Below are 576,716 nucleotides of genomic sequence, written 5' to 3'. Positions count from 1 at the left end.
CGCCACGTGGAATCAACAGAGGTTTCAACCAATCAATCAATCAAACATTTGTAGAGCGCACTACATACCCGTGAGGGTCTCAAGGCGCTGGGAGGGGGGGGGGGGCGCTACTGATCGAAAAAGCCAGTAGCCTCCTGAAGGTCAGCAGGTCTTGGGTCTGTCGTAGGCTCAGTGGGAGGGTGTTCCAGGTCTTGGCGGGGAGGTGGGAGAAGGATCTCCCACCGGTGGTTGTTCTTCTGATTTGCGGGTACGGTGGAGAGTGTGAGGTCAGCAGAGCAGAGCTGGCGGTTGGGGATGTAGAAGGAAAGTCATCTGTTGAGGGAAGCAGGGCCGGTCTTGTGGAGTGCCTTGGGTGCGTGGATGAGGAGCTTGAAGGATATCCTCTTGTTGACGGGCATCCAGTGCAGGTTTCTCAGGTGGGGGGTGATGTGACCGTGGCGTGGTACGTAGAGGATCAGTCGTGTCGAGGCGTTTTGGATGCGTTGCAGTCGTTTGATGAGCTTGGTCGGGGCTCCCGCATAGAGGGCGTTTCCATAGTCAAGTCTGTTGCTGACGAGGGCCTGGGTGACTGTTCTTCTTGTATCTGTCAGGATCCACCTGTAGATCTTGTGGAGCATGCAGAGGGTGTTGAAGCAGGAGGAGGAGACGGCGATGGCTTGCTTGGTCATGGAGAGCATTGAGTCAAGGATGATTCCCAGGTTGCGTGCATGGTCGGTGGGTGTCGGGGCTGCCCCCAGTGCCGTCGGCCACCAGGAGTTGGAGCCGAGGATGAGGACCTCCGTTTTGTCCGTGTTCAGCATCAGTCGGCTGATCTTCATCCAGTCGGCGACGGCCTTCATTCCTTCGTTGAGGTTGGCTTTGGCGGTGGGTCCTTGGTGAGGGAGAGGATCAGTTGAGTGTCATCGGCATAGGAGATTATGTTGAGGTCATGCTGTCGGGCGACATGTACGCCGCAGATGATCTCGGAGGCTTCGGTTCAGAATGGGGGAGGTGGACGCTCTGGGTTCTGCCGGAGAGGAAGGAGGTGGTCCATTCCAGGGCTTTGTCTCGGATCCCTACGGCATGGAGGCGTGTGCGTAGTGTGTGGTGGCAGACGGTGACGAAGGCGGCGGAGAGGTCCAGGAGGATGAGGGCTGCGGTATCACAGTTGTCCAGCAGGGTCCTGATGTCGTCGGTGACGGCGAGGAGGGGGGTCTCGTTGCTGTGGTTGCTGCGGAACCCTGACTGGGAAGGGTCCAGAAATCTGTTTTCTTCGACGTATCAGGTTAACTGTCTGTTGACGATCTTCTCGATGACCTTGGCCGGGAACGGGAGCAGAGAGATGGGCCGGAAGTTCTTGAGGTCTCTAGGTTCTGCCTTGGATTTTTTGAGTAGGGCTTTGATATTGGCGTGTTTCCAGGTCTCTGGGAAGGTCACGGTCTCAAGGGAGAGATTGATGACGTTGTGCAGGTGGGGTGCGATGGAGCTGCTGGCTTTGTTGAAGATGTGGTGCGGGAATGGGTCTGACTGGGAGCCGGAGTGGATTGTGCTCATGGTGTATAAGTTGTGGGTATCCATCTGGGTGGGGTCTCCATCCTTTAGCTGCAGTCGGGTTTGAAGCACCACTCAGTTCCGATGGTGGCTCGCCAAAATATTTCTTGAACATAATATACCTTGAAAAACAAGGGACAAGAGGCATTTTGTCAAAACAGGGCCCATTGGTCTAATTGAACATTTAGGCCGGCAGAACAGTCACCTACATGGGGCCTGAAGACTGTCTTAATTTGTGATTATCTATAGCAGTTTATATACAATTCATTGCTTGCCATAAACGGTTTTAGCAATCCTTGTTTGGAAAGGAATGTGACTCACTGTCTTGGGGGTTGTAATTTAACCTATTCAAATGAAAGTCCAGGAGGACCTCGACCTTGCATGGACACAGTGTGGCCAGTGGGTAACGTGCCCAGATATCCGGCATGGGGAGAATATGTTTCCTGCGAGTGCTATGTGTGCTGAATTCTGATTGGCTAAGTGTTCCCAACTTAACATGGCATCTAACTTGATGGTGTTTTGGTAGCCCTGTATACCACTTCGTCCACCTGTTCTTTATTGGGGACCATTCACCCTGGACCACTGTAGTGTTGCTGCATCTATCTGTGAGTTTGATCTTTGATTTCCTGCCTGGGTCTGTCTGCCAGCTATGTGCTGTCCCACCTGTGGTCTGCCACTCTGTGACTTCAGGCCTGGGCTTCAGTGCCTCTCTGATTATGTGTATTGGAATCGGTGTTGACCAGGCGTTCGAAATTAGTGAATTTGTTAATAAAGAAGCGATCTTGTTGTTGTACATAAATGTATAGTTCTTAATCCTAAAATTAACTATCCCCATAATAACTAAACAAATGCAGTTAAGAAAGAAAAGCACATCAAGGACCATTGGAGTCTATGCATAGAGGGTGCCAAAGTCTCAGCTGTACCTCCAGATTGTGTGCTGAGGCAACCAGGAAGATGTAGCAGCATTCCAACCATGATAATGGGGTAAGTGTCATGAGGCAAAAGGAGATGAAACAATGTGGGACTCAGCGGAAGAAGCTCTAACACCTGTCACTGGGCACATGCAGCACAGTCTGGCAGGAGGGTTCCAGTGGGAGTCTCCAGAAGAGGTGCCCTGTACAGCTCATCATCGTCCATGACTGTGTCAGTCATAGCTACTCATCACGTTGGAAGGGCTTTCCAAAAGACAAGCATTGCCTTAGGGTTGGTGAATATCTTCTGTTGTGGTTGTGGTAGTTGGCTCGCAGATCTGCCAGGTATAGCACAGAATTTTTATCCTTGCTTTTTGTAGTTAATAATTGACAGGCAGAAATTCTCTTCTGCCTAACTGAACTGCCACTGTAAAGTACTGCATCTCGATCTCTATAAATCAATAGACATGTATTAATAGGATGCGGTGGAGCGCCGGGGGGGTGAGGGCAATGTGGGAGCGGTGAGCGTTCTTCACTACCAGTAGGCTGTAGAGGTGCTGGAGTCAGCATTGTTTCCACATATTGCTCTAGTCTTCCAGTGTTGATAGATTTGGGAATTCCTTTAATTATCAGATTATTGCAACCGGATCATGACTCCAAATCTTTGTTTTTCACCTGGATCACCACCAGCACTTTTTCGCAATTCAAGCACTTGTCAGATATATGTTTTAGGTACTCTGCTGCACTGGTGATGCTCTGCTCTGTCGCCATGATGTGCACTGTTCAGTTTTCAAGTTTGCCCAACATGTGGTCCATATGTAAATTTAAGATGTCTATCTTCTCATTGATAGATGCTAGGCTTTGCTGCATGGCTGGGAGCATTAAAGCAAAGGTGGTTTCTCCCAGAGGTGCAGGCTCAGGTTCCCAGGCTGCAGAGTCAGCATCTGGGGCTCTTACTGCAACTCAAATTGGATATGAGTTTTGGTATGGCCAGCTTTCCCCATGATTTTTGGTATGGTGACCCAAATCAGTCAGACAGTGTAGCACCGCTGTGGGGGTCAAGCCGAGGCACCTCATTATAGTATATGCAGGTGAATCATATCTTCCAGCACTCACAGACAGGGGGTCAGAAGTGTAAAATAGGAGAGGGATTCGCAATCACACCTTAAGGCGCCAGACCCTCACTGATCATGCTGTCCCAGTTAGTGTTTGAGCAGCCCTGTAGTGTACAATTTAGGGCTGACGGCCAACGCCTCAATGTCCTCCTGAGGAGTCGCCACACTAGGGTCCCATGCATACCAACCCCGGCTCCTCCAAGCTCTGTCTATGCCCTCTCACAGTCCATGTGGCAGGCCTGCATCAGGGATTCAATGTCAAACTGCTACCATTACAAAAATAGGCAGGTGTGCCGGCTACCACCAACGGCTGCAGGCTATAGCTCCCCAAATTAGGGGGTCTCGATGCCAGACTGCCAGATTATTGTCAGATAATTATTCCTTGCAGGCAAAACTGCACTAAGTTGCGACCATCTTTCAGTGGGCTCTCTACCCTCTCCCTGTTTCACAACTACTTACCACATCGCCTTTTAAGTTAAGCCTGCATGTTCTGTGCCAAGCTACCAGAGGGTGAGCACAGGTTGATTTATGGTGTGTTTCTAACTTACCATGAGTAGGATAGTGTTCTTGCAGCGGTGCAACACTTTTCATAAATGAGGCCCATAGTGTACAATGAGGCACGTTGCTTTGTTGACTTGATCCCTTAGGCCAGAGGAGATTTGTTAGGGGATGCTGCCATCTAAAAAGATAATATAGTGTGAGTATAAAAGCATTAAACAGGAATATGCGTGGGGAACCCCTGGATGATAAGTATGTATGATTATCCTTACAGAAACTGGATGCTGCCAGAAAACCTGAATGTGCACTTCTTCATTTAATGGCCATGGAACCAGCAGCAGAACTACTGGGTCACACATGGAAATCTTCGGACAAACATTGTTCATGCTAATATAAATCTTCAATAACTTTTGAGCACCCACAAAATATGGCAACTCGTCAATGTAAAGAGAAAAAAATAAACACACTTGTCCGCCTTCAAACTCTCATGGAATTTAAAGTGAATTCAAAACATCAGTGTAACATTACTTAAATGAGTGGATCCTATTGGCTTTGTTTTTTTACACATGCTGCTATGTCTTCTTCCATCTGCTGTCGTCACTCTAGCTGCATTCTCTTATACAGAACACATCATGATATGAACAGCTTGGAGGCGTCCCCAGAAATTCAGCAATGCAGCTAAAGCTAATTGTCAAGGATCACACAATTTGTCTGTTTGGGTAGCTTGGGTTCATGCGCAGGATTTTTGTTACTAATTTCATCAACTTCGTACCTTTTCCCCTCTCACCTCACATTACTTTCCCTGGTGATGTCAAAATATAAACAATTAAGGGTGTGGGTGTGTGTCTGTGTGCATGTGTGTGTGCGTGCGTGCAGCAGAGTGGAAGTGGCAAGGTGATTCACAAAGGTAAACTTAGACAAAAAGTCTAATTTAGACCAAAAGTCTAACTTTTCTACTAGACATCAGGGGTCGTATTACAAAAGGTGCCCCAGAGCCTTTCTGTAATACTGAAAGTGTTGACACTCAAACAGCGCCAGTGCTTTCTCAAGAGGACATTTCCTCATTTGCCTGGGGGCAAGACCTCATGTAAATAAGGGATTCCCTTTGCTTCAGACAAGGGCAGAGGGTCAAAGAAGCTCTCAGAGGGAGTACTGCCAGTGCGCCCCCTGATTGCAGCCCTCTGTCGGGGGAAAAATGGGGAGCCCATGGACATAGCGCTGTCAAACATACTCTTGCTGGCGGGTGCAGTCACTCACTTTACCCACCTGCAAGGGGATCTATAATCCACTTTAAAAGTGAAGGCGGGTTGCTGCCTGCACTGTGAAAATATGGAGTGACTTCAAAGCATTTGCTCCATTTTTCACCTGAATGCGCTGTCCACAGGGCAGTGTGATTTTGCGGCTGCCCTGGGGCAGCTAATTCATGATAATGCAGTAAATTTTTTAAAGGTGCACCCAGCGCAATCCAGGAAAATGTGCTACATACTTAATATGGCCTGAGGTCTAAACTCAGACTTTTGGTCTACGTTTACCTGAGTGAATTGAGCTCAATCTTTTATGTTTGTATATAGTCTATAAAGAAAAGTATTCTTTTTCTTTTACGTGTTCTCGGGAATGTTTCTTTGAGTATCTTAATGTTCAACCTAATGAACATCTCTTAGAGCTCTGGAGTGCAGACAAAAACAGTGAGATATTTCAGAAGAACTGTTAAACCATCCCTATTATAACTCGAATATGCCCAGGGATACCACTCTCAGATTGACTCCTAGAGGTCTGGAACATGAGAGAAAACTGCAGGAGCACTTTGTGTGCTTATTTGTACTATTACACCTATTGCGGGTTGACTGTGAACTTCTGTAAATTATTTTTAGTAATGACATTTATTGCAGCTTCAAAGTGGGTTTAAAATGGACCACAATACGGGGAGGGAACAAAGATTGAAAACTTTGTGCTAAGGAGTGGGCAGGGTGAGTCACTGCTGTAAGAGGCAGAGGAGAAGAGGGAAGACTCTGAAGACAGTGTAACAGGGTAAACAGGTTCTGACTGTAAGAGGTGAAAGTATAAAATGGCCCATCACTGACTGTCCGGTGGGACCGGAAGCAAGCAGTTTAGTGGACAGGAGAGAGACAGAGAGAGAATGATCTGCAGACAATATAATGATATAGGGAAGCAGGAAGGCTGTGATTTGTGATGTGTGATACAGGGTGAAGGTGAATAGACAGGCTGGATTGGTAGGACTAGGAGAAGGGGAGTAGACAGGCTCAATTGGTGTGACTGGGAGAAGGGGAGTAGACAGGCTCAATTGGTGTGACTGGGAGAAGGGGAGTAGACAGGCTGGGTTGGTATGACTGGGAGAAGGGGACTAGACAGGCTCAATTGGTGTGACTGGGAGAAGGGGAGTAGACAGGCTGGGTTGGTATGACTGGGATAAGGGGAGTAGACAGGCTTGATTGGTAGGACTGGGATAATTGGTCCATCATATTTGATCGGGCCCGCTTTATAGGGCTTCTTTTCAAACTTCTGACTGGTGGAGTGGATAGACTTGTGATTTTTCTCAGTCAATTGGAAAGCTACAGGATTGGGTACGCACAAATGCCATTTCAACTGCATGTTCTAGAGTCAACCCAGCATGCTGTCTTAGCCATTTATGAGTACTAAAAGGTAGAGCTTCTAAATAATTTTCCAAGTATAATTTCTCCATGATTTCTTCCTGCATGGATTCTAATGGTTTTAGCCACTTGTCTGCAGTATCCTTCATTTTATAAAACAATATCTTTAGGATATCCCCGGATGACCCCCTTTCTCTCTAGAATTTCAACCTATGGATCAATAATGTATTTCTTTACATCTGCAATTTGATATGCTGCTTGTGCTTTGCCAGTCAGCAAGGGGGCAAGGTAGACGGGCCACCGATCTTGAGACTATGTCCTTAAAATGTTTGCTCTTTTATTGAACCAAAAAGAAATCTGATAGGTTATGTGGTAAGTTGTTCGCCTTTTCTTTTTTATGTTATTGGAACGTCAGGACTGCCACAGAGGAAGGGCCCCTTTGACGTATAGAAAACCACTGGTAAGTGCTCACAACGGCTGGATTATACAGAGTTAAGGTAAGGGGTTTGTGAGGCCACCATATAAGAAAACAAAACTCCTGTCGCCTCACCAAGTGCCCATCATTATGAAGAACAGCAGCTTATATGCTAAAACCCAGTTAAACTCCACCAGGTTGAATTGTCAAATGCCAATATTTTGAATTTCTTCATGCAGCCTCAAATAATGAAAGGAAAAGGGGAAATAAACAAAGTGAATTTCCCTTAAGTTAGGGGAATCTCTCTCATTTGTGTTTTCAAGACCTGCATTAGAGAGCAGTATTTTACAAATCTGGGTAGGGCCACTTTAAATGGGTTAACCCTCTATTTGTATCGCTCCTGCGTCTTCCTTTTTTACTTCCTCCCTGCTCTTCCTCAGCACACGGCCATGTATCTGAGTCAGCCACACTCCACCTGGAATGCTGCAAGGCGGCTATTAGGATCAGCGGCCTCCTGGTACTTCTCCAAAGTCAGTGCCGGATTCCCTCCTCGTTAGGTACTGCAGAGACTGCAGCCATCCCGATGTCTCGTCTCCCTTCAATGTGCTCGGTCGGAGTCTCCCTCTTAGCAGATTGGATTCCTGCTGATCAACATCTCTCCTCCTTCTCTGATAGGGTATTGACCACCCACTCTTCTGAGGATTATTTAAAGGTGCTGTCCATCCAGGGCCAGAGAGACCATAGCGTCCACCGGGCGTTTCCCCGGTAGGCCGCTAGGATGGGGGCTGGTTTTGGGCCCCTGGGGGCCGTTTTTTTGTGACCGGGTGTCGGCAATATCGGCTCCCTGTAACAAAACCGGCAAAACCACCCCTCGCAAACTGCTCAGCTGCCCCCCAGGGGGGGGGCAGCTGAGCAGTTTGTTAGGGCCGGTTTCTGTTCCCTGTGTCCATCTTCCAAGGCCAAGGATTGCCTCCAGCCCTGTGCGACTGGATTCTTAAAGGTACAGTGTCCCTTACAGGGCCTGTGAAGGGAGGGACCATGCCCCTTGCATATGCAGAAGTTAAGGGCCATGAAGCAGACACCTGTGCCCTCCTCCCCATCACAGGAAGTTACTGCTAAAAGAAAAACATCATTAAGTCTAGCACTACACATGACCAACCACTGGTACTGCAACCCCCTCCCATAGATAATAAAAATTATGGAGGATGGGAATTAAATTTAAACTCCTGAAGAAATAATTTTCAATTTAATTACATAATTTATTTAAAATAATATAAATAGATGTAATGTAATATAAAAAAGGCCATACTTTTTATGTAATGATAAAATATATCAATGCCTTATTTTGAATAAAAAATAAAGTCACAGCATTTTTTAATAAAATGTAACTAAATGAATTTTAATGAATTACATATTTCATTTTGAATAATTATTAATACATAATACAAATATGTATTTCCTTAGGTGGGAGAATATTATCAAATGCCCAAGAAAGAATTTTCATTTAACATATTTTCAGAGATGCATTTCAAAATTATGTTTTACATTATTACTTAAAATAAAATATTTATTTTCTCTATATGATACTGTAGGAGGACTCCTTTGTCAGGGCAGAGATCTCTGCATTGGGGAAAATATTAACATAAAAGTTAAAATTGTTAAATTACATATTAACTGGGGATTGAGTGGCCCTGAGCAACTATTCCATCAAGCACTACATGCTCCACACAATCAGTAGAGAGAGTATGTTGTTTCCACTGCATGGGCTTTTACACAGCATGCCATTACCTGAGAGCAGGCTGACATTTACAATGAGTTATAAATGCCATGCAGGGCTTTACAACACATGCCTTTACCCAGACTTGTAAATATATAAAAAGAAAATTACTGAAAAAAAACAAAGGTTAAGGTAACGCTATAGTTAGGTGAAATGTTCAGAAAACAGCATAACTCTAAAAATCAAAAACATTCACTAGTAATAGTTATAGTTGTCTCTAGTAACTGTAGCTCTCCCATGGGCAGCCAACTCCAGCCTCACATGTGGCATGGAGCTGGCTGCCTGTGGGGGTTGGATGCAGCACCTGGGTGCCCCATTGTCTGCGACCCAAAAAATATATTATATGGTGAGGGGTAATATAGAATATTGTCATGCGGAACGGCATTTCTGGGTTTCAAATGTGCTACGATAAAGGCAGTTTGAACGAGGGCCCAAAAGTAAATGTTAAACTTATACCAGATGTTTGGAAGGCCATTCGGATATGAAGCCTCATCAAATCATGATGATTCAATAGTACTTTTGTTTGGCTTATTTCAAGGTCAAATATTACATTGGCAGGAACAAAAAGGGCTTGCCTCTCCTTTGAATTATCCACACAAATCATTTAGAGCTCTTTTCAGTACTGGAATTGGTTCAGAAAGAGAGTCAAGGATATTTATAGCTTTCCATTTTTTTAATATCCTGCAGTTTTCCGTAATTAAACCACACATCTTCTGTGTGGATCCACTCAGCTTCTCAGACTTGGAGCCTGATTACGAGTTTGGGGGTCCATGGGACAGCCTGACCCTTGGTTGCATTCTGAGCACCGCCACACGCCACACTCTGACTGTGGCAATCAGACCGCCACAGGGCCACCGAAAATGCAGGAATTTGTGATCCTTCGGTTGTGGCACAGTGGTCAGAGGCAGCAATATGCTGGTGGTGCTGCTGCAAAGTTCCCAACACACATGCCAATACTGATGCTTAATCATACATCATTCCATAAGATCACACATGACACTCAATGTGACCTAAGAAGGTTTCTTTGTTTTTTATTTCATTCATTAAGTTTTCATCTTCAAGATGAGAACTCAATTTATAAGGATTATCAATGGTTTACACAAAACATTGCAAACATTTTACAAAAAACACACCAGTTTTGACACATACATCACATATATTACACATAATATACTTTAAACTTATTGGACAACACAAAACATGACATAGACAACAAACCCAACATTTTTAAAAAACATGAACAAGCTCAAGTTCCAAATTTTTGAAAAAAGTGAACAACAAAGGAAAAACATGGGAAAGGGAACACAGGAAAGGAAGCCCAAGTCTGTTGCAAATTTCTTCCATTAAAACAATTTCTCAACAACCTTGGTCTGGGCAGGGGCCAAACAGTGTACTATTCAGGGTACCCAAATAACCGTTGTGGCACCACTGAGCATATTATGAGTTGCCTCAAGGCCATCGTTTCCATGGCGGTGAGCCCGCCATGGAAGGGGTGGTAGTGAGAAGGCTCAGGGGGTTCTTACAGGGCCACCTGTAACCCCTGTGCATGGGGGTGCATGCAGGGGGCATATGTTGTGCCCCCCTGTATTTTTGCATCCCTAGTTGGTGCATTCCAGGTTCCTGCATGGTACATTTCTTCCCATGCAGGAAGCATGCTGTGGTGGTCCAATGGTGAAGTCTCTTTTGAGCCTTAGAAATGCACTGCTGTGGGACTGCCACAGCACCGTCCATCCGACATGGATTCCAGTAGGAATCCAGCAGACAGTCTCACTACGGGTTGGATGGTCCTCCTGAAGAGCCGTGGCATGGCGCTCTGTGGGAGTACTCCCAAACACGTAATCGGGCCCAAAGTGTTTGTTTTCTCCTTTCAGGTGCCTTAATTCTTCCAACAGCATTTGATTAATTGGTCGGTATCCTACAGTTCTTTGTTTCCAATTGATGACTTTTTTCTGCAGTCTAAGGTTATACTTGTACCAGCTGTTACGAGCAGCTTGTGATGGAGCAGAGTGCAAAAGATTTGATTACATGAAATTCTCTGCATTAACAGGTTTGATTAACATATTAATTAATGGTGTAAAACGCACGTTTAATCTATTTTGCGCATTTAAATAGTGTAATAGTGCATGTCTATGTTGTAGTGTACATTGTGCATTGCATGCTGCTTTTTGCTTCATTTTAATGGCTTGCAGAGTGATGCTTTTCCGCTAGGTAACAGTTTTTAGGGGATAAATATTAGCCCTGGTGGGTGGGGGGACAGAAAACACTTATTTTCTGTGTATTCACATTTTCTTTGTGTGTGTTTATCGTAGTTTGGCTGGTGGCCAGTTTCAAGATGGCTTCGTTTTTCCCTGGTCTGCGCAGTAGAGAATGCTTGCATCATCTGGCTGGAGGAACCTCGTGCATGCACTGTGCTGCACTGAACTTTGCAACTCCAGCTGACTATGTTGAGGCCATGCCGGTAGTGGCTGAGAGCCAGAATGATAGCACGAGAACAGCTGAATGCCTGCCAAAGAGAAACAGTCGAATGCCTGCCAAAGAATGACCATGTGGAAACAGCTGAATCCCTGACACTGAACAGTTGAATCCCTGCCAATTAACCTTTGAATGATTGTTAATGAACTGTGGACAGTCGAATTTGTATCTATCAGCTTGTCTGACATAAAGTTATTCACGGACATCCTGGGAGCTGAGAACTACATTGTTAGGAACAGACATCCTGAGAGGTGAGAACTGCATAGTCATGAACAATCAGAGCAAGGGAAACGACAAGAGTTGAAACATTTGAGGGTAGAGAGCCAGCAAACACAGTATAAATATCAGACCAAAATTGGGGTTTGGTGCAAAAGAAGGCGGAGGAGAAAAGCTGCTTTGGAGAGATGCTGGGAGCTTGGAATTATGCCAGACTGTGCACTGATGACCCCTGTAGGTTCAAGATTGTTGCGGGACACTAGCCTGGGTGAGAGAAGTCGTTGAGGAGGTCAAGGGTTAATTAAGTAAGTTGGGGTTTAAGTGCTGAGTAGGAAGGTTTTAGTGTAGGAAATCTTAAGAATTAAATGCATGTTTTTAACTATGGTCCTTCATTTTGGAACCCTCTGTCAGTTACATGACCAAGGATTGATTTTTAACCATTTTGAGAATAATGAAATGAATGCAAACCTACATTTTCTCTTCTTGACTTTTATTTAACAGTTTCTTGATTTATGTCCTGAATAAATGGCAATGCTCAAGTGAAAATTAATGGTGAGAGAATAAATGATAATTTCCTTTATGCAAATTAATTACATAAAATCTTTAAAATGATTTCAGGTGTTCGTGATTCTTTTAGAGTCAATTAATTATGCAATTCAATATATTGTTGTAGTGAGGTTAAGCTGGTCTTGACAATCACCATCAACCAATCCAACTAATTGGTCCGTCGACCAAGTGGGTGGAGTGCCTTGATGTTAAAGCTAGGATTCTACAGATGCAGATGTACATAACGTATTTAATGTAAATATTTTCCTATAGGTAATAAGGTATTCCCCCACATGTCCAGCACTTTAATTACTCATCCCTCCTGAGTGTGCAGACTCAGTGAGAGAGACGTGTGAGTGTTGGTGTTATGGGCCCCACCAATGACTGCGTGTGTGAATTAGCTAGTGTGACGTCGGGTCTGTGACGCAGGGAGGGTATCGGTAAATGTTATTCCCCATTCTTCCCGGCTTCGCACTGGATCACTCGCACAGCACTAATAAAGAATTTGATTTCTGGGCACTTTGTGCCTAACTTTAGTAAAGAGTTTGTAATCTTCTCCTATATAGAACATTGTTGTAATTGCGTTGTAATTGCAGATTTACACAACCTTCTGTAATCAATCGGAGTTTACATACTGTTCATATGCCTTTTGACATCTATGTTACCAGGCAATGACAGTTTTATTAGGTTGGGTATGGTATATTGAGATGACATTGCCGGAACTTTTCAATGCCTATATAGAGATAAAATATAATTAGAAAATAATGCATCGCACAGTGCATGCTAGACTGTCATTTGTCAATCAAAATAATCTTCAAAATCTATACCCAAAGTTAAGATTATTGTATTGCGGTTTAGCAATATTTCATTTTCTACTGTCAAATCTGAATGTGCTTTTAGCAAATTGTGAAGTTTAAAGAATTATTAGTGCCCCACAAAGGAATAGCAGCATCTTTCTACCTTAACCTTCTTAGCAAGGAACGTAACATTTCAGAATCAATTCACTTTTAGGCTGTCATTGAAACATGGTACTTGGATGATGGCTGCAAATGAACAAACACATTCTAAGAAAACACCATTACTTCAATGAACTTAGTTCTACTCAGTTTCCAGGCGACATTTCTGTTATGTGGGCATAATCTCATGTAAGTTTGCCAATTTTAAGTTACATGTATCACGTAAAATAGCCAAACTTAGGGTGTTATTCACCAATGAGTTGCATTGCCCTCACACCACACAATGGAGCACAAGAGCAACACAACTCATAAGTAAGATAAGTTAGATTTATCAAGCCAAGCAATGCCTCCATGCTTGGCCCTGAGTGGCTTCATAAATCTATAGTAATGCAACGCAGCACAAAGTTTGGAGTTGCGTTACTCTGCCCCAGGGAGGCAGTGCATTGGTGATGAGTCTGCATTCCCACTCAACACCCGTGGATGTTGACACATTTCCAGATTTACCATTACTTGTAGATCTGGGAATGTGTAAAAATGCTATGCATCTGAGGGGGAAGCGTAACGAGGTAAAATAGATTTATTTCTCCTCATTTTTTACTCTTTCTGTTTGTGCAGCATTCTGCAGCACAAAAAGAAAGAAGAAAATACCTTAGGGGATTGTTTTTGTGCAGGAAGGTGTCTCTCACTGCACAAAAACAGTTCTGCTTACAAAACAGGCATCCTTGCTGCATTGGCATTAGCCTGCATTCTGTAATATGTAAAATGTGACACATTCCTACCGTTTACATGTCTTGCATTGCAGTGCAGCAAGGTGACTTTCTAATAAATGTTCTCCTTATACTTTTACAACACATCTCACAATTACATGCTGTTTGTGGCAAAAAAAGTATGGCCATATTTACCAATGAGTTGCATCGTACTTGCGCCACGCATGAGTGGCCCTGAGTGGCTTGATAAATCTACAGTAACGCAGAGCAAATGACTGCATTCTGTTACTCTTCCCCAGGGAGGTGCTTCATGGGTGGTGCATGGGTGTTCGCAACACCCATGGATTTTGTCACATTCCCAGATTTACCATTACTGGTAGGCCTGGGAGTGCATCAAAATGCTGTGCATTCCAAGAGGAGACATAACCGGGAGACATATCTATTTCTCCTATTGGATACTGGTAAAAATGCATATCACATCTGGACATTGTTTACCGGAACGGTTCACATAAGCAGACAAAATATATCAATAGCAGATGAGGACAGAATGTGAGAGGTTAAAGCCACAGTGAGATATAATGACGAACATAATGTTGAATGGTGATTTAGGAGGACATAGAGACATAAACATTAGATTTCATACAGCCAATAGTGCTTTTCGAGGTCCTTATTAAGGCCATTTGCTGCTGTATGAAATCTAATATTGAGTTTGCTTTCCCTTCTGTGAAGTCAGAGTTCACGATTCCCACCACATGGGGATTTGTTGTAGATTTCAATTCTTGCAACGGTGAAGGTGGTATTATGAAGGTGTGAGTTGTGAAAATGTTCTGCTCATTGTGTTTTGCCACCATGTTATCCTTGAATCATACATGCATGTTAATTGGACTACAGTTGCAAAGTCATGTTTGTATATTAACTTATAACAATGCCAGTACTTTGTTATTGATACACTATTATATTTTGGAATTCTCCACCATTAGAACTGGACTAATATTTGGCACTGGTTGAAATACATGCATAATTCATAGGATCTCCTTGCTGTCCACACTATACCTTACCCCATTACTATTCTGCTTTTGAAAAATTCTGTTGTTCTCCTTGGGGTGGGTCTGCTAGTGTGCATACCTGATTGGTGTGAATTCTCACAAGGCAGTTCGGCCTTCGACATGGCTGACTGTACACATAAGTTGGTGTATCTTGCTTACCCTATGTTTTCAACACTATTTTTATGCTGTGTGTTATATCAGCCTTGACAAAACCCCAGGCTTGCGCACCGGGATGATATCAAACACGAGTCGGTTGTTTCTAAACATCTTGTTCACTTCTTTCAACCTTGTTTATATAGAAAGAATACAAATCATCCTGTACAAATCCAAGACAACTGAATTTGTGAACTTATTTGAACTACAAGACAACACACGAAACAGCTACACAGTTTTTCCCTTTATTTCTATCTGGACTCTGGTTAATGATTAAGAGGTTTCCCATTCCAAAGGACAACTGAACACCCTGATTGTACCCAATCACCAGGGATGGGGAAACCTCTGGTACACTCAACCCTCTTCATCCCTTATATCACTGAAAACGTTACCTTTCAAAGTCCAGCATGAAGACTTCCGTTGGCAGTGGAAGAGGGCACAAGGAGCAGAGTGTTTTTTTTTAGCTTTATATAGCTGTAGCTTGACCTGAAGGTATAAGAACAATTTACATGAGCATGAGGTGCGCTACCGATGGACATTTTCATTCATTGTTGCATATTGTCATCGCTGTAGCACAAGAGTACTGTCAGTCATCGTAGACAGTTGCTGTTGGAGCTTCGCTTCGGCGGTCCCTGTGGGTTGTCAATGCTGTAGCAAAAAGTGGAAACCTTTTATTAATGGTTGTCACTGGTGTTCACTGTAGTTTGAAGAGTCTGGTTCACCAGAGCTTTGTGATTGCAGTTGACACAGGCTGCAACATTGTGGCAAGAACTGGCCTGTTCGTTGTTGCAAAGAGCCCAAAACTTCATGAATTCTCATTCTCTCCCAGCAGGAGTGCAACTGCCACCTAAGGGTCCAGGACCTGGGAGGCATGTCTTGGAGATCAAGAACTCACTCAAGCGGATGCCAGCAGGGAACAGGCAGGTCAGGTTGTAGGTCCAGGCAGGTTCAATGGAGCAGGTCAGCTGGGCAGTTGCAGGGTGACCTCTGGAGCTTGAAGTGTCTATTTAGCTCAGAACAGCAGGCCATTTAACTAGCCCTTGGAGTCACTTAGGTAGCCTGGGATGAAGAAGGTAGGTCCAACCTGCCTTCTTAGACAGCTGGGCAGCCCTCACCCAGCAGTGCAATCCTCTGGCAGTGGGGCGGTCCTCCGTCTGTAGTATCCACAGGTCCAGGAATATACTGTAGAGTAAATCTGAGAGACCAACTTTTGTACCTGATGCAAGCTTTTAAATGGAAGTTTTCCTCACACAGATGTGCCTAAAATTTCCTGCCTTCCGGCCCTGCTCCCAGCCTGTCTGCAGTCACAGTAGGCTAGTAGACTACTGTGAATTTCTTTGTGTGTGAGCTGAGATAGTGTCTTTGAAGAGTAAGTAGGGCTGTACACAGTTCTGCCCCCACATCCTGCCTTTGATGGCCCATCCTCCCTACACCCAGTCCCTCTATTGTGTGAATGTCTTGGAGAAATACACAATGGACAACTGATAATAACTCTTAGTAATGTGGGCCAAAAATCAGGCTGCATGCACCAAATGGTCAGGGCAAGAAAATGTCAGCTAGCATTTTCACAATTGTGACTTAAAATCAGTCTTTACCATTCAAGAGGGTTTTATATTACAATTCCCTCACACATCAAGCATGACATTTCTACCTGCTCCCAAACACAAGTTATCCCTTGTATAATTTAATAAGTTAGCCCACAGTCATCCTATGCAAGAGGTAGGTCTCAAAGAAGTGAAAAACACATTTGTGAGTATTTTGCTTCCAGGACCTGTAAAAGTTAAACATACATGTACAACTTTTTTAACATATTGCAGCCTGCTCTATGGGCTGTCTGTTTAGGGCCTTCCCTAGGGGTGTTCTATATACATTATAGATTTTTTTGCTTGCCAGAAGGTTATTTTGACAGCCCAATTTGTCCATTTAGAACTGCACATACAGGCTCAATGGTTTTAAAGGGCTACTTAAGTGGGTGGCACAGTAAGTGCTGCAGGCCCACTAGTAGCATTTACTTTAGCAGCCCTGGGTATATGGTATACCACTTTACTAAGAACCTTCAAGTAAATAAATATGCAGATAAGGTGTAAGCCAACTGTACCAGGTTAATAATAATGGGCACAAGCACTTTAGCACCGTTTAGCATTGGTAAAGTGCACAGAGTCCTAAAAGCCAGCAAGCTCATTGGCGCCTGCCTCCTGCTCCCTGCCTCTAGCCTCCAGCACCAGGTGACCCTAAGCAGTCCAAGTGGAACTCAGACCAACCTGCAACAAGTGCAACGCCCTCCACTGTCTTGAGGACATTTCAGCAATATGCAGTAGTATTATAACGAATGACAAAGCTTATAGCTCTATCTTTTAACTGAACATGCAAGTCAAACACATTGCCTTTGCAAATGCTTGATTTAGCAGTAATGGGAATATTGCATACGCTTAATATGCTTAATAGTGCTCCTATTTGTTGTACTGCAGTAATTCTATGTTAAGGGGTTTATTACACATGAAGATGGTATGCTCATTATCTTCCGTATAAACATTAAACATACTTATTTCTGTAATTGTGACATAGTGAGTGGCGTTGGACAACAACCGATATTTCAGATACCAGACACATGCTGCATTATATTCCAATACCTAATTGGTTTTAAACCACATCTTGTCTATCATTTCCCATATTCTTTGTGTGTCTGTTATTCAACTACATTGATTACTATTATTGACACTTAAAAAGTAGGGCTTTTCCATTAATTCATGCTTATATTAAAACACAAAGCTCTTGCAAACAGAGATGGCAAGATTTGTTGATGAAAATGACACTGTGGCTTTGTGAGGCAGGAGGGTAAAATTGCTTTCAGGTAAGGGCAGTGATGCTGCAACTAAGGGGCAAGAAACTGCTGCAGCGCTCCCATAATACTTGAAAGAATTTTCATGGGGAGTGAACAATCAAGGGGTCTCTCAAATATGTGTAGTGTTTCAAAAACTGACTTTCACATATCCCTAGTGCCTTTATGAGGGTGACCCTATTGGGATTATTTTTGTACAGAAAGGTTTCCCTTCCTGTACAAAAATATTAATCTCCGCAACGCAGGCACCCTTGCACCATGGTGCAGAGGTGCCTGCGTTGGCGCAGGCAGCCCATTGTGCGCCGGCGCAGGGGAAAAGGACAGGAATGCGCCGCATTTTATAGATATGGGGCATCCCTGCCCTTTTCTTTTGCCGTAGGGAAGCGCAGCAGGAAGGCCTGCTGCGCTTCCCTACGGCAAAACCTCATAAATCTGCCCCTAAGTACATAGTTGAGAGAACTCTTGTGGGAAGTTGACCCAGTCGCTCCATCTCCTAGTAGCAATAGAGGAATGTGTCAACTCGAGCATTCCTTTCGATACCTTAGCTATCAGTGCTACTCTAAAATGCCTCAGCAATGCTATTTTCATTATTTGACCATGGTGCTGGTGTGAGTAGGTGGAAACATCTTACAAGCAAAGTTTGACAATGCTGACCCTCAATTCCGCACTTAAGTACTGAATACACATTTCAAACAGTGGCGGTTGGAGACCCACGAAAATGGTGAGTCAACTTAGATAAAAGTAAACAAACTAAATACACATTTACATTTAAAAATAGCAAAAAAATTTTTACTTACCTTTTCAGCCTGCAGCATGTCCTGTCCTCAGTGTTCTCCATCCAGCTACTGACTCCTCCAGCGCGAGGTCACGCAGCTTCTAAATCCAATCCAGAAACTGCTCTCATGCTGCATGGGAGAAGTGTCTGGAGCAGGCTGCTTAGCTCTCCAAAGAGGACTGAAGGCCTGCGCCTGCTCTCCAACCTGGCTGTCTATGATAGCCTGATTGGAGATGTTGAATTGCGCATGTCTGTTTGGCCGTAATAATGTAGCTGGCCAAATCAACATGCCCAATTCACACTGAAAGGGCCACGGGCCATTGCTGCCAATCAGCAGCAATGACGCACTGACCCCGCCCTGCCCTCTCAGTTCGGCAGAAAGCTGGAAAACTAAAATAGTAATAAAATCCTTTCATTACTATTTTATTTTTCCAGCTTTTTGCAGCTGTGTGAGGAAGGGGGGGGGGGGGCGCTCCAGTGCTCCCATGGAGGAACTGCTTCTGATTTCAAAGTTCATCTATAGGAGCAAAAAAAAAGCTGCTTGTTACAACATCTCCTTCATTGCACCCATTCTTGATAATCCCAAAAAAGCCATTTGTTTTGGTTCTCTCTGGGTTGCACCAAGGGGTGGGCAATTGTTTTTTATTGTCAGCAGAATTGGCAGTATTTTGGCAACTACAAAGGGTCCATGTCAAATTACACCAATTTCTGGATGCCAGAATTATTTCTATAAGTGACTCCATGATGGTAAATTGGCATGTGTGAGTGAGATTTGGAGTCCTCTAGAGAGGTTTCTGTATGCTAGGAGGACATCCAGGCAGATTTTTCTGAAGGGGGTGGTCACTGTGGGTCACAGTTAGGTTCCATCTATCATAGTCAGAAGGCTGCCTCTTGAGTAGAAAATCCATTTGAGCGGTAGCAAAATCAGCTCGAGCAGTTGCCCCCTCATGCATGCTGGTTGGGGGTGTTCGCTCACAACGTGCTTATTTGCGCTTCTTTACGGAACTGTGCAGTAGTTGGCTGAGTTTTCATTTAACTTTGCAGATTTTTGCTCAGTCAAATTCCACGAGTTCCATCCACCCACCCATTTTAGCCTTACTTTAATTTACATTTACTTTTTGTACAAAAAATTGTTAAAGACCATGAAAGAATGACACTAACACCAGGTGCACCAAAGGTAATCAGAATCAGGCTTCCCTCCATATTTGTTTGAATTTTCATGCTCATTATTGCTAAAGAAAGACAGACAGCGTTCATGTATATTGACCTTCATCACATTGAGCTCAAAGGGATCTGTTTCATTTGCAAAATGTGTGTATTTTACCATGTGGTCTAGTTTGCTAATGACCACCCAGGCAGTAGGCCTAGAACTAGTTGTTGGTGCATGAAACTACTGTTTCTGTGGTGTCTGTTGATTTAAAAAATCATTTAGGCCAGGGCTGGCATTGGATTAAATAAAAAAAATAAAAAATCCTGCAAAAGAGTAATATTTATATTTGATGCCTTTGGAGGATGCGTGTTGTTGTAAAATTTTACAGCTCAGTTATTTTTTTTGGTTTTGGCATTGCTGAATTAATGCTGTTTTCTCCTGTGTTACCATGCCTCCTTTGTCTAGCCAGTGTGTGTGTTTGCCACAGACCACCATTTGTCTCTGATCCCTATGTGTGCAGCCAGAGGCCAATTTGTATATTAGTGTCCATAGGCCTGCTTGTGTCCTTGCTTGTTGTTTGACCATGTGGCTGGCAGCCATTTTGTGTACCCAGCCAGTGTGCTTTTGCCATAGGCCTGCATGTATTATTTATTGTAGGCCATGCCTCCTTGCTGGTTATTGTTGTTTGACCATGTGGTCAACAGCTATTTTGTGTGGCCAGCCAGTGTGCTTTTGCCAAAGGCCTGTATGTGTTCTTTGTTGTTGCCGTGCCCCCTTGCTGGTTGTTGTTGTTTCACCCCGTAATGGGTAGGCATTGTGTGTAGCCATCCATTGTGCTCTTGCCATAGGCTTGCATGTGTCTTTTGTTGTGGGCCATGCCTCCTTGCTGGTTGCTGTTGTTTGACCATGTGGTAAGCGGACATTTTGTATAGGCAGCAAGTGTGATTTGGCTAAAGGCCTGCATGAGTTCTCTGTTGTGGCCATGCCTCCTTGCTGGTTGCTGTTGTTTTACCATATGGCTGACAGCCATTTTGTGTAGCCAGCCAGTGTGCTTTAGCAATAGACATGCATGGTTTTTTGTTATGGGTCATACCTCCTTGTTGGTTGTTGTTATTTGACCGTGTGGTCAGCAGCCAATTCGTAAATCCACACTTTTTTCAAAGAGATTGATAAAAGAAGGCTATGCCTTTTTGTATTTGTTCATATTTTACTTTTTCCTGATATCAGTTTATCATTTTTCTTGAGGATCATTGTGTAGTATTATATGTTTGTATATTTGTAAGGAATTATATAATACATGTTTTTCACAATTTCCTTGCACACCATTGCCTCCCAATGGGTTTCTCATAGTCCCCTAGTACACCAGCAATTAGTGATTGTTATTTTTTTAATTGTGTTTGAATTTTTATTTTAAAAATCTTTCTTCACATTTTTTAAATATTTGTATATATTTTTTTTAGGTTGTACCACCATGCAAACACCACATACCCACCATAGGCACACAGCTTCACAAAAGCATTCATTTTTTAAGGATTATTTTTTATTTTCTCCTGGATAACTTGTCTGTCACAGATGCACAATGCAAAACAGCCCTCATATTTTAAGGCATATTCAATTTTAACCTGTCTGCTATAGGTACCCAGCCAACAACAGCATTCATTTTTGAGGATTATTCAATTTTCACTGGACACCCTGCCTGCCATAGGTCCACAACATACACCATCATTAATGTTTGAAGGATTATTCAATTTTCGCCTGTACTTCCCTGACTGCCACAGGTTTCTCCTTTAGATGCATGCATTGCACACAAAGCAAACAGTTCAATTGTTATCCTGATTGGAAAATAAATATTATGTTCTGATGGTGTTGTTTGACTTTGAAATGCACTGTTGTTGTTAATTATTTAGGATAATAATGATAACTTGTGTAACCACACTAAATGATACTGTCTGTACTAATTAAAACTGCAACAATGCCATGTTTCACTATACGTTTTTCTTGCTTGTTTGCTTTTATGTGCACAAGAGACATTACCCACAGTACTATCTGAATGTGAGATGAGTTTTTCAGTCTCTTCTGCTTGTGCAGCTAAGTGCCACTGACAACTGACAGCTTCAATATCGCCCCAAAGAAAGTTGCGGTCAAGAGAGTGGCTAGTGAGGAGGGGAAGAAGAAGATTTCCACCAGCGTCTTGCCAACCACAAACTTTTTGGGAGATGTTTGCCTGCCGGAGGAACCTGGGAGCAGCACTGCTGAATCAATGACATCACCCCACCCTATGCTCATGTTTCTCAGTGAGGCAGGCACTGCAATCATGTTGATGCCAATGAGCAGTGACTTTGAATTGGGTTTGTCTCTTTCCCAAAGTAGTTTCTAATTGTTTCTGGAAATTTTACAACAGCAGCAGTCAGCAATGAATCTTACTCAAGTAGGAGCAGAACAGGAGGTCGACCATCCGGATGAGCAAGAACCTCCTCTGTTACAACCATTGGCTTCCAGATGTCAGGCAAGAAAAAGGAAGGGTAATCCACCATCTTCTCCAAGCTCCCTTCTGATGATCTAAACATGGATTGGACCCCGGTTGAGTCTAAAACAAGCCAGGATAGGCTCAAGAAAAGGAAAGTACCCGAAAGCCGTACAATTAGGGAAGAGGGTGAGGATAACAATGAGCCACTTATTGTGGAAGCTGGCACAGAGGAGACTTTCATTACCCCTTCTATTCAACCTGCTTCAAAGTATGTGACACCACCACCCTCACCTGCGCCAGGTCCCATATTTGCAATATCCATGCTGAGTCCTGCATCTACCACTAACTTTGTAGAAGTGCACACTGCTGTGTACAAATCGTCGATACACCTGTCTACCTTCAGTTCTTCAGGAATTGGTAGTGGCACCAGTGTCTCACGGAAAAGCTAATCTTCCCCAGTTCAAATCTTCTTTACTGTAAGCAAGCAGGAGGACAATTTTGCATTATGCTCCATTTCCAATGCTAGTGTTCATTGAGGTAAACTTGGTAGAAACTATGGTACTGGATGCCAAATGAGTCATTTGAAAAAGCATCACACACTTACTATAGAGTGGGAGTTGTAGGTGTTAATGAGGAAGACTAGAGAGACATCTTTATGCAAAACAGCCCTGTCTTCAGCAGAGAATCTGTATTGCCTGCCTCATCATCAGCAACCTTTTAATGGCACAAGTGTCGAATGGAGAAAACACAGCATACAGTAGTGACTGCCCCCAGGCACGCATTGAGTCTGCCACTTCCTGGTCGTCTCCATAAGTTGCCTGTATCAGTGGCATCACCAACCTAAACAATCCAGGCTACAATTACAAGCAGAAAGACCCAACTGCAAGTCAAACTAGCCTGGCTGATGAGGGATATTACCCCGAAACCGGTCCCAAGATGCTTGTTTCAGGTCCAGGGAAGATCTAGCTTGGCAATTTGAGCTGGACTATTCACATGAAAATCAGGCTCAAGACTGATTTGCATATGGTTGGGTCTGAACTGGGGTGGTGATGTGAGCTAAAGAACGATGATGGATTCAACTCATATCTGTGACTGAGGGTGAGTATCTGAAAAGATTAAGCGCTCTGTCCATTATCTCTTTGTGTTTGCTTTGTTCACCCTAAGCTGACAGGGTATGCCCAGACATGGGTCCCGTGCTCACTTTGCCACTTGAGTCAAGCTAGACTGGCTGATGAGGAGTGTTCCACCAAAACCCATCCCAGGATGCTTGTTTCAAGTCCAGGGAAGACCTGGCTCGCCAGTTTGGGCTGGACTGTTCCCATGAGGAACAGGATCAAAATTAATTTGCATATGGCTGGGTCTGAACTGGGGTGGCGATGTGAGCTAAAGAACGATGATGGATTCAACCCGAGTCTGTGACTGGGGGTGATTGTATGAAAAGTTTTGGCGCTCCTCTCATCATCTCCTTGTATTTGCTTTCTTCTCCCTAAGTTGGCAAGGTATGCCCAGACATGATACCCTTGCTCACTTCGCCACTGGAGTCAAGCTAGCCTGGCCGATGAGGGATGGTACCCCGAAACGGGTCCCATGCTGCTTGTTTCTGATCCAGGGAAGTCCTGGCTTCGCCGTTTGGACTGGACTATTCCCATAAGGAACAGGGTCACGACTGGTTTGCATATAGCTGGGTTTGAACTGGAGTGGTGAAGTGAGATAAAGAACAATGCTGGATTCAACCCAGACCTGTGACTTGGGGGTGAGTGTCTGAACAATTTCAGCGTTCCGTCCATCTTTTCCATGTCTTTGCTTGGTAATATAGTTAAAGCCATGGACGATATTTTTGGCGCCTTTCATCAAAATAATGTTGCAGTACTTACTCAAAAAGAAGACCTAGTCAGCAGCTTACTGACCATCTGCAGAAGGATCTGCACTCCTTTCAGCCATTCTGTTAAATCCCAGAAGTAGTTGATGATCATTCAGTGTGCTAATAGAGTACTAGCTAAAGCTCTCATACAGGAGGTACCCACATGTTGGAACACAACTTATTACATATCACAACATATGTTTGAGCAATGCAAACTGATCAGTGAGTATGTCATGTAAACAGGAGGGGATATAACCAAAAGAATGACCATTGGGATGGGCAAATGAAAACTAGTTAAATGTCTGACAGAGATGCTACCTCGTTTTGAGGTTTTCACACAGGAAGTCAGCAAGGAGGACAGTACGATGGTTCAAGCTATCCTCTTGTTGTGTCTGCTAAAGGAGCAGATAAATTATGTAGCTGACAGTTTCACAGCTGTGGGTGATAAATATGAAGAAGTGCATACCTTGATGCAGTTATGAATCCTTCACTTGACTGACAATACAAAGCTGTAAAGAGACATGGTGTCATCCAAAGAGTACATCAGTGCCACAATACTGGATTCACATTACAGAATAGTACTGGTCACTTTCATTCCTTTTTCTATTCCTTTTTATTGAGCGAGCCTGAATCCTGTAAGAATAGTGGCTGGAACATAGAGTCCCACTCACTGAAAGAGGTTCTGGGCCGAGGGCTTCAATTTCCAGATAGGGTAGTCCTGTTATCTCACAGCAGTCAACACCAGCAACAAGAACACTGGCGGCAACAAAAACCAACAGGAACATAAATATTGTCCACAAATTCTGCATTGACTTGGTATCAAAAGGCAGTGCTTAAGTCCACTGCAGATGACAAGGCAAAATAAGTTGAGAAAGTGGCAGCACCAATGACCATTGAGTGGATGTTCAATGAGTATCTGGATGACCCAACAGAGGTCTAATTGGATCAAAACCCATTGGCGTATTGGTATGCGGAGATGAACCGATGGCCACAGATCAACAGGTTGGCAATAAAGTATCTGGCCTGTCCATTAGCCAGTGTGCCAGGTGAGCATGTGTTCAGTGCAGCTGGTGCAGTTGTTACCAGTCTCTCGCTTCAAAATGTGGCGATATTGACCATAATTAAACTGAACCGACATTTTATATCACCAAATGACAATATTCCTGAAACACCACAGGAGGGGGATGAGGGTGATTGGTCAGACTCAGATCAGAGTTAACCAACTTCTGGACCAACCACCTGAGTTTAGGGAAAAACTCTACTTCCTTGACTGAGTAGGCCACCATAAAACGTTTATCGCCAAATTGCTTTACAAAAAAAATTGATATAGCTAGGGCAACATTATATAATTTATTTTATCTGTTTGACTGACTTAAGCATACCCAATGTTTTATACACATATGTGGCTGGATTGAGGTTGGACTAGTGTTCAGTGAAGTAGCCTCCCCGATTCCCTTTAAAGATATTAGGCAATGCTTACCTCTGTCACCTGCCTATCCTTCTTTCTAGCATGGCTGGTCCAGAATATTTGAGTTACAAAGACTGCCCCAACCTGTGTTGCACTACATGCATCAACAACGATCGACAATTATGTACCAACATGCTGGATTGTAACAGGTAACTAAATATATATTGCACCAATGAGTGATATGAATGATTGTGAGTGATGATTCATGTGGTGGCAGACAGTGAGGGGAGTTGACCAACTATAATTTGTAAGCGTGATTGTGATGATTATCAATATTTGTGGCATAATTAGTGATCATTTTTCCTGGATGATATTGGCCATTGCCCCTTCGCACTTAGCGATATTTGCTTGTTGTGTCCACTGTTTTTTATGTTCTGGTAACTGGTTTACAAATTATTCTTGAAAGACCTTTCTAGACTGTTTAATAACAAACACAAATGTAAAAAAAAAAACGCAATGTTTCTCTTCTTCTTCATCAACAGCAGTGCACTACAGGTGGATTTCTCTCATTTGAGTTGAGAGTCGGAACAGAGTTGGACAGATTTGTACCCGTAGTCAGGAGGATAATGGAAGGACTCAGGACGGGACTCCCTCAACAATAGCCAGAAGAAGGAAGTTATCAACTTCAGGGAAACCAACGTGATGATGACTCTAAGAGGCCTGCTCAGTTCTGTGGACTGGTGAGAGATGTGTTAATTTGAGAAATACAATGCTGCTGAGTGTGTATGCTGGGACAAATTTGAAACTCCGCTATTAAGTGGTCAGGTCCAGTGGGGGGCCTGTTGTTATAAATAACTGGAGACAGACATTTAATGTCATCACATTATGCATGCACTTGGCTAAAGTTTAAGATGGCAGTTGTGAGACTTATCAGCCCGGTACACGCAGCCACTTGTCTGTGATTTGATGTAATTTGCTCTCACTTCCTTGTTAACGGATCACACATAAGTCATAAAATGATTGATTGCAGCAGGCTATTCTCTCGCTCTACCTTTCTGAGTCTTCTTGATAAACTCCTCATGAAGCTCACTTTCTGTTCTGTCCTTCTCCTTGACTCTACTATATTGCTTCTGTGTTATGACCCACATGCCTTCTCTTCTCCTGTACAAAAGAATGCTCCATAACATTCTTACTTACCTTACTGGACCGCTTCAGCCTGGCAACCAACATTGATGGACAATCTGAGAAGAATGCAGATGCACCACCCAATTTGACAATACAGTATAATTTTTCTTTTAAGAATTTTTTTTAGAACTTTGCCAGTTCACCTCACTCCTCATTGATGTGTATACTATTTTTCAAACCGAGATGGTGGAACTACTAGATATGTAAATAATTTGGGTCTCTTGGGAAGAAGGACTCTTTCTGTTTGCAAGTGCATTTATTTGAACTGTTTCATGCTCATTCCCTCATTTCCTTCCACAACAGATTGATGATGTGCTGCTCATCGCCCTGATGAATATTGTGTTGTTCTGTAGTGTTTGTCTTTTCAAACCTCTCCACAGATCCCCTTTCCCTTGCATTTATCAATTCCCTAACCCTCTTCCCCCAGGTGTGTGATTTATTGAGACATTACTTAATTTACACAATGAACAGATCACACACTAGGTGGAGCAGATGTGGTGAAAGTGACACCAACTCACTATGGGACCTTCTAATACACAAGCAATAGCCCTCTCTGGCCCCATTTGATTTTTCCCACCCACGTATAAATGTGATCCATATATTAGATATAAAAGACATAATTCGTCAACATCATCATTCAGGCCTTGTGTTGTGTTGCGTAAATGCTTAACCTGACTCCACTCCTTACTCTGACTCAATTTGTCATGGCTCAAGTATTTTGGAATCTTAGTATATTAGTTTTAAGATCTTGCTCCCCATTGCTCAGAAGAAGTTACTTTTGCAAGTTGTTGTTATATCAGGGTTCTTTGTTGTGTGAGGGTGGTAGTCTGGTCTCAGTCTTTCTGAAGTTATGATGCTGGTATAATAATATAATAGCCCACTACTGGTTTAATAATATATTAACCCACTAGCTCTGTGTTTTCTTTCAATCTATTTGCCTGTGATGGATATTACTTTGATTCATCCTTTGGAGTTCACATGGGTGGAAATGGGACCACACTTGTGATTTTTCCATGTTAGTGTGCTAGCTTGCTGCTACTACAGCCACCAGACAATGGCACCTTGGGAAACACTGCAGTAAGGTAGCAGCCCTTGCTTCTTCTATTAAGGCAAGAGAACTATGGAACATTGTGGTAATATAGGCAATGTCAATTCCCCCAGGGATCAATATAGTTACAGATGGTAGTAGGACAAGGGTACCGTATGGTATATACTTTTAGAAACAGGTTTCAAAAACAGACTGGAATTAAAGGCAGCAGTACAAAGTAAACTACCCAAAAAAAGATGTGAGGCATAAATAAAGTAAAATCAACATTTATTGCCCTTTTTAGCAACATCATCCACCCCTTTCATTTGCAACGGGCCCACCCCTCTCCCCAGACAAATCTCCTCATCCCCAACCAATATCCAAAATGTCCAAAGAGAAATTCCAACACACAGCCCTGGCCCTAATGCCCATCATTCCCTCCCTTGCCACACACAACAAGTACCTCCCACCAAAACAAATGTTAAAAAAGGGGCTAAAGAAGAGAGCACTATACTACACACAGGCCAGAAGCTAACTGAGGTACCCCTCCATTTGTTTGTGTCAGGTTTTGATGTGTGTCAGCCTCTGCACGATGTGGCACTGGAAAGCACAGTCTGAGTTCAATGGGGGAACAGCAGTGGTGGTGCATTGGGCAGCTACCTGCTGCCAGCAGCGATGGCGTTGTTGTTGCTGGGAGGCCGTGGTGCTGGTGGCTGGGTGCGGCCCTGGGCAGCAGCAACTGCTGCCACCACCTCATCAAGGGCCACAAGCCACTGAAATTCTGCCTATATGGCCTCCAGCCTCTGCTGCCGCACTTGGGCTGCTATCTCCTGCCTAGTAGGTTGTCGACTAGCAGGAGTAGCTCTGTCAAGAAAGAAAAAGGGCAATTAATAAACAATGCTCTGAGCAAAGCACTTTTTCAAAACTGTAGAGTAGCACAATAGCAGTACATTGCTGGTCCCCTAGGGCCATTCAAAATTGATGTGATTAGAGTCACAGCCATTTTTGCTCATATGCCGCACATAAGGCTGAAAGTGTTTGAAAGCAATTAAGGCAGAATAACAGCACACTTGATAAAAAAAGTAAATTACCTCTCATTAATGATTAAGACAATATACCCTATTGAGTACAAGTATTCTTATTGTGCTAAATTGATGGAGGCATACTAGCTAGCATGTCAGTAGTCGCTACTCTGCAGTGTGCAGCTGGGGCAGGTTTAATGGACAATTATTTTATCTCAAAGGCCCTGCTTTTTTCCAAAACGCCTTTAAATTTCACTCTGACTCCAAGGCAGACAAAAAATAATCATACAGCATCATACACATCTGGTATAAAATGTGGATATCCTGTCTGCCGTAAGTAGACCGAGGGTAACATGATGCACTACAGTTCACCACTGGCCTCACCCTCCACCACAATTTATAATTATTTCCAACAAATACATTTACTTGGCAGTAAGGTGGTGGTGCTGTTCATACACAGTTTAGAGTATAAGAATGCACTTGTGTTACCAAGCATCAAAAATGTAGAGCAAACAGGTGCATTGAGCAGTACTGCCTGCGAGACCTGCTCGCAGAATTCTATCGAGCTTCGTAGAGATTTTGGCCCAATCCGTGGAATTCTGCATAGCAGAACTCTGTGACCTTCACCCAGGCCTACACAAAGCTCCTTAATATGAGTCGGATTATACTTTGGATCCAATTAGAGGTTGGCAATGTTGGGAAGGACTGTCAGGAATGAAGCTCCATGCCTGCTTTTTTGTGTGAACCTGCTGTGATTAACAATGAATTGTTCAAGCTTGGTCTTTACCCTATAACAAAGCCCAACTACATGATGGTGTTAAAACAGAGCACATAAAAATCACACTAAGAAGAACACAAATGATATTCTACTATTATTTCCAATTCAGCACCAAATGATCAATGAAAGATCAGGCGTTGAAACAATTGCGAAAAGGAGAGAGTAGATATGCAGAAAAGCAGAGGGGTGAGCCTCTACATTCAGTGTAACAGTATGGAGTGACTGTGACTATGGGGGAGGGAAAAACAGAGCGGGAAGGGAAACAAGAAAAGATTAACCCTGGGCGTTAAAATCTGCTCCACTTGAGTTTGCGGATTTTTGTCAACTCCGTGTTCCGCGTAGAACGCAGAGTTACCAAAAACTCTGGGATCCGCGGCATAGCAGAGTTGTTTCATTGTTTGCGCTTTCAAAATGCGTTTTGGTGCACGCTGTAGCGACTTACCGGGATCTCTGCATTCGCCGACAAGATTTTCTAGCCGTTCGCATGCACCACGAGATTTTGGTAGCCGGTTGCGCAATCCCACGAGAGTGTGCAATCGAGAACACGTCATTCTGCGTGCCATTGGACATCCGGCGGAAGTTCAGTGAAGCTTGCGATGCCGAACATGCAGAAACTGCAATCTGAAGAAGAATATCTCTCAAGCAGCATAAAACCTTTTTGAAAATGAGGATTTGGATGAAAAAAACTCCTCAGATTGAAATTTGGCTGTACTTTTTTGTGCAAGTAGTCCTTTTACTATCTTTTTTTTTTCATGAGGAAGGAAGTGCCCCAGAGTCTCCAACTTCCTGTTCCTGTCCAGCAGGATACTCCCAGTGCTTTGTCCATGTCCTGTTCACTTTTCATTTAGTTTTGGAGCTGGAAGGATCACTCATTGTGTCTGCGACATCATATATCAATAGATTTGAGGCATTTGGATTTGAGATCTTACAAGTAAGTTGGAGAATTGGTGTTGTTTGATTGGGGTATTGCAAGTTACAACTACAATTTTTTGTACTTTTCATCAGTTTTTACAAATTTATAGTGGGTAGCCAGTAGGCCCAGAGCTACTCATGGGTACATGAAACAACTGTCTCTGTGGTGTCTGTTGAATTTAAACATCATTTAGGGGATGGATGGCATTGGATTGAAATGCAAAATGTGTGTTTTTGGGGTATTTCACTTTTTTGGTGTGTGCTAAATAAATAACTTTGTTGGATGTGTGTGTGTGTGTGGTGTGGTTGTTGTGTAACTTGCATACCTTGTTTAGCCCAGTGGATTTTCGTTTTTGCATTTTTGCATTAAACCTGTGTTGTTTAGCATGCCTCCTTTGAATGGCCATTATAGGCCTGCTTGAATTCATTGTTTTCCAGGCCTCCTGCTTATTGTGACTGTGAGTGACCATGTGGCTGGAGGCCATTTTGTGATGGTAGTTTAGTAGTGTGCTGCTTTTGCCATATAGGCCTGCATGTCTTTCCATTGTTCTTCTTGGCTTATGCTTCTTGTTGTTGTGGCTGGGCTATGTGGCTGGTGGCCATTTTGTGAAGCCAGGCAGTGTGCTTTTGCCATAAGCCTGCATTGTCTGTATTCCCTTTCTTGTTGTTGTCGGTGAATTGGCCATGTGGCTTGCGGCCATTTTGTGGAGCCAGCCAGTGTGCTTTTGCCATAGGCCTGCAAGCTTGTGGCCTAGTCTGCCAATATATCTTGTTTAGCATGCCTCCTTTACTTAGTCATTATAGGCCTACTTGGATTCATTGAGTTCCAGGCCTCCTTCTTGTTGTGACTGTGAGTGACCATGTGGCTGGTGGCCATTTTGTGGCAGTAATTTAGTAGTGTGCTGCTTTTGCAACATTTCACTTTGTTCTTCTGGCTTCTTTGCTTGTAGGTGCACAAAAGAGTGAGGAGGAGGTGTCATCATCACCCGTTATACTGCCAGACAGAAGTCCTGCTGCGCACAACATCACATGACGTGTGACCACAGACATCTCTGCAACTTGTGCAACTGCGTCCTACTGACATCTGAAGAAGATGGCCCCAAAGAAAGGTACCAGGTCCTCCAGTACTAAGAAAGTTGCCAGTGAGAAAAAGGAACAGAAGAAGGAAGTGGCACTTACCAAGACTGGTGTGCCGCCCAAGATGTTTTTTGAGAAACAAAAAATTACACCTGCAGCAGTGGTGTCCGGGGACCAAGCTGGCAGCAGCACCTCGCATCAGTGGGCCCATCCCACCAACCTAGGGCCAAGTCCATGAGTGTCGCAGAGGCAGCCAGTCTAATTGCACAAACGCAAACGAGCAGTGATGTTGAAATTGACTTATCGTTATCACAAAGTTGTACCCAATCAACACTGGAGGAAACTCAGCAGATAAGTGGGCAACAACAGCCGCAACAACAGCCGCAACGACAGCCACAACAACAGCGGCAACCAACGCCCACAATTGTAGTTGTTCTTCCAGAAGTAGGGGCAGTTCAGGAAATCGAGCTTCCTGCAGAGGAAGAAGAAGAGCAAGCAACTTTTTCAGAAGATCCATTGTCTTCCAGATCCCCAGCAAGGAAAAGGAGGGTTAGTCCATCAACCTCTTCTTCAAGCCCCCCTTCTGATTCCACTTGGAAGCCACCACCTCAGTCTGAGAGTGAGGAACACCACGTGACAAGGCTAGGGAAAAGGAAGGTTACAGAAAGCCTTAGAGTTATGGAGGTAGATGTAGAAGAGGAGGATGATCACAAGCCATTCATCATGAACATCACTCCAACCCCAGTGTAAATAGAGACCGACATTATTACCCCATCCCAAGTTGCTATTAGGGATGTGGCACGGATACCACCAACACAGGTAACAACAACACGATCTCCAGCTTCCATATTTGCATTTGCAAAGATCCGGCAGGGACCTACATCCAGCACAACCACCACCTCAGTAGGTAGTGATACTGGCACTAAGGGCTGGCGTCAAATTCCATTCCGCTCGCGGAATTGCGATATTTTTACATTTTCGCGTTCCGCGGAGAGCACGAAAATGCCAACATTTTCGCTATTTGCCTCGTTGCGAAGATTTATCTCATATTCGCGCTTTGAAAATGCGTTCTCGCGTACGTGATCGCCTTACCGGGATCCCTGCGCTCGCCGACGAGTTTTCCAATCCGTTCGCGTGCGCCACGAGATGTTGATAACCAGTCGCTCTATCCCGTGAGAGTTCGCGATCACGATCACATCATTCTCCTCGCCATCAGACACTGCGAGAGTCTGCGATCGCGAACACGTCATTTTCCAGAGAGAGCGTGAGGTCGCAAACACGTCAATCTCTACCGCGACAAAGACCATGAGATTGCGAACACGTCATTTTGGACGCGCCATCGACATCCGGCGGAAGTGTGGTGAAGGTTGCGATCGTGAACATGCCAAATTTTCGATTTGGAGAAGAATATTAACTCTAGCTGCATAAAACCTTCTCTAAATGATGATTTGGATGGAAAAACTCCCCTGATTGACATTTGGCTGTCCTTTTTTGTGCAAGGAGTCCTTTTAAAAAAAAAACCTTTTGGGGGTGGGAGAGGGAGGAAGTGCCACAGAGTCTCCAACTTCCTGTTTCTGTCCATTAGGCTCCTCCCAGTGCTTTGTCCATCTCCTGTTCATTCTGCCTTTGGATTTCAGCTGGAAGGATCACTCTTTGTGTCTGCTGCTGCATCATTATCATTGGATTTGAGGACTTTTGAATTTGATATTTTACAAGTAAGTTGGTTTTGTGTCTGTTTGATTGGGGGCATTGCAGTTGCTGCAACTACAATTTTGGTATGTATCATTCTTTTTTTTTAATTGTTGGGGGACGCCAGTAGGCCCTGAGCTAGTCATAGGTGGGTGCATGATGAAGCAACTGTTCCTTTGGTGTGTGTTGAATGTTTTTCAAATATCATTTAGGGCATGGATGACATTAGATTGAGTTGGAAAATGTGTTTTTTGGGGGGGATTTCTGTTTTTGGGGGTGTGTTAAAGAAATGCCTTTGTTGTGTGCACCTGGTGTGTTGGTGTGCAGTGCACCCTGCAGACCTTGTTTTGCCCTGTGGATTTTCGTTTTTGCATTTTATTGCATTAAAAAGGCACAGCAGTGTGGTTTAGCATGCATCTTTTGCCTGGCTTCTTTATAGGCCTTTTGACAGTTCATTGATTACCAGGCCTCCAGCTTCAGCTTGTTGGTTGTGATTTGCGAGTGTCCATGTGGCTGTGGACCTTTTCTGGTGGGAGTTATTAGTTTACTGCTTTTGCCATATATAGGCCTGCATTGTATTCCTTTGTGGCCTAGGCTTCTTGTTGTGGGCCTGGCCATGGGACTGGTGGCCATTTTGAAGGCAGGCAGTGTTTTTTTTTGCAACAGGCCTGCATTGTCTGTCTTCTGTTTCTTGTAGTTGGGTGGGCCTTGCCATCTGGCTGGCGGCCATTTTGAAGCCTAGGCCTGCAAGCTTGTGTGGCCTTGTCTGCCCACGGGCCTACCTTCATCCAGTAGGCTCAGAGCAGGTAGCCACAAGTGCATTAAACAAATGTTTATCTGTGTGTCCTGTTGAATTTAAACATCATTTAGGGCATGGATGGCATTGGATTGAGTTGGATAATGTGTTTTTTGGGAGGGATTTCTGTTTTTGGGTTTGTGTTAAAGAAATGCCTTTGTTGTGTGTGCCTGGTGTGTTGGGGTGCACCCTGCAGACCTTGTTTTGCCCTGTGGATTTTCATATTTGCATTCTATTGCATTAAAAAGGCACAGCAGAGTGGTGTAGCATGCATCTTTTGCCATCTTTTATAGGCCTTTTAGCAGTTCATTGTTTCCCAGGCCTCCTGCTTATTGCTTGTGAGTGTCCATGTGGCTTGTGGCCTTTTCTGGTGGGAGTTAATATCGGCGTGCATGGTTTTCCTATTGGCTTACTGCTTCCATCCATCCCCTTTGCCAGCAGCAGCTCCCTTCCATAACATTTGTATTTTTGTGGTTGTTCTTATTCTTTCCTATCCTTCCTGAGAGTGTAGTGTGTGTATACTGTAAGAAGTAAGTAGTATACAATTGCCCTTGTTGCCAAAGTCTCACAAACGGCTACACTATATCTTCTATTTTTTTGTTTGTACTAGTAGTAATTGAACCACAACATGTTCTTCTCCTGGCTTATTTGCTTTTAGGTGTACAAAAAGACACAGGGGGAGGTAACTATCAACATCATCCATTGTACTGCCAGACAGAAATCCTGCTGCGCACCACATCACGTCCAACTGTGACCACAGACATCTCTGCAACTTGTACACCTGCGTCCTGTCTGACCTCTGAAGAAAATGGGCCCAAAGAAAGGTACCAGGTCCTCCAGTACCAAGAAAGTTGCCTGTGAGAAGAAGGAACAGAAAAAGCAAGAGGCACTAACCACGACTGGTGTGCCTGCAAATGTGTTTTTTGGGACCAAAAAACACACACCTGCAGCATCGTTGTCCAGCGCGAACCAAGCTGGGAGCAGAACATCTGCACCAGCGGGCCAACCCCACCAACCTAGGCCCAAGCCCATGAGTGTCGCAGAGGTAGCCAGTCTACTAACAAACAGCGATGTTGAAATGTCAGTATCGTAAAGTAGTACACAATCAACACATGCCGAAACTAAGCAGATAAGTCTGCAGCAGCATGCGCAGCCGCAAGAACAGCAGCAGCAGGCGCAGCTGCAAGAACAGCAGCAGCAGGCGCAGCAGCAAGAACAGCAGCAGCAGGCGCAGCCGCAAGAACAGCAGCAGCCGCAAGTACAGCAGCAGCTGCAAGAACAGCAGCAGCCGCAAGAACAGCAGCAGCCGCAAGAACAGCAGCAGCTGCAAGAACAGCAGCAGCTGCAAGAACAGCCACAACAACAGCCCACAATAGTAGTTGTTCCTCCTGAAGTAGGGGCATTTCAGGAAATCGAACTTCCTGCAGACAAAGAGGGGCAAGCCACTGTTTCAGAAGATCCATTGTCTTCCAGACCCCCAGCAAGGAAAAGGAGGGTTATTCCATCATCTTCTTCTTCAAGCCCTGCTTCTGATGATCTTGATGCCACTTGGAAGCCACCAGCTCATTCTGAGAGTGATGCACGCCACAAGACAAGGCTAGTGAAAAGGAAGGTTCCAGAAAGCCTTAGAGTTATGGAGGTAGATGTACAAGAGGGTGATGATGATGATGACGAGCCAATCATCACGGATATCACTCCCGGCCCAAAGGATATGGAGATCAACATTATTACTATATCCAAAATGGTTGCAAGGGATGTAGCACGGATACCACCAACACAGGTAACACCACCACGACATCCAGCTTCCATATTTTCATTTGCAAAGGAAAGGCAGGGACCTACATCCAGCTCATGTTAGCGCTGGACCTTCTCCCTTTTTCATTTGTGGAAGGGGTGGGTTTCCTGGAATTTGTGTCAACCATCTGCCCTAAATGGAAGGTTCCCAGCCGGTCCTATTTTGCAAGAGTTGCTGTTCCAGCACTACATCATGATGTGCTGGAATTGGTTGGACAAGCTTTGCAGCAGAGTGCTGTTCACAATATCCACCTAACAACAGACATGTGGACCAGTTGCCAAGCCACTGATTACATGTGCATCACTGCACACTGGGTCTCATTTCTGGGGGTTAGAGATAAGCTATCTGAAGGTGCTGTTTACGCAGCTAAGATTTTTAAAGCTACTCGGAAACATGCAACTGTACCCATGTTCGCCATGGAGAAATCTCATACTGCTGTAAACATATTGGAAGAGTTTCAGAGCAAGGTTTTTGAATGGCTGTGCCCAAGAGGGCTTAAGATTGGTTTTGTTTCCACGGATAATGGCAGTAATGTACTTAAGGCCAAGAAGCTTGGTTCCTATTTCAGGGTTCCGTGTTTGGCGCACTGCATTAACATTATTGTTCAAGACTTTCTGAAAAAAGAAGCCATAGTCAGCAACTTATTGACCATCTGCCGAAGAATATTCACTCCTTTCAGCCATTCTTTTAAAGCTCGGAAGCAGCTGAGGATCATTCAACGTGACTATAGAATGCCAGTCAAAGCACTCTTCCAGGAGGTGGCAACACGTTGGAACTCAACTTATTACATGCTTGACCATCTGTTTGAGCAGTACAGGCCAATCAGTGAATATGTCATGCGAAGAGGGGATGCTACTGTGAAAGGCATGAGCCTTCAGATGGACCAATGGTGCCTAGTTCAATGCCTGACTGAGATGCTTTTTCCTTTCGAGGTCTTCACACGTGAAGTCAGCAAGGGGGACTGTACTATGGGCCAAGCTATCCCATTGTTACAAATGCTAGAACATCAGCTGAAGGAGGTGTGTGAAGCATACAAAGATGTAGAGGAAAAAAAAGAAGCATATGAGTTGGTGGAGAGCTTAGCTCGTCGCTTAGCTGACAATACAAGGGTGCAAAATAAGATTTTGTCACAAAAACATTACATTTGTGCCACAATTCTGAATCCACAGACAAAAAGTTCAACTTGGGAGCCTGAGCGCAGTGCGTTTGGCTCAGAACACTCACCAACACTATCTACAACAGCAAGAGCTGTATCTTCAGGCCCAGTAAAATTGTTACAGGATTGGTATTTTCAGCAAGGCATTGGTAAGTCCAGTGCTGATGCAACAAGAAAAGAGCCCGAAAAAAGTTTTGAACCCCTGAACATTGAGCGGATGGTCCAGGCCTATCTGGACGACCCAACAGAGGTGTACATTGATCAAAACCCATTGAGGTATTGGTATGGGAAAAGGGCCCAATGGCCAGTGCTCAGCAGGCTGGCGATAAACTATCTGGCTTGCCCTGTCGCAAGTGTCTCTTCGGAACGTGTTTTCAGTGCTGCTGGTTCCATTGTAACAGTGAGAAGGACCAGTCTCTCACCCAAAAACGTGGAGAGGTTAACAATGATCAAAATGAATCAGCACTTTATACCACCGAATTACACAATACATGAATCAAGGGAGGAAGATGAGGACAGCGGCTCAGGTGACGGAACTGGTGTGTTAGATGATGATTACCTACTTCTGGTTGAAGCCTCAGAGTTTGAGGACGAGCTATACTTCCCTGACAATTAGGCTTGCACTTCCAGTTCTTACTGTCTTCCTCACTTATTTTCTTTTATTGGTGTATCTGTCTTTCTGGTTAGAAACTTTGAATCACAACAAATCCATCACCACCATCTTCTAATTGTTTTATTGGCATATACAAGTTTCGGCTGGCTGCATGTCACAGTACACTCCTCAAAATCCTGCTCCTCCATCCTCCTCAATCTCCCTAAATCCATTGCCCTCAAGAAGTCAGATGATGATTGGATGATGCAAAATAGAAGAAAAAGGAAAACATATTTCCAAGTCCCTCCAAAATAAGTGGAACATGATTGATGATGACTACTATAGCTATCCTCCTTTGTGATCAGAGAGAGACTGCCCATTACTTGAAGATGAGAAGGAACAGGTAATGAATGATGCCATGCATTGGACGCTGACTGAGTGATGTTGTTGTTTGTTGTGCATGAAGTTACTTCATTGTGTACTTTATGTAATATTCTACACACTAAAAGTAACTCAAGTCCCTTTTCTCTTCTTGTTTTTTAAATACCAAATTTGTACTTCTACTGCAGACCGATATATTGCATTTTGAATATAGGAAGGGGACTCACCTTGTACACCCAGACTGAGTTGAACAACACCATCATGATGACCACAGTGACATAGTATCTTCACAGTCACTCAGTACACGGATCGGAGATGATTGATGGAATAAGTCATGAGTGGCATATAAGGTAAACAACAACCACAGCAGACCTAAATGTCTGTGTAGCGGTGGAGTCAAGTGTAGCGGTGGTATGACTGCGGTAAATTGTAAAATGCTATGTTGCTGGATATGTGCTTTGTCCAACTCTTTTGAAAAATGTACGCTAAATGGAGGATGTGCAAAGGGTGCCGTCACCGTGGGCCTGCTCTGTCCTGTTGGTGTTGTAGGTTAATGCTGAAAACAGACTAGAGTGGAGATGATGCATCCATGCCTCCTCGGAAAGTGTTCTTGTTGCACTACGACATTCACTTCTCAATTTTTTTCAACTTGGTTTCAATCTCAATATCCCTTTTGTTTTTGCATTTACAATTACAGGCCGGGCCTTACCCTGTGCTATACTTGGGAAAACAACAATGCACACTTACCTTACCAATGAATTTACATCTGCCAGGCAGGCAGTGGCGTCACCTAAGATTGATGGACGGAGCATCCATGGAAGGGAGGACCAATAGGAATGCCGAGATTCAACTCACCATCTGACCAGGATAACACACTAACAGTATCAACTTTCATCATCTTTTAAATAATTTGATTCATTTTTTTGTCTACAATCATTACAACAGTGTGTTCTTGTTGTTATTACTATTATTATCATTAGGTTTGCTCTCTGTCTATAATTCATCCCTACAGATATTTTAAAATTTGCTGTCTGTAAAAGTAAACCCGGTAACACTGAACACAAACTGTATGTAATCCGGGTCTCTCCTTATCATCAATCATCATGCATGCATTATTTCCTTTTTCTCCCTTAACATATTGATATGGATATGGTAGTCTACAAAGATTCTGTTGTTTGATGTTTGTCCATGCATACTGTTTTTCTTTCTCAAACCTTTCCCTAAAACCCCCTTCCCATCCATTCAACAAACTCTAACCCTCTTCCCCCGGGCTGTGTGACTTATTGAGGTATGACTACATTAAATGTACATCAATAATTTAAGACATGCTTGCTGGGGCGGATGTGGCAAAAGCAACAGTACTTCAATATCAAGGCAGGGCGGGGATCTTCTTCTGCTTGCCCACCCATGAGCAGTATATTTGTGTGGTAATTTTTTCCCAAAGGAACCGGCTAATACATCAGCATTATTTCCCGGCATCGATTGGATTAATGGATTTCATTTGTTGTCATCCTCCTACACAGCACTAACAGTTACGCTTGTGTCAGTGTGCTGTAGGCCTAGTCAAGTGACTCGACACAACTAGATTTTATAACTGTGTGTACTACTAGGCTATCTCCACCACCTTTCTGTTTTGTTGTATTTGGGCATATTATTGTTTGGCAGTAAGTTCTGTACTGTACTTCATTCTACTATTCCTCGAAGAGTCTCTCTCAGGCTACTGACTGTCTCATTTTATTTTGGCAAATGCTGCTGCCAGTGTCTGCTACTACTACCACCACCACAACCATGGCATGTTAGGAAAGAAAACCATCATCACCATGCAGCCATCGCTGTGCCTAAGTTAAACATCAAGCAAAGGTAAGAGAAGTTAGGAGGAGGCATAATTAATAATGGACATGTTTTCATTAATTCAATTTCACACACCCCTTTGAGTCCAGTTGCAGAGTGCCTAGAGTAGAAGACATTGACAGTACTAGTAGTAGGACAAGTCACTCAGTGAGGGGTGCCGCATTCATCTGTTTCTGTCTTACAAAGTCATCCAATTATTAAAATCAAACGCTGGCTGTGGGCGGCCCTGCACCATCAGGGAAAGAAGGATACAGTGTGATGTAAAACAGTAACCCCACTCAGAAAACATTAACAACATTGTATGTAAACTTAAGTAGAAATATATTATTTAATACCCTAACAAAAATATACTATGTAAAAAAATCCCACACCTGACCCACCCCTTTCCCTAACCCCAACCAATGTCCGTAAAGAAAATGTCCAATTGTCCAAAAGAGAAAACCCAACGCTCGGATCCCACCCACCCCAAGAATAATTAAAAAAGGGGCAATAAGAACAGGGTCTAAGTTCGGCTGGCTTTTTTCAGGAGGACACAAACTTGCTCCTCCATCGGGCAACACGGCGCTTCAATGCACTGCAGTTGCATCCACAGGGGGGGCAGCACTGATGGAGGGGCGGTGACGGGCGGCTGCCAGATGGTGGTGCCGTACCACTGGAGGGCGGTTGCTGGGGCCCGGGCAATTGGAGGAGGCTGCAGCTCCTGCCGTCTCCTCCTCTTCCTCTTCCAGGACCACCAGCCGACGATATTCGGTCTGTATGGCCTCCAGTTTCCAGCGCCGGGCCTTGGCTGCCAACTCCTTCCAGTCAGGTTTCCCCTTGGAAGGAGTAGCTATATATGAAGAAGAAAAAACAAGACTATTGTAAAATATACTCTTAGCAAAGCAGTAAGACACATATTTCTGCACATAGTGTCACGGTAGCACTAGCAAGCACATAACATTTGTGGTATGTACTATCTATCATCCCACTTTCTTAGACTTTAACATCTGTGGGAGTTTCAGGCATTCAACCAACCATGCATCTGATTCCTATCAGCCACCAGTATGCATGCTGCATGCATCCCACAAATCCTTCTCTGCCAGTCAAAAATCTTAAATCTCGCCCGTCCTTCTTCCTTCCACTCTTGTTTCCCTTTTCGTTCAAACCATCCATCAAGGTCATCTGATCTGACTTTTAGTCTTCTCCATAAAACTTTCACAGCTGAGTTGAAATCATCAGAAAGAAGAGGCCATTGGTTACTCAACAACACTCCCGCCACTAATGCATTTACTAATGCTAAGTAAAGGGTGTCTTCAACCGTTCACAACAACCTCTTACTTAGTAAGTCAACTCTACAGTATTATGCAGTGCACCCTTGCAGTGAGTGTAATGTCAATAAGTAAAGATTAGGTATCTAACTTACCACCACCCGCCACTGCTGCTGGCTCACCCCCTGCAGCTCCTCCTGCAACTGCTACCTCCTCCTCTCCTCCGTCAGCAGCCGCGTCGTCGCTGGCCCCGGCACTGGTGGTTGGTAGTGCGCCTTGAAAAAACATTATACATTTTTTAGGTGTCATATCCACCTCCCCCTATTTTTCACCAGCAAGATTGAAAAATGAGTAAATATTAATACATACATATACAACATACATGACTAGTACAAATCAGGTAGTAGTAGAGTAGACACTAGTAGTTATATGGTCCCTAGAGTCATTCTAGTCTTTGCTTAGTTTGCCCGAGCCATGCTACCATTTTACCTTTGTGTCTTTTATTTTAGCACACGCGTCGTTACCTCGCAGCTTGTTGTATAAAGAGTGACGCCTTTGAGCCCACATGAGCTCATACTGCTACTGTCTAAGCGCTGCGTACAAGGTCAATCAAAACAAGCCACTTTGTTATGGAGTTCTGGTGTTAGTCCATATTGCTTATCCAAAATGCTACACTTTTTGCCACGACTGAGAAATGCTTGCAATATACTAACGCAGACCATTTTTCTCCTAACAGACGGAAGATTCCATTCTACGAACCAGAACTTTGCAGAGCTTATGATGTAACCAGTAATAGCTTCTTCTAAGGTGAGGGGTCCACAGAATTCGCTCAGATCTTCATTCATAATTTTATATAAACTATATTCATATTCCTACAAAGGGGATGGTGGTGCTTCCACCACTGTTCACTTATTTATTAATCATGATTTTGCTTTTTTTTTCTTTGTTTTATGGACTTGTAGTTGTTGTAAGTGTAACTAAGTGCAACAATGTTTACAGTTTTAATCTTATGCATTTTGCTGTTGATTATAGAACAACGTACATAGCTTGTCAGTTGCAAATAACATTTTTGAACTTACATAGACTCAGTGGTATTTGATGTGGATGGACTTACACGAGTAAGCGAACGAAAGGAAGGGTGTGCAAACTGTGCTTGTGCATTGCTTCCACGACTGAGAGGTCGGGAGTGTTATGTTCTGGGTTGCCTACTCATTGGGTATCTTAGGGGGGGTTCGGAGAGCTAATAGTAATAAAACACTATTATAACTAGTCGGGCAGGGGATTGTGGTGGGTTCTGTTCTGACTGAGGTGTGAGTGTGAGGAAGGTCCAACCTCCCATCACCAACATCCTATTTTATTGTGCAACTACAATGTTCTGTATGTGGAAAATCCCTACAACAGTAGTAATATGTCCTATCCTATCAAAATAGTAAAATCTGGTTGGGCATTTTGTTGGTGTGAATTGTCGAGAAACATCAAGATTAATAAAGCCTCAAAGATTAAGAAGAATAGAAGGAGTACAAGAGGACAACGCAAAGGACTGGACTCATCAATGGCTAGAGCTACTGGTGAATCTGAGTTTTATTTAAAACCTTTTAAATAAAGAGTGGCCAACTGGGGATGCTTAGCTACAGACAGACTGACAGTAGTAGTACAGAGAGTCATAGCAGAGGCAGTTAGAGGCAGGAATAATAAGAATCTAGAAACAGATAGTCTAGATCGAAGGGTAATTGTTGGTAAAAAATAGCATTAGGAAACGGAAATAATAGTTCGGGAAAAAAATACGGTGCAGTAAAGGTTAGTGAATAAGAATTAATATTAAAAACAGGAAGACTTACTGGGGCCAGCAGAAGAGCCCTCGTTCTGGTCCTCCTGTCCGACTGGAACTGCTCCCGCCGACTCTGCCCCCATCTTCTTGCCCCAGGTGCTGATCATGAAAGATATAAGAAAGGAAGAGAAAAACATTGATGATTGGTGTGAAACAAATAAAATATTTTTATAAGACTGTCAAAAATACATTTGTGTAAACAACAATTGCAATAAAATTGACCTATCTAATCTGGTCGACAAGTAGTATCTGGGTATTCGCGGACCGACTAGTTATTATTTATCTACACTAATCCAGTGTTCCATTCTGATTCCAGAATACTAACTAAGCCTAAGTAGGAAGTACCACCTGACCGAGCCCACCTAATCCAGGCATGCCAATCGTACATTAAGAAAGGATTTCCACTTCTTTTAGTCCTCAAAAATGCATAAATGGAGGACATATGCCTGTTGCATACACAAAATTGTTGGTTCGTTGATGCAGATGTTCTGCTAGTGCTAAGCCTATTAGCACTCACTGAACAAACTACAAAAGGGTTTTACTAAGGACTGGGGTAAGCAGTAGCAGCACTCAGCAGCACGTGACATAATACAGGGGGCGTCGCAGACCACTAAAAAATTACAAACTTATAATAAGTAACTAAACCTAAGTATCAATCCACCCCTATCTCTTAGTGACAGGACAAAGGAAGGAAAAGAGTCACTCTAGCATTACCTAACTTAAGTTTTCTAAAATAAACTCTTACATAATCACGCAAAACGAGCTCAACCGCTAAGTTGCAAATAACAAGATTAGTAGCGCAGAGCACCAGTGTCTTAACAATCACAGAATACTTTTAAATGTAAATTACCTGTAATGTATGTAAGCAGCAGCATTCTAGCTGATCGAAAAAAAAATATATTTGCAATATATAACACAGAGCAGAAGAAGAGACACAAAGTAGTAATAATTAAATAGCTACTCACCAAGACCCGGGACCTCCGCTCCTAGCAGGTCCAGCAGGTCCTGCTCCCGGTCCAGGATATCGGACCACTGGTGCGTCAGCTTGTTCTGGCTGCGGCGGACACCTGAGCAGCGAAACACTGCCCGGCGTACGTTCCCACACTGCTGCCGACGCTCCCGGAGCCCGTACACGGACCCAGGCCTGCCGCCTACTGCAAGGGTTAAGGGGAGGTGGCGCTGCACAAAAAAAAACAGTGCAGCTAGGATTGAAAAGCAAGCCCCAGAACCCTAGCATAGAGTGAAAAACAACCGCATGGACAAGTTTGCAAGATATTTTCCCCCCGAGCACGCACAAAGCATCGAGAACACACAATCCGCGTTCCCGAACAGGAAATACCTAATGTGAACAAGCGCGAGCATGCATTGCTCGACCCGGAACAGGAAATAGCATCGCGAGCGGGCGGGAGAAGTGAAAACAAGATGGCTGCACCCATTAGTGACTGCATGGGAAAGTTGACGACACATTTCCAACGCAATCACGCAAAAAAGATCGTGAACGGGCAGGACAAAAACTTCCGTGTCTTCACGATATTTCCGCGCGTTCGCGATAATTTTTTACGTTTTCGCGAAGATTTGCGTAACATGATTACACAATTTCCACCCACCCTTACCTCTAACCACCTACACACTTGTCTTTCACACCTTCAATTCCCCAGTCAGTATTCCTACACATCCAGCAAACACCCTGTCACTCTCCTTGCACTCCTCTAGTGACCCATTCAGCATAATGTACTAATCCATTCACTGCGCCAAAACCCAAACACTTATAAATTCACCCAGGCACTCTCCTTGCAGTACTCTAATCATTCAGTCAGTACCCAAGTACTCATGCACTGAGCCAGACCTTATCACATGGACTGCTTCAAACACCCAGCCACTATGCATGCAGTCCTCTAACCATCTACACGCTTGTCTTTCACACCTTCAATTCCCCAGTCAGTATCCATACACTTCCAGCAAACAACCTGTCACTCCCCTTGTACTCCTCTAGTGACCCCTTCAGCGCCATGTACTAATCCATTCACTGCGCCAAAACCCACACTCTTATAAATTCACCCAGGCACTCTCCTTGCAGTACTCTAATCATTCAGTAAGTACCCAAGTACTCATCCAGCGAGCCAGGTTTTAGCACATGGACTGCTTCAAATCCCTTTCCACTATGCATGCAGTCTTCTAACCACCTACACACTTGTCTTTCACAAATTCAATTCTCCAGTCAGCATCCATACACTTCCAGCAAACACCCTGTCACTCCCCTTACACTCCTGTAGTTAGCCATTCAGCACCATATACTAATCCATTTACTGTGCGAAAAACCCAAACACTTATACATTCACCCAAGCACTCTCCTTACAGTACTCTAATCATTCAGTCAGTACCCAAGTACTCATGCACTCATCCAGACCTTAGCACACGGACTGCTTCAAAAACCTATCCACTATGCATGCAGTCCTCTAACCACTTACACACTTGTCTTTCACACCTTCAATTCCCCAGTTCAATATCCATACACTTCCAGCAAACTCCATGTCAATCCCCTTGCACTTCTCTAGTGACCCATTCAGCACCATGTACTGATCCATTCACTGCGCCAAAGTCCAAAACACTTATAAATTCACCCAGGCACTCTCCTTGCAGTACTCTAACCATTCAGTCAGTACCCAAGTACTCATGCAGTGAGAGAGGCCTTATCACATGGACTGCTTCAAACGCCTATCCACTATGCATGCAGTCCTGTAACAACCTACACACTTGTCTTTCACACCTTCAATTCCCCAGTCAGTATCCATACACTTCCAGCAAACAACCTGTCACTCCCCTTGTACTCCTCTAGTGACCCCTTCAGCGCCATGTACTAATCCATTCACTGCGCCAAAACCCACACTCTTATAAATTCACCCAGGCACTCTCCTTGCAGTACTCTAATCATTCAGTAAGTACCCAAGTACTCATCCAGCGAGCCAGGTTTTAGCACATGGACTGCTTCAAATCCCTTTCCACTATGCATGCAGTCTTCTAACCACCTACACACTTGTCTTTCACAAATTCAATTCTCCAGTCAGCATCCATACACTTCCAGCAAACACCCTGTCACTCCCCTTACACTCCTGTAGTTAGCCATTCAGCACCATATACTAATCCATTTACTGTGCGAAAAACCCAAACACTTATACATTCACCCAAGCACTCTCCTTACAGTACTCTAATCATTCAGTCAGTACCCAAGTACTCATGCACTCATCCAGACCTTAGCACACGGACTGCTTCAAAAACCTATCCACTATGCATGCAGTCCTCTAACCACTTACACACTTGTCTTTCACACCTTCAATTCCCCAGTTCAATATCCATACACTTCCAGCAAACTCCATGTCAATCCCCTTGCACTTCTCTAGTGACCCATTCAGCACCATGTACTGATCCATTCACTGCGCCAAAGTCCAAAACACTTATAAATTCACCCAGGCACTCTCCTTGCAGTACTCTAACCATTCAATCAGTACCCAAGTACTCATGCAGTGAGAGAGGCCTTATCACATGGACTGCTTCAAACGCCTATCCACTATGCATGCAGTCCTCTAACCACTTACACACTTGTCTTTCACACCTTCAATTCCCCAGTTCAATATCCATACACTTCCAGCAAACACCATGTCACTCCCCTTGCACTCCTCTAGTGACCCATTTAGCACCATGTACTAATCTGTTCACTACGCGAAAACCCAACGACTTATAAATTCACCCAGGCACTATCCTTGCAGTACTCTAATCATTCAGTCAGTACCCAAGTACTCATGCAGTGAGCCAGGCCTTAGGACATGGACTGCTTCAAACTCCTAGCCGCTATGCATGCAGTCCTCTAACCACTTACACACTTGTCTTTCACACCTTCAATTTCCCAGTCATTATCCATACACTTTAAGCAAACACCATGTCACTCCCCTTGCACTCCTCTAGTGACCCATTCAGCCCCATGTACTAATCCATTCAGTGCGCGAAAACCCAACCACGTATAAATTCACCCAGGCACTCTCCTTGCAGTACTCTAATCATTCAGTCAGTACCCAAGTACTCATGCAGTGAGCCAGGCCTTAGGACATGGACTGCTTCAAACTCCTAGCCGCTATGCATGCAGTCCTCTAACCACCTACACACTTGTCATTCACACCTTCAATTCCCCAGTCAGTATCTATACTCTTCCAGCAAACCCTCCATCACTCCCCTTGCACTCCTCTACTAACCCATTCAGCACCATGTACTAATCCATTCACTGCGCAAAAACCCAAACACTTATAAATTCACCCAGGCACTCTCCTTGCAGTAGTCTAATCATTCAGTCAGTACCCAGGTATTCATGCAGTGAGTCAGGCCTTAGCACATGGACTGGTTCAAACCCCTATCCACTATGCATGCAGTCCTCTAACCACCTACACACTTGTCATTCACACCTTCAATTCCCCAGTCAGTATCTATACTCTTCCAGCAAACCCCCCGTCACTCCCCTTGCACTCCTCTACTAACCCATTCAGCACCATGTACTAATCCATTCACTGCGCAACACCCAACCACTTATAAATTTACCCAAGCACTCTCTTTGCAGTACTCTAATCATTCAGTCACTACCCAATTACTCATGCAGTGATCCAGGCATTAGCACATGGACTGCTTCAAACGCCAATCCACTATGTATGCAGTGCTCTAACCACCTACACACTTGTCTTTCACACCTTCAAATCCTCAGTCAGTATCCATACACTTCCAGCAAATACCTTATCACTCCCCTTGCACTCCTTTAGGGACCCACTCAGCACCATGTACTAATCCATTCACTGCGCCAAAACCCAATCACTTATAAATTTACCCAGGCACTCTCCTTGCGGTACTCTAATCATTCAGTCAGTACCCAAATATTTATACACTGAGCCAGGCCTTAGCACATGCACTGCTTCAAACGCCTATCCACTATGCATGCAGTCCTCTAAACACCTACACACTTGTCTTTCACACCTTCAATTCCTCAGTCTGTATCTATACACTCCAGCAAACACCCTGTCACTCCCCTTGCACTCCTCTACTGATCCAATCAGCACCATGTAGTAATCCATTTACTACGCCAAAACCCAACCAGTTATAAATTCACCCAGGCACTCTCCTTGCAGTACTCTAATCATTCAGTCAGTACCCAAGTACTCACGCAGGAGCCAAGCCTTAGCACATGGACTGCTTCAAACCCCTATCCACTATGAATGCAGCCCTCTAACTTCCTACACACTTTTCGTTCACACCTTCAACTCCCCGGTCAGTATTCATACACTTGCAACAAACACACTGTCACTCCCCTTGCACTCCTCTAATGACCCATTCAGCACCATGTACTAATCCATTCACTACGCGAAAACCCAACCACTTACAAATTCACCCAGGCACTCTCTTTGCAGTACTCTAATCATTCAGTCAGAACCCAAGTACTCATACACTGAGCCAGGCCTTAGCACATAGACTGCTTCAAACAGCCTATCCACTATGGCTGCAGTCCTCTAACCACCTACACACTTGTCTTTCACACCTTCAATTCCCCAGTCTATATATATATACACTCGAGCAAACACCCTGTCACTTCCCTTGCACTCCTCCAGTGACCCATTCAGTACCATGTACTAATCCATTCACTGCGCCAAAACTCAAACGCTTATAAATTCACCCAGGTACTCTCCTTTCAGTACTCTAATCATTCAGTCAGTACCCAAGTACTCATGCAGTGAGAGAGGCCTTATCACATGGACTGCTTCAAATGCCTATCCACTATGCATGCAGTCCTGTAACAACCTACACACTTGTCTTTCACACCTTCAATTCCCCAGTCATTATCCATACACTTCCATCAAACACCCTGTCACTTCCGTTGCACTCCTCCAGTGACCATTCAGCACCATGTACTAATCCATTCACTGCGCCAAAACCCAAACACTTATAAATTCACCGAGGCACCTTCCTTGCAGTACACTAATCATTCAGTCAGTACTCAAGTACTCATTCACACAGCCAGGTCTTAGCACATGGACTGCTTCAAAAACCTATCCACTTTGCATGCAGCCCTCTAATCACTTCCACACTTGTCTTTCACACATTCAATTCTCCAGTCATTATACATACACTTCCAGCAAACACCATGTCACTCCCCTTGCACTCCTCTAGTGACCCATTCAGCACCATGTACTAATCCATTCACTGCGAAAAACCCAAACACTTATAAATTTACACAGGCACTCTCCTTGCAGTACTTTAATCATTCAGTAAGTATCCAAGTACTCATGCAGTGAGCGCAGGCCTTATCACATGGACTGCTTCAAACGCCTATCCACTATGCATGCAGTCCTCTAACCACTTACACACTTGTCTTTCACACCTTCAATTCCCCAGTTCAATATCCATACACTTCCAGCAAACACCATGTCACTCCCCTTGCACTCCTCTAGTGACCCATTTAGCACCATGTACTAATCTGTTCACTACGCGAAAACCCAACGACTTATAAATTCACCCAGGCACTATCCTTGCAGTACTCTAATCATTCAGTCAGTACCCAAGTACTCATGCAGTGAGCCAGGCCTTAGGACATGGACTGCTTCAAACTCCTAGCCGCTATGCATGCAGTCCTCTAACCACTTACACACTTGTCTTTCACACCTTCAATTTCCCAGTCATTATCCATACACTTTAAGCAAACACCATGTCACTCCCCTTGCACTCCTCTAGTGACCCATTCAGCCCCATGTACTAATCCATTCAGTGCGCGAAAACCCAACCACGTATAAATTCACCCAGGCACTCTCCTTGCAGTACTCTAATCATTCAGTCAGTACCCAAGTACTCATGCATTGAGCCAGGCCTTAGGACATGGACTGCTTCAAACTCCTAGCCGCTATGCATGCAGTCCTCTAACCACCTACACACTTGTCATTCACACCTTCAATTCCCCAGTCAGTATCTATACTCTTCCAGCAAACCCTCCATCACTCCCCTTGCACTCCTCTACTAACCCATTCAGCACCATGTACTAATCCATTCACTGCGCAAAAACCCCAACACTTATAAATTCACCCAGGCACTCTCCTTGCAGTAGTCTAATCATTCAGTCAGTACCCAGGTATTCATGCAGTGAGTCAGGCCTTAGCACATGGACTGGTTCAAACCCCTATCCACTATGCATGCAGTCCTCTAACCACCTACACACTTGTCATTCACACCTTCAATTCCCCAGTCAGTATCTATACTCTTCCAGCAAACCCCCCGTCACTCCCCTTGCACTCCTCTACTAACCCATTCAGCACCATGTACTAATCCATTCACTGCGCAACACCCAACCACTTATAAATTTACCCAAGCACTCTCTTTGCAGTACTCTAATCATTCAGTCAGTACCCAATTACTCATGCAGTGATCCAGGCATTAGCACATGGACTGCTTCAAACGCCAATCCACTATGTATGCAGTGCTCTAACCACCTACACACTTGTCTTTCACACCTTCAAATCCTCAGTCAGTATCCATACACTTCCAGCAAATACCTTATCACTCCCCTTGCACTCCTTTAGGGACCCACTCAGCACCATGTACTAATCCATTCACTGCGCCAAAACCCAATCACTTATAAATTTACCCAGGCACTCTCCTTGCGGAACTCTAATCATTCAGTCAGTACCCAAATATTTATACACTGAGCCAGGCCTTAGCACATGCACTGCTTCAAACGCCTATCCACTATGCATGCAGTCCTCTAAACACCTACACACTTGTCTTTCACACCTTCAATTCCTCAGTCTGTATCTATACACTCCAGCAAACACCCTGTCACTCCCCTTGCACTCCTCTACTGATCCAATCAGCACCATGTAGTAATCCATTTACTACGCCAAAACCCAACCAGTTATAAATTCACCCAGGCACTCTCCTTGCAGTACTCTAATCATTCAGTCAGTACCCAAGTACTCACGCAGGAGCCAGGCCTTAGCACATGGACTGCTTCAAACCCCTATCCACTATGAATGCAGCCCTCTAACTTCCTACACACTTTTCGTTCACACCTTCAACTCCCCGGTCAGTATTCATACACTTGCAACAAACACACTGTCACTCCCCTTGCACTCCTCTAATGACCCATTCAGCACCATGTACTAATCCATTCACTACGCGAAAACCCAACCACTTACAAATTCACCCAGGCACTCTCTTTGCAGTACTCTAATCATTCAGTCAGAACCCAAGTACTCATACACTGAGCCAGGCCTTAGCACATAGACTGCTTCAAACAGCCTATCCACTATGGCTGCAGTCCTCTAACCACCTACACACTTGTCTTTCACACCTTCAATTCCCCAGTCTATATATATATACACTCGAGCAAACACCCTGTCACTTCCCTTGCACTCCTCCAGTGACCCATTCAGTACCATGTACTAATCCATTCACTGCGCCAAAACTCAAACGCTTATAAATTCACCCAGGTACTCTCCTTTCAGTACTCTAATCATTCAGTCAGTACCCAAGTACTCATGCAGTGAGAGAGGCCTTATCACATGGACTGCTTCAAATGCCTATCCACTATGCATGCAGTCCTGTAACAACCTACACACTTGTCTTTCACACCTTCAATTCCCCAGTCATTATCCATACACTTCCATCAAACACCCTGTCACTTCCGTTGCACTCCTCCAGTGACCATTCAGCACCATGTACTAATCCATTCACTGCGCCAAAACCCAAACACTTATAAATTCACCGAGGCACCTTCCTTGCAGTACACTAATCATTCAGTCAGTACTCAAGTACTCATTCACACAGCCAGGTCTTAGCACATGGACTGCTTCAAAAACCTATCCACTTTGCATGCAGCCCTCTAATCACTTCCACACTTGTCTTTCACACATTCAATTCTCCAGTCATTATACATACACTTCCAGCAAACACCATGTCACTCCCCTTGCACTCCTCTAGTGACCCATTCAGCACCATGTACTAATCCATTCACTGCGAAAAACCCAAACACTTATAAATTTACACAGGCACTCTCCTTGCAGTACTTTAATCATTCAGTAAGTATCCAAGTACTCATGCAGTGAGCGCAGGCCTTATCACATGGACTGCTTCAAACGCCTATCCACTATGCATGCAGTCCTCTAACCACTTACACACTTGTCTTTCACACCTTCAATTCCCCAGTTCAATATCCATACACTTCCAGCAAACACCATGTCACTCCCCTTGCACTCCTCTAGTGACCCATTTAGCACCATGTACTAATCTGTTCACTACGCGAAAACCCAACGACTTATAAATTCACCCAGGCACTATCCTTGCAGTACTCTAATCATTCAGTCAGTACCCAAGTACTCATGCAGTGAGCCAGGCCTTAGGACATGGACTGCTTCAAACTCCTAGCCGCTATGCATGCAGTCCTCTAACCACTTACACACTTGTCTTTCACACCTTCAATTTCCCAGTCATTATCCATACACTTTAAGCAAACACCATGTCACTCCCCTTGCACTCCTCTAGTGACCCATTCAGCCCCATGTACTAATCCATTCAGTGCGCGAAAACCCAACCACGTATAAATTCACCCAGGCACTCTCCTTGCAGTACTCTAATCATTCAGTCAGTACCCAAGTACTCATGCATTGAGCCAGGCCTTAGGACATGGACTGCTTCAAACTCCTAGCCGCTATGCATGCAGTCCTCTAACCACCTACACACTTGTCATTCACACCTTCAATTCCCCAGTCAGTATCTATACTCTTCCAGCAAACCCTCCATCACTCCCCTTGCACTCCTCTACTAACCCATTCAGCACCATGTACTAATCCATTCACTGCGCAAAAACCCCAACACTTATAAATTCACCCAGGCACTCTCCTTGCAGTAGTCTAATCATTCAGTCAGTACCCAGGTATTCATGCAGTGAGTCAGGCCTTAGCACATGGACTGGTTCAAACCCCTATCCACTATGCATGCAGTCCTCTAACCACCTACACACTTGTCATTCACACCTTCAATTCCCCAGTCAGTATCTATACTCTTCCAGCAAACCCCCCGTCACTCCCCTTGCACTCCTCTACTAACCCATTCAGCACCATGTACTAATCCATTCACTGCGCAACACCCAACCACTTATAAATTTACCCAAGCACTCTCTTTGCAGTACTCTAATCATTCAGTCAGTACCCAATTACTCATGCAGTGATCCAGGCATTAGCACATGGACTGCTTCAAACGCCAATCCACTATGTATGCAGTGCTCTAACCACCTACACACTTGTCTTTCACACCTTCAAATCCTCAGTCAGTATCCATACACTTCCAGCAAATACCTTATCACTCCCCTTGCACTCCTTTAGGGACCCACTCAGCACCATGTACTAATCCATTCACTGCGCCAAAACCCAATCACTTATAAATTTACCCAGGCACTCTCCTTGCGGAACTCTAATCATTCAGTCAGTACCCAAATATTTATACACTGAGCCAGGCCTTAGCACATGCACTGCTTCAAACGCCTATCCACTATGCATGCAGTCCTCTAAACACCTACACACTTGTCTTTCACACCTTCAATTCCTCAGTCTGTATCTATACACTCCAGCAAACACCCTGTCACTCCCCTTGCACTCCTCTACTGATCCAATCAGCACCATGTAGTAATCCATTTACTACGCCAAAACCCAACCAGTTATAAATTCACCCAGGCACTCTCCTTGCAGTACTCTAATCATTCAGTCAGTACCCAAGTACTCACGCAGGAGCCAGGCCTTAGCACATGGACTGCTTCAAACCCCTATCCACTATGAATGCAGCCCTCTAACTTCCTACACACTTTTCGTTCACACCTTCAACTCCCCGGTCAGTATTCATACACTTGCAACAAACACACTGTCACTCCCCTTGCACTCCTCTAATGACCCATTCAGCACCATGTACTAATCCATTCACTACGCGAAAACCCAACCACTTACAAATTCACCCAGGCACTCTCTTTGCAGTACTCTAATCATTCAGTCAGAACCCAAGTACTCATACACTGAGCCAGGCCTTAGCACATAGACTGCTTCAAACGGCCTATCCACTATGGCTGCAGTCCTCTAACCACCTACACACTTGTCTTTCACACCTTCAATTCCCCAGTCTATATATATATACACTCGAGCAAACACCCTGTCACTTCCCTTGCACTCCTCCAGTGACCCATTCAGCACCATGTACTAATCCATTCACTGCGCCAAAACTCAAACGCTTATAAATTCACCCAGGTACTCTCCTTTCAGTACTCTAATCATTCAGTCAGTACCCAAGTACTCATGCAGTGAGAGAGGCCTTATCACATGGACTGCTTCAAATGCCTATCCACTATGCATGCAGTCCTGTAACAACCTACACACTTGTCTTTCACACCTTCAATTCCCCAGTCATTATCCATACACTTCCATCAAACACCCTGTCACTTCCCTTGCACTCCTCCAGTGACCATTCAGCACCATGTACTAATCCATTCACTGCGCCAAAACCCAAACACTTATAAATTCACCGAGGCACCTTCCTTGCAGTACACTAATCATTCAGTCAGTACTCAAGTACTCATTCACACAGCCAGGTCTTAGCACATGGACTGCTTCAAAAACCTATCCACTTTGCATGCAGCCCTCTAATCACTTCCACACTTGTCTTTCACACATTCAATTCTCCAGTCATTATACATACACTTCCAGCAAACACCATGTCACTCCCCTTGCACTCCTCTAGTGACCCATTCAGCACCATGTACTAATCCATTCACTGCGAAAAACCCAAACACTTATAAATTTACACAGGCACTCTCCTTGCAGTACTTTAATCATTCAGTAAGTATCCAAGTACTCATGCAGTGAGCGCAGGCCTTATCACATGAACCGCTTCAAACACCTATCCACTATGCATGCAGTCCTCTAACCACCTACACACTTGTCTTTCCCACCTTCAATTCCCCAGTCTGTATCTATACACTCCAGCAAACACCCTGTCACTCCCCTTGCACTCCTCTACTGATCCATTCAGCTCAGCACCATGTAGTAATCCATTTACTACGCCAAAACCCAACCAGTTATAAATTCACCCAGGCACTCTCCTTGCAGTACTCTAATCATTCAGTCAGTACCCAAGTACTCACGCAGGAGCCAGGCCTTAGCACATCGACTGCTTCAAACCCCTATCCACTATGAATGCAGCCCTCTAACTTCCTACACACTTTTCGTTCACACCTTCAATTCCCCGGTCAGTATTCATACACTTGCAACAAACACACTGTCACTCCCCTTGCACTCCTCTAATGACCCATTCAGCACCATGTACTAATCCATTCACTTCGCGAAAACCCAACCACTTATAAATTCACCCAGGCACTCTCCTTGCAGTACTCTAATCATTCAGTCAGTACCAAAGTACTCATGTAGTGAGCCAGGCCTTAGGACATGGACTGCTTCAAACGCCTATCCACTATGCATGCATTCCTCTAACCACCTACACACTTGTCTTTAACACCTTCAATTCCTCAGTCAGTATCCATACACTTCCAGCAAACACCCTGCCACTCCTCTTTCACTCCTCTAGTGACACATTCAGCACCATGTACTCATCCATTCACTGTGCCAAAACCCAAACAGTTATAAATTCAACCAAGCACTCTCCTTGCAGTACTCTAATCATTCAGTCAGTAACCAAGTACTCACGCACGGAGCCAGGCCTTAGCACATAGACAGCTTCAAATGCCTATTCACTATGCATGCAGTCATCTAAGCACCTACACATGTGTCTTTCACACCTTCAATTCCTTAGTCAGTATCTATACACTCCAGCCAACACCATGTCACTCCCCTTGAACTCCTAAAGGGACCCATTTAGCACCATGTACTAATCCAATCACTGCGTCAAAACCCAAACACTTATAAATTCACCCAGGAACTCTCCTTGCAGTACACTAATCATTCAGTCAGTACTCAAGTACTCATGCACACAGCCAGGTCTTAGCACATGGACTGCTTCAAAAACCGATCCACTTTGCATGCAGCCCTCTAACCACTTCCACACTTGTCTTTCACACATTCAATTCTCCAGTCATTATACATACACTTCCAGCAAACACCATGTCACCCCCCTTGCACTCCTCCAGTGACCCATTCAGCACCATGTACTAATCCATTCACTGCGCCAAAACCAAAACACTTATAAATTCACCCAGGTACTCTCCATTCAGTACTCTAATCATTCAGTCAGTACCCAAGTACTCATGCAGTGAGAAAGGCCTTATCACATGGACTGCTTTAAAAGCATATACATTATGCATGCAGTCCTGTAACCACCTACACACTTGTCTTTCACACCTTCAATTCCCCAGTCAGTATCCATACACTTCCAGCAAACACCCTGTCACACCCCTTGCACTCCTCAAGTGACCCATTCAGCACCATGTACTAATCCATTCACTGTGCCAAAACCCAAACACTTATAAATTCACTGATTCACTCTCCTTGCAGTACACTAATCATTCAGTCAGTACTCAAGTACTCATGCACTCAGCCAGGTCTTAGCACATGGACTGCTTCAAAAACCTATCCACTATGCATGCAGCCCTTTAACCACTTACACACATATCTTTCACACATTCAATTCTCCAGTCACTATACATACACTTTCAGCAAACACCATGTCACTCCCCTTTCACTCCTCTAGTGACCAATTCAGCACCATGTACTAATCTATTCACTGTGCGAAAAACCCAAACACTTATAAATTCACACAGGCACTCTCCTTGCAGTACTCTAATCATTCAGTAAGTATCCAAGTACTCATGCAGTGAGCGCAGGCCTTATCACATGAACTGCTTCAAACGCCTATCCACTATGCATGCAGTCCTCTAACCACCTACACACTTGTCTTTCCCACCTTCAATTCCCCAGTCTGTATCTATACACTCCAGCAAACACCATGTCACTCCCCTTGCACTCCTCTACTGATCCATTCAGCACCATGTACTAATCCATTTACTGTGCCAAAACCCAACCAGTTATAAATTCACCCAGGCACTCTCCTTGCGGGTACTCTAATCATTCAGTCAGTACCCAATTACTCATGCAGGAGCCAGGCCTTAGCACATGGACTGCTTCAAACGGCCTATCCACTATGCATGCAGTCCTCTAACCACCTACACACTTGTCTTTAACACCTTCAATTCCCCAGTCAGTATCCATACACTTCCAGCAAACAACCTGTCACTCCCCTTTCACACCTCTAGTGGCCCATTCAGCACCATGTACTAATCCATTCACTGTGCCAAAACCCAAACACTTATAAATTCACCCAAGCACTCTCCTTGCAGTACTCTAATCATTCAATCAGTAACCAAGTACTCACGCACTGAGCCAGGCCTTAGCACATAGACAGCTTCAAATGCCTATCCACTATGCATGCAGCTGTCTAACCACCTACACACGTGTCTTTCACACCTTCAATTCCCCAGTCAGTATCTATACACTCCAGCCAACACCATGTCACTCCCCTTGAACTCCTAAAGGGACCCATTTAGCACCATGTACTAATCCAATCACTGCGTCAAAACCCAAACACTTATAAATTCACCCAGGAACTCTCCTTGCAGTACTCTAATCATTCAGTCAGTTCCCAAGTACTCATGCACTCATCCAGACCTTAGCACATGGACTGCTTCAAAAGCCTATCCACTATGCATGCAGTCCTCTAACCACTTACACACTTGTCTTTCACACCTTCAATTCGCCAGTTCAATATCCATACACTTCCAGCAAACACCATGTCACTCCCCTTGCACTCCTCTAGTGACCCATTCAGCACCATGTACTAATCCATTCACTGCGCCCAAACCCAAACACTTATAAATTCACCCATGCACTCTCCTTTCAGTACTCTAATCATTCAGTCAGTACCCAAGTACTCATGCAGTGAGAGAGGCCTTATCACATGGACTGCTTCAAACGCCTATCCACTATACATGCAGACCTGTAACCACCTACACACTTGTCTTTCACACCTTCAATTCCCCAGTTCAATATCCATACACTTCCAGCAAACATCCTGTCACTCCCCTTGCATTCCTCTAGTGACCCATTTAGCACCATGTACTAATCCGTTCACCACGCGAAAACCCAACCACTTATAAATTCACCCAGGCACTCTCCTTGCAGTACTCTAATCATTCAGTCAGTACCCAAGTACTCATGCACTCAGCCAGACCTTAGCACATTGATTGCTTTAAAAGCCTATCCACTATGCATGCAGTCCTCTAACCACTTCCACACTTGTCCTTCACACCTTCAATTCCCCAGTCATTATCCATACACTTCCAGCAAACACCATGTCACTCCCCTTGCACTCCTCTAGTGACCCATTCAGCACCATTTACTAATCCATTCACTGCACGAAAATTCAAACACTTATAAATTCACCCAAGCACTCTCCTTGCAGTACTCTAATCATTCAGTCAGTACCCAAGTACTCATGCAGTGATCCAAGCATTAGCACATGGACTGCTTCAAACGCCTATCCACTATGCATGCAGTCCTCTAATCACCTTCACACTTGTCTTTCACACTTTCAATTCCCCAGTCAGTATCCATACACTTCCAGCAAATACCCGGTCACTCCCCTTGCACTCCTCTAGTAACCCATTCAGCACCATGTACTAATCAATTCACTGCGCCAAAACCCAAACACTTATAAAGTTACCCAGGCACTCTCCTTGCAGTACTCTAATCATTCAGTCAGTACCCAAGTACTCATGCACTCAGCCAGACCTTAACACATTGATTGCTTTAAAAGCATATCCACTATGCATGCAGTCCTCTAACCACTTCCACACTTGTCCTTCACACCTTCAATTCCCCAGTCATTATCCATACACTTCCAGCAAACACCATGTCACTCCCCTTGCACTCCTCTAGCGACCCATTCAGCACCATTTACTAATCCATTCACTGCACGAAAACCCAAACACGTATAAATTCACCCAAGCACTCTCCTTGCAGTACTCTAATCATTCAGTCAGTACCCAAGTACTCATGCAGTGATCCAAGCATTAGCACATGGACTGCTTCAAACGCCTATCCACTATGCATGCAGTCCTCTAATCACCTACACACTTGTCTTTCACACTTTCAATTCCCCAGTCAGTATCCATACACTTCCAGCAAATACCCTGTCACTCCCCTTGCACTCCTCTAGTAACCCATTCAGCACCATGTACTAATCAATTCACTGCGCCAAAACCCAAACACTTATAAAGTTACCCAGGCACTCTCCTTGCAGTACTCTAATCATTCAGTCAGTACCCAAGTACTCATACACTGAGCCAGGCCTTAGCACATGGACTGCTTCAAACGCCTATCCACTATGCATGCAGTCCTCTAACCACCTACACACTTGTCTTTCACACCTTCAATTCCCCAGTCAGTATCTATACACTCCAGCAAACACCCTGTCACTCCCCTTGCACTCCTCTAGTGACCCATTCAGCCCCATATACTAATCCATTCACTGCGCCAAATCCCAAACACATACAATTCCATCCAGGCACTGTCCTTATTGTACTCTAATCATTCAGTCAGTACCCAAGTACTCATGCAGTAAGCCAGGCCTTAGCACATGGACTGAATCAGACAACTATCCACTATGCATGCAGTCGTCTAACCACCTACACATTTGTCTTTCACACCTTCAATTCCCCAGTCAGTATCTATTCACTCGAGCCATCACCCTGTCACTCCCCTTGTACTCCTCTACTGATCCATTCAGCACGATGTACTAATCCACTTACTGCGCCAAAACCCAACCACTTATAAATTCACCCGGGTACTCTCCTTGCAGTACTCCAATCATTTAGTCAGTACCCAAGTACTCATGCAGTGAGCCAGGACTTAGCACATGGACTGCTTCAAACCCCTTTCCACTATGCATGCGGTCCTCTAACAACCTAAACACTTGTCTTTCACACCTTCAATTACACAATCAGTATCCATACACTTCCAGCAAACACCTTGTCACTCCCCTTGCCCTCCTCTAGTGACGCATTCAGCACCATGTACTAATCCATTCTCTGCGCGAAAACCCAACCACTTATAAATTCACCCAAGCACTCTCTTTGCAGTACTCTAATCATACAGTCAGTACCCAAGTGCTCATGCAGTGATCCAGGCATTAGCACATGGACTGCTTCAAACGCCTATCCACTATGTATGCAGTGCTCTAACCACCTACCACACTTGTCTTTCACAACTTCAAATCCTCAGTCAGTATCCATACATTTCCAGCAAACACCTTGTCACTCCCCTTGCACTCCTTTAGTTACCCACTCAACACCATGTACTAATCCATTCACTACGCCAAAACCCAATCACTTATAAATTTACCCAGGCACTCTCCTTGCGGAACTCTAATCATTCAGTCAGTACCCAAATGCTTATACACTGAGCCAGGCCTTAGCACATGGACTGCTTCAAACGCCTATCCACTATGCATGCAGTCCTCTAACCACCTACACACTTGTCTTTAACACCTTCAATTCTCCTGCCATTATACATACACTTCCAGCAAACACCATGTCACTCCCCTTGCACTCCTCTAGTTACCCATTCAGCACCATGTACTAATCCATTCACTGTGCGAAAACCCCAAACACTTATAAATTCACACAGACACTCTCCTTGCAGTACTCTAATCATTTAGTCAGTATCCAAGTACTCATGCAGTGAGCACAGGCCTTATCACATGAACTGCTTCAAACGCCTATCCACTATGCATGCAGTCCTGTAACCACCAACACACTTGTCTTTCACAGCTTCAATTAGCAAATCAGTCAGTTTCCATACACTTCCAGCAAACACCCTGTCACTCCCCTTGCACTCCTCTAGTGACCCATTCAGCACTATCTACTAATACATTCACTGCGCGAAAACCCGACCACTTATAAATTCACCCAGGCACTCTCCTTGCAGTACTCTAATCATTCAGTCAGTATCCAAGTACTCATGCAGTGAGCCAGGCCTTAGCACATGGACTTCTTCAAACCCCTATCCACTATGCATGCAGTCCTCTAATAGGGGTGGGCGGAATTTGCGGAATTAACCTTCGCAAATTATCGCGAGAATGTTTAAAATTATCGCAAACAAGCAGAAATATCGCGAAGATGCGGAAGTTTTTTTCCGGCATGTTCGCGAGATTTTCTGCATGGTTGCGGGTCGCCAACTTACCCATGTGGTTGCTTGCGGGCGCGGCCATCTTGTTTTGAGTTGTTCTCGCGGTGCATGATCGCGAGAAGAAAGACGTGATCGCGCGACGCATGACGTCACTGCGGGCGCGAACTGTCGCGAGACAGCGCAAATGGCTAAAAACAATACAACATCTCATGGAGAACGCGACCGGATCAAGAAAACTTGTCGGCGAACGCAGGGATTCAGGTAAGGCGATCGCGCGCGCGCGAGAATGTATCATTTTACAGCGCGAGCAAGAAACAAATTATCGCCAAGCTGCGGAAACCGGAATTTTTGACATTTTCGCGCTCTCCGCGGAACGCAAAAATGTCAAATTATCGCAATTTCCGCGAACGGAACGAAATTTTTGCCCAGGCCTATCCTCTAACCACTTCCACACTTGTCTTTCACACATTCAATTCTCCAGTCATTATACATACACTTCCAGCAAACACCATGTCACTCCCCTTGCATTCCTCCAGTGACCCATTCAGCACCATGTACTAATCCATTCACTGCGCGAAAACCCAAACACTTATAAATTCACCAAGGCACTCTCCTTGCAGTACTGTAATCATTCAGTCAGTATCCAAGTACTCATTCACTGAGCCAGGCCTTAGCACATGGACTGCTTGAATTGCCTATCCACTATGGATGCAGTCCTCTAACCACCTACACACTTGTCTTTCACACCTTCAATTCCCCAGTCAGTATCTATACACTTCCAGCAAACAACCTGTGACTCCCCTTGCACTCCTGAAGTGACCCATTCAGCACCATGTACTAATTCATTCACTGCGCCAAAACGCAAACATTTATAAATTCACCAAGGCACTCTACTTGCAGTACTCTAATCATTCAGTCAGTACCTAAGTACTCATGCAGTGAGCAAGGCCTTTGCACATAGACTGATTCAACACCAATATACTATGCATGCAGTCATGTTACCACCTACACACTTGTCTTTCACACCTTCAAGTCCACAGTCAGTATCCATACACTTCCAGCAAACACCCTGTCACTCCACTTGTACTCCTCTAGTGACCCATTCATCACCATGTACAAACTCCGTTCACTGTGCGAAAACCCAACCACTTATAAATTCACAGAGACACTCTCCTTGCAGTAATCTAATCATTCAGTCAGTACCCAAGTACTCATGCAGTAAGCCAGACCTTAGCACATGGACTGCAACAAACCCCATCCACCATGCATTCAGTCCTCTAACCACCTACACACTAGTCTTTCAAACCTTCAATTCCCCAGTCAGTATCCACACACTTCCACCAAACACCCTGTCACTCCCCTTGCACTCCTCTAGTGACGAATTCAGCACCATGTACTAATCCATTCTCTGCGCGAAAAACCAACCACTTATAAATTCACCCAGGCACTCTCCTTACAGTACTCTAATCATTCAGTCAGCACCCAAGTACTCATGCAGTGAGCCAGTCCTTAGCACTTGGACTGCTTCAAACACCTATCCACTATGCATGCAATGCTCTAACCACCTTCAAACTTGTCTTTCCGACCTTCAATTCCCCAGTCAGTATCCATACACTTCCAGCAAACACCCTGTCACTCCCCTTGCACTCCTCTAGAGAACCAATCAGCACCATGTACTAATCCATTCACTGCGTCAAAACCCAAACATTTATAAATTTACCCAGGCACTCTCCTTGCTGTACTCTAATCATTCAGTCAGTACCCAAGTACTCATGCACTAAGCCAGGCCTTAGCACATGGACTGCTTCAAACGCCTATCCACTACGCATGCAGTCCTCTAACCACCTACACACTTGTCTTTCACAATTCAATTCCCCAGTCAGTATCTATACACTCCAGCAAACACCCTGTCACTCCCCTTGTACTCCTCCAGTGACCCATTCAGCACCATGTACTAATCCATTCACTGCGCCAAAACCAAACCTCTTATAAATTCACACAGGCACTCTCCTTGCAGTACTCTAATCATTCAGTCAGTACCCAAGTACTCATCATATACTGAGCCAGGCCTTAGCACATGGACTGCTTCAAACCCCTATCCACTATGCATGCAGTCCTCTAACCACCTACACACTTGTCTTTCACGCCTTCAATTCTACAATCACTATCCATACACTTCCAGCAAACACCCTGTCACTCCCCTTGCACTTCTCTAGTGACCCATTCAGCCCCATATACTAATCCATTCACTGCGCCAAATCCCAAACACATACAATTCCATCCAGGCACTGTCCTTATTGTACTCTAATCATTCAGTCAGTACCCAAGTACTCATGCAGTAAGCCAGGCCTTAGCACATGGACTGAATCAGACAACTATCCACTATGCATGCAGTCGTCTAACCACCTACACATTTGTCTTTCACACCTTCAATTCCCCAGTCAGTATCTATTCACTCGAGCAAACACCCTGTCACTCCCCTTGTACTCCTCTACTGATCCATTCAGCACGATGTACTAATCCACTTACTGCGCCAAAACCCAACCACTTATAAATTCACCCAGGTACTCTCTTTGCAGTACTCTAATCATTTAGTCAGTACCCAAGTACTCATGCAGTGAGCCAGGACTTAGCACATGGACTGCTTCAAACCCCTATCCACTATGCATGCAGTCCTCTAACCACCTAAACACTTGTCTTTCACACCTTCAATTACCCAGTCAGTATCTATACTCTTCCAGCAAACACCCTGTCACTTCCCTTGCTCTCCTCTAGTGACCCATTCAGCACCATGTACTTATCCATTCACTGCGCCAAAAACCCAAACACTTATAAATTCACCCAAGCACTCTCCTTGCTGTACTCTAATCATTCAGTCAGTACCCAATTACTCATGCAGTGAGCCAGGCATTAGCACATGGACTGCTTTAAACCCCCTATCCACTATGCATGCAGTCCTCTAACCACCTACACACTTGTCTTTCACACCTTCAATTCCCCAGTTAGTATCCATACACTTCCAGCAAACATCCTGTCACACCCCTTGCACTCCTCTAGGGACCCCTTCAGCACCATGTACTAATCCATTCACTGTGTAAAAACCCAAACACTTATAAATTTACCCAGGAACTCTCATTGCAGGACTCTAATCATTCAGTCAGAACCCAAGTACTCATACACTGAGCCAGGCCTTAGCACATGGACTGCTTCAAACGCATATCCACTATGGCTGTAGTCCTCTAACCACCTACACACTTGTCTTTCACACCTTCAATTCCCCAGTCTATATATATATACACTCGAGCAAACACCCTGTCACTTCCCTTGCACTCCTCCAGTGACCCATTCTGCACCATGTACTAATCCATTCATTGCGCCAAAACCCAAACACTTATAAATTCACCCAGGTACTCTCCTTTCAGTACTCTAATCATTCAGTCAGTACCCAAGTACTCATGCAGTGAGAGAGGCCTTATCACATGGACTGCTTCAAATGCCTATCCACTATGCATGCAGTCCTGTAACAACCTACACACTTGTCTTTCACACCTTCAATTCCCCAGTCATTATCCATTCACTTCCATCAAACACCCTGTCACTTCTCTTGCACTCCTCCAGTGACCCATTCAGCACCATGTACTAATCAATTCACTGCGCCAAAACCCAAACACTTATAAATTCACCGAGGCACCTTCCTTGCAGTACACTAATCATTCAGTCAGTACTCAAGTACTCATGCACTCAGCCAGGTCTTAGCACATGGACTGCTTCAAAAACCTATCCACTATGCATGCAGCCCTCTAACCACTTTCCGACCTTCAATTCCCCAGTCAGTATCCATACACTTCCAGCAAACACCCTCTCACTCCCCTTGCACTCCTCTAGAGAACCAATCAGCACCATGTACTAATCCATTCACTGCTTCAAAACCCAAACATTTATAAATTTACCCAGGCACTCTCCTTGCTGTACTCTAATCATTCAGTCAGTACCCAAGTACTCATGCCCTAAGCCAGGCCTTAGCACATGGACTGCTTCAAACGCCTATCCACTACGCATGCAGTCCTCTAACCACTTCCACACTTGTCTTTCACACATTCAATTCTCCAGTCATTATACATACACTTCTAGCAAACACCATGTCACTCCCCTTGCACTCCTCTAGTGACCCATTCAGCACCATGTACTAATCCATTCACTGTGCGAAAAACCCAAACACTTATAAATTTACACAGGCACTCTCCTTGCAGTACTTTAATCATTCAGTAAGTATCCAAGTACTCATGCAGTGAGCGCAGGCCTGATCACATGAACAGCTTCAAAAACCTCTCCACTATGCATGCAGTCCTCTAACCACCTACACACTTGTCTTTCCCACCTTCAATTCCCCAGTCTGTATCTATACACTCGAGCAAACACCCTGTCACTCCCCTTGCACTCCTCTACTGATCCATTCAGCACCATGTAGTAATCCATTTACTACGCCAAAACCCAAACACTTATAAATTCACCCAGACACTCTCCTTGCAGTATTCTAATCATTCAGTCAGTACCCAAGTACTCATGCAGTGATCCAAGCATTAGCACATGGACTGCTTCAAACGCCTATCCACTATGCATGCAGTCCTCTAATCACCTACACACTTGTCTTTCACACCTTCAATTCCCCAGTCAGTATCCATACACTTCCAGCAAACACCCTGTCACTCCCCTTGCACTCCTCTAGTAACCCATTAAGCACCATGTACTAATCAATTCACTGCGCCAAAACCCAAACACTTATAAAGTTACCCAGGCACTCTCCTTGCAGTACTCTAATCATTCAGTCAGTACCCAAGTACTCATACACTGAGCCAGGCCTTAGCACATGGACTGCTTCAAACGCCTATCCACTTTGCATGCAGTCCTCTAACCATCTACACACTTGTCTTTCACACCTTCAATTGTCCTGTCATTATGCTTACACTTGCAGAAAACACCATGTCACTCCCCTTGCACTCCTCTGGTTACCCATTCAGCACCATGTACTATTCCATTCACTGTGTGAAAAACCCAAACACTTATAAATTAACACAGGCACTCTCCTTGCAGTACTCTAATCATTTAGTCAGTATCCAAGTACTCATGCAGTGAACACAGGCCTTATCACATGAACTGCTTCAAACGCCTATTCACTATGCATGCAGTCCTGTAACCACCAACACACTTGTCTTTCACAACTTCAATTCCCCAGTCAGTTTCCATACACTTCCAGCAAACACCCTGTCACTCCCCTTGCACTCCTCTAGTGACACATTCAGCACCATGTACTAATCCATTCCTTGCGCGAAAACCCAACCACTTATAAATTCACCCAGGCACTCTCCTTGCAGTACTCTAATCATTCAGTCAGTACCCAAGTATTCATGCAGTGAGCCAGGCCTTAGGACGTGGACTGCTTCAAACGCCTATCCACTATGCATGCAGTCCTCTAACCACCTACACACATGTATTTCACACCTGCAATTCCCCAGTCAGTATCTACACACTCCAGCAAACACCCTGTCACTCCCCTTGCACTCCTCTAGTGATCCATTCAGCACCATGTACTAATCCATTTACTGCGCCAAACCCAACCAGTTATAAATTCACCCAGGCACTCTCCTTGCAGTACTCTAATCATTCAGTCAGTACCCAAGTACTCATGCAGGAGCCAGGCCTTAGCACATGGACTGCTTCAAACGGCCTATCCACTATGCATGCAGTCCTCTAACCACTTCCACACTTGTCCTTCACACTTTCAATTCCCCAGTCATTATCCATACACTTCCAGCAAACACCATGTCACTCCCCTTGCACTCCTCTAGTGACCCATTCAGCACCATTTACTAATCCATTCACTGCACGAAAACCCAAACACTTATAAATTCACCCAGGCACTCTCCTTGCAGTACTCTAATCATTCAGTCAGTACCAAAGTACTCATGCAGTGATCCAAGCATTAGCACATGGACTGCTTCAAACGCCTATCCACTATGCATGCAGTCCTCTAACCACCTACACACTTGTCTTTCACACCTTCAATTCCCCAGTCAGTATCCATACACTTCCAGCAAACACCCTGTCACTCCCCTTGCACTCCTCTAGTAACCCATTCAGCACCATGTACTAATCAATTCACTGCGCCAAAACCCAAACACTTATAAAGTTACCCAGGCACTCTCCTTGCAGTACTCTAATCATTCAGTCAGTACCCAAGTACTCATACACTGAGCCAGGCCTTAGCACATAGACAGCTTCAAATGCCTATCCACTATGCATTCAGCCGTCTATCCACCTACACACGTGTCTTTCACACCTTCAATTCCCCAGTCAGTATCTATATACTCCAGCCAACACCATATCACTCCCCTTGAACTCCTAAAGGGACCCATTTAGCACCATGTACTAATCCAATCACTGCGTCAAAACCCAAACACTTATAAATTCACCCAGGAACTCTCCTTGCAGTACTCTAATCATTCAGTCAGTACCCAAGTACTCATGCACTCATCCAGACCTTAGCACATGGACTGTTTCAAAAGCCTATCCACTATGCATGCAGTCCTCTAACCACTTCCACACTTGTCCTTCACACCTTCAATTCCCCAGTCATTATCCATACACTTCCAGCAAACACCATGTCACTCCCCTTGCACTCCTCTAGTGACCCATTCAGCACCATTTACTAATCCATTCATTGCACGAAAACCCAAACACTTATAAATTCACCCAGGCACTCTCCTTGCAGTACTCTAATCATTCAGTCAGTACCCAAGTACTCATGCAGTGATCCAAGCATTAGCACATGGACTGCTTCAAACGCCTATCCACTATGCATGCAGTCCTCTAACCACCTACACACTTGTCTTTCACACCTTCAATTCCCCAGTCAGTATCCATACACTTCCAGCAAACACCTTGTCACTCCCCTTGCACTCCTCTAGTAACCCATTCAGCACAATGTACTAATCAATTCACTGCGCCAAAACCCAAACACTTATAAATTTACCCAGGCACTCTCCTTGCAGTACTCTAAACATTCATTCAGTACCCAAGTACTCATGCACTCAGCCAGGCCTTAGCACATGGACTGCTTCAAACACCTATCCACTATGCATGCAGTCCTCTAACCATCTACACACTTGTCTTTCAAACCTTCAATTGTCCTGTCATTATGCTTACACTTCCAGCAAACACCATGTCACTCCCCTTGCACTCCTCTGGTTACCCATTCAGCACCATGTACTAATCCATTCACTGTGTGAAAAACCCAAACACTTATAAATTCACACAGGCACTCTCCTTGCAGTACTCTAATCATTTAGTCAGTATCCAAGTACTCATGCAGTGAGCACAGGCCTTATCACATGGACCGCTTCAAACGCCTATTCGCTATGCATGCAGTCCTGTAACCACCAACACACTTGTCTTTCACAACTTCAATTACCCAGTCAGTTTCCATACAGTTCCAGCAAACACCCTGTCACTCCCCTTGCACTCCTCTAGTGATCCATTCAGCACCATGTACTAATCCATTCACTGCGTGAAAACCCAACCACTTATAAATTCACGCAGGCACTCTCCTTGCAGTACTATAATCATTCAGTCAGTACCCAAGTATTCATGCAGTGAGCCAGGCCTTAGGACGTGGACTGCTTCAAACACCTATCCACTATGCATGCAGTCCTCTAACCACCTACACACGTGTATTTCACACCTTCAATTCCCCAGTCAGTATCTACACATTCCAGCAAACACCCTGTCACTCCCCTTGCACTCCTCTAGTGATCCATTCAGCACCATGTACTAATCCATTTACTGCGCCAAAACCCAACCAGTTATAAATTCACCCAGGCACTCTCCTTGCAGTACTCTAATCATTCAGTCAGTACCCAAGTACTCATGCAGGAGCCAGGCCTTAGCACATGGACTGCTTCAAACGGCCTATCCACTATGCATGCAGTCCTCTAACCACCTACACACTTGTCTTTAACACCTTCAATTCCCCAGTCAGTATCCATACACTTCCAGCAAACACCCTGTCACTCCCCTTTCACTCCTCTAGTGGCCCATTCAGCACCATGTACTAATCCATTCAATGTGCCAAAACCCAAATACTTATAAATTCACCCAAGCACTCTCCTTGCAGTACTCTAATCATTCAATCAGTAACCAAGTACTCACGCACTGAGCCAGGCCTTAGCACATAGACAGCTTCAAATGCCTATCCACTATGCATGCAGCCGTCTAACCACCTACACACGTGTCTTTCACACCTTCAATTCCCCAGTCAGTATCTATACACTCCAGCCAACACCATGTCACTCCCCTTGAACTCCTAAAGGGACCCATTTAGCACCATGTACTAATCCAATCACTGCGTCAAAACCCAAACACTTATAAATTCACCCAGGAACTCTCCTTGCAGTACTCTAATCATTCAGTCAGTACCCAAGTACTCATGCACTCATCCAGACCGTAGCACATGGACTGTTTCAAAAGCCTATCCACTATGCATGCAGTCCTCTAACCACTTACACACTTGTCTTTCACACCTTCAGTTCAATATACATACTCTTCCAGCAAACACCATGTCACTCCCCTTGCACTCCTCTAGTGACCCATTCAGCACCATGTACTAATCCATTCACTGCGCCCAAACCCAAACACTTATAAATTCACCCATGCACTCTCCTTTCAGTACTCTAATCATTCAGTCAGTACCCAAGTACTCATGCAGTGACAGAGGCGTTATCACATGGACTGCTTCAAACGCCTATCCACTATGCATGCAGTCCTGTAACCACCTACACACTTGTCTTTCACACCTTCAATTCCCCAGTTCAATATCCATACACTTCCAGCAAACATCCTGTCACTCCCCTTGCATTCCTCTAGTGACCCATTTAGCAACATGTACTAATCTGTTCACCACGCGAAAACCCAACCACTTATAAATTCCCCCAGGCACTCTCCTTGCAGTACTCTAATCATTCAGTCAGTACCCAAGTAATCAGTGAGCCAGGCCTTAGCACATGGACTGCTTCAAATCCCTATCCACTATGCATGCAGCCCTCTAATCACTTACACACTTGTCTTTCACACCTTCAATTCCCCAGTTCAATATCCATACACTTCCAGCAAACACCATGTCTCTCCCCTTGCACTCCTCTAGTGACCCATTCAGCACCATGTACTAATCCATTCACTGTGCTAAAAACCCAAACACTTATAAATTCACCCAGGCACTCTCCTTGCAGTACTCTAATCATTCAGTCAGTACCCAAGTACTCACGCACTGAGCCAGGCCTTAGCACATAGACAGCTTCAAATGCCTATCCACTATGCATGCAGCCGTCTAACCACCTACACAAGTGTCTTTCACACCTTCAATTCCCCAATCAGTATCTATACACTCCAGCCAACACCATGTCAATCCCCTTGAACTCCTAAAGGGACCCATTTAGCACCATGTACTAATCCAATCACTGCGTCAAAACCCAAACACTTATAAATTCACCCAGGAACTCTCCTTGCAGTACTCTAATCATTCAGTCAGTACCCAAGTACTCATGCAGTGAGAGAGGCCTTATCACATGGACTGCTTCAAACGCCTATCCACTATGCATGCAGTCCTGTAACCACCTACACACTTGTCTTTCACACCTTCAATTCCCCAGTTCAATATCCATACACTTCCAGCAAACATCCTGTCACTCCCCTTGCATTCCTCTAGTGACCCATTTAGCACCATGTACTAATCCGTTCACCACGCGAAAACCCAACCACTTATAAATTCACCCAGGCACTCTCATTGCAGTACTCTAATCATTCAGTCAGTACCCAAGTACTCATGCACTCAGCCAGACCTTAGCACATTGATTGCTTTAAAAGCCTATCCACTATGCATGTTGTCCTCTAACCACTTCCACACTTGTCCTTCACACTTTCAATTCCCCAGTCATTATCCATACACTTCCAGCAAACACCATGTCACTCCCCTTGCACTCCTCTAGTGACCCATTCAGCACCATTTACTAATCCATTCACTGCACGAAAACCCAAACACTTATAAATTCACCCAGGCACTCTCCTTGCAGTACTCTAATCATTCAGTCAGTACCCAAGTACTCATGCAGTGATCCAAGCATTAGCACATGGACTGCTTCAAACACCTATCCACTATGCATGCAGTCCTCTAACCACCTACACACTTGTCTTTCACACCTTCAATTCCCCAGTCAGTATCCATACACTTCCAGCAAACACCCTGTCACTCCCCTTGCACTCCTCTAGTAACCCATTCAGCACCAAGTACTAATCAATTCACTGCGCCAAAACCCAAACACTTATAAAGTTACCCAGGCACTCTCCTTGCAGTACTCTAATCATTCAGTCAGTACCCAAGTACTCATACACTGAGCCAGGCCTTAGCACATGGACTGCTTCAAACGCCTATCCACTATGCATGCAGTCCTCTAACCATCTACACACTTGTCTTTCACACCTTCAATTGTCCTGTCATTATGCTTACACTTCCCGCAAACACCATGTCACTCCCCTTGCACTCCTCTGGTTACCCATTCAGCACCATGTATTAATCCATTCACTGTGTGAAAAACCCAAACATTTATAAATTCACACAGGCACTCTCCTTGCAGTACTCTAATCATTTAGTCAGTATCCAAGTACTCATGCAGTGAGCACAGGCCTTATCACATGAACTGCTTCAAACGCCTATTCGCAATGTATGTAGTCCTGTAACCACAAACACACTTGCCTTTCACAACTTCAATTCCCCAGTCAGTTTCCATACACTTCCAGCAAACACCCTGTCACGCCCCTTGCACTCCTCTAGTGACCCATTCAGCACCATGTACTAATCCATTCACTGCGCGAAAACCCAACCACTTATAAATTCACCCAGGCACTCTCCTTGCAGTACTCTAATCATTCAGTCAGTACCCAAGTACTCATACACTGAGCCGGGCCTTAGCACATGGACTGCTTCAAACACCTATCCACTATGCATGCAGTCCTCTAACCACCTACACACTTGTCTTTCACACCTTCAATTCCCCAGTCAGTATCTATACACTCCAGCAAACACCCTGTCACTCCCCTTGCACTCATCCAGTGACCCATTCAGCACCATGTACTAATCCATTCACTGCGCCAAAACCAAAACACTTATACATTTACCCAGGCACTCTCCTTGCAGTACTCTAAACATTCATCCAGTACCCAAGTACTCATGCACTTAGCCAGGCCTTAGCACATGGACTGCTTCAAACACCTATCCACTATGCATGCAGTCCTCTAACCATCTACACACTTGTCTTTCACACCTTCAATTGTCCTGTCATTATGCTTACACTTCCAGCAAACACCATGTCACTCCCCTTGCACTCCTCTGGTTACCCATTCAGCACCATGTACTAATCCATTCACTGTGTGAAAAACCCAAACACTTATAAATTCACACAGGCACTCTCCTTGCAGTACTCTAATCATTTAGTCAGTATCCAAGTACTCATGCAGTGAGCACAGGCCTAATTACATGAACTGCTTCAAACGCCTATTCGCTATGCATGCAGTCCTGTAACCACCAACACACTTGTCTTTCACAACTTCAATTCCCCAGTCAGTTTCCATACACTTCCAGCAAACACCCTGTCACTCCCCTTGCACTCCTCTAGTGACCCATTCAGCACCATGTACTAATCCATTCACTGCGCCAAAACCCAAACACTTATACATTTACCCAGGCACTCTCCTTGCACTACTCTAAACATTCATCCAGTACCCAAGTACTCATGCACTCAGCCAGGCCTTAGCACATGGACTGCTTCAAACACCTATCCACTATGCATGCAGTCCTCTAACCATCTACACACTTGTCTTTCACACCTTCAATTGTCCTGTCATTATGCTTACACTTCCAGCAAACACCATGTCACTCCCCTTGCACTCCTCTGGTTACCCATTCAGCACCATGTACTAATCCATTCACTGTGTGAAAAACCCAAACACTTATAAATTCACCCAGGCACTCTCCTTGCAGTACTCTAATCATTCAGTCAGTACCCAAGTATTCATGCAGTGAGCCAGGCCTTAGGACGTGGACTGCTTCAAAGGCCTATCCACTATGCATGCAGTCCTCTAACCACCTACACACATGTATTTCACACCTTCAATTCCCCAGTCAGTATCTACACACTCCAGCAAACACCCTGTCACTCCCCTTGCACTCCTCTAGTGACCCATTCAGCACCATGTACTCATCCATTTACTGAGTCAAAACCCAACCACTTATAATTTCACCAATGCACTCTCCTTGCATCACTCTAATCATTCAGTCAGTACCCAAGTACTCATGCAGGAGCCAGGCCTTAGCACATGGACTGCTTCAAATGCCTATCCACTATGCATGCAGTCCTCTAACCACCTACACACTTGTCTTTAACACCTTCAATTCCCCAGTCAGTATCCATACACTTCCAGCAAACACCCTGTCACTCCCCTTTCACTCCTCTAGTGGCCCATTCAGCACCATGTACTAATCCTTTCACTGTGCCAAAACCCAAACACTTATAAATTCACCCAAGCACTCTCCTTGCAGTACTCTAATCATTCAATCAGTAACCAAGTACTCACGCACTGAGCCAGGCCTTAGCACATAGACAGCTTCAAATGCCTATCCACTATGCATGCAGCCGTCTAACCACCTACACACGTGTCTTTCACACCTTCAATTCCCCACTCAGTATCTATACACTCCAGCCAACACCATGTCACTCCCCTTGAACTCCTAAAGGGACCCATTTAGCACCATGTACTAATCCAATCACTGCGTCAAAACCCAAACACTTATAAATTCACCCAGGAATTCTCCTTGCAGTACTCTAATCATTCAGTCAGTACCCAAGTGCTCATGCACTCATCCAGACCTTAGCACATGGACTGCTTCAAAAGCCTATCCACTATGCATGCAGTCCTCTAACCATCTACACACTTGTCTTTCACACCTTCAATTGTCCTGTCATTATACTTACACTTCCAGCAAACACCATGTCACTCCCCTTGCACTCCTCTGGTTACCCATTCAGCACCATGTACTAATCCATTCACTGTGTGAAAAACCCAAACATTTATAAATTCACACAGGCACTCTCCTTGCAGTACTCTAATCATTTAGTCAGTATCCAAGTACTCATGCAGTGAGCACAGGCCTTATCACATGAACTGCTTCAAACGCCTATTCGCAATGTATGCAGTCCTGTAACCACCAACACACTTGCCTTTCACAACTTCAATTCCCCAGTCAGTTTCCATACACTTCCAGCAAACACCCTGTCACTTCCCTTGCACTCCTCTAGTGACCCATTCAGCACCATGTACTAATCCATTCACTGCGCGAAAACCCAACCACTTCTAAATTCACCCAGGCACTCTCCTTGCAGTACTCTAATCATTCAGTCAGTACCCAAGTACTCATACACTGAGCCGGGCCTTAGCACATGGACTGCTTCAAACGCCTATCCACTATGCATGCAGTCCTCTAACGACCTATACACTTGTCTTTCACACCTTCAATTCCCCAGTCAGTATCGATACACTCCAGCAAACACCCTGTCACTCCCCTTGCACTCCTCCAGTGACCCATTCAGCACCATGTACTAATCCATTCACTGCGCCAAAACCCAAACACTTATACATTTACCCAGGCACTCTCCTTGCACTACTCTAAACATTCATCCAGTACCCAAGTACTCATGCACTCAGCCAGGCCTTAGCACATGGACTGCTTCAAACACCTATCCACTATGCATGCAGTCCTCTAACCATCTACACACTTGTCTTTCACACCTTCAATTGTCCTGTCATTATGCTTACACTTCCAGCAAACACCATGTCACTCCCCTTGCACTCCTCTGGTTACCCATTCAGCACCATGTACTAATCCATTCACTGTGTGAAAAACCCAAACACTTATAAATTCACCCAGGCACTCTCCTTGCAGTACTCTAATCATTCAGTCAGTACCCAAGTATTCATGCAGTGAGCCAGGCCTTAGGACGTGGACTGCTTCAAAGGCCTATCCACTATGCATGCAGTCCTCTAACCACCTACACACATGTATTTCACACCTTCAATTCCCCAGTCAGTATCTACACACTCCAGCAAACACCCTGTCACTCCCCTTGCACTCCTCTAGTGACCCATTCAGCACCATGTACTCATCCATTTACTGAGTCAAAACCCAACCACTTATAATTTCACCAATGCACTCTCCTTGCATCACTCTAATCATTCAGTCAGTACCCAAGTACTCATGCAGGAGCCAGGCCTTAGCACATGGACTGCTTCAAATGCCTATCCACTATGCATGCAGTCCTCTAACCACCTACACACTTGTCTTTAACACCTTCAATTCCCCAGTCAGTATCCATACACTTCCAGCAAACACCCTGTCACTCCCCTTTCACTCCTCTAGTGGCCCATTCAGCACCATGTACTAATCCTTTCACTGTGCCAAAACCCAAACACTTATAAATTCACCCAAGCACTCTCCTTGCAGTACTCTAATCATTCAATCAGTAACCAAGTACTCACGCACTGAGCCAGGCCTTAGCACATAGACAGCTTCAAATGCCTATCCACTATGCATGCAGCCGTCTAACCACCTACACACGTGTCTTTCACACCTTCAATTCCCCACTCAGTATCTATACACTCCAGCCAACACCATGTCACTCCCCTTGAACTCCTAAAGGGACCCATTTAGCACCATGTACTAATCCAATCACTGCGTCAAAACCCAAACACTTATAAATTCACCCAGGAATTCTCCTTGCAGTACTCTAATCATTCAGTCAGTACCCAAGTGCTCATGCAGGAGCCAGGCCTTAGCACATGGACTGCTTCAAACGGCCTATCCACTATGCATGCAGTCCTCTAACCACCTACACACTTGTCTTTAACACCTTCAATTGTCCTGTCATTATACTTACACTTCCAGCAAACACCATGTCACTCCCCTTGCACTCCTCTAGTGGCCCATTCAGCACCATGTACTAATCCATTCACTGTGCCAAAACCCAAACACTTATAAATTCACCCAAGCACTCTCCTTGCAGTACTCTAATCATTCAATCAGTAACCAAGTACTCACGCACTGAGCCAGGCCTTAGCACATAGACAGCTTCAAATGCCTATCCACTATGCATGCAGCCGTCTAACCACCTACACACGTGTCTTTCACACCTTCAATTCCCCAGTCAGTATCTATACACTCCAGCCAACACCATGTCACTCCCCTTGAACTCCTAAAGGGACCCATTTAGCACCATGTACTAATCCAATCACTGCGTCAAAACCCAAACACTTATAAATTCACCCAGGAACTCTCCTTGCAGTACTCTAATCATTCAGTCAGTACCCAAGTACTCATGCACTCATCCAGACCTTAGCAAATGGACTGTTTCAAAAGCCTATCCACTATGCATGCAGTCCTCTAACCACTTACACACTGGTCTTTCACACCTTCAGTTCAATATCCATACTCTTCCAGCAAACACCATGTCACTCCCCTTGCACTCCTCTAGTGACCCATTCAGCACCATGTACTAATCCATTCACTGCGCCCAAACCAAAACACTTATAAATTCATCCATGCACTCTCCTTTCAGTACTCTAATTATTCAGTCAGTACCCAAGTACTCATGTAGTGAGAGAGGCCTTATCACATGGACTGCTTCAAACGCCTATCCACTATGCATGCAGTCCTGTAACCACCTACACACTTGTCTTTCACACCTTCAATTCCCCAGTTCAATATCCATACACTTCCAGCAAACATCCTGTCACTCCCCTTGCATTCCTCTAGTGACCCATTTAGCAACATGTACTAATCTGTTCACCACGCGAAAACCCAACCACTTATAAATTCCCCCAGGCACTCTCCTTGCAGTACTCTAATCATTCAGTCAGTACCCAAGTACTCATGCACTCAGCCAGACCTTAGCACATTGATTGCTTTAAAACCCTATCCACTATGCATGCAGTCCTCTAACCACTTCCACACTTGTCCTTCACACCTTCAATTCCCCAGTCAGTATCCATACACTTCCAGCAAACACCCTGTCACTCCCCTTGCACTCCTCTAGTAACCCATTCAGAACAATGTACTAATCAATTCACTGCGCCAAATCCCAAACACTTATAAATTTACCCAGGCACTCTCCTTGCAGTTCTCTAAACATTCATTCAGTACCCAAGTACTCATGCACTCAGCCAGGCCTTAGCACATGGACTGCTTCAAACACCTATCCAGTATGCATGCAGTCCTCTAACCATCTACACACTTGTCTTTCACACCTTCAATTGTCCTGTCATTATACTTACACTTCCAGCAAACACCATGTCACTCCCCTTGCACTCCTCTGGTTACCCATTCAGCACCATGTACTAATCCATTCACTCTGTGAAAAACCCAAACATTTATAAATTCACACAGGCACTCTCCTTGCAGTACTCTCATCATTTAGTCAGTACCCAAGTACTCATGCAGTGAGAGAGACCTTATCACATGGACTGCTTCAAACGCCTATCCACTATGCATGCAGTCCTGTAACCACCTACACACTTGTCTTTCACACCTTCAATTCCCCAGTTCAATATCCATACACTTCCAGCAAACATCCTGTCACTCCCCTTGCATTCCTCTAGTGACCCATTTAGCAACATGTACTAATCTGTTCACCACGCGAAAACCCAACCACTTATAAATTCCCCCAGGCACTCTCCTTGCAGTACTCTAATCATTCAGTCAGTACCCAAGTACTCATGCACTCAGCCAGACCTTAGCACATTGATTGCTTTAAAACCCTATCCACTATGCATGCAGTCCTATAACCACTTCCACACTTGTCCTTCACACCTTCAATTCCCCAGTCAGTATCCATACACTTCCAGCAAACACCCTGTCACTCCTCTTGCACTCCTCTAGTAACCCATTCAGCACAATGTACTAATCAATTCACTGCGCCAAAACCCAAACACTTATAAATTTACCCAGGCACTCTCCTTGCAGTTCTCTAAACATTCATTCAGTACCCAAGTACTCATGCACTCAGCCAGGCCTTAGCACATGGACTGCTTCGAACACATATCCAGTATGCATGCAGTCCTCTAACCATCTACACACTTGTCTTTCACACCTTCAATTGTCCTGTCATTATGCTTACACTTCCAGCAAACACCATGTCACTCCCCTTGCACTCCTCTGGTTACCCATTCAGCACCATGTACTAATCCATTCACTGTGTGAAAAACCCAAACACTGATAAATTCACACAGGCACTCTCCTTGCAGTACTCTCATCATTTAGTCAGTATCCAAGTAATCATGCAGTGAGCACAGGCCTTATCACATGAACTGCTTCAAACGGCTATTTGCTATGCATGCAGTCCTGTAACCACCAACACACTTGTCTTTCACAACTTCAATTCCCCAGTCAGTTTCCATACACTTCCAGCAAACACCCTGTCACTCCCCTTGCAGTCCTCTAGTGACCCATTCAGCACCATGTACTAATCCATTTACTGCGCCAAAACCCAACCAGTTATTATAAATTCACCCAGGCACTCTCCTTGCAGTACTCTAATCATTCAGTCAGTACCCAAGTACTCATGCAGGAGCCAGGCCTTAGCACATGGACTGCTTCAAACGGCCTATCCACTATGCATGCAGTCCTCTAACCACCTACACACTTGTCTTTAACACCTTCAATTTCCCAGTCAGTATCCATGCACTTCCAGCAAACACCCTGTCACTCCCCTTTCACTCCTCTAGTGGCCCATTCAGCACCATGTACTAATCCATTCACTGTGCCAAAACCCAAACACTTATGAATTCACCCAAGCACTCTCCTTGCAGTACTCTAATCATTCAATCAGTAACCAAGTACTCACGCACTGAGCCAGGCCTTAGCACATAGACAGCTTCAAATGCCTATCCACTATGCATGCAGCCGTCTAACCACCTTCAATTCCCCAATCAGTATCTATACACTCCAGCCAACACCATGTCAATCCCCTTGAACTCCTAAAGGGACCCATTTAGCACCATGTACTAATCCAATCACTGCGTCAAAACCCAAACACTTATAAATTCACGCAGGAACTCTCCTTGCAGTACTCTAATCATTCAGTCACTACTCAAGTACTCATGCACTCATCCAGACCTTAGCACATGGACTGCTTCAAAAGCCTATCCACTATGCATGCAGTTATCTAACCACTTACACACTTGTCTTTCACACCTTCAATTCCCCAGTTCAATATCCATACACTTCCAGCAAACTCCATGGCACTCCCCTTGCACTCCTCTATTGACCCATTCAGCACCATGTACTAATCCATTCACTGCGCCCAAACCCAAACACTTATAAATTCACCCATGCACTCTCCTTTCAGTACTCTAATCATTCAGTCAGTACCCAAGTACTCATGCAGTGAGAGAGGCCTTATCACATGGACTGCTTCAAACGCCTATCCACTATGCATGCAGTCCTGTAACCACCTACACACTTGTCTTTCACACCTTCAATTCCCCAGTTCAATATCCATACACTTCCAGCAAACATCCTGTCACTCCCCTTGCACTCCTCTAGTGACCCATTCAGCACCATGTACTAATCCATTCACTGCGCCCAAACCCAATCACTTATAAATTCACTCAGGCACTCTCCTTGCAGTACTCTAATCATTCAGTCAGTACGCAAGTACTCATGCACTCAGCCAGACCTTAGCACATTGATTGCTTTAAAAGCCTATCCACTATGCATGCAGTCCTCTAACCACTTCCACACTTGTCCTTCACACTTTCAATTCCCCAGTCATTATCCATACACTTCCAGCAAACACCATGTCACTCCCCTTACACTCCTCTAGTGACCCATTCAGCACCATTTACTAATCCATTCACTGCACGAAAACCCAAACACTTATAAATTCACCCAGGCACTCTCCTTGCAGTACTCTAATCATTCAGTCAGTACCCAAGTACTCATGCAGTGATCCAAGCATTAGCACATGGACTGCTTCAAACGCCTTTCCACTATGCATGCAGTCCTCTAACCACCTACACACTTGTCTTTCACACCTTCAATTCCCCAGTCAGTATCCATACACTTCCAGCAAACACCCTGTCACTCCCCTTGCACTCTTCTAGTAACCCATTCAGCACCATGTACTAATCAATTCACTGCGCCAAAACCCAAACACTTATAAAGTTACCCAGGCACTCTCCTTGCAGTACTCTAATCATTCAGTCAGTACCCAAGTACTCATACACTGAGCCAGGCCTTAGCACATGGACTGCTTCAAATGCCTATCCACTATGCATGCAGTCCTCTAACCACCTACATACTTGTCTTTCACACCTTCAATTCCCCAGTCAGTATCTATACACTCCAGCAATCACCCTGTCACTCCCCTTGCACTCCTCCAGTGACCCATTTAGCACCATGTACTAATCCATTCACTGCGCCAAAACCCAAACACTTATAAATTTACCCAGGCACTCTCCTTGCAGTACTCTAAACATTCATTCAGTACCCAAGTACTCATGCACTCAGCCAGGCCTTAGCACATGGACTGCTTCAAACACCTATCCACTATGCATGCAGTCCTCTAACCATCTACACACTTGTCTTTCACACCTTCAATTGTCCTGTCATTATGCTTACACTTCCAGCAAACACCATGTCACTCCCCTTGCACTCCTCTGGTTACCCATTCAGCACCATGTACTAATCCATTCACTGTGTGAAAAACCCAAACATTTATAAATTCACACAGGCACTCTCCTTGCAGTACTCTCATCATTTAGTCAGTACCCAAGTACTCATGCAGTGAGAGAGGCCTTATCACATGGACTGCTTCAAACGCCTATCCACTATGCATGCAGTCCTGTAACCACCTACACACTTGTATTTCACACCTTCAATTCCCCAGTTCAATATCCATACACTTCCAGCAAACATCCTGTCACTCCCCTTGCATTCCTCTAGTGACCCATTTAGCAACATGTACTAATCTGTTCACCACGCGAAAACCCAACCACTTATAAATTCCCCCAGGCACTCTCCTTGCAGTACTCTAATCATTCAGTCAGTACCCAAGTACTCATGCACTCAGCCAGACCTTAGCACATTGATTGCTTTAAAACCCTATCCACTATGCATGCAGTCCTCTAACCACTTCCACACTTGTCCTTCACACCTCCAATTCCCCAGTCAGTATCCATACACTTCCAGCAAACACCCTGTCACTCCCCTTGCACTCCTCTAGTAACCCATTCAGCACAATGTACTAATCAATTCACTGCGCCAAAACCCAAACACTTATAAATTTACCCAGGCACTCTCCTTGCAGTTCTCTAAACATTCATTCAGTACCCAAGTACTCATGCACTCAGCCAGGCCTTAGCACATGGACTGCTTCAAACACCTATCCAGTATGCATGCAGTCCTCTAACCATCTACACACTTGTCTTTCACACCTTCAATTGTCCTGTCATTATGCTTACACTTCCAGCAAACACCATGTCACCCCCCTTGCACTCCTCTGGTTACCCATTCAGCACCATGTACTAATCCATTCACTGTGTGAAAAACCCAAACACTTATAAATTCACCCAGGAACTCTCCTTGCAGTACTCTAATCATTCAGTCAGTACCCAAGTACTCATGCACTCATCCAGACCTTAGCACATGGACTGTTTCAAAAGCCTATCCACTATGCATGCAGTCCTCCAACCACTTACACACTTGTCTTTCACACCTTCAGTTCAATATCCATACTCTTCCAGCAAACACCATGTCACTCCCCTTGCACTCCTCTAGTGACCCATTCAGCACCATGTACTAATCCATTCACTGCGCCCAAACCCAAACACTTATAAATTCACCCATGCACTCTCCTTTCAGTACTCTAATTATTCAGTCAGTACCCAAGTACTCATGCAGTGAGAGAGGCCTTATCACATGGACTGCTTTAAACGCCTATCCACTATGCATGCAGTCCTGTAACCACCTACACACTTGTCTTTCACACCTTCAATTCCCCAGTTCAATATCCATACACTTCCAGCAAACATCCTGTCACTCCCCTTGCATTCCTCTAGTGACCCATTTAGCAACATGTACTAATCTGTTCACCACGCGAAAACCCAACCACTTATAAATTCCCCCAGGCACTCTCCTTGCAGTACTCTAATCATTCAGTCAGTACCCAAGTACTCATGCACTCAGCCAGACCTTAGCACATTGATTGCTTTAAAACCCTATCCACTATACATGCAGTCCTATAACCACTTCCACACTTGTCCTTCACACCTTCAATTCCCCAGTCAGTATCCATACACTTCCAGCAAACACCCTGTCACTCCCCTTGCACTCCTCTAGTAACCCATTCAGCACAATGTACTAATCAATTCACTGCGCCAAAACCCAAACACTTATAAATTTACCCAGGAACTCTCCTTGCAGTTCTCTAAACATTCATTCAGTACCCAAGTACTCATGCACTCAGCCAGGCCTTAGCACATGGACTGCTTCAAACACCTATCCAGTATGCATGCAGTCCTCTAACCATCTACACACTTGTCTTTCACACCTTCAATTGTCCTGTCATTATGCTTACACTTCCAGCAAACACCATGTCACTCCCCTTGCACTCCTCTGGTTACCCATTCAGCACCATGTACTAATCCATTCACTGTGTGAAAAACCCAAACACTTATAAATTCACACAGGCACTCTCCTTGCAGTACTCTCATCATTTAGTCAGTATCCAAGTACTCATGCAGTGAGCACAGGCCTTATCACATGAACTGCTTCAAACGGCTATTTGCTATGCATGCAGTCCTGTAACCACCAACACACTTGTCTTTCACAACTTCAATTCCCCAGTCAGTTTCCATACACTTCCAGCAAACACCCTGTCACTCCCCTTGCACTCCTCTAGTGACCCATTCAGCACCATGTACTAATCCATTCACTGCGTGAAAACCCAACCACTTATAAATTCACCCAGGCACTCTCCTTGCAGTACTCTAATCATTCAGTCAGTACCCAAGTATTCATGCAGTGAGCCAGGCCTTAGGACGTGGACTGCTTCAAACACCTATCCACTATGCATGCAGTCCTCTAACCACCTACACACGTGTATTTCACACCTTCAGTTCCCCAGTCAGTATCTACACATTCCAGCAAACACCCTGACACTCCCCTTGCACTCCTCTAGTGATCCATTCAGCACCATGTACTAATCCATTTACTGCGCCAAAACCCAACCAGTTATTATAAATTCACCCAGGCACTCTCCTTGCAGTACTCTAATCATTCAGTCAGTACCCAAGTACTCATGCAGGAGCCAGGCCTTAGCACATGGACTGCTTCAAACGGCCTATCCACTATGCATGCAGTCCTCTAACCACCTACACACTTGTCTTTAACACCTTCAATTCCCCAGTCAGTATCCATGCACTTCCAGCAAACACCCTGTCACTCCCCTTTCACTCCTCTAGTGGCCCATTCAGCACCATGTACTAATCCATTCACTGTGCCAAAACCCAAACACTTATAAATTCACCCAAGCACTCTCCTTGCAGTACTCTAATCATTCAATCAGTAAACAAGTACTCACGCACTGAGCCAGGCCTTAGCACATAGACAGCTTCAAATGCCTATACACTATGCATGCAGCCGTCTAACCACCTTCAATTCCCCAATCAGTATCTATACACTCCAGCCAACACCATGTCAATCCCCTTCAACTCCTAAAGGGACCCATTTAGCACCATGTACTAATCCAATCACTGCGTCAAAACCCAAACACTTATAAATTCACGCAGGAACTCTCCTTGCAGTACTCTAATCATTCAGTCACTACTCAAGTACTCATGCACTCATCCAGACCTTAGCACATGGACTGCTTCAAAAGCCTATCCACTATGCATGCAGTTATCTAACCACTTACACACTTGTCTTTCACACCTTCAATTCCCCAGTTCAATATCCATACACTTCCAGCAAACTCCATGGCACTCCCCTTGCACTCCTCTATTGACCCATTCAGCACCATGTACTAATCCATTCACTGTGCCCAAACCCAAACACTTATAAATTCACCCATGCACTCTCCTTTCAGTACTCTAATCATTCAGTCAGTACCCAAGTACTCATGCAGTGAGAGAGGCCTTATCACATGGACTGCTTCAAACGCCTATCCACTATGCATGCAGTCCTGTAACCACCTACACACTTGTCTTTCACACCTTCAATTCCCCAGTTCAATATCCATACACTTCCAGCAAACATCCTGTCACTCCCCTTGCACTCCTCTAGTGACCCATTCAGCACCATGTACTAATCCATCCACTGCGCCCAAACCCAAACACTTATAAATTCACTCAGGCACTCTCCTTGCAGTACTCTAATCATTCAGTCAATACGCAAGTACTCATGCACTCAGCCAGACCTTAGCACATTGATTGCTTTAAAAGCCTATCCACTATGCATGCAGTCCTCTAACCACTTCCACACTTGTCCTTCACACTTTCAATTCCCCAGTCATTATCCATACACTTCCAGCAAACACCATGTCACTCCCCTTACACTCCTCTAGTGACCCATTTAGCACCATTTACTAATCCATTCACTGCACGAAAACCCAAACACTTATAAATTCACCCAGGCACTCTCCTTGCAGTACTCTAATCATTCAGTCAGTACCCAAGTACTCATGCAGTGATCCAAGCATTAGCACATGGACTGCTTCAAACGCCTTTCCACTATGCATGCAGTCCTCTAACCACCTACACACTTGTCTTTCACACCTTCAATTCCCCAGTCAGTATCCATACACTTCCAGCAAACACCCTGTCACTCCCCTTGCACTCCTCTAGTAACCCATTCAGCACCATGTACTAATCCATTCACTGCACGAAAACCCAAACACTTATAAATTCACCCAGGCACTCCCCTTGCAGTACTCTAATCATTCAGTCAGTACCCAAGTACTCATGCAGTGATCCAAGCATTAGCACATGGACTGCTTCAAACGCCTTTCCACTATGCATGCAGTCCTCTAACCACCTACACACTTGTCTTTCACACCTTCAATTCCCCAGTCAGTATCCATACACTTCCAGCAAACACCCTGTCACTCCCCTTGCACTCCTCTAGTAACCCATTCAGCACCATGTACTAATCAATTCACTGCGCCAAAACCCAAACACTTATAAAGTTACCCAGGCACTCTCCTTGCAGTACTCTAATCATTCAGTCAGTACCCAAGTACTCATACACTGAGCCAGGCCTTAGCACATGGACTGCTTCAAATGCCTATCCACTATGCATGCAGTCCTCTAACCACCTACATACTTGTCTTTCACACCTTCAATTCCCCAGTCAGTATCTATACACTCCAGCAATCACCCTGTCACTCCCCTTGCACTCCTCCAGTGACCCATTTAGCACCATGTACTAATCCATTCACTGCGCCAAAACCCAAACACTTATAAATTTACCCAGGCACTCTCCTTGCAGTACTCTAAACATTCATTCAGTACCCAAGTACTCATGCACTCAGCCAGGCCTTAGCACATGGACTGCTTCAAACACCTATCCACTATGCATGCAGTCCTCTAACCATCTACACACTTGTCTTTCACACCTTCAATTGTCCTGTCATTATGCTTACACTTCCAGCAAACACCATGTCACTCCCCTTGCACTCCTCTGGTTACCCATTCAGCACCATGTACTAATCCATTCACTGTGTGAAAAACCCAAACATTTATAAATTCACACAGGCACTCTCCTTGCAGTACTCTAATCATTTAGTCAGTATCCAAGTACTCATGCAGTGAGCACAGGCCTTATCACATGAACTGCTTCAAACGCCTATTCGCAATGTATGCAGTCCTGTAACCACCAACACACTTGCCTTTCACAACTTCAATTCCCCAGTCAGTTTCCATACACTTCCAGCAAACACCCTGTCACTCCCATTGCACTCCTCTAGTGACCCATTCAGCACCATGTACTAATCCATTCACTGCGCGAAAACCCAACCACTTATAAATTCACCCAGGCACTCTCCTTGCAGTACTCTAATCATTCAGTCAGTACCCAAGTACTCATACACTAAGCCGGGCCTTAGCACATGGACTGCTTCAAACGCCTATCCACTATGCATGCAGTCTTCTAACCACCTACACACTTGTCTTTCACACCTTCAATTCCCCAGTCAGTATCTATACACTCCAGCAAACACCCTGTCACTCCCCTTGCACTCCTCTAGTGACCCATTCAGCACCATGTACTAATCCATTCACTGCACGAAAACCCAACCACTTATAAATTCACCCAGGCACTCTCCTTGCAGTGCTCTAATCATTCAGTCAGTACCCAAGTATTCATGCAGTGAGCCAGGCCTTAGGACGTGGACTGCTTCAAACGCCTATCCACTATGCATGCAGTCCTCTAACCACCTACACACATGTATTTCACACCTTCAATTCCCCAGTCAGTATCTACACACTCCAGCAAACACCCTGTCACTCCCCTTGCACTCCTCTAGTGACCCATTCAGCACCATGTACTAATCCATTTACTGAGTCAAAACCCAACCACTTATAATTTCACCAATGCACTCTCCTTGCATCACTCTAATCATTCAGTCAGTACCCAAGTAATCATGCAGTGAGCCAGGCCTTAGCACATGGACTGCTTCAAATCCCTATCCACTATGCATGCAGTCCTCTAACCACCTACACACTTGTCTTTCACACCTTTTATTCCCCTGTCAGTATCCATACACTTCCAGCAAACACCCGGTCACACCCTTTGCACTCCTATAGTGACCCATTCAGCACAATGTACTAATCCATCCACTGCCCAAAACCCAAACACTTATAAATTCACCCAGGCACTCTCCTTGCAGTACACTAATCATTCAGTCAGTACCCAAGTACTCATGCACTGAGGCAGGCCTTAGCACATGGACTGCTTCAAAAGCATATCCACTGTACATGCAGTCCTCTAACAACCTACACACTTGTCTTTCACACCTTCAATTCCCCAGTCAGGATCTATACACTACAGCAAACACCCTGTCACTCCCCTTGCACTCCTCTTCTGATCAATTCAGCACCATGTACTAATTCATTTACTGCGCCAAAACCCAACCACTAATAAATTCACCCAGGCACTCTCCTTGCAGTACTCTAATCATTCAGCCAGGCCTTAGCACATGGACTGCTTCAAATCCCTATCCACTATGCATGCAGCCCTCTAACCACTTACACACTTGTCTTTCACACCTTCAATTCCCCAGTTCAATATCCATACACTTCCAGCAAACACTATGTCTCTCCCCTTGCACTCCTCTAGTGACCCATTCAGCACCATGTACTAATCCATTCACTGCACCAAAACCCAAACACTTACAAATTCACCCAGGCACTCTCCTTGCAGTACTCTAATCATTCAGTCAGTACACAAGTACTCATGCAGTGAGCCAGGCCTTAGGATATGGACTGCTTCAAACGCCTATCCACTATGCATGCAGTCCTCTAACCACCTACACACTTGTCTTTAACACCTTCAATTCCCCAGTCAGTATCCATACACTTCCAGCAAACACCCTGTCACTCCACTTGCACTCCTATAGTGACCCATTCAGCACCATGTACTAATCCATTCACTGCACCAAAACCCAAACACTTATAAATTCACCCAGGCACTCTCCTTGCAGTACTCGAATCACTCAGTCAGTACCCAAGTAGTCATGCACTGAGCCAGGCCTTAGCACATGGACTGCTTCAAACGCCTATCCACTATGCATACAGTCCTCTAACCACCTTCACACTTGTCTTTCACACCTACAATTCCCCAGTCAGTATCCATACACTTCCAGCAAACACCCTGTCACTCCACTTGCACTCCTATAGTGACCCATTCAGCACCATGTACTAATCCATTCACTGCACCAAAACCCAAACACTTATAAATTCACCCAGGCACTCTCCTTGCAGTACTCGAATCACTCAGTCAGTACCCAAGTATTCATGCAGTGAGCCAGGCCTTAGGACGTGGACTGCTTCAAACGCCTATCCACTATGCATGCAGTCCTCTAACCACCTACACACATGTATTTCACACCTTCAATTCCCCAGTCAGTATCTACACACTCCAGCAAACACCCTGTCACTCCCCTTGCACTCCTCTAGTGATCCATTCTGCACCATGTACTAATCCATTTACTGCGCCAAAACCCAACCAGTTATAAATTCACCCAGGCACTCTCCTTGCAGTACTCTAATCATTCAGTCAGTACCCAAGTACTCATGCAGGAGCCAGGCCTTAGCACATGGACTGCTTCAAACGGCCTATCCACTATGCATGCAGTCCTCTAACCACCTACACACTTGTCTTTAACACCTTCAATTCCCCAGTCAGTATCCATACACTTCCAGCAAACACCCTGTCACTCCCCTTTCACTCCTCTAGTGGCCCATTCAGCACCATGTACTAATCCATTCACTGTGCCAAAACCCAAACACTTATAAATTCACCCAAGCACTCTCCTTGCAGTACTCTAATCATTCAATCAGTAACCAAGTACTCACGCACTGAGCCAGGCCTTAGCACATAGACAGCTTCAAATGCCTATCCACTATGCATGCAGCCGTCTAACCACCTACACACGTGTCTTTCACACCTTCAATTCCCCAGTCAGTATCTATACACTCCAGCCAACACCATGTCACTCCCCTTGAACTCCTAAAGGGACCCATTTAGCACCATGTACTAATCCAATCACTGCGTCAAAACCCAAACACTTATAAATTCACCCAGGAACTCTCCTTGCAGTACTCTAATCATTCAGTCAGTACCCAAGTACTCATGCATTCATCCAGACCTTAGCACATGGACTGTTTCAAAAGCCTATCCACTATGCATGCAGTCCTCTAACCACTTACACACTTGTCTTTCACACCTTCAATTCCCCAGTTCAATATCCATACACTTCCAGCAAACTCCATGGCACTCCCCTTGCACTCCTCTAGTGACCCATTCAGCACCATGTACTAATCCATTCACTGCGCCCAAACCCAAACACTTATAAATTCACCCATGCACTCTCCTTTCAGTACTCTAATCATTCAGTCAGTACCCAAGTACTCATGCAGTGAGAGAGGCCTTATCACATGGACTGCTTCAAACGCCTATCCACTATGCATGCAGTCCTGTAACCACCTACACACTTGTCTTTCACACCTTCAATTCCCCAGTTCAATATCCATACACTTCCAGCAAACATCCTGTCACTCCCCTTGCATTCCTCTAGTGACCCATTCAGCACCATGTACTAATCTGTTCACTGCGCCCAAACCCAAACACTTATAAATTCACTCAGGCACTCTCCTTGCAGTACTCTAATCATTCAGTCAGTACGCAAGTACTCATGCACTCAGCCAGACCTTAGCACATTGATTGCTTTAAAAGCCTATCCACTATGCATGCAGTCCTCTAACCAATTCCACACTTGTCCTTCACACTTTCAATTCCCCAGTCATTATCCATACACTTCCAGCAAACACCATGTCACTCCCCTTACACTCCTCTAGTGACCCATTCAGCACCATTTACTAATCCATTCACTGCACGAAAACCCAAACACTTATAAATTCACCCAGGCACTCTCCTTGCAGTACTCTAATCATTCAGTCAGTACCCAAGTACTCATGCAGTGATCCAAGCATTAGCACATGGACTGCTTCAAACGCCTTTCCACTATGCATGCAGTCCTCTAACCACCTACACACTTGTCTTTCACACCTTCAATTCCCCAGTCAGTATCCATACACTTCCAGCAAACAACCTGTCACTCCCCTTGCACTCCTCTAGTAACCCATTCAGCACCATGTACTAATCAATTCACTGCGCCAAAACCCAAACACTTATAAAGTTACCCAGGCACTCTCCTTGCAGTACTCTAATCATTCAGTCAGTACCCAAGTACTCATACACTGAGCCAGGCCTTAGCACATGGACTGCTTCAAATGCCTATCCACTATGCATGCAGTCCTCTAACCACCTACATACTTGTCTTTCACACCTTCAATTCCCGAGTCAGTATCTATACACTCCAGCAATCACCCTGTCACTCCCCTTGCACTCCTCCAGTGACCCATTTAGCACCATGTACTAATCCATTCACTGTGCCAAAACCCAAACACTTATAAATTTACCCAGGCACTCTCCTTGCAGTACTCTAAACATTCATTCAGTACCCAAGTACTCATGCACTCAGCCAGGCCTTAGCACATGGACTGCTTCAAACACCTATCCACTATGCATGCAGTCCTCTAACCATCTACACACTTGTCTTTCACACCTTCAATTGTCCTGTCATTATGCTTACACTTCCAGCAAACACCATGTCACTCCCCTTGCACTCCTCTGGTTACCCATTCAGCACCATGTACTAATCCATTCACTGTGTGAAAAACCCAAACATTTATAAATTCACACAGGCACTCTCCTTGCAGTACTCTAATCATTTAGTCAGTATCCAAGTACTCATGCAGTGAGCACAGGCCTTATCACATGAACTGCTTCAAACGCCTATTCGCAATGTATGCAGTCCTGTAACCACTAACACACTTGCCTTTCACAACTTCAATTCCCCAGTCAGTTTCCATACACTTCCAGCAAACACCCTGTCACTCCCCTTGCACTCCTCCAGTGACCCATTCAGCACCATGTACTAATCCATTCACAGCGCCAAAACCCAAACACTTATACATTTACCCAGGCACTCTCCTTGCAGTACTCTAAACATTCATCCAGTACCCAAGTACTCATGCACTCAGCCAGGCCTTAGCACATGGACTGCTTCAAACACCTATCCACTATGCATGCAGTCCTCTAACCATCTACACACTTGTCTTTCACACCTTCAATTGTCCTGTCATTATGCTTACACTTCCAGCAAACAACATGCCACTCCCCTTGCACTCCTCTGGTTACCCATTCAGCACCATGTACTAATCCATTCACAGTGTGAAAAACCCAAACACTTATAAATTCACACAGGCACTCTCCTTGCAGTACTCTAATCATTTAGTCAGTATCCAAGTACTCATGCAGTGAGCACAGGCCTTATCACATGAACTGCTTCAAACGCCTATTCGCTATGCATGCAGTCCTGTAACCACCAACACACTTGTCTTTCACAACTTCAATTCCCCAGTCAGTTTCCATACACTTCCAGCAAACACCCTGTCACTCCCCTTGCACTCCTCTAGTGACCCATTCAGCACCATGTACTAATCCATTCACTGCACGAAAACCCAACCACTTATAAATTCACCCAGGCACTCTCCTTGCAGTGCTCTAATCATTCAGTCAGTACCCAAGTATTCATGCAGTGAGCCAGGCCTTAGGACGTGGACTGCTTCAAACGCCTATCCACTATGCATGCAGTCCTCTAACCACCTACACACATGTATTTCACACCTTCAATTCCCCAGTCAGTATCTACACACTCCAGCAAACACCCTGTCACTCCCCTTGCACTCCTCTAGTGACCCATTCAGCACCATGTACTAATCCATTTACTGAGTCAAAACCCAACCACTTATAATTTCACCAATGCACTCTCCTTGCATCACTCTAATCATTCAGTCAGTACCCAAGTAATCATGCAGTGAGCCAGGCCTTAGCACATGGACTGCTTCAAATCCCTATCCACTATGCATGCAGTCCTCTAACCACCTACACACTTGTCTTTCAAACCTTTTATTCCCCTGTCAGTATCCATACACTTCCAGCAAACACCCGGTCACACCCTTTGCACTCCTATAGTGACCCATTCAGCACAATGTACTAATCCATTCACTGCCCAAAACCCAAACACTTATAAATTCACCCAGGCACTCTCCTTGCAGTACACTAATCATTCAGTCAGTACCCAAGTACTCATGCACTGAGGCAGGCCTTAGCACATGGACTGCTTCAAAAGCATATCCACTGTACATGCAGTCCTCTAACAACCTACACACTTGTCTTTCACACCTTCAATTCCCCAGTCAGGATCTATACACTACAGCAAACACCCTGTCACTCCCCTTGCACTCCTCTTCTGATCAATTCAGCACCATGTACTAATTCATTTACTGCGCCAAAACCCAACCACTAATAAATTCACCCAGGCACTCTCCTTGCAGTACTCTAATCATTCAGTCAGTACCCAAGTAATCATGCAGTGAGCCAGGCCTTAGCACATGGACTGCTTCAAATCCCTATCCACTATGCATGCAGCCCTCTAACCACTTACACACTTGTCTTTCACACCTTCAATTCCCCAGTTCAATATCCATACACTTCCAGCAAACACCATGTCTCTCCCCTTGCACTCCTCTAGTGACCCATTCAGCACCATGTACTAATCCATTCACTGCACCAAAACCCAAACACTTACAAATTCACCCAGGCGCTCTCCTTGCAGTACTCTAATCATTCAGTCAGTACACAAGTACTCATGCAGTGAGCCAGGCCTTAGGATATGGACTGCTTCAAACGCCTATCCACTATGCATGCAGTCCTCTAACCACCTACACACTTGTCTTTAACACCTTCAATTCCCCAGTCAGTATCCATACACTTCCAGCAAACACCCTGTCACTCCACTTGCACTCCTATAGTGACCCATTCAGCACCATGTACTAATCCATTCACTGCACCAAAACCCAAACACTTATAAATTCACCCAGGCACTCTCCTTGCAGTACTCGAATCACTCAGTCAGTACCCAAGTATTCATGCAGTGAGCCAGGCCTTAGGACGTGGACTGCTTCAAACGCCTATCCACTATGCATGCAGTCCTCTAACCACCTACACACATGTATTTCACACCTTCAATTCCCCAGTCAGTATCTACACACTCCAGCAAACACCCTGTCACTCCCCTTGCACTCCTCTAGTGATCCATTCTGCACCATGTACTAATCCATTTACTGCGCCAAAACCCAACCAGTTATAAATTCACCCAGGCACTCTCCTTGCAGTACTCTAATCATTCAGTCAGTACCCAAGTACTCATGCAGGAGCCAGGCCTTAGCACATGGACTGCTTCAAACGGCCTATCCACTATGCATGCAGTCCTCTAACCACCTACACACTTGTCTTTAACACCTTCAATTCCCCAGTCAGTATCCATACACTTCCAGCAAACACCCTGTCACTCCCCTTTCACTCCTCTAGTGGCCCATTCAGCACCATGTACTAATCCATTCACTGTGCCAAAACCCAAACACTTATAAATTCACCCAAGCACTCTCCTTGCAGTACTCTAATCATTCAATCAGTAACCAAGTACTCACGCACTGAGCCAGGCCTTAGCACATAGACAGCTTCAAATGCCTATCCACTATGCATGCAGCCGTCTAACCACCTACACACGTGTCTTTCACACCTTCAATTCCCCAGTCAGTATCTATACACTCCAGCCAACACCATGTCACTCCCCTTGAACTCCTAAAGGGACCCATTTAGCACCATGTACTAATCCAATCACTGCGTCAAAACCCAAACACTTATAAATTCACCCAGGAACTCTCCTTGCAGTACTCTAATCATTCAGTCAGTACCCAAGTACTCATGCATTCATCCAGACCTTAGCACATGGACTGTTTCAAAAGCCTATCCACTATGCATGCAGTCCTCTAACCACTTACACACTTGTCTTTCACTCCTTCAGTTCAACATCCATACTCTTCCAGCAAACACCATGTCACTCCCCTTGCACTCCTCTAGTGACCCATTCAGCACCATGTACTAATCCATTCACTGCGCCCAAACCCAAACACTTATAAATTCACCCATGCACTCTCCTTTCAGTACTCTAATCATTCAGTCAGTACCCAAGTACTCATGCAGTGAGAGAGGCCTTATCACATGGACTGCTTCAAACGCCTATCCACTATGCATGCAGTCCTGTAACCACCTACACACTTGTCTTTCACACCTTCAATTCCCCAGTTCAATATCCATACACTTCCAGCAAACATCCTGTCACTCCCCTTGCACTCCTCTAGTGACCCATTCAGCACCATGTACTAATCCATTCACTGCGCCCAAACCCAAACACTTATAAATTCACTCAGGCACTCTCCTTGCAGTACTCTAATCATTCAGTCAGTACGCAAGTACTCATGCACTCAGCCAGACCTTAGCACATTGATTGCTTTAAAAGCCTATCCACTATGCATGCAGTCCTCTAACCACTTCCACACTTGTCCTTCACACTTTCAATTCCCCAGTCATTATCCATACACTTCCAGCAAACACCATGTCACTCCCCTTACACTCCTCTAGTGACCCATTTAGCACCATTTACTAATCCATTCACTGCACGAAAACCCAAACACTTATAAATTCACCCAGGCACTCTCCTTGCAGTACTCTAATCATTCAGTCAGTACCCAAGTACTCATGCAGTGATCCAAGCATTAGCACATGGACTGCTTCAAACGCCTTTCCACTATGCATGCAGTCCTCTAACCACCTACACACTTGTCTTTCACACCTTCAATTCCCCAGTCAGTATCCATACACTTCCAGCAAACACCCTGTCACTCCCCTTGCACTCCTCTAGTAACCCATTCAGCACCATGTACTAATCAATTCACTGCGCCAAAACCCAAACACTTATAAAGTTACCCAGGCACTCTCCTTGCAGTACTCTAATCATTCAGTCAGTACCCAAGTACTCATACACTGAGCCAGGCCTTAGCACATGGACTGCTTCAAATGCCTATCCACTATGCATGCAGTCCTCTAACCACCTACATACTTGTCTTTCACACCTTCAATTCCCGAGTCAGTATCTATACACTCCAGCAATCACCCTGTCACTCCCCTTGCACTCCTCCAGTGACCCATTTAGCACCATGTACTAATCCATTCACTGCGCCAAAACCCAAACACTTATAAATTTACCCAGGCACTCTCCTTGCAGTACTCTAAACATTCATTCAGTACCCAAGTACTCATGCACTCAGCCAGGCCTTAGCACATGGACTGCTTCAAACACCTATCCACTATGCATGCAGTCCTCTAACCATCTACACACTTGTCTTTCACACCTTCAATTGTCCTGTCATTATGCTTACACTTCCAGCAAACACCATGTCACTCCCCTTGCACTCCTCTGGTTACCCATTCAGCACCATGTACTAATCCATTCACTGTGTGAAAAACCCAAACATTTATAAATTCACACAGGCACTCTCCTTGCAGTACTCTAATCATTTAGTCAGTATCCAAGTACTCATGCAGTGAGCACAGGCCTTATCACATGAACTGCTTCAAACGCCTATTCGCAATGTATGCAGTCCTGTAACCACCAACACACTTGCCTTTCACAACTTCAATTCCCCAGTCAGTTTCCATACACTTCCAGCAAATACCCTGTCACTCCCCTTGCACTCCTCCAGTGACCCATTCAGCACCATGTACTAATCCATTCACAGCGCCAAAACCCAAACACTTATACATTTACCCAGGCACTCTCCTTGCAGTACTCTAAACATTCATCCAGTACCCAAGTACTCATGCACTCAGCCAGGCCTTAGCACATGGACTGCTTCAAACACCTATCCACTATGCATGCAGTCCTCTAACCATCTACACACTTGTCTTTCACACCTTCAATTGTCCTGTCATTATGCTTACACTTCCAGCAAACAACATGCCACTCCCCTTGCACTCCTCTGGTTACCCATTCAGCACCATGTACTAATCCATTCACAGTGTGAAAAACCCAAACACTTATAAATTCACACAGGCACTCTCCTTGCAGTACTCTAATCATTTAGTCAGTATCCAAGTACTCATGCAGTGAGCACAGGCCTTATCACATGAACTGCTTCAAACGCCTATTCGCTATGCATGCAGTCCTGTAACCACCAACACACTTGTCTTTCACAACTTCAATTCCCCAGTCAGTTTCCATACACTTCCAGCAAACACCCTGTCACTCCCCTTGCACTCCTCTAGTGACCCATTCAGCACCATGTACTAATCCATTCACTGCACGAAAACCCAACCACTTATAAATTCACCCAGGCACTCTCCTTGCAGTGCTCTAATCATTCAGTCAGTACCCAAGTATTCATGCAGTGAGCCAGGCCTTAGGACGTGGACTGCTTCAAACGCCTATCCACTATGCATGCAGTCCTCTAACCACCTACACACATGTATTTCACACCTTCAATTCCCCAGTCAGTATCTACACACTCCAGCAAACACCCTGTCACTCCCCTTGCACTCCTCTAGTGACCCATTCAGCACCATGTACTAATCCATTTACTGAGTCAAAACCCAACCACTTATAATTTCACCAATGCACTCTCCTTGCATCACTCTAATCATTCAGTCAGTACCCAAGTAATCATGCAGTGAGCCAGGCCTTAGCACATGGACTGCTTCAAATCCCTATCCACTATGCATGCAGTCCTCTAACCACCTACACACTTGTCTTTCAAACCTTTTATTCCCCTGTCAGTATCCATACACTTCCAGCAAACACCCGGTCACACCCTTTGCACTCCTATAGTGACCCATTCAGCACAATGTACTAATCCATTCACTGCCCAAAACCCAAACACTTATAAATTCACCCAGGCACTCTCCTTGCAGTACACTAATCATTCAGTCAGTACCCAAGTACTCATGCACTGAGGCAGGCCTTAGCACATGGACTGCTTCAAAAGCATATCCACTGTACATGCAGTCCTCTAACAACCTACACACTTGTCTTTCACACCTTGAATTCCCCAGTCAGGATCTATACACTACAGCAAACACCCTGTCACTCCCCTTGCACTCCTCTTCTGATCAATTCAGCACCATGTACTAATTCATTTACTGCGCCAACACCCAACCACTAATAAATTCACCCAGGCACTCTCCTTGCAGTACTCTAATCATTCAGTCAGTACCCAAGTAATCATGCAGTGAGCCAGGCCTTAGCACATGGACTGCTTCAAATCCCTATCCACTATGCATGCAGCCCTCTAACCACTTACACACTTGTCTTTCACACCTTCAATTCCCCAGTTCAATATCCATACACTTCCAGCAAACACCATGTCTCTCCCCTTGCACTCCTCTAGTGACCCATTCAGCACCATGTACTAATCCATTCACTGCACCAAAACCCAAACACTTACAAATTCACCCAGGCGCTCTCCTTGCAGTACTCTAATCATTCAGTCAGTACACAAGTACTCATGCAGTGAGCCAGGCCTTAGGATATGGACTGCTTCAAACGCCTATCCACTATGCATGCAGTCCTCTAACCACCTACACACTTGTCTTTAACACCTTCAATTCCCCAGTCAGTATCCATACACTTCCAGCAAACACCCTGTCACTCCCCTTGCACTCCTCTAGTGATCCATTCTGCACCATGTACTAATCCATTTACTGCGCCAAAACCCAACCAGTTATAAATTCACCCAGGCACTCTCCTTGCAGTACTCTAATCATTCAGTCAGTACCCAAGTACTCATGCAGGAGCCAGGCCTTAGCACATGGACTGCTTCAAACGGCCTATCCACTATGCATGCAGTCCTCTAACCACCTACACACTTGTCTTTAACACCTTCAATTCCCCAGTCAGTATCCATACACTTCCAGCAAACACCCTGTCACTCCCCTTTCACTCCTCTAGTGGCCCATTCAGCACCATGTACTAATCCATTCACTGTGCCAAAACCCAAACACTTATAAATTCACCCAAGCACTCTCCTTGCAGTACTCTAATCATTCAATCAGTAACCAAGTACTCACGCACTGAGCCAGGCCTTAGCACATAGACAGCTTCAAATGCCTATCCACTATGCATGCAGCCGTCTAACCACCTACACACGTGTCTTTCACACCTTCAATTCCCCAGTCAGTATCTATACACTCCAGCCAACACCATGTCACTCCCCTTGAACTCCTAAAGGGACCCATTTAGCACCATGTACTAATCCAATCACTGCGTCAAAACCCAAACACTTATAAATTCACCCAGGAACTCTCCTTGCAGTACTCTAATCATTCAGTCAGTACCCAAGTACTCATGCATTCATCCAGACCTTAGCACATGGACTGTTTCAAAAGCCTATCCACTATGCATGCAGTCCTCTAACCACTTACACACTTGTCTTTCACACCTTCAGTTCAACATCCATACTCTTCCAGCAAACACCATGTCACTCCCCTTGCACTCCTCTAGTGACCCATTCAGCACCATGTACTAATCCATTCTCTGCGCCCAAACCCAAACACTTATAAATTCACCCATGCACTCTCCTTTCAGTACTCTAATCATTCAGTCAGTACCCAAGTACTCATGCAGTGAGAGAGGCCTTATCACATGGACTGCTTCAAACGCCTATCCACTATGCATGCAGTCCTGTAACCACCTACACACTTGTCTTTCACACCTTCAATTCCCCAGTTCAATATCCATACACTTCCAGCAAACATCCTGTCACTCCCCTTGCATTCCTCTAGTGACCCATTTAGCAACATGTACTAATCTGTTCACCACGCGAAAACCCAACCACTTATAAATTTACCCAGGCACTCTCCTTGCAGTACTCTAATCATTCAGTCAGTACCCAAGTAATCATGCAGTGAGCCAGGCCTTAGCACATGGACTGCTTCAAATCCCTATCCACTATGCATGCAGCCCTCTAATCACTTACACACTTGTCTTTCACACCTTCAATTCCCCAGTTCAATATCCATACACTTCCAGCAAACACCATGTCTCTCCCCTTGCACTCCTCTAGTGACCCATTCAGCACCATGTACTAATCCATTCACAGTGCTAAAAACCCAAACACTTATAAATTCACCCAGGCACTCTCCTTGCAGTACTCTAATCATTCAGTCAGTACACAAGTACTCATGCAGTGAGCCAGGCCTTAGGATATGGACTGCTTCAAACGCCTATCCACTATGCATGCAGTCCTCTAACCACCTACACACTTGTCTTTAACACCTTCAATTCCCCAGTCAGTATCCATACACTTCCAGCAAACACCCTGTCACTCCACTTGCACTCCTATAGTGACCCATTCAGCACCATGTACTAATCCATTCACTGCACCAAAACCCAAACACTTATAAATTCACCCAGGCACTCTCCTTGCAGTACTCGAATCACTCAGTCAGTACCCAAGTAGTCATGCACTGAGCCAGGCCTTAGCACATGGACTGCTTCAAACGCCTATCCACTATGCATACAGTCCTCTAACCATCTACACACTTGTCTTTCACACCTACAATTCCCCAGTCAGTATCCATACACTTCCAGCAAACACCCTGTCACTCCCCTTTCACTCCTCTAGTGGCCCATTCAGCACCATGTACTAATCCATTCACTGTGCCAAAACCCAAACACTTATAAATTCACCCAAGCACTCTCCTTGCAGTACTCTAATCATTCAATCAGTAACCAAGTACTCACGCACTGAGCCAGGCCTTAGCACATAGACAGCTTCAAATGCCTATCCACTATGCATGCAGCCGTCTAACCACCTTCAATTCCCCAATCAGTATCTATACACTCCAGCCAACACCATGTCAATCCCCTTGAACTCCTAAAGGGACCCATTTAGCACCATGTACTAATCCAATCACTGCGTCAAAACCCAAACACTTATAAATTCACCCAGGCACTCTCCTTGCAGTACTCTAATCATTCAGTCAGTACCCAAGTATTCATGCAGTGAGCCAGGCCTTAGGACGTGGACTGCTTCAAACACCTATCCACTATGCATGCAGTCCTCTAACCACCTACACACGTGTATTTCACACCTTCAATTCCCCAGTCAGTATCTACACATTCCAGCAAACACCCTGACACTCCCCTTGCACTCCTCTAGTGATCCATTCAGCACCATGTACTAATCCATTTACTGCGCCAAAACCCAACCAGTTATTATAAATTCACCCTGGCACTCTCCTTGCAGTACTCTAATCATTCAGTCAGTACCCAAGTACTCATGCAGGAGCCAGGCCTTAGCACATGGACTGCTTCAAACGGCCTATCCACTATGCATGCAGTCCTCTAACCACCTACACACTTGTCTTTAACACCTTCAAATCCCCAGTCAGTATCCATGCACTTCCAGCAAACACCCTGTCACTCCCCTTTCACTCCTCTAGTGGCCCATTCAGCACCATGTACTAATCCATTCACTGTGCCAAAACCCAAACACTTATAAATTCACCCAAGCACTCTCCTTGCAGTACTCTAATCATTCAATCAGTAACCAAGTACTCACGCACTGAGCCAGGCCTTAGCACATAGACAGCTTCAAATGCCTATCCACTATGCATGCAGCCGTCTAACCACCTTCAATTCCCCAATCAGTATCTATACACTCCAGCCAACACCATGTCAATCCCCTTGAACTCCTAAAGGGACCCATTTAGCACCATGTACTAATCCAATCACTGCGTCAAAACCCAAACACTTATAAATTCACGCAGGAACTCTCCTTGCAGTACTCTAATCATTCAGTCACTACTCAAGTACTCATGCACTCATCCAGACCTTAGCACATGGACTGCTTCTAAAGCCTATCCACTATGCATGCAGTTATCTAACCACTTACACACTTGTCTTTCACACCTTCAATTCCCCAGTTCAATATCCATACACTTCCAGCAAACTCCATGGCACTCCCCTTGCACTCCTCTATTGACCCATTCAGCACCATGTACTAATCCATTCACTGTGCCCAAACCCAAACACTTATAAATTCACCCATGCACTCTCCTTTCAGTACTCTAATCATTCAGTCAGTACCCAAGTACTCATGCAGTGAGAGAGGCCTTATCACATGGACTGCTTCAAACGCCTATCCACTATGCATGCAGTCCTGTAACCACCTACACACTTGTCTTTCACACCTTCAATTCCCCAGTTCAATATCCATACACTTCCAGCAAACATCCTGTCACTCCCCTTGCACTCCTCTAGTGACCCATTCAGCACCATGTACTAATCCATTCACTGCGCCCAACCCCAAACACTTATAAATTCACTCAGGCACTCTCCTTGCAGTACTCTAATCATTCAGTCAGTACGCAAGTACTCATGCACTCAGCCAGACCTTAGCACGTTGATTGCTTTAAAAGCCTATCCACTATGCATGCAGTCCTCTAACCACTTCCACACTTGTCCTTCACACTTTCAATTCCCCAGTCATTATCCATACACTTCCAGCAAACACCATGTCACTCCCCTTACACTCCTCTAGTGACCCATTCAGCACCATTTACTAATCCATTCACTGCACGAAAACCCAAACACTTATAAATTCACCCAGGCACTCTCCTTGCAGTACTCTAATCATTCAGTCAGTACCCAAGTACTCATGCAGTAATCCAAGCATTAGCACATGGACTGCTTCAAACGCCTTTCCACTATGCATGCAGTCCTCTAACCACCTACACACTTGTCTTTCACACCTTCAATTCCCCAGTCAGTATCCATACACTTCCAGCAAACACCCTGTCACTCCCCTTGCACTCCTCTAGTAACCCATTCAGCACCATGTACTAATCAATTCACTGCGCCAAAACCCAAACACTTATAAAGTTACCCAGGCACTCTCCTTGCAGTACTCTAATCATTCAGTCAGTACCCAAGTACTCATACACTGAGCCAGGCCTTAGCACATGGACTGCTTCAAATGCCTATCCACTATGCATGCAGTCCTCTAACCACCTACATACTTGTCTTTCACACCTTCAATTCCCCAGTCAGTATCTATACACTCCAGCAATCACCCTGTCACTCCCCTTGCACTCCTCCAGTGACCCATTTAGCACCATGTACTAATCCATTCACTGCGCCAAAACCCAAACACTTATAAATTTACCCAGGCACTCTCCTTGCAGTACTCTAAACATTCATTCAGTACCCAAGTACTCATGCACTCAGCCAGGCCTTAGCACATGGACTTCTTCAAACACCTATCCACTATGCATGCAGTCCTCTAACCATCTACACACTTGTCTTTCACACCTTCAATTGTCCTGTCATTATGCTTACACTTCCAGCAAACACCATGTCACTCCCCTTGCACTCCTCCAGTGACCCATTCAGCACCATGTACTAATCCATTCACAGCGCCAAAACCCAAACACTTATACATTTACCCAGGCACTCTCCTTGCAGTACTCTAAACATTCATCCAGTACCCAAGTACTCATGCACTCAGCCAGGCCTTAGCACATGGACTGCTTCAAACACCTATCCACTATGCATGCAGTCCTCTAACCATCTACACACTTGTCTTTCACACCTTCAATTGTCCTGTCATTATGCTTACACTTCCAGCAAACAACATGTCACTCCCCTTGCACTCCTCTGGTTACCCATTCAGCACCATGTACTAATCCATTCACAGTGTGAAAAACCCAAACACTTATAAATTCACACAGGCACTCTCCTTGCAGTACTCTAATCATTTAGTCAGTATCCAAGTACTCATGCAGTGAGCACAGGCCTTATCACATGAACTGCTTCAAACGCCTATTCGCTATGCATGCAGTCCTGTAACCACCAACACACTTGTCTTTCACAACTTCAATTCCCCAGTCAGTTTCCATACACTTCCAGCAAACACCCTGTCACTCCCCTTGCACTCCTCTAGTGACCCATTCAGCACCATGTACTAATCCATTCACTGCACGAAAACCCAACCACTTATAAATTCACCCAGGCACTCTCCTTGCAGTGCTCTAATCATTCAGTCAGTACCCAAGTATTCATGCAGTGAGCCAGGCCTTAGGACGTGGACTGCTTCAAACGCCTATCCACTATGCATGCAGTCCTCTAACCACCTACACACATGTATTTCACACCTTCAATTCCCCAGTCAGTATCTACACACTCCAGCAAACACCCTGTCACTCCCCTTTCACTCCTCTAGTGACCCATTCAGCACCATGTACTAATCCATTTACTGAGTCAAAACCCAACCACTTATAATTTCACCAATGCACTCTCCTTGCATCACTCTAATCATTCAGTCAGTACCCAAGTAATCATGCAGTGAGCCAGGCCTTAGCACATGGACTGCTTCAAATCCCTATCCACTATGCATGCAGTCCTCTAACCACCTACACACTTGTCTTTCAAACCTTTTATTCCCCTGTCAGTATCCATACACTTCCAGCAAACACCCGGTCACACCCTTTGCACTCCTATAGTGACCCATTCAGCACAATGTACTAATCCATTCACTGCCCAAAACCCAAACACTTATAAATTCACCCAGGCACTCTCCTTGCAGTACACTAATCATTCAGTCAGTACCCAAGTACTCATGCACTGAGGCAGGCCTTAGCACATGGACTGCTTCAAAAGCATATCCACTGTACATGCAGTCCTCTAACAACCTACACACTTGTCTTTCACACCTTCAATTCCCCAGTCAGGATCTATACACTACAGCAAACACCCTGTCACTCCCCTTGCACTCCTCTTCTGATCAATTCAGCACCATGTACTAATTCATTTACTGCGCCAAAACCCAACCACTAATAAATTCACCCAGGCACTCTCCTTGCAGTACTCTAATCATTCAGTCAGTACCCAAGTAATCATGCAGTGAGCCAGGCCTTAGCACATGGACTGCTTCAAATCCCTATCCACTATGCATGCAGCCCTCTAACCACTTACACACTTGTCTTTCACACCTTCAATTCCCCAGTTCAATATCCATACACTTCCAGCAAACACCATGTCTCTCCCCTTGCACTCCTCTAGTGACCCATTCAGCACCATGTACTAATCCATTCACTGCACCAAAACCCAAACACTTACAAATTCACCCAGGCACTCTCCTTGCAGTACTCTAAACATTCATTCAGTACCCAAGTACTCATGCACTCAGCCAGGCCTTAGCACATGGACTGCTTCAAACACCTATCCACTATGCATGCAGTCCTCTAACCATCTACACACTTGTCTTTCACACCTTCAATTGTCCTGTCATTATGCTTACACTTCCAGCAAACACCATGTCACTCCCCTTGCACTCCTCTGGTTACCCATTCAGCACCATGTACTAATCCATTCACTGTGTGAAAAACCCAAACATTTATAAATTCACACAGGCACTCTCCTTGCAGTACTCTAATCATTTAGTCAGTATCCAAGTACTCATGCAGTGAGCACAGGCCTTATCACATGAACTGCTTCAAACGCCTATTCGCAATGTATGCAGTCCTGTAACCACCAACACACTTGCCTTTCACAACTTCAATTCCCCAGTCAGTTTCCATACACTTCCAGCAAACACCCTGTCACTCCCCTTGCACTCCTCCAGTGACCCATTCAGCACCATGTACTAATCCATTCACAGCGCCAAAACCCAAACACTTATACATTTACCCAGGCACTCTCCTTGCAGTACTCTAAACATTCATCCAGTACCCAAGTACTCATGCACTCAGCCAGGCCTTAGCACATGGACTGCTTCAAACACCTATCCACTATGCATGCAGTCCTCTAACCATCTACACACTTGTCTTTCACACCTTCAATTGTCCTGTCATTATGCTTACACTTCCAGCAAACAACATGTCACTCCCCTTGCACTCCTCTGGTTACCCATTCAGCACCATGTACTAATCCATTCACAGTGTGAAAAACCCAAACACTTATAAATTCACACAGGCACTCTCCTTGCAGTACTCTAATCATTTAGTCAGTATCCAAGTACTCATGCAGTGAGCACAGGCCTTATCACATGAACTGCTTCAAACGCCTATTCGCCATGCATGCAGTCCTGTAACCACCAACACACTTGTCTTTCACAACTTCAATTCCCCAGTCAGTTTCCATACACTTCCAGCAAACACCCTGTCACTCCCCTTGCACTCCTCTAGTGACCCATTCAGCACCATGTACTAATCCATTCACTGCACGAAAACCCAACCACTTATAAATTCACCCAGGCACTCTCCTTGCAGTGCTCTAATCATTCAGTCAGTACCCAAGTATTCATGCAGTGAGCCAGGCCTTAGGACGTGGACTGCTTCAAACGCCTATCCACTATGCATGCAGTCCTCTAACCACCTACACACATGTATTTCACACCTTCAATTCCCCAGTCAGTATCTACACACTCCAGCAAACACCCTGTCACTCCCCTTGCACTCCTCTAGTGACCCATTCAGCACCATGTACTAATCCATTTACTGAGTCAAAACCCAACCACTTATAATTTCACCAATGCACTCTCCTTGCATCACTCTAATCATTCAGTCAGTACCCAAGTAATCATGCAGTGAGCCAGGCCTTAGCACATGGACTGCTTCAAATCCCTATCCACTATGCATGCAGTCCTCTAACCACCTACACACTTGTCTTTCACACCTTTTATTCCCCTGTCAGTATCCATACACTTCCAGCAAACACCCGGTCACACCCTTTGCACTCCTATAGTGACCCATTCAGCACAATGTACTAATCCATTCACTGCCCAAAACCCAAACACTTATAAATTCACCCAGGCACTCTCCTTGCAGTACACTAATCATTCAGTCAGTACCCAAGAACTCATGCACTGAGGCAGGCCTTAGCACATGGACTGCTTCAAAAGCATATCCACTGTACATGCAGTCCTCTAACAACCTACACACTTGTCTTTCACACCTTCAATTCCCCAGTCAGGATCTATACACTACAGCAAACACCCTGTCACTCCCCTTGCACTCCTCTTCTGATCAATTCAGCACCATGTACTAATTCATTTACTGCGCCAAAACCCAACCACTAATAAATTCACCCAGGCACTCTCCTTGCAGTACTCTAATCATTCAGTCAGTACCCAAGTAATCATGCAGTGAGCCAGGCCTTAGCACATGGACTGCTTCAAATCCCTATCCACTATGCATGCAGCCCTCTAACCACTTACACACTTGTCTTTCACACCTTCAATTCCCCAGTTCAATATCCATACACTTCCAGCAAACACCATGTCTCTCCCCTTGCACTCCTCTAGTGACCCATTCAGCACCATGTACTAATCCATTCACTGCACCAAAACCCAAACACTTACAAATTCACCCAGGCACTCTCCTTGCAGTACTCTAATCATTCAGTCAGTACACAAGTACTCATGCAGTGAGCCAGGCCTTAGGATATGGACTGCTTCAAACGCCTATCCACTATGCATGCAGTCCTCTAACCACCTACACACTTGTCTTTAACACCTTCAATTCCCCAGTCAGTATCCATACACTTCCAGCAAACACCCTGTCACTCCACTTGCACTCCTATAGTGACCCATTCAGCACCATGTACTAATCCATTCACTGCACCAAAACCCAAACACTTATAAATTCACCCAGGCACTCTCCTTGCAGTACTCGAATCACTCAGTCAGTACCCAAGTAGTCATGCACTGAGCCAGGCCTTAGCACATGGACTGCTTCAAACGCCTATCCACTATGCATACAGTCCTCTAACCACCTACACACTTGTCTTTCACACCTACAATTCCCCAGTCAGTATCCATACACTTCCAGCAAACACCCTGTCACTCCACTTGCACTCCTATAGTGACCCATTCAGCACCATGTACTAATCCATTCACTGCACCAAAACCCAAACACTTATAAATTCACCCAGGCACTCTCCTTGCAGTACTCGAATCACTCAGTCAGTACCCAAGTATTCATGCAGTGAGCCAGGCCTTAGGACGTGGACTGCTTCAAACGCCTATCCACTATGCATGCAGTCCTCTAACCACCTACACACATGTATTTCACACCTTCAATTCCCCAGTCAGTATCTACACACTCCAGCAAACACCCTGTCACTCCCCTTGCACTCCTCTAGTGATCCATTCTGCACCATGTACTAATCCATTTACTGCGCCAAAACCCAACCAGTTATAAATTCACCCAGGCACTCTCCTTGCAGTACTCTAATCATTCAGTCAGTACCCAAGTACTCATGCAGGAGCCAGGCCTTAGCACATGGACTGCTTCAAACGGCCTATCCACTATGCATGCAGTCCTCTAACCACCTACACACTTGTCTTTAACACCTTCAATTCCCCAGTCAGTATCCATACACTTCCAGCAAACACCCTGTCACTCCCCTTTCACTCCTCTAGTGGCCCATTCAGCACCATGTACTAATCCATTCACTGTGCCAAAACCCAAACACTTATAAATTCACCCAAGCACTCTCCTTGCAGTACTCTAATCATTCAATCAGTAACCAAGTACTCACGCACTGAGCCAGGCCTTAGCACATAGACAGCTTCAAAGGCCTATCCACTATGCATTCAGCCGTCTAACCACCTACACACGTGTCTTTCACACCTTCAATTCCCCAGTCAGTATCTATACACTCCAGCCAACACCATGTCACTCCCCTTGAACTCCTAAAGGGACCCATTTAGCACCATGTACTAATCCAATCACTGCGTCAAAACCCAAACACTTATAAATTCACCCAGGAACTCTCCTTGCAGTACTCTAATCATTCAGTCAGTACCCAAGTACTCATGCATTCATCCAGACCTTAGCACATGGACTGTTTCAAAAGCCTATCCACTATGCATGCAGTCCTCTAACCACTTACACACTTGTCTTTCACACCTTCAGTTCAACATCCATACTCTTCCAGCAAACACCATGTCACTCCCCTTGCACTCCTCTAGTGACCCATTCAGCACCATGTACTAATCCATTCATTGCGCCCAAACCCAAACACTTATAAATTCACCCATGCACTCTCCTTTCAGTACTCTAATCATTTAGTCAGTACCCAAGTACTCATGCAGTGAGAGAGGCCTTATCACATGGACTGCTTCAAACGCCTATCCACTATGCATGCAGTCCTGTAACCACCTACACACTTGTCTTTCACACCTTCAATTCCCCAGTTCAATATCCATACACTTCCAGCAAACATCCTGTCACTCCCCTTGCATTCCTCTAGTGACCCATTTAGCAACATGTACTAATCTGTTCACCACGCGAAAACCCAACCACTTATAAATTTACCCAGGCACTCTCCTTGCAGTACTCTAATCATTCAGTCAGTACCCAAGTAATCATGCAGTGAGCCAGGCCTTAGCACATGGACTGCTTCAAATCCCTATCCACTATGCATGCAGCCCTCTAATCACTTACACACTTGTCTTTCACACCTTCAATTCCCCAGTTCAATATCCATACACTTCCAGCAAACACCATGTCTCTCCCCTTGCACTCCTCTAGTGACCCATTCAGCACCATGTACTAATCCATTCACTGTGCTAAAAACCCAAACACTTATAAATTCACCCAGGCACTCTCCTTGCAGTACTCTAATCATTCAGTCAGTACACAAGTACTCATGCAGTGAGCCAGGCCTTAGGATATGGACTGCTTCAAACGCCTATCCACTATGCATACAGTCCTCTAACCACCTACACACTTGTCTTTAACACCTTCAATTCCCCAGTCAGTATCCATACACTTCCTGCAAACACCCTGTCACTCCCCTTTCACTCCTCTAGTGGCCCATTCAGCACCATGTACTAATCCATTCACTGTGCCAAAACCCAAACACTTATAAATTCACCCAAGCACTCTCCTTGCAGTACTCTAATCATTCAATCAGTAACCAAGTACTCACACACTGAGCCAGGCCTTAGCACATAGACAGCTTCAAATGCCTATCCACTATGCATACAGTCCTCTAACCACCTACACACTTGTCTTTAACACCTTCAATTCCCCAGTCAGTATCCATACACTTCCTGCAAACACCCTGTCACTCCACTTGCACTCCTATAGTGACCCATTCAGCACCATGTACTAATCCATTCACTGCACCAAAACCCAAACACTTATAAATTCACCCAGGCACTCTCCTTGCAGTACTCGAATCACTCAGTCAGTACCCAAGTAGTCATGCACTGAGCCAGGCCTTAGCACATGGACTGCTTCAAACGCCTATCCACTATGCATACAGTCCTCTAACCATCTACACACTTGTCTTTCACACCTACAATTCCCCAGTCAGTATCCATACACTTCCAGCAAACACCCTGTCACTCCCCTTTCACTCCTCTAGTGGCCCATTCAGCACCATGTACTAATCCATTCACTGTGCCAAAACCCAAACACTTATAAATTCACCCAAGCACTCTCCTTGCAGTACTCTAATCATTCAATCAGTAACCAAGTACTCACACACTGAGCCAGGCCTTAGCACATAGACAGCTTCAAATGCCTATCCACTATGCATGCAGCCGTCTAACCACCTACACACGTGTCTTTCACACCTTCAATTCCCCAGTCAGTATCTAGACACTCCAGCCAACACCATGTCACTCCCCTTGAACTCCTAAAGGGACCAATTTAGCACCATGTACTAATCCAATCACTGCGTCAAAACGCAAACACTTATAAATTCACCCAGGAACTCTCCTTGCAGTACTCTAATCATTCAGTCAGTACCCAAGTACTCATGCACTCATCCAGACCTTAGCACATGGACTGTTTCTAAAGCCTATCCACTATGCATGCAGTCCTCTAACCACTTACACACTTGTCTTTCACACCTTCAATTCCCCAGTTCAATATCCATACTCTTCCAGCAAACACCATGTCACTCCCCTTGCACTCCTCTAGTGATCCATTCAGCACCATGTACTAATCCATTTACTGCGCCAAAACCCAACCAGTTATTATAAATTCACCCAGGCACTCTCCTTGCAGTACTCTAATCATTCAGTCAGTACACAAGTACTCATGCAGGAGCCAGGCCTTAGCACATGGACTGCTTCAAACGGCCTATCCACTATGCATGCAGTCCTCTAACCACCTACACACTTGTCTTTAACACCTTCAATTCCCCAGTCAGTAGCTATACACTTCCAGCAAACACCCTGTCACTCCCCTTTCACTCTTTTAGTGGCCCATTCAGCACCATGTACTAATCCATTCACTGTGCCAAAACCCAAACACTTATAAATTCACCCAAGCACTCTCCTTGCAGTACTCTAATCATTCAATCAGTAACCAAGTACTCACGCACTGAGCCAGGCCTTAGCACATAGACAGCTTCAAATGCCTATCCACTATGCATGCAGCCGTCTAACCACCTACACACGTGTCTTTCACACCTTCAATTCCCCAATCAGTATCTATACACTCCAGCCAACACCATGTCAATCCCCTTGAACTCCTAAAGGGACCCATTTAGCACCATGTACTAATCCAATCACTGCATCAAAACCAAAACACTTATAAATTCACCCAGGAACTCTCCTTGCAGTACTCTAATCATTCAGTCAGTACCCAAGTACTCATGCACTCATCCAGACCTTAGCACATGGACTGCTTCAAAAGCCTATCCACTATGCATGCAGTTCTCTAACCACTTACACACTTGTCTTTCACACCTTCAATTCCCCAGTTCAATATCCATACACTTCCAGCAAACTCCATGTCTCTCCCCTTGCACTCCTCTAGTGACCCATTCAGCACCATGTACTAATCCATTCACTGCGCCCAAACCCAAACACTTATAAATTCACCCATGCACTCTCCTTTCCGTACTCTAATCATTCAGTCAGTACTAAAGTACTCATGCAGTGAGAGAGGCCTTATCACATGGACTGCTTCAAACGCCTATCCACTATGCATGCAGTCCTGTAACCACCTACACACTTGTCTTTCACACCTTCGATTCCCCAGTTCAATATCCATACACTTCCAGCAAACATCCTGTCACTCCCCTTGCATTCCTCTAGTGACCCATTTAGCACCATGTACTAATCCGTTCACCACGCGAAAACCCAACCACTTATAAATTCACCCAGGCACTCTCCTTGCAGTACTCTAATCATTCAGTCAGTACCCAAGTACTCATGCACTCAGCCAGACCTTAGCACATTGATTGCTTTAAAAGCCTATCCACTATGCATGCAGTCCTCTAACCACTTCCACACTTGTCCTTCACACTTTCAATTCCCCAGTCATTATCCATACACTTCCAGCAAACACCATGTCACTCCCCTTGCACTCCTCTAGTGACCCATTCAGCACCATTTACTAATCCATTCACAGTGCTAAAAACCCAAACACTTATAAATTCACCCAGGCACTCTCCTTGCAGTACTCTAATCATTCAGTCAGTACCCAAGTACTCATGCAGTGATCCAAGCATTAGCACATGGACTACTTCAAACGCCTATCCACTATGCATGCAGTCCTCTAACCAACTACACACTTGTCTTTCACACCTTCAATTCCCCAGTCAGTATCTATACACTCCAGCAAACACCCTGTCACTCCCCTTGCACTCCTCCAGTGACCCATTTAGCACCATGTACTAATCCATTCACTGCGCCAAAACCCAAACACTTATAAATTTACCCAGGCACTCTCCTTGCATTACTCTAAACATTCATTCAGTACCCAAGTACTCATGCACTCAGCCAGGCCTTCGCACACGGACTGCTTCAAACACCTATCCACTATGCATGCAGTCCTCTAACCATCTACACACTTGTCTTTCACACCTTCAATTGTCCTGTCATTATGCTTACACTTCCAGCAAACACCATGTCACTCCCCTTGCACTCCTCTGGTTACCCATTCAGCACCATGTACTAATCCATTCACTGTGTGAAAAACCCAAACATTTATAAATTCACACAGGCACTCTCCTTGCAGTACTCTAATCATTTAGTCAGTATCCAAGTACTCATGCAGTGAGCACAGGCCTTATCACATGAACTGCTTCAAACGCCTATTCGCTATGCATGCAGTCCTGTAACCACCAACACACTTGTCTTTCACAACTTCAATTCCCCAGTCAGTTTCCATACACTTCCAGCAAACACCCTGTCACTCCCCTTGCACTCCTCTAGTGACCCATTCAGCACCATGTACTAATCCATTCACTGCACGAAAACCCAACCACTTATAAATTCACCCAGGCACTCTCCTTGCAGTGCTCTAATCATTCAGTCAGTACCCAAGTATTCATGCAGTGAGCCAGGCCTTAGGACGTGGACTGCTTCAAACGCCTATCCACTATGCATGCAGTCCTCTAACCACCTACACACATGTATTTCACACCTTCAATTCCCCAGTCAGTATCTACACACTCCAGCAAACACCCTGTCACTCCCCTTGCACTCCTCTAGTGACCCATTCAGCACCATTGACTAATCCATTTACTGAGTCAAAACCCAACCACTTATAATTTCACCAATGCACTCTCCTTGCATCACTCTAATCATTCAGTCAGTACCCAAGTAATCATGCAGTGAGCCAGGCCTTAGCACATGGACTGCTTCAAATCCCTATCCACTATGCATGCAGTCCTCTAACCACCTACACACTTGTCTTTCAAACCTTTTATTCCCCTGTCAGTATCCATACACTTCCAGCAAACACCCGGTCACACCCTTTGCACTCCTATAGTGACCCATTCAGCACAATGTACTAATCCATTCACTGCCCAAAACCCAAACACTTATAAATTCACCCAGGCACTCTCCTTGCAGTACACTAATCATTCAGTCAGTACCCAAGTACTCATGCACTGAGGCAGGCCTTAGCACATGGACTGCTTCAAAAGCATATCCACTGTACATGCAGTCCTCTAACAACCTACACACTTGTCTTTCACACCTTCAATTCCCCAGTCAGGATCTATACACTACAGCAAACACCCTGTCACTCCCCTTGCACTCCTCTTCTGATCAATTCAGCACCATGTACTAATTCATTTACTGCGCCAAAACCCAACCACTAATAAATTCACCCAGGCACTCTCCTTGCAGTACTCTAATCATTCAGTCAGTACCCAAGTAATCAGGCAGTGAGCCAGGCCTTAGCACATGGACTGCTTCAAATCCCTATCCACTATGCATGCAGCCCTCTAACCACTTACACACTTGTCTTTCACACCTTCAATTCCCCAGTTCAATATCCATACACTTCCAGCAAACACCATGTGTCTCCCCTTGCACTCCTCTAGTGACCCATTCAGCACCATGTACTAATCCATTCACTGCACCAAAACCCAAACACTTACAAATTCACCCAGGCGCTCTCCTTGCAGTACTCTAATCATTCAGTCAGTACACAAGTACTCATGCAGTGAGCCAGGCCTTAGGATATGGACTGCTTCAAACGCCTATCCACTATGCATGCAGTCCTCTAACCACCTACACACTTGTCTTTAACACCTTCAATTCCCCAGTCAGTATCCATACACTTCCAGCAAACACCCTGTCACTCCCCTTGCACTCCTCTAGTGATCCATTCTGCACCATGTACTAATCCATTTACTGCGCCAAAACCCAACCAGTTATAAATTCACCCAGGCACTCTCCTTGCAGTACTCTAATCATTCAGTCAGTACCCAAGTACTCATGCAGGAGCCAGGCCTTAGCACATGGACTGCTTCAAACGGCCTATCCACTATGCATGCAGTCCTCTAACCACCTACACACTTGTCTTTAACACCTTCAATTCCCCAGTCAGTATCCATACACTTCCAGCAAACACCCTGTCACTCCCCTTTCACTCCTCTAGTGGCCCATTCAGCACCATGTACTAATCCATTCACTGTGCCAAAACCCAAACACTTATAAATTCACCCAAGCACTCTCCTTGCAGTACTCTAATCATTCAATCAGTAACCAAGTACTCACGCACTGAGCCAGGCCTTAGCACATAGACAGCTTCAAATGCCTATCCACTATGCATGCAGCCGTCTAACCACCTACACACGTGTCTTTCACACCTTCAATTCCCCAGTCAGTATCTATACACTCCAGCCAACACCATGTCACTCCCCTTGAACTCCTAAAGGGACCCATTTAGCACCATGTACTAATCCAATCACTGCGTCAAAACCCAAACACTTATAAATTCACCCAGGAACTCTCCTTGCAGTACTCTAATCATTCAGTCAGTACCCAAGTACTCATGCATTCATCCAGACCTTAGCACATGGACTGTTTCAAAAGCCTATCCACTATGCATGCAGTCCTCTAACCACTTACACACTTGTCTTTCACACCTTCAGTTCAACATCCATACTCTTCCAGCAAACACCATGTCACTCCCCTTGCACTCCTCTAGTGACCCATTCAGCACCATGTACTAATCCATTCACTGCGCCCAAACCCAAACACTTATAAATTCACCCATGCACTCTCCTTTCAGTACTCTAATCATTTAGTCAGTACCCAAGTACTCATGCAGTGAGAGAGGCCTTATCACATGGACTGCTTCAAACGCCTATCCACTATGCATGCAGTCCTGTAACCACCTACACACTTGTCTTTCACACCTTCAATTCCCCAGTTCAATATCCATACACTTCCAGCAAACATCCTGTCACTCCCCTTGCATTCCTCTAGTGACCCATTTAGCAACATGTACTAATCTGTTCACCACGCGAAAACCCAACCACTTATAAATTTACCCAGGCACTCTCCTTGCAGTACTCTAATCATTCAGTCAGTACCCAAGTAATCATGCAGTGAGCCAGGCCTTAGCACATGGACTGCTTCAAATCCCTATCCACTATGCATGCAGCCCTCTAATCACTTACACACTTGTCTTTCACACCTTCAATTCCCCAGTTCAATATCCATACACTTCCAGCAAACACCATGTCTCTCCCCTTGCACTCCTCTAGTGACCAATTCAGCACCATGTACTAATCCATTCACTGTGCTAAAAACCCAAACACTTATAAATTCACCCAGGCACTCTCCTTGCAGTACTCTAATCATTCAGTCAGTACACAAGTACTCATGCAGTGAGCCAGGCCTTAGGATATGGACTGCTTCAAACGCCTATCCACTATGCATGCAGTCCTCTAACCACCTACACACTTGTCTTTAACACCTTCAATTCCCCAGTCAGTATCCATACACTTCCAGCAAACACCCTGTCACTCCACTTGCACTCCTATAGTGACCCATTCAGCACCATGTACTAATCCATTCACTGCACCAAAACCCAAATACTTATAAATTCACCCAGGCACTCTCCTTGCAGTACTCGAATCACTCAGTCAGTACCCAAGTAGTCATGCACTGAGCCAGGCCTTAGCACATGGACTGCTTCAAACGCCTATCCACTATGCATACAGTCCTCTAACCATCTACACACTTGTCTTTCACACCTACAATTCCCCAGTCAGTATCCATACACTTCCAGCAAACACCCTGTCACTCCCCTTTCACTCCTCTAGTGGCCCATTCAGCACCATGTACTAATCCATTCACTGTGCCAAAACCCAAACACTTATAAATTCACCCAAGCACTCTCCTTGCAGTACTCTAATCATTCAATCAGTAACCAAGTACTCACGCACTGAGCCAGGCCTTAGCACATAGACAGCTTCAAATGCCTATCCACTATGCATGCAGCCGTCTAACCACCTTCAATTCCCCAATCAGTATCTATACACTCCAGCCAACACCATGTCAATCCCCTTGAACTCCTAAAGGGACCCATTCAGCACCATGTACTAATCCAATCACTGCGTCAAAACCCAAACACTTATAAATTCACCCAGGCACTCTCCTTGCAGTACTCTAATCATTCAGTCAGTACCCAAGTATTCATGCAGTGAGCCAGGCCTTAGGACGTGGACTGCTTCAAACACCTATCCACTATGCATGCAGTCCTCTAACCACCTACACACGTGTATTTCACACCTTCAATTCCCCAGTCAGTATCTACACATTCCAGCAAACACCCTGACACTCCCCTTGCACTCCTCTAGTGATCCATTCAGCACCATGTACTAATCCATTTACTGCGCCAAAACCCAACCAGTTATTATAAATTCACCCTGGCACTCTCCTTGCAGTACTCTAATCATTCAGTCAGTACCCAAGTACTCATGCAGGAGCCAGGCCTTAGCACATGGACTGCTTCAAACGGCCTATCCACTATGCATGCAGTCCTCTAACCACCTACACACTTGTCTTTAACACCTTCAATTCCCCAGTCAGTATCCATGCACTTCCAGCAAACACCCTGTCACTCCCCTTTCACTCCTCTAGTGGCCCATTCAGCACCATGTACTAATCCATTCACTGTGCCAAAACCCAAACACTTATAAATTCACCCAAGCACTCTCCTTGCAGTACTCTAATCATTCAATCAGTAACCAAGTACTCACGCACTGAGCCAGGCCTTAGCACATAGACAGCTTCAAATGCCTATCCACTATGCATGCAGCCGTCTAACCACCTTCAATTCCCCAATCAGTATCTATACACTCCAGCCAACACCATGTCAATCCCCTTGAACTCCTAAAGGGACCCATTTAGCACCATGTACTAATCCAATCACTGCGTCAAAACCCAAACACTTATAAATTCACGCAGGAACTCTCCTTGCAGTACTCTAATCATTCAGTCACTACTCAAGTACTCATGCACTCATCCAGACCTTAGCACATGGACTGCTTCAAAAGCCTATCCACTATGCATGCAGTTATCTAACCACTTACACACTTGTCTTTCACACCTTCAATTCCCCAGTTCAATATCCATACACTTCCAGCAAACATCCTGTCACTCCCCTTGCACTCCTCTAGTGACCCATTCAGCACCATGTACTAATCCATTCACTGCGCCCAAACCCAAACACTTATAAATTCACTCAGGCACTCTCCTTGCAGTACTCTAATCATTCAGTCAGTACGCAAGTACTCATGCACTCAGCCAGACCTTAGCACATTGATTGCTTTAAAAGCCTATCCACTATGCATGCAGTCCTCTAACCACTTCCACACTTGTCCTTCACACTTTCAATTCCCCAGTCATTATCCATACACTTCCAGCAAACACCATGTCACTCCCCTTACACTCCTCTAGTGACCCATTCAGCACCATTTACTAATCCATTCACTGCACGAAAACCCAAACACTTATAAATTCACCCAGGCACTCTCCTTGCAGTACTCTAATCATTCAGTCAGTACCCAAGTACTCATGCAGTGATCCAAGCATTAGCACATGGACTGCTTCAAACGCCTTTCCACTATGCATGCAGTCCTCTAACCACCTACACACTTGTCTTTCACACCTTCAATTCCCCAGTCAGTATCCATACACTTCCAGCAAACACCCTGTCACTCCCCTTGCACTCCTCTAGTAACCCATTCAGCACCATGTACTAATCAATTCACTGCGCCAAAACCCAAACACTTATAAAGTTACCCAGGCACTCTCCTTGCAGTACTCTAATCATTCAGTCAGTACCCAAGTACTCATACACTGAGCCAGGCCTTAGCACATGGACTGCTTCAAATGCCTATCCACTATGCATGCAGTCCTCTAACCACCTACATACTTGTCTTTCACACCTTCAATTCCCCAGTCAGTATCTATACACTCCAGCAATCACCCTGTCACTCCCCTTGCACTCCTCCAGTGACCCATTTAGCACCATGTACTAATCCATTCACTGCGCCAAAACCCAAACACTTATAAATTTACCCAGGCACTCTCCTTGCAGTACTCTAAACATTCATTCAGTACCCAAGTACTCATGCACTCAGCCAGGCCTTAGCACATGGACTGCTTCAAACACCTATCCACTATGCATGCAGTCCTCTAACCATCTACACACTTGTCTTTCACACCTACAATTCCCCAGTCAGTATCCATACACTTCCAGCAAACACCCTGTCACTCCCCTTTCACTCCTCTAGTGGCCCATTCAGCACCATGTACTAATCCATTCACTGTGCCAAAACCCAAACACTTATAAATTCACCCAAGCACTCTCCTTGCAGTACTCTAATCATTCAATCAGTAACCAAGTACTCACGCACTGAGCCAGGCCTTAGCACATAGACAGCTTCAAATGCCTATCCACTATGCATGCAGCCGTCTAACCACCTTCAATTCCCCAATCAGTATCTATACACTCCAGCCAACACCATGTCAATCCCCTTGAACTCCTAAAGGGACCCATTTAGCACCATGTACTAATCCAATCACTGCGTCAAAACCCAAACACTTATAAATTCACCCAGGCACTCTCCTTGCAGTACTCTAATCATTCAGTCAGTACCCAAGTATTCATGCAGTGAGCCAGGCCTTAGGACGTGGACTGCTTCAAACACCTATCCACTATGCATGCAGTCCTCTAACCACCTACACACGTGTATTTCACACCTTCAATTCCCCAGTCAGTATCTACACATTCCAGCAAACACCCTGACACTCCCCTTGCACTCCTCTAGTGATCCATTCAGCACCATGTACTAATCCATTTACTGCGCCAAAACCCAACCAGTTATTATAAATTCACCCTGGCACTCTCCTTGCAGTACTCTAATCATTCAGTCAGTACCCAAGTACTCATGCAGGAGCCAGGCCTTAGCACATGGACTGCTTCAAACGGCCTATCCACTATGCATGCAGTCCTCTAACCACCTACACACTTGTCTTTAACACCTTCAATTCCCCAGTCAGTATCCATGCACTTCCAGCAAACACCCTGTCACTCCCCTTTCACTCCTCTAGTGGCCCATTCAGCACCATGTACTAATCCATTCACTGTGCCAAAACCCAAACACTTATAAATTCACCCAAGCACTCTCCTTGCAGTACTCTAATCATTCAATCAGTAACCAAGTACTCACGCACTGAGCCAGGCCTTAGCACATAGACAGCTTCAAATGCCTATCCACTATGCATGCAGCCGTCTAACCACCTTCAATTCCCCAATCAGTATCTATACACTCCAGCCAACACCATGTCAATCCCCTTGAACTCCTAAAGGGACCCATTTAGCACCATGTACTAATCCAATCACTGCGTCAAAACCCAAACACTTATAAATTCACGCAGGAACTCTCCTTGCAGTACTCTAATCATTCAGTCACTACTCAAGTACTCATGCACTCATCCAGACCTTAGCACATGGACTGCTTCAAAAGCCTATCCACTATGCATGCAGTTATCTAACCACTTACACACTTGTCTTTCACACCTTCAATTCCCCAGTTCAATATCCATACACTTCCAGCAAACTCCATGGCACTCCCCTTGCACTCCTCTATTGACCCATTCAGCACCATGTACTAATCCATTCACTGTGCCCAAACCCAAACACTTATAAATTCACCCATGCACTCTCCTTTCAGTACTCTAATCATTCAGTCAGTACCCAAGTACTCATGCAGTGAGAGAGGCCTTATCACATGGACTGCTTCAAACGCCTATCCACTATGCATGCAGTCCTGTAACCACCTACACACTTGTCTTTCACACCTTCAATTCCCCAGTTCAATATCCATACACTTCCAGCAAACATCCTGTCACTCCCCTTGCACTCCTCTAGTGACCCATTCAGCACCATGTACTAATCCATTCACTGCGCCCAAACCCAAACACTTATAAATTCACTCAGGCACTCTCCTTGCAGTACTCTAATCATTCAGTCAGTACGCAAGTACTCATGCACTCAGCCAGACCTTAGCACATTGATTGCTTTAAAAGCCTATCCACTATGCATGCAGTCCTCTAACCACTTCCACACTTGTCCTTCACACTTTCAATTCCCCAGTCATTATCCATACACTTCCAGCAAACACCATGTCACTCCCCTTACACTCCTCTAGTGACCCATTCAGCACCATTTACTAATCCATTCACTGCACGAAAACCCAAACACTTATAAATTCACCCAGGCACTCTCCTTGCAGTACTCTAATCATTCAGTCAGTACCCAAGTACTCATGCAGTGATCCAAGCATTAGCACATGGACTGCTTCAAACGCCTTTCCACTATGCATGCAGTCCTCTAACCACCTACACACTTGTCTTTCACACCTTCAATTCCCCAGTCAGTATCCATACACTTCCAGCAAACACCCTGTCACTCCCCTTGCACTCCTCTAGTAACCCATTCAGCACCATGTACTAATCAATTCACTGCGCCAAAACCCAAACACTTATAAAGTTACCCAGGCACTCTCCTTGCAGTACTCTAATCATTCAGTCAGTACCCAAGTACTCATACACTGAGCCAGGCCTTAGCACATGGACTGCTTCAAATGCCTATCCACTATGCATGCAGTCCTCTAACCACCTACATATTTGTCTTTCACACCTTCAATTCCCCAGTCAGTATCTATACACTCCAGCAATCACCCTGTCACTCCCCTTGCACTCCTCCAGTGACCCATTTAGCACCATGTACTAATCCATTCACTGCGCCAAAACCCAAACACTTATAAATTTACCCAGGCACTCTCCTTGCAGTACTCTAAACATTCATTCAGTACCCAAGTACTCATGCACTCAGCCAGGCCTTAGCACATGGACTGCTTCAAACACCTATCCACTATGCATGCAGTCCTCTAACCATCTACACACTTGTCTTTCACACCTTCAATTGTCCTGTCATTATGCTTACACTTCCAGCAAACACCATGTCACTCCCCTTGCACTCCTCTGGTTACCCATTCAGCACCATGTACTAATCCATTCACTGTGTGAAAAATCCAAACATTTATAAATTCACACAGGCACTCTCCTTGCAGTACTCTAATCATTTAGTCAGTATCCAAGTACTCATGCAGTGAGCACAGGCCTTATCACATGAACTGCTTCAAACGCCTATACGCAATGTATGCAGTCCTGTAACCACCAACACACTTGCCTTTCACAACTTCAATTCCCCAGTCAGTTTCCATACACTTCCAGCAAACACCCTGTCACTCCCCTTGCACTCCTCCAGTGACCCATTCAGCACCATGTACTAATCCATTCACAGCGCCAAAACCCAAACACTTAAACATTTACCCAGGCACTCTCCTTGCAGTACTCTAAACATTCATCCAGTACCCAAGTACTCATGCACTCAGCCAGGCCTTAGCACATGGACTGCTTCAAACACCTATCCACTATGCATGCAGTCCTCTAACCATCTACACACTTGTCTTTCACACCTTCAATTGTCCTGTCATTATGCTTACACTTCCAGCAAACAACATGTCACTCCCCTTGCACTCCTCTGGTTACCCATTCAGCACCATGTACTAATCCATTCACAGTGTGAAAAACCCAAACACTTATAAATTCACACAGGCACTCTCCTTGCAGTACTCTAATCATTTAGTCAGTATCCAAGTACTCATGCAGTGAGCACAGGCCTTATCACATGAACTGCTTCAAACGCCTATTCGCTATGCATGCAGTCCTGTAACCACCAACACACTTGTCTTTCACAACTTCAATTCCCCAGTCAGTTTCCATACACTTCCAGCAAACACCCTGTCACTCCCCTTGCACTCCTCTAGTGACCCATTCAGCACCATGTACTAATCCATTCACTGCACGAAAACCCAACCACTTATAAATTCACCCAGGCACTCTCCTTGCAGTGCTCTAATCATTCAGTCAGTACCCAAGTATTCATGCAGTGAGCCAGGCCTTAGGACGTGGACTGCTTCAAACGCCTATCCACTATGCATGCAGTCCTCTAACCACCTACACACATGTATTTCACACCTTCAATTCCCCAGTCAGTATCTACACACTCCAGCAAACACCCTGTCACTCCCCTTGCACTCCTCTAGTGACCCATTCAGCACCATGTACTAATCCATTTACTGAGTCAAAACCCAACCACTTATAATTTCACCAATGCACTCTCCTTGCATCACTCTAATCATTCAGTCAGTACCCAAGTAATCATGCAGTGAGCCAGGCCTTAGCACATGGACTGCTTCAAATCCCTATCCACTATGCATGCAGTCCTCTAACCACCTACACACTTGTCTTTCAAACCTTTTATTCCCCTGTCAGTATCCATACACTTCCAGCAAACACCCGGTCACACCCTTTGCACTCCTATAGTGACCCATTCAGCACAATGTACTAATCCATTCACTGCCCAAAACCCAAACACTTATAAATTCACCCAGGCACTCTCCTTGCAGTACACTAATCATTCAGTCAGTACCCAAGTACTCATGCACTGAGGCAGGCCTTAGCACATGGACTGCTTCAAAAGCATATCCACTGTACATGCAGTCCTCTAACAACCTACACACTTGTCTTTCACACCTTCAATTCCCCAGTCAGGATCTATACACTACAGCAAACACCCTGTCACTCCCCTTGCACTCCTCTTCTGATCAATTCAGCACCATGTACTAATTCCTTTACTGCGCCAAAACCCAACCACTAATAAATTCACCCAGGCACTCTCCTTGCAGTACTCTAATCATTCAGTCAGTACCCAAGTAATCATGCAGTGAGCCAGGCCTTAGCACATGGACTGCTTCAAATCCCTATCCACTATGCATGCAGCCCTCTAACCACTTACACACTTGTCTTTCACACCTTCAATTCCCCAGTTCAATATCCATACACTTCCAGCAAACACCATGTCTCTCCCCTTGCACTCCTCTAGTGACCCATTCAGCACCATGTACTAATCCATTCACTGCACCAAAACCCAAACACTTACAAATTCACCCAGGCACTCTCCTTGCAGTACTCTAAACATTCATTCAGTACCCAAGTACTCATGCACTCAGCCAGGCCTTAGCACATGGACTGCTTCAAACACCTATCCACTATGCATGCAGTCCTCTAACCATCTACACACTTGTCTTTCACACCTTCAATTGTCCTGTCATTATGCTTACACTTCCAGCAAACACCATGTCACTCCCCTTGCACTCCTCTGGTTACCCATTCAGCACCATGTACTAATCCATTCACTGTGTGAAAAACCCAAACATTTATAAATTCACACAGGCACTCTTCTTGCAGTACTCTAATCATTTAGTCAGTATCCAAGTACTCATGCAGTGAGCACAGGCCTTATCACATGAACTGCTTCAAACGCCTATTCGCAATGTATGCAGTCCTGTAACCACCAACACACTTGCCTTTCACAACTTCAATTCCCCAGTCAGTTTACATACACTTCCAGCAAACACCCTGTCACTCCCCTTGCACTCCTCCAGTGACCCATTCAGCACCATGTACTAATCCATTCACAGCGCCAAAACCCAAACACTTATACATTTACCCAGGCACTCTCCTTGCAGTACTCTAAACATTCATCCAGTACCCAAGTACTCATGCACTCAGCCAGGCCTTAGCACATGGACTGCTTCAAACACCTATCCACTATGCATGCAGTCCTCTAACCATCTACACACTTGTCTTTCACACCTTCAATTGTCCTGTCATTATGCTTACACTTCCAGCAAACAACATGTCACTCCCCTTGCACTCCTCTGGTTACCCATTCAGCACCATGTACTAATCCATTCACAGTGTGAAAAACCCAAACACTTATAAATTCACACAGGCACTCTCCTTGCAGTACTCTAATCATTTAGTCAGTATCCAAGTACTCATGCAGTGAGCACAGGCCTTATCACATGAACTGCTTCAAACGCCTATTCGCTATGCATGCAGTCCTGTAACCACCAACACACTTGTCTTTCACAACTTCAATTCCCCAGTCAGTTTCCATACACTTCCAGCAAACACCCTGTCACTCCCCTTGCACTCCTCTAGTGACCCATTCAGCACCATGTACTAATCCATTCACTTCACGAAAACCCAACCACTTATAAATTCACCCAGGCACTCTCCTTGCAGTGCTCTAATCATTCAGTCAGTACCCAAGTATTCATGCAGTGAGCCAGGCCTTAGGACGTGGACTGCTTCAAACGCCTATCCACTATGCATGCAGTCCTCTAACCACCTACACACATGTATTTCACACCTTCAATTCCCCAGTCAGTATCTACACACTCCAGCAAACACCCTGTCACTCCCCTTGCACTCCTCTAGTGACCCATTCAGCACCATGTACTAATCCATTTACTGAGTCAAAACCCAACCACTTATAATTTCACCAATGCACTCTCCTTGCATCACTCTAATCATTCAGTCAGTACCCAAGTAATCATGCAGTGAGCCAGGCCTTAGCACATGGACTGCTTCAAATCCCTATCCACTATGCATGCAGTCCTCTAACCACCTACACACTTGTCTTTCACACCTTTTATTCCCCTGTCAGTATCCATACACTTCCAGCAAACACCCGGTCACACCCTTTGCACTCCTATAGTGACCCATTCAGCACAATGTACTAATCCATTCACTGCCCAAAACCCAAACACTTATAAATTCACCCAGGCACTCTCCTTGCAGTACACTAATCATTCAGTCAGTACCCAAGTACTCATGCACTGAGGCAGGCCTTAGCACATGGACTGCTTCAAAAGCATATCCACTGTACATGCAGTCCTCTAACAACCTACACACTTGTCTTTCACACCTTCAATTCCCCAGTCAGGATCTATACACTACAGCAAACACCCTGTCACTCCCCTTGCACTCCTCTTCTGATCAATTCAGCACCATGTACTAATTCATTTACTGCGCCAAAACCCAACCACTAATAAATTCACCCAGGCACTCTCCTTGCAGTACTCTAATCATTCAGTCAGTACCCAAGTAATCATGCAGTGAGCCAGGCCTTAGCACATGGACTGCTTCAAATCCCTATCCACTATGCATGCAGCCCTCTAACCACTTACACACTTGTCTTTCACACCTTAAATTCCCCAGTTCAATATCCATACACTTCCAGCAAACACCATGTCTCTCCCCTTGCACTCCTCTAGTGACCCATTCAGCACCATGTACTAATCCATTCACTGCACCAAAACCCAAACACTTACAAATTCACCCAGGCACTCTCCTTGCAGTACTCTAATCATTCAGTCAGTACACAAGTACTCATGCAGTGAGCCAGGCCTTAGGATATGGACTGCTTCAAACGCCTATCCACTATGCATGCAGTCCTCTAACCACCTACACACTTGTCTTTAACACCTTCAATTCCCCAGTCAGTATCCATACACTTCCAGCAAACACCCTGTCACTCCACTTGCACTCCTATAGTGACCCATTCAGCACCATGTACTAATCCATTCACTGCACCAAAACCCAAACACTTATAAATTCACCCAGGCACTCTCCTTGCAGTACTCGAATCACTCAGTCAGTACCCAAGTAGTCATGCACTGAGCCAGGCCTTAGCACATGGACTGCTTCAAACGCCTATCCACTATGCATACAGTCCTCTAACCACCTACACACTTATCTTTCACACCTACAATTCCCCAGTCAGTATCCATACACTTCCAGCAAACACCCTGTCACTCCACTTGCACTCCTATAGTGACCCATTCAGCACCATGTACTAATCCATTCACTGCACCAAAACCCAAACACTTATAAATTCACCCAGGCACTCTCCTTGCAGTACTCGAATCACTCAGTCAGTACCCAAGTATTCATGCAGTGAGCCAGGCCTTAGGACGTGGACTGCTTCAAACGCCTATCCACTATGCATGCAGTCCTCTAACCACCTACACACATGTATTTCACACCTTCAATTCCCCAGTCAGTATCTACACACTCCAGCAAACACCCTGTCACTCCCCTTGCACTCCTCTAGTGATCCATTCTGCACCATGTACTAATCCATTTACTGCGCCAAAACCCAACCAGTTATAAATTCACCCAGGCACTCTCCTTGCAGTACTCTAATCATTCAGTCAGTACCCAAGTACTCATGCAGGAGCCAGGCCTTAGCACATGGACTGCTTCAAACGGCCTATCCACTATGCATGCAGTCCTCTAACCACCTACACACTTGTCTTTAACACCTTCAATTCCCCAGTCAGTATCCATACACTTCCAGCAAACACCCTGTCACTCCCCTTTCACTCCTCTAGTGGCCCATTCAGCACCATGTACTAATCCATTCACTGTGCCAAAACCCAAACACTTATAAATTCACCCAAGCACTCTCCTTGCAGTACTCTAATCATTCAATCAGTAACCAAGTACTCACGCACTGAGGCAGGCCTTAGCACATAGACAGCTTCAAAGGCCTATCCACTATGCATTCAGCCGTCTAACCACCTACACACGTGTCTTTCACACCTTCAATTCCCCAGTCAGTATCTATACACTCCAGCCAACACCATGTCACTCCCCTTGAACTCCTAAAGGGACCCATTTAGCACCATGTACTAATCCAATCACTGCGTCAAAACCCAAACACTTATAAATTCACCCAGGAACTCTCCTTGCAGTACTCTAATCATTCAGTCAGTACCCAAGTACTCATGCATTCATCCAGACCTTAGCACATGGACTGTTTCAAAAGCCTATCCACTATGCATGCAGTCCTCTAACCACTTACACACTTGTCTTTCACACCTTCAGTTCAACATCCATACTCTTCCAGCAAACACCATGTCACTCCCCTTGCACTCCTCTAGTGACCCATTCAGCACCATGTACTAATCCATTCACTGCGCCCAAACCCAAACACTTATAAATTCACCCATGCACTCTCCTTTCAGTACTCTAATCATTCAGTCAGTACCCAAGTACTCATGCAGTGAGAGAGGCCGTATCACATGGACTGCTTCAAACGCCTATCCACTATGCATGCAGTCCTGTAACCACCTACACACTTGTCTTTCACACCTTCAATTCCCCAGTTCAATATCCATACACTTCCAGCAAACATCCTGTCACTCCCCTTGCATTCCTCTAGTGACCCATTTAGCAACATGTACTAATCTGTTCACCACGCGAAAACCCAACCACTTATAAATTTACCCAGGCACTCTCCTTGCAGTACTCTAATCATTCAGTCAGTACCCAAGTAATCATGCAGTGAGCCAGGCCTTAGCACATGGACTGCTTCAAATCCCTATCCACTATGCATGCAGCCCTCTAATCACTTACACACTTGTCTTTCACACCTTCAATTCCCCAGTTCAATATCCATACACTTCCAGCAAACACCATGTCTCTCCCCTTGCACTCCTCTAGTGACCCATTCAGCACCATGTACTAATCCATTCACTGTGCTAAAAACCCAAACACTTATAAATTCACCCAGGCACTCTCCTTGCAGTACTCTAATCATTCAGTCAGTACACAAGTACTCATGCAGTGAGCCAGGCCTTAGGATATGGACTGCTTCAAACGCCTATCCACTATGCATGCAGTCCTCTAACCACCTACACACTTGTCTTTAACACCTTCAATTCCCCAGTCAGTATCCATACACTTCCAGCAAACACCCTGTCACTCCACTTGCACTCCTATAGTGACCCATTCAGCACCATGTACTAATCCATTCACTGCACCAAAACCCAAACACTTATAAATTCACCCAGGCACTCTCCTTGCAGTACTCGAATCACTCAGTCAGTACCCAAGTAGTCATGCACTGAGCCAGGCCTTAGCACATGGACTGCTTCAAACGCCTATCCACTATGCATACAGTCCTCTAACCATCTACACACTTGTCTTTCACACCTACAATTCCCCAGTCAGTATCCATACACTTCCAGCAAACACCCTGTCACTCCCCTTTCACTCCTCTAGTGGCCCATTCAGCACCATGTACTAATCCATTCACTGTGCCAAAACCCAAACACTTATAAATTCACCCAAGCACTCTCCTTGCAGTACTCTAATCATTCAATCAGTAACCAAGTACTCACACACTGAGCCAGGCCTTAGCACATAGACAGCTTCAAATGCCTATCCACTATGCATGCAGCCGTCTAACCACCTACACACGTGTCTTTCACACCTTCAATTCCCCAGTCAGTATCTAGACACTCCAGCCAACACCATGTCACTCCCCTTGAACTCCTAAAGGGACCCATTTAGCACCATGTACTAATCCAATCACTGCGTCAAAACGCAAACACTTATAAATTCACCCAGGAACTCTCCTTGCAGTACTCTAATCATTCAGTCAGTACCCAAGTACTCATGCACTCATCCAGACCTTAGCACATGGACTGTTTCTAAAGCCTATCCACTATGCATGCAGTCCTCTAACCACTTACACACTTGTCTTTCACACCTTCAATTCCCCAGTTCAATATCCATACTCTTCCAGCAAACACCATGTCACTCCCCTTGCACTCCTCTAGTGATCCATTCAGCACCATGTACTAATCCATTTACTGCGCCAAAACCCAACCAGTTATTATAAATTCACCCAGGCACTCTCCTTGCAGTACTCTAATCATTCAGTCAGTACACAAGTACTCATGCAGGAGCCAGGCCTTAGCACATGGACTGCTTCAAACGGCCTATCCACTATGCATGCAGTCCTCTAACCACCTACACACTTGTCTTTAACACCTTCAATTCCCCAGTCAGTAGCTATACACTTCCAGCAAACACCCTGTCACTCCCCTTTCACTCCTCTAGTGGCCCATTCAGCACCATGTACTAATCCATTCACTGTGCCAAAACCCAAACACTTATAAATTCACCCAAGCACTCTCCTTGCAGTACTCTAATCATTCAATCAGTAACCAAGTACTCACGCACTGAGCCAGGCCTTAGCACATAGACTGCTTCAAATGCCTATCCACTATGCATGCAGCCGTCTAACCACCTACACACGTGTCTTTCACACCTTCAATTCCCCAATCAGTATCTATACACTCCAGCCAACACCATGTCAATCCCCTTGAACTCCTAAAGGGACCCATTTAGCACCATGTACTAATCCAATCACTGCGTCAAAACCAAAACACTTATAAATTCACCCAGGAACTCTCCTTGCAGTACTCTAATCATTCAGTCAGTACCCAAGTACTCATGCACTCATCCAGACCTTAGCACATGGACTGCTTCAAAAGCCTATCCACTATGCATGCAGTTCTCTAACCACTTACACACTTGTCTTTCACACCTTCAATTCCCCAGTTCAATATCCATACACTTCCAGCAAACTCCATGTCTCTCCCCTTGCACTCCTCTAGTGACCCATTCAGCACCATGTACTAATCCATTCACTGCGCCCAAACCCAAACACTTATAAATTCACCCATGCACTCTCCTTTCCGTACTCTAATCATTCAGTCAGTACTAAAGTACTCATGCAGTGAGAGAGGCCTTAAACATGGACTGCTTCAAACGCCTATCCACTATGCATGCAGTCCTGTAACCACCTACACACTTGTCTTTCACACCTTCGATTCCCCAGTTCAATATCCATACACTTCCAGCAAACATCCTGTCACTCCCCTTGCATTCCTCTAGTGACCCATTTAGCACCATGTACTAATCCGTTCACCACGCGAAAACCCAACCACTTATAAATTCACCCAGGCACTCTCCTTGCAGTACTCTAATCATTCAGTCAGTACCCAAGTACTCATGCACTCAGCCAGACCTTAGCACATTGATTGCTTTAAAAGCCTATCCACTATGCATGCAGTCCTCTAACCACTTCCACACTTGTCCTTCACACTTTCAATTCCCCAGTCATTATCCATACACTTCCAGCAAACACCATGTCACTCCCCTTGCACTCCTCTAGTGACCCATTCAGCACCATTTACTAATCCATTCACTGCACGAAAACCCAAACACTTATAAATTCACCCAGGCACTCTCCTTGCAGTACTCTAATCATTCAGTCAGTACCCAAGTACTCATGCAGTGATCCAAGCATTAGCACATGGACTACTTCAAACGCCTATCCACTATGCATGCAGTCCTCTAACCAACTACACACTTGTCTTTCACACCTTCAATTCCCCAGTCAGTATCTATACACTCCAGCAAACACCCTGTCACTCCCCTTGCACTCCTCCAGTGACCCATTTAGCACCATGTACTAATCCATTCACTGCGCCAAAACCCAAACACTTATAAATTTACCCAGGCACTCTCCTTGCATTACTCTAAACATTCATTCAGTACCCAAGTACTCATGCACTCAGCCAGGCCTTCGCACACGGACTGCTTCAAACACCTATCCACTATGCATGCAGTCCTCTAACCATCTACACACTTGTCTTTCACACCTTCAATTGTCCTGTCATTATGCTTACACTTCCAGCAAACACCATGTCACTCCCCTTGCACTCCTCTGGTTACCCATTCAGCACCATGTACTAATCCATTCACTGTGTGAAAAACCCAAACATTTATAAATTCACACAGGCACTCTCCTTGCAGTACTCTAATCATTTAGTCAGTATCCAAGTACTCATGCAGTGAGCACAGGCCTTATCACATGAACTGCTTCAAACGCCTATTCGCAATGTATGCAGTCCTGTAACCACCAACACACTTGTCTTTCACAACTTCAATTCCCCAGTCAGTTTCCATACACTTCCAGCAAACACCCTGTCACTCCTCTTGCACTCCTCTAGTGACCCATTCAGCACCATGTACTAATCCATTCACTGCGCGAAAACCCAACCACTTATAAATTCACCCAGGCACTCTCCTTGCAGTACTCTAATCATTCAGTCAGTACCCAAGTACTCATACACTGAGCCGGGCCTTAGCACATGGACTGCTTCAAACGCCTATCCACTATGCATGCAGTCCTCTAACCACCTACACACTTGTCTTTCACACCTTGAATTCCCCAGTCAGTATCTATACACTCCAGCAAACACCCTGTCACTCCCCTTGCACTCCTCCAGTGACCCATTCAGCACCATGTACTAATCCATTCACTGCACCAAAACCCAAACACTTATACATTTACCCAGGCACTCTCCTTGCAGTACTCTGAACATTCATCCAGTACCCAAGTACTCATGCACTCAGCCAGGCCTTAGCACATGGACTGCTTCAAACACCTATCCACTATGCATGCAGTCCTCTAACCATCTGCACACTTGTCTTTCACACCTTCAATTGTCCTGTCATTATGCTTACACTTCCAGCAAACACCATGTCACTCCCCTTGCACTCCTCTGGTTACCCATTCAGCACCATGTACTAATCCATTCACTGTGTGAAAAACCCAAACACTTAGAAATTCACACAGGCACTCTCCTTGCAGTACTCTAATCATTTAGTCAGTATCCAAGTACTCATGCAGTGAGCACAGGCCTTATCACATGAACTGCTTCAAACGCCTATTCGCTATGAATGCAGTCCTGTAACCACCAACACACTTGTCTTTCACAACTTCAATTCCCCAGTCAGTTTCCATACACTTCCAGCAAACACCCTGTCACTCCCCTTGCACTCCTCTAGTGACCCATTCAGCACCATGTACTAATCCATTCACTGCGCGAAAACCCAACCATTTATAAATTCACCCAGGCACTCTCCTTGCAGTACTCTAATCATTCAGTCAGTACCCAAGTATTCATGCAGTGAGCCAGGCCTTAGGACGTGGACTGCTTCAAACGCCTATCCACTATGCATGCAGTCCTCTAACCACCTACACACATGTATTTCACACCTTCAATTCCCCAGTCAGTATCTACACACTCCTGCAAACACCCTGTCACTCCCCTTGCACTCTTCTAGTGACCCATTCAGCACCATGTACTAATCCATTTACTGAGTCAAAACCCAACCACTTATAATTTCACCAATGCACTCTCCTTGCATCACTCTAATCATTCAGTCAGTACCCAAGTACTCATGCAGTGAGCCAGGCCTTAGCACATGGAGTGCTACAAACCCCTATCCACTGTGCATGCAGTCCTCTAACCACCTACACACTTGTCTTTCACACCTTCAATTCGCCAGTCAGTATCCATATACTTCCAGCAAACACCCTGTCACTCCCCTTGCACTCCTCTATTGACCCATTCATCACCATGTACTAATCCATTCACTGCGCGAAAACCAAACCACTTATAAATTCACCCAGGCACTCTCCTTGCAGTAGTCTAATCATTCAGTCAGTACCCAAGTACTCATGCAGTGAGCCAGGAATTAGCACATGGACTGGTTCAAATCCCTATCCACTATGCATGCAGTCCTCTAACCACCTACACACTTGTCTTTCACACCTTTTATTCCCCAGTCAGTATCCATACACTTCCAGCAGACACCCGGTCACTCCCTTTGCACTCCTATAGTGACCCATTCAGCACAATGTACTAATCCATTCACTGCCCAAAACCCAAACACTTATAAATTCACCCAGGCACTCTCATGGCAGTACACTAATCATTCAGTCAGTACCCAAGTACTCATGCACTGAGGCAGGCCTTAGCACATGGACTGCTTCAAAAGCATATCCACTGTGCATGCAGTCCTCTAACAACCTACACACTTGTCTTTCACACCTTCAATTCCCCAGTCAGGATCTATACACTACAGCAAACACCCTCTCACTCCCCTTGCACTCCTGTTCTGATCAATTCAGCCCCATGTACTAATTCATTTACTGTGCCAAAACCCAACCTCTAATAAATTCACCCAGGCACTCTCCTTGCAGTACTCTAATCATTCAGTCAGTACCCAAGTAATCATGCAGTGAGCCAGGCCTTAGCACATGGACTGCTTCAAATCCCTATCCACTATGCATGCAGCCCTCTAACCACTTACACACTTATCTTCCACACCTTCAATTCCCCAGTTCAATATCCATACACTTCCAGCAAACACCATGTCTCTCCCCTTGCACTCCTCTAGTGACCCATTCAGCACGATGTACTAATCCATTCACTGTACGAAAAACCCAAACACTTATAAATTCACCCAGGCATTCTCCTGGCAGTACTCTAATCATTCAGTCAGTACACAAGTACTCATGCAGTGAGCCAGAACTTAGGATATGGACTGCTTCAAACGCCTATCCATTATGCATACAGTCCTCTAACCACCTACACACTTGTCTTTCACACCTACAATTCCCCAGTCAGTTTCCATAAACTTCCAGCAAACACCCTGTCACTCTCCTTGCACTCCTCTAGTGACCCATTCAGCACCATGTACTAATTCGTTCACTGCACCAAACTCCAACCACTTATAAATTCACCCAGGCACTCTCCTTGTAGTACTCTAATCATTCAGTCAGTACCCAAGTACTCATGCAGCGAGCCAGGCCTTAGCACATGGACTGCTTTAAACGCCTATCCACCATGCATGCAGTCCTCTAACCAGCTACACACTTTTCGTTAACACCTTCAATTCCCCAGTCAGTATCCATACACTTCCAGCAAACATCCTGTCACTCCCCTTGCACTGCTCTAGTGACCCATTCAACACCATGTACTAATCAATTCACTGCACGAAAAACCAACCACTTATAAATGTACCCAGGCATTCTCCTTGCAGTACTCTAATCATTCAGTCAGCACCCATGTACTCATGCAGTGAGCCAGGCCTTAGGACATGGACTGCTACAAATGCCTATCCACTATGCATGCAGTCCTCTAACCACCTACACACTTGTCTTTCACACCTTCAATGCCCCAGTCAGTATCCATACACTTCCAGCAAACACTCTGTCACTCCACTTGCACTCCTATAGTGACCCATTCACCACCATGTACTAATCCATTCACTGCACCAAAGCCCAAACACTGATAAATTCACCCAAGCACTCTCCTTGCAGTACTCTAATCATTCAGTCAGTAACCAAGTACTCATGCACTGAGCCAGGCCTTAGCACATGGACTGCTTCAAACTCCGAACCACTATGTATGCAGTCCTCTAACCACCTACACACTTGTCTTTCACCCCTTCAATTCCCCAGTCAGTATCCATACAGTTCCAGCAATCACCCTGTCACTCCCCTTGCACTAATCTACTGATCCATTCAGCACCATGTACTAATCCATTTACTGCACCAAAACCCAACCACTTATAAATTCACCCAGGCAGTCCCCTAGCACTACTCTTCTGATCCATTCAGCACCATGTACTAATCCATTCACTACGCGAAAACCCAACCACTTATAAATTCACCCAGGCACTCTCCTTGCAGACCTCTAATCATTCAATCAGTACCCAAGTTCTCATGCAGTGAGCCAGGCCTTAGCACATGGACTACTTAAAACCACTTTCCACTATTCATGCTGTCCTCTAACCACCTACACACTTGTCTTTCACACCTTCAATTCCCCAGTCAGTATCCATACACTTCCAGCAAACATCCTGTCACTCCTCTTGCAGTCCTCTAGTGACCCATTCAACACCATGTACTAATCCATTCAGTGCACCAAAACCCAACCACTTATGAATTCACCCAGGCACTCTCCTTGCAGTACTCAAATCATTCAGTCAGTACCCAAGTAGTCATGCACTGAGACAGGCCTTAGCACATGGACTGCTTCAAACGCCTATCCACTATGCATACAGTCCTCTAACCACCTACACACTTGTCTTTCACACCTACAATTCCCCAGTCAGTATCCATACACTTCCAGCAAACACCCTGTCACTCTCCTTGCACTCCTCTAGTGACCCATTCAGCACCATGTACTAATTCATTCACTGCACCAAACTCCAACCACTTATAAATTCACCCAGGCACTCTCCTTGTAGTACTCTAATCATTCAGTCAGTACCCAAGTACTCATGCAGCGAGCCAGGCCTTAGCACATGGACTGCTTTAAACGCCTATCCACTATGCATGCAGTCCTCTAACCAGCTACACACTTTTCGTTCACACCTTCAATTCCCCAGTCAGTATCCATACACTTCCAGCAAACATCCTGTCACTCCCCTTGCACTCCTTTAGTGACCCATTCAACACCATGTACAAATCCATTCACTGCGCGAAAACCCAACCACTTATAAATTTACCCAGGCACTCTCCTTGCAGTACTCTAATCATTCAGTCAGTACCCATGTACTCATGCAGTGAGCCAGGCCTTAGGACATGGACTGCTACAAACGCCTTTCAACTATGCATGCAGTCCTCTAACCACCTACACACTTGTATTTCACACCTTCAATTCCCCAGTCAGTATCCATACACTTCCAGCAAACACCCTGTCACTCCTCTTGCACTCCTCTAGTGACCCATTCAGCATCAGATACTAATCCTTTCACTGCGCGAAAACCCAACCACTTATAAATTCACCCATGCACTCTCCTTGCAGTACTCTAATCATTCACTCAGTACCCAAGTACTCATGCGTTTTGCCAGGCCTTAGCACATGGACTGCTTCAAACGCCTATCCACTATGCATGCAGTCCTCTAACCACCTACACACTTGTCTTTCACACCTTCAATTCCCCAGTCAGTATCTATACACTCCAGCAAGCACAGTGCCACTCCCCTTGCACTCCTCCAGTGACCCTTTCAGCACCATGTACTAATCCATTCACTGCGCCAAAACCCAACCACTTGTAAATTCACCCAGGCATTCTCCTTGCAGTACTCTAATCATTCAGTCAGTACCCAAGTACTCATCCAGTGAGCCAAGCCTTAGCACATAGACTGCTTCAACTCCCTATACACTATGCATGCAGTTCCCTAACTAACCAACACACTTATAGTTCTGCACTTATACATTCAACAAAAAAAACAATATTTCAGTTTCAATATTTTAAAAAGCATTTTTATTTCCATTTATATTAAAAATATATAATGTAATTTAAAAAATAAAATATGTTAAAATAAACAGTTAAAAAACTGTAGAAAATCAGTATAAAAAAATACATATAACTATAATTACATTTAAAAATTATCATTTAAAAAACCTTCCAAATTCACTGAAAAAACCATAGGTTTCAGACATGTTATAGTTAGGAATTAGCATTTAAAAAACCTTAGATATACAATGAAAAAACAATAGGTTTCAGGGCTGTTATAGTTAGCTGGACATTTCACTCGTTCAAATACATTGAAATTCCTCCGTTATAGTTAGTTCTGCTAACTATAACTCACGCGCCCGCAATCCCCTGCTGATGATGTCACATATTACATCTTTCATTACATGGTCAGTGACATCACTGATGACATCACTGATGACATCTCAAGTAACATCACTGATGACATCACTGATGACATCATCCACTTGACAATCAGATACACCTCATCATACACTAGTATAACCTTTCATCACTCACTGTAAAATACAGAGTACCATATTTGAATCCATTGACACACCAATACAACTTTCTAAAAACCCACTCAGTAATTCCTAGATCTACACACACATCTAATCACTTACCTGTAGATTTACTAATATATGCTGTCAATGATCAATAGAACACTATCTAATATATGTATACACCTATATCGACATTACACACCAGCACACTGTCAGGAATCAGATAAACACAATCGGTGGGAGAGTCAGAAATGGATGCAGAGTCATTGTGAAACTGTCCAAGTTCATTCTGTGGTTGAACATAAATTATGTGGCGCATGTTTCAAGATGGCTGCCCCCTTGCCATCAGCAATACATAAGGTTTCCAAGGGACGTTAAATCTCTCGGGACTCGAGATTTTGATTTGCGCGAATGCTCATTGATCTGCGCACTTCAATTTATCCGTGGAGTAGAGAAGTTCATTTCTTGAACTCTCTGCGATGTAATTCAATTCGGGAGAGTTTTCCTGCGCATTATTAACATAACGCGGGGCTAGCTATTAGTCTCTGGTGTTGGGAGGCTTCCTCGCGGCTCCGGTGATTACCGCGTAGAAGCCCGTGTGAGAAGTGAATTAGCGATTGTATGGCAAAGGTTGTTGTAGCCATTTCCAAGTACTCTGGGTGACAATTCCATTCCCCTGAGTAAAGCAGTGACCTTCAATCTCTGCGGCACATCAGGGAAGTACGAAGAATCGCTGACTGAGTCAGAGCACTAAATGAAAGTTTGTTCCTGTGTGCACATCTCTTCAGCAGCTTACAAGTAAGACCCAACCAATTACTTTCTGTACGGAGACTGGTGACGAGCCTTCAGTGTATTAGTTTTCTTGTGGAACTCCTCCTCTCCTCATCTTCCACATTGCTTCTTTCCTATACTTTCCTTCCTGCCTTTCCTCCCCAGTTCCTTTTTGCGCGTTCTTCCTTTGAGAAAGCAAAAAAGCCAGAACTGACACGAATTTCACCCTCTTCTGAGAGAAAACTTGTCAATAGAACTGCGACTGGATTGCGCTGCAAATAAATGATCAACTAACTCAAATCAACCTTACTTATTTCTTCTAAGAGCAGAATTTTCACCAATATGTGGGAACTGTTAGATGAACACTAATCTTAGTTGGGTGGTGAGGGGAAAGAAATACTTAATCTGAGATTTATTTCCTTGTGTGCATTAGGTATCTTCAGCAAAAAGAACTACTGAAACTGAAGTTACTTACTCAATAGAAGAGAGGCTAGACTCTTGTGGTACCTGGTAGGGGGGAACGTTATGGTTAAAGAATTTAGTTCAATGGGTAAAGCATAAGAGAGTGTTGTCTTAAGTTATTTCTCCTTGTGTGCACTAGGAACTCTCCTTCCCCAAACAAGTAGAGTATAGCAGAAGACTCTGTCGAAGAACTGAGAGGGAGTCCGAGATCAGTCGGAGTGTCTCTTCTCTTCTCTGTCCCAATCCCCTTTTCCCCCTTCCTGGAGCAGCTGCGCTATAGGCGGAGTGTTCCGTGGAGTGGGCATTGGGAACTTGCAGCATTCTGCCTCCGTGGGGAATCTGGCGCTTGACACACACATCCTATTCACTTATGCAGTCATCCTACTCACTTATGCAAACAATGGATCAGACTTACATTTAGTCAGCTACACACTTATACAACCACCACTTCATTTATTCATATAGATAGCAACTGATACTTAGTGTGTTATTAAATCACTATTACATGTATACAGTTATCAATACAGACACTCATACAATCACTGAGTTTTATGTATACTTACTTATATACAACAACTGTCACATACACTGCTTTTTATTTTTCTAGTTTGTTGGACATGTATCCTTGAGAGATATATTTGCTCATCACCGCACCCATAAAGATATTCACTCATCCAAACAACTGTTATAACATGTAGTTTTAACCTCATATACCTACTGAATCAAGTATTCACACATCGTTGGGCAGTCACACACCCCCCACAGAACCACACACACATTCACTCTCCCATACAAATACTCAGTTAACTAATCTATAACTAATATAGACTTTCACGTAGCTAATAACCAACTGGTGCAGCAGTTTACACAACAACTGTTAAAGTGATACAGATATTCACACAGTTTAGTCACTATCCAATATATTTATGGAGACACTATATATTAGTCAAGTAAACAGTCAATCACACTGCTACTAAATCCTCAATCCTGATATTTATATTTATATATGCACTCATTCTTCAATGCAGATTGCTATATAAATACTACATATTTAAATAACAAACCAAACCACATTCACTGGGTGATGTAATCAGTGATGTCATCTGTGATGTCACTGACCATGTCATGAATGATGTAATATGTGACATTATCAGCAGTGGATTGCGGGCGCGCGAGTTATAGTCAGCGGAACTAACTATAACGGAGGAATTTCAATGGTTTTGTACGAGTGAAATGTCCAGCTAACTATAACAGCCCTGAAACCTATGTTTTTTTCTGTGAATTTCTAAGGTTTTTTAAATGGTAATTCCTAACTATAACATGTCTGAAACCTATGGTTTTTTCAGTGAATGTATGTGTATATATATATATATATATATATATATATATATATATACATATATATTTCACAAAAACTCCAAACAGTGTTCGTACGCTCTCAGTAGTAACGGCACAGCAACAACGTGATTCAGGTCAGAGAGTTTATTATATATATATATATTATCTACTGGCGCTGGCGGTCGCCAGTAGATAGTTATAGTTAGGACCGTGTTTCCATAGGAAATCTGAAAATTCTATTTTGAATAACTTTGGCGCCGGTTGACGAATCCTCGCGAACTTTTCAAACTAATGGGGCGCTCCGCTTAGCTCCTACCCTGAAAGTCTCGGGGCGATTCGACAACTGGGTGCCGAGAAAAAAGGGGGGTCCCAAAACGCGTTTTCCCCATGCATTTTCCCATAGGACCTTTAGTCAAAGGTACAGCCCGAACGGCTGAACAGAATTACTTGAAATTTGGCAGAGAGGTAGTCCTCAGGTCAGGGAAGTGCCTTTTGCAGGTCTGGTGTCAATCTGTTCAGAAGTTCCTGAGAAAATAGCATTTAAAAGCATATAAATATCTATAAGCTCGTACCATGCGAGCACCGTGCGCGCACCGTGCGAGCACCCTAACGTGCGCAAGCGTAATTCTGATTGGTGGTTACATGTTAGTCAACGTTTGAATCGGTCGAAATCAGGAAGTGTCGGCCGCCATTTTGTTTGTTTTCAGTGCGAGAGTGAAAAAGGAAGGTGGTGAATGTGAAAAGGGGGCAGGGTAGAGAGTTCCTGACCCCCTAGCCTTTGTCAGGGGGTCCCTGAAGGACCCCGAAAGGCAGAAAAAAAAATGTCATTTTTTTTTAAAAAAATCGCGGGGGTGCGGGCACCGTGCGCGCACGGTGAAAAACCCCCAAAAAATAATACATACATAACTTAGCATTTAAAAAAAGTACAAAATCACTGAAAAAACCATAGGTTTCATACACGTTATAGTTAGGAATTAGCATTTAAAAAACCTTGCAAATTCACTTAAAAAACCAAAGGTTTCACACATGTTATAGTTAGGTGGATATTTCACTCGTAAAAAACCAATGAAATTCCCCCGTTATAAATGAACCCTTGAACCCCAAAACCAAACTCACCCTGAACCCTAAAATTTCCTATGGCACCTCAAAACCCAAACCTACCCTGAACCATAAAACTTTCCAACCACACCACAAAACCCATACCCACCCTGAACCACAAAATTAACCCTTGCACCCTAAAACCCAAACACACCCAAAACCCTAAAAGTATCCCTTGCACCCCCAAACCCAAACGCACGCTGAACCCTAAAATTACCCCTGACACCCCAAAACCCATACCCACCTTCAACTCCAAAATGTACCCTTGCATCCCAAAACCCAAACACACTCTGAACCCTAAAATATCTCCTGGGACCCCAAAAACCCAAACCCACCCTGAACCCTAAAACTAGCCCTGACACTCCAAAACCCATACCCACCCTGAACCCCAAAATTAACACTTGAACCCAAAACTCACCCTGAACCCTAAAATTACCTATGGCACCCCAAATCCCAAACCCACCCTGAGCCCTAAAATTACCCCTGACACCCCAAAACTCATACACACCTTGAACCCCAAAATGTACACTTGCATTCCAAAACCCAAACACACTCTGAACCCTAAAATTTCCCCTGGGACCCCAAAAACCCAAACCCACCCAGAACCCTAAAACTCCTCCTGATACCCCAAAACCCATACCCACCCTGAACCCCAAAATTAACACGTGAACCCCAAAACCCAAAGTCACCCTGAACCCTAAAATTACCTATGGCACCCCAAAAACCAAACCTACTGTGAACTGTAAATTTTCTCCCTGACAGCCCAAAACCCATACCCACCCTGAACCCCAAAATTAACCCTTGAACCCCAAACCCAAACTCACTCTGAACCCTAAAATTACCTTTGCTACCCCAAAACCCATACCCACCCTAAAACTTAAAATTACCCTTGGCACCCCAAAACCAAAATCCACCCTGAACCCTAAAATTAACAATGGCACCCAAAAATCTATACCCCTACACCCCAAAACCCAAACCCACCCTAAACCCTATACTTACCTTATACTACATGTAAAACACATATGCCTTTACCATTCATGCCTTTACAGAGAAATATGTTGTAAAGGCATGCATGGTAAAAACCTATGCATTGTAATGCCATGCATTGTAAGGGGATTGCGATGTAATGGTAGTTGTGTTGTTAAAAACGCGTTGTAAATGCTGTTTCCCATATAGTCTAACAAATATAAATAGGCACAAGCATTATCAAAATAAAAACCTTCTACTCCTGAAGATTTGCCACCGGGTGAGAACCAGCACCAAATCCTCTGTATACCATGGTGATTTGTGTATATTCCCTTTAACAAAATACCTGTCAACAAGCTTTAACACAGTGTAATGACAATACACCCTTGAAGGCCTATTGACTTTAATATGTGTCCCCTTCCTTTGTTGTTAATTTTCCTAATAAACAATTAAAGTAACAGCATTGGTCAAGGGCTGTTACCACAACTAACTCGGTCCCGTTTTATTCAGAATAAGCTTCCACACTTCGAAAAAAGTGCAACACAAGCACTCTTTTTTCAGTGGAACTACACAGCTTCTAACCAATAAAAATCTGTACTCAAGTTAAACAACATTAGAGGGGAGCATCTGCAGGGCTTCTTAAAGCTCTTCTTATGTTGATCGCAGAAGGTTATGTGACAGCTGAACTGTCAGGTTAAACCTAAAAATGCATAGTAAGTAAATAACTTTTGTGATATGTTGACTCAGTGCACCATCTCCCAGTAGTAATAGAGTAATGTGTGACTTAGAACATTCCTTTCTATACCTTAGCTATGGGTGATACTCCAAAATGTCTCAGCAATGCTATTTTCACTATTTGACCCCAGTGCTGGTCTGAGAAGTTGTGGCTGGAAACGGCTTACAAGCAATGTTTGACAATGCTGACCCTCAATTTCATACTTAAGTACTGAATACACATTCCAAAGTTTCACTTCAGCAGCTAACAAAAAGCTGTTTGTTTGTTTGTTAAAACATCTCTTTTATTTCACATATTCTTTATAATCCACAAAAAGATTTGTTTTGGTGTTTTCTGGGTAGCTTCTAGGGGTGGGCAAAATATTCTGCTCCGAAGAGTTCCTGCCAAATTCTGTCACTTGCCCCATGGTGGAGTATTTTCTCACACGTTCTCCATGATGAGATGTTGGCAAGTGCAAGTGAAATTTGGATTCTCCTAGTGCGATTTCTGGTTGCTAAGAGGACATCAGGTGAGATTTTTCTAAAGCGGGCAGTGAAGGCAGTTGCAATTGTTTGCAGTCAGAAGGCTGCCGCTTGAGTAGAAAATCTACTAGAGGGACAGCAAAATTAACTTGCATAGCTGTGCCCTCTGGTGTGCCAGATAGTGGTGTTTGGCTCTGATTTTTCAGCAGGGAAAGAGCTCCCGGTGGTACATAACAGCATGAGCAGCACAGTGTGCCTATTTCTGCTTGTAGACGGAACTCTGCAGTATCTTGCTGAGTCCAAGGAATTCTGCTGAGTCAAATTCCACGAATGCCACCTACCCCTAGTAGCACCCTTACTTTACTTTAGCCTTACCTTATTTCACATTTTGTCCAATTCTTTTTTTAAAGCTCATGTAAGGACAACACTAATGGCAGATGCACCAAAGGTAATCATGATCAGCTTTCCTTCTATACTGTTTACCAGTTTTAGGCTCATTATTGCTAAAGAAAGTAAGATAGTGTTCATGTACATTTCCATTCATTAAATTTAACTCAAAGGAATCAGTGATGCTGGAATTGGTTTTCATGGACTGTCTAGCACGCTTCTGCTTTATCTGCCCCCTACTGGACTTCACAACTACACAGTTGCTGAATCCAACCAAGGGAGGGAAAACATCAGGTCTTCTCAAGGAATATTTAAGTTATGATGATTAAACTAAAAGTGTGAGCTGAGGAGTCCTATATAATCAACAAAGAAGCTCTGTTCTTTGCAACCCAGGTGAGTTTATTAGCCATTCTTTAATCAGTTTCAATTTCCTACCTCTTTGAATAATCAGTATGCACGGTATTTGTGTTTGCTCCAAATGTGTTGTGTTGGACTACTATTTGTGTAAGTGGGACTACTCCAGTTTAGACCTTCGGTTTGTTGTTTGTTATAGTCATCATTTTGATATCCTGATCAGTAGGAAAGTTGGCCATAACATGACGTCTTCTGTTACCTGCAATGCATACTAAATTGTATTGTCCTTTATTTTAATTTGCTATGAAAACCAGACATACTGATCCTTTGCCCAGAAGTGCTTCCATGTTTGAAACTCCATCTGCATATAAGGTTAGCATGAGTTTAGCTTATCTGTGGCTCTCTGTATTTTTGATTTGACTGCAAGGGGTGTGGATCTGAAAACCACTAAAGGAACAAGGGGTCAAATTTAATAATATTTGGAACAATGCCAAGCAGCAAGATAACTTGCTGTACTGTGTGAAATGGAGAGGTAAGGAATGCATCATATCTACTAAGATATGGCTCAATCCTGCTCTTCCTCTGTGCTAGCACACTTGTGGTTGCCAAGTGCCACTGCCGGCACCCTTTCCCCCGGTTGCAAGTCTACCTGCGCTACAACCAGAATTTAATCTGTGTTGGGATACCATCCTGCTCAAAAACAACCCTCTGTGGCTTCTTCCTTTTTTTGTATGTGTGTTGTAGAATGCAGCACACATAGAAAGAAAAAAAAAGGATAAATAAACATATTTCTTTCATTATACCGTCCTTGGGAAGGCGTAGCATTTTGATGCAGTCCCAGGTTTACTAGTGTTTGTAAATCTGAGAATGCATCAAAATTCATGGGTGGATGAGTGGGAACATCCATGCTCCACCCATGGAACGCCATCCAAGGGCAGAGTAACGCAAGACACTGCCTTGTGTTACTCCATATATAGCATGCCATGCAGAACGGTGCAAGGTGGCTCTGGATGGCATAGTAATTCTCGCTTAAGTGTTTGCTTTGACCTTGTGTCACCTTGTGTGACGCATGGGCAATGCAAGCTCTTGATTATTATGGCTCTAAGTTGTAATGCAACCAGTATTATCCCAGTAAAACCAGGGGTCCCCATCACATAAATCAGAAAATTGACTATGGGGACTGGACAAGAATCCTCTTGCAAGGTCCACATAAGTGAAGAATGGAGGTTAGACATATTTAAAAATATTTATTTAAATGCTTATGGTGATGTGTTGATGTTAATATGACAACTTATCTAATTCTGTGCTGGAGATGGGAAGAGATTGGGAGCATGTTAAGAGGAGACTGGTTTTAGTGGCAGCAGGTTGAGGACTTGAGAAAGCACACTGCACATGACCAGAGAGGATCTTCCTGTCTAGACCCTGTGAAAGACGAAGGCAACCACAGGCTCTAGCTTTTTCAATTAGGAACAATCTCCCAATTTATTCTGCCATGTTTTGCTTGTTATGCTAAATTGAAATCTTTGTGCTGGTCTCCAAAGGGTGGCTGCTTGTAGGCCTCCTATTGTATCTCTAAAGGCTTTCAAAGTATATTTTGCAGCTGCGGACAAATACAAAGGGTGCAATTTAATCTTAGAAAGCAGCTCTCAAAAAGTCATTATAAGTACTCCCTCAATTCCGTCTTCAGTGTGACTTGTTTAAGAAAGTGTTACAAAAGTTTGCTCAGCAATGTAGTATGCTAGAGTGTGTGCAGCAGTTGCACAAAGTGTCAAACGTATGTATAAATTTGGGCAAAGCTGGCTATTTGGAAAAAAGTCTGTTTTTGTGACAGAAATGTCTTGCTGAAATATGTTTGTGAGATATTGTTCTTTGGGAAATTTCATTTTAAGGAGTTCTTCTAACACAAACTAGTTTTAGCAATTTTCCCTAGCTATTTGTTTTTATCAAAGTTCACAGACTGTAAAGTTTACAATATACAACATTCCAGACAGGAAAATCTGGCAATTTTTCACCCACCTACATTTGCAGGAATGGGAGGATCTGAGACGAAACACTTAGGGCCCGATTATGACTTTGGAGCTACTGTGCCGGCTCTCCTGCAGTGTGGCAGCGCCATAGCTGCGCAAAGCTCACCAGCCTGATTAGGAGTTGAACTCGTGCAGGCAGACGGTCCTTTTGTTGTTCCCATGGCAGTGCCTTGAAAAAGGGCACCACAACGGGAACAGCAAAAATGTTCCAGCATGGCATGGACTTTGCTGGAACTGGCGGTGCAAGCAGACAGGGGGGCACATGCGGTGGCCCCCCCCAGAATGCATCCCCATGGTGGGGGCAATGGGGGCCCTGTAGGGTTCCCTTTGTTTCCCCAATGCCAGCCTTTTTGTGGCAGGCTGAATGTCATGAAAAGACTGGCAGTGGAGGAACTGCAAATATGCTCAGCGGGACTGTGCCAGTCCCGCTCAGCATATTGTATTGCCCCTCTGCCGCGCTACCGGCAGGGAACGGCAGTTTCTTGGCACAGCTGGCAGTCCAACGCCGGAATGACCCATTGTCTATGACCTTTCAGCTAGTTAGTATATGGCACTACAGTGGAAATGCAGTGACGTGTAGCTTTCTGTGTACACTGACTCTTTTGGTATTTCCATTTCAGCAGTTAACTTCAGTGCTGGAAAACTTTGAAACATCTCCAAAGCGGGAAATGATGAGCATTTGGATATCATTTTTATGTTATCGTGCATACAATATGTACTATTATGATATAATATGATGCAGGTAATCTACACATAGAAAGACTTACCGGAGATTTTTAGAAGAAATATATACAAGAGTGAAAGCAACGTGCATCAGAAGTCTGCAGCCACAGAAGTGCAAAAATCTCTAGAAATGTGCATGGTTTTAAATATGGACTCTGGAGATATGGTACTGTGTGCCATGTCTGCATTCAAAAACAGGAGATTAACAATCCTGTTTACAGATTTACTAAATGACACTAAAGGATACCTAATGACAGTGAATTTGACCCCACTGTGCCAAAATAGAGTAAGCTAATGTACTGCTTTAATATTTTCACATGCTATCAGGAGTGCTATGTCTTTGGATCAACATACAGCACACATTTCATGGTCTTTGGTTAACTTCAGCTGAATATGTGGCATTGACTTGTCTTCAATGCTTATATTCCCAGAGTCTTGCAATGTGCTTGCTGTCTTCCTCTCATGTGGACGTCTTAGGCAACAATGTTCAATGGAATCACTTCCTTACTGTAGAGCTTTATATTTAGTATTAGGTGTATGGTTTTTTCAATGGGAGGCCCTGGCCCACTATCATACAAAAAAGCATTCACATTAAGTTTTTTGAGATATCCATAAGAACCTTTCTCTCACTTCTTTGGTTCTCAACCCATAGACTAATGGGTTTACAACCGGTGGAATGAGGCAATAGAGAATGGCCATCAGAGTATTTACATCAGTTGGGATACTGTCTCCCTTTGCACTTGCAGTCACTAAAAGTATCAGTGAGGAATAGTAATAGGAAATGACTATGAGATGTGAGCCACAGGTGCTAAAAGCCTTGGACATCTCTCCACTGGACCTGAGTTTGAGTACAGCATGGAGGATCATGGAGTAGGAAAAGAAGATGAAACCTATGTCAAATCCAGTGGCAAACCAGGTTATTACATAAACATAAATGTTGAGTACTAGGTTTTGATCACATGCAAGACTTGCAACAGACAAAGGCACACAGTAGCAATGATGAAGTACATTGTCATCACAGTAATTGAGCTGTGCAGCCAGAACAGTGTCTGGCACACATGACAAAATGCACTTTAGAAAAGAAAAAAATACTGCTTTCAGCAGGTACTGGTTGTTAATGATTATGGGGTACTGCAGTGGTTTGCAAATGGCAACATAGCGGTCATGCGCCATCACCATGAATACAAATGATTGAGTCGAAACAATTGCAGGAATGAAGAAGGTTTGCAAGAAGCAGTTGGCAAAACTAACAGACTTTGTACCAAACCAAATGCTGTCTAGGACAGGAGGGAGTACGTAAATGCTCAAAACAAAGTCCAGAACGGCGAGAGCGACAAGTAAATAATACATAGGAGTATGGAGTCGCTGTTCAATCCAGATTATCAATATTAAAATCAAGTTGGCAGATAAAGCAACAAGAAGCAGGGTTAGAAGAATGGCAGAGAGAAGAGCTTTCCACCAGCTCCAGTCTCCTGGGAAGCAGAGGAGAACAAATTCTGTAACCTGAACGGTGGTGTTGGAAGACGACATTGTCAATGGAGGAGATTGATTTTCTGCTTAAATTAGAACCTGAAATGGAAAAAAAGAAAGTTTTTAAAAAAGGATTGCTTCAAAAGTTGTTGTAGTGTAAGAGTAGTTTGCTTCTGACACTATTTTTGCCTCATTCCAAGTATTGCACCACAATTGTGTGAAAACTGTATTCATAACCAATTTAAAAATTTGGGTTTCAAATAAACTGTATGTTTTCTGCCTTTTTTGCACATTCTGGGACATATGTACATGGACTTAACACAGCCGTAGCGTCAATTTTTTGATATTACAGCAGCTTTTTTTATTTATTTCCGTTGTCGCTAACCACAGTTGGCAGCAGGTTTCCGGCGTAAACATGAATTTTTAGGATCGCCACTTCTGTTAGCGGGACTTAACGAAAATGAGATGCAAGGTAAGCGTTCCCGTGCAAAAACTGCCGCTAACCCCACTTTTGCGATATTTACCAGGAATTCCTTGTATGGTGCTAAACTAAAAAAAGCTGCCTCTAACTCAAGTTAGAGGCAGTTTTTTGAAGACCAGAAAATAGCTGGTCTTAAAAATGGTGCAAACACTTGGGGCCTCATTTGAGAAGGTTTTGGTGCTGGACAGTACTGCAAGGAACGATGCTGGACTGCGACAAAACTACAGGGCAGGAATGGGCACCATCAATAAGATAGGCCGCATTCTTGGACCTCATTCATGGAAATTGTTGCACGTTGCAACACTTTGCACTATGCCCTTCTTTCGATACTATGGATACGCTGTATTCACTGTACGGTGCTCCATGTCTCAATTAATGACAGATGCGTCTGGAATCCTGATGTATCTGTCAGTGCTAAAGTCACACATAGCTGCAGTTGTGTCACACGTATGACGCAACTCCAGCAATGCATAGGGCCAATCTATCCCTGTGGCACTGTGTCATCCATATGCCTGCCATGAGGCAGGTGTGAGGTACTCATGCAGTGGCGTCCTACAATTGTTGCAGTAAAATCTCATTGATTTCACTGCGCCACTCATATGAGGCTTTGTTGCATGGGAAAGGCCACCCTGCATATACATCATACCTGATGCAGGTATAATGTGGTACAGGGCTTCACAAGGTCACGCAGATGCCTAGATGTGTCACTTTGCAAATACAGCGCAATGTAGTGCAAGAATCATGCTGCAAGTACATCAAGAAAATGATGCACCGGCGAGGTGAAAGTGTCAGAAGGGGCTCCTGAATAAGCCCCCCTCTCTTTTTGCCCTAAGTTGGCACACAATGGCTGCCATGTGCCAATGCATGCACCCTTGCGCCATGGTGCAAGGGTGACTGTGTTGTGGAGCTAATTGATGTTGCGGCCCCATCTCTTCTCGAGACGTCCGCAGATGGGGATGGACTAGTGGAGGGTGGAAGTGAACGAGTTGGCCTTCTTGGAGAGTTGTTTGCCTGGTCTTGCTTTGAGTGGTGCGAGGGTGTCAGCACAGTTTGAGATCCATAGGTGGAGGTTGCGCACTGTGGCGTTGGCGTCTGTAATCATTGGCGGAGTGGTGGTGCTGAGTGAGTTGGCGGGAAGTTCTTCGGTCGCCTTGATCCAGCTGTGGCAGGGAGGCCAATGATGGAGATTGTGTATGGTGGGCTTGGTGAAGACGTGATGTAAACAATTATGGTTCGTACAAAAGAGTCCTGTGGCGTGGCTGTAGTTGAAGTTCCCACTGATGGAGACAATGGGTTTGAGCGTGTGTCAGAATATGTGGGTTGGTGTGGTGACTAGCTGCTTGAGTCTGATGTTGGTGAGGTTCCCCAGGAGGGGGGTAGTGTTCTGGTCACTGGGGTTGTCCAGGTGGAACTTCAAACGCACTTTCTGTGGAACTTGAGGTCTCCAAGTAGGATGTAGTCGCTGGATGGGAGAGGCTGGGGTGCTATGAAGTCTATAATGGCATTGGTAAATGGGGGTTCATGGCCCGGGGGGCCTGTAGATGAGGGTGCTGTGGAGGGTGGTGTTGGGGTTGTGTCCAGATCTGGAGGTGGAGGTGTTCCATGGTCACCATTGGGTCATTAGAGTGTGTGGTGAGTTGGAGTGTGCTTTTTTAGACAATGGCAATGCCTCCTCCTGGCCGCTCGGGTGGTCTGTGTGGGTGAATTTGTAGCTGTCGTAGATGGTGATGGCGATGTCCTGTCCGGAGTCGTGGATGGTGAAGGCGATGTCTGAAGTGGCGGCATTGAGGAGGTCTCAAATTTCTGTTGCATGTTTGTTCAGGGACAGCACGTTGTGGAGGATGCAGTTGAGCCAGTTGGCTGCGCTGTTGGGCATCTGGGCAGCGGGAGGCGCTGGTGTGCTGAACTGGGGTGGCAGAGTGGGCTAAAGAACGGTGATGGATCAAACCCAGATCTGTTGACTGGGTGTGAGTGTTTGATTGGTTCTGATGCTCCGTCCATCACCACTCCCTTTTTTACCGCTTTGTTCGCCATAAGTTGGCAGGGTATGCTCAGACGTGAGTCCCTTGCTCACTTTGCCACTGGATTCAAGCAAGCCTGGCTGAAGACGGCTGAAATGCCAGAAACTGGTCCTAGGAAGCTTGTTTCCGGTCCAGGGAAGGCATGGCTTGGCAGTTCGGGCTGGACTGTTCCCATGAGGCACAGGGTCAGACTGATTTGCATATGGCCATGTCTGAACTGGGGTGGCAGAGTGGGCTAAAGAACGGTGATGGATCAAACCCAGATCTGTTGACTGGGTGTGAGTGTTTGATTGGTTCTGATGCTCCGTCCATCACCACTCCCTTTTGTACCGCTTTGTTCGCCATAAGTTGGCAGGGTATGCTCAGACGTGAGTCCCTTGCTCACTTTGCCACTGGATTCAAGCAAGCCTGGCTGAAGACAGCTGAAATGCCAGAAACTGGTCCTAGGAAGCTTGTTTCCGGTCCAGGGAAGGCATGGCTTGGCAGTTCGGGCTGGACTGTTCCCATGAGGCACAGGGTCAGACTGATTTGCATATGGCCATGTCTGAACTGGGGTGGCAGAGTGGGCTAAAGAACGGTGATGGATCAAACCCAGATCTGTTGACTGGGTGTGAGTGTTTGATTGGTTCTGATGCTCCGTCCATCACCACTCCCTTTTGTACCGCGGTGTGCTGATGTGGCAGAAAGTGCGTTTGAAGTTTCGACAGACACAGGGTGCAAGAAAATTCTGTAGTGTTGCTAGATGGCAGGCGATGTGGCATCCAGGATTGATGATGAGGAGGGTGCAGGCGTTGTAGTGGTGGAGTGTCCAAGAGGAAGGGTCCTTGCTGCTGGACGCGGTCAAGGGGCGGACTGACGCAGACATGCTTGCCTTTGGCTCACCAGTGGTACACCCGCTGCGCACCATTAATTATTGCTGCAGGGGGAATGGACAGCTGGGAGGTGAGAAACGTGAGAAAGGACACTGGAGGGGCCAGGGTCAGGGTGGGACTTGGAGTTGTAAATTTATATTTTTTTAATTCTTGCTTAGAGGCTGGGTCCCGCGTCTTTTGTGCTCCTGCTCTCCTGAATCTACTTCCAGGAACAGGCAGCCAGGCTCCCTCCCCAAAGCCAATAACAACGCTGCAATGTGGCGTTGTGATTACTCTTGAGCGCCATGACAAGGCATTCAGCCAGGGGCTGTAGGGGTGGGCATGTACTCCATGCAGGCTGTAATGCAGCCTGCATTGCAAACAAGGAAGTGCGCATGACTGCTTTGGGCGGCCTGAGAGGGCCGACCAAACAGTCATTGCACACTTGAGTGGGCACATCACTCCACTCCATCCCTGCCCTGCTCCGTGAGTATAGCAGCCCTACCCACCCACAAAGGAAACATAGCATGAGCACATCAGAAAATTATCATCATGGTATGGTTCCTTTTCTTGCACTGCTTGAAAGCAGTGGGACAACTCTTGTTTGCCATAGGGGATAAACCACCCTTGGAAGTGCGTCACTCACAGGTGCTAGGCCTAGGCCCGACTTGACCACCAGGCCTCATCCGCTACGTGTCCAACCTTCTCCTCACCTGGACATTGACACCATCGCGCAATCTGTTGCACTCTCTCCAAATCCATGACTCAGCCTGCAGTAGCCTCAGCTAGGCGGGATTTCACAAGCCCAGTTACAGCAGTCGCCACCAAGTCAGCTGGGAACCTCCAGATGCAGGTGATTCAACAGGGCTCCCTTAGACATAAAGTTGCAGCACTCTCACCACACAAGTTCAGTGCAGCTTAGTGGCCTCACCCTCCACAGCATCTGGCCAGCACAACAACCTCGGGCATGTGATGCAGAGAGGTGCAGCCCTCCATTGGTAATCATTGGTGGGGCGTGGTATGCGATGCAGACCTCCCTACATTGGTGCACAGGAGCGCCTCTATTGTTCACTGCTCCAAGGGGTCCCAGGTGGTCTTCTCTCAGCAACGTGTCTCCATGAAACCTGGCAGAATTCACCACCAGGTAAGGGCGATCGCAGATGCCTCAATGTCTACCGCCACAGCCCAGCAACTCCACAGCACCTCCGCATCCCCCTCTGTGTTCCAGACACAGGCCCAGTGAGGCTTCCGGGGCCCAGGGACTGTCTGCGCTTTCAAGGTTTTGGATGCCATGGTGTTGCACTGGAATCAAGCTATCCTGGCTGAAGACGGGTGGAACCCCGAAACTGGTCCTAGGATGCTTGTTTCCGGTCCAGGGAGGACCTGGCTTGGCAGTTCGGTTGGACTGCTCCCATGAGGCACAGGGTCAAGACTGATTTGCATATGGCCAGGACTAAACTGGGGTGGCATGGTGAGCAAAAGAATGATGGATTTAACCCAGATCTCTTGACTGGGGGTGAATGTTTTGATTTGTTCTGCATTCCGTTTACCAATTGTGTGTCTTTTGCTTTCTCGCACTAAGTGCACCAGGTATCTCCAGACGTGGGTCCTGGGCTCACTGTGCCACTGGAATCAAGCTATCCTGGCTGAAGAGGGGTGAAACCCCCAAACCGGTCCTAGGATGCTTGTCTCCGGTCCAGGGAGGACCTGGCTTGGCAGTTCAGGCTGGACTGTTCCCATGAGGCACAGGGTCAAGACTGATTTGCATATGGCCAGGTCTAAACTGGGGTGTCATGGTGAGCAAAAGAATGATGGATTTAACCCAGATCTCTTGACTGGGGGTGAATGTTTTGATTTGTTCTGCATTCCGTCCATCAATTGTGTGTTTGTTGCAAGGAATGCGCCATGAGAAGTGATGCATCACTGGGTTTTGCTGAGCGATGCACCTCTTTTCATAATTGTAGCCCTGAATTTCCTCTTCTCCTAGGACTCTTGATGAATACAGGCCCCAGCTAGGCCCGCAGGACACAAGGGTTCGCTCTCCTGTAATGGAATCTATAAGGAAGTTGGCACGGAAACTGCAAAGTACAAAGACAGCATTTATTAACCCTTAAGGGTGGTCCTACAATCCACACAACACTCTTCAGTATTGCATAGAGTAGCACAAAGAACCTTCGTACATGGTCCCCTTTTATACACAGTAGAGGGGCTCATAAGTGGGTGGATACAACATGAAGACGAAGAACATTACCATTTATGGTCATTTTCGATACTGAATCAATATGTGGGGGGAGCTAACACACTCCTTGAGCCCGCGAAAACATGGTCAAGCAAGGCTAACTGATAACAGATGTGGTCAAGTCTGGGCATGTGCCAGATAGACAAAGGAGCTATTTATAGACTGTTACTAGGCAGATTACAAGAGCAACTAACACAGAGGTTGGACTCTTCTCGTGGGGAACACGTGGAAGCATGACAATACAAAATGGAGTCCAAGCTTCGGCCAACATAACAGAGAAAACACGATCTATAATAGAGGAATTAATGTCTTTAGTAAATGCTTAATCACATCGCTGTTTCAATTTACAACAGACGACCCTTTCAGCATTTACTGAAGACATCCGGTTTGTTAGGATAATCATAATATATGTCAATTGTCATCATTTCTTCAACTTCTTTAGCTAAACGTTTTTGGTGGGCAACATCAGCAATAGCTTTCTTATCAGGGATACAGAATGATACACATAATGAGCAGAGCAAGGGACCACACTGAACGCAGATACAGCACGAAAACAGAACCGCCACAATAATGCAGAGACCAGTTAGAACCTTCCATCCCCAGGCGGTAATTAACGCCCAAAACCATCCAGAAAAGGACCAAGTGCCGTTTTCTGTATGGATCTCAGCTGCAATTTTATGCAGTTTATTGATGGCATTATAAACTGATGGCGTATGATCAGGGATAAACACACAACAGCTACTTCCAATAATTTTACATGCTCCTCCTCTGTCAGCTAGCATAACGTCTAATACCATACGATTCTGCAATGCAACAATTCTAGTAATCTGCAATTCTTCCGTAAGATTCCCAAGAGCAGCAGCAGTCTGATTTGTCACAGCTTCTACCACTCTTGTTAATCTTCGGATCTTTCTACTGTTCAGGGCGGCTCCAACAAAGTAAAACAGGCCTAAGTTAAAATCAATATACTGTTGCAGACTGGTGTCAGTCTGATCTACATCGTCAATTGATAAAGTACGTTTATACCTATTTACAGTCACATTATTTAACAATTTCAAATCCTTATGATAAGATGCGGGAGCTAGGAATACAGGAGGTAATAGAAATGATACATAGCATACCCCAGACCACCCAGCCGGCAGACGGTAATAACCTTTATTTCCACACACAAAGTACGTATTATGGGAGGCTAAGAAGGTACTATTGTTCAACCCATCAATATTCAAAACAGTAATGCAATCACTGACACCAACAGGGATAAAACCCACACTCTGGACACACAGGTCCGCTTGAGCTTGGGCTACTTGGATCACAAATTTGTCTTTTCCCACAGTGTCTCTTGTGTTCGTGAAGATGTAGGGAATGGATTCATTGTCTGGTCGGTACTCTTCCCACTCCCAAATTGTCCCATTCGCTTGTGGATACCCATTTTTGTCTTGATGGCATTCTTTATTGAGTCTGAAGAGCAATCGTCCCACTGTCGGTTTCCGAGTGGCAAAAAGCAAAGTATACCATGCTCTACAAGAGCCATTATGAGAGAAAGGAAGTGGTATAAATGGCGTTCCTCCTTTCTTCTGATGAGCTGGCATCATCCCACATATCCAACAGTTCGTAGCATTCGTAGCAACGTGGGTATGATGCAGCATCTGGATGAAAGTGTTATTCAAGTAAGATTGTCGATGCTTCAACTCTTGATACGGTAATGTATAAAAGTAGTGCTCCGCAGGCGCCGGAGTTGTCAACACAAGAATCTTCCGAGCGGGAGTTACATCCTCCACGAACCATGTGGTTATCCCAACAATGGCTACTGTCAACATGAACCCTAATGCACAAAGAATTTTCTTTTTCTCCATATCAAAGCAAAAGTAAAACCCAATATCTTCCTGAAACTAAAAGTCTGTCAGAACTCTTCCCCTTGGGCAGCGGTTGATTTCTTCACCAGCGGGCCAAGACGGGTGTCGCTACACTAATGCAGGGCTGATCCCCCCCCTTGCCTCATCGGCTCTCCGTTTCACTAACCCAAGGGCCGTTCTGACAGTATGTCCCGGTACTGGAAAACTCACTTCCTTGGTCGAAGATGATATCGCCTTCCTCCAGGAGTCGCGTGGTCCGGAAAGAGCTCCTCAGTGGCGTTTGGCTCCGCAGCACGGCCTGACTCTGCAGCCAAAATGTCTCGTTGATCGGTCAGCACGGCAGGTTCCACCAATCCGGGCGGCACCTTCCTACAGTGCAGAGAGTGGATCCAATTCTTTCGGTTGGAGACTCGCACAGCCGTCCTCGTTGCGAGGAGGACCTGCTCAGGGCCCACCCATCTCGGCTCCAAACTGTTCGTTCTGTCGAAGACTTTCACCATGACATGGTCACCAGGCCGGAGACCATGTCCTTCGCCGGTAGACCGATCAGGGAGCGCCTCTCGGACCTGTTGATGGATAGAAACCAAGTTATCCGTTAACTGTGCCAGATAATCGCTCATCATTACACAAGGTACATCATACACAGCCTTAGGTCTTGGTGGACCCCAAATATTCATTGGGCGTCCAAAAACGATCTCGTATGGCGTAAGGCCAGTTCGAGAGTGCGGTACTGATCTAATTGACAATAACGCCAGTGGCAGAGCGTCTGGCCAAGTCAAGGACGTCGAAGCTTGAATTTTGGCGATCTTAAGCTTCAGTGTGCCATTATACTTCTCAACTAGGCCTGCAGACTGAGGGTGAAACACGGCGTGGAACTTCTGAGTGATGCCTAGGCCCTTCAAGACATACTTTATAACATCCGCTACAAAGTGAGGGCCGTTATCACTCCACAGAAGTCTACAGACGCCATATCGAGGGAAGAACTCTTTCAGCAGCAACTTCGCAGTAGTCATTGCAGTATTGTCTTTCGTAGGGTACGCTTCAACCCATTTGCTGAAAGCGCAGACCACTACTAGAACATACTTCAGATTATTACAGCGCTCCAGCTGGATGTAATCCATCTGCAGAACCTCAAAGGGTGCAGTGGGTGTCACAAATCCTCCTGCTGGAGTTCGAGTACCCTTTCCCGGGTTATACCTCAGGCAGATCATACAGGTCTGCACCACCCTCTTTGCTGTGCTAGCAATCTCTGGATGCTCCCAGACTTGGGTAAGCAATTTCACAATTGCGGAAGCTCCAACATGTGCTAGCCCATGTGCCATCTGAACCATAGGTTGTACAAAGGCCGTGGGTAATTTCCATCTATCCATCTGCTTATTTCTCCAGCAACCCTCGTCATCCAGTTCTCCCTCGCTAGCCCATTGTTCCCGCTCTTTGTCAGAAGCGGTCCTTTGCATTTCTCGCACTTCCTCCTTCGCATCATGCCATCTCTCCACCTGTGACTTCACTACATACATGGCAGTAGTACCGGGCTGCATCGCAGTCTCCCGTGCTACTCGATCCGCTAACGCATTCCCTTCTCCAACTTTATCAACCACTTTCCTATGGGCGCTACACTTAACGATGGCAATTTTCTTTGGGTATGTCAATGCAGTTAAAAGATTATGAACTAACTCTCCATGCATTATCTGTACTCCATGTGACGTTAAAAACCCTCTCTCCTTCCAGAGTAGGCCAAAGTCATGCGCTACTCCGAAGGCATAGCGGCTATCTGTATAAACATTCACACATAATCCTGTACTGAGCTCACATGCTCGTGTTAATGCTATCAGTTCCGCTGCTTGAGCTGATTTCTGTGGTATGCGTGCTGTCTCCACTATCGTTTGTAATGTGGTAATTGCATATGCTGCTGAAGTCGTACCATCTGGTAGCTTCAGACATGATCCATCCACCCACAGTTCTCCATCTACATCTGGAAAGGGCGTATCCTGGAGATCAATACGACCCTTTGTTTGTTCCTCAGTCACGAGAATACAATCATGCGCTTTCCGCGCCTCAGGCTGGGTTTCGGGGTATGGCAACAATGTTGCCGGGTTTAACGTTACGCACCTTTTCAACGTAATATGAGGAGCCAAAAGCGTCAACTCATATCCCGTTAAACGGGCACTGGTCAAATGCTGCGTCTTTGTTTGATTAAGCAGGGCATCGACAGCATGGGGGACTAATACCAACAGCTTATGAGATAACACAATTCCCTCGCTTTGGCGTATTGACACAGCTGTCGCCGCAACCGAGCGAAAACACCCTGGTAATGCTCGGGCGACAGGATCAAGTACAGCCGAAAAATATGCACATGGGCGCTGCTTATCGCCGTGCATCTGCACTAAAACTGACAATGCACATCCATCTTTCTCATGCACATACAACGAAAAGGGTTTTGCATAATCAGGGGTCCCTAACACTGGTGCTGAACAAAGGGCCTGCCGTAGTTGCTGAAAAGCAGTATCACACTCATCTGACCAAGGGATTGGGTTAGGCGTGTCCTTTGTCAAAAGGGCTAACAATGGCTTAGCTATGTGCGAAAACCCCAATATCCACTGTCTACAAAAAGAAACAAGGCCCAAAAATGCACGCACATCCTTCTGTGTGGATGGTCTCGGTGTATCCAAAATTACTTGGATACGATCCGGTGTGAGTGCACGTCCCTCCTTAGACAAAAGGTGACCCAGATAAGTCACCTTTGGTCTACAGAATTGCAATTTCTTCCTAGATACTTTATGATTTCGGGACGCTAGAAAGGAAAGTAAGGATAACGTACTTTTTTCACACAACTCCAGGGTGTCAGCCGCCAGCAAGATGTCATCAACATATTGAATGAGGGCAACCCCCTCGAGCAGAACAAAGGAATCCAATTGTCTTTTCAAAGCCTGACTGTAAATGCTAGGGCTTTCTGTATAGCCCTGGGGAATCCTACAGAAACGATAAGATCTATTATTCAATGTAAACCCAAAAAGGTATCGGCTATCAGGGTGAATGGGAATGGAAAAGAAGGCATTTTTCAAATCAATCACTGAGAACATGGTCGCCGTAGGCGGGACCAAGGTAAGCAACGTCGTGATATCGGAAACCACTGGGTATTGAGGTATCACGATCTTGTTCACTTCTCTCAAATCAATTATAAACCGATAAACTCTGGCATCCGTATCCTTTTTCAGTATGGGAAGAATCGGACTGTTACAAATGTTGTAGGGGACTTCCTCGACTACCCCAACCGTTATCAAATCCTGCACTATCTGTATGAGAGCCTCCTCACCCTCCTGGGAAATACGGTACTGTGGGAGGCGTGGTAACACCGCCCCCTCCTGGACGCTAATGTGGACCGGCGGAATCACCATTTGTCCCACATCAGTATCCGAAGTTGCCCACAAAGCATGAGGGAGGGTAGCTAACAGCGCATCCTCTGACATCGTACACATCCGTTCAGATCGGGGGTAATTGTCATTCAATATTACCCGCACACCAGCAGGGGAGCAGCGGATAGTAGCCCTAAAGTGCTTTAACATATCAAGACCCATAATATTGTCCGGTGTGTACGGGGCAAGCAGAAACGGACAGGGTGCAGAAAAAGAATCAACCTTAAACATGAGGGGCTGTGAAAGAGGGCTTCGGGAGAGTGTACCATCAAACCCTACCGATGTGACCATTAAGCCGGATGGGGGAGCCCCCGGAACCAATTGCTTAGATAGCGCACTACGTGTCGCTCCTGTATCCACTAGGAACTGATCAGTAGAGCCCAAAACCTCAGCCGATACATAAGGGCCCTTCTGATCGACCGGCACCTCAACTGATTCTAACCCCCATCCAACGCTTTCCTATGCATGCTGAGAGTCATGGTACCCCGACCGGTCAATCCCTGACGCTTGATACTGATGCTGGCGATCGAAAACATTTGATCTATCTCGCTGCTGCCCAGCAGAATCAAAACGAACCTGTTCGTTAGAATTCCCTCGAAAGTTCGAGAAACCCCCTCTACCTCGCGGGCCACCGTGGGTATGCCCCTGGCGCGATGCATGCAACACCGGGCAGTCCCTAGCCCAATGACCCGATTGCTTACAATACGCGCATTGATTCCTATTCAAATCAGACCGGCCCGAGGGAGGACCATAAGATCCTCCCCTACCTCTACTACTACCCCGTCGAGGCGGGCCATAGACTTGCGCCAACATCACCTTTGTTTTCAAATCTTTCGATTTCTTTTCCTCCTGGCCCTTTGCTTCTTGCTCCTGACGCTCATAATACTGGGCGATAGTCAGGAGGGCCGTCGGTGTAGCGGAGGACCAAGAACTTTCACTCGCTTTTAGCCGGGCCGCAACTGCCGGCAGCAGATTAGCTACATATTTATCCGCAAAGAGGTGGCGTCCCGTATCGTCGGTAAGCGACTGCCCACTAAAATCATGAAACGTCTCCTCAAAGCGCGTAAAGAAGTCCGCAACTGACTCATCTACTTTCTGTTTACATGCAGCTAACATATTCCAGTCAATCTTTTTAGGGGGGATAATTGTCTTCAACTTAGTCACAATAGCAGCAGGGAGATCTAAAATATTCTGGGGCGGTTTCTGCGCGGGCTTCCTCTCCCTATCCTCATCCTCCAATTCAGACCATCGAGCCTTAAAAGTGGCAACATCATCTACCTTTCGCACAGATCGCCACATATCTGGTGGTAGAATAAGCCCAAAGAACAGATCTATATCTGCTAAAGTCATGACGCAAGAATTCAAGGCCCCCTCGACTTCTTCATAGAAGGCCGCTGGATTCTTGCGGGGGTCGGGCAGCGCATTCTTTAATGCCATAACATCAGCCCTATGCCACGGAGTGTAAACCCAATTATACACAAAATATCCCTTAGCATCGGCGGAGGTAATGTCCGAGCTAGTCCCCGCTCCTTTAGGAGGAACATACAAAGGCGCCGCCTCTCGCATTGGTTTAACATGCACTATGTCATCCTTATCTGACTGGGAGGTGGATGAGTGGCCCTCTGTTGTGCACGAATCCGACTGCTTCTCCTCCCCTGCTCGCTGGCGCGCTTTCTCTTTATAGACCAGCACCTCGTCCCGCAAGGCGAACAGCCGCCGAGCCATATCTGGAGCCTTAGAAAAAGAGAAAACACCATTACGCAATGCTTTAGCATCCGATGATACTTCGTCGGGCTCAAAAACACCAGAACGTTTCCGGAAAGCATCAATCACTTCCTCCGCGAAATGACCCAGAAAATACAATTTATCTCTCTCCTGCCACGCCCCCCAAGTATGAAATAAGTCCTCTATGGATATCTTGCCGTTAAGTGCACGGAAGGAAATTTGCCGAAGCGCAGCCATTTGTTCGGCCGATAACATGGACCGCGTATCTACCTTACCCAGACCCGGGCCAGAATCTTGCGGCCTTGGAGCAGATGCGCCGACATAAGGGGGCGGAGAGCGATCTAGTAAATAAAAATCATCATCAGGATTATTAAGGACAGGATAAAGTGGCTGCCGAACAACGTATTGACCCGAAACTTGTAGCCTACGCTCCTTCTCTTGCCTGTCCGTCTGCTCTCTGTCCTCCCGTCGCTTCGCTTCCTGTGCTCGCACATGATCATTCTTCCGTTGTTCTTTATCAAACAGCGCTTTCTCACGCTTCTCTCGCTCACGTACCTCCTTCACCCACAACCGCACACACTCAAACCTTACCTGACGAGCACGCCGCTTACACATACACTGTTCCACATACTCAATCTTACGTATATCAAACGATCCATACAAAGGCCATCGCAACTCAGGATCCTTTTTTGTATATTTCCTCCATACTGTGCTGTACATTATGGAAGAAAGACCATGCTTCACATACATATCCCTATTAGGAGTCCCCTCTGGGGGAGCTGGAGCAGATTCCTCGAGGTTCAACCGGTTCCCAAAACAGCCACACCACTTACGGAGTGCGCTGAAAGCAGGCATGCTCAGAAATAATGCAGAATATGCAATATTATAGAAAAATGGCACTTAATCGTTGCGCCGTTCAAAGTTACACAGCTCCGGAGAAATCTCTCCACATTACCTGCCTATATGTGTTGCAACGCATATATATTCACAAAGACAAATTCAAAATATGACTAGTCATCACAAATCAAACTCAAATAGCCAGATCAGGCTTCAAAAACTCGGAGCAAGTACCGTACACCGGTTCTTACCAATCAAGAGTCCAGATTCCAACTGTCAAGCTCCACAATCGCCCAAACGGCTTTCACGGCAAGACCGACAGAAGAGGTCTCAGTCGAGGACCGGCGCCACCCAGACGGTCAGCTCGGAAGGGAAGGAAGAAAACCTCGGGATGCCAGGGCTAAGACGCCGCTGGCAGTGATCACGTCCCCGGCCCAATTCCTCACCTTCGTCGCGACCAGTCCTTCGAGCATCCGAGTCGCCGATGAGCCCCACGTGACGGGCGCCAATTGATGAATACAGGCCCCAGCTAGGCCCGCAGGACACAAGGGTTCGCTCTCCTATAATGGAATCTATAAGGAAGTTGGCACGGAAACTGCAAAGTACAAAGACAGCATTTATTAACCCTTAAGGGTGGTCCTACAATCCACACAACACTCTTCAGTATTGCATAGAGTAGCACAAAGAACCTTCGTACATGGTCCCCTTTTATACACAGTAGAGGGGCTCATAATTGGGTGGATACAACATGAAGACGAAGAACATTACCATTTATGGTCATTTTCGATACTGAATCAATATGTGGGCGGAGCTAACGCACTCCTTGAGCCCGCGAAAACATGGTCAAGCAAGGCTAACTGATAACAGATGTGGTCAAGTCTGGGCATGTGCCAGATAGACAAAGGAGCTATTTATAGACTGTTACTAGGCAGATTACAAGAGCAACTAACACAGAGGTTGGACTCTTCTCGTGGGGAACACGTGGAAGCATGACAATACAAAATGGAGTCCAAGCTTCGGCCAACATAACAGAGAAAACACGATCTATAATAGAGGAATTAATGTCTTTAGTAAATGCTTAATCACATCGCTGTTTCAATTTACAACACTCTGGCGGGTCATTCTGGCTCTTGGGGGACTGGGGGGCTGTGCTGCACTTGGCCCTGGCTGCTCCATGCTGCATTCCATTGGTTTTGTTTCCTATTTTTCATTGGAGGTGGATTTATAGGCTATTTGTGCCTCTAGAGGACTGACTAACATACGTTTTTTTGCCGCTAATGGACCTTTTGTCAGTTTTTGCCATTAACATCAGAATTTATATAGCATACACGCTAGTGTTAGCGACAGTTTTCACCGCGTGTACCTGAAACCATCGCTATGTAGCGATGCATAGTAAATACATGCTAACAGGACAATAGTTTTTTGGTGATAGGCCGCGTTAAACAAACTGCCACTAACTAGCGTTAGTTAGCGGCAGTTCTTGTACATATACCCCTTTGTCTCTTGCTGGTAACACCTGGAGGAAATTTTAGGAGTACAAACTGTGTTAAGAGGTACTCTGAGCATGGAACCCCTTCAAAAAGACTTTTTCAGCACAATACAACCCATTGCACTTGGGAAAAATTGCTGTTTGTGTGCAAAACTTGACCCGATATCATGGACAAATTGTATTTTCAGTGGGTTTTTATATTCCCAGTTTTTGCATACAAGAGTTATCTTCTATGGTTTTTGTATAGTGCCTGGCTACCAGAAGGCCTACCAGCGCTAGAACAGACATCACATATCAACAGTCCACCACAGAGAAGAGACTGGAGGCAACATGTCCGACCATTTTAAGCAGTCGTAAATGGGAAATCGGTCCGTTTTCGACTGCTAAATAGCTCTGTGACATGTACAAACCCTAGTTTGCAAATCGGTAACCTAGTACTGACTCGCAAAATAGGGTTTGCGACTCACTATTAGGAAGGGGAGTGCCAAGTGCTTCCCTTCCTAACAGTGATTTGCAGTGCTATGTACGAATCTTTGGCAACCAAAACGCGGTTGTAAAACATTCACGATTTACTGCTAAAGGAAAGTTGCTCATAAACCTGTCGTAAATAGGAAGGGGTCCCCAAGGGACCTCTTCCCCTCTGCCAATTTGGGCACAAATATTTTTTAAGAACAGGAAGTAGTCCCACTGACCACTGACTGCTCTTAAGAAATGAAACTGAAATGTTTCATTTTTCTTTTTGAAATGCATCCTATTTTCTTTTGCGGAAAATGGGCTGCATTTAAAAAAAAATGCTTTTATTGAAAAAGTAGTATCAGGCATGGTTGTATGCTGACTCCAGCAGGTCACCATCCCTGTGAGTGATGGCCATTCCCAATGGGTCACAAATTGTGACCTGCCTCAGCATAAGGGAAGGCTTCAGATCTTATTAATGGTTGACCATGTGCAACATTCATAATGCCTTGAACTGCACTCGCTGCTCCTATGCGAGGCAGTATAATTCTGCCAAAGCTTTTTTGGCAGACTGGTGTCTCGGTATGTTTGTGAGGAGGGTAGCAGCGGCATTTTGGACCACCTGCAGCCTTTTTACCACATATTGAGGAAAACCAAGATATAATGCATTGCCATAGTCGAGAGGCAATATTATAGGTACCCGGACAATCAGTCTTTTTCCTGGGCAGGAGAGAAGGTTGCATACTTCTGAAAAAGCTATTATGATATACATAATTCATTCAAACAAATGAGATTGTATTCAGTGCTAATTCAAAGTTAATATAAGCAATATAAATAAAATATTGCAAAATGTCTTTGGCATAATGAGTGCGTAGAATAGGATAACAGACAATTCTAATACCATGGCATCAATTCTGATTGATTAAATATTTATCAGTGTTCTAAATGGTTGCCTGTACAAGATTAGAAATGGATATATGTACATCTTCTGCTTGTTTTGTACCCCTTGTCAGTGATTCAGCCATCATATGATCTTTTAAAATGCACAAACTGAATGAAATGTCATTACACCTGAACGCCTTGTTTTTTTTGTTCTTTGTTCTATTTATATAACCTTGTCAGTTTTTAAAAACGAATTGCTTCATATGTTGTTGTATTGTAGGAGTAGTTTGCTTCTGACATTGTTTTGGACTATTCCAAGTACTGCACTAAATTTAAAGTTGAATGCAATCTGTATTTTTAACCATTTTAAATTATGTGCTTTAAGTAAGCTGTACCATCTCTGCCTTTTTAGCACATTTAGGGCCATATGTAGGTAAATTACATTTACCGATTCTTAAATACCGAATTTTACCGATTCGGTATTTATGAATCGGTAAATGTAATGTAGGTAAAATATTACCGAATCAGTAAATGTCGGTATTTTAGAAACGGTATTTACCGATTCGGTAATGGCAACTGGCTTCCCATTCATTCCTATGGGCCTGGAGGCCCATAGGAATGAATGGGAAGCCAGTTGCTATTACCGAATCGGTAAATACCGAATCGGTAATGGGGGAGGCATCATCATGGGTGGCAGGGTGTCACATTGACACCCTGTTGCACCCTTGATTCGTCCATGTGTGCACATGTGGCGCACATACATGCCCTAAGGGCATGTATGTCTGCCACATTGCACACTTCAAAGTGCACAAAAATGCTTTTTTGCAGCTATTCGTCATTTACCATCAACTTTTAGTTGGTGGTAAAAAACGAATCCCCACACCAACGACACACTCCCCCTACATCTCATTTCAGGATTTGGTATTTACCGAATCTGTAAAATTACTGAATCGGTAATTTTACCGATTCGGTAAATTACCGAATCCTGAAATGTGCCCCCTACATAACAAAAGCCTAAATACCGGTCGGTAACGGGATATTTACAGAAAATCGGCCGTTACCAACCGGTATTAGGCTTCCTACATATGGCCCTTAGTCTTTTGCAGGTAACACCTGAAGGAATTTGTGGGAGTACAAGCTGTGTAAAGAAGTACTCTGATTATGGAACCCTTTGCACTTGGAAAACCTGCTGTATGTGTGCAAGTCCTGACCAGATATCATCGACTAATCATATTTTCAGTAGGTTTTTATGTGTCCAATTTTTGCATACAAGAGTTATCAGACTGGCAATGTATTAATCTCAAATATTTACACTATCACTAATCAAAAGCTATTATGATATGTGATAAAGTCATCCTTTCTGCCCTGATCTCCCCCATTGTTTTGCTTGGCACTGGTGGTAACTGACTCAGACTGGGCCCAGGGCTCTGCCTTACAGGCCCAGTGCCAGTGCTTTGCTGTAAAGCTATATGGTGGTTAGATATCATTACAATTAGCAATGACAGACCCCTGTAAGTCCCTATTATATAATAAGGCAAGGAGATTCAAACTACCTATAAGTCTCTAGTATATAATAGGGCAGGGAGGTTTAGAGGCCCCAGTAGATTTCTTGCACTGGAGTAGGTACTGCTGAGTGGCCTGCTGTCATTTTAAAGGCAGCCCAGCTTTGCAGACTGTCAGTAAAATTAAATTATTTGCAAATTACGAATTTGGAATTAAAGGTACTTCCAGCATAGTAATCTACTTTATTTTTACATATAATTCACCCCTAAGATCCCTCCGGGCAGGGGAGAGTGGGTTGTAAAGAATTATGAAAAAAACGGACCTGTTCGATGCATCTCTCCTCCGTCGTCACCGTGTCTCTTCCAGCCAGGAACAGGAAGCACACCCAGGCTCCCCTGACCAATCACAATGTAGTGTTGTGATAGTTCTGAATGCTGTGCCAATCATTCATTGCACACTTACAGTGTGCCCACCACTCCTACCCCCTGCTCTGAGAGCAGGCAGCCCTTCCCCATCAAGACACCACAGCAGGAACAAATACAATGATAATAACAAAGAGTTACTATCATTTTGCCTAAAAGCAGTGAGGCGACACTCCTCTTCATTAGCGGAGGAGCCGCCACTGAACAGGCAGGATGGTGGTGGAGTAGCTAGACTGGTCTTCAAAGGAGAATGACACTATAGGGCAGCACAGGCTCACCCCCATATCCTGCCACCCCAGCCACACAGGAGCCCCTTCAATTAGATTAGGGAAGGGGATGGAAGGGTAATGTTAGGGAATCTTAGCCACGCAAGTGGGTTGGCTTAGTCTGATCTAACCTCCAAGGAGAGACTTTCTCCACTTTGGATTATGGAAGAATAGTGCTTTCAGGGACAAGGATAAGCCACTTTTTGAAGGAAGTGGTCACATACCTAGGTAGCATCCCTGAATCCTATTGGTCAGGGGTGCCCTCCTGCTTGATGCCCAGGAACACTGCCTAAATGTGGAAGAGCTTCAGGGCAACTCAGATCTGCTTCCTAAAAGTACTAGGAGAAGAAGGACTTCTCTGCTGGAAACCTGATATACACCCCCAAAGGTCTGCGTTTGAAGAAAATCACCTGTGGCACATTCTGGTACTACAGCTCTAAGGACTTTGCCTTGCTTCAAGAAGGATTAAGGAGTGGACTCCCTGCGAGCTACATGCCAACAGAGCCCACCTGCATCATCTCCAAGAAGAAGTCCTTGAGTGCATCCAGTGGACCCTTAATGCCCCAGAGTCTGACTTTAAGTCACCATAAAGCCAGGGGTATTATAAGGGGCACTGCACACTATTTACAAACAGGTTATATCACATCCGGGAGCAAGGGCAAGAGGTGGAAACTGAAAATAGTAACAGGCACTGGTAAACCAAAGAGATCTTGTTATATAAAAAAACTCTCTTTTCCATTGAGAAAACATTGGGGCATATTAGCAAGGGCCAGATCACCGCTTTATCTGCACTTTTTGCCAATAAAGCAGTGAATGTTTTATTGCCCAATTACCAAGCTGCCGCTAACAGCAGTTAGCGACAGCTTCCAGGCGATAGCGACCGGTTTGGGGCCCGCTTTGCATGTCAGCGATATTTATCGCTAATGACATGCAAAGTGAGCATACCCAAACTGGTAGCGGCTGAAAGCAGTCACTAACACAGCTATCGCCTATTAGCAATACCCGGAGCATGTTAATAAAATGCGGGCTAACCACGATTAGCGCCAGGATTTTACACCTGCTAAAAACATGACTTACCTGTTTCTTCAATGGGAGGTGGATTGTCAGGCTAAGCCCACCATGGCGCTAATGTGTGAATATCGCTGGATTTCCAGTGATATTCAGGCATTTCGCCACTATCGCTGGATATTTTATCACAGTGGAGATAAACGTTGCTAATAGCGTGTTATCTCCACGAAAATATCCAGCAATAGGCGGCGATAAAAACAAACGCGCTTAGCGCGTTTTGAGATAATAATCCCAAGTTGTTGCTCATATCCCCCATTGTGTGTGCATATGTGCTTAACTTAGTTGCTGAATCTGAGAATGAGTCAACAATTGCATGGAGTTACTGAGTACCTTGGAACCTTGGAGTTCCATAACCTTATAAGAATCTTGCCTTTCGGACTCGTTCCTCTATGTGGCCATAGAACAAATCAGTGGCTTGAAATATCCTTGCAGGGGGTACTTTATCTTATATATCATTCTTTTGGTCATTCCTTCATTTCTGGATTTTCATGAATGGAGCATCACCTGAAACCTAATATTAAAACTTTGCAATTTATAAAATAATACAGATGGCACCAAAAAACACATGCATCATCTGCATAGTTTATTTTGCTATTATTTAAATGTTGTACTTACTGTTTTTATTGCTGCACTCCCCGGCCATGTGCATGGCTTGGGTGGGGAGTCCTAGTGTACTGTCATGATTTTCAACAGTGCTCCGCTCGAGGCCCAACTCCCAGTCCATGTGCAAGGCTGGAATGTTGGAATGCGATCTGCGAGTGGGCCATTTAGGAACCAAATGGCCACTGTTTTTTTGGTCCAGTGAGAAGCACGTTGAGATATGTTTTGTTTCCAGAAAAGGCTGCACACCAGATTTATAAGCAGAAGGATCTCGTGTGACACAAGAATTTGTTGCTATGAAACTGGTATAAATAGGAAGCAGCTGTTAGCACTGTGTACTTCATGGTGTTTGTGTACATCTGCTGCATTTCAATGGGGGCATCCCTGGAATCCTTTTTTGTAGAAGGAAGAAAGGCTACATAAAAGAAAAAAAATGTTGAGGTTTTGGAGGAAGATGTTTCACAAATATCTTGATCTGGCCTTCAACATATGATTGATCAGGTTGTGGATGATGCTCTGAATGATCCTCAAGCCAAGCACCAAAAATGAGACCCTGAGGATGACCAGGACGGTTCCCCTAAATGGTAATATGTACGGGGAAGATATTTCAGGACATGTTAATCCATATATGGATATGCTGGGATTTGCGCCAAAAGCTGCTGTTGAGCAAGAGTTTTATGCTCAGTACAGTACATCCTTGGTGGTTTATCTTCCTTTACATGATGTTATAAAGAATATTCTTTTTAAAGGGTGGAAAGACATTGCCACACAAAGTGTCATCAGGATTCTGAACCAGAGATACCGTATAGAACAAATTGATGATCAGTTTCTGCAGATCCCAAAGATTAACTTTATTTTTGTACTCCATGGCATATTTTTCCTCTTTGTCATATGAAGGATTTCTATGGGCATCTCATTTTGTTCTATGGGCTAGTACTTATGGTGTGAATGCATCACAGGTTTTGTTGACTGACTTTGAAAAGAAATTCTACTTTCTCCATGAGAAGGATAATCCCACATCAAACCTGGCATAGATGGGAATTCTATCTTAGTCCCTTTCTTGATAATTTGTGGGCATCAGCATCAGCAACATGTACAACATTGGTGGGAGGTAGAGCCGTATGGATGAAGCCATGGAAACTAAATGAGATGTTGAAGAGATCAGTGGATGAAAAGAAAATGTTAAAGCTCTTCAATTTCTTCCAAGATAATTTTTTTTTCAGAATCAGAGTTTACAAGCTCAGCAGGATGCCAGTCATCGCTTCCATGGCTGGGCTTTAGGTTGAGGAGTCACATTTGGCAACAGAACCCAACCACAAGACAATCTATTCGAGAATCAGGTCAGAATTGACTCCATGGAGGAGGGAGAGAGACTTCAATTCTTCAAGTACCATTGGTCACTGCATGTCACAGACCAGTGGGTTCTGTCGGTAATCCATCTGGACTATCAGAGTGCTTTTTTCATGCTCCTCCTGGGATGTGGACAGTTATACACTGTTATCAAGGGAAAGGGTTAAGGAAGATGCTATGTTGGCAGGACTAAAGAAATTACTCTAAAAGAAGCCAGTGGTTCTGGTGTCTCCTCACCAAGAGAAGAAAGATTTGTAGTCAATTTATTTTGCAGTTTGAAAGCTCAGGTGGACTTTTTTTAGTCCAGTTCTGAAACTAAAATCCATAAACAAATATGTCAAGGCAACACCTTTTTTACATGATCACTCTTCAGTCTATCATCCTGCTGATCAAGAAAGACAGCTTCTTGGAGGGAATGAATTTGGAGGATGCATACTTCTATACTCTACTTCACATAATATGTCAATTCCTGAGGCTTAAGTTTAGGGAAACACTTAATCAGTTCCAAATGTCCTACCCTTCGGTTTGTAAACAGCTCCAAGAATCTTTACCAAGGTATTGGCCCCAGTCGTGGCTTTTTTGCTTATCTCCATCAGGCTCAAACAGTGGCATTAACAACCACCAGTCGCCTCCAACAGATGGTTTCCAAGATAAATGTGCAAAGTCTCATCTGAGGCCAGTTTAATGGATTCAATTTATAGGAACAATCTTCAATACCAGGAAAGGGGCTGCTTTTCTTCAACTGCTTTTCTTCAACAGGACTAATACAAAGCATTACAGTTGACTCTGTAATCTCTGTTGTCTCAGCCCCTGCCAGGATTCAGTTGAAAGTATAGGACATGGTGTCAGAAACAACTGCAGTAGTCCTGTGGGCTCGTCTAGAACTCAAGCCATTAATAAATTACATTTTGAGTCATTTGGAATCCAGACTCAGCCAATATCAACGCCTTGCCCCTGTGTCTTCTGCAGGTGTCCAAGAAATGCAATGATGGCTAGAGGAGTTAAAATACAAAGGACAATGGGCCCAGGAGGACAGGTTTCACTCCCCCAACAGGAGAGAACTGACAGCAGTGTGGAAAGCAGTGCAATTGTTTCATGTCCAGGTGAAAGGCAATAACATGGTAGTTAGAACAGAGAATCAGGTAGCAAGGTGTTATCTGAATCGACAAGGAGGTACAAGAATCCTCATTTCAATGACTTGGTGGCTCAGATTCGAGAAAAATCTGATTTCACTGAAGGCAGTATATATTTAGGGGGTGTTGAATTTTCATGCAGATAGTCTGAGACGCAACATTCCTTCATCAGTGCGTCCCATCTTTTTTAGTCACTTCCACATATTGCCAAATAATCGGGAACCCCTGGATAGAATTGTGTCAACATTGCATTGTGCCTCCCATCACAATGCAATGTCACCAGTCGTTCAAATGGGAGTAAATTGTCAACATGCGTGGGCAGTGGATTCCCTGTCAGTTTCTTGGCCCCAGGGGCTATTGTATGCCTTCCATCTGATTCCCCTCCTCCGAAAGGTGCTTCAGAAAAGGAGAGGATATTAGTGATTTTGATTTCTCCTTTCTGGCCCTGCTGCCAATGGATTCCACTTCTGTTCAGTCTATCCAAAGACGAGTTTCTCAGGCTTTCAACCTCTCCCCCTCCTCTTCACTTCCCTCTTTTACCATTAGCACAAGTTCAGAAACTAAACCTCATGGTCTGGAACTTGAGAGATTAGTCTTAAAGGATATGGGGTGCTCTTCCCAGGTGACAGAAGATATTCAGCTGTCTATGTGAAAATCTACACATTAGTCATACAAAAAGAGCTTGGGTTTATTTGCTACATGGTGTACTTTGTGAGGTTTTGACCCAGTGTTCGTGGATCCTTTTCAAGTTCTTGAATTTTCAAGAGTGGGTTTCCTTAAGAATCTGTCTACATCAACACTGGCTTGTCAAGGTTCTAATAGTGAATTGGACAAGATTACTCCATTATTAGCTCTTTGATTGTTGAAGAATTTTCGTTTGCATAAGCCAGTCACACGATTCATACTTTTTCACACAGGATTTGGATATTTAGACAAAATATCAAGTTGAGAATATCGAGTTGCAGAAATATCGAAAAAAAACTATATTTTGATCCCAAAAGATTGTGATGAAGAAATATCATTGTCTAGAATATTGATTTATTTGGTAAGCAATATCGTTTTCAAGAATATCTTTGTTGTTAATATCGTTTTCAATAACATAGTTGGAAAAAATATCGTTTTTGAATTATCTTTATGTGTTTAAGTTCATATATAAATTTTATGTATTATTATTGTTTGTATAATTGACAATAATATTTTTAAACATAGGTTGTAATTTTAAGTGACTTATTTTTCCTTTAATTGCTGATAGGAATTCATTGTGGTGTGGCGGGTTGCGGGGTTTTTAAGTGTATAGGGTGGAAAGTTAAGTATAATTCATTAATAATTAATTTGTAATTCATTATTAATTATTTAATTGATTAATAATTATTCAAATTGTGCAATAATTATATTTAAAACATATATATTAGTTGTGGATTGCGGGTTGCTGGGTTTGTAGGGTTATAGGGTGGAAAGTTAATTAAGTAATTATGAATGAACAATTTTGTTTAAATTATTTCATTAGTTAATAATTATATATATTGTGGATTCAATAGATATTAGATTTGGACTGCTGGATTTGTAGGGGTGTTGCATGGGAAGTCATTTAAGTAATAAATAATTTTCTATGAATGTATTTTTATTTATTCAATTGAATATTAATTATGTATATTGTGTTATAATTATATTTTTTACTTATATATTAGGTGTGGGTTGCTGGTTTTTTAGGGGTATAGGGTAGGAAGTTAATCATACCGGATTGAATACATTTGTTTTCCAACTAATCTCGGTATTTTGAGTTTTTCCACATAAACCCCCCCACTCCTATGTCTCTCTTCATCCTTTATAGTGTACATTAAAAACTTATCCCACGTAACCTGTCAGTTGTAGCACACCCCATTCTGCAGCAGAACGGGAAGAACCCAATGATGAAGCATTGCATAAAGGGCAAACCTGGGTGGGTGAGGGTTATTTGAAGAAAACTGTCCGTTTTCTATCCAACACCTGAAGTTGAAAGGTAGTCCTGTAAGATGGATGGGCTAATTTTGAACACTAGATTGTGAATTGGAGGATGAATTCTCTGTTTCTGTCCCCCTTGGACCTCTACCTCCCCCCTTTTTTTTCAAGTAGAATGTGCCTAGATGTTTAACCAACCAGGCAGCACTTACTAAATATCCAGGAGATAGTACTCTAGTTGAGTAGACATTTTGTGCAAAACTATGACCTCTTCTTGGATAAATAGACATGTGCAGTCCCATCCTGGCTCTGATTCTCATTTCACAAAAATAAAACCTCACTGGAAAACACATACAAATATAAACATAGCAAGTGCCCCAGTTAAAGCCCCACTTCTCTCAAGGACAAATTATACTAGCTTCTTGGGCTTGGCGAAGGCAAAGCAAGTGTGTTTTTTCTGCAATTCCACTTTGAAAAACCATCTAGGGGGCAGCAAGATGGCGGTCGCTTAGGAGGCCAGTAGCAGCACCAGTGACAATTGGGCTGAATCAGAAAGTAAAAACCCTATGGACGATGGAAACGAACAGATATTGCCAATGAAGAGATCCCACAAGTGTCCTTGCAGTGCCCGGATTGAATGGATTAAACTCGGCTTGCGTATAATAAAACAAGCCACAGCGGGGCATGTACCTTGTTTGGATCGCAACGAGTTGACGCGTTGCCTCAAGGAGGAGCGGCGGAGCTCCAAATGCTGGGGCTAACCACCAGACGCGTGGAGGAACCACAGCGGAGCATGATTCTTTGAGCCAAGCAGATGAGAAGTTGGCCTGGTATATGCTGTCCACTAGTTATAGTGGGCACCTTGCACCAGTCCAAACAACCCCTTATTGATGATAGGTTAAAGACAACCGTTATTGAAAGCTATCCTAGTGGTAGCTATGGAGAGCAGCCTTCAGGCTAAGTCTTGAAGGAATGTAAAGCAGCTTGTTTTACCAGTCTATAATCTCTTGAATGGCTACATAAAAGGCAACCAGACCAGGTATATATATAAAATATATGTATTTATTTCTAAACACACCCTACTAGTCTCTGTATGAGGCTAGAGGTCAAAACACATAAGTTACACTTCAAATACTACAGTAAAATAGCACAAATACACGTCAGGCCCTAGGGGCGAGCCAAGTCATATGCTAAAATAGGGGTACAAGAACCACGACTTAAATAGACACAATGCCTAGAGCCTGTAGAATCGCTTGGACCCCCAGGAACCACCCAAGGTAGTGACAGAGGGGACCCACAGGGGCCGTGTGCAGTGTGAGAACACAGCCACGAGCTCCCGTTATCTTCAATTGGGAACGTCGCGGTTAGATTTTTAAAGATTAGGGACACTTAGAAAGGGACTAGGACCAAACCCTTTTGGACTTAGGAAGTACTCGGGTCTACACCCACGGGAGCACCAGAGTACTCGAGTTACCTCACCCAGGAAAAGTCAGCTGCATAGGTGTCAAATGGTGTTGGGTCGCGTCATCGTTTTCAATGGGAGCTGGCAAAGAAGTGCTGCTGCCGGGAAGATGCGAAATGTCCGAAGAGATCCAAGCCTGGAAAGAAGTCAAGAAGAACCTGAAAGCAGAGGAGACAGAGTCTGGGTCACTAGCCAGTGACCGGAAGCATGATAGGCGAATGCCCACCAATGTCGGGTGATTTCAGGTGAAGAAGGTAAAACTTGACTCTTCAGCCACGAGGACCAGGAGGCATCGAGGATGACCAGGAGCTGGATTCGAGCTGTCCCACAAAGGATGTCGAGTGCTGCAGCATTGGTGCCCAGATTGGACACAACAAGCCTTGGCAACAGCAACCCACACAGAAAGGAGAAAGATGCTTTGGTGCCGACCAGCAAGGTCTGAGGGACTCACCACTTGGTGGGGAGTCAGGGCAAGTCTGGAGCAACCAGGGAAGCCCAAGGAAAATCAAAGTTGCCTTCACGGGGACCCACCAGGTGACAGACCAGGGATCACGAAGGGACCTCGAGAGGAATCACAAAATGGCGGCCCACGGGTCACTCGAGGTGACTAGGCCGACAATCTTTTGTGGATTCTCTGCTCGAGGTGGGGGCTACAAGTACACCAAGCACAACTTCAAGAGATGTCGAGAAATCAATGCACTTGCAAATGTGCACGTGTCCAGGAGTTCCAGTTCCATGTTACTCACGAGGGCTGTGGGTCTCAGCTTTGCTGGGGACTCGGGTCGGCCTCTGAGAAGTCCTCTTCCTGTGTTGCAAAGTCTTCGGCGTCTGGCGGGAGCTTGGGAGATGCAGACCGGCAATTGCCTCGTTGGTGTCTGCCAAGCAGGGGAGTCACTCCTTGACCCCAAGGGAGATTTCTTCCATCCTCTAGTCTTGAGTAGAGAGTCGAAGTTACAGAATTCAGTTGCAGAGTTTCATCCAGGGATATCTAAAGTCCTGTTGCCAGGGGTTCCTTACTTATACCTAAGGAAGGGGTTGGACTAACTCAGGGGACCTACCTATGGGAGGGTTTGGAAAGAGGGGTGGCTACACCCATTTCCTTTGTCCAGTGTCACGCCAGAGCAGGAGCTGTAAGCTCCTGAACCAGTTTTAGCTGGATTATGCACAGGGACACCAAATGTGCCCCCAGTGCAGGACTTCAAAGCACTCTGAGAGTGCTCCCACCCAGCCCGAATACACATAAGCCTATCTGGGAGGTGGTTACACCTCCCTGTGACAGGAAACCTATTGTCCAGGCATCCCCTGCCAGAGTTGTGGTCAGCAGCAAGAGGCCAGACCCGTGTCTGTGGCTGCAACATCCGTTTTGTGATGCCAGGACTCTTTTAAGTTGGTGCCGGGTATACCGGTGCTGTCATGTCTCTCCCTCTAGAAGGGTGGGAACATATTCTCACATCAGGAATTGATGTGGGGGTATGATTCCAAGGTGTTTGACACCAAACACGACATGTTTCCGTGCAGCCAGTTCAAAGTTAGCATTAACCGTTTTAGTTATAATGCACTTAAGAGTATATTGTCAGGCTGCACCACTGACAACCCCACAGGATAGATTCTGAAGGCTGCAGAGGGGCTCAGCTCATGCCTGGGCACCCTCTCACATATAACCAAGCACCCTGCCTTCAGGGTTGTTAAGGCCTGCCATAGGGTTGACTGATAGGTTTCTATGTGCAGTGGTTGGAGAGATATAGTGAGCCTATATCTCAGTAAGGGGTGCATGCACCACCTTACCCAGGCTGAAGTAGCAGACCTGTGGTGTCATTTTGGAGGGCATTCCAGGGGTGGCATAATGCATGCTTCAGCCTCTGGTAGGACTCTGGGGTACCTATGCCCTAGGTACATATTATACCATACACTAGGGACTTATAAGGGCACCTTAGAATCCAATCTGTGATGTACCTAAGGTACATGGAATCAATTTAGAGAGGAAGCAGCTAGGCTGGGTCCTGAATAGCAGGGCCCCAGCCAGACAAAAGTCGAAAAACTGTGTTGCAGCAGCAAACAGTGGGGGTAACCATGTGAAGCAGATCCTACTCTCATACAAACTGCCTGCAGAGAAGAAAGGAAGAGACGGGGGAGCGGGGAAACTAAGTTCTGCCGGCCCCTCGGTGGCTGAACTGTTCCAGTGAACCAGGGAAGCCCAGCCACGATCAGTCAGTGGAGAAACACGAAATCAACGTCTGGAACAGAATCAAAGCAAGATTCTGGATGCTCCCCCGATACAACTTGCGGGAGTGGAATTGCCTATGTCGCATAACGAAGGTAGGCAATTACAGGCAGCAGCCACGTGTATTTCTGTGCTAGTAGGGGTCTGCAGTGAGGAAGATAAATCAGTGGACTTACCAGAGGACTGTAAGGAATCTGTAAATAAAAGAGAACTATCAGAGTTCCAGGATAAATCTAAATCCAACCCAGATCAAATATATTCACAACTTAAGGAAACAAGGCTTATTAATGAGGTACAAGAATGTGCAAAGGATGCGGGTCGCAAGAGGGATATTTCTGTACTCGAACCCCGGCATTACCTGGTAGTGACTGGTATGGCAGAGATTGATGAAAGTAATAAGGGGGTGCCGGATGGAGAACTAAGTGACTGCTTCTTTTCAGTATCGGAAGGGGCCGAATGGTCAGAGGATGGCTTTAGCTCCTCATCTGAGGCAAGAAATAAAGAGACAGACCCAGAAGAAGGTGAAAAGACACAGATCCTAAATGCCAAAAAGTTAAGTCATTGAACAAATGCACAATGTCGGGATGGAAAACGCCTCAAATGGGATTACACATCTGCAACTCAGCTGGTAGGCTCCTCAACCAGGGCGATCTCCACCGAGGCCAGCTCGATCCCTGCAACGCAAGAAGCTATATACCAAGCAATATTGATGAACAGGGACGAGACTCGTCAGGACAGCCGGATAGCCCAATCTGCAATGTGCAAGATGCAAGTGGTAGTTAGGGAACTATCTAAATCATGTATCAATATAGGGGAATGAATGACAGATCTTGAGGCAAGAATTGTTACCGCAGAGGCAGATCTGTCAGGAGCGACAACCCAGACCGAAGCGCATGAATCTCAAATAAAAGATATTCAGTGGAAGCTGGAGGACCACGAAAATCCACAGAGGAGATACAATTTAAGGGTGCTAGGGATTCTGGAAGGAGTGGAAGGGTCCAATCCCCGGGCATACATACTCGAGTTGCTAAAGTCTCTTTCCCAGAACTTTTGAAGTTGAACTGGGCATTTGAAATACAGAGAGCTCATTGCACTCCCTTTAAGCCTAGTTATCAGATGAAAGAAGGAGCTAAACCCTGAGCCATTCTAGTATATTTTGGCAACTTTTTGCTTCGCCAAGCAATATCGGAGAAGGCCAGACCTGAATCCAAAAGATCAAGTGGCGAGGTCTCGTTCTTCGCACGCCCAGACTTCTGTCACACCACGGTTGAGAGACGGTGGAGATTAAGACAGAAGATAAAGCCCTTCCAGGATAAAAATATCTAAATTTATCTGATTAACCCAGCACAGTTGAAGGTGATTCATGAGGGTCAGATGCGTTATTTCACATCTGAAATTAAAGCAAAAGAATTTCTTGATGGTCTGGACAAATAAAGCTAAATAAGTATGATATATGTTTATGTAAAGAATTAGGGTTCAAAAAAAAAAACTAAAGGCACAGTTACCAAATATAAGATTTAAGATATAAGATATGCTTAGTCTTACGAATTAAATGGATTTCACAGGGAAAGCATTTTAAAACACAGTTACAGGATCAGCCCTGTCACGCATGCTGCACTCATCCTGTGCACAGACCTAGGTCTTAGCGCTACACTTGGGTGGTGGTGGAACAGGGTAGCAGGGAGGGGGAAGGTTGGTCTCGGGGATGAGGGCGGAGAGGGGGCAGGGCCAGGGAGGGAGAAGGTGGGGGAAGGGGGGACAAAGGGGGAAAAATAAATACCCGGAACCAATCATATATGCACGAGAAGATTTTGAAAAGCAGACTGATAAAACATAATAGTGGGCTTGGATGGCACAAGGAAACAAATATGAATGGGGAATCTTAATATATGTACAATAAATGTAGGAGGATTAAACGATTGTAATAAGAGACAACGGTTTGATGAATTTGGTAGGATGAACCTTTTTGATGTTGTATGTATACAAGAGACACATATTCCCTGGGGGGAAAAGAAATTTGTTGAATATAATAGGGTATAATCTGCTGGCCTGTACAACCCAAACCTCCAGCATTCAGGGTGCTGCGATTTTTGCAAAAACTGCTTTAGGCGGTTCTAAACGTAAAGCAATAGATGCATTAGGCCTCTGATCCTGAGATTTTTGAGCATCTGGAAGTTGCGCTTGCAACATGGCCCTGCCCTTTAATTATATGCAGTGATTTTAATATATCTGCCGATCTGAGTAACAAGAACAGCTATATGGGGCGAAAGCCCAAAGTATATAGAGCACTGACCTCTCTTATTACTAGCCACGGTTTGGTAGACATCTGGGGAAATGAGGAACCAAATAAAGCAGGTTATACGTATTATTCTTGCCCACACAAAACATATACTAAACTTGATTATTTCCTTGCTTCATCAACCTTGATCAGTAAAGTGGGGATTAAAAAACTTCTGAAAGTGGTCTCTGATCACAATCCACTATACTGAATATTGATGCTGATATCCCCAAAAAGATATATTAGAATTGGGCACTTGATAGAAAGCTTTTGGTTAATAAGGTATATATAGAACATTTGACGAAATGGGTGCAGGATTTTTTTAGATGACAACCAGTGTAGCGCCAGCTGAAATTCAGTATGGGATGCATTTAAAGACACCCTTAGGGGGGGAACGAACAGCTTTGTTGCAAGGCAAAGAAAAGAGGCCCGGATCGAGAACGACAGGCTATTAGGTGAGTTAATAAGGGCAGAAGAACTGCACACAGCAGCAATTTCCCAGGGGGAGGAGGCGATAGATCCACAGCACAGGATTTTGTCCATAAAAACCGAGCTAAATAAATGGTTAGCACAGAAAGCAGCAGAAGAACACCAAGCGCAGAGTGGTAAATCATATGAAACGGGAGAGCAAGCTGGGAAACTATTAGCGCTCCGAATTTGGCAAAAAAGTATTAGAACCCAAGTAACAGCCATACGAAAGGATGACCGAACATACACAGAGTATAAAGATATACTCTGGGTATTTCGGGAGTATTACCAGCTACTTTTTAAAGAAGAGGAGCACGTAAATCTGCCCAGGCTAGAGGAAGCAGAATTAGGCCCCTAGCTAGATAGCCAGGCAAAGTAGGAACTAGATAGGGACTTCTCATTAGAGGAAGTAATAGCAGCTCCACAGGAGCTACCATCAGGAAAGGCAGCTGGCCCCAATAGTATCCCATTGAAAGTTTATAAATGAATACAAACTGTAATCACTTCTATGTTATTAGACTTATTTGTTGGAATACAACAGAATGGCAAAGTTCCTGAATCTTGGAAAGAGACGAACATTATAGTATTCCACAAAAAAGGTAAACCAACAGATAACCCATCATCATACAGACCTATTTCCCTGATCAACGCAGATACAAAATTATATTCAAAATTATTAGCTAAGAGGTTGGGGAGGTTCATAGACTGTTTGGTCTCACAGTGCCCGCATGGGTTTCTCCCCGGACGGGGGACGACAGAACATATTAGGCGGACCATCACGCTATTTGATATACAGGCTGCCACGGGGGGCCGGATGGCCATGATGCTCCTCAACACTGAAAAAGCGTTTGATCGGGTGGCCTGGAGCTATCTATGGGGAATATTAGAGCAGAAAGGGTTTGGGCCTAGAATTATCAGAGCAATAATGGCAATGTATTAGGATCCAAAGGCATGAATACAACTAACGGGTGGTAGTTCGGACAACATCCATATAGCAAGAGGGACGAGACAGTGATGTTCCTGCTCACCAATACTGTTTGCGCTATACATAAACCCTCTGATAGAAGGATTGCTGGGGTGTCAAGATATCAAGCCCATCATCACTAATGGTTTTGAGACTAAAATAGTAGCCTATGCAGACGATCTAGCTATTTCAACTACGGACCCGGTCAGCTCAATCAGAGAAGCTACCGTTACTGCTAAGGAATTTGGGCTGAGATCAGGATATCTGTTGAATGAAAGCAAGACCCTTATAGTTTGCACAGATAACATCAACATGAGTGATCCTAGCTGTACAGAGAGCGCTGTCTATTTTGGGGTGCGTATCAGTCCAGCAGTTAATGCAATAGCCAAGATCAATTTTGATCCAGTAGTGAAGACAATCTTTTCAAATCCTAAAAGGATTGATGGCTTGCATTTATCTATTATTGGAAGGGGAAATGTTCTAAAAATGACGAGTATATTATGAAATCAATGGAGGCCACATTCACAAACTTCACCTGGCAGTACCGGATAGTTAGACGATCCTTAAAATATTTGACACTCCCACAGGCAAGGTGAGGGTTGGTATTCCCAAACATTTGATTCTATCAGTGGGCATGCTTATTGTGTCAGATGTTGGTATTACTTCTCCCGGTTAGTAGGGAAGATGTTGAGGAAGCATGCTATGTTACCCTCCCTTCGATATACAAGCTTATTTTGGGATGGGAGGCTCGAGGGTTGTTGCTGCGCAAAATAGATGGGAGTTATTTTAAGAAGGTGCGTTTTAATGTTATGCATAGTGCATTGGAGGTTTGGAAGAAGGCACAAAAAGCCATGTTAATCCCGAAAATAAATTATTATACACCATTATGGCGATCACATGCATTCCCACACTCATTTTATGATATGATGGGAAGGTAATGGGAACATCTTGGTTTACAAACGATAGGAGATATATTCGAAGCAGATCAGCTATTATCTTTTGGTGCTATACTACAGAAGTACGGGATCCCAACTAGACAATATTTTAAATATGTTCAAGTTCAGAAAAGTCTAGCTGGGTGCAGGCCATTGATAGCTCCTGGGGAAAAATCCCTCTAATGGAGCTAATAGCAGGGAGTGGTAGAAGAATCAAGAACATTTTGCTACAAAGCACACAGGATGATTTGGAGAAAATTGAAACCATGTGGGCATTAAAAGTAAATGATCCAGATGTTGATTTGTATAAGGCTCTGCTATTAGCGTATAAAACCTTCTGTTCAACTAACCTAAAGGAACAACATTATAAAACTTTATTTCATGTTTATTTTACTCACGCTAAACTCTTCAAGTGGGGTAAAAGAGAGGATGATAAGTGTCCAAAATGCAGGGAAGGACCAGCTACCCTGGTCCATATGTTTTATGATTGTGATAGGTTACTATCAGTTAAAAATGAGACAGTAAGGTTTTTGAAGGGGCTGCAAGGGCAAAAGATTAACCTATTCCCTACTCTGATGATATTGGTTCACGACAATAGTTTGGGCACAGATACGGAGGATGAATATTTCTTATTTATTTGTGTAGCGGTCCTCAGGATACTTTTAGCCTCAAGTTGGAAGGATGTGGACCCCCCACCTTTCAAATGTGGTTAGCACGCCTCTTAGGGGTTTATAACCAGGAGTCAGCACTTTATTCAGTCAAGAAAGTTGGGGCTGGCAATTTGGGCACCCTTAGCTAGGTGGAGAGAGAACATTCAGTGCCCTGACACTAGCAGGAGAGAGGGATTGGGGTAGGAATATAGGCAGGATTGTAACCTTTCTTGAACTAATAGACGTAAGTGGTTTTCAGGCTGTGGCGGCTACTGAGATTTTATCACTCTATGTATATACCGTCCTCTGTATGGTTCTGTCTATCTAATATGATTTTTAACGCATCCTATGATTATGAAATGCTACACAATCTAACGGATACTAATGGTTCCTTTTATATGTGAGATACGGCATGTATTTGTATGACATATATTTGTATGAAATGTTAAATATTAATGTAACTGGTTCTAAGGGTATTTAAAAAAAAAGAAAAACCCTCTAAAATCTTGGCTGTCTGTGAATGCTTTGCTAATGTAGTGCAATCTCTTCTATAGTGACTGTGATTAGTGGGTTCTTTCTTGTTGTCTCTAACAACCACACTACCATTCAAAAATCCATGCACACACACATACCAGTCCTTACACAGCCACTCACCGATTCATAGATCAATACACACATACACTCACTCACCTACACAGCCACTTATATACCCACTCACTAATACAGCCACTGACATATTCACTTATATACCAATACAGCCACTCACACTGAGTCACTGACCCGTAGAGCCATTTGAGATGTCATCAGTGATGTCATGAGTGATGTCAGTGACCATGTCATGAGTGATGTTATATGTGACGTCATCAGCAGTGGATTGCGGGTGCGCGCGATTATAGTTAGCTTAACTAACTATAACGGGGGAATTTCATTGGTTTTTTACCAGTGAAATGTCCAGCTAACTATAACGTCTGTGAAACCTATGGTTTTTTCAGTGAATTTGCAAGGTTTTTAAAATGAAAATTCCTAACTATAACGTGTGTGAAACCCATGGTTTTTTCAGTGAATTTGTATAGTTTTTTAAATGCTAACTCTTATATTTAACGTGTGTGAAATTATTTTTTTTTTTTCTTTTTGTAAGGTTTTTTTCTTCTTTTTGTTTTACTTTATATTCTCTTTAAACACTATAGTAACAATTTTAAAATTCTGCAATATAACATTTTTCCCATTTTTTTTAACCAAACAGGTAAGATATAGTAGTATAACATAGTGAATCTTTTTTTTTTTACGTGCGCGTACGGTAAGCTTATCGTGAGCGCACGTGTTACTTTACTAACGTAATATTTCTACTCTGTTTGCGTATAGTTACGCAATTTACTTAGATGTCCGTACTGCGTACGCGGCGCGTAAGCGCATACGTTACACGCGCACGTTACGCGGAAGTGTTGGAGCGTGCCTGTTATGCGCATGCGCGCATGCGCGTGTCTTTTATACGCGCATGCGTACTTTTACCGTAAGCGCTTCGTAAGCGCTCCGTAAGCGTAACGTACGCGCACGGTTGGTCATGTGATCAAGAAACAGCACTTTTGATTGGTTTAAAGTACTTTCAGTTCTAGAACTCTCCTACACCACACCCATTCCCCTCATTTCTGCTTGTGATCACTTAGGAGAAGGAGCTGAGTTGTCTTTGTGATACGATGGCAGAACAGCAGTCCTCTTCTGAGAGTGAGCCAGGTAGCAGCATCATCATTGAGAGAAGGAGGAAACAAAAGACTTCTTTTGTATGGGAATATTTCACCTATCCAGAGGGGCAGAAAAAGGTAAATGCTCCTTTAGTCACCTGCTCACTTTGTGAGCGTGTCTTATCTAGAGGGAATCCTAGGAAGAAGTATTCCTTTGGAAATCACTCTATGGTTAGACACATTAAGGATAAACATCCCAGGACTTATGCTAGACATACTGGAGAAACATCTCCAGTAAGTCACCCTAGCACACCTGCAGATGCTCAGCCGAGTACTTCTTCGGCAGCTCAGCCGAGCACTTCCTCTGCGGTGGGAGCATCACCCTTTTCTGGTCCTCTGGATATAAACCCTCGTTTTGGGAGGGTTACAATGAGGTGCACAAGATGTCATGGCCTAATTGTTCATGCGGAGACCAGTGTTTCCCTCATAAACAATAGGATAGACCAGCACATCTGTGGTCCTTGTTAGTATTCCCATTCTTTCTTTCCTCTTTCCCTTTATGAACACAACGGTTCTTTTAAGAGCCAACCTTACTTCTTAATTTTTTTTACGCGCATTTTTTTTTTTTTTTTTTTTTAAACCCCAAAAATTTAATCACCCTACAAGGTCCATGAGGGACTACTACAGAAATGAAAAAAAAACATAGACAAGAGTAGTGAAAAAAGTGAGCATTAAAGTAAATGTGTGATAATTCCTGAAATTTTACACTTACCTAACAAAGAAAATAACTAAAAGAAAATTAAGTGATTTATTTTACTTTGTGAAAAGAAGTTTATTTTTATATTTTTCCTTTCTCAATCTGTAAAAAAAGAAAAATGTATTAATTTTTAACAATACTTTTTAGAATACAGTGCACATATTTTCATTTTTCATTAAACATATTTTTGCCTTTTTTTTGCTGTTTTCAGAATATATTGCATTTTACTGTAAATCGTAAAAGCAATTGCATTCATCACTTAACAGCGGGCAAAAAAAAATAACAATCACAAAGATTGTTTAAAAAAAGCCCATAATCTCTTCTCATTAAAACATACCGTAATATAATCCTCACGTAAAAACAATCACTAATTTCAGTAAATATTGTCTGAAAATTCTGTTGCATAAGCATATTCACCAAAATAATTTTTGTCAAAGAAGTCCACAATACAAATTGTTACCTTTCCTTTAGGCCAAATGGTAATTTTTAAATTCTTTTTTGATGAAATTTCCAATGGTAATCCAATAAAATAGCAAAAATGATTTGTACAGAAGTTGCAATTTCTGTCTAAAATTTTGGTTGCAGAAAAATGAAATAGGAATTTGCTAAATCAAAAGGCAAACGTTGCTTGAAAACCAACTGAGAATCATTACACAATGTCCAGCCTTTTTCACATTTAAGAAAAACAGTGTAATGACCAGAAGTTACAATAGGCCCATCATGGAAAATTATTGCAACTGTGACAAAAGTTTTTCCAGAAATTGATAATTGCTGTCCTGTAAATTTCTTTATTAAAGTGTCCAATTTTGTTCCATCAGCTCTACAACGTTGCATCATTAAAATTACATACTGTCCATATTTCTTTAGAAATAACGTGGAAAACATGTCTGATTTACATTTAGAACATTCCATATTGTGATTGGCATCTTTAACTAATTTACTAAAAGTCACTGATTTAGTCTCTGGCAATGTTAAATAGATAAACCTTTCTGAATCAACATTAGAGCTGCATGTGTAGAAACAGTTTTCACAACTATGTTCCCATTTGTAAGACAGACCAAACATATTTTCTATTTCTACCCCTTCATCTTCAAGTACCAAAAGGATGTACATGAAGAATTCCTGTGCATCTTGCTGGATATTTTTTGAAAACTGTGTTCATCCTGAACAAACATCTAATAGATTTCTAATTTCATTTGTACTTTCTATTTTTGCTTTATCAACACTCAGCTTCTCATAAAGAAGACTTAGCACAGAACAGAATCTTTTTTCATGATTTTCTGTTATCTGCTCAAGCAAACTTTCAAGATAAAAAACAACATTTAGCACTACATTAGCATAGCAGTTGACACCAGAGCAATTTTCAAAATGGAAACCAACAACCTGTTCAACATTATCCTTTTTCTTTTTGCTTGCAATCACATGACTCTCTTTTTGTTTTCTCTTCTCTACATCCTCATTACAGATATTCTCAAATCTCCTTTTCCGATAAACAACACGTTTCTCCAACACAGGATACTGACCTAAATGAGGAGCATAGGTTCTTCTTAATCTATCATACTCCTTAACACAATTTGCATCAGCACTAACTTTTGAGTCATCAAAGTCTATCATGAATAAACCAGATAATGTTTTCACTCGTGACAAAGCAACATATGCCATACCTTCTTTGAACACAGTAGATCCAATGTTTACAAATGCACTATCAACAGTTAATCCTTGACACTTGTGAATAGTTACAGCATATGCTAGAGAAAATGGAAACTGCTTCCTACGTACATATAAGTCTTTCACAAGCAAAAAACGGACTGAAGAACGACAAATGTTTATTACCTCTTCAATCTGATCAAATTTTATTTTTAAATACTCAATGCCTTCTTTTTTCTGGTAGTTAACAAAACCCACAACTTTACCCATAGCTCCATTTACTAATCCTTTTTCTACATCCAAATTTCTCCTTAAAAATACTAGACAGTTCATGCAAAGATATACATTTTTTTCTAATCCAGCTGTTTTCGAAATGTTCTTCTCTAGAGAATCCAGTTTATTTTTCAGTTCGCCTGTTAATGTAATTGTAATTCTTTCATGTTGGATTTTGTCCACTGCTTCCATTTTCTTAATCTCTTCCTTTTCCAATTTCAAAAGTTCCTCATTGAATATTGAGCATTCACGTAGTGTTGGCATTAAGCAGATTACAGTATTTTTTTCTGCAATGTTCTTGTATATTTTCTCTGCAACTATTTCTTCACTTGGAAATAAATTATGTAGCAACCGACTCTGAAAAGCTTTTCTGCCAACTTCTGTGAGTAGTCCAATTCTGATATCTTTCAGAATACTTCCATATTCTTCATCGTTTGCTTGCCTCATATTGGTAGTGAGTTCTTTGTACTCAAAGAATGACCAAATATTCGCATTACCAATGCTTCCTCATGACTTCTTTGTGTCTTCATGTGTCACAGTATTAAACACTGGTTGTCCTTTAACTGGAGTGAGCTGCAGTAGATCCCCAAAAACTATAACATGTTTTCCTCCAAATAGCACGTCATAGTCTCTTTTTAGAATTTGCTGCATTCTTAAATGCACAAAGGCAAGCATTAAGTTTGATACCATGCTTACCTCATCAATAATGAGAACTTGCTTCTTCTTCAACACTCTTGAAACTTCGAAACATGCTTCGCCAGTTAGCTTGTGATATTCTATTTTGTTCTCATGCTCCACTGGTAACATTAGCAAGCGATGGAGAGTAATTCCTTTTATATTAAATGCTGCTAATCCAGTTGGAGCAGTAACAACACAAGACAAAGTTGAATCTGTTTTTTGCTGTAGGTAGCTTCTGATGACTTTAATTAAGAAACTTTTCCCAGTTCCAGATTGTCCACTGACATATAACCTAATTGGTTCAAATGCTGTGCATGTGCACTCTTTATTTTAATGTAGTAATCCGTGATCAATTTTTTTTCTGACTTCTTCATAAATTTGTCGTTGTTCTTCATTCAGTTGTTTTTCCAAATCTGGTAATTCTATTAAATCTTCCTTTGCTTGATTCATAGCCGTTTCCACTTCAGTCATGGCTATTGCAGCTTCATTTTCTACAATTGGTTGTCCTAGGGGATCTTGACTGAGTGTTCCAGAACTTTGGCTGTCTTGAGAACTATCTCTAGCTACTTCAGCTGCAATTGTAGCTTCCTGTTCAATTTCTTCGTTTAACATTTGGACATTATTCCTGAAAATACTGCATTCAATGGTATCTTTACATGCATTAAATGAATCCTCATAGCTTTGAAATTCTCCAAGTAGTTCGTCCTCTGAACGCCATGGTTTAAACAACTGTAAAAGTGCCAAGTAGTAAAATTCCTTTTTGTCAGTAGTGTCACAACTCAGCTTCCTGTGATTAATCAAACTTCCTTTTCTTTGCTTCACTAAACATCCTTACTCACCAATGACTTTATATTTTCCATTGTTGATGTCTTCTGTGGCTTTCCGTGAAAAAATGTAGTTCTGCAGCACTTCATAGAGACACATGTTCTCAAGATGATGACTTCTTTTTGGGTAATATGTGTCCAACATGTTTGTCTTCAAAATATCTGTACTTTCTGGGTCGTTTTCGGCCAAATATTCAATTTCTCCAACAGATTTCAGTACCCGATTTCGCATTCCTGCATGGCCTAAACTGACCCAAATTATTCTTCTGGATTTCGAGTAAAGACTTGCAGATGATAACCTATCTGAACATTCGTAGGATCCAATTTCTCGATGCGTTAACATCTTCAAACTGAAACTGTACAGCTTCTTACTGACACTCTTCTCGTGAGAAATCTCTTCCCACATTTCCTTCAATTCCGTTTTCTCTGATTTAGTAATGTACGATGTGACATACCGAGCAACAGCAATAGAATTGTCTGCCACATACTGAATATCCATGTTTGCATTCCACATGGATAAAATGACTGGGTTGTAGTCATTTATATATTTTGACTCTTCTTTTCTTCTTAGGTTGTACGTATTTTTTGGAGATTTTCTTGTAATAGTATGTCGCACAGCTGACATAAAACTGTTGACTCTTCCTTTTGAAAGAACAGGTCTAGGAAATCCAAATCGACATTTTGTGTAGAATTTATCTTTGGTCTTGTACTTTCGTCGACAGTATTTTCCACACCGATGACTTTGGAAACGTAAAACTTGCTGTTTTAACTTTTTCTCCTCTGTGCTTTTAGGTATAGCACATGTTGCATATTGTTCAATGAAAGATAACACTGCTTCATCAGGATCTGTTCCAAATTTTGGAGCATCCTTGATCCACAACAGCATATGAATGTGCTTGGTACTCTTTTCTCCAAAAGAAATCCAAAACTTCTCCAAGTGGTGGATTTTTTTTGTTGCAGATAAAGGACATCATAGCCTCAAATCTATGATTGAAATATCTGCAAACATTAACCAGATCCAATGAGCACAGTTCTCCTGCTGTCTTGTATTCAATGTTTTTAATGTTTGAATTTGCCTCTCGTAGAAAATCCAGTAAATTATCCCAAGCATATTCGGCACAGCTTAGGGTGAGAAACCATGTAGGAGTTCCTAAATTCCGTAACATACACTTCAATTCTCCATGGCGTCTGTACCAATATTCATTCGTCCCACGCTGACAAGCCATCAGATTGATTAATTGTGATTCCAAATGATCATCTCGCTGCTGCACTTTGTTCATAAAATCCATAGCAGACACATTATGTAGATGTGTTCCACTTTTTAAAATGTGGTTTACTGCATAAGATAGTGCAGACAAGTCACTTTCAAATAACAGATGGAACAAATAAAGGAATACTTTGACGAAATCTGGGATCTTCTGCATATAATCTTGTAGTCCGATACTCAGAAGCAGGAATCTGAACTGGACGTTCATCATATCGTCCACCTTCTCCTGTAGGAAACAGCTGGGGAAAACATCGAGCTTCCAAACTCTCCTCCCATACACTCACAGGAGTTCCTTGTGCTTTTTTCATTTGAAATAGATCAATGGTGTTTGCCATTACTTCTTTTGAATGAAGAGGATGTATGCTGAAATGTTCATAAATTTCTTCTTCTTTTGACTTGTCAACTTTTTCAATTTGCCCAGTTGGTGTGTCTGTGTCTCCTACTAATTCTTCTTCATCTTCATCCATATAAATGGCTTCATACCATTTATTATTCCTTTTCAAATATAAATTTGCTCTTTGTACTTTCCGAACATCTACCAATTCCTGCCAAATTTTCTTATTCTTTGTAGGTACACCATTAACCAGAATAACTAATGGTTCAGTTTCCAAAGTATCTGTGTCAATAGTTTCCATATTTTTTTTCAAATCCAACGGCAAATAGACAACTCTTCCTTTTAAACCTCTCTGTAAATCTGAAGGAGGTAATTTTTTGCCTGTTTTTGGCTCCATACGTACTATGGTCTGGAACGGATGAACACATTGAATGAGTATAGACTCATACGTATTTAAATCAGAAAGTTCAGCAGGAACTTCAACCAATTCTAAATTATTATGTACAGCTCTAGCTGGCATTTTATTTTCTTCCAACTTGTTGTAACAGTATTTACAAATACGATGATCTTCACCCAAATCAAAACAATTTTCAAGAAATATATATGTTGCAAAATCCTTCCACTTATAATTATCTTCTTCTTCACTTTTTTTGTAGAGATCAACATTCCTTGTTTGGATTTTGTAATGGCTTCTCCGGCAACAAATACAACTAATATTTGGTCTTTGATTAGAGATGATAGCAAATTTTGTAATTTGATCTTCAAATTTCTTACTTACGGAGGGTTCTACATTCTCTTCCACATTTTCCTCAATAACTGTGTCATTCCCTGCACTTTCTTGTTCTGGCCCAAAGTAACACAACTGAATCTCATCAGTAACCTTCTCAACAACTGATACAGATCCACGAAACAGAGCCTTATTCAACTCATTTAACTTTAGTGCTGGACTTTTAGCAAAATACAATCTTCTTACAAATTTCCTAATTTCAGTGTGATGAACTGCCAGCATCCTAAAATGGTGAAAAACACTTTGACAAACTTTCCTAGATAAACAAGCCAGAAAGTGACCTTGCAAACCAGTATTCTCTCTCACTCTGCATGGATCTATTCCTTGAAGCACCTTAATCTTCTGTTTTACACTCTTTTTACTATATTCTCTTAAAAACTCACGTAATTTATTAATAGATTCCTGACGCACAGTGCAAATACTACTACAATTCCAAGTGTACACTGGGACTTTTGGACGTCTCCCCATAGCCTCAGCAGCCATCACTTCTTCCTCATTTCTTGGAACCATTTTCTCCTTTTCCATTATACAACCATCATTAACTTCATATGCTCGACCACTGGTGTCAACTGCATGCAGCAAACTATTACTTTGAAGATAACTCTCTTCATTAAAAAATGGTTCAGTACTTGAACTATGCATCCATTCTCCTAAAAACACTTTACACAAGTTATTTCTTTTTACTACTCTTTTCTTTTTGCTTTGTGACTTCATTACATTAACTATTTTTTCTAATTTACGCATCCTGTTCAAAATTAAAATGAATAGTTTCCTTTTTAAATTTAAAGCCTTTTCTACAATGGCTTCAATATCTTTTTTTCTCTTTAAAAATTTTGCTCTTTTCTTATATTTTTTCACATCCTTGAGCAAATTGGACATCACTCTTCTCTGAAACATTTTCCTACGGATCTCTTTAAATGCTGATTTTCTTTTCAAGTTAATTATTTTAGCTTCTGCTTGTACATTAGCATTTTGTAAATTTTCACTATTCTCCTGTTGTTTTCTACTTGAAACAGTTTTTTCAATGGGGGCATTTTTTAAATTTTTCCTTTTTTTGAATATATTTTTTATAAATTGCTTTCTCTGCTTACCAGAAGACTTTTTCTTTTTCCCAACATGAGCATCTTCAACTAAATTGGGTCCTCCAGTTGTCTTCAAATAAAACTTTTTTTTCTGTTGTTTTCTTTGTCTTGATTTTATAGGCATCTTTAATTTTCTTCACTGCTCTGCAGCAATACCTGAAAGAAACTAAAAAAAAATACATTTTTTGTAATTTAAATATATTACTATTTTTGTTATGATCATTTCTTTTCAAATAACACTATCTATCCCTTTCCTACAAGTGAAAAACACAAGAAAACCAACATGAATGTAATCTTTAAGATCAATTCCTGTTTGCACACAGACTCTTGGTGAAATTTTAGACTGAACACGATATTTCTTTTGCAATTCAAAAGCACACTTTTTTTTTGTTGCAATTATTAATTACTTTAACAGTCTGACACATTTTCTTTATAGTTTACAGAGGCAAAAAACCGCACATGTGCAATCTGCTTTTTCCGAGCATATATATGTGTAACCTGGCATACTGATGGCACTCCTGCAAAGATAATGAACCTTGGTGATGTTAAATGCATTAGCATTTGTCACGGGGTCCAAAAATGCCATAAAAGATTCATGCTGTGACTTTACGCAGAAAATGAAATTTGCTTGCCAATTTCAAAGCACAGTTACTACTGATTTTTTCCTCCAAGCGTTAATTACTCTAACAGTCGCATACATTTTCATTACAGTTTTCAGACACAGAAAAGAGCAAATGTGCAAACAGCTTTTTGAGACCATGTACATGTGTGACCTTGGTGACTGACTACACTCCAGCAAAATAAATCAGCCTTAGTGATGTTGAATGTATTAGCGTGACTCACTTCTTCCATGAAACACCAGTCTCTTGTGAATACTCAGCCAGATTCTACAGGATAAACTGCTGGGTGTGTGCAAACAGTCCGCTTATGCAGACTGTGTATTTTCAGTAGCAAGAGACATACGCATGGTTACTTCCCAAAAGGACCAGAGAGACTCCAAATACCTCTGTGACAGCAATTCCACTATGCTCACAGCCTCATGCTGTGATTTTACGCGTAAAATGAAATTTGCTTGCCATTTTCAAAGCACACTTACTAGAGTTTTCTGTGTTTTTAGGCAGAAAACGAAATTGCATTCCAATTTCAAAGCACACTTAGTACTGTTTTTTCCTCCTAGCGTTAATTACTCTAACAGTCGCATACATTTTCATTACAGTTTTCAGACACAGAAAACAGCACATGTGCAAACAGCTTTTTGAGACCATGTACATGTGTGACCTTGGTGACTGACTACACTCCAGCAAAATAAATCAGCCTTAGTGATGTTGAATGTATTAGCGTGACTCACTGCTTCCATGAAACACCAGTCTCTTGTGAATACTCAGGCAGATTCTACAGGATAAACTGCTGGGTGTGTGCTAACAGTCTGCTTATGCAGACTGTGTATTTTCAGTAGCAAGAGACATACGCATGGTTCCTTCCCAAAAGAACCAGAGAGACTCCAAATACCTCTGTGACAGCAATTCCACTATGCTCACAGCCTCATGCTGTGATTTTACGCGTAAAATGAAATTTGCTTGCCATTTTCAAAGCACACTTACTACAGTTTTCTGTTTTTTTAGGCAGAAAACGAAATTTGCTTGCCAATTTCAAAGCACACTTAGTACTGTTTTTTTCCTCCTAGCGTTAATTACTCTAACAAGCGCATACATTTTCATTAATGTTTTCAGACACAGAAAACAGCACATGTGCAAACAGCTTTTTGAGACCATGTACATGTGTGACCTTGGTGACTGACTACACTCCAGCAAAATAAATCAGCCTTAGTGATGTTGAATGTATTAGCGTGACTCACTGCTTCCATGAAACACCAGTCTCTTGTGAATACTCAGCCAGATTCTACAGGATAAACTGCTGGGTGTGTGCTAACGGTCTGCTTATGCAGACTGTGTATTTTCAGTTGCAAGAGACATATGCATGGTTACTTCCCAAAAGAACCAGAGAAACACAAAATACCTCTCTGACAGAAATTCCTCTTTGCTCACAGACTCATGCAAAAATCACCACATACATCCCCTCTCAAACTCATAACTCACCTTTTAAAATATTTAGTTGAGAAAGAAATGTTGCACTCAAACTGCAGACTATCAGACTCAGAATATCAGAGCTGTACACCTCTCTCCTCTGAGCAGAACCAATTAATGGCAATGTTTCCCTCTCTTTTTTCACACATATACATGTTAATTACAAATCTCAGTGCTTCCCCCTTTTTTTCAAATGAAATCACACATTTCTATTGGTTGAAAACTTCAACCCTTTTCCAAAAGTACCCTTCCCCCAACTTGACTTCTGCCTGCTACCATAGCAACAGCTCATGGAACACTGCTGTGAGGAGTCAGGTCAGAAGTTCACCACACTATGTTTCATTTCCAAAGAGCAAGAGTGCTTGACCTTTCAAACCTAACAGCAAATCCATAGCAATGTTCTTTGGTAACACATTTTTCTGTACCAATACAAAACATGCTTCTATAAATTTACACATACAGCCTAGTTTTTAGTGTAGAATGGTGTGAAACAGCCAATGAGTTCTTTTTATTTAAAAAAATATGTATGCCTCCATTTTCAAACTGTCTTTCATTTCATTTTGCCATTCTACTGAAAGACAGCTTCAGAGTGCATCCAGATCTCCTTAAAAGATGTTCACAGTTTGGATTGTAGGTCACAGCTATGTCTTCTGGAGTGAAAAATTTGCAGAAAAAAGAGGTATGGTGAGAGACCTTGCTTTGCCAAATGTAGACATTAAATGGATTGGTCAGAGAGGGTTAAAGTGGCACCAATTAATGCCTTTGGTGAAAACCTTTCTACATCTCCCACAGCCTAACCTTATTATTGTGCACTGTGGTGGAAATGACCTAGGCACTTTAACTGGTGTAGGTCTGGAAATGCTTATTAAGGACACCGTTGTGCAATTGATGTCTCTTTTTCCTTATTCTGCCTTTGTATATTCTAACATATGCCAAAGGCAAAAGTGGAACTGGTCCTACCAATTTTGTCCGCAGATTGACAAAGCAAGGAAGCACGTCAACAAATCTGTTTCTGCTTTCCTCAGAGACTATGGTATGGGTTCTATATACCACAACAACTTGCGTTACAACATGCAAGACATTTATAGAGGAGACGGTGTACATTTCAATGATGAAGGGAACAGAGTCTTCCTCTTGAACTTTAGACTCTGCATCGGTACTTACTTGTAGGTACCAAAAAACACTCAATGAACACACAGGTTCTTTTTAGAGCCCCCTAATATCTTAACACTTAAATTTGTTTTTTTCTTCTTTTTTTGTTATTTCCTACCGTACGCGTACGGTAAGCTTACCGTACGCGCACCCCGTGAATTTAAAAAAAAAAAATTATATGTATTTTTCATACTTTTATGGCCTTCTTGGACCCCCTGACAAACGCTAGGGGGTCTGCAACTCAATTCGTTACCCCCTTTCCACGTTCTCCTCCTTTTTTTTATCAGTGTGAGGCACACAAAATGAAGGCCGACACTTCCTCATTTCGGCCGATTCGAATGTTTACAGTCATGTAACCACCAATCAGAATTGAGCTCGCGCATGGCAGCGTGCGCGTACGCTAAGCTTTCCGTAAGCGCTCGGAGCGCGCCTATAGATATATATATTGATTCAAATGCTATTTTCTCAGCAAATACTGAACACATTTACACCAGACCTACAAAAGGCACATCCCTGACCTGAGGACTACCTCTTTGCCAAATTTCAAGTAATTCTGTTCAGCCATTTGGGCTGCAGCTTGGACTAAAGGTCCTATGGAAAAATGCATGGGGAAAACGCGTTTTGGGACCCCCCTTTTTCTCAGCCCCCACTTGACGAATCCCCCCGAGACTTTCAGGGAAGGAGCGGAGCGGAGCGCCCCACCTATTTTGAAAATTTCGTGAGGATTCGTCAATCGGCGCCAAAGTTATTCAAAATAGAATGTTGCGGATTTCCTATGGAAACACGGTCCTAACTATAACTACCTACTGGCGACCGCCAGTAGGTAATATATATATATCTATATATATATATATATATATATATATATATATATATATATATAGCTCCACAAAACGCTCCTTCCGACAGCTCGGACCCAAGAAAGGTGGCGCACACTCCGGCGGAGCACGCCGGTAATCCAATCCAGATGAAAAACAACAATGACGAGCGCTCTCAGTCAAAAGGGAATCACACAGCAATCCAGGAAATAATGGGTGTTTTAATCACAACGCGTTTCAGCTTACATCGAAGCCTTGTTCACGTGATAAACAGTGCACAAAAAACCTTGACTGATAAATCTTTTACATAATAGGCATGAAAAGGGATAGTTTTTGATGAAAGGAGTTCTTGGGTTCCCCAGCAAAAAACGAAAAAAATGCAGTTATTAGATCAACTTCTGCTTTATTAGGGTTTGCTCAGCGTCTGGGGGCAATGGAGGCTATTATTAAGATATATAAATCCAAGTGTCTGGCCATAGCGACCTATGGCTCCTCCATATGGGGTTTTAAACCCCAGCCAGAGCTACAGATAGCTGAAAACAGATTCCTTCGTAATCTCCTTTCAGTTCCGCAATCTACCACCAGTTTCTCCATACATCAGGAATTGGGTCTGGGTTTTCTATCGGATACTCTGAGCCTGGCTCCGTTACTTTGCTGGCTCAGAGTATGGCTTAACCCAGAACTATCCTTGAACCAACAGATATTGCGGGATTGTGTTAAACTGGATAAAGCCTGTAACATTAATTGGTTAGTTTATTTTGACTCAATGCTTTTTAAACTAGGACGGCAGGAATTATATGATCATCCTGAGAAAATTAGGAAGGAGGACCTGAATTGGGTTAAAAATAATTTTGTAAAAATGAGGATGGTGGAACGGGAAGGAAATGAGTTGCAGAAGCCTTTAGTTAGGGCCCATTTCTTGGAAAAAACAACACTGTTGATAGAACCTTATCTGTTAATTGTTACCAAACCGTTCCATCGATGGCTACTGACCAGATTCCGCTTTAATTTGATCCATCTGACCCTGGGAGACTATGTGGGCTGGTCTAAGCCTGAGGAAGTAGGATTATGTATCTGGGTAACCACTCCACCCAAGACACTTTACATTTCCTATTATTTTGCAAGTATTACACTGTTATTCGGAAGAAGTTTTTGGTTCCTCTACTTTATAAGAAGGGTTTCCAACAGGCCAAACCTGCTTTACTTTATTTGCAAATGTTAACTGACATGTGGGAAATTTTTAATATTGCCTCCTTTTTAGTTGCCTCTGTCAGGATTAGGGGAAAAATCACAAATATATGATATCCAGGTAAAATTGATTGTTCTATTAGAAAAGTATTCTTTAAAATATGTCAGTGTATGGTCTGCCGAAACAAAATAAGTAATCATGTATTTTTAGGTACTTTTGGTCCTATGGCTATGAAATAACTTTTTAATGACACATTTAGGATTGGTTATAATACTGTTATTTATTTCGGGTAAAATTGATTGTTGTATTGGTAAAGTGGCTATAAAATAACCTTTTAATGACATATTTAGGATTGACTATAATATTGTTATTTATTTCTGTATTTGTTTATGATTGTAGATGTTGTCTTGTACTTTTATGTTTTTAATTAATCGAATAAAGTGGATTGATTGATTGACATGAATGAAGGACATAAGCATGAAATGCAAAGCTCTAATGCGTGAGAGCAGCAGACATGTTGGAACGATAAATGCTTTGTGTGTATTGCAGTTTGTACGATTGAAATAAACAAAGCGACCTTGTATCTTAAGTAAACACAATTGTTTTTGGCCAAATATGTAACACGTTGAGCATGAATAATGCCTGACAGTTATATATAAATTGCAGTGATCATTAAAAATATTTGAAACCATGTTATGCAATTGCCGCTGAGGACTAACCAATTAGGCTGTCAATCCACTACAGTGTAAGCAAATATACGATAGAAAAATACAGACAAATGACCTAGTCAGAACTTGATGTAAGACTATCTGATTCTTGTAAATTAATATCAGCGTATTGCGTTGTAGTCACATGGGGGGGCAAATGCCCTGATAATTGTCCACATTGCTCATCACCAAAGCGACAGATGTGTAGGAACCAATGGTATTGCCCAACTAATACATTGCATGTAAACATTGCAACATTACTGTCTGTTGGCATGGAATATAGGGAGTATCAACCTAAAACGTGTATTGAAATCACACAAAGTAGCAGATTGTAACTGCATGTGTGTGTGGTTACAGGTATTATAGAATGTCTTGCACATAAATCACAATATTACCTATAATAGTCAAATAAATAAACTGTCCCTAGTGACATGATCACAAAATAAATGGCATCGTACCCAACGTACAAGTCAAAAATCTCAGCCTTGAGAAAGGATATACTAATACCCAATCGTCGCCATAACAAAATGTCATATTGTCCATATATATACATTCATTGGGCAAATGCCCATAATAACACTGCCAAAATCTCTCACAAAATAGATCAACAATTATCAAATCATACGTGCTTGTACAGTCAAGGTGCTCAGGGATGGTCAGGGATAAAGGGTAGGTGGCCCGTGTAAAGTGAGTGCCTGTGTCTGGGCACCTTCCTTTCCTCCTGCAAATAAAATAAAAAAACAAAAGAAATATGAACCACATGCATTTTACTACATTTGAAAATATTAAAAGCTATCCTGTGCATAGATCTAAAATATGGAAATAAGAGGAATCGCCTTCGTAATATCATATTAAATAACGGAGACTCCAAAAAAAGAAAGAGAGAAGGAGAAACATAAGAAATTAGCATTCTCTAAGATGTATCGCCAGTTCCTCTTCCTGATTAAGACCACCTGGATCCTTGGTCTGAAAGTCCACTATGTATTTGGACTCCCTTTGTCTCAATTTAAGTACTCTATTCCCACCCCTAGGATTGTTCATTATTTGTTCAAGGATGAAGAATCTTAGAAGTGCCGGGTTAGAGAAATGTTCATCCCTGAAATGACGGGCTACTGGATATTTTTCATCATTGTGAGTGATCGCTCTGTAGTGCTCCAGTACACGTTTTTTGGCCAAAAGCGTAGTACTGCCTATGTACCAGAGTTTACGTGGGCACTCAATCACATATATGACAAAGGTGGTACTGCAAGTGAGGAATTGACTAATTTCCTTGCTAATGCCATTGTATGTGATGTTTTTGATGAAGGTACTGTTCCTGCAGGCTTTGCAATGGCCGCAGGGAAAAAATCCCTTAAGGCCATGTTCATGTCTGGCAGGATATATAGTGACATCACTGTGAACCAACATGTCCCTGATATTCCTGCCTTTTCTGTACTTGATGTTGGGTATGTTGGAAATCATTTCCCCAATTATGTTATCACACTTCAGAATGTCCCAGTTTTTTGCAAGGATTTTCTGGATGTTATTGGAATCAGCATTGTAGGTCAAACTTATGCGAGTATTATCCTCGCTGTCTTGTGAGGAATTTGTTGGTTTGTCAGTTATGGTGGAAAGTCTAGGAACCACATCTGCTCTCTCTTTGGCTCTGCGTAATACCCAATTAGGATACCCTCTGCACTTGAAGCGAGCTAGCATTTCAGTGCTCTCCAGTTGGTAGGCATCATCCGTGTTGCAGTTCCTCCTTGCCCTCAGCAACTCCCCATATGGAATGTTCCATTTCAGTGTCTCTGGGTGGCTGCTGAGGGCATGCAGGACACTGTTGCCTGCTGTACTTTTCCTAAAAAGAGTGGTCTGGATACTATTGCTCCCAATTTCTAGTCTGACATCCAGGTATTCTGCATAGTCTCTGCTGATCTGACTGGTGAGGATAATGTTGTGATTGTTGATATTAAGTTTCTCGATGAATAGGATCGCCTCTTGTTCACTGCCCCTCCAAACAATGAACAGATCATCGATATACCGCATCCAGGTAGTGACCCGTTCAAGGTCACCAGCTAGGTCAGGACTAGTAAATATCCCTTCCTCCCAGTGTCCCATAAAGAGATTCGCAAAACTGGGAGCGAAGCAAGAACCCATCACAGTATCCACTGTTTGTCTGTATATGACACCATTAAATAAGAAAATGTTATTTGCAAGGCAATAGTCAATCATCTCTAGACCTAGCCCGGTTTCGGGAGCATAATAAAATGATCCTAGAGATGATTGACTATTGCCATTTATCATATTGTAAAATTAAATCTAGACACTCTCATGATTCAAACAAGGTGGCGCTAACTGAAACAATATCAAGCCGTGTATCGGCATTAACACGCAAGCACCACCTAGAAAGCCACAATTATGGCGTACTTGGGATCTTCAATCATTCCTTTTTCTTCGTTGTTTAAATCCTGTGGTGCCTACATTTTACCACACTCCGAAGATACATAAAAATAGTGAAAAACCTCCGGGGAGACCTATTGTCTCCTCACAAGGGGGACTTACAGAACACTTATCTATTTTTGTTGACTTTTTCCTCTTTCCTTTTGTAAAAGATTTACCAGCATATATTGAAGACTCGCGAGATTTTCTGAACCGAATTGAAAAACAGTCATTGGACCCGGAGTATAAATTAATTTTCCTGGACATCACAAGTCTTTATACCCGGAAAAATCATGAGCATGGTCTTGAAGCGGTGGCACATTTTTTGATCAAAAAATCCTTGAAGTTTGCAGAACATAACAAAATGATTTTACAATTCACGGAATTCTGTTTGACAAATAACATCTTTGTATTTGGTGATGATTATTACCGACAGATTTCCGGTACTGCGATGGGCACCTGCTTTGCCCCCAGCTATGCGAACTTGTTCGTAGGCTGGTGGGAAGTGCAGGTGTCCAAAGCACAGGGGAGCATTGACATGAGCAGGGTGGTCTCCTGGTACCGTTATATTGACGATCTGTGTATTGTTTGGAATGGTCCAATGGAATCAGCCAATGAGCTCATTGCTAGTCTGAATAATAATATGGTCAATCTAGAGATTAGTGGTGAGGTTAGCTCCAATAAGGTAAACTTCTTAGATTTAAAAATAATTATAATAGACAACAAGCCTAATGTGTCACTATACCGTAAACCTACAGCGGGTAATTCATTACTACATGCGGCTAGCAACCATCCATCGAGGTTGGTTAGAAGTATCCCCTATGGGGAATTCTTAAGATTAAAACGCAACAGCACAAGGAATTCGGATTTTGAATGAGCAGCCAAGGCCAGTCTGAAAAGATTTGTCAATAAGGGTTACAATAGGGATTTCTTAGAAGTAACCCTCGATAGGGTTAACAACATACCAAGAGAAACACTTCTTGTGAATGAGAAGAAGAAGAATAAGATAAAGACAGGAGATAACAAGTTCAGGATGATAACAACTTTCTCCAATGAAGCCAATAAATTGAGAAAAATCACGAAGAAGAACTGGCACATTCTAAAAACAGACAATGTGATAGGGTCAGATATTCCAGCTGCCCCTTTGATAACATATAGGAAGGCCCTGAAGGATAATCTAGTACAAAGCCATTTCTACACCAGACCAAGTACAAGCGGGACACTAAGGGAGCTTAGGGGCTTCTATCCACGTGGCAGATGTAAGGCCTGCACAGGGACTAGAAGAACATTGACATATGAGGTTACGGGCCTGAAGATACCTAGAACCATAAAGAAGGTCATCACATGCAATACTACTTATGTAGTATACTGCTTAGAATGTCCTTGCGGACTGAAATATATTGGCAGCACCATTCATCCCATAAAGATACGGGTATTAGAACATACAAGGGCGATAGCCAAAAAAGATGAGACTTATCCAGTCGCAAGGCACTATGCAGAGAAACATGACAGTAACAGGGAGCTGCTATGATATTATGGTCTAGACATGATTCCCGCTAGTATTAGAGGTGGAGATAGGATCAGAAAGCTGCATAGACTAGAATCCAGATATATTATCGACCTAGAGACTAAGACCCCTAAGAGAATGAATATAGGGGAAGAGTTAGCTGTACACCTGGGCAATTAAAATCTGTAATTGATGTGTTATCATGACTTTTAAGGTTCTCCATGTGGATTCTGAGAGATATATACATATATTGTGACTTTGTAACATGCCATGTGATTTATTGATGTACTGGTCTTTGATGCATGTAATCAAGTAATTATAGAATGGACTTACCCGATACACGGCATGATTGAAGATCACAAGTACGCCATAATTGTGGCTTTCTAGGTGGTGCTTGCGTATTAATGCCGATACACGGCTTGATAATGTTTCTGTTAGCGCCACCTTGTTTGAATCATGAGAGTGTCTAGATTTCATTTTACAATATGATCAATGAAATTACTGAATGTATTATATTTTATTTACATCAGAAGGCTGATATGGCATTAGACATTTGGATTTAGCCACTTTATACATGTTCTAAAATGGCGCCTGTGATAGAACAGGAAAAGTATTGTCCTATGTCGTTTTCGATATTGCTTTGATTTGCATCATGTGACCGGATGTTGATGATTTTAAATGCCGATGTTTGGCGCGCTAATTTGTAACATTGGAAAAAGGCAGTAGCCAAAACGCATCATGTTAATTGTTGGCTGCATGAATTAAAACTTGGATAAAGATAAAGACCCCTGTGAGTGCTTTTCCAGAACGATATAAGGAGAAGGAATGAGCGCGTATATTATACACGGTTGCACCTCCGCGTTATAGCACCCGTCCGAGAGTGCTTTGGCACAAGGTGCAGTGGAGCAGGATACATATATATATATATATATATATATATATATTATAGCTCCACACTGCCACTCGGTAGTCATACCGGAACACAGACGACAGCACTCACGGGGGGAGAGTTCCAAAGTTGATTTATTAGGAACCCTTGGCGTTCAAAACAGACGCGTTTCGGCAACTCGCCTTTCTCGATGTTAAGCTCGGAACGCCACCATTGCCACTGTTTTTAAATTCATGTTTTCGCGCTCACGTATACAATCAACATGGTAGAAGGACTAACACACATCTGAAATCAGGGTGTAAATATTCCGCCATCTTGGAACGTACCATCTAAAATCACAATAGATACAATTCATCAACAGTAATAAAGCCCTGGATGGGCATACGTTCTCGCAACGTGATAACAGGCATAGTATCTCAGTGTTCCGCTAGGACGTATCAGATAGTGACTCCAAGCATCCTAATCGATGCATTTCATCGACAATCGTAGTAATCAAGCCCTGGATGGGCATACAGCCTAAGCGGAAACAGGTCTTATTTTTCAAAGAAATACATTGCAATAAAATAAAACAGTGGTCAGCGACTTTCAATCTTCAACACGTTATGGTTAAAACTTACACACATCGGTGTGATTGGGAACCATACAACCTGTGGGACGAGCTGTCGGATTGGTGACGGCGTACTGACGAATTGAAGTACCAGGTCTCCGGTAAGGTGCCGATGGCACAACGGATCCCTTTGTTGACACTCCTTTATCGCAAGGATCAGGGGGGAATAGTGGCGAAGAATTATCTTTTGTGACCGCGTTATTACATTGAGGTCATACAAAATATGTTTTGTGAAACGGAGCGCCGTGAAGCGGCACAGAATATGTTTCGGAAACGTAATGGCAACAGTGCACGTGACAGTAGTGAAGAGGCGGTTCCGATGAGCGTGAACACCAAACTGAATGCCTTGGAGAGATTGTATGAGCGGGAGGTCAGGAAATGGTGGGAGGCTACCTCACTACAAAGCTATATTGAGGTTAACCGAGTACCACGCGGCCTGCGTATCTACACTGTCCCCGCGTATGAAAATCCGGATCCCCGTTTGCTCGATGAGTGGGCAGAACACACGGCCCAATCGTGCAAGGGAATGTTGGCCATACTCGTGAGATTTGCATGGAGTGACCGCGAGGCAGCTTTGCTCAAAATCAAGGAACTGGAGGAAGAACTACTCAAAGAACCAGACCAAAGTAAACTGGAAGAAAAGAGAGAAGCAATGAAAAAACGTTTGAAATCTTATGAGCAAAAAATAAAAAAACGCAAGGAGGAGAAGTTTGAACGCGATGAACGCGATTATAATCTTGGACGCATACTAACTTTCGCCCAAAAATATGACAATCCAAGAAAGGAGTTGAAGAAGAAACCAACTCAGACACCGGTGGACAACCAGGACACCACCGAATCAGATGTCACAGGTGGGGAAACATCAGGTGAAGACACGGATAGAAGTCATGGGGCCGATGCCACCCCTTTTCACGAAGAATTCAAACTAATTCGGAAACAACAGCAACAGGGAGGCAAGGGCAAACCCCCGGAATCCTCGGGAAGAGGAAGAGGAAGACGAGGCGGGGCGGCGGGGGCCGCAAGAAACGATCACTCACCACCAGTCACCCGCAGCAGGAAGGGTTTCAACAAACGGAGGTAGACGATAAAAATTTAACTATCATCAACTTGACACCTAAAATCCTCACCGATACGGAAATATCGGTATTGAAACTTGGACTTTCATTCTGTCCACAACGAAAAATGGAATTCGCACAAACACGGATAGACTTATTTAAGTTTACTCGAAAGTTGAAATTATTCAAATATTTCAAACTGAAACCCATGACAAAGAAGAATCAACCGATGGGTACAAGCGAATCTGAGAAACCTTTGAGAAATCTAACGGGTACTGATCTTGGAACACTACGTACTTTGGACAGCCTACTGGAAGTCAATGTGGAGGCAGGCGAGACAACCATTGGTCAAACTCAACTTTTGGCTGAGTTGGATGTTCCGCAGCAAGGTGGCAAAAGTTCATTCAAACCGAAATCTGTGTTCCTCCCACAAATGCCCACAGATGCGGTAGACACTTTCTCGGATTCAGTCATAAAAGATTTACTTCGTTTTCGTAGCGAAGGAAAATATCGGAAAAATTCCAACAACTTCTCAAGGCAACAACAATTGGCACTAGAAAACCTGTGCAATGATGTCACTCTTGTCTGTAAACCTTCAGACAAAGGAGGAAATATTGTCCTACTAACTCAAGAACAATACCATCAGGAAGTATATCGGCAACTTAATGATCCTCTACACTATGAAAAGACCACCATGCTATTGTACAATCAGGGCATCACGGACTTTCATCTCATGCTGTCTTCCTGGTACAAGAAAAACCTACTGGAGGCAGATGAACATTTGTTCCTGAGATGTCTGAACCCCATCATTCCCACCTTTTATTATCTACCTAAAGTTCACAAGGATATAATAAATCCCCCGGGCAGGCCCATCGTGGCCTCCTTGGGAAGTCTGACTGAACATCTGTCAGTGTATATTGATCATTTTTTGTTCCAACAGGTGATACTTTTGAAATCGTATCTCAGAGATACTAAAGATTTTTTGGTTCGAATGGAACAAGTGAAATGGGAACAGGGCTTTTGCTTAATGGTGTTAGACATTGCTAGTCTTTACACATGCATAGCACATAGTGATGGACTGAGAGCAGTCAAGCATTTTCTTGCTAATCGCCCATTATGTTTGATGGATCACAGTGTTATGATCATGGAGTTTATTGAATTTTGCCTCACTCATAATGTTTTCATCTATCAGAAACAGCTATACAGACAAGTCTCGGGGACGGCCATGGGCACCTGCTTTGCCCCCAGCTATGCGAATCTCTTCGTAGGCTGGTGGGAGGAGCAGGTGGCATGGGCCGAAACCAACAAAATTTGGACAGAGAGAGTTGTGGTCTGGCATCGTTATATCGATGACCTTTTCATAATCTTCAGGGGATCCCCAGCATTGGCATTAGAGTATATAACAATCTTAAACAACAACAATGTCAATTTAAAATTCACAGGGGAGGTGAGCACAGAGGCTGTCAATTACCTGGATCTCAGTGTATTTATTTCGGAAGGCAAAATACACACTAAATTGTACCGTAAACCTACGGCAGGGAATGCTATCTTACATTCTTCTAGCAGTCACCCCAAGAAACTGATTGACAGTATCCCCTATGGGGAACTGTTACGTTTAAGGAGAAACAATACCAGGGAGACAGATTTCGATTCTTCGGCTAAAGAAAGCCTTGCACGTTTCAGACAGAGAGGGTACAGTGAAAGTATTCTTAATAAAGCCCTCAATAAGGTCAGATGTGCAAATAGAACGGACCTCTTGAGTGACCAACACAAACAAAGGGAGGAAGAGAGCACAGGTACATTCAGACTGGTCACCACATTTTCTAAGGATGCAGGTCATCTGAGACGCATCCTAAAAAAGAATTGGGCCATTCTTTTATCAGATACCACCATTGGTAGCGACCTACCCTCCAATCCCTTGATAACATTCAAAAAGGCCAGATCCCTCAGGGATTCCCTGGTACACAGCTATCAACCTACTATGGATCAGAAATCTCCATTTGGGGCTCTTAATGGTTTTTTCCCATGTGGCAAATGTAAAGCTTGTAAGAAAAGTAAAAGGACCTTATCTTATACTGTCCCAGGTTTAGCAACACCGAAGAAAATTACTAAATTCCTTACATGCACCACTCCCTACACCATATACTGTCTGACCTGTCCTTGTGGACTCCGTTATATTGGCAGTACTATCCACCCTGCCAAGATACGGATCCTGGAGCACATGAGGGCTATTGTCAATTTTGACGAGTCCTACCCCGTTGCTCGGCATTTTAATCAATGCCATAAGAGAGATCGTGATTTACTTACATACTTTTGCTTGGATCAAGTACCCATTAACCCTAGGGGGGGTGATAGGATACAAAGACTTAGACGTCTTGAATCACGTTACATCATTGATCTGCAAAGCAAAAATCCGTCCGGTTTGAACAGTAGTGAGGAGTTGGCGGTGCATTTGGGAGATTGATACATCTAATTATTTTACTGTATATCTATCGTCTGTTACTGCATAGGACGTTTATATTCGTTGGGTCCTCTCTTTCCATGTATCTTCCTCTTTTCTATGTTGTCACTACAGGCACTGGTTTTAACCATAACGTGTTGAAGATTGAAAGTCGCTGACCACTGTTTTATTTTATTGCAATGTATTTCTTTGAAAAATAAGACCTGTTTCCGCTTAGGCTGTATGCCCATCCAGGGCTTGATTACTACGATTGTCGATGAAATGCATCGATTAGGATGCTTGGAGTCACTATCTGATACGTCCTAGCGGAACACTGAGATACTATGCCTGTTATCACGTTGCGAGAACGTATGCCCATCCAGGGCTTTATTACTGTTGATGAATTGTATCTATTGTGATTTTAGATGGTACGTTCCAAGATGGCGGAATATTTACACCCTGATTTCAGATGTGTGTTAGTCCTTCTACCATGTTGATTGTATACGTGAGCGCGAAAACATGAATTTAAAAACAGTGGCAATGGTGGCGTTCCGAGCTTAACATCGAGAAAGGCGAGTTGCCGAAACGCGTCTGTTTTGAACGCCAAGGGTTCCTAATAAATCAACTTTGGAACTCTCCCCCCGTGAGTGCTGTCGTCTGTGTTCCGGTATGACTACCGAGTGGCAGTGTGGAGCTATAATTTGATGGCGGGAGCACCCCCGCCGTGACAAGCACCGTCTATGTGTGCGCTGGGCTGGTGCCTAACTCAGGAGCGATATATATATATATATATATATATATATATATATATATATATTTACCTACTGGCAGTCGCCAGTAGGTAGTTATAGTTAGGACCTATTTTCTATAGGAAATCCACAACATTCTATTTGGAATAACTTTGGCGCCGATTGACGAACCTTCGCAAAATTTTCCAAACTTTCGGCTAGCTCCGGTCTGCTCCTATCCTGAATTTCACGGTGATTCGTCAAGTGGGGGCCGAGAAAAAAGGGGGGTCCCAAAACACGTTTTCCCTATGCATTTTCCCATAGGACCTGTTGATGCAGCTACAGCCTGAACTGCTGAACGGAATTACACCAAATTTGGCAAAGAGTTAGTCCTTAGTTCAGACTCGTGCCTTTTCCTTAAATGGTGTAAATCCATTCAGTAGTTCCTGAGAAAATTAGAGTTAAATAGATAGATATATCTGGGCGGAGCGTAACCACACATCTCATCGTGAGATCTGGTTGGATGTCAGTACTTCATCCAAGAAGTGTTGGCAGCCATTCTGGGACCAATATACATGATAGCACCTCATTAAAAAGCATTGCAGTTAATGGAAGGTTTTAAGAATTTAGTTACATTATAAATCATTTGTTGATGGTACCATATTAATTTTAGGAATTGTGGTCTGTTCTAAGGTGATTTTACCATGTGAAAAAGCATTCTGCTGTGATATCATGAATCATGTTTGAGAGAAAAACTATTTTCTCATGCTTTTCCCACAGAGGTTTGGAAGGTGATCTATAAGCTAAACTGAGAGCATATTTTCTGTAAATTCACATTATCTTTCTCAGTCATGTGAGAATGAAGTCTGACATTCTCAGTAAAACATGTACATCCAACAAGGGCAGAGACTGTCAGTTGATTCCTTTGTGTTCCACTGCAGCTTCCCAGAGTATTCTAAAGAACAACTAGAGCGCTAACAGTCCTACTTATGACAAACGTATTGCACACCTGAAGCCATCTTGATTGGAATAAAGTGGTAACACTTAAAACATTTAATTTACAAAGAAACAAAATGAGGGGGTTCATTTTGCCATAGAAAGTATGATTAGAAAGAAAAATTAGAGCATATTTTGATTTCTTAAATCCTCTTCTATTTCCTAAAAAAATTCTGACATGCAGACTGAAACATGCACTTTGAATACCAGCAGCAGACTTCCCTGGTGAGAAGTAGCTTTACTAAAGTGATCTAATGAGCAACTAGAGTGCTAAAATTCTGAATTTATGGCAAATGTGTGACACATCTGAATGCCTACTTGATGGAACCAAAGTAAAAAACTGAAAGTATTTCCTACTGAGGAGACTGCAGTAAATGTGGAAATTAGGAAACTTCATAACAAATAAATCTCCCAAGATGGCCAAAAGAGATAAAAGAGCCCAAATGTAGCCCAAATATTACCCAGATGTAGCCCAGGTATAGCCCAATGACAGAATGTCCCAGAGTGTTCTTAAGAGCAAAAGGAGTGCTTACTGTCTTACTTATGACAAAAGTATGGCACACCTGAAGCCATCTTGATTGGAATAAACTGGTAAAACTTAAAACATTTAATTTAAAAAGGAACACAATGAGGGGGTTCATTTTGCCATAGAAATTATGATTAGTGCTGAAGAAAGAAAAATTAGCGCACATTTTGAGTGACTTCTCAAATCCTCTTCTATTTCATTAAAAAATTCTGATATGCAGACTGAAACATACACTTTTAATACCAGCAGCAGACTTCTGTGGTGAGCAGTAGCTTTACTACAGTGATCTAATGAGCAACTAGAGTGCTAATATTCAGAATTAATGGCAAATGTGTGACATATCTGAATACCTTCTTGATGGAATCAAAGTAAAAAACTGAAAGCATTTCCTACTGAGGAGACTGCAGTAACTGAGTAAATTAGGAAACTTCATAACAAATAAATCTCCCAAGATGGCCACCAGAGACAAAAGAGCCCAAATGCAGCACAAATATCACCCAGATGTAGCCCACATGTAGCCCAATGACAGAAGTGTGCAAAACACTTATTTTTTGTGTATTTGCAGTTTTATATAGTGCAGACTTGTCAGGTATTGGAGTGCTTTACATGAGCATTGGTTACATCACACAAGATCAAATTCATTTTGGTTGTAGACATGGGGAGATTAAGTGATTTGACCAGAATCACATAATGTTGAGCTGAAGCAGAAACTCCAACCTGGTTCCCCAGTTGCAAAGTCTGCAGCTCTGGAAGTAACACCACATCCTCTCTCCTAAGTGCAACATTTAATCAAGTGGTCAACTGGATAAAAAAACATAAAGATTACAAATAATTTAAAAGTTCTTTGTCGCTATTTGAAAACTCAGAAAATATGTCCTCATAGAGCACTAACCATAATTTTGATGCAAATAAGACCCTCTCATATATGTAATTACTAAAGGAAATGCTCTGGGTATTACAGTTTTGATTACATCAAGATGACATCAGGCGTTCCACACTTTTGTAATAAATATAGAATGTTAGCAATCTAGTTGTTCATTGGGATACTGTTGAGAGCCAGAGGCCAGGGGCATGGACTCTGAAAATTGAAGGCAGGTAGGAGAGTGCAGAGGCAACAATTTGACCACACTGGGCCGGCAGGAAGGGCAGTGGTAGCACAACAGACTATGGAGGGCAGTGGAAAGGGGGGCAGGGGCAAAAAACCAACAATACAGGACTGGCAATAGAGGCTGTGGCAATATTATAGACCATTGTGGGCAGAAGGAAGAGGCAGTGGTAGTACAACCATACATGCCAACAGACCCGTTTCAGCCAGGAAACGTCCAATGTTTTTAAGCTCAAATGGGCTTTATTTGATCTGTCTCCTGTCTAAAATCTCTTCTTTTTCAATGTAACTCAACGGGGAAAATCAATAACCCAGTTTTTTTTCAATATCTCCCTCTTACCAAGTTCAAAATGTTTGCAAGTATGGTAGATTGGATCGTGGTAGGCAAGAGGAATTGGGGTCGGGACATGGACTCGGATAAGGACAGGTGGGACATGGAGAGGTGCACCAAACTGACCCTACAGGGCAGGCATCAGGGTTTGCAGCAGCACAATACACCACACAGGGCATGCGGGACGGGAGTGCAGTACAACAATCCATAGAAAGCAATAGGGAGAGGACAGGACCATGCACATGGACAACAGAGAACAGAGGGGAAAGAGGCAATGGTAGCTAGCTGACCATAATGGACAGACAAGAGAGACAGCTGCAGCATAACAGACCATAAAGGGCAGGCGGGATGGATCAAGGGCATTACAATGAAACAGACAAGCAAGGAGGGAGGGAATAGGGGTCTGCACATGGAAACAGAGGGCTGGGGGCAAGGGGGCAGGGCAGGAGCAGCAAGATGACCATGGAGGTCAGGCAGGATGGGCACTAGAAACAAGACACACCATGCAGAGCAACAGTGAGACTATGATGGCATACATACAGACCATGGATGGAAGGTGGGAGGGGGTCAAGGGAAGCTAGCTGACCACACAGGGAAGGTAGGAGGGGCCATGGCAGCACAGAAGACCATGAATGGCAAGTGGGAGGGTTAGGGGCAGCACAATGGCTATGATGGGCAAGAAGGAGGGTGCAGGGGCATGCACAAATGACCATGGAGGATAGAAGGGAGGGTCAGGACCTGGGCACAGACAAGAGAGTTCAGGGGAAGGGGCCTCACAACAGACCGTGTGGGACAGGCAGGAGGAGCAGTTGCAGCACAACAGACCAGGGAGGGCAGAAGGATGTGGCAGTAAAATGGACCATGGAGGACAAGAGGAAGGGGATAGGGGCATGGCATGTGGACAGGCAGGGTGGACGTGGCAGGGACAGGTTACAGTCATCTGACAATGCTAGGCAGGTGGGAGGTGAGTGGCAGCTCAACAGAACACTCAGAGAAGATAGGAGTGGCAGGTTCATGGAACATGGTGGGCAAAAAGGATGGAGCAGGGGCATGCACAAAGACATCCAAGGGCGGGGGAAGGAGAATAGGGGCAGCAAGCTAAGCACAGAGGCTAAGCAGGAGGTCAATGATGGGCCATATAATTGAGCAATAGAGGGCAGGAGGAGTGGACTGGTACATCATGCTAAATGGAGGGCAGTGGCAGCACATCAGACCATGCATGGCAGGAGGGAGGAGGCTAGTCCATGGATTTAGACAACAGAGGATAGGGAGGAGGTGGGTGGGGCAGCAAGCTAACTGTTCAGAGAAGGTGGGTATTAGAAACTTTATTGTTTTTAAAATGTGCGAACTACTTAAAATATGAACATGTATGCAGCATAATCTCACTTTTATTCAGGAAGAAGAGGACGTTTGTGACTGTGACTCCGGGCTCACTTGGCAGAAACTCCCCCTGACCCTCCACCCCCATAACAAAATGTAATGCCCGTGAATAGGGTAGGTGGAGGCAGTGTTATATAGATCATAGTCCTGAGAGCACGATTGAAAATGAAAACTAGATATAGTATATGGTATAAACTATGCACCAAAAAGTGTGATATAAGATGAACCGGGTTGTGAAATATAATATGCAATACATTGTGCACAATGACAGATTCATTGGAGAGCACGAGATAGCACATGCACTAGCGCGTGCTATGCGATATGCGCCTTGGAGTGTAATATGCACAGGGCAGTGTTGTGTAACCTAACTAGTCACTAAAGTTGTAATATAACGCGCATATCCTTTGCCCACTACTACTCACTCGAGGCTGTTGGTCCTGTCCTGCCGTGAGGGGAACGGCGCTTTGGAATTGAACCTTGCCTGGAGGGCTGCTCCTGTCTCGCAAAGCCGTGAGGGAAACGGTCGACAAAAACACCATTTCCCAGAAACCCCTGCCCCGGGCGCCTGTCAATCACATCATCAGGCTGCGCCGGGGGGATTTAAGGCCGTCAGTAATCCCGCAGCGCGGGACGCGCATATCCTTTGCCCACTACTACTCACTCGAGGTTGTTGGTCCTGTCCTGCCGTGAGGGGAACGGCGCTTTGGAATTGAACCTTGCCTGGAGGGCTGCTCCTGTCTCGCAAAGCCGTGAGGGAAACGGCCGACAAAAACACCATTTCCCAGAAACCCCTGCCCCGGGCGCCTGTCAATCACATCATCAGGCTGCGCCGGGGGGGATTTAAGGCCGTCAGTAATCCCGCAGCGCGGAACGTGCGGGCCGCGCCCGGGCGAAGCCCGGGCCAAGGGCGGGCCCGTCCTTGCCCGTCACTGACCGGAGCTGACGGGACGGGGCAACCCCTCTAAAACCTGCTACACCATCATTCGTCATCCCAAGGTACTGTGGTCTTTGCTTTCTAACGGGCTGTTTGCATTATTCCTGGTTGTTAACCCAGTTTCCCCTACTGACTATTTGCTGAGTACTGCGGCGTTTGGACTTCCTTTGCTAAACTGCTTTCCTGATTCTTGCTATGCCACCTAAAGATCGTAATAGCAGAGCGGCCAATGAACATTTCTCGGGAACGATGGACCAATTTGTCACCAAGGTCAACTGTGTCATCGATAAAGAAATTATGCTCCTGGAACGCCGCGTCTCACAGGACCTCGCAGCGGCTAGGAGGTCCTCTTTGGGCTATCTTGCTAATGTCCGCTCCCCTGTCCAGCATAATCCTGACTTTGCTTCCACTACTCGATCCGATGTGGATTCCATCACCCAGGGTTTGCCACCTAGCGGATTAGTTGCTACCGCCTCTATGGAGGATCAATCCTCGCCCCTTGACTCTATGTTGGCTTCTCCTCGACTGCTACCGTCTCCTGCCAGTATTGTCCCAGAGCCCGGTGTTAGGCAGTTGCGTACACGAAATCCTGGGGCAATTTCCAAAACTAAACCTGGGTGTACATCCTCCAAGGGTGGGAATTGCAAGATTACAAAGAATGCCCATAAAACAATAAATCATCATGGGCCTTCAAAAAAGACTTTATTCGTCCCTGACCCGCCCCCACAGCTGGCTTCGCTGGACAAGTCTGCTCCCCAACCATACTCCTTTCCTATTATACCATCGTGTCAGGATGTTATGGGGGGGCCAAGCGAAGCAGACAAGAGAGGGACCTCAGGTTTACCAAATATACATGAAATTGTTGAGGCCATCAGGCTCTCGCTTCATCCTGTGGAGAACAGAATACTTAAAATTGAGCAGCAGCTCTCCAGGATTGAATGCAGCCTTGGGTCTCTGTCCAATACTCAAAATATTAGTCTCAGACTAGGGGCATTGAATGTTCCGGTCAATGCTAGAGTCGATAAAGATATGGTGGCTCCCCAAAATTATCCACAAGTCTCTGAACAATGTCAATTAGTACTTCCAACTATAGAGTCTACTTCGGTCATGGCCCATATCCTAGTACTCCCCAGCAAAAAAAGGCTCCTAGGACCTCAAAACCTATGTCTCCAAGCAGGGCAAATATCCCCAACCTACCACCTGAAACTGCCCCATATGTTGTCATTTTGGCAGGGGTTCCAGAACAGGACGAAAATGAATCCGAGTCTCCCATAACCCTCAGGAACAGGGTGATACACTGGCTTAACAAAAATAGACCCTTGCCAATGTACAAAAGTAGTAGAATACTTACAGTAAGAAGGGTTCCATGGGTGGGCCATCTGGCTAAGAATATAAAGGGGGACTGCATTCTAATTAATTTCAATGACCCCCATACTGTTGACCACATTTGTAACTGGAGAAACCCTAGCACAGGATCACTCATTAAAGCTTTACCTTTGGCTTATTTTTATCCCCCTGGTCACTTCATGGACGCTTGGACACTCATCCATCGGAACAGGAGAGTTATCTCACAGATGAGTAGGCCTTTATGTCTACCGATGTTAGATACTGTCCCCACGGAAAATCGTTATGGCTGTTTGGAGGCCGTTGACTGACTACAGGGCAATGGAGATATTTTATCTACTCTCCTGCCTTGCCCAGGGTCTCCCACACTAGGCCCCTCCATCCCATCAGCACTGCAAGGTACGGACCCATCTATCCCAATGGATTTACCGAGGAGGCCCATCCCCAGTCTTGAAGACCACCTGCCAAGCACCCCTATCCATCAGGAAAAATCCCTTGGATTTATCAAGCTTCTTTCTTGGAACGTGGCAGGTTTACGCAATAAGCTTACTCTTCCTGATTGGTGTGAACTAATTGAGGAACATGACATATGCATGTTTCAGGAAACCTGGTGTGTAGAGCCATTGTACAAGACAGGGTACTGTTGTTTTTTTGAGCCAGCAACTACAATTGGGCGTGGTCGTCCCTCCGGCGGACTCATGGTTTGGGTCAGGGCACACCTCAATCTCAGGATCATACACAACAGTTGTTCCACGCCAGACATAATGAGACTCTCCATAAAGGGTCCGAAGAATGGCTATTCTTGGGAAGTTTTCAATGTCTATGCTCGTGGAACTCCTGGGGGCGTTAAGTCTCCCACCATTACATCTCTGTTAGGTATGCTTTCTACCTGCCCTCCTGATTCCCTTCTATTAGTGGCTGGCGATCTCAACTGCTCTTTTGAACCACTTGCTATAGATGATATCTTGGGAACTCACGACGAGGACACTAGATGGGGCATTCCTTTATTATCGCTTAACCCTGTAAAGAGATGGTCCCCGGTCGTGATCCAACTAAACGCATTAGCCTTAGAATTTGGTCTAAGAGCTGCAAACGGGCGCACAGCCTCTGATCTGGGGGGTGCTAACACCTTCAATAGAGTTGCCTGTCAAAGCAGAATTGATTATATTCTGATTGACAGAAGAGGCTGGAAATTTGTTGCTGATATGCTAATAACCCCCTCAACCAGCAGCGACCATAACCCGTTATCACTTAGCATGAGAGAGCTTTGCCTTAGCCATGATCAAACTTCTTCTCATGGATTGCAGATGCTTACTAAGATACTCCACCCATCAAACTGTAACAGATTCCTCAGGTGGTCTAAATTTGTCCTGTCCAACACAAAACTTGCATACCTGGAAAATATCCTTGTTGAATATACTGCCAGACTCTCCATGGCATCGAATGATTTGCCTGGCTGCACCAAAACCTTCGAGGATACCATGGCCTCGATTGGCACCTTGTTTCTTGACCATAGGAAAAAAACAACTCCAAAACTCAAGTCAGAAAACAAATGGTTTAACAAGGATTGTAGACTAAAAAAAAATACCCTGATCCTTGCAATCAAAACTAATATTCCAGGTGTGGTCAGAGAAGCAAGGCAGCTTTATAGACAGGCACTTGCTACTGCAAGGAAAGACTGGGACGAGCAGCGTTGGGATGCTTTAAAAACTGCAAGCCATTCTAAAAATGGCGAGCTCTTCTGGTCTATCTTGAGAAAATCCTCCATGTATGAACAGGACAAAATCCCCAACCACATCACGGACAGGGAATGGTTTGACCACTTTAGGAATCTCTATGCGGGGATGGGGCCTGAAGAGGATCATGGCACCTTTTTGAGACCCATAGCCATTCCCACTGAACAATCCTCATTTGATAAGATCGAGAAGAAAGAGGTAGAGACTGCCATCAATAAAATCATTCCTGGGAAGGCCCCGGGGCCAGATGGCATCCCGGGTGACCTTTATAAAGCAAATGCTGACGGATGGGCAACGTACTTTGCAATTTTCATTAATAACCTCCTGGATGGCTCCCCGGTGCCTGATTCTTGGAGGGGAGCAGAAGTAATTCCCATCTTTAAAAAGGGCTTAAGGGGTGACCCAGCGAACTATCGCCCGATTAGTCTAATAGACGCTGGTCAGAAATTGGTCGGTAGGGTCCTCCTGGAGAGAATTCACTCCTGGGTAGACGAAAATGGCATCATGAAAAAGTTCCAGGCAGGCTTCAGGGCCTGCACTAGCACAATTGATCAAGCGTTTAGGCTGGTGCTACTTTATTGGAAGGTGGTCATTATTGGCAAGGGCGCCTTATATCTGGCGTTCATAGATCTTAAGACCGCCTTTGACCTGGTTCCTCGTGATCGCCTGTGGTTGATTTTGGAGGAGCTGGGGATCCCCCCTTATATCCTGAATCTCCTCATCCGGATGCATACTAACAACTTTGCCCTCATCAGATGGGGAACTCAGGACCAAAAAAACAATAAAATCCCGGTTAATAGAGGGGTCCGCCAAGGTTGTGTGTTGGCACCTACGCTCTTCACCCTTTTTGTGAATGGTGTAGTATCCTATCTGCTCGAAATTGAAGCTGACGTCCCCACATTGGCGGGTGACAAAGTCCCTGCCCTTCTTTTTGCGGACGACACTCTTCTAATCTCAAAAACCCCAGCAGGACTACAGAAGCTTTTAGATCGCTTCTTTTTGTTCTGTGAGCTGAGAGGCCTTGTCATCAACACCTCCAAAACTAAACTACTTTACTTCAACCCTACTAGATCCTTTCGGTCCACTCTGACCCTAGATGGAAAACCACTTGAGCGTGTTAAGGAGTTCGACTATTTGGGGATTAGACTCACTGATAGGCTCAAGTGGCAGTCCCATATTGACAAAATGACACTTAACTATAGGCGGGCCATAGGTAGCCTGGGCAAGGAATTTCGCGCCTCTATTACTAAACCCATCGCCCCAGCCTTGGATATCTATGCTGCAAAGGCGGTAGGCAGCGCCCTATATGGCGCAGAATTATGGGGCTTCTGCTGTGTCGATACCCTAGTTACCAACGAGAACAAGTTTTTTAGAGACCTTCTATCACTCCCGAGGGGCACACCGACCAGTCCTCTATTGAGCGACCTTGGTAGGCGCTCTATTAGAGACCTAGTCACTCTTCGTCCCTTGTTACACTGGGCACGGTTGTGGCGTACCCCTGAGCTCTCTAATTATGCTGATGGCCTCAGGAAGGTCATGAATTTACCTGGAGCTCACAAGATCGAGTGGTTGACAAAAATTAAAAAACTCTTGGCCGCAATAGGTCTCGCATTTGACCGGGATCTGGGGACACCGATGTCTAAGGATGCAATCAAAAGAGCATATTGGGCATGGGTCGATGCCCGGACCCATAGTGACCCCAATCATGGCAGGCTTACAGAGGCATTTTACCAACACAAGCTCGTCCCTTTCTTAGAACCTTACCTGGACTTCATTTCTAAGCCTAGAGACAGAACGCTTTTTATCCAGTTCAGGTTTGGGACTCTTCCTCTTCGCGATAGCACCTGCAAGTGGAATCCCCCGCATAAGACCCTTCCTGACTGTCCTACTTGTTCAGGTGTTGCTGAAAATATTTCTCACTTCCTCTTTGTCTGCCCAGCCTATGCGTTCCCAAGAACGAAATGGCTCAGGCCTGCTTGCCTACAGCTTGGGACAAGGGACAGTCTTACTGCCCTGAGAATCCTTAATTCAACAACAAACGCTACTACAATATGTGGAGGGGCCAAATTCTTAGGATGGGCATGGCTGATCAGGCAGAGGTCGATTTGCTCTAGTTAATCTTTTTATATTCAAAGCTGTCAAGTTTAATTCCTTTTTAATTATTTATTGTGTATTATATATTTAGACCCTTCTTACGACACGTTTTTAAATGTATTGTTCTTATGTAATTGTGTTTTTTGTAGTATTGTGCTTTTATGACATCACATGTCGAAATAAAGCTTGATTGATTGATTGATTGATATAAAATATGTGCTGGGGAGTGTAACGTTGCATATGCACTGTGACAAAGATATGGATCCCAGATTGTAATATGTATAGCATAGCGTTGTGTGTTATAATATAGGCATCGAGGAAGGCACGTTAGATGGGGCAATATAACTCATGCGAAGGCAAGTGTAGCATGACATATTCATGTGGTGGTGTTACAGTGCACATGGGCTAGAGAGTGTCATAGCATACGAACTAGCTGGTGGAATACAACACAGAGGTGTGTGGCATTCGGCGGGCACTGGTGGGTGTAACACAGCATTGGGCTCAGCCAGGAGCACACTGTGACTCTCAAGTGAGGTTTGTCTGCTTTACAGAGAGTAAAATAAAAAGTATTACACATCCGGCTGTGGATGTGTGTTTATTAACCGTGATGGGGGTTTCTTGCATAGATTGGTCGAATTTTTGTTGAATCCTCTTTGAATGGCTTGGTGTGCGTGTGTATTAAATGTGCCCGTCAATAGCTACCTGTTGTAATCTAGTCAGGAATGCTGCTGAATGGAACCATGAGATGTCATGGAATGTTGGGGTGATGAGTGGTCATTACTCTAGGAGCTGAGCTGCAGGCTTGACCGTTGATGCTGGATCTGTACAACTGATAATAAATCTCCACTATCATCAATCTTCTTGAAGGAGTATCATTACTACACTGGCGACGATAGACGTTTTGGCTTAATTGGGGACAAGCACCTCCAGCATGAACTCCCCAACGTATTTTTTTTTGGACTTCAATGGTTGAATTTTCGTTTGAACCCACGAAAAAGGAACGCTATCTGGACTGTGTGTCTACCTTGGGAATTGTTCGATTTAAAATTGTGAAGAATCGACATAAGCGCGGTGGTTGAGGTTATATATTTTCAAGGAAATCTTGATTTTGTAAGGAAGTTTAACGTCGTGAGTAATCGGCTGCAACTGGAAGCTTGTTTATTTATTCAAATTCAAATTTCATTTTTACGTATTTCCTACGGCTAAAGACTTGTTTTCAAAGGTTGGATGTTCTCTTTTCTTACCTGTGGGGAACGGTCACTAGCTGTTTCCTTTTGATTCGGAGGAGCGTTCGTACACGAGGACGCCGCGAGTTCTTCCACGTGAATCCATTCTGCTTTGCTGAGTTCGGCATCCATGAGCGGAACGCTTCCATCTGCTGGAGTCTCTTCTCGGACAAGTTGCTTGTGACGTCTTCTCTCGCGTCATCACGCTAAGGTTAAGCAGCGTGACCTCGCGCAAGAGCCATATTGCGGAACCAGCGAGACGGAACATCGCGTTTTTTTTGGGTCTTTGAGATGCCATCGTGATTAATGGGATTTTCTGGCTGATAACGTGACTAAGCAGCATATTAAGCGGCATATACTAGACTACGTTAATTCCTTCGAATCTTTTGGACATTCTTGACCAGTTGGACAACGGTGACTACTTTGGTTATTTTAGTTTATTTTTTTTATTGTTGAAGAATGATTATATTGTGTTGACATTTCTCTCAACTTAAAAAAAAAAAAGGTGGGTTTTATTTTGGATAAGAGTACACAGTATGTAATTTTTCCCACACTGATTTTACACAAGTTGAATTAGTTAGTTTATACATAATTTAATTTGGGATGGCCTCTTCAACAAGTATGTCTCAACCCCCGGCTTTTCTCTCAGAAAAAGCTGACCCCATACTTCCATGGAAAAGGTGGAGAAATTTATTTGACTCTTATATTGTAGCTATAGGAAGGGAAAAGTTTTCGGCCACTAGGAAACAAGCCATATTATTGCATAATTTGGGGGTTGAGGGACGAAACATATATGACAGTATGGATCTTATTCCGGTGGGAACTGGTGAAGGTGACTCCAATGATGTTTATGAGATGTCTATGACAATGTTAGAAAGATATTTTGGACCCAGGATAAATGTGGTTCTTGAGAGACATAAGTTTTTCACTAGGATACAAGGGAGCAATGAAAGAGTAAAGAGTTATGTTGCATCGCTTAAAACTCTTGCACGGACATGTGAGTTTGGGGATCTTTCTGATTTTTTGGTCAGAGATCAATTAGTGCGATGCACTAATAGTACCCATGTGCAAGAAAAGCTTCTATCTAAAAACCCTACATTGGTGGAAGCAGTAGCAATTGTGGAGGGTATGGAGAATACCTCTTCCTGGGTGAAAGAAATGAGGAAAAACCATGAAGAGAAAAAGGAAACTAGTGAAGTTCATGTAGTTCATGAGGCAGAGAATTTAGAGTGTGTGGAAAATGTGGTGAGAATTTCTCCTCATGAGAAGTCTAAAACGACCGAAAAAGACTCACGCACGCAAGTCTCAAAAAACCAACATTCTAGATCTGACAAGGAAGCTTGTGCTAACCCGAGTGAGAGTGATAAGAAATCCAAAGATTTATCCAAAATGAAATGTTTTAGGTGTGGCAGTTCTTCTCATTTTTCAAACTATCCTCATTGTTATGCCAAAGAGTCTATTTGTATGAAGTGTGGGGTCAAGGGACATTATGCTAGGGTCTGTAAGTCAACTCGTAACCCAGACAAGAAGATGGAGGTTGTGCGCACACTAATTTTGAATGTTGATGATGGCAATGGTGAGATTGATGGAGGGAAATTAACCATGCCTGAATGTAGAATTTTGGTTGATGATTTTGACTTTATGGTTCTGGTAGACTCATGTTCCCCTTTCACAATGATCGGGAACAAACAATGGGATGAAGTGGTTGGTTTTGACAATGTGGTGCTTCTTCCACCTGACATCAGTCCTGTCAGTTATGGAGGTGCAAAAATAAATGTTTTAGGGTATATTCAAGCATGTATCAGATTCAAGGATAGAAGCACGGTGGGGAAGGTCTATGTGGCGGAAAGAGGAGACAATTTATTGGGCTGGAGGCATCAACGTGATTTGGGCATCATGCTCAATCCGAATGCTAAAAATCCTAATGAGCAAGTCATGTTGGTAGATCAAGAGGTTGAAAGTGGTACATTGGGTGATCAGAATTGTGTGTATTTAAGCAAGTTTCCTGAAGTCTTTACTGAAGATTTAGGGTGTTTGAAGGGCTTTGAACACCAAATTATTTTAAAAGACCTAGCCGTACCTTGTGTACATAAAGTAAGGAAAGTACCCAACATGATGATGGAGCCACTGAAATCTGAGCTTGATAGGTTGTTGAAGTTGGGAGTCATTGAGGAGATAGAGTCCTCAGAGTGGTTGGCCCCGATTGTTTTGGCCCCAAAGGATGGTGGTACAGCGGCCAGGATGTGTGTGGACTTGAGGAGTTTGAATGAGTGGATTTGGGTAGATCGGCAACCCCTACCTAATATATCAGAGTCTCTCAGCACACTAAAAGGGGCTCACATTTTTAGTGTACTAGATCTATCATCTGCTTACCATCAAGTTCCTTTGCACAAAGAATCAAGACATCTTACGTCATTTGTAACACCTCTGGGAGCATTCCGCTTCTTGAGGATGCCGTTTGGGTTGGCATCGGCAGCGGCATGTTTCCAGAGGGTCATGAAGAAAGTTTTAGAAGGCATAAGTAACATCATGTTTTTTCAAGATGATATCTTGATTTATGGTAAAGGAAAGGTGGAACATGGCCGAACATTGTTGGAGGTTCTAGAGAGATTGAAGGCAAAGGGACTAACTGTAAAAAAAGAAAACTGTCGTATTGGGGTAGAGACAGTTTCGTACTTGGGTCATGTGATATCAGGTGATGGTATCCAACCAAAACTGGAACTAGCACAAAGTGTTGTGAATGCTCCAACTCCAAAGGATAAGGAGGAGGTAAGGTCATTTTTGCTGAGTTTTATGTGAAATTTGTTAGGGGTTTTGCTTGTGTGACTGAGCCTATTAGAGCATTGTTGAAGAAAGGGACACATTTTGTGTGGTCTAGTGATTGTCAGAAGGCTTTCGATATGATCAAGATTGAGATTGGGAAAATGCCTACGTTGGGGCATTTTTATGTCAACAAAAAGATGGTGTTGACTACGGATGCTAGTCTCAAGGGATTGGGTGCGGTGCTTTCTCAGGAGGTCAATGACCTCCAATGACAAGACTGTTGCGTTTGCTTCCAGGGCTCTTAGGGGAGCGGAGAAAAATTATTCTTGTATTGAGAGGGAGGCTCTAAGTATTTTTTGGGCTGCTCAACATTTTAAATTTTATTTGTGGGGAATTCCTTTTCTAGTTAGGACGGATCATCGTCCTCTTGTTCAGATATTTTCTTGCAGACGTAGTGAACATATCACACCTAGGATTAAACGCTGGAGTGAAGGTCTGCAAGAGTTTAATTTTCTGGTACAGTACATACCAGGGTCCAATAACAAGTCTGCAGATTGTCTTTCTCGGTTACCTTTAGAGGAAATAGGTGATGATGATGAGGTTGAGAATGTGTGTTGGGTTACGGAATCTTCCTTGACACAAGAAACATGGACTGATGGTGTGGACAGAGATAAGAAGTTGGGTCTGTTAAAGTTGTGGGTCAATCAGGGTTGGCCAGATTACAAAATGTTGAAACCCGAGATGCGAGCATATTGGTCGGTCAGGGATGAACTCTCATACATTGGTGGGAATCTTATGAGAGGTGAAAGAATAGTTCCGCCTGTAGAATTCAGAAACAAGATTGTCAATACAGCCCATGAGGGACATTTAGGGAGAAGTCTCACCAAGGCTCGGGTGAGAGAAAGGTACTGGTGGCCTGGCATGGATCGTATGGTTGAAGGCGTTGTCAGAGATTGTGTGTCTTGTGCATCTAGTGATAAGTCTCATGTGGTTAGCCGAGCGCCATTATCTCCTGTGGAGGTTCCAGATAGAGTTTGGTCTAAGTTAGGACTGGATATTATGGGTCCATTTGAGTTGTTGCCGTCGTATGAGCGATTTGTCATCTTGCTTGTGGATTACACTTCCAAATGGGTAGTCACGAAGTGTGTTTCCTCGGTGAATACGAGGACGGTGATTGATTTCTTGAAGGATGTTTTTGTCTCGGAAGGCGTGCCTAAAATTTTAATTACTGATAATGGGGTGCAATTTTTATCTCATGAGATGCAAGAGTTTCTCAAAGATCACAACATTGTACATCAGAAAACTGCACTGTATGCACCCCAAGCTAATGGATTGTCAGAAAGAATGAATCGTGTGGTGAAGGATTGTGCACAGCACTCTTTTAATTCTAGGGTTTCGTTCAGTAGCGTGTTGAGGGACACATGGTGGGCGCACCGCACGACACCAAATGCGGTCACTCAGTTGTTGCCTTTTGAGGCCTTGAGGGGAAGGAAGGCTATCTCTAAGTTGAATCCATCTTGGCTGCCGGTGAGTTCTGGTGTTGCGGTTCCTATGGAAGTGAGACATAGAAGAATTTTGGATTATCAAAACAAATATAAAGTGGATTATGATTCTAGAATGCGAGTGAAGAGTAAGAAGTGGAACATTGGTGACAAAGTCATGGTTAAAAACCCTAAACACACATTGAAGGGGAGATCTTCTTTTATTGGTCCTTTCACGATAATTTCAAATCAGAAAAATGTTGTGAGGGTGAACACTGGTGGTGTGTGGATCATGTCCAGGTTGGTGAAGTGTTTGAGGAGTTCCACGGATGTGTGCCATCCAGTTGGGAATGAGAGGAGTGTTGGAGAAAATGTGGATGAGAGTACTCCTTCTTGTGAAGAAGGACAAGCTACGAGTAGAGATTCTGTTTTCAGTAGAACTGCTCGAAGAAGGGGGAATCTTCCTGTTAGATTCAAGGACTATGTTATGAAATGAACTGGCATTGCTATTGGGTGAAATTTTTTATACTGTTGTTATCATTTATTTATTTTATTGTTATTGTTTTTGGTTATTTCATGGGGAGGGAAATGTGTTGTAATCTAGTCAGGAATGCTGCTGAACGGAACCATGAGATGTCATGGAATGTTGGGGTGATGAGTGGTCATTACTCTAGGAGCTGAGCTGCAGGCTTGACCGTTGATGCTGGATCTGTACAACTGATAATAAATCTCCACTATCATCAATCTTCTTGAAGGAGTATCATTATTACACTACCCATGTTTGTATAAATAAACGACAAGGGTGTCTACTTGGAGAGTACCCACCGGCATGGGGCGCCGGGATTAGGCACGGTAGGGTGTCAGACACGTCAGAGCTTCACTAGCGGTTTAAATACATTCCACGTGGATTCATTGTATGCATAGTTGCCTTTTAATGAATATCACGCAAATTGTCATGGTGATAGGTATATACGGTTTGTCCAGCATGTCCTAGGTGTTTCTATAAATATATATATTTTTTAAAATAATAAAAAACAAAGCCCGGCCCGGGGGATGGGGTGCCCGGGGTCATAAGTGGCCTGAGGAGGGGGGCAACGCAGCCCCCCTCGTACAGAATTAAAAAAAAAAAATGCCATGACCCGGGGGTTGGGGTCCCTAGGCCGATTAAGGCCTTGGGAGAGGGGGCCACGCGGCCCCCTTCCAAATTTATTTTTTTCAACAAAAGAAATTAGGGTTCAGGCCCTGGGGGATGGGGTCCCCAGGGCCAATGAATTAGAAAAAGAAGGGGTGCCACACAGCCCACCTTCTTAAAAAACATAAAATAAATAAAAAGACCGGCATCGCTCCGGAGGCCACTCTCCCTCCTTGCAGGACTCTGCAAACTTGCCCCCTGGCCAGTTGTAAGTTGGGGAATTAATTCCCCTTCAATACTGAGGGTCGCTGAGGGCCAACTAGCCCAACAGGTATCTCCAGTATGCGCCAGGGAGCTGCGTTGCAGACAGGTGTTCTGAGGCCACACCCCTTTTTACACCTCTATGCAACACAGCTCTGTGGCGCTTACTGGAGGTACCTAGTGGGCTAGTTTGACCATAGGGACCGTTAGGATTCAAGGGGACTTAATCTCTCAAGAACGGCCACAGGGCGCGTTTACACAGTGGTGAAGGGAGGGGACGGGGCCTGAGATGACGTGTGCAAACACGCCCTGTGGCGCGTTTTAAGTTGGGGAAATAATTCCCTTTCAATCCTGAGGGACCCTGGGGGCCAACGAGCTCACCAGGTGCTTCCAGTAAGCGCCACTGCTCTGCGTTGCAGAGAGGTGGTGCAGGCCGTGCCCCTTTTTACACCTCTCTGCAATGGCTCTTACTGGACATACCTAGTGGGCTATTTTGCCCCTAGGGACCCTCAGGATTCAAGGGGACTTAATCTCCCAACTTAAAACGACCACAGGGCGTGTTTACACAGTGGGGAAGGGAGGGGACGGGTCTGAGGTGACGTGTGCAATCAGCCCTATGGCGCGTTTTAAGTTGGGGAAATAATTCCCCTTCAATCCTGAGGGTGCCTGGGGGCTAACTAGCCCACCAGGTGCTTCCAGTAAGCGCCACTGAGCTGCGCTGTAGAGAGGTGGTCAAGGCCATGCCACTTTTTACACCTCTCTGCAACGCAGCTCTGTGGTGCTTACAGGAGGTACCTAGTGGGCTAGTTGGACCCTAGGGACCTTCAGGATTCAAATGAACTTAATCTCCCAACTAAAAACGGCCACAGGGCGTGTTTAGACAGTGGTGAAGGGAGGGGAAGGGGCCTGAGTTAACATGTGCAAACACACCCTGTGGCGCGTTTTAAGTTGGGGAATTAATTCCCCTTCAATACTGAGGGTCCCTGAGGGCCAACTAGCCCAACAGGTATCTCCAGTATGCACCAGGGAGCTGTGTTGCAGACAGGTGTTCTGAGGCCATGCCCCTTTTTACACCTCTATGCAACGCAGCTCTGTGGCGCTTACTGGAGGTACCTAGTGGGCTCTTTGGACTCTAGGGACCTTCAGGATTCAAATGAACTTAATCTCCCAACTAAAAATGGCCACAGGGCGTGTTTAGACAATGGTGAAGGGAGGGGACGGGGCCAGAGTTAACGTGTGCAAACACGCCCTGTGGCGCGTTTATAGTTGGGGAAATAATTCCCCTTCAATCCTGAGGGACCCTGGCGGCCAACTAGCCCACCAGGTGCTTCCAGTAAGCGCCACTGCACTGCGTTGCAGAGAGGTGGTCTAGGCCGTGCCCCTTTTTACATCTCTCTGCAACGCAGCTCTGTGGCGCTTACTGGAGGTACCTAGTGGTCTAGTTGGACCCTAGGGACCCTCAGGATTCAAGGGGACTTAATCTTCCAACTTAAAACAGCCACAGGGCGTGTTTACACAGTGGGGAAGGGAGGGGACGGGGCCTGAGGTGACGTGTGCAAACACGCCCTGTGGCACGTTTTAAGAGGTAGTTTTAAACCCCTGCCCTATTATATACTAGGGGCTTACAGAGGAAGTCATGCTAATCACAGGGGGACCCCAACGCATAGTGTTCCCTAGTGTATGCAGGTGTTTTCACTGTATTCTGAGTGTCTTTTAACATAGCACTGGCTCAAGGACTGGTTAGTCAGACTCAGTTACCACCAATATCCGTCTGAAAAAGTTGAGGGTACAGGATGATTTTGCAACAAGACTTCTTTCTGCTCTTCTGTTTGTACTTTCTGCACGTTATCGTTCTTCCTGCACTTTTCTTCGTCTTTGAGGACTTCTGTTGCTTCTTTCTGCATTTCTGTTTTTTTCTGTCTATGCGTTTTTTCTTCTTTCTTCACATGTCCTATCTCTGTAGGCACAGTTAGAAATTAGCATTTAAAAAACCTTTGAAATTCACTGTAAAGCCATAGGTTTCAGGCACGTTATAGTTAGGAATTAGCATTTAAAAACTTAGAAATTCACTGAAAAAACCATAGGTTTCAGGGGCGTTATAGTTAACTGGACTTTTCACTCGTACAAAACCATTGAAATTCCCCTTTTATAGTTAGTTCAGCTAACTATAACTTGCACGCCCGCAATGCACTGCTGATGCCGTCACATATTACATCACTCATGACATGGTCAGTGACATCACTCATGACATCACTGATGATATCTCAAATGACATCACTGATGACATCACGGATGACATCATCCTTGTGATAGAGTGGCAGACCTCCTCTCCCCCTAATATAACTTTTGATACACACATTCAAAAATAGAAACTAAAATTTTCAAAACAATGGACATACCAATACCAGTTACAACAACCTATTCAGTAATTCTAAGATCCACATACACATCCACTCATTCACCAACAGTCCTATACAGTCACTCATACATGTACTCACTCATCATATGTACTCATACACCTATACATCCTGTTATACAATGCCACTCATCCATAGAATAACTCACACACATAGTCACTCATGCTAATAAAAAATAAAATATCCATTTACTTGCATATAGAGTTATACACATACCACCACACTTACTTCTACAGAAACTTACACATGCTTAGTCTTTTAAACAATCACTTATAGAAACACATACTTATTCATACAGGAACTCTTCCAATCTCTCACTCTCACATATACTCACTTATATACACCAATAGTCACATATACTAGTTTAAAACATATGTAGTTACTCATAAAGACACTATTGAGACAGTCACTCACTAACACACCCATGCACACACTCATCCACCCATACAGTCCTGCACTCATGCTGTCTTCAACACATACAAACAGTGAGTCACTTATTCATGCACCTATGCAGTACGTAATACCCCCACCGAACCATACAGACACTCAGACACTCATACTGATACTCAAAAAACCAACTAATAACCTATATAGACACTCATGTAGCTACTCCCCAACCCATGCTGCCAATTATACACATAGTGAGAGACTGATACAGATATTTACATATTTAAACATTACTCACTAAGCCATGTATTCACTAAGATACACTTAAACAGTTATACAATACATTTTTCAAAAACAAATCATCCATTTAGACACTTATATACCCATTTATTCTTCCATCGATCTTGAGATATATAAAACATATGTAATTTTCAGAAAAAACACATTCACTTGATGTCATCAGTGATGTCATCATTTATGTCATTTGAGATGTCATGAGTGATGTCATGAGTGATGTCACTGACCATGTAATGAGTGATGTCATATGTGACGTCATCAGCAGTGCATTGCGGGCGCGCGAGATATAGTTAGCTGAACTAACTATAACAGGGGAATTTCAATGGTTTTGTACGAGTGAAAAGTCCAGCTAACTATAACGCCCCTGAAACCTATGGTTTTTTCAGTGAATTTCTAAGGTTTTTTAAATGCTAATTCTTAACTATAACGTGCCTGAAACCTATGGTTTTTTCAGTGAATATAATATATATATATATTACTTACTGGCGGTTGCCAGTAGGTAGTTATAGTTACAACCTAGTTTCCATAATTTTTTGATTTGCTATTAACTGTTGTGTCATTTAACGAATCTTTATGAAATTTTCCAAAACGTTGTACTTTTTAGGTCAGCTCCTATCTTGAATGTTTGGGGGTGATTTGTCAAGCAGGGGCTGAGAAAAAAGGAGGGTCCCAAAACGCGTTTTCCCCATGTTAATTTCTATAGGAAATTTTGCGATGAGCTGCAGCCTGAACTGCTGAACGGAATTACCCCAAATTTGGCACACAGGTAGTGCGTGGGTCAAAAAGTAACTTTTTTTTCAAATGGTGTAAATCTGTTCAGTAGTTGCTGAGAAATTAGAAAAATAAACGTTTTGATATCTGGGCTGAGCCTAAGTCCCATGCATGAGCTTCACTGTGATTGGCTGACAACACTCCAAACCAGGAAGTGTTGGCAACCATCTTTGGGCTAGAAAACAGAGAAACAGAGGCAGAAAAAAAGAGAAGGGGGCAGAGTAGAAACATCCTGACCCCCTAAGCCTGGTCAGGGTTTCCAAAAGGACCCCCGGGGCGAAACATTTTTTTTTTTTTAAATCGGCATAATTCACGCTGTGGTTTTAATGAGACTCCGGGTGGGTAGGTCCCGGGGGCATTTCTTAAAAAATAATAGCGGGGGCTCACTGGGGCTGCGGATGTCCGCTTGGGTCCCCGTAGTCTCAGAGCTTCACTCATGTTGGGAGGGAGTTGCGTGGCCCTCTTCCTGGAGCTCTCCATCTGCTTATAACTTTGGCGTTGTTTGACGATTCATTACAACATTTTCCAAAAAGTTTCTCTTTTTCGATCAGCTCCTATCTTGAAAGTATAGGGGTGATTGGTCAAGGGGGGGCTAAGAAAAAAGGGGGGGTGAAAACGTGTTTTCTCAATGGATTTTCCATAGGAAACTTTAGACAAGGCTACGGGTCAAACTGCTTAACGGAATTACGCCAAATTTGGCAGCGAGAAAGGTCTTGGTCCAGAAACCGCGGATTTGTTGAAATGGTGTAAATCCGTTCAGTAGTTTTTGAGATATTGATGGGAATATTTCTATATATATATCTGGTCGATGCCTTACTCCCGAGCACAAGCTTGCCTCTGATTGGCTGCTAACTCTTCAAAGCAGAAAGTGTCCTCTGATTGGCTGCTAACACTTGAAACCAGGAAGTGTTGTGTAAGGAGGAGGAAGGTGCACTCGAAACAAAGTCAATGAGCTTAAAATGTATCCAAAAAGTTAATATTCTTTATTGTAGTTGTTGTTAGAATTGGACCTCAGCCAACGCGTTTTGTTCTGAATGGAACTTCCTCAGGGCACTAATTGAAGCAGTGTTCAGTTTGTTCAAGAATTTACTCATCCACACTAGGTGGCCCAAAATATTAGCCCAAGTTGCAATTCTTAAACAGTCCCACGATTATCCAAAATGCAAAGCTCCAGATGTGGGTAAAATCTCCACATTCCCAAGAGCATAGTCACGTGCAAATTGATAAGTCTTAGTGTCCTGTATTTTCCAAGGTCAATGTAGTGGCCAATAGTCCCAGTCCGTTACGACGTCCAGCACAAGGAATCCCTCGTCCAGATATTTGAAACCAGGAAGTGTTAGCAGCCTTGTGCTTCTCATCGAGTGAAAATATAAAAGAATGGTTCCGGGGGCAATTTAATATAGCGGAGCTCTGTGTAATGATGATTTGGACGCAATGAAGGTTTAAGATTTATTAACAATAAAGGAGAAACAGGTGAGCGCCAGGCAGCACGACTTCCACTCCAGGACACTAGTAGGAAGATAACCCTTTCATGCTCCCTCTGCCCAACATCACCACTTCAGAGGTATGCCTTTAGACAGTCCGTCTGCTTGCATCTGTCTACCTTGGCGAGCTAGTACGCTGCTGTGCCTGTACCTCTGCAAGCTACTACCCTGCTGTTCATTTGGTAGCGGGCGGCTCGTAGTTCTGCCTCTGTGAGTTGAGCAGATGGGCCGCAGTTGTCCCTCTGCAAGCCTGGGTACGAACTGATCATAAGTCTTACTGTGTGAGCATTGAAAAGCCATTTTGTGATTCAGTCCATCAGCTGGCATCTGTCCGAGGTATTTCTGAAAACATACCGGAGCTCTGTTTGTGAGAGATACCCCTTTCACCCTCTCCCCACATCAGCAGGTAATGCACCCTCTTCCCACATCACTAGCATACCGTCAACAACCTTCTTGGGCCCGCAAGACTCCCTCTGCGAACCACTGGTGGGCTCGCAGCTCTTCCGGTGCAACTTCTCCAGCCCGCACTTTTACGAGCCAGGCTGCCGGTTTGCAGGTCTCTGAGAAGAGATGCAATGGAGGCAACGATGATGCAGGTCAGACACCCAACAGTACTCTGACATCCCCCAGCATCAGCTGCTTGTCTGCCATCCCCGTTCACCCCCCACAAACCAATGTGACAGGAACGTTTTTAAATGATGAGCCTAAAAAATCGGCTGGTCTTTCAGTTTTAATAAAAAAGATGCTTGTGAGGTTGGACAAATAAGAATCTTTGTCATGTATGGATTTACATATAAAACATTTTATTAAAACAAAACAACAACAAATAAAACTATGTGTGTAAAATATTTTATTAAAAGAAAACAACAACAAATAAATCTATGTACAGCCATGGTGTGTCATCCCTCGACAATTTGTGAATCACAGCCTTCAAGACAAAAAGAAAAATATGATGGTGCGTTATGCGTCCAGCAAAGGAGAGAGAAAGAGAGGAAGAGTGAGATACAAGGAAGATAGAAAGAGAGAAACAGTGTGAGAGAGATGAAGAGAGAGAAAGAGAGAGGAAGAGAGAGAGCAAAAGAGAGGGGAAGACAGAAAGATAGAGGAAGACAGAGAGGAAGACAGAGAAAGATAGAAAGAGTGAGAGAGGGAAAGAGAGAGATACAAGGAAGAGAAAAAGAGGGAAACAGTGTGAGAGAGAAGAGAGAGAGAAAGAGAGAGGAAGAAAGAGAGAGAAAGAGAGGAGAGAGAGAGAAAGAGTGTGAGAGTGAGGAAGAGAGAGAGAGAGAGAGGAAATGTGAGAAAGAAAGAATGAGAGAGAGAGGAAGAGACAGAGAAAGAAAGAAAGTGTGAGAGAGAGAGAAAGGAAGAAATAGAGAGGGAGTGTTGACACTGGAAAAAATCTTCGCAGCTCACCGGTGTGTCAACGGTGTGTCTCCAACCACGTGCCAGAACATAATGCACCCTTAAGTTAAGTTATCTGAAAGATAGTATAGAGTTAGTAATTGCAGACTATATAAAAACTGCACACGCGTAATTCTCTGTTACGGCTCTGCGCACCCAGGCTGCTGCATCCCATCCACTTCCACTGCCCAGAGGTGTCTAACAGCCGCTGCGCACCCAGGGCCATATTATCAAGAACGGTGATAATTAACAGCGATAACATTATCACCGCTTTAGCGGCATGAAACTGCCACAAAAGCAGCGACAAGGGGCTTGATAATATGCCCTTGTGAATTCCCATAGAAGCCCAGGTTTGATGTCCTTCACACCAGAACCTGGGCTTCTGTGGGAATTCTCAAGGGCATATTATCAAGCCACTTATCGTCGCTTTAGTGGCAGTTTCCTGCAGCTAAAGCGGTGATAATGTTATCGCCGTTCTTGATATTATGGTCCCCAGTCTGCTGTAGCCCAAACACTTGCACTGCCCAGAGGTGTATAACAGTCGCTGCGTACCCAGGCCGCTGCACCCCATGCACTCCCACTATCCGAAGCTGACTGCCTGCCGCTGCGCATCCAGGCTGCTACACCCCATCCATTCCCACTGGCTAGAGGTGACTGCCCGCTGCTGCACAAACAAGCCTCTCTGCTCACCTTTCGCCACTGGCATGTGTCGAACAGAGTTGACCACGTGCCAAAGGAACCTCCACAGCCTCAGTACACTCGGTCAACAGAGCTCACAATTGAAAATGGGTGTTGATTGCCAGGATGGCCACGCATCATCGCAGGTTCTACACGTGTTCAGCTCTGGTGGTGTTGGGGGGGACGTCAATTTGTGAATCAGAGTCTGTTAGATAAAAAGCAAGATAAGATTGTGCATCATGTGTCCATCAAAGGAGAGAGGAGGGGAGAGAGAGAAAGAGTGAGAGAGTGACACTGGAGATAATATTCATAGCTCACCTTCGTGTCACTAGTGTGTCTCCAATCACGTGCTGGGACATAGTGCATCGTCAAGCTCCCACATCTGAAAGATAGTACAGAATTAGTAATTGTAGGAAAGACCAGTATGCAGGAATGAAAAGACAGAGACGGTAATTCTCTTGATGTGGTTTAATCCTCAGAACATGTTTTGTAAGCATAAAGCATGAATGACTGAACCCTGTTAACTTCTACCTCCCAAGAGGAATGTCATGCTCGTGTCAGCATGCTTCAATGCTCCCAACACACCTTACTTCTTTAAAAAAAGAAACAGAGAAAGGAAAGTTTGTCAATATTTGATGGTAAATTTAAGGGTACAAGTTATGAAAAAAGAATTACTCAATTACTTTGCTACAGATATGGGAGCGACGGACGTTTGGCCGACTGTAAAAACTGTCCTGCTATTAGAAAACTTGTTGAAAATGCAATAAGAAAGGGTAATAGCAGGGTATATATGACTGTGTACGCCTAAATCGCTGTGCAGCCTTTCAGCATCAAGGCTGCTGCACCTTATCCAGTCCCGCCGCCCAAAGGTATATGCCCGCCGCTGCGCACCCAGGCCTCACTGCTCACCTTTTCGCGGTCACTGAACTCTCCACGTCATGCAGTTCCATTCTGGAAGGTAATAGGTCTCACATTGGGTACTGAGTCTTGAGCCAGGAGACTCCGTTAGGAGTGACAGTTGCACTATATAAGCTACACTTTTCATTTCATTTCATTTCATATGGCCATGGCAGAGGACATATTAGTGCACCTATCATAATAGCCGGTTGTACACCAGCTCAGTGCTTGCGGTGCTACTTACTCAGTGAGAATTGAGGCCACGTACTCTAAACTCTAAAATGGCGTAGTGCACATGCGCCCGGTCTTTTATATTAGCAGGGTCACATGTCCTGTGATGCCTGTGCTGGATGAGTGTGGTGTGGGTGTATACCAGCCATGAGGGAGTGGCTGTGGCAGGTGTCTGTGTTGGAGTGATACCATCACCCAGGTTTCAAAAGCCAAAGTGTCACTCTGTGAGCCAAGTCCCACAATATGGCCAACATGGAAGGTACGGGGAATTACTGACCCTATATTCATCCATAGATCCACACAAGAAAGATAGTAGACATGAGATATCTGTGGAGATATGAATTTTTATTGCACATTCAGTGGAGTGTTGCAGCTGTAGCAATACAGGGCCATGGAAAGTTGAAGTTTCAGTTTTTGGCACATGGAGGGCAGCCAATTAGAGAGAAGGTTGTTGTCAGACTTAGGCTGCGCCAACATATGTACTTATACAATCACTCCGATGATCCTCAGGCACTTATTAATTCAGTATACACTCTCCTTGCAGTACTCTAATGATTCTGTCTCTACGTACGTACTTGTACAATGACCAAGACAAAGTTACATAACTAAAGTTTTCCCCCACTGTCAAAGGTAATATGGTTGCATACGCTGTCCAGAACACTATGTAATGTGGTAGGGCTTAGGGGCAGCATGTTGCATAAATAATGAACACACAGACACACATAGATAGTGGAACTGGGTACAGGCACATGCGCTTGACTCCTTTTTATTAACAGGGTCACATGTCCAGTGACGTCTGTGGTGGATGCGTGTGGGGTGATTGTAAGCCAGCCCTCAGTGAATGGTTGGTGGTGGCAACAAGTACAACAGTAATCATTGGATCAGACCCAAAGATTCAATCATAAAAGGTCAATGATTTGTGCTGCAGTAAGGTATGGGTACCAGATATGAAATCATACAGAAAATATTCTTTCGTAAAGGGTTCATGACTTGTGATACACTGAGGTAGGACAGCAGATGTGAAATTATACACAAAATATTGTATCAGAAAGGGTGCATGAGTTGTGCTGCACTGAGGTAGGGGCATCACCATCATTCAGCATGTGCGCAGTCAGCGATGATGCGTGGTCTGGGGGGGGGCACACTGGGATCAATGTCTCTGGCCTATTGGACTGCGTCATCTGCTATTGCGACTCGATGTGAATTGTGAGCCCTGCTGTTCGAGGTGTAGGTGGATGGAACAAAAGTTGAAACATTTATGAAATACACCGTTGAAATATGTAGGTTTCAGGGACATTATAGTTCAAATTGTGAGCTCTGCTATCCGCAGTGTAGACTGCCATTCAGTGTTCGTTTGGACTTGGAAGATGAATTTGGTCATTATAGTAAAGTTATAACTGACATAAAACAAGTTCTTGAGGCAAGGATGCTAAAAGGATATTGTGTAGATTTTAGGGACGTTATACTTAGTTGGTATTTTCACAAGAAACTACTATAAACTTTGTTATTTCTTTTTGAAACTTCACATCACTATTATCTTCCATCTCTTCTTCAACACGTACACTTCTCAAACTGTTATTTTCTGTACTCTTCTCCTGACTACCAAAGAAACGTAACTCTATATCATCACAAACTTGTTTTATATCATTTATATTAAAACTCGATCTCGTGCCGCAGCAAGACCTAGACTTATCCAGATGATTCCTCTTGACTTTGAATATAAACTTGCAGATGTCTATTGATCCAAATATTCATAGGATCTAATTTCTCGATGAGAAATCATCTTCAATCTGAAGCTGTACAATTTTTTGCTAAGTGTCTTCTCCTGTGAAATTTCTTCCCACATTTCTTTCAATTCTGTCTTCTCAGACTTGGTAATATATGACGTGACATAGCAAGAAACAGCAATTCAGTTATCTGCAACATATTGTATGTCCATATTTGCATTCCACATCTTCAAAATCACCGGATTGTAATCATTAATGTACTTCAATTGTTTTGTTCTTTTTAGATCATAAGTATTTTTGGGTGATTTTCGAGTGATAGTATGCCTCACTGCTGACATAAAACTGTTCACTCTTCCTTGCGATGACTTATGGTGCACTGAGTTAGTAGTACCTTTGGCACTGAGTGTGTACGTATCCTGCGATGATGCGTGGTTCGGAGGGGCTGCACTCGGAGCTATGTTTTGTCTTTTGAATTCTGCTTCAATACTGCCACGTGGCGATGACTTATGGTGCAGTTAGTTAGTAGTACCTTTGGTACTGAAATTGTATGTAACCTGCGATGATGCGTGGTCCGGGGGGGGCGCATTCGGAGCAATGTCTTTTGTCTATTGAATTCTGCCTTAATAAGGCCACGTGGCGATGAGTTATGGTGCACTGAGTTAGTAGTAGCTTTGGCGCTCAGCGTGTACGTATCCTGCGATGATGCGTGGTCCAGGGGGGCCGCACTCGGACCAATGTCTTTCGAATTATACCTTAATAAGGCCACATGGTGATGACTTGTGGAGCACTGAGTTAGTGGCATCTGAAGTACTCAGCGTGTGCGCACCCTGCGATGATGCGTGGTCCGAGAGGGCCGCTCTAGGAGCAATGTATCTTGCGTACTGCACTGTGTCATCTGCAATTGCTACTCCATCTGAATTGTGAGGCCTGCTGTCCACAGTGTAGATCGAAGGCAGTAGTCTGTACAGACATAAGTCTGCGGTGCTGTGCCGTTGGGTTCGCAGGGGGCCTGTGGCAAGGAGGCCCGAGGTCATGGCAGCAGCCACGTGGCAGGGTGAGGCCCGCCGCTCTGGCAGATGCGTTGGCCTTTGCGGTAAATAATTTAATTACCGGTACTTAATTTGATGCGGAAAATTAATAATAATAGCTCAGTAAAATAAGAGGCAGAATCCGTGGTATTAGAGGTTCGGAAATCAATTCGAATTGTGGACTCCATATTCCATCACCACGAAGGTTCAGGAAGTGAAGGACCATACTTTATTGACAGGTAATCATTTTTATAGAAGAGGCATTATAGTGAAACAGATGCAGGAGGCGTAACAGTTGATAACAGAGATAAAAACAATTATGCGTAACTAAAATGGGTGTAACTAGGCGTAACTAAAGAACGTCATTAGGTATGATGTCACAAATGGGTGGTTCCATGAAAGAATTTCGCAATGTCAGCAGAAATACTTGGCAGAGATGCGCGCGCAGCAGCATGACGTGTGATTGACGTGCAACTAGGGGGTGAAGGGGACTTGACATTTAGCTCTACATGTGGAGACAGAAGTCTGGGGGGTCAAGTCAACCTAATCCCAAATCATATCTAACATCCTATGTTTAAAGAACTATGTTATCCAAAAGGAAAGGTCTCTCGAATAAAATCTATTCTATACTGACTGTGAGTGCGTGTACAAGCGTCTAAGTGTCTACATGAGATGCAAGGGCAGAAATCTTCCATAGTAACAGGGCTATGAATTACTTGCATAAAGACAGAGAAGCCGGGCCCTTTGCTCGGTAGCTGGAAGAATGTTTACTTAAACTACTAGACAGGAATGCATTGGATGGGGAGTGGAGCAGATAATCTCGAAGGTGAAATACAGTTCTTGGCAAGCAGACAGGTTGAGTCAGGCACCGTTAGCCGCGCAGGGAGTAGGACAAAGTTCATGGATACAGATGCGAGCTCAGACTGGAGCTTTCAGAGGCAGAAGGCAGGAAAAGGCTTAATGGCAGAATCAGGGCCTACTCGCCTGGACTGTAAAATGGGATAAATGAACCATATAAAGCCGGTGGCCTTTCATACTTAGGAATAGAATATCCAGCCCATTCATGGCGGATCTGAAAGAGGACATGTTGACGGTGGACGCACATGTGTTTGCGTCTTCATAACTGGAACTGGAGGGAACATACATGTACTTGTGATTTATACATGAAACCGTTGGGGTCCAAGATAGGGGACATAACTGATCATAAAAATCCATATTTCCACATTCCCTCCTTGTCCCCTACTTGCCCTTAGGAGATATCAATCTTCATCAATCCGTCGATCTGTTCTTCTTTCTTCTTCCGGGATGAATGAAATCTTGGTGGTGGAATACACGATGTGGCACACAGACCACAAATCGCTGGTCCACATTGTAGGCATAAGCAGCAACTGAATAGTATGAGAAAGCCAATACCTAGGAAGGATAGGACCCTCCATCCCCAGGCTGACAATACACTCCAAAACCAACCGGACCAAGTCCAGGTGCCTGGATTCTGGTGTATCTGGCTTACAATCTTATGAAGACGAGTTATGGCTTTGTATACAGATGGCGAATTTTCTGGTATGAAAATGCAACAACTTGATCCGATGACCCTACAAGCTCCGCCCCTATCGGCCAGGATGACGTCAAGGACAAGACAATTTTGAAGCACAACAATCCGCATAGCAGACTGCTCTTCTGTTAAATTGCCTAAGGCGGAAATAGTTTCGTTCACTACTGCTTCAAGGGTTCTGGTTAATCTACGTATCAGCTTACTATTGGTAACTGTACCTATATAGGGAAAGAGACCTTTATTGAAATCTGTGTATTTTTCCCATGCTGTTTCAGTGTAATCGACTATTGGGAGATCTCTCCGTTCTCTATTGTGTACTAAATGAGTATTTCTATGATAATCAGGAGGAGCTAGGAAAACAGGTGGCAAAAGGAATCCGATGTAGCAGGTACCATCCCAATCTAGAGGCAAACGTATATATGCAGTCTGACCACATACGAAGTAGGAATGGCGAGAAGCTCTAAATGTAGACTTGCCTTGATCACTGAATTCTATTACAGTGGTGCATCTACTATGGCCCATATGTATGGAACCATTCTTTCTTACACATAATTCACCTTTAACTGGAAATACTGACATAGCGGGCAAAATTGGTGCAGCTTCGGATTCAACATTCAGGATCATGAGATTAAGCGTGAAATTCCCTAATCCATATACTTCATTTTCTAGATCAGTTCCTGTTCTTTTGGGAAGTCCCTCCTTGTTAGGGTAGCAGACTTTGAGTAAAACTAGGTTCAGGTTTCCCCATACCCAATTATCTTGATAAGTTACTGAGTTTGAATCTAAGGAATTAATTAAACTAAACCATGCTCCACAGGAGCCATTGTGTGTGAACGGATATGGAAAGAGAGGCAGAATTCCCTTATAGTTCTGATAGGGAGGGAGTCGGCCACATATCCAACAATTTGTAGCATTGCTAGCCTGATGGGAATGATGTAACATACTAATAAAAGTGTTATTGCGCAGCGCAAATCTATAGGACAACTCATGCGGGGGTAATTCACTAAAAGAATGTTCAGCAGTAACATTGTAAACATGTTTAGAAATAGGATAATATATGTGCAACAATATACTTGCAGCGATTATTAAAAGACTTAAGAAAAACAAAATTAATAACGTCACTGTGCAATGACTACGCAGTGATTTACAGTACGCATGTTGTTTCAACTGCATCTTTCGGTTTCTTTCTCTATTCAGGTCTAGGGGATACATGTCAGAGACAAATTCGACCGATTCACCTTGGAGAGGACTTAAACAATCAAATTGTCTGACTTTTTAGACCGTAATTTTAGTTTGTATAGTTCCTTATCACTCTGTTCAACCAAAGGAAGCTTTGAGTCAATCGGTGAAGACACGCGAGGTGTATCGTTTACATCAGACGGTAGTCCATGAAATTTCTTGATATGACTTGAATGTATCCAACCTTTGCGACCTTCGATCTTCACGGCTGTCCTCGTGGTGAGCAGTACAAGTTGAGGCGATTTCCACCTAGGATCCAGCTGAGTCTTCCGGTCAAAATTTCGCACTAACACCAGGTCCCCGGGAACTACGTCATGGGGTTTCACCTCGGTGTTGTCGGGAAAGGCTGCAGCTACCTGTGAACGACAAGATTGTAGTGCAGACACCAAGGAAGCCAAGTAATCTGTCAGCATATTACAGTCAACATCAGTTATTTTGCGTGGTATAGGCGTCCCCCACATATTTGGTGGTCTGCCAAAGATCACCTCATAAGGGGATAGCCCTGTTCGAGAGTGCGCTACCATTCTCATGTAAAAGAGTGCAACTGGTAAGGCTACTACCCAGTCGACACCTTTCTCTCTACATATTTTGGACAATCTAATTTTCAGAGTTTGATTATGTCGTTCCACGAGACCTGCTGCCTCGGGGTGTCGGACACAGTGAAATTTCCACTGATAGCCTAACAAAAGTGAAACGTGTTTCATTAGTTCGGATGAGAACGGCTGGCCGTTATCTGAGTAGACAACACGTGGTAAACCGTACCGTGGGAAGAATTCTCGAACCAACTGTTTGGCAGTAGTCGGGGCAGTGTAATCTGAAACCGGGTATGCCTCTGTCCAACGGGAAAGAGCACAGACAACTACAAGAACATATTTGAATCCTCGACATCGTTCCATCTGGATATAATCCATCTGGAGGACTTCAAAAGGGTGATCAGGAGGCTGAAATCCACCCTGTTCTACGGGAATGCTTTTACCTGGGTTAAACTGACAACAGATCATACAGGTACGAACTTTTTGTTTAGCTGCTGCTCGTAAATGTTTGTTGAACCAAATGTGTTGAATGCTGTCTAGCATAGCTTTTTCTCCTAGGTGCGCTGGACTATGTATTGTATTAATGATGACTTGGACCATTGAGTCGGGAAGGAACCAGACAGATTTTTCCTTCGTCATCCATCCTTGATCCGTTTGGATCCCTCCTAATTCAGTCCATTTCTTTATTTCATCTGGTGTAGCATGTGTCTGTATGTCAATTACGTCAAGAGCGGGATCCTTAACCGTCATGCAATGTGTTGGTGTCGGAACTATTGTCTTTGTCATGTCAGATGTGTGAGTTTGAGCAGTCTGTTTAGCTGTTCTGTCAGCTAGATCATTGCCTTGGGAAATGATATCAGTAACTTTCGTATGAGCTTTACATTTCATAATTGATATTGCAGTGGGTAGATGTATTGCATCTAATAAGGCATGAATGAGGGGTCCGTGCTGAATGTGGGCACCGTGAGAAGTTAAATAACCTCTCTCTCGCCACAGCACGCCGAAGTCATGTACAACTCCGAATGCATAACGTGAATCAGTGTATATGTTGACTTTTTTATTTGTGGCTTGAATACAGGCTTGTGTCAGAGCGATGAGCTCTGCTGCTTGAGCTGACAAGGTATTTATGCAATTTGTTTCAATGACTTCAGTGTCTGTTGTGACTGCATACGCGGCCACTAACTCTCCTGTACTTGTTCTCATACATGACCCATCTACATACAATGTCAAGTCTGGATCTGACAATGGGACGTCTGTCAAGTCTTGTCTGGGTTTCGTCGTGATAGTGATAACTTCAATACAATCATGTGCTAGTGGGTCTGTTCCGTTTACTGGTAACAGTGTGGCAGGATTCAATGTACTACAACGTCTGATTTCTATGTGTGGCTGAAACAATGTTAATTCGTAACCGGTGAGTCTTGCTATAGTCAAGTGTTGTGTTTGTGTGCGGTTCAAGATAACCTCTACTGCATGTGGTACTTGTACTGTCAATTGGTGTCCTAACACTATGGCATCGCTTTGTCGGATTGCTAAAGCTGTTGCTGCCACTGATTTCAGGCACGCAGGCAGAGCCTGAGCTACGGGATCTAATGTACTAGAAAAATAAGCACATGGTTTGTGTGATCCTGCTTGTTCCTGTGTGAGTACTGACAAGGCAGTACCTTCGCGTTCTGTAACAAAGAGTGTAAAATGTTTATTGTAACATGGTGTTGCTAAAACAGGTGCTTGACATAAAGCTTTCTTTAGGCTTTCAAAAGCTTGTGTATGTTCCTGAGTCCAAGGGAGGACAGTCGATGTGGCCGCCTCCTGTGTTGTCAACTGAATGAGTGGTTTTGCTAGAAATGCATACTGAGGGATCCACTGCCTACAGTATGAAGTGAGGCCTATGAAAGCCCGTACCTCCTTTTGTGTCTTGGGTATTGGCATGTTAGCAATTAACTGGATGCGATCTGGTGTAAGCTGCCTTCCCTCCTTGGACAGCGAGTGCCCAAGGTAAACAACTCGCTGGACACAGAATTGCAGCTTAGAAGGGGACACCTTGTGCCCCTTTTCGGCCAGAAATTGTAAAACCGTCAGTGAGGCTTTTTCACATTCGAGTTCGCTTCTAGCGGTGATCAGCAGATCATCGACATATTGAAGCAGGGCAGTGTTGACTGGCATGTGGATACTGTCAAGTTCTCGTTTCAGTGCTTGGCTATAGATGCTGGGGCTTTCTGTGAATCCTTGAGGTGCGCGTGTGAATTTAAAGCTTCGTCCATTTAGACTAAATCCGAACAAGTATTGGCTTTCCGGATCTATTGGGACGCTGAAAAAGGCATTCTTGAGATCAATTACAGTAAAGAATGTTGCTTCGGAATCAATGGCTGTCAGTAATGAAGAAATGTCTGGGACTACGGGGTATTGTGGTACAATGCATTTATTTAATTCGCGCAGATCAATAACCAATCGATATACTGGCGGGGCTTTTGGATCAGTTCGTTTAAGAATCGGAATTATCGGGGAATTACATACATTGGAGTCGGTTTCCACAACCACTCCTTGGGTAATAAGCTCGTCAATGATTTGCAGTAAAGCCACTACAGCATCTGGGGGTAACTTGTATTGTCGCATTCGTGGTAGTACCACTCCTGTCTTTAGTGTGACTCGATATGGTGTAATGTTCATGCAACCAACATCTGTAGGGCCTTGTGCCCATAAATGTGTGGGTAAAGTCTGCAGTCGGTGATCCATGTCTCGGGACACATAGTGCCCTTTGAAATCACGTAAAAACAATCTTACTCCTTCCAGAGAACAACATATTATAGCTCCTAGAGCTTTCAATGTTTTTATACCTAACAGGTTTTCTGGACATGATTTAGTAAGCAATAAATCTGTAGTTCGTGTCAAGGGACCAATCGTAAGTGGAAGAGGCTGTGATACTTCGTTAATGATAGGTTTTCCTGAAAAGCCAAGGGAAATATTCTGTGAGCCTGAGAGGGGTGCCCCTGGAACTTCACTATGTTTTATGGTTGTTCGGCTTGCCCCTGTATCAAGTAAAAATTTTCTATCTTGGCCTAATAGTTCACTGTGTACATAAGGTCCTTCTTGATCTACAGGGACCTCGATAAGGGGTAAGCCAACTTCCCTCTCTAGGCTGTTTCATGAGTATCGTTGATAATCAGGATAGTCATACTGTGCGGTCTGGTACATCTGTTGTGTCGTTGTTTGTGTGGCAGCAATAGGCTGCGGTGGTGGAGCTGGCATAGACTGTTGCGGAGCTGGCATGGACTGTGCATGCTGCGGGGCTCCTTGTTGGTTCTGATCTTGTCTAAGTGGCCGTGGTCTTTCTTTTGTATTACCTATGGCGATATTATGTTTTAAAACTGGACAATCGTGTACATAATGACCTGGCTGTTTACAATAGTTGCATGTCCCTTTTACAGAACCTACTGAAACACTGGACTGTGTCATACCCTTTTTATGACCGTCAGCTGGAACTGTCTGGGAAACTAGCATTTTCATTTTCGTGTCTTTCATGCGTCTTTGTTCATGTTCTTGTTCCTCTCTAATTCTATTGTGATGGTACTGTAGCATTTGTAACATTTGTGACGGAGTGTTACCTTGCCAGGTACTCTCGAATTTCAATACTCTATTCTTAACTTGGGGCAAGGAATTTTCAACTAATTTTGTCACAAACAGATGTGGATACGATTCGCTACTTGCTTTTATTCCACTATTTATACCAAAACATTTTTCGAATCGGGCATAGAAATCACTAGTGTCCTCATCTTGCTTTTGTTTACAGGCTGAGATTGCACCCCAATCTTCCTTTTTCGTAGTTAATAAACGTGGCAGTACCTGTACTAGTAAACCTGGTAGTGTTTTGGTCTTTTCCCCAAGCCCTGAACCTGGACCTCGAGCTGTTTCTTCGTTTTCTAATGCTGTCCAATCTATCTTTTGGTCTCCCACCTCCCAATCCTTTTCCTTGAGTTTTTCGTAAATGCCCGCAGGCATTAATACCTTCAATATTTTCATAATGTCGGGATAGGTATACTCTCCCATGAGCAACATGTCTTTAATTTCACGGTGGAAACCCGCTGGGTCTTTGTCATGACTGGGTACCACTTTCTTCATTTCTAATAGTTCTATTTTAGATATGGGTGTGTATACAAACACACGTTTAAACTGATTGTCATCACCTTTTATCGGGTGCACTTCGCGTAAGGGATTCTGTCTATCCATATAATACGTCATTCTTTCCTTGATGGGCAGTGAGACATGTTCGGGGCATACAAAAAGAATGTACTGCTTTCTGGATTCTAGTATTTCTCTAATTAACTCAGTGCCTGAACCTCTCCATTTATTCGTGAGTAATTCAGTCAATATATCAGGTAAGGGACCAGGATCGGAGTGTTGGCTTTTATATAATATAAGGAGTTGTTGAATCATATAGATACCAGCTAGACGCTGTTCATCTGGGGTGAGGTTCAAAAACGTGTGCACTAGCGTATCATCACTATATTTTCCGGGACTGTCAACCCAGTGAACGGCTGACCTGGCTAATTCTTGTTCGTCCATAGAATCGAGTATATGATAACCCCTTCGTTCTCGGAGTAATTTGTCAGCGGCTTGGAACGAATGTTCAGGGGACCTTATATTTATTATAGGGGTTTGGAAATTTCTGCTATTATCTGGACGTATCGAACGTATCGGATCAGTAAAGCATCTAGTATTATTGCAAGATCTTCCTCTACCTACATAGGCCATGGTTTCTAACTGTCCTGTGGGCAGTTCTAATTCTTCCTCCTCCTCAGTTTGTTCAGGCTGGTCTACTGCTAATCTTTCTTCGTGTATTCGTTCTACTTCTTTGCGGATCTTTCGGCACATAGCTACTATACTTAATCGTTTATCATGTCTCCCCTCTGATATATTCCGACTCCATGTGGTAAGAATTCGCATTTCTTCCGGATTTACCCCTGGTCGGTCTTGATTTCTGATCACACAATTTATGAGGAAACGTAACAGTTCCCCCTGTATCTCCACTTTCTGGTACTCCATGGCTCGATTAATACTTTCAGAATCTCGCCCTGACTGGACAAAGTGATATATATTTTCTAAATGTGTAGTCATTCCTGGTAGCCTCCCTAAATATATTGCAGCTCGTCGGATACGTAATGATGCCAGCAGCATTTCGTCCTCTTTGCCGGGCACAGGGTCGTATCTACAATCTACTAGAAGTTCCTTAAGCATGTCGGGAGTTACTAGTTTGGGCGTACGTTGGTGGGCTAATTCTTGAAAGGAAAGTTTATTTACTCTGGGTGGCGTGGAAAAAATGTTTGATGTACCTCCTGTAGCACCACCTGGGGTGCTGGATGTGAAAGGATTCGTTGAACGTGATATAGCAACCATAGGTGTGGATACAGCCGTAGAAACAGATGTGCTTGCCGGAACTTGTGTCGGAGTTTGTTGTTGCGGAGGTACAGACGGAGGAGGGTCTTGGCGTTGAACCCCCTCGGCAGGCGGTCTATGTGGTGCAGTATTAGCATACTCGGGAGCTGCGTCGTCTAAATAAGAGGAAAGGAAAACATCTTCTGCGGTTCTGGGATGCCCTTTGGGATGTGCTTTTATCGGAAACAATGGGGGTGGCAAGTCTTTTGGTATCTCCGGAGTAGCCTTAGGTAACCCTTCGGCCAGAAGAGGATACATACCATTCATAAGGGCATTTCTTTGTCTGTCTACTTGTTCTGATTTTACTCGAGTACCTTCTTCAATTAATAGATTTTCTCGGACTTTATTTGAATTCTCCTTACTTTTCTCTTCCTGTCTGAGTGCTTTTTCTGTACGTCTATATGATTCTTTACGCCATAATTCAATGGCATCTTTCTGTGACTGTCTAGCTTTCTTTTTCCATAATTCTTCCTCTACTTTCATGATGCAATCTGCATCCCAGGTCCCAGCTGCGGGCCACCTCTGACTTTCTGGTAATTCCTTGGTGTAGTCTACCCATAAATCAAGAAATAATATGGCGTCTAAGCCATGTTTATGATACATGAAGTACCCTGGAGTGTCCCTAGGAGGAATGGGGACAGCTTCTTCGAGTACCCCTTTTCTAGTTTTGATCTGTCTTAATTTCGAAAAGAGCGGCATATTGAAAACTGATCTGATACCTAATTTTGAACACGTTTAATACAACAAAACACAATAATGAACAGTCATTCACACCACAATATGCAGAACGTATTTAAAACATTTAACATTTAACATTTAATGAACAACAATGATGGCCATTTAGGGAACTAGTCACTAAGCACAATACTCGGCACTAACTAGGTAATTCTGAATTATATACTAGACATACTTGATATACTGCTAAACAGTACAGATACACTGCTGAAACAGTGCAGACCGGATTTGTGTACCCAAACCCGTCTTGACCGGCACAACCTATGTGCACGTCAGAACGCCTCCCCGACAATGGTACTCACCGGGTAGCTCGAAACGGAAGGCCTCGGAACTGAACTGAACTGGACTTGAACCGGACTGGACTCGACTCGAAACTTCGGAACCTCGGAAACTGGTGGGCCTCTGTATACCTCGGATCTTGCTCTCTCAGCTAGGCTCTGGTCGGGATACTTCGCACTTCTCACCGCCTCGTCTGGGTGTTGATCGCAGCCTCAGTTACCCCCGCTCGGCAGGAGGGAGATACAGGAAATCCTGTGGGTACGCGTTGTTGTCCGTCCAGCTGTGACAGGAGACCGGGCCTGCAACGCACCTCCGGCGCGTGAGATGAGAAAGTGTCCCTGTTCGGGCGCCATATATGTGGTAAATAATTTAATTACCGGTACTTAATTTGATGCGGAAAATTAATAATAATAGCTCAGTAAAATAAGAGGCAGAATCCGTGGTATTAGAGGTTCGGAACGGGCTTTATTCCAAAATCAATTCGAATTGTGGACTCCATATTCCATCACCACGAAGGTTCAGGAAGTGAAGGACCATACTTTATTGACAGGTAATCATTTTTATAGAAGAGGCATTATAGTGAAACAGATGCAGGAGGCGTAACAGTTGATAACAGAGATAAAAACATACATGCGTAACTAAAATGGGTGTAACTAGGCGTAACTAAAGAACGTCATTAGGTATGATGTCACAAATGGGTGGTTCCATGAAAGAATTTCGCAATGTCAGCAGAAATACTTGGCAGAGATGCGCGCGCAGCAGCATGACGTGTGATTGACGTGCAACTAGGGGGTGAAGGGGACTTGACATTTAGCTCTACATGTGGAGACAGAAGTCTGGGGGGTCAAGTCAACCTAATCCCAAATCATATCTAACATCCTATGTTTAAAGAACTATGTTATCCAAAAGGAAAGGTCTCTCGAATAAAATCTATTCTATACTGACTGTGAGTGCGTGTACAAGCGTCTAAGTGTCTACATGAGATGCAAGGGCAGAAATCTTCCATAGTAACAGGGCTATGAATTACTTGCATAAAGACAGAGAAGCCGGGCCCTTTGCTCGGTAGCTGGAAGAATGTTTACTTAAACTACTAGACAGGAATGCATTGGATGGGGAGCGGAGCAGATAATCTCGAAGGTGAAATACAGTTCTTGGCAAGCAGACAGGTCGAGTCAGGCACCGTTAGCCGCGCAGGGAGTAGGACAAAGTTCATGGATACAGATGCGAGCTCAGACTGGAGCTTTCAGAGGCAGAAGGCAGGAAAAGGCTTAATGGCAGAATCAGGGCCTACTCGCCTGGACTGTAAAATGGGATAAATGAACCATATAAAGCCGGTGGCCTTTCATACTTAGGAATAGAATATCCGGCCCATTCATGGCGGATCTGAAAGAGGACATGTTGACGGTGGACGCACATGTGTTTGCGTCTTCATAACTGGAACTGGAGGGAACATACATGTACTTGTGATTTATACATGAAACCGTTGGGGTCCAAGATAGGGGACATAACTGATCATAAAAATCCATATTTCCACACCTTCACAGTTCACAAGTGAACAACGCCCAGAGCGTTCATTTAAACTCCTACGCTGGAGTGGCGTACTTTGGATGAGCCCACTGCACTTCCGCTTCCAGGGGAGGACAACACAGCTACATGTCCGAGATCCTCCCCACTGTCTAAGGTAACATGGTTGCATCTATTGTGCACAACACTACAAGCACCAGCAGTATATATACAGATGGAGAGGTTTATCATCTGTATAGTGAGGTCTGTCCAGCACATCACCGCTACACTTGGTATTGTGTGCATTATTATTATTGATGGGTGAGTTGCGTCCTTCACACATACTTGGTTGCCATATCTGGCAACATTCAAGTATTGTATGGCTGAGTGACCATGCTGTTTTTGGAAGCTCCGCTGTCCTGTTCTGCGCTGCCTCTGTGGTACTAGGGAGGGGGGTGATGCGAGGGGGACATCCTGAGGCTGATGGCAGTGAGTGTTGTGGCCTTCATAAGTGTTTGAGCTGCGTGATCAGTAACTCTATGACATATGATGCGCTTCACATGTGATTCTGGGCTACGATCCCTTTCACAGGTTGGGGAGGTTCATAGGCTGTTTGGTCTCACCGTGCCAGCATGGGTTTATCCCCGGACGGGGGACGACAGAACATATTAGGCGGACCATCACGCTATTTGATATACAGGCTGCCACGGGGGGCCGGATGGCCATGATCCTCCTCGACGCTGAAAAAGCATTTGATCGGGTGGCCTGGAGCTATCTATGGGGAATATTAGAGCAGAAAGGGTTTGGGCCTAGAATTATCAGAGCAATAATGGCAAAGTATTCGGATCCAAAGGCACGAATACAACTAATGGGTGGTAGTTCATGCAACATCCATATAGCAAGAGGGACGAGACAGGGATGTCTCTGCTCGCCAATACTGTTTACCCTATACATAAACCCTCTGATAGAAGGATTGCTGGGGTGTCAAGATATCAAGCCCATCATCACTAATGGTTTTGAGAAAAAAATAGTAGCCTATGCAGATGATCTAGCTATTTCAACTACGGACCCGTTCAGCTCAATCAGAGGAGCTACCGTTATTGCTAAGGAATTTGGGCTGAGATCAGAATATCTGTTGAATGAAAGCAAGACCCTTATAGTTTGCACAGATAACATCAACATGAGTGATCCTAGCTGTACAGAGAGTGCTGTCTATCTTGGGCTACGTATCAGTCCAGCAGTTAATACAATAGCCAAGATCAATTTTGATCCAGTAGTGAAGACAATCTCCTAAGATCTTAAAAGGATCAATATCTTGCATTTATCTATTATTGGAAGAGGAAATGTTCTAAAAATGACTATGCTCCCAAAAATTATGTATCAATTTCGGTCTATTCCCCTTATGATTGACGAGTATATTATGAAATCGATGGAGGCCACATTCACAAACTTCACCTGGCAGTACGGCAAAGTTAGACGATCCTTAAAATATTTGACACTCCCACAGGCAAGGTGAGGGTTGGCATTCCCAAACATTTGATTCTATCAGTGGGCATGCTTATTGTGTCAGATGTCGGTATTACTTCTCCCGGTTAGTAGGGAAGATGTTGAGAAAGCATGCTATGTTACCCTCCCTTCGATATACAAGCTTATTTTAGGAAAGGAGGCTCGAGGGTTGTTGCTGCGCAAAATAGATGGGAGATATTATAAGAAGGTGCGTTTTAAGGTTATGCATAGTGCATGAGAGGTATGGAAGAAGGCACAAAAAGCCATGTTAATCCCGAAAATAAATTATTATACACCATTATGGCGATCACATGCATTACCACACTCATTTTATGATATGATGGGAAGGTAATGGGAACAACTTGGTTTACAAACGATAGGAGATATATTCGAAGCAGATCAGCTATTCTCTTTTGGTGCTATACCACAGAAGTACAGGATCCCAACTAGACAATATTTTAAATATGTTCAAATTCAGAAAAGTCTAGCTGGGTGCAGGCCATTGATATCTCCTGGGGGAATAATCCCTCTAATGGAGCTAATAGCAGGGAGTGGTAGAAGAATCAAGAACATTTTGCTGCAAAGCACACAGGATGATTTGGAGAAAATTGAAACCATGTGGGCATTAAAATTAAATGATCCAGATGTTGATTTGAATAAGGCTCTGCTATTAGCGGATAAAACCTTCTGTTCAACTAACCTAAAGGCACAACATTATAAAACTTTATTTCATGTTTATTTTACTCCCGCTAAACTCTTCAAGTGGGGTAAAAGAGAGGATGATAAGTGTCTAAGATGCAGGGAAGGACCAGCTACCTTGATCCATATGTTTAATGATTGTGATAGGTTACTATCAGTTAAAAATGAAACAGTAAGGTTTTTGGAGTGGCTGCTAGGGCAAAAGATTAACCTATCCCCTACCCTGATGATATTGGGTCACTTTTACATTAACTCACTCACCCATACAGTCCCTCATATATCCCATCACTCACCCATATACCTGTGACACGCACTCATTCACTGACACAGCCGCACATACTCACTCAGCCATACAGCCCCACACACATGCACTCACTAACCCATACAGCCACTGACTCAAGCATTCAATCATCACCCACCACACAGTCACTCAGACACTCAAAGAGGTACTCAGACACCCATACTGAAAATCACATCCCCTCTCACACACCCATACAGCTACTTAAACACCTACTGACAGACAGATACAGACATTCACACAGCTAGTCACTAACCCATACATTCACTGAGACACCTAATCACTTACTTATACAGTTAGTCATGCACCCATTGAATCATCCAATCAGGCACTCATACACCCACTGATTCACTAACACACCTTGGTATATAATTTAACACTCAAACTTAATAAAAACACTTACATTCACCGGATGATGTCATTAGTGATGTCACTGACCATGTCATAAGTGCTGTAATATGTGAAGTCATAAGCAGTGCATTCCGGGGGCATGAGTTATAGTTAGGTCTCTAACTATAACAGCGGAATATCTCTGGTTTTGTACGAGTGACACCTGAGCCTAACTAAAAAGTCTATGTATCCTTTGGTCTAGCTTGTATATATATATATATATATATTGTAACACAATCCCGATAGTGACAGAGGCTGTCTATCCAGGCGGTCCGTGCTGGGGCAATCGGCAGCCCCAAATATGTAACGCCAGCCAATTTCAGATTCGAAATCAAAGCACGGACACCAAGGAGAATTGCAATGTAGTCGGTTTAATCGCTGCAACCAAAACAACGCGTTTCAGCTTTCGCCTTGTTCACGTCAAGCGTTTAGTGATTCGAATAAAGTTTAAGTATCTTTCAAAATAATTGACACAGAGGAAGGGCTCCTCACAACACAAAGGTCAGGGTTAGAAACAGTGGCAGCCATCTTAACACTGTAAAGTTTGAATAAACATAAATAAACAATGCTGCTTCACAAACCATGTCAGAAGATTCGGACAAAAATTAAAGTCAAAATCCAAACCAGACAAACGTACAAATCAGCGCCCAAGTGGGCGTAATGTTTCAATCAGTAATGGATTAAATATATCACATAATATCCTAAATCCGTAATGTCCGCTAACAAATCAAGTTGCAAATATAGCCCAAGTGGGCCAGAGCAGCACCTAATTGTCCATGGAAATAAAGTATATACACAACAACATAATTACTTGAACTCCACAATGACCTGTTCTGTGCTTCGTGGCCATTTCCTAAAAAAATACAATAAAATGTGTCAAAATCTAAAATTACAATTAACAGCAATCACAAACAATTACTAAATGCAGTGCTTTGATTTCGAATCTGAAATTGGCTGGCGTTACATATATATATATATATATATATATATATATATATATATATATATATATATATATTATCTACTGGCGGTCGCCAGTAGATAGTTATAGTTAGGACCGTGTTCTATAGGAAATCCGCAACATTCTATTTTGCATAACTTTGGCGCCGATTGACGAATCCTCGCGAAATTTTCAAAATAGGTGTGGCGCTCCTCTCAGCTCCTATCCTGAAAGTCTCGGGTGGATTCGTCAAGCGGGGGCTGAGAAAAAGGGGGGGTCCCAAAACGCATTTTCCCCATGCATTTTTCCATAGGACCTTTAGTCCAAGCTACAGCCCGAACGGCTGAACAGAATTGCTTGAAATTTGGCAGAGAGGTAGTCCTCAGGTCAGGGATGTGCCTTTTGCAGGTCTGGTGAAATCTGTTCAGTATTTCCGGAGAAAATAGCATTTAAATCAATATATATATCTATAACCGCGCTCCGAGCGCGCACGTTAAGCTTACCGTACGCGCACGCTGCCTTGCGCGAGCCTAATTCTGATTGGTGGTTACATGACTGTAAACATTCGAATCGGTCGAAATCAGGAAGTGTCGGACGCCATTTTGTGTGTCTTACACTGATAAACAAAGGTGGAGAACGTGAAAAGGGGGCAACGAAGAGAGTTGCAGACCCCCTAGCGTTTGTCAGGAGGTCCAAGAAGGTCCCAAAAGTATGAAAAATAAATTTTACATTTTATTAAAAAAATCACGGGGTGTGCGTACGGTAAGCTTACCGTACGCGCACGGCAGAAAAAAATAAAAATAAAAATAGAAGTAAAAATCAAATTTAAGTGTTTAGATATTAGGGGGCTCTAAAAAGAGCTTTTTTTGTGGTACCTACAAGTAAGTACCGATGCAGAGTCTAAAGTTCAAGAGGAAGACTCTGTTGCCTTCATCAGTGAAATGTACACCGTCTCCTCTATAAATGCCTTGCATGTTGTAACGCAAGTTGTTGTGGTATATATAACCCATACCATAGTCTCTGAGGAAAGCAGAAATAGATTTGTTGACGTGCTTTCTTGCTTTGTCAATCTGTGGACAAAATTGGTTGGACCAGTTCCACTTTTGCCTTTGGCATATATTAGAATATACAAAGGCAGATTGAGGAAAAAGCGACATTAATGGCACAAAGGTGTCCTTAACAAGCATTTCCAGACCTACCCCAGTTAAAGTGCCTAGGTCATTTCCACCACAGTGCACAATAATAAGGTTAGGCTGTTGGAGGTGTAGAAAAGATTTCACCAAAGGCATTAATTGGTGCCACTTTAACCCTCTCTGACCAATCCATTTAATGTCTACATTTGGCAAAGCAAGGTCTCTCACCATACCTCTTTTTTCAGCATACTTTTCACTCCAGAAGACATAGCTGTGACCTACAATCCACACTGTGAACATCTTTCAAGGAGATCTGGATGCACTCAGGAGGTGTCTTTCAGTAGAATGGCAATATGAAATGAAAGACAGTTGTAAAATGGAGGCATACATATTTTTTTTTAATAAAAAGAACTCATTGGCTGATTCAAACCATTTTACAGTTAAAACTAGGCTGTATGTGTACATTTTTAGAAGCATGTTTTGTATTGGTTCAGAAAATTGTGTTCCCGCAGAAGATTAATTTGGATTTGCTGTTAGGTTTGACAGGTAAAGCACTCTTACTCTTTGGAATAGAAACATTGTGTGCTGAACTTCTGACCTCTCTGCTCACACCAGTGTTCCACGAGCTGTTGCTATGGTAGCAGGCAGAAGTCAAGTTGGGGGAAGGGTTCATTTGGAAAAGGGTTGAAGTTTTCAACCAATAGAAATGTGTGATTTCATTTGAAAAAATGTGAGAAGCACTGAGATTTGTAATTAACATGTATATGTGTGAAAAAAGAGAGGGAAACATTGCCATTTACTGATTCTGGTGAGAGGAAAGAGGTGTACAGCTCTGAGATTCTGACTCTGATAATCAGCTGTGTTCTCCTCTCTCTGCTTTTCTCATTTCCGTTGTACTCCCTCAAGGACCTTGTAGGGTGAAAAAAAAAAAAAAAATGCGCGTACGTTAAAAAAAAAAATTTAAAAAAGTTGTGAGGTAAGGTTGGCTCTTAAAAGAGCCGTTGTGTTAATACAGGGACAGAGGAAAGAAAGAATGGGAATATTAACAAGGACCACAGATGTGCTGGTCTATCTCATTGTTTATTAGGGAAATACTGGTCTCCCCATGAACAATTAGACCAGTGCTTTCCAAAGTGTGTGTCCCGACACAGTGCTGTGTCGCCTCTAGTGTGTGGGTGTGTCGCGCTACGATGACGTCGGCCGGCATATTCAGGCTAATCCAGCTTGCATGCAGTGACGCAGTACAGTACAGCGACGACGTAGGGAGAGGAAGGGGAAGCGTTAGGTGAGCGTGAGGCCTTGTTCCCTTTTTCACAGAGACACCTGTTCCCCAGGCACTCGGTAAGTGAAATCTTTGTTATTTTGAAGCTCCATTTAGGCCTCCCGGGATTGCAAGTGGGTCGGATCTCAGAACACCCTGTAATTATAGTGTTGATTTAAAGACCGAACGACCCCCACCCCCTCCAGCGTAGATTTATGCAGGTCAAAGCTGCTTGGCTCCTGGGTATTTTATCATTCTCGAGCTAACGATGCAAATCCAGCTTTTTTAGCCTTTGAAATGTAATTGTAAAGCCACAAATAAAATACATAACGAGTCTCCGGGAATTTTCTACATTCTTCCAATTTTAACTTGAAGTGTGGAAAGGGAGTTACCAGGCCTCACATAAATGTCAAGGAAACTCGTGATTAATTATCTTCCTGGAGAGAAATCAGCATTTTGTATAGTTGAGGTTTTGACCTATGTTAAGTTAGTGCAGAGGGTTAATATGCCTGCTGCAAAGAACGTGTACCAAGTAGATTACAGAGTGCGTATGATGTAAACAGATCAGCAGGTTACTGCTTTCAAAAGAGGCATCCTTTTGTTACTTGAAATTTATAACATAAAGTCCTAATATAGAATAGTGAGCTATTAACTTTCATCCTAGAACTGCATACACACTGCAAAGTATACATTATTAGAACATTGATTAATGTAGCAAAAAGGGTTAATTTGGCGAGAAATCGATTTCATATTATTAAACAAAAACTCCTAACTATGCTGTTTCTTTTTCGACTGTGCGTTTGTGCTTCTCCACACCAAGCACTCTTAAACTATACTGCCTACCAGTATGGATGACATGTGACTCCTACACTTTTAGTCCTTTGGCTTATGTAACATTTCCTATGCACTGATTTACACACGTTTGATTGAGTGTCTCTGTGTTATGTGTGTGTGATGCAAAGTGCTCGGACACCCTACACTGGTATGAGTGGCGCTATATAACTAATTCAATGCATCTGAGAGAGTGTGGTTATGGAGGCTTGATCACTGTTAAAGGGTGCTAGTGAGAGAATCCGTGGTCATTGGGGGGCGCCAACAAACATTGTTGCACAGGGCGCCACCAGCACTAAAGCCGGCCCTGGAGCCCAGAAGACTTGACATAAAATATTTATAAGCGCCATAATCTGGTCTGTCCAGAAAGTTACATTTTGTGCATGGTCGACGTTTTTCACCAGAAAAGTTTTTCAACCCTCTCTCCGTAATCAAAGGATGGAGCCTGTCAGGGTGTTCTGATAAAGTCAACGAGAGAGACTAATCACGGCGGTAATTGTGCAGGGATGTAAAGTTACTTGCCATTGGAGTTTAGGGCTGTGAGATGAATGAGATCATTGTTTTTGAATTGGAGCATTTATATTTGATTTGATAAACAAAACCAAGGCTCTTACTATGCAAAGTGGCAATATCACTTTTAACAACAGAACCTTGCATATTACAGTAACGTGTTCTTTCTTCACATTCGTGCTGGCAGCACCTTAGTACAGGTCAAATTTAAAGAAATGGACCATGAGTTTGACTCAGAGTAGCTAATGCTTAGTATACCTAACAGCCCCCCTCCATGAGCACAAATGAATATGGGTCAGTGGAGCCTCTGGTCTAAAACCATGACTGCCCTGAAGCCACTGTAACCCAGCAGTAAGTAATTAGCCACCTTTCAGAAAATAAAGTCCTTGCGTCGCGCAGTGGGAGACATGCCCCACTGCCAAGAAATACACTCTTCTGCGTGGCACTTTGCTGTAGCGAAATCACTTTTGCGTGTGCTTCCTGGAGCCCAGAATAGAAAACGAGGAGCATTTCGAATTTAATTCAGTGGATAAGTTTAATTTAATTTTCTGTGCTACTGAAGTAAACTTCATGCAACTGCAACAGGGGAAATAGAGTTTATTCACAACCATCCACATACATGAAGCTCCCTTGCCTGGAGAGCTGCCACCATAGTTGAATGCAGGATTGCAATCACTAATCAAAATCCTGGGCACAATGGCAACAATCACTGAGCAGCCTGCCAGCTCACATAACTTTTCTTCTCTCTTTACACAATAAACCGTAGAAAATTAATATTAAAACTAACAAAACCCACCACATTAAATATCCCCCCATAACACCTTCCTCCTACATAATAAACAAAACACATCATTTAATTACACAATCTTGAAACCTGGCAGGCGCATGATGTTGGCTGCATCCGTTATCCCACGAATCACCAGCTTAATGTTTCACCCTTTCCACACTTCTCATCATGCCCTCCATCACTCTGCCATCCACTCCATTCTTACAAAACCCCGCTTTTGCCATTTCCGTATCATCCATCAACATAAATCTGCTGCATCTCTGTTCCCCTCATCCCTACCGTCCCATTTTTTCCTCACTACATCATTTCTTTCACAGTACAGTGCCACCCTTCTTATATTCCTTCATAGCGGTGCAGTTCCATCCACACACAACAGCCGGGTCGGACTGGGCCCGAAAATAGTCCTGGCATCAAATAAAAGTGGCCCCTCATCAGGCCCGGCCCCAGGACTTTTTATTTGGGTGGGCCAAGGGTGCATTCGGGTGGGCCACTTCGGGCCCGATTTGTCACATATATGTCTAGCCAGGCCTACTCAGGGCCCTCCTTTATCTCTCCTTAGTCTTACAAGGGCCAGGAAAACGCATTATTTTCTTTCCAAATCTCTTTTTATATGTTATCACTTTATAAAAGTGTTTTTTTCTATGTAATGCCCCTTTGATGGGAAGAGGAGGTTTCTGAGGTGGGAGTATAAGGCAAGTGACACTTCTCAGGCTCTCCCTCATGACCTCTTCCTCGGATTCCCTCACTGCTGCCCTCCTCTGGTGCCCCTCATCTCTTCATAGCCCCTCCCCCTCATGGCCTCATCCTTGAATTCCCTCACTGCCACCCTCCTCAAGTGCCCTTCATCTCTCTGTGGCCCCTTCCCCAATGACCTCCTCCTCGGATTCCCTCACTGCTACCCTCCACCAGTGCCCCTCATCTCTCCATAGCCCCTCCCACTCATGACCTCTTCCTCGCATTCCCTTACTACCACCCTCCACCAGTGCTCCTCATTTCTCCATTGCCCCTTTCCCAATGAACTCCTTCTCAGATTCCCTCACTTGCTGGGCCTGCCTTGATTTGTAAAAAGAACAAATAGCCACACATTCTCTTACCTGCTGGTTCCTCCTCACAGCCATCTAATAAGCAGCTGTCAGGCCAGGAAAGGTGAATCAGGATGAACAAACTTTTTTCTCCAGCGTGGAATCGAAAAGGAAATACCCAGGCCGCAGAACGGGTAAAGTTACAGTTAAGGTTGCCCGGTGCCAAAGAAAGGATGTGTCCCCTTCCAGTGACCCATTTGTACGTGCACGAGTGGACGTACTTTCTAAAAGGCGATGCGTGATTGGGGGTGCCTGTGGGAGAGCCCAGGCCCAATCACGCAACTCCTAGGAATAAAATCAACCTTCGGAAGAACGTTTTAAATTGAAGTGGCCTTTTTACTATTGGCCTTCAAGACTTCACTGCCAGGGCCAGTCTCATGTTTGGGTGGGCCTGCCCCACCCGGCCCACCCACTAGAACCGGGCCTGCCCCCCATTACTTAATTATACAGCTAGTAAAGTGGCCAATGTTTGAAAATGAGGGCAGTTGCGACATACCGAATGAGTGATTTGTAAGGTATTCACTTCTTTGGGGCATATCTGTGTGTGTGAGTGTGTCTATGTGAGAGAGTGTGTGCTCAAGTCTGGAAATGTCACATATTTGTATGCACATTTATGCCTAGCAAACCCTAACAGACCTGGGGCTGACCAGGCTTCTTCAAATTTCAGAAGATACTTTACCATTAGTGTGGATCATGTAGTCACAGAAGCAAGCTGCCTCAGTTCAGCTTCTCTAATTCTAATCTAGATATGCATTTTTAAAGCTGCGCACGTGAAAAACCATGTTCAAATAATCTGTGTTACATGCTTACCATCCTATGACTGCTCTGTTACTTGTGCACTAAAGTGAGCCTTACTATATGCTGGATTGTGATGTTTGTGTATAGAACTGTAAAACTAGAGTTGGTCAGTTAGCTATCAAGGTAGTGTTGCACTCTGGTTGTTTGTACATTCCGAAAGTCACGTTTCAAGCAAGCTGTTTTTGTTTTTTTTGCTGTTAAGTAAATGCTTTGTTTATATTTCTGACTTTCAAAATTGGTTGAGATTCCAGCTTTGTGTTTACTGCTTGCTCTTCCAGTGTAAATTCATTGTCATATAGCTGGGTCTGAACTGAGGTGGCACAGTGAGCTAAAGAATGATTATGGATTAAACCCAGATCTGTGACTGGGGGTCAGTGTCTGTAAAGTTTCAGCGCTCCGTCCATCATCTCCTTGTGTTTGCTTCGTTGTTTTCTAGACCAATCTTAAGTCCTTTGATATTATTGACTAGATTAGAACTAGATTATTGAAAGATGACAACACAGCTCGGGCAACAGTTTGATTTCCTAACCATTTTTGAGGTTTCAGAAACATGGTTCTCCAACTTAATTACAATTTCCCGTGGGCAATGTTGGCGTGGCTCTTCCACCTTCAATGTCATGTTTTCCGCGTGCCGCACTGCTACCTCATTTAGTTTGCCTGTCTCTGATCCAGTCAAAAAGGCTTCAGGATGATAGCGGAAGAATATGTGGTTGTTTATGTGATTATCTCTTGATTGCTTCCTGTTCAAATAGGTAGATTAAAAATGAGACAAATTGTTTTTTAGGAAAGTAAGCAATCTAGTTTGGCGGGGAAGACCATGGCATGGAAATGTAAGGGCCTTCTGATAAAGGATGGAATATAATTGTGGGTTCGGGACAGCTCACTTGGCATCCTGAGTCTCTCAAAGCCAGCGTCAATGCAGTTATTACTTCTGTCACCCCTATGCTGTGAGCTCTGATTTCACATGATTGTCTACTACTCAAGGATACTAGAGAGAATGAGGACTGTAAGCAAGGCGTAAGAGTGTTAAACTCCGTGTCTCATGTTCTTCCTATCTCTAGATTTCCACATTTCTTCATATTCCCGGAAGGCAAACAAACTCCAAATGGATAAGTTTATAATTAGGAAGCGAAAAGCTGGTGAAGATGGCGTTTGCGAAGAACAACATGTAGCAGCTATTGAACAAAGTACCCAAGAATCAACTAAGCGGTCTGTCTCAGCACGTAAGAAGTGTAAGGGGAAAATCTCCAATCCTCGTTTATATAACAAAGCTTATATGAAACTGGGGTTCACATTTTCTGGTAATGAAAACCATCCTTGCCCCCAGTGTTTAGTTTGTGGGGAAATACTTGCAAATGAAAGTATGGTACCAAATAAGTTAAAACGACATTTTACCACAAAACACAGCCATTTGTCAGAAAAACCAGAAGAATACTTTATTGAGCTTTCTAAATCTACAAGGAAGCAGTCTGCATCATTCACAAAGAGAATGAAGACATCAGAGAAAGCTCAAAAGGCAAGTTACTTGGTTGCTCAAATAATTGCCAAAAACAAGGAACCACACACTGTTGCCGAAACCACCATAAGGCAATCTTGCTGTGCTATTGTTCGAACAATGTTTGGGCCAGAATTTGAGATAGAAGTTAATAAAATCCCTTTGGCAGATAACACAATTGGAAGACGTATTCAAGATATGTCTGCTAACGTTAAGTTACAAATGAAGGATATTTTCCAAGACGATCATATGATCTTTACATTGCAATTAGACGAATCTATGGATGTCAGTGGGTTAGCTCAATTACTGGTTTTTATACGTTTCATTCATAGTGACAGAATTATTGAGCAATTCCTGTGTTGCCTAGAACTTCCCTTGAGAACTAGAGGTGAGGATATATTTACATCTTTAGATTGCTTCATGAAGGAAAATAATTTGCGCTGGTTAAATTGTGTCGGGATATGCACGGATGGTGCACCCTCAATGGTCGGCTCAACAAAAGGTTTTATAGCTTTAGCAAAGAAAGAAAATGCAAATGTCATATTTACTCATTGCTTTTTACATCGTGAGGCACTAGTCGCGCAAACCATTGGAAATGAATTAAGAAAAGTTATGGACAAAGTGATTCAAATGGTCAATTACATTAAAAGCAGACCTCTTAAATCACGAATATTTGCTCATATTTGTGAACAAATGGGGGCAAGGTTTAAAAAGCTCCTACTGCACACAGACGTTTGTTGGCTCTCAAGAGGTCGCGTGCTTTGTCGTGTATACGAATTGCGGGAAATGATGCTGAAGCTTTTTGAGGAAAATCAGCAACACGAATTCTGCGATCTAATTCAAGACAAACTTTGGTGCACAAAATTGGCATATCTTGCTGACATATTTGAACATTTGAATAAAATTAACACCAGTATGCAAGGAATAGGAGATCAGCCCGCTGATTGTTGACTATTTAACATTGCTCGGAGAGAAAGTTTCTCATTACTTTCCAAATGTTGAAATCCAAGACTATGATTGGATCAGAAATCCATTTCTTGCAACTGGGAACTTTTCACTAATTGAAGAAGAAGAATTAGCTGAAATAAAAAATGATCGAAGTATGTTCATGATGCATGCAGAGGGTGATTTAGACAGCTTTTGGATTCGTGTTACAAAAATGCATCCAAACATAGGTAAAAAAGTGTTACATATTCTCTTGCAGTTTTCTACTACATACATTTGTGAAGTATCCTTTTCAACGATGACAAACTTAAAGACACTGAAACGTGGGTGCTTGAAAATGCTTGATGATGAAATGCGAGTGTCTTTATCAAATATTCAACCAAATATTGACCAGCTGTGTTCATCCTATCAGCCTCATATTTCTCATTAAAATAGTAAGACAAGTGCTGTTGGTTTTTATTCAAATTTTGTAATTCTTGTGCTATGAGAGACTAAAGAGCAATTTGGAAAAGCAAAGCGCAAGGAGGAAATTTTGAAAGATTTTCCAAAACTGCTAAGTGATTGTTGACCATTTAACATTGCTCGGAGAGAACCTTCATCATTACTTACCAAATGTTGAAACCCATGAAAATGCTTAATGCCGAAATGCGAAATATTGACCAGCTGTGTTCATCCTATCCACCTCATTCATCAATAAAATAGTAAGTGCTGTTGTTTTTATTCAAAGTGTTTCATTCTTGCACATATTTATATTGTTACTCATAAAGGATAACATGTTTTGGGAATATATGTGTGTTATATTACAAATCTTATTTTTTTCATTTAAAAATCAGTTCAGATCAGTTTAAAAATCAATTAAAGGTTTTCGTGAGATATGTTGTGTCCCCATACATTTTGATATAGATGCAATTTAAATGGCATGTAAGTATGTATCCTTCTGTCTTATATCCGATTATTTTTACCTCAAAGTACTGAATGGAAAAACATATCACTTGTCTTATTTTCTGTTGCCTTTTGGCACGCTGCAATGAGGAAAGCGGTCCCACCTGAGTTCAATGCGCAGAGACCGGCTGATAGGTTGAATGATAGTTTTACCACTCGCAATATCCCCTTCCTGAACGGATTTTTGTATAACTCATATTCAGCAAGGCAACAGGTGGACTTTGTGCATGGTTGAAAGGGTTGGCAGTGCGTGCACCCCCCACCTTTTTGTGCCGTAAATCACTGGGGCATGTGTCAATGTGTGCATGATTATATTCTTGTTTCAGGCACAAACCTAATCTTGCTTACACCCAGTTTTGCCAGTCACTGTCTTTGTTAGAACAGCTTCACAATTGCTTTATTAACCTTCTTGCTTTCTCAAATTTGCTCGGAAATGCACCATTTGGCCACTATTTTGTCAAAATTTTCGCGGGGGGAGAACCCCCCCCGGATCCCCCTGATGTGGTTTGGGCTCGCTCGCATTACCGTGTCCCTACTTGAAAATTCTCTAAAAGGTGTGTCACCAACTTGAAAAGTTTGGAAAGCTGTGAATTAGACCATAACATCTGGTGCACCTCATTTGTACCCTCTGAAATCGAGGGTTCGTTTCCAGAGGAGCAGAAGAGGGTGATGCTCCCACCGCAGAGGAAGTGCTCGGCTGAGCTGCCGAAGATGTACTCGGCTGAGCTTCCTCGGATGTGCTTGGGTGACTTACTGAAGGGTTTGCTTCAGTATGTTGAACAAAAGTCCTTGGATGAACATCCCTAAGGTGTCTCAACATAGTGTGATTACCAAAGGAATACTTCTTCCTAGGATTACCTCTAGATAACACATGCTCACAAAGTGAGCAGGTAACTAAAGGAGCATTTACCTTTTTCTGCCCCTCAGGAAATGTAAAATACTCCCAAATAAAAGAACTCTTCTGTTTCCTCCTTCTCTGTCTGATGATGCTGCTGCCCTGCTCACTCTCAGAAGAGGACTGCTGCTCTGCCATTGTATCCCAAAGACAATTCAGCTCCTTCTCCTAAGAAATCACAAGCAGTAATGAGGGAAATGGGTGTGGTGTAGGAAGATTCTGGAACTGAAAGTAGTTTAAACCAATCAAAAGTGTTGTTTCTTGATCACATGACCAACCGTACGCGCACGTTAAGCTTACCGAGCGCGTACGGTAAAAGTACGCATGCGCGTACGAAAGACACACGCACGCGCGCATGCGCATTACAGACACACTCGTACACTTCCGCGTAACGTGCGCGCATGCGTGCGCGTACAAGGCATGCGCTTGCGTCGCGTAGGAAGTACGGACGCGTCCGCAAATTGCGTAAGCCTACGCACACGGAGTATAAATATTATGTACGCTCACCGTACATAAAGCGAAGCGTGCGCTTATGGTAAGCTTACCGTACGCGCACGGTAAAAAATGTTTTTAAAAAAACTTTAAAAAAAAAAAGGTTTGTTGAAGATATTAACTATGTTATACAACTATATCTAACCATTTGTTTAAAAAAGGTGAATCATACTATATTGAAGAATGCATTAAATCCATGAATATATACATAGGTAGCATAGTGTTTAAAGGAAAAAAATAAAAAGAAAAAAATGATGTAAAAAACCAAGCAAATTCAATGAAAAAACTGTAGGTTTCACATACATTATAGTTAGGAATTAGAATTTAAAAAACCTTGCAAATTCACTGAAAAAACCATAGGTTTCACACACGTTATAGTTAGGAATTAGAATTTAAAAAACCATGGAAATTCACAGAAAAAAACATGGGTTTCACACACATTATATTTAGGAATTAGCATTTAAAAAACCTTGCAAATTCACTGAAAAAACCATAGGTTTCACACACGTTATAGTTAGGAATTAGCATTTAAAAAACCTTGCAAATTCACTGAAAATTATGCTCGCGCACAGCAGCGTGCGCGTACGGTATGCTTACCGTACGTGCACGGTGCGCGCCTATAGATATATATGTACTTTTAACTGAAATTTTCTCAGGAACTACTGAACAGATTGACTCCAGATATTCAAAAGGCACATCCCTGACCTGAGGACTTTCTCTTTGCCAAATTTCAAATAATTCTGTTCAGCGGTTCGGGCTGTACCTTGGACTAAAGGTCCCTATGGAAAAATGCATGGGGAAAACGTGTTTTGGGACCCCCCTTTTTTCTTGGCCCCCGCTAGACTAATCACCCCGAGACTTTCAGGGTAGGAGCGGAGGGAAGCGCCCCACCTATCTTGAAAAATTCACGAGGATTCGTCAACCGGCGCCAAAGTTATTCAAAATAGAATTTTCAGATTTCCTATGGAAACACGGTCCTAACTATAACTATCTACTGGCTATATATATATATATAAATATATATATATTCACTGAAAAAACCATGGGTTTCACACACGTTATAGTTAGGAATTACCATTTAAAAAAACCTTGCAAATTCAGTGAAAAAACCATAGGTTTCACAGACGTTATAGTTAGCTGGACATTTCACTCGTAAAAAACCAATGAAATTCTCCCGTTATAGTTAGTTAAGCTAACTATAACTCACGCACCCGCAATCCACTGCTGATGACATCACATATAACATCACTCATGACATGGTCACTGACATCACTCATGACATCACTGATGACATCTCAAATGACATCACTGATGACATCACTGATGACATCATCCAGTGAATGTGTGATTTTCTGAAAATTACATATGTTTTATATATGTATATCTGAAGGTCGATGGAAGAATAAATGGGTATATAAGTGTCTAAATGGATGATTTTTTTTTGAATAATTTATTGTGTATCTGATTGATAAAGTGTATCAAAGTGAATACATGGCTTAGTGAGTAATGTTTTAATATGTAAATATCTGTATCAGTCTCTCACTTTGTGTATAAGTGGCTGCATGGGTTGGTGAGTAGGTACATGGGTGTCTATATAGGTTATTAGTTGTTTTTTTGAGTATCAGTCTGAGTGTCTGCATGGTTCGGTGGGGGGTATTACGTAGTGCATAGGTGCATGAATGATTGACTCACTGTATGTGTTGAAGACAGCATGTGTGCAGGACTGTATGGGTGGATGAGTGTGTGTATGGGTGTGTTAGTGAGTGAATGACTGTCTCAATAGTGTCTCTATGAGTAACTACTTATGTTTTAAACTAGTATATGTGACTATTGGTGTATATAAGTGAGTATATGTGAGAGTGAGAGATTGGAAGAGTTCCTGTATGAATAAGTATGTGTTTCTATAAGTGATTGTTTAAAAGACTAAGTATGTGTAAGTTTCCGTAGAAGTAAGTGTGGTGGTGTGTGTATAACTGTATATGCAAGTAAATGGATGTTTGATTCTTTATTAGCATGAGTGACTATGTGTGTGAGTAACTCTATGGATGAGTGTCGTTGTGTAGAAGGATGTATATGTGTATAAGTACATATGAGTGAGTACATGTATGAGTGACTGTATAGGACTGTTGGTGAATGAGTGGATGTGTATGTGGATCTTAGAACTACAGAAGAGATTGTTGAAACTGGTATTGGAATTTCCAATATTTTTTTATTTTTTAGTCTCTATTTTTGAATGTGTGTATCAAAGGTTATATTAGGGTGAGAGGAGGTCTGCCACTCTATCACAAGGATGATGTCATCAGTGATGTCATCAGTGATGTCATTTGAGATGTCATCAGTGATGTCATGAGTGATGTCAGTGACCATGTCATGAGTGATGTTATATGTGACGTCATCAGCAGTGAATTGCGGGTGCGCGAGTTATAGTTAGCTTAACTAACTATAACAGGGGAATTTCATTGTTTTTTAAACGAGTGAAATGTCCAGCTAACTATAACGTCTGTGAAACCTATGGTTTTTTCACTGAATTTGCAAGGTTCTTTAAATGCTAGTTCCTAACTATAACGTTTGTGAAACCCATGGTTTTTTCAGTGAATTTGTATGGTTTTTTAAATGCTAATTCTTATATTTAACGTGTGTGAAACATTTTTATTTTTTTATCTTTGCAAGGTTTTTTACATTTTTTGCAAACTTTTTATTCCCTTTAAACACTATGGTAAAATGTAATGCATTCTGCAATATATAAATTTTCACCTTTTTTTTAAAAAAACAGGTAAGATATAGTAGTATAACATAGTGAATCTTTTTTAAAAATTTCTTTTTTCTTTTTTTTTTTTTTTCGTGCGCATACGGTAAGCTTACCGTAAGCGCACGCTTTGCTTTATGCACGTAATATTTCTACTCTGTTTGCGTATGGCTACGCAATTTGCGTAGACGTCCGTACTGCGTACGCGACGCGTAAGCGCATACGTTACACGCGTAAGCGCGCGCGCACGTTACGCGGAAGTGTTCGAGCGTGCCTGTTATGCGCATGCGCGCGTGTCTTTTATACGCGCATGCGTACTTTTACCGTAAGCACTCCGTAAGCGCTCCGTAAGCGTAACGTACGTGCACGGTTGGTCATGTGATCAAGAAACAACACTTTTGATTGGTTTAAACTACTTTCAGTTCTAGAACCTTCCTACACCACACCCATTCCCCTCATTTCTGCTTGTGATCCCTTAGGAGAAGGAGCTGAGTTGTCTTTGTGATACAATGGCAGAACAGCAGTCCTCTTCTGAGAGTGACCCTGGTAGCAGCATCATCAGAGAGAGAAGGAGGAAACAAAAGACTTCTTTTGTATGGGAATATTTCACCTATCCAGAGGGGCAGAAAAAGGTAAATGCTCCTTTAGTCACCTGCTCACTTTGTGAGCGTGTCTTATCTAGAGGGAATCCAAGGAAGAAGTATTCCTTTGGAAATCACTCTATGGTTAGACACATTAAGGATAAACATCCCAGGACTTATGCTAGACATACTGGAGAAACATCTCCAGTAAGTCACCCAAGCACACCTGCAGAAGCTCAGCCGAGTACATCTTCGGCAGCTCAGCTGAGCCCTTCCTCTGCGGTGGGAGCATCACCCTTTTCTGCTCCTCTGGATATAAACCCTCGTTTTGGGAGGGTTACAATGAGGTGCACAAGATGTCATGGCCTTATTGTTCACGCGGAGACCAGTGTTTCCCTCATAAACAATAGGATAGACCAGCACATCTGTGGTCCTTGTTAGTATTCCCATTCTTTCTTTCCTCTTTCCCTTTATGAACACAACGGTTCTTTTAAGAGCCAACCTTACCTCTTAACTTTTTTTTAAATTTTTTAAATGATTACGGTACGCACAATTTTTTTTTTTTTTTTTTTTTAAAACAACAAAATTTTAATCACCCTACAAGGTCCATGAGGGACTACTACAGAAATGAGAAAAGCATAGAGAAGAGTAGTGAAAAAAAGTGAGCATTAAAGTAAATGTGTGATAATTCCAGAAATTTCACACTTACCTGCCAATCAAAATAAGTTAATTAAAAATAAGTGATTTATTTAACTTTCTATAAAGAAGTTTATTTTTCATATTTTTCCTTTCTCAATCTGTAAAAAAAGAAAAAGGTATTAATATTTAACAATACATTTTAGAATACAGTGCACATATTTTCATATTTCAACAAACATTTTTTTTGCCCTTTTTTTGCTGTTTTCAGAATATATTGCATTTTACTGTGAATCGTAAAAGCAATTGCATTCATCACTTAACAGCGGGCAAAAAAAAAAAACAATCAGAAATATTGTTTAAAAAAAGCCCAGAATCTCTTCTCACTAAAACATACCGTAATAGAAATGAAACATTTGCAATATAAATCTCACTTAAGAACAATAACTAATTTCAGTAAATATCGTCTGAAAATTCTGTTGCATAAGCATAATCACCAAAATAATTTGTGTCAAAGAAGTCCACAATGCAAATTATTACCTTTCCGTAAGGCCAAATGGTAATTTTTAAAATAATTTTTGATGACATTTCCGATGGTAATCCAATTAAATTGTAATAATGTTTTCTACAGATGTTGCAATTTCTGTCTAAAATTTTGGTTTCAGAAAAATTAAATAGGAATTTGCTAAATCAAAAGGCAAACGTTGCTTGAATACCAATTGAGAATCATTACACAGTGTCCAGCCTTTTTCACATTTAGGAAAAACTGTGTAATGACCAGAAGTTACAAAAGGCCCATCATGGAAAATTATTGCAACTGTGACAAAAGTTGTGCCAGAAATTGATAATTGCTGTCCTGTAAATTTCTTTATTAAAGTGTCCAATTTTGTTCCATCAGCTCTACAACGTTGCATCATTAAAATTACATACTGTCCATATTTCTTTAAAAATAACGTTGAAAACATGTCTGATTTACATTTAGAACATTCCATGTTGTGATTGGCATCTTTAACTAATTTACTAAAAGTCACTGATTTAGTCTCTGGCAATGTAAAATAGATAAACCTTTCAGACTCAACATTAGAGCTGCATGTGTAGAAACAGTTTTCACAACTATGTTCCCATTTATAAGAGAGACCAAACATATTTTCTATTTCTACCCCTTCATCTTCAAGTACCAAAAGGATGTACATCAAGAATTCCTGTGCATCTTGCTGGACATTTTGAGAAAACTGTGTTCGTCCCGAACAAACATCTAATAGATTTCTAATTTCAGTCGCACTTTCTATTTTAGCTTTATCAACACTCAGCTTCTCATAAAGAAGACTTAGCACAGAACAGAATCTTTTTTCATGATTTTCTATTATCTGCTCTTGCAAACTTTCAAGATAAAATACAACATTCAGCACTACATTTGCGTAGCAGTTGACACCAGAGCTATTTTCAAGATGGCAACCAACAACCTGTTCAACATTGTCGTTTTTCTTTTTGCTTGCAATCACATCACTGTCTTTTTATTTTCTCTTCTGTACAACCTCATTACAGATATTCTCAATTCTCCTTTTCCGACAAACAACACGTTTCTCCAACACAGGATACTGACCTAAATGAGGAGCATAGGTTCTTCTTAATCTATTATACTCCTTAACACAATTTGCATCAGCACTAACTTTTGAGTCATCAAAGTCTATCATGAATAAACCAGATAATGTTTTCACTCGTGACAAAGCAACATATGCCATACCTTCTTTGAACACAGTCGATCCAATGTTTACAAATGCACTATCAACAGTTAATCCTTGACACTTGTGAATAGTTACAGCATATGCTAGAGAAAATGGAAACTGCTTCCTACGTACATATAAGTCTTTCACAAGCAAAAAACGGACTGAACAACGACTAATGTCTTTTACCTCTTCAATCTGATCAAATTTTATTTTTACAACTCAATTCCTTCTTTTTTCTGGTAGTTAACAAAACCCACAACTTTACCCATAGCTCCATTCACTAAACATTTTTCAACATCCAAATTTCTCCTTAGAAATACTCGACAGTTCATGCAAAGATATAGATTTTTTTCTAATCCAGCTGTTTTCGAAATGTTCTTCTCTAGAGAATCCAATTTATTTTTCAGTTCGCCTGTTAATGTAATAGTAATTCTTTCATGTTGGATTTTGTCCACTGCTTCCATTTTCTTAATCTCTTCCTTTTCCAATTTCAAAAGTTCCTCATTGAATATTGAGCATTCACGTAGTGTTGGCATTAAGCAGATTACAGTATTTTTTTCTGCAATGTTCTTGTATATTTTCTCTGCAACTATTTCTTCTCTTGGAAATAAATTATGTAGCAGCCAACTCTGTAATGCTTTTCTGCCTACTTCTGTGAGTAGTCCAATTCTGATATCTTTCAGAATACTTCCATATTCTTCATCATTTGCTTGCCTCATATTGGTAGTGAGTTCTTTGTACTCAAAGAATGACCAAATATTTGCATTACCAATGCTTCCTAATGACTTCTTCGTGTCCTCATGTGTCACAGTATTAAACACTGGTTGTCCTTTAACTGGAGTGAGCTGCAGTAGATCCCCAAAAACTATAACATGTTTTCCACCAAATAGCACGTCATAGTATCTTTTTAGAATTTGCTGCATTCTTAAATGCACAAAGGCAAGCTGAATCAGTTTTTTGCTGTAGGTAGCTTCTGATGACTTTAATTAAGAAACTTTTCCCAGTTCCAGCTTGTCCACTCACATACAACCTAATTGGTTCAAATGATGTGCATGTGCACTCTTTATTTTCATGTAGTAATCCGTGATCAATTTTTTTTCTGACTTCTTCATAAATGTGTCGTTGTTCTTCATTCAGTTGTTGTTCCAAATCTGGTAATTCTATTAAATCTTCCTGAGCTTGATTCATAGCCGTTTCCACTTCAGTCATGGCTATTGCTGCTTCATTTTCTAAGATTGGTTGTCCTAGTGGATCTTGACTGAGCGTTCCAGAACTTTGGCTGTCTTGAGAACTGTCTCTAGCTACTTCAGCTGCAATTGTAGCTTGCTGTTCAATTTCTTCGTTTAACATTTGGACATAATTCCTGAAAATACTGCATTCACTGGTATCTTTACATGCATTAAATGAATCCTCATAGCTTTGAAATTCTCCAAGTAGTTCGTCCTCTGAACGCCATGGTTTAAACAACTGTAAAAGTGCCAAGTAGTAAAATTCCTTTTTGTCAGTAGTGTCACAACTCAGCTTCCTGTGATTAATCAAACTTCCTTTTGTTTGCTTCACTAAACATCCTTCCTCACCAATGACTTTATATTTTCCATTGTTGATGTCTTCTGTGGCTTTCCGTGAAAAAATGTAGTTCTGCAGCACTTCATAGAGACACATGTTCTCAAGATGATGACTTCTTTTTGGGTAATATGTGTCCAACATGTTTGTTTTCAAAATATCTGTACTTTCTCGGCCAAATATTCAATTTCTCCAACAGATTTCAGTACCCGATTTCGCATTCCTGCAAGGCCTAAACTGACCCAAATTCTTCTTCTTGATTTAGAGTATAGACTTGCAGATGATCACCTATCTGAACATTCGTAGGATCCAATTTCTCGATACGATAACATCTTTAAACTGAAACTGTACAGCTTCTTACTGACAGTCTTCTCGTGAGAAATCTCTTCCCACATTTCCTTCAATTCTGTTTTTTCAGATTTAGTGATGTAAGATGTGACATACCGAGCAACAGCAATAGAATTGTCTGCCACATACTGAATATCCATGTTAGCATTCCACATAGATAAAATGACTGGGTTGTAGTCATTTATATATTTTGACTCTTCTTTTCTTCTTAGGTTGTACGTATTTTTGGGAGATTTTCTTGTAATAGTATGTCGCACAGCTGACATAAAACTGCTGACTCTTCCTTTTGAAAGAACAGGTCTAGGAAATCCAAATCGACATTTTGTGTAGAATTTATCTTTGGTCTTGTACTTCCGTCGACAGTATTTTCCACACCGATGACTTTGGAAACGTAAAACTTGCTCTTTTAACTTTTTCTCTTCTGTGCTTTTAGGTATAGCACATGTTGCATATTCTTCAATGAAAGATAACACTGCTTCATCAGCATCTGTTCCAAATTTTGGAGCATCCTTGATCCACAACAGCATATGAATGTGAGGAGCACCTCTTGCTTGGTACTCTTTTCTCCAAAAGAAATCCACAACTTCTCCAAGTGGTGGATTTTTTTTATTGCAGATGAAGGACATCATAGCCTCAAATCTATGATAGAAATATCTGCAAAGATTAACCAGATCCAATGAGCACAGTTCTCCTGCTGTCTTGTATTCGATGTTTTTAATGTTTGAATTTGCCTCTCGTAGAAAATCCAGTAAATCATCCCAAGCGTACTCGGCACAGCTTAGGGTTAGGAACCATGTTGGAGTTCCTAAATTCCTTAACATACATTTCAATTCTCCATGGCGTCGGTACCAATATTCATTCGTCCCACGCTGACAAGCCATCAGATTGATCAATTGTGATTCCAAATGATCATCTCGCTGCTGCACTTTGTTCATAAAATCCTTAGCAGACACATTATGTAGATGTGTTCCACTTTTTAAAATGTGGTTTACTGCATAAGATAGTGCAGACAAGTCACTTTCAAATAACAGATGGAACAAATAAGGAATACTTTGACGAAATCTGGGATCTTCTGCATATAATCTTGTAGTCCGATACTCAGAAGCAGGAATCTGGACTGGACGTTCATCATATCGTCCACCTTCTCCTGTAGGAAACAGCTGGGGAAAACAACGAGCGTCCAAACTCTCCTCCCATACACTCAAGGGAGTTCCTTGTGCTTTTTTCATTTGAAACAGATCAATGGTGTTTGCCATTACTTCTTTTGAATGAAGAGGATGTATGCTGAAATGTTCATAAATTTCTTCTTCTTTTGACTTGTCTACTTTTTCAATTTGCCCAGTTGGTGTGTCTGTGTCTCCTACTAAATCTTCTTCATCTTCATCTATATAAATTGATTCAACCATTTATTATTCCTTTTCAAATATAAATTTGCTCTTTGTACTTTCCGTACATCTACCAGCTCCTGCCAAATTTTCTTACTCTTTGTAGGTACATCATTAACCAGAATAACTAATGGTTCAGTTTCCAAAGTATCTGTATCAATAGTATCCATATTTTTTTTCAAATCCAACGGCAAATAGACAACTCTTCCTTTTAAACCTCTCTGTAAATCTGAAGGAGGTAATTTGCCTGTTTTTGGCTCCATACGTACTATGGTCTGGAACGGATGAAATCATTGAATGAGTATAGACTCATACGTATTTAACTCAGAAAGTTCTGCAGGAACTTCAACCAATTCTAAATTATTATGTACAGCTCTAGCTGGCATTTTATTTTCTTCTAACTTGTTATAACAGTATTTACAAATACGATGATCTTCACCCAAATCAAAAAAATTTTCAAGAAATATATATGTTGCAAAATCCTTCCACTTATAATTATCTTCTTCTTCACTTTTTTTGTAGAGATCAACATTCCTTGTTTGGATTTTGTAATGGCTTCTCCGGCAACAAATACAAGTAATATTTTGTCTTTCATTAGAGATGATAGCACATTTTGTAATTTGATCTTCACATTTCTTATTTATGGAGGGTTCTACATTCTCTTCCACATTTTCCTCAATAACTGTGTCATTCCCTGCACTTTCTTGTTCTGGACCAAAGTAACAAAACTGAATCTCATCAGTAACCTTCTCAACATCTGATACAGATACATGAAACAGAGCCTTATTCAACTCATTTAACTTTAGTGCTGGACTTTTAGCAAAATACAATCTTCTCACAAATTTCCTAATTTCAGTATGATGAACTGCCAGCATCCTAAAATGGTGAAAAACACTTTGACAAACTTTCCTAGATAGACAAGCCAGAGAGTGTCCTTGCAAACCAGTATTCTCTCTCACTCTGCATGGATCTAGTCCTTGAAGCACCTTAATCTTCTGTTTAACACTCTTTTTACTATATTCTCTTAAAAACTCACGTAATTTTTCAATAGATTCCTGTCGCAAAGTACAAATACTACTACAATTCCAAGTATACACTGGGGCTTTAGGACGTCTCCCCATAACCTCATCTGCAATCACTTCTTCCTCATTTCTTGGAACCATTTTCTCCTTTTCCATTACACAACCATCCTTAACTTCATATGCTAGACCACTGGTGTCAACTGCATGCAGCAAACTATTACTTTGAAGATAACTCTCTTCATTAAAAAATGGTTCAGTACTTGAACTATGCATCCATTCTCCTAAAAACACTTTACAAAAGTTATTTCTTTTTACTACTCTTTTCGTTTTGCTTTGTGACTTCATTACATTAACTATTTTTTCTAATGTACGCATCCTGTTCAAAATTAAAATGAATAGTTTTCTTTATAAATCTAAAGCCTTAGCTACAATGGCTTCAATATCTTTTTTCTCTTGAAAAATTGAGCTCTTTTCTTATATTTTTTCACATCCTTTAGCAAATTGGACATCACTCTTCTCTGAAACATTTTCCTACGGATCTGTTCAAATGCTGATTTTCTTTTCAAGTTAATTTTTATAGCTTCTGCTTGTACATTAGCATTTATTAAATTCTCACTATTCTCCTGTTGTTTTCTACTTGAAACAGTTTTTCCAATGGGGGCATTTTTTAAATTTTTCCTTTTTTTGAATATATTTTTAAAGAATTACTTTGTCTGCTTACCAGAAGACTTTTTCTTTTACCCAACATGAGCATCTTCAACTAACTTGGGTCCTCCAGTTGTCTTCAAATATAAAAAAAAATTCTGTTGTTTTCGCTGTCTTGATTTTATAGGCATCTTATATTTCCTTCACTGCTCTGGAGCAATACCTGAAAGAAACTAAAACAAAATACCTTTTTGTAATTTAAATATATTACGATATTTGTTATGATCTTTTCTTTTCTTATAACACTATTTACCCCTTTCCTACAAGTGAAAAACACAAGAAAACCAACACGAATTTAATCTCTAAGAACAATTCGTGTGTGCACACAGACTCTTGGTGTAATTCTAGGCAGAACACGATATTTCATTTGCAATTCAAAAGCACACTTATTTATTTTTTTTGCAATTGTTAATTACTCTAACAGTCTGACACATTTTCTTTATAGTTTACAGAGGCAGAAAAGAGCACATGTCCAATCTGCTTTTTTAGAGCATGAACATGTGTAATCTGGCTGACTGACTGCACTCCTGCAAAGATAATGATCCTTGGTGATGTTGAATGCATTAGCGTTTGTCAGGGGGTCCAAGAAGGCCATAAAAGACTCATGCTGTGATTTTACGCAGAAAATGAAATTTGCTTGCCAATTTCAAAGCACACTTACTACTGTTTTCTGTGATTTTAGGCAGAAAATGAAATTTGCTTGCCAATTTCTAAGCACACTTACTACTGTTTTTTCCTGCAAGTGTTAATTACTCTAACAGTCGCATACATTTTCATTACAGTTTTCAGATACAGAAAACAGCACATGTGCAAACAGCTTTTTGAGACCATGAACATGTGTGACCTTGGTGACTGACTACACTCCAGCAAAAGAAATCAGCCTTAGTGAAGTTGAATGTATTAGCGTTACTCACTGCTACCTGAAACACCAGTCACTTGTGAATACTCAGCATGATTCTACAGGATAAACTGCTGGGTGTGTGCTAACAGTCTGCTTATGCAGACTGTGTATTTTCAGTTGCAAGAGACATATGCATGGTTACTTCCCAAAAGAACCAGAGAGACATGAAATACATCTCTGACAGCAATTCCTCTGTGCTCACAGACTCATGCTGTGATTTTACGCAGAAAATGAAATTTGCTTGCCAATTTCAAAGCACACTTACTACTGTTTTCTGTGTTTTTAGGCAGAAAATGAAATTTGCTTGCTAATTTCTAAGCACACTTACTACTGTTTTTTCCTGCAAGTGTTAATTACTCTAACAGTCGCATACATTTTCATTACAGTTATCAGATACAGAAAACAGCACATGTGCAAACGCCTTTATGAGACCATGAACATGTGTGACCTTGGTGACTGACTACACTCCAGCAAAAGAAATCAGCCTTAGTGATGTTGAATGTATTAGCGTTACTCACTGCTACCTGAAACACCACTCACTTGTGAATACTCAGCATGATTCTACAGGATAAACTACTGGGTGTGTGCTAACAGTCTGCTTATGCAGACTGTGTATTTTCAGTTGCAAGAGACATATGCATGGTTACTTCCCAAAAGAACCAGAGAGACACGAAATACATCTCTGACAGCAATTCCTCTGTGCTCACAGACTCATGCTGTGATTTTACGCAGAAAATGAAATTTGCTTGCCAATTTCAAAGCACACTTACTACTGTTTTCTGTGTTTTTAGGCAGAAAATGAAATTTGCTTGCCAATTTCTAAGCACCCTTACTACTGTTTTTCCTGCAAGTGTTAAGACCTCTAACAGTCGCATACATTTTCATTACAGTTTTCAGATACAGAAAACAGCACATGTGCAAACAGCTTTTTCAGACCATGAACATGTGTGACCTTGGTGACTGACTACACTCCAGCAAAAGAAATCAGCCTTAGTGAAGTTGAATGTATTAGCGTTACTCACTGCTACCTGAAACACCACTCACTTGTGAATGCTCAGCATGATTCTACAGGATAAACTGCTGGGTGTGTGCTAACAGTCTGCTTATGCAGACTGTGCATTTTCAGTTGCAAGAGACATATGCATGGTTACTTCCCAAAAGAACCAGAGAGACACGAAATACATCTCTGACAGCAATTCCTCTGTGCTCACAGACTCATGCTGTGATTTTACGCAGAAAATGAAATTTGCTTGCCAATTTCAAAGCACACTTACTACTGTTTTCTGTGTTTTTAGGCAGAAAATAAAATTTGCTTGCCAATTTCTAAGCACACTTACTACTGTTTTTTCCTGCAAGTGTTAATTACTCTAACAGTCGCATACATTTTCATTACAGTTTTCAGATACAGAAAACAGCACATGTGCAAACAGCTTTTTGAGACCATGAACATGTGTGACCTTGGTGACTGACTACACTCCAGCAAAATAAATCAGCCTTAGTGAAGTTGAATGTATTAGCGTTACTCACTGCTACCTGAAACACCAGTCACTTGTGAATACTCAGCATGATTCTACAGGATAAACTGCTGGGTGTGTGCTAGAAGTCTGCTTATGCAGACTGTGTATTTTCAGTTGCAAGAGACATATGCATGGTTACTTCCCAAAAGAACCAGAGAGACATGAAATACATCTCTGACAGCAATTCCTCTGTGCTCACACACTCATGCTGTGATTTTACGCAGAAAATGAAATTTGCTTGCCAATTTCAAAGCACACTTACTACTGTTTTCTGTGTTTTTCGGCAGAAAATGAAATTTGCTTGCTAATTTCTAAGCACACTTACTATTGTTTTTTCCTGCAAGTGTTAATTACTCTAACAGTCGCATACATTTTCATTACAGTTATCAGATACAGAAAACAGCACATGTGCAAACGCCTTTATGAGACCATGAACATGTGTGACCTTGGTGACTGACTACACTCCAGCAAAAGAAATCAGCCTTAGTGATGTTGAATGTATTAGCGTTACTCACTGCTACCTGAAACACCACTCACTTGTGAATACTCAGCATGATTCTACAGGATAAACTGCTGGGTGTGTGCTAACAGTCTGCTTATGCAGACTGTGTATTTTCAGTTGCAAGAGACATATGCATGGTTACTTCCCAAAAGAACCAGAGAGACACGAAATACATCTCTGACAGCAATTCCTCTTTGCTCACAGACTCATGCTGTGATTTTACGCAGAAAATGAATTTTGCTTGCCAATTTCAAAGCACACTTACTGCTGTTTTCTGTTTTTTTATGCAGAAAATGAAATTTGCTTGCCAATTTCTAAGCACACTTACTACTGTTTTTTCCTGCAAGTGTTAAGAACTCTAACAGTCGCATACATTTTCATTACAGTTTTCAGATACAGAAAACAGCACATATGCAAACAGCTTTTTCAGACCATGAACATGTGTGACCTTGGTGACTGACTACACTCCAGCAAAAGAAATCAGCCTTAGTGAAGTTGAATGTATTAGCGTTACTGACTGCTACCTGAAACACCACTCACTTGTGAATGCTCAGCATGATTCTACAGGATAAACTGCTGGGTGTGTGCTAACAGTCTGCTTATGCAGACTGTGTATTTTCAGTTGCAAGAGACATATGCATGGTTACTTCCCAAAAGAACCAGAGAGACACGAAATACATCTCTGACAGCAATTCCTCTGTGCTCACAGACTCATGCTGTGATTTTACGCAGAAAATGAAATTTGCTTGCCAATTTCAAAGCACACTTACTACTGTTTTCTGTGTTTTTAGGCAGAAAAGAAATTTGCTTGCCAATTTCTAAGCACACTTACTACTGTTTTTTCCTGCAAGTGTTAATTACTCTAACAGTCGCATACATTTTCATTACAGTTTTCAGATACAGAAAACAGCACATGTGCAAACAGCTTTTTCAGACCATGAACATGTGTGACCTTGGTGACTGACTACACTCCAGCAAAAGAAATCAGCCTTAGTGAAGTTGAATGTATTAGCGTTACTCACTGCTACCTGAAACACCAGTCACTTGTGAATACTCAGCATGATTCTACAGGATAAACTGCTAGGTGTGTGCTAACAGTCTGCTTATGCAGACTGTGTATTTTCAGTTGCAAGAGACATATGCATGGTTACTTCCCAAAAGAACCAGAGAGACACGAAATACATCTCTGACAGCAATTCCTCTGTGCTCACAGACTCATGCTGTGATTTTACGCAGAAAATGAAATTTGCTTGCCAATTTCAAAGCACACTTACTCCAGTTTTCTGTGTTTTTAGGCAGAAAAGAAATTTGCTTGCCAATTTCTAAGCACACTTACTACTGTTTTTTCCTGCAAGTGTTAATTACTCTAACAGTCGCATACATTTTCATTACAGTTTTCAGATACAGAAAACAGCACATGTGCAAACAGCTTTTTCAGACCATGAACATGTGTGACCTTGGTGACTGACTACACTCCAGCAAAAGAAATCAGCCTTAGTGAAGTTGAATGTATTAGCGTTACTCACTGTTACCTGAAACACCAGTCACTTGTGAATACTCAGCATGATTCTACAGGATAAACTGCTAGGTGTGTGCTAACAGTCTGCTTATGCAGACTTTGTATTTTCAGTTGCAAGAGACATATGCATGGTTACTTCCCAAAAAGAACCAGAGAGACACGAAATACATCTCTGACAGCAATTCCTCTGTGCTCACAGACTCATGCTGTGATTTTACGCAGAAAATGAAATTTGCTAGCCAATATCAAAGCACACTTACTACTGTTTTCTGTGTTTTTAGGCAGAAAATGAAATTTGCTTGCCAATTTCTAAGCACACTTACTACTGTTTTTTCCTGCAAGTGTTAATTACTCTAACAGTCGCATACATTTTCATTACAGTTTTCAGATACAGAAAACAGCACATGTGCAAACAGCTTTTTGAGACCATGAACATGTGTGACCTTGGTGACTGACTACACTCCAGCAAAATAAATCAGCCTTAGTGAAGTTGAATGTATTAGCGTTACTCACTGCTACCTGAAACACCAGTCACTTGTGAATACTCAGCATGATTCTACAGGATAAACTGCTGGGTGTGTGCTAACAGTCTGCTTATGCAGACTGTGTATTTTCAGTTGCAAGAGACATATGCATGGTTACTTCCCAAAAGAACCAGAGAGACACGAAATACATCTCTGACAGCAATTCCTCTGCGCTCACAGACTCATGCTGTGATTTTACGCAGAAAATGAAATTTGCTTGCCAATTTCAAAGCACACTTACTACTGTTTTCTGTGTTTTTAGGCAGAAAATGAAATTTGCTTGCTAATTTCTAAGCACACTTACTACTGTTTTTTCCTGCAAGTGTTAAGTACTCTAACAGTCGCATACATTTTCATTACAGTTTTCAGATACAGAAAACAGCACATGTGCAAACAGCTTTTTCAGACCATGAACATGTGTGACCTTGGTGACTGACTACACTCCAGCAAAAGAAATCAGCCTTCGTGATGTTGAATGTATTAGCGTTACTCACTGCTACCTGAAACACCACTCACTTGTGAATACTCAGCATGATTCTATAGGATAAACTGCTGGGTGTGTGCTAACAGTCTGCTTATGCAGACTGTGTATTTTCAGTTGCAAGAGACATATGCATGGTTACTTCCCAAAAGAACCAGAGAGACACAAAATACATCTCTGACAGCAATTCCTCTGTGCTCACAGACTCATGCTGTGATTTTACGCAGAAAATGAAATTTGCTTGCCAATTTCAAAGCACACTTACTACTGTTTTTTCCTGCAAGTGTTAAGTACTCTAACAGTCGCATACATTTTCATTACAGTTTTCAGATACAGAAAAGAGCACATTTGCAAACAGCTTTTTGAGACCATGAACATGTGTGACCTTGGTGACTGACTACACTCTAGCAAAAGAAATCAGCCTTAGTGATGTTGAAAGTATTAGCGTTACTCACTGCTACCTGAAACACCACTCACTTGTGAATACTCAGTATCATTCTACAGGATAAACTGCTGGGTGTGTGCTAACAGTCTGCTTATGCAGACTGTGTATTTTCAGTTGCAAGAGACATATGCATGGATACTTCCCAAAAGAACCAGAGAGTCACGAAATACATCTCTGACAGCAATTCCTCTGTGCTCACAGACTCATGCAAAAATCACCACATACATCCCCTCTCAAACTCATAACTCACCTTTAAAATTAGTTAGTTGAGAAAGAAATGTGGCACTCAAACAGCAGACTATCAGACTCAGAATATCAGAGCTGTACACCTCTCTCCTCTGAGCAGAACCAATTAATGGCAATGTTTCCCTCTCTTTTTTCACACATATACATGTTAATTACAAATCTCTGTGCTTCCAACTTTTTTTCAAATGAAATCATACATTTCTATTGTTGAAATCTTCAACACTTTTCCAAATGTACCCTTCCCCCAACTTGACTTCTGCCTGCTACCATAGCAACAGCTCATGGAACACTGCTGTGAGGAGAGAGGTCAGAAGTTCACCACACAATGTTTCAAATCGAAAGACCAAGAGTGCTTCACCTGTCCAACCTAACAGCAAATCCAAACTATTCTTCTGTGGGAACACAATTTTCTGAACCAATACAAAACATGCTTCTAAAAATGTACACATACAGCCTAGTTTTTAATGTAGAATGGTGTGAAACAGCCAATGAGTTCTTTTTATTTAAAAAAAATATGTATGCCTCCATTTTTAAACTGTCTTTCATTTCATATTGCCATTCTACTGAAAGACACCTTCAGAGTGCATCCTGTTCTCCTTGAAAGATGTTCACAGTGTGGATTGTAGGTCACAGCTATGTCTTCTGGAGTGAAAAGTATGCAGAAAAAAGAGGTATGGTGAGAGACCTTGCTTTGCCAAATGTAGACATTAAATGGATTGGTCAGAGAGGGTTAAAGTGGCACCAATTATTGCCTTTGGTGAAAACCTTTCAACATCTCCCACAGCCTAACCTTATTATTGTGCACTGTGGTGGAAATGACCTAGGCACTTTAACTGGTGTAGGTCTGGAAATGCTTATTAAGGACACCTTTGTGCAATTGATGTCGCTATTTCCTCAATCTGCCTTTGTATATTCTAACATATGCCATAGGCAAAAGTGGAACTGGTCCAACCAATTTTGTCCGCAGATTGACAAAGCAAGAAAGCACGTCAACAAATCTGTTTCTGCTTTCCTCAGAGACTATGGTATGGGTTCTATATACCACAACAACTTGCGTTACAACATGCAAGACATTTATAGAGGAGACGGTGTACATTTCAATGATGAAGGGAACAGAGTCTTCCTCTTGAACTTTAGACTCTGCATCGGTACTTACTTGTAGGTACCAATAAACACTCAATGAACACAAAGGCTCTTTTTAGAGCCCCCTAATATCTTAACACTTAAATTTGTTTTTTTCTTCTTTTTTTTTTTATTTTCTACCGTAAGCTTACCGTACGCGCACCCCGCGATTTTTTTAAAAAAAATTAAATGTATTTTTCATACTTTTATGGCCTTCTTGGACCCCCTGACAAACGCTAGGGGGTCTGCAACTCTCTTCGTTGCCCCCTTTCCACGTTCTCCTCCTTTTTTTATCTTTGCTATTTTCTCTGCAAATACTGAACACATTTACACCAGACCTACAAAAGGCACATCCCTGACCTGAGGACTACCTCTTTGCCAAATTTCAAGTAATTCTGTTCAGCCGTTCGGGCTGTAGCTTGGACTAAAGGTCCTATGGAAAAATGCATGGGGAAAACGTGTTTTGGGACCCCCCCTTTTTCTCGGCCCCCGCTTGATGAATCTCCCCGAGACTTTCAGGGTAGGAGCGGAGCGGAGCGCCCCACCTATTTTGAAAATTTCGCCAGGATTCGTCAATCTGCTCCAAAGTTATTCAAAATAGAATGTTGCGGATTTCCTATGGAAACACGGTCCTAACTATAACTACCTACTGGCGACCGCCAGTAGGTAATATATATATATATATATATATATATATATATATATATATATATATATATATATAAGGAAAAGGCGCCAAGCTCAGTTCTGGACCAACATAACTTTATTTATTTAGCGCAGGCACGAACAGGATGAGATGAACCTGACGCGTTTCAGCAGTTTGCTTTTTTCAAAGGTTTAGTCATCACGTGTGCAGTGTCCCAGGTGAAGTCCATGAAATTAAGTGACTCACTCTTGCCAAACTCATTGTCCCATAATTCACCAAGAGCCACAGTACAATTGCTGGTATAATCACAATGATGTTTACTCATTCCGCAAGCTCAGAACGTGGTGTTGCAGGTAAGTATGGATAGTGAGACAAAGCTGGCGCACAAAATGTCATCTTGCAAGTAGCCCCACTCATTAAATATTGCGCCTGTGTCCAGAACCGGCCTCACGGAGGTGTCTGCCTCCTTCAGCTCCCTTTCTCACCTTGCGACTGCAATAATCGCCGGAATTCCAAAAGCTTGCAGAAAGGCGAGCGGGTCATGCCCCCCATAAAAATCCACAAACAAATACTGTCGTCGGGGGCCTCCAACCCTGCAGGGCGAGCCTGGCTACATTGGAAGACAGCACTTTCCAACAATTTAAATCCAAAGGAAAAGGCGCCAAGCTCAGTTCTGGACCAACATAACTTTATTTATTTAGCGCAGGCACGAACAGGATGAGATGAACCTGACGCGTTTCAGCAGTTTGCTTTTTTCAAAGGTTTAGTCATCACGTGTGCAGTGTCCCAGGTGAAGTCCATGAAATTAAGTGACTCACTCTTGCCAAACTCATTGTCCCATAATTCACCAAGAGCCACAGTACAATTGCTGGTATAATCACAATGATGTTTACTCATTCCGCAAGCTCAGAACGTGGTGTTGCAGGTAAGTATGGATAGTGAGACAAAGCTGGTGCACAAAATGTCATCTTGCAAGTAGCCCCACTCATTAAATATTGCGCCTGTGTCCAGAACCTGCCTCACGGAGGTGTCTGCCTCCTTCAGCTCCCTTTCTCACCTTGCGACTGCAATAATCGCCGGAATTCCAAAAGCTTGCAGAAAGGCGAGCGGGTCATGCCCCCCATAAAAATCCACAAACAAATACTGTCGTCGGGGGCCTCCAACCCTGCAGGGCGAGCCTGGCTACATTGGAAGACAGCACTTTCCAACAATTTAAATCCAAAGGAAAAGGCGCCAAGCTCAGTTCTGGACCAACATAACGTTATTTATTTAGCGCAGGCACGAACAGGATGAGATGAACCTGACGCGTTTCAGCAGTTTGCTTTTTTCAAAGGTTTAGTCATCACGTGTGCAGTGTCCCAGGTGAAGTCCATGAAATTAAGTGACTCACTCTTGCCAAACTCATTGTCCCATAATTCACCAAGAGCCACAGTACAATTGCTGGTATAATCACAATGATGTTTACTCATTCCGCAAGCTCAGAACGTGGTGTTGCAGGTAAGTATGGATAGTGAGACAAAGCTGGTGCACAAAATGTCATCTTGCAAGTAGCCCCACTCATTAAATATTGCGCCTGTGTCCAGAACCTGCCTCACGGAGGTGTCTGCCTCCTTCAGCTCCCTTTCTCACCTTGCGACTGCAATAATAGCCGGAATTCCAAAAGCTTGCAGAAAGGCGAGCGGGTCATGCCCCCCATAAAAATCCACAAACAAATACTGTCGTCGGGGGCCTCCAACCCTGCAGGGCGAGCCTGGCTACATTGGAAGACAGCACTTTCCAACAATTTAAATCCAAAGGAAAAGGCGCCAAGCTCAGTTCTGGACCAACATAACTTTATTTATTTAGCGCAGGCACGAACAGGATGAGATGAACCTGACGCGTTTCAGCAGTTTGCTTTTTTCAAAGGTTTAGTCATCACGTGTGCATGGACTTCACCTGGGACACTGCACACGTGATGACTAAACCTTTGAAAAAAGCAAACTGCTGAAACGCATCAGGTTCATCTCATCCTGTTCGTGCCTGCGATAAATAAATAAAGTTATGTTGGTCCAGAACTGAGCTTGGCGCCTTTTCCTTTGGATTTAAATTGTTGGAAAGTGCTGTCTTCCAATGTAGCCAGGCTCGCCCTGCAGGGTTGGAGGCCCCCGACGACAGTATTTGTTTGTGGATTTTTATGGGGGGCATGACCCGCTCGCCTTCCTGCAAGCTTTTGGAATTCCGGCGATTATTGCAGTCGCAAGGTGAGAAAGGGAGCTGAAGGAGGCAGACACCTCCGTGAGGCAGGTTCTGGACACAGGCGCAATATTTAATGAGTGGGGCTACTTGCAAGATGACATTTTGTGCACCAGCTTTGTCTCACTATCCATACTTACCTGCAACACCACGTTCTGAGCTTGCGGAATGAGTAAACATCATTGTGATTATACCAGCAATTGTACTGTGGCTCTTGGTGAATTATGGGACAATGAGTTTGGCAAGAGTGAGTCACTTAATTTCATGGACTTCACCTGGGACACTGCACACGTGATGACTAAACCTTTGAAAAAAGCAAACTGCTGAAACGCGTCAGGTTCATCTCATCCTGTTCGTGCCTGCGCTAAATAAATAAAGTTATGTTGGTCCAGAACTGAGCTTGGCGCCTTTTCCTTTGGATTTAAATTGTTGGAAAGTGCTGTCTTCCAATGTAGCCAGGCTCGCCCTGCAGGGTTGGAGGCCCCCGACGACAGTATTTGTTTGTGGATTTTTATGGGGGGCATGACCCGCTCGCCTTTCTGCAAGCTTTTGGAATTCCGGCGATTATTGCAGTCGCAAGGTGAGAAAGGGAGCTGAAGGAGGCAGACACCTCCGTGAGGCAGGTTCTGGACACAGGCGCAATATTTAATGAGTGGGGCTACTTGCAAGATGACATTTTGTGCACCAGCTTTGTCTCACTATCCATACTTACCTGCAACACCACGTTCTGAGCTTGCGGAATGAGTAAACATCATTGTGATTATACCAGCAATTGTACTGTGGCTCTTGGTGAATTATGGGACAATGAGTTTGGCAAGAGTGAGTCACTTAATTTCATGGACTTCACCTGGGACACTGCACACGTGATGACTAAACCTTTGAAAAAAGCAAACTGCTGAAACGCGTCAGGTTCATCTCATCCTGTTCGTGCCTGCGCTAAATAAATAAAGTTATGTTGGTCCAGAACTGAGCTTGGCGCCTTTTCCTTTGGATTTAAATTGTTGGAAAGTGCTGTCTTCCAATGTAGCCAGGCTCGCCCTGCAGGGTTGGAGGCCCCCGACGACAGTATTTGTTTGTGGATTTTTATGGGGGGCATGACCCGCTTGCCTTTCTGCAAGCTTTTGGAATTCCGGCGATTATTGCAGTCGCAAGGTGAGAAAGGGAGCTGAAGGAGGCAGACACCTCCGTGAGGCAGGTTCTGGACACAGGCGCAATATTTAATGAGTGGGGCTACTTGCAAGATGACATTTTGTGCACCAGCTTTGTCTCACTATCCATACTTACCTGCAACACCACGTTCTGAGCTTGCGGAATGAGTAAACATCATTGTGATTATACCAGCAATTGTACTGTGGCTCTTGGTGAATTATGGGACAATGAGTTTGGAAAGAGTGAGTCACTTAATTTCATGGACTTCACCTGGGACACTGCACACGTGATGACTAAACCTTTGAAAAAAGCAAACTGCTGAAACGCGTCAGGTTCATCTCATCCTGTTCGTGCCTGCGCTAAATAAATAAAGTTATGTTGGTCCAGAACTGAGCTTGGCGCCTTTTCCTTTGGATTTAAATTGTTGGAAAGTGCTGTCTTCCAATGTAGCCAGGCTCGCCCTGCAGGGTTGGAGGACCCCGACGACAGTATTTGTTTGTGGATTTTTATGGGGGGCATGACCCGCTCGCCTTTCTGCAAGCTTTTGGAATTCCGGCGATTATTGCAGTCGCAAGGTGAGAAAGGGAGCTGAAGGAGGCAGACACCTCCGTGAGGCAGGTTCTGGACACAGGCGCAATATTTAATGAGTGGGGCTACTTGCAAGATGACATTTTGTGCACCAGCTTTGTCTCACTATCCATACTTACCTGCAACACCACGTTCTGAGCTTGCGGAATGAGTAAACATCATTGTGATTATACCAGCAATTGTACTGTGGCTCTTGGTGAATTATGGGACAATGAGTTTGGCAAGAGTGAGTCACTTAATTTCATGGACTTCACCTGGGACACTGCACACGTGATGACTAAACCTTTGAAAAAAGCAAACTGCTGAAACGCGTCAGGTTCATCTCATCCTGTTCGTGCCTGCGCTAAATAAATAAAGTTATGTTGGTCCAGAACTGAGCTTGGCGCCTTTTCCTTTGGATTTAAATTGTTGGAAAGTGCTGTCTTCCAATGTAGCCAGGCTCGCCCTGCAGGGTTGGAGGCCCCCGACGACAGTATTTGATTGTGGATTTTTATGGGGGGCATGACCCGCTCGCCTTTCTGCAAGCTTTTGGAATTCCGGCGATTATTGCAGTCGCAAGGTGAGAAAGGGAGCTGAAGGAGGCAGACACCTCCGTGAGGCAGGTTCTGGACACAGGCGCAATATTTAATGAGTTGGGCTACTTGCAAGATGACATTTTGTGCACCAGCTTTGTCTCACTATCCATACTTACCTGCAACACCACGTTCTGAGCTTGCGGAATGAGTAAACATCATTGTGATTATACCAGCAATTGTACTGTGGCTCTTGGTGAATTATGGGACAATGAGTTTGGCAAGAGTGAGTCACTTAATTTCATGGACTTCACCTGGGACACTGCACATGTGATGACTAAACCTTTGAAAAAAGCAAACTGCTGAAACGCGTCAGGTTCATCTCATCCTGTTCGTGCCTGCGCTAAATAAATAAAGTTATGTTGGTCCAGAACTGAGCTTGGCGCCTTTTCCTTTGGATTTAAATTGTTGGAAAGTGCTGTCTTCCAATGTAGCCAGGCTCTCCCTGCAGGGTTGGAGGCCCCCGACGACAGTATTTGTTTGTGGATTTTTATGGGGGGCATGACCCGCTCGCCTTTCTGCAAGCTTTTGGAATTCCGGCGATTATTGCAGTCGCAAGGTGAGAAAGGGAGCTGAAGGAGGCAGACACCTCCGTGAGGCAGGTTCTGGACACAGGCGCAATATTTAATGAGTGGGGCTACTTGCAAGATGACATTTTGTGCACCAGCTTTGTCTCACTATCCATACTTACCTGCAACACCACGTTCTGAGCTTGCGGAATGAGTAAACATCATTGTGATTATACCAGCAATTGTACTGTGGCTCTTGGTGAATTATGGGACAATGAGTTTGGCAAGAGTGAGTCACTTAATTTCATGGACTTCACCTGGGACACTGCACACGTGATGACTAAACCTTTGAAAAAAGCAAACTGCTGAAACGCGTCAGGTTCATCTCATCCTGTTCGTGCCTGCGCTAAATAAATAAAGTTATGTTGGTCCAGAACTGAGCTTGGCGCCTTTTCCTTTGGATTTAAATTGTTGGAAAGTGCTGTCTTCCAATGTAGCCAGGCTCGCCCTGCAGGGTTGGAGGCCCCCGACGACAGTATTTGTTTGTGGATTTTTATGGGGGGCATGACCCGCTTGCCTTTCTGCAAGCTTTTGGAATTCCGGCGATTATTGCAGTCGCAAGGTGAGAAAGGGAGCTGAAGGAGGCAGACACCTCCGTGAGGCAGGTTCTGGACACAGGCGCAATATTTAATGAGTGGGGCTACTTGCAAGATGACATTTTGTGCACCAGCTTTGTCTCACTATCCATACTTACCTGCAACACCACGTTCTGAGCTTGCGGAATGAGTAAACATCATTGTGATTATACCAGCAATTGTACTGTGGCTCTTGGTGAATTATGGGACAATGAGTTTGGCAAGAGTGAGTCACTTAATTTCATGGACTTCACCTGGGACACTGCACACGTGATGACTAAACCTTTGAAAAAAGCAAACTGCTGAAACGCGTCAGGTTCATCTCATCCTGTTCGTGCCTGCGCTAAATAAATAAAGTTATGTTGGTCCAGAACTGAGCTTGGCGCCTTTTCCTTTGGATTTAAATTGTTGGAAAGTGCTGTCTTCCAATGTAGCCAGGCTCGCCCTGCAGGGTTGGAGGCCCCCGACGACAGTATTTGTTTGTGGATTTTTATGGGGGGCATGACCCGCTCGCCTTTCTGCAAGCTTTTGGAATTCCGGCGATTATTGCAGTCGCAAGGTGAGAAAGGGAGCTGAAGGAGGCAGACACCTCCGTGAGGCAGGTTCTGGACACAGGCGCAATATTTAATGAGTGGGGCTACTTGCAAGATGACATTTTGTGCACCAGCTTTGTCTCACTATCCATACTTACCTGCAACACCACGTTCTGAGCTTGCGGAATGAGTAAACATCATTGTGATTATACCAGCAATTGTACTGTGGCTCTTGGTGAATTATGGGACAATGAGTTTGGCAAGAGTGAGTCACTTAATTTCATGGACTTCACCTGGGACACTGCACACGTGATGACTAAACCTTTGAAAAAAGCAAACTGCTGAAACGCGTCAGGTTCATCTCATCCTGTTCGTGCCTGCGCTAAATAAATAAAGTTATGTTGGTCCAGAACTGAGCTTGGCGCCTTTTCCTTTGGATTTAAATTGTTGGAAAGTGCTGTCTTCCAATGTAGCCAGGCTCGCCCTGCAGGGTTGGAGGCCCCCGACGACAGTATTTGTTTGTGGATTTTTATGGGGGGCATGACCCGCTTGCCTTTCTGCAAGCTTTTGGAATTCCGGCGATTATTGCAGTCGCAAGGTGAGAAAGGGAGCTGAAGGAGGCAGACACCTCCGTGAGGCAGGTTCTGGACACAGGCGCAATATTTAATGAGTGGGGCTACTTGCAAGATGACATTTTGTGCACCAGCTTTGTCTCACTATCCATACTTACCTGCAACACCACGTTCTGAGCTTGCGGAATGAGTAAACATCATTGTGATTATACCAGCAATTGTACTGTGGCTCTTGGTGAATTATGGGACAATGAGTTTGGCAAGAGTGAGTCACTTAATTTCATGGACTTCACCTGGGACACTGCACACGTGATGACTAAACCTTTGAAAAAAGCAAACTGCTGAAACGCGTCAGGTTCATCTCATCCTGTTCGTGCCTGCGCTAAATAAATAAAGTTATGTTGGTCCAGAACTGAGCTTGGCGCCTTTTCCTTTGGATTTAAATTGTTGGAAAGTGCTGTCTTCCAATGTAGCCAGGCTCTCCCTGCAGGGTTGGAGGCCCCCGACGACAGTATTTGTTTGTGGATTTTTATGGGGGGCATGACCCGCTCGCCTTTCTGCAAGCTTTTGGAATTCCGGCGATTATTGCAGTCGCAAGGTGAGAAAGGGAGCTGAAGCAGGCAGACACCTCCGTGAGGCAGGTTCTGGACACAGGCGCAATATTTAATGAGTGGGGCTACTTGCAAGATGACATTTTGTGCACCAGCTTTGTCTCACTATCCATACTTACCTGCAACACCACGTTCTGAGCTTGCGGAATGAGTAAACATCATTGTGATTATACCAGCAATTGTACTGTGGCTCTTGGTGAATTATGGGACAATGAGTTTGGCAAGAGTGAGTCACTTAATTTCATGGACTTCACCTGGGACACTGCACACGTGATGACTAAACCTTTGAAAAAAGCAAACTGCTGAAACGCGTCAGGTTCATCTCATCCTGTTCGTGCCTGCGCTAAATAAATAAAGTTATGTTGGTCCAGAACTGAGCTTGGCGCCTTTTCCTTTGGATTTAAATTGTTGGAAAGTGCTGTCTTCCAATGTAGCCAGGCTCGCCCTGCAGGGTTGGAGGCCCCCGACGACAGTATTTGTTTGTGGATTTTTATGGGGGGCATGACCCGCTCGCCTTTCTGCAAGCTTTTGGAATTCCGGCGATTATTGCAGTCGCAAGGTGAGAAAGGGAGCTGAAGGAGGCAGACACCTCCGTGAGGCAGGTTCTGGACACAGGCGCAATATTTAATGAGTGGGGCTACTTGCAAGATGACATTTTGTGCACCAGCTTTGTCTCACTATCCATACTTACCTGCAACACCACGTTCTGAGCTTGCGGAATGAGTAAACATCATTGTGATTATACCAGCAATTGTACTGTGGCTCTTGGTGAATTATGGGACAATGAGTTTGGCAAGAGTGAGTCACTTAATTTCATGGACTTCACCTGGGACACTGCACACGTGATGACTAAACCTTTGAAAAAAGCAAACTGCTGAAACGCGTCAGGTTCATCTCATCCTGTTCGTGCCTGCGCTAAATAAATAAAGTTATGTTGGTCCAGAACTGAGCTTGGCGCCTTTTCCTTTGGATTTAAATTGTTGGAAAGTGCTGTCTTCCAATGTAGCCAGGCTCTCCCTGCAGGGTTGGAGGCCCCCGACGACAGTATTTGTTTGTGGATTTTTATGGGGGGCATGACCCGCTCGCCTTTCTGCAAGCTTTTGGAATTCCGGCGATTATTGCAGTCGCAAGGTGAGAAAGGGAGCTGAAGCAGGCAGACACCTCCGTGAGGCAGGTTCTGGACACAGGCGCAATATTTAATGAGTGGGGCTACTTGCAAGATGACATTTTGTGCACCAGCTTTGTCTCACTATCCATACTTACCTGCAACACCACGTTCTGAGCTTGCGGAATGAGTAAACATCATTGTGATTATACCAGCAATTGTACTGTGGCTCTTGGTGAATTATGGGACAATGAGTTTGGCAAGAGTGAGTCACTTAATTTCATGGACTTCACCTGGGACACTGCACACGTGATGACTAAACCTTTGAAAAAAGCAAACTGCTGAAACGCGTCAGGTTCATCTCATCCTGTTCGTGCCTGCGCTAAATAAATAAAGTTATGTTGGTCCAGAACTGAGCTTGGCGCCTTTTCCTTTGGATTTAAATTGTTGGAAAGTGCTGTCTTCCAATGTAGCCAGGCTCGCCCTGCAGGGTTGGAGGCCCCCGACGACAGTATTTGTTTGTGGATTTTTATGGGGGGCATGACCCGCTTGCCTTTCTGCAAGCTTTTGGAATTCCGGCGATTATTGCAGTCGCAAGGTGAGAAAGGGAGCTGAAGGAGGCAGACACCTCCGTGAGGCAGGTTCTGGACACAGGCGCAATATTTAATGAGTGGGGCTACTTGCAAGATGACATTTTGTGCACCAGCTTTGTCTCACTATCCATACTTACCTGCAACACCACGTTCTGAGCTTGCGGAATGAGTAAACATCATTGTGATTATACCAGCAATTGTACTGTGGCTCTTGGTGAATTATGGGACAATGAGTTTGGCAAGAGTGAGTCACTTAATTTCATGGACTTCACCTGGGACACTGCACACGTGATGACTAAACCTTTGAAAAAAGCAAACTGCTGAAACGCGTCAGGTTCATCTCATCCTGTTCGTGCCTGCGCTAAATAAATAAAGTTATGTTGGTCCAGAACTGAGCTTGGCGCCTTTTCCTTTGGATTTAAATTGTTGGAAAGTGCTGTCTTCCAATGTAGCCAGGCTCGCCCTGCAGGGTTGGAGGCCCCCGACGACAGTATTTGTTTGTGGATTTTTATGGGGGGCATGATCCGCTCGCCTTTCTGCAAGCTTTTGGAATTCCGGCGATTATTGCAGTCGCAAGGTGAGAAAGGGAGCTGAAGGAGGCAGACACCTCCGTGAGGCAGGTTCTGGACACAGGCGCAATATTTAATGAGTGGGGCTACTTGCAAGATGACATTTTGTGCACCAGCTTTGTCTCACTATCCATACTTACCTGCAACACCACGTTCTGAGCTTGCGGAATGAGTAAACATCATTGTGATTATACCAGCAATTGTACTGTGGCTCTTGGTGAATTATGGGACAATGAGTTTGGCAAGAGTGAGTCACTTAATTTCATGGACTTCACCTGGGACACTGCACACGTGATGACTAAACCTTTGAAAAAAGCAAACTGCTGAAACGCGTCAGGTTCATCTCATCCTGTTCGTGCCTGCGCTAAATAAATAAAGTTATGTTGGTCCAGAACTGAGCTTGGCGCCTTTTCCTTTGGATTTAAATTGTTGGAAAGTGCTGTCTTCCAATGTAGCCAGGCTCGCCCTGCAGGGTTGGAGGCCCCCGATGACCGTATTTGTTTGTGGATATATATATATATATATATATATATATATATATATATATATATATATATATATCCACAAACAAATATATATATATATATATATATATATATATATATATATATATATATATATATATATATTACTTACTGGCGGTTGCCAGTAGGAAGTTATAGTTACAACCTAGTTTCCATAGGAAAATCATTTTTTGATTTGCTAATAACTGTTGTGTCATTTAACGAATCTTTAGGAAATTTTCCAAAACGTTGCACTTTTTAGGTCAGCTCCTATCGTGAAAGTTTGGGGGTGATTTGTCAAGCAGGGGCTGAGAAAAAAGGGGGGTCCCAAAACGCGTTTTCCCCATGTTCATTTCTATAGCCCGAACTGCTGAATGGAATTACCCCAAATTTGGCACAAAGGTAGTGCGTGGGTCAGAAAGCGACCTTTGTTTTAAATGGTGCAAATCCGTTCAGTAGTTGCTGAGAAATTAGAAAAATAAAAGTTTTGATATCTGGGCAGAGCCTAAGTCCTGTGCATGTGCTTCACTGTGATTGGCTGACAACACTCCAAACCAGGAAGTGTTGGCAACCATCTTTTGGCTCGGTAGAAGCGAGCCTCTAGAAAACAGAGAAACAGAGGTAGAAAACAAGAGAAGGGGGCAGAGTAGAAACATCCTGACCCCCTAAGCCTGGTCAGGGGGTCCCAGAAGGAGCCCCAGGGCCCCCAACATTTTTTTTGTTTTTTAAATCAGCGTAATTCACAGTTTCCTGTGTTTTATTTTAATGAGACCCCGGGGTGGGTAGGTCCCAGGGGCATTTCTTAAAAAATAGTAGCGGGGGCTCACTGGGGCTGCGGATGCCGCTGGGGTCCCCATAGTCTCAGGGCTTCACTCATGTTGGGAGGGGGTTGCGTGGCCCTCTTCCTGGAGCTCTCCATCTGCTTATAACTTTGGCGTTGTTTGACAATTCATTACAACATTTTCCAAAAAGTTTCTCTTTTTCGGTCAGCTCCTATCTTGAAAATATAGGGGTGATTGTTCAAGGGGGGCCTGAGAAAAAAGGGGGGGTGAAAATGTGATTTCTCAATGGATTTTCCATAGGAAACTTAGTCAAACTGCTGAACGGAATTATGCCAAATTTGGCAGGGAGAAAGGTCTTGGTCCAGAAAGCACGGATTTGTTGAAATGGTGTAAATCCGTTCAGTAGCTTTTGAGATATTGATGGGAATATTTATATATATATATGGTCGATGCCTTACTCCCGAGCACGAGCTTGCCTATGATTGGCTGCTAACTCTTCAAAGCAGAAAGTGTCCTCTGATTGGCTGCTAACACTTGAAACCAGGAAGTGTTTTGTAAGGAGGAGGTAGGTGCACCCAAAACAAAGTCAATGAAATGTATCCAAAAAGTTAATATTCACTTCAGAGGTATGCCTTTAGAAGCCAGTCCGTCTGCTTGCATCTGTCTACCTTGGCGACCTAGTACGCTGCTGTGCCTGTACCTCTGCAAGCTACTACGCTGCTGTTCATTTGGTAGCAGGCGGCTCGTAGTTCTGCCTCTGTGAGTTGAGCAGACGGGCCGCAGTTGTCCCTCTGCGAGCCTGGGTACGAACTGTTCATAAGTCTTACTATATGAGCATTGAAAAGCCATTTTGTGATTCAGTCCGCCAGCTGGCATCTGTCCGAGGCATTTCTGAAAACATACTGGAGCTCTGTTTGTGAGAGATACCCCTTTCACCCTGCCTCTCCCCACATCAGCAGGTAATGCACCCTCTTCCCACATCACTAGCATACCGTCAACAACCTTCTTGGGCCCGCAAGTCTCCCTCTGCGAACCACTGGTGGGCTCGCAGCTCTTCCAGTGCAACTTCTCCAGCCCACACTTTTAAGAGCCAGGCCACCGGTTTGCAGGTCTCTGAGAAGAGATGCAATGGAGGCAACGATGATGCAGGTCAGACACCCAACAGTACTCTGACATCCCCCAGCAGCAGCTGCTTGTCTGCCACCCCGCTCACCCCCCACAAACCAATGTGACAGGAACGTTTTTAAATGTTGAGCCTTACAAATCGGCTGGTGTTGCAGTTTTAATAAAAAAGATGCTTGTGAGGTTGGACAAATAAGAATCTTTGTCATGTATGGATTTAAATATAAAACATTTTATTAAAACAAAACAACATTGAATAAAACTATGTGTGTAACATATTTTATTAAAAGAAAACAACAACACATAAATCTATGTACAGCCATGGCGTGTCATCCCTCGACAATTTGTGAATCACAGCCTTCAAGACAAAAAGAAAAATAAGATGGTGCGTTATTCGTCCAGCAAAGGAGAGAAAAAAAGAGAGGAAGAGTGAGATACAAGGAAGACAGAAAGAGAGAAACAGCGTGAGAAAGAGGAAGAGAGAGAACAAAAGAGAAAGGGAGAGGAAGGCAGAAAGATAGAGGAAGACAGAGAAGAAGACAGAGAAAGAGAGAACGAGTGAGAGAGAGAAAGAGAGAGATACAAGGAAGAGAGAAAGAGAGAAACAGTGTGAGAGAGAAGAGAGAGAGAGAGAGAGAGAGGAAGACAGAGAGAGAAAGAGAGGCGAGAGAGAGAGAAAGAGTGAGAGAGAGGAAGAGAGAAAGAGTGAAGCAGTGTGAGAGAGAGGAAGAGAGAGACAAACAGTGTGAGAGTGAGGAAGAGAGAGAGAGAGGAAATGTGAGAAAGAAAGAATGAGAGAGAGAGGAAGAGACAGAGAAAGAGTGAAAGTGTGAGAGAGAGAGAAAGGAAGAAACAGAGAAGGAGTGTTGACACTGGGGAAAATCTTCGCAGCTCACCGGTGTGTCACCGGTGTGTCTCCAACCACGTGCCGGGACATAATGCACCCTCAAGTTTAGTTATCTGAAAGATAGTATAGAATTAGTAATTGCAGACTATATAAAAACTGCACACGCGTAATTCTCTGTTTTGGCTCTGCGCACCCAGGCTGCTGCATCCCATCCACTTCCACTGCCCAGAGTTGTCTAACAGCCGCTGCACACCCAGGGCCATATTATCAAGAACGGCGATAATCAACAGCGATAACATTATCGCCGCTTTAGCGGCATGAAACTGCCGCAAAAGCAGCGACAAGGGGCTTGATAATATGCCCTTGTGAATTCCCCCGTAGAAGCCCAGGTTTGATGTCCTTCACACCAGAACCTGGGCTTCTATGGGAATTCTCAAGGGCATATTATCAAGCCACTTATCGCCGCTTTAGCGGCAGTTTCCTGCAGCTAAAGCGGTGATAATGTTATCGCCGTTCTTGATATTATGGTCCCCAGTCTGCTGTAGCCCAAACACTTGCACTGCCCAGAGGTGTATAACAGTCACTGCGTACCCAGGCTGCTGTACCCCATGCACTCCCACTATCCGAAGCTGACTGCCTGCCCCTGCACATCCAGGCTGCTGCACGCCATCCATTCCCACTGGCTGGAGGTGAGTGCCCGCTGCTGCGGAAACAAGCCTCTCTGCTCACCTTCCACCACTGGCGTGTGTCGAATAGAGTTGACCACGTGCCGAAGGAACCTCCTCAGCCTCAGTACACGCGGTCAACAGAGCTCACACTTGAAAATGTGTGTTGATTGCCAGGATGGCCATGAATCATCGCAGGTTCTACACGTGTTCAGCTCTGGTGGTGTTGGGGGGGACGTTAATTTGTGAATCAGAGTCTGTTAGATAAAAAGCAAGATAAGATTGTGCGTCATATGTCCATCAAAGGAGAGAGGAAGAGAGAGAGAGAGAGAGAGAGAGAGAGAAAGAGTGAGAGAGTGACACTGGAGATAATCTTCGCAGCTCACCTTTGTGTCACCAGTGTGTCTCCAAACACGTGCCGGGACATAGTGCATCCTCAAGCTCCCCATCTGAAAGATAGTACAGAATTAGTAATTGCAGGAAAGACCAGTATGCAGGAATGAAAAGACAGAGATGGTAATTCTCTTGATGTGGTTTAATCCTCAGAACATGTTTTGTAAGCAGCAAGTAGAAAGCAAGAATGACTGAACCCTGTTAACTTCTACCTCCCAAGAGGAATGACACGCTTGTGTCTGCATGCTTCAATGCTCCCAACACACCTTACCTCTTTAAAAAAAGAAACAGAGAAAGGAAAGTTTGTCAATATTTGATGGTACATTTAAGGGTACAAATCATGAAAAAAGAAATACTCAACTACTTTGCTACAGATGTGGGAGCGACGGACATTTGACCGACTGTAAAAACTGTCCTGCTATTAGAAAACTTGTTGAAAATGCAATAAGAAAGGGTCATAGCAGGGTATATATGACTGCGTACGCCTAAATAGCTGTGCAGCCTTTCTGCATCCAGGCTGCTGCACCCCATCCACTCCCGCCGCCCAAATGTATCTGCCCGCCGCTGCACACCCAGGCCTCACTGCTCTCCTTTTCGTGGTCACGGCACCCTCCACGTCATGCAGCTCCGTTCTGGAAGGTAATAGGTTTCACATTGGGTACTGAGTCTTGAGCCAGGAGACTCCGTTAGGAGTGACAGTTGCGCTATATAAGCTACACTTTTCATTTCATTTCATTTCATATGGCGTAGTGCACGTGCGTCCGGTCTTTTATATTAGCAGGGTCACGTGTCCTGTGATGCCTGTGCTGGATGAGTGTGGTGTGGGTGTATACCAGCCATGGGGGAGTGGCTGTGGCAGGTGTCTGTGTTGGAGTGATACCGTCACCCGGGTTTCAAAAGCCAAAGTGTCACTCTGTGAGCCAAGTCCCACAATATGGCCAACATGGAAGGTACAGGGAATTACTGACCCTATATTCATCCATAGATCCACACAAGAAAGATGGTAGACATGAGATATCTGTGGAGATATGAATTTTTATTGCACATTCAGTGGAGTGCTGCAGCTGTAGCAATACAGGGCCATGGAAAGTTGAAGTTTCAGTTTTTGGCACATGGAGGGCAGCCAATTAGAGACAAGGTCGTTGTCAGAGTTAGGCTGCGCCAACATATGTACTTATACAATCACTCCAACGATCCTCAGGCACTTATTAATTTAGTATACACTCTCCTTGCAGTACTCTAATGATGCTGTCTCTACGTACGTACTTGTACAATGACCGAGACAAAGTTACATAACTAAAGTTTTCCCCCACTGTCAAACGTAAGATGGTTGCATACGCTGTCCAGAGCACTATGTAATGTGGTAGGGCTTAGGGGCAGCATGATGCATAAATAATGAACACACGGACACAGATAGATAGTAGAACTGGGTACAGGCGCGTGCGCTCGACTCCTTTTTATTAACAGGGTCACATGTCCAGTGACGTCTGTGGTGGATGTGTGTGGGGTGATTGTAAGCCAGCCCTCTGTGAATGGTTGGTGGTGGCAACAAGTACAACAGTAATCATTGGATCAGACACAGAGATTCAATCATAAAGGGTCAATGATTTGTGCTGCAGTAAGGTATGGGTAGCAGATATGAAATCATACAGAAAAGATTCTTTCGTAAAGGGTTCATGACTTGTGATACACTGAGGTAGGACAGCAGATGTGAAATTATACACAAAATATTGTATCAGAATGGGTGCATGAGTTGTGCTGCACTGAGGTAGGGGCATCACCATCATCAGTGGCGTAGCTGGGGGGGGCTGTGGGGACGGACCACCCCAGGCGGCACTATTTCGGAGGCGGCGGTCGCGTGGCACTGGTGGCCCGTTGAAACGGCCTTTATAATTTATTTGGGGTCACTCACTAAGTCAGTGTCCCCAAATAAATAACAAAGGCCGACGCAACGGGCCACAAGTGCGGCGCACGCGCGGCCCCCGTTTTTGAAGTGCAAGAAGCGCAAGGTAGGAACTGCTGAGGACGTCACATCCTGCTGCTGGAGCGGGCCGGGAGTTTTGAGGAAGGTGCGAGCCTCCGTGCTGGCCGTTTTGCTGGTGGTGCCGCAAATTGAATGATGGCGCTGGCGTTCACAACGCTGCTGCAGGCACCTCTGGGATCTATTGAGGTCTTCAAAAAGGCAAGTAATTAAAACACATTTAATAAAATGTTTTGTATTCTATACTGGGTACGACATTTTGCACATCTTTCACTCCCCAGTTGACATCGTCATAGCAGCGTCTTCCTTATATACAGTACAAAGGCATCCTTTTTTCACCATATTATTCCATGTGCCAAAAAGCAAGAACCCAAACTCAGGTATTGTTTTAGCTCTTGCGGAGTGCTGGGAATCGTTTTGTTTTGTGCAGTCCGGAGATGTTGAAAGCTGTCATGTATCGTCTGGTCTGATGCTGCCTGTGCACGTGTCACAGGTGTCACATGTGTACGTTGTTGTTCTATGAATATAGGGGCATTTTAGAGGTATGCTCCCTTTGCTAGCTGATCAGTCAGCACACGTATTACCTATTGTAAAGGGGCCTGTTTTCTTGTGTGCACTGATTTTTACCATGTTATCTTGTATAAGCAAACAAGTTAAGGCATCACTTGTCTGCCATATATCTGAAAATTTCACAGTACAACCATCTGTTCCTCTAAAGTTGTTTTGTTTCCACCGATTCAGGTATAACACACACCCTCGGAAAACAAAGTCAGAAGCAACAATGACATCAATCATAGCACACACTGGTAATGCTGTGTTTCATGTTCTTGGGGTAGTAGCATTGCTACCACTTCTGCAAGTTGCCCTGATCTGTTACCAGTTTGTCTCTGAATTGTGTGTGCAGTCCCATTTGGTGCACTAGGATATTGAACATACACTCCAGCACCTCCTTGACAATATGAACTTTATCTTGAGGGAGGTTTCTAAACACTGGGTATAGTGTCTCCTTTTGCTTCAATGACACACTCATGTGTCTGGCCCACAATGGGTATTCTTGCCAATTGGGGTCATTGGGTAGAACCTGTTCTGTATGTATGGAGTTATTGCTAAGGCCTGCTATCCATTTATCTGCGCGCACCATTAAGCAACGCCTTCAGCAGTGAGTGTATGGTGTGTTTTGATGATGTCTGATCCTGTAATCATGCACAGGAATGTCTAGATCGCCCAGTACATATGCAACACTGTTTTTTCACAAGGAGTATTTCACTTCAACCATTTCCATCAACTGAGAGGCAAAAGCTACAGGGATGTGTTTGTTTCAATACATCTGGACAGAATGAATGCAAATGAAATTGTCTGTGACCATCGGCCAAATATAGAATGGCAATGTGATGTCTAGGCTTTCCTATGAAGGGGCTTCAACAAGTGCTTCCGGCAATGTTTTCACTGTCCAGTTCCAGTCTCTGTATCTTAGCAAATCATACAAGGGGGCTACAACTTCAGCAAAAATTGAGGTGAAGGATCTCGAGAATCCCATAACTCCTAAAAGGCTCTGTAATGAGTGCATGTTATGTGGAAGGGACTTAGGTTGTATCATCCCTAGTCTTCTTTGACCTCTGTGCTTTCACTCAGGAAATATTTCTAACCCTAAGAATGTTACCTGTGTCTGCACAATCTGTGCCTTTTTGGGGTTCTCCTTCAAACATCCCTTCTGAATAGCCTGTAGAACTTGGTGCAGACGTTCTGCAGGTGACTGCATATTTTCGCTAGAAAGGAGAATGTGATCTATATATTGTATGATCTGCTTTAGGGACACCAGGTGGGGAGCGGCCAAGTGGCGCCCCTTCAGCCCAAAATTGATACGATTCTGGCTTGGGAACCAGACTAGACAGAGGTGAGAGCCTTTTTAGGACTCACAGGGTATTACAGGAGGTTTGTCAAGGGGTATGGCAGCATTGTTGCACCCTTGACAGAGCTGACTTCCAGGAAGCAGCCCAAGAAAGTGAACTGGACTGACGCCTGCCAGAAAGCTTTTGATGCCCTGAAATCTGCCATGTGCACGACACCCGTGCTTCAGGCTCCCAACTTCTCAAGAGAATTCATTGTGCAGACAGATGCTTCAGAGCATGGTGTGGGGGCTGTGCTTTCACAGATGAATGAGGAGGGCCTAGACCAACCTGTAGCCTTCATTAGTAGGAGGTTCCTTCCACAGGAACAGAGGTGGAGTGCGATTGAGCTTGAGGCATTTGCTGTGGTCAGGGCACTGAAGAAGTTGAGACAATGCTTGTTTGAGACTCACTTCTGGGTTCAGACAGACCACAGGCCCCTCAGATGGTTGATGCAGATAAGGGGTGAGAATCCAAAGCTGTTGATGTGGTCAATTTCCCTACAGGGGATGGACTTCATTATGGAACACCGCCCTGGTACAGAACACGCCAATGCTGATGGTCTGTCCAGATTTTTCCGCCTCAGTGAAGAGAACTCCCAAGAGGGTGGGTAGTTCTCCACACATTTCAGCTGGAGGGGACACATGTTATACTTGGCACCATTGCTGTGTGGTTTTTCTGAGTCCCCAGATAGATCATGCAGTCTGTGTTTTCTCCTTTGTACTGCCGGTCACCGGTGTATTCAACTGTGTAACCTTGGACCGTGTCACTTGCATGACCGAGGAAACTATTAGCGGCGATACTACGTGTCTCTCTGACCTCTCAAGTGCTCGCCGTCCTTTTACCCAGCCCCCCCCCCCCCAGGGGCGGCAATCAGAGGGATAGCCCCGGGTGCCACAAGCTCTAGCTATGCCTCTGACCATCATTCAGCATGTGCGCAGTCAGCGATGATGCGTGGTCTGGGGGGGCCACACTGGGAGCAATGTCTCTTGACTATTGGACTGCGTCATCTGCTATTGCAACTCGATGTGAATTGTGAGCCCTGCTGTTCGAGGTGTAGGTGGATGGAACAAAAGATAAAACATTTATGAAATACACCGTTGAAATATGTAGGTTTCAGGGACATTATAGTTCAAATTGTGAGCTCTGCTGTCCGCAGTGTAGACTGCCATTCAGTGTTCATTTGGACTTGGAAGATGAATTTGGTCATTAAAGTAAAGCTATAACTGACATAAAACAAGTTCTTGAGGCAAGGATACTAAAAGGATATTGTGTAGATTTTAGGGACGTTATACTTAGTTGGGATTTTCACCAGAAACTACTTTAAACTTTGTTATCACTATTATCTTCCATCTCTTCTTCAACACGTACACTTATCAAACTGTTATTTTCTGTACACTTCTCTTGACTACCAAAGAAACGTAACTCTATATCATCACAAACTTGTTTTATATCATTTATATTAAAACTCGATTTCATGCCGCAGCAAGACCTAGACTTATCCATATGATTTCTCTTGACTTTGAATATAAACTTGCAGATGTCTATCGATCCAAATATTCGTAGGGTCTAATTTCTCGATGTGAAAGCATCTTCAAGCCGAAGCTGTACAATTTTTTGCTAAGTGTCTTCTCCTGTGAAATTTCTTCCCACATTTCTTTCAATTCTGTCTTCTCAGACTTGGTAATATATGATGTGACATAGCAAGAAACAGCAATTCAGTTATCTGCAACATATTGTATGTCCATATTTGCATTCCACATCTTCAAAATCACCGGATTGTAATCATTAATGTACTTCAATTGTTCTGTTCTTTTTATATCATGTATTTATGGGTGTTTTACAAGTTATAGTATGCCTCACTGCTGACATAAAACTGTTCACTCTTCCTTGCGATGACTTATGGTGCACTGAGTTAGTAGTAGCTTTGGCGCTCAGCGTGTAGGCACCCTGCGATGGTGCGGGGTCCGGGGGGGCGCATTTGGAGCAATGTCTTTTGTCTATTGAATTCTGCCTTAATAAGGCCTTGTGGTGATGAGTTATGGTGCACTGAGTTAGTAATACCTTTGGCGCTCAGCGTGTACGTATCCTGCGATGATGCGTGGTCCGGGGGAGCCGCACTCGGACCAATCTCTTTTGAATTCTACCTTAATAAGGCCACGTGGTGATGACTTGTGGTGCACTGAGTTAGTGGCACCTGAAGTACTCAGCGTGCACACCCCTGCGATGATGCGTGGTCTGAGAGGGCTGCTCTGGGAGCAATGTATCTTGCGTACTGCACTGCGTCATCTGCAATCGCTACTCGATCTGAATTGTGAGGCCTGCTGTCCACAGTGTAGATCGAAGGCAGTAGTCTGTACGGACATAAGTCTGCAGTGCTGTGCCGTTGGGTTCTCAGGGGGCCTGTGTCAAGGAGGCCCATGGTCATGGCAGCAGCCACGTGGCAGGGTGAGGCCCGCTGCTCTGGCATACGCGTTGGCCTTCACACTTCACAAGTGAACAATGCCCAGAGCCCCGGCTTATTCATTTATACTCCTACGCTGGAGTGGCGTACGTTGGACGGACCCATTGCACTTCCGCTTCCAGGGGAGGACAACACAGCTACATGTCCGAGATCTTCCCCACTGCCTAAGGTAACATGGTTGCGTCTATTGTGCACAACACTACAAGCACCAGCAGTATATATATAAATGGAGAGGTTTATCATCTGTATAGTGATGTCTGTCCAGCACATCACCGCTACACTTGGTATTGCGTTTATTATTATTATTGATGGGTGAGTTGCGTCCTTCACACATACTTGGTTGCCATTTCTGGCAACATTCAAGTATTGTATGGCTGAGTGACCATGCTGTTTTTGGAAGCTCCGCTGTCCTGTTCTGCGCTGCCTCGGTGGTACTAGGGAGGGGGGTGGTCCGGGGGGGGACATCCTGAGGCTGGTGGCAGTGAGTGTTGTGGCTTTCATAAGTGTTTGAGCTGCGTGATCAGTAACTCTATGACATATGATGGGCTTCACATGTGATTCTGGGCTACGATCCCTTTCACATTGTAGGTAGTCATCCTGGTTTACACCAGTAAAATGCAGATATTAGATTCCCACTGCAAACATGGCTTATTCTGGTGCTTTTGTGTTAATTTTTGTACAGGGACATCTACTCTATATTTTATTACAGTTAGTTGTTGTTCTCATTTGTGACAAATTCTTTTTTGTGGAACCTATTGCTGGAAAACTGGAGATATTGGCTGTTCTCACTAGGTTAACAATAAAGTGATAATTTAAAGTCACTGAAAAAACTATAGGTTTAAAGAAGAAAATAATTAGAAATTAGCATTTTAAAAAACATTGAAATTCACTGAAAAAACCATAGGTTTCAGGGACATTATAGTTACAAATTAGCATTTAAAAAACCTTTGAAATACACTGAAAAAACTATAGGTTTCAGGGATGTTTTGGTTACAAATTAGCATTTAAAAAACCTTTGAAATTCACTGAAAAAAACATAGGTTTCAGGGACGTTATAGTTAGCTGGACATTTCACTCATACAAAACCATAGAAATTCCACCGTTATAGCTAGTTGAGCTAACTATAACTCGCTCCCCCGCAATGCACTGGTGATGACGTCACATATTACATCATTCATGACATGGTCAGTGACATCACTGATGACATCGCTTATGACATCTCAAATGACATCACTGATGACGTCACTGATAACATCATCCATGTGACAATCTGATGCACCTCCTCATACCCTAATATAACCGTTGATACACCTCCTGTAAAGTACAGAATTCCATTTTCAAAACCATCGAGACACCAAAACCAGTTATTACAAATGCACTCCCTAAATCCTAGGTTTACAGACACATAAACTCATTCACCCATACAACCATTCATACGTGTAGTCACTGATCAATACAACACTATCATATGCACTCATGCAGCTATACAGACACTGACACACTACCATTCATCCTACTCACTCATGCACTCATCATAGTCAGTCATGGAAAGAATGAATCATAGTTCCATTTACTCACCTACACAGTTATACACACACCACCTCATTTATTCATACAGATACTAACGCATACTTACTCTCTTATATAATCACTAACACGAGTATTCACTGATCCATACAGCCACTCTCACAATCACTGACTCTCACATATAGTCATTTATATACTCCAACTCTCACATACACTGCCTTTTACATATGTAGTTATTTGGACATGTACCACTGAGACATCTAACCTTTCACCAACACATCAATACACACACTCACCCATCCATAAAGCTGTTTCCACATGCACTCTTAAACTCATACAGCCAGTTAATCAACCATCACATATCTATGCACACCTCCCACCCACCCACACACACACTCAGTCTTCCATACAAATACTCAGGCAACCAATCAATAACCCATATAGACACTCATATAGCTCCTGCCCAACACACGCAGCAGCTTACACAAAAACAGACATACTGATACAGATATTCAGACAGTTTAGTCACTAACCCATGTATGCAGTAAGACACATTTAATCACTCACTTATACAGTCAGTCACGCACCTACTAAATCCTTAATCCAGACACTTATACATCCAGTTATTCTTCAATACACCTTGGCATATATATAAAACATATTTAAACTTTACAGAAACACACATTCATTGCATGATGTCATCAGTGATGTCATTTGAGTTGCAATCAGTGATGTCATCAGTGATGTCACTGACCATGTCATGATTGATGTAATATGTGACTGTGACGTCATCAGCAGTGGATTGTGGGGGCGCGAGGTATAGTTAGCTCAACTATGACGGTGGAATTTCTATGGTTTTGTATGAGCGAAATGTCCAGCTAACTATAACGTCCCTGAAACCTATGATTTTTTCAGTGAATATATAAGTATATATATATATATATATATATATATATATACATATATATATATACCATTTCATAAATATCCGACAGCACCCACTATGGATTTGTTATGGACTGCCATACCCAGCAAACATTGAGGCACAAAGTCCCACTGGGGCGGGGCATAATGGTATTTAGTCCACGCTGCTGCCGATACCTTTGTGAATAGCTAGTGAACAAGGGCAGGAGCCCGAAATGCATTTATCATATTTTCGTGTGGGGGAGACAGTACGCTGTGCCTGCTGCCTGAAATAAACTATGGAGGTACTTACCGACTGTGTTGGCGTTTCCTCAAGGGCAACCTTTGTGTTTTGGAATATATATATATATATATATATATATATATATATATATATATATATATATATATATATATATATATATATATATATCCAAATTGTCTGCTAATAAGCAAAACGCACTCTCAGTCGCTGTACAGGTAACTTTTAATTCGCACTGTAACGCGTTTCGGGAGACGCGCTCCCTTGGTCACACAGTGTGGCATCTCATCACACGCATCCATAAGTACAGGGTGAAATAAACATAGTCAACGGACTGCCGGTTTGCAGTGCAAAACAAAAGGTGATAATGGCGGCCATCTTAAAATGGTGTAACAATATACAAACCGAATGGTATACATTATACATAAACAAATCAGAATGGCCCAATGTGCAATGCGATAGTTATGCGTGAAAACCATGTCAATACGTCTCGTCATAGTGACTGGTTAAAGACAGAGATTATGGTCAAAAATACTGCCGGCTGCAAATGCAAAACTGTTTTTAGCGGCCATCTTGTAATTGTGTGAAATTAAAACCAAGTGGTATGCATAGTCACAAATCAAAACAGATTGGCTCTATAAGAATACGATAGTTATGCATCATAATCATGTCAATACATTTTGTCATAGTGACTGATTGATGAAAGGGACTATCTCTTTCACATTATGGCAGAAGTATATTGTTAAAGAAATTGATTACTTGCTTGATATAAGCCTCATAGCTCTATATACAGTACGACAGTAATTCATCAAAGCCATGTCAATACATCTCGTCTTAGTGACTGATTGATGAAAAAAGGACTATCTCATTCACAGTTTAACAAAAGCACATTTTAAGTGATTACTAGCTTGGAATAAGCATCATTGGTTAAGCCTCTATGCGTCATGCTGACACCATCACTCACAATGTTATAAGGCAACATAGTTGGCTATATGGAGCACCTAAATGTGACAAAGTAAGTTGAGGCTTATGGTCACTTCCTTATCCGCCATGCACTGAAAAATATGCTTAAATAAATTGAATATTCGCACCAAAGTGGATGTGCCAATGCAGGGAGGAAGAGAATGAGGAGCACAAAGATTAACTGAACCGGCATGTAAGACCAAATGTACTCATTAGTGTACTTGGGTGCAGACGTGATCCCTTCAATAGAATTCAATAAAACGTGAGAACTAGAAAAAGAAAGAATATGTGGAACAAACTAGTGAGATAGAGAGTAAATAAAATCAAAATAGAAAAAGAGTGTTTTCATATCTACTTATTTGCAGATTTCATTCCAATGGAACCGAAGAAAAGGGTAGGAGCCCGTGAAGTGCTTGTGAGGATATAAAGGGCCCCTTCCTTTCCTCCTGAAATGATAAACAACAAAGAAAAATTGTGGTTAAAATATTGCCATTATCATATTATCATAAACATCTACACAGACTGTAAAAATTACACATGCATAATACGATGAGAAACTACAGCAAAAAAGGACTAGTCCTCAATCAAGTGTGTTGCCAATTCCTCATCTTGATTATGACCTTTCGGGAATTTCGTTTCAAGGTCCATAATCCACATAGATTCACGTTTCCTCAAGGACAGTTCTCTGTTACCTCCCCTCCGCCCCACTCTCGCTTGTTCCACAACAAAATAACTGAGTAAATTGCTGTTGGAAAGGTGGAATTCAGCAAAGTGTCGTGCAATGGGGTAGTGTGGATCCTTGTTATTCACTGCTCTCAGGTTTTCGAGAACTCTCTTCTTAGCCATGTGAGTGGTACTCCCTACATATCTTTTAGCACAGGGACATTCAAGAACATATATAACATATGTCGTGCTACAAGTAAGGAATTGTGTTATGCTTTTCGTACCAACTCTGCCAGGTATGCTCAATTCTTTACCCATCTTGCTGTTTCTGCATGCCTTGCAATGTCCGCAAGGATGAAAGCCTTTCAAATTATAGTGATACGGGTCCTTATTAACAGTAATGTCACCATGTACTAATATATCTCGCAAACTTTTGCTTTTGCGGTATGTTATTTTGGGTCTAATGCTGATTTTAGGGCCTATGATGGAGTCATTCTGGAGAATATTCCAATTGTCAGTTAGGATTTTTTGAACCTTACGTGATTCTTTGTTGTAAGTTAGGATCACCCTTGTCTCATTATTTTCCATCATATTTTCATGTGTCTTAATTTCTAATGTTTCCTCTCTGGTTATCTTTTTGATTTTAGAAACAGCCCTGTTCAGCACCCAATCCGGGTAACCTCGTTCCCTGAATCTTTTTAGCATTATTTGTTCTTCCTTGTGATATCCATCATTGTCACTACAATTCCGTCTTGCCCTCAGCAGCTCCCCATATGGTATACTCCATTTAAGGGTGTCAGGGTGGCTGCTGCGGGCATGAAGAAGACTATTACCGGCTGTTTCTTTCCGGTATAGTTTAGTTTCTAAGGCATTGCCTTTAACTGAGATCTTGATGTCAAGGAATTCTATTTCTTCTTTTTGCAAGTTGTGAGTTAAAACAATGTTATAGGAGTTATCATTCAGGAGGTTTACAAATTCTGTCGCTTCCTGTTCACTGCCTTTCCAAATAAGGAACAGGTCATCTATGTATCTTAACCAGGTGTCAACTTTGTTAAGATGAGTGGCATATTTAACATCATTACGTACTTCTTCTTCCCACAAACCTAGAAACAAATTCGCGAAACTAGGCGCGAAACATGTCCCCATTGATGTACCTGTGATTTGTTTATAAAGGTCACCGTTAAACAAAAATATATTATTGCTAAGACACATGTTCATCATTTCTGTAAGCATCTTAGTGTGGTCAAGATACATAATGTCTCTCTCATAACTACTCTAATACAAGAGTAGACATGTTTAAATTTATTAGAAAGCTGAAACTCATCAAATGCCACACCCTCAAAAGTGGTACGTCTGATTTTAGCAGTACATCCTTGAATCCTGATGACCAACCCAGCCTTACAATAGGGGATGCCAACATGGTACGAACCATGCAGAATCTTGCGTACGATATTAACACAGATGATGGCAGTGAAAATACATTTACAGAGATAAACAATATTGTAACTGATAAAGCAGCCATGACGGGTTTTAAGCCAAAATCCATATTCTATCCTATGCTCCCACACGACAACATTGATACGTTCCATGATATTGTCACCAAATCCCTTCTAGATTGCAAGCATGGACGACATAAAGGGAAGGACAAATCCTTTAATCTTACCATGAAACAGAGATCAATTATTACTGCATTGGGTAATGACCCTAACCTTGTCATTCGCCCAGCTGACAAGGGGGGCAATGTAGTTTTGCAAGAAAAAGAAATGTACCTAAAAGAAGCATACAGACAACTGGGAAATGATAAATTCTACTCTAAGAGCAGCTCAAGAGAATACAATGAAAGTATTACCACAACGTGGGAAAATTTGTCTATATAGCAGCAGCAGGGTCTTATCTCATGGGAGGAATTTTTATTCCTCAAAAGAGATTATCCCAAACTCCCCATCATTTACTTTCTTCCCAAAATCCACAAAGACCCACTTGTACCCCCTGGAAGACCAATTGTCTCATCAATTGGTGGTGTATTTGAAAACATCTCTAAGTATGTCGATCACTTTTTACAAGACTATGTGTTTAAATTACCCACACATGTCAAAGACACTAAAGACTTCCTACGCAAAATTGATAGTATTGTATGGCATGAAAATTACATGTTTCTAACCCTAGACATATGCTCCTTGTATACTATCATTGAACACAGTCAGGGAATTGGAGCATGCATACATTACCTCAATGAGAGAGACATTATGTATCTTGACCACACTAAGATGCTTACAGAAATGATGAACATGTGTTTTCGCAATAATATATTTTTGTTTAATGGTGACCTTTATAAACAAATCACAGGTACATCAATGGGGACATGTTTCGCGCCTAGTTTCGCGAATTTGTTTCTAGGTTTGTGGGAAGAAGAAGTACGTAATGATGTTAAATATGCCACTCATCTTAACAAAGTTGACACCTGGTTAAGATACATAGATGACCTGTTCCTTATTTGGAAAGGCAGTGAACAGGAAGCAACAGAATTTGTAAACCTCCTGAATGATAACTCCTATAACATTGTTTTAACTCACAACTTGCAAAAAGAAGAAATAGAATTCCTTGACATCAAGATCTCAGTTAAAGGCAATGCCTTAGAAACTAAACTATACCGGAAAGAAACAGCCGGTAATAGTCTTCTTCATGCCCGCAGCAGCCACCCTGACACCCTTAAATGGAGTATACCATATGGGGAGCTGCTGAGGGCAAGACGGAATTGTAGTGACAATGATGGATATCACAAGGAAGAACAAATAATGCTAAAAAGATTCAGGGAACGAGGTTACCCGGATTGGGTGCTGAACAGGGCTGTTTCTAAAATCAAAAAGATAACCAGAGAGGAAACATTAGAAATTAAGACACATGAAAATATGATGGAAAATAATGAGACAAGGGTGATCCTAACTTACAACAAAGAATCACGTAAGGTTCAAAAAATCCTAACTGACAATTGGAATATTCTCCAGAATGACTCCATCATAGGCCCTAAAATCAGCATTAGACCCAAAATAACATACCGCAAAAGCAAAAGTTTGCGAGATATATTAGTACATGGTGACATTACTGTTAATAAGGACCCGTATCACTATAATTTGAAAGGCTTTCATCCTTGCGGACATTGCAAGGCATGCAGAAACAGCAAGATGGTTAAAGAATTGAGCATACCTGGCAGAGTTGGTACGAAAAGCATAACACAATTCCTTACTTGTAGCACGACATATGTTATATATGTTCTTGAATGTCCCTGTGCTAAAAGATATGTAGGGAGTACCACTCACATGGCTAAGAAGAGAGTTCTCGAACACCTGAGAGCAGTGAATAACAAGGATCCACACTACCCCATTGCACGACACGTTGCTGAATTCCACCTTTCCAACAGCAATTTACTCAGTTATTTTGTTGTGGAACAAGTGAGAGTGGGGAGGAGGGGAGGTAACAGAGAACTGTCCTTGAGGAAACGTGAATCTATGTGGATTATGGACCTTGAAACGAAATTCCCGAAAGGTCATAATCAAGATGAGGAATTGGCAACACACTTGATTGAGGACTAGTCCTTTTTTGCTGTAGTTTCTCATCGTATTATGCATGTGTAATTTTTACATTCTGTGTAGATGTTTATGATAATATGATAATGGCAATATTTTAACCACAATTTTTCTTTGTTGTTTATCATTTCAGGAGGAAAGGAAGGGGCCCTTTATATCCTCACGAGCACTTCACGGGCTCCTACCCTTTTCTTCGGTTCCATTGGAATTAAATCTGCAAATAAGTAGATATGAAAACACTCTTTTTCTATTTTGATTTTATTTACTCTCTATCTCACTAGTTTGTTCCACATATTCTTTCTTTTTCTAGTTCTCACGTTTTATTGAATTCTATTGAAGGGATCACGTCTGCACCCAAGTACACTAATGAGTACATTTGGTCTTACATGCCGGTTCAGTTAATCTTTGTGCTCCTCATTCTCTTCCTCCCTGCATTGGCACATCCACTTTGGTGCGAATATTCAATTTATTTAAGCATATTTTTCAGTGCATGGCGGATAAGGAAGTGACCATAAGCCTCAACTTACTTTGTCACATTTAGGTGCTCCATATAGCCAACTATGTTGCCTTATAACATTGTGAGTGATGGTGTCAGCATGACGCATAGAGGCTTAACCAATGATGCTTATTCCAAGCTAGTAATCACTTAAAATGTGCTTTTGTTAAACTGTGAATGAGATAGTCCTTTTTTCATCAATCAGTCACTAAGACGAGATGTATTGACATGGCTTTGATGAATTACTGTCGTACTGTATATAGAGCTATGAGGCTTATATCAAGCAAGTAATCAATTTCTTTAACAATATACTTCTGCCATAATGTGAAAGAGATAGTCCCTTTCATCAATCAGTCACTATGTCAAAATGTATTGACATGATTATGATGCATAACTATCGTATTCTTATAGAGCCAATCTGTTTTGATTTGTGACTATGCATACCACTTGGTTTTAATTTCACACAATTACAAGATGGCCGCTAAAAACAGTTTCGCATTTGCAGCCGGCAGTATTTTTGACCATAATCTCTGTCTTTAACCAGTCACTATGACGAGACGTATTGACATGGTTTTCACGCATAACTATCGCATTGCACATTGGGCCATTCTGATTTGTTTATGTATAATGTATACCATTCGGTTTGTATATTGTTACACCATTTTTAGATGGCCGCCATTATCACCTTTTGTTTTGCACTGCAAACCGGCAGTCCGTTGACTATGTATATTTCACCCTGTACTTATGGATGCGTGTGATGAGATGCCACACTGTGTGACCAAGGGAGCGCGTCTCCCGAAACGCGTTACAGTGCGAATTAAAAGTTACCTGTACAGCGACTGAGAGTGCGTTTTGCTTATTAGCAGACAATTTGGATATAATTTGCCGGCGGTGGCTCTACCGGCGTAGCGCACCACCCAACAACGGGCGAAATCCCAGGAGGAGCTTGCAGCGTCTTTTTGAATATATATATATATATATATATATTTTATTTCAAGGTTCCTGCATTCGAAGACGCACTCCAGAGCAGTCATTAAAGGCAACCGGCATTTCGTTTTCCTCCTTTTATTATTTAGACCCAACGCGTTTCGAAGACATTTCTTCTTGCTCACGGGTAAAAAACGTCTGTAGCAGCTTGTCCATTCGAGAGCACTCCCTTTCAGATGCAAATGTTGTTACCGCCCTCAGGTGGGGCTCTTTGTAGTCGTTCATTATTGTACTGCATGCTGGGGTGTGTAGTACGTAGTGCCTCCAAGGAAAATTTCGCGCTGCTGCAGAATCCTCGTCGTTTATTATTTTCATTTCATCTGTCACTTGGCCCACAGTGGGCTGCAGGAAAGGTCATCCGGTTAATTAAAAGAGCCACTCTGCTCCCCCTAAACCAGACTGTGAACAGTTCAGTGTCTGTATGGCCTCTAATTAACGAGTGGTGCAGTCTTCACGACTGGAATCGCCGTATAATTATATTTTATTTCAAGGTTCCTTTATTCGAAGACGCACTCCCGAGCAGTCATTAAAGGCAACCGGCATTTCGTTTTCCTCCTTTTATTATTTAGACCCAACGCGTTTCGAAGACATTTCTTCTTGCTCACGGGTAAAAAACGTCTGTAGCAGCTTGTCCATTCGAGAGCACTCCCTTTCAGATGCAAATGTTGTTACCGCCCTCAGGTGGGGCTCTTTGTAGTCGTTCATTATTGTACTGCATGCTGGGGTGTGTAGTACGTAGTGCCTCCAAGGAAAATTTCGCGCTGCTGCAGAATCCTCGTCGTTTATTATTTTCATTTCATCTGTCACTTGGCCCACAGTGGGCTGCAGGAAAGGTCATCCGGTTAATTAAAAGAGCCACTCTGCTCCCCCTAAACCAGACTGTCAACAGTTCAGTGTCTGTATGGCCTCTAATTAACGAGTGGTGCAGTCTTCACTACTGGAATCGCCGTAGAATTATATTTTATTTCAAGGTTCCTGCATTCGAAGACGCACTCCAGAGCAGTCATTAAAGGCAACCGGCATTTCGTTTTCCTCCTTTTATTATTTAGACCCAACGCGTTTCGAAGACATTTCTTCTTGCTCACGGGTAAAAAACGTCTGTAGCAGCTTGTCCATTCGAGAGCACTCCCTTTCAGATGCAAATGTTGTTACCGCCCTCAGGTGGGGCTCTTTGTAGTCGTTCATTATTGTACTGCATGCTGGGGTGTGTAGTACGTAGTGCCTCCAGTTTTGCATCTGAAAGGGAGTGCTCTCGAATGGACAAGCTGCTACAGACGTTTTTTACCCGTGAGCAAGAAGAAATGTCTTCGAAACGCGTTGGGTCTAAATAATAAAAGGAGGAAAACGAAATGCCGGTTGCCTTTAATGACTGCTCTGGAGTGCGTCTTCGAATGCAGGAACCTTGAAATAAAATATATATATATATATATATATATATATATATATATATATATATATATATATATATATATATATCACTGAAAAAAACATAGGTTTCACACACGTTATAGTTACGAATTAGCATTTAAAAATCCTTGCAAATTCACTTAAAAAACCATAGGTTTCACACATGTTATAGTTAGCTGGACATTTCACTCGTAAAAAAACAATGAAATTTACCCGTTATAGTTAGTGCAGGCAACTATAACTCACGCGACTGCAATCCTCTATCTATAATTATCTACTGGCGACCGCCAGTAGATAATATATATATATATATATATATATTCAATGAAAAAACCAAAGGTTTCACACATGTTATAGTTAGCTGGACATTTCACTCGTAAAAAACCAATGAAATTCCCCCGTTATAGTTAGTTCATCCTTGTGACAGAGTGGTAGACCTCCTCTCACCCTAATATAACCTTTGATACAAACATTCAAAAATAGAGACTAAAATTTTCAAAACAATGGACATACCAATAACAGTTACAACAACCTATTCAGTAATTCTAAGATCCACATACACATCCACTCATCCACCAACAATCCTATACAGTCACTCATACATGTACTCACACATCATATGTACTCATACACCTAAACATCCTGTAACACAATCCCACTCATCCATAGAGTTACTCACACACATAGTCACTCATGCTAATAAAGAATCAAACATCCATTTACTTGCATATACAGTTATACACACACCAGCACACTTACTTTTACAGAAACTTACACATACTTAGTCTTTTTAACAATCACTTATAGAAACACATACTTATTCATACAGGAACTCTTCCAATCTCTCACTCTCACATATACTCACTTATAAACACCAATAGTCACATATACTAGTTTAAAACATATGTAGTTACTTATGAAGACACTATTGAGACAGTCATTCACTCACTAACACACCCATGCACACACTCATCCACCCATACAGTCCTGCACACATGCTGTCTTCAACACATACAAACAGTGAGTCACTCATTCATGCATCTATGCACTACGTAATACCCCCCACCGCACCATGAAGACACTCAGACACTCATACTGATAATCAAAAAACCAACTATTAACCTATATAGACACTCATGTAGCTACTCACCAACCCATGCAGCCACTTATATACAAAGTGAGAGACTGATACAGGTATTTACACATTTAAACATTACTCACTAAGCCATGTATTCAAAAAGATACACTTAATCAGTCAGTTGTACAATCAATTTTTCAGAAACAAATCATCAATTTAGACACTTATATACTCATTTATTCTTCCATCGACCTTGAGATATACATATATAAAACATATTTAATTTTCAGAAAAACACACATTCACTGGATGATGTCATCAGTGATGTCATTTGAGATGTCATCAGTGATGTCATGAGTGATGTCACTGACCATGTCATGAGTGATGTAATATGTGACGTCATCAGTAGTGCATTGCGGGCGCGCGAGTTATAGTTAGCTGAACTAACTATAACGGGGGAATTTCATTGGTTCTTTACGAGTGAAATGTCCAGCTAACTATAACATGTGTGAAACCTTTGGTTTTTTCATTGAATTTCTAAGGTTTTTTAAATGCTAATTCCTAACTATAACGTGTGTGAAACCCATGGTTTTTTCAGTGAATTTCAAAGGTTTTTTAAATGCTAATTCCTAACTATAACGTGTGTGAAACCCATGCTTTTTTCAGTGAATTGGCAAGGTTTTTTAAATGCTAATTTTTTTTTTTTTCTTCTATTTTTTTTTACATATTTTTATTTTAATTTTCTATCCTTTTTTAAAGACTATGGTTACATTTTTAAAATTCTACAATATGTTTTTTGTAATATATTTTATAAAATAAACAGGTAAAATTTATTAGCAATACATTTTTTCCTTTTTTTTACATTTTTTTTTTAGTACGCGTACCGTAAGCTTACGGTAAGCGTACGGTGTACGCAATGTCCGTAATTTATCTACGCTGTTTGCGTATAGTTACGCAATTTGCGTAGCCGCGCGTACTCCGCGTGGGGCGCGTACGCGTGTACGCTACACGCGCATGTTACGCGGAAGTGTCGGGGAGTGACTGTTATGCGCATGCGCGCAAGCGCGTGTCTTTTTTACGCGCATGCGTACTTTTGCCGTAAGCGTACCGTAAGCGTACGGTAGGTCATGTGATCATGAAACACAACTTTTGATTGGTTGAAACTACTTTCAGTTCTAGAACTCTCCTACACCACACCCATTCCCCTCATTTCTGCTTGTGATCCCTTAGGAGAAGGAGCTGGGTTGTCTTTGTGATACGATGGCAGAACAGCAGAGCTCTTCTGAGAGTGAGGCTAGCAGCACAACCTTAAGGCAGAGAGCGAGGAAACAAAAGACCTCTTACGTATGGGAGTATTTTACTTTTCCAGAAGGCCAGCAAAAGGTAAATGCACCCTTAGTGACTTGCAAGCTGTGTAAGCGTGTACTTTCAAGAGGTAATCCTGACAGGAAGTATTCCTTTGGGAATCACACCATGATGAGACACCTTAAGGATGTACACAGAAGGACACATGCTCGACTTACTGAAGGTAACCCTTCAGTAAATCAACCAAGCACATCCACAGCAGCTCAGCCTAGACCATCATCTGCAGAGCCGAGTCCTTCTTCTGCAGGTCAGGTGAGCCCTTCATCTGTGGGGGGAGCATCTCCTTTTTCTGGTCCTCTGGAAATTAACCCTCGGTTTGCGAGGGTTGAAGTACGGTGCACCAATTGTCACGATCTAATTACTTATAGGGAGAACAGTATTTCCCTAGTGAACATTAAAATAGATCAGCACACTTGTCGTACCGTCTAATATTCCCAATCTTTCTTTCCTCTGTCCCTGCATGAACACAACGGCTCTTTTAAGAGCCAACCTTACCTTTCATCTATTTTTTATATTTTTTTTTAAAACTTTTTTTTTTTTTTTTACCGTACGCGTAATTTTTTTTTTTTTTTAAAAAAAACACTAAAAATCAATTATCACATTACAAGGTCCTTGAGAGACTACAATTAAAAACTGCAAATGTGATTGTAGAGAAGTGGAAAAAAGGGACCATGACATTATTGACTTACCATACCCACTCAAAAAAAGATTTATTCATTTAATTTATTTTTAATTGCTTTTAAAATGGTTATAGTTTTCGAAAATTTTCTATCTCAATCTGAAAAAAAAGAAAAAAGTATTAATATTTAATAAAACATTTAATAATACAGTACACATATTTACATATTTTTCAAAAAATATTTTTGCCTTTTTTTTGCTGTTTTCAAAAAATATTGCATTTCACTATAAATTGTGAAAGCAATTGCATTCATCATTTAACAGCAGGCATAAAAAAATTAACAATCTCAAAGATTGTTTTTAAAAAAGCCCAGAATCTCTTTTTTCATAAACATAACTTTAAAGAAATGCATAATATTCTAAAAAAATATCATCTAATATCTATACTTATTTCTTTAAAATACCGTCTGATATTTTTGTTTCAGAAGTATAATCACCATAATATATGTCAAATAAATCCACAATACATCTGGTTCCATTTCCTTTAGGCCAAATAGTAATTTTAAAATTCTTTTTTTGTTTAATTTCCAATGGTAATCCAATAAAAAACAAAAGTTTAAATTGTACAGATGTCACCGTTTCTCTGTAACATTTTGGTTTCCGAAAGATTAATTAATAATTAAATAAGTCCACAATAGAATTGTTTACTTTTCCGCATGGCCAAATAGTAATTTTAAAAATCTTTTTTGAAAAAATTTCCAATGGCAATCCAATAACATTCCAAAATTTAAATTGTGCAGATGTTACCGATTTTTTCTAAATTTTTGGTTTTCCAAAGTTTCCTTAAAAAATGGAAAAATTCCACATTACAATTGGTTACCTTTCCATTAGGCCAAATGATAATTTGTTAAATCTTTTTATTTGTAAATTCCAAATGGTAATCCAATAAAATGGTAAAATTGTTTTCTCCAGATGTTGTCAAATCTCTCTAAAATTTAGGTTTCAGGAAGATTAGATAGGAATTTGCTAAATCAAAAGGCAAACGTTGCTTAAAAATCAATTGGGAATCATTACACAGTGTCCAGCCTTTTTCACATTTAAGATAAACTGTGTAATGACCAGAAGTTACAGTAGGTCCATCATGGAAAATTATTGCAACTGTTACAAAAGTTTTTCCTGAAATTGATAATTGCTGTCCTGTAAACTTCTTTATTAAAGTATCCAATTTTGAACCATCAGCTCTACATCGTTGCATCATTAAAATTACATACTGTCTGTATTCCTTTAAAATTAATGTTGAAAACATGTCAGATTTACACTCACTGCATTGCATGCTATGATTAGCATCTTTAACTAATTTAGCAAAAGTGACTGTTTTACTCTCTGGCAATGTTAAATAAATAAACCTTTCAGAATCAACATTGGAGCCACATATATTATAACAGTTTTCACAACTATGTTCCCATTTATAAGAGAGACCAAATAAATTTTCAATGTTAACCCCTTCTTCTTCCAGTACCTGAAGAAAATAAATCAAGAATTCCTGTGCGTCTTGCTGTACATTTTGAGAAAACTGTGTTCATCCTGAACATACATCTAAAACTTTTCTAATTTCAGTAGCACTTTCTATTTGAGTTTTATCATTACTCAGCTTTTCAAAAAGGAGACTCAGCACAGTACAGAATCTTTTTCCCTGATTTACTATTATCTGCTCTTGCAAACTTTCCAGATAAAATGCAACATTCAGCACTACATTAGCGTAGCAGTTGACACCAGAGCTATTTTCAAAATAACATCCTACAACCTGTTCTTCATTTTCCTTATTCTTTTTGCTTGCAATTACATCACTCCTCTTTTTTTTCCTCCTCTCTACATCTTCATTACAGATATTCTCATTTCTCCTTTTACGAGAAACTACACGTTTCTCCAACACAGGATACTGACCTAAATGAGGAGCATAGCTTCTTCTTAATCTATTATACTCCTTTACACAATTTGTATCAGCACTAACTTTTGAATCATCAAAGTCTATCATGAATAAACCTGATAATGTTTTCACTCGTGACAAAGCAACATATGCCATACCTTCTTTGAACACAGTTGAACCAATGTTCACAAATGCACAATCTACAGTCAATCCTTGAGACTTGTGAATAGTTACAGCATATGCTAGAGAAAACGGAAACTGCTTCCTACGTACATATAAATCTTTCACAAGCATGAAACGAACTGAACAACGACAAATATCTTTAACTTCTTCTATCTGATCAAATTTTATTTTTAAACATTCAATTCCATCATTTTTCTGATAATTAATAAAACCCACAACTCTTCCCATAGCTCCATTAACTAAACCTTTTTCAACATCCAAATTTCTCCTTAAAAATACTCTACAGTTCATGCAAACATATAGATTTTTTTCTAATCCAGCTGTTTTGGAAATGTTCTTCTCTAGTGAATCCGATTTATTTTTTAATGTGCCTGTTAATGTGACAGTAATTCTTCCATCCTCAATTTTGTCCACTGCTTCCAATTTCCTGATAACTTCCTTTTCCAATTTCAAAAGCTCCTCATTGAATATTGAGCATTCACGTAGAGTTGGCATTAAGCAGATGACACTTTTGTTTTCTGCAATGTTCTTGTATATCTTCTCTGCAACTATTTCTTCCTTTGGAAATAAATTATGTAGCAGCCGAGTCTGTAATGCTTTTTTGCCAGCTTCTGTGAGTAGTCCAATCCTGATATCTTTCAGAATACTTCCATATTCTTCATCGTTTGCTTGCCTCATATTAGTTGTAAGTTCCTTGTACTCAAAGAAGGACCAAATATTTGTATTACCGATGCTTCCCAATGACTTCTTCGTGTCTTCATGTGTCACAGTATTAAACACTGGTTGTCCTTTAACTGGAGTAAGTTGCAAAAGATCTCCAAAAACTATGACGTGTTTTCCTCCAAATAACACGTCATAGTCTGACTTCAGAATTTGCTGCATTCTTAAATGCACAAAGGCAAGCATTAAGTTCGATACCATGCTCACCTCATCAATAATGAGAACTTGCATCTTCTTCAATACTCTTGAAACTTCCAAGCATGCTTCTCCAGTTAGCTTGTTGTATTGTATTTTGTTCTCATGCTCCACTGGTAACATTAGCAAACGATGTAAAGTGATTCCTTTTATGTTATATGCTGCTAACCCAGTTGGAGCAGTAACCACACAAGACAAAGTAGAATCCGTTTTTTGCTGTAGGTAGCTTCTGATGACTTTTATTAGGAAACTTTTTCCAGTTCCAGCTTGTCCGCTTACATACATCCTGATTGGATGAAATGATGTGCATGAGCAATCTTTTTTTTCATGTAGAAATCCGTGATCAATTTTGTTTCTGATCTCTTCATAAATTTGTTGCTGCTCTTCGTTCAGTTGTCTTTCCAAATTTTGTAAGTCTATAAATTCTCCTTGAGCTTGATTCATAGCCGTTTCCACTTCATTCATGGCTATTGATGCTTCATTTTCAACGATTGGTTGTCCTAGTGGATCTTGACTGAGTGTTACTGAACTTTGGCTGTCCTGAGAACTGTCTCTAGCTATTTCTGCTGCAATTGTAGTTTCCTGTTCAATTTCTTCATTTAACATTTGCAGATAAGTTGTGAATGTACTGCATTGTATGCTGTCTTTGCAAGCATTAAAAGAATCTTCATAGCTTTGAAATTCTCCCAGTAGTTCATCCTCTGTACGCCATGGTTTAAACAGCTGTAAAAGAGCCAAGTAGTAAAATTCCTTTTTGTCAGTAGTGTCGCAACTCAGCTTCCGGTGATTTATCAAACTTCCTTTTGTTTGCTTCACCAAACATCCTTCCTCACCAATGACTTTATATTTTCCATTGTTGATGTCTTCTGCGGCTTTCCGTGAATAAATGTAGTTCTGCAGCACTTCATAGAGACACATGTTCTCCAGATGATGACTTCTCTTTGGGTAATATGTATCCAACATGTTTGATTTCAAAATATCTGTACTTTCTGGGTCATTCTCGGCCAAATATTCAATTTCTCCAACAGATTTCAGTACCCGATTTCTCATTGCTGCAAGGCCTAAACTTGCCCAAATTATTCTTCTTGATTTCGAGTAGAGACTTGCAGAAGATAACCTATCTGAACATTCGTAGGATCCAATTTCTCGATGCGATAACATCTTCAAACTGAAACTGTACAGCTTCTTACTGACAGTTTTCTCGTGAGAAATCTCTTCCCACATTTCCTTCAATTCTGTTTTTTCTGATTTCGTAATGTAAGACGTTACATATCGAGCAACAGCAATGGAATTGTCAGCTACATACTGTATATCCATGTTAGCGTTCCACATGGATAAAATCACTGGGTTGTAGTCATTTATATTTTTTGATTCTTCTTTTCTTTTAAGGTTGTAGGTATTCTTAGGTGATTTTCTTGTGATAGTATGTCTCACAGATGACATAAAACTGTTAACTCTTCCATTTGAAAGAACAGGTCTAGGAAATCCAAATCGACATTTAGTGTAGTATTTATCTTTGCTCTTGTATTTCCGTCGACAGTATTTTCCACACCGATGACTTTGGAAACGTAAAACTTGCTCCTTTAACTTTTTCTCTTCTGTGCTTTTTGGTATAGCACATGTTGCATATTCTTCAATGTAAGATAACACTGCTTCATCAGTATCTGTTCCAAACTTTGGGGCATCCTTGATCCACAACAGCATATGAATATGAGGAGCACCTCTTGCCTGGTACTCTTTTCTCCAAAAGAAATCCACTACTTCTCCTAGAGGTGGATTTTTTTTATTGCAGATGAAGGACATCATAGCCTCAAATCTATGATTGAAATATCTGCAAACATTAACCGGATCCAATGAGCACAGTTCTCCTGCTGTCTTGTATTCAATGTTTTTAATGTTTGAATTTGCCTCTCGTAGAAAATCCAGTAAATCATCCCAAGCGTACTCGGCACAGCTTAGGGTAAGGAACCATGTTGGAGTTCCTAAATTCCGTAACATGCATTTTAATTCACCATGGCGTCGGTACCAATATTCATTTGTCCCACGCTGACAAGCCATCAGATTGATCAGTTGTGTTTCCAAATGATCATCTCGGTGCTGCACTTTCTCCATAAAATCCTTAGCAGACACATTTTGTAAATGTACTCCACTTTTTAAAATGTGATTTACTGCATAAGACAGTGCAGACAAGTCGCTTTCAAATAAAAGATGGAACAAATAAGGAATACTTTGTCGAAATCTGGGATCTTCAGCATATAGTCTTGTACTCCGATACTCAGAAGCTGGAATCTGTTCCGGACGTTCATCGTATCGTCCTCCTTTTCCTTTAGGAAACAGCTGGGGAAAACATCGAGCTTCCAAGCTCTCCTCCCATACACTCACGGGAGTTCCTTTTGCTTTCTTCATCTGAAATAGATCAATATTGTCTCCCATAACTTCTTTTGAATGAAGAGGATGTATGCTAAAATGTTCATAAATTTCTTCTTCCTTTGACTTGTCCACTTTTTCAATTTGTCCAGTTGGTGTTTCTGTGTCTTCTTGTAAATCTTCTTCTTCTTCTTCTTCTATATAAATTGATTCATACCATTTGTTATTCCTTTTCAAATACAAATTTGCTCTTTGTACTTTCCGTACATCTACCAGCTCCTGCCAAATCTTCTTATTCTTTGTAGGTACACCATTAACCAGAATAATTAATGGTTCAGTTTCCAAAGTATCCGCATCAATAGTTTACATATTTTTTTTCAAATCCAAGGGCAAATACACCACTCTACCTTTTAAACCTCTCAGTACATCTGAAGGAGGTAATTTACCAGTTTTGGGCTCCATACGTACTATGGTCTGGAACGGATGAACACATTGAATGAGTATAGACTCATATGTATTTAATTCAGAAAGTTCAGCAGGAATAGCATCCAATTCTAAATTATTATGTACAGCTCTGGTCGGCATTCTATTTTCCTCTAACTTGTTGTAACAGTATTTACAAATACGCTGAACTTCACCCAATTCAAAACAATTTTCAAGAAATATATAGGTGGCAAAATCCTTCCACTTATAATTATCTTCATTTTCACTCTTTCTGTAGAGATCAACATACCTGGTTTGTTTTCTATAATGAGTTCTGCGGCAACAAATACAAGTAATATTTGGTCTTTCATTAGAGATTATTGCAAATTTTGTTATGTGATCATTAAATGTCCTACTTACAGAGGGTTCTACATTTTCTTCCACTTCTTCCTCATTTACTGTGTCCTTCTCTGCACTGTTTTGTTCAGGACCAAAGTAACAAAACTGAATTTCATCAACAACCTTCTCTACATCTGATACCGTTCCACGGAACAGAGCCCTATTCAATTCATCTAACTTTATTGCTGGACTTTTAGCAAAATACAACCGTCTCACAAACTTTCTCATCTCAGTATGATGAACAGCCAGCATCCTAAAATGATGGAAAACACTATTACACACTTTTCTAGATAGACAAGCCAGAGAATGACCCTGCAAACCAGTATTCTCTCTCACTCTGCATGGATCTAGACTTTGAAGCACCTTAATCTTCTGTTTCACACTTTTTTTGCTATATTCTCTTAGAAACTCACGAAATTTATCAATAGATTCCTGACGCACAGTGCAAATACTACTACAATTCCAAGTGTACACTGGGGCTTTAGGACGTCTCCCCATAGCCTCATCCGCCATCACGTGTACCTCATCTCTTGGAACCATTATCTCCTTCTCCATTATGCAACCATTTTTCACTTCATAAGCACGACCTCTGGTGTCAACTGCATGCAGCAAACTATTACTTTGGAAATAACTCTCTTCATTAAAAAAAGGTTCACTACTTGAACTATGCATCCATTTTCCTAAAAACACTTTACAAAAGTTTGTTCTGTTCACTACTTTTGCTATGTGATTTCAGTACATTGACCATTTTGTCTAATGTACGCATCCTATTCAAAATTAAAATGAATAGTTTCCTTTTTAATTCTAATGCCTTTGCTGCAATGGCTTCAATTTCTTTTTTTCTCTTATAAAACTTTGCCTTTTGCTTATATTTCTTCACATCCTTTATCAAATTGGACATAACTCTCCTCTGAAACATTTTTCTACGTATCTCTTTAAACGCTGTTTTTCTGTTTAAGTTTATCTTTTTAGTTGCAGAAGGTATATTTGCATTAACTAAATTCTCAATTTTTTCCTGTCCTTTTCGATTGAAATCATTCTTTCCAGTACAGACATTTTGTACATTTTTCCTTTTTTTGAATATGTTCCTTAGAAAATCTTTTGTTTGCTTACCAGAAGATTTTTTCTTCTTCCCAACATGAGCATCTTCAACTAACTTAGGTCCTCCAGTTGTCTTCAAATATAGGTTTTTTTTTTGCTCTTTTTTTACTCTGGATTTTGTAGGCATCTTAAATTTTGTTCACTGCTCTTCAGCAATACCTGAAAAAAACTAAAAAAAAGTTCCTTTATTTTATTTAAATATATTACTACATTTGTTTTCACATTAGTCACAAAACGAAATTTCTTTGCCAATTTGAAAGCACACTTACTGCTCTTTTTTTTGGCAAGTGATAAACACTTTTACAGACTGACACATTATGAATCCACTTTTCAGATTTTTTACAAAGCACATGTCCAAACTGCTTTTTCAGACCAGCATCATTTGTAACCTGGGTGTCTGCCTACACTCCAGCAAGGGCAACCAGCCTTAGTGATGCTGAATGTATTTGCATTACTGACTGAAACCTCAAACCCCACTCGCTTGTGAATACTGTGCATGATTCCACATGGTAAGCAGCTACCTGTGTGCTAAGAGTCTGCTTCTGCACCAAAAAATGGCTCCCCCTTTCCTTCTAATGCAACTGTGAAATCACCAGAGCAATACGCAATAAATCTCTGCCTGTAATTCCTATTTGCACACAGAGTCATGTTTTCACATTAGTCACAAAACGAAATTTCTTTGCCAATTTGAAAGCACACTTACTGCTCTTTTTTTTGGCAAGTAATAAACACTTTTACAGACTGACACATTATGAATCCACTTTTCAGATTTTTTAAAAAGCACATGTCCAAACTGCTTTTTCAGACCAGCATCATTTGTAACCTGGGTGTCTGCCTACACTCCAGCAAGGGCAACCAGCCTTAGTGATGCTGAATGTATTTGCATTACTGACTGAAACCTCAAACCCCACTCGCTTGTGAATACTGTGCATGATTCCACATGGTAAGCAGCTACCTGTGTGCTAAGAGTCTGCTTCTGCACCAAAAAAAGGCTCCCCCTTTCCATCTAATGCAACTGTGAAATCACCAGAGCAATACGCAATAAATCTCTGCCTGTAATTCCTATTTGCACACAGAGTCATGTTTTCACATTAGTCACAAAACGAAATTTCTTTGCCAATTTGAAAGCACACTTACTGCTCTTTTTTTTGGCAAGTAATAAACACTTTTACAGACTGACACATTATGAATCCACTTTTCAGATTTTTTACAAAGCACATGTCCAAACTGCTTTTTCAGACCAGCATCATTTGTAACCTGGGTGTCTGCCTACACTCCAGCAAGGGCAACCAGCCTTAGTGATGCTGAATGTATTTGCATTACTGACTGAAACCTCAAACCCCACTCGCTTGTGAATACTGTGCATGATTCCACATGGTAAGCAGCTACCTGTGTGCTAAGAGTCTGCTTCTGCACCAAAAAATGGCTCCCCCTTTCCATCTAATGCAACTGTGAAATCACCAGAGCAATACGCAATAAATCTCTGCCTGTAATTCCTATTTGCACACAGAGTCATGTTTTCACATTAGTCACAAAACGAAATTTCTTTGCCAATTTGAAAGCACACTTACTGCTCTTTTTTTTGGCAAGTGATAAACACTTTTACAGACTGACACATTATGAATCCACTTTTCAGATTTTTTAAAAAGCACATGTCCAAACTACTTTTTCAGACCAGCATCATTTGTAACCTGGGTGTCTGCCTACACTCCAGCAAGGGCAACCAGCCTTAGTGATGCTGAATGTATTTGCATTACTGAGTCCAACCTCAAACCCTTAAACTATTCTTTTATTATACCAGTACACCTTAATTTATTGTGAAAACATAGTCCATATTATTTTACATGTTCCTCACATTTAAATTTCTCCCAAAACAGAAAATAATAAACACAACTTCAACAAAAAGAATTGCATTTCTATTATTCATTTCTTAATTTACCATATACATCCCCTCTCAAACTCTAAACTCACCTTTAAAATTAGTTAGTTGTGAAAGAAATGTGGCACTCAAACAGCAGATTATCAGAGCCAGGATCTCTGTTCTCTACACTTCTCTCCTCTCAGCAGAACCAGATAATGGCAAACGTTCCCTCTCTTTTTCCACACATATACATGTTAGTTTCAAATCTCAGTGCTTGCCCCTTTTTTTCAAATGTAATCACACATTTCTATTGGTTGAAAACCAACCCTTTTCCAAAAGTACCCTTCCCCCAACTTGACTTCTGCCTAGTACCCTTCCCCCAACTTGACTTCTGCCTGCTACCATAGCAACAGCTCATGGAACACTGCTGTGTGGAGTCAGGTCAGAAGTTCGCCAAACAATGTTTCAATTCCACAGAGCAAGAGTGCTTGACTTTTCAAACCTAACAGCAAATCCATAGTACTGTTCTTTGGTAACACATTTTTCTGTACCAATACAAAACATGCTTCTATTAATTTACACATACAGCCTAGTTTTTATTCTAGAATGGTATGAAACAGCCAATCAGTTCTTTTTTTTAAAAAAAAATATGTATGCCTCCATTTCCAAACTGTCTTTCTTTTCATATTGCCATTCTACTGAAAGACACCTCCTGAGTGCATCCAGTTCTCCTTTGAAGATGTTCACAGTGTGGATTGTAGGGCACAGCTATGTCTTCTGGAGTGAAAAGTATGCAGAGAAAACAGATATGGTGAGAGACCTTGCTTTGCCAAATGTAGACATTAAATGGATTGGTCAGAGAGGGTTAAAGTGGCACCAATTGATGCCATTGGTGAAATCCTTCATGCACATCCAACACCCTGACCTCATAATAGTGCACTGTGGTGGCAATGACCTAGGCACTTTGACTGGGGTAGGTCTGGAAATGCTTATGAAGGAGACCTTTGCACAACTGTTTTCACTTTTCCCTAAAACTGCCTTTGTGTTTTCTAACATATGCCAAAGGCAAAAATGGAACTGGTCCAATCATATCTGTCCGCAGATTGACAAAGCAAGAAAGCACGTCAACAAATCTGTTTCTGCTTTCCTCCGTGACTCTGGTATGGGTTCCATTTACCACAACAACTTGTGTTATGACATGCAAGACATTTATAGAGGAGATGGTGTACACTTCAATGATGAAGGGAACAGAGTCTTCCTCTTGAACCTTAGACTCTGCATCGGTACTTACTTGTAGGTACCACAAAAAAATCACTTCATAAACACAACGGCTCTTTTTAGAGCCCCCTAATATCTAAACACTTAAATCTGATTTTCATTTCTTTTTTTATTTATTTTTTTACCGTACGCTTACCGTACGCGTACCCCGTGATTTTTTTTAAAATCAATAAATGTTTTCTTTGTACTTTTCTGTCCTTCTTTGACCCCCTTACAAATGTTAGGGGGTCTGTAACTCTCCGCCTTGCCCCCTTTTCTTGTTATCACTCTTTTTTTTCTGAGTGAAACACACGAAATGGCGGCCGCCGCTTCCTGGTTTCGACCGATTCGAATGTTTACTAAGATCTAAGAGCCAATCAGAATCGCGCTCGCGCACGCCACCGTACGCGTACGGTAAGCGTACCGTAAGCGCACCGTAAGCTGGCTCAGATATATATATTGATTTAAAGGCTATTTTCTCAGAATCTACTGAACAGATTTACACCAAACCTACAAAAGGCACTTCCTTGACCTGAGGACTACCTCTCTGCCAAATTTCTAGTAATTCTGTTCAGCCGTTCGGGCTGTAGCCCTGTCTAAAGGTCCTATGGAAAAATGCATGGCAAAAACGCGTTTTGGGACCCCCCTTTTATCTCAGCCCCCGTTTGACGAATCCCCCCGAGACTTTCAGGGAAGGAGTGGAGCGTAGCGCCCCACCTATTTTGAAAAATTCGCGAGGATTCGTCGACCGGCACCAAAGTTATTCAAAATAGAATGTTGCGGATTTCCTATGGAAACGTGGTCCTAACTATAACTACCTACTGGCGACCGCCAGTAGGTAATATATATATATATATATATATATATACGGCATGCTGCATTCTACAGCGAAGCAATGTCGAGTGACCTCCTATGCGCAAGGCACATTGGTTAAAAGAGCCCGGAAGTGCCCGGAAGGTGAGAAAGCACTCCAAAGCCAGCATCCACTGAATGTTTTTAATGGTATGAATGAGTCTCGGCACGTCGATTCGTTTTGCAGCTCACACGTCCTCCAATGCCTGACGCGTTTCGGTGTCCCGTTCTCAAAGGCTGTAGGCTGTGAAATGTATGCGCTGTTTGACATCAGTCCTTATAATCATCATGACACGCCCTCTGATGGGCCTGTGCATACTGGGACTCGTAGTCAATGAGGTGCGCCAATGTTACTGCAGCTTAAAATTTAAAGCACTGAATGGGCCTCGGCATGACGTCCTCATTCTAAATCCTGCATAGCTTTTCCGCAAACACAGTTCGGGTAAATCCCCAGCTGAGCGGCCCCCAAGGATAGCGGGGTGGTGCTCTCTCGGCGGCGGGGCAGCCGCCAACATATACTGCTTCAAAAGTGCCGGGAAGGTGAGAAAGCACTCCAAAGCCAGCATCCGCTGAATGTTTTTAATGGTATGAATGAGTCTCGGCACGTCGACTCGTTTTGCAGCTCACACGTCCTCCAATGCCTGACGCGTTTCGGTGTCCCTTTCTCAAAGGCTGTAGGCTGTGAAATGTATGCGCTGTTTGACATCAGTCCTTATAATCATCATGACACGCCCTCTGTTGGGCCTGTGCATACTGGGACTCGTAGTCAATGAGATGCGCCAATGTTACTGCAGCTTAAAATTTAAAGCCCTGAATGGGCCTCGGCATGACGTCCTCATTCTAAATCCTGCATAGCTTTTCCGCAAACACAGTTAGGGTAAATCCCCAGCTGAGCGGCCCCCAAGGATAGCGGGGTGGTGCCCTCTCGGCGGCGGGGCAGCCGCCAACATATACTGCTTCAAAAGTGCCCGGAAGGTGAGAAAGCACTCCAAAGCCAGCATCCGCTGAATGTTTTTAATGGTATGAAAAGTCACATGATATACGACAAATGTAGTGCAATGGAGAACAGACTCGTAGTTCATTTAAAACTTGTAATTGATGCAAGAGCAGACATAACGGAATTTGAGTAAGTAAAATGTATGTAATTTAACTAATACTATTGCTTTACATAGCGCAAATACGCAATGCATGCTGTATTTCCTATAAATACATTGTTATTTAATTAGACACAAAATATCCCAAATAATGCCCTAGTGGGCTTGCCTGATTGCTCTTTCTGACGTCTATCTCATTAAGCCCGATGGTAAAACTGTTACACTCCTTTATACAAGATACGGGTGACTTTTTGAAAAGCATTTATGACTTACCGTGGGAAAAAAGATGTTTCTAATGACTATTGATGTTACAACACTTTATACGAGCATCAGGAATGAAGATGGCTTGAATGCCATTAAACATTTTTTAGGCAGACGTCGAATATCTTTATGGTCACATACACAAATGTTGACCACAATGATAGGTACCTGTTTAAAGAATATTTTTTTTCTTTTTAATGGGGAATTGTTTCATCAGTTGTGTGGTACTGCAATGGGCACCTGCTTCGCCCCCAGCTATGCAAATTTGCATATGGGCTGGTGGGAGGAACAGGTGATCCGGAATGAGTACCAGGAGGAATGGCATAATAACATCCTCCATTGGAGACGGTATATAGACGACTTATTTGTCGTCTGGAAAGGTTCTGAATCGTCAGCAAGGCATTTTGTAAAACAATTGCAATCCAATAATTTAAATCTGAAGTTCACACGTACCATCAGTGATAAAGAAGTACATTTTCTTAACCTTACAGTGTATGTAAAAAATGCCAAGCTGCATACTAAAATCTATCGTAAACCGACGGCAGGAAACACGTAACTAGTTTTCACCCTCACAACTTGATCAGAAGCATCCCCTATGGGGAATGCTTGAGACCTATGCGTAATTGCAGTGAGCCTGAAGTAAGGGAGAATGAATTGGTAAATTTATACTCCCGCTTCAAATCCCGAGGTTACGGGGATGAATGCATTCAAACAGCTGTTCATAAGGTCAAGGACAAAACAAGGGAAGATATTTTATTCAAACATGTTAGGTCTAGCAAGAAATCCAAGAACAGGGAAGTAGGAACAAATGAGTGCAGAATGATAACAACTTACAATAAACAACATGGTCAAGTAAGAAATATTTTGGCAAGACATTGGCATTTGATCCGTAATGACCCTGTGTTAAGCAAGATAGTACCGGCTAGACCCTTAATAACCTTCCGAAGAGCAAGATCCTTCAAACAAATGCTTGTGAGCAACATGGCACCCAGACCCATAGCTGCACGTCCTAAATCTTCTTGGTTACAACGAAAGAATGGTTTTATCAAGTGTACAAAGTGTGAAGCGTGTCATCATGGCAAAAATACAACAAAGTATGTAACAGGTTGCTCTAAAATTAAAAAAACATCAAAGAGCAATTTGATTGCAAAACGGATTTTGCTGTATATGTACTGAGCTGTCCATGTAATTTATTATACTTGGGCAGCACAATTCTTCCAGTCCATAAAAGAATTTTGCAGCATCTTCGAGCCATTAAACACGGGGATATGGCATACCCAGTGGCTCAGCATTTTTCAAAATACCATGACAACACTGCATTAGGCCTCACATACTTTGTCATTGATGCGATTGCTCCAAATATTAGAGGGGGTGATAGGAAAAAAACCTAAGAAAACTAGAGTCCCACTATATTTTGGAACTAAACAGCAGAGCCCTGTCAGGCCTTAACAGGGAAGAGGACCTGTTTACACATCTGTAAGGGACCAAGATAATCTATCAATATAAACTAGTTGAATGTTAATGGCTGTTGATATGATTGCTGCTATTTCTTTATAATCTCTTTTTTAATATATGATTGTTTAATTTAATTGTTTTGTTAGTTTTGCACTGGGTGTCACTCTTTTTATATAGAACGAGATAAGTTCATATCCGCTATAAGAGGTTGCAAAAATATTTGTAGTACATGCCCACTAGGGCTTAATGAGATAGACATCAGCAAGAGCAATCAGGCAAGCCCACGAGGGCATTATTTGGGATATTTTGTGTCTAATTAAATAACAATGTATTTATAGGAAATTCAGCGTATTTGCGCAATGTAAAGCAATAGTATTAGTTGAATTACATCAATTTTACTGAGTCAAATTCCGTTATGTCTGCTCTTGCATCAATTACAAGTTTTAAATGAACTACGAGTCTGTTCTCCATTGCACTACATTTGTAGTATATCATGTGACTTTTCATATGCACAGCTTTAAAATAGTGTTTTTTACTTTGTTGGTGAACACGCCTGCTGGTTCAGGTGAAACACGTCCGACACTGCCGAAGATTAAAATCTAATGTGGATTGCAAAGATGTGGCGTCGTCATTCCTTTTCTGAGTGAGGAGTGTGTTTACATATATATATATATATATTTATATAGATATATATATAGCGTTGCGGGGGCGTGAGTTATAGTTAGCTGAACTTACTATAACAGCCGAATTTCACTGGTTTTGTACAAGGGAAATGTCCAACTAAGTATAATGTCCCTAAAACCTATGTTTTTTTCAGTCAATTTCAAAGGTTTTTTTAATGCTAATTCCTAACTATTCCTAGAGAGGTAGAATATGTGTAGAAAGAGGAAGAAAAGCACAGAAAGAAGCAAGAGAAATGCAGAAAGAACCAATAGAGGTGCAGAAATAGGCCTTGTTGCAAAGTCATCCTGTTCCCAAAACTTTTTGCTGACTAGTACTGGTGGTAACTGACTCTGACTAACCAGGTCTGGAGCCAGTGCTATGTTGAAAGACACTTAGAATACAGTGAAAACACCTCCATACACTAGGGTACACTATGGGTTGGGTACCCCTTAGATTGGCATGACCTTCCCTGTAAGGCCCTAGTACATAATTGGGCAAGGGGAATAAAACTACCTCTAAGTCAGAGGTGCAGAAAAAGGCAAGAGAGGTGCACAAAGAGGCAATAGCGGTGCAGAAAGAGGCAGGAGGGGTGCAGAAAGAAGGAAGAGAAGTGCAGGAAAAGGCAAGAGAGGTACAGAAAATGGAAAGAGAACAGCAGAAAGAGGCAAGAGGGTTGCAAAAAAGGGAAGAAGGGTGCAGAAAGAAGCAAGAGAGGTAGAGAAAGAAGCAAGAGAGGTAGAGAAAGAGGCAAGAGAGGTACCGAAAGAGGCAAAAAAGGTACAGAAAGAAGCAAGGGAAGTGTAGAAAGAAGCAAGAGAAGTGCAAAAAGAGGCAGGAGGGGTGCAGAAAGACACAAGAGAGGTGCAGAAATAAGCAAGAGAAGTGCTGAAAGAGGCAAGAGATTTGCTGAAAGAAGCAACAGAGGTGTAGAAAGAAGCAAGAGAAGTGCAGAAAGAGGCAAGTGAGGTGTAGAAAGAAGCAAGAGCAGTGCAGAAAGACCCAACAGTGATGCAAAAAGAGCAAGAGGGTACAGAAAAAGGTAGGAGAGGTGCACAAAGAGGCAAGAGAGGTACAAAGCGAGGCAGTAGGGTTGAAGAATGAAAGAAAAGAAGTGCATAAAGAAGCAACAGAGGTGCTGAAAGAAGCACAAAGGGTGCAGAAAGAGGCAAGCGACAGCAGACACATGAAAGTGAAGTGCAGAAAGAAGACAGTGAGGAGCAGAAAGAGGAAGGAAGGTTTCATAAAGAAACAAGAGAAATGCAGAAAGAGGCAAGAGAGGCACAAAAAGAAGAGAAGTTTCTGTACCATTAGAACCACTTTAACACCCACATTTTGCAATAAGTAACACATGACCATTCCAGCTTTGCAAAGGGCCTTCCACCACGCTGTAAAACATAACATTGCATTTTAGGAACATGTTGAGCCGTTTGAGCTAGAAACAGGGTTTTTTTTGTTCAAATCTGCACATTAGGCAGCAGGTGATGGAATATTTGGCAAATGCAGAAAATGTTTAATTATGTGAAAATTGGTGCAGCCGAACAGTCACATAATTCCAGTGGCCCTGCTCATACCTCCGACTAGGTCTAGAAGTGCTCCTCAGTGGTTCCATCTTTTATTGTGTCTCATTAAGTTTATAGTTTAGCTTCTATGGAAACAAGGAAGACTAAACCTGAGGTTTTCACTTCACAACATGGACTACAATACCACATAATTACTCTCCAAAACACATAATCCCACTCCACATAGTTCCTATACACTAAATACCACATACTTTCTATTCACATATTTTCACTGCATAACATACCACACAATTCCACTACACCCAACGTACATCCACTCTACACCTAAAAACATTAGTAAAAAACTTTTACATTTACAGCACCAATAGCTCTAACTCTCGCAAATAGAAAACCTATTACATTGCAAATGCTTCTTTATGTAGTAGTCAAGTTTGCAGAGTGGTGGAGAAAGAGTGCTGGGCCTCTGACCAGTGTGCAGAAATTCTGCTGCATAGGACTTACAGGAGGTACCATGAGGATTCTTAGCTCCCAATGTCCCTCAGGAATAAAGTCGACTTCATCCCCGATCCTGTAGTCTGCCAGGAGGCGCATTTGCAGGGTGGTGGAGAAAGGGGATATGATCTGAGAATAAATCCTTGGAGACCAACTACCCCTTCTATTACCTCCAGAAAGTCCCACACAGCAGGATTGCTAAATTCTCATAGCAGGCCACGCTCACTTAGCCCACCACTCTGCAAATGCACTCCCAGGCATGCTCTTGGATGGGGATTGAAGTACCCTTCACTGCTGGGGGTCATTTTGGACCAACTAGCCTACCTCTTACCTCCAGTAAGCCCCACACAGTGTGATTGCTGAGAGGTGGACACAGGCCATGCCCCCTTTCTCCCCCACTCTTCAAACGCACATCCTGGTGTGCTCTTGGTTGGGGGTGAGGTCCCCTTACCTCTTGAGGGTCCCTGGGGGCCAACTAGCCCTCCTGGTACCTCCAGTAAGCCCCTTGCAGCTGGTTTGCTGAGAGTGCTCAAAGAACACGCCCCCTTTTTGCACCACTCTGCAAACGCGGCTCCTGGCGCACTGCTGCTGAGGTCCTCAGGACACAAGAGAACCTCATCGCCCCACCAGCAGTGCACCAAGAGGTGCGCTTGCACGTGGTGTAAAAGGGGCGTGGCCTCAGACGATCTCTCAGCAATCCCACTGTGTTGGGCTTACTGGAGGAACCTGGTGGGCTAGTTGGCCCCCAGGGACCCTCAGAAATGAGTTAATCCCCCAACCCAAAATGCACCAGGAGGGGGCTTTTTAACATGGTGCAGGGAGGGGGCGGTACCTCCCGCAATGCTGGCTTTTCTTTTTCTTCTGTTTTTGGAAGGGGGGATGTGTGCCCCCGTTCCCTTAATTATTTTTGGGCCCTGGGGACACCATCCCCAGGGCCTCAGCATTTTATCTGTTTATTTAAAAAAATGGGAAAGGGGAAAGGGACCGCATGATCCCCCTTACCCTGGGCCACTTCTAGACCCGGGGACCCCATCCCCATCCCCCAGGGCCTGGCCAGCCTGGAGCTCTTAGGAGTGAGAGGTGCGGTTTGGCCCCCCTCCTGAGGCCAATTACGGCCAGGGGACCCTATACCCCGGGACCCGGCCTTACTAAAAAAAAAAAGGGAAGGGGTCATGGTGCCCCCCTTACCTGGGCCACTTTTGGCCCCGGGGCCCCATCCCTGGTGCCTGGCCTTGTTTTTTTCCATATTACCGGGAGGGGGGCCATGTGACCCCCCTTCCCTGGTCCACTTCTGGCCCCGGGAACCCCATCCCCCAGGGCCTAGCCAGCCTGGAGCTTTTTGGGGGGAGAGGGGACGTTTGCCCCCCTCCTGAGGCCAATTATGGCCCTGGGGACCCTATACCCCAGGGCTCGGCCTTATTTCTTTTAAAGGGGAAGGGGGCCATGTGGCCCCTCTTCCCTGGGCCATTATTGGAGCCAGGACCCCATCCCTGGCCTAGTTTTTTTATATTTATGGGAGGGGGCAGCATGGCCCCCGTCGCTGGGCACTATTGTCCCCGGGGACCCCATCCCCTGGGGCTTCGCCTCTCTATTTTTTATTATTTAATTAGTAGAGGGGGTGCATGGCCCCTCTCCCCTGGGCCGGCCCTAAAGTTGGGGACCATGGGGGGAGCCCCAATGCCCCCAGTGTCCCTGCCGACTCCCCGCCTCCAGCAGGAGCCGGCATTGCTTTTGGGCAAGTTGAGCTGCTGACATGCAGCTCCCCTTGCCCAAAAGTAATACTGCTTTGCTTCTGCCATAGCAAGCAGCAATGTCCTGGGGGTGGGCACCCTGGGACGTCGCAGGAGCTGGCCCTGGGTGGTGGCAGTCCCCATGGCCATTGATGGCTCCAGGATGGGAGCCACTACCACACGTTATCATTTTTATTTAAGCCCTGGGGAGGTGAAGCCCCCCACCCATATTGATTAATGCCACAGTGAGGTGGCGGTCCCTGTGGCTGTAGGGGAGCTGCGTGCCACCACACACATAATGAATAAAGCCCTGGGAGGTGGCTGTCCCTGGGGCTGCGGTGGCCCCCATGGGCCCTTGCTGATTTTTTGCACATTGCCCCAGGACCTGGCCCACCTAGGGGCTTATAAAAAGGAAGCACAGGAGCCCGAGCATCGTTTTTATTTTTATTGTCTCTGCCGGATTTGTGCACCCTGCGCAAATCCGGCCGATTTATTTATTTTTGTAATACTTTTTTGGGCCCTGGGCAAGTACTAGGGGGCCAGGATGTTTCTCCCCTGCCCCCTTCTCTTTTTTTTAACTGTTTTCTTGTGACTCTGTTACCATGTCACAAGATGGCTGCCAACACTTCCTGGCATGGAGTATTGGCAGCCAATCAAAATAAAACTCGTGATAGGGAGGGTTGGCGAATCCTCCTCGGTGCTCAGATATATACTTTTTTACTTTTAGAATTTCTCAGGAAATACTGAATGCATTTACACAATTTTTTTTAAAAAGGGCACTTTCTGAATCAAGAGCTACCTTTTTGCCAAATTTGGTGTAATTGAGTTCAGCAGTTTGGGCTCTAGCCTGTTCCAAACTACCTATTGAAATGAACATGGGGAAAATGTGTTTTGAGACCCCCCCTTTTTACTCGGCCCGCTTGATGAATCACCCCCAAACTTTTAAGACAAGAGTTGACCTGAGCTAGTCATTAGTTTGGAAAAGTTTGCGAAGATCCGTCACACGGCGACAAAGATATTAGCAAAAGAAAAATTGTTTTTTGAATAGAAACAAGGTTCTAAGAATAACTACCTACTGGTGACAGCCAGTAGGTATTATGTATGTATATATATATATATATATATATATATATTACCTAATGGCAGTCGCCAGTAGGTAGTTATAGTTAGGACCTATTTTCCATAGGAAATCCGCAACATTCTATTTGGAATAACATTGGTGCCGATTGACGAATCTTCGCGAAATTTTCCAAACTTTTGGCCAGCTCCGGTCCGCTCCTATCCTGAAAATTTCACAGTTATTCATCAAGCGGGGGCCAGGAAAACAAGGGGTGGTCCCAAAACGTGTTTTCCCCATGCATTTTCCCATAGGACCTGTTGACGCAGCTACAGCCCGAACTGCTAAACGAAATTACACCAAATTTGGCAAAGAGGTAGTCCTCAGTTCAGACTCGGGCCTTTTGCTTAAATGGTGTAAATCTGTTCAGTAGTTCCTGAGAAAATTAGAGTTAAAAAGATAGATATATCTGGGCAGGGCCTAACCACACATCTCATCGTGAGATCTGATTGGCTGTCAGTACTTCATCCAAGAAGTGTTGGCAGCCATCTTGGGACCAATATACATGATAGCACCTCATTAAAAAGCATTGCAGTTAATAGAAGGTTTTAAGGCTTTAGTTACATTGTAAATCATTTGTTGATGGTACCATACTCATTTTAGGAATTGTGGTGTGTGATTTTACCTTGTGAAAAAGCCTTCTGCTGTGATATCATGAATCATGGTTGAGAGAAAACTATTTTCTCATGCTTTTCCCACAGAGGTTTGGAAGGATCTATAAGCTAAACTGAGAGCATATTTTCTGTAAATTCACATTATCTTTCTCAGTCATGTGAGAATGAAGTCTGACATTCTCAGTAAAACATGTACATCCAACAAGGGCAGAGACTGTCAGTTGATTCCTTTGTGTTCTACTGCCGCTTCCCAGAGTGTTCTAAAGAACAACTAGAGCGCTAACAGTCCTACTTTTGACAAACGTATTGCACACCTGAAGCCATCTTGATTGGAATAAAGTGGTAACTCTTAAAACATTTAATTTAAAAAGGAACAACATGAGAGGGTTCATTTTGCCATAGAAAGTATGATTAGTGCTGCAGAAAGAAAAATTAGGGCACATTTTGAGTGACTTCTCAAATCCTCTTCTATTTCATTAAAAAATTCTGACATGCAGACTGTAACATGCACTTTCAATACCAGCACCAGGCTTCCCTGGTGAGCAGTAGCTTTACTACAGTGATCTAATAAGCAACTAGAGTGCTAACATTCTGAATTTATGGCAAATGTTCGATACATGTGAATGCCTTCTTGATGGAATTAAAGTACAAAAACTGAAAGTATTTCCTACTGAGGAGACTGCAGTAAATGAGGAAATTAGGAAACTTCATAACAAATAAATCTCCAAAGATGGCCACCAGAGACAAAAGAGCCCAAATGTAGCCCAAATATCACCCAGATGTAGCCCAAGTATAGCACAATGACAGAATGTCCCAGAGTGTTCTAACGAACAACTAGAGGGCTAACAGTCTTACTTATGACAAAAGTATGGCATACCTGAAGATATCTTGTTTGGAATAAATTGGTAACACTAAAAACATTTAATTTACAAAGGAACACAATGAGGGAGTTCATTTTGCCATAGAAATTATGATTAGTGCTGAAGAAAGAGAAATTAGGGCACATTTTGAGTGACTTGTCAAATCCTCTTCTATTTCATTAAAAAATTCTGACATGCAGACTGAAACTTGCACTTTGAATACCAGCAGCAGACTTCCCTGGTGAGCAGTAGCTTTACTACAGTGATCTAATGAGCAACTAGAGTGCTAACATTCAGAATTTATGGCAAATCTGTGACACATCTGAATGCCTTCTTGATGAAACCAAAATAGAAAACTGAAAGTATTTCCTACTGAGGAGACTGCAGTAAATGAGGAAATTAGGAAACTTCATAACAAATAAACCTCCCAAGATGGCCACGAGAGACAAAAGAGCCCAAATGTAGCCCAAATATCACCCAGATGTAGCCCAAGTATAGCCCAATGGCAGAATGTCCCAGAGTGTTCATAAGAACAACTAGAGCGCTTACTGTCTCACTTATGACAAAAGTATGACACACCTGAAGCCATCTTGATTGGAATAAACTGGTAACACTTAAAACATTTAATTTAAAAAGGAACACAGTGAGGTGGTTCATTTTGCCATAGAAATTATGATTAGTGCTGAAGAAAGAGAAAATAGGGCACATTTTGAGTGACTTCTCAAATCCTCTTCTATTTCATTAAAAAAAATTGATATGCAGACTGAAACATGCACTTTCAATACCAGCAGCAGACTTCCGTGGTGAGCAGTAGCTTTACTACAGTGATCTAATGAGCAACTAGAGTGCTACCATTCAGAATTTATGGGAAATGTGTGACATATCTGAATACCTTCTTGATGGAATCAAAGTAAAAAACTGAAAGCATTTCCTACTGAGGAGACAGCAGTAAATGAGGAAATTAGGAAACTTCATACCAAATAAATCTCCCAAGATGGCCACCAGAGACAAAAGAGCTCAAATGCAGCACACATATCACCCAGATGTAGCCCACATGTAGCCCAATGACAGAAGTGTGCAAAACACTTATTTTTTGTGTATTTGCAGTTTTATATAGTGCAGACTTGTTAGGTGTTGGAGTGCTTTACATGAGCATTGGTTACATCACACAAGATCAAATTCATTTTCGTTGTAGACATGGGGAGATTAAGTGATTTGACCAGAATCTCAGAATGTTGAGCTGAAGCAGAAACTCCAACCTGGTTCCCCAGTTGCAAAGTCTGCAGCTCTGGAAGTAGCACCACATCCTCTCCCCTAGGTGCAACATATAGTCAAGTGGTCAACTGAATAAAAAACATAAAGATTACAAATAATTTAAAAGTTCTTTGTCGCTATTTGAAAACTCAGAAAATATGTCCTCATTTTAGTTTTTTTGAGCACTAACCATAATTTTGATGCAAGTAAGACCCTCTCATATATGTAATTTCTAAAGGAAATGCTCTAGGTATTACAGTTTTGATTACATCAAGATGACGTCAGGCGTTCCACACTTTTGTAATACATATAGAATGTTAGCAAACTAGTTGTTCATTGGGATACTGTTGAGAGGCAGAGGCAAGGGGCACGGACTCTGAAAATTGAAGGCAGGTAGGAGAGTGCAGAGGCAACAATTTGACCACACTGTGCAGGCAGGAAGGGCAGTTGCAGCACAACAGACTATGGAGGGCAGTGGAAAGGGGGGCAGGGGCAACAAACCCATAATACAGGACTGGCAAGAGAAGCTGTGGCAATATAATAGACCATTGTGGGCAGAAGGAAGGGCAGTGGTAGTACAACCATACATGCCAACAGACCCGTATCAGCCAGGAAACGTCCAATGTTTTTAAGCTCAAATGGGGTTTATTTGATCTGTCTCCTGTCCACAATCTCCTCTTTTTCAATGTAACTCAAAGGGGAAAATCAATACCCCAGTTTTTTTTCAAAATCTCCCTCTTACCAAGTTCAAAATGCTCGCAAGTATGGTACATTGGATCATGGTAGGCAGGAGGAATTGGGGTAGGGACATGGACTCGGATAACAGAGGACAGGAGGGACATGGAGAGGTTCACCAAACTGACCCTACAGGGTAGGCATCAGGGTTTGCAGCAGCACAATACATCACACAGGTCATGCGGGACGGGAGTGCAGCACAACAATCCATAGAATGCAATAGGGAGGGGACAGGACCATGCACATGGACAACAGAGTACAGAGCGGAAAGAGGCAATGGTAGCTAGCTGACCATAATGGACAGACAGGAGAGAAAGCTGCAGCATAACAGACCATAAAGGGCAGGAGTGATGGATCAGGGGCATTACAATGGAACAGACAAGCCAGGAGGGAGGGAATAGGGGTCTGCACATGGAAACAGAGCGCTGGGGGCAAGGGGGCAGGGCAGGAGCAGCAAGATGACCCTGGAGGTGTGGCAGGATGGGTACTAGAAAAAAGACACACCATGGACAGCAACAATGAGACTATGATGGCATACACACAGACCATGGAGGGAAGGTGGGAGGGGGTCAGGGGCAGCTAGCTGACCACACAGGGAAGGTGGGAGGGGCCATGGCAGCACAGAAGGCCATGCATGACAAGCAGGAGGGTTAGTGGCAGCACAATGGCTATTATGGGCAAGAAGGAGGGTGCAGGGGCATGCACAAAGGACCATGGAGGATAGAAGGGAGGGTCAGGACCTGGGCACAGACAAGAGATTTCAGGGGAAGGGGCCTCACAACAGACTGTGTGGGACAGGCAGGAGGAGCAGTTGCAGCACAACAGACCAGGGAGGGCAGAAGGGTGTGGCAGTAAAATGGACCATGGAGGACAGGAGGAAGGGAATAGGGGCATGGCATGTGGACAGGCAGGGTGGAGGTGGCAGGGACAGGTTACAGTCAACTGACAATGCTAGGCAGGTGGGAGGGGAGTGGCAGCTCAGCGGAACACTCAGAGTAGATAGGAGTGGCCGGTCCATGGACCATGGTGGGCAAAAAGGATGGAGCAGGGGCATGCACAAAGACATCGGAGGGCAGGGGGAAGGAGAATAGGGGCAGCAAGCTAAGCACAGAGGCTAAGCAGGAGGTCAATTATGGGCCATGGAGGGCAGGAGGAGTGGACTGGTACATCATGCTAAATGGAGGGCAGTGGCAGCACATCAGACCATGCATGGCAGGAGGGAGGAGGCTAGTCCATGGATTCAGACAACAGAGGATAGGGAGGAGGTGGATGGGGCAGAAAGCTAACTGTTCAGAGAAGGTGGGTATTAGGAACTTTATTGTTTTTAAAATGTGTGTCTGTGCGAACTACTTAAAATATGAACAAGTATGCAACATAATCTCACTTTTATTCAGGAAGAAGAGGACGTTTGTGACTGTGACTCCGGGCTCACTTGGCAGAAACACCAACTGACCCTCCACCCCATTGCAAAATGTAATGCCCGTGAAAAGGGTAGGTGGACGCAGTGTTAAATAGAACATAGTCCTGAGAGCACGATTGAAAATGAAAACTAGATATAGCATATGGTATAAACTATGCATCAAAAAGTGTGATATAACATGAACCGGGACGTTAAATATAATATGCAATACATTGTGCGCAATGACAGATTCATTGGAGAGCGCGAGATAGCACAGGCACTAGTGCGTGCTATGCGATATGCGCCTTGGAGTGTAATATGCACAGGGCAGTGTTGTGTAACCTAACTAGTCTCTAAAGTTGTAATATAAAATATGTGCTGGGGAGTGTAATGTTGCATATGCACTGTGACAAAGATATGGATCCCAGATTGTAATACGTATGGCATAGCGCTGTGCATTATAACATAGGCATCGAGGAAGGCACGTTAGATGGGGCAATATAACCCGTGCGAAGGCAAGTGTGGCATGACATATTCACGGGGTGGTGTTACAGTGCACATGGGCTAGAGAGCGTCATAGCATACGCACTAGCTGGTGGAATACAACACAGAGGTGTGTGGCACTCGGCAGGCACTGGTGGGTGTAACACAGCATTGGGCTCAGCCAGGAGCACGCTGTGACTCTCAAGTGAGGTTCGTCTCCTTTCCGGAGAGTAAAATAAAAAATATTACACATCCGGCGGTGGATGTGTGTTTTATTAACCGTGAGGGGGGTTTCTTGCATAGTTTTGGTCGAATTTTTGTCGAATCCCTTTGAATGGCTTGGTGTGCATGTGTATTAAATGTGCCCGTCAATAGCTACCCATGTTTGTATAAATAAATGGCAAGGGTGTCTACCGGGATTAGGCACGGTAGGGCATCAGACATGTCAGAGCTTCACTAGTGGTGTAAATACATTCCACGTGGATTCATTGTATACATAGTCGCCTTTTAATGAATATCACACAAATCGTCATGGTGATAGGTACATACGGTTTGTCCAGCATGTCCTAGGTGTTTCCCCCCCGGGGGATGGGGTCCCTGGGCTATAACTGGCCTGGGGAGGAGGGCAACACAGCCCCCTCCTAAAGAATAAAAAAATAAAATGCCATGACCCGGGGGTTGGGGTCCCCGGGGCCGATTAAGGCCGTGGGAGGGCCAAATTAATTTTTTTCAACAAAACAAATTAGGGTGCAGGCCCTGGGGGATGGGGTCCCCAGGACCAATCAATTAGAAAAAGAAGGGGGGGCACACAGCCCTCCTTCTTAAAAAAATAATAAAAATAAAAGACCGGCATCGTGCCGGAGGCCACGCCCCCTCCTTGCAGCACTCTGCAAACGCGCCCCCTGGCCAGTTGTAAGTTGGGGAATTAATTCCCCTTCAATACTGAGGGTCCCTGAGGGCCAACTAGCCCAACAGGTATCTCCAGTATGCGCCAGGGAGCTGCGTTGCAGACAGGTGTTCTGAGGCCACGCCCCTTTTTACACCTCTATGCAACGCAACTCTGTGGCGATTACTGGAGGTACCTAGTGGGCTAGTTTGACCCTAGGGACCCTTAGGATTCAAGGGGACTTAATCTCTCAACTTAGAATGGCCACAGGTCGTGTTTACACAGTGGTGAAGGTAGGGGACGGGGCCGGAGGTGACGTGTGTAAACACGTCCTGTGGTGTGTTTGAAGTTGGGGAAATAATTCCCTTTCAATCCTGAGGGACCCTGGGGGCCAACTAGCCCACCAGGTGCTTCCAGTAAGCGCCACTATTCTGCGTTGCAGAGAGGTGGTGCAGGCCATGCCCCTTTTTACACCTCTCTGCAATGGCGCTTACTGGACGTACCTAGTGGGCTATTTTGCCCCTAGGTATCCTCAGAATTCAAGGGGACTTAATCTCCTAACTTAAAAAACGGCGACAGGGCGTGTTTACACAGTGGGGAAGGGAGGGGACGGGGCCTGAGGTGACGTGTGCAAACACGCCCTATGGCTCGTTTTAAGTTGGGGAAATAATTCCCCTTCAATCCTGAGGGCCCCTGGGGGCTAACTAGCCCACCAGGTGCTTCCAGTAAGCGCCACTGAGCTGCGTTGCAGAGAGGTGGTCCAGGCCGTGCCACTTTTTACACATCTCTGCAACGCAGCTCTGTGGCGCTAACTGGAGGTACCTAGTGGGCTGGTTGGACCCTAGGGACCCTCAGGATTCAAATGAACTTAATCTCCCAACTAAAAACGGCCACAGGGCATGTTTACACAGTGGTGAAGGGAGGGGACGGGGCCTGAGTGAACTTGTGCAAACAAGCCCTGTGGCACGTTTTAAGTTGGGAAAATAGTTCCCCTTCAATCCTGAGGGACCCTGGGGGCCAACTAGCCCACCAGGTGCTTCCAGTAAGCGCCACTGCGCTGCGTTGCAGAGAGGTGGTCTAGGCCGTGCCCCTTTTTACATCTCTCTGCAACGCAGCTCTGTGGCGTTTACTGGAGGTACCTAGTGGTCTAGTTGCGCCCTCGGGAGCCTCAGGATTCGAGGGGACTTAATCTCCCAACTTAAAACGCCCTGTGGCACATTTTAAGAGGTAGTTTTGATCCTCTGTCCTATTATATACTAGGGGCTTACAGAGGAGGTCATGCTAATCACAGGGGGACCCCAACGCATAGTGTTCCCTAGTGTATGTAGGTGTTTTCACTGTATTCTAAGTGTCTTTTAACATAGCACTGGCTCTAGGACTGGTTAGTCAGACTCAGTTACCACCAGTATCCGTCTGAAAAAGTTGAGGGTACAGGATGATTTTGCAACAAGACTTCTTTCTGCTCTTCTGTTTGTTCTTTCTGCACGTTATCCTTCTTCCTGCACTTTTCTTTGAGGACTTCTGTTGCTTATTTCTGCATTTCTTTTTTTTCTTTCTATGCGTTTTTTCTTCTTTCTTCACATGTCCTATTTCTGTAGGCATAGTTAGAAATTAGCATTTCAAAAACCTTTGAAATTCACTGAAAAAACCATAGGTTTCAGGTGCGTTATAGTTAACTGGACTTTTCACTCGTACAAAACCATTGAAATTCCCCCGTTATAGTTAGTTCAGCTAACTATAACTTGCGTGCCCGCAATGCACTGCTGATGACGTCACATATAACATCACTCATGACATGGTCAGTGACATCACTCATGACATCACCAATTCCGCAGCACAGCACTTACGGACACGGACCAAATGATAAGTGCAAATTATTTAATTTATTTCATGCAGTATGTCGCCATAACGTTTCGGCTCGTCCGAGCCTTGTTCACATGACAATATGAATATGTTAGACCACAGTATTTAAAGTGACCGTGCTAATTTTCAAACTTAATCATGTGACTGAGTTTGGAATAGAGGTAGAAAACTTACTACAGCATTGGATTAACGACATGTGCAAAAATGCATTTTCAAATCATTGAGGATATCTGCCATCATTATAAAATATCATATTGACGCTTATCAACAAAATAATCATGTAATATATTATATGCCAATAAAGTTGTGAAAATACGTTTATTGTGCAAAGATAAATGTTTGTCGAGTGTAGAGCGCAGAAATGTCTCTCAATTATAGACACTCTCACACTACTATTTAGTGTCTGGGGTCTGCAACTATCAGCAACAAACTTTTTTTTTATACATATTATTAGAAATAGTAACAAATTTTCTGCTTATTATAAAAATTGCAATAACAACAGCGAACTTCTCGGACATAAATTATGTTTCTTGATGTGCAAAATGCGCTAATGTAAACTCGCCACATTGTAAACAACAGAGTCTATCATTGGTTACCTTTGTCTTGATTTCATTATATCAATCTTTGAAATCTTGGGTTGAATCCCGTATGTGCAAAATATGCACAGAAGACATTAATAACATGATTATATTAGTAGTCACCCATAATGGGTAACTTCGATTAAAATAAGAATATTTGATCAATTATCTAAGCGTTAAATAGTGCAAATGATGAAGTAATTCCCATGTTGATGGTACAATGTCCTAACTGTTACCATGCCAGGCCTACCCCAAATGTATCCCACTAAACTCAGTATTCCCAGTTACTAAAAGATAAGTATTGAAAATGTTATATAAAAAAACCTTGTGTTAAGTATATTTATATATATATATATATTCACTTAAAAAACCATAGGTTTCAAGTGTGGTATAGTTAGGAATTAGCATTTAAAAAACCTTTGAAATTCACTGAAAAAACCATAGGTTTCATACACGTTATAATTAGGAATTAGCATTTAAAAAACCTTAGAAATTCACTGAAAAAACCCTAGGTTTCAGGGGCGTTATAGTTAGCTTGACATTTCCCTCGTACAAAACCCTGGAAGGTCCCCCGTTATAGTTAGTTCAGCTAACTATAACTCTTGCCCCCACAATGATTTTTATAGGATTTTTAAATCTTTATATTTCAGTGTGTCAATTCCTTTAATTATGTTTTTTTTAATTGTTTTTCACCATTTTTTAAAGGTTTTTTTGCAATTAATTCTTTAAAAAATTAAAAAATATAATTTTTTTTATTGATTTAAAAAAAATAGTTAATTTTTTTAACTATTTTTTATATTTTTTTAATATTTTTGAAACTATATTTTGAATACTTAATTTAAAAAAAATAATTTTGGGGGGATTCGCGCACCCTATGCGCACCTTTCTCGATCCCTGCGCGGAACATAGTCGCCATTTTACGATTGCAGTGTAGTTTTAAGCTTGATGTTTATCTCCCAAAAATTTCAGTTTTTTCCTTGGATCCGCGCACCCAATGCGCTAGGAACCGCGCACACTACGCAAGAGAAATTGTGCACCCAACGCGTTAGGATGTTGGGGACCTTGGGGGAAGCCCCAATGCCCCCACGGTCCCAGCTGGCTCCCCGCGTCCTTCGGGAGCCGGCGTTGCTTTTCCACATGGGGAGCTGCTGACATGCAGCTCCCCATGTGGAAAAGCAATATCGTTTGGATTTTGAAAGGGAGAGCAGGTTTTCCTGCTCTCTCTTTCAAAACCACAAACAAAGTTTGCTATGGGAGGGCGGGAGACTCCTGCCCTCTCATAGCAAACAACAGTGTCCTGGGGTGGGCACCCCAGGACAATGTAGGAACCGGCCCTGGGGGGTGGCGGTCCCCAGGGCCCACAAGGGCTCCAGGAGGGGGGCTACTCAGCCCCCTCCCTCAAACAATAAAGCCAGGGGGTGGTGGTCCCCGGGGCTTAGTGGGGCCGTTCAGCCCTCCACCCTATTTTCTAGCCCCGGGGGGTAGCAGTCCCCAGGGCTTGGGGACCCCCCCTGGGCCCCCCATTAATTTTTACAGATTTTGCCCCGGGATTTGGCCCCCCCGGGGGCTAATTATTAAGGAAGCGCGGAAGGCTGCGCTTCAGGGTTTTGTTTTTTTCCGCCCGGATCCGCGCAGCCTGCACGTATTTTGCTGTTTTTTTTTTTTTAAAAAGGGGGACTCCCTAAGCAACACTAGAGGGTCAGAGTATTTCTACCCTACCCCCTTTACATCTTTCACACACTTATTTCCCTTACTTAATCAGCCTCGCTTCTACCGAGGCACAAAATGGCTGCCAACAGTTCTTGGTATCGAATGTAGACAGACACTTGACAGCCAATTAGCATTCAGTGTGCGATCGGGAGGGTGCGTGCTCGGTTCGCAGAGGGTGCGCTCAGAGTGCGCATAGGGTGCGCAGATCCTCCGAGGCCATAGATATATCTATCTTTTTATCTCTAATTTTCTCAGGAACTGCTGAACGGATTTACACCATTTATGCAAAGAGGCACGAGTCTGAACTGAGGACTACCTCTTTGCCAAATTTGGTGTAATTCCGTTCAGCAGTTCGGGCTGTAGCTGCATCAACAGGACCTATGGGAAATTGCATGGGGAAAACGTGTTTTGGGACCCCCCTTTTTTCTCAGCCCCCGCTTACCGAATCACCACGAAACTTTCAAGATAGGAGCGGACCGGAGCTAGCCAAACGTTTGGAAAATTTTTGCAAAGATTCGTCAACCGGTGCCAGGCTTCTTCGGAATAAAATGTTGCGGATTTCCTATGGCAAATAGGTCCTATATATATATATAAATTCACAGAAAAAACCATAGGTTTCAGGCACGTTATAGTTAGAAATTAGCATTTAAAAAACCTCAGAAATTCACTGAAAAAAACATAGGTTTCAGGGGTGTTATAGTTAGCTGGACTTTTCACTTGTACAAAACCATTGAAATTCCCCCGTTATAGTTAGTTCAGCTAACTATAACTCGCGCGCCTGCAATGCACTGCTGATGACGTCACATATTACATCACTCATGACATGGTCAGTGACATCACTCATGACATCACTGATGACATCTCAAATGACATCACTGATGACATCACTGATGACATCATCCAGTGAATGTGTGTTTTTCTGAAAATTAAATATGTTTTATATATGTATATCTCAAGGTCGATGGAAGAATAAATGGGTATATAAGTGTCTAAATGGATGATTTGTTTTTGAAAAATTGATTGTGTAACTGACTGATTAAGTGTATCATAGTGAATACATGGCTTAGTGAGTAATGTTTAAATATGTAAATATCTGTATCAGTCTCTCACTTTGTGTATAAGTGGCTGCATGGGTTGGTGAGTAGCTACATGGGTGTCTATATAGGTTATTAGTAGGTTTTTTGAGTATCAGTCTGAGTGTCTGCATGGTTCGGTGGGGGGTATTACGTAGTGCATAGGTGCATGAATGAGTGACTCACTGTTTGTATGTGTTGAACACAGCATGTGTGCAGGACTGTATGGGTGGATGAGTGTGTGTATGGGTGTGTTAGTGAGTGAATGACTGTCTCAATAGTGTCTTTATGAGTAACTACATATGTTTTAAACTAGTATATGTGACTATTGGTGTATATATGTGAGTATATGTGAGAGTGAGAGATTGAAAGAGTTCCTGTATGAATAAGTATGTGTTTCAATAAGTGATTGTTTAAAAGACTAAGTATGTGTAAGTTTCCGTAGAAGTAAGTGTGGTCGTGTGTGTATAACTGTATATGCAAGTAAATGTATGTTTGATTCTTTATTAGCATGAGTGACTATGTGTTTGAGTAACTCTATGGATGAGTGGCATTGTGTAACAGGATGTATAGGTGTATGAGTACATATGATGAGTGAATACATGTATGAGTGACTGTATAAGACTGTTGGTGAATGAGTGGATGTGTATGTGGATCTTAGAATTACTGAAGAGGTTGCTGTAACTGGTATTGGTATGTCCATTGTTTTGAAACTTTTAGTCTTTATTTTTGAATGTGTGTATCAAAAGTTATATTAGGGTGAGAGGAGCTCTATCACAAAGATGATGTCATCAGTGATGTAATCAGTGATGTCATTTGAGATGTCATCAGTGATGTCATGAGTGATGTCACTGACCATGTCATGAGTGATGTAATATGTGACGTCATCAGCAGTGCATTGCGGGCGCGCGAGTTATAGTTAGCTGAACTAACTATAACAGGGGAATTTCAATGGTTTTGTACAAGTGAAAAGTCCAGCTAACTATAACACCCCTGAAACCTATGTTTTTTTCAGTGAATTTCTGAGGTTTTTTAAATGCTAATTCCTAACTATAACGTGCCTGAAACCTATGTTTTTTTCTGTGAATTTCAAAGGTTTTTTAAATGCTAATTTCTAACTATGCCTACAGAGATAGGACATGTGAAGAAAGAAGAAAAAATGCACAGAAAGAAACAAAAGAAGTGCAGAAAGAAGCAACAGAAGTCCTCAAATACGAAGATAAGTGCAGGAAGAAGGATAACGTGCAGAAGTAACAAAAAGAAGAGCAGAAAGAAGCCTTGTTGCAAAATCATCCTGTACCCTCAACTTTTTCAGACGGATACTGCTGGTAACTGAGTCTGACTAACCAGTCCTAGAGCCAGTGCTATGTTAAAAGACACTTAGAATACAGTGAATGAAAACACCTACATACACTAGGGAACACTATGCGTTGGGGTCCCCCTGTGATTAGCATGACCTCCTCTGTACGCCCCTAGTATATAATAGGGCATGGGGATTAAAACTACCTCTTAAAACAGGCCACAGGGCGTTTTTGCACACGTTAACTCAGGCCCCGTCCCCTCCCTTCACCACTGTGTAAACACGCCCTGTGTCCATTTTTAGTTGGGAGATTAAGTTCATTTGAATCCTGAGGGTCCCTAGGGTCCAACTAGCCCACTAGGTACCTCCAGTAAGTGCCACAGAGCTGCATTGCAGAGAGGTGTAAAAAGTGGCGCGGCCTGGACCACCTCTCTGCAATGCAGCTTGGTGGCGCATACTGGAAGCACTTGGTGGGCTAGTTAGCCCCCAGGGGCCCTCAGTATTGAAGGGAAATTATATCCCCAATTTAAAACGTGCCATAGTGCGTGTTTGCACACGTCACCTCAGGCCCCGTCCCCTCCCTTCACCACTGTGTAAACGTGCCCTGTGGCTGTTCTAAGTAGAGAGATTAAGTCCCCTTGAATCCTAAGGGTCCCTAGGGTCAAACTAGACCACTAGGTACCTCCAGTAAGCGCCACAGAGCTGCGTTGCAGAGATGTGTAAAAAGGGGCTTGGCCTCAGAACACCTGTCTGCAGCGCAGCTCCCTGGCGCATACTGGAGATGCCTGTTGGGGGCGCGTTTGCAGAGTGCTGCACGGAGGGGGCATGGCCTCTGGCACGATGCCAGTCTTTTATTTATTTTAATTTTTTAAGAAGGGGGGCTGTTTGGTTCCCCTTCTTATTCTAATTTATTGGCCCTGATGACCCCATCTCCCAGGGCCTGTCTCCTAATTATATTTTTTTGACCCAAATCCCCAGGGCCGGCCACTGTTTTTTATTATTTTTAAAAAATATATATTTATAGACACACCTAGGACATGCTGGACAAACCGTATGTACCTATCACCATGACGATTTGCGTGATATTCATTAAAAGGCGACTATGCATGCAATGAATCCACGTGGAATGCATTTACACCACTAGTGAAGCTCTGACATGTCTGATGCCCTACCGTGCCTAATCCCGGTAGACACCCTTGCCATTTATTTATACAAACATGGGTAGTTATTGACGGGCACATTTAATACACATGCACACCAAGCCATTCAAAGGGGATTCGACAAAAATTCGACCAAAACTATGCAAGAAACCCCCCTCACGGTTAATAAAACACACATCCACTGCCGGATGTGTAATACTTTTTATTTTACTCTCTGGAAAAGGGACGAACATCACTTGAGAGTCACAGCACGCTCCTGACAGAGCCCAATGCTGTGTTACACCCACCATTGCCTGCCGAGTGCCACACACCTCTGTGTTGTATTCCACTAGCTAGTGCATATGCTATGACACTCTCTAGCCCATGTGCACTGTAACACCACCCCATTAATATGTCATGCCAAACTTGTCTTCGCACAGGTTATATTGGCCCATCTAACGTGACTTCCTCGCTGCCTATGTTATAATGCACAGTGCTATGCCATACAGATTACAATCTGGGATCCATATCTTTGTCACAGTGCATATGCAACATTAAACTCCCCAGAACATATTTTATATTACAACTTTAGAGACTAGTTAGGTTACACAACACTGCCCTGTGCATATTACACTCCAAGGCGCATATTGCATAGCACGCGCTAGTGCCTGTGCTATCTCGCGCTCTCCAATGAATCTGTCATTGCGCACAATGTATCGTATATTATATTTCACGCCCGGTTCATCCTATATCACACTTTTTGGTGCATCGTTTATACCATACACTATATCTAGTTTTCATTTTCAGTCGTGCTCTCAGGACTATGTTCTATATAACACTGTGTTCACCTACCCTTTTCACGGGCATTACATTTTGCGATAGGGGGTGGAGGGTCAGAGGGTGTTTCTGCCAAGTGAGCCCAGAGTCACAGTCACAAACGTCCTCTTCTTCCTGAATAAAAGTGAGATTATGCTGCATACTTGTTCATATTTTAAGTAGTTCGCACAGACACAATGTTTTAAAAACAATTAAGTTCCTAATACCCGCCTTCTCTGAACAGTTAGCTTGCTGCCCCATCCCCCTCCTCCCTATCCTCTGTTGTGTGAATCCATGGACTAGCCTCCTCCCTCCTGCCATGCATGGTCTGATGTGCTGCCACTGCCCTCAATTTAGTATGATGTACCAGTCCACTCCTCCTGCCCTCCATTGCCCAATTCTATGCCCCATCATTGACCTCCTGCTTAAACTCTGTGCTTAGCTTGCTGCCCCTATTCTCCTTCCCCCTGCCCTCCGATGTCTTTGTGCATGCCCCTGCTTCATCCTTTTTGCCCACCATGTCCCATGGACCTGCCACTCCTATCTACTCTGAGTGTTCTGTTGAGCTGCCACTCCCCTCCCACCTGCCTAGCATTGTCAGATGACTGTAACCTGTCCCTGCCACCTCCACCCTGCCTGTCCACATGCCATGCCCCTATCCTCTTCCTCCTGTCCTACATGGTCCATTGTACTGCCACACCCTTCTGCCCTCCCTGGTCTGTTGTGCTGCAACTGCTCCTCCTGCCTTCCCCGTGTGGTCTGTTGTGAGGCCCCTTCCCCTGAACTTTCTTGTCTGTGCACAGGTCCTGACCCTCATTTCTATCCTCCATCGTCCTTTGTGCATGCCCCTGCACCCTCCTTCCTGCCCATCATAGCCATTGTGCTGCCACTAACCCTCCCACTTGCCATGCATGGTCTTCTGTGCTGCCATGGCCCCTCCCACCTTCCCTGTGTGGTCAGTTAGCTGCCCCTGACCCCCTCCCACCTTCCCTCCATGGTCTGTATGTATGCCATCACAGTCTCACTGTTGCTCTTCATGGTGTGTCTTGTTTCTAGTGCCCATCCTGCCTGACCTCCATGGCTATCATGCTGCTCCTGCCATGCCCCCTTGCCCCCAGCCCTCTGATTACATGTGCAGACCCCTACTCCCTCCTTCCCGGCTTGTCTGTTCTATCGTAATGCCCCTGATCTGTCCCTCCTGCCCTTTATAGTCTGTTATGCTGCAGCTTTCTCTCCTGTGTGTCCATTATGGTCAGCTAGCTACCATTGCCTCTTGCCCCTCTGTTCTCTGTTGTCCATGTGCATGGTCCTGTCCTCTCCCTCTTGCTTTCTATGGATTGTTGTGCTGCACTCCCGTCCTGCATGCCCTGTGTGGTGTATTGTGCTGCTGCAAACCCTGATGCCTGCCCTGCAGGGTTAGTTTGGTGCACCTCTCCATGTCCCTCCTGTCCTCTGTTATCCAAGTCCATGTCCCTATCCCATTTCCTTCCATGATCCAATGTACCATACTTGCGAACATTTTGAACTTGGTAAGAGGGAGATTGTGAAAAAAAACTGGGGTATTTATTTTCCCCTTTGAGTTACATTGAAAAAGAGGAGATTGTAGACAGGAGACAGATCAAATAAAGCCCATTTGAGCTTAAAAACATTGGACGTTTCCTGGCTGAATCGGGTCTGTTGGCATGTATGGTTGTACTACCATTGCCTCTTCCATTGCCTCTTCCTTCTGCCCACAATGGTCTATTACATTGCCACAGCCTCTCTTGCAAGTCCTGTATTGTTGGTTTGTTGCCCCTGCCCCCCTTTCCACTGCCCTCCATAGTCTGTTGTGCTTCCACGGCCCTTCCTGCCTGTACCTTTGCACCCTGCTACCTGCCTTCAATTTTCAGAGTCCGTGCCCCTGGCCTCTGCCTCTCAACAGTAACCTAATGAACAACTAGATTGCTAACATTCTATATTTATTACAAAAGTGTGGAACGCCTGACATCATCTTGATGTAATCAAAACTGTAATACCTACAGCATTTCCTTTAGAAATTACATATATGAGAGGGTCTTATTGGCATCAAAATTATGGTTAGTGCTCTAAAAGACTAAAATAAGGACATATTTTCTGAGTTTTCAAATAGCGACAAAGCACTTTTAAATTATTTGTTATCTTTATGTTTTTTTATCCAGTTGACCACTTGATTAAATGTTGCACTTAGGGGAGAGGATGTGGTGTTACTTCCAGAACTGCAGACTTTGCAACTGGGGAACCAGGTTGAAGTTTCTGCTTCAGCTCAACATTCTGTGATTCTGGTCAAATCACTTAGCCTCCCCATGTCTACAACCAAAATGAATTTGTTCTTGTGTGATGTAACCAATGCTCATGTAAAGCACTCCAATACCTGACAAGTCTGCACTATATAACACTTCAAAAACACAAAATAATAAGTGTTTTGCACACTTCTGTCATTGGGCTATATTTGGGCTACATCTGGGTGATTTTGGGCTACATTTGGGCTCTTTTGTCTCCGGTGGCCATCTTGGGAGATTTATTTGGTATGAAGTTTCCTAATTTCCTCATGTACTGCAGTCTCCTCAGTAGGAAATGCTTTCAGTTTTTTACTTTGATTCCATCATGAAGGTATTCAGATATGTCACACATTTGCCATAAATTCTGAATGTTAGCACTCTAGTTGCTCATTAGATCACTGTAGTAAAACTACTGTTCACCATGGAAGTCTGCTCCTGGTATTAAAAGTGCATGTTTCCGTCTGCATGTCAGAATTTTTTAATGAAATAGAATAGGATTTGAGAAGTCACTCAAAATGTGCCCTCATTTTCTTTCTGCAGCACTAATCATAATTTCTATGGCAAAATGAACCCCCTCATTGTGTTCCTTTTTAAATTAAATGTTTTAAGTGTTACCAGTTTATTCCAATCAAGATGGCTTCAGGTGTGCCATACTTTTGTCATAATGAAGACAGTAAGCGCTCTAGTTGTTTTTAAGAACATTCTGGGACATTCTGTCATTGGGCTATACTTGGGCTACATCTGGGTGATATTTGGGCTACATTTGGGCTCTTTTGTCTCTGGTGGCCATCTTGGGAGACTTATTTGTTATGAAGTTTCCTAATTTCCTCATTTACTGCAGTCTCCTCAGTAGGAAATACTTTCAGTTTTTTACTTTGATTCCATCAAGAAGGCATTCAGATGTGTCACACATTTGCCATAAATTCTGAATGTTAGCACTCTTTTTGCTCATTAGATCACTGTAGTAAAGCTACTGCTCACCAGGGAAAACTGCTGCTGGTATTGAAAGTTCATGTTTCAGTCTGCATGTCAGAATTTTTTAATGAAATAGAAGAGGATTTGAGAAGTCACTCAAAATGAGCCCTAATTTTTCTTTCTGCAGCACTAATCATACTTTTTATGGAAAAATGAACCCCCTCATTGTGTTCCTTTTTAAATTAAATGTTTTAAGAGTTACCACTTTAATCCAAGCAAGATGGCTTCAGGTGTGCCATACGTTTATCATAAGTAGGACTGTTAGCGCTCTAGTAGTTCTTTGGAACACTCTGGGAAGCTGCAGAAGAACACAAAGGAATCAACTGACAGTCTCTGCCCTTGTTGGATGTACATGTTTTACTGAGAATGTCAGACTTCATTCTCACATGACTGAGAAAGATAATGTGAATTTACAGAAAATAAGCTCTCAGTTTAGCTTATAGATCACCTTCCAAACCTCTGTGGTAAAAGCATGAGAAAATATTTTTCTCTCAATCATGATATCCCAGCAGAAGGCTTTTTCACATGGTGAAATCACATTAGAACATACCACAATTCCTAAAATGAGTATGGTACCATCAACAAATGATTTATAATGTAACTAAAGTCTTAAAACCTTCTATTAACTGCAATACTTTTTAATGAGGTGCTATCATGTATATTGGTCCCAAGATGGCTGCCAACACTTCTTGGATGAAGTTCTGACAGCCAATCAGATCTCAGGATGAGATGTGTGGTTAGGCTCCACCCACATATATATATGCTTTTAAATGCTATTTTCTCAGGAAATACTGAACAGATTTACACCAGACCTGCAAAAGGCACTTCCTTGACCTTATGGCTACCTCTCTGCCAAATTTCAAGTAATTCTGTTCAGCCGTTCGGGCTGTAGCTGTGTCCAAATGTCCTATGGAAAAATGCATGGGGAAAACGTGTTTTGGGACCCCCCTTTTTTCTCGGCCCCTGCTTGACGAATCACCTCGAGACTTTCAGGGTAGGAGCTGAACGGAGCGCCCCATTAGTTTTGGAAATTTTGCGAGGATTCGTCAACCGGCGCCAAAGTTATTCAAAATAGAATTTTGAGATTTCCTATAGAAACTAGGTTGTAACTATAACTATCTACTGGCAACCGCCAGTAGATAATATAAATATATATATATATATATATATATATATATATATACATATATATATATATATATTCACTGAAAAAACCATAGGTTTCACACACGTTATAGTTAGGAATTAGCATTTAAAAAACCTTGCAAATTCACTGAAAAAACCATAGGTTTCACACATGTTATAGTTAGCGGAAATTTTACTGATAAAAACCAATGAAATTCCCCCGTTATAGTTAGTTCAGGCAACTATAACTCACGCGACCGCAATCTTCTGCTGATGACATATGTGTCTTTATGAAAAAAAAATATTTGTAATATATGTATAGCTAAAAATTTATGGAAGAAGACATGGGCAAATAAGAGTCTAAATACAGTATTAGCATCAGCAGAGGATTGCGGTCGCGTGAGTTATAGTTGCCTGCACTAACTATAACGGGGGAATTTCATTGGTTTTTTATCAGTAAAATTTCCGCTAACTATAACATGTGTGAAACCTATGGTTTTTTCAGTGAATATATATATATATATATATATAAATAAAACTGCAACTCCTTTCTCTCACTCGCTTCACCGCTGAAAACAGGAGCTCGGACCGCAATTTGGTGCTGTAAGTGTTATTTTATTGTCTGCTCCAACAAAGCACAGCCATGACGCGTTTCGAGCCCAAAGGCCCTTGATCACATATATATATATATATATATATATATATATATATATATATATATATATTCAGTGAAAAAACCATAGGTTTCACACACGTTATAGTTAGGAATTAGCATTTAAAAAACCTTAGAAATTCAGTGAAAAAACCATAGGTATAGTTAGCTGGACATTTTACTCGTAAAAAACCAATGAAATTGCCCCGTTATAGTTAGTTCAGCTAACTATAACTCGCGCGCCCGCAATGCACTGCTGATGACGTCACATATTACATCACTCATGACATGGTCAGTGACATCACTCATGACATCACTGATGACATCTCAAATGACATCACTGATGACATCACTCATGACATCATCCAGTGAATGTGGGTTTTTCTGAAAATTAAATATGTTTTATATATGTATATCTCAAGGTCAATCGAAGAATAAATGGGTATATAAGTGTCTAAATGGATGATTTGTTTTTGAAAAATTGATTGTTTAACTGACTGATTAAGTGTATCATAGTGAATACATGTTTTAGTGAGTAATGTTTAAATATGTATATATCTGTATCAGTCTCTCACTTTGTGTATAAGTGGCTGCATGGGTTGGTGAGTAGATACATGGGTGTCTATATAGGTTATTAGTTGGTTTTTTGAGTATCAGTCTGAGTGTCTGCAGGTGTATGAATGAGTGACTCACTGTTTGTATGTGTTGAACACAGCATGTGTGCAAGACTGTATGGGTGGATGAGTGTGTGCATGGATGTGTTAGTGAGTGAATGACTGTCTCAATAGTGTCTTTATGAGTAACTACATATGTTTTAAACTAGTATATGTGACTATTTGTGTATATATGTGAGTATATGTGAGAGTGAGAGATTGAAAGAGTTCTTGTATGAATAAGTATGTGTTTCTATAAGTGATTGTTTAAAAGACTAAGTATGTGTAAGTTTCCGTAGAAGTAAGTGTGGTGGTGTGTGTATAACTGTATATGCAAGTAAATGTATGTTTGATTCTTTGTTAGCATGAGTGACTATGTGTGTGAGTAACTCTATGGATGAGTGGCATTGTGTAACAGGATGTATAGGTGTATGAGTACATATGATGAGTGAGTACATGTATGAGTGACTGAATTGGACTGTTGGTGAATGAGTGGATGTGTATGTGGGTCTTAGAATTACTGAAAAGGTTGTTTTATCTGGTATTGGTATGTCCATTGTTTTGAACATTGTAGTTTCTATTTTTGAATGTGTGTGTCAAAGGTTGTATTAGGGGAAGAGGAGGTCTGCCACTCTATCACAAGGATGATGTCATCAGTGATGTCATCAGTGATGTCATTTGAGATGTCATCAGTGATGTCATGAGTGATGTCACTGACCATGTCATGAGTGATGTAATATGTGACGTCATCAGCAGTGCATTGCGGGCGCGCGAGTTATAGTTAGCTGAACTAACTATAACGGGGCAATTTCATTGGTTTTTTACGAGTAAAATGTCCAGCTAACTATAACATGTGTGAAACCTATGGTTTTTTCACTGAATTTCTAAGGTTTTTTAAATGCTAATTCCTAACTATAACGTGTGTGAAACCTATGGTTTTTTCACTGAATTTCAAAGGTTTTTAAAATGCTAATTCCTAACTATAACGTGTGTGAAACCCATGGTTTTTTCAGTGAATTTGCACGGTTTTTTAAATGCTAATTTTTTTTTTATTCTTCAATTTTTTCAAACATATTTTTTATTTAATTTACTTACCTTTTATAAAGACTATGCTTTAATTTTTAAAATCCTTAAATATTTTTTTTTAATATATTTTTTAAAATAAACATGTAAAATTTATTTCCAGTTCTTTTTTTTTTTTTTTTTTTTTTTTTGGTACGCGTACCGTAAGCTCACGGTAAGCGTACGGTTTACGCAACGTCCGTAATCTATCTACGCTGCTTGCGTATAGTTACGCACTTTGCGTAGCCGCGCGTACTGCGCGTGGGACGCGTGCGCGCTTACGCTACACGCGCACGTTACGCGGAAGTGCCGGGAAATGACTGTTATGCGCATGCGCGCAAGCGCGTGTCTTTTTTACGCGCATGCGCACTTTTGCCGTAAGCGTACCGTAAGCGTACCGTAAGCGTACGGTAGGTCATGTGATCTTGAAACACAACTTTTGATTGGTTGAAACTACTTTCAGTTCTAGAACTCTCCTACACCACACCCATTGCCCTCATTTCTGCTTGTGATCCCTTGGGAGAAGGAGCTGGTTTGTCTTTGGGATACGATGGCAGAACAGCAGAGCCCTTCTGAGAGTGAGGCTAGCACCAGCAGCACTGTCTTGAGGCAGAGAGCGAGGAAACAAAAGCCCTCTTATGTATGGGATTATTTTACTTTTCCTGAAGGCCAGCAAAAGGTGAATGCACCCTTAGTTACTTGCAGGCTGTGTCAGCGTGTACTTTCTAGAGGTAATCCTGACAGGAAGTATTCCTTTGGGAATCACACCATGAAGAGACACCTCCAGGATGTACACAGAAGGACACATGGTCATCTTTTTGGAGGTAACTCTTCAGAAAGACGAGCCAGTACATCCACAGCAGCTCAGCCTGGACCATCATCTGCAGGGCTGACTCCTTCTTCTGCAGGTCAGGTGAGCCCTTCATCTGTGGGGGGAGAATCTCCTTTTGCTGGCCCTCTGGAAATTAACCATCGGTTTGCGAGGGTTGAAGTACGGTGCGCCACTTGTCACGATCTAATTACTTATAGGGAGACCAGTGTTTCCCTGGTGAACAGTAAAATAGATCAGCACACTTGTCGTACCGTCTAATATTCCCAATCTTTCTTTCCTCTGTCCCTGCATGAACACAACGGTTCTTTTAAGAGCCAACCTTATCTTTCATCTTTTTTTTACATATGTTTTTAAAAACTTTTTTTTATTTTTTTTTACCGTACGCGTACGGTGCGCGTACTTTTTTTTTATTTTTTAAAAAAAACACTAAAAATCATTTATCACATTACATTGTCCTTGAGAGACTACAATTATTATTATTGACTTACCATACTCACTGAAAAAATATTTATTCATTTCTTTTTATAAAAAATAGTTTTAAAAATGTTTGTAGTTTTCGAAAATTTTCTATATCTATCTGGAAAAAAAGAAAAAAGTATTAATATTTTTTAAACATTTTATAATACAGTACACATATTTACATTTTTTACCAAAAAATCTTTTTGCCTTATTTTTGCTGTTTTCAGAATATATTGCATTTCACTATAAATTGTGAAAGCAATTGCATTCATCATTTTACAGCGGGCAAAAAAAAATACCAATCACAAAGATTGTATTAAAAAAGCCCTGATTCTTTTTTTAATTAAACTTAACATTATAGAAATGCATAATATTGTAAAAAAATATCATCTAATACCAATACTTATTTGTTTTAAATACCGTCTGATATGTTTGTTTCAGAACTATAATCACAATATTATATCTCAAATAACTCCAAAATACATCTGATTTCATTTCCTTTAGGCCAAATAGTAATTTTAATTTTTTTTTTGGAATAAATTTCCAACGGAAATCCAATAAAATTCTAATGTTTAATTTGTCCAGATCTCACCGATTCTCTGTAACATTTTGGTTCACGAAAATTTTTTGAATAATTTATTTAGTCCACAATAGAATTGGTTACTTTTCCACATGGCCAAATAGTAATTTTTTAAATCATTTTTGAAAAAATTTCCAATGGCAGTCCAATAACATTCCAAAATTTAAAATGTGCAGAAGTTACCGATAATCTCTAAATTATTGGTTTTTCAAAATTGCATTAAAAATTAAAAAAGTCCACATTACAATTGGTTATCTTTCCATTAGGCCAAATGATAATTTTAAAAATCTTTTTTTTACAAAATTGCAATGGTAATCCAGTAAAATGGTAAAATTATTTTGTCCAGATCTTGCCAAGTCTCTCTAAAATTTAGGTTTCAGGAAGATTAGATAGGAATTTGCTAAATCAAAAGGCAAACGTTGTTTGAAAATCAATTGGGAATCATTACACAGTGTCCAGCCTTTTTCACATTTTAGATAAACTGTGTAATGTCCAGAAGTAACAGTAGGTCCATCATGGAAAATTATTGCAACAGTTACAAAAGTTTTTCCTGAAATTGATAATTGCTGTCCTATAAACTTCTTTATTAAAGTATCCAATTTTGAACCATCAGCTCTACATCGTTGCATCATTAAAATTACATACTGTCCGTATTCCTTTAAAATTAATGTTGAAAACATGTCAGAATTACACTCACCACATTTCATGCTATGATTAGCATCTTTAACTAATTTTGCAAAAGTGACTGTTTTACTCTCTGGCAATGTCAACTAAATAAACCTTTCATTATCAACAATAGAGCCACATATATTATAACAATTATCACAACTATGTTCCCATTTATAAGAGAGACCAAAAAAAATGTCAATGGGAACTCCTTCTTCTTCCACTACCTGAAGAAAATACATCAAAAATTAATGTGCATCTTGCTGTTCATTTTGAGAAAACTGTGTTCGTCCTGAACATACATCTAAAAGTTTTCTAATGTCAGTAGCACTTTCTATTTGAGTTTTATCTTTACTCAGCTTTTGAAAAAGGAGACTCAGCTCTGAACAGAATCTTTTTCCCTGATTTACTATTATCTGCTCTTGCAAACTTTCCAGATAAAATGCAACATTCAGCACTACATTTGCGTAGCAGTTGACACCAGAGCTATTTTCAAAATGACATCCTACAACCTGTTCTTCATTTTCCTTTTTCTTTTTGCTTGCAATTACATCACTCCTCTTTTTTTTCCTCTTCTCTACATCTTCACTACAGATATTCTCATTTTTTCTTTTACGAGAAACTACACGTTTCTCCAACACAGGATACTGACCCAAATGAGGAGCATAGCTTCTTCTTAATCTATTATACTCCTTTACACAATTTGTATCAGCACTAACTTTTGATTCTTCAAAGTCTATCATGAATAAACCTGATAATGTTTTGACTCGTGACAAAGCAACATATGCCATACCTTCTTTGAACACAGTTGAACCAATGTTCACAAATGCACAATCTACAGTCAATCCTTGAGACTTGTGAATAGTTACAGCATATGCTAGAGAAAACGGAAACTGCTTCCTACGTACATATAAGTCTTTCACAAGCATAAAACTAACTGTACAACAACAAATATCTTTTACTTCATCTATCTGATCAAATTTTATTTTTAAACATTCAATTCCTTCTTTTTTCTGATAATTAATAAAACCCACAACTCTTCCCATCGCTCCATTAACTAAACCTTTCTCAACATCCAAATTTCTCCTTAAAAACACTCTACAGTTCATGCAAACATATAGATTTTTTTCTAATCCAGCTGTTTTGGAGATGTTCTTCTCTAGTGAGTCCAATTTATTTTTCAGTTTGCCTGTTACTGTGACAGTAATTCTTCCATCCTCAATTTTGTCCACTGCTTCCAATTTCCTGATCTCTTCCTTTTCCAATTTCAAAAGCTCCTCATTGAATATTGAGCATTCACGTAGAGTAGGCATTAAGCAGATGACACTTTTGTTTTCTGCAATGTTCTTGTATATCTTCTCTGCAACTATTTCTTCCTTTGGAAATAAATTATGTAGCAGCCGAGTCTGTAATGCTTTTTTGCCAGCTTCTGTGAGTAGTCCAATCCTGATATCTTTCAGAATACTTCCATATTCTTCATCGTTTGCTTGCCTCATATTAGTTGTAAGTTCCTTGTACTCAAAGAAGGACCAAATATTTGTATTACCGATACTTCCCAATGACTTCTTCGTGTCTTCATGTGTCACAGTATTAAACACTGGTTGTCCTTTAACTGGAGTAAGTTGCAAAAGATCTCCAAAAACTATGACGTGTTTTCCACCAAATAACACGTCATAGTCTGTCTTCAAAATTTGCTGCATTCTTAAATGCACAAAGGCAAGCATTAAGTTTGATACCATGCTCACCTCATCAATAATGAGAACTTGCATCTTCTTCAATACTCGTGAAACTTCCAAGGATGCTTCTCCAGTTAGCTTGTTGAATTGTATTTTGTTCTCATGCTCCACTGGTAACATTAGCAAACGATGTAAGGTGATTCCTTTTATGTTATATGCAGCTAACCCAGTTGGAGCAGTAACCACACAAGACAAAGTAGAATCCGTTTTTTGCTTTAGGTAGCTTCTGATGACTTTAATTAGGAAACTTTTTCCAGTGCCAGCTTCTCCGCTTACATACATCCTGATTGGATGAAATGATGTGCATGAGCACTCTTTTTTTACATGTAGAAATCCGTGATCAATTTTGTTTTTGATCTCTTCATAAATTTGTTGCTGCTCTTGATTCAGTTGTCTTTCCAAATTTTCTAAGTCTATAAATTCTTCTTGAGCTTGATTCATAGCTGTTTCCACTTCATTCATGGCTATTGATGCTTCATTTTCAACGATTGGTTGTCCTAGGGGATCTTGACTGTGTGTTCCTGAACTTTGGCTGTCCTGAGATCTGTCTCTAGCTATTTCTGCTGCAATTGTAGTTTCCTGTTCAATTTCTTCATTTAACATTTGCAGATAAGTTGTGAATGTATTGCATTGTATGCTGTCTTTGCAAGCATTAAATGAATCCTCATAGCTTTGAAATTCTCCCAGTAGTTCATCCTCTGTACGCCATGGTTTAAACAACTGTAAAAGAGCCAAGTAGTAAAATTCTTTCTTGTCGGTAGTGTCGCAACTCAGCTTCCGGTGATTTATCAAACTTCCTTTGGTTTGCTTCACCAAACATCCTTCTTCACCAACAACTTTATATTTTCCATTATTAATGTCTTCTGCAGCTTTCCGTGAATAAATGTAGTTCTGCAACACTTCATAGAGACACATGTTCTCCAGATGATGACTTCTCTTGGGATAATATGTGTCCAACATGTTTGTTTTCAATATATCTGTACTTTCTGGGTCATTCTCGGCCAAATATTCAATTTCTCCAACAGATTTCAGTACCCGATTTCTCATTGCTGCAAGGCCTAAACTTGCCCAAATTATTCTTCTTGACTTCGAGTAGAGACTTGCAGAAGATAACCTATCTGAACATTCGTAGGATCCAATTTCTCGATGCGATAACATCTTCAAACTGAAACTGTACAGCTTCTTACTGACAGTCTTCTCGTGAGAAATCTCTTCCCACATTTCCTTCAATTCTGTTTTTTCTGATTTCGTAATGTAAGACGTTACATATCGTGCAACAGCAATGGAATTGTCAGCTACATACTGTATATCCATGTTAGCGTTCCACATGGATAAAATGACTGGGTTGTAGTCATTTATATTTTTTGATTCTTCTTTTCTTTTAAGGTTGTAGGTATTCTTAGGTGATTTTCTTGTGATAGTATGTCTCACAGCTGACATAAAACTGTTTACTCTTCCATTTGAAAGAACAGGTCTAGGAAATCCAAATCGACATTTAGTGTAGTATTTTTCTTTGCTCTTGTATTTCCGTCGACAGTATTTTCCACACCGATGACTTTGGAAACGTAAAACTTGCTCCTTTAACTTGTTCTCTTCTGTGCTTTTTGGTATACCACATGTTGCATATTCTTCAATGTAAGATAACACTGCTTCATCAGTATCTGTTCCAAACTTTGGGGCATCCTTGATCCACAACAGCATATGAATATGAGGAGCACCTCTTGCCTGGTACTCTTTTCTCCAAAAGAAATCAACTACTTCTCCAAGGGGTGGATTTTTTTTATTGCAGATGAAGGACATCATAGCCTCAAATCTATGATTGAAATATCTGCAAACATTAACCGGATCCAATGAGCACAGTTCTCCTGCTGTCTTGTATTCGATGTTTTTAATGTTTGAATTGGCCTCTCGTAGAAAATCCAGTAAATCATCCCAAGCGTACTCGGCACAGCTTAGGGTAAGGAACCATGTTGGTGTTCCTAAATTGCGTAACATGCATTTTAGTTCACCATGGCGTCGGTACCAATATTCATTTGTCCCACGCTGACAAGCCATCAGATTGATCAGTTGTGTTTCCAAATGATCATCTCGGTGCTGCACTTTCTCCATAAAATCCTTAGCAGACACATTTTGTAAATGTACTCCACTTTTTAAAATGTGATTTACTGCATAAGACAGTGCAGACAAGTCGCTTTCAAATAAAAGATGAAACAAATAAGGAATACTTTGTCGAAATCTGGGATCTTCAGCATATAGTCTTGTAGTCCGATACTCTGAAGCTGGAATCTGTTCTGGACGTTCATCGTATCGTCCTCCTTTTCCCGTAGGAAACAGCTGGGGAAAACATCGAGCTTCCAAGCTCTCCTCCCATACACTCACGGGAGTTCCTTTTGCTTTCTTCATCTGAAAGAGATCAATATTGTCTCCCATAACTTCTTTCGAATGAAGAGGATGTATGCTAAAATGTTCATAAATTTCTTCTTCCTTTGTCTTGTCCACTTTTTCAATTTGTCCAGTTGGTGTTTCTGTGTCTTCTTGAAAATCTTCGTCTTCTTCTTCTTCTTCTATATAAATTGATTCATACCATTTGTTATTTTTTTTCAAATACAAATTTGCTCTTTGTACTTTCCGCACATCTACCAGCTCCTGCCAAATCTTCTTATTCTTTGTAGGTACACCATTAACCAGAATAATTAATGGTTCAGTTTCCAAAGTATCCGCATCAATAGTTTCCATATTTTTTTTCAAATCCAAGGGCAAATACACCACTCTACCTTTTAAACCTCTCAGTAAATCTGAAGGAGGTAATTTACCAGTTTTGGGCTCCATACGTACTATGGTCTGGAACGGATGAACACATTGAATGAGTATAGACTCATATGTATTTAATTCAGAAAGTTCAGCAGGAATAGCATCCAATTCTAAATTATTATGTACAGCTCTGGTCGGCATTCTATTTTCCTCTAACTTGTTGTAACAGTATTTACAAATACGCTGATCTTCACCCAATTCAAAACAATTTTCAAGAAATATATATGTGGCAAAATCCATCCACTTATAATTATCTTCATTTTCACTCTTTCTGTAGAGATCAACATTCCTAGTTTGTTTTCTATAATGAGTTCTGCGGCAACAAATACAAGTAACATTTGGTCTTTCATTAGAGACTATTGCAAATTTTGTTATGTGATCATTAAATGTCTTACTTACAGAAGGTTCTACATTCTCTTCCACTTCTTCCTCATTTACTGTGTCCTTCTCTGCACTGTTTTGTTCAGGACCAAAGTAACAAAACTGAATTTCATCAACAACCTTCTCTACATCTGATACCGTTCCTCGGAACAGAGCCCTATTCAATTCATTTAACTTTATTGCTGGACTTTTGGCAAAATACAACCGTCTCACAAACTTTCTCATTTCAGTGTGATGAACAGCCAGCATCCTAAAATGATGGAAAACACTATTGCACACTTTTCTAGATAGACAAGCCAGAGAATGACCCTGCAAACCAGTATTCTCTCTCACTCTGCATGGATCCAGACTTTGAAGCACCTTAATCTTCTGTTTTACACTTTTTTTACTATATTCTCTTAGAAACTCTCGAAATCTGTCAATAGATTCCTGACGCACAGTGCAAATACTACTACAATTCCAAGTGTACACTGGGGCTTTAGGACGTCTCCCCATTGCCTCATCTGCCATCACTTGTACCTCATCTCTTGGAACCATTATCTCCTTCTCCATTATGCAACCATTTTTTACTTCGTATGAACGACCTCTGGTGTCAACTGCATGCAGCAAACTATTACTTTGAAAATAGCTCTCTTCATTAAAAAAAGGTTCACTACTTGAACTATGCATCCACTTTCCTAAAAACACTTTACAAAAGTTTGTTCTGTTCACTACTCTTTTGCTTTTGCTTTGTGATTTCAGTACATTAACCATTTTATCTAATGTACGCATCCTATTCAAAATTAATATGAATAGTTTCCTTTTTAATTCTAATGCTTTTGCTGCAATGGCTTCAATTTCTTTTTTTCTCTTGTAATATTTTGCCTTTTGCTTATATTTCTTCACATCCTTTATCAAATTGGACATAACTCTTCTCTGAAACATTTTTCTACGTATCTCTTTAAACGCTGTTTTTCTGTTTATGTAAAACTTTTCAGTTGCAGAAGGTATATTTGCATTAACTAAATTCTCAATTTTTTGCTGTTCTCTTCGTATTGTTACATTCTTCCCTGGACAGACATTTTGTACATTTTTCTTTGTTTTGAATATTTTTTTAAGAAATTCTTTTTTCTGCTTACCAGAAGATTTTTTCTTTTTCCCAACATGAGCATCTTCTACTAACTTTGGTCCTCCAGTTGTCTTCAAATATAGTTTTTTTTTTGCGTTTTTTGAACTCGAGATTTTGTAGGCATCTTAAATTTTGTTCACTGTTCTTCAGCAATACCTGAAAAAAACTAAAAAAAAATCCTTTATTGTATTTAAATATATTACTACATTTCTTTTCACAATAGTCACAAAACAAAATTTCTTTGCCAATTTGAATGCACACAAACTGCTCTTTTTTTTGGGCAAGTGAAAATCTCTTTTACAAACTGTCACATTATGAAACCACTTTTCAGATTTTTTAAAAAGCCCATGTCCAGAGTGCTACACTCCAGCAAGGGCAACCAGCCTTAGTGAAGCTCAATGTATTTGCATTACAGACTGAAACCTGAAAACCCCACTCGCTTCTAAATACTGTGCATGACTATACACGGCAAGCACATGGGTGTGTGCTAAGACTCTGCTTCTTCCCCCAAAAATTCACTCCCCCTTTCCATCTAATGCAACTGTGAAATCACCAGAGCAAGACGCAATAAATCTCTGCCTATAATTCCTCTATGCACACAGAGTCATGTTTTCACATTAGTCCCAAAACGAAATTTCTTTGCCATTTTTAAAGCACACTTACTGCTCTTTTTTTTTTCGGGGCAAGTGAAAATCACTTTTACAGACTGACACATTATGAAACCTTTTTTTTTTATTTATTTAATTGCACTTGTCCAAGCTGTTTTTTTCAGACCACCACCATGTGTATTCGCGGTGACTGCCTACACTCCAGCAAGGGCAACCAGCCTTAGTGATGCTGAATGTATTTGCATTACAGACTTAAACCTAAAAACCCCACTCGCTTGTAAATACTGTGCATGACTATACATGGCAAGCACATGGGTGTGTGCTAAGACTCTGCTTCTTCCCCCAAAAATTCGCTCCCCCTTTCCATCTAATGCAACTGTGAAATCACCAGAGCAAGACGCAATAAATCTCTGCCTATAATTCCTCTATACACACAGAGTCATTTTTTCACATTAGTCCCAAAACGAAATTTCTTTGCCATTTTGAAAGCACACTTACTGCTCTTTTTTTTTCGGGCCAAGTGAAAATCACTTTTTACAATTGGAAATCACTTTTACAGACTGACACATTATAAAACCACTTTTTTTGATTTATTTAAATGCACATGTCCAAGCTGTTTTTTCAGACCACCACCATGTGTATTCTCTGTGACTGCCTACACTCCAGCAAGGGCAACCAGCCTTAGTGATGCTGAATGTATTTGCATTACAGACTTAAACCTGAAAACCCCACTCGCTTCTAAATACTGTGCATGACTATACATGGCAAGCACATGGGTGTGTGCTAAGACTCTGCTTCTTCCCCCAAAAATTCGCTCCCCCTTTCCATCTAATGCAACTGTGAAATCACCAGAGCAAGACGCAATAAATCTCTGCCTATAATTCCTCTATACACACAGAGTCATTTTTTCACATTAGTCCCAAAAAGAAATTTCTTTGCCATTTTGAAAGCACACTTACTGCTCTTTTTTTTTCGGGCCAAGTGAAAATCACTTTTTACAATTGGAAATCACTTTTACAGACTGACACATTATAAAACCACTTTTTTTGATTTATTTAAATGCACATGTCCAAGCTGTTTTTTCAGACCACCACCATGTGTATTCTCTGTGACTGCCTACACTCCAGCAAGGGCAACCAGCCTTAGTGATGCTGAATGTATTTGCATTACAGACTTAAACCTGAAAACCCCACTCGCTTCTAAATACTGTGCATGACTATACATGGCAAGCACATGGGTGTGTGCTAAGACTCTGCTTCTTCCCCCAAAAATTCGCTCCCCCTTTCCATCTAATGCAACTGTGAAATCACCAGAGCAAGACGCAATAAATCTCTGCCTATAATTCCTCTATGCACACAGAGTCATGTTTTCACATTAGTCCCAAAACGAAATATCTTTGCCATTTTTAAAGCACACTTACTGCTCTTTTTTTTTCGGGCCAAGTGAAAATCACTTTTTACAATTGGAAATCACTTTTACAGACTGACACATTATGAAACCACTTTTTTTGATTTATTTAAATGCACATGTCCAAGCTGTTTTTTCAGACCACCACCATGTGTATTCTCTGTGACTGCCTACACTCCAGCAAGGGCAACCAGCCTTAGTGATGCTGAATGTATTTGCATTACAGACTTAAACCTTAAAACCCCACTCGCTTCTAAATACTGTGCATGACTATACATGGCAAGCACATGGGTGTGTGCTAAGACTCTGCTTCTTCCCCCAAAAATTCGCTCCCCCTTTCCATCTAATGCAACTGTGAAATCACCAGAGCAAGACGCAATAAATCTCTGCCTATAATTCCTCTATGCACACAGAGTCATGTTTTCACATTAGTCCCAAAACGAAATTTCTTTGCCATTTTTAAAGCACACTTACTGCTCTTTTTTTTTTCGGGGCAAGTGAAAATCACTTTTACAGACTGACACATTATGAAACCTTTTTTTTTAATTTATTTAATTGCACATGTCCAAGCTGTTTTTTCAGACCACCACCATGTGTATTCTCTGTGACTGCCTACACTCCAGCAAGGGCAACCAGCCTTAGTGATGCTGAATGTATTTGCATTACAGACTTAAACCTGAAAACCCCACTCGCTTCTAAATACTGTGCATGACTATATATGGCAAGCACATGGGTGTGTGCTAAGACTCTGCTTCTTCCCCCAAAAATTCGCCCCCCTTTCCATCTAATGCAACTGTGAAATCACCAGAGCAAGACGCAATAAATCTCTGCCTATAATTCCTCTATGCACACAGAGTCATGTTTTCACATTAGTCCCAAAACGAAATTTCTTTGCCATTTTGAAAGCACACTTACTGCTCTTTTTTTTTCGGGCCAAGTGAAAATCACTTTTTACAATTGGAAATCACTTTTACAGACTGACACATTATGAAACCACTTTTTTTGATTTATTTAAATGCACATGTCCAAGCTGTTTTTTCAGACCACCACCATGTGTATTCTCTGTGACTGCCTACACTCCAGCAAGGGCAACCAGCCTTAGTGATGCTGAATGTATTTGCATTACAGACTTAAACCTGAAAACCCCACTCGCTTCTAAATACTGTGCGTGACTATACATGGCAAGCACATGAGTGTGTGCTAAGACTCTGCTTCTTCCCCCAAAAATTCGCTCCCCCTTTCCATCTAATGCAACTGTGAAATCACCAGAGCAAGACGCAATAAATCTCTGCCTATAATTCCTCTATGCACACAGAGTCATGTTTTCACATTAGTCCCAAAACGAAATTTCTTTGCCATTTTGAAAGCACACTTACTGCTCTTTTTTTTTCGGGCCAAGTGAAAATCACTTTTTACAATTGGAAATCACTTTTACAGACTGACACATTATAAAACCACTTTTTTTGATTTATTTAAATGCACATGTCCAAGCTGTTTTTTCAGACCACCACCATGTGTATTCTCTGTGACTGCCTACACTCCAGCAAGGGCAACCAGCCTTAGTGATGCTGAATGTATTTGCATTACAGACTTAAACCTGAAAACCCCACTCGCTTCTAAATACTGTGCATGACTATACATGGCAAGCACATGGGTGTGTGCTAAGACTCTGCTTCTTCCCCCAAAAATTCGCTCCCCCTTTCCATCTAATGCAACTGTGAAATCACCAGAGCAAGACGCAATAAATCTCTGCCTATAATTCCTCTATGCACACAGAGTCATGTTTTCACATTAGTCCCAAAACGAAATATCTTTGCCATTTTTAAAGCACACTTACTGCTCTTTTTTTTTCGGGCCAAGTGAAAATCACTTTTTACAATTGGAAATCACTTTTACAGACTGACACATTATGAAACCACTTTTTTTGATTTATTTAAATGCACATGTCCAAGCTGTTTTTTCAGACCACCACCATGTGTATTCTCTGTGACTGCCTACACTCCAGCAAGGGCAACCAGCCTTAGTGATGCTGAATGTATTTGCATTACAGACTTAAACCTTAAAACCCCACTCGCTTCTAAATACTGTGCATGACTATACATGGCAAGCACATGGGTGTGTGCTAAGACTCTGCTTCTTCCCCCAAAAATTCGCTCCCCCTTTCCATCTAATGCAACTGTGAAATCACCAGAGCAAGACGCAATAAATCTCTGCCTATAATTCCTCTATGCACACAGAGTCATGTTTTCACATTAGTCCCAAAACGAAATTTCTTTGCCATTTTTAAAGCACACTTACTGCTCTTTTTTTTTTCGGGGCAAGTGAAAATCACTTTTACAGACTGACACATTATGAAACCTTTTTTTTTAATTTATTTAATTGCACATGTCCAAGCTGTTTTTTCAGACCACCACCATGTGTATTCTCTGTGACTGCCTACACTCCAGCAAGGGCAACCAGCCTTAGTGATGCTGAATGTATTTGCATTACAGACTTAAACCTGAAAACCCCACTCGCTTCTAAATACTGTGCATGACTATATATGGCAAGCACATGCGTGTGTGCTAAGACTCTGCTTCTTCCCCCAAAAATTCGCCCCCCTTTCCATCTAATGCAACTGTGAAATCACCAGAGCAAGACGCAATAAATCTCTGCCTATAATTCCTCTATGCACACAGAGTCATGTTTTCACATTAGTCCCAAAACGAAATTTCTTTGCCATTTTGAAAGCACACTTACTGCTCTTTTTTTTTCGGGCCAAGTGAAAATCACTTTTTACAATTGGAAATCACTTTTACAGACTGACACATTATGAAACCACTTTTTTTGATTTATTTAAATGCACATGTCCAAGCTGTTTTTTCAGACCACCACCATGTGTATTCTCTGTGACTGCCTACACTCCAGCAAGGGCAACCAGCCTTAGTGATGCTGAATGTATTTGCATTACAGACTTAAACCTGAAAACCCCACTCGCTTCTAAATACTGTGCGTGACTATACATGGCAAGCACATGAGTGTGTGCTAAGACTCTGCTTCTTCCCCCAAAAATTCGCTCCCCCTTTCCATCTAATGCAACTGTGAAATCACCAGAGCAAGACGCAATAAATCTCTGCCTATAATTCCTCTATGCACACAGAGTCATGTTTTCACATTAGTCCCAAAACGAAATTTCTTTGCCATTTTGAAAGCACACTTACTGCTCTTTTTTTTTCGGGCCAAGTGAAAATCACTTTTTACAATTGGAAATCACTTTTACAGACTGACACATTATAAAACCACTTTTTTTGATTTATTTAAATGCACATGTCCAAGCTGTTTTTTCAGACCACCACCATGTGTATTCTCTGTGACTGCCTACACTCCAGCAAGGGCAACCAGCCTTAGTGATGCTGAATGTATTTGCATTACAGACTTAAACCTGAAAACCCCACTCGCTTCTAAATACTGTGCATGACTATACATGGCAAGCACATGGGTGTGTGCTAAGACTCTGCTTCTTCCCCCAAAAATTCGCTCCCCCTTTCCATCTAATGCAACTGTGAAATCACCAGAGCAAGACGCAATAAATCTCTGCCTATAATTCTTCTATGCACACAGAGTCATGTTTTCACATTAGTCCCAAAACGAAATTTCTTTGCCAATTTGAAAGCACACTTACTGCTCTTTTTTTTTTCGGGGCAAGTGTAAATCACTTTTACAGACTGACACATTATGAAACCACCATGTGTAACTACAACAAAAACAATTCCCATTTCTATTATTCATTTCTTAAGTTACCACATACATCCCCTCTCAAACTGTAAACTCACCTTTAAAATTAGTTAGTTGTGAAAGAAATGTGACACTCAAACAGCAGATTATCAGAGCCAGGATCTCTGTTGTGTTCACCTCTCTCCTCTCAGCAGAACCAGATAATGGCAAACTTTCCCTCTATTTTTCCACACATATACATGTAAGTTTCAAATCTCAGTCCTTCCCCCTTTTTTTCAAATGTAATCACACATTTCTATTGGTTGAAAACCAACCCTTTTCCAAAAGTACCCTTCCCCCAACTTGACTTCTGCCTAGTACCCTTCCCCCAACTTGACTTCTGCCTGCTACCATAGCAACAGCTCATGGAACACTGCTGTGTAGAGTTAGGTCAGAAGTTCGACACACAATGTTTCAATTCCACAGAGCAAGAGTGCTTGACTTTTCAAACCTTACAGCAAATCCATAGTACTGTTCTTTGGTTACACATTTTTCTGTACCAATACAAAACATGCTTCTATTAATTTACACATACAGCCTAGTTTTTATTCTAGAATGGTATGAAACAGCCAATCAGTTCTTTTTGCTTTGAAAAAAATATGTATGCCTCCATTTCCAAACTGTCTTTCTTTTCATATTGCCATTCTACTGAAAGACACCTCCTGAGTGCATCCAGTTCTCCTTTGAAGATGTTCACAGTGTGGATTGTAGGGCACAGCTATGTCTTCTGGAGTGAAATGTTTGCAGAGAAAACAGGTATGGTGAGAGACCTTGCTTTGCCAAATGTAGACATTAAATGGATTGGTCAGAGAGGGTTAAAGTGGCACCAATTGATGCCATTGGTGAAATCCTTCATTCAAATCCAACACCCTGACCTCATAATAGTGCACTGTGGTGGCAATGACCTAGGCACTTTGACTGGGGTAGGTCTGGAAATGCTTATGAAGGACACCTTTGCACAACTGTTTACACTTTTCCCTAAAACTGCCTTTGTGTTTTCCAACATATGCCAAAGGCAAAAATGGAACTGGTCCAATCATTTCTGTCCGCAGATTGACAAAGCAAGAAAGCACGTCAACAAATCTGTTTCTGCTTTCCTCCGTGACTATGGTATGGGTGCCATTTACCACAACAACTTGCGTTATGACATGCAAGACATTTATAGAGGAGATGGTGTGCACTTCAATGATGAAGGGAACAGAGTCTTCCTCTTGAACCTTAGACTCTGCATCGGTACTTACTTGTAGGTACCACTAAAAAAATGACTTCATAAACACAACAGCTCTTTTTAGAGCTCCCTAATTTCTAAATTCTTAAATCTGCTTTTCATTTATTTATTTTTATTTTTTTTACCGTACGCTTACCGTAAGCTTACGGTACGCGTACCCCGTGATTTTTTTTAAAATCAATAAATGTTTTTTTTGTACTTTTCTGTCCTTCTTTGACCCCCTTACAAATGTTAGGGGGTCTGTAACTCTCCTCATTGCCCCCTTTCCTTGTTTTCTCTGTTTTTTTTCTGAGTGAAACACACAAAATGGCGGCCGCCGCTTCCTGGTTTCGGCCGATTCGAATGTTTACTAAGATCTATGGGCCAATCAGAATCTCCTTCGCGCACGCCATGTTTCTTCCGTACGCTTACCGTAAGCTTACCGTACGCGTACCCCGTGATTTTTTAAAAAAATCAATAAATGTTTGTTTTGTACTTTACAGTCCTTCTTTGACCCCCTCACAAATGTAAGGGGGTCTGTAACTCTCCTCATTGCCCCCTTTTCTTGTTTTCACTCTTTTTTTTTCAGAGTGAAACACAGAAAATGGCGGCCGCCGCTTCCTGGTTTCGGCCGATTCGAATGTTTACTAAGATCTAAGAGCCAATCAGAATCGCGCTCGCGCACGCCACCGTACGCTTACCGTAAGCGTACGGTAAGCGTACCGTAAGCGGGCTCAGATATATATATTGATTTAAAGGCTATTTTCTCAGAATCTACTGAACAGATTTACACCAAACCTACAAAAGGCACTTCCTTGACCTAGGGACTACCTCTCTGCCAAATTTCTAGTAATTCTGTTCAGCCGTTCGGGCTGTAGGTCGTTCTAAAGGTCCTATGGAAAAATGCATGGGAAAAACGCGTTTTGGGACCCCCCTTTTATCTCAGCCCCCGCTTGACGGATCCCCCCGAGACTTTCAGGGTAGGAGCGGAGCGTAGCGCCCCACCTATTTTGAGAAATTCGCGAGGATTCGTCGACCGGCGCCAAAGTTATTCAAAATAGAATGTTGAGGTTTTCCTATGGAAACGTGGTCCTAACTATAACTACCTACTGGCGACCGCCAGTAGGTAATATATATATATATATATATATATATATATATATATATATATTCACTGAAAAAACCATAGGTTTCAGGGGTGTTATAGTTAGCTGGACTTTTCACTTGTACAAAACCATTGAAATTCCCCCGTTATAGTTAGTTCAGCTAACTATAACTCGCGCGCCCGCAATGCACTGCTGATGACGTCACATATTTGGTCACTTATAGCCTGGCGCTGTACCCGTGACTGGCTAATTCTCATTATTGCCACGGCGAAACGTCAGGCTGATGCGATTCTCGTAGAAATTCAAACTTTGGAAGGGCAGATTAAAACCACCATTACAGCAGCCCTTTTTAAAAAACAAATGGATGAGACAAACAAAACAAATAAAGAATACAGGGACAACATCTTAATCAATAAGATCGACAAATTTAAGAAAGATCTGGCCCGTTTTTCATGGGAAAAGATATACACATATACAAGTGACACCTATGTAGCCCCCACTTTTAATAACAAAGGGAGACGCTACGGATCTAATTATTCTTCGTCTGGGTCCGAAGGGGGATCTGACGACTCTGACTCGGGTGCTACAGGAGCCCCACAGGGTAGAGGGAGAGGTCAGTCCCGGAGATACAATAGAAGGAGGGGTAATCAAAACTTTTACCCTAATCAAGGCCAATGGTGGCCACCCGCACCTTGGGGTTACCAACCACCACCCTTTCCACAACATATGCACACCTATCCACCTCAGCAGCAATTTTTCCAAAATCAGTCTTTTTTAGAACAAGGACAGGGACGCAGCAGAGGCAAACGGAGAGGAACCCCTACGGTCCACTGGCGACCAGACCAAACATTCCCCAACACTCGGAGCAGGCGGGGCAATCAACAACCACCAACGAACTCGACCAGCGAGTAGATGACCTTGTAGTCAATCTCAGTTCTAAAATCCTTACCATCGATGAACAAAATGTCCTAAATAGGGGCTTGGGTTTCGTTCCTACACACTCGGGTGACCCTTTCACTCTGAGATGTGAAATTGAAAAATTCTTTAGGAAAATTCGGTTGCATTTCTTTTTTAAAGAAAAAGACCCAATAACACCGACATCAGACAACGAGACCAATATTGTGAACACTGGACTTCGTCCTAAAAGTACTTTCATGCCTCTATCCCACCAGGTCCCTACACAAGTCTCTACTTTTGAAAAAGCGGTTGTTCACGATTTAATGACTTTGCACGACACCCGCCCCCATGCCTTTTTTAATTTCTCCAAGATAGAGAAAACTGCCCTCAAGAACTTTACCAAAGACACGTCGATTACTATCAAGCCGGCAGACAAAGGCGGGGCGATAGTCCTGCAGGATACTGTCGTCTATCAGGCAGAATGCCTTAGACACCTATCGGATCCGAAATCCTACCGGGCCCTAGAGTCAGATCCCACATCTAGACTGTCCGGAGAGATCAAACAGCTGGTCGAGGAGGGGGAGGCTGAAGGATGGATAACTCCACAAGAGGCAAAATTCCTGGTGACCAACAACCCAGTGATGCCCTACTTTTACTGCCTCCCCAAAATTCACAAACAGCAACGACCGCCTCCGGGCCGTCCCATTATCTCCGGGATCGGCTCACTGTTAGAACCTCTGTCCAAATTCGTAGACGTATTTTTACGACCCATGGTCAGTGAGATGCCAACTTACCTTAAAGACACGGCAGACGTTCTACGACTTTTACCAGAGATACAGTTCAACTCTGACACCGATCTCTTGGCTAGTTTGGACGTAGAGTCACTTTATACGTGTATCCCCCAGCTAGAGACCCTCGACGCCATCAGAGGCCTTCTGGAAGGACGTTCTCTGGACAGTATCACCCCTGTACCTTTCATCATGGATTGTGCCAGACTAACCATGATGGAGAACTATTTCAAGTTTGAGGATCAGATCTTCCTCCAGACATCAGGGACATCAATGGGCAGTGTCTTCGCGCCTAGCCTCGCCAACCTCTATGTCCATCTATTCGAACAGGACATTGTACTCAACCACAGCAACCCTTATCGTCATCATTTGTTGCTGTGGAAGAGATACATAGATGACATCCTTGTGGTTTGGCGGGGCACAAGTGACGAAATTCATGCTTTTCACTCATGGTTAAACCAACAGAACGCGTATTTGCGCTTCACCATTGAGTACAATAAACACCGTTTGGCCTTCCTGGATATCTCCATCTTTGTTCACGAAAACTCACTGAGTTCTGAACTATATAAGAAACCTATGTCCAGAAACTCGTTGCTGTCCTTTAATAGCCATCATCCGAGGGCACTCCGAGAGAATCTGCCAGTTGGCCAGTTCCTGCGGGTCCGCAGGAACTGCTCGACCAGACAACTGTTTGACAAACACGCTGAGGCACTTGCCAGACAATTAGAAACACGGCAATATCCAAAACGTCTGGTGCGTAAAGCTTGGAAACGGGCGTCAAATAACAATCGTGACGCCTTATTGGACACTGACGTGCTCAAGACCACTAATGAGAGACTCACATTTGTCACTACTTTCTGTACTATGTCCAGCCAAATACAGAAAATAGTACGGAGACACTGGCAAATATTGAACATAGCGGATGGCAAGATTTCGCCTCCCTTATTTGCCTTTAAGAGGGGTCCTAGTTTGCGCGACAGTCTGGTCCATACCAGACCGCTGTCACACCCCACAGCTGAAACCAACACTTTGTGGTCACTACCCCCAGTTCGTGGCCACTTCCCTTGCGGAACTTGTAGTGTCTGTCCGCAAACCACTAAGACCATCTCGGTGGACATAGGCACAGGACGTCCCTGGGTATTACGCAACCACACGAACTGCAATTCAGACTGCGTCGTCTACAGAATCACGTGCCCGTGTTCCCTACATTACATAGGGTACACCACCCGCAAAGTGAAGCTCCGCATCAGCGAGCATAAAAGTACCATCCGCTGCATGAGACAATCTACTCGGATGACGGAGCATTTCCTAGCCAAAAAACACAAGGCTGAGGATCTAAGGTGGCTAGTACTCGAACGCCCGTTTATTCCTCTACACATAACGGACGTTGCCCAGTTCTTATTTCTCAAAGAACAAAAATGGATTTTCAAGTTGCAAACTGACACTAAAGGACTGAACGACAATATTCCATGGGCTTCAGTCTATACTTGAATCGGTTAGACTGTCTCAGTGTCAATCACTCCGGAAATAATGTTGGTTGATCTAGTTCAGTTACTCTATCCACAGCTTTGTGGGCACCCTAGGTTCCAGTCGATATACCTAGAGACATCGCTATATGTTGACTGATCCGATGTCATTACGACATCCCATAGTATGTGGAGACTTTTTAGTTTCACTGTAGATTGACACTACATGTAATTTAACAAGGGATTATATTTCACCATTTGTCCCATAGTCATGGTGGCCTAACCACTTTTGGCGCCTTCTCTATGCCTTAAATTCCATATTTCTAGAGAAGGAATAATCCATACCAAATTGCCAGTTGACAGGATTACCTTTGTCTCACACCACTGATCAGTCACACTCCAGTGCCCCTATTGGCAAACATTAATGACTGGGTTTCACATCTACCCAGGGTATTCCCATGTCCCAGGCATGCTTGGGAAGAATTCCTGGCTTCCCTAAGCGGGCTCTCTAGATACACAATGTCCTCCCTACATTGTACCTGGGACGTAGGGGGTCTGTCTCTCATGGTCATCCGAACTCGTGGTGATTAAAGATTCTACATCACCACTTTTTCGAGGGGAACCAATTGTCTACATTTGGCCAAGTGCGGGTGGACGGGTCCATTCCATCCGCGCTCCACATTGCAGGTATATGAATGCGCACACTGCTTGGAACTGGGTGCTGGTTTCAGAATGTTGCGATGTCTGGCGCATGCGCGGGTCGACTCCTTTGCTCCCCGACGCATGCGCGCTGGACACACGAGGCCTCAGTGGGGGTGGGGTGTATACTGTGCACCACGCCGTAGACGTAGGCGGTCCTATCCTGCGGGATTTGCCCTGTCCTGTTTGCTCGGATTATTCCCATTACTTTGGAATATACTCGGACTTACAAGTTATACTAGCGCAGTGTCTGACACTAACGCATGCGCACTTCTGTCAGCGTTTATCTTAGGCGCATGCGCGTTACTTCGCATAGACGCGGCTGAAATACAAGTGAATAAACAGCTGAATTCAATTAACGACGTACGCGTCTCACTTGAGCACTATTAATAGCAGCCTCCCCTTCCTGTCGATGCCTCCCAGACAGCTTGTGAGCCAGTCAGAGGTATCGACGGACAGGTGAGGAGGCAGGCTGCTTGTGCTCTTGGCTTACTTCAGTTTTGGATATAATCTTTAATTTAGAACTGGCTTGCTGACCCTTGGGTTGGTCTCTTTCTTCTCCTTGTTATTCACCAACCTTTCATGGGTAGATTTGCCCCAGGTCACATATGAAGCCTTACAGGTTCTTCTGTCTTTTAGAGACATGAATTTAAATATACAGACCTATTCATGGGGTCTTGGACTTGTCTCTGTAAAGCACACACAGAATTAGCTGTTAGAATCTTGTCGACAGCTCCTTCAATCACTTAATTACAATCATTTACAGTATTGTCTGACCCTGGTTGCACTAGATGTCAGATAGACAGTTTTAATAGTGACATCACCTTAACACCACTCCGATGGGCGGTCACGAGGTCTCGGACTTTTTTAATCAATTTGGGTTTCTTTTTAATTTGTTTAGAATATGTGTGTTGAGCTTTGAGCAGACGGGTATCCATTGGCAATCTGTCTTGTTTTCTTTCTCCACATTTAAACAGAGCGGTGCCTCCTTCTCCGAGCAGTCAGCCGGGTGAGGTGAGGCTTTTCTCCCACACAAAGCTGGGTGAGTTTTTTTCAATTTTCTATACTAACTTAGTATCTATAAACATCATTCTTGAGTTTAGTTGTTGATCTGGGTGATGCTGAATCAGCTTTACCCTGTGGCAATCAGTAGTTGTGTTTTGTTATACATGAGGCTCATTCATATATATTTTTCTTTTTTAGGAATGAAGACATCATTCTTACGCTCTAGTTTGAGCCTTTTTCGGTAGGGTGGCAATTGCCACACCGGTATCCCACACTCACGTTTGGTGTATGGTTTTAGTTTATCACTTTGTAACTAGTTTGCAGTAGCTCTCTTTTTTTCGGTCCTGATGAAAGCCGGGTTAAGTCACCGTAGCGGCTGAAACATGTCGACCACACTTTCACATGAACCAAAGACTAGCCTGTAGAAATACACAACAGACTATAGGTTCTTTTAGACATGAAACTTGGTTGATCCACATTAAACATATTTTTTGACCAAGTATTCATTTTTAACTCCACTTCACTTTTTTGCACTGCACATCACTGGAGCCCTCAACTACTTGGGTACAGACCCTGGCAGGAGTTGTTTTCCTTTTGGGGTATCACTGTCCGGTGCACCTAGGCAGAATCCCTGGGGATCTGCATATATAGGTCTAGACAGTGATTCCCAGGAGCACCAGATGACGAGGCTCCGCCAATAAGGGTGGGCTGATGGACTCCTACCTCCTGCGGAGGGCTTGTCTCAATTATTTGTAGGATCTCTTGTATTTCTCTACATTTACTATTGTTTTGCTATCTTGCTCTGCCACGGACTGTGCACCTTCTTGTTGTTTTCATTGTGTACATTTGGGATTGGAGGTGTTTCAGTCCTTAAACCAAGTCCCTTACTTTGACCCTTGTTTAAATTTGTTGTTTGGTCACATATTACATCACTCATGACATGGTCAGTGACATCACTCATGACATCACTGATGACATCTCAAATGACATCACTGATGACATCACTGATGACATCATCCAGTGAATGTGTGTTTTTCTGAAAATTAAATATGTTTTATATATGTATATCTCAAGGTCGATGGAAGAATAAATGGGTATATAAGTGTCTAAATGGATGATTTGTTTTTGAAAAATTGATTGTGTAACTGACTGATTAAGTGTATCATAGTGAATACATGGCTTAGTGAGTAATGTTTAAATATGTAAATATCTGTATCAGTCTCTCACTTTGTGTATAAGTGGCTGCATGGGTTGGTGAGTAGCTACATGGGTGTCTATATAGGTTATTAGTTGGTTTTTTGAGTATCAGTCTGAGTGTCTGCATGGTTCGGTGGGGGGTATTACGTAGTGCATAGGTGCATGAATGAGTGACTCACTGTTTGTATGTGTTTAACACAGCATGTGTGCAGGACTGTATGGGTGGATGAGTGTGTGTATGGGTGTGTTAGTGAGTGAATGACTGTCTCAATAGTGTCTTTATGAGTAACTACATAGGTTTTAAACTAGTATATGTGACTATTGGTGTATATATGTGAGTATATGTGAGAGTGAGAGATTGAAAGAGTTCCTGTATGAATAAGTATGTGTTTCTATAAGTGATTGTTTAAAAGACTAAGTATGTGTAAGTTTCCGTAGAAGTAAGTATGGTGGTGTGTGTATAACTGTATATGCAAGTAAATGTATGTTTGATTCTTTATTAGCATGAGTGACTATGTGTGTGAGTAACTCTATGGATGAGTGGCATTGTGTAACAGGATGTATAGGTGTATGAGTACATATGATGAGTGAGTACATGTATGAGTGACTGTATAGGACTGTTGGTTAATGAGTGGATGTGTATGTGGATCTTAGAATTACTGAAGAGGTTGTTGTAACTGGTATTGGTATGTCCATTGTTTTGAAAATTTTAGTCTCTATTTTTGAATGTGTGTATCAAAGGTTATATTAGGGTGAGAGGAGGTCTGCCACTCTATCACAAGGATGATGTCATCAGTGATGTCATCAGTGATGTCATTTGAGATGTCATCAGTGATGTCATGAGTGATGTCACTGACCATGTCATGAGTGATGTAATATGTGATGTCATCAGCAGTGCATTGCGGGCGCGCGAGTTATAGTTAGCTGAACTAACTATAACGGGGGAATTTCAATGGTTTTGTACAAGTGAAAAGTCCAGCTAACTATAGCACCCCTGAAACCTATGGTTTTTTCAGTGAATTTCTGAGGTTTTTTAAATGCTAATTCCTAACTATAACGTGCCTGAAACCTATGGTTTTTTCTGTGAATTTCAAAGGTTTTTTAAATGCTAATTTCTAACTATGCCTACAGAGATAGGACATGTGAAGAAAGAAGAAAAAATGCACAAAAAGAAACAAAAGAAGTGCAGAAAGAAGCAACAGAAGTCCATAAATACGAAGATAAGTGCAGGAAGAAGGATAACGTGCAGAAAGAACAAAAAGAAGAGCAGAAAGAAGCCTTGTTGCAAAATCATCCTGTACCCTCAACTTTTTCAGACGGATACTGGTGGTAACTGAGTCTGACTAACCAGTCCTAGAGCCAGTGCTATGTTAAAAGACACTTAGAATACAGTGAAAACACCTACATACACTAGGGAACATTATGCGTTGGGGTCCCCCTGTGATTAGCATGACCTCCTCTGTAAGCCCCTAGTGTATAATAGGGCATGGGGATTAAAACTACCTCTTAAAACAGGCCACAGGGCGTTTTTGCACACGTTAACTCAGGCCCCGTCCCCTCCCTTCACCACTGTGTAAACACGCCCTGTGTCCATTTTTAGTTGGGAGATTAGGTTCATTTGAATCCTGAGGGTCCCTAGGGTCCAACTAGCCCACTAGGTACCTCCAGTAAGTGCCACAGAGCTGCGTTGCAGAGAGGTGTAAAAAGTGGCACGGCCTGGACCACCTCTCTGCAATGCAGCTCAGTGGCGCTTACTGGAAGCACTTGGTGGGCTAGTTAGCCCCCAGGGGCCCTCAGTATTGAAGGGAAATTATATCCCCAATTTAAAACGTGCCATAGTGCGTGTTTGCACACGTCACCTCAGGCCCTGTCCCCTCCCTTCACCACTGTGTAAACGCGCCCTGTGGCTGTTCTAAGTTGAGAGATTAAGTCCCCCTGAATCCTAAGGGTCCCTAGGGTCAAACTAGACCACTAGGTACCTCCAGTAAGCGCCACAGAGCTGCGTTGCAGAGAGGTGTAAAAAGGGGCATGGCCTCAGAACACCTGGCTGCAGCGCAGCTCCCTGGCGCATACTGGAGATGCCTGTTGGGGGCGCGTTTGCAGAGTGCTGCACGGAGGGGGCATGGCCTCCGGCACGATGCCAGTCTTTTATTTATTTTAGTTTTTTAAGAAGGGGGGCTGTTTGGTTCCCCTTCTTATTCTAATTTATTGGCCCTGATGACCCCATCCCCCAGGGCCAGTCTCCTAATTATATTTTTTTGACCCCAATCCCCAGGGCCGGCCACTGTTTTTTATTATTTTTAAAAAATATATATTTATAGACACACCTAGGACATGCTGGACAAACCGTACGTACCTATCACCATGACGATTTGCGTGATATTCATTAAAAGGCGACTATGCATGCAATGAATCCACGTGGAATGTATTTACACCACTAGTGAAGCTCTGACATGTCTGATGCCCTACCGTGCCTAATCCTGGTAGACACCCTTGTCGTTTATTTATACAAACATGGGTAGCTATTGACGGGCACATTTAATACACATGCACACCAAGCCATTCAAAGGGGATTCGACAAAAATTCGACCAAAATTATGCAAGTAACCCCCCTCACGGTTAATAAAACACACATCCACTGCCGGATGTGTAATACTTTTTATTTTACTCTCTGGAAAGGGGACGAACATCACTTGAGAGTCACAGCGTGCTCCTGACAGAGCCCAATGCTGTGTTACACCCACCATTGCCTGCCGAGTGCCACACACCTCTGTGTTGTATTCCACTAGCTAGTGCATATGCTATGACACTCTCTAGCCCATGTGCACTGTAACACCACCCCGTGAATATGTCATGCCACACTTGTCTTCGCACGGGTTATATTGCCCCATCTAACGTGCCTTTCTCGATGCCTATGTTATAACGCACAGTGCTATGCCATACATATTACAATCTGGGATCCATATCTTTGTCACAGTGCATATGCAACGTTACACTCCCCAGCACATATTTTATATTACAACTTTAGAGACTAGTTAGGTTACACAACACTGCCCTGTGCATATTACACTCCAAGGCGCATATCGCATAGCACGCGCTAGTGCCTGTGCTATCTCGCGCTCTCCAATGAATCTGTCATTGCGCACAATGTATTGCATATTATATTTCACGCCCGGTTCATCTTATATCACACTTTTTGGTGCATAGTTTATACCATACACTATATCTAGTTTTCATTTTCAATCGTGCTCTCAGGACTATGTTCTATATAACACTGTGTTCACCTACCCTTTTCACGGGCATTACATTTTGCGATAGGGGGTGGAGGGTCAGGGGGTGTTTCTGCCAAGTGAGCCCGGAGTCACAGTCACAAACGTCCTCTTCTTCCTGAATAAAAGTGAGATTATGCTGCATACTTGTTCATATTTTAAGTAGTTCGCACAGACACAATGTTTTAAAAACAATAAAGTTCCTAATACCCGCCTTCTCTGAACAGTTAGCTTGCTGCCCCATCCCCTTCCTCCCTATCCTCTGTTGTGTGAATCCATGGACTAGCCTCCTCCCTCCTGCCATGCATGGTCTGATGTGCTGCCACTGCCCTCAATTTAGTATGATGTACCAGTCCACTCCTCCTGCCCTCCATTGCCCAATTCTATGCCCCATCATTGACCTCCTGCTTAAACTCTGTGCTTAGCTTGCTGCCCCTATTCTCCTTCCCCCTGCCCTCCGATGTCTTTGTGCATGCCCCTGCTCCATCCTTTTTGCCCACCATGTCCCATTGACCTGCCACTCCTATCTACTCTGAGTGTTCTGTTGAGCTGCCACTCCCCTCCCACCTGCCTAGCATTGTCAGATGACTGTAACCTGTCCCTGCCACCTCCACCCTGCCTGTCCACATGCCATGCCCCTATCCTCTTCCTCCTGTCCTACATGGTCCATTGTACTGCCACACCCTTCTGCCCTCCCTGGTCTGTTGTGCTGCAACTGCTCCTCCTGCCTGCCCCGTGTGGTCTGTTGTGAGGTCCCTTCCCCTGAACTTTCTTGTCTGTGCACAGGTCCTGACCCTTCCTTCTATCCTCCATCGTCCTTTGTGCATGCCCCTCCACCCTCCTTCTTGCCCATCATAGCCATTGTGCTGCCACTAACCCTCCCACTTGCCATGCATGGTCTTCTGTGCTGCCATGGCCCCTCCCACCTTCCCTGTGTGGTCAGTTAGCTGCCCCTGACCCCCTCCCACCTTCCCTCCATGGTCTGTGTGTATGCCATCACAGTCTCACTGTTGCTCTTCATGGTGTGTCTTGCTTCTAGTGCGCATCCTGCCTGACCTCCATGGCTATCTTGCTGCTCCTGCCCTGCCCCCTTGCCCCCAGCCCTACTCCCTCCCTCCTGGCTTGTCTGTTCCATTGTAATGCCCCTGATCCGTCCCTCCTGCCCTTTATGGTCTGTTATACTGCAGCTTTCTCTCCTGCCTGTCCATTATGGTCAGCTAGCTACCATTGCCTCTTGCCCCTCTGTTCTCTGTTGTCCATGTGCATGGTCCTGTCCCCTCCCTCTTGCTTTCTATGGATTGTTGTGCTGCACTCCCGTCCTGCATGCCCTGTGTGGTGTATTGTGCTGCTGCATACCCTGATGCCTGCCCTGCAGGGTCAGTTTGGTGCACCTCTCCATGTCCCTCCTGTCCTCTGTTATCCAAGTCCATGTCCCTATTCCATTTCCTTCCATGATCCAATGTACCATACTTGCGAACATTTTGAACTTGGTAAGAGGGAGATTTTGAAAAAAAACTGGGGTATTGATTTTCCCCTTTGAGTTACATTGAAAAAGAGGATATTGTAGACCGAAGACAGATCAAATAAAGCCCATTTGAGCTTAAAAACATTGGACGTTTCCTGGCTGAATCGGGTCTGTTGGCATGTATGGTTGTACTACCATTGCCTCTTCCTTCTGCCCACAATGGTCTATTACATTGCCACAGCCTTGAAGGAGGGTAGATTTTGTATCACAGGGGGCCCCTGGCCCGTTCTGTCCACACCTGAAGTATGAGACCCTTGTCCTTGCCCTGCCAGCTGCATTTGTAGGCCGTATTAAATTGACCAGCGGGTCCTGTGTTGCTATATAATTATCCTGAGACATCCTTACCACTCAGCCAGCATAAAACCCCTGTGTAGGCCCTTCTGTTCAATATGTAGGCCTCTTTGTTAAATTGACCATAGCTCTGCAATTTTAGTGTATAGCAGTCTGAAGGCAGGTCTGCGAGGCCTTCTGATCCAAACTAGTAGCCCCCACCCTACCCGAGTGCTCCGTGCTCGGTATCAAAGTTCAACATCCCCCTGAAGCTGTCGACATACAGTAGGCTGCATCCTGGACTGGTACTTGCTTCCTGGGCAGGTTCCCGCTTTTAAGGAAGTGGCAACCGCAGAGCGTCAAGTTAGGAGAACTGAGGAGATTTTATACATGAATATATTGAATTCCCGTACAATACTGTTAGAGTCGGGGATCTCTGGTTGGCGCAAGGTTGCCCTTGGGTCAAGCAGGAACCCTCTCCTCCACGTCAGGGCGCAGGATAACCCCTCGCGAATGACCCTTGCTCACCCTCTAGGTGCGTGGCGTGAGCAGCCAAGGCGATTCCTCAGGCGTTGTTGGTTAAGCACTTACAATTGTACACACAGTAAATACATTAATCCCCCCAGAAACGGACACCAGACTTGGATATATATAAAAATACGTTTCTTTATGTAAAAATAAGGTATATATATCTCAACAGACTTATCACAAGACCAATAACGTTTTCGCTAGGCCACCAGGTTATACAGCAGGCAAATGTTCTTGGTTCGTAGTTTCAAATGGATACTTCGTAGTCTCTTTACTCGTAGTTCCAGTACTCACAGAGATCGGTTCCTGCGAACGGGGAAATAAGGCGTTGCGGGCCCCGAGCCCGATACTGGAACTTCTTTCGTGATGTGGAGAGTCGGCACAGGTCGGTGCGACTCTCAGCTTGGGAAGTGTTCTTGGGTCCTCAATCAGCAGGTGTGGGCAAGTAGGCAGGCGCGGCCCGCGACCCTTTAGCACGGCGGTGCAGGAGGGTCTCCACAGCGGGGGCGGCGCGGCTTGAGATGTCCGAGGATAGCGAAGCGGGGCCACAGGGCACAGTCAGTGCAGCTGGGTGACCCGGCGTAGATCACAGTCGTCGGACGGCTTCCGGCCGGAGGGGTGATAGCGCGGTCAGCGCGCTCCAGTAGCAGGCGGTGACAGGGATGCAGGCGGCCTGGCCCGGGGACAGAGAGCGGCTCGGGACGGAGCGGGGCTCTCACGGGTTGGAGGCAGGCGAGCTTCTGAGTGTCACGGCCCTAGGAGGGGCGATGAGGGGCGCAGTCTCTTTTCCAGCGGGATGCACACACGGCTCGAATTGGAGGACGAGCAAGAAGCACAGAGAACCCACTGTTCCTGGGGTTCAGTTCAGGGGGCAAGCTCAGATCAAGCCCTTGGAGAATGTTCAAGCACAAAGTAGCAAAGTCTTTTCAGTAAGTCTCTTCCTCTCCTCTCTCAGCAAGGCAAGCAGCAGGCCAGCTCCTCCGGCGTCTTCTTCTCCTTCTAGTCGGGCAGAGGTTCTTTGTGGTAAACAGGATTCTGATTTCCTAGGAGCCAGGCTCCTACTTTTATACACCAATTCTTTTGTTCTTTAGCGCCAGGGGGCCTAGGCCTGGCTCAGTCCAGTTCTGGAGCACTTTGTTATGGTGACTCTGCTCTTTCCTTTCAGCAGCAGGGCAGAGACATCAGCCGCCCCACAGGGGGTGGCGCCGGCTTTATGGTGGCAGAGCACAGGTCTATTCAAGAGTCAAGGTGTACTCCTCCCACCCATCCAGGTGTAATCTCTCTACCCACCACCTGGCAGCCAACCTGTCTCTGGGGATCCCCCAACCCTGCTCCTTACTGTTGCCAGGCAGAACACATACACACAGCAGAGGCGGACTGAGATGGTCAGGTCAGTAAATACTAACTTTCTAAAAGTAGTACTTACAAACCCAGGATATTAAAATAGACTTGACTACAAGACGTATTTTATCATCCTGAGTTCAGGCATACTAAACTTGACACTTCTACCATGCTCTCTGAGTCCACTGGGGTCACAGCGTTGGCGTGATCCCAGCAGCCCATTCTGGCCTATGGAGAGCAGGTAGCCTTCAATAGTGAAAAACGACAAGGGCTGTAATTCACTACTAAGACATGCCACACACATCAGGGCATGTCCTACCTTATGCTTACAATGCACCCTGCCCTCGGGCCTGCCAGAGGGGTGGCTAATATGTAGGTAAGGGAAGGTTTAGGGACTGGCAAGTGGGGGCACTTGCGCAGTCAGCGCGACGGTCCCGGACCGCGCACAGGGTCTGCGGTGGCAGACCCTAGACACACTTTACAAGGCCGCTTCCGTGGGTGGCGCAACCAGCGCTGCAAGCCCACCAGCAGCATTGGCATTCACAAGCCCTGGCGCCCCTGGTGCACTTTACTGGGGACTGACAGTGAATCCAATAAACCAATCATGGACATCAATTACAGGTACACTTTACTTAGGGAGCACTTGCACTGCGGCACGGATTAGCCGTGGCGCAGTGCCCTGAGCGGACAACACCAGCAAAACAGTCGAGGCACACCATCAAAAAGTGGAAGGGAAACTCACGCCAAGGTGCCAGGTCTAACACGTGTCCCCTCCAGCTGAAATGTGGGGAGAACTACCCTTGCCCAGGGGGTTCCTCGTCACTAAGGCGGAAATACCTGGACAGACCGTCAGCGTTGGCGTGATCTGTACCAGGACGGTGTTCCACCGTAAAGTCCATACCCTGTAGGGAGATGGACCACCTCAACAGCTTCGGGTTTTCACCCCTCATTTGCATCAACCATCTGAGGGGCCTGTGGTCCGTCTGAACCCGGAAGTGAGACCCAAACAAGTAGGGTCTTAGCTTCTTCAGCGCCCAGACCACAGCAAATGCTTCTCGCTCAATTGCACTCCACCTACTTTCCCGGGGAAGTAACCTCCTACTGATGAAGGCTACGGGTTGGTCCCAGCCCTCCTCAGTCATCTGTGAAAGAACAGCCCCTACACCATGCTCTGAAGCGTCTGTCTGGACTAGGAATTCCTTGGAGAAGTCAGGGGCCAAGAGCACGGGCGCCGTGCACATGGCCGTCTTCAGGGTGTCGAAAGCTTTCTGACAGGTGTCAGTCCAAATCACGTTCCTGGGCTGCTTCTTCGAAGTCAGCTCTGTCAAGGGGGCAACGATCGTTCCATAGCCCTTGACAAACCTCCGGTAGTACCCAGTGAGCCCCAGGAAGGCCCTCACTGCGGTCTGCGTCTTGGGGGGTTCCCAAGCCAGGATGGTCTCAATTTTGGGTTGCAAGGGTGCCACCTTGCCACTCCCCACTTGGTGTCCCAAGTACACCACGGAACCCTGCCCGATCTGGCACTTGCTTGCCTTGATCGTGAGGCCTGCTCGGCGCAGCGCCATCAACACTTCCCAGAGGTGGCGCAGGTGTTCAGGCCAGGTGGCACTGAACACTGCGATGTCATCCAGGTAGGCGGCACTGAACGTATCCAGCCCAACCAGTACCTGGTTGACCAACCTCTGAAAGGTGGCAGGGGCATTCTTCATCCCAAATGGCATGACTCGGAACTGGAAGTGCCCATCTGGTGTAGAGAATGCTGACCTCTCTTTGGCCCCGTCGGTCAAGGCGATCTGCCAGTACCCAGACGTTAAATCAAACGTACTGAGGAACCGGGCAGCCCCCAGCCGATCAATGAGCTCATCAGCTCTGGGGATGGGGTGCGCGTCAGTCTTCGTGACTGAATTGAGTCCTCTGTAGTCCACACAGAACCGGAGTTCAGGTGTGGCTCCCGGCGCAGCAGCTTTGGGGACCAAGACCACGGGGCTGGACCAAGGACTGCTGGAGGACTCAACCACCCCTAGCGCAAGCATTTTGGAGACCTCCTCCTTAATGCAAGCTCTGACCCTGTCAGTTACCCTGTAAGCCTTGTGCTTCACAGGTAAGCTGTCTCCTGTGTCCACATCATGGACGCACCAATCTGTGACACCAGGAACCAGGGAGAATCGGTCGGAAAACTGTCCCAGCAAGTGGCGGCAATCTTCCTGTTGTTCGGGCGTCAGGGTGGGTGAGAGGTTAACTCCATCCACTGACCCATCTTTCTCAGAGGCCACTAAGAGGTCAGGAAGAGGCTCGGTCTCCTCTTCCATTCCATCATCAGTGGCCAGCAGCATGCCCACTTCGGTCCTCTCCAAGTGGGGCTTAAGGCGGTTAACATGTAGGACCCTCAAAGGGTTCCTGGGAGTCTGCATGTCCACCAAGTAGGTGATAGGACTTTTGCGCTCCACAACCTCAAATGGACCTGTCCACTTATCCTGAAGTGCACAAGGCTCCACTGGGGCCAAGACCCACACCTTTTGTCCAGGTTGAAGCTCTACCAGAGTGGCATTCCGGTCGTACCACCGCTTCATCTCCTCCTGGCTGGCTTCCAGATTTGCCTCAGCAAGTTGCCTGAAACGCCGAGTCTGGTTTCGGAAGGCCAGCATGTAACTATATACATTCTGGGGAGGTTTCCTGGGAGATTGCTCCCAGCCTTCCTTTACCAAACTCAGAGGTCCTCTTACCGGGTGACCATACAGAAGCTCAAAGGGGCTGAATCCTAGAGACTTCTGTGGCACCTCTCGGTAAGCGAAGAGCAGGCATGGCAAGAGGACGTCCCACTTACGCCTCATTGGACCGTCCAGGCCCATGATCATGCCTTTGAGGGTTCGGTTGAATCTCTCAACCAACCCATTTCCTTGGGGATGGTAAGGAGTGGTGAACTTGTACGTTACCCCACACTCCTTCCACAGGGATTTCATATACGTGGATATGAAATTGGTCCCCCTGTCGCTCACCACCTCTAGAGGGAATCCCACTCGGGAGAAAATTCCCATCAGTGCCCGTCCCACCACGGGGGCCGTCACTGTCCTCAGAGGGATGGCTTCAGGGTACCGGGTGGCATGGTCCACCAAGACCAGGATGAACCTGTTGCCCAGGGCTGTCTTGGGATCCAGAGGCCCCACAATATCAATACCCACTCGTTGGAATGGCGTACCGACCACAGGGAAAGGTTGCAGAGGAGCCTTGTGCTTCCCTCCGCTCTTACCACTTGCCTGGCAAGTCTGACAGGTTCTGCAGTAGGAATCGGAATTCTTATGCATTTGGGGCCAGTAAAAGTGGGTGACAAGCCTGTCATAGGTCTTGTCCATCCCCAAATGTCCTGCTAACGGCACATCATGAGCCAGCCCCAGTAGGAAGGTTCTGAACTTCTGGGGTACCACCAGCACACGGGCTGACCCAGGTTCAGCAACCTTAGGCTCGGAATACAGGAGGTCACTCTCCCAGTACACGTAGTGTGTTTTGGCCTGAACACCGTTGGCCTGGTCTGCAGCCTGCTGCCGCATACCCACGAGAGAAGGGCATTCTTTCTGCTCCCTGCAGAATTCCTCCCTGGAGGGACCTCCTTCTTGCTGCCAATGGGTCAGCTCAGGCAGATCTCCCAGTTCGGCAATCTGTTCCCCGGTAGGCTCCAGAGCATCCCCCTCAGGGTCTACTTCCTCCTGGGCCGTGGGAACTTCGGGGGCCGGTTTCCCGCGCCTCCTGCGCCTTCTCCCTAAGGCCGGTTCCTGGACCTCTCCCTCAGGCTCCAGGACCCTCTCAACACCCCTACTGGCGGCCATGGACCGGGTGGTCACGCACGCCCAGTCGGGTAGACCCACCATCCTCAGATGCGTGGTCTTCTCCACCTTTTCCCAAGGGGAACTCTCCAGGTCGTTCCCTAGCAGACAGTCTACAGGCATGTCAGTTCTCACAGCGACTTGTAGAGTACCAGAGACCTCCCCCCACTCAAAGGGAACTTGAGCCATTGGACAACGACTCTCTACGTTGTCAGCATTGACAACCCTACAGTAGGCATTGGGTACAATCTGCTCTTGAGACACCAGGTGTTGCCTCACCGAGGTCACGCTGGCTCCTGTATCTCTAAGAGCCTCAACCTTCTTTCCATTGATGGTCACCACCTGCCCATATTTCTTAGTGTTAGAGGGCAGGTAGGTTACAGGGACCATCTCACTGTCTCCTAGCGAGACTAGGGTCATCTGCCCGGGACCCCCACCCTCCTGGACTGCTACTTCCTCCCCAAAGTTAACACTAGCTACTTGCCGGGGTGGAGCACCAGTGGGTGCGGTCTTACCAAACAGGCGACACTTAGGATCAGAGGCAATGTGACCCGGATCACCACACTTATAACAATTGAAGGGCCCCTTTGGAACAGGTCTACCTGTCGGGGCCCCGTTCTGCTGCGGGGTTGGGGGAGGCTGAGAACCCTTCTGCTGGTTCCCTTGGGAATTACTTTGGGGGCCTTTTTGGAACCCCTTCTGCTTACCCTTGTCCCCCCCACTCTTCTGCTGGGGACCCTGCCCACCTTTGGCGGAGTCTCCCACTTGACCCTTGTGGACCCTGGTGCTGAGCCAGCGGTCCGCCTCCTCAGCAAGCTTCCTCGGGTTGGACAGCTTGCTATCAATCAGGTGCTGGCGTAGCTCAGGAAAACATTGACTGGACAAGTGCTCCCATGCAATTAAATCAAGCAGCCCTTGATAATCACTCACTTTGCTACCCTTCACCCAACCATCCAGCGCTCTGCAGAAAAAGGTCACATATTCCACATACGTACTCTCAGGGATCTTCTTGGTCTCCCTGAACCTCTGTCTATATAGCTCAGGAGTTAACCCATACCTGGTCATTAAAGCTTCCTTCATATGGGGGTATGAGGTTTGGAGATCTAAGGGTAAATCTAACAGTGTGTCACGCCCTTCAGCAAGGAACCTTCCCCACAACCCCGCTCCCCAGTCTTTCTCAGGGACCCGGTGTGAGGACATGGCCACCTCGTAGGCCCTAAACCACTGCCCTATGTCATCCTTTCTGAAATACTCCTTTACTACATCTTTGGGGATGTACACCTTGGACTCTACCTGCGCTGGTGGAGTGCTGCCACCAGAAGGAGCGGTGTCCAAACTTTTCGCCTTCAGCTCCAACTCCTTCAATCTGATATCATGATCCATTTGGCGTTGTTGTGCCTCCAGGGCCAACTTCTGCTTTTCCATTTCCATTTGTCCTGCCAACTTTGCCATCTCCATTGCATGTGCCCTGTCTGCTGCCCTGTCTGCCAGCTCCTCTGGCGACCGGACTCTGCTGGGCTCCTCAAGGTTGTCGGGTGGAACGATGTCCCCCGCATTCCGTAGGTCTCGTGACTCCTTCCAGGCTCTCAACGCCTTGGTGTACTGGGGCTTCCTCTTGCATCCAGCATGGGGGACTCTGAATTGTACACTGTAGCCTTTCAATTGCTCCATCGTGTAGCCTTCCAGTCTCTCCCAATCCACCTCATCGATTCCAGAAATCACAGAGAGCGCTCTTCCAGCAGAGAGTGAGCCAGGCATGGTTGCAGTAATGGCAGATGTCTCAACAAAGTTCAGAAAATGAAAACCTGTGGCTGCGTTACTTGGTCTGCTCTCACTATCTGGTGATTAACAATTCACTGTATGCAAATTACAAGTGCAAATCCGAAATCCCAACCGCTGCCAACAATGTTAGAGTCGGGGATCTCTGGTTGGCGCAAGGTTGCCCTTGGGTCAAGCAGGAACCCTCTCCTCCACGTCAGGGCGCAGGATAACCCCTCGCGAATGACCCTTGCTCACCCTCTAGGTGCGTGGCGTGAGCAGCCAAGGCGATTCCTCAGGCGTTGTTGGTTAAGCACTTACAATTGTACACACAGTAAATACATTAATCCCCCCAGAAACGGACACCAGACTTGGATATATATAAAAATACGTTTCTTTATGTAAAAATAAGGTATATATATCTCAACAGACTTATCACAAGACCAATAACGTCTTCGCTAGGCCACCAGGTTATACAGCAGGCAAATGTTCTTGGTTCGTAGTTTCAAATGGATACTTCGTAGTCTCTTTACTCGTAGTTCCAGTACTCACAGAGATCGGTTCCTGCGAACGGGGAAATAAGGCGTTGCGGGCCCCGAGCCCGATACTGGAACTTCTTTCGTGATGTGGAGAGTCGGCACAGGTCGGTGCGACTCTCAGCTTGGGAAGTGTTCTTGGGTCCTCAATCAGCAGGTGTGGGCAAGTAGGCAGGCGCGGCCCGCGACCCTTTAGCACGGCGGTGCAGGAGGGTCTCCACAGCGGGGGCGGCGCGGCTTGAGATGTCCGAGGATAGCGAAGCGGGGCCACAGGGCACAGTCAGTGCAGCTGGGTGACCCGGCGTAGATCACAGTCGTCGGACGGCTTCCGGCCGGAGGGGTGATAGCGCGGTCAGCGCGCTCCAGTAGCAGGCGGTGACAGGGATGCAGGCGGCCTGGCCCGGGGACAGAGAGCGGCTCGGGACGGAGCGGGGCTCTCACGGGTTGGAGGCAGGCGAGCTTCTGAGTGTCACGGCCCTAGGAGGGGCGATGAGGGGCGCAGTCTCTTTTCCAGCGGGATGCACACACGGCTCGAATTGGAGGACGAGCAAGAAGCACAGAGAACCCACTGTTCCTGGGGTTCAGTTCAGGGGGCAAGCTCAGATCAAGCCCTTGGAGAATGTTCAAGCACAAAGTAGCAAAGTCTTTTCAGTAAGTCTCTTCCTCTCCTCTCTCAGCAAGGCAAGCAGCAGGCCAGCTCCTCCGGCGTCTTCTTCTCCTTCTAGTCGGGCAGAGGTTCTTTGTGGTAAACAGGATTCTGATTTCCTAGGAGCCAGGCTCCTACTTTTATACACCAATTCTTTTGTTCTTTAGCGCCAGGGGGCCTAGGCCTGGCTCAGTCCAGTTCTGGAGCACTTTGTTATGGTGACTCTGCTCTTTCCTTTCAGCAGCAGGGCAGAGACATCAGCCGCCCCACAGGGGGTGGCGCCGGCTTTGTGGTGGCAGAGCACAGGTCTATTCAAGAGTCAAGGTGTACTCCTCCCACCCATCCAGGTGTAATCTCTCTACCCACCACCTGGCAGCCAACCTGTCTCTGGGGATCCCCCAACCCTGCTCCTTACTGTTGCCAGGCAGAACACATACACACAGCAGAGGCGGACTGAGATGGTCAGGTCAGTAAATACTAACTTTCTAAAAGTAGTACTTACAAACCCAGGATATTAAAATAGACTTGACTACAAGACGTATTTTATCATCCTGAGTTCAGGCATACTAAACTTGACACTTCTACCATGCTCTCTGAGTCCACTGGGGTCACAGCGTTGGCGTGATCCCAGCAGCCCATTCTGGCCTATGGAGAGCAGGTAGCCTTCAATAGTGAAAAACGACAAGGGCTGTAATTCACTACTAAGACATGCCACACACATCAGGGCATGTCCTACCTTATGCTTACAATGCACCCTGCCCTCGGGCCTGCCAGAGGGGTGGCTAATATGTAGGTAAGGGAAGGTTTAGGGACTGGCAAGTGGGGGCACTTGCGCAGTCAGCGCGACGGTCCCGGACCGCGCACAGGGTCTGCGGTGGCAGACCCTAGACACACTTTACAAGGCCGCTTCCGTGGGTGGCGCAACCAGCGCTGCAAGCCCACCAGCAGCATTGGCATTCACAAGCCCTGGCACCCCTGGTGCACTTTACTGGGGACTGACAGTGAATCCAATAAACCAATCATGGACATCAATTACAGGTACACTTTACTTAGGGAGCACTTGCACTGCGGCACGGATTAGCCGTGGCGCAGTGCCCTGAGCGGACAACACCAGCAAAACAGTCGAGGCACACCATCAAAAAGTGGAAGGGAAACTCACGCCAAGGTGCCAGGTCTAACAAATACCCATTATTTTCTGCTTGCTCTATGGAACTTACGATAAGCGATTGGCCTGAGAGACTGACCTTTTCACCCAGTCCATTGTCAGCATTAAGTGGGTAAATGACGAAATGTCTGGTAAAATCTGCAGACGAAGCTTTTGGGTAGCATACGTAGGTAGATGTAGCGTGCAAAGGAGCCCACAAAATGATATAAAAAGGGAGCACCCACAGATATCGACGGACTACCTCGCCGTCTGTATGTAGGTTAACAGGCAGTGCAGGTTTTCCCCAAGAGCTGGGAGCTCTTGTCTTCCTTTGCTTAAAATGTCTTGCTCTGCTTTGCTTGAAGTAGCTTATTCTATTTTACCTATATGAAATGTCATGTTATGTTTAACCATTGTTCTCTTTACTTTTGCATTTAAAAGATTTTGTATTGTAATTGCAGGAATGCTTGCTCTAAGAGTAAACGTGAGTGTTCCAAGGTAACATTTTCCTTGGTGTAACTTGTTTCTCATGATGCATTTATAGATGTGTTTTCTCTCTCTCTCTGTCAGTACATTAATTGAGATACAGAGAATATTATGACAGCTGTATGATTATCTGGATTCTGTATTTTGTACTTTATGTCTCTATTCTGCGGTTTCTTTGAAGTTGCATCTTCTCATTAAACTGCCATTGTATTCTGCCTCCAATTCCATGTCTCATATGTCTGTTTTCTTCATTTTTGGAGCAAGCGTTCCTAGGCACCCCGGCTCAAATTAAGGTGCCCCCTTTGTCCCTGACTCACTCTCCTGCTCAGTTCTGTGGTGGCTCCCGGGGATCTGGGGACCGCCCCTAGCTTCCTTGACCCGTAATAGATCTTCCCTCCAACAGCCTCTCTTGCAAGTCCTGTATTGTTGGTTTGTTGCCCCTGCCCCCCTTTCCACTGCCCTCCATAGTCTGTTGTGCTTCCACGGCCCTTCCTGCCTGCTCAGTGTGGTTAAATTGTTGCCTTTGCACCCTCCTACCTGCCTTCAATTTTCAGAGTCCGTGCCCCTGGCCTCTGCCTCTCAACAGTATCCTAATGAACAACTAGATTGCTAACATTCTATATTTATTACAAAAGTGTGGAACGCCTGACATCATCTTGATGTAATCAAAACTGTAATACCTAGAGCATTTCCTTTAGAAATTACATATATGAGAGGGTCTTATTGGCATCAAAATTATGATTAGTGCTCTAAAAGACTAAAATAAGGACATATTTTCTGAGTTTTCAAATAGCGACAAAGCACTTTTAAATTATTTGTTATCTTTATGTTTTTTTATCCAGTTGACCACTTGATTAAATGTTGCACTTAGGGGAGAGGATGTGGTGTTACTTCCAGAACTGCAGACTTTGCAACTGGGGAACCAGGTTGAAGTTTCTGCTTCAGCTCGACATTCTGTGATTCTGGTCAAATCACTTAGTCTCCCCATGTCTACAACCAAAATGAATTTGTTCTTGTGTGATGTAACCAATGCTCATGTAAAGCACTCCAATACCTGACAAGTCTGCACTATATAACACTGCAAAAACACAAAATAATAAGTGTTTTGCACACTTCTGTCATTGGGCTATATTTGGGCTACATCTGGGTGATTTTGGGCTACATTTGGGCTCTTTTGTCTCCGGTGGCCATCTTGGGAGATTTATTTGTTATGAAGTTTCCTAATTTCCTCATGTACTGCAGTCTCCTCAGTAGGAAATGCTTTCAGTTTTTTACTTTGATTCCATCATGAAGGTATTCAGATATGTCACACAGTTGCCATAAATTCTGAATGTTAGCACTCTAGTTGCTCATTAGATCACTGTAGTAAAACTACTGCACCATGAAAGTCTGCTCCTGGTATTAAAAGTGCATGTTTCAGTCTGCATGTAAGAATTTTTTAATGAAATAGAAGAGGATTTGAGAAGTCACTCAAAATGTGCCCTCATTTTCTTTCTTCAGCATTAATCATAATTTCTATGGCAAAATGAACCTCCTCATTGTGTTCCTTTTTAAATTAAATGTTTTAAGTGTTACCAGTTTATTCCAATCAAGATGGCTTCAGGTGTGCCTTACTTTTGTCATAATGAAGACAGTAAGCGCTCTAGCTGTTTTTAAGAACATTCTGGGACATTCTGTCATTGGGCTATACTTGGGCTACATCTGGGTGATATTTGGGCTACATTTGGGCTCTTTTGTCTCTGGTGGCCATCTTGGGAGACTTATTTGTTATGAAGTTTCCTAATTTCCTCATTTACTGCAGTCTCCTCAGTAGGAAATACTTTCAGTTTTTTACTTTGATTCCATCAAGAAGGCATTCAGATGTGTCACACATTTGCCATAAATTCAGAATGTTAGCACTCTTTTTGCTCATTAGATCACTGTAGTAAAGCTACTGCTCACCAGGGAAAACTGCTGCTGGTATTGAAAGTGCACGTTTCAGTCTGCATGTCAGAATTTTTTAATGAAATAGAAGAGGATTTGAGAAGTCACTCAAAATGTGCCCTAATTTTTCTTTCTGCAGCACTAATCATACTTTTTATGGAAAAATGAACCCCCTCATTTTGTTCCTTTTTAAATTAAATGTTTTAAGAGTTACCACTTTAATCCAAGCAAGATGGCTTCAGGTGTGCCATACGTTTATCATAAGTAGGACTGTTAGCGCTCTAGTAGTTCTTTGGAACACTCTGGGAAGCTGCAGTAGAACACAAAGGAATCAACTGACAGTCTCTGCCCTTGTTGGATGTACATGTTTTACTGAGAATGTCAGACTTCATTCTCACATGACTGAGAAAGATAATGTGAATTTACAGAAAATAGGCTCTCAGTTTAGCCTATAGATCACCTTCCAAACCTCTGTGGTAAAAGCATGAGAAAATATTTTTCTCTCAATCATGATATCCCAGCAGAAGGCTTTTTCACATGGTGAAATCACCTTAGAACATACCACAATTCCTAAAATGAGTATGGTACCATCAACAAATGATTTATAATGTAACTAAAGTCTTAAAACCTTCTATTAACTGCAATGCTTTTTAATGAGGTGCTATCATGTATATTGGTCCCAAGATGGCTGCCAACACTTCTTGGATGAAGTTCTGACAGCCAATCAGATCTCAGGATGAGATGTGTGGTTAGGCTCCGCCCACATATATATATGCTTTTAAATGCTATTGTCTCAGGAAATACTGAACAGATTTACACCAGACCTGCAAAAGGCACTTCCTTGACCTTATGGCTACCTCTCTGCCAAATTTCAAGTAATTCTGTTCAGCCGTTCGGGCTGTAGCTGTGTCTAAAGGTCCTATGGAAAAATGCATTGGGAAAACGCGTTTTGGGACCCCCCTTTTTTCTCGGCCCCTGCTTGACGAATCCCCCCGAGACTTTCAGGGTAGGAGCGGAGCGGAGCGCCCCACCTATTTTGAAAATTTCGCGAGGATTCGTCGACCGGCGCCAAAGTTATTCCAAATAGAATGTTGCGGATTTCCTATGGAAACAGGGTCCTAACTATAACTACCTACTGGCGACCGCCAGTAGGTAATATATATATATATATATATATATATATATATATATATATATATATATATATATATATATATTCAACAAATCTTCCTAGCAAGTAGGAAAGCCGACGCCGTGTCTTGTGCTTCAATATTTCTTTTATTCGGTCAGCTAAAACGTTGAACGCGTTTCGCTTGTCCCGCAAGCTTGTTCACCAACATTTTACATAAAGTTTGGCGGCAAAACTTTATATAAAATGTTGGTGAATAAGCTTGCGGGACAAGCGAAACGGGTTCAACGTTTTAGCTGACCGAGGACCCTCACTACGTCGAAGGGGTAAGCGGATGCTGAATTCAGACGGGAAGGGGGAAAGCCATTGAGTGAAGGATTACTCTTGTTCATTGAGAACAGAGGACTTGGCGGTTCTTTGTTCCAGGATTTATCCTTGTTGCTTTATTTAATTACAATGTCAGCTATGAACACTACGAAAGTCACGGACGTAACAGTCAGATTGAAGAGATTGGAAAAATTTAAACTTTCAGAACTCTCCAAATGGTGGGAATCTAAGTCTCTCCAGCGTTATCTAGAAGTCAAAAGGATCCCCAGAGGTCTTAGGATTGAAGCACAAGACACAGCGTCGGCTTTCCTACTTGCAAGGAAGTTTTGTTGAATATTATCGGACCGTGCTTGGGAGGTCCGTTCGTCGACGCGCCCCTTGGTTTGGAGGCGGTAGGCACACCTGAGCAAACGGAGGAGCAGTTTGTCAGCCACCGCCCCCCCGTCTGATGATCCGGGATTGCGTGCTGGTTTCCCGTGGGCAATCGAGCAACATGCAGTTTTCTCCGAGACAGTAGCAGTATTTTCCGAGTCGGAGGACCCGAGGAACCTGACTACGTCGAAGGGGTAAGCGGACACTGAATTCAGACGGGAAGGGGGAAAGCCATTGAGTGAAGGATTACTCTTGTTCATTGAGAACAGAGGACTTTGGCGGTTCTTTGTGCCAGGATTTATCCTTGTTGCTTTATTTAATTACAATGTCAGCTATAGAATTAAAGGAAAGGGAGGAAGCGTCTCTCTCCATATTTGATGACAATACACCCTCCGTTCAGAAAGGGTCTGCACCAATGAACACTACGAAAGTCACGGACGTAACAGTCAGATTGAAGAGATTGGAAAAATTAAAACGTTCAGAACTCTCCAAATGGTGGGAATCTAAGTCTCTCCAGCATTATCTAGAAGTCAAAAGGATCCCCAGAGGTCTTAGGATTATGGTGGCACTGACATATGAAGACCCCAATCCGAATATGCTGAAAGAGTGGGCGGAGAATAATCAAGAAGCGTCAAGTAGAATGTTGCATATTCATGTTAAGTATGCTGACATAGACCGTGCCAGAATACTGGAAGAAATTGAACAAATTCTGCTAATTCTTGATAAAGAACCTGATCAAGACACGATCCTAAAATTCAAAACAGATATGAAAGATCGGTTGTCAAAGCTGGAAATTACGATCAAAGAAAGAAAAGCACAAAAGTTCCGGCGTGACAAAATTGATTATGAACGTGGACAAATCTATACGTTCGCTAAAAAATTCGACAACATGCGAAAGCAAAGGCTCAACGCTGCTAGTAGCAGACCACGTGACCAGCAATCTGATCTTAGCAGTTTGCAAAGCTCAGAATTAGATACTGATCTAGAGGAAGGTCCGAGTACCGGAATGTCGGTTCCTTCTGTCATTGATGAATTAGATTTTTTACGTGAGGAGAGACGCTTCAACCTACGCCCGCGCCCTCCAACAAACGCCAGGCCTCCAAGAGGAAGAGGCAGAGGCAGAGGCGGCGCAAAGGGGCAAAGCAATGCAAACAACAACGGCAAGAAGTTAACGAAATCCAACAAGTAGAATGCAACAAGGCAGCAACTGTCATTAACCTTACAGAGATGACGTTATCGGACAAAGAGCAAGATATCCTCAAGTTAGGTTTATCCTACTGTCCCAAAGCGAACATTGACTATGTACAAACTAGAGTTGATATTTTCAAATTTACTAGATCACTTAAGTTGCAAAAATTCTTTGCAGTTGCTCCGAAACAATCAGTAGGGGCATATAGCAACTCAATACCAAATCAATCTGGCAACCTGGCTGTAGAAGACATGAACTTGATGCTAGTAATGGCGGATTTACATGATGATTTGAGTCAAGAGGCTCAAGCTAGTCAAGAAGTGCCTGACACTCTACAAAAAGCACTGCATCTGGCTGAGAATGAGAGTTTGAACATAGAACAGAGGGCACCAACCAAGTTTAAATTGAATTCTAAATTTACGCCTCTGACCAACAAGGACTCTGTAGATGTGTTTAATGATTTAGTGGTGAATGATGTTAAGAAACTGTGCAGCACATTAAAATTTAAGAACCAAGCATACACTCAGCGTGATAAAGATTACTATGCGCTAGTTGAGAAATTGTCGAGTAATGATACATGTATTGTTCGCAATGCGGATAAAGGGTGCAACGTGGTGTTGTGGGGAAGAGAACAATATCTTAAAGAAGCCTATAAACAGCTGAATAACAAGTCCAACTATGTACGGGTCAGCAAGGAAGTAATAACTGCAAGCCACGAGAAATACAACAGTATGTTATTAGACTGGTACAAACAGGGTCTGATTAGCAATGATGAAATGTTGTTTTTGAAGATCAATAATCCCGTGACACCAGTTTTTTACTTAATTCCGAAAGTACATAAGAGTATTGAGAATCCCCCTGGAAGGCCGATCATTTCAGCCATTTCCAGTGCACTGGAAAACACTTCAAAATATGTTGACTCCTTCATTAATCCTTTGGTCAGTAAACTCCCGTCGTTTATACAAGACACGGGTGATTTCCTACGGAAGATCTATGATATACCTTGGGAGTGCGATTACGTTTTAATGACTATCGATGCAACAACTCTGTATACGAGTATCAGACACACTGATGGGCTTAACGCAGTTAGGCACTATCTGGGTTTCAGGCCGTTACAGCTTTGGCATCATACCCAGATGTTATTGTCGATGACCAAAACCTGTCTTGACAATTATTATTTTCTGTTCAATGGAGAATTGTTTCATCAAGTGTGCGGGACCGCGATGGGCACCTGCTTCGCCCCCAGCTATGCGAATTTGCATATGGGCTTGTGGGAGGAGCAGGTGGTCCAAGTTCGGTTTCCAAAGGAATGGCAGGAAAACGCAGTGTTTTGGAGCCGGTACATAGACGACTTGTTTGTCGTTTGGAAGGGCTCTCAGAACAGTGCACGTGATTTTGTGAATGGGTTACAAGAGAACGATCTCAATTTAAAATTGACGTATGAATTAAGTACAGAAAGTGTCAATTTTTTAGATGTAACTGTTTACATTGCAGGAGATAAACTTGAAACAAAACTTTATCGCAAGGCCACAGATGGGAATACTTTACTACATGCGACTAGCTTTCATCCAAACAACCTAGTAAGAAGTATCCCCTATGGCGAGTGCCTTAGAGCTATGAGGAATTGCAGCAACAAGGAAGACCTTAGCACAGAATTAACATGTTTGAAAGCTCGATTTGCAGCTAGAGGTTACCCTAGTAAATGGGTAGATACAGCAATTTGGAAGGCCCATAAGAAAACGAGAGAACAAATCCTGTTTAGTCACCAAAACAGACGTGAGATGCCAGACAATGACAGTGACAGCAAATGTAGATTGATCACTAGTTTTAATACACAAGAGGGCAGTCTAAGAAAAATCTTGCAAAAACACTGGTACATCATTGCCAACGATCCAATTCTTAAAAAATATGTGGGACGTAGGCCATTGATAACTTTTAGAAAGGCCAAGTCACTCAAGCAGTCTCTGGTTAGCAACATGCTCCCTACAATGAAAGGGAGAACCATTAAGAGCTGGCTCAGTAAAAAAGAGGGCTTCATAAAATGTGCTAAATGCAAGGCCTGTGTCCACGGTAAAAATACATCTAGCTATGTGGGAGGCCTATCACCGGTTCTAAACAAAATCAAGGGCCATTACACCTGCAAAAGAGACTTTGCTGTGTACGTCCTCCGTTGCCCATGCGGTTTACGTTATGTTGGGAGTACAATACTGCAAGTACACAAGCGTGTCTTACAACACTTGAGGGCCATTAAAAACGGGGATAAATCCTACCCCGTGGCAAGACACTTTGACCAATTCCACGACAGAAATAACAAAGGACTTGAGTATTTTGTAATTGATGCAGTCCCACTGAGTGAGAGAGGTGGGGATCGGGTCAAAAAATTGAGGAGGTTAGAATCTAACTATATTATTAGGCTTAATACTAAGATCCCTGAAGGCCTTAATATAGAAGAAGATTTTTATACACATCTATAAAACTATAGTGAACTTCACTCCCTCTCCTTTCAGCAAATTTAAAAAAAATATTTAATTCATTTTTTGTAAGTAGGATTTCTATAGAGTTTTGTAGTCTCACTGATTTTGTATACATTTAAGTTCAACAGACTTAGTTTAAACAGTAGTCTAGAATAAAGGAATTTGGGCTTTAAAATATTGGCATATGCCCACTTGGGCTCAATCCATTATGATCATGTACTGACAGTATTTATCAAAACGATTCTGTGTCTTGAATGTTGGCCCACTAGGGCAATAGTGTCTTTATTGATATAAGGCTATTCAGAGGAGGAGCCTTATTTTCTCTGTAATTTGTATTATGCAAATATATGACAAAGAATTTTTATCGCGGAATTGTTTTAATTTGATAAGAATGGTTACATTAATATGAATTGTATGTATAAATTAATTTCCCGAGTTCTGTAGCAACCTCGATATACATGGAACTACAAGTCTGCTGTTACTGTTTATGATTTAGTTCTTTACGCACAACGTATGCACTGAGCACTTAAAATGGCGGCAAAACTTTATGTAAAATGTTGGTGAACAAGCTTGCGGGACAAGCGAAACGCGTTCAACGTTTTAGCTGACCGAATAAAAGAAATATTGAAGCACAAGACACGGCGTCGGCTTTCCTACTTGCAAGGAAGTTTTGTTGAATATTATCGGACCGTGCTTGGGAGGTCCGTTTGTCGACGCGCCCCCTGGTTTGGAGGCGGTAGGCACACCTGAGCAAACGGAGGAGCATATATATATATATGTATACCTATAAAGTGAGAGCGAGAGAGAGAGAAATAGATGTCATTCTTTGATTTTTTTAAGTAATTTCTTTTACTGGGTTTTTAATTTTTGGGATTTTATCAATGTAAATAGTAGTTAATATGTTACAATTGAATTGTTAATCTTCTTAATATCTATCTATCTATCTGTCTATCTATCTATCTATCTATCTATCTATCTATCTATCTATCTATCTATCTATCTATCTATCTATCTATCTATCTATCTATCTATCTATCTATCTATCTATCTATCTATCTATCTATCTATCTATCTATCTATCTATCTATCTATCTATCTATCAATCTATCTACCTATCTATCTGTCTATCTATCTAACTTGTTTGTTTATATATATATATATATATACATATATTTAGACTTTGCCGATTATTGTTTAAATTTGTCTGACATAATTTGTCTATTTTTTTACTGTTACATTATTTTTATATATATATACATTTTGAAAGTGCTTTCTTCATTCTGTTAAGTTAGGAACCAAGTGCTAGGGCGTAATGTGTTTAAGTCACTTGACCAATAAAAAATAGGTATCTGTTGACAGTATTATGATTGTATATGTCTTAAATCAATTTGTTTACCAAAATGCAATTTAGCAGCACTACTAATGTTGCCTGACACTACAGGCACTTGCCCGTTATCTCCTTTCCTGCGTCTTTATATATTATATCAGTCTAAGGTCAGGACTCCCCAATATCATGGACTATATGAGATTTATATTACATTTTATGCCCGTTGTATTGTATTTTATGTTACTGGATATATTGCTCCATGTTGACTTATCCAATGTTTGATTCTTTTACTTCCTTAATTATCAAATCACTAATATATTTTGTGCAACTGTGAGTAGGAAGTCATCTCACTGTTAACTTCTCAACAAAGTCGTCTATTTTTCATGATTGTTGGAGCCTTTGTTAAATCAACAGTATGCCCAGCCAGGTCTTCTGATTGTTTTTAAGGGTGATGGGGCACTGTGTTTCAAACAGTTTGGCCGTGAAGAAGCCCTAGGTCGGGTGAAATGCATCACTAGAATACATTTGCTTTGTAAAACTCAACTGTGGAGTGCAGCAAGATTTCCTTAAGGCATATTGATATCCCCGGGATTTCCTTATATATATATATATATATATATATATATATATATATATATATATATATATATATGTACATTACCTACTGGCGGTCGCCAGTAGGTAGTTATAGTTAGGACCAAGTTTCCATAGGAAGAACATTTTTTGTTTTGATTATAACTTTGGCGTCATTTGATGAATCTTCATGAAATTTTCAAAAATAATTCTTTGTTCATATCAGCTTCTATGTGGGCTGTTTGGGGGTGATTTGTAAAGGGGGGCCCGAGAAAAAAGGGGAGTCCCCAAACATGTTTTCTCCATGTTAATTTCCATAGGAAACTTTAGACAAGGCTACAGGTCGAATGGGTGAACGGAATTACCCCAAATGTGGCAGGGAGAAGGGTCTTGGTCTAGAAAGCACACTTTTGTTTATTTGGTGTAAATCCGTTCAGTAGTTTTTGAGAAATATCGAAATTTACAGATATCGATATTTGGGAATTCTGCCATCTGATTGGCTGAGGCGTTACGAGCATGAGCTTGCTGCTTATCGGTTGTGAGCGCTGTGCGCGGTTGCAACTAGGAAGTGTTGGCTGCCATTTTGTGATTCCGTTGAAGTGAGTAAGGGGAAAAAAGGGCAAAAAGAGTAGGAAGAGGAGGGTAGGAGCGCTGTGAGATCTGTGTGGTGGTTAGGGTGTGCTACACAGGGAGTGTGAATTGAAGTATTCACCCCTAGCGGTTTGAAAGTGCTGTTTTGACCAGAGTGAGATATTGCTTAGGTGAGGTGCCGGTACACTCAGGGATGAAACCGTGAGCTGATTGCTGTAAACTGATGTGCTCTGGGCGCTGTAGGATACTGGCCGCTGTAGCATAGCTGTGCAAGTGGTGTTAGTATGGGTTTAGAGTATAGTGGTGTGAGCTCTGTGGGGTTGTTAGGGTGTGCTATACAGGGAGTTTGAAGTAAAGTATTCACTCCTAGTGGTGTGAAAGTGCTGTTTTGACCAGAGTGAGATGGTTCTGAGGTGAGGTGCCAGTACACTTGGGGATAAAACCATGAGCTGATTGCTGTAAACTGGCGCTGTAGCATACTGGCCACTGTAGCATAGCTGTGCAAGTGGTGTTAGTATAGGTTTAGACTATAGCGGGAGTGGGAAGGATACTACTCACCCCTACCGGTCTGAAGACTCGAATGGAGTGTTTTAGCAAGCAGGAATAAAGAAATAATCATGAAGAATATAATGCAGAATGTTGCAATGCCACAGAAGACAAATGGTGAAATCAGGTGTGTTTAAGAAAGTGGCTGTGTGGGATAAAGTGATGGAGTCTGCAAGTTATATCAAAAGTGTCTTTATGTAAGTGCCATCAATGGAACCACTGGTGCAAGAGCTAAGGTATCCAACTGAGGCAAACTCGAACCGTTTCTGCTGTATTCAAAGCTAAGCTTCTACATCAGTCAATTCCATATTACATGTTACAGTTCCATGTGACAGTAATGTTCCTCGAATGTTGGAGCAGCAAATTTGAATTGGCAGGCAATATGCGATGTTGTCAAAGGTCGCACGTTGCAGGAGATCTTTCGCGGCTGCGCAGAAATCCCATTCCGCCAGGATACCTTTTTGCGTTGCATCCGCCATTGCTCCACTGCCCGAACAATCAAGTTCATGGTTTTCAAGATAGTCCATTACCTGCTGGATATCGGGAGCATTTGCTGGGATTTTGGCAAGGCATGGATCCATTCGCCAGTCGATTGGGCAAGTTTTGCAATAAAAAAGCTGGTTGCACACAGATTGTATATGTGTAAATAAATGTCATGTTGTAGCTGGCTCCGACAATAGATAGAGGCAGGCAGCCGAAAAGTTGTTCCATTTTTTCACGGTATTGATGTAGCTTCGCGTACAGGCGTATTCTGTCGGACATGCTTGTTACCACAGGGAGCGTAGCCATTTTTAACAAGCTAAAATAGTAGTAGGATGGCTGCAAACAGAGCGCGAATTATGGGCACTGTTGCTATTATTCCGGAGATGATCGAATGAATGAAGTCTGGTATTAGACTAAAAACAGTTTGAAAACCAGTGAGAAGGCCGGAGGAGACAATGTTAAAAAAGTGTGCCAGACCTTAAATGTCAGATGTGTTGAAAATTGTGTAACAATTCACAAAGTGTAATGGGAGGTTCGTATTTAAAAGGGAGAGTATTTTACTTGAAGTTCGTGCTATCTGCAGTCGATAAATTACTTTTGGAGAAGTGAGGGACACTTCTGTTTGAAACAAAAGCGCTTTCAGTTTGCTCCGTTTAATAAAATCTGTTTTCAAAGTAGGTATTGAAGGCCAAGTTGAACTTTGGGAGTTACTTTGTGTGGGTGGGAATAGAGATTGCCAGAGGAAGTTATCCGGTTTGAAACAGTAAGGACATACGGTATGCCAGCTCACATTGTGTAGCAGTCCATGTTATTAAGAAGCAGATAACTGCTGTTAGAAAGCTGTGTGAATGTTGGTCTGATTGTGGGAGTTGGCGTGCTTTTAAGAAAGCATGCACAATTGTGGGCTGTAAGCTTAGAAGCGTCGTGCAGTTGGACATTCTTGCATAGTAATGAATGATTGCCATTGTGGTCCCACTTTTCACCTGTGAGAAAAACTTCGGCATCCTCTTTAAGACAGCGATATGTAAATGGGAGAAACCACTGATCGTGAATAAACGCCCTACCTTATATAATCACAAACAACATGACAAACAACATGTACACCTAGCAGACACAACGACACTGCGTACTTTGGGAATCGTGGCTACCCAGGTACACAAACCAAACATGGCATGGCACCTCTGCCACACAATGCAGAATGCGGGGAGAGATGGGAGCAAAGTATGTGTGAAGGTGGCAAGTGATTCTCGATTATACAAGTATACAATGCAAAGTGTTGAGGGGATGTGCCGGACAGACTTGAGTATGCAGAGCACAGACATTTACATGTCAACATACACTGATGGTCTATTGAGTGAAGTCGACAGTGGACGCAACCATGATAGTAAGTCAGTAGGGAAGATTACAAAAACATAGCGCGTACGTGCCCCATGCCACCCCCCGAATCTTTAGCGTAGTGGGCTGGCTCGGCGTACTCAAGGCTAGCGTAGGGGTATGAATAAAAGGCACGTTTCTCTGGGTGTGGTTCTCTTCTGGAATGGCGAACATGTCTGTCAGGTCTGCGCAGCTCACACCGCCACAAGGCTGATGCCGTGAGTGAAGGTGGCTGTGGGAATAATGCTCTCAGCCTGCTGCTACCCAGAAACCGTCATGGCCCTGCGATGCACAAATGCCCCACAGTTCACCTTTCGACACTGTCATGTGTGAAAGAGGGCCCACCACGTGCCGGCGGAAGCTTTTGGGCCGAGGTATGCGAGCTGGGAAGGCTCCTGAGATCAACGCTGGCTACCACGACACAGGCAGACAGCGCCCAGCCTGAGGCCCAGCACCGTGAAGTGCTCTGTATACTACTAACACAGTAGTCGAAGCGGTACCAACAGTAGAACGGTGTCTTGATCACACAATTGACGATGTTAGAACTGCATCTGAGAGTGCAGATGAAGGTAGTCCTTCCGACCAGCTGTAACCAACTCTAAATTCCAACAGTGGAATGGTGTCTTGATCCCACAATGGACGATGTTAGAACTACATCTGAGAGTGGAGCTGAAGGTACTCCCTTCGACCAGGTGTAAGCAACTCTAGGTCCCAACAGTGGAACGGTGTCTTGATCCCAGAATGGATGATGTCTGATATTACCTGCTGCTTGTGGGTTTTCAGAGAAGTCCCTGCGTTGACGTTCATCAGACTCTGTGCTTCCGTAGTGAAGTGCTGCACATGATTATTGTGCTTGGTTAACACCAGTCGGTGGAGTACACCACGGTACAGCAGGTCCGAACAGTGGAACGGGGTCTTGATCCCAGAATGGACGATGTCCGATATTACCTGCTGCTTGGTTTTCAGAGAACTCCCTCCGTTGAGGTGCATCAGACTCTGTGCTTCCGTAGCTAAGTGCTGCACATGATCATTGGGCTTGGCTGACTGCAGTCGCTGGAGTACACCAGAGTGAAACGGGGTCTTGATCCTACAATGTACGGTGTTAGAACTGCATCTGAGAGTGGAGATGAAGGTACTCCCTTCGAACATGTGCAACCAACTCTACATCCCAACAGTGGAACAGTGTCTTGATCCCAAAATGGACGATGTACGATATTACGTGCTGCTTGGTTTTCACAGAACTCCCTCCTTTGAGGTGCATCAGACTCTGTGCTTCCATAGATAAGTGCTGCACATGATCATTGGGGTTGGGTGACTGCAGTCGGTGTAGTACACTGCAGTACAGCACGTCCGAACAGTGGAACGGGGTCTTGATCCCACAATGGACGATGTTAGAACTGTATCTGAGAGTGGAGATGAAGGTACTCCCTGCGACCAGGTGCAAGCAACTCTAGGATCCAACAGTGGAATGGTGTCTTGATCCCACAATGGACGATGTTAGAACTGTATCTGAGAGTGGAGATGAAGGTAGTCCCTTCGACCAGGTGCAACCAACTCTAGGTCCCAACAGTGGAACGGTGTCTTAAACCCAAAATGGACAATGTCCGATATTACTTGCTGCTTGATTTTGAGAGAACTGCCGCCGCTGAGGTGCATCAGACTCTGTGCTTCCGTAGCTAACTGCTGCACATGATTATTGGGCTTGGTTGACTGCAGTTGGTGGAGTACACCGTGGTACAGCAGGTCAAAACAGTGAAATGGGGTCTTGATTCTGTGATTGAGGATGTCAGAAGTTAAAATTTGTGATGATTTCTGTGTACCCACTCCGATCAGGTGCAACCAATTGTGGGCTTCCGAATCCAATGGCATGTGGCTGTGAGGCATTGATGACCACTGCCTCTGACCTACAGTGCAGTCAGAAGGGCTCACAATTCAGATCAAGTGGTGATTGTTTAATTACAGAATCCAGTAGGCCACTAACAACAACGTCTATTGAAATATATACAATAGCCTTTTAGTATACTTGCTTGAAGAAGTTTTTTAAGATGACTTATAGGTCTAGTACAATGATCAAATTCTTCTTGGTAGTGGTAAAAAACACTGAATAACAGTGTACACAGTGGACAGCAGAGATCGCAATTTGAATTGCTTTGATTTATTTATTGCAGCGTTTTGTTTAATTTATGTTGTTGTTTTTTGTGAAGAGGACGTGAGAAAAAGTATTCATGGAAGACTGTGCTCACTACTGCCTTCAATTTACACTACAGACAGCAGTGTTCACAATTCAGATCGAGTCGCTATTGTAGATGACGCAGTCCTGTAGCGAAATACATTGCTCCATTGCGCTCTGTCCGCACCACGCATACGCATCATCACAGGATCCGCACACAGTTTTTGTTGCTTCGCGTACGGCAAATTGGGCAGCTCAAGTCAACGCCACGTAGCTTTGGGCCCTTGCTGATTGCTCTCTGGCCTACACTGCAAAGAGCAGTGTTAACAATTCTGATCGAGTCGCTATTGCAGATGATGTAGTGTTGTAGGCAACAGACATTGCTCCAGTGCGCTCTGTCCACACCACGCATAAGCATCATCACAGGGTCCGCACATGCTTTTTGTTGCTTCGGTAACAGCAAACTGGGCAGCTCAAGTCAACGACAGTGGCTGTGGGCCTTTGCTGACCGCTCTCTGGCCTACACTGCAGACAGCAGTGTTTACAATTCTAATCGAGTCGCTATTGCAGATGATGTAGTGTTGTAGGCAATAGACATTGTTCCAGTGTGCTCTGTCCACCCCACGCATACCCATCATCACAGGGTCCGCACACGGTTTTTGTTACTTTGGTAACGGCAAACAGGACAGCTCAAGTCAACACCACGTGGCTGTGGGCCCTTGCTAACTGCTCTCTGGCCTACACTGCGGAGAGCAGTCTTTACAATTCAGATTGAGTCGCTATTGCAGATGATGTAGTGTTGTAGGCAACAGACATTGCTCCCAGTACGGCCCGCCCGCAGCATGCATAATTGCTGGCTGTGCACATGCTGAATGCTTTTGATGTGGCTATCTAAGTGCACTAGACCTGATGGACCCTTTATGATACAATATTTTTGTGTATTATTTCAGATCTACTGCCTGTATCATAGTATACCACAAGTTATGGTTGTTTTACGATAGAATCTTTTCTGTATTATTTCACATCTAGTGTCCCTACCTTACTGCAGCACAAACTATTTACCCTTTTATTATTGAATCTCTGTGTGCAATCCAATGATTACTGTTGTAGTTGATGCTAGCAGCAACCATTCACAGAGGGCTGATTTACACTCACCCCACACGTATCCAGCACAGATGTCACTGGATATGTGACCCTGGAAATAAAAAGAAATCGAGCGCACGTGCCCGTACCCACTTCCACTAACTATCTGTGTCTGTGTGTTCGTTATGTATGCATGATACTGCCCCTGGGCCGTACCACATTACATTGTGCTGTGGACAGCGTATGCAACCATGTTACCTCTGGCAGTGGGGAAAAGTTCTGTTATGTAGCTTTTAGATGCATGGCTATCACAGGTGGAAGGCTGCTTTACAGAGCATGAATATTGATGAAGATGATGGTTGCATGTTGTGTGTACTGTCAGATATGTGTACATAGCAAAAGGTTTTCAAAAAAGCTCTGTCGGCAGATGAGGAGTCTCTCATCAAACGCTGTAGAGAGAATGGCAAAAATGGGTGGGGTCCGCCAACTGTTACAATGGAAAATGTTATGAACCAATCTAATGCTTTTCTTTAAGGTCACATGGCAATCGCACAGAGAGAGCACATGGAGGCCGCACCCGATGCGATTTTGAGAAAATATTACCATAATATAAGTTTATTAAAGTTAGAAATATATAAATGTTTAAAATATTTTAGATTATCGCTTGTTCTCATATACACTTTAAACGTATTTAGATATAGTTTTGAGACAAACAAAATGAGGGAATTGCGTTCCCGACGCGACACCATACGTACATGACGTAAGGCGCAGCTTGGTACTGCGTACCCATCGCATAACAAAGTAGCAGCTGGCGTGACCACACACGTATATGATGTTACGCGGGACGCGGTGCCACAAACCTGTTGGATACGAAATGCGCATCCTTTACGAGTTTAGCAATATGGCGGATAGGATTCGCATGCTGATGGAGCTCGGTACACTACCGGTAAGGGACTTCAGTTTTCTAAAAAAAAAAAAAAAGGTTATACATACTTTTTTTGAAGATATAAAACATTACATATTTTTCTAATGAAAAACAAAAAAGGACAATAGAGTTCCAAAATATTACAACACAAATTGACAAAATATAGGGTTTATAAATGTTAAAATATGAAATTAACATTTAAAAAACCTTTGAAATTCACTGAAAAAACCATAGGTTTTAAAGACGTTATAGTTAGGAATTAGCATTTAAAAAACCTTAGAAATTCACTGAAAAAAACATAGGTTTCAGGGACGTTATAGGTAGTTGGACATTTGACTCATATAAAACCAGAGAAATTCACCAGTTATAGTTAGTTGAGCTAACTATAACTCGCATGCCCGCAATGCACTGGTGATGACGTCACATATTACATCACTCATGACATGGTCAGTGACATCACTGATGACATCTCAAATGACATCACAGATGACATCACTGATGACATCATCCACCTGATAATCTGATGCACATACTGATGGCCTAATATAAACTTTGATACACGCACTCTAAAATACAGACTACTATTTTTGAAACCATACACACAACAATGCCAGATACTACATACCACCCATATTTCCTAGTTCTACACTCACATCCACTCACGTATACATGCAGTTACTCATCAATACAGTACTATAATATGCACTCATACACCTATACATACAGTCACAGTCCGCCACTCATCCATAGAGTTACTCACACACCTAGTCAGTCACGCAAAGAATCAATCACATGCCCATTTACTCATGTATACAGTTATATACACCAACTGTGTTATTTACACACACACCACATCACTTATTTATGCAGATACTAACACTTACAAACTGTCTTATACAATCACAGATACAAGTACACACTTTTATACACCCACGCCTTCAAATAACTTACTCTCACGTATAGTCATTTATATACTCCAACACTCACATATACTGCCTTAAAACATATGTAGTTACTCACACATATACAAGTGAGACATTAATTCACTCACCAACACACCCATACACACACTAACTCACCCATACAGCCCTTCCCAGATGTACTTTTGAATCCATACAACCAGTGAATCACCCACTCAGACATGTATGCACAGAGTCACACCCCCCACCCACCCACACAGATACTCAGGCACTCATACAGATACTCAGACAACAAATCAATAACCCATATAGACACTCATGTAGCTACTCACCAACCCATGCAGCCGCTTATACACCAACTGAGACACTAATACAGACTTTCACACAGTTTAGTCACTAACCCATACATTCAGTAACACATGTTCAATATCTCAGTTATACAGTCAGGCACGCACCTACTAAATAATCCATTCAGGGACTTGTAAATTCACTCTTTCTTCAATACACCTTGGCATAGATATATATGAAAAATATTTAAACTTTACAGAAACGCACATTCAATGGATGATGTCATCAGTGATGTCATTTTAGATGTCATCAGTGATGTCACTGACCATGTCATGAGTGATGTAGTATGTAACGTCATCACCAGTGTGCATTGCGGCCGCGTGAGTTATAGTTAGCTCAACTAACTATAACATCCCTGAAACCTATGGTTTTTTCAGTGAATTTCTAAGGTTTTTTAAATGCTAATTCCTAACTATAACATCTGTAAAACCTATGGTTTTTTCAGTGAATATATATTTATATATATATATATCACAAAGTAGCCCCTCCAGAAAGAAAAAGCTCAAGGACACATTAGGGATTCCCTGTGGGAACCTCTGTATTCACCGGTACAGCGTGTAGCTGCATTTCGGCATATTAGCCTTCTTTAGTGCTGCTGGTACCTCGTGACCAACTTCCCCCTCCTTTTAAAATCCTTCGGCGCTCCCAATGGCGGGAGATCAGCTGCACCTGCTGCGCTGGGCTTGATGCAGGTTAATGGGAGACTACATCTCCCAGCATGCAACACAAACTGTGTGTAATAGCAGGATACAATGTTAATCCAGTGAACGCTGTTGTGTGCCAGGTAAGTTTGAGGGGGGCCGTGTAGCAGCTGGTGATTGCGCAATGATGGTGCCAAGAGTTCCCTCCGGTCCCCAACGCCCCAACCCCAATGTGGAATCAGCCGGGCCATGAAGCAAGCAGAAATCTCACTTGCCTCCCCTTGAAGTCAAGGACTGCCGGAACAGCAGCCACAGGCATATATATATATGATATGTATGTAAAAAAAGGAGTTTGCGGCATGCTGACATGCTGCCAGATCGCTGGTGGAGCACGGTAAACGGTGCCACCGCTAGGCTAGTGCTAGAAATTTCATCAAACGCCTCCCGAAAATCCAAAGAGAGGCAGTCAGCACTTGAAGTCATGAGATTACATCCTGTTTATTCAGTCATACCATCTTGGGCACTGGACCACTTGAGAGACGCGTTTTGGCCGCTAACTCTGCCTTTTTCAATCTAAAGTGAGCCATATTGGAGCTCTCTTTAAATATCATAGTTAATTAACACAAATGATGCACTTCCTTTTAGCAGCCGATCAAAAAACATGTACGATCACTGCAGGGGACAATTTAACTTTAAAACATTAAAACACCACTTCAACTCCCAATGCTTAAAAAAGCTAAATTAATATTCATTTTTAGATTAATCTGTAAAAATATATACAATTCGCAGTCAATCCTGCTGGGGACTGTTTATGAGGTGAAAGTATTTCATGCATGGTGTTAAAAAGTCCCATCATGCTCCTTAAAGGTACATGTAAAAACCGTACTGGAATGTAATTCGAGTCATCAGCACTAAAGAAAGCAATTAAGTGTCTTTAAATGTACAAAACCGCATGCACTAAAATCGGTCATTAAAACACTGTTTTCCACTTCCCAGCTGCCTTGCAGGCTCACTTCTAGCTTTCTTTCATACCTTTCTGGTCGAGGGACATCCAGGCCTCGTGATCTAAATGGGACTCTGCTCTCAGAGCTTCAAGGTTGCACATGAAGGCGGAAGTGAGTATTTTAACTTAACGTCCCTTGTCCAATGTGGATTAGTCTGACATCCAGTGTTGGGGTCCCAAGACCCCACCACTTGGCCAATGCCATTCACAGTGCCCAACTCCAATACAAGGTAGGTATTCCTAGGGTGAGGTTGAGCATTTTGTGCAAGAACTCAGTCCCCGCCAAGGGTTTCTCTGCTCCCATTATTGAACCTTTCTCTCCACTTCGGCCACTTCCTCATCTCCATCGCCACTCACCTAAAATGGGGGCATGCCTTCCTGTTAAATCTGAAGAAAAGGAGGTTGCGGCATTCTTGCGTGCTGCCAGATCGCTGGTGGTGCACAGCCAACTGCACCACCGCTAGCACTGGAAGCATCATCAAGAACCTCCCCAAACTCCATAGAGAGGCAGCCGGCACTCAAAGTCACAGGATTACATCCTGTTTATTCGGTCATACCATCTTGGGCACTGGACCACCTGAGAGAACTAACTCTCCCATTTTCAATCTAAAGTGTGCCCTATTAGTGTTCTATTTAACCATCATAGTTAATTATCACACATGATGCACTTCTTTTTAGCAGCCAATCAAAAAACATGTATGATCAATGCAGTTGACAATTTCACTTCAAAACATTAAAACGCCACTTCAACTCCCAATGCTTGAAACAACTAAATACATATTCATTTTTAGATTAATCTGTAAAAATTAATACAATTCGCAGTTAATCCTTCTGGGGGCTGTTCATGAGGTGAAAGCATTTCATGCATGGTATTAAAAAGTCCCATAATACTTCTTAGAGTCCTCAGCTGTAAAAAAATCAATTAACTGTCTTTAAATGTGCAAAACCGCACACACTAAAATTCTCACTTTTCTTAAATTGATAAACGCACCGAGCAGCATTACAAGTCACGTGATCAAGACCTGTGTGAGCTTGATACTTGAAACGGGTACTAGCTGAGAACTTTCCAGTTGGAGTGGCTAATTTTTTCCACCCAGAAGTGTGGCAGATTTTGTCATTGAAATTTATAGCGATGATGTCCTCTCACGTGCCCGACACGCTTGGCAGGGAGTTTTTGGCATCCGACAGTCTGGGAAGCTATATGAATGTTATATATTAAAATATTTAAGATTTACTATGTTAATATATATTAAAAAACAATATTTGTGTTTGTTTTTTAACAATATTAATATAAAACAATTTTTGAGGGATATTTTTTAACATACCATTATAAGCGTAGGAAAACAATATTTTTGTGATTAACATTTGCTCACAATATTGTTGGTTCCAATATTATGTCAGTGATCTGGGATTTAACTACAGTCCTAAATGGATTACAGATTCCCCCTTTTGAATGTTTAGAAGAGGCAGAGGTAGTTTGGGGATCAGTAAAACAATCTGTTTTGATGGCAATAACATCAGCAAGACATCTAGGCAACCTGTGATCCCTGGTGGTTCCCATAGGCATATTTACAGATTTGTACAGATATACTTGTGCTCAGACCTGATTCAAAATGTATTCCACAAGTAAATTCAAAATTTCATTCACAGCAGGAGATAATTCTCTTATTTCTTCACGAAGGAGTTGATCAACTTCCTTCTTTATTTGATGTCAAATGATCATTGTTGATTTACTTACAATGCATAAAAAAGTTCAGGTTTCCCAACTCAATATTTATTTTTGTTGGCAGTGTAAACATAGAAAATAAGGTTCATTCTGGTACTCTTAACAGATGGGTCCATCAGGCCATTAAGCTCACAAATCTGTTAGTGAGGTTCCTGTTCCAGTGTTCATGGTTGCTCGACAAGATAAGTTTCCACCACTTGAGTTGATGCAGATGGGTTTACTATTCATGAGATGTGTAGAGCAGCCATGTGGGCATCCCATCACACATATGTTAATCTCTATTGACTGGATATAATGGGTTCTACCTTGGGAAATGTTGGTTCTGGTGTGATTAAGGCAGCAATTAAGTAATTATTGTGATTAATAAAAGATACATCAGAAACGTTGTCAAACGTTGTCAAATGTTGTCTTTTGTTGCTTGTGATTTCCTGACTATGTGAGGACTTGGACGAGGAAGCCCTATGAGGCGGTAATGGAGTTTACCCGTAAGCAATGATCTCATTCTGTATAATTTTGAGAAGTGTTTCACCAATAAACAATGAGGAATAGTCAGAGAAATCAATAATTCCAGTTCCAATTCATGCAGTATCATTAACAGAATGTTGGAAACAAAAATATTTAGGAGGCCTTCCTGCTGTGCTGGCCTACAGCAAAAGGAAAGGGCAGGAATGTGCTGTATCTATCTGATACGGTGCATTCCTGTCCTTTTCCCCTGCGCCAGTGCACAATGGGCTGCTGTGCATCAACGCAGGCACCTTAGCACCATGGTGCAAGGGTGCCTGCATTGCGCGGGATGATAATTTTTGTGCAGGAAGGAAACCCTTCCTGCACAAAAACAATCACAAGAATGCAGCACACATAGAAAGAGGAAAAACGAGGAGAAATAAAGATATTTCTCCTCATTGTGAGGCGTAGGTTTTTGGCGCTGCCTCAGACTTACGATTTTTTTCACCCTTTGCACACCCCATAAACGCAGAAAACTACGTTAAAGGGGACAATATTTACGAGGCAGCATTAGGCCAAAAAAAGTGTCTTTGTGCTGCCTCGCAAATATGGAGCAGGCTCTTGCGCCACGGGACGTCACAAAACATGACTTCCGGAGACGCTAGGGGCCTCATAAATGAGCACCGGAGAATGTAAATGCAAATTGGTAAGTATTCCACATCTATGTGCCTTGAAGATATATGTATATGGTCAGCATACATATATGTGGAGTTAAGTATACTAAAACTTTGCTTACCTATAGAAACTTGTCTACACAATGGGTTGGACCTCGATATTCTTGACACAATATTTTGACTCACAATATTTGTTTTCCCGATTTTCTATCTAAATACCACCTTTATCACTGACAGATTTTGACAGTGCAGGAAAAGCAATGTGCAAGAAGTCAAGCTGTCTCCTAAAACACCGCATAGATGAATAAATCACATTAAAAATGTCTTGGTGTGATTGCTTTTACATTATGTTTTCAAATGTTATCACTATTGTTGTGCATTTATTTTCTAATCTTCTAATACAATGAGATTATTTTGTAAAAAAAACAATGCAAATTAAACATATTCGAACACTCGTATTACACACATGTGAGGCAGAAGATAATATATTAAAATGGTGATAAGTTATGAAGAATGATTTTTCTACACAACAGCGTTTAAGTGGAGAAAAGCATGTTTACGTTAGCAGGATGAAAAATATGTGTTCGCTGTGCCAAGTCAGAGATTGTGCAATGTGGCACGTTGATTTGCTCACTTGGACTTCATCCCTTAGGTCAGAGGAGATTTTTAGGTCTCGGCTGGCGAAAGCAGCATGCATGCGCTGCACTCGTCATACAAGAGCTTCTTGGAATCAATACAGATTCCAAAGCTCTCAGAGGCGGAGTAGAAGCTCCGCCCATCTTTTTGATTGGTTCGCGTCATCTTGCATGCAAAACGCGGGCTTCTCATTGTAAAGGAGGCTTCTTAGTCCCTCCTTGCTGCCGCCTTGTTTCCTTTTGGCCACGCCCACCGGGATTTGATCTTTTACCGGCGGCATGACACTCTCCCCTTCATTACTCCCTTCGCACTTTTTTTTTCTCAATCAGCTTTGGCAAACTCAGCCTCATGTTTACTTTAGCATCGCACACTCACTTTAAGTGAAAGCGCGATGCGAAAGTAAACACGCGGCTTACTTTGCGGTACTGTGCTTGTTTTACTTGTGCAGGCTGGGGCGCTTCAAGTAACGCCATATCTTGTTTGTTTTTGTTCTCCCCATCTCCCGAAGCTGAGATCCAGGGATCCTGCCAGCAGAGGAGACAGGTACATACTGGTCACTTTCGAGGAGCCACTGCTAGGGATTAAGGTAAACCCGCCGCCACATGGCCCAGCTGGCTGTGTCAGTGGCCGCCCGTCGCTCCTCTGCCCCTTCCACCGAGGAAGCCGGGGATAGAGAGCAGCTAGTGCCGCACACATACATGGCCAACATCTTGTTTAAATAGCCGCTCTTACTTAGTTTATATGTCTAGGCGCTAGTTGTTTCTCACTAGTTCTCGTGATGTCTTCAACACCGATTTACACAGTGCTTCATACGCCTGACAGAGTCCCAAAGCACATATGACAATGTGTCCTCTGACCTTTCTGCCACAGAGTGACTCACATGTCTGGGCCACTGAGCAGCCAGAGAGGTATCTGAAGAGAGCTGTAAAAATAAAAAAAATGAGGCAAACATTCAGTATTTTTCTTGCGGACTTGCTTGGCTCGAGGGTGGGGGAAGGGGGTGTTTAATAATAGTGTGTCACTAAGAAAAAGGAGCAGAAGAAACTGGCTTAATTTAAATAAAGAGACTTCAATCATTGTTTCAGTGGTTTGTGAATGTCCACGACTCTGTTTTTTATGACCCTCAGCCTTTATTAGCAAATTCTATCCACATTGCCAGCCAGACATAGGAGTGTGGAGCGCTACGAATCCATAGACATGACAGCTATGCGCTACACTGATGACCTAACCACATAGCTCGTAGTGCCTCGGGACATGGCGATAGCACTGCGAGGTCTCAGCAGCGGCATCGGAACACTATGCAAGTGACACATTTTATGAAACCACTGGCTAGTTACCCTCCCCTCCCCACTCTTACAGATGCATACCAACACCCATGCGCCCCCAAGACACACAAAGTACCAGTTCTGTATGGTTCTTATGTGCTAATAACAACAATAATGACGTATTTATTTGTCACACTTTGACATCTGGTCTGTTTTGCGCACTCTACCATCCCCCCGCCCGGGGCTTGAGTTGTATCTAGAAGTGACACACTCACTCTACGAACACTTTAGATGGAGGGGGCACGTACAGATGTCCAGGGAGGGGCGTGTGATCAGACCTCACAGCCCAGGGAGGGAAAGGGCAGGAGGGGTTCGTCCTGTCAGGACCAATGAGGGGGCGGGGTCCTGGTGTAATTTAATGCCGCAGATTCTCTGGCTTTAGAAGCAGCTGCGGAAAGATGTGCCTGTACCCTGGTAACAGGAATGTTTATGTGATGAAGACGTGGTCAGGGCGCCGCACTCTGACCCTTCTCAGAGACCTGTCTCTGTGTCCTCTGCCTTGGTCCGTGGACACAGAGCTCGAGGGCGACCCCTGTGTCAGAGGCTCTCACAGGCTGGTGTGCCTGTGCAGAGGTAGACTTGGGATAGGTAGCACCCTGGGCGACAAAAATATTGGCACTCCTCCCACCTGGTGTCAGTGTGTTGGAAGAGAAGGTGAGGGCTTAGAGAACTGGAGGGTCATGAGAAGAAAAACAGACCGTGTAGACACGGTGCCAGTGTTAAATAGCCTTTTCTCTGCAACCAGGTCAGTGTGAGACTGCTGACAGCTCCTGCGCCCCTCTGAAGGCCGGCGCCCTGGGCATGGGCCCAGCGAGCTCACGCTAAAGGCCGGCCCTGTGCGTGTGAATACAAGATTGTGTTCAAGAGCACGGCTCCTGGTCGTGGTCTGTCTACCTAGATCAGCGCCCTTTACACAACATGCACACTTACGTTTGCCTTTGTGAATTGCCCGAATATATCTTATACAAAGGTAATATTTAGGAAATATTCATATACAGGTAGAAGAAATGGAAAAGGACTGTACCTTTTTATAATCCGGATATGATTTAGAAATATGTGAAGTAGTGCTCATGTAATAATATAATATTCCACGTACTCCTGCGTGCCTGTGAATGGGTTCAATTGTGCATGCACGCAGAGTGACTAGTCTTTGTACAGGACTACATTATGTACAGAGCCACTGGAATTGTCATTTTTCGGGGCTTTGCCTGCATGATTATTAATTTGCCTAATAATCCATCATTTGTTGCATAATCTGAAGTTTTTCACACAAAAATGTGTGTACCTCAAATGGACCAAAAGTTATTAAACTTGGCAACGTGCTGCCTCACAGTGGTTGGCCCTTCGCCAAACCTAACTGGTACCCTTTTTAATGCTTGTTGATGTATTTGGGTGGCATACTGGCACTAATGCCGCAAAACCTTTGCACATGCAGTGTTTAATTGTGTAAAAATGATAAAATAATTTAGTATTACAATCACAAAACTTTGCCTTCCTCATAATTTGCCCTTTCTTGCTGCATAAATTAGTCAGCCCTGCCTCATAATTTGGCCCTCCCCCATCGCAGACTTCCAGTAGCCCCGATTAAGTGCCACATACACAGTAACTAAAGCTGTGGCTACTACATAGATTAATTTAAATCACTGCTCACACGCCTGCAGATTATCGATCACACGCCTTGAAGGCGTATCTGTACATGCAGGCAGTTGAATCAGCACATAATTTCACACCTCTGCTTACACGTACACAGATTACAAAATAATGTTTAGATCATGTTATGGTGCCGAGTGTCAGTTTCCCTGTTATCCTTTTCTTTTAGTCTGTGACAGTCATGTATTTCTAATTACTTTTGTTTTTACTGTAGACAGAGCAAATACTCCTTTAAACTGATGTTTCTGGAGAAAAACATTTTTTCCTATGTTTTGACACTTTTGTATTTATTTGCACAGTTCTCCACAAATATCAAATTGCAGATTATTATTTCCAGTGGTATATTTCTTAGAAGCTTTTCGTTTTGTTAGCCAACACGAATTTCACCTCATATGTGCCTTGTGAGGCTGGGGCTTTTTGAAGGCTAAACAAGCATTGAAAATGCAATAGGTCTCGCCTTTGATTAAGTTAAAGCCATTTGCTTTGCTAATGGTATTGTATAGCAAAGCAAATGGCTTTAACTTAATAAAAAGCGAGACCTATTGCATTTTCAATGCTTGTTTAAGAGATGCTACAACCTAGAAAGACAATATAGATTCAGTATTAAAACGTTAAATAGACAAATAAGGCCTGACTCACATAGACTTTGGTGTGAGTTACTTGAGCGAGCAACCGAGGGGCATTCTGGGTGATGAGTAATAAACACATTTGTCGCCTTCAAACTCCCAGGTAAATGTAAGTGAATTCAAATGCACATCAGTTTAACTATACTGTAAATCAGTGTGTCCCATTGGCTTTATGATTTTTACAAGTTACTTCCCATGCCCCCTGCCATCTGCTGCTTCACAAACAGGCTCTGCATTCTCTTAGGCAGGCAGAATGGTCCTTCGCACATGTGAGCAGGGTAGGGGCGCGTGCGGCTGGGCTGATCTCTTCATGACCGCGGTAGGAGACATTGCAAAATGGATTCTGCACTTTGAAAAGACACGCAGACAAGCTGAACCCTGCCCTGGACGTAAAATAGGAGAGTAGACCTGATGAACGTTGCCCTCCGTGCACACGGTGGAGGGGGGTGGGGCAGACAGGATGGTCCCTTCCTCTCTTGCAGCAGGACAGAGGAGCAGGGAGCCCGAGCTGTTGAGTAAGTGTCCCAGGGCAGAAGGGGTGGAAGAGAGGGACTGCAAACAGAGTGACACAAACATGCTGCCATTATAGACATGCTTTTCAAAGGTGATTCTTGCATTGACTTATGTTTTTAATCTAAAGCACATTCTATTGTCTTCATGGAGGGTCACATTTGCAAAGACATTGTTACAATAAACATGTTTAATTCTACAGAACAAAACCATTTACACTTCTTCCTTGTTTAGGCCTTTCAAATCATGAAGCATCGAGTGAAGGTGTGTCGCCAATGAGTGACATCTGATGGTTCAGAGGTCATGATTCTGACTCATAGAATGCCTGTATATAGAGGGCTGATTCACAAAGATAAACGTACGCTGTATTGTTTACAATGTTTTTGCCACTCACATACACATTTTACCAGTAGTACTTTTATGACTGTGGAGTCTATCGATAGGCCTACCTTTTTTGTATGGAGTCTATGCCACGAGTGCTGAGACTTCGCAATCGTAAAGATACTACTAGTAAAATTAGTTTGTGAATGGCAAAAAGTCATACACTTACACTAAAGTGTAAATATACCTTTCAGAATCAGGCTCTCAGCCAGCGCGTGTATAACTGCCAGCCTTCTTGTGGAGGGAACAGCCTCCCCCTTTTAGTCCAATGGTTTGGGCTTCCAAGTCTCCCAATACAGCAAAAAGTCATCAATAAATGCTTTAAACTCACCCATAGACTCCACAGACGCCCAAGGGATCATCTTGATGAACTGGCCAACTAATGTGTCGTGAGTTTTATATTCTTGTGCTCATATTTTTATCAGTCAAGGGACGCAATCTCTCTCTGGGGCAGTCCTAACAAACACAGACTGTTCTAATAACACCCAGAGGAGACAAGGGCAGTATCCGTCCCAGCTCCTCAAGTGCAAAGCAATTTAGCTGCAAGATAAGCCAGATGTGACCTCCAGAGTATGACTCACCTGGGGTCCATAGGAAGGCTGCATTGATAAGATGTATTCTTGGGCAAGAGAAATGTAAATGTACAGCCCAGAAATAAAAATGATCAGCATCAAAGACACCAATACATCTCAAGCACTTAGAATGCAGCAAACCCATCTATAAATTCATGGACCGGCAAAACCAGGGTAAACCACCTGTCTAACTCCTTTTATCCAAGGAAACAAGCTCTTAAACGTACCCGTGGGTTAAGTCTTAGCTGCTACCATGCGAGGGATGCTTCCGGGAAACATTGAAATCAGGTGAGAGCCAACTCACCCCTTTGTTCGTACCAAGGTTGTTCGTATCTGCAAAAGCTCCTCTCTTGCAACATGATGAAAACTCAGAGGCATGATCAAAACTCAGAGGCATGATCAAAACTCAGAGGCATGATCAAAACTCAGACACATGATCAAAACTCAGCGGCATGATCAAAACTCAGCGGCATGATGAAAACTCAGAGGCATGATCAAAACTCAGACACATGATCAAAACTCAGAGACATGATCAAAACTCTGACACATGATCAAAACTCAGAGGCATGATCAAAACTCAGACACATGATCAAAACTCAGAGACATGATCAAAACTCTGACACATGATCAAAACTCAGAGGCATGATCACAACTCAGACACATGATCAAAACTCAGAGGCATGATCAAAACTCAGACACATGATGAAAACTCAGAGGCATGATCAAAACTCAGAGGCATGATCAAAACTCAGAGGCATGATCAAAACTCTGACACATGATCAAAACTCAGAGGCATGATCAAAACTCTGACACATGATCAAAACTCAGAGGCATGATCAAAACTCAGACACATGATGAAAACTCAGAGGCATGATCAAAACTCAGAGGCATGATCAAAACTCTGACACATGATCAAAACTCAGAGGCATGATCAAAACTCAGAGGCATGATCAAAACTCAGCGGCATGATCAAAACTCAGACACATGATCAAAACTCAGAGACATGATCAAAACTCAGCGGCATGATCAAAACTCAGACACATGATCAAAACTCAGAGACATGATCACAACTCAGACACATGATCAAAACTCAGAGGCATGATCAAAACTCAGAGGCATGATCAAAACTCAGCGGCATGATCAAAACTCAGACACATGATCAAAACTCAGAGACATGATCACAACTCAGACACATGATCAAAACTCAGAGGCATGATCAAAACTCAGACACATGATCACAACTCAGACACATGATCAAAACTCTGACACATGATCAAAACTCTGACACATGATCAAAACTCAGAGGCATGATCAAAACTCAGACACATGATGAAAACTCAGAGGCATGATCAAAACTCAGACACATGATCAAAACTCTGACACATGATCAAAACTCAGACACATGATCAAAATTCTGACACATGATCAAAACTCTGACACATGATGAAAACTCAGAGACATGATCAAAACTCTGACACATGATCAAAACTCAGAGACATGATCAAAACTCAGACACATGATTAAAACTCTGACACATGATCAAAACTCTGACAGTCCCCTCTTTTGAATGCCCCACCACTGACATGTCAATGAAAACAGACTGGCAAGTAATATGAACTTTTATTTACAATGCACCTGGAGAAGACAACGCTTCTTTTGATAAAATAGAATTTGTTGCAGATAAAAATATATTCCCACTTCTGCAGATGATTATGGTGCATTTTAATCTTTGTACGTATAACAAACATGACAACGCCTCATCATTTCTGAAACCACAGGCTGACAACAAGCTCTTTCAGCACACTGCACCCCACACACTTGACACATCACACACTGGAACTCATAATTGCTAGTCATGAAGTAACACACATGTCAGATCATATCCCTGTGCACTGGTCTGACCATCTGTCCATCCCCTTTATAATTCTAATCATTCATCTGCAATGAAAACCCAACCCTTGCCAAAGCTGAGAATCACTGAAGACTTTACATTAATCAGTGCTCAAGCTTGAATTGACATGCTATGGCTACCCTTGGAGGGTCGCAGCAGTTATATGGCAACCTGCCTCACTTACAAGTTAAAAAGGATCAGAGTACTAACTATTTTGAGATTCAGAATTAGTGAAAATTGTGGAATTATGTTTTCAGATTCACAAAACTAAATTTTCTATGCAGCATATTTTCCGAATAGCAGTACCTTAGGATTCATTCTGTAAAATTACACCTATCCAGGTTGGGATTCAGACACATTTATAGATTGTGAATGTCGCTGAGATATCAACTGATGACATCACAACCAGAAACTACACACAATATGTTGCATTGCATGCCAGAGGTGGTCACACGCAGGCCCACAGACTGGGCTCCTTGTGTTAATGTTCAGGAAGGACCTCGCTTGGCAGTTCAGGCTGGACTGTTCCTATTGGATCAGGACCACAACCTATATACATATTACAGCATCTAATCTGTGGTGGCTTGGTCAGCAAAGAAATAAAAGGTTGGAATGCTACCTTTAGCATTTGCCAGTGGTTATACTAATTGTGAGCGTTCCTCCCATCATCTTTGAGTGTTTTATGTAACACTTGTGTGGCCAAGGGTATACGCAGATGTGGATCCCTTGCTCACTGAACCAAGCTGCACCTACTAATGAGCTCCACTCAGGATGAAACTGATTTTGTGTTGATTGTGTTCCGGTTGAGAGAAGAACTGACTTAGCAGTTCAGGCTGGACTGTTCCTATTGGATCAGGACCAAGACTTATTTGCATAGCATCCCTCTCATCACATTTTGTGTTTGATTTTCTGTACTGCATACATTTACATAGGAGTTTCTTGGAGCAATTGCATTTAATGTAGACAACAGAATCATGCACAGCACACACCAGTGGTCGAAAAACAGAGAGTTGCTCCAAGCGGCGCTGGCTGTTGCTCATGCAAAAACTCAGAGAAGTTCCATTAAATGTGTGCCCTTTAGCAAGTGCAGTCTCATGGAAACAGATTCACAGCTGTGCTCTGCGTGAACGTAAATCTTCATAATACGACCTCTTAGGTGCAGTTACAAATACTGAAATATTTCAAGAAGTCTTGCTCTTCCACTTAATAATGCTACACGAGGGACTATCTCAATGAGAAAGAAAGATCAGAAAATTCTTTCGCTATTGGAACTGATTTGATGAGACCAGTTTTTGCATAGTTTGGAGGGTACTGGAACCTCTAGTGCCTCTATGCTGGAGGTTATGTTGATTCTTCAGAAAACCTTGCAAGGTTTATTAGAGGTTTCAGTCCTGAACAATGGAATCTTAAAAACACAAAGTGCGCAGTTCAAAACTATGATTGGGGAACTGAAACAAATTAAAGGTATAATGCCCACTTTGGTCAGGCCACTCGGAGAACCCCAGGAAAGGGATGTTGGTGGGGAGGAAGAAGTGGTAATGGATATCCAACCACAGAAGGAGGAGCCAAGTGTATATATATCTCGACACCCGATGATCGTAAAAAGACGTGGGGAATGGAAGAATTATAAGCAGTTCATCCTGAGGTCAAGAAAGAGGGGGAACCTCCCAATCAAAGGCCAAATCCCAAGGCAGGGCAGTAGGAAGGGAGTAGTGAAAGAACAGGTGATTATAGGTAGGAAAGTGCCCCCAGAACCTAAAAAGTTAAGCATTCAAGAAAAAGGAATAACTGCCAGTAGCCCTGACCAGCAGTGAAGGCGGACAAAAGGTAAAGGAATCACCAGGAGAACTAAAGATAACTCTAGGAAAACCTTGGGGGCAGAATGGGGTGATGAGGCAAGAGGGCTGAGAAAGATTATACATGCAGGACCTAGTAACCTCAATAGAAGTAGGGGCCTTCGGAAGAGAGGCATTGAAGAGAAATATAGCAGAAGTAGGGAGGATGCTATAGAGGAGGGCCCACCGGGAGTAGAGCTAGAACGATATCAGGACTTGTGGCTTTTCTGGAGCCAACAGAGCAGGGAAAAGGTGGGAAAAAAGTGAGAAAACTAAACCCCCTAAACCACTCCCAACTCCTTTTTTCATTATCAAAATGTGTAAGCCTACGTTACGTTAGTTCGGAGGACCTTAGAGAAGTAAGGTTCACGGTAAACAACAAAGGGGGCTAAGCAACTAAGGTTCTCCTTTATTCAGCACTAGTAAAAGCAGCACTGGAAAACGCAGAATATGAGCTGCTAAAGGAGGACATAAGATTAATAAAAAGGGAGGAAATGCTTACTGATAAGCAGGGGAAGTAATTTCTGAGGAATCATGCCGGGTTGGGAGTACGGCAAATAAGAATGATTAATTTGCGCTGGGGTAACAAAGCAGAACTTGAAATAACTATAGATCCCATCACCTGAAAGTAGCAAGGAAGAACCCTTTCGGTAGACCCTTAGGAGGACAATTGACAATGGTATCCACAAAATTTGCCAGGAAAATTGAACACCTAGAATTAAAATGCAAATGAGCACTAGGTAGTAGAGTGCTAACACTGAATGTTGATCCACGCTACGAAGGTATATGTATCGTTAATGTGTATATTCAGAAGGGTAAAGAAGATGATTATAAGGAGGACCTGGGAAATTTAAAAAATATTTGGTGACTTTATGCGATACCTACCCGAAGAATGTGTTTCTGTTGTTGGGTGACTTTAACCACAGATTAGACCCCCTAAGAATAGATCCCTGGTGTAAAGATTTGCTAAGCGCCTACAATATAGAGACTGCGATTTTCCCTAGTGGCGACATTTCTCCCCAAGATCAGTTTCTTGGACGATTTTTGGGTTCCATGGGCTTGATATGTGTAAATGGAAGAATGGAGGCTGACCGGCCGGCCAAGCACACATTTTCGATAGGTCAGCAACATTGTTCGATAGACTACGTGTTTACAGATGCTTGTAGCTTTGAACTAATCAAGCATTTCGAACTAGTAAGAGTGGAAGGCAGTGACCACTACCCTCTGATGACAAAATGAAATGCAAAAAGGGGTAATCAGAGAGAGAGGGCTCTTCAAGTACATGTAGACTACCTAAAGTGGCTTACAACCCGTATTTCAGAAGAGCATATTATAAAATTAAGTGCTGTTCAGCAGACTCTCTCATTAGCAAAATCTCCAATTGAGGGTGATAATGCCTGGTATGAAAACACAATAAGTCAATTGGTAGAATGCCTGAAGGTAAAAATTAAATGTGGTAAACCTGGACCAGCCAGTAAAAATAAACCCCATATTAATAATAGACCATGGTTCAATGAGGAATGCAGCAAAGCAAAAGCTTGTTTTAGACAAAAGGAGAGAAGACTTAAAGTAAGGTATAACGAGGAATTGCTATCTAACCTCCAGAAACTAAGGATCAAATATAAAACAATCATAGAATCTCCGCCACCAACCGGAATCTCCACCACCGGAGGAAATCTCCACCACCGGTCGGAATCTCCACCATCAGGTCGTAATCTCCACCATCGGGCTGGAATCTCTTCCTTCGGGCCGGAATCTCCACCACTGGGCCAGAATGTCCGGCCCGACTGCGGACATAAAGTTAGTATGAGCAACTGCATTCTGTGAATACCAAAATGAGTAAGTGCATTCTGTGAATACCAAAACGAGTAAGTGCCTTCTGTGAATACCAAAATGAGTAAGTGCCTTCTGTGAATACCAAAATGGTAGTAAGTTTAGGATTTTGTGGTAAGTTAGTTCTGTGAATCAGGCCCGATGTAAGTAAATTACTAACGCCAATTGTCAAGGACCTTATACCCATTATAAGTCTCTGGTAAGTGGTACAAAGGGTACCCAGGGCATTAGAGTTAAAAGGTTCCCCAGGGCATGAATCACTGTTTGTGCCATCCATGAGTGACCTCAGTAAACAGGTGACAGCAGGCCTTCCAATGTAGACTGCATAAGAAATACAAACTGCTTGAAATAGACTTTTCTCTCACCGTGAGTGGCATGGTCAAATCACTAGTTTTAATATATGTCAGTCCCCCCTACGGTAGGCCTCCTGAGCCCAAGAGGTAGTGTGCATTATTGTACAGGTGTGGACCACATAGGTGCAAGCTTATATGTCCCTATAGAGGCTCTTTCCATCAGGGGCTACTATAGGTGTTTAAGGGGCCAAAGGAAAACATGGATTCTCACCATGGCACCCCGAGATTTCCTGCTCCATTATGGTCCCACTGAATAGTGCCATGTTTAAAAGTGTATAAAACAACTTGTCTCATTAAATACAGCTTTTTCCTACAGTCAGATTTAATGTGACATGCATGCCGGTGGCTACCTTAGAGGTTGCCCCCCTGATTGCCGCAGCCTTTCCTGTGTCCTGGCTGACAGCCTGCAGCTGCTACGGCCAAGACAGGAATCCGACCCCCTGCCAGGAGATGTGAACACTCTCAGGAGTCCAAAACAAAGAATGGCTAGTGAAGTTGCACATCAAGGCAGTGAGCTTCAAAGCCTGCATCACCTATGATGTGCAAGCAGACCTACTCCCAAACAAGGAAACAGCCCTCCCCCACCCCTAGAGGCACATTTGCACCTAGGCAGGTGGGAAAATTAGATAGTCAGGCGGTGTACACTCCCAGAAGGCTAGCGATATCCCTAGGGTGGACTACCTGGTCTATAGAGCCAGGGAATCTTTCAACCATTTTGAAAAGTGACAGAATAGAGGGTTCTGCGTAGCAAAGGTGGCACCCACCCACGAATGTGGTCACCTCACGGGCGGATTAGCTGCTCGGGCTAGTAACCCATTGGCTACTTGTATCCACACCCTAAAGCTCCTAAATCTAGGATTTGAGGGGAACCCATAGCAACAGAACCCCCGATCTGAAACATCTTTCCATGAAGGATAAAAGAAGGGACCCAAGTCTGCGACCTCAGGACCGCACAAAACAAAGCCACTATAACCTGCACCTGTGGCAACCACCCTGTGATTGCAGGACTGTGACTTGTCCTGGATAAGAGACCGGCTCCAAAGTAATAAGGGACCTCTCTGAGCACCAAAGGCAACTCCAGAACTCCCTTGGACCAGAGGTACTAGTCCCTTGCAGCCCGCCGGTTAAAACACGCTTCCAGAACCAAAGAATCACTGGCCATCAGGCCTGCTGAGGGATCACCCCCAAATGGTCTAGCACATTGTGGGAAATGTAGTCATGACCTCCAGGAAGTTTCATGTGGCTACCATTTTCCCCGGGACTCAAGGACATCGAAGTAACCCCGGGCTTGCCACTTCCAAGGATTGTTGGTGGTGTATCTGGATACTGTAAACTTTGTTCGATGCTGTGCCTTGAGGGAACTCCGCAGTACAGTAAGGGATGGTCCCAGTATGCAATATTTGAACAGAGAAATAATATGAACAAACACTAACAAAACATCAAAAGACAATACATACAAAGATTTAACTGAGTAGTGTTATTTAATCACACCCTCATTTTCACAATATATATGCAGAATACACCTATTATTATTAGCAATGTGCCCAGTAAGGAAGGACAGGGATGGGGGAAGTTGGTGAATTGTGTGGGGATATTGTGTTGTGGAAGGACAAAAGAATTGATGCAATTCAATTATTCGTATTCAACGTACAAGGTGGGCTTATTATTCAGCTACTGTTGCATAAGAAATTACATAATTGACATTGGCCAAGCTGTTTGATAAAACACAGTACAGAAATATCCGTTGTTTTAAAGCTGGCGAAAAGAGAACTGTCGACGTTTCGACCCCAGAGATGTGTAGGTAAATGTCCACCTTACAGGGGGGTCTTCTTCAGGACTGTGTGGGAGGTTATTGGGCACCTAAGGTACAATTAAAAACGTGTTAGGGACGGTAGTCTCCACAGAGACAGAGAGAATTAAAAACATAAAACTAATGGAAAAAGAGGTCCTCTAATTTACCTTAAAAGACCAAATCATGAAGAAAACAGGCACTGTGGCTCATTTGAATGGAGAGCATGGTAACTGCACCTCCAAAAGTAAGATGTTGTTCGTGTATGAGCCTCTTGCATGAATAGAGAATGGGCAACACACCTCCAATTCAACAGGTATTATCTAAGTTAGTGGCAATTTATACACTTACACTTATAAAAAACAATCTGAACATGTCCCGCCCGGCCATATGATTCATAACAGCCGTGACCATCAGCTGGGGCCAATGTATAAAGAATATCCTAATAGCAACCAAGGATCGAAGTACAAAAAACAAAATTACACATGACCGTGTCAAAACCCAAATCTACAAGCGGTGGAGATCAGCCACCTCATGATAAGTCAACATATGGTACCACAATTACCTGCTCTGCTCCCAAAACGTGTGTCCCACGAGGGCACTCAATCTGGGAAAAGGGGGAAATCGTATGTAAAATCTACCGCGATATGCGCGGTACGAAAATACCATGATTGCAGAGAAACAAACTCACCCCTCCTCGTGGTCTGGAATAAGTCAGGGAACAATTACGCTGTTTGCGACCGGACCTGGAAAAACAACCGCATGCTTCAGGTCACAAAAGTAAAAACATGTAAAAAAGTCTAACGAAGTCTAACCAGAGTAAGGAGCACACCGTTCTAAGTTCTTACCGCTGAAAAGCTGGCTGTTCACCGGAACGGGAAACGAGGGAGACTTGCATCTCTCTGGCTTAGATTAATGAAATGGTGCGAGTGTCATGCCACCGTGTGGGCATCACGCTAGTGGAAGGTGCATGCTGGGAACGCCATCATAGCGTGGCCGTCAGGTGCATAAAAATAAAAGATGGACTCAGTGTGTTGGAAGTAAATCCGGCGCTAAGGTTTTTGAAAAACCGAAAATGAAGGATGGGTATGCAGGAATAGCATTAAATGGTGAGTGCTGTTCATCCCTAATCGTATAGCATCAGCATATGGTGTGTCTAAACTATCGACTGGCATTTTACCTAGCACAGAATATCAAGAAATGTAGGGACAATTGACTGAGGGCTTGAATTGCCCTTGCATCACTCAAGGCAAGGCAATGCAAGCCCTGAACTGGGATTTACTAAGCCATTCAAATCCACCTTACATGTCTCTGCGTGGTTTAGTAAATCCAAAGTATGAATGAATGAATGAATGAATGGTTTTCTTTTATCAAGTGCAACGTTCACTCCAAGGAGCATCTTGGCACTAACGGAGACATCTGAGGAATCTGCGGTGGGGCGAAGTTTAGTTAAGAACATAGGGAGTATGAATTAGATAAGAAATAACACAGTGTTGTCTGAGGCAGCGAAAATCTAGGTTTTTAGAAGTTTTTTAAACATCGGTTCAAATTGTGTATGTCTCAGCTGGGTAGCCAGGGTATTTCAGGCTTTTGTCCCCAGGACAGCCACTGCCTTACCCCCTCTAGATTTCGAATGGAAGGTGGGGGCAGCTAAAAAAAATTCTGAGGATGCGTTGGGTGGTATATGGTCTGATTTTTGATCTTAGGAGTCCTGGTCCTATTTCCCTTGTGGCCTTGTAGATTATGGTTAAGATTCTGAAGAGAATCCTTTTATGGATAGGTAACCAGTGCAGGGTTCTGAGTGCCTTTGATGAGGAAGACCCTTAGGCAGTTTGAGTACCAACCTCCCTGCTGCGTTTTGGACTACCTATAATCTTTTCAGAACCATCTTTTTTGTTCCTGCATACAGGGTATTGCAGTAATCCAGATGTGATAAGATTAAGGCTGATGCAACTGTTTTCCTAGCGGTAACGGGAAGAAAATCAAGGAAAATTTGGAGGATTTTTATTGTATGAAAACACATGACTGCCACAGTGAGGGCTTGCTTGTGGAAGGATAGTTTAGGATCAAATTTGATCCCTAAATTCCTCACAGTATACACTGTGTTCGGAGGTGGAGCCGTATTCGGAGGCCACCACTGTTTGGGCATGAAAAAAATAGATTTTCCGAACAGCATGATTTCCGTTTTTGACTGTTGCATCTGAGATGATTGAGATGATTGAGTTTCATCCACTCCATAACTGCCATTAGACAATGCTGTGGAATTGTTGTCGATGGTAAGAATTAGCTGTGTGTCATCTGCATATTTAATAGATTCAATTTCAAACGTGGCCATTAAAGTAAGAAGCGGTGTCATGTAAAGATTAAATAGAGTTTGGCTCAGGGATGAGCCCTGTGGGACTCATGATGCCAACCGTTTTTCTGTTGATCTGTAACTGCCAAGTGTTACTATATGACGCCTATTTTACAAGAAGAATGTAAACCAGGCCAATGTCTTTTTTGTGAAGCCACTCTTTGTAAGCCTCTCTCTCAGAATTTCATGAGGGACCGTGTAGAAAGTGGCTGATAGATCCAACAGAATCAGTACCGCATCCTTGCCCTGATTTAGGGCAAACTTTTGAGTTTCCGTAGTGTGGAGCAGTACCGATTCTGTTGAATGGCCAGGTCTAAAACCCAATTGCTTAGGGTGTTGGATTTTAGCTTCCTTCAAGAAATAATTAAGTTGTATGGTATCTACTTTCTCTGCAATTTTACTCAGACATGGTAACAGCGAAATAGGTCTCAGATTGGAGAGAGTGGTGGGGTCAGGAATTTTCTTTTTGGAGAGGTTTTACTGCAGCAATTTTCCAGTTGTCGGATACTTTCGATAGCTTAACGGAGGAATTAATTATTTCATTAATGGTTGGGTTTATGATACCCATGAGTGCATGTAGGATTTTGGGGGGACAGGGATCAAAGGGTGAACCTGACTTACAAGAGAGAATAGCTTGCTTGGACTGTTCCAGACTGATCTCTTTGAAGCAGGTGAGTTCCCATTTGGTTTCTGAAATTTGAGTTTCGGTAGACAAGGGGATTATGTCCGTGAAATATTTCTTTATGTCTATGATTTTGTTTTTGAAGTATTCGGCAATTTGATCACATAGTCCCTGTGACGAAGGAATTTCTTGTTCTAAAACTTTTGGATCTATGAAAGATTTCACAATATTGAAAATGGTTTTCTGGTTAGCTGTTAACTAAATTAGAGTAGTGTACCTTCTGGTCTGTTTTGATTTGCTGGTGGTATAGTCTAAGGGCTGCTTTAAGACATACAAGATCTTCAGATTTGTCGTTTTTTCACCATGTTCTTTCCAATTTTTGGCATTGGCCTTGTAAGTCTTTTAAACGGTGAGTAAACCTGGGGTCAGAATTGTCATTAATGGTGCAGTACATTTTGTTGCCTTTCTTTATCTTGCACAAGGAAGTCATTCCATGGATGGACTGTGGCCATTCCCACACTTCCACCTATGGATTTTGGTGCATTTCTGGATTTACAAAGAGTTGTCAACCTGGGAATGCGTCAAAATGGTAAACCATTCAGACCCAGGAGTAACAAGCATAAATATCATTATTTCTCCTTGTTAATTTCTTTCTCTATGTGTGATGCATTCTGCATCACACACAGATAAAGGAAGACACCTTTAAGGATTGTTTTTGTGCAGGATGGTATATTTTTCAGCAAAAATCAATCCTGCTAGTAGCACAGGCACCCTTGCACTATGGTGTTAGTGGGCCTGCTTTGGAGCCAGCCAGCATAAGATCTCCAGTGCAAGGAGGCATAAGAAATGTGCTATATCTTTGTATATATGGTGCATTTCTGATCTCTTCCTTTCACACAATGCAGGACAGCAAGTTAGCTTACTACACTGCTTTGCATGAAATGTTAGTAAATTCGCCCATCAGTGTCATGTAGTCTTACTGAGAGAGCAACCACCACCTACGTAAGCTCAATGATTTGGGGTTCTTAGGGCCATATTACACAAAAGGCACATTTTCATTTTTTGCTCTGGGTGCACCTTTTAAAAGGTGTGCCCGGCTCAAACAATGAAAAAACGGCACAGTATGGTGAATGAGCTGCATCTTGGGCAGTGCATTCATGTGAAAAAACGAGCGGCTGCTTTGAATCCGCTACGTGGTTTTCACAGTGCAGGTGGGTGCAGTGAATGTCTCGGGGGTCCATGGGACCCCCTTTTCCTCCACCAGAGGGCTGCATTAAGGGGGCGATCTGGCAGTGTGCCTCCTGAGAGCTTCTTTTCCTCTGCACCTGCAATATGGCCATACCCCCATGCAAATTAGTTAATGCCCTGTTGAGGAAACACTGGTTCTGTATTTGCGCAGTGTTTTCGGTATCATGGAAAGGGATGTACAAGCATCTGCGGCCCCTTTTGTAATACCAAAGTGCCCTGGGGTGAGCCAAATCTGCGTAAACGCCTGGGGCACTTTTATAATACAGCTCCAGGTGTCAATGCAGTGATAACCCTGAGCCTGAGACTCCTGCATACAGCTAATCTCAATGCCAGCAAAAACGCAGGGTTCAACTTGATGAACTGACCAGCTAATACTTTTTTAAACATCTGCTGCTTGCATAAGGAGAGCAAGAGCTCTTGGAGATAGTCCAAAAAATACAACAGTTATGCTAATAACATTCAGACAAGAGAGGAACAGTTAAAGACTTCACCTTGGAATATTTATTTGAACTCCCCATTAGCGAGCAATTTAGCTCCCAAACAAGACAAAAAAGTCCTGAAAATGAGTGCCTGGGCAGTGGAGAAATCTTAATATAGTGTCCACAATTTAAAACGAGTTTTCCATAGAGGATGCCAATAAATCTGAAACAATTGTTCAGTGTGTGGTCAGACATAAACCGAGAGAAGCAGTCATCCACTGAGATGGAAATCAGGTAAAACAAGCTTCCTTTGTTGATCTAAGAAATCTGTCCAATGACCTCTTTCAAAAACACAACATAACAATGCAGACAATCTACCCAAGGCTAAAAGCCTCTTAACTAGCTCAGTGGGTTAAGTCCTAACGGCCAATATAACAACCAGCCTATAGGAAACAATTTAATACGAAATCTGAGCCAACTAACCCATTAATCCTGCTGCATTTGAATATTGCTACCCTTTTTATGATACTACACAGCAATAATGTAGACATTCTTGTACTCAATGAAACATGATATACCTGGCCTTTTCAATCAACAATTGATATATTATTCAAACTGTACAAAATACAATGCTAGGACAGAGTACCAAAGAACAGTAAGGGAGGTGCACTAACCACAAGAAATAAAATATGATCGCAACTCTAAAACTCTCCTTTTTAAGTGCGCCAACAATAACATCTCAATCAAAAAAGACATGTAACCACAACTCAAAACCTCTCCTATTTCAAGTACCTCACTACTAATGTCTCAATGACTAAAGTCATGCATTTTAGTAGAAAGAACATTCCCTTAAATGTAAAAAAAAAATCCTTCATTGACGGCCTAACTAAATTTATTGCCGACCAATATCTGTCTCTACTTCAGCATATATTCACTGGATATTTGAATCTTTATTAGTTTAAGAAAATAGACAATGCCTCACCATCTATAAGAAAAAATCTTTATGATAACTGATTTCAACAAACTACATCCTCCAGATACTTGAAACGCTGTATACTGGATCTCTTCATCACTCTGCATGACTTTTTAAATATATCACATTCACTGACCAGGGGCTGGTCCAACCGGATCACTGACAGTCGGTAATAAAATATTGTGCGGACAGAATATCGTGTCAATAATACTGAGGACCAAAATATCGAGAATGCAACTGCAGATATATACATATGTAGAATTATATATAGTAAAACTTGGCATACCTATTCAAACTTGCCTTCACAAACTTGTTACTCTTTACACAATGTTTTGATGACACAATATTTTTTTAACAATGTTTTGTCTAAACACTGGTCCTCCCACCTCTGCATTCCCTTCATATTATTCTTAACACCTCACTTCCATAAAAAACAAACACTTGCTGAAGCCTTTGATAACCACTACGGATTGTACGCCATCAATACCAAGGGCCTGATTTACTGTTTAGCAGACAATATACTCACATGTGTGATGGATATTCTGTCTTCAGTATTACAAGTGTATTATATCCTATCCAACTTGTAATAATCTGGACTGGATATTCATCACGTTTGTGATGGATTATCCCTTCTGCTGAACTCTAAATAAGGACCTCTTTTTTCCCTTACCACATTCTGACTGCTCTGACTTTGAACCTTTTCATGCTAAAACTTTACTCATCTGAAACTGAACTTTTGTGAGTTAATGACAATTTTATTTTGTTATATTTAGTATTCAATTTAAATGGGTGGCAATGGTTTCTGATCCAATTTCTGTCCTGTGTTTTTCATCTAACTTAGAGTTAATTTGTGATTGACACCAAGGGGTTATACACGTTTTCACATTCACTTGGAGCAGCTTAATTTAGTGCCCCACTCCTTTAAAAGCAACTCATATACTCAAAATGTGTTTAACTGTATTAATATATGAATTTTATTAATCAAGTGTAGGGAGCAGCTATGTATTCACTCTGATGAGAGCCATTAATGTATTTATCATGGTTATAATAAATATATTCCTCATAAAAAGACAATATATACCTTCTTAAATGTATTCTATATATTTACTTATGCTAATTCTATTTGTTTAAAACCTATTCTAAAACTAACATTTGCCTAACTTGTAACCATGCCCGAGTTGTACACATTGCATTTTCAGAAAATGTCTTGTCAGTCTCTCCTCTCCAATTGTGTTATCAACATGTTTTTTAAACTAGAATATGCTCATTGTTTATTGTTTTAGACTGGTAGGCAAATGAAACCTTAATTAGAAGGTAGACTCGGATATGGAGACTGAGACAGTGGGAGAGATCCACCTGTACCAGGCATATCAGATTGATGTTACATCCAAGCTCTCCCAGATGAATTTTCCTTTGTTGAGAGGTGGGAAATTAGGGAGTCTACGTGCTCCCTAAGAACATTCTCTTCGGATTGATTCGATAAGGGGAAAATTGTGTAGAGAAGCCTTCTAAAATCCTCTTTATTGCTTTAATTGTGTGCACCGTAGAATAGCAGACTAGATCCTCTGCTGACTTTTGCTGAGATAAACGTTTTTTGCAACTCTGCTGATTTCCTCCGCTCAGAGTGTGGAGTTTCATGCTTGAGTACTCCTACTTTCTCTCTTGAACCTTAAATCCAGTTCATCGGATGAGTGATGCTGACACCTTCCTCATAGAATTTCTCCCATTCACTTTATTTAGAATAGGGAACATTCTTCATGGAACCAGTTTGGTTGATATTTTGCTTGCTTTATGTGATACTATTTTGCATTATTTCCTCATAATGAATAATTCAGGCATACGTTCATTTAAATACGTATACTCTTACAATATGCTTTCTTCAATTTTGCTGACTGATTTAACTTGCAATCTGAACTAAATAGTTAATAATACCCTTAAGGTTTGGACGCCATTCTCTCTGTAGTTCTTGTGGGGCAAAATTGGTTTCATTGTACTTGATGTTAGCATCTTTCTTACACTTCAGGTCAACAATCAAAGGTCCACAGGTCCAACAGGGAATTCTCTATGATAATTTTAGTAGAGATTGAGATACAGGAAGCACTTCTCTATCACACTGCATAAGGTAATCAACTTGTCTCACTATTTTGCTATTAGGCTCGATGTTGCCAGCAAACCACATCCATCTTGGCTAGTTATCAGCCTAGATGCAAGCTTCCAGAGTCATATGGATCCCATTGTAAGGATGGAGCTGCATAGCTGGGCTACTGGCACACTGAAAGTACACCTAAGTGAAGCCCATCTGTACCTGCATGGCCTCTTTTAACTACGTAAACAGAGACTCAAAGAATACACACTTTTTAAGAAGCAGGATAATGAGAAGCGTTCTGATTAACTGCAGTAACCAACACTCTTGCGACTGACTGAAAGATAAACACAGCAGGCTTCTCCTACTGTGTATGCTCTCACATTTCAGAACATAAAAACATTTCTGGAACATTCATTTATACAAAATGGGAAACTGTCACACATTTGCATTACAACAACAACAATCCAAATAAATCAGGCATGGATAAAAAGGAAAATACCACATAAAATGAAAAAACTGGCCCTTCATTCTAAAGCATCATCAAGTACATCATCAAATTCTAAGGAAAGTTGCTTAAAAGCACCTTTTTCTCCTAGCTGCCAGAAACTGTCTTCTTACAAAGGGAAGTGTGTCACCAAAGACAACAGGCTGTAACTTATCACAAAATTCATATCAGGTCTGTTAAATTGAAGAACTTTGGAAGCCTGTAAAAAACAGTCACAGTGAAAAGTCTCTAATGCACAGAACTGAAAAAACATAGAAACATTGTAAATTTCTCTACTGACAAGAGTGTGAAATTTGACCAATGCATCGAAACTATAAAAATGTGCACGAAACGTTCTCCCCAGATATATTTGATTCATGATGTACTACATATAGATTATGGGTTGTTGCTCAATACAAAAATGTCCATATACAAGAATGTTATGGTGAATTCAAGGAACTGATACAAAGCAAAAATATGTGCAATAAATGACCCCATCTGTCTTGACGATAACCAATTTTTTCTGTTTGATTTTGCCAACTTTTGGACTCCATGAATGTGGTGGTCCAATGACTTATAAAGACTTCAATGTGTATTTACACCACCCACATACATGCCAACAGAATCTATCCACCAGGATCACTACTGTGCTCTGCTTGGGCAGCAGTTTAAATGCTTTGCACTCACACATGTCAAGGAAAAATGCCTTGCCCATGTAGAAAAGGCCAATTGTTTATAAACTTACAAGTCACCTCACAGGATATGATACTAATTTATAAAAATAACAAAACTACATATTACAAGTTAGTGTGCTGTCACATTGAAATTCTTCACCACTTTGCAAACACACCTCCTGACTCACTGCTGGTTAGGGGATGAAGTTGTCTTGGTTGTTGAGGGTTCTTGGGTGTCCAGAAGCCCTCCTGTTACCTCCAGTTAGTCTGACATTGCAGGATTCCTGAGAGCAGGTCGAAGGCCCTGCCTCCTTCCTTCACTACTCTGCATATGACTACTAGTTAAAAAACACATACATTCACTTAAATAAACAAAGGTTCAAGGGACGTTACAGTTAGGAAATAGAATTTCAAAAACCTTGGAAATTCACTTACAAAACCAAAGGCTACAGGATCATTATAGGTGGAATACAGAAAGAAAAAGCCTTAGAAATTCACTAAAAAAACAAAGGTTAAAGAGACGTTATAGTTAAGCTCAGTATATATATATACACACAGAAATTCTCTACAATTTGGGTGGCTCATATTTTGGTTTGCTGTTTTAATCGGTCTGTCAAAAGGCACAATTTTGGAATCTGGTAGTGTTATGTACAGAAATCTCTCAGAATTGATTTGAGTGGAGTGCCAGACATTAAAGAGGCAATCTTGACAGTCATGGTGCCATGTGTAACTCAGTCCAAATAACTCATCAATAGTTATTTCTACTTCTTCTAAATCTCCAAGGATGACCATTATAAATTTCTGTGCATCTTGTTGAATGTTTTGACTAAATAGTACTGATCCACTAGATATATCTACTAGATCTCGAATACCTGAAGCACAATGTACCACAGTCTTATTACTATATAAACGTTGCAGCAAATGACAGAGTGCTCAACATAATTTGTTCTGTGGTTTCTGTTCAATCACATTTACAATCACATTTACGGTACATTTAGAACAACATGTGAACAGCACTTGACACTAAAGTGTTCGACAACTGGAAACCCATAATATCTCCCTCATTCTCCATTTTTTTCTTCTTAAGTGACTGCCTATTCCTATTGTTTTCTTTTTTTTGCTAACATCCATAGATTCTTTTGTGAGCCTCTACTATGGACATATTATCTGTTTTTCATAAATAGGATACTGTCCTAACTGAGAAGCATACACACTTATTAACCAATTGTAATCTTTGACACACCCTGCATCATAACTAACTTTCTGCTCATCAATATCAATCAAATACATACTGGACAATGTTCTTACTTAAGTCAATGCAACACGTGTCGTACCTTCTTTAAAAGCAATACTGCCGGTATTCTTACAGCTGCGTCTACACTTGAACCTTGAGGCTCATGGCTAGTTACATTGTACGCTAAAGAGATTCTGGGAACTGCTGTCATCAGACATATAAGTCCTTTACAAGCAAAAGGAGTACAACACATCGGCCAATATGTTGGACTCCATCAATGTGCTAAAATAAGTATTTAACCTGATCTCTGTTTGGACAATTAAGGCAATCAATCACTTTACCTAGTGCACCATATGCTACCCCTTCCTCAACATTCAAAGTATGCCGCAAAATTACTCTAATGTTTTTACACATGCGTTAACAAAAATTCTAACCCTGTGGACCTTGATACAGACTTCTCAAAAAAATTCAATTTTGCTTGTAGTCTTTCAGTGACTAGTATTATTATTCCCTGGTGTTCCATAGCTGCAATTTCCAAAATATATTGTTTCTCCAATTTTAGTAAGTGTTCATTAAAGCTAAAACACTCTTGTAGTGTAGGCATTAAACATACTATGGATTTGTCTTCTCCAATGAGTTTGTACATAAGTGGTGCTGCTGTGTTGTTAGATGAAAACAGTTTCTTGAAAAAACGACTTTTTAAAGCAAAGCTTCTACCCTTTTGTCAGAACTCTGACTCGAATGTCCTTCAGGATATTTCCATATTCCACATCAGATGCTTGACCCATATTCATCTCTAGTTCCCTGTATTCCAAGCTTGACCAAATATTTACATTACCAATACTTCCCAAATAATATTTTGCTTAATTATGGATAAGTGTCTTGAAAACAGGATGTCCTTTCACGGGGGTGAGTTAAAGTGGATCGCCGAAGACAATTGAATGATTTCCACCAAGCAGCACATCATACTCTGTTTTTAAAATCTGTTGCACTCTTAAATTTACAAGGGCAAGCATTAAGGGGTTGATTACAATGTCATCAGGAAAGGCATTCCCACCGAATCGGGTTAGGAATCCTTTCCAAACAATTGGTATTCGGGGAGTCCTACCGACCGATTATGATGTGTCTGGATGGTTATGGACTCGGTTCGGTCAGACTCCTATTGACTTCAATTGTAACCTGTATTCCGAACAAGAACTCAGGCTCCCATTAAAAAAAGGGGTGGGTGTGGAAAACCCTGTACCCTGTGGTGGGCACACCATGGTGCCTGTCACATTGTGCATGGTTGGGAAGGGGGGTCTCTTGGGTATCCCCACGGGACCCATACCAGGCCTACAGGTGAATGGAGCCTGCTACGGGCCCCGGAAGTCTGATTTCAACTGCTGTTTTGTCTTGGCCAAACCGATTTGTAAGAGCTGTCCGAATTGGTCATCAAACTCGCTCGTTGGGAAACCGTCCCCATTGGGCTGTACGATACAGCTCTAAACAATTCCGGCTGCCTGAATCCCGTTTTGAAACGATTCAGACAGCCCGGACGGCTTCCTTGTATTATAATCTGTCATCCGGAAAGGTGACCGATTTGGTCGGGAACGTAGGTCCTGAATTGGATTTAAAGAATCCGAATACCCTTTTGGAGCCTTTCAAGACAACATCGGAATCGGCCCCTATGTCTGAAACCATGCTCACCTCATCAAGGATTAGAAACTTCAGTTTCTTCAGTGATTTTTTGTCAAGCTTCACTGGATAACTCCTGGTATTCCAGTTTATTGTCATGTTCAACAGGTTGCATAAGTAGTCATTGTGTAGTAATTCCTTTAATGTTGTGTGCAGATAATCCAGTTTGTGCTGTCACTACACAGGATACATTTGATTCTGTAGTCCTCTGTAAGTAAGCGGTGATAATTTTAATTTTAAAGGTTTTGCCAGTGCCAGCTTGACCACTGATTTATAATAGTATAGGGTTAAATGATGAGCATTTTTATTATTTCTTCTAGTGGAGGAATCCATGCTCTATTTTCTCTTTTAATTTCATATACATTTATTTCTGTTCGGTGCTTAGTTGTCCAACTAACTGATCAAAATCAATAAATTCCTATTTTGCTTGTTCCATTGCACCTTCTAACTCATGCATGGCTATTTCAGCTTCATTTTGAATAATCGGTTGTCCAAGTGGACTTTGACCCAGTGCTTCAGAACTTTGACTGCTGTGTGAACTGTCCCTAGCTATTTCAGCAGCAATTGTTTCTTCCTGATCAATCTCATCATTTAACATTTCCAAACAGGTAGGAAAGACAGAACATTGAATGCAATCTTTTATAGCATAGAAAGAATCGCCATAGCAGTCATAGTGTATGATTATTTCCATTTCAGCATGCCTTGACTTGAAGAGTTGAAGAATAGCCAAATCGAAAAACTCTCTTTTGTCTGCAGTTTGGCAACTTAGGTTTTGGTGGTTAATTATATTTCCTTTTGAGTGTCTGACCAAACAATCATCACATCAAACTACTGCATATTTCTCTTCTTCTATATTTTCCATCACAGTGCTTCTATATCTGTAGTGTTGAAGAACTTCATAGAGACACACATTTTCTAGTTGTATGCTCCTTCTTGGATAGTATATATCCAACAAATTTGTTTTGTCTCTGGCTCAAACTCAGCTGAGTACTGAATTTCTGGGAAAGACTTCACAACTCTGTTTTGTATGCTTGCTAGGCCTAGACATAACTTTTACAGAATTTCAGGTAATTATTCGAAAGGAAATTATATGAATTTCAAACCCTAGTTCTAAATATTCTTTATAGGAATTTTAAGTTAATGGTGAGTAACAATGGTCCTTCTACATGCAGTGTTGAAATAATGTTGTGTTCAGCACTGTTCATGTAATTGCAAAAGTAATAACCATAATTAGAATAATAATAAAAAGCCAATTATTAGAGGCCATGGCAACCTCATAGAAGTAACCTAGCACTAAGACTCAGCTCCAGTGAATACAGCATAAGTGGGAAAATTGGTACGTTTTTAACTGTTAGCTAATGGAGGCTTCAGAAGGGGCATGTCTGATTTTTTAAGGCAGTGAGTTCCAGCTCTCAGGATCTAGATAACTAAAGAAGCTACCTCCTTTTCTGACTTGCTTAAATTTAGGAACCACAGCTAACCTGGCACTATATGATCTTAAATTCCTAGCTGGAACATAGGGTTTTATGAGTGATTGACGGTACAATGGACCAACTTTAGATAAAGCCTTATTGCAGTAACAGAGAGCTTTGAAGGCAATTCTCTTCCTAAGAGGCAGGCAGTGCAATTTGCTCAGGCCAGTCTCAATAGGAGCGCATCTCAGAAGTTTCAGCAACAGACCTACAGCTGAATTTTGAATTCGTTGAAGTCCAATGAGTCAGGATTGATAAAGGCACTTGGAGGTGATCAAAGGTTGAAAAATATTTTCTGGGCTTACAAAGGTACAAATCCCAGGAACTTCTTGAGGGTTTTCAATGTCCCAAAGCATTTTCTAGCCAGAGAGTTTTCTTGGTTGTCAAATGACAATTAGTGATAGAGGCAGACACCAAGATTTTTTATTTTTTGCTTAGGCAATGGTAGAGGACACAGACTGGCAGTGGACCAAATGTCAGGCTGATCACCCAGGATCAGCACATCGGTTTCCTCACCATATATTATTAGGCAGTTGTTGTCCATCCAAGTGGCTGCATATAATAGTTGTACCCCGTAATAAGTGTTTTTGTACCATTTACTATGCGATAACAATGATTTTTTGTGTGACTGCATTTGTTTCAACTAATTCTTTATCTGAAAGATTCCCAAAGGAACCATTAAGAACACCCAATTGAAACAGCTCTAGCTCTTTAAAGAGAAAGGAATGTTTTATGTAGTTTTATATAGTTTGGTCCCCTTTGCAGCATAGTGTTATAAAATCCTTTAGGAGAACTTGATACTTATATTCAGTGTGTTTTTCCCTATTAGCCTACTGCTATAGAAATGCACCACTGTATGTAAATTAGCCACTATGTTCTACCATGAACAATCAATCAATTAATCAGTCGATCAATCAGGGTTCTTGTAGAGTGTTGCTAATTGCCCGTAAGGGTCTCATGGCGCTGGTGGTGGGGTTCTGCAGTTCATTCGAAGAGCCAGGTCTTGGGATCCTTCCTGAATTGCCACAGCGGTGGTGATTGCCTGAGGTGCAGAGGCAGGGAGTTCCAGGACTTCGCAGTGAGGTAATAGAAGGATTTTTGTTCAGTGGTGGTCTTTTGGATCCATTGGAATGTGGCCAGGGCCAGTTTGGCGAAGCGTAAATGTCTGGGGTGAGTGTAGATGAGAGGTTGTGGTTGAGGTGTTCAAGTATGGTGTTGTGGAGGGCTTTATAGGCATGTGGAAGAAGCTTGAAGGTGATTCTTGTGTTGATCTAGAGCCAGTGGAGGCCCCTCAGGAGACCAGAGATGTGGCTGTGGCAGGGGATGTCCAGGATAATTCTGGCAGAGGTGTTCTCAATGCGCCTCAATTTCTTCTGGAGTTTTTGGGTGGTGCCGGCATAAAGTGCGTTGGTAAGTTGAGCTTGCTGCAGACGAGCGCCTGGGTGAACGCTGGGTGAACGCTCTTCTAGACTTGGTGGGGATCCATTGGAAGATATTCCGAAGCAAGAGTATGATACAGCATTGATTTGATGGTTCATTGGGATCGAGGAGTCGAGGATGATGCTGTGGTTGCGTGCGTGGTTGGAGGGTGTTTCTGTGTACATTCGATCGAACTCTGAGATTAAAGACAGGCTCTAACGTGTAGACACTTGACCAATGATCTGCGTAAAACGCTCAACCTACGGGGAAAAGAAACAAGTACCACGCTTTGAACTAGTGTGTTAATAAAACCTCTATGTTAATATTACTCACAACCTGATTTAATGCGCAGAACTTTAGATACTGCTTACCACTGACACATCAAAGGATGGTAAATGTTCCGAGTGAAAACACCGTCTCTGGGAAATGTTTTGCCAAAAAGCTCAAAAGGCAACTCGAATCGCTTATGAATGTTGCCGGCTGCGTGTGACGTACACACGTAGCGCTCGCCAGAAAAGAAGGACTGAGCCTGAGGCAGAGTGTGGGCACCATCTTGAGTACAGACCACTGTTGGAATCCGTGCATTGAAAATTAAAGGTTAAACCTGTGAATGTTGCTGTATTTGGATCAACAATGTTGACGCTACCAATGCAACTATCTACAACGTGAACACGGTAAAACCTGCTGACCTGTTGCTTCGAAAATACCAGTAAGATAATACACGTTTATGGCATTTGATCAAGGGAAAACCACAACTCTCGCTTACTTAACGACGTGCTCAACGGTCCAATAAAAATTACACTGAATACATGGGGTGCTTGTGTTATTGAGCTAAACTTAGAGCTCCAACTCTGGAAAATATGAAAAGGAAATAATATCCAATGACTGGTGAGTGTGTGAAAAATAAGAACTGCTAGTGAGAGCTAGACCTGTAAATTAGAAAGTGAATAGAAAGAAAAATGTTTGTGATGATGAATGCTAAGAAAATAAATGGTGAAAGACAGTTAGAAAGAATGAAAAATAATAATAAAAGAAAAATTGATATGAATGTGATTAATTGTCTGAGAACAGACATACTAACAATCTAAGCAAAAATTACAGAAAACATTGCAATTCAAGTTTATCATTAAGTCCTGCTGGCAGCAACGTGTGGAGATATTTGGTCCACCAAACCTCTCTCTGAGCTAGTACCTTAGCAGTGTCCATGCCGGGTTGGGTTGAGATTATCTCTAGTATCATAAATTTGAGCTGAGCGATAGAATGCTGGGGTTGTAACCAGTGTGTCACGAGATGTGACTTGAAAAGTTTTGTACGGATGGAACTTTGGGTTCTGAAATTCTAATCTTCAGTTTACGTGAAGTTTTGCCGACGTACAGTAACCCGCATGGACATTTAGGTGCCAAATCCGATCCTGTAAAAGCCGGGTACGAATGGTCGTACGGAGCGTATTCTCCGTCCGACTCGTCCCCGGGTAAAACACCTTACAAACCCGCAAGTACGATTTGTAAAGAAATACAATTTCCGTACGAGTCGTACAAAAGACCGACCGACAAAAAAATACCCACAATTCCGATCCGGGACACCGCGTACGTGACGTCCGGACGGAGTCAGGCAGCATTTTACGAACCAGCAAGTACGATCCGTGCCTACGTCACTCCGCAAGGATAATATTTTACGGCAGCCAAAAACTCCCTGGAAATTGAGGACGACGTGAACAAGGAGCACCGGTACGCGACGGACAGCCATGGACCCCATCCTACGTGTCATCCCGGCCCTCATAGCCTACGGCCTTGTGTACACAAACCGACGCAGATGCAGCAGAAGGTCAGAACAACCCCCAGGGGCAAAGGGGGGGGGGCAAGGGGCAGGAAACATAACCCACACCCCACAACAAACAAATATATCCTGCACACTAATTACCTCCATGGTCTGGTCACTTCGGGGGGCGTGTCCACCAATCCCACGTCCCTCCACAACGGAAGTGGACTCGGACGCGTATCCGTCACCACCACAATGGTGGTACGGGACATATCCATACCCCTCAGAGCGTGGGTACGGTCCGTACCACCATTGCAGTGGTGATGTAGGGGTACGCGTGTACAGACCGTACCCACGCCCCCCAGAGCGTGGGTACGGTCCGTACACGCGTATCCCTACATCACCACTACAATGGTGGTACGGACTGTACCCACGCCCCCAGAGCGTGGGTACGGTCCGTACCACCAATGCAGTGGTGATGTAGGGGTACGCGTGTACAGACCGTACCCACACCCCCCAGGACGCGGGTACGGTCCGTACACGCGTATCCCTACATCACCACTACAATGGTGGTATGGACTGTACCCACGCCCGCCAGAGCGTGGTTACGGTCCGTACCACCATTGCAGTGGTGATGTAGGGGAATGCGTGTACAGACCATACCCACGCCCCCCAGAGCATGGGTACGGTCCGTACCACCATTGCAGTGGTGATGTAGGGGTACGCGTGTACGGACCGTACACACGCCCCCCAGGGCGGGGGTACGGTCCGTACACGCGTACCCCTACATCACCACTTCAATGGTGGTACGGGACGTACCCACGCACCTCAGAGCGTGGGTACGAGCCGTACCACCATTGTAGAGGTGACGTAGGGGTACGCGTGTACGGTCCATACCCGCTTACCCCTACATCACCACTACAATGGTGGTACGGACCGTACCCACGCCCGCCAGAGCGTGGGTACGGTCCATACCACCATTGCAGTGGTGATGTAGGGGTACGCGTGTACGGACCATACACACGCCCCCCAGAGCGTGGGTACAGTCCGTACACGCGTACCCCTACATCACCACTGCAATGGTGGTACGGGACGTACCCACGCACCTCAGAGCGTGGGTACGAGCCGTACCACCATTGTAGAGATGGCGTAGGGGTACGCGTGGTACGGCCCGTACACACCCTATGAATGCAGGGGTACGGGCCATACCACCTGTACCCCTATGGCCCCATTACATGATGGATACAAGGCGTACACACGCCACGAATGTTGGTCTACCGCTTGGTGCAGCACATCAGCTGTAAATTGGGGGTGGTGTATGCCCAGGACAGCAAGGAGGCAAGTGGGTTTGGGTGGGTGCAGAGGAATACCAGCAGTGGACACAGACATGTGAGGGGTGGGTGCAGAGGAATACCAGCAGTGGACACAGACATGGGGGTGGGTGCCTATCACTCCCAGCAGTGGACAGAGACATGTGAGGGGTGGGTGCAGAGGAATACCAGCAGTGGACAGAGACATGTGAGGGGTGGGTGCCTATCACTCCCAGCAGTGGACAGAGACATGTGAGGGGTGGGTGCAGAGGAATACCAGCAGTGGACAGAGACATGTGAGGGGTGGGTGCCTATCACTCCCAGCAGTGGACAGAGACATGTGAGGGGTGGGTGCCTATCACTCCCAGCAGTGGACAGAGACATGGGGGTGGGTGCCTATCACTCCCAGCAGTGGACAGAGACATGGGGGTGGGTGCCCATCACTCCCAGCAGTGGACACAGACGTGGGGGTGGTTGCCTATCACTCCCAGCAGTGGACAGAGACATGTGAGGGGTGGGTGCCTAGCACTCCCAGCAGTGGACAGAGACATGTGAGGGGTGGGTGCCTATCACTCCCAGCAGTGGACGGAGACATGTGAGGGTTGGGTGCCTATCACTCCCAGCAGTGGACAGAGACATGGGGGTGGGTGCCTATCACTCCCAGCAGTGGACACAGACATGGGGGTGGGTGCCTATCACTCCCAGCAGTGGACATAGACATGGGGGTGGGTGCCTATCACTCCCAGCAGTGGACAGAGACATGTGAGGGGTGGGTGCCTATCACTCCCAGCAGTGGACACAGACATGGGGGTGGGTGCCTATCACTCCCAGCAGTGGACAGAGACATGTGAGGGGTGGGTGCCTATCACTCCCAGCAGTGGACAGAGACATGTGAGGGGTGGGTGCCTATCACTCCCAGGAGTGGACACAGACATGGGGGTGGGTGCCTATCACTCCCAGCAGTGGACAGAGACATGCGAGGGGTGGGTGCAGAGGAATACCAGCAGTGGACAGAGACATGTGAGGGGTGGGTGCAGAGGAATACCAGCAGTGGACACAGAAATGGGGGTGTGTACATCCTTATCAGATGACCCCAATTCCATGGGTGTATGTACGCATCCCGATATTTGGACTATGTTGATAGTGCCATAACAACACATCACTGACAGCAGTGTCCCACTCCCATGAGGATGGATGTCTTTCCCCCACTGCATGGCACACCACATGTGGGTGTGAGGACAAATCACACATGCATGCCCACCCCTGGCGGATGCAGCACAATACACACACAGAGATCATGCCACAAGACTGGATGGTCATGTCAATGCCTACTAAACTAAGAGAGACAAAGGGAACACACACTGTCACGCACATCCCAGGACTGATAGGGATGTACAGGTGCTGGGACAGTCACCAAGATGTTGTCTGTCATGGAAGGAATAGGGTGGAGTTCCCACAGATACACTGCCCACAATTGTGAGTCAGGTGTTCAAATACCCAGCAGAACAAGTACCATATGTGTGCTAGGCTGGGATTACACACATGCATTGTGCGGAAAAGGGACAATTTCTCCATGAAGGCATGGCAAAATACTCTATACACAAGTACAGTGAGTACCAAGGATGGCACAGACGATGCAGCCGGAAACATTGCTGAGCAGGCATGGCCAGAGTTGAAGGGATCCATCACCAACAAAGAAAATGTAGACACAGGGCAACACAACAATTGTGCAACCCTCTGCAGGGGAGATGTCAGGTGCCACAGAGGAAGGAACACTCCTAGGGACAATGACTCCAAACACAAAGAGCAGACACGACCAAAGATTCTTGGCAGAGACCTTGTGAGGGCACGCAGCTACCAGGTTCCACCCCATGAGATGCAGACTACAACATTTCCATGAAACATAATACATTCCCACAACCCCAACTCCTGGAGCCTCAGCATCAACATCAATACATGAAATGCAAGACTTTCAAAACGGAAAAGAAAATGCTTTTTTCAGCATGAAAAAATAAGATGTAGGAAAGAACACTATGTACAAAGGCCAATGGCCAGTCCAGATATGAAGCCCTTGGGGGGGACACATGGCCACGCGTCTCCCCTAGCTTGCCTGCACATACTAAACCTCTGGTTCAGCGACTGGGGGGGGCATCATGTGGGGAAGGACCAGGCTCCGCAGGTACAGGAGGGGGAAGGGTAGGTGTGGTGGGTGCAGGGACGGACGACTCCACCACAGGGGGTGGGGCAGCGCCAAAGGTGGAGGCGAGCTCGGCGCTGCACACTTCTGCCAGCTCTTCAAGCGTCTCCCCTGCACCCGGAGAAACAACAGGCCCCAAGGAGGGGGGGGTCGGAGGGATGGCCTGCAGCGCTACTGGGGGAGGTGGTGGACAGGTTGGGGGACTTAACTCCCCTACCCGTGGAGTGCCTTGACCGTTTGCGGCCAGGTGAACTAGGGGGGCTGAGGCCCAGCCCAGCGAAGTAGGCCTCCTTCTCCGATTCTGGGGCAGGGGAGCCAAGGGGAGTGACATCGAAGGGACTGGGGAGTGAGTCATGTGGACGAGGACTGTGGCTGCGTGCCTGCGTGCCTGCCTGTGTGCCCCAGACCCAGTGGGTGTGCCTGCTTCCCCCTGAGTGTGCGTGTCAGGAGGTGTGCGCTTGCCCTTATGTGGTGGTGTGCTGCTTGTGTCTGGTGGGGTGCGTGTGTGTGGATGTCTTGGTGTGCTTGGGACAGGCATGGGTGTGGGACTTGTGGATGGTGCAGGGGTAGGGGGGTAGCAGCACTGCAGGTGACTCACTACTGCCATCAGTGATGAGTCCAGGGACCTAAGCAACATGCGTTGGTCAGACATCGCCGATGACATGCCCTCCATGTACAACACCATCTGGGTCAGCAGTCTGGTGTGGCCATAGAGGACAGTCAGGATCGATGTCTGCCCAACCTGCAACTGCCGCTGAATGTCCACAGACTCGGCAGTGAGGGCAGCAGGGGGGACAGGGGCAGGGGTGCGGTGCCTGGCATGAAGGAGACATGTGGTCGCCTAGCACGGACAGAAGGGACCTGAGCAAGTGGGAGGGCGGTGATGGGAATGGAGGGGGCGGCGAGAGATGTACTGCTGCTTTCAGCTGTGGGAGCAGCCTCCGCCCCCTCTGGGAGCTCAGCCTCGGACCCGTCAGCCTCGTAGTCAGTGTTGGTACTGGGCAGATCCTCCGCCTCACTCCCCTCGCCCTCCATGCCACTAGATTCCACCGACTCCTCAGCAGTGGTGGCACCAGTGCTCGATCGCTCCTCCACGTCCATGCCGGTGTCTCCCTCGGTGTCCTCCGATTATGCTGTGAGCAAGGTGAAGAGACAGGAAAAAATCAGTCACCTGTATAGATCTGACACATGAGTCCAAACAAAATAGGCAACAGTGCATAACAGGAAAGGCATCATGAGTAACATCTAGAATACTCCCCACATATGTAAGCCCTGCACTCCCCAGTTGGTTGACCCACCATGCCACTTGGAAAAAATGAAAATTAGGACACAACAGCAAATAACGTGAAATCCCAAGATCCTGAGAAGCTAGTGTCTGGGATCAGTTGAGCACAGTAAGACTATGAAGGCATGCCACCTATTCTTCACTGTGAACCCAACAGTAATGTCGCACCCAAGGCCAAATACCACATGCCAATGCAGAAGGTGTCCCCACACTCAGAGACTTGTGAGTACTTAGGAAACCCCAAAGAAATACATTGTGATTCCTGGAGAATCACAACCCTTTACACAATGGGCATGTCTAGAATGTGTGAATGTGCCACTTTGTGAACAGAACACACATGTGTCTGTATAACAGAAGTCAAACAAGGAGGTGCACACCAAACTACATGTACACAGTCATTGTCTGAGCTGCCAGACTCATTCAAATAAGCCACTAGTAGGCAGAAATGGGGTATCAGTAAGTACATATACATGGCACCACGGTGGTCTGGATGACTTGACACTCGTAAGTTGGTATCGGCAACCACTAAGGACTAACCCAAATGCAACCACACTGTGGGAGCATGTATATGTATGAACTCTAACCAAGTTTTTTTCAAACTGTGCCTTACTTTAAAATGTGCCAGCGGGTCCCAGGAAAGTGTAAAGGTGGTGTCTTGTGCACTTCCTTGGGAGACATCTGTCATGCAGGCACATTATTGTCCTTCACAACAAAACAACAAGGTCAAGCATATGAAACATTGAGACATGTTGACAGGTGTAGTGATTGCCAAGGGACAATTTCTCTGAGTAACAACTTGAATAATGTAATTTGTCACATGCTATCCGTCACCTGATTACACAGTTGGCTACACATATGACCTACTGACTGTCATCTGGAGTGGCACACATGTCCACACCCAGGACAATGAATAAGCTAATGGGCCTGCAATTGTTTTGTAAAAAAGCCAAGCTGTACTGTGGGGACACCCTCATGACAAGCCAGAATGTTCCCACAGATGTCAGCACACAAAGTCACAACTGTGTAGCATCTGAACCACACACAGGTGCAAAAAATGTACAAGCAGGATAAATGATTGTCAAAATCTGACACAGGCTACGAAGCACAAACATTAAGCACTGGCCAACGTCACGGGGGCACTGCACGGTGACTTTCTGTACTGCGAATTATCACACACAAGTCAGAACTGGCAATGAAAAATCAGGGTTGAACATGTACGCCCCTCCCGCACACACCCATCCATACCTGAGTCAATGTGAATGATACCGATCAAGAAGTGACACCTCTTATTCATGGTTACAATAACTGTGCTTGAAAACTCGCTTCATTAACACAACATCACCTTGTAGGGCTGGCAAAACATATTTGTCACAAACAACCATCAACAGATTGTTGTGAATAGCCACACAGGCACTGCCCAGTGTGAGTATGCACAAGCAAACTGGTGTATCCCTGTCCAGTGGACACATGTAGCACACATGTGAAAAATACTACCAAGGCCAGGGAAGAATGCCACAGAGGCAGGGCCATGCTGAACCCACAGTGAATGTGCACAGTGTTGGATGACACACATGATTAGGAGGGCAGGCTGTGTCAGGGGACTGTAGTGGGCACACTGCTCCATGGTCCTGGAATGAGCTGACTGTAACAGGAGCAACCGTCCCGGCACTATGCATATCTCCCACTCATGCACATCATGTCTGAGGCCACAACATTGGTAATGCATCCTGCAAGTCTGTTCTTTTGAAACCTCACACTCCTATGTTGAGACTCAGCATCAGTGCCAACAATTATGCACCCCCAAATGACTGAACAGGACAGGGCACAGGCAGACCACCCCCACACATGATGCTGAAAGCAGTGTACACCTTGATTAACTGGCAGCCTACATGACCATGTGCAATAGTGATAACACACAGACCAGGTAACACATGTCAAGGAGGGGAAGGGAGGAAGAACAGCACAGGTTGACTTGGGGGAACAAGATATGCACTGCACATATATACCCTGGCAGTGTCTCCAGGCGACTCACAACAAACACACATGTACCTACCCCCTTCCTGCTGCTGTAACTCCTGTATCCGCCTATCCAGGTCAGGGAAGACCACCGCCAGGACACGCTTCATTTGGTGGGTCAGGCGCCGGCGCCCGCCATGCTTGCGGGGAGCCTCCTCCTTCAGCATGACCCGGGCGATCCTCCGGGTCCAGCACCGGATGTCCTGCCATCTCTTCCTCACTTGTGGCAGGCGCCGACTGCGACCCTCCACCGATTGAATGGCCTTGACGGCCTCCTTCCATATCTTCCCCTTATGGTAGGCGGTTACCTGTGAGGATGACAAAGTGGGACAACATCACTACACCAGCACCATGTCACAGAGACACACATTTTAACATCTTTGATTTGTTGAACAGGGCATAGTATGCTGGCAAGTAATAGCACCTTAGTCATAGGGACATTTGCCACTGTGGACGCACCAATGCACTACATGGCATAGTAAGTACACAGGTGGTATGAGGGGTGCGAACCAATCCCTGATCATGGCACACACTGTGCATCCCAAGCAACACAAGGCTGATGGCCAGCACCGCAAAGCAGTCACATGCCCCAGGCCACTGACGAAACCGCAGCAGAGTACACAGACACACACAGGCACAGATCAATCACCTGCCATTGTCAACAGCGGATACAAAGCTCACTCTGCACATGTACCACTTGCCAGGGGGGTGTCACAGGTGTGGGGCTAGCTCAGCAAGTCAGACACACAGCACGACTTCCTTCTCACATCAGATGGGTTGAGCAGTTGCCTCCTCCATGCAGCTGTGGTGCAACACTCAACATAGACACTCACCCACATGACAAGGAACATTCACACACATCAATGTCAAGGGGGCGTACACATCATTTGGACACTCTCACCACTCTCACCACAGCTCCTCTCAACTCACACACATCTGTGGGTGCAGTCACCTGTCACACCGGGGTGACCACTGAATCACCGCAGGACAATAGAACAAGAATGCCCAAGAGGATTAGCCAGGCTGAATGTGCCATGCACTATGCAGTGAATGTCACAGTAAGCACAATGCAAGTGAGGAGTGCAAACATGAACTACATCAAGCCCTGCATGAGAGACATAAGCCATCCACCCCCCCTGGGACCTACTCTAAACAACATTGCATGTCTGTCACACCTGGACACAATGCCAGAAGTGACAGACACAAAAAAGTTGCACAGGCAAAGGTAGTGGAGTCAGCACTCACCTGCTCCCCTGGTCGACCATCCAGCATGGGGTACCGTGGGAGGATCACATCCAGCAGGGCCTCATTCTCCTCCTGGGTGAAAGGCTGGGCCCTCTCCACAGTCCTTGACATGGTGCCAGAGGGAGACAATACAGCAGCAGTGGTATCGACTGACATGTTGTGCAGGCAAGTGCCCTCTCATGGGTTCTACCTGCCTTATATCTGCATTGCTGGCCTATTTCATGTACAGGAGTTCAGAGTGATTGGTCAGACTCATTTGCATCCTACGTTTCCTCCAATCCCTTTAAACATACACCAGTGAAAGCCTTAGCATCTTTCGAATTTGCAGCATCATGTCAAGTCAACAACCACTTTGCAACAATGTATAATGGGGCCAACTGCTTTTTCCAGACCACATGATGTAAAGTTTTGAACTTGAAACTCGGTATCCATGACAACCAGCATGCATTTATGCCCTAATACTTGTCCCTCATGTGTCCCCATTGTAATTTTTAAATCCCCACACAGGTACGGCGCATTTCACACGTACCCCTAGGGCACCATCACTACAGTGATACGGCCTGTACTCAAGCGTGTACGGGCCGTACACGCGTGAGTATGGCCCTTATCACCATAGTTGTGTTACCGTAGGCCATAGTGATAGGGGCCATACTCACACGTGTACAGGCCATACACGCGCGTGTACGGGCCGTACACGCGCGTTTATGGCCTGTACTCACACGTGTACGGCCCGTACACGCCTGAGTACAGCCCCTATCACAATGGCCTACGGTAACACAACTATAGTGATAGGAGCCGTACTCACGTGTGTATGGCCCGTACTCACGCGTGTACAGGCCGTACTCACGTGTGTACGGCCCGTACTCACGCGTGTACGGGCCGTACACGCGTGAGTACGGCCCCTATCACAATGGCCTACGGTAACACAACTATAGTGATAGTGGCCGTACTCACGCGTGTACGGCCCATACACGCATGAGTACGGGCCGTACTCGCGCATGTACGGCCCGTACACGCGTGAGTACGGCCCCTATCACAATGGCCTACGGTAACACCACTATAGTGATAGGGGTTGTACTCACGCATGTATGGCCCGTACTCACGCGCGTACGGCCCGTACACGCGTGAGTACGGCCCCTATCACAATGGCCTACACTAACACAACTATAGTGATAGGGGCCGTACTCATGCGTGTACGGCCCGTACACGGTGAGTACGGCCCCTATCACAATACTCACGCGTGTACGGGCCGTACACGCATGAGTACGGCCCCTATCACTATAGTTGTGTTAGTGTAGGCCATTGTGATAGGGGCCGTACTCACGCGTGTATGGGCCGTACGCGCGTGAGTACGGGCCGTACATGCGTGAGTACAGACCCTATCACTATAGTTGTGTTACCGTAGGCCATTGTGATAGGGGCCGTTCTCACGCGTGTACGGGCCGTACACGCGCGAGTACGGCCCGTACTCATGCGTGTACGGGCCGTACACGCATGAGTACGGCCCCTATCACTATAGTTGTGTTACCGTAGGCCATTGTGATAGGGGCCGTACTCACGCGTGTACGGCCCGTACACGCGTGAGTACGGGCCGTACACGCGTACTCGCTTCATTATCACAACATCACCTTGTAGGGCTGGCAAAACATATTTGTCACAAACAACCATCAACAGATTGTTGTGAATAGCCACACAGGCACTGCCCAGTGTGAGTATGCACAAGCAAACTGGTGTATCCCTGTCCAGTGAACACATGTAGCACACATGTGAAAAATACAACCTAGGCCAGGGAAGAATGCCACAGAGGCAGGGCCATGCTGTACCCACAGTGAATGTGCACAGTGTTGGATGACACACATGATTAGGAGGGCAGGCTGTGTCAGGGGACTGTAGTGGGCACACTGCGCCATGGTCCTGGAATGAGCTGACTATCACAGGAGCAACTGTCCCGGCACTATGCATATCTCCCACTCATGCACATCATGTCTGAGGCCACAACATTGGTAATGCATGCTGCAAGTCTGTTCTTTTGAAACCTCACACTCCTATGTTGAGACTCAGCATCAGTGCCAACAATTATGCACCCCCAAATGACTGAACAGGACAGGGCACAGGCAGACCACCCCCACACATGATGCTGAAAGCTGTGTACACCTTGATTAACTGGCAGCCTACATGACCATGTGCAATAGTGATAACACACAGACCAGGTAACACATGTCAAGGAGGGGAAGGGAGGAAGAACAGCACAGGTTGACTTGGGAGAACAAGATATGCACTGCACATATATACCCTGGCAGTGTCTCCAGGCGACGCACAACAAACACACATGTACCTACCCCCTTCCTGCTGCTGTAACTCCTGTATCCGCCTATCCAGGTCAGGGAAGACCACCGCCAGGACACGCTTCATTTGGTGGGTCAGGCGCCGGCGCCCGCCATGCTTGCGGGGAGCCTCCTCCTTCAGCATGACCCGGGCGATCCTCCGGGTCCAGCACCGGATGTCCTGCCATCTCTTCCTCACTTGTGGCAGGCGCCGACTGCGACCCTCCACCGATTGAACGGCCTTGACGGCCTCCTTCCAGATCTTCCCCTTATGGTAGGCGGTTACCTGTGAGGATGACAAAGTGGGACAACATCACTACACCTGCACCATGTCACAGAGACACACATTTTAACATCTTTGATTTGTTGAACAGGGCATAGTATGCTGGCAAGTAATAGCACCTTAGTCATAGGGACATTTGCCGCTGTGGACGCACCAATGCACTACATGGCATAGTAAGTACACAGGTGGTATGAGGGGTGCGAACCAATCCCTGATCATGGCACACACTGTGCATCCCAAGCAACACAAGGCTGATGGCCAGCACCGCAAAGCAGTCACATGCCCCAGGCCACTGACGAAACCGCAGCAGAGTACACAGACACACACAGGCACAGATCAATCACCTGCCATTGTCAACAGCGGATACAAAGCTCACTCTGCACATGTACCACTTGCCAGGGGGGTGTCACAGGTGTGGGGCTAGCTCAGCAAGTCAGACACACAGCACGACTTCCTTCTCACATCAGATGGGTTGAGCAGTTGCCTCCTCCATGCAGCTGTGGTGCAACACTCAACATAGACACTCACCCACATGACAAGGAACATTCACACACATCAATGTCCAGGGGGCGTACACATCATTTGGACACTCTCACCACTCTCACCACAGCTCCTCTCAACTCACACACATCTGTGGGTGCAGTCACCTATCACACCGGGGTGACCACTGAATCACCGCAGGACAATAGAACAAGAATGCCCAAGAGGATTAGCCAGGCTGAATGTGCCATGCACTATGCAGTGAATGTCACAGTAAGCACAATGCAAGTGAGGAGTGCAAACATGAACTACATCAAGCCCTGCATGAGAGACATAAGCCATCCACCCCCCCCTGGGACCTACTCTAAACAACATTGCATGTCTGTCACACCTGGACACAATGCCAGAAGTGACAGACACAAAAAAGTTGCACAGGCAAATGTAGTGGAGTCAGCACTCACCTGCTCCCCTGGTCGACCATCCAGCATGGGGTACCGTGGGAGGATCACATCCAGCAGGGCCTCATTCTCCTCCTGGGTGAAAGTCTGGGCCCTCTCCACAGTCCTTGACATGGTGCCAGAGGGAGACAATACAGCAGCAGTGGTATCGACTGACATGTTGTGCAGGCAAGTGCCCTCTCATGGGTTCTACCTGCCTTATATCTGCATTGCTGGCCTATTTCATGTACAGGAGTTCAGAGTGATTGGTCAGACTCATTTGCATCCTACGTTTCCTCCAATCCCTTTAAACATACACCAGTGACAGCCTTAGCATCTTTCGAATTTGCAGCATCATGTCAAGTCAACAACCACTTTGCAACAATGTATAATGGGGCCAACTGCTTTTTCCAGACCACATGATGTAAAGTTTTGAACTTGAAACTCGGTATCCATGACAACCAGCATGCATTTATGCCCTAATACTTGTCCCTAATGTGTCCCCATTGTAATTTTTAAATCCCCACACAGGTACGGCGCATTTCACACGTACCCCGAGGGCACCATCACTACAGTGATACGGCCTGTACTCAAGCGTGTACGGGCCATACACGCGTGAGTATGGCCCTTATCACCATAGTTGTGTTACCGTAGGCCATAGTGATAGGGGCCATACTCACACGTGTACGGGCCATACACGCGCGTGTACGGGCCGTACACGCCCGTTTATGGCCTGTACTCACACGTGTACGGCCCGTACACGCGTGAGTACAGCCCCTATCACAATGGCCTACGGTAACACAACTATAGTGATAGGAGCCGTACTCACGTGTGTATGGCCCGTACTCACGCGTGTACAGGCCGTACTCACGTGTGTACGGCCCGTACTCACGTGTGTACGGGCCGTACACGCGTGAGTATGGCCCCTATCACAATGGCCTACGGTAACACAACTATAGTGATAGGGGCCGTACTCACGTGTGTACGGCCCGTACACGCATGAGTATGGGCCGTACTCGCGCATGTATGGCCCGTACACGCGTGAGTACAGCCCCTATCACAATGGCCTACGGTAACACAACTATAGTGATAGGGGTTGTACTCACGCATGTACGGCCCGTACTCACGCGCGTATGGCCCGTACACGCGTGAGTACGGCCCCTATCACAATGGCCTACACTAACACAACTATAGTGATAGGGGCCGTACTCATGCGTGTACGGCCCATACACGCGTGAGTACAGCCCCTATCACAATACTCACGCATGTACGGGCCGTACACGCATGAGTACGGCCCCTATCACTATAGTTGTGTTAGTGTAGGCCATTGTGATAGGGGCCGTACTCACGCGTGTATGGGCCGTACGCGCGTGAGTACGGGCCGTACATGCGTGAGTACAGCCCCTATCACTATAGTTGTGTTACCGTAGGCCATTGTGATGGGGGCCGTTCTCACGCCTGTACGGGCCGTACACGCGCGAGTACGGCCCGTACTCATGCGTGTACGGGCCGTACACGTGTGAGTACGGCCCCTATCACTATAGTTGTGTTACCGTAGGCCATTGTGATAGGGGCCGTACTCATGCGTGTACGGCCCGTACACGCGTGAGTACGGGCCGTACACGTGTACTCGCTTCATTAACACAACATCACCTTGTAGGGCTGGCAAAACATATTTGTCACAAACAACCATCAACAGATTGTTGTGAATAGCCACACAGGCACTGCCCAGTGTGAGTATGCACAAGCAAACTGGTGTATCCCTGTCCAGTGGACACATGTAGCACACATGTGAAAAATACAACCTAGGCCAGGGAAGAATGCCACAGAGGCAGGGCCATGCTGTACCCACAGTGAATGTGCACAGTGTTGGATGACACACATGATTAGGAGGGCAGGCTGTGTCAGGGGACTGTAGTGTGCACACTGCGCCATGGTCCTGGAATGAGCTGACTATCACAGGAGCAACCGTCCCGGCACTATGCATATCTCCCACTCATGCACATCATGTCTGAGGCCACAACATTGGTAATGCATGCTGCAAGTCTGTTCTTTTGAAACCTCACACTCCTATGTTGAGACTCAGCATCAGTGCCAACAATTATGCACCCCCAAATGACTGAACAGGACAGGGCACAGGCAGACCACCCCCACACATGATGCTGAAAGCAGTGTACACCTTGATTAACTGGCAGCCTACATGACCATGTGCAATAGTGATAACACACAGACCAGGTAACACATGTCAAGGAGGGGAAGGGAGGAAGAACAGCACAGGTTGACTTGGGAGAACAAGATATGCACTGCACATATATACCCTGGCAGTGTCTCCAGGCGACGCACAACAAACACACATGTACCTACCCCCTTCCTGCTGCTGTAACTCCTGTATCCGCCTATCCAGGTCAGGGAAGACCACCGCCAGGACACGCTTCATTTGGTGGGTCAGGCGCCGGCGCCTGCCATGCTTGCGGGGAGCCTCCTCCTTCAGCATGACCCGGGCGATCCTCCGGGTGCAGCACCGGATGTCCTGCCATCTCTTCCTCACTTGTGGCAGGCGCCGACTGCGACGCTCCACCGATTGAACGGCCTTGACGGCCTCCTTCCAGATCTTCCCCTTATGGTAGGCGGTTACCTGTGAGGATGACAAAGTGGGACAACATCACTACACCTGCACCATGTCACAGAGACACACATTTTAACATCTTTGATTTGTTGAACAGGGCATAGTATGCTGGCAAGTAATAGCACCTTAGTCATAGGGACATTTGCCACTGTGGACGCACCAATGCACTACATGGCATAGTAAGTACACAGGTGGTATGAGGGGTGCGAACCAATCCCTGATCACGGCACACACTGTGCATCCCAAGCAACACAAGGCTGATGGCCAGCACCGCAAAGCAGTCACATGCCCCAGGCCACTGACGAAACCGCAGCAGAGTACACAGACACACACAGGCACAGATCAATCACCTGCCATTGTCAACAGCGGATACAAAGCTCACTCTGCACATGTACCACTTGCCAGGGGGGTGTCACAGGTGTGGGGCTAGCTCAGCAAGTCAGACACACAGCACGACTTCCTTCTCACATCAGATGGGTTGAGCAGTTGCCTCCTCCATGCAGCTGTGGTGCAACACTCAACATAGACACTCACCCACATGACAAGGAACATTCACACACATCAATGTCCAGGGGGCGTACACATCATTTGGACACTCTCACCACTCTCACCACAGCTCCTCTCAACTCACACACATCTGTGGGTGCAGTCACCTATCACACCGGGGTGACCACTGAATCACCGCAGGACAATAGAACAAGAATGCCCAAGAGGATTAGCCAGGCTGAATGTGCCATGCACTATGCAGTGAATGTCACAGTAAGCACAATGCAAGTGAGGAGTGCAAACATGAACTACATCAAGCCCTGCATGAGAGACATAAGCCATCCACCCCCCCCCCTGGGACCTACTCTAAACAACATTGCATGTCTGTCACACCTGGACACAATGCCAGAAGTGACAGACACAAAAAAGTTGCACAGGCAAATGTAGTGGAGTCAGCACTCACCTGCTCCCCTGGTCGACCATCCAGCATGGGGTACCGTGGGAGGATCACATCCAGCAGGGCCTCATTCTCCTCCTGGGTGAAAGGCTGGGCCCTCTCCACAGTCCTTGACATGGTGCCAGAGGGAGACAATACAGCAGCAGTGGTATTGACTGACATGTTGTGCAGGCAAGTGCCCTCTCATGGGTTCTACCTGCCTTATATCTGCATTGCTGGCCTATTTCATGTACAGGAGCTCAGAGTGATTGGTCAGACTCATTTGCATCCTACGTTTCCTCCAATCCCTTTAAACATACACCAGTGACAGCCTTAGCATCTTTCGAATTTGCAGCATCATGTCAAGTCAACAACCACTTTGCAACAATGTATAATGGGGCCAACTGCTTTTTCCAGACCACATGATGTAAAGTTTTGAACTTGAAACTCGGTATCCATGACAACCAGCATGCATTTATGCCCTAATACTTGCCCCTCATGTGTCCCCATTGTAATTTTTAAATCCCCACACAGGTACGGCGCATTTCACACGTACCCCTAGGGCACCATCACTACAGTGATACGGCCTGTACTCAAGCGTGTACGGGCCGTACACGCGTGAGTATGGCCCTTATCACCATAGTTGTGTTACCGTAGGCCATAGTGATAGGGGCCATACTCACACGTGTACAGGCCATACACGCGCGTGTACGGGCCGTACACGCGCGTTTATGGCCTGTACTCACACGTGTACGGCCCGTACACGCCTGAGTACAGCCCCTATCACAATGGCCTACGGTAACACAACTATAGTGATAGGAGCCGTACTCACGTGTGTATGGCCCGTACTCACGCGTGTACAGGCCGTACTCACGTGTGTACGGCCCGTACTCACGCGTGTACGGGCCGTACACGCGTGAGTACGGCCCCTATCACAATGGCCTACGGTAACACAACTATAGTGATAGGGGCCGTACTCACGCGTGTACGGCCCATACACGCATGAGTACGGGCCGTACTCGCGCATGTACGGCCCGTACACGTGTGAGTACGGCCCCTATCACAATGGCCTACGGTAACACCACTATAGTGATAGGGGTTGTACTCACGCATGTATGGCCCGTACTCACGCGCGTACGGCCCGTACACGCGTGAGTACGGCCCCTATCACAATGGCCTACACTAACACAACTATAGTGATAGGGGCCGTACTCATGCGTGTACGGCCCGTACACGGTGAGTACGGCCCCTATCACAATACTCACGCGTGTACGGGCCGTACACGCATGAGTACGGCCCCTATCACTATAGTTGTGTTAGTGTAGGCCATTGTGATAGGGGCCGTACTCACGCGTGTATGGGCCGTACGTGCGTGAGTACGGGCCGTACATGCGTGAGTACAGCCCCTATCACTATAGTTGTGTTACCGTAGGCCATTGTGATGGGAGCCGTTCTCACGCCTGTACGGGCCGTACACGCGCGAGTACGGCCCGTACTCATGCGTGTACGGGCCGTACACGCGTGAGTACGGCCCCTATCACTATAGTTGTGTTACCGTAGGCCATTGTGATAGGGGCCGTACTCACGCGTGTACGGCCCGTACGCGCGTGAGTACGGGCCGTACACGCGTACTCGCTTCATTAACACAACATCACCTTGTAGGGCTGGCAAAACATATTTGTCACAAACAACCATCAACAGATTGTTGTGAATAGCCACACAGGCACTGCCCAGTGTGAGTATGCACAAGCAAACTGGTGTATCCCTGTCCAGTGGACACATGTAGCACACATGTGAAAAATACAACCTAGGCCAGGGAAGAATGCCACAGAGGCAGGGCCATGCTGTACCCACAGTGAATGTGCACAGTGTTGGATAACACACATGATTAGGAGGGCAGGCTGTGTCAGGGGACTGTAGTGGGCACACTGCGCCATGGTCCTGGAATGAGCTGACTATCACAGGAGCAACTGTCCCGGCACTATGCATATCTCCCACTCATGCACATCATGTCTGAGGCCACAACATTGGTAATGCATGCTGCAAGTCTGTTCTTTTGAAACCTCACACTCCTATGTTGAGACTCAGCATCAGTGCCAACAATTATGCACCCCCAAATGACTGAACAGGACAGGGCACAGGCAGACCACCCCCACACATGATGCTGAAAGCAGTGTACACCTTGATTAACTGGCAGCCTACATGACCATGTGCAATAGTGATAACACACAGACCAGGTAACACATGTCAAGGAGGGGAAGGGAGGAAGAACAGCACAGGTTGACTTGGGGGAACAAGATATGCACTGCACATATATACCCTGGCAGTGTCTCCAGGCGACGCACAACAAACACACATGTACCTACCCCCTTCCTGCTGCTGTAACTCCTGTATCCGCCTATCCAGGTCAGGGAAGACCACCACCAGGACACGCTTCATTTGGTGGGTCAGGCGCCGGCGCCCGCCATGCTTGCGGGGAGCCTCCTCCTTCAGCATGACCCGGGCGATCCTCCGGGTCAAGCACCGGATGTCCTGCCATCTCTTCCTCACTTGTGGCAGGCGCCGACTGCGACCCTCCACCGATTGAACGGCCTTGACGGCCTCCTTCCAGATCTTCCCCTTATGGTAGGCGGTTACCTGTGAGGATGACAAAGTGGGACAACATCACTACACCTGCACCATGTCACAGAGACACACATTTTAACATCTTTGATTTGTTGAACAGGGCATAGTATGCTGGCAAGTAATAGCACCTTAGTCATAGGGACATTTGCCGCTGTGGACGCACCAATGCACTACATGGCATAGTAAGTACACAGGTGGTATGAGGGGTGCGAACCAATCCCTGATCATGGCACACACTGTGCATCCCAAGCAACACAAGGCTGATGGCCAGCACCGCAAAGCAGTCACATGCCCCAGGCCACTGACGAAACTGCAGCAGAGTACACAGACACACACAGGCACAGATCAATCACCTGCCATTGTCAACAGCGGATACAAAGCTCACTCTGCACATGTACCACTTGCCAGGGGGGTGTCACAGGTGTGGGGCTAGCTCAGCAAGTCAGACACACAGCACGACTTCCTTCTCACATCAGATGGGTTGAGCAGTTGCCTCCTCCATGCAGCTGTGGTGCAACACTCAACATAGACACTCACCCACATGACAAGGAACATTCACACACATCAATGTCCAGGGGGCGTACACATCATTTGGACACTCTCACCACTCTCACCACAGCTCCTCTCAACTCACACACATCTGTGGGTGCAGTCACCTATCACACCGGGGTGACCACTGAATCACCGCAGGACAATAGAACAAGAATGCCCAAGAGGATTAGCCAGGCTGAATGTGCCATGCACTATGCAGTGAATGTCACAGTAAGCACAATGCAAGTGAGGAGTGCAAACATGAACTACATCAAGCCCTGCATGAGAGACATAAGCCATCCACCCCCCCCCCGGGACCTACTCTAAACAACATTGCATGTCTGTCACACCTGGACACAATGCCAGAAGTGACAGACACAAAAAAGTTGCACAGGCAAATGTAGTGGAGTCAGCACTCACCTGCTCCCCTGGTCGACCATCCAGCATGGGGTACCGTGGGAGGATCACATCCAGCAGGGCCTCATTCTCCTCCTGGGTGAAAGGCTGGGCCCTCTCCACAGTCCTTGACATGGTGCCAGAGGGAGACAATACAGCAGCAGTGGTATCGACTGACATGTTGTGCAGGCAAGTGCCCTCTCATGGGTTCTACCTGCCTTATATCTGCATTGCTGGCCTATTTCATGTACAGGAGTTCAGAGTGATTGGTCAGACTCATTTGCATCCTACGTTTCCTCCAATCCCTTTAAACATACACCAGTGACAGCCTTAGCATCTTTCGAATTTGCAGCATCATGTCAAGTCAACAACCACTTTGCAACAATGTATAATGGGGCCAACTGCTTTTTCCAGACCACATGATGTAAAGTTTTGAACTTGAAACTCGGTATCCATGACAACCAGCATGCATTTATGCCCTAATACTTGTCCCTAATGTGTCCCCGTTGTAATTTTTAAATCCCCACACAGGTACGGCGCATTTCACACGTACCCCGAGGGCACCATCACTACAGTGATACGGCCTGTACTCAAGCGTGTACGGGCCATACACGCGTGAGTATGGCCCTTATCACCATAGTTGTGTTACCGTAGGCCATAGTGATAGGGGCCATACTCACACGTGTACGGGCCATACACACGCGTGTACGGGCCGTACACGCGCGTTTATGGCCTGTACTCACACGTGTATGGCCCGTACACGCGTGAGTACAGCCCCTATCACAATGGCCTACGGTAACACAACTATAGTGATAGGAGCCGTACTCACGTGTGTATGGCCCGTACTCACGCGTGTACAGGCCGTACTCACGTGTGTACGGCCCGTACTCACGTGTGTACGGGCCGTACACGCGTGAGTACGGCCCCTATCACAATGGCCTACGGTAACACAACTATAGTGATAGGGGCCGTACTCACGTGTGTACGGCCCGTACACGCATGAGTACGGGCCGTACTCGCGCATGTACGGCCCGTACACGCATGAGTACAGCCCCTATCACAATGGCCTACGGTAACACAACTATAGTGATAGGGGTTGTACTCACGCATGTACGGCCCGTACTCACGCGCGTACGGCCCGTACACGCGTGAGTACGGCCCCTATCAAAATGGCCTACACTAACACAACTATAGTGATAGGGGCCGTACTCATGCGTGTACGGCCCGTACACGCGTGAGTACAGCCCCTATCACAATACTCACGCGTGTACGGGCCGTACACGCATGAGTACGGCCCCTATCACTATAGTTGTGTTAGTGTAGGCCATTGTGATAGGGGCCGTACTCACGCGTGTATGGGCCGTACGTGCGTGAGTACGGGCCGTACATGCGTGAGTACAGCCCCTATCACTATAGTTGTGTTACCGTAGGCCATTGTGATGGGAGCCGTTCTCACGCCTGTACGGGCCGTACACGCGCGAGTACGGCCCGTACTCATGCGTGTACGGGCCGTACACGCGTGAGTACGGCCCCTATCACTATAGTTGTGTTACCGTAGGCCATTGTGATAGGGGCCGTACTCACGCGTGTACGGCCCGTACGCGCGTGAGTACGGGCCGTACACGCGTACTCGCTTCATTAACACAACATCACCTTGTAGGGCTGGCAAAACATATTTGTCACAAACAACCATCAACAGATTGTTGTGAATAGCCACACAGGCACTGCCCAGTGTGAGTATGCACAAGCAAACTGGTGTATCCCTGTCCAGTGGACACATGTAGCACACATGTGAAAAATACAACCTAGGCCAGGGAAGAATGCCACAGAGGCAGGGCCATGCTGTACCCACAGTGAATGTGCACAGTGTTGGATGACACACATGATTAGGAGGGCAGGCTGTGTCAGGGGACTGTAGTGTGCACACTGCGCCATGGTCCTGGAATGAGCTGACTATCACAGGAGCAACCGTCCCGGCACTATGCATATCTCCCACTCATGCACATCATGTCTGAGGCCACAACATTGGTAATGCATGCTGCAAGTCTGTTCTTTTGAAACCTCACACTCCTATGTTGAGACTCAGCATCAGTGCCAACAATTATGCACCCCCAAATGACTGAACAGGACAGGGCACAGGCAGACCACCCCCACACATGATGCTGAAAGCAGTGTACACCTTGATTAACTGGCAGCCTACATGACCATGTGCAATAGTGATAACACACAGACCAGGTAACACATGTCAAGGAGGGGAAGGGAGGAAGAACAGCACAGGTTGACTTGGGAGAACAAGATATGCACTGCACATATATACCCTGGCAGTGTCTCCAGGCGACGCACAACAAACACACATGTACCTACCCCCTTCCTGCTGCTGTAACTCCTGTATCCGCCTATCCAGGTCAGGGAAGACCACCGCCAGGACACGCTTCATTTGGTGGGTCAGGCGCCGGCGCCTGCCATGCTTGCGGGGAGCCTCCTCCTTCAGCATGACCCGGGCGATCCTCCGGGTGCAGCACCGGATGTCCTGCCATCTCTTCCTCACTTGTGGCAGGCGCCGACTGCGACGCTCCACCGATTGAACGGCCTTGACGGCCTCCTTCCAGATCTTCCCCTTATGGTAGGCGGTTACCTGTGAGGATGACAAAGTGGGACAACATCACTACACCTGCACCATGTCACAGAGACACACATTTTAACATCTTTGATTTGTTGAACAGGGCATAGTATGCTGGCAAGTAATAGCACCTTAGTCATAGGGACATTTGCCACTGTGGACGCACCAATGCACTACATGGCATAGTAAGTACACAGGTGGTATGAGGGGTGCGAACCAATCCCTGATCACGGCACACACTGTGCATCCCAAGCAACACAAGGCTGATGGCCAGCACCGCAAAGCAGTCACATGCCCCAGGCCACTGACGAAACCGCAGCAGAGTACACAGACACACACAGGCACAGATCAATCACCTGCCATTGTCAACAGCGGATACAAAGCTCACTCTGCACATGTACCACTTGCCAGGGGGGTGTCACAGGTGTGGGGCTAGCTCAGCAAGTCAGACACACAGCACGACTTCCTTCTCACATCAGATGGGTTGAGCAGTTGCCTCCTCCATGCAGCTGTGGTGCAACACTCAACATAGACACTCACCCACATGACAAGGAACGTTCACACACATCAATGTCCAGGGGGCGTACACATCATTTGGACACTCTCACCACTCTCACCACAGCTCCTCTCAACTCACACACATCTGTGGGTGCAGTCACCTATCACACCGGGGTGACCACTGAATCACCGCAGGACAATAGAACAAGAATGCCCAAGAGGATTAGCCAGGCTGAATGTGCCATGCACTATGCAGTGAATGTCACAGTAAGCACAATGCAAGTGAGGAGTGCAAACATGAACTACATCAAGCCCTGCATGAGAGACATAAGCCATCCACCCCCCCCCCTGGGACCTACTCTAAACAACATTGCATGTCTGTCACACCTGGACACAATGCCAGAAGTGACAGACACAAAAAAGTTGCACAGGCAAATGTAGTGGAGTCAGCACTCACCTGCTCCCCTGGTCGACCATCCAGCATGGGGTACCGTGGGAGGATCACATCCAGCAGGGCCTCATTCTCCTCCTGGGTGAAAGGCTGGGCCCTCTCCACAGTCCTTGACATGGTGCCAGAGGGAGACAATACAGCAGCAGTGGTATCGACTGACATGTTGTGCAGGCAAGTGCCCTCTCATGGGTTCTACCTGCCTTATATCTGCATTGCTGGCCTATTTCATGTACAGGAGTTCAGAGTGATTGGTCAGACTCATTTGCATCCTACGTTTCCTCCAATCCCTTTAAACATACACCAGTGACAGCCTTAGCATCTTTCGAATTTGCAGCATCATGTCAAGTCAACAACCACTTTGCAACAATGTATAATGGGGCCAACTGCTTTTTCCAGACCACATGATGTAAAGTTTTGAACTTGAAACTCGGTATCCATGACAACCAGCATGCATTTATGCCCTAATACTTGTCCCTCATGTGTCCCCATTGTAATTTTTAAATCCCCACACAGGTACGGCGCATTTCACACGTACCCCTAGGGCACCATCACTACAGTGATACTGCCTGTACTCAAGCGTGTACGGGCCATACACGCGTGAGTATGGCCCTTATCACCATAGTTGTGTTACCGTAGGCCATAGTGATAGGGGCCATACTCACACGTGTACGGGCCATACACGCGCGTGTACGGGCCGTACACGCGCGTTTATGGCCTGTACTCACACGTGTACGGCCCGTACACGCGTGAGTACAGCCCCTATCACAATGGCCTACGGTAACACAACTATAGTGATAGGGGCCGTACTCACGCGTGTACGGGCCGTACACGCGTGAGTACGGCCCCTATCACAATGGCCTACGGTAACACAACTATAGTGATAGGAGGTTTCAGACCTAAGCTCGGGACAGAGACCACCCTCCTCATGGTCGTAGAGGAAGCGAGAAAAATCTTGGATCAGGGAGGATCAGTGGCCGTGATCCTCCTTGATCTAAGCGCGGCTTTCGACACAGTGTGTTATGACACCCTACTAAGCCGCCTGTCCTGTGTGGGGATTAAGGATAAAGCTTGGGCATGGTTTGAATCCTTTCTGGGGAACAGATCTTTCAGGGTTTTTGATGGCGATTCAGTTTCCTCCAGTAGACCTCTAAATTGTGGAGTTCCTCAGGGCTTCTCTCTGAGCCCTGCTCTATTCAACGTATATATGAGACCACTGGCCAGTGTCGTCCGCCCATTTGGAGTTAAAATCATCTCATATGCGGACGACACGCAGCTGGTGGTCTCACTGGCGCAGGAGGCATCTCGAACTGCGCCAGGCGGGCTCAGAGAATGCCTGGAGGAAGTGAGGAGCTGGATGTCGTCATCATCCCTGAAATTGAACTGAGAAAAAACTGAGCTGATGCTCCTAGGACCTTCAGAGCCGGCAATTCCCCCTTCCTTATGGCCCCCATGCCTAGGACCGCCTCCAACCCCAAAAAACACCATCAAAAGTCTTGGGGTATGGCTGGACAGCTCACTATCTTTCAATGTCCAAGCCACAAAACTGTCAGCCACATGTTTTGGCATTCTGAGAGTGCTAAATAAAATCTTCCCTCTCCTCCCCTTGGAAGCCAAACAGGCTGCCATTCAAGGGCTCATTCACTCCCGTCTTGATTTTAACAACGCACTTTATCTGGGTGCACCAGAATACACCCTTCGGAGGCTGCAAACTGTACAGAACAGCGCAGCTCGCCTTCTACTTAAAATCCCGCACAGACACTCAGTGAGGACCGGACTGACTAGCCTCCATTGGTTACCGGTCCGGCAGAGAGTTCTGTTCAAGGCGCTATGTATAGCCCATCAAGCCTTCTGGGACATGGGACCTATCATTACCTGTGATCTGATCACTCATTACATCCCAAATCGTAGTCTCCGTTCCAGCCAGACTCTCTTAGCAGTAGTCCCAAGAATAAAAAGATCTAGAACCGGCGGAAGGACGTTCATGTACAACGCAGCTAAGGCCTGGAATGCTCTACCACTTCATCTTAGAGCCACCCAGAACCTTACTATGTTTCGCAAGCAACTGAAAACCCACCTTTTCACATCTGCTTGCTAAACCGTTGTCTTTTTCTTTCCCCTTCCCTGCTCTCTGTAGGTCACGGTTATCCTAGCGCTTGGACGCCTTCGGGCAACAACTGCGCTCTATAAATCCCCAAGTTTACAAGTTTACTCACGTGTGTATGGCCCGTACTCACGCGTGTACAGGCCGTACTCACGTGTGTATGGCCCGTACTCACGCGTGTACGGGCCGTACACGCGTGAGTACGGCCCCTATCACAATGGCCTACGGTAACACAACTATAGTGATAGGGGCCGTACTCACTCGTGTACGGCCCATACACGCATGAGTACTGGCCGTACTCGCGCGTGTATGGCCCATACACGGGTGAGTACGGGCCGTACACGCGCGTGTACGGCCCGTACACGCGTGAGTATGGCCCCTATCACTATGGCCTACAGTAACACAACTATAGTGATAGGAGCCGTACTCACGCGTATACGGGCCGTACACGCGCGAGTATGGCCCATACACGCGCGTGTACGGCCCGTAAACGCGTGATTACGGCCCCTATCACTATGGCCCACGGTAACACAACTATAGTGATAGGGGCCGTACTCACACGTGTACGGGCCGTACACATGCGAGTACGGCCCGTACTCACGCGTGTTCGGCCAGTACACGCGTGAGTATGGCCCCTATCACAATGGCCTACACTAACACAACTATAGTGATAGGGGCCGTACTCATGCGTGTACGGCCCGTACACGCGTGAGTACGGCCCCTATCACAATGGCCTACGGTAACACAACTATAGTGATAGGGGTCGTACTCACACGTGTACGGCCCGTACACGCATGAGTATGGGCCGTACACGCGTGTGTACGGCTTGTACACGCGTGAGTACGGCCCCTATCACTATGGCCTATGGTAACACAACTATAGTGATAGGGGCCGTACTCACACGTGTATAGCCCATACACGCGTGAGTACGGCCCCTATCACTATGGCCTACGGTAACACAACTATAGTGATAGGGGCCGTACTCACGCGTGTACGGGCCGTACACGCGCGAGTACGGCCCGTACACACATGTGTACGGCCCGTAAACAAGTGATTACGGCCCCTATCACTATGGCCTACGGTAACACAACTATAGTGATAGGGGCCGTACTCACGCGTGTTCGGGCCGTACACAGGCGAGTACGGCCCGTACTCACGCGTGTATGGCCCATACATGTGTGAGTACGGCCCCTATCACAATGGCCTACGGTAACACAACTATAGTGATAGGGGCCGTACTCACGCATGTACGGCCCGTACACGTGTGAGTACGGGCCGTACTCACACGTGTACGGCCCGTACACACGGCTTCAGAGCGTGTGTACTGCGTTTCACAGCTTACACTGGTGATAGGAGGCGCACACGAAAGGAATGGAGGTGTCAGACTCGCACAAGGCTGTACATCAAGTCATTGTCAGTGCAGTCCTTCATGTGCAGGGCCTAGGTGTGTCAGGCAGTGATGTGGCACATGTCTCCTCATGTTGTGGCACAATACATGTGTGATGAGCTGTTTACACATGTCATGTGTGATAGGGCACTAGGTGGCACACTTCCCCTTCACACTTTGCACATGTGTGCATGTAGTACAAACATGTCAAGCTCTGCATCACTGGTATGGCACAGTCACCAACACCCGCAACTGTCCCCTGATGGCAGGTACACGGATAATTTCACCTGACATGTGACTACCAGCATGCCATGATGTGATTATGTCATGTGTGTGTCATGTGTTCCCATGAGCTTGCAGTTGGTGTTCCGTCAACTCCATCTGCTGTTGCAGCATCCAACATGTGTCTGTGTGCATATGTGCATGGCACACAATTACGCACACCATGCCACATGTGCAATACCACGTGACATGTGTCTGCATGCATCGAACATGGTATTGCGACCTGAGGACATATCTGCGTTGTCTCAATGTCTGGGTTATCAGCATTTGACATGTACCCCTTCATGGAAAGGTGTGTGATCTGCCCTTTTTAAATGACATCTGACCTGTGGGTCTAGCTTCCCGCCTGCTGGCTGTATGAGATTACATCCTTCAAATGCAGATATGTGGATGTCTGTCACTCCTTTAATGTGTCTGGCTGTTCACTTACACTGGCACACAGCTCGTTTCATGGCATGTCACGTCGACCTTGCAAATAAACTATTGTACCTGGCTCTTCGTAGGAGTATCACCTTGCTGTCATACGTGTGCTGGATATATTGCACAGACCAGACTCTGTATTTAGCAGATGTGTATTAGCTGTTGAACATGTGCTCATTTCATTGACATTGTTGTTGTGATGTACTCGCTCATCGTTATTCCTTCCAAATCTCTGCAGGGCACCGCCTCTCCCCCGACCAATGCCAGACCTGGGTGCCATGCGTGAACATGACTGCATCCGAAGATACCGCTTCTCGCAAGAGTTGATTGAGCGCTTGACCACCCGGCCGGAACCACACCTCCTACCGCAACATAGGTATCCTACTGCTCTGACCCCCAAGATGAAGGTGATGGCAGCCCTAAATTTTTTTGCCACCTGTACCTTTCAATTCACCATAGCTGATGTCGGTGGCATGTCCCAGACAATGTTCAGCCGTGTCCTGCATGATGTTTTAGAAGCCATGTTGGAGCACCTGGATGAATTCATCCATTTTCCTACTTGTGAGCAGTTGACAGGTGTCAAGGGTGAGTTCTATGCCCTGGGAGGGATGCCTCATGTAATTGGGGCCATTGATGGGACACATGTGGCTTTGGTACCACCACAGGCACAGGAGGTAGCCTTTTCGAACCGCAAACATTATCACTCTATTAATGCCCTTGTGGTGTGTCTACCTAACATGTGGATTTCCCATGTCTGTGCCCGTTTTACAGGGTCAGCACACGATGCCTACATCATGAGGCGTAGCAGGGTGCCAGAAATGATGCTGCGGCTGCACGACGAACGAGCATGTCTTGTTGGTGGGTATACTCTGTTTGTCCTCTGTTCAGCGGTATCTTTGTATCTTACGGCATCTCCTGACCCACTTCTTCATATGATGTTTCCATGTAGGGGACTCCCAACATGCCATGGCTGATGACGCCTCTCCGCAATCCCAGAACAGCCGCAGAACACCGTTACAACGACGCCCATGGGCAGACCAGGCGCGTGATTGAGAGGACGTTTGGACTCCTGAAGAGCCGATTCCGGTGCCTCCACAAGACCGGCGGGTCCCTCCCATATGCCCCGGTGAAGGCCTCCAAAATCTTCCTTGTGTGCTGCATGCAGCACAACATGGCAGTGGAGAAGGCAGTGCCACTCATCCTGGATCCCGATGAGCAGGAACATCCACCCGTGCAGAATGAAGGGCTTGGGCATGAGGAAAGTGAGGATGAGGAGGAGGAGGAGGACATCCGGAGCCAGCTCATCCGCAACTTCTTCTCATAATGGTGAGTCCCTGTGTCTGAGTGTGCACGCTTTGAGCCTTGTGTGGCATGTGTTTCAATGTGTGTGTCCAGATGACTGTGTGCTAAGTGACTTGGAGGTGTGTTCTGATGTGTCATTCAAGTGATGATGTCATTCCACACATTTTAGCATGGACACTAATTTGTTAAATTAGCATGGTGACAACATCATTCCTGTCGAGTACATGTCCATGTCTGGCGATAACTAGCTCTTTGCTGACTTGTGGTGTGTCTGTCATCCACAGTTTCTTGCGCATGTCGTCTGCTCGTGTCTTCGTTGGCCTCCAGCTAATCCTCATGAGTATTGCAACGTGTGCTGAATCAGCGTTCCATGCACGGACATGGTGAAAAGTCATTTTGGGTAAGGAGTGCCGCAAGGCATTTTGTGTGTGGTACGTGTTTGGTTTATGTTGGGACTGCTCCTGTGCATGTTGTGTTACCATGCATACCTGTCGACTCACATGACATGTGGCATGGCTCCCATGACTTGATATTCACCCTTCCTGACAGTCATCTGTAATGTTTTGTGGAATGTGATGAAGGCATCAATGTGTGTCAAATGTCCCTCAGGAACATACGGGATGCTGATGGTGGACATAGTGTGGGACATCCCCATAAGAGGCTCAATGGCGAATTGCAGACTCTCTGTGTGGAGCAAGGGGTGTTTGGCTCACACACTTCACTTGTGTGCCAGCTCAGTAGGATTTTACACATCTGTGTGTTGCAGGGGGTGTCCAGTTTAAGTCCCACATGGTCAGAGGAATGACCTGTGAGTCTGTTCAAAAGGATGCATTTCCCTTAGTGTGAGCCTGAGTAATAAAGGTGTTCCTCACACTCCAAGGTGCCTCATCTCTGTCAATGCTGGTCTACTCTCTTGCCACTTTGCATGCGGCATCTCTGGCATAGTTGTGAAAGATTGTGCAGAGGAGTCCATGTGTAGTTTAGCAACATGCATGCAGTTCCTCATGGATTATGATCCCTATTGTGCATGAAGTCCATGGTTGTGTATGGATTTTGGCATGTTGGTCCACACAATGGGCCATCAACACCTGCTGAGGGTGTGTCTCCTGTGCGCAGCTCGGCCTTCAGTTCCCTGATCCGGTGTCATTCATCTTTGGTGTTTGTGCATGCATTGTCTCTGGGTGTGCCATGTACAACCGGACACTCCTTCCTTTACACACGCCTGTTGCAGTTGTCCTTCAGACATCCTAGTCTTTGTGTGCAAATTGTGGAATATTTTCAAGGACATGCCACCTGCTGCTGCGGACCCTGCAGCAAGGGCCCACAGAGTATCCTGATTTGGCAACACACACGCCTCAAAGATTCTCCTCCCTTCCTCCCTCCACCCATTCATTTGGCTGTCCTCAGCTTGTCTATGCCACAGTTGGCGCCACGCGGTGGCAAAGGCTGGACCATCAGCACATGCAATGTGCACATTGCACGACCCTCATGTCCTGGCATGACACACATCACACTACAGTCTGATGTAGCAGCCACACTCCAAGCAATGTCCATCCGCAAATCTACCGCATGCTGTCAGACATACCCTAAGCGCACACACAACACCTTTACATGCTGAGTGTGCTCCTCCAACTGCCTACACAGTGCTGCCATGCCTTCCAGACCCTGTCACACCAACCAGGTCATGTCCCTCCTACTCCCCACCGGCTCTGTACCCCAGCAAGGCCATGGGAGTGGGACTCAAGGCTTCTGCATGTAGTATGGTGTCGTCGTCTGGCACATGGCACAGGTATCATCTCTCAGCGTGTCAATCTACAATGTGTCCAGGACCACCCTCTCCACCATCACATGCGCACAGGACCTCATCAGCTGGTATGCCATTGACAGCCAGGTGCTCCTCACCCTCACCAAAGACGCAGACATTGCCAGTTCCATTATTCCTGAATGCATGAGATCTATTGATGAATGGCTGTACATGAGCCACCTGAGGCTGCACTTGTACAGGACTGAGGTGATCATCTGAGGATTGTCCCCTTACAGCTGGGTCAAGTGCTTGTGTCCCACCCGCAAGAGCCCTGCCCCGGCACCCAGTGGCCACACACACAAGATGGTGTGCATCATGTATTGCTCGCACACATTTGCCATGTCAGTCCACAGCATCTGTACCTCATGCTGCAACGCCCTCTGCATTATGCACATGATCCATAGATTGATCCACTCCAAGGAAAGACAGACCATCCCCCATGTCCACGACAACATCCGTGTCAAATACTGGCCTGCCCTCTACGGAGCACGTACATCCAAACTCCCGGGAAACTTGTCCACATCCAGGGTGCATCTGCACACCTCAGCTTCAACATCCTGCGCACCAGCCACATCACCGTCCACCATAGATAGCTGCAATGGATCACTGTCTGCTGCAGGATGACCTCAACACACCCCACCCACACTCAGGAGGCAGTCCACAACCCCGACACAAAACCAACCTTGTATGTCTTGTCATACGAGACCCCGTTGGGCCAACTCTGTGCATCCGACCTTGCCCTGGCCACCATTCTTCACATCCACCGTACTCCAGCATGCAGGACATAGTTCTCCCACCTGCCAACACATACCTGGGACTCCCTCCCCGGGAACCTCCACATGAGCCATGACCTCTAAGCCTTAATGATAATCTTCCAAATAGGTCTGTCCGCTCAGTATTGCAAGCCCCCCTCAGCAGCTTGTGGCCATCACCGGTGAGTGTTCTGCTCCATGCCTGCTTTGAATGATACCTTGTGACCCATGTGTGTCCTGTACCAGACTCAGATCCCAGGGTATGGATGGCTGGAGTTAGTTTAACACTTAGGCATAGTTTGACATTTACACACACATATGTTGTGGAATTAAGCAACATGACAGCAACGTCTCATGAACCAAATAATATTTTTATTTGCGGTGGGGTACGTGTTTTGGTAGGTGAAATTAGGTGCTCTACCGGGGGAATAGAATCCAAAGTTCACAGGGGGAGATGGTATCCTTGGCATTGGAAGTCATCAGAGTCCAGAGCACAGTGTTGGTCATCATTAGTCATACTGTGACCAGCAAGTCCATGTGGCAGAGAATGTCATTGGATGAGGTGCTGCTGTTGCGCCAGAGGGCCAGGTGCCAGGCCAGGTCACCTGGGAGATGTTGATGGTCCGCTGACTCTCACGGTCTTTTCCGTGGACGACCCACCTCCCTCCGGGGACCCTCAGATGCAGGCCTTGACGATGTTTGGGAAGCTCCGTCGAATGAATCCTCCTCCTCCTCCCTCCCTGTGGCTGGTGCTGATCTGCGCCTGCTGTCACAGGGAGGGTTGCCCATGTTGTCGGCAATCCGAAGGAGTGAATGGCTCATGTCCCTTTGCACCGCCAGGAGCTCAGCCTGTCTTGCCTCCATCCGTCCTTGGTGTTGTTGTTGACTGGCATGTTGCTCAGCCTGCATGTTCTTGATCTTGTTGAGGGTCCCCTGCATCTCTGTGAGTCTTGACACTACCTGGCTGATGCCCCTGGTGTCACGCCGGTATGTGTCCAGGATGTGGCGTATGTGGGACATACCGGTTCCCTCAGCTGGCTGGTCAGGTTCGCGCCTCCGCCTGCCTCCACTCCCACCACCCCTGCCCACTTGAGCCTGGCCTGCCGTTGTGGGCACATCGGGTCTACGGGACCCCTCAGGGATGGCATTTGCAGGGTTGCCTGCCTCCTCCTGGGTGCCCGGAGAACCTTGTCCCTCCTGGTCAGACTGGCTCTGTTGTTCAGTGCGAGCAGGGCTCCTGGTTGTCTCCTGGGATGTGGCAGCAATGGGGGTGGTGGTTGGCACAGATGTACCTGACGCAGGTGCTGCAGGGGCTTGGGCACCAGAGGGGCCAGGTGGGTGGGGTCATCCACGGAGTGGTGAGAGTCGTCGCTGCCAGTGGGGTCATCTTCACGCCGAGCCGGGGACTGTGATTGTTCCCCCCCAGTGTTGGGGGGAGATCCACGACGTTGCCCTGTGTGTGAGAGAGAGACAATGTTAATGCTGTCTCATGCGACATCCATGTTTCATACATTTTCAAGTTGTCACAGTTCCTCCAGGTAGTTGGATGTGCCTAGCATTCCTCTCAATGTCCACTTGGGGATGGGTATGTTGCGGGGGACAGATTGATATGTTCTCCTGAGTGTTTGACCTGTAGAATTATGGCTAGGATGCTTATTTGGATATGGATTGGTCTTGTGTCACATGTCCATTGTGAAAGTGTGTAAATCCGTTGCCTGCCCCGGGGGTGTGGGCTTGTGTAAGGGGGGTGTGTGTGACCGGGACTGCTGTTGGGTGTAGTGTGAGTTGGCATTGGGTCTCCCAGGTGATGTGTGTGTCCCCTCATGGTGAATGCTGGCATGACAATGAGTGTGAGTTCCTGTGCTAGTTACCTGTGCTTGTGGAGTTGGTGTTTGAGTGTACAGTGGTCCCAGGAAGGCCTTGTGCTGCATACAGCAGGGCCAAGTGTCAGCGACCTTGTCAGTACTTTGCCAGTCCCTTTGCATTGTGCATGGGTAGGTACCTATGCCATATGGGCTGAGGGCATTGGTGTCTGCTTCTCATTTTCACAATGTGTTGTGTGAGGCCCACCCTCCCAGCCTCCTGGACATCCAGTCTTGGGTTTGTGGTTGGTGTAGTCTGGGACATGGCATTGGCTTGATTTGTGAATGGTGCATGGAGACGTTGGTGGCATGAGCGTGGTTTTTGAGTGTGGTTGTGTGCGGTGAGTGCTTGGAGGAAGTTGCGTGCATTTGGTGTATTTGTGGTGTGGACCCCATTGCCCACATGTTACATAAGTTGTTTTTGTACTCACCAGGCTCTGCGACTCATTCAACTCTGTGTACTCCCACCGGCGGAAGCAGGGCCATCACCTTCTGCTCCCAGGGATGGTAGTGTACGGGTCTGCGGGGCAGCCCGCCTCCAGTGATGTTACTCTAGGCGTATTCCTCATTCATCTTCCTCTTGACTGCCCAGCGCAGATCGTACCACATGGCTTGGCATTCATGCCTGGTCCTTCGGATGGGCGCAACAGCATTCACCTTATCGACGATCCTCTGCCACAGGCTGGTTTTTTGGGCTATGCTGGTCTGTTTGACCAATGTTCCAAACAGCTGTGGCTCGACTCTGATGACTTCGTTGACAAGGAGCTCCAGCTCCGCCCTTGTGAACAGTGGATTCTTGTCTGTGGGCATGGTGTGGGGTGTGGGTGTGGATGGTTGTGAGTGTTTGGGTGTGAATGTGATGGTGTATGTGTGAATGTGAGTGGGGGTGTTTGTGAAGGAGGTTGTGTGAAGGTGTGTGAGTTAAGGTGTAGTTAAGGGGTCAGTAAGGTGCAGTTGTTTGTGTGTGGGGTCTGACAGCAGTGGGTCTGTTGCAAAGGCTCATGGGTTGTGTGTGTGGGCCCTTTTTATTGGTCCATTTTTGGGTGTGGCTGTGTTTGAATTTTGGTGGGTGTGTTATAAGAGGTGGTTGTGAGTTTGGGTCTCTGTTTGGATGTGCCAGGTCAGTCTTTGAGATGTATTTTGTCATGTAGAGGTGTTTTGTGGTGTTGTGCGAGTCGAATTGACCCTCCTTGTGCTGTTTTACAGTGTCCTGGTTCTGTACGAGTATTTTTCGCGTAGGTACGGTCCGTACATACTCGATGCTGGGTGAGGGTGCTGGGGTACGGGGTTGGGGTGCTGCGCATACATGCGGTGGGGGTACGGCGCGTACAGGTGTGGGCCTGGGGCGGTGGGGGTACGGCGCATACAGGTGCGGGCCTGGGGCGGTGGGGGTACGGCGCGTACAGGTGCGGGCCTGGGGTACCCGCATACATGGGGGGTACGGTGCGTACATGTGGGGGTACGGCGCGTACAGGTGTGGGCCTGGGGCGGTGGGGGTACGGCACGTACAGGTGCGGGCCTGGAGAGGTGGGGGTACGGTGCGTACAGGTGCGGTCCTGGGATACCCACATACATTGGGGGTACGGCACATACATGCGGGGGTACGGCGCGTATAGGTGCGGGCCTGGAGTACCCGCATACATGGGGGGGTACAGCGCGTACATGCGGGGGTACGGCGCGTACATGCGGGGGTACGGCACGTACAGGTGCAGGCCAGGGGTACCTGCGTACATGGGGGGGTACGGCGCATACATGCAGGGGTACGGCACGTACAGGTGCAGGCCAGGGGTACCCACGTACATGGGGTGGGGGTACAGCGCGTACATGCGGGGGTACGGCACATACTGGGGGGGTACGGCGCGTATGCGTGCAGGCCTGGGGTACAGTGCGGACAGGGGGGTGTGCGGTGCTGACATATTGGGGGGTAGGGGGGCTGTACAGCTCGTACACGGGCACAAGTTTACCCGTGTACATGTGTGCTACTGCGTTGGCTCCGTACGGGGCCTTTTACATGCGGTTGTGTATTCAGACGGGCGGTACGAATCGTACTTGCGCGTTCTGACTTATGTTTTACGATTTGCACGTAAAAATGTCCGGCTCCCTCTCGTACACTTTTCACGAGGCCATTCGGACATAAAAAATTCCGACTCCCTCTCGTAGACATTTCCCGACGCTATTCTTAGGTATTTTTCACGTCCGAATCGTACTTGGCCGTTTGTACGGTACTTGTACGATTCGTACGTAAAAAAATACGGATACGAGTCGGACGGTAAATTTTTTTGACGGATCGGAATTGGCACCTTAATAGTGTAAATTACGTTGCTGGTATTGCAATCCCCATTGTATTTAAGTGAAATAGTTTTCCCTGAATGGGGATGATTGATTGTGTTGCGTAATATTGCATTATGGCAATTAACACAATTGAAGCATTTACTCATGCCAGTGAATTGTTGATTAACTGTGTGGGTTGGTTGCAGTAAATCCTTAATGTTTTTACTACGTGTATACGCAAAAAGTGGCGGCTGAGCAAATACACCATTGAAATCAGGTTCATGTTGTAAAAGTTCCCACCTAGATTTAATAATCTTTCTGATGTTCACCGAGTTAGTGGAGTATTTAGACACGAAAACGTGACGATTTTGACTGGTTTTCAGTTGAGGAGAAAGTAATTATGTGCGTTCTTTTTGCCTTGTTTTTTCCAGTGCTAGTTCCAACACTTGTTACGGATACCCACGCTCCCTGAATTTATCATACTGTTCAGTCAAAGCAGTATTTAATTGTAGTTGATCCGATACTATCCTTTTAATCCGAAGTAACTGGGAATAGGGCAAATTCCGCAACAAAGATGGTGAGTGAAAGCTAGAATACAACAATAAGTTGTTCCTGTCAGTTGGTTTGGAATACACTGAGGTCACTAAAGAGTGGTCAGTTTTGGTTACTAATACATCTAGAAATTACAGTGCCTCTGCAGTAATATTATGTGTGAACTCTATGCGAGCATTCTTAGCATTCAACTCTTTAATACATGTTTCAAGTGATAATTGTGAGTTTTTCCAAATGAGAAAAATATCGTCAATGAATCTGACATAGAATGCCAGATTCATACTCCACTGATTGTCAGTGAAAATGTAATCATGTTCAAACTTGGACATGAACGTGTTGGCATAGACCGGAGCCCCGGAAAAACCCATGGACGTACCGCTTATTTGTAGATAAAAATCATTTTGCCACTGAAAGTAACTGTGCTGCAAGCAAAATGTCACTAGTTTTAAAATGAACACTTTGTTGACTCCTATTTCTGGTAACTGCAACAAGGCCCATTCACATGCCTCTATGCCTTCTTTCAACGGTATAGATGTATATAGTGATGTAACATCTATGGTGCAGAGTAACCATGAGGAAGAAAAATGATCTGTTATATTGCTTGTCCTTGACATAACTCCTCCACGTCTGGACGAATTTCTGGAGAAAATGATCAATGAATTTACCTAATGGAGTGAAGATGGAATCACAGCCTGAAACTATTGGCCTGAAAGGAGGATCCTGATGGTCCGTGATAGCTCCTCTATCAGTAAAAGAATTAAATCAAGTGAACATTTATTTAAGACTGCCTGCCATTTCTCCATAAAAGCTTTATTGAATTGAAATTTATACAGAAGAGCTTTGATAGGTATACGTAAGCCGCGAGGAATGCGCTGGACCTTATGATATTGAATTAAGGTAGAAGCATGTAACCGTTGACTTAAAGCCCTGCGTGTAATGAATTCGAGTTGACGAATCTGTTGTGAAATTGAACCACTCTGGGCATTAAAGGACGGTGCATCTTGGATAAGAGCATATATGTCATTGACTTGGGTAGATGAATATGTGAGGGTGTCTGCTCTATTATCAGTCAAATTTGAAGTACTTTCAAAAGACATCTTAAATCATGTGAAATACAAGAGGGTGCTGCTGACTGACTGGTAGGCCTAACAAGACAATAAAAAATGAAACTAGTCAGCGCGCTCACACATTTGATGAAAAAGCTTCTAATCTTAGAATCAAGAAATACAATAAAGTGAACTAGTTTGAACAAAATATGGCGTGCAAAGCGGATCAAAGGCAACCAACCCTGGAATTACAAAAAAAGAAACAAGTGGGCATCCACCCGTATACCGGATGCACAGCACCGAACAATGAATGTTAATATCAATTTACACATGCGTAGAATAAACTCAAACAGTGTGATAAATTCAGGGAGCGTGGGTATCCGGAACAAGTGTTGGAACCAGCATTGGAAAAAACAAGGCAAAAAGAACGCACAGAATTACTTTCTCCTCAACTGAAAACCAGTCAAAATCGTCACGTGTTCGTGTCTAAATACTCCGCTAACTCGGTGAACATCAGAACGATTATTAAATCTAGGTGGGAACTTTTACAAAATGAACCTGATTTCAATGGTGTATTTGCTCAGCCGCCACTTTTTGCGTATACACGTAGTAAAAACATTAAGGATTTACTGCAACCAACCCACACAGTTAATCAACAATTCACTGGCATGCGTAAATGCTTCAATTGTGTTAATTGCCATAATGCAATATTAGGCAACACAATCATCCCCATTCAGGAAAAACTATTTCACTTAAATACAATGGGGATTGCAATACCAGCAACGTAATTTACACTATTAAATGTCCATGCGGGTTACTGTACGTCGGCAAAACTTCACGTAAACTGAAGATTAGAATTTCAGAACACAAAAGTTCCATCCGTACAAAAAGTTTCAAGTCACATCTCGTGACACACTGGTTACAACACCAGCTTTCCATCGCTCAGCTCAAATTTATGATACTAGAGATAATCTCAAACCAACCCGGCATGGACACTGCTAAGGTACTAGCTCAGAGAGAGGTTTGGTGGACCAAATATCTCCACACACTGCTGCCAGCAGGACTTAATGATAAACTTGAATTGCAATGTTTTCTGTAATTTTCGCTTACATTGTTAGTATGTCTGTTCTCAGACAATTAATCACATTCATAACAATTTTTCTTTTATTACTATTTTTCATTTTTTACTAACTGTCTTTCACCATTTATTTTCTTAGCATTCATCATCACAAACTTTTTTCTTTCTATTCACTTTCTAATTTACAGGTCTAGCTCTCACAAGCAGTTCTTATTTTTCACACACTCACCAGTCATTGGATATTATTTCCTTTTCATATTTTCCAGAGTTGGAGCTCTAAGTTTAGCTCAATAACACAAGCATCCCATGTATTCAGTGTAATTTTTATTGGACCGTTGAGCACGGCGTTAGGTAACTATCAGTTCAGCAGCGAGTGTTGTGGTTTTCCCTTGATCAAATGCCATAAACGTGTATTATATTACTGGTATTTTTGAAGCAACAGGTCAGCAGGTTTAACCGTGTTCACGTTGTAAATAGTTGCATTGGTAGCGTCAACATTGTTGATCCAAATACAACAACATTCACAGGTTTAACCTTTAATTTTCAATGCACGGATTCCAACAGTGGTCTGTACTAAAGATGGCGCCCACACTCTGCCGCAGGCTCAGTCCTTCTTTTCTGGCGAGCGCTACGTGTGTACGTCACACGCAGCCGGCAACATTCATAAGCGATTTGAGTTGCCGTTTGAGCTTTTTGGCAAAACATTTCCCAGAGACGGTGTTTTCACTCGGAACATTTACCATCCTTTGATGTTTCAGTGGTAAGCAGGATCTTATGTTCTGCGCATTAAATCAGGTTGTGAGTAATATTAACATAGAGGTTTTATTAACACACTAGTTCAAAGCATGGTACTTGTTTCTTTTCCCCGTAGGTTGAGCGTTTTACGCACAACATTGGTCAAGTGTCTACACGTTACAGCCTGTCTTTAATCTCAGAGTTGGATCGAATTTACACAGAAACGATTTGCGTTGAACACTGAGGTATTTCAGTGGCACTTGTTGGTTTCTACTGAAAGCATCAGAACTGTCTTGATTTGGGCTTTACTTAGTTTCTGTTCATTCTGGCAGTTTTTGTGAAGACGACAGACATATTTGCATTTGAAGGTCTCGAGGGTACAGCTTGCTGTGAGTACACTTAACACACACAGTCGTGTTGTTTGCACTGCACTAGTTACCTTATAATTAGCACCTTTCCTAACATTTTCAGAATCATAGCCGATACATCGGGTTCCGATTGGTGTTGCTTGACAGTTTCATTGAAGTATTTGGCACACAAGTATGTGCTAAATTATTAGCAATCTGAAGCATTCTCTTCTGTTCTCACACTCAAGTGTTGGCTTGGGACTATTGGCATGATCTGTCCTGCATGTTTTTTTATTATTATCATATATTTTGTCTGTCTTTTACTCATTTGAGCGGTTTAAAGGATCTTCGTGCACAAATCACTTTTTATTTCATTTTTTTTTTTTTTTTTTTTGGCTTCTGTAATTGTCTGAGTTACATATGTACGAGCACGCATTCACCACTTTGGTTATGTACGTTGCATCTTGCGTGTTTAAATTTTGCTTATTTGACTACAAGGCATCAACATAAGCTGGTGTTTTCTTTTTAATTTTTACAGATTCCCCTGAAGAAGGGATTCTTGATAATCCAGAAATGCATTGGGCAGGATTTGTAATAATGAAAATGTTCAATTATGTTTGTTGCTTATGTATTTGAGATGAACATTATTGTATAATAGCTATGTTTTTGTGTATGCGCACAAGTAAAATTGATAAGTGTGAAAATTCACCTACTAATGTTATTGTTTCTTGAAGATTCTTTTACAACTTTAACGTACATAAACAGTGTTTATTAGTTCAAAAGCTGTTGGATTTCGTGATTTTTGAGTTTATTCTATGTATGTGTAAATTGATATTAACATTCATTGTTCAGTGCTGTGCATCCGGTATACGGGTGGATGTCCACCTGTTTCTTTTTTTGTAATTCCAGGGTTGGCTGCCTTTGATCCGGTTTGCACACCATATTTTGTTCAAACTAGTTCACTTTATTGTATTTCTTGGTTCTAAGATTAGAAGCTTTTTCATAAAATGTGTGAGTGCGCTGACTAGTTTCATTTTTTATTATCTGTACAAACAGTCACACAAAATAAAGGCTTGTCAAAGACTCTATCTGAAATGAGTAAGTAATATTATATATAAAATACATATCTGATTCATTTTAATTTTATATGTGACAGCATCACCAAATACAATTTGAAATGATTGTAACGTTAAGCATTTAATTTGTATTGTTTATTATTAACTAAAATATTTCACTGAGACATTGGGTTGAACTTGTTGGTTGAGGGGGTGTTAGCCCTTCTCAAGCAACAGTCACAACAGCAAAAATCCAATCAGTAAAACTGGATATATGCAATTTCAAAGATTTAAGGTAATTATAGTGCCTAAAAGTACAAAGTGCCTCTTGCAGTTATCGGGATGTGTGAGACTAGGTGAAAGTCACAATTTCAGGCCAACCGTGATGGAGTTTGGGCCAGATACAGGGCTAAGTAAGTCCCACTGAAAAGTTTACCTTCCAAAGTCTAGCATAAAGAGTATCATTGGCAGTGGAGGAGACCATGTGGAGCAAAGTGTTGTGGATGGTAGTCACGTAGTGCAAAGATCCTTTCAAACATCGCAGATGGTCCTTGCTGGATCTTCGTATTGGTGTTCCCTGTAGATTGTCAATGCTGTAGTGCGAATTGGGGATCTTGCGTTGCCTGTTGTCGCTGTCGTTTGCTGGAATGTGAAGAGTCTGGTTCACCAGGGCTTTGTGTTGGCGATCGGGACAGGCTGCAACATCTTGGTGTGAATAGGCCAATTTTCTGTTGCAAAGAGTCCAAAACTTCATGATTTCTCCTATTCTTCCAGGAGGAGCTCACCTGAAGCCTCCCAAGGATCCAGGACCTGAGAGGCACCTCCTGGGGATCAGAAACTCACTCCCGCAAAGGCCAGCAGGGCTCGTGCAGGTCAAGTTGCAGGTCCAGGCCCAGGCAGTTACAGTGCACCAAGTCAGCTGGGCAGTGCAGGGAAACCTCTGCAGCTTGTGACCCTGTAGCTGAGAACAGGAGGCCAGCTAACTAGCCCTTTGAGTCACTCAGGTACCCTGGGATGAAGGGAGCAGGTCCTGTCTGCCTTCTCATAGAACAGGGCAGGCCTCAGGTAGCAAGACAATCCTCTGCCAACAGGGCAGTCCTTCTTCTTTAGTGTCCACAGGTCTAGAAGTGTACTGTATATTGGATCTGAGGGATCTATTTGTATACCTGATGTCAACTTTGAAGTGGAGAAACTGGGGATTTTTTCCCTACAGATGTGACTGAAATGTCTTGCCTCGGTGCCCGGATCCCAGTTTGTCTGCAGTCTATGCTAGTTGGCTAGTGTGAATTTGTTTGTGTTTGAGCTGAAGCTGTATCTTTGAAGAGCAAGTATGGCTGTGCACAGCTCTGCCCCCACATCCTGCCTTGGATGGCCCATACTGCCTACAACCAGTCCCTCTATTGTGTGGCTGTCTGGGAGGAATACACAAAGGGCAACTGACAACTACTCCTTGTCTTCTTTTCTAAAAATGTAGCATTTTTAGAATTGTGACTTAAAGTCTAACTTTACCATTAAAGAGGGTTTTATATTACAATTCCTCAGACACCAAACATGCCATTTATGCCTGCTCTAAAAAACAAGCTATCCTTTAGTAAATGTAATACGTCAGCCCAATATCATCCTAAGGGAGCGAATATCTGAGGGCTCTCCCAGGAACTTATTGGAAGGCTAAGGGTCTTAACAAAGAGGAGCCCTTTTTGTTTATTGCTCTGTACATGATGCAGAGGGTATTACACTACACTTGATGTTCCACTAGAAGCAAGTGTAGATCTCCCAGAACCTTAGTGGCGAAATGATGTTTAGGGATATACTCATTAGGAGACATGCTGCAGCACTCTGCACAGTCTACAGGCTCCTGACAATATAATGGGATGAGCCTAAAAATACAGGGCATTCCGATAGTCACGATGTGATAACACAAGGTCCTGAACAATCACTCTTCTAGCAGTCAAGTGAAGGAGTTCTAAAGCCTTCAGCAGCAATCCAAAGATATTGTAGCTGCTGCACTGAGGTCTAACAGAATGATGGCTGCGGATCCTCACTGGTTCAGTGCTGTGTAGCGGATGAAAGCCCATCTGGGTGGGGTGAAGAAGTTCCTTCGATTCGAGGACAGCAGAGAACATTTTGTTGCCATGTTATTCTAGCAGCTTAGAAGCTCCAGTTAACAGGCAGATTGGCCTGTAATTACTGAGATTAGATCTGGCTAGTAAAGCCTGATGGAGTTCTTATATTCTACTTTGCTGATCACCTCATAAGTCTTTCTCTATCTTCTTTCTAAGTGCTAGCATTCTTTCTTCCGGGACATTTAATGAGCGGTAAACTAGTGGTATTTATGAGTTTGCTGGAGGTCTTTTTGCCACCTGCAGCGAGAACCAAGTTCAGTGAGTTGGCCAGCCATTCATTGAACTGGTTGGCGGCTAGATCGACGTTATCTGAGGGTTCAGGTTTAGAGGCTTCCAAGGCATCTAACCAATTCTCCAGGTTGAGTTTGGACCAGGGTCAGTCCAACAGTTTGGCCGAGGGAGGAGAGATGAGAGAAAAAGACATAAAGTGGGTGAAATGAATGAGAAAATGGTCTGACGAAGTCAAGGAAAGAGGTGGTTGAACCTGTGGGTTCCTAATATTACTAAAAACGAACTCAAAAGTATGGTCTCATCATGAGTCTTCCCTTCTAGACTCGATGCCAGGACCTGTAAAAGTAAAAAATGCATGTTCCAACTTTTTAAACATAAAGCAACCTGACCCATGGGCTGTTTTAGGGCCTACCCTAGAAGTGAAGTATATTGATTAAAAAGGGTGTTTTTTGGCTTGCCAAATACTATTTTTCCAGAACAATTTGGCAGTTTAAAACTACACACACAGGCTTCAATGTTTATAAAGGGCTACTTAAGTGGATGGCACAGTATTTGCTGCCGGCCCACTAGTTGAATGCAGGATTCTATGGATAATCAGCCCCGGATTGAATCTTAAACCGGGAGCCTTTATCAAAGAAAGATTGGAAACAAATCGGAGAAGTGCAAAGTCAAAGCTACTGCTGCCAGGCAGCCGTAAGACGGTCTCACATGCAATACTAGGAACAATACCCTTCAGTTTCGACTGGATGAGTAATGTAGTGCCCTGATGAGCACCTCAAAAAAGGTTTACATATACCCTACCATCTGTTAAGGTCGAGATTCGTTGGCAGTTTCTTGGAGAAGAAAAAGGAGACCCTTCTACCCGAACAACGAATCATTTCAGTTATGAAAGTTGATAATCTCAAATTAAGAAAAAGGGAAGGAATGTGGCTTGTCTCGGTAGAGATGTGATTACAGGAATGTGCCTTTAACCCCATGTGATAATAGGGGTAAGAGATTGATTGTTCAGAGTATATTTGGACTCAGTATTTCTAACTCAGTGATATCAACAAGATGAGGATCTTCATTTTTTGTAACTTTAGATTTATGTTAATTGTGTTGTTATATATATCTGTGTCGTCTTTACCAGAAAGAAGAGATTATCATTAAAAAAACTGTAAAACATAATTGAATATAAGGGTCATAAAATAAGAAACAAGATGAATACTCGAATTCACTAGATTAATGTGTATTTTGTGTTTTTTCAAGTTGTGTTCATCAATGGCCATGTGGGGTTCCATTTAGGCCCACTAGTAACATTAAATGTTTCAGCCCTGTGTATATGGTATACCACTTTACTAGAAACTTACAAGTAAATAAATATGCCAGTCAGGTGTAAGCCAATTGTACCAGGTTTATAGTTATGGGCACAAGAACTTTAGCACTGTTTAGCAGTGGTAAAGTGCACAGATTCCTAAAAGCCAACAGCTCACTGGCCCCTACTCCTGCTTCTTGCCTCCAGCCTCCAGTGCAGGGTGACCCTAAGCAGTCCAGGTGGAACTCAGACCAACAAGCAACAAGTGCAATGCCATCTTCTGTCCAGAGGGCCTTTCAGCAATACCCAGAAATATAACAATGAATGACAAAGCCTATAGCTCTGGCTTGTGTCTAAACAGGCAAGTCAAAAATATTCCCCTTGCAAATGCTTGATTTAGCAGCAATGGGAATACAGCTCATGAGTATTAAGGCTCATATTGGGGCATATCTACAACGCGGTGATAGAAAATGATCGCCGCTTTTGCGGCCTTTTTCGGCCGAAAAGCGGCGATAATTTTATCGCCTAATTTAGCAAGCTCACGCTAACGCGTGAAACCTTGCGTTAGCATACAAATTCCTAACGCCCAGCTTTGTATCTCTAATGAGATGCAAAGTGGGCGTTCCTGACCTGACATGACAGGAGAAATGTCGCTAAGCGACATTTCTCCTATCATCAAGCCCCACGCCATGAAGCATAGCGGCAAGAAAAGTAGCGATAACCCCTGTTATCGCTACTTTCCTTACGCCTGCTTCAGGACTGACTTAGCCATGATATGCTATGGAAGGTGGATATCATGGCTAAGTTTGTGGGGCCCTATCAACAAGCTATCGCCACATTGTGTGAGATTATCGCTGGGTTTCCAGCGATAATCTCACGTTAGGCAGTTAGCGCTAGGATTTGTATCGCTTTTGAGATAAGCGTTGCTAATAGCACGCTATCTCAGCGATAAAAATCCATGCTAGTCGGCGATAATTATCCTAGCGCTAAGTGCGCTTAGCGATAATTATCGCCGGTTGTTGCTGATATGCCCCATTGTTTCTGCTGCAGCACTTCCGTGTTAAGGGTTTTATTGCACATTAAGGTGTTGTGCTCATTATCTTCTGTATACACATTAAACATATTTATAAGTGTGACAATTGTGACTGCATTTTTAGCAATGACTGATATTTCAGATACCAGAAACGTGCTGCATTACACTAATACTGATTATTCTGGGGCATATCAACAACAACCGGCGATAATTATCGCTGAGCGCACTTAGCGCTCAGATAATTATCGTCGGCTAGCGCCGATTTTTATCGCTGAGATAGCGTGCTATTAGCAACGCTTATCTCATCAGCGATAAAAATCCTAGCGCTAACTGGCTAACGTGAGATTATCGCTGGAAACCCAGCGATAATCTCAGGTTAGCTAGTTGATAGGGACTCACAAACTTAGCCATGATATCCACCTTCCATAGGATATCATGGCTAAGTCAGTCCTGAAGCAGGCATAAGGAAAGTAGCGATAACAGGGGTTATCGCTACTTTTCCTGACGCTATTCTTCATAGCGTTAGGCTTGCTGATAGGAGAAATGTCGCTTAGCGACACTTCTCCTGTCATGCCAGGTCAGGAACGCCCACTTTGCATCTCATTAGAGATGCAAAGCTGGGCGTTAGGAATCCTGATGCTAAAGCAAGGTTTCACGCTTTAGCGTGACCTTGCTGATTAGGCGATAAAATTATCGCCGCTTTTCGGCCGAAAACGGCCGCAAAAGCGGCGATAATTTTTTATCGCCTGCTTGTTGATATGCCCCTAAGTGAGTGACAGTAATGATGGATCTTAAGGGTTTTTGAAAGTTCAATGCGAAAGCAAATTCACAACTGTCCACACGGTGGCAGACCAGCATCATACATATGAACCCAGTTCCTCACTGATTTTAAACCACTTCTTGTTTATCATTTTCGATATTATTTCAGTGTCTGTTTGCATTGATTAATATTAAAGAAACGTAAAAAGTGAGGCATTTCCATAAAACTATGCTTATATAAAGACACAAAGTACATGAGTAACATGGGATAACACACTTCGTTGATGAAAAAAGGTATTGTGGGTGTGTGGGTCAGAGGGTGCAATCAGGGCAGTGGTTCTGTAACTGGGGGGCGGGAAGTGCTACAGCACCCCTATAACACTTGAATGAGTGTTGATGGGGAGTGAACATTCAAAGGGCCCTCAAAGTTTTTCTTCTGGCAGAATATGTCGGGGCAGATTCACAAGAAAGTGCCGCAGCATGGCACCGCAAGCCCTTTGGCTGCGCCACGCTGCGGCACTTTCAGAGCACAGAAATGCGACATATTTACAAGAATATTTCGCATTCCTGTGCTCCCCCCTGCGCTGGCACACAAACAGCTGCAAAGCGCCGGCGCAGACACCCTTGCACCGTGGTGCAAGGATGCCTGCACCATGGGGAGCTTGTTTTTGTGCAGGAAGGGGCACCTTCCTGCACAAAAACAATCACTAAAGGCTTTTTCCTCTTTCAATGCGTGTTGTAGAATGCAGCGCGCATTGAAAGAGGAAAAAACGAGGAGAAATGATAACATTTTTCCTCGTTGCGCCTCGCTACGCCACCTCTAATGTGGCGTAGCATTCACACGCATCTCCAGATTTACGATTTCTCGTAAATCTGGAGATGTGTCTTGTTCCATGGGTGTTGCGTGGGAACGCCCACAGCAACACCCATGGAACGCCCCTTCAACGCAAAGTGCTTGTGAAGGGGCCGTATTTACAAGGAGAGGAAATGTCACGCAAGGTGGCTTTTCCTGTCCTTGTAAATATGGAGGAGCCCCTTGCGCCACCAGTACGTCACGAAAAGTGACGTACTGGTGGCGCAGGGGCCTTGTAAATCTGCCCCGTCGTGTTTTCCAAAACTGACCTTCACACAGCCCCTGTGCCTCCATGGGGGTGAACTTATTAGATGCATGAGATAAATGAGATTCAAAAGTTTTTCAAAAGAACGAGTTTCAATGGTGAAAGTAAAAAAAAATATATAAAGAAACAATACAATACCAGCCATCTGTTGTACGGACTTTAAGGTTTGTTTACGCTAATAAATATTGATATTATGCATCTGATGAACATCATATCACAATTTCATAGAATGAAGCCTTGTAAACCAGAATGAAGTGCCACAAGCAGCCTGAGCAGGATGCGACTGCAAGCCAGGTGCGACTAAAAAGAACAAGCATTGCAAAGCGAACAAGCATTGACAAAGCCAAAAGGTATGGCTTTGTCTGCTGACTTTTGGCTGTGTTACGAAGACTGCTGAATATCCAGGAAGGTGTTTACCTGGGAGACTTTGGAATGGAGATGCCGCCAAACTGTAGCAGTTGTCATTCACAAATATGCATAATCAATATGTTATCTATATTTATAGCTGTACTGTAAATCTTTGCTGTATTTCAGTGGCAGTTGGCGACATTTAAAAGTGGTAAAGCATAATCATTGGCTCAAATTCCAGTTAGTGAGCCTGACTTCCACTCAGCTGGTTTGGGGGTTCACCCACATACACTTGCACTGAGTCTTACTCCCCTCATTCTAAGTCTCATTCACTTACTCAGATTTAGACTTGCACTCACTTTTACTTAATCTGACTCACTCAGTCTCACTGATTCAATCGGTCTCACTCATTCTCACTTGCACTCACTCAGTTCTATTCATTCTGATTCACTCAATCTAACTCTGATTTACTCAGTCTCATGCAGTTTCACTCTGTTTACCTGACACAATTTCACTGTGACTCAAGCATGTGCACTTAGTCTTACTCAGTTTCACTTAGTCCCACACTCACTCACTCATTCCCATTCGGTCTCACTCTGCTCCCTCTGGCTCACGTGTTCTCCCTGATCCATTCAGTTCTATTCATTCTAATTCACTCAATGTCACTCATCTCTGACTCACTCATACTCACTTAGTATCACTCAATCTCACACAGTCCCACTCATTCTGATTTATTCAATCTCACTCTGGCTCACTCAGTCTCACTCAATCACAGTCATCCGAATTAATTCTCACTCAGTCTCACTTTGACTCACTCATTCTTACTGATTCACTTAGTCCCACTCATTTTTAATCACTCAATATGACTTCAACTCACCCATACTCACTCAGTCTTACTCATTCTCACTCAATTTGACTCCGACAGTCACTCTTACTCTGACTCACTCCATCTCACTCATTGTCTGACTCACCAAGACTCACACAGACTTGGATTCACTCACTCTCACAAACAGTAAAGCTCTGTTTCATTCACTGCCATTCTTTTCTCTCTCATTCATACTCAGTCTACCCATCACTCACTATCACTCATTATCACTCACCCTGACTCACTCCACAGATTCTCTCTCACTTTGACATATTCACATTGATTCACAGACATGCTCATTCATAGGTACACTCTCTCGCATACACACACCACATTTATAAGCGTTTTTATTCACCTTGCTGCCAGCACAGTTCCCCTTGAAATCCTGCTCCTTTCCGCTTCCGGTGCTGGGGCACAATGAGACTGAAAGCTTGAACCTGCGCAGTCACAAATTCGAGGTTTCAGTCTCTGTTGTCTGCTCTTTCACCCCACCCTTTCTCAACTCAGTGACTAGTAAGGTGGGCTGACTGACCCTTCGGCATGTAGCCACTGTTACTTGGTTCCTACTAATTTAGTAAGACTGCGGATTGGATTAACAACATTTCATAGTACATGGACTGAGGCTTCTTATATCATCAGTAAATGTTGTTCCAGCTAGCTCACAGTACCACCTCTAAACCCATAAACCTCCAGAGTTATAGATGATGTCGTCAACCTTGAGCATGCCTATTCTTATTCTTAAGGAATTGGAGGAAACAGGGATGTCATGTTTACATGCCCAAGGTTTCTTGAAGAGAACAGACAATAATACATTTTCAAAAGTTTCTTTAAAAGCTCTAACCTTGGTAAATAAAATATGAATTGTGATTGCTAGACAGATGAGACACATCATTGTTATAAACACAATTAAAATGATGAAAAATTATGAATAATTCAACCATGTTGGTTATTCTTAAAGGTACTACTATCCATCACTAACATTCCTACACTAGCGAGAGTGTTGCGGGAGGACCCTTCATCTAGACTCAAATGGAATGATCAAACCCATACCTTTGTGTAATGTCTGATGAAGCCGGGCTCCATGCATTAACAAATGCACTCCATCTTGGTTTGCAAATCTACACACCTCTACCTGCCAGCTATCTTCCTGTGTGTCTGGGCCTGTAGAGCTGTATCTCACTCTCAGTTTTTTGGGAAAACGTTAAAAGGATAAGCAGACCCGAAGCTCATGGAACATGCCAAATAGGCAATACATATACAATGGGGAAAAAAAAAAACACATTTAAAAAATGCCCATTTATGAGTCTAAGAGGCACCTGAAGTGGAGAACAACATCTCCAAGGTGTCCACAACATCCATGCTGAAATAATTGTTAAGGCTCCGGTGGGAAATTGGACCCTCAGACTTCACATCTAAAGAGGTCTGAAGATCAAGATCCAAGTGATGAAGATAGACATCCCCATCCCATTCAGCAGATTCCGCATAATTCACTGAATTCGAATACAAATCATCATCTTCATATACAGTGTATGATTCTAATTCAGATAGCATATTATTAACAGTCATAACATCCCACTAATCTGAAATGGAACCTGGGGTGAAGACATCTTCCTTAGCAACTTTAATTTCATGCGTAATTTGCAAGGTTTCTGTGTCATAGAGATCTTTATCACATTCACATACCATCATGGACAAGAAGTGTAGTGATGTTCACAAGGGACAAGTCTCTTTGGGCCTTTTGTGAGGAAAAATGGGGAGTAAGCACCTCAGCTATGAGTTCTGGTTCAGTTTGACCAGAGATAGTGTCCATTTAACAGCAGAAAGAAGACTAAAACAAATCCAAAGGATTAGAAGAATTAGTGAAAGAAAAATCCAACACTAGCACTAAAGAGGAATCAGGTATGTTTGTTTCAGCCAAAGAAATAATCTTCACACACCGCACAAGGAGGTATGCAAAGAGTCTGAAGAAAAATCATTAATGTTGACAAAATAACTGGAGGCAGTCTGAGCAAAAACAGGGACCGCAGTATGTGTAGGAGAGTAGGTAGATGCCTCCAAAAGCGGTTGATAATAAACAACCTAATTTCAAGGAGCAGCAATAGAAAATGGCAAAATTACATCAGAAACACATCCTGTGTTGACATCATCAATCAGTATAATCAACACTTCAGCATCTGAAGAAGCAGCCGGATTAGGACTACTTATTGCATGCAGAGGGACTTCCTGAACGGTAGGCAGAGATGACAAGGAACTACCCATATACTCTTGTGGCTTACTATTGAGAACTGGTCACATCGAGTTACTGGATCAAATCAATCTAAACTTGTAGTTTTTGTTTACAAACACCAAGTGATGGTAACATCACAGTTTGAGTACATTGGATGGCAAGGACAGGCACCTATGCAGAACAGGATGGGCCAAACTCTTTTTTATCTGAAATCTTCTCCCGGACCAGTCCTCCAACTTTAGGAGTCCATCCAGAAACCACGGGTTGCACCTTCACTTTGTCAGAGGCAGATAGTGTGGAAATTGTTAATCTCTGAGGTCTTGTAATTTCTGTAAAACAGTGAAACACTCATCGATGTCAAAGACTGCATCTAAATCTGGTACAAGCATTGTGGTTCCAAACAAACCTTCATATGGAGCACGACCCCCCCCAATATCTGTCTAGGAAGATTATATAAAGCTCTTAATACACCATACAGTTGGTGTATCTACTGACATTAATGCTCTAGCAGTTAGGACTGCTTTAAGTCACATTTTTGTGTTCAACTTTTGAATCAAGAGCAAAAATCAACTGCCACTAAGATATATTTGTAGGCACCATCCGTATGGAGTGGTTCACAATGATCTGAATAGACAAAATAATTGGCCTATTTGAAATTAAAAATGGTGGGCGTGCAATGGTGGAACCTTTGTTGACAAATGTCACTGCAAAGCACACATTTTTTTGTCTTCTGATAAAGACCCTGCCACCAGTGACAAGATGGTGGTGGGGAAGCGCAAAGCTCACCCGCGATTGCAGGACGGGGCCTCGGATCCCATCCCTGGACTCGAGTACAAGAGAAGCAGGGGGGAGTGCTTCTGCAATCCCCTCCACCATGGCCTGCTTGTCCTGTTCCCTTCACCCCTGACTGGGTGGAGCAAGCGGCCAGACACACAGCACTTGTCTGCCCTCAGGACAGGGCCGACCACAGTGAAGCTGCCGGCTCTCGCCACAGCACACCAGAGTGCTGGCCTCATGTGAGCCAGCATTGGCAGACAGGAGTGGACTCCCTTTGCTGCTCTCCATCATTGGCTGATGCACACCGGGTGCCTGGGTGCGACTGGGCACCCCAAGAAAATTATCGCAGTGTGAGACTGCTTTAAATTTCTTTTAAAAAAATGCATGAAACAAGTCCTATGGTGTCTGGCTGCATTCTTTAAAGAAAAGATTTGTTTTGGCTTTAAAGTGGTCCTGATGAAAGCCCCATAATTTTTGACTAAGGGCTGAAACATGTAGACCGGCATATAACTAAGACACGACTAATAGTCTTTATACGTTATCTACTCATTGTTTTTAAACATACCCTGGACCACTGGGAATAAAGTAACTATCAGTCAGAGTCCCAGAGGTATTTTTAATCCACCACTTCATCACACTCACTCACAAAAAAACCCAGCTCCACTGTAATCAGGTGTCGCAGCACAGCTGAGTAGCATTCGGCTACTCAGCTGGGAACTCGATGATGAAGCATGACACCAACTAGGTTGGTGTGTGAGGGTTCTTTTAACAAACCCTTGTGGTGTCAGGCACTACAGTGTTGGACAACCTGCTAGTCCGGTCCATTCAAGTTGTTTTTCAATACTTACCAAGGGACAAGTATGGCCCGTTCATTTTCCTAGCTCTCTCATTTGTTTATCCCAAGATACATTTACTCATGAGCTCTTAGTTAACCTTTTGGAAGTGATTTGTAGACACTTTCTTCTTTGTGATTTTGTGGATCATTACATTATGTAAATTTGGAATTCAAAGTCACGACATGATCAAGTATTTTGGGGAAAGTCATTTATTTTTGTGCATACAGTGATGAGATAAATCCACACATTGGTGGTGTGCTCACAAAGAAAGAACACTGAGTGTCCAGATAAGAGTTGATAGTGGTTGTAGATTATATTTAACAAGGTAAAGCCACAGTTATTTGAGTCCCAATTTCAAATTTTAACCTCCTTCCAATGTGGGACAGTTTTTGATGACAGTCAACAAAGTGTACTCTTGACACACACTGAAGGATATCAGGTCAGCGGCACATTGTCACTTCCTGGGGATGATACATTGCCATCTGACTCTCAGAGATTCTTCCTCGGATGACCCTTCCCATGTTTGGTGGGGGACCCTCAGTTGCAGGCTCCTGGGGTTCCAAACTCCACGTCCCTCTCTGTAGCTTGGTCAGATGTTAATGGCACACAGGGAGGTGTGGTCAGGTGATTTACGATCTGACAAGGGCAGGTTATAATATCCTGTTGCACCACAGTCATGTCATCTATTTTTTGCATAAAATTGTCCAGCCATTGATTTTGGCCTGCCTGCAGCTGCTTGAGGTTCTAGGGGATTGCCTATTATCTGGCCCATTTCTCCTGGTAATCCTCGTATGCATTGACTATCCGGGTGAGGTTTGGGTGCTCATCATCGGCAGCACCAGTTGCCTGACGGTGTACATCATCACAGCCCCTCCCATCACCCCTACCCACCCGAGCAGGCCCAGTTGTTGGTGGCACAGTCAACACTGAGCCTCCTTCCTCATTGATGGGGATGTTTTTGTCAGTTATCACCAGAGTGCTCTGTGCTGCTGTGCTGTTTGCAGTGTCCTGGGCTGTAGTGTCCATCAGGGTAGGGGTCAGCTGGATGTTGTCAGCTGAGGTGGGAGTGGCCGCAGTGAATTCTGCTGTAGCTGCTGGTGCTGTGTGCCAACCCAAACCTAATGGGCAAGGTTGGTCCTCATCATCTGAGAATGTATGAGAATCTTCCATGCTGGAGAGCTCCTGGTCAGCCAGAGTCTGGGACTTGCTGTCCTCATTAGGTCCAGTGTTGTTCCCAGCTCGCCCAGTGGGTACAGAAATAACACAATCATTGATGTTAATGTCCACTGCACCTCAAAACTTACCCGTTACATAGATGCCCACACTTAACAATTAATTGCCTACTTGATCCATGATGGTGGCCTATGTTTTTTGTGAACAAAGCAATTCTGACTAGACATGGATTGGTGAACATTTCCATCTATGTGCATAAATGGGCATGCTGTGTGTAGTTATCATTACATATCCTAAGACATTGATTGGTACCTGACACTCTGGATGACACTGGTGGATTGATGTTCTTGATGTCTGTAGTTTCACAGTGACATACTTACTCTATATATCCCAATGTTTGAGTTTGGGAGGACTGTGTATGTGGATTAGTCCATGTCTCAGCAGTCACATAGGTATGGCTGCCTACACACTCACAGTCTGTTGCTTTCCACATAATATTGTTGTCATGTTGTGAGAGAGTTGCCTATTTTTGGCATCTCATGACACACAGGTGAATGCCTGTAATGAGTCAAAAGTCTGACTGCTTAGCTTTGTGCCTACACAAATCATGTTTTATAAATTGACTCCATCAAAGTCTGCGTTCTGCTATATTTTGGTTAACTAATTTCATGAGCTGTAGTTTGATACTTATGGTCGATTTGTATAACTTACCCTCCTACACCCACCCAGGCCAAACAGCACAGCTGTGACTCTGCTTTCCTGACAGTGAATGTGAATGTATGTATCCAGATGGCTTATACTGGGGCCTTGTGTGAGGAGCACAAGACCATTGTGTGAGTTGTAGTCAGCTCAGACAATAGGCACCAGTGTCAGACAATCTAATAGTACATTTTGAAAAACTGTCAGAAAAGCATAGTTCCTGGTGGGCTGTGAGTGAAGGTGTGTTTAGGGCAGGTCTTGAAGGGAGTTGTAGCCATTGCAAATATTCCTTCTGACACCCAGCCCTGATAACTCCTCTAGGCCTACGGTTAGTAAGGGGAAGTGTACCAGTAAGATGGCTGAAATTGATACATGTTGTTGAATTTGAAGGCATCTCCAATCAAGGATTCGTGCTCCAGACGCCATTCCCCAGAATCAGCTATTTTGCTAGTCCATTTTCCACTAACTGTCAATTAGCCATAGGTCCAGATGAAGTGGTTGTGCTATGTGGGGGAGAAGTGGTTGTCATTACTCCAAATCTCATTATCCAATGCCATACACACACATGTCCCAGCCATCACAAACAACACCCCTGTGATCCTGTTTACATGAGAGAGAGTGGAAATGTACTAGCAGAATGTCTGACACTGGCGCCAGTTGTCTGAGTTGACCACAACTCCCATCATGGCCTTGTGGTTTGTACAGAGGTCACCAGTGTCAGCCATTTTGCCTGCACATTTCCACTAAGTCTCAGGGAAGCATAGTTCCAGGTGGGCTTGTTGTGCTGCGTGGGAGGAGGAGTGTTTATTGTCACTACAACTCCCATCAGGCTGGGCCCACACACACCTCACCACCCATCTCAACCAGCCTACCAGGGGCTCTGCTTTTCGGAGAGTGATTTAAAATGTTCTAGCAAGATGGCTGACACTGATGCATGGTGTGAGTAGCAAAAAGCAATGAAGGGAGTTGTGGTCAAGTCAGACAACAGGCACCACTGATAGATATCTTGCCAGCACATTTCCACTAACTCCCCAGAAGCTGAGTCCCAGGTGGGCTGGTTGGGATGGGAAGGAAGGTGTGTGTGGGCGCATGATGGGAGTTGTAGGAATTGCAAATACCTCTCCCCCCACCAAGCCCTGCTAACTCCTCTGGGCATATGCATACCTGACAGTGAGGGGAAGTGGACTAGCAAGTTAGGTGACACTGCGGCATGGTGTTGAAGCCAAATCCCATCAAGGCCCTGTGCACCAGACACCATCCACCAGTGTCAGCTACCTTGCTAGTGCACATCCATTCACTGCCAGGTAACCATAGGCCCGGAAGGGCTGTTTGTGCTGGGTGGGAGGAGGAGTGTTTGCAATGATTACAACTCCCATCAGGACCTGTCCTACATACACCTTCCTACCCATTCCAAACAGCCTACCTGGGGCTCTGCTTTCTCGAGAGTGAGTGGAAAAGTGCTGGCAAGATGTCTGACAGTGGTGTCTGGTGTCTAAGTTGAGCACAACTCCCATCATGGCCTGGTGCTTTGAACAGCAGTCCCAAGTGTCAGCCATCTTGCCAGTACATGCCCACTGACTGTCAGGAAAGCATGGTTCCTAGTGGGCTTGTTGGGCTGGATGGGAGGAGAATTTGTACTGACTACAATTCCCATCAGGACCTGTCCTCCAAACACCTTCCAACCCATCCTCACAGCCTTATAGGAGAAGTAGTCATTGCAAACACTCCTCCTCCCACCCAGCCCAGCTAACTTCTCCGGGCCTATGCCTTCCTGACAGTGAGGGAAAGTGGTTTAGCAAGAAGGCAGACACAGCTGCATGGCGATGAACTTGAATCCAAATCCCAACAAGGCCTTCTGCTTCAGACACCAGGCAGCAGTGTCAGCTATCTTGCTAGAACATTTCCACTCACTGTCAGGAAAGCATAGTTCCAGGTGGGCTTGTTGTACTGTGTGGGAGGAGGGGTCTTTGCTGTCAATACAACTCCCATCAAGCCTGGGACCACACCCAACTTCCCTCCCATCCCAACAGCCTACATGGGACTCTGCTTTCCTGAGAGTGAGTGGAAATGTACTGGCAAGATGGCAAGATGTCTGACACTGGTGACTGGTGTTTGGTGCACAAAGCCTGGCTGTGAGGTTTATTTAGAACTGGGTATGTGGAAATTGTTTTACGTATTTTCATTTGCATTGCAGGTATGTGGTTTATATCTATGGCACACACATCACATGGGCATTGACTATATAAACGTATTTAAACACAAAACAGTCATTTAGTTAACTGTGTCTTTGACAGTGATATCTATAGAGGTGTAATTGCTAACTTTAGTGTAATGTGGAGTAGGTACTTATCAGACTCTGGTACCACCAGTCTGTTGTGCGTCGGCATGTTCTTCTGCTAAAAATATTTTGACCCTCCTTCTCACGTCATACCACCTTTACTTGATTTTATCGAGTGAGCGCAGGACAGATGTTTCAGCGTTCACTTTGTTGACTATTGTGTCCCACATCCTATTTTCCATGGGCAAGGAGGTTCTGTTGGACTAGGGTCTCAAATATATGTGGCTCTAATTTGAGTAATTCATCTACAAGCACTATCAACTCCTTCCCTGTAAAACATGGCTGCTTTCTCTGGGGCATAGTGAGGGTGGAGGTGGGTGTGAATATAAAACAGAGGTTGTGTTAGTAAGAAAAATATTTGATAGCAAAAAATGATCTGTGCTAGTTGTGTGGTGGATGAAGTGTGTGAGTGTGTGTAAGGCAGAGAGCTGGGAATGTAGACAGACTCCTATGGGCTGGCAGCAGTGGTGTTTGAGCAAAGGATCATGGTCATTTGTTTTGTCCCTTCATATAGGTAGATATGTGGGCATGGCTAGTATTTGATTTTTTTTCTTTTTTATTTGACAATGTCTATGCTTGTTGTGAGTGAGGGTGTAAGCATATGTTCCTCCCTCCCGCCGAGTAAAAGGGCAGATCTGCTTTTTGCTTCGAGCGAAAAGGTGCCATGTTTGCCGTGTTACCTAGTGGTTTCCTCAGTTGAGTAGGCACCCAAATCTGTCATTACTATTCAATTGCTTGTGCCGTCTCCTCCTTCTCCTGATTAGACTTTTGTGCTATCCAAAACACAATCCCATCAAATTTGGCTGGGATTTTATGCATAATAGAATTAATAGTAACCAGACTATTTGTAGGCACAGGTAACTGCACTGGTCCAGTTAAGGAACCCTTTCTGGGGCAGTATTTAATGTAACATTATGCAGTGCATCAGACATTGATACACCGTTCCTCAGTTGCACATTAATCAAATCTCACTACCTTACCTGTCAATACGTGCTCTCATCTCCGTTTTGACACTGCCCTGCATATAGGGCAGCAGTGATAACCATCTTATTTATAGTATTGTAGATCATTTGTGATACTGCCTATTCCCCTTCATCTATAGAGAGTTATTTCCTTTATATACCTTTCTACCTCGCTTTTTGCATTTTGTTACCACCCCTTCACTTTGTTTGTTCACTTCAGAATTTTAAATACTGAATAAAAATGACTGAAATTTAAGAAAAACAATTTAAAATGTTTGTGAACGCTGGGTCGAAGCTTTCACAGCACCAAACACGAATTTGTTTTCTCTCTGATGCTGTCTTTCCATCAACCATCCTAATTCTCCTCTCTTTCACTTACTTATTTTTCCCTGTGAGCCCACAGTCGCCCACCCCACATCAAAGGTTCCAAGTTCTAGGACAAACAATATGACAGCACATTAGGTGATTTAGCCTAATGCTCACAAATATGAATGCAAATTTGAACGTCAGCTGTCTATGTACCTTAGTCAGCAATGTCTAAACTTTTTTCAATAAGACAAGTATGCCTGTGTGCATCATAAAAAAGAAAATATAAAGTTGAATTGCATTTTTAAATTTCATCACCCACCACCTTCCTGTTGCACAATGAACCTAGAGAAACTAAAACTGCAGACACAAATATTAATTTTATATCATGTATGTAACACACTTTAATAGGCACTACAAAGATATTTGCATAGCACTTACCCATACAGCAGGCAGGACATCTGCATTTATAAACAGTTCATATTGGAGAACTCCAGGATTTCCATACATTTTTTGAAAATAATTTGTGAAAGCCATACTCCAAACATGAGAGTAATAACAGGCTGCATATGTCCGTGCAATCAGCCCAAAATGCCAAAAATCAACAATTATTGGCTTTAATAAATACATTTCACAATAAGTCAGGCCTTCAACCATTGTCATAACTTTCATACTAAAGACATAGGGCCTATGGCATTTGACAAAACTTTACTCAATGGAGCCCATTGTTCTCAAAACTGGCTTCTCCCCAACTAAGGCATCCTACATTGCAATGAAACAGGCACCCATTTACAAATGTATGCAAAATTACAGTGGATAAAACAATACACACCCTTTTGAAAAGAGCCCAACAAGGATGATCGCATTGCAAACCCACAGCTCAAGATGGTCACCAGAGAGTGTAACCACTACCAAATCCCTTGGCTACTTCAGTAATCTGTGAATATATATGTGACATTATATCTGTCTACAGCATGTAACACAGCGTAATGAAAATCCACCCTTAAAGGCCTACTGATGGTAACAGTTGTTTTTCGCAATACATTTGTCTGGCTTCTTGCCTTTGTCATAGCTTTTTCTAATAAACATATCAGACAAATGGGGCCCCATTCACAAAGTAAACTTAGGCCAAGATCGGATACACTTAGTCGTTTTTCTGGAGCTTTTTCTGTCAACGTTGAGCGAGACACCTCTTCAGGCCAGATTTGCAACAACGTTGCTGGCTTGGTTTTCTGTGAAGCACAGGTCAAATGCTGGAGTCTGGAGCTCCGGAGCTTTCAGTGGGACAAACCTGAACTCCAAGCCAGGTTGTGGTTAAAGGTTGTCGGCGTGACCTTGGATGTTGTGTCAGTCCCCTTATGGAGCTTTTTAACAAAAAGGTCTGAACCTTCACCTAAGTACTTTATCTTCTTCAAAAAGATCTCCTAGAGGGTTCAAAGTGCACACAACACCAATTCAGGGGTCTAGAATCTCTGAGATGGTCCTTAGCTTGGGATGTTGGGATTCCATAGTGTGGCAGTATTCCTACAAAATCCAAAATGGAGGAATTCTTTCCTTGGATGTTAGATCAAGCTAAGCCAGCCCATTGGCATGGCTAAGATTCCCTAACACTCCGCTTCCGCCCCATCACTAATCTAATTACGGGGGCTCCTCTGTGGCTGGGGTTTAATGATGCAGGATGTGGGGGTGAGCCTATGCTAGCCTAAAGCTTCATTCTCCCTTTGAAGACCAGTGTAGCCACCACCCCCCCATTTCCTTACTGCAGCATTTGAAGCAGAAGTTCTCCTCCCACAGGTAATCCATTGTCTCTCTAGCAGGCTACTTCACGCCTCATTAAGACAGCTTAGCTCAGCCTTTCAGAGGCTAGCCAATCAGAAGAAAGCATCTGGAAGACTGGATTTTGGTTTATGGACAAGAAATTATAATAACTTTTTTGCTGTGTAAGTTGTTGGATTTATCTAACAAGCATTTTGCTACCTTGAATGATATCTTATCTTACTTCTTTTAATGGAGCCATTTGCTACAATAGGGTAAAACAAATGTGCCAGTTTTTGTCCTCACCAGGGCTTATAAAAAATATTTGTATTCTCCCTGCTTATAGTTACAAGGCACCTCCCTGGTGCACCTAGAGAGACCATAGGGGCAATGTGTATGTAAAAATAAGGATGTTCGAGACTTTGGAAGTACCTTTAATTCCAAAGTCGAATTTGCATATGATTTAATTTTAAAGACAATCTGCAAAGCAGGACTGCCTTTAAAATGACAGCAGGCAGGCTGGTTCTCTAACCCTCCCTGCCCTAATATATGGTAGGGATTTATAGGTAGTTTGAATCCATCTTGCCTTATTATATAATAGGGCATTTCAGGGTTCTGTTGTTGTCTGTTGTAATTATGCCTAATTGCAATGTACTTTTTACACAGAGCACAGGCCCTGAGTCTGTTTAGCAGGGTCCAGGGCACAGTGAGAATTAGAAGACCAGCATCTAGTGGTCAAAATAGGGGTGGAAATTGGGGTGACACTGCAAAAAGTACCTTATTTCTTATTTACAGCCCAGGGGACTCAGGCCAACCCTGGGAGATTTTCCTTGTCTGTCCGGCCAAGAGGAAAGTACAGAATTCAGGTTATAAAAATGAGGTGCCCACTCTGCCTTACATCCTCCTGCTAAGGTCACTTCCCCAGGGAAGGTGACTCATATCTCCAGTAACAGGACCTATTTCAAACTGAACCTTCATTTCAGCTGTTTCATGTTCTTTCTCTTTTTTCAGTTTGGGCAGTAAGGTACCCATCTCTTCTGTCCTAAACTTTTCTAGGGCTGCGCTTTGCTTACCCACTGAGAAGGCCCCCCTATGACCAGCCGGGTTAGGGGGTCTAACTTAATTTTGGCCATGAGGTCTGCCTCCCATGCCAATTACAGTGCTGCGATGAAGGCCAGCACCCAGAAGAGACTACTGACAGCTGCCAGAATCCAAAACCACATCCTCAGCTCTATATTGACAGGTGGCTGAACTGCTTGAGGGGCAACCATGGGTCCCTGGGGCTACCATTTTCTGTGACAGACACCCTTCTTCCACTCTCCCTTCTGTAAATGTAGGGGTGGCACCCTGCTGTTTGACAGCTGCCTGACTGCTCAGGACTTCCTTGTGGTCAGGTGAAGCCTCACCCGTGCCACATTTGGGTTTCTTCCTTAGTGGAATAGAAGAGCCTTGGCACACTGAATCTCTCTTTAAAAGTGACTTACCTTTCCTCCTCCTTTTCCCTTTCTTTTGGTACCCCAGTTTCCTATTTGCTATGGATGCTAACTGAACCTCAAGCTCTCTCTCTATAAGGAACAGTCCGGGTTCTTGGGTGTGGGAGCCTCCCTTCCCTCCACTAGTCCACTTGCTGCAGTTTTTATTAATCTGGTTCTGGAAGTAAGGGACAAGTTTATTTCATCCTTCACCTGGAGGTTGCTGGAGGGGCCAACATCCCCCTCATCATGAACTCTAGAGCTTACTCTGCCCAAGCCTTAAGGGATCAAACCATCTCCGCCAATTACCAGCAGTTAGCCCCCTAGCCTACACTGTATCCTAAGCTCAGCCACTGTGAGTTTGGTCATGTTAACCATATCTAGCTCCATGGTATCCCTATTTTTCAGTCACAAAAACTTTACAAATCAGAAACAGAACAAATTTGGAAAATTCTAAAAATAATGGATTCAAAATCAGTTTAGTTCAAATTTAAAAATTCAAAAATCCAAAATGTTGTACTGTCAATTTAGCATATTTTTAATGATCTTAACTTAATTTACGTAAACGTATATATCCTTACTGCTTAACACCAAATGCATATTATTAGTAGTGATAAGCATTGAATTACCACTTTTAATAGGGACACAAACACATACAAAGTTCAGTTAGGATCTCAATAAATTAATCCTGTGCTCAAACCTTAGCTGACAATGAGCAGGCAAGCTTAACTTACGAGACAGATGTGTAAAGCATTTAAAAACACCAATCCATTACATAAGTCAGACACAACACACAATACAAATCCCAAAACAACTTATAAAAATAGGTTTGATTGTTATGAACAAATTGACAACAAAAGTCCAATGTAGGGAATTGGAGATATGAATTTTACAAGAATAAAGACTTTCTAGTGCTTAAAAACATACAGCGCCAAATTGGAACATCTAGTCGAGCTTGACCAGGACAAAGTCAAAGTTTGAGGCCAACCGTGATGGAGCACTGGACGGATACACTAAGTGGGGGGCCTTGGTCAAAATTCTACCTTCGCACTTAGTTGTTTTTCTTGAGCTTTTTCTCTCAACGTCAAGCGAGGATCCTCTTCAGGCCAGATTCACATTAAGATCGCCGGCATTATCTGTGAGGCCCCAGTCAAGTCCAGGAAGTCTGGAGCTCCAGAGATTTCATCAGGATGAACCTGAAATCCAAGCAGGGTCGCGGTTGAAGTTTGCTGGCTTGACTTTCGAAGTCAAGTCAGTCACCTCAGGAGCTTCTTACCAAAATGTTCCCAAACTTCACCAAACGTCTAAATCTTCTTCCACAAGGTCTCCTTGAGGGCTCAAAGTATCCACAACACCAAGCCAGGGGTCTAGAATCTCTGAGAAGGTCCTTCGGATGTTGGGACTATAATTCCCAAAATGAACATGGCCAAATCCTTAAAAGTACACTGGAAGCACTCCATGATAGGGACTTCTTGGTGGCGATGATGCAGATGGGCTCTGCTAACTTGTATCTTGCAGAGAGTCTACTGATTAAGCCTTATTGAAGTCAGGCAAAGTCCTTAAGGCTATTGTCCCAGAATTTGCAGCAGGGGTAGCCCTTCATAGTGCAGACCTTTGGGCTGCAGATCAGGTTTCCAGCAGGACAGTCCTCCTTCTCCTTGTAGTTTCAGGCAGCAGATCTGGTTTGCAATACAGCTCTCCCATATTTATTGACAGTTCCTGAGTGTCAAGCAGGGCGGCACTCCTGACCGATGGGATGCAAGGTGCCACCCATGTGTAGGACTACTTCCTCCAAAGTGTGACATATTCTTGACCCAGAAAGCACAATTTTTACAAAATCCAAAATGGAGAAATTCTCTCCTTGGAGGTTATATCAGGCTAAGCCAACCCACTGGCATGGCTAACATTACCTAACACTCCCCTTCCACCTCCTAATTATAGGGGCTCCTGTGTGACTGGAGTTGCAAGATGTGGGGTGAGCCTGTGTTGGTTTAAGTGTCATTTCCCCTTTGAAGACAAGTTTGACCTCTCAACCGCCCTAATGACATTTGCTTCTGCAGCAGCAGTTCTCCTCCCACAAGAAATCCATTGCCTCTCTTGCAGGATACTTCATACCTCATAATACAGCTCGCCTCAGCCTGGCAGAGGATAGCCAAGAGAGAACAGCTAGAAGCCTAGATTTTGGCTCATTGAAAGAAAGTTTAATAACATATTTTCTGTGTTTGTTATTATAAATCTAACGGTGGCAAGTTTTTGGATTTATCATAACTAGCATTTTAATACCTTGAATGTTATTTGTTATCTCGCTCCTGTCAATGTGTACTCTTAAATAAAATATTCCCATGTTAGCCTATGGAGCCATTTGCTACATTGGTGGTGGGGGATGAAGGAATTTGCCAGTTTTTCCCTCACCAGGGCTTATAAAACATCTTATAGTTACAAGGCACCCTACTGCTGGGGCACCTAGGAAAGACCTTACATGTGAAATATTAAAAAATAATGTAGATTGAGACTTTGGAAGTACCTTTAATTCCAAAGTCGGGCTGCCTTTAAAATCACAGCAGGCAACACAAGAGTGCACACTCCAGTGCAGAATATCTACTGGGCCTCTAAACCTGCCCTATTATATACTAGGGACTTATAGGTAATTTGAACCCCCTTGACTTTGTATGTAGTAGGGCCTTACAGGGGTCTGCCATTGCGAATTGTAATTATACCAAATTACAATGTGCTTTTTACACAGAGCAGAGACCCTGGTCTGTTTAGCAGGGTCCAGGGGGGCACAGTCAGAGTCAGGAAACCATCATCTAGTGGTCAAAATGGGAGACAAAAGTGGTGGGTCCTGATTTCTCATACGCTGCATTGTCACATTAACAAACTCAGGACAACTTTATTTCATATATTGTCTTAAAATTATAAATATGTACAAGTATTTTCCAAATAAAAACTTTCTACTCTGGAAGATTTGACACAGGGTGGGAACCGGCATCAAACCCTTTGTATACCAAGGTGATTTGTGTATTTTCCCTGTAACAAAATGCCTATCAACAAGCTTTAATTCAGTGTAATGACAATACAACCTCAACGGCCTATTGACTTTAATATGTGTCCCCTTCCTTTGTTGTTAATTTTCCTAATACACAATTGAAGTAACAGCATTGATCAAGGGCTGTTACCACAACCAACTCAGTGCCATTTTACTCAGAATAAGCTTTCACACTCAATTTAAACAACATTAGGGGGGAACACAAACCGCCTCTCTCTGCAGGGCTTCTTAAAGCTCTTCTTATGTTGATCATAGAAGGTTATGTGACAGCTGAACTGTCAGACTACACCTAAAAATGCATAGTAAGTACATATGTAAGAGAACTCTTGTGATATGTTGACTCAGTGCACCATCTCCCAGTAGCAATAGAGTAATGTGTGACCTAGAGCATTCCTTTCTATACCTTAGCTATGAGTGATACTCCAAAATGTCTCAGCAATGCTATTTTCTCTATTTGACCCCAGTGCTGGTCTGAGAAGTTGTGTCTGGAAACGGCTTACTTTAGTACTGAAAACACATTCCAAAGTGTCAAGTCAGCAGCCAAAAAAAGCTGTTTGTTAAAACACCTCCTTTATTTCAAATATTTATTTATAATCCCCCATAAGATTTGTTTTGGTGTTCTTTGGGGATCTCCTAGGGGTGGGAAAAATATTCTGATCAGCTGGTGGCATTGGTGGAATTTTGGCTGCTCCAAAGAGTTCCTGTCAAATTGCCGTATGGCAGATTTTAGTGTCGCACATAGCTCCATGAAGGGAAGTTGGTGAGCGTGAGTGAGGTTTGGATTCTCCTAGTGAAATTTCTGGTCGCTAAGAGGACACCCGGTGAGATTTTTCTAAAGTGGGCAGTCAGGGTTGGTCGTGGGCAATGAAGGCAGTCACAATCATTCTCGGTCAGAAGGCTGCCGCTTGAGTAGAAAATCTACTAGAGTGGCAGGGGAAACAACATGCGTAGTTGCGCCCTCTGGCGCGCCAGACAGTGGTGTTTTGCTCTGATATTTTTGCAGAAATGAGCTCCCGGGGGTAAATCACAGCACGAGCAGCACAATGTGCCTATTTCTGCTTGTTGACAGAACTCTGCAATATCCAGCTGAGTCCACGGAATTCTGTTGAGTCAAATCTCATGAATGCCACTCACCCCTAGTAGCACACTTACTTTACTTTAGCCTTACCTTATTTTACATTTACTTTTTGTACAAAAAATTATTAAAGCTCATGTAAGGATTACACTAATGGCAGGTGCTCCAAAGGTAATCACAATCGGTTTTTCAGCTATACTTTTTAACACTTTTAAGCTCATTATTGCTAAAGAAACAGTGGTCATGTACATTTCCATTCATTACATTTAACTCAAAGGAATCAGTGATGCTGGAATTGGTTTTCATGGACTGTCTAGCATGCTTCTGCTTTATCTGCCCCCTACTGGACTTCACAACTACACAATTGCTGAATCTAACCAAGGGAAGAAAAACATAAGGTCTTATTAAGGAATATTTAAGTTAGGATGATTAAACTAAAAGTGTGAGCTGAGGAGTCCTGTTTAAATCAACAAAGAAGCTCTGTTCTTTGTAACCCAGGTGAGATTATTAGACATTCTTTAATCAGCTACAATTTTCCACCTCTTTGAATAATCAGCATGTACAGTATTCTCGTTTGCTCCAAATGTATTGTGTTGCACTACTATTTGTGTAAGTGGGACTACTGTGGTTTGGACCTTTGGTTTGTTGTGTGTTTTGTGTTACAGTCATCATTTTGATCTCCTGATGATTAGGAAAGTTGGCAATAAAATGAAGTCTTCTGTTACCTGCATTTCATACTAAAGTGTATTGTCCCTTTTTTTAATTTGTTATGAAAACCAGATATACTGATCCTGTGCCCAGAGGTACTGCCATGTTTGAAGCTTAACATGAGGTTAGCTTATCTACGGCTCTCTGTATTTTTTATTTGACTGCAAGGGGTGTGGATTTGTAAACTACTCAAGGAACATGGGGTCACAATTACTATTATTTGGAAAAATGCAAAGCAGCAAGATAACTTGCTGCACTGTGTCAAACGGAGAGGGCATGAATGCATCATATCTACTAAGATATGGCTTATCCTTGCTCTTTCTCTGTGCCAGCACAGTTGTGGCTGCCAAATATCAATGCCGGCACCCTTGCCCCCATTTGAAAGTCTACCTGCGCTACAACCAGAATTTATTCTGTCCTGGGATACCTTTCTGTATAAAAGCAACCTTCTGAGTTTTCTTCCTCCCCTCTATTTGTGTTGCAGAATGCCGCACACGTAGAAAGAAAAAAAAAGAATAAATAAACATATTTCTCTCATTACACCTTTCCTGGGAAGGCATAGCATTTTGCATTACTAGTGTTTGTAAATCTGGGAATTCACCAGAATCCATGGGTGGATGTGTGGTAATATCCATGCTCCACCCATGGAACACTATCCCAGGGCACAGTAACTGAAAGCAGTGACTTGCACTGCCTTGTGTTACTCCATATATAACATGCCATGCAGAACCATGCAAGGTGGCTCTGGATGGCATAGTAAATCTGGCTTAAGTGTTTGCATTGCCCTTGTGTCACCTTCTGTGAAGCAAGGGAAATGCAAGCTCTTGATTACTATGGCCCTAAGTTGTAATGCAGCTTGAGGTATCCCAGTAAAACAAGGGGTCCCACCTCACATAAATGAGAAGATTGACTATGGGGACTGGACAAGAATCCTCTTGCAAGATCCACATAATTGAAGAATGGAGGTTAGACATATTTTAAAATATTCTTGCCATGATGGGATGGCATTTAAATGCTTATGGTGATGTGTTGATGTTAATATGACAACTTATCTAATTCTGTGCTGGAGATGGGATGAGATTGGGAGCATGTTAATAGGAGACTGGTTTTAGTAAGGACTTGAGAAAGCACACTGCACATGACCAAAGTGGATCTTCCTGTCCAGACCCTGTGAAAAGCGAAGGCAACCACAGGCTCTAGGTTTTTCAATTAGGAACAATCTCCCAATTTATTCTGCCATGTTTTGCTTGTTATGCTAAGTTGAAATCTTTGTGCTGGACTCCAAAGGGTGACTGCTTGTAGGCCTCCTATTGTATCTCTAAAGCCTTTCAAAGTATTTTTTGCAGCTGCGGACAAACACAAAGGGCACAATTTAATCTTAGAAAGCTGTTCTAAAAAGTCATTATAAGTACTCCCTCAATTAGGTCTTCAGTGTGACCTGTTTAAGAAAATGTTACAAAATCTCACTCGGTGATGTAGTTTGTTAGATTGTGTGCAGCGGTTGCACAACGTTTCAAATTTATGCAGAAATTTGGGCAAAGCTGGCTATTTTCACTCTCTTTCACTTTGAAATTTCTGAGAAAAGTCTGTTTTTGTGACAAAAACGTCTTGCTGAAATATTTTTGTGAGATATTGCTATTTGTAAAAAAAAACACATTTTAAGGAGTTCTTTTATCACAAACTTTTTTGGCCAATTTTGTTTAGCTATTTGTTTTTATCAAATTTCACAGACTGTAAAGTTTACCATTCACAACATTCCAGACAGGAAAATCTGGCAAGTTTTCACCCACCTACATTTGCAGGAATGGTAGGATCTGAGACAAAACACTTAGGGCTGGATTACACCTTTGTCTCTCCTGCGCTGGCTCTCCGCTAGTGCGGCAGCACCAAAGCTGCACAAAGACCACCAGGCTAATTAGGAGTTGATCTAATGCAGGCAGACTGTCCTTTTGTCATAGCCATGGCAATGTCCTGAAAAAGGGCACCACAATGGGAACGGCAAAAATGTTTCAGCACGGCAAGGACTGTGAAATCCATGCTGTGCTGGAACTGGGGGTGCAAGCAGACAGGGGGCCACATGCTGTGCCCCCCATTAGGCATCCTTATAATGGGTGGGCAAGGCTGCCCCGTAGGGCCCCCTTTGTTTCCCCACTGCCAGCCTTTTCATGGCGGACTCACTGTCATGAAAAGGTTGGCGGTGGAGGAACTCAAAACATGCTCGGCGGGACTGCGCCAGTCCCATTCAGCTTATTGTATTGTCCTTCTACCACGCTACCTTGGGCGGACTGCAGTTCCTTGCCGCAGTTGGAGGTCCAACACCGGAACGATGCAGAAAGTCGTAATCCGGTGGTCGGACCACCACCAACATGAGTCTTGTGGTCCATGGGTCTGGCAGTCCATGGACATCCAGACTCAAAATCAGGCCCACTGTCTATGACCTGTCAGCTAGTTAGTATATCGCACTACAGTGGAAATGGAGTGAAGTGTAGCTTTCTGTGTACACTGACTCCTTCTGTATTTCCATTTCATCAGTTGGCTTCAGTGCTGGCAAACTATGATGCTAAGCATCTCCAAAGTGGCAAATGATGAGTATTAGGATATTATTTTCATGCCATAATGCACACAATATGTACTATTATGATATATTATGATGCAGGCAATCTACACCTAAAAATACTTACCAGAGAGATTGAGAATACATATATACAAGTGTGAAAACAAGGTGATTTAGAAGTCTACAGCCTCACAAAAATGCAAAGATTTCTAGAAATGTACACAAGCTTTAAATAAAAACAGCCTGGTATCGCCTCTGGAGATATGGCACTGTGTGCCCTGTCTGCATTTACATACAGGAGATTAACACTCATGCTTACAGATAAACTAAATTACACCAATGGCTACCTAAAGACACATCTTTACTCTTCAAAAACAGTGAATTTGACACCACTGTGCAGAATAGAGGAAGTTAATGTACTGCTTTAATATTTTCACATGCTATCATGAGTGCAATGTCCTTGGATCAACATACAGCAATATTTTCATGGTCTTTGGTTAACTTCAGCTGAATATGTTGCATTGACTTGTCTTCAATGCTTATATTTCCAGAGTCTTGCAATGTGCGCAATGTCTTCACCTCATGTGGACTTGTTAGGAAACATTGTTCAATAGAAACAAGTCCTTACTGTACAGCTTTATATGCAGTATTAAGTGTATGGTTCTTTCAATGGGAGGACCTTGCCCACTATCATGCCAAAGCATTCATAAACATTTTTTTAGCTATCCATGTGACTCTTTCTCTGACTTCTTTGGTTCTCAGCCCATAGACTAAAGGGTTTATGACCGGTGGAATGAGGCAATAGAGGATGCCCATCAAAGTATTTACATCAGTTGGGATACTGTCTCCCTTTGCACTTGCAGTCACTAAAAGTATCAGTGAGGAATAGTAATAGGAAATGACTATGAGATGTGAACCACAAGTGCTAAAAGCCTTGGACATCTCTCCACTGGACCTGAGTTTGAGTACAGCATGGAGGATCATGGAGTAGGAAAAGAAGATGAAACCTATGTCAAATCCGATGGCGAACCAGATTACGATATAAACATAAATGTTGAGTACTGGGTTATGATCACATGCAAGACTTGCAACAGAAAAACACACACAGTAGCAATGATGAAGAACATTATCATCACAGTAATTGAGCTGTGCAGCAAGCACAGTTTCTGGCACACATGACAACATGCACTTTAGCCAAGCAAAAAATACAGCTTTCAGCAGGTACTGATTGTTAACGATTATGGGGTACTGCAGTGGTTTGCAAATGGCAACATAGCGGTCATGCGCCATCACCATGAAAACAGATGATTGAGTGGAAACAATTGTCGGTATAAAGAAGGTTTGCATGAAGCAGTTGGTAAAACTGACAGCCTTTGAACCATACCAAATGCTGTCTAGGACAGGAGGAAGTACATACATGCTCAAAACAAAGTCCAGGGAGGCGAGGGTGACAAGTAAATAATACATGGGGGTATGGAGTCGCTGTTCAATCCAGATTATCGATACTAAAATCAAGTTGGCAGAGAGAGCAACAAGAAGCAGGATTAAAAGAATGGCAGAGAGAAGACCTTTCCACCAGCTCCAGTCTCCTGGGAAGCAGAGGAGAACAAATTCTGTAACCTGGGCGGTAGTGTTGGAAGAAGACATTGTCAATGGAGGAGATTGATTTTCTTTTCAAATTAGAACCTAAAATGAAAAAAAGAAAGTTTTTAAAAGCGAATTGCTTCAAAAGTTGTTGTAGTGTAACAGTAGTTTGCTGTTGATACTATTTTCGCTTCATTCGAAGTATTGCACCACAATTCAAATCATATGAAAACTGTATTTTTAAACAATTTTGAAATTAGGGTTTCAAAAAAGCTGTACGTTTTCTGCCTTTTTAGCACATTCTGGGGCATATGTAGAAGGATGTAACGCAACTATAGCGTCAATTTTTGGACGTTACGGCAAAACATTTTTTTGCTGTATTTACAAGTTGCGGCTAGCTGCAGTTAGTGGTAGTATTCCAGAGTAAACGTGAATTTTTAACATCGTCACTTCTGTTAGCGGGACTGAACAAAAATGAGATGCAAGGTAAGCGTTCCTGTGCAAAAACTGCTGCTAACCCCACTTCACAATATTCACAAGGAATTCCTTATATGGTGCAAAACCAAAAAAACTGTTTCTAACTCCAGTGAGAGGCAGTTTTTAAGACCAAAATGTAGCTGGTCTTAAAAATGGTGCAAACACTTGAGGCCTCATTTCAGAAGGCTTTGGTGTTGGATAGCACTCCAAGGAATGTTACTGCACTGCCCTGCGACAAAACTACAGGGCAGGAATGCGCACCATCAATAAGATAGGCTGCATTACTGGGCCTCATTAATGAAAGTTGTTGCATCGCTGCGACAAAACAGCATTGCAACACTTTTCACTATGCCCTTCTTGTGACACCATGGCTTCACTGTATTCACTGTATGGCGCTCCATGTGGCAATTAATGACAGATATGTCGGGAATCCTGAAATATCTCTCAGCGCTAAAGTCACGCATAGCTGCAGTTGTGTCACAATCATGATGCAACTCCAGCAATGCATGGGGCCAGCCTATCCCTATGGCACTGCATCACCCTTACTCCTGCCATGAGGCAGGTGTAAGGTACTGACACTGTGGCGACCTACAATTGTTGCAGTGAAATCTGATTGATTTCACTGTGCCACTCGTAAGAGGTTTTGTTGCATGGGAAAGCGAAACATGCATACAACAGGTATAATGTGGCACAGGGCTTTACAAAGTCATGCATATGCGTAGTTGTGTCACTAAGCGTTGGCGGAGTGGTGGTGCTGAGGGAGTTGACAGGAAGTTCTTCGGTAGCCTTGATCCAGCTGCAACGGGGGGCAATGATGGCGATGGTGAATGGTTTGCGTGGTGAAGGCATGATGTAAACAATGATGGTCGGTATAGGAGAGTCCTATGGTGTGGCTGTAGTTGAATTCCCCCTGGTGGAGAAGACGGGCTTGAGAGTGTGTCAGGCTATATGGGTTGGTGCGGTGACTAGCCGCTGGAGTCTGATGTTGGTGAGGTTCCCAAGGAGGGGGGTGGTGTTCTGGTTACTGGGGTTGCCCAGGTGGAACTTGAGGTCTCAAAGTAATATGTAGTCGGTGGATGGGAGAGCCTGGGGTGCGATGAGGTCTACAATGGTATCGCTGAATGGGAATACATGGCCTGGGGGGCCTCTAGATGAGGGTGCCATGGAGGATGGTGTTGGGTTGGTCCGGATCTGGAAGTGGAGGTGTTCCATGGTCACCATCGGGATAATTAGAGTGTGTGGTCAGTTGTGTGTGCTCTTTTAGACAATGGCAATGCCTCCTCTGGGCCGCTCGGGGTAGTCAGTGCGGGTATATTTGTAGCCGTTGTGGATGGTGATGCTGATATCCGGTCTGGAGCAGAGGTTAGTCCAGGTTTCAGTGAAGAAGGTGATGTCGAAAGAGGTGGCTTAAAGCAGGTCCCAGATTTATGTTGCATGTTTGTGGAAGTACTGCACATTGAGGAGGGTGCAGTTGAGCCAGATGGCTGCACTGTTGGTCGGATGGGTGGCAGGAGGCACTGGTGTGCTGGTGTGGCAGAAGGTTCAGTTACAGTTTCGACAGGCGCAGGGTGTAAGACAATTCTACAGTATTTCTAGATGGCAGTCCAGGGTCGATGGTGAGGAGGGCTGTACAGCTAAAAGGTGGGAAATATGGGAAAGGATGCTGGAGGGGTCAGGGACAAGGGGGGAGCAAGGGTTGTAAATATATTTTTAAAGAATTCTTACCTCGAGGCCGGGTCCCCCAGCTTCTCTGCTCCTCCTCTCCTGAGTCTGATTCCAGGAAAAGGAAGCAGGCAGCCAGGCTCCCTCACCTAAGCCAATAACAACACTGCAATGCGTAGTTGTGATTTTTCTTGAGCGCCTTGACAAGGCATTCAGGCAGGGACTGGAGGAGTGGGCATATCCTCCATGCAGGCTGTAATGCATCCTGCATTGCATACAGAGAAGTGCACATGACTGTTTTGAGCGGCCCCCAGGCCTCCTCCGCTACACATCCCACCTTCTCCTCACCTGGACATTGACAACGTAGCACAATCTGTTGCAGTCGCTCCAATCTGTTACTCAGCCAACAGGAGCCTCAGCAAGCCGGGATTTCACATTCCTGGTTACAGCAGTAGCCTCTAAGTTCACTGGGGAACCTTCCAATGCAGGTAATGCAACAGGGCCCCCCTGGGTGTGAAGTTGCAGTGATCCCATCACACAAGTTCGGAGCAGCTCTGGGGCCTCACCATACACAGCGTGCAGCCAGCACGACATCCTCCGGCCTGTGATGCAGAGAGGCACGGCCCACCATTGGCAATCTACTCTGTGCACCCCGGTGTAGTGGTGGCACGTGGTATACAATGCAGACCTCCCTAAGGTGATGCGCTGGAGTGCGTCTACCATTCACATCTCCAAAGGGCACAGGTGGTCTTCTCATATAGGTCAGTAACTTGTCTCGACGAGACCTGGCAGACTTCATCACCAGGTAAGGGCAATCACCGACACCTCAATGTCTACCGCCACGGCCCAGCGACTCCATAGCACCTTCGCATCCCACTCCGGGTCCCAGACATAGGCTCAGCGAGGCCTCCAGGCCCTAGGGACTGTCTGTGCTTTCAAGGTTTTGGATGCCATAGTGTTGCAAGGAGTGCACAATGATAAGTAATGCATCACTGGTTTTGCCCAGTGAAAAGCCTCTTTTCATGATTGTAGCCCTGAATTTTCTCTTTCCCTCGGACTCTGGCTGGTCATCCTGGCTGTTGGGGGGCTTGTTGATCTGTGCTGCACTTGGCCCTCACTGCTCAATTCTGCATTACATTGGTTCTGTTTCCTATTTTTTATTGGAGGTGGACTTATAGGCTATTTTTGCCACTAGAGGCAAAAAAAATCCCTTTGGGCTGACTAACGTGAGTTTTTTTTTGCCACTAATGGGCCTTTTGTCAGTTTTTGCCTGTTAACGTCAGAATTTGAATCGCCTTCACGATAGTGTTAGCAGCAGGTTTCACCACGGCTACCTGAAACTATCGTCATGTAGCGACGTACTGTAAATACATGCTTACAGAGCGGTAGTTTTTTGGTGATAGGCCGCGTTAAGAAAACTGCTGCTAACTAGCAGTTCTTGTACATATGCCCCTCTGTCTCTTGCTGGTAACACTTGGAGGAAATTGTAGGAGTACAAATTGTGTGAAGAGGTACCCTGAGCATGGAACCCCTTTGAAGAAACCGTTTCTGCACAGTCCAACACATTGCACTGGGAAAACGTGCTGTTTTTGTGCAAAACCTGACCCGATATCATGGACAAATAGTATTTTCAGTGAGTTTTTATGTGCCCAGGTTTTGCATACAAGAGATATCAGAGTGACAATTTCGATTCGATTCTATTGTTCTTGTATAGTGCCTGGCTACCAGAAGGCCTACCAGCGCTAGAACAGACATCAAATATCACGAGTCTGCCACCGAAGGAGAGACGAAGGGCAACATGTCCGACCGTTTTTAGCAGTCGTAAACGGGAAATCGGGCCATTTGCAACCGCTAAATAGCTCTGATGCATGTACAAATACTATTCACTGACTCGCAAAATAGGGTTTGGGACTCACTACGTGGAAGGGAAGCGCCAAGTGCTCCCCTTCCTAATAGTGATTTGCAGTGCCATGTACAAATGTTTTGCAACCAAAATGCAGTCTCAGAACATTAACATTTTAACTCTGGTGGTAAACCAGTCGTAAACAGGAAGGGGTCCCTTGGGGACCCCCTCCCCTTTGCAAGTGTGGGCGCAAAAATTTTTTACAAACTAGAAGTGGTCCCAGGGACCGCTCGCTGCTGTTAAAAAAAGAAACTGAAACATTTCATTTTTCTTTTTGAAATGCATCCCATTTTCTTTTAAGGAAAACAGGCAGAATTAAAAAAACATGCTTTTATTGAAAAAGCAGTCACAGACATGGTTGTCTGCTGACCCCAGCAGGCCACCATTCCTGTGAGTGATGGCTATTTGTCTCCTCCCTTGTGTTGACATATTTAGCGCGGGAGACCCCCGCAGGAGAAACTATTCAAGGTTACCTATAGTGCCACTTGACACTATTAGGTCCATTTCCCTCCAATAACTATGGAAGGGGAACTAGGTATCAGCTACGGTGAAGACGCTGTGTCTGATATTCTAAGAACACCGTCGCTCTTGGTTAATGACGGCAGCATAGCTTTTGGTTCCCAGTCGGATGACTGGATGAATTTAACAGCTTTGAAGAAGGAATGGCTAAAAATAACCCTACATGGGGCAATGATGACTGAGTACCTAAGGGCCAACATCGCCCCTAATGGACTTATTGTCAATCTTGTACCCCGACTGTTCCTTGATGATCCTTTATTCAAGAAGGAGTGGTCCCTGGTGTCATGGAAATGCACCAGGGATCTGTTGGTTCTCATCATAGGGACAGCCAAGAGATTGGCTGATTCCATCCTCGCACGCATTCAGGATATTGAGAGTACCATGAAACCCGCTATTCAATCGACAATCTTCAAGACCAAGTTAGCAGAGATTAATCAGGAGATCTCTGAAAGCAGGGAGTTTTTGCTTAAACAAAAAATAGCGAAGCTGCAGAAAGATATCTCCAGATTCGACAAAGAAAGAGTCTTTCCTTATCTCAAGGCAGACTACATCTCAAACAGGACAGGTTATTCAAGTGATGAGGACTCCAATCAGAGTAGGAGGGGTTCGTCCAGTGACTCTAGCACAGGGAGTTGGAATAATAGGAATCAGAGAAAGACTAACACACAGCTGTACCACAACCAGGGTGGACCAATGTTCCCTGTCCCCCCTCAGCCTCCGTTTTGGCAATACCCCATGTTTCCTCAATACCCACCACAATTCTACCCTGGTAACAACCCCAAACCTTTTTTAGGCAGAGGCTGGGGCAGAGGAAGAAAGGCGAAAGCGAGGACAACAGCAAACCACACTACATGTCCAATGGCAAGACCAACCACAGCCACAAATGGAAACTCGGAGCAGAAGGAGGGGACAGAGGGATTAGTCATCAATCTCTCCAACAGATCTTTGAGTGACACAGAGGAAGATGTAATAAGGAAGGGACTGGGCTTTGTACCCACTCCCAAAGTGGACAGATTTGAGAAGATTTGTGAGGTTCAGAATTTTTTTCGGAAAATACGCCTTAAAGCATACTTTCAGGACGAACCCATAGCCGAGTCCATTGACACTGGCTTACATAAGGCTTCTACGTTTACCCCCACTAACAGCATGATTCCCTCGGAGGTACTTACCTTTGAGAAGGCGGTACTCAAAGACCTGGACAATGTTCAGAACAAGAGTGCAACATATAACAACCTTACTCGCAGAGAAGGGGAAGCGGCTAGAGCATTGGCAGCTGACACCACTATTACCATCAAACAGGCTGACAAGGGAGGCGCCACAGTAATCCAGTCCACTAAGGACTATGAAACAGAATGCCTACAACAACTTGGTGACAAAAAATACTATACTCCCATCAACCTTGACCCCACGGCGAGATTGCAATCAGCAATAGCAAGCAAGGTGATGGAGGCGGAAGCTAATGGGTGGATTACGAAAAAAGAAGCGGATTTTCTCACAACTTCCAATCCTGTCATACCTTACTTCAATACACTCCCTAAGGTACATAAGGGCACCATCCCCACCCATGGGAGACCTATTGTCTCAGGCATCGGCTCCCTTCTTGAACCCCTATCAAAGTTCTGTGATCACTTCCTACAGCCCCTGGTAAAAGAGACCCCCTCATATGTCAGGGACACGACTGATATCCTAAACACAATTGAGGGAATACAGGATACCGAGAACATCGATCTACTAGTGACCTTGGATGTAGAGGCCCTCTATACCAACATCCCGCAACAGGCTACCCTAGCTGTGATAGAGGCGGCCCTACATAAAAAGGAATGGACATCCCCTACCCCCATAGCATTCATTATGGACATGGCCACATTAGCCCTCACTGAGAACTACTTTGCATTCAAAGAAAATCTCTACCATCAATCCCAAGGTACTTCCATGGGTAGTACCTTTGCCCCAAGTGTGGCCTGCCTGCACATGGCTGCTTTTGAGGATGCAGTGATAATGAATGCGGAAAACCCCTACGACTCTCTGGAAACGTTACATTGACGATGTCATCATCTTATGGAAAGGGGGTTTATCTACTTGTAACGAGTTTTGTAACTGGATTAACACCAAAAACCAGTTTCTGAAATTCACACGTCACATTTCTGACTCCGAGATCCCCTTCTTAGATTTGAATATCAGACTGACATCCACAGGGTTGAGTACGAATTTGTATAGAAAACCAACTGACAAAAACAGTTTACTCCTCTACAGTAGTCATCACCCTAAGGCCCTACGTGATAACTTACCGTTTGGTCAGTTCCTTCGACTTAGGAGGAATTGCAGTCCCACTAACGACTACAAAACTGAGGCCAATACCCTATCAGAAAATCTTACACAAAGAGGCTATCCTCCTCGAGTGATACGCAATTCGATGAAGAGGGCCGGAAACAACAATCCGGAGGCCCTTCTCGAAGTGAGAACAAAAGAAAATACAGAGACCATCACCTGTGTCACATCCTTTACACCAGATTCCAATAACCTCAAGAAAGTTGTAAAAAAACATTGGGGCGTACTGTCCACAGGTACACTCTCGATTCCCCCACCACGTTTTGCCTTCAAGAGGACCAGCAACCTCAAGGACATCTTGGTTCACACCAGACCCAAGAAAAACACGACTCCCATAAAAAACACCTTATGGAACCTTCCCCCAGTACAGGGCCATTACACCTGTGGGGGTTGCACTTGCTGCGGACACACCATTGTGGCTAAATCCATCCGCCTTTCAGCCCATTTCGAATGGGCCCTAAAACGACACACGAACTGCAATTCTACTAACTGCATATACCTATTGATTTGCCCATGCGACCTCTATTACATAGGGATGACGACACGAACAGTAAAAACACGCATTACTGAACATAAAAGCAACGTAAGGTGTGGCAGATCCAACACGAAACTATACAACCATTGCCTCGAGCGTAAACATACCCCCAGTGATTTGCGCTGGATTGTCCTGGAAAGCCAGCCAGGCATGTCCCAACATTCTCTGTTCAGGTTGGAACAACGGTGGATACACCGCCTTTCATCAAACTCACAGGGCCTCAATGATGACATACCCTGGGCGGCGATATCACACTAACGGAGCTCTTGACTCTTTCAAATGATTAGCCAGTAACACAGTGGTAGTCTATATAGACTTTGGTGGGACTAGAATATACATGCATTAAAAGACCTCTTCTTCTCATTTGTGAGCCTTTTTCAACACCGTACCACTCTACGATCCGAATGAGCTAAGTTCTCCACTTCAGAAACTCTTTTTGAACATTTGTCTATCTCCGCACCACTCTATCATGGCCCCTGGGCGGTGATATCACATTAACAAGGCTTTTTACGAACCATTAGCCAGGAACACAGTGATAGTCTTTACAAACTCGGGTGGTACTGGAAGGCATTAAAAGACTTCTCTTTCTCTCTTGTGAGCCTTGTTACCGCACTATTCCACGATTCATTTGAGCCAAAGTTTTTCTCTCCCCCCCCTTTTTTAACATTTAACTTACACCGTACCACTCCATCATGGCGCCGAGGGTAAGCCTCTACACTAAGGCAGACGCGCCCTTGCTAGTGGCAGCCGCTACGGGTGGGACCTCGTTACACGTGACCAGTCTCTAGCCAATCAACTGCTGGATATAATCCAGCGCCGCCGGAACAAAGTTTACCCTCCGGTTTCGGCGACGTGGGCAGGTTAACGGACCTCCACGGGGACTACTAACTGTGAGTAAATTCCTTGCTACCCGGCTTTTGGAACCAAGCGACGGGTCAGCGGCTCTACTCGTTTGAGGGTTCCTTTCCAATCCCGCAACCACTTTTAAAAAAAAAAACAACTGTCTTCTCCGCACACACTCCCTCTCCCTTACTGTGGGGTTCCACTGAGGGTTACTCTGGTAGTAACGGGTGCCGATGAACACACGCAAGTGGCCCCGGCCCTTGACACGGGCTATCTCACACTCCGGGTGTACCGTATGTATCATTCGGGATTAGATCAGTGGCTTTGCGCGATGTTTGACCAGGACACACACCCCTGTGCCGTCACCAATTTTTACTAGCTTTTACATTGTTTGTCATGCATGAGACTACCTTGTTCCCCTTTACATACTGGTACTTGCAATAACACACTTCGGCTATACCTTAAGAGGCCCGCAGGATTGAAACAACGACTACTCTTGGTGTTTCCCTGTATACTTACATTTGCCATCACCTACTTTACATTACTGTCTCACAGGAAACGAATGTGTTTCTCTCCCTGACGACGCGCCATGTACCAGATGATGAGGTTTTTATATTAGGATTTGGTGAGTCCACACTTAACCACAGCATCCTATTACAACTATCTAACCATAGCTGTTTTTACCAGATTTTGCTATGCTTCCTGAAACAATCAATTTTAATTCCTTTGTTTTTAAAAAAAATCATCAGTATTGATATGTTGATGTATGGACATTGAGACTGTTTGCTTATTGTCTAGAATGTGGAAAACTGTAATACTGGTAGAATATGAACTGGTGTAAATCTTCTGTACAGATCTCAAGGATTGGGGGTCTTTCACTATGTCCCTTTCTCATTTTTCTTTTTTTTAGGTTACCCCTTTGAGATAAAGAATAGAGAAAAATAGGGGAACCAATAGAGTGTGGATAATCATGCTACATCCACCCTATCACACCACACTGTAGATAGTTTTTTGCACACACCACCATAGTATCACCGGTCCTGACGAAGCGCCACGGGATCCTCCTGACCTATTGGGCGTGAAACATGTTGACCAGAAGAGTAGAGCACAGCTAGCCACTCCTCCCTTTGTGAGCAAATTTAGCTTTAACGCCACTCTACCTTTTTAACAAGGTGGTTTACTGAGTCAATAAAGTCATATTTCAGACTAACCAACCTTTTTTACTCACACACGTCTACACACACGGGCCCTCACACGCACGCACCAAATGGCAGGGAACAAAAGATCTCCGGTAAAGAGCCCCTTTATGGGTGCCCGTCGGGAATTGCACCGCTGACCCGACGAGGAGCAAAACCCAGATGATGAAGCATGACACCTAGCTTGCTGGGTGTGTGAGGGTTTCAGTTCCACCTTGAAGGGACCCCCATGCCTTGTGCACTCACATTCCTTTGGTGAAAGTCTGGCCTCGGATAACCCCTTCCCCAGACCCTTCACTCTGCAGGAACTGCACATCTTTCTTTGTTGTTATAGTGATGGCTATTACCAATGGTCGTAAATTGCAACTTGCCTCATGAATATTAATGAGGCAGGTCCCTGGAAAGCCATTTGAGAATTGCAAACAGTACCTCAGACACTGACGTATATTCCATTTTGTGAGTCACAAATTTTGAGTCGCAAAAAATCCCAATTTGTGATTTGCAAACTGGAATGGTTGTACACCTGGCCCTATATCCTACACAGCCAAGTTGTCAAGGCCTTGTAGAAAGAGAGTTCATAGGTGGAAGTACATACAACAGTGAGGAGTTCCAAAGTTTGGGAGCCATGTAGGTCATTGAGCAGCTTCCCCACCAGGAACTGTGAATCTTGGGGACATTCAGCAGGTGTTCTGTGGCTGATCTGAAAAGCCTGCCGGGAGTATAGGGGAGGCTTAAGATCTTAATAATGGGGGGTACTTGTTGTGAAGTGCTCCACCTTGGTGGAGGAGCTGCTACTGAACAGGCAGGATTGTAGTGGTGTAGCTAGACTGGCCTTCAAAGGGAGAATGACACTTTAGGTCAGCAGAGCCCCCCCCTTCATATCCTGCAACCCCAGCCACACTGGAGCTCCTGTAATTAGATTAGGGAAGGGGATGGAAGGGTAATGTTAGGGAATCTTACCCACCCAAGTGGGTTGCCTTAGCCTGATCTAAGTTGCAAGGATAGTGCTTTTCTGGGACAAGAATAAGCCACTTTTTGAAAGAAGTGGTCACACACCTAGGGTAGCACCCTGCATCCCATTGGTGAGGGTGCCACCCCGCTTGACGCCAAGGAACACTGCCTAAATATGGAAGAGCTGCATGGCAACTCAGATCTGCTGCCTAAAAGTACAAGGAGAAGAAGGACTTCCCAACTGGAAACCTGATCCGCACCCCCAAAGGTCTACACTTTAAAGGACCGCACCTGTGGCACATTCTGGGACTACAACCCTAAGGACTTTTCCTTGCCTTAAGAAGGAATAAGGAGTGGACTCCCTGCAAGCTACATGCCAACAGAGCCCATCTGCATCATCTCAACCAATAAGTCCCCATCCTGGAGTGAATGCAGTGCACTTTTAAGGATCTGGCTAGGTGCAGTGTGGAAATTGTAGTTCCTAAATCCTAAGGACCATCTCATAGATTCTAGACCCCTGGATTGGTGTTGTGGACACTTTCGAACCTCAAGGAGTCCTTCTGGAAGAAGATCCAGAAGTTTGGTGAAGTTTGGGAATTTTTTGGCAAAAAGCTCCATAAGGAGACTGACTCGACATTGGAGAGTTAAGCCGGCGAACTTCAGCCGCGACCCGGCCTGAAATTCAGGTTTGTCCTGCTGAAAGCTCCGGAGCTCCACACTACCAGGATTTCACAGGGGCCTCACAGAAAACCAAGCAGAGGACGTTGACACAAATCCAATCTGAAGAGGAGCTCGGATCGATGTTGAGAGATAAAGCTCCGGAAAAACAAGTAAGTGCGTAGGTAAAATTTTGGCCAAGGCCTCCCACTTAGTGTGTCTGACCATGGCTCCATCTGTGTCAGCCTCAAACTTTGACTTTGTCCCGGTCAAGCGAGTCTAGATGTTCAATTTGACGCAATTGGCTTTTAAGCACTAGAAATTCAAATCTCTGGTTCCCTACATTGGATTTTTGTCGTTTTAGTGTCAGTTTGTTCATAAAAAGTATAATCTATTTTTAAAAATCTGTTTTGGATTTTTATTCTGTGTTGTGTCTTACTTATGTAATGTATTTGTGCTTTTAGAGGCTTTACACACCTGTCTTCTAAGTTAAGTTTGCCTGCTCATTGCCAGATACCAAGGGTTGAGCAATGGAATCATTTATTGAGACCCTAATTGAAACTTTTAGTGTGTTTGTGACCTTATTACTAGTGGAAAGTCACTACTTATCACAACTAATAAACCACTTTCTAACATGATATACATATTTCATTTAAAGAAATGAGATTTTATTCAGTGTTAATTCACAATTAATCTAAACAATGTAAGTAAAATATTGCAAAAACAATGTATGGTGTATTTCATTACAACAAAGTCTAATTATCATCTCTTTGAAATAATGAGCACATAGAATAGGATAACAGACATGTTAACACCATAGCAACAATTCTGATTGATTACACATTTGTCAGTGTTATAAAATAAATAAAATAAAAAAAATTAAATGATTACTCTGTACAAGATTAGAACTGGATATATGTATGTCTTCTGCATGTTTTGTACACCTTGTCAATGATTCAGACATCATATGTGATTTTAAAATGCATTAACCGAATGCAATGTCATTACACCTTTACGCCTGTTTCTTTTTATATTTTGTTCTATCTGTATAACCTTGTTGGTTTGATTTGCTCTGGCTGATTGGTTCAAAGTGTCACCTTGCTTAGACATACATATGTTATAAATAACTGTGAACAAACTCTGTAAATGATCCCTTTGTTTGTCATTTACTACAGGTTTGAAAATATGGCAAAAATTGAAGTTAACAGGTTTGATTACTATCAGAGATTTGGCATTATGTTCCTCTGTGGTGATCTTGGATTTAACTACAGTCCTAAGTGGATTACAGCTTCCTCCTTTTTTATTAGATGTCAAATAATCCTTGTTGATGTACTTACAATGCACACAAAATTTCAGGTTTTAAAACTCAATATTTATTTATATTGGCAATGTAAATAAAGTAAATAAGGTTCATTCCGGTACCCTAAACAGATGGGACCATCAGGCCATTTGCCAAGCTTACAAATGTTTTGGTGAGGTTCCTGTTCCTGTGTTCAAGGTTGCTCGTCAAGATCAAATTCCACCTCTTGGGTAGTTGCAGATGGGATTTCTATTCATGAGTTGTGTAGAGCAGCCATGCTGGCATCCCATCCCGCATATCTCTATTGACTGGATGTGATGAGTTCTACCGTGGGAAATGTTGGTTCCGGTGTGATTCAGGCAGCAATTAAGTGATTACTGTGTTTAAAAAAAGAAACGTTGTCAAATGTTGTCTTTTGTTGCTTGTGATTCCCTCACTATGTGAGGACTGCGATGAGGAAGCCCTATGAGGCAGTAATGAAGTTTACCGGTAAGTAATGATCTCAGAGAAATGAATAATTCCAGATCCAGTTTACGCAGGATCATTGACAGAATGTCGGAAACAGAAATATTGTGTGGACAGAATATTGTATCAAAAATGTAGAGGACCAGAATATGGAGGGTCTCATTTATGAGGGTTTGCTGTAGGGCAGCACAGGCGTACATTCTTGGCACTGCATCAGACTTAAGATATATTTTAAATCTGGGGTAGTATCATAAAACCAGGGATGTTGCTGGGAACGCTCCCAACAACACCCATTGCACGCCCCTTTAACGCAGAAAAACTACGTGAAAGGGGACCATATTTACGGGGCAGCATTAAGCCCAGAAAAGTGGCTCAGTGCTGCCTCGTAAATATGGAGCAGTATCCTGCACCATGGAACGTCACAAAAAATGTTGTTCCGGCAGCACAAGGAGCTTCGTAATGAGGCCCGGAGAATGTAAGTGCAAATTCGTAAGTATTCATTTACTATTCTTACCTCCACGTCTATGTACCTTGAAGATATATACATATATATATTCACTGAAAAAACCAAAGGTTTCAGGGGCGTTATAGTTAGGAATTGGCATTTAAAAAACCTTAGAAATTCACTGAAAAAACCATAGGTTTAAGGGGTGTTATAGTTAGCTGGACATTTCCCTCGTACAAAACCCTAGAAATTCCCCTGTTATAGTTAGTTCAGCTAACTATAACTCGCGTCCCCGCAATGCACTGCTGATGACGTCACATATTACATCACTCATGACATGGTCAGTGACATCACTGATGACATCACTGATGACATCACTGATGACATCCCAAATGACATCACTGATGTCATCACTGATGACATCATCCATGTGATAAATTAGTGCATCTTCCCACACCCTAATATACCCTTTGATACACCGACTCAAAATTTCAGACGGCCATTTTGAAACCCATAGATAATCCAATACCAATAACTACATACCCACTCATTAACTCTTAGGTCTACATACACCTCCACTCACTCACCTGTACAGTCACTCATACTTACAGTCACTCCGTACAAGACTATCATATGCATCTATACACCTATATAGACACTCACACACCGCCAATCATCCATTGAGGTACTGACACACCTAGTCAGTCGTGCAAGTAATTAAACACAGTCCAATTTACTCACCTATACATTTAAACACACTCAAGTTCACTTACTCATAAAAATAGTACCTCATTCTTACGCTCTTATACAATCATTGATACAAGCACACACACATCCATACAGCCACTCTCACAATCACACACTCTCACATATACCCACTTATATACTCTTACACACATATATACTGCCTTTCACATATGTAGTTAGTCACACATGTACCACTGAGATATACATTCAATCCCTAACACACCCATACATACACTCACCCAACCATACAGTCCATCACAGATGCACTCTTAAAACCATGCACCCATAGAATCACCCACTCACACATCTATGCATAGAGTCACACACACCCTACCCACACAAACACCCAGGCACCCATAGAGATACTAAGACAACCAATCAATAACCCATATAGACACTCATTTAGCTATTCACGAAACCATGCAGCGACTTATACACCTACACACAGAAACATACAGACATTCACACAGTTTAGTCACTAGTCTGCAGTAAGATACATTTAATGACTCACTTATAGAGTCAGTTATGCACCTAGAAAATCATCCATTTCACACACTTGTACACCCACTCATTCTTCAACAGACCTTTCCCTATATATATGAAACATATTAAAACTGTACAGAAACACATACTCACTGGATGATGTCATCAGTGATGTCATTTGAGATGTCATCAGTGATGTCATCAGTGATGTCACTTACCATGTCATGAGTGATGTAATATGTGACGTCATCAGCAGTGCATTGCGGGGGCGCGAGTTATAGTTAGCTGAACTAACTATAACAGGTGAATTTCTAGGGTTTTGTACGAGGGAAATGTCCAGCTAACTATAACACCCCTGAAACCTATGGTTTTTTCAGTGAATTTCTAAGGTTTTTTAAATGCCAATTCCTAACTATAACGCCCCTGAAACCTTCGGTTTTTTCAGTGAATTTCAAAGGTTTTTTAAATGTCAATTCCTAACTATAACGTGCATGAAACCCATGGTTTTTTCAGTGAATTTCAAAGATTTTTTAAATGCTAATTCCTATCTATAACTCATCTCTGAAGATATCATGAAAAGCATTCTTTTTTAAAAGTAGGGTGCACATTAGTTTTGTGGAAAAGCATCTTTGTGATTGGTTAAGAAAAAGCAGTTTCAACGTGGAGTACATATCATAGGATAAAATTTGCTCAGCTCAACCACACCTGCTACTTGCATTTGGAAGGCACTGTTCGAACTTAAAACAATCGTCAACTTTTAACCTGCACGTGTGGTTAAATGTTCAAGAAAATGTTACAAAAAAATATCGTAAAGTTTTAAAAAATTGATGAACTTTTAACCTGCCGTATTGTAGAATGTTCTAAAAAGTGTGTTGATAGAATACGTTGCACTTCTGACTTCTATGTGTTGTTGAATATTAAAAAAAACGGTTCATATGGAAAATTAAAACGAAACCAATAGAGAAGTTTTGAAACCTAAAAGAATCAAGGAACTATTCTAATCTATTCTTTACATGTATTTATGTGTGCAGCAACAAAATTCTAGACACAACAGCACTAGGAAGAGGAAGAAGCAGGGAGTGGGGAGAGGGGGGGAGATGGGCAGAATGGTATACATGCACAAATAAGTACAACACACATATAGACTAACAATGGCCAAAATGAAACACACCAACAAGGAGCACAAGTCACACAACCTGCCAACATCACACCACTGAACGAGCATAGAAGTGAAAACCACGCTGCATTCATACAGGATGTGTACAAAGGCCAGTCGTTGGTGTTGTGGGATGTCTGCGACCGTGGTCATCATGGATGAGATGCCCAGCATGTGGCACATTTTCGAGTTCACTGTGTGTTATGTTGCCAAACGGCTGCTCCTCCCTCCCACGAGCCCCCACACTTTTGTACGGTGAGCTGTTGTATCTTGTGCACTCGTAAGGCATGCCATTGTAATGCCTATTTGCGCATGTCCTGCTACATTCCAACTACAACATCACAGTGCCGTTTGGAGGTGGTGCATGCCACTTTACAACATCGACTGCTGCGGCTCTTGTAACAGGCCACACCAGAACACAGAGACACACTTACCGCACTTCCTGTACACGGACATGTCCGAGACACCCCGTTCCCCTTGCCGGATAGGCACACCCCTGCACTGACCTTTGAACGACAGACCAGCACACGCCAGTTGTGCATGCAGGGGGATGCGTGTGTAGCTACATGTCCAGGGTCACTGCCAACACTGAGGTGACAACACACTGTGATGTTCCAGGGCTCGTGCCTATCATGCTAAGATAATGACCACAGGGACACACTTGCTCAGATGCCGGTTTGGAGAATGTTGGCGGTCCTGGAGTTGTTGTGATGAGTCTTGTGGCCCTCATGGGTATCCCTGTATTATGCTCATTGACTTTATGGCACCTGTGGGTGTTCTGTTGTGGCTCTTGGCTGTGTTCCCTTTCATGGTGCAGGTAGTCGTCCTGCTTAACACCAGCAGAAAGCAGGTGTAAAATCCCTGGTGCTAACGTGACTTATCGCCGGAATTTGTTTCGCATTGCAGTTGATGTGAAAGTTGTGATGTGATTTTTTTCATGTGCAGAACAGTATACAAACTGAGCAGTGTATCTTGTCAAGATCCAGCACCTGACGCACTATTCCCAAGCAATATAAATACAATGAGATTTCTTAATTTTGTGTGTACACTGTAAGTTCAGCCACTACCTCAGTGCAATTCTATACAGGATTTTAGTATTTAGAATAAATCGGAAAGGTGCACCTCATGTCTTTTTGCACTTTAATGGAAGTAAAGTTGAGATAAATACTATTCAGAAGTTGGTGCAAACTGCAGACATCGGCAGAATTCCCACGATAAGTGCCCCAAAATTTAACACCATGGTGGACTCCATCAAATATTAGTAATAACAACAAGAAAGAGTCGCACAGCAGTTAAGAAAACAACTAAAAACATCGTTAATTTTTTTTTCCAGACTTTATTTTTTTATAAATATGTAAACGATAAACTATTTTCAAACTTTATTTTTTTATTAACATATATATGAACAATAAACTAATAAACAAAATTTATCAAAAATAATACAAAACAACAAGGCGAAACACTCCTGTGGGGACCATGGATGTCAACGACAGAGCCTGGAGAATAAAGCACAAAATAAGGATGTGTGTAATGGGCATATCAAAGGAGAGAGAAAAGGAGGAGGAAAAAAAGCCGAAGAGAAAAAGAGAGGGAAGGAAAGAAAGGGAGTGAAAAAAGGGAGAAGGAAAAGAGAGAGCTAGAGAGATAGAAGGAAAAGAAGGAAGAGTGAGAGAGAGAGAGAGAGACACTGCCACCCCTGCGCATCCATGAGCAAATAATTACCTGGTGCCACCGGAGTGTGCAGCAGTGGGTACTCCACGTGCCCGTCAAAACTCCGCGCATCCCAGATATGTCGCTGAGTCCTGAGTCATGAATGGCGGAGACCACATCATCTTCTCCACAGCCCTGCAGATCTCACACATGTCGCTGAGTCCTGAGTCATCAATGGCAGAGACCACATGAGCTTTTTGGGCCGCTAAGCCTGTGGAGCTCAAGTCCATGTCACGTGGTGGTAGGTCACTGATGGCCATATGAGCTTCGGGTGGCACTAACCCTGTGCAACTGAAGTCCGTGCCAAGGGGGTGGTAGGCCCCTGGCTATACAGATCAGGGTGCGACTAACCTTCTGCACAACTTTTTAAAAACTCTTTATGGTTGAGACATGTGGAGCGTCTGCCATCTAGTCAGCACTGGCAATAAAGGATGTGACATTGTCGATCCATTATATTTGCGTGGTCACATGGCCAGTGACGCATGTGCCGGATGGGTGTGATGTGTGTGCAAACCTGCCCTCAAGGAGTGGCCGTTAGATGTTGAGAACTAGACCACTGACCTGCACACCAACAGCGAGTACGCCTGCATCAGGTAGCTATGTGGGGCCACCGATGGAACGTAATCGGAGTGGCGTGGCGTGGCGTGGCATACGTCGGAACAGGGCTGGGATAGCTACAATGATGTGGACGGCTCGTAGTACTGCGTCTGTGAGTCGAGCGGACGGGCCACAGCTGTCCCTCTGCGAGCCTGGGTGCGAATTGTTCATAACTCACACTGCATAAGCATTGAAAAACCATTTTGTGATTCAGTCCGTCAGCTGGCATTTGTCAGAGGCATTTGTAAAAACATATCGGAGTTCTTTCTGTGATAGGTACCCCTTTGACGCTGCCTCTCCCCACATCAGCAGGTAACGCACCCTCTTCTCACATTACCATCATACCCCCATCAACCTTCTTGGGCCTGAAAGTGTCCCTGTGCGGTTGGACAAAGAAGAATCTTAGTCATGTATAGATTTACATATAAAAAAAATTATTTAAAGAAAAGAACAACTAATAAGTCTGAAGGGAGTCTAGTTCTGTGGTCGCCGTCACGAAGTTAGGGTCACTGCCATTCAGGACTCAGGACACAGTTGCACATGTGGGATCGGCTTGTGTTAAAGAGGGTTAGTGGGACTACATGTCGCCGGCCTTGCATATTGAAATATGCCTTACTGATCAAAGGGAGTGTGGTGCTGTGGTCGATGCCACGGACTTGGGGTCACTGCCATTCAGGACTCAGGACACAGTTACACATGTGCGATCGGCTTGTGTTAAAGAGGGTTAGTGGCACCAGAAGCATTGAGACTGTTTGAGACTGTGATTAGGCTTGCTGTGGACGGGCCGCACCGGGAGAAATATGTCTTGGCTACTGGACTGCATCATGTGGAATCAGTACTCTATCTGAATTGTGAGGCCTGCTGACAGTAGTGTAGGCCAGAGGTAGCGGTGAGCAAGGGTCCACAGCCACGTGCATATGTTGGTGACCCCACCGGCCTGCATAGTGCAGGTTCAGTGGCACCATGTGTCGCAGGCCTTCCATATGCAAATACCCCTCACAAATCGAAGGGAGTGTGGTGCTGTGGTCGGTGTCACGAAGTTCGGGTCACTGACGTTCAGGACTCAGGACACAGTTACACATGTGGGATCGGCTTGTGTTAAAGAAGGTTAGTGGCACCACGTGTCGCCGGCCTTGCATATGGAAATATGTCTAACTGATCAAAGAGAATATGCTGCTTTGGTTGCTGCCATGGACTTGGGGTCACTGCCATTCAGGACTCAGGACACAGTTACACATGTGGGATCGGCTTGTGTTAAAGAGGGTTAGTGGGACTACGTGTCACCGGCGTTGCATATCGAAATATGTCTCACTGATCGAAGGGAGTCTGGTGCTGTGGTCGCTGCCATGGACTTGGGGTCACTGCCATTCAGGACTCAGAATACAGTTGCACATGTGGGATCGGCTTGTGTTGGACAGTGTTAGTTGGCACCATGTGTCCAAAATTAAAAATTGTGAGGTCTGCTGCCCGCAGTGTAGACTGCTGAGTGTTCGTTTGTACTTGAAAATGAAGTTGGTGATTGTACTAAAGCTATAACTGATATAAATAATGTTCAAGAAGAAAGGATACTAAAAGGATATTATGTAGATTTGAGGCCTGTAATAGTTACTTGCCTAGGGGGCTCTGTAGTTAATGAATGAAGAAATAATTTTCATTGTGAGCACTACTGAGTGCAGTGTAGGCGTATGATGAAAAGATGAAATAAATATAGAATACACTGACAAAGTGTTGGATTTTCTGAGTACAATCTTGCTGTTAGAAATTAGCATTTAAATTGTAATTGCGAGCTGTACTGCCTGGAGTGTAGACTGCTATTCCATGTTAGTTTGCATTTGAAGATTAATTTGGTCATTGTAGTAAAGCTATAACTGATATAAAAAAACAAGTTCTTGAAGCGAGGATACTAAAAGGATAATATGTAGGGTGGTTGTATGACATAATTTCGACAGACAGAAAATCGACCTACAAAAATATCGAAAATTAAATATCGATGTCAAAAATATCGTTATTAAAAATATCGTTTTTCTTTTACTTTAAAAATATATGTAAAATAAACCAAATTATACTTAGAAATTAAATAAACATAATTAAATATATTGTATAATATTTAAAATGTATAATTAATATATATTATTTAATAAAACTTTAATTAAACATATACATATAATATATAATATATATACTTACTTAATAATTAATTTTAATATTAATTTCTGTAACATATAAATTATTAAATGTTTTTAAAAATTACCAATACATCTATACACATAAAATAATAATATTAATAAATATTTAATAATTACATATAGTAAATAATAATCAATATTTTTAATGTTAATAATTTTTATTATTAATGATATATTACAATAGCAAAAATAATACAAAACATATGAAATATCAGACACAATAAAACTACTAGTCCAACTCCAACAAAAACAACAGTAAGGAAAATGTTGGCTACCGTAGGGGTAAAAATTACCATTCCAACTCCAAAGAGTGCAACAGTAGGGAAAGCGTTGGATAGCGTAGGGTTAAAATTACTATTCCAACTCCAGAGAGTGCAATAGTAGGGAAAGCGTTGGATAGCGTAAAGGTAAAAATTACTATTCCCACTCCAGAGAGTGCAACAGTAGGGAAAACATTGGATAGCGTAGGGGTAAAAATTACTATTCCAACTCCAAAGAGTGCAACAGTAGGGAAAGCGTTGGATACCGTAGGGATAAAAATTTACTATTCCAACTCCAGAGAGTGCAACAGTAGGGAAAGCGTTGGATAGCGTAGGGGTACAAATTACTATTCCCACTCCAGTAAGTGAAACAGTAGGGAAAGCGCTGGATAGCGTAGGGGTAAAAATTACTATTCCAACTCCAAAGAGTGCAACAGTAGGGAAAGCGTTGGATAGCGTAGGGGTAAAAATTACTATTCCAACTCCAGAGAGTGCAATAGTAGGGAAAGCGTTGGATAGCGTAAGTGTAAAAATTACTATTCCCACTCCAGAGAGTGCAACAGTAGGGAAAGTGTTGGATATCGTAGGGAAAAGAATTACTATTCCAACTCCAGAGACTGCAATAGTAGGGAAAACGTTGGATAGCGTAGGAGTATAAATTACTATTCCCACTCCAGTGAGTCCAACAGTAGGGAAAGCGTTGGATAGCGTAGGGGTAAAAATTACTATTCCCACTCCAGAGAGTGCAACAGTAGTGAAAACGCTGGATAGCGTAGGGGTACAAATTACTATTCCCACTCCAGTAAGTGAAACAGTAGGAAAAGCGCTGGATAGCGTAGGGGTAAAAATTACTATTCCCACTCCAGTAAGTGAAACAGTAGGGAAAGCGCTGGATAGCGTAGGGGTAAAAATTACTATTCCAACTCCAGAGAGTGCAACAGTAGGAAAAGCGCTGGATAGCGTAGGGGTAAAAATTACTATTCCAACTCCAAAGAGTGCAACAGTAGGGAAAGCGTTGGATAGCGTAGGGGTACAAATTACTATTCCCACTCCAGTAAGTGAAACAGTAGGGAAAGCGCTGGATAGCGTAGGGGTAAAAATTACTATTCCAACTCCAAAGAGTGCAACAGTAGGGAAAGCGTTGGATAGCGTAGGGGTAAAAATTACTATTCCAACTCCAGAGCGTGCAATAGTAGGGAAAGCGTTGGATAGCGTAAGAGTAAAAATTACTATTCCCACTCCAGTGAGTCCAACAGAAGGGAAAGCGTTGGATAGCGTAGGAGTAAAAATTACTATTCCCACTCCAGAGAGTGCAACAGTAGTGAAAACGCTGGATAGCGTAGGGGTACAAATTACTATTCCCACTCCAGTAAGTGAAACAGTAGGGAAAGCGCTGGATAGCGTAGGGTTAAAAATTACTATTCCAACTCCAGATAGTAAAACGGTTGGGAAAGCACTGGATAGCATAGGGATTCTATAAACATAATAACCAATTAAATAATTAGTTATAAAAAAATAGCATATTAATAATTAATTTACAAAATATGTATTATTAAATACCAATTATTTAAAATAAATATTTATATAAATAACTTTAAATTACACCTCACACTATTCCCCCTTTAACACACAACACACTACACATACAAAATACACAATACATTTAAATATCAGTTTATCTATTTACAATTAATAATACATTCTTTATAATTAATATACTTATTATTTACAAATTTATACATATTAACTACCAAATTACAATTATTCACAAATTAATTATTAATTAACAATACATTAATTAGCAATAACAACAAATAACATGAAAAAATAAATTATTTATATTTACTATATTTAACGTACTAATAACAATTAATTACCAATTAATAATTAATTAACAATTAATTATTATTAATTACAAATAAATAAAAATTATCAGTAATTATTTGAATTTAATTACTTCCCACCCTATTCCCCTATAAACCCACAACCCACTACACATAAAAATTCACATAATTAATTTAATCATCAATTAATCACTTAATAAATGTAAATCACCAATTAATTAGTAATTAACAATTAATTAATTAACAGTACCAATAAATAAATATTAATATTAAACTAATTATAACTTATATAATTAACCAATTAATAAAATTAATTTACAATTAATAATTAATTAACAATTAATTAATCAATTAATATATTTAATTAACAATTAGTAATTAATTAACAATTACTTAATCATAAATACCAATTAAACAATACATATTAATTAATTAATTATAATTAAATTACTTCCCACCCTATTCCCCTATAAACCCACAACCCGCTCTGATACTAAAACGCTAAATTATATTTTAAATAATTATTAATCTCTAAACATTTATTTTTAAATGTATTAAAATACATTACAATAATCTTTAACATACAAATAAAATACATATTAAAATACATTACACTAATAAAATATCGATATTCAAGACATCGAAATTTTTGATTACGATATTACTTACATCTATATTAATGACTTTGATATTATTAACTTCGATAATACTTACCTTGGGGTCGATATTCTGTCCATCGATATTCTTGACTTCGATATTCTTTACCTATGATATTTACAACTCGATATACTTGTAGGTCGAAATTTAAAACTCGATATTTAGACTGCTCACCATGTAGGGTGTAGTACTGTGATAGTTACTTGCCTACTGGAGTCTGTAGTTGCATATGGAAATACCCCTCACTGATCAAAGGGAGTGTGGTGCTTTGGTCGCTGCCACAGCCTTGGGGTGACTGCTATTCAGGACTCAGGACACAGTTACACTTGTGGGATCGGCTTGTGTTAAAGAGGGTTAGTGGGACTATGTGTCGCCGGCCTTGCATATCGAAATATGCTTTACTGATCGAAGGGAGTGTGGTGCTGTGGTCGGTGTCACGGACTTGGGGTCACTGCCATTCAGGACTCAGGGCACAGTTACACATGTGGGATCGGCTTGTGTTGAACAGGGTTAGTGGCACCACGTGTCGCCGGCCTTGCATATGGAAATATGCCTAACTAATCAGAGGGAGTATGCTGCTGTGGTCGCTGCCATTCAGGACTCAGGATACAGTTCCACATGTGGGATTGTTTGACTTGTGTTGAACAGGGTTAGTGGCACCACGTGTCGCCGCCGTTGCATATGGAAATATGCCTCACTGATCGAAGGGAGTCTGGTGCTGTGGTTGTCTCACAGAGTTGGGGTCACTGCCATTCAGGACTCAGGACACAGTTCCACATGTGGGATCGGCTTGTATTGAAGACGGTTAGTGGCAACATTTGTTGCCGGTCTTCCACAGTGTGGGCCAAAGGTAGCGGTGAGCAAGGGCTCACAGCCACGTGCATACGTTGGTGGCTCCACTGACCTGCGTAGTGCAGGTTCAGTAGCACCACGTGTCGTTGGCCTTCCATATGGAAATACCCCTCACTGATCGAAGGGAGTCTGGTGCTGTGGTCGCTGCCATTCAGGACTCAGGACACAGTTACACATGTGGGATCGGCTTGTGTTGAACAGGGTTAGTTGGCACCACGTGTCGCCGGTCTTCCACAGTGTAGGCCGGAGGAAGCGGTCAGCAAATGCCCACAGGCAGGTGACGTTGACTTGAGCTGTACAGATTGGGAGCATTTGGTCTTCTTAACCCATTATAGTCTCTTACACAATTTGCGTCGCTACTAATTTGGAATTTTAAACCGTGTAACCCCAGTGTAGGGCGGAGGGAGTGGTCAGGATGGGCGCACATTTGAAACACAAGGGCACCACTTTACGATCCCCGTCAAGCTGCACAGCCAGTCGCCAACGAATCCAATGAATTAAATTCATGCTTATTAATCCTCAATCTTGTCCATAATTATTCATCCTTTATTATCTTCTTTTTATTCAATTCATTTTACTCATTTTCATGTACGTTCATTCACTGTTCAAGTAACCACAGGAGAAAAGTAGTTTCCACATGCCGCACTTTATTTAAAATCACCCAATGCATTTCGGGAAAAAATCCCTTCTTCAGGGGTTTCTAGAATACAAACATAATCATCATCAGTTCTATCAAGGTTATTATAATGCTATCAACAATAATAACCTTGATAGAACTGATGATGATTATGACCATGCCATGAATGATGTAATATGTGACGTCATCAGCAGTGCATTGCGAGGGGCGAGATATAGTTAGCTCAACTAACTATAACAGGGGAATTTTTATGGTTTTCTATGAGTGAAATGTCCAACTAACTATAACATCCCTGAAACCTATGTTTTTTTCAGTGAATATATATATTATATATATATATATATATATATATATATATATATATATATATATATTACCTACTGGCGGTCGCCAGTAGGTAGTTATAGTTAGGACCACGTTTCCATAGGAAATCCGCAACATTCTATTTTGAATAACTTTGGCGCCGGTCGACAAATCCTCGCGAATTTTTCAAAATAGGTGGGGCGCTACGCTCCGCTCCTACCCTGAAAGTCTCGGGGGGATTCGTCAAGCGGGGGCTGAGATAAAAGGGGGGTCCCAAAACGCGTTTTTCCCATGCATTTTTCCATAGGACCTTTAGACAGGGCTACAGCCCGAACGGCTGAACAGAATTTAATGAAATTTGGCAGAGAGGTAGTCCCCAGGTCAAGGAAGTGCCTTTTGTAGGTTTGGTGTAAATCTGTTCAGTAGAATCTGAGAAAATAGCCTTTAAATCAATATATATATCTGTGGCAGCTTACGGTGCGCTTACCGTGCGCGTACGGTGGCGTGCGCGAGCGCGATTCTGATTGGCTGTTAGATCTTAGTAAACATTCGAATCGGTCGAAACCAGGATGCGGCGGCCGCCATTTTCTCTCTCGCACTCTGAGGGGGGAGCTGATAAACAAATGCCAAAAACATATAAAGGGGCTGTTTAGACAGCGCCCATGCACATAACCATGTTAGTTGAGTCTTCAAAGATCCCCCAAGGCAAAAAACGGTAATTTTTTATTTTTCGAAAATTTCGCCGATTACGCTTACCATACGCTTACCGTACGCGTACGGTAAAAAAATATAAAAAAAATAAATCAACACTCTCTCCACCTTGTGTGCAAATGGTGGCCGAAGGCCACCATTTGTGCATGGCATATATGAGCACAGCATTTCCCAAAAAAATTTCAACAGATTACCTATCACAAGGAAGCGCATAATATGTCCTCCATGTGCGCACGGTGCGCGAAGCGCATCGTGCGTACATGGCCCATCTAGCGTAACGTGGGCACGCGGTGTGCGTAGCGAACCGCGTGCCCACCGTGCGTGCACGGCACTAACTGCGTAAAGTGGGCGCGCGGTGCGCGAAGCGCACCGCGTGCTCACTGTGCGCGCACGGTGCGCGAAGCGCACCGTGCGCGCACGGAACGAACTGCGTTAAGTGGGCGCGCACGCCACGAATGGCGTAAAGTAACTTAGCATTTAAAAAAACTTACAAATTCAGTGAAAAAACCATAGGTTTCACACACGTTATAGTTAGGAATTAGCATTTAAAAAACCTTGCAAATTCACTGAAAAAAACATAGGTTTCACACATGTTATAGTTAGCTGGAAATTTTACTGATAAAAAACCAATGAAATTCCCCCGTTATAGTTACTGTAGGCAACTATAACTCACGCGACCGTAATCCTGTGCTGATGACATATGTGTCTTTTTGAAAAAAAAATATTTGTAATATATGTATAGCTAAAATTTAATGGAAGAAGACATGGGCAAATAAGTGTCTAAATACAGTATTAGCATCAGCAGAGGATTACGGTCGCGTGAGTTATAGTTGCCTACAGTAACTATAACGGGGGAATTTCATTGGTTTTTTATCAGTAAAATTTCCAGCTAACTATAACATGTGTGAAACCTATGGTTTTTTCAGTGAATATATATATATATATATATATCTTGCTCAAAGATGAAATACACGGCACACCTCTTGATGATTTAGAGTTGTTTATTCAGTTCGTGACTGTCTCCTACGCGTTTCGAACAGTAGTTCCTGATCACGGTAGAGTGTTATTCTAGTCCTTTTTCAATTTCCTCTTAAATACACTTAGGCTCTTACTAGTGCATTCTGGTTTAAGTAGTTTTTACATATTTTTTTATATACATTTTTCACAAAACTTTATTGTTTATCGCGCTAGTTATTCTCTTATTGAAATGGCGAGTTTGAGCACCAGAAAGCAGGGTGGTTTAGATCTGGTTTTTATTTTTATCGAATGACCTCCATGTTGTGATGGGCTGGGTCCACTTGTAGTAGCGGACGTGCCGATATTGGTAATTTGTCCAATATATTTTATATGGTTTTATATAGGGGGTGGAGGGTCAGGGGGTGTTTCTGCCAAGTGAGCCCGGAGTCACAGTCACAAACGTCCTCTTCTTCCTGAATAAAAGAGAGATTATGCTGCATACTTGTTCATATTTTAAGTAGTTCGCACAGACACAATGTTTTAAAAACAATAAAGTTCCTAATACCCGCCTTCTCTGAACAGTTAGCTTGCTGCCCCATCCCCCTCCTCCCTATCCTCTGTTGTGTGAATCCATGGACTAGCCTCCTCCCTCCTGCCATGCATGGTCTGATGTGCTGCCACTGCCCTCAATTTAGTATGATGTACCAGTCCACTCCTCCTGCCCTCCATTGCCCAATTCTATGCCCCATCATTGACCTCCTGCTTAAACTCTGTGCTTAGCTTGCTGCCCCTATTCTCCTTCCCCCTGCCCTCCGATGTCTTTGTGCATGCCCCTGCTCCATCCTTTTTGCCCACCATGTTCCATGGACCTGCCACTCCTATCTACTCTGAGTGTTCTGTTGAGCTGCCAATCCCCTCCCACCTGCCTAGCATTGTCAGATGACTGTAACCTGTCCCTGCCACCTCTACCCTGCCTGTCCACATGCCATGCCCCTATCCTCTTCCTCCTGTCCCACATGGTCCATTGTACTGCCACACCCTTCTGCCCTCCCTGGTCTGTTGTGCTGCAACTGCTCCTCCTGCCTGCCCCATGTGGTCTGTTGTGAGGCCCCTTCCCCTGAACTTTCTTGTCTGTGCACAGGTCCTGACCCTCCCTTCTATCCTCCATCGTCCTTTGTGCATGCCCCTGCACCCTCCTTCTTGCCCATCATAGACATTGTGCTGCCACTAACCCTCCCACTTGCCATGCATGGTCTTCTGTGCTGCCATGGCCCCTCCCACCTTCCCTGTGTGGTCAGTTAGCTGCCCCTGACCCCCTCCCACCTTTCCTCCATGGTCTGTGTGTATGCCATCACAGTCTCACTGTTGCTCTTCATGGTGTGTCTTGCTTCTAGTGCCCATCCTGCCTGACCTCCATGGCTATCTTGCTGCTCCTGCCCTGCCCCCTTGCCCCCAGCCCTCTGTTTACACGTGCAGACCCCTACTCCCTCCCTCCTGGCTTGTCTGTTCCATTGTAATGCCCCTGATCCGTCCCTCCTGCCCTTTATGGTCTGTTATGCTGCAGCTTTCTCTCCTGTCTGTCCATTATGGTCAGCTAGCTACCATTGCCTCTTGCCCCTCTGTTCTCTGTTGTCCATGTGCATGGGCCTGTCTCCTCCCTCTTGCTTTCTATGGATTGTTGTGCTGCACTCCCATCCTGCATGCCCTGTGTGGTGTATTGTGCTGCTGCAAACCCTGATGCCTGCCCTGCAGGGTCAGTTTGGTGCACCTCTCCATGTCCCTCCTGTCCTCCGTTATCCAAGTCCATGTCCCTACCCCATTTCCTTCCATTATCCAATGTACCATACTTGCGAACATTTTGAACTTGGTAAGAGGGAGATTTTGAAAAAAAACTGGGGTATTCATTTTCCCCTTTGAGTTACATTGAAAAAGAGGAGATTGTAGACAGGAGACAGATCAAATAAAGCCCATTTGAGCTTAAAAACATTGGACGTTTCCTGGCTGAATCGGGTCTGTTGGCATGTATGGTTGTACTACCATTGCCTCTTCCTTCTGCCCACAATGGTCTATTACAGTGCCACAGCCTCCCTTGCAAGTCCTGTATTGTTGGTTTGTTGCCCCTGCCCCCTTTCCACTGCCCTCCATAGTCTGTTGTGCTTCCACGGCCCTTCCTGCCTGCTCAGTGTGGTTAAATTGTTGCCTTTGCACCCTCCTACCTGCCTTCAATTTTCAGAGTCCGTGCCCCTGGCCTCTGCCTCTCAACAGTATCCTAATGAACAACTAGATTGCTAACATTCTATATTTATTACAAAAGTGTGGAACGCCTGACATCATCTTGATGTAATCAAAACTGTAATACCTAGAGCATTTCCTTTAGAAATTACATATATGAGAAGGTCTTATTGGCATCAAAATTATGGTTAGTGCTCTAAAAGACTAAAATAAGGACATATTTTCTGAGTTTTCAAATAGCGACAAAGCACTTTTAAATTATTTGTTATCTTTATGTTTTTTTATCCAGTTGACCACTTGATTAAATGTTGCACTTAGGGGAGAGGATGTGGTGTTACTTCCAGAACTGCAGACTTTGCAACTGGGGAACCAGGTTGAAGTTTCTGCTTCAGCTCGACATTCTACAACCAAAATGAATTTGTTCTTGTGTGATGTAACCAATGCTCATGTAAAGCACTCCAATACCTGACAAGTCTGCACTATATAACACTGCAAAAACACAAAATAATAAGTGTTTTGCACACTTCTGTCATTGGGCTATATTTGGGCTACATCTGGGTGATTTTGGGCTACATTTGGGCTCTTTTGTCTCCGGTGGCCATCTTGGGAGATTTATTTGTTATGAAGTTTCCTAATTTCCTCATGTACTGCAGTCTCCTCAGTAGGAAATGCTTTCAGTTTTTTACTTTGATTCCATCATGAAGGTATTCAGATGTGTCACACATTTGCCATAAATTCAGAATGTTAGCCCTCTTTTTGCTCATTAGATCACTGTAGTAAAGCTACTGCTCACCAGGGAAAACTGCTGCTGGTATTGAAAGTGCATGTTTCAGTCTGCATGTCAGAATTTTTTAATGAAATAGAAGAGGATTTGAGAAGTCACTCAAAATGTGCCCTAATTTTTCTTTCTGCAGCACTAATCATACTTTTTATGGAAAAATGAACCCCCTCATTTTGTTCCTTTTTAAATCAAATGTTTTAAGAGTTACCACTTTAATCCAAGCAAGATGGCTTTAGGTGTGCCATACGTTTATCATAAGTAGGACTGTTAGCGCTCTAGTAGTTCTTTGGAACACTCTGGGAAGCTGCAGTAGAACACAAAGGAATCAACTGACAGTCTCTGCCCTTGTTGGATGTACATGTTTTACTGAGAATGTCAGACTTCATTCTCACATGACTGAGAAAGATAATGTGAATTTACAGAAAATATGCTCTCAGTTTAGCTTATAGATCACCTTCCAAACCTCTGTGGGAAAAGCATGAGAAAATAGTTTTCTCTCAAACATGATTCATGATATCATAGCAGAAGGCTTTTTCACATGGTAAAATCACCTTAGAACACACCACAATTCCTAAAATGAGTATGGCACCATCAACAAATGATTTATAATGTAACTAAAGTCTTAAAACCTTCTATTAACTGCAATGCTTTTTAATGAGGTGCTATCATGTATATTGGTCACAAGATGGCTGCCAACACTTCTTGGATGAAGTACTGACAGCCAATCAGATCTCACGATGAGATGTGTGGTTAGGCTCCGCCCAGATATCACTAAAATGTTTACCCTAATTTTCTCAGGAACTACTAAACGGATTTACACCATTTAAGCAAAAGGCACGAGTCTGAACTGAGGACTACCTCTTTGCCAAATTTGGTGTAATTCCGGCCAGCAGTTCGGGCTGTAGCTGCGTCAACAGGTCCTATGGGAAAATGCATGGGAAAACGCATTTTGGGACCCCCCTTTTTTCTCGGCCCCCGCTTTACGAATTTTCAGGATAGGAGCGGACCGGAGCTGGCCAAAAGTTTGGAAAATTTTGCGAAGAGTCGTCAATCGGCGCCAACGTTATTCCAAATAGAATGTTGTGGATTTCCTATGGAAGATAGGTCCTAAATATAACTACCTACTGGCGACCGCCAGTAGGTAATATATATATATGTATATATATATATATATATATATATATATATATATATATATATATATATATATATATATATATATATATATATATATATATATACAATATGATATTTATATATATTCAATGAAAAAACCATAGGTTTCAGGGGCGTTATAGTTAGCTGGACATTTCCCTCCTACAAAAACCTAGAAATTCCCCTGTTATAGTTAGTTCAGCTAACTATAACTCATGCCCCCGCAATGCACTGCTGATGACGTCACATATTACATCACTCATGACATGGTCAGTGACATCACTGATGACATCACTGATGACATCTCAAATGACATCACTGATGACATCACTGATGACATCATCCATGTGATAAATGAGTGCATCTTCTCAAACCCTAATATAACCTTTGATACACCGACACAAAATTTCAGATGGCCAATTTGAAAACCATAGATACTCCAATACCAATAACTACATACCCACTCATTAACTCTTAGGTCTACATACACCTCCACTCACTCACCTGTACAGTCACTCATACTTACAGTCACTCCGTACAAGACTATCATATGCATTTATACACCTATATAGACACTCACACACCGCCAATCATCCATTGAGGTACTGACACACCTAGTCAGTCGTGCAAGTAATTAAACACAGTCCAATTTCCTCACCTATACAGTTAAACACACTCAAGTTCACTTACTCATAAAAATAGTACCACATTCTTACGCTCTTATACAGTCATTGATACAAGCACACACTCATCCATACAGCCACTCTCACAATCATACACTCTCACATATACCCACTTATATACTCTCACACACATATATACTGCCTTTCACATATGTAGTTAGTCACACATGTACCACTGAGATATACATTCAATCCCTAACACACCCATAAATACACTCACCCAACCATACAGTCCATCACAGATGCACTCTTAAAACCAGGCACCCATAGAATCACCCACTCACATATCCATGCATAGAGTCACACACACCCTACCCACACAAACACTCAGGCACCCATGCAGATACTCAGACAACCAATCAATAACCCATATAGACACTCATATAGCTATTCACAAAACAATGCAGCCACTTATACACCTACACACAGACACATACAGACATTCACACAGTTTAGTCACTAGTCTGCAGTAAGATACATTTAATGACTCACTTATAGAGTCAGTTATGCACCTAGAAAATCATCCATTCACACACTTGTACACCCACTCATTCTTCAAGAGACCTTTCCCTATATATATTAAACATATTAAAACTGTACAGAAACACATACTCACTGGATGATATCATCAGTGATGTCACTGACCATGTCATGAGTGATGTAATATGTGATGTCATCAGCAGTGCATTGCGGGGGCGCGAGTTATAGTTAGCTGAACTAACTATAACAGGGGAATTTCTAGGGTTTTGTATGAGGGAAATGTCCAGCTAACTATAACGCCCCTGAAACCTATGGTTTTTTTCAGGGAATCTCAAAGGTTTTTTAAATGCCAATTCCTAACTATAACGTGCATGAAACCTATGGTTTTTTCAGTGAATTTCAAAGGTTTTTTAAATGCTAATTCCTATCTATAACTTATCTCTAAATATATCATGTTTAATGATTTTGATTGGATTTGTATATTTTTCAAATTCAGTGTGTCAATTTCATTAATTACATTTTTTTTAAAATACTTTTTATCACCATTTTTTAAACTTATTTCTTCAAATAATTCCTTTAAAAATTTAAAATTATTATTTGAACTTAATGGGTTTTTCAAACATATTTTTTTATATTTTTCAAAATATTTTTTTAACTTTATGTTCAAAACTTTATTTTATATATTTTTTTCCATGTTTCTGGATCCGCGCACCCAACGCGAGAGGAACCGTGCACCCAACGCGATAGGATGCGCGCACCGTGCGCGTATTTTGGCATTTCTTTTTTTTTTAAATGGGGTCCTTCTGGGACCCCCTAATCACCTCTAGAGGGTCAGAGTATTTCCACTCTGCCCCCTTTATATGTTTTACACAATTATTCCCCTTGCTTCGTTAAGCCTCTCTTCTACCGAGGCAGAAAATGGCCGCCAACAGTTCCTGGTTTCGAATGTAGAGAGACACTCGACAGCCAATTAGCATTCAGCGCGCGATCGGGAAGGTGCGCGCTCGGTTCGGGGAGGGTGCGCTTACGGTGCGGGTACGGTCCGCGGATCCGACGCGGCCATAGATGTCACTAACTTTTTTACCCTAATTTTCTCAGGAACTACTGAACAGATTCACACCATATATGCAAAATGCACGAGTCCGAACTGAGGACTACCTCATTGCCAAATTTGTTGTCATTCCGTTCAGCGGTTCGGGCTGTAGCTGTGACAACAGATCCTATGGGAAATTGCATGGGGAAAACGTGTTTGGGGACCCCCCTTTTTTCTCGGCCCCCGCTTGACGGATCACCACAAAACTTTCAGGGTAGGAGCGGAGCGGAGCTGGGCAAAAGTTTGGAAAATTTTGCGAAGATTCGTCAACCGGCGCCAACGTTATTCCAAATAGAATGTTGCGGATTTCCTATGTAAAATAGGTCCTAACTATAACTATCTATTGCTCTTTGAGGACCTGTTCCTCCCACAGTCCCATATGAAGACAGGCATAGCTGGTGGAGAAACAGGCCCCCATTGCTACACCTCTAACTTGGTGGAATACTTGGTTCTCGAAAAGAAAGAAATTGTTATCCATGAAAGTCATAATCATGGTCAATAAAATGTTGTTGCGATGATACAGGTACATGGGTTTGGTACTCAAATAATAGTCCACTGCCTTAATTCCATCCTGGTGGTGAATACTAGTGTACAGTGACGTGACATCTAAGGTGATTAGAACACACTCAGAGTCCCATGTGACATCACCGATTTTCCTTGAAAAGTCACTAGTATTCTAAATAAAGGACGGTAGTTTGTATATATATAAATATATAGATATATAGATATATTTGTTGAAAAAAACATAAGTTTCAGGCACGTTACAGTTAGAAATTAGCATTTAAAAAACCTTAGAAATTCACTGAAAAAACCATTGGTTTCAGGGGCGTTATATTTAGTTGGACATTTCACTCGTACAAACCCATTGAAATTCCTCCGTTATAGCTAGTTCTGCTAACTATAACTCGCGCCCCCGCAATGCACTGCTGATGATGTCACATATTACATCATTCATGACATGGTCAGTGACATCACTGATGACATCACTGATGACATCTCAAATGATATCACTGATGACATCACTGATGACATCATCCAGTGAATGTGGTTTGGTTTGTTATTTAAATATGTATTATATATATAGCAATCTGCATTGAAGAATGAGTGGATATATAAATATAAATATCTGGATGGAGGATTTAGTAGCAATGTGATTGACTGTTTACTTGACTAATTTATAGTGTCTCACTAAATATATTGGATAGCGACTAAACTGTGTGAATATCTGTATCACTTTGTCAGTTGTTGTGTAAACTGCTGCACCAGTTGGTTACTAGCAATATTAGTTATTGATTAGTTAATTGAGTATTTGTATGGGAGAGTGAATGTGTGTGTGGTTCTTTGGGGGTGTGTAACTGCTCAAAGATGTGTGAATAGTTGATTCAGTAGGTATATGAGGTTAAAACTACATGTTATAACAGTTGTTTGGGTGAGTGAATATCTTTATGGATGTGGTGATGAGCAAATATATCTCTCAATGGTACATGTCCAACAAACTAGAAAAATAAAAGGCAGTGTATGTCACTTTTGTATATAAATAAGTATACTTAAGACTCAGTGATTGTATGAGTGACTGTATGGATAGCTGTATACTTGTAATAGTGATTTTATAACACACTAAGTATGAGTTACTACCTATATGAATAAACGAAGTGGTGTTTGGATAAGTGTGTAGCTGAGTAAATGTAAGTATGATCCATTGTTTGCATAAGTGAGTAGGAAGACTGCATAAGTGAATAGGATGTGTGCTGGTGTGTAATGTTGATATAGGTGTATAAGTATATTTGATAGTGTTCTGTTGATCATTGACAGCATGTATGAGTGAATCTATACGTAAGTGATTAGATATGTGTGTAGATCTAGGAATCACTGAGTGGGTTTTTAGAAACTTTTATTGGTGTGTCAATGGATTCAAATATGGTACTCTGTATTTTACAGTGACTGATGAAAGGTTATACTAGTATATGATGAGGTGTATCTGATTGTCAAGTGAATGATGTCATCAGTGATATCATCAGTGATGCCATTTGAGATGTCATCAGTGATGTCATCAGTGATGTCACTGACCATGTCATGAATGATTTAATATGTGAAATCATCAGTAGTGAATTGCGGGCGCGCGAGTAATAGTTAGCAGAACTAACTATAACGGAGGAATTTCAATGGTTTTGTGAAATGTCCAGCTAACTATAACAGCCCTGAAACCTACGGTTTTTTCAGTGAATTTCTAAGGCTTTTTAAATGCTAATTCCTAACTATAACATGTCTGAAACCCATGTTTTTTTCAGTGAATTTCGAAGGTTTTTTAAATGATAATTTTTAAATGTAATAATAGTTATAAGTATTTTTTATACTGATTTTCTACAGTTTTTAAATGTTTATTTTTACATATTTTATTTTTTAAATTACATTATAGATTTTTAATATAAATTGAAATAAAAATGTTTTTTAAAATATTGAATCTGAAATATTGTTTTTTTGTAGTTGAATGTATAAGTGCAGAACTATAAGTGTGTTGGTTAGTTAGGGGGCTGCATGCATGGTGGATAGGGGTTTGAAGCAGTCCATGTGCTAAGGCCTGGCTCACTGCATGAATACTTGGGTACTGACTGAATGACTAGAGTACTGTAAGGAGAGTGCCTGGGTGAATTTGGGTTTTGGTATAGTGAATGGATTAGTACATGGTGCTGAATGGGTCACTAGAGGTGTGCAAGGGGAGTGACAGGGTGTTTGATGGAAGTGTATGGATACTGACTGGGGAATTGAAGGTGTGAAAGACAATTGTGTAGGTGGTTAGATGACTGCATGCATAGTGGATAGGCATTTGAAGCAATCCATGTGCCAAGGCCTGGCTCACTACATAGGTACTTGGGCACTGACTGAATGATTAGAGTACTGCAAGGAGAGTGACTGGGTGAATTTTATAAGTGGTTGGGTTTTGGTGCAGTGAATGGATTAGTACATGGTGCTGAATGGGTCACTGGAGGAGTGCAAGGGGAATGACCGGGTGTTTGCTGGAAGTGTATGGATACTAACTGGGGAATTGAAGGTGTGAAAGACAAGTGTGTAGATGGTTACAGGACTGCATGCATAGTGGATAGGGTTTTGAAGCAGTCCATGTGCTAAGGTCTGGCTCAGTGCATGAGTACTTGGATACTGACTGAATGATTAGAGTACTGCAAGGAGAGTGCCTGGGTGAATTTATAAGTGTTTGGGCTTTGGCACAGTGAATGGATTAATACATGGTGCTGAATGGGTCACTAGAGGAGTGCAAGAGGAGTGACAGGGTGTTTCCTGGAAGTGTATGGATACTGACTGGGCAATTGAAGGTGTGAAAGACAAGTGTGTAGGTGGTTACAGGACTGCATGCATAGTGGATAGGCGTTTGAAGCAGTCCATGTGCTAAGGCCTGGCTCACTGCATGAGTACTTGGGTACTGACTGAATGATTAGAATACTGCAAGGAGAGTGCCTGGGTGAATTTATATGTGTTTGGGTTTTGGTGCAGTTTTTACAATTTTTTCAGATGGGTACTGTTGGTAACTGACTCTGACTAACCAGTTATAGAGCCAGTGCTATGCTAAAAGACACTTAGAATACAGTTAAAACACCTACATACACTAGGGAACACTATGCGTTGGGGTACCACTGTGATTAGAATGACCTCCCCTGTAAGCCCCTAGTACCTGGGTGAATTTATAGGTGTTTGGTTTTTGGCGCAGTGAATGGATTAGTACATGGTGCTGAATGGGTCACTAGGAGAGTGCACGGGAAGTGACAGGGTGTTTGCTGGAAGTGTATGGATACAGACTAGGGAATTGAAGGTGTGAAAGACAAGTATGTTGGTGGTTAGAGGACTGCATGCATAGTGTATAGGGGTTTGAAGCAGTCCATGTGCTAAGGCCTGGGTCAGTGCATGAGTACTTGGGAACTGACTGAATTATTAGAGTACTGCAAGGAGAGTGCCTGGGTGAATTTATAAGCGTTTGGCTTTTGGTGCAGTGAATGGATTAGTACATGGTGCTGAATGGGTCACTGGAGGAGTGCAAGGGGAGTTACAGGGTATTTGCTGGAAGTGTATGAATACTGACTGGGGACTTGAAGGTGTGAAAGACAAGTGTGTAGGTGGTTAGAGGACTGCATGCATAGTGGATAGGTGTTTGAAGCAGTCCATATGCTAAGGACTGGCTCACTGCATAAGTACTTAGGTACTGTCTGAATGATTAGAGTACTGCAAGGAGAATGACTGGGTGAATTTATAAGTGTTTGGCTTTTGGCGCAGTGAATGGATTAGTACATGGTGAGTAATGGGTCACTAGAGGAGTGCAAGGGGAGTGACAGGGTGTTTGCTGGAAGTGTATGTATACTGACTGGGGAATTGAAGGTGTGAAAGACAAGTCTGTAGGTGGTTAGAGGACTGCATGCATAGTGGATAGGCGTTTGTAGCAGTCCATGTGCTAAGGCCTGGCTCACTGCAGAAGTACTTGGGTACTGACTGAATGATTAGAGCACTGCAAGGAGAGTGCCTGGGTGAATTTATAAGTGGTTGGGTTTTGGCCCAGTAAATGGATTAGTACATGGTGCTGAATTGGTCACTAGAAGAGTGCAAGAGGAGTGACAGGGTGTTTGCTGGAAGTGTATGAATTCTGACTGGGGAATTGAAGGTGTGAAAGATACGTTTGTAGGTGGTTAGAGGACTGCATGCATAGTGGATAGGTGTTTGAAGCAGTCCATGTGCTAAAGCCTGACTCACAGGATGAGTACTTGGGTACTGACTGATTGATTAGAGTACTGCAAGGAGAGTGCCTGGGTGAATTTATAAGTATTTGGGTTTTGGCGCAGTGAATGGATTAGTACATGATGCTGAATTGGTCACAAGACGAGTGCAAGGGGAGTGACAGGGTGTTTGCTGGAAGTGAATGAATTCTGACTGGGGAATTGAAGGTGTGAAAGATACGTTTGTAGGTGGTTAGAGGACTGCGTGCATAGTGGATAGGCGTTTGAAGCATTCCATGTGCTAAGGCCTGGCTCACTGCATGAGTACTTGGGTACTGACTGAATGATTAGAGTACTGCAAGGAGAGTGCCTGGGTGAATTTATAAGTGGTTGGCTTTTGGCGCAGTGAATGGGTTGGTACACGGTGCTGAATTGGTTACTGGAGGAGTGCAAGTGGAGTGACACAGTGTTTGCTGGAGTGTATGTATACTGACTGGGGAATTGAAGGTGTGAAAGACAAGTGTGTAAGTGGTTAGAGGACTGCATGCATAGTGGATAGAGGTTTGAAGCAGTCCAAGTGCTAAGGCCTGGCTCACTGCATGAGTACTTGGGTACTGACTGATTGATTAGAGTACTGCAAGGAGAGTGCCTGGGTGAATTTATAAGTTTTTGGCTTTTGGGGCAGTGAATGGATTAGTACATGGTGCTGAATGGGTCACTAGAGGAGTGCAAGGGGAGTGACAGGGTGTTTCCTGGAAGTGTATGAATACTGACTGGGGAATTGAAGGTGTGAAAGACAAGTGTGTAGGTGGTTAGAGGACTGCATGCATAGTGGATAGGCGTTTGAAGCTGTCCATGTGCTAAGGCCTGGCTCACTACATATATACTTGGGTGCTGACTGAATGATTAGAGTACTGCAAGGAGAGTGCCTGCGTGAATTTATAAGTGGTTGGGTTTTGGCACAGTGAATGGATTAGTACATGGTGCTAAATGGGTCACTAGAGGAGTGCAAGAGGAGTGACAAGGTGTTTCCTGGAAGTGTATGGATACTGACTGGGGAATTGAAGGTGTGAAAGACAAGTGTGTAGGTGGTTAGAAGACTGCATGCATAGTGGATAGGGGTTTGAAGCAGTCCATGTGCTAAGGCCTGGCTCACTGCATGAGTACTTGGGTACTGACTGAATGATTAGAATACTGCAAGGAGAGTGCCTGGGTGAATTTATATGTGTTTGGGTTTTGGTGCAGTTTTTACAATTTTTTCAGATGGGTACTGTTGGTAACTGACTCTGACTAACCAGTTATAGAGCCAGTGCTATGCTAAAAGACACTTAGAATACAGTTAAAACACCTACATACACTAGGGAACACTATGCGTTGGGGTACCACTGTGATTAGAATGACCTCCCCTGTAAGCCCCTAGTACATAATAGGGCAGGGGGATTAAAACGACCTCTTAAAACGAGCCACAGGGCGCTTTGGCACACTGGTGAAGGGAGGGGGGGTTGAGCTGACGTGTGCAAACACGCCCTGTGGCCGTTTTTATTTGGGGGATAAAGTCCCTTTGAATCCTGAGTGTCCCTTGGGTCCAACTAGCCCACCGGGTATCTCCAGTAAGTGCCACAGAGCTGCGTTGCAGAGAAGTGTAAAAAGTGGCACGGCCTGGACCACCTCTCTGCAACGCAGCGCAGTGGTGCTTACTGGAAGCATCTGGTGTTCTAGTTGCCCCCAGGGGCCCTCAGGATTGAAGGCAAATTATTCCCCCATCTTAAAACCCGCCACAGGGCGTGTTTTCATACGTCACTTCAGGCCCCATCCCCTCCCTTCACCACTGTGTAAACGCACCCAGTGTCCGTTTTAATTTGGGAGATTAAGTCCCCTTGAATCCTGAGTGTCCCTAGGGTCCAAGTAGCCCACTAGGTACCTCCAGTAAGCACCACAGAGCTGCGGTGTAGAGAGGTGTAAAAAGGGGCACGGCCTGGGCCACCTCTCTGAAACACAGTGCAGTGGCGCTTACTGGAAATACCTGGTGGACTAGTTGGCCCCCAGGGTCCCTCAGGATTGAAGGGGAATTATTTCCCCAACTTAAAACGCGCCACAGGGCGTGTTTTCACATGTCACCTCAGGCCCCAGCCCCTCCCTTCACCACTGTGTAAACGCGCTCTGTGGCCGTTTTAATTTGGGAGATCAAGTCCCCTTGAATCCTGAGGGTCCCTAGGGTCGAACTAGCCCACTAGGTACCTCCAGTAAGCGCCACAGAGCTGTGTTGCAGAGAGGTGTAAAAAGGGGCATGGCCTGGGCCACCTCTCTGAAACACAGCGCAGTGGCGCTTACTGGAGCACCTGGTGGGCTAGTTGGCCCCCTGGGCCTCTCAGGATTGAAGGGGAATTATTTCCCCAACTTAAAACGAGCCACAGGGCGTGTTTTCACATGTCACCTCAGGCCCCATCCCCTCCCTTCACCACTGTGTAAACGCGCCCTGTGGCCGTTTTAAATTGGGAGATTAAGTCAGCTTGAATCCTGAGGGCCCCTAGGGTCAAACTAGCCCACTAGGTACCTCCAGTTAGTGCCGTTGCAGAGAGGTGTAAAAAGGGGCACGGCCTGCACCACCTCTCTGCAACACAGTGCAGTGTCACTTACTGGAAGCATCTGGTGGGCTAGTTGGCCCCCAGGGGCCCTCAGGATTGAAGGGGAATGAATTCCCCAACTTAAAACACGTCACAGGGCGTGTTTGCACACGTCACCTCAGGCCCCGTCCCCTCCCTTCACCACTGTGTAAACGCGCCCTGTGTCCATTCTAAGTTGGGAAATTAGGTCCCCTTGAAACCTAAGGGTCCCTAGGGTCAAACTAGCCCACTAGGTACCTCCAGTAAGTGCCACAGAGCTGCGTTGCAGAGAGGTGTTAAAAAGGGCGTGGTATCTGAACACCTGTCTGCAATACAGCTCCGTGACGCATACTGGAGGTACCTGGTGGGCTAGTTGGCCCTCAGGGACCCACAGTATAGAAAGAGAATTAATTTCCCACCTTACAACTCACCACAGGGCGCGTTTGCACAATGGTGAAGGAAGGGGGCGTGGCCTGAGGTGACATGTCTGCAAACACGCCCTGTGGCGCATTTTAAATTGGATAATTAATTCCTCCTAATCCTGAGGGTCCCTGGGGGCCAACTAGCTCACCAGGTTCCTCCAGTATGTGCCAGAGAGCTGCGTTGCAGAGAGGTGGGCCAGGCTGTGCCCCTTTTTACACCTCTCTGCAACGCAGATCAGTGGCGCTAACTGGAGCACCTGGTGGGCTAGTTGGCCCCCTGGGGCTCTCAGGATTGAAGGGGAATTATTTCCCCAACTTAAAACGCGCCACATGGCGTGTTTTCACATGTCACCTCAGGCCCCATCCCCTCCCTTCACCACTGTGTAAACGCGCCCTGTGGCCTTTTTAAATTGGGAGATTAAGTCCCCTTGAATCCTGAGGGTCCCTAGGGTCAAACTAGCCCACTAGGTACCTCCAGTAAGTGCCGTTGCAGAGAGGTGTAAAAAGGGGCACAGCCTGCACCACCTCTCTGCAACACAGCGCAGTGTCACTTACTGGAAGCATCTGGTGGGCTAGTTGGCCCCCAGGGGCCCTCAGGATTGAAGGGGAATGAATTCCCCAACTTAAAACACGTCACAGGGCGTGTTTGCACACGCCACCTCAGGCCCCGTCCCCTCCCTTCACCACTGTGTAAACGGGCCCTGTGTCCATTCTAAGTTGGGAAATTAAGTCCCCTTGAAACCTAAGGGTCCCTAGGGTCAAACTAGCCCACTAGGTACCTCCAGTAAGTGCCACAGAGCTGCGTTACAGAAAGGTGTAAAAAGGGGCATGGTCTCTGAACACCTGTCTGCAATACAGCACCGTGACGCATACTGGAGGTACCTGGTGGGCTAGTTGGCCCTCAGAAACCCACAGTATTGAAAGAGAATTAATTCCCCACCTTACAACTCACCATGGGGCGCGTTTGCACAATGGTGAAGGAAGGGGGCGTGGCCTGAGGTGACATGTCTGCAAACACGCCCTGTGGCGCATTTTAAATTGGAGAATTAATTCCTCCTAATCCTGAGGGTCCCTGGGGGCCAACTAGCTCACCAGGTACCTCCAGTATGTGCCAGAGAGCTGCGTTGCAGAGAGGTGGGCCAGGCTGTGCCCCTTTTTACACCTCTCTGCAACGCAGATCCGTGGTGCTTACTGAAGGTACCTGGTGGGCTAGTTGGCCCCCAGGGACCCTCAGGATTGAAGAGGTATTAATTCCTTAATTCCTAATAATTTGCAGAGTGGTGCAAGGAGGGGGCGTGGCCTCCGGCGCGATGCCGGTCTTTTTTTTTCTCATTATTTTTAAGAAGTGGGGCTGTGTGGCCCCCCTTCCTTTCCTTTTTTACCGGCCCTGGTGACCCCATCCCCCGGGGCCTGACCCCCTTTTTTATGTTAATATCAAATTTGGGAAGGGGGCCGCGTGCCCCCCTCCCTAGGCCATAATCCTCCGGGGCATGGCCTCTTTTTTTGTTAATTTTTGGAGGGGGGCTGCGTGGCCCCCCTCCTCTGGCCATTTATGGCCCCAGGGACCCCATCCCCCAGGGCCGGCCTTTCTCTTCAAAAAATATATATATATTTATGCATAATTTGGGAGGGGGGCCGGGTGGCCTCCCTCCCGGGCCACTTCTGGCCCCAGGGACCCTATGGCCTGGTAATTTTTTTTTTAATTATTTTTGGAGGGGGGCCGCATGCCCCCCTCCCAGGCCACTAATAGCCCATGGGACCCCATCCCGTGAGGCCTGGCCTCTCGTTAGGGACTGTGGGGGGGTCCCCAATCCCCCCACGGTCCCAGCCGGCTCCCCGCCTCCTGCGGGACCCAGCATTGCTTTTCCACATGGGGAGCAGCTAACATGCTACTCCCCATGTGGAAAAGCAATCTGCTTTGCTTTATTGAAGCGAGAGCAGGTTTCCCTTCTCTCGCTTCAATGGAGCAAAGCAGTTTGCAATGACAGGGTGGGAGCCGCGAGGTCCTTGTGGGACCCCCTGAGCAGGCCTAGGGGGTCAGGGTGTTTCTACCCTGCGCCCTTTGCGTGTTTTGCACGTTTTTTTTCACTGCTTTCTTGTGCCTCGGTTACCGAGGCACAAGATGGCTGCCAACACTTCCTGTTTTGAAGTGTTGACAGCCAATTAGCATAAAGCTCGTGCTCGGGAGGATCCGTGGCCCTAGATATATATGTTTTTTTACTTTTGAATTTCTCAGCAACTACTGAAAGGATTTAAACCATTTAACAAAAAGGCACGAGTCTGAACCAAGGACTACTTCTTTGCCAAATTTGGTGTAATTCCATTCAGCAGTTCGGGCTGTAGCTGCAACTAAAGGTTCCTATGGGAAATTACATGAGGCAAACACGTTTTGGGACCCCCCTTTTTTCTCGGCCCCCGCATTACGAATCACCGTGAACCTTTCAGGATAGGAGTGGACCAGAGCTGGTCAAAAGTTTTGAAAATTTTGCGAAGATTCGTCAATCGGCACCAACGTTATTAGGAATAGAATGATGCGGATTTCCTATGGAAAATAGGTCCTAACTATAACTATCTACTGGCGACCGCCAGTAGGTAATATATATATATATATATATATATATATATATATAGATATATATATATAGATATATCTATATAGTCAGCGTACATATATGCGGAGTTAGGTATACTAAAACTTTGCTTACCTATAGACACTTGTCTACACAATGGGTTGGACCTCGATATTCATGGCAGAAATTATGACTCACAATATTTTTTTCCCGATTTTCTTTCTAAATACCACCTTTATCACTGACAAATTTTGACAGTGCAGGAAAAGCAATGTGCCGGAAGTCAAGCTGTCTCCTAAAACACCGCAGAGGTGAATAAATAACATTAAACATGTCTTTGTGTGATTGCTTTTACATAATGTTTTCAAACGTTATCACTATTGTTGTGCATTTCTTTTCTAATTTTCTAATACAACGAGATTATTTTGTAAAAAAAAAACGAATGAAACATATTTGAACACTCGTATTTCAACCATGTGAGGCGAAAGATAATACATTAAAATGATGATAAGTTATGAAGAATGATTTTTCTACTTGAAAGTGTTAAAGTCATGAAAGTCGTGTTAACGGTAGTAGGATGAAAAATATGTGTTCGCTGCGCCAAGACAGAGAGTGTGCAGCGTGGCTAATTGCTTTGCTCACGTGGACTTCATCCCTTAGGCCATAGGGGATTTATTAAGAAATGCTACAACCTATAAGGATAATATAACTTCAGTATTAAATCCTTAAATCAACAAATAAGGGCTGACTCACCTAGATTTTGTAGTGATTTGCTTGTGCGAGTATGCCAGGGGGACTTTTGGGTGATGAGAAATGTACACGTGCCGCCTTCAAACTCTCATGTAAAGTAAAGTGAATTTAAATGCACATCAGTTTAACAATACAGTAAATCAGTGTGTCCCATTGGCTTTATGATTTTTACACGTTACTTCCAATGCCTTCTGCCAGCTGCTGCTTCACAAACAGATTGCTTACTCGGCATTCTCTTACATAGAACACACTACTCTGTGAACAGCTTGGAGGCACCCGCAGAAATGCAGCAATGCTAACAAATATATGTGTCAAGGATCACACGAGTCGTCTGGTTGGGTACCATTGGAACTTATTCGGATTCTTGCGCAGTGTAGTGTCCTGAGAAATGAGGCACTAGGACCCCGAGGAGGGCAGAGGGCAGGAGAGGTCACCGGACACCAGTTCCGGTCAAGGGGTGAGGGGCGGCATACACAGGAAGCGGGGGACGAGGCAGGACGTGCAGCATGCTGGCTGCAGATACATATGCATGCAATAAATAATAGAAACTGACCTGGCTACGTGGTGGTGATTGCAGAGACGCGACGCGACAACTGGCGACGAAGGTGGGATCGAAATCCACGCGTCGCGGCGACTGTCGGAGCCCACCCGGTCGCGGAACAAAATTCGGAGCCAGGAGCCCACCCTGGTCCGAAGCGCCAGCAGAAGAAAACATCGTTGCGGGAGCCCACCCCGGCGCTGCTAACAGAAGTAAGAGCAGCGCGAGAGTGAAACTGAAGGAAAGATTAAGATCCCTCCCGTGCGTGAGCTTCAACGAACTCTCGCGAGAGGAGGCGGCCATCTTAAAGTCAGGCGAATTGAGCCAATCAGCGCCCAAGATAGACGGCGGCCATTTTAAAAGGTCAGGCAAAGTCCCGAACAGCGCGAAATCGCGCGAGAGTGCGGCGGCCATCTTGGAGTCAGGCAATTTGGGCCAATAGGAGCACAGGAAGGCCGGGAGGCCATTTTAGAGTCAGGCAAAAAAGGAAAATAGACGAAAAAGGTCCAAATAAGGAGAAAACGACAAGAAAAAGGTGCCAAAGAAAGGAAATAGCACCAGAGGAACAAGAAGTAAGGAGAAAGAAGGCAAGAAGTACATAAATAAAACAAAGAAAGGAAGAATATGGGTGACGAAGAAACAAGGAGCACACAAGCTGTGTTCCGCAGGCCGCTGCCATTCAACATGTCGGAACCGCAAGCAGGCATCAGATGGGAGAGATGGCTACGACAATTTGAACGATACATGCGCGCGACGGACGTTGCAGAGAGCAAACAATTAGATCTGCTGGTCAACCTTGCCGGAGACGAAATAGAAGACTTAATGATGACACTACCAAGTGAAAAGACGGCGGATTACAAAGGCGCGAAAGCGTGCCTCACAGAGAAGTTCGACCCCCAACGCAACATCGATTTTGAAAGGTACACGTTCCACACAGCATGCCAGCAACCAGAAGAAAGCATGGATGACTTCGCGACAAGGTTGCGGAAGCTGGTGACATACTGCGAATTCGATAAATTTGACAACGAAGAAGCAATACGAACGCGCCTCATCGTAGGGTGTTTATCAGTAGAGTTCAGAGCACGCATCCTAAAAGAACCAACAACACTTGAGAAAATACTGACGATGGCCCGCACAGAAGCACGGGCCACGCAGCATGCCAAACAAATACAAATTGGAAAAGAAAAGGGAGAAGCGATGGCACATCGGATGACGGAACATTTCAAAAAGAACGACAACAGGGAGCAACAACATCACAGGAAACAAGCGGTCCCATGCTACAGATGCGGCTTTGACTTCCCACACGTTGGCACCTGCCCAGCAATGGGCCAGAAATGCAGAAAATGCAATAGGGACAATCACTTCGCAAGCACCTGCATGAGCAGGCAATTTAGGAACGAGAGGGGGCGAACAGCAAGACAAGGGACAACAGGCACCAGACATGCCAGACATATGGAGACAGCAGAGAGAGGCTCGTCGGAAGAGTCGGATGAACAGACGACGGTTGGGATTGAAGCACGGCTATACCTCATGTCCGACACACCCAAAGAAGGAAGACAACAGGAACACATCCAGCTGGTGGAGAAACAGCAAATAAAAAAGACGGCCACAGTAGACATCGACGTCGGGCGCCACAGAACAACGTTTGTGCTAGACAGTGGTGCCACATGCAACATAATGTGCATGTCCGAGTACATGAAAATGAGAACAAGGCCAACGCTATCGCCATCAACAGTAGATGTGTTCAAGTGGGGATCAAAGACACCAGTAGAGAACATGGGCAAGTTCACTGAGACGCTAACATATCAGGACGTGACGCGTCAGGAAGAAATACATGTGCTGAAAGGGGACATCCCAGCGCCCTGCCTGCTGAGTAACGTCACGGCACAAGTCATGGGGCTGTTGGCGATGACGTACCACATGACAGAAAAAGAAAACATACTGCAAGAATATCAAGAAATACTGCAGGGACTGGGGAAGCTAAAAGACAAACAGGTCACCCTACACATAAATGAAGCGGTGAGACCAGTGGCACAGCATCACAGGAGAGTGCCGATCCACCTACAACCGCAAGTGGAGGAAGAAATAAATAACTTACTGCAGCAAGACATAATTGAGCCGGCAGACGGGCCAACACCGTGGGTATCACCGATTGTGGCAGTCCCGAAGAAAAATACGTCCAAAATAAGGATCTGTGTGGACATGAGACTACCGAACACTGCAATATCGAGGGAACGTCATCCAGGACCTCATCTGAACGACATGATCAGCAGGCTGACAGGGGCGTGCCGATTCTCAAAGCTAGATCTATACAAAGGGTATCACCAACTAGAGCTGGACCCACAGTCGAGGTACATAACAACATTTTCCACACACCTAGGACTATTCAGATACAAACGGCTCAGTTTTGGTATCTCGTCAGCGGCCGAAATATTTCAGGAGACAATAAGACAGGTGATACGACCAGTACACAACAGTTTCAATTACAGTGACGACATCCTAGTGTTTGGGAAATCAGACGGAGAACATGACAGCGCCTTAAGGCAAGTGTGCAAACATCTAAAGCAGGCTGGACTAACACTAAATGGAGAGAAGTGCGAGCTAGGGAGAACAGAACTGATTTTCTTCGGACACATATTCTCGGAAAAAGGGATGAGGCCTGATCCCAGCAAAGTGGAAACGCTAAAGAAGACAAAGCCACCGTCAGATGTGGCAGAAATAAGGTCATTCCTAGGCCTGGCAAGCTACTGTGCCCGATACATACAAGACTTTGCCACAGTGAGCACGCCGCTGAGAGAGCTAACAAAACAGGGCCAGAAATTTGTCTGGTCTCAAGAGTGCAATGAGTCGTTCGAAGAGATCAGGAAGGCTGTGATGACGGCGGAGCACCTCGCATACTTCGACCCTCGGCTCTGCACCGAGCTGACGGTTGACGCCAGCCCAGTGGGGTTGGGTGCAATATTAGCACAACACCTGCCGGGAAAGGAGTCACCAAGGAAGATTGTCTCATATGCCAGCAAAAGCTTGACAGACATTGAGAAGGCGTACTCCCAGCCAGAGAAAGAAAGCTTGGCGGTGGTATGGGCATGCGAGCATTACCACATGTTTGTGTACGGAAAGCAGTTCACCATCATCACGGACCACCAAGCACTAGTAACAATTTACGGCAACCCAGCAGCAAAGATGCCGCCCCGCATTGAGCGCTGGGGCATCAGACTAATGGACTACGACTTCAAAATTGTCCACAAACCTGGGAAAGAGCATAATCCAGCCGACTACATGTCACGGCATCCGCTGCCACATGCAGAAAAAAAGGCCTCAATGGCCGAAGAATACTTAAACTTCGTGCTAAAGCAAAGCACGCCGGCACCAGTAACTCTAACAGAGATAGAGAGAGAAACGGAAAAAGATGACACACTGCGAGCGGCCCGAGAAACGACGAGACAGCAAAGATGGAGACATATAAACAACAACTGCACATGGAAGGGAGGAGTACAAAAGGAGGAGATGCTGGCTCTACAGAAAATAAGTGGGGAACTCTCGGAGACAAACAGCGGAATCGTAATGAGGGGCACCAGGATAGTCATTCCACGTTCACTACGACGCCAAGTGGTCAGCATTGCACACGAGTCACACAGGGGCATTGTGGCGACAAAAAAACTGCTGAGAGAAAAGGTTTGGTTCCCGGGGTTAGATCGTCTAGTCGAAGATACGATAGCGGCCTGTCACCTCTGTCAAACGACGGGTCCGCCTGCAAGACAAGAACCACTGCAAATGTCGGAACTACCAAGAGCAGTATGGACAACAATGGCCGCTGATTTCTTTGGACCTCTAGACGCGGGAACTTACCTACTGGTCATAATAGATGAATACTCCAGATTCCCGATTGTGCGATCAGTCTCCTCAACGTCAGCAGCCGCAACGCTACCTGTTCTGGACGACATATTCGCAGCATGGGGCTCCCCGGAGACGTTGAAAACGGATAATGGCCCTCCGTTCTCAGGAGAGGAGTTCCGAAGGTTCATGGCTTACCTCGGAATACAGCACAGAAAGGTAACACCACTATGGCCGCAAGCAAACGGCATGGTCGAAAGATTTATGGGAAACATCAAGAAGGCAGTTCAGAGGGCGAAACTGTCGCAGATTTCCCTAGGACAAGCACTATGCCAAATGCTGAGGGATTACAGAAACACGCCTCATGGATCTACAGGGAAATGCCCGGTGGAGCTAGTACTAGGGAGGACAAGCAGAACAAGGCTGCCGCAGATAGAAGGACTGGCCGCGCCGGGGCACGAAGGCGTGGCAGCAAAAGATGAGGCAGCCAAGAAGAGAATGAAGGAATATGCTGATGGAAGACGACATGCCACCGAATCACACCTCCATGAAGGAGACACTGTCATTGTACGACAGAGACAACAACGGAAGTCAGACAGTGCATTCGCCCACGACCCATTGACGATAACACAAGTGAAAGGAACAATGATAACAGCAGAGTCAGACAGCAGGCGAATCACAAGGAACAGCTCACACTTCAAAGGCTTGAAAGAAGAAAAAGAGGAAGAACACGTGACAGGCACCGAAGGGATAACAACAACGAAGGAATGCAATGGAGCAGGTGTCGCAGAAGCAACAAGGCCAAAGGAGGGCCAAGGACAGGTGGAGAGGCCAAGAAGAGACATTGTGAGACCGAAGAGACTAATAGAGGAAATGTGAAATGCCGCTCTAGGCAGCATCTCACGGGTCACATCAGTCGACAGTTCACATCCTGCAACTGACTACAAAAGGGACTGTCCCATTTTACTACCAACGAATGCTACTGTCGTAATGCCTTTGTGACAAAGGGGGGAGATGTAGTGTCCTGAGAAATGAGGCACTAGGACCCCGAGGAGGGCAGAGGGCAGGAGAGGTCACCGGACACCAGTTCCGGTCAAGGGGTGAGGGGCGGCATACACAGGAAGCGGGGGACGAGGCAGGACGTGCAGCATGTTGGCTGCAGATACATATGCATGCAATAAATAATAGAAACTGACCTGGCTACGTGGTGGTGATTGCAGAGACGCGACGCGACACGCAGCACCTATTTTACAAATTTATTAGCTTAGTCACTTTCCCTTCTCCCATCACATTACTTTCACTGGTGATGTCAAAATATGAAGACTGTGCAGTATTCGTGTGGTGTAGTAGAGCGGAAGTGGCACGGTATTCTTCAGAATCTTTATAAAAGGTGCCCACCTATTTAATCCAAATGTCGAGAAAGTTACTAGATAATCTGTAATGGGTGCTGAGGTACTAAAATCCGTTGTCACTTCGGATGTGAAAACTTAGGGGGAAAAAAGTAGTGGGAAAGCCCACTGTGTGCCTCGCACTGTTCACTAGTTTGGAAAACGTCCAAACCGTAATTTAACAAATGAATAAACACAAATATAGACCAAACATTGAAAAATAACGTTACGCATTGATATGTTAGCAAATCAAGTGCAAATATAATTGAAACATTTCCATTTTTACATTGCAGTTAAATGAAATCCAGGTACATCACATTAATCATCCTTAATTATGTGTACATTAGTCATAGAAAGTTTCGATGGGTACAATAATAACAGTCTTCTTCACGTTCTTGGAAAAAGTGCCCAATGCGTTTCGGGATCTTGAATCCCTTCGTCAGGGGAAAACCTAAGGTGAATGTAAAAAATAAATGATGTATACAATTTATACAAAAACTGGAACGATGCTTCGGTGGTGAAAATAATCCACATAATCACTGTGCTCATGCTCTGGTGGTGATGATAACTTGTATGTTAATGTTTACCATAATGGTGAAGCAAATGAGAGAAGACAGAAAGAACAGAGAAACCCGCGCTCCTGGAGATTGTTAGTGTTGACGCTAGTGATAAAGTAAACGCTAGTATGACGAAAGAGTAAACGATCACCTGGTGCCGTACCAAAGATACTGTTTAAAAGGATGAGGCACTTGTTGGTACAATTAAACAATCATCAGACCGACTAGCGTCTGTTTCTAAATTCACAACAGCACCCAGATTTATCCAACGTATCATCAAGTCAAGATGGGAGATACTCGCATCTGAAAATGACTTCAATGGCATATTTGCCACCAAACCATTGTATGCATATACACGTGGAAAAAATCTCAAAGCATTACTATCTTCTCCTTCGCCTACCCCGATTGCGCTTAAGTATAAAGGTGCCATGACATGCAATAATGGCATTCATTGCAACAATGTAATTAGTGGCGATGTTCTTACCCATCCAACATCTGGAAAACCAATCAACACTCATGCGATTGCAACTCTATGAATGTCCTCTACTGCATCAAATGCCCTTGTGCCAAAGCCTACATTGGGAAAACTGAAAGAAAATGAAAGGTCTATACTTCAGGGCACAATATTCTAAGGACTACTACATTTCCAAACACAATGTGTATGCTTATATAGAGCGGCAGATTTACAAGCCCCGTGCGCCACTTTTGCGCCGCCATTGCGTCACTTTTGTGACGCAGCAGCTGTGCAAAGCTAGCGCCATGCTGCAACAGATTTACAACGTGACGTATCTAGGGAGATGCGTCATGTTGTAAAGCCCTGCGCCACATTAAACCGCGTCAGGTTTAATGTATGCAGGGTGGGCGTTATGTCGGAAAAAGCCTCAGAAAAGTGACGCAGTGTAATCTACAAGATTGCACGCAGTCACTTTTTCGACGCTGGTGCGTCAAATCCTTATGCCTGCTTCAAGCAGGCGTAAGGCGTGATGCACCATGTTAGGGATAGGGCAGGTTGGAACAGGGCTGGAGTTGCGTCGCGCTTGCAACACAACTTCAGCACTGTGCCAACCTTAGGCCGGCAGATGCGTCACGCATCTGCTTGTGCTTGCGCCACGATGCACCGCATTGTAAATGCGGCACATCTGTGGTGGCGCAAGGGCAAACTTGCGTGACGCATCTTCCCTGGTGCATCCCTGCGGATTTGCAGGGATGCGCCAAGGAACGTAAATCTGCCGCATAGTCTTTAAGGACTTCCTTATATTGTACTTGGCCACCTGGATGTTTGTTTGGGCAGGGGCGGGTCATCTGCTAAGGCAGAAGAGCGTAGCCCCACTGTTGAAATGCAGCAGTAGGAAAAAAAAAAAAAAAAAAAACTATTTTATCGTCATTTTATTTTTACTTACAGCCCGCCCAATCGAGGGCGGGGTGGGGCCAGCCACAGCATCACATGCGCACTTGGATAACGGCAGGCTGGTTCATAGAGCTATCCTAGTGCTGAGGGGGACAGGCTCTCAGACCTTGCTGGAGCGCAAAACTGGCCCACCCTGCCCACTCCGCCCAACCCCAGTGCTCTCTCATGGTGGGAGAAGTGGTGGGGTTGGGTGTGGTCTGGGAGCCTATGCCCATGGATTTGTAGTGCCTGGATGGAAGCAGAGGAGCAGCGTGACGCCCGAGCTGAAGATCGAGACGGATGGCAGTAAAGGTAAGTACCATTTTTTTTTTTTTTCGCCCACCCACCTCGGATTGGCAGCAGCCGCCTGTCTTTCATTATCTAAATGTCCTACCTGAAGCACATCTGTTAGAACTCCGGAGTGCAGCAGTGGTCAATTTGTAAAAAAAATAAGTGCCAGGCCTCTTGTCAGGAGGCAGCTTGCACCAGTCCATTTCTTCTGTTAGAGCCTGCTAAAACAGAGCCAACTACAAACAATAAAAGTGGGTAGAGGATGTGGCGTAATGGTCAGAGCTGGCGACTTCAGAGCTGGGGAACCAGGTTCGAGTTTTGGCATTGGCTAAAAATCATGTGATTCTGGGCAAGTCACTTAATCTCCCCGTAAATTAATGTGTCCTTAACTGGTACTCATGAAACGCACCAGTGTTGATGATTAAATGCCAGTGTTGAGCACTGGTAACTACTGGCTCAAATTAAGCACTGGAATGCAGACAAAACAGTGAGATATTTAAAAAGAAATGTTAAAAATTCTCAATTATCACTCGAATATGCACTGGGATTACCTCTCTCACCTTAACTCCTAGAGATCAGTAACATGTGGGGAACTTGCCAGAACACTTTGGGCCTGATTATGATGTTGGGCGGATCTGAAGCTGCGGTCAGACCACCACATAATGCTGCGGTCGGTCAGAGCGCAGCGGCTGGAGGGACAGAACGACACCTCCGACAGGCTCAAGGAGGCCATTGGAGTGTTGGTCAGAGTGTGATCCCTACAATTGGGGCAATGCCTGCGGAGTCACCACCGCAAGGATTACAATGTCACTTTTCCATCTGCCTTTATGGCAGTCCAACTGCCATGTAAAGACAGACAGAATGGGACTTTGGGGGTCCCTAGAAGGGCCCTTGTACCCTGTGGGCCTCCGCTGAGGGCCCAAACATAAATTCACATGTCAGGCACACGGTGAATGACACACAGTGCATGGATGTTTAATAACTACACTTTTTCCACAGCAGCTTGTGCTGCATCCCTTTTCTAGGGCCGCATCACAATCTGCAATGGAAAAGAGCATTTTTCCGAGCACATACACGGCAGTCGCATTGTAATCGGGCAGGTGGGACCGACGATATATTGTCGGTCTGACACCTGCCCGATACCATCATAATAGGGCCCTTTGTGTGCCTGTTTGTACTCTTGAACCTATTGCGGGTTAACTGTGAATTGCTGTAAACTGTTTATAGAAATTGCATTTATCTCAGCAACAAGCTGGATTAAAAATGGACAAACAAAAGGTAAAGGAACAAAGACCGTGAAATCTTTGTCTGTCTCTACTGTAAAAGGCAGAGGAGAAGAGGGGATGGACTGTAGACAGTCTAACATGGTAATCAGTTTCTGAGTATGGACTGCAGACAGTCTAACAGGGTAATCGGGTTCTGAGTATGAGAGGAGGAAAGGACACAAAGGCCAACACCTAATGTCCTGTGGTACCAGAAGCAACAGTTTAGTGGACAGGAGAGAGACAGGGAGAGAAGGATCTGCAGACAGTGAAATGTGACTGTCTGGTATCTGGGTGTTACAGGACATAAGGGAGCAGGAAGTCTGTGATTTGTCCCATGTGATACAGGGTGAAGGGAAGTAGACAGGCTGGATTGGTAGGACTGGGAGAAGGCGAGTAGACAGGGTGCATTAGTATGTCTGGGAGAACTGGAATAGACAGGCTGGATTGGTTGGAGTGGGAGAAGGGGAGTAGAGAGGCTGGATTAGTATGACTGTGGGAAGGGGAGAAGACAGGCTGGACTGGTATGATTAGGGGAATGGGAGCAGACAGGCTGGACTGGTATAACTGGGGGAAGGGGAGCAGACAGGCTAGGTTGGTATGTCTGGGAGAAGGGGAGTAGTAAGGCTGGGTTGGTATGACTGGGAGAAGGCTAGTAGACAGACTGGATTGGTATAACTGGGAGACGAGGAGTAGATAGGCTGGATAAGTATGACTGGGAGAAGGGGAGTAGACAGACTAGATTGGTATGTCTGGGAGAAGGGGAGTAGACAGGCTGAATTGGAATGATTGGGGGAAGGGGAGCAGGCAGGCTGGATTGGTATGTCTGGGAGGAGGAGAGTAGACAGGGTAGGTTGGTGTGACTGGGAGAAGGGGAGTCGCAATATCGACACCCAGTAACAAAACAAGTATTTCTTCACACTTGCAGAGGGGGGTCGGGTCCGACAACATTTCCAGGGCTACTTTAGGTTCCCAGTCCGGCCCTGATTCCAACCCTGTGAGCAGGGTAGGGGCATATACAGGGTGGTCCTTTGCACATGTGAGCAGGGTAGGGATGCATGCATGTTGTGCTATCCACATGTGAACAGGGTAAGGGCACAGGAAGAATAGTCCTTTCCATGTGTGAGCAGGGTAAGGGCACTTGCAGGCAGTACTTTCAACAGGTGAGCAGGGTAGGGGCGCAGGCGGAATGGTCCTTTCCACATGTGAGCAGGTAGTGATGCAGGCAGAATGGTCCTTTCCACATGTGAGAAGGTAGTGATGCAGGCAGAATGGTCCTTCCCACATGTCAGTAGGGTAGCGATGCAGGAAGAATGATCATTTCCATGTGTGAGCAGGGTAGGGGCACATGCAGGTTGGCTGTTCTCTTCATGCCAGTTGTAGGGGAGATGGCAAAATGTATTCTGCACTTTGTAAAGAGATGCAGACAAGCTCGACCCTGGCCTTCATGTAAAATTGGAGAGTAGGCCTGATGGACTTTGCCCTTCGTACACATGGTGGGGGAGCAGACAGGACGGGCCCTGCCTCTCTTGCAGCCGGACAGAGGAGCAGGGAGCCCTAGCTGTTTAATTAGTGCAGAACGGGTGGAAGAGAGGGACTGCAGTAGAGTACCACAAACATGTTGCCATTCTAGATATACTTTTCAAAGATGATTCTTTCATTAAATTATCTTTTCAATCTAGAGCTCATTCTTTTGTCTTCATGGAGTGTCCCATCAACAAAGACATTCTTACGATAAACATGTTTAATTCTATAGAACTAAATTATTTAACCACTTCCTTACTTACGCCAGTCATATCATGAAGCATCAACTAATGGTGTGTCACACTACTGAGTGACATCCTACCTAGTACAGTCTAGCTCACAGAATACCTGTATATTGTCTGGGTTTCCAGGTCCCCCAATACAGCAATATTTTTAAAGTCATCAATAAGTGCTTTAAACTCACCCATAAACTCCACAGACGCCACTGAGCGCATCTTGAGGAACTGGCTAACTAATGTGCTGTGGGTTTTTATAATCGTGTGCTCATATTTTAGCTGTCAAGATGCCGTCTCTCTCTGGGGGCAGTCCTAACAAGCAAGGGTTGTGCTAATAACACCCAGCGGCGACAAGGGCAGTATCTGTCGCTGCTCCTCATGTGCAAAAAGATTTAGCTGAAAACAAGCCAGATGGGACCTGATGAAAATGTCTCACCTGGGGACCATAGTGAGGCTGCATTGCTAAGAAGCATTCTTGGGCAGGAGAAGAAATGTAAATACACAGCCCAGGAATAAACATTATCAGCATCAAAGACACCAATAAATCTGAAGTACTGAGGGGGATATGTACAAGGAAGTGGAGGAGAGAGGCGTTAGCCTTCCTGGCTTAACACCTCTCTCCTCCACTTCTGAAACGCAAGGCTGCACCATATTTACAAGAATGTTGCACAGTCTTTCTTTTCCCCCTGCAATGGCCCTTGCACCAGAGTGCAAGGGTGTCTGAGTGCAGGGGAGGATTGTTTATGTGTAGGAAGGTGTCCCTTCCTGCACATAAACAATCCTAGAAATACCCTTCTGATACTCTCATGTGTGCTGCTTCATGCAGCACACATGAAAGTTACAAAATGGCATGTTTTTAAAAGTTTGTTTATGTACAGGAAGGAACACCGTCCTGAAAATAAACAAACCATGGCATTTTGCTTTTTCCATGTGTGCTGTACAAGGCACCACACATGTAAAAATCAAAAACGACGAAAAATAATGCATTTATCTTTGTTTCGCCAACTTAAGACCAGTTCTGATCTGGTCTTGATTTTGGTGCTGCCAACCTTGTACATAGGGGGCAGTGTCAAAATGAATGGGTGTTGTGGTGGAACGCCCACCACAACACCCACTGCCCACCCCTTTTTATGCAAACCATAGCATGAAAGGGGGCCTTATGTACAAGGCAGCGTTAAGCCAGGTAAAGTGGCTTAATGCTGCCTTGCACATAAGGCTCAGCCCCTAGTGCCACCACAACGTCAATATGAGTGACGTTTGGTGGCGATAGGAGCTTGTACATATGCCCCTTAGAATGTAGCAAACACATCTATAAATCTATGGACGGCAAAACCAGGGTAAACCACATGGCTAACTCATTTTATCCAAGGAAACAAGCTCTTAATCGTAACAGTGGGTTCTGTCTTAGCCGCTATCATGCAAGTGATGCTTATGATAAACATTTAGTATTCAAGTCTGAGCCAACTCACCCATTGTTCTTTCCAGGGCTGCTCTTACCTGCAAAACTCCTCTCTTGCACCATGATCAAAACTCTGACAGTCCCCTCTTTTGATGCCCCACTACTGATTTTTCAATGAAAACAGACTTGCAAATAATATGAACTTTTATTTACAATGCACCTGAAAAAGACAACACTTCTTTCGTTAATATAACAGAATTAATTACAGATAAAAATATATTTCCACTCCAGTATGTATTCATGGTGCATTTTTATCTTCGTTAGTATAATAAATATAACTACCTCATGATTTCTGAAATCACAGGATAGCAACCAGCTCTTTCAACCCACTGCACCCCACACACTTGAAACAACCCACACTGGATCTCAACATTGCTAGCCTTGAAGTTGCACTGATGTCAGATCATTCCCCTATGCCCTCTGTCCTCCCTCTTCATAATTCTAAGCAATTATCTGCAATGAAAACTAATCACTTGCAGAAGCTGAGATCACTGGAGACTTTGCGTTCATCAATACCAGAGCTTGACTTAAAATGATATGGCTTCTCTTGGAGGGTCGCAGCGGCTGCTGGCCAACCTGCCTCACTTACAGGTCAAAAAGGATCAGACGACTTTTTACTTTTGAGATTCAGAATTAGTGAAAATTACAGAATTATTTTTTCAGATTCGCAAAAGTAAATGTTCTAAGCAGCTTATTTTCCAAATAACAATTCCTTGGGATTCACTTTCTAAAATTCGGTCCCATTGTTAAATTGGGAATGTCGCTGAAATTACTAGTGATGACATCACAACCAGAAATGACACACAATCTGTCACATTGCATGCCAGAGGTGATCATGTGCAGGCCCACAGACTGGGCTCCTTGTGTTAATGTTCAGGAAGGACCTCACTTGGCAGTTCAGGCTGGACTGTTCCTATTGGATCAGAGCCAAGACTAATTTACATATGGCTGGCTCTAATCTGAGGTGGCATGGTCAGCAAAAGAATGCAGGGTCCGAATGCTACCTCTTGTGATTGCTAGTGGTTACACTAATTGCGAGCATTCCTCCCATCATCTTTGGTGTGTTTAATGGGACGCTCTGTGTGGCCAAGGGGATGGCCAGATGTGGGTCCCTTGCTCACTGTGACACTGGAACCAAGCTGCACCTGACTAATGAGCTCCCCTTAGGATGAAGCCGATTTTGTGTTGCTTGTGTTCCAGTTCAGAGAAGAACTGGCTAAGCAGTTCAGTCTGGACTGTTCCTCTTGGATCATGACCAGGACTGAATTGCATAGCACTCCTCCCATCATCTTTTGTGTGTTTGATTTTCTGTACTGCATGCATTTACCTTGGAGTTTCTCAAAGCAATTGCATTTACTGTAGACAACAGAATCATGCACAGCACACACCAGTGGTCGAAAACAGTGTGCAGTTTCAAGTGGTGCTGGCTGTTGAATTTCATTAAATGTATGTCCTTCAGCAAGAGCATTCTCATAGAAACAAATGCATGAATGTGCCCTGTGTGACGCAAATCTTCATCATACACCCTTTGGGGTGCAGCTACATATTGCAAAATATTTCAGGAAGTCCTGCTCGTCCATTTAGTAACTCATAATACCTACATTTTTATTTAAACACATTAGTGCTTTTTATGTTCTACAATACTCAGTTTTACAGCCCTCCCCCAACAAAACTCCTTCAAAAAGAGTTGCATTGTCCTTTGGCCCCATTTAGAGGTTGCAATGTTGAGAAGGACTGTCAGAAACAATGTTCATGTCTGCCTTTACACATGAACCTTTTGTGAATCAACTGTGAATTGTTCAAACTTGGTTATTACACTTTAATATAGATCGGCTTCATGATGGTGGCAATACAGAGTACAGAAAAAGTACACTAAGAAGAACAAACATGGTGTTCTTTTGCTATATCTAATTTAGCACCAAATGATCTATGAAAGACCAGAGGTTGAAATGGTTGTGAAAAGGAGAAGGCAGGTATGCAGACAAGCAGAAGGGTCAGCCACTGCAGACAGTGTAGCAGGGTAGAGAGGCTCTGACTGTGGGGGAGGGAAGAACAGAAGGCACTTTGGGAAGAGAAAAAAGAAAAGATTTGGTAGATGAGAGACATAAAAGCAAGCAAGATCTGCAACCAGTTTGACTGGAAATCAATTGCTGGGTTCTACAGGTTGTGTTATTAGACTAAGGGAAGCATGAATGCTGTTGTTTGCCACACATGTGGCAGGTTAAAGGGCAGAGAAGCTGTGATCTGTCGTAGGAGTAACAGGGTGTTGGAGCAGAAGGACTGTGCTTTGTCATAGGAGTAGCCAGTTGGTGGAGCAGACAGACTGTGCTCTGCCATATGTGTTATGGGTACGAGACCATGCACAAGATCATACATGTCCTAAGATATGCACCTGGATGGGCCATCATTGGCAGGGTGGGAGGAAGGAGTTGGGCACAGACCCACTTACACTTGAATGGGCTATGTCCTGCCTCAACATAAAGGGCTGCATGCCCACCAATATTAGTCTGGAGCCAGGACAGGAAAGGCAAGATTACTAGACTTTAAAGGGAAACCTCTAGAAGCTTCTTCCCCACTTCAAAGGTACAACTTGGTATAAGTACTGGACCTCAGACTCTAACTCTTCAGTACACATCTGGATCTTTGGATAATCTGCCAGGAAGAAGTACTGCTGTGCTTCTGAAAGGACTGCCACTCTGCTGATTGCTGCTCTATAGTAAAAGCTACCCTGCCATGTTGACCTGCTGCCTGCTGGCCTCCTGAACCCAAGGCCCCAGAGTGACTCCAAGGGCTAGTTTGCCGGCCTCCTGATTTGAGACTAAGCGACGTAAAAGGCTACCCAACATCCTGTACCAGCCCCTGGAGCTAGTTGCAGCACTTCCCTGACCGCCAAGCAGTGCCTCTCAGGTCCTGGACCCTTGGCGTAACTCACTGGTGCTGAAACCAAGCTTTTGGTCTTTTAGCAACAGCAAATAGGCCCATTTGCACCAAGACCTCATGCTCGCACTACAAATCAGCATAAAGCTCTCTGCATCTCTTGGGACCACCAGTGCAATGATCTAGGAAGGCCCACCCGTGATGCTGGCAGGCTCCTCTCATTTCGCTGAGAGCTTCCAGCAATGCTCTCCATGCTCCTTGCGGCCCTCTTCAATGCAGACGGGACTCTTGCCACGAACTTGAGAAGCTAAGCTTCAGCAGAACTGATCTGGGGATTGGATCCAACCTGCGCTCAATCGCAGTTGGTCTGAACTTTTGACTTTGATTGGGTCCAGCACAACCAGATAGCCGTGGTTGGCACTTTGTGACATGAGGTGCTATTTTGCACTTTAATCATCAAAAATTCATAACTCGGGTTCTACAGATTTATCTAACCTGGTGTGGTACCCTTTTTGTGTGTTTTTTTCACTGTGCTACTGTTTGAAGTATTGCACAAATACTTTACACATTTCCTCTAAGTTAGGCTTGACTGCTCTGTTCCAAGCTACCAGGCGGTTTAGCACAGGTTAATTTAGGGTTCGCTTGTGCCTTACTCTGACAGGGCTTATGGTTGCTGCTTGACCAGGGCTCACACCCCAGTCGACCAAGAACCCAGGGCCCGATTCACAAAAGTAATCTGAGACAAAATCCTAACTTTACGACTTTTGGTATTTACAAAAGGCATTTAGGAATAGTACGGTTAGGATTCCTAACTTTACTACTCCTAAATACCTTTGTGAATACCAAATGTCGTAAACTTAGGTTTTTGTCACAGTTTAGGAGTTGTAAAGTTAGGAATCCTAACTTTACTACTCCTAAATACCCTTTGTGAATACCGAAAGTTGTAAAGATAGGATTTTGTCTAAGATTACATTTGTGAATTGGGCCCCCAATTTCTCACGGTGTCCCTCTGATTTAAAAGGTAAAACCTGAGCAGTAGGGTTAAATCAGTGGTGCAACAGAAATTGTCCCTGCATAAATGTGCACGTAGGTATGCCAAAGTCATCTCAGGCTCTGTTATTCATGTAAGAGATTAAGGCAACATATAGGTTAGACTGAGCAATTGGAGTCAAATGTAGGGGTGCATACAGAATAGTCCAAGCCAAAGGTGTTAAAGATAAGACTGCAGATAGTTTGAGCTCCGCCATGGAGTGAAAAGTGCGAGACATTTCAAAGAGTGATTTCTGTGTTAAAACTTTTAAGAATAAATTCTGAATTAATGTCATTTGCAGCAATTTTGAATGACTGTTGAATAGTAAAAGTGGAGCAAAAGGGGTTAAATCAATGAAGCAATAGATAATCTTACTAGGAGGATGAGCTTGTAGGTCTATGGAAATGGAATTGTGATCTGCAATATATGTAAATGAATGGGGCCAGACAGAGTGGACTGTAGGAGAGTGCCCTTTTTGTATGGTCACCTCCCACACTTTGTTCCCCAATGTCAAAGGTTATGAATCTGAAAGTGCACTGGATCCTGCTAACAGGGTCCCAGTGCCAGAGCTCACTCTCTAAAAATGATGTAAGTAAATTGCTAAATCCAATTGGCAAGGACTTTAAACCCCTTATAAGTCTATGGTAAGTGGTAACAAGGGTACCCAGGGCATCGGAGATAAAGGGGTCCCCAGGGCCTGAATCCCTATTTGTGCCAGCATGAGTGACATAAGTAAACAGATGGCAGCAGGCCTGCCAGTGCTGACTGCGGGGCAGATTTACAACCCCCTAGTGCTTCCGTTGCCTCACTTTTTGGGACACACAAGCAGCGCACTTTTCTGCCCCATATTTACAATGACAGGAAAAGCCATCCTGCGTGGCTTTTTCTGTCCTTGTAAATATGGCCCCTTTACCGGCAGCACTTTGCATGAAAGCGGTGTTCCATGGGTGTTGTTGTGGGTGTTCCCACGCAATACCCATTCTATCTAAGGTGCCGATTCCGATCCGGGTCGGAAAGCACTCCCACCGAGTCGGATCCGGAGTGTTTTCCGACCGAGCCGGACCCCTACAGTCCGACCGAGCGAGTACGATGCGCACGTATGCTGTCGGACTCGGTTTGGTCGGACTCTCATAGAAGTCAAAGGGAGCCAGTTGTACAACGCGTGCATGCGCTCCCATTGACTGAATGGGTACGTCTCGAACAAGTGCGCCCCCCTACAGTGGGTATGCGTTGGTACCATCCGCGCCTTACATGCCTGTGTGGGGGAGACCCATGTGTCTCCCCCTGTGTGCGAGTCATACGGCTGCGGGTGTCAGGGGGTCTGACGCGGACCCAAAAAGTCCGACTCTGGGAGCTTTTGCCAGCCGGACAGGCTGTCCAACACGTGCATCGTACTGGCTCGGTCGTGAATCGCATCCATTGCACGCCAAGGTTAGCTTACGACCGAGACATACGGAGAGGTTCGGAGCCGGAAACGACTTGGTCGGTGAATTTCATGTAGCTCGCATCGTACTGGCTCACTCGTACAGCTGTATGAGTCTGGCAGAAAACACACGTACGGCTTGTAGCTTTTCCGACCGGATCGCGTTCGGTGCTCTTCCGACCCGGATCGGAATCGGCCCCTAACTAGCACAGAATATCGACACATTTCGGGCCATATTTACAAAGGGCTTGTGTTGCTCTTGCACCACGCAAAGCAAGGCTAGGCAATGCAAGCCCCTAACTGGGATTAACTAAGCCTTGCAAAGTCCCTTTACATGGCTCTGCATGGTTTAGTAAATCCAAAGTAAAGCAAGGCAGGGCATTTTGTTGCATCTCTTTACTTTGCAGAAGAAAGGCATTCCATCAGTGGACTTTGGGCATTTCCACACTTACACTTATGGAATTTGGTGCATTTCAGGATTAACAAAGAGTTGTCAACCTGTTAATGTGTCAAAATGGTAGACCATCCAAACCCGGGAGTAACAAGCAGAAATATCTTTATTTCTCCTTCTTACTTTCTTTCTCTATGTGTGATGCATTCTGCATCACACATATATAACAGGAAATGCGTTTAAGGATTGGTTTAGTGCAGTAAGGTATTTTTTTTGCATAAAAATTATCCTGCACATAACACAGGCACCCTTGCACTATGACGCTAGTGGGCCTGCATTGGCGCTAGCCAGCATTCAGTTCAGCGGTAAAAGGAGGCAGCAGAAATGTGCTATATCTTTTTTAAATGTGTTGCCTTTCACACAATGCAGCACAGCAAGTTGGCTTCCTGCACCGCGTTGCATGAAATGTTAGTAAATCTGCCCCTCAGTGTCCTGAAGTCTTACTGAGAGAACAACCACCACCCACTTCAGCTCAATGATTTGGGTTTCCTGGGGCCGTATGACTAACAAAGGTGCATTTTCATTGTGTGCGAGGTGCGCACCTTTTAAAAGGTGCGCCCAGCTCACACAATGAAAATGCATCTCATTATGGTGAATGCACTGCCCCCAGAGTAACCGCAACCTTGCTCTGCCCCTATGTCTGTGCATTCATGTGAACAACAAAGCGACTGCTTTGAAGGTGCTCCGTGTTTTTCACAGTGCAGGGGACAACCCTTTTGAAGGGGATTAGAGATCCCCTGCACTTTTAAAGGGGATTAGAGACCCCTTGCAGATGGGTGCAGGGAATGTCTGGGGGGTTCCATGGGAACCCCTTTCCCTCTGCCAGAGGGCTACAATCAGGGGGCACGCTGGCAGTGCACCTCCTGAGAGCTTCTTTGCCTCTGCGCCTGAGTCTGTAATATGGCCATGCCCCCATGCAAATTAGGGAATGCGGCCCCTTCTGTAATACCAAGGTGCCCCGGGTGCGCACAAAGCAGGAGCAAACGCCCATTGCACCCCCGGGGCACTTCTATAATATGGCCCCGTGATGACACAGAGCCTGATACGCCCACGTACAGCTGATCTCAATGCCAGCAAAAACCCAGGGTTCAACTTGGTGAACTGACCAGCTAATTCTTCTTTAAATATTTGCTGCTTGAATAGGGAGACCAGAGCTCTTTGGAGATAATCACAACAAACAATCATTATGATAATAACATTTAGACAAAGGAGGAACAGTTAAAGACATCATCTTGGAATATCCATTTGAATTACCCATTAGTGACCAATTTAGCTCCTAGACAAGACAAAAGAAGCCTGGCTAAAATTATTTTGCGAGGGACAACATTGAGAAAATGCTTTCCTGGGCAGTGGAGAAATCTTAATATAGTGTACAGTGTTTGGTCAAACATAAACCGAGCAAAGCGGTTATGCATTGAAGACAAGAACCAGGTAAAACAATCTGCCCAATGACCCCTTTCAAAACGACAACATAATAATGCAGAAAATCTCCCCAAGGCTACAAGTCCCTTAACTCATTCATTGGGTTAAGTCCTAACAGTCAATATGAGAATCAGCCTACAGGAAACAAGTGAATATGAGATCAGAGCCAACTAATTCATTAATCTTGCTGCTTTTAAATATTGCTACCCCCTTTACGCTACTACACAGCAATAATGTAGACATTCTTGTACTCAATGAAACATGACATACCTGGCTTTTTCAATCAACAATTGGCATGTTATTAAAACTGGACAAACTACAATGCTAGGACAGAGTACCAAAGAGTAGTAAGGGAGGTGCTCTAACCACAAAAAATAAAATATGATTTCAACTCTAAAATGCTCCTTTTTCAAGTGCACTAACACTAACATCTCAATCAGCAAAGACATGCG

This window comes from Triturus cristatus, chromosome 8, assembly GCF_964204655.1.
Source record: "Triturus cristatus chromosome 8, aTriCri1.1, whole genome shotgun sequence".
In the NCBI taxonomy this organism is placed as follows: domain Eukaryota; kingdom Metazoa; phylum Chordata; class Amphibia; order Caudata; family Salamandridae; genus Triturus; species Triturus cristatus.
Note: the sequence above shows the minus strand (reverse complement) of the source record.